Raw genomic sequence first — 576,716 nt, forward strand, 5'->3', positions numbered from 1 at the left:
GAAATGCAGGTGAATATGGCCAATTGATTTTTGATAAAGGTAAAAGGGAAATTCAGTGAGGAGACAGCAGTCTTTTTTTTCAACATATGATGTTTTAACAATTGGAAATCCATATGTGTAGGGATCCATGAGCCCCACACATTGGGTGCCAGAACGTAGGGAATCCATGAGCCCCACGTTGGGCACTAGAATATAGGGAGCCAGCCCTACATCACCCATGGGTACCCTGAGTTCAGTGGAGACAAAAGAATGAGAAAAAGACAAATTAAGAGAGACAGTGGGACCAGGGGGCCATCACTTTATCACTCCGGAGGAAACAGTGAAGGTCCCGAGCTCTGATCATCCACACTATTTATTGATTACAATTACTATGATCTATAGGGTAGGGGTGGAGTGATGGTGGATGAATCAGTGAGCCAGAACTGAATCAGTGAGCCGGAACTGGTGTGTCATCCTAAGGATTGATAATAGTGGCAGTTTGGGAGTTTCACAAAACAAGAACATGTGGTTATCTTTAGCTTATTACCTATGTACAGTTGATGGAGCGCAGGCCTTACAAGGAGCCTACACGTCTGGCTACATAATAGTGCTACAAAGGGGTTTTACGTCCTTGAGCACAATGTTTATGGTAACAGAGTCCAGGTCACCCTGCACCAGAACATGAGGCATGGAGAAGCCTTCCTCCTCAGAAGCCTCCCGCGGTCTTCTGCAGTTTGTTGTTCCTTATGTGTTACTCACAACCTATTTATGTAGGTACTCTAAGTCCTTCCTCCTTTGTTGTTTTTCCCAACGCTTATGCAAATATAACATATACGTATACACGTATTGAACTAAACCTCTCACTTCACACATAAATTAGCTCAAAATGGAGCCTAAATCTAAATGTCAAATATAAAACTATAAAATTTTGTAGTTTTGTTGTTGTTGTTGTTTTGTCTTTGTATAGTTTGCAATCAAGGAAATGCTGGCATCTTAAAATGAGTTTGGAAGTATTCCTTTCTTTTCAATTTTAAGGAATGGTTTGAGAATAATTGATATTAGTTTTTCTTTAAATGTTTTGTAGAATTCAGCAGTGAAGGCTGGTCACAGTGGCTCATGCCTGTAATCCCAGCATTTTAGGAGGCTGAGGCAAGCGGATCACCTGAGGTCAGGAGTTCGAGACCAATCTGACCAACATAGGGAAACCCCATCTCTAATAAAAATACCAAATTAGCCAGGTTAATTGCTTGAACCTGGGAGGTGGAGGTTGCAGTGAGCCAAGATCGTGCCATTGCACTCCAGCCTGGGCAACAAGAGTTAAATTCCATCTCAAAAAAAAAAAAAAAAAAAAAAAAAATTCAGCAGTGAAGCCATTGGGTCCAAGATGTGTTTCTGTTTTGGAATTTTTTTATTTTTTATTTTTTAGATAGATTCTTGCTCCTGTCACACAGGCTGGAGTGCAGTGGTGCAATCTCAGCTCACTGCAACCTCTACTTCCTGGGTTCAAGCAATTCTTCTTCCTCAGCCTCCCAAGTAGCTGGGATTACAAGTGTGTGTCACCATGTCCGGCTAATTTTTGTATTTTTAGTAGAGACGGGATTTCACTATGTTGACCAGGCTGATCTCAAACTCCTGACCTCAGGTGATCCACCCACCTTAGCCTCCCAAAGTGCTAGGATTACAGGCATGAGCCACTGTACCCAGCTTTGGAGTTTTTTTGATGGAAGACTTTTTAATTACAGTTTCAATTTCCTCACTCATTATTGGTCTGTTCAGTTTTCTATTTCTTCCTCGTATAATCTTGGCAGGTTGTATTTGTCCAAGAATTTAATCTTCTCAAGTTTGTTGGCATATAGTTGTTCATGATAATCTCTTATGGTCCTTTGTATTCCTGTGATATCAGTTGCAGTGTCTCCTTTTTCATCTGTCATTTTATTTATTTGGGTCTTTTCTCTTTTTTGCTTGTTAGTCTAGCTAAAGGTTTGTTGATTATTTTCAAAAAACCAACTCTTGATTTCACTGACCTTTTGAAATTTTTTTTAGTCTCTATGTTTTTCTTTCTGCTCTGAGCTTTATTATTTGCTCCCCTCTATCAGTTTTAGGTTTAGTTTTTTTTCTTGTTTTTCTAGTTTTTTGAGGTGCATGGTTAGGTAGTTTATTAGAAATAGTTCTTCTTGGCCAGGCATGGTGACTCACACCTGTAATCACAGCTCTTTGGGAGGCCAAGGAGGGTAGATCTCGATCTCTCTCTCTCTCTCTCTCTCTCTCTCTCTCTCTATCTGAGATGGAGTCTTGCTCTGTCACCAGGCTGGAGTGCAGTGGCATGATCTCGGCTCACTGCAACCTCTGCCTCCTGGGTTCAAGTGATTCTCCTGCCTCAGCCTCCTGAGTAGCTGGGACTACAGGCATGCACCACCATACCTGCCTAAATTTTTTATTTTTAATAGAGACAGATTTCACCATGTTGGCCAGGATAGTTGGCCATCTCCTGATCTCCTTATCCACCTGCCTTGGCCTCCCAAAGTACTGGGATTACAGGTGTGAGCCACTGTGCCCGGCCAGAGGGTAGATCTCTTGAGGCCAGGAGTTCAAGACCAGCTTGGTCAACATAGTGAAACTCCATCTTCACTAAAAACACAAAAAATTAGCCAGGTGTGGTTGCACATGCCTGTATCCCAGCTACTGAGGGAGCCGAGGCATGAGAATTGCTGAAGTCTAGGAGGTGAAAGTTGCCGAGACTGTGTCATTGCACTTCAGCCTGGGTGACAGAGCTAGACTCTGTCTTAAAAAAAAAAAGAGAGAGAGACAGAGAGAAAGAAATATTTCTTCTTTTTTAGCCAGGCATGGTGACACATGCCTGTAGTCACAGCTACTCAGGAGGCTGAGGCAGGCAGATTGCTTGAGTGAAGGAGCTACAGGCTTCAGTGAGCTATGATCACAGCACTTCACTGCAGCCTAGGTGATAGAGTGAAACAAGAAAAAGAAAAAGAAAGGAAAGAAAAGAAAGAAAGAAAAAGAAAGAAAGAAGAAAGAAAGAAAAGAAAGAAAGAAAGAAAAAGAAGGAAGGAAAGAAAGAAAGAAAGGAAAGGAGGGGAGAAGGAAGGAAAAAAGGAAGGAAAGGCATGGTGGCACACGCCTGTAATTCTAGCACTTTGGGAGGCCAAAGCGGACAGATTACGAGGTCAGGCGCTTGAGACCATCCTGGCTAACATGGTGAAACCCTGCCTCTACTAAAAATACAAAAAATTAGGTGGGTTTGGTGGTACACACCTGTAGTCCCAGTTACTCGTGAGGCTGAGGCAGGAGAATCACTTGAACCCAGGAGGCAGAGGTTGCTGTGAGCCAAGACCGCACTATTGCACTCCAGCCTGAACAACAGATGGAGACTCTGCCTCAAAAAAAAAAAAAAAAAAAAAAATTCCACTTTAATTTCTTCATTGGTCATTCAGGATCATCTTGTTTACCTTCCATATATGTGTAAGATTTCTGAAATTTTTCTTATTGTTGATTTTATACCATGTTGTGGTCTAAAAAGATACTTGCTATGATCTATCTTCTTAAACTTGCTGAGATTTGTTTAGTGGCCTAATATATGGTCTATCCTGGATAATATTCAGTTGAGAAGAATGTGTATTCTGTAGCTGTTGGATGGAATGTTCTACAAATGTCTGTTAAATCATTTGGTCTGTGGTGTAGCTAAAGTCTGATGTTTCTTTGTTGATTTTCTAGATAAATGATCTGTACATTGTTGAGGGTGGGGTGTTGATGTCCCCTTCTATTATTGTATGCAGTCTATCTCTCACTTTAGCTCTAGTAATATTTGTTTTCCATATTTAGGTGCTCTGGTGTTGGGCACATATACACTTATAATTGTTATATCCTCCTGCTAAATTGATCCCTTTGTCATGTACAGTAACTTGTCTCTTTTTATAGTTTTTGACTTAAGGTCTATTTTATCTGATATAAGTGTGGCTACTCCTGCTTACTCTTGGTTTCTGTTTGCATAGAATATCTTTTTCCATCCTTTAACTTTGCTTCTGTTTGTCTTTAATGGTGAGGTGAGTCTCTTGGCAGGCAGCAATATGTTGGGTCTTGTTTTTTTGCTTGTTTGTTCTGAGTCAGTTTCACTCTTGTTGCCCAGGCTGGAGTGCAATAGCAAGATCTCAGCTCATTGCAACCTCCACCTCCTAGGTTTAAGCGATTCTCCTGTCTTACTTCCACTCACATAAAGGGAGCCCCAGATTGGTTTATAGATGGCAGCACATAAAAAACCCTCCCCTCCAAGCAGGATATGCCATTACTGAGGGATATCTTGATGATACCCACTCTCTCCCACCTAGAAGAGTTGTAGAAGTTACCCCCATGCCTTTGGGCATATCTTGCCACTAAGCAGAATTAGTTACCCTAATAAGAGCACTAACCCTAGCAAAAACCACACAAGTTAATATATACACCAATTCTAAATATGCCTATAACATCACCCATTCCAATGTCCAAATTTGGAGCAAGCAGGGCTATCTCACAGCTAAGGAAACTACTATCATTAATAGAAAACCAATCCATCATCTACTAAAGGCAGCTTTACTTTCAGGAAAGGTTTTACTTATCCATTGCAAAGACATCAATCAGATAAAAGCTACATTTCTTTAGGCAATTGTGAGATTGCCTATTGGGCAAACCATGCCTCAACTAATCACCCAATTTCCCAATCCCTATTTCCCCTCATACAACATATCCCTTCCTTTTATCCAGAACACCATATACAACAACTTATCATGGCGGGGGCACAATTCAAACTCCCATACTGGCTCATACAAAATAAATTAGTCCTACCTGACCCTGAAAAACCAGTTCTTTTATGGGATATTCACAACCTCTTCCTCACTAGCCATTGCCCTCTACAACATTTCTTAAGTTTCCATATACCCATAACCCCAGATATAAAGGAACAGTTAAAAGCCATTTCCCATCAATGCTCTATTTGCCAGAAAGCTTCCCCCCACTCCAACACTAGACCCCCTTCTTTCTCAACCCATCAAGCCAGGGGACACCTTCCAGGACAGGACTGATAGATTGATTTTACCCATATCCCCCCAGTAAAAAAGGTTTGATTTCTTTCTTTTTTTTTTTTTTCCTGAGACGGAGTCTTGCTCTGTTGCCTAGGCTAGACTGCAATAGCACAATCTCAGCTCACTGCAACCTCCTTCTGGGTTCAAGCGATTCTCCTGCCTCAGCCTCCCAAGTAGCTGGGATTACAGGCACCTGCCACCATGGTCAGCTAAGTTTTGTATTTTTTAGTTGAGATGGGGTTTCACCATGTTGGTCAGGCTGGTCTTGAACTCCTGACCTCAGGTTATCAACCCACCTCAGCCTCCCAAAGTGCTGGAATTACAGGTGTGAGCCATGTGCCCGGCCTTGATTTCTTTTAGTTCTAGTTGATACCTTTTTGGGATGGGTTGAGGCTTTTCCCACAACCAACAAAACAGCTTCTACTGTCACTTCTAAATTAATAATAGAAATCATCCCCAGGTTCTGCGTGCCTCTTTCTTTTCAATCTGATAATAGTCCTGAATTCATTTCTCAAATTACTCAAACACTTGGAGAAGCCCTACAAATCACCTGGAAGCTACACATCCCATATCAACCTCAATCTTCAGGAAAAGTTGAAAAAATGAATGACATTCTAAAAAAACACCCTCACCAGGTACTCACTACAGACACATAAAGACTGGGTTACAGCTGGGCGTGGTGTCTCACGCCTGTAATCCCAACACTCTGGGAGGCCAAGGCAGGTGGATTACCTAAGGTCAGTAGTTTGAGACCAGCATGGCCAATATGATGAAACCTCACCTCTACTAAAAATACAAAAAATGCCAGGCACGGTGGCTGATGCCTGTAATCCCAACATTTTGGGAGGTCAAGTCAGGCAGATCACCTGAGATCAGGAGTTCGAGACCAGCCTGACCAACATGGAGAAACCCGTCTCTATTAAAAATACAAAATTATCTGGGCACAGTGGCTCATGCCAGTAATCCTAGCACTTTGGGAGGCTGAAGCAAGCAGATCACCTCAGGTTGGGAGTTTGAGACCAGACTGACCAACATGGAGAAACCCCGTCTCTACTAAAAATGCAAAATTAGCCAGGTATGGTGGTACATGCCTGTAATCCCAGGTACTCAGGAGGCTGAGGCAGGAGAATCACTTGAACGTGGGAGGCAGATGTTGCAATGAGCCAAGATCGTGCTATTGCACTCCAGCCTGGGCAACAAGAGTGAAACTCCATCTCAAATAAATAAATAAATATAAATATAAAATTAACCGGGCGTGGTAGCACATGCCTGTAATCCCAGCTACTCTGGAGGCTGAGGCGGGAGAATTGCTTGAACCCAGGAGGCAGAGGTGGCAGTGGGCTGAAATTGCTACATTGCACTCCAGCCTGGGCAACAAGAGTGAAACGCTGTCTCAAAAAAATAAAAATACAAATAAATTTAAAAACAAAAACACAAAAAATTAGCGGCATGGTAGTGGGCACCTGTAATCCCAGCTACTCAGGAGGCTGAATGGGGAGAATTGAACCTGGGAGGCGGAAGTTGTAGTGAGCCAAAATCGCACCATGGCACTCCAGCCTGGGCAACAGGAGTGAAACTCCGTCTCTTAAAAAATAAAAACAACAACAACAACAAAAAGACTGGGTTACACTTTTACCTTTGGCCCTTCTAAAAATTCGGGTGCTCCCACATAAACCTTTAATGCTAAGCCCCTTTGAACTAACGTATAGGAGACCACTTGCCCTTTTTGTTCCACCTCAAGGTCAGGTCCACCTCACCCAACTCCTCCTGTTTCCCCTCTTCTGTATACCATCCTCTGTTTCATTTTGGAAATATGTTGACAAATACCTGCCACAGCCCGTCGCTGACTCCCCTAATCCCTTCCTACAACCAGAAGACTGGGTTCTGGTAAAAGATCCCAGTCTTAACCCCAATTCCCTGCTCACTCCTAAATGAAAGGGACCTGACCAGATCATCCTTACTGTACCCATGGGAGCAAAATTCCAGAGATTCCCCAATTGGTTTCATTATACTTCTTTCAAGAAAACAGACTTCCTGAGTTTCAGTCATCCGTGGGTTTCCCACTCACCACAGTCTTGGACCATAATCATGGTGGACATGATGGAGTTGCCCAGGTCATGCATCCATGCCAACATGCTAGCTCAGTTCATCAACAAGCCTGTCTGTTTCGTAGAGAAGCTGGAAAAGATTCATCTTACTGGAAAAATGTTTATTCTTTCAGATGGAGAAGGAAAAAATGGAAGCATCGAGTTGATGGAACTCCTTGATGAAGAAATCTCTGGAATTGGCCGGGCATGGTGGCTCATGCCTATAAAAAATCCAAGCACTTTGGAGGCCAAGGTGGGCGGATCACCTGAGGTCGGGAGTTCAAGACCAGCCTGATCAACATGGTGAAACCCCGTCTTTTTTTTAAAAAAAAGAAATCTCTGGAATTATGGAAGTGGTTGGAAAAGTAACTCTAAGACCACCATCATGTGTGCATCTTATGTCCAGTTTAAAAAAGATAACCAACCTTTTAATCTTGGACTTTACAATGAAGCTGTGAAAATTATCCATGAGTTCCCTCAGTTTTAGCCTCTAGGGATTGTGCAACATGATTGATCTTGATGGATTTTCATATAATTGCAAATGAGCTATATTAAAGACTATTAAAGGAGGCCCCTCTTGTCTGGGGGGAGAGATTTCTGTGCTTTCTCATATTTAATTTGCTCTTTTTAAGATATTCCAACCTAAAGTTTTTGATGGAACTGACATATTGACAGTTCTCACCTAAGTCCTTTTATAAAGAATTGCTACTCCAATATATGGTCACATTAGATGCAAGAATAAAGAATAAAGCAGTTGTCTGAGTTTACATTTCTATTTTATTAATAAAAACTAAAATGGAAAAAAAAAAAAACAAACTTCCCTTCACCACATACCCAAACAACCAAATCTAAAACCCCTTCAGCCTTCTCTTGTGCTCTTGTGTCTCCACAGGATACACTTCCCTTTGCCTCACCCAAATCCCAGAGGAAAAAGAAGAGAAATACACATAAATTGCTTATGTCTCTTTCTCTCCCAAACTTTCATTGCTTCCTAACCAACCTTGTTACAGACCTTCATTGACCCACACAAAACTCCCATTATAAATCCTGATCAGCTCATTACCAGGACTTTGCTCCCATTCAGATAACTTTTTTCTCCTTTTGCTTGTTTCTTTCAATATAACTTTCCTAATCACATCAACCTCTTGGGTACAACCACTCCTCACTGCTCTCAAACTAGAACGCTCTATAAGCCTTACATGGTCCCTCTTGCTGCAAGCTAACTCTTCTTCTGCTTTGGAATGCCGGATGTGCTTATCGCTGTCTTCCTCAGCTTACACAGCCCTTCCTACACCCTTTCACGACCTTTTAACAGGTAACATAACCCTAATCTATAAAATTCAAAAAAAGGAGCTTCCTTTTTTAAGAGAACTGATACCCTGATAGGTGATTATCCCACTTCTAGGGCCAATCAGGCTAACAAATTATTTCACACTTATTACAGCTCCTACAACACCTCAAACCCCAAGGCCCTCCCTTTGAAGGACCCACAACTAAACACACCCTACCTTTTACAACAAGCCTCACTTTGCTTTTCAGCCTCCGAGGGAAATTTCCCTATAGGGTCCTTAACACCTAACCAATGCAACCACACTATCATTGTTAAACACCCCTCTGACATCAAACTAACCGAGTTGACTACCAAGTATCACCTGAAGCAAATGGAGCATTTCTGCAACCAGTTTGTTTTACAGCCTCTCTCTCAACCAATGCCTCCGGCCTAACTTGTACCGTCCCTAGTGCCCAACTTTTTCCATGGTCCAATAGCAATGGTGCAACATCCAATCGCATTAAATGTGTAAAAAAATCTCTTCCTATATCTCTACTATAGTGGGTGTCTCCCTGGCCTCCTCCTTGTCCACCTGGACTAATGAACCACGGGAAAGAAAAAACATCCCATCTTTAATTCACTTGTTTTCTTTCCATATATCCACCTGTATTTATGACAAAGACTTGTTCTTTCTGTGCAGCACCTACACGTCTTTGTCTCCCCACCAACTGGACCAGAACCTGTACCCTAGTTTATCTTTCTCCTTCCATTGGACTAGTTCTTCCTAATCAAACTTTGCTCGTTCCATCCATTCAATATGTTAGAAGGAGGACCATCCAAGTCATTCCTTTCATGGCCGCCTTAGGTATAACCTCCAGACTTGGATTGGGAGCAGGCAGATTGGCCACTTCCTTGTTTTTTTTTCTTTTTTCTTTTTTAATAAAGATAGGGTTTCACCATGATGGCCAGGCTGGTCTTGAACTCCTAACCTCAGGTGATCCACCCAACTCGGCCTCCCAAAGTGCTAGGATTACAGGCATGACATACTTTAAAGCTCTTTCAACAGAACTTGGGGGTTCATTAGAAGATATAACCCAAAGCCTTACAAGAGTCCAAGACCAACTAGACTGCTTGGCTGGAGTAGTCCTCCAAAATAGACGGGGATTAGAACTTATAATGGCTGAAAAGGGGGGCCTCTGCCTCTCATTGGGTAAGGAATGTTGCTTCTATCTTAACCAGTCAGGCCTAGTAAGAGATGCTGCTGAAAAACATAAAGAAAGGGCTAAAAAGCTAAGGGAATACCAAAACAACCAAACAGATTCTCTGTTTAGGAACAAAATCATAACATGGGTCATCCCATTCCTGGGCCCTCTCCCAATAATATGCCTAGGACTAATGTTCTTACCCTGCCTCATTAACCTTTTTAAAAGATTTTTAACTGACAGTATCATGGCCATCTCACAGAAAACTACCCAGAAACATCTACAGACAGCATTACTCCTACAGTCGGTCTAAGACCAAAGAACTCCCTGCACCCTCATGAGCAGGAAGTAGCCAGAAAGAACACGCTGTACCTCATCCTTTTTCAACTATAGGGAATAAATTGACAGAGCAGGAGCATCACCATCTTGGACAAACACCACCATTTTAAGTTCTCCTTGATTAAAAACCACCTAAATCCAGCTCAAAAACATCAGCCTAGTGGCTAATGTCAGCATGACCAGAAACTTTCCAACCCTGAGATAAACCCCCACTCCAACCAGAAACATGCCAACCCTGAGATAACCTCCCCTCTGACCAGAGACATTCTAACTCTGCAATAAATCTCTCCCTCACACAGAAATATTCTGAGCCTGCAATAAGCTCTCCCACCCCAAACCCTTAAATACCCTTAGTTTGTAAGGAGAGAAAGATCCTGACCAAAATTGGCCAGAAGCCCCTCTCAGGCTTATTCTCCAAAATAAACCTGTCTTTGACTGTTGGGCCACTTTTTCTGTTTATTTCCTCTTTTGTTAACTTTTACTATTATATCCTAAACAAGGGGTGGATTATTCATGCCTCCCCTTTGTAGACCATATACTTCCTGATCATCTATAAACTGTCATGGTGTTGGTGGTAGTGTAGCAGTGAGGACAACCAGCTGGTCACCATCTTGGTTTTGGTGGATTTTAGTTGGCTTCTTCACTGCAAACTGTTTTAACAGCAAGGCCTTTATGACCTGTATTTTGTGCTGACCTCCTATTTCATCCTGTGGTTTAAAATGCTTTAACCGTCTGGGAATGCAGCCCAGTAGGTTTCAGCCTAATTCTGCCTAGCTCCTATTCAAGATGGAGTTGCTTTGGTTCACACATCTCTGACACTTGGATCCTCTTTCTTTCTAGTCCCACCACGAAAACTGGGGTAAAGCTTCTGGAAAGTTTAGTTCTGGCAGGTTTCGATTTTTACTTAATAGAACCTGTTTCTCTTCCCTTAGGAGTTCTCTAGGGGCTAAACTGAAAGATGAACAGCCTTCATAATTTAGTGATAGATTGCTGACTTCTGGGCTTTTGACCAGCAACCATCTAACACAAAGGTTGCAAATAGGCAGACTGCGGACTAGATTTAGCCCACAGAGTTGTTACTTTTTAACCACCAGACACTCTAAAATGTTTAATTTGTTTCTAACTTTTTTTTTTAATCAGGCAATTTCACATGAAAATATGGACTTCTAGTTTCTTTTGAAAATTGGAAGTTTGGGCAACAGTGGGCCCTGCATTTCTGAATGGTAATGATCAGAGCTGAGTAGTAAGTATCCCTTTCAGTGAAGCATGTGATCTTCCATGCACTGCTGTCCCAAATACTCCCCACTCTTAAACCCAATCTAATGAGTCCGTTCACTGTTACAGTCTTGGCTCCTATAGGCTCCTGGTGTGACAATATTAACAACTTCTTTCAGGTGCTACATTTGAGGTTGAGGAAATGCCTTTAGGCTCCAACTTATTAGTTAAGGCATCATTATCATATAATCAAGGGTAGTTTTCTATATGTTACACAGAAAAAAAAATATGTTAATTGAAAAAATAAAATTAGAGATATGAAAAATCTCTTTTTCTGAGATATATGATATATATCCTATATATCAAATGAATAGGCCAGGTATTGTGGCTCATGCCTGTAATCCTAGCACTTTGGAAGGCCAAGGTGGATGGATCACTTGAAGTCAGGAGTTCAAAACCAGCCTGGTTAACATGGTGAAACCCGATCTCTACTAAAAATACAAAATTAGCAGGGTGTGGTGGCATATGCTAGTAGTTCCAACAACTCAGGAGGCTGAGGCAGAAGAATCACTTGAATCTGGGAGGCAGATGTTGCAGTGAGTCACCAAGATCATGCCATTGCTCTCGAGCCTGGGTGATAAGAGCGAAATTCTATCTCAAAAAAAGAAAAGAAAAGAAAAAAGAAGAATCGGTTGGGCGTGGTGGCTCACGTCTGTAATCCAAGCACTTTGGAGGCTGAGGTCAGGAGTTCAAGACTAGCCTGACCAATATGGTGAAACCCTGTCTTAAAAAAAAAAAAAAAGAAGAAGAAGAAGAAGACTCAAGCTTCCTATCTCACAGAGCTCTCCTCCTATTCCTTAGGACTTAATCTTTCAGCCAGTATAAACTATTGAGACTTCAGAGCAAGAAAGACAGATGCAACTTGTGACCTATATCTACTGCTTGAAATACTGGGCCAAATTTTCAGATCTATCAGTGGGGGTAGTTGGAATGTCACATTTCAAAATTATCACATATGCTTATAATTTGTTGTGATATCATGAATCCTACCATTTTTTCAACGCCCAAGGGAGTTAGTAATGATGATGAAACCACCTTTGCAAAATTATGACGGAGACCATGAAAGAGATCTAACCTAATGGACTCTATCTTGCTTCTAACCTTCAAGCTGTCCTTGTTCCTTCCTGGGCATAGACTGAACTAACTTTGGGAGGAATTTAGTTTATAGTTTAAAACAAAGACGATAACAGCCTTTCCCAAAACAAACCTCCTTCTAGCCTGGGGACTAGACTGCCTTAATAGGATTAACAAATTAGCCACAAGATTAGAAATAATGGTTTAGGAGTCATGCAGCTGGAGGCCAAGATTCTGACCCTCCCTAAACTGCTCATAAGATCAGTGCTTGAGATATTTTGCAGACTCCTCTTAATGGATCAGTTGATACCACCCAGATCGATAAACTGGCTCACCTGATTTTATGGCCCCCACCAGGAAACACTCAGTGCAAGAGGACAGCTTCAACTTCCCATTATTTCATTTCCTACCTAACCAACCAGCGCTCCTGGCTCACTGGCTTCCCCCCACCCACCAGTTGTCCTTAACTCTGATTCCCAAATGCTCAAGGAGACTGATTTGAATGATAATAAAACTCCAGTCTCCTGCACAGCTGGCTCAGCGTGAATTACTCTTTCTGTATTACAATTCCCGTCTTGATAAATGGGCTCTGTTTAGGTGGCGGGCAAGGTGAACCCACTGGGCAGTTACAATGACATCACTTGCCTTTGCAAGCCCACTGAACCAGGACTCATTTCTGGGTTCTAATCTAATCCCAGTCACTGAGTCGCTGTGTAACTTGGGGCAAATTACCTTTATCCCCTTGTCCTCAGCTTTTCCTTTGGTAAGAAGGGAGCATTAGAGGAGAGTTCAGTGAGGTCCTTTCTAATCCTAACAGTCTAAATAGATTATTATAAATATTAGAAGGTAATAATAAGTGTTGGAGAAATTAACTTCAGTTACTCATATAATATTTCAAATTACCAAAGGGTTTGTATTATATTTGAGGCTAACTCCAAAGGATATTTAAGGACCATAGCAGCAAGGATCAAGAGATCCTTTTTCTCTGGACCTCACCTTCACAAGGGCCTCAAATTTGGATCTTCGAGAATATCTCTTTTAAAAGTAATTGTCAAATATGATTATAATAAGTTCATCATTCAACCTTATATGTATATATATTTAAATCCTCTTATGCCTTTAGGAATAGCACAATTAGTTGATCCTATACTTTTTTAAGTGGTGAAAGTTTTGTTAAAAACATTCAAAATGTACCTTTTTTTGACATGCAGTTTGGGTTTTATTTATTATTATTTTTTGAGACAGAGTGTCTGTCACCCAGGCTGGAATGCAGTGGTGCGATCTCGGCTCACTGCAACCTCTGCCTCCTGGCTTCAAGTGATTCTCCTGCTTCAGCCTTCCGAGTGGCTGAGATTACAGGCGCCCGCCACCATGTCCGACTAATTTTTGTATTTTTAGTGGAGACAGGGTTTTACCATGTTGGTCAGGATGGTCTTGAACTCCTGACCTCAAGCAATCCACCCGCCTCGGCCTCCCAAAGTGCTGGGATTACAGGCGTGAGCCACTGCGCCAAGCCTGGGGTCATCTTAATTTTAATGTACTAATATACTTCCTCTAATGAAAGAAATCTGAACTCCCTACCTCTGAGGATAATTTCATTTTACTGGGAATTTACTCTGTACCTGGCACTTTACTAACATTGCCTGCCTAATTTTTTTTTTTTCTTGAGTCCAGCTTCTGCAGAAGCCTGCCTAATCTTTACAAACCCATGATGCAGCCACTACATTTATCCCCAACTTCTATAAATTGAGATTTATAGAAGTTGTCAAATCGCTATCACACAGTTAAAGAATGGTAGAGCCATCTCTCGAAACCAGGAAATGTAACTGCCCTACTTGAGCTCTGAGACAAGGGTCTCACTTTGGCTGCCAGCCACCGATGACCTCAAGGGTAAGAGCCCAAGCGGACGGAAGGACTCGTCCCCTCCCCCTCTCCCACCCTTTCTATCCCAAGGTCGCCCTTCCCAACGCAAGCACTTGGGACCATGCTGGGCCGGCTTCCCTGCGCATGCTCAGTCGCAGAGCACGACGGGAGAGGGGCGGGGCCGGTGGGGCCGGCGGGGCCGTTTTGCTTCGAGGATTGAGAAGCCTTAGGCGGCGGGTGTCTCTGGAAGAAATTAGTAAGCTTCCTCATGGGACTCTAGTTTCGGTCTTTACTCCTGCGGCTTATTCGAAAGGGGCAGGGTTTCTGCTGTCGGTCGGAGGGGGGACGAGCGCCGGGTCGGGGTTAGAGATGGAGACTTGAGTGCAGATTCCGCCAGATGGGGGTCGGGAACTCGGGGCCAGGCCCGGACCTGAATTGTGTTTGTCGCCACCTTTAACTGTGCCCGCAGAGATTCGGGGGTTACTGCTCCCCACTTCCAGCGATTCTTGCCGCCTCCTGCTGCCGCGTCGTAACTGGGCTTTCAGACTTTGGTCTCCCTCCGCAGCCTCCGTTTCAGAAGCCCTCATCACACCTGTAGCTCTCCTTCATTGAGCAGTGCTTTTTCAAAAGTTTGACTCCTGGCCAGGTGCAGTGGCTCACGCCTGTAATCCCAGCTACTCGGTAGGCTGAGGTCGGAGAATCGCTTGAACCCGGGAGGCAGAGGTTGCATTTAGCCGAGATCGCGCCACTGCATTCCAGCCTGGGTGACAGAGCGAGACCTAGTCTCAAACAAACAAACAAAAAGAATGAAATGTTTGCTGAACCCCAAAAGCACAGTTTGGACGGTGATGATTCACAAGATTAATTTTAAGGTATTTAGTGTCAGGGACCTTCCTGACATGACCCAAGTCTACTTTTCCAGCTTTTCCAGCTTTCCAGGTCCTTCTACTGGCACTCTTTATCTTTAACAATAGTCCCATTCCTTCTAATTCCCATGTATTTATTCTTTTTTTTTTTTTTTTTTTTTTTGAGACAGAGTCTCGCTCTCTTCGCCGGTGCTCACCACTATGCCCAGCTAATTTTTCTGTTTTTTGTAGAGACAGGTTATCTCCATGTTGCCTAGGCTGGTCTCGAACTCCTAAAATGAAGCAATCCACCCGCTTCGGCCTCTCAAAGTACTGGGATTACAAGCGTGAGCTACCGTGCCCCGCAATTTGTGCTTTTGTACATGCTGTCTCTATACCAGGAATATCCCCCATTATTGGTTGGTAGACACTTTAAAACCCAGCTCAAATTTCACCTCCCAGAAGACTGACCGTCTTCTCTTTTCTCATTTCTGCTCTATACCTTGTATATACTTACTGGGTGGGAAATCTTACTCATCTCTAACCCCGGCTCCAAGGCACTTCGTAAATGATGGCTCCTCATTGCCTGCAGAATTAACCATGGACATTATAGTTTGGTTTGAAAAGCATGTAGCCTTCTGCCTCCAGCCTTCTTATCAGGCTAATAAAAGAGCTTGCAGAACTCAATTGAATAAAATAAATCTTTTTTTTTTTTTTTTTTTTGAGACAGTCTCACTCTGTCGCCAAGGCTGGAGTGCAGTGGTGCAATCTGGGCTCACTGCAACCTCCGCCTCCCAGGTTCAAGTGATTCTCCTGCCTCAGCTTCCAGAATAGCTGGAATTACAGGTACCCGCCACCATGCCCGGCTAATTTTTTTGTATTTTTAGTAGAGATGGGTTTCACCATGTTAGTCTGGCTGGTCTCAAACTCCTGACCTTAGGTAATACACCTGCCTCAGCCTCCCAAAGTGCTGGGATTAAAGGCGTGAGCCACTGCACCTGGCCAGAATTGATTTTTGTATGTCTTGCTAAACTTAGTAATTTGGAGAGTCTTTTGATTTTTTATATGCACAATCATGTTATCTATAAATAATAACAATTTCATTTCTTTTTGAAGTTTATGTCTTATTTTTTCTTGCTTTATTTATCGGACTAGAACTTCTACAGTGTTGAAGATAAGTGTTAACGGAAATTCTAAAATGCAGATCTTGTATTTGATTCTGTGGAATTCACTTATTCTAGTAGTTTTCTTTTGCAGGAGTGGGGTGAGGGAGATCCCTTAAGAGTTTTCTGTATGCAGTCACGTCTACAAAAAAAAAAAGTTTTCTTCTTCCTTTCCAACTTTTTTTTTAAATGGAGTCTTGCACTGTCACCCAGGCTGGAGTGCAGTGGTGCAGCTCGACCCACTGCACCCTCCATCTCCTGGGTTCATGCAGTTCTCCTGCCTCAGCCTCCCAAGTAGCTGGGATTACAGGTGTGCACCACCACGCCCAGCTAATTTCTGTATTTTTTAGTAGAGACAGGATTTTACCATGTTGGCCAATCTGGTCTCTAACTCCTGACCTCAATTTATCTGCCTGCCTCGGACTTCCAAAGTGCTGGGATTACAGGTGTGAGCCACAATGCCTGGCCTCCTTTCCAACTTTTATGCTAAATTCCCATCTACTATTTTACTTTAGCTTAAAGAATTTCCTTTAGCATTTCTACAGTGTTTTCATTTAACTGAAAATGTCTTTATTTTGGTCTTAATCTTGAAGGATATCTTTACCGAATACAGAATTTTATGGAGAGTTTTCCCCAGCACTTTAAAGATATTACATTGGCTCTGGCTTTCATTGTTTCTTTTCTTTTTTTTTTTTTTTTGAGATAGGGTCTAACTGTGTCCCTGCCCAACCCCTCCCCCCCCCCCCCCCCCCCCGCCGCCACCCCCCGCAACCCCAGGTGGGAGTGCGGTAGCATGATCACAACTTACTGTAGCCTCACTCTCCCAGGCTTAAGCAATCCTACCACCTCAGCCTCCCAAGTAGCTGGGACTGCAGGTACACACCATCACAACCCAGCTAATTTTTAAATTTTTTTTTTTTTTGAGATCAGGGTCTCACTATGCTGCCGGGGGCTGGCCTCAAACTCCTGGGCTTAAGCAGTCGTCTGTTCTCTGCCTCCCAACATGCTCTAATTACAAGTGTGAATCACCACAACCAGCCTTCTTACTGCTTTAAAATTTTTCTTTTTGGTTTTCACCAGTGTGACTATGATATGTTACTTGTGTTTTTTTTATATTTGTCTTATTTGTGATTCACAGAGCTTGAATTCATGTGGTTTGATGTTTTTCTTCAGTTTTGGGAAATTGTCCCAAAAAACTTTATGTATTTTATTTATTTATTTTTCTATTTATTTATTTACTTACTTATTTATTTATTTATTTAGACAGAGTCTTACTCCGTCACCAGGTGTCAGGCTGGAGTGCAGTGGCGGGACCTCGGCTCACTGCAACCTCCGCCTCCTGGGTTCAAGCAATTCTCCTGCCTCAGATTCCCGAGTAGCTGGGACTACAGGCACACGCCACCACGCCCAGCTGATTTTTTTGTATTTTTAGTAGAGACGGGGTTTCACCATGTTGGCCAGGATGGTCTCGATCTCTTGACCTCGTGATTTGCCCGCCTTGGCCTCCCAAAGTGCTGGGATTACAGGCGTGAGCCACGGTGCCCAGCCTATTTATTTATTTTTCAAGACAGTGTCTCAGTCTGTCACCCAGGCTGGTGTGCAGTGGTGCAATCATAGCTCACTGTAACCTGGAACTCCTGGGCTCAAGTGATCCTCCAGCCTCAGCCTCCCAGGTAGCCTGTACTACAGGCATCCACCACCATGCCCAGCTAATTTTTGTAACTTCTTTGTAGAGATGAGGATCTCACTGTGTCACCCAGTCTGGTCTCAAACTCCTGGGCTCAAGTGATCCTCCTGCCTCAGCCTCCCAAAGTCCTGGGATTATAGGTGTGAGCCACCTTGCCTTGTATTTTCTTTCAAATATTGCTTCTTTTGCTATGTTATTTTCTCTCATTCTAGAACTGAATAAAAGATCCCACATGACACCTTATTCTAGATTCTTACTCTAGAACTGAATAGGAATCCCACATGGCACATTATTTCTATTTTTCATCCTTTTGTCTCTGTGCATAAGTCTACCTTCTAGCCTGTGTTCTTCACTAATTTGATATTCATCTATTGAAGTTTTTTTTTTTTTTTTTTTTTTTTTTTTAAGACGGGGTTTCACCATGTTGGTCAGGCTGGTTTTGAACTCCTGACCTCAGGTGATCCGCCCGCCTTGGCCTCCAAAGTGCTTGGATTACACGGGTGAGCCACCACGCCCGGCTCATCTATTGAAGTCTTGATTTCCTCACTCTGTTTTTGCAATTCTAGATTTTCCATTTAACTTTTTTTTTTAATGGATTACAGGTCACTACAGAACCTCTTCATCTTCTCTGCTGTTTTCTGAAACATAACCAAGTCCTTGCCTGACAAGAACTATATCTGAGCCACCTGTGGGTTTGTTTCTATTGCCATTTTTTTTCCAGTCAGTTATGGCATTTTAAAAATTACTTTTGGTCCATAAATTATTACTGGATTCTGGACATTTTGGATGAACATTATTAGCATCTGGATGTACTTCCTTCAGAGCAGGGTAAGGTTCCCATTAGGCAGGTGGATAGTAGTAGCAAATGACATTGATCCTGTTGAGGGTTGATGATAGGCCTTGTTAGGGCTGGTCTATTTTAGTTTGTCCTTTCTTCTTGGAAGTGGTCTCTTTCTCCTGGGGCATAGCCATTACTCCTAAGGCAAGGCCCTCCTTGAGTTTCAACCGGAAATCTAGGTCTTTACCAAAACCCCTCTATCTTGCTAGTCTTAAATTTCAACTCTCAACTCTGCATAGCTGCTATAATCTCTTATCAGCTCTTTGACCTTTAACTGCTGTTTTCTGTTAAGTTTTTGAAGTCTCACTCTGTAAATGTGCAGTTTAGGAGTCAGCCAATGACTTGGAGGAGGGGAAATTTGTATGCATATTATTCCTCTGTGGTTCCCTCCTCTCCCAGAGTGTACCTCTTGAGTTCTAGCTACTTTAGAACCCAGTATTTCTAACTCTGTCTCCTGCTGTTTTCTGCTTGGGTTTCTACTACTCTGTCCTGGAAAGTGCCCTTACCAGTAAAGCCTGTTAAATTTTGTAATTGATTCCAGTGAAAGGATTTAGTATGCTAAAGGATACTCTGTTATGCCTGGATGTATCTGTTTTTTGTTTAGTTTTGTTTTGGAGACAGAGTCTCGTTCTGTAGCCCAGGCTGGAGTGCAGTGACACGATCTTGGCTTACTGCAACCTCTGCCTCCTGGATTCAAGTGGTTCTCCTGCTTTGGCCTCCCGAGTAGCTGGGATTACACCTGGCTTTTTTTTTTTTTTTTGATACAGTTACTGTCCCCAGTTAATTTTTTTGTATTTTTAGTAAAGATGGGATTTCAACATGTTGGCTAGGCTAGTCTCCAACTCCTGACTCATGATCCGCCCACCTCAGCCTCCCAAAAGTGCTGGGATTATAGGCATGAGCCACCACACCCAACCTCCATTCTTTTTCTGTTTGTGTGATGACACGTTTGAAGGGGTTGCAAGATGCCAAAGCTCATAGGTGCTTTGTTTTATTTTGTTTTGTTTTATCCAAATAGCAATAATTGTACCTTATGTAAACCTCATTGGCTGTGATACTGCCACTGCACAAAACTCGGTGCTTTGTTTTTTTGTTTGTTTGTTTTTTGCTTTTTTTCTTGTTTGTTTGTTTGTTTGTTTGTTTGAGACAGAGTCTTGCCTTGTCACCCAGGCTGGATTGCAATGGCACAATCTTGGCTCACTGCAGCCTCTGCCTCCTGGGTTCAAGCAATTCTCCTGCTTCAGCCTCCTGAGTAACTGAGATTATAGGCACCCACCACCACACCCAACTGATTTTTTGTATCTTTAGTAGAAACGGGCTTTCACCATGTTGGCCAGGCTAGTCTCATCCACTTTAGCCTCCCAGATGCTGGGATTACAGGTGTGAGCCACTGTGCCCGGCCCTCGGTGCTTTGTTTTTAATTGATGTTTAGACTTTCATGGCATATTTACTTTTAGGTGAAGGGAATCTACCTAATGACAGATAGTTAATTTTTAGTGATTTTTGCTTTGCTGCTTGTGTATAATGCTCAAATGGGCTGGACAGAGGCTGTATGAACTATTTATCGCACTTGCACTCAGGCCTTGTTTAACTTCCTGCATCGGGATAGGAACTTTCAACAAAAGCTGAATTAAAGATAGAAATGAGGGAAAGTGGTTGAGCCCCAACCCCCTAAATAAAAAATACTGGCAGAATGATTTAGGTCTTTCACGTACTCACCCAGAATAAAACCATAGTCCTGGAATTACTTCTGCAAGAGGTTTTTTGTTTTTTTTTCTTTTTTTGGATCCCATTATTCTAAGTGATCCTGTAAGAACTTCAACTTCTCCACATTTGTGTTAGTTATTGTCTGCCCTCCATAATAATTAGTTGTAAGCCCTCCCCCTCTTTTTTTTTTTTTGAGACGGAGTGTCACTCTGTTGCCAGGCTGGAGTGCAGTGGCTTAATCTTGGCTCACTGCACCTCTTCCTCCTGGGTTCAAGCAATTCTCCTGCTTCAGCCTCCAGAGTAGTTGGGACTGCAGGCATGTGCCACCACACCCAGCTAATTTTTGTATTTTTAGTAGGGATGGGGTTTCACCATGTTGGCCAGGATGGTCTCAATCTCTTGACCTCGTGATCTGCCTGCCTCAGCCCCCCAAAGTGCTGGGATTACAAGCATGAGCCACCGCGCCTGGCTTATAAGGCCCTTTTTTAAGAACACAAGGAACCATTCTATCTTTGAAAAAGAGACTTTGCTCTCATAGTTCCTCAAAAATTGTAAAATGGGATTTTTATAAAGCCTGAATGCAAAACAGTCTTGTATATTGTGAGTTTGGATTTTAGCTGCCTATTGACCAAAAAGCAATCTATTGATTTGGTAGTAAGGTGAAGCAGGCATGATGTATGATGGGAAAATAGACTTAAGACTTACGTAAAAGGTAGATTGATCTAATTTCACGATTAGATTTAGGGAGAAGAATTCCAGGTTAATCCTAGATTTCTGGCATGGGAAGTTAGGTATATGACACTGCCATTTACAAAGAAAGGGAATATCTGTAAAGCAGGTTTGTGGGGGTAAGAAAAGAATATCGTTTTACTGAGGCAAGAGGATTGCTTGAGACCAGAATTCAAACCCCTTGAGTTTGAGGGACCTGTGGGGATTCAACATTCAAGTGGAGATATTTAATAGAGAATTGGGTATATGGGTCGAAGCTTAGGAATGTAGGGGAAAAGCAGCCCATAGGTGATAGTTGAATCTGAGGCTGTGATCATAGGCCAGGCACGCTGGCTCACACCTGTCATTCCAGCACTTTGAGAGGCTGAGATGAGAGGATCACTTGAGTCCAGGAGATCGAGATCAGCCTGGACAACATGGTGAGACCCCTTCTCTACAAAAAAAAGAAGTTAGATGGGCATGGTGGCACATGCCTGTGGTCCCAGCTACTTGGGAGACTAAGGTAGGAGAATTGCTTGATCCCAGAATGGCGAGGCTGCAGTGAACTGATATAATACCACTGCCTGGGTGACAGAATGAGACTTTGTCTCAAAAAAAAAAAAAAAGACTTGGTTTTTTGTTTATTTGTTTGTTTGTTTGTGACAGTCGCTGTTGCCCAGGCTGGAGTGCAGTGGTGCAATCTCAGCACACTGCAACCTCCGCCTCATGAGTTCAAGTGATTCTCTTGCCTCAACATTCTGAGTAGCTGGGATCACAGGCATGCACCACCACACCTGGCAAATTTTATTTGTATTTTTAGTAGAAATGGGGTTTCGCCCTGTTGGCCAGGCTGCTCTCAAACTCCTGACCGCAGGTCATCTACCACCTCGGACTCCCAAAGTGCTGGGATTACAGGCATGAGCTACTGCACCTGGCCAACAGGTTCTTTTTTTTTTTTTTTGAGACAGAGTCTTGCTCTGTTGCCCAGGCTGGAGTGCAGTGGCATCATCTCGGCCCACTGCGTCCTCAGCCTCCCAGGTTCAAGCAATTCTCCTCTCACATCCTACTAAGTAGCTGGGATTACAGGCTGGTGCCACCACGCCTGGCTAATTTTTTGTATTTTTAGTAGAGACAGGGTTTCAGCATGTTGACCAGGCTGGTCTTGAACTTCTGACCTCAGGTGATCCACCCGCCTCTACCTCCCAAAATGCTGGGATTATAAGCATGAGCCACTGTGCCTGGCCAACTTGGTTATTTTTTAAAAGCCAGGAGTTCAAGATCATAGAGCAGGCGAGAAGAGTACTGAGGAATTGTGCTTTTGAGGAACAAACATTTTAAAAGTAGGTAAAATAAGTATATGTGAAAAAGACTGGTAAAAAGGTAAAATGAGAAATAAGAGACCTTAGAGCAAGAAAAATCAAAGGAATTTCAAGAATGAGGAAGGGGGAGATGCAAAGGGGTGGTCAGAGAGAGGGCAGATAGCTTTAGATTCTAGAATGTTTTTAAATGCTTATGTCCTGGAACCAATAGGAGGGGAAGAGGAATTGAAGAAGCAAATGAGAAGGATAACTGGAGGCAGGGAGGGGTAGTGAGTACAGATTGAGTTAACCTCAGATAGAAAGCTTAACATTTTCTTTCTTTTTGTTTGTTGAGACACAGCCTCACTCTGTCACCCAAGCTGGAGTGCAGTTCACTCTGTTCACTGCAACCTCCATCTCCCAGTTTCAAGCGATTCTTGTGCCTTGGCCTCCTGAGTAGCTGGAATTACAGGCATGCATCACCATGCCCGGCTAATTTTTATATTTCTAATAAAGATGGGTTTTTGCCATGTTGGCCAGGCTGGTCTCAAACTACTCCTGACCTCAAGTGATCCACCCGCCTTGGCCTCACAAAGTGCTGGGATTATAGGTGTGAGCAATCACCCCCCAACCGAAAGCTTTACATTTTCTACTATTGAAAAGTTAAAAATAAACTTGTAAGTTTTGGTGGTTTTGTGCTGCATTCAGGGGGCTTGAGGGAACAGAAATGGAGACTATTTCCAGAAGAAAGCACAGAGTTGGTAGTAGCTACCAGAGAATAGTAGAGCAAAACTATATTGAAAAATGGATGAAAGGAAAGAAGCCAGTGTTTTTACAGTGAAGGAACCTTGATTTCAAGCTGTCTAAAGACCCTTTTGTGGTTCTAGAAAATTACCATATTTAGAAGGACTAATTTTAAAATCAAACTCTTTATCAATATTTTATTTTAGGAATCTGGCAACTGTTCTTCAGGAAGAAATCCATTAGTTTGGAACTGGAGGATTCCTTTGCATCAGATACTGAAATGAAAGAACCATTGTTAGATGGTGAATGTGACAAGGCAGAGGCATCACAGCTGGGGCTGCTAGATGAAATTAAGACAGAACCCGACAATGTTCAAGTAAATATTTTCCCTTATTTCCATTATTTCTAGAGAAGCATTTAACTATAAATTTTAGTTACAAAGGAGCTGAAATTATTAATTGAAAAACTCAAATCCTTATCTCCTCCAAAGCAGTTAATTAAATAATACAAAGTATATGATGTTAAGTGCCATTACAAGTATATGTAAGAAAATGATTTCAGGAAAGAATGGACTGTTTGGAATTGGGTTTTTGTGTGAGTAAAAGGATTGTTTAGGGTGTTATGGGCCTAGCTAAGGTTAACGCTTTTTTTCGATAGAGTCTACTTCCAGAGAAGGCTAACACATTTTTATTTTTGTTTTTCTTAACTTGAAACAATACAAATTACAATTTTTTAATCTAAATGAATTTTATATTTAAATTTTTAAAAACTTTTTTAGACATATCACTTACTAAATAACCTATGAAGGGTGAACTGACTTGAGCTGTGAATATAGTTTAAGTAGGGAAAACATTCCTTAGAATGTTTGTATATATGACTGGGCACAGTGGCTCACACCTATAATCCCAGAACTTTGGGAGACCAAGGCGGGAGGATCACTTGAACCCAGGAGTTTGAGACCAACCAGATGACAAGACCCTGTCTCTATAAAAAAATACAAAAATTGGCCAGGCACGGTGGCTCATGCCTGTAATCCCAGCACTTTGGGAGGCCAAGGCTGGTGGATCACGAGGTCATGAGTTCAAGACCAGCCTGTCCAAAATGGTGAGACCTCATCTCTATTAAAAATTAGCCAGGTGTGGTGGCAGGCATCTGTAATCCCAGCTACTCTGGAGGCTGAGGCACAGAATTGCTTGAACCTGAGAGGCAGAGGTTGCAGTTGCAGTGAGCTGAGATTGTGCCACTGCACTCCAGCCTGAGTGACAGAGCAAGACTCTATCTCAAAAAAAAAAAACCATAATTGGAAGTAAATCACTCCTCAGTAATTGCATAGCATTTCATAGGTTTAAATGAAATATTGGTTGGCTGCTTGTTTGTTATTTTCTTCCCTTATTCCTTCCTGTCTACATCAAGTATAATTATTGGTATAAAAGAGGTTTTCAATACCCATTACTAAACTGCATTCTAGCCTGGGCAAGAAAGCAATACTCCCATTCTCTCTCTTTCTCTTCCTTTTTCTTCCTCTTCTTCATTTTTTTCTTTCTTTCTTTCAAAAAAAAAAAAAAAAAAAAATAGAGCCGGGCTCAGTGGCTCACGCCTGTAATCCCAGCACTTTGGGAGGCCGAGGCGGGTGGATCACGAGGTCAAGAGATCGAGACCATCCTAGTCAACATGGTGAAACCCCGTCTCTACTAAAAATACAAAAAATTAGCTGGGCATGGTGGCACGTGCCTGTAATCCCAGCTACTCAGGAGGCTGAGGCAGGAGAATTGCCTGAACCCAGGAGGCGGAGGTTGCGGTGAGCCGAGATCGCGCCATTGCACTCCAGCCTGGGTAACAAGAGAGAAACTCTGTCTCAAAAAAAAAAAAAAAATAGCCAGACATAGTGGCGCATAACTGTAGTCTCAGCTACATGGGAGGCTAAGGTGGGAGGATCGCTTGAGCCCAGGAATTCAAGGAAGCAGTGAGCTATCATCATGCTATTGCACTCCAGCCTGGGTGATGAAGTGAGACCCTGTCTCTTAAAAAGAAAAAAAAATGATTCTGTATGAACAATGAGCTGAAATTTCTAATGAAAGAAAAAGTAGATCACTAAAAAGAATGATTTATTTGTAGAAGTCTATTTAGAAATAGCCTCAAGTAGATTAATATTAAATAAGGGTATGCTTACCATTGAGTTGACTTACCATTGAGTTTACTGGGGAACGTTACTCCTCTAGGAACTATCTGTTGCTTCTTCATTCCATGGACATTCAGGCATAGATCAAGTTTAGATATGGTGGCTATGAAATTGCCTGCTGCTCTGAAAAAATTGTCTCTTGTAAGAATCATTCTGCCCAATAAACAATTTCTGGGTTTAAGGTCTTTATGAAGACAATTAGCTGTTAATTATTAGACCAAGCAGGGAAGGCCAGGCAGAGTGGCTCATGCCTGTAATCCCAGCACTTTGGGAGGCCAAGAGAGGCTTATCACTTGAGGCCAGTTCAAGACCATGGGCAACATGGTGAAACTCCGTCTCTACTAAATATTCAAAAATTATCCAGGCATGGTGGCATGCGCCTATAGTCCCAGCTACTTGGGAGGCTGAGGCATGAGAATCACTTGAACCTGAAAGTAGGAGGTTGTGAACTGAGATCACATCACTACACTCCTGGGTGACAGTGAGATCTAGTCTCAAAAAAAAAAAAAAAAAGCAAAACAAGTAGTGAAAATAGTTGCAATTCAATATGTCTGCTTACTATTGGTAGTGAATTAAGGGATTTTATTGACAAAGATTCTGAAGTCATACCTGAATACCATAGAAAACCATGTATTGGGTGATTGGTGTTGTCAGCTAAAGAGCACCAAAATGGTAGTGCATACCTCTATGTATTTTGGTTCAGTTCAGTTATACAAATCATTGACCAGACCTGACCACAATTTATCATTTTATGTTGAATGACTGGTTGTCTTAAATTAACTGTATTCATTATTTTTAATTCTTTTTTTTTTTTTCTTTTCAGGAGTCTTGTCACACCCAACAGTCCAGAACTCAGGAGAATGAACTGAAAATAAACACTGTGTTTTCAGAGAGTGGTAATAGAATTATTTAAGTTAATCATGTTTATTCAGACCAGTATGATAGCTAATTCATTCTTTTTTAATGACTTTGAATATTACTCTGTGTTGAGTTTCAAGTCCAGGAGAAGTAACCTGTAAGAAAATGAAAGAGAGGCCGGGCATGGTGACTCACACCTGTAATCCCAACACTTTGGGAGGCCAAGGCAGGTGGATCACAAGATCAGGAGTTCTAGACCAGCCTGGCCAACATAGTGAAACCCCATCTCTGCTAAAAATACAAAAAAAATTAGCCGAGCATGGTGGCATGAGCCTGTAGTCCAGCCACTTGGGAGGCTAAGGCAGGAGAATCACTTGAACCCAGGACGTGGAGGTTGTGGTGAGCCGAGATTGCATCACTGCACTTTCAAAAAAGAAAGAAAGAAAATGAAAGTGGCTGGGCATGGTGGCTCACACCTGTAATCCTAACATTTTGGGAGGCCAAGGTGGGAGGATTGCTTGAGGGTAGGTATTTGAGACCAGCCTGGGCAACATAGTGAGATCCTGTCTCTACAGAAAATTTAAAAATTAACCAGGTGTGTCTGGTGATGCAGGCCTATAGTCCTAGCTACTTGAGAGGCTGAAGCAGGAGGATCTTTTTTAGACAGTGTCTTGCCCCGTTGCCCAGGCTGGAATGCAATGACACAGTCTTGGCTCACTGCAACCTCCACCTTCCGGGTTCAAGTGATTCTCTTGCCTCGGCCTCCCAAGCTGCTGGGATCACAGGCACGCGCCACAACATCCAGCTAATTTTGTATTTTTAATAGAGATAGAGTTTCACCATGTTGGCCAGGCTGGTTTCGATCTCCTGGCCTCAGGTGATCCACTCGCTTCAGCCTCCCAAAGTGCTGGGATTACAGGCATGAACCACCACACAGGGTGGCGGGAAGATCTCTTGAGTACAGGGTGTCAGGGCTGCAGCAAGCCACGATCATAGCACTACACTCCTTAGAGTGCAAAGGAGGGCAACAGAGCAAGACCCTGTCTCTAAAAAAAGAAAGAAAATAAGAGAATGCCTACTTAATTTTGTGTAAATACCAATATTTTTTTCTCCCTCTTCTGTTTTTATAGCTTCACAGTTGACTGCAGACGTTCAGCTTTCCCTGGCATCATCTGGCATGAATAAAATGCTTCCTTCAGTTTCAACCACAGCTATTCAGGTTTCCTGTTCCGGTTGTAAAAAAATTCTCCAGAAGGGGGAAACTGCTTATCAGAGGAAAGGATCTACTCAACTTTTCTGCTCCATACCATGCATCACTGAATACATTTTATCTGCCAGTTCACCAGTTCCTTCCAAGAGAACTTGTTCAAACTGCTCAAAGTATATAATTCTAAATTATGCCCCCTTTTACTTCCCTATCTAGTTGTTGATCATAGTCTTAGTTGTAATTTTCTACATTTTCTTTTTCTTTTTTTTTTTTTTTTTTTGAGACTCAGTTTCGCTCTTGTTGCCCAGGCTGGAGTGTAGTGGCGCCATCCCAGATCACTGCAACCTCTGCTTCCTGGGTTTAAGCAATTCTGCCTCAGCCTCCCGAGTGGCTGGGATTACAGGCATGTCCCACCACACCCTGCTAATTTTGTGTATTTTTAGTAGAAACAGGGTTTCTCCATGTTGGCCAGGCTGGTCTTGAACTCCTGACCTCAGGTGATCCACTGTACCAGGCCATTTTCTTTCTTCTTTATTTATATATTTATATATTTTGTACTTAGGTTCTGGGGTACATGTGCAAATCATGCAGGATTGTTGCTTAGGTAGATACATGGCAATGTGGTTTGCTGCCTCCATCCCCCCGTCACCTATATCTGGCATTTCTCCCCATGTTATTATCTCTCCCCAACTTTCCACCCCCCACTGTCCCTCCCCTAGCTCCCCCGCAACAGACCCCAGTTTGTGATGCTCCCCTCCCTGTAACCATGTGTTCTCATTGTTCAACACCCACCTATGAGTGAGAACGTGCGGTGTTTGATTTTCTGTTCTTGTGTCAGTTTGCTGAGAATGATGGTTTCCAGGTTTATCCACGTCCCTACAAAGGACACAGTCATTTTTCATGGCTGCATAGTATTCCATGGTGTATATATGCCACATTTTCCTTGTATGGTCTGTCATCAGTGGTCATTTGGGTTGGTTCCAGGTCTTTGCTCTTGTAAACAGTGCCACAGCGAACATACATATGCATGTGTCTTTATAAACGAACGATTTATAATCCTTTGGATATGTACCCAGTAATGGGATTGCTGGGTCAAATGGAATTTCCATTTCTATGTCCTTGAGGAATCACCACCCTGTCTTCCACAATGGTTGAACTAATTTACACTCCCACCAACAGTGTAAAAGTGTTCCTATTTCTCCACATCCTATCCAGCATCTGTTGTCTCTAGATTTTTTAATGATTGCCATTCTAACTGGCGTGAGGTGGTATCTCAATGTGGTTTTGATTTGCATTTCCCTAATGACCAGTGATGATAGAGCATTTTTTCATGTTTGTTGGCCTCGTATACATCTTCTTTTGAAAAGTGTCTGTTTCTATCTTTTGCCCACTTTTGAATGGGTTTGTTTGATTTTTTTCTTGTAAATCTATTTTAGTTCTTTATAGATTCTGGATATTAGTCCTTTGTCAGATGAGTAGATTGCAAAAATTTTTTCCCATTCTGTTGGTTGCTGGTTCACTCTATGTTTCTTTTGCTGTACAGAAGCTCTGGAGTTTAATTAGATCCCATTTGTCTATTTTGGCTTTTGTTGCCAATGCTTTTGGTGTTTTAGTCATGAAGTCGTTGCCTATACCTGTGTCCTGAATGGTTTTGCCTAGACATGTTGTCTTGGTTAGTGGAAAGAAGCTTTTTTTTTTTTTCCTTTTTTTTGAGACTAAGTTTTGCTCTTGTTGCCCAGGCTGGAGTGCAATGGCATGATCTCTTCACTACAACCTCCGCCTCCTGGGTTCAAGTGATTCTTCTGCCTTAGCCTCCCGAGTAGCTGGGATTACAGGCATGCACTACCACATCTGGCTAATTTTGTATTTTTAGTAGAGACGGGGTTTCTCCATGTTGGTCAGGCTGGTCTCGAACTCCCAACCTCAGGTGATCCACCCGCATTGGCCTCCCAAAGTGCTGGGATTACAGGTATGAGCCACCTCACCTGGCCTCTCTATGTAATCTTTTAAAAATTTTTGTGAGAATTTGTGAAGAATCAGTGTGCTTTTGGCTTTGCAAGTCCTAAGGCAATATAATTATGGTCATTAGTACCTAGGATATGCTAACTTTTAAATGTTCAGAACAAGAAAATTCGTAGGCAACAACAGTGCTTCTAAATATAAGAAATTCCTTTCAAATAATACTTGTTTTTGACTCAGGTTGCCATAATTTGAGTTTTGGTTCTTGCATTTAGTTATATTTTACTACTCAAAGTTTCATCCCTGAGTTGCTAGATGAGCATCACCTAAGAATTTGTTAGAAATGTACTTTCTCAGGCTGGGCGTGGTGGCTCATGGTTGTAATCCCATAATCCTAGCACTTCGGGAGGCCAAGGTGGGTGGATTGCCTGAGCTCAGGAGTTTGAGACCAGCCTGGGCAACATGGTGAAACCCCATCTCTACTAGAATACAAAAAGTAGCCAGACATGGTGGCATGTACCTGTAGTCCCAATAACTCTGGAGGCTGAGGCAAGAAAATTGCTTGAATCTGAGAGGCGGAGGTTGCAGGAATCTGAGAGGCAGAGGTTGCAGTAAACTGAGATCGTGCCACTGCACTCCAGCCCAGTCAACAGAGTGAGACTCTGTCTCAAAAAAAAAAACGAGAAAAAAGAAATGCACTTTCTCAGGTCTCACCCAGACCTACTGATTCAGAACTGCATTTATCCCTATGTGATTTCTATACATGCCAAAGTTGGAGCAGTATTGAGAACTTCTTTGCTACTTAGTAGTCATATCTGTTTTTGATAAATGTACAAAAGAATTATGAGCATTAAATAGTATAATTAAATGGTCAGAACAATACTAGCATGTAATAAGAAGTCAGTAAATGTTAACTATTATTATTCTCTTAACAAACTCATAAACCTTTTTGATGGATTGCTTCAGCTCCTCTGGCTGCTGCTTCAGTTATCTTTTGCTTCAGGTGTTACTCCATGGAACGTTACTTTATCTTTTGCTTTTCAACCCTTCAATACTATACTAGTCTTTTGTCTTTTTACTTTCTTGCTGTGGGCCATATGGTACTCTCTTCAGTCTGCTTTCTCTCCCTGCAGAATCATAAAACTGGAAGGGACCTTAGAGACTCACTACACATCTTCAGCAGATGTCCCAGACAGATTGAAAAAGGCTGAAGCAGGAAAGATTTAGTGTGTAAGTTCTCTTAGGCATGTAAATCCAATATGAGTAAAAATCTGAGATAAATTTTACTTCCTCTAGAATAAAATTTTTTTATAAAACATATTATTTTGTAGTTGGTAGAAAGATGGTAGTAAATTTTAGGCTGGGAAAGGCCATCCATGATTCAGAGTAGTAGGTGCTTTTTTTAAAACTTAAAAATTCCACATTAATTACCCTTTTATAGAAATTTTAGCTAATCTTCTGGAGTTTGTTTTCTTCTAGTGAAGCTATCTTTCAAAATAATTTTCAGTTACTTATTTGTTTTATTTATTTTTTTCAGAGACAGAGTCTCACTATGTTGCCCAGGCTGGTCTCAAACTCCTGAGCCCAAGTGATCTTCCCGCCTTGGTCTCCCAAACTGCTGGGATTACAGGTGTGAGCCACTATGCTGATTTTCAGGGGTTTTTTGTTGTTTTTTTGTTTTGTTTTGAGGTGGAGTCTCACTTTGTCACCCAAGCTGGAATGCAGTGGTGCAATCTTGGCTCACTGTATCCTCCACCTCCTGGGTTCAAGCAGTTCTCCTGCCTCAGCCTCCCAAATAGCTGGGATTACAGGTGCATGCCAGTGTGCCCAGCTAATTTTTTAATTTTTAGTAGAGTTGCAGTTTCGCCTTTGTGGCCAGGCTGGTCTCCAACTCCTGACCTCAGGTGATCTGCCTACCTTGTCCACCCAAAGTGCTAGGATTACAGGGGCGAGCCACTGCACCCTGCCTGATTTTTAGTTATTTTTGAGATTTATTTTGTAGGAATGATTTAATATCTGTTTTGAGTCAATGCAGTTTTAATTCTATTTCATGGACCAAATGGAAGATGACTTTGATGACATTTTAAATCTTATTAGAAAGAAGTGTCTTGTGGGCCAATTGAGGAGGTTCACAGCTGTAATCTCAGCACTTTGGGTGGCCAAGGCAGGAGAATCACTTAGGTCAGGAGTTGGAGACCAGCCTAGCCAACATACTAAAAATAACAAAATTTACCGGGTGTGGTGGTGTGCGCCTGTAATCCCAGCTACTCTGGTGGCTGAGGCAGGATAATTGAACCTGGGAGGCACAGGTTGCAGTGAGCTGAGATTGTGTGACTGCACTCCAGCCTGGGTGACAGATTGAGACCCTGTCTCAAAAAAAAAAAAAAAAAAGAAAAATGTGACTTGTTCTTGGGTACTGTGTGTTTAAGAAGTGTCATTTCTTTAGTTTCTCAGTTGGAACCAATTAGAAATCCTGAATGCAATTAATAAAGTCCAAAATAGGCCCCTGTACTAATATTTGATTTATTTATAGGAAAGTTGTTCCTAAGTTGTTGGCTTTTCTTTTTTTGAGACAAGGTCTCTGTCACCCAGGCTGGAGTGCAGTGGCACCATTTTGGCTTACTGCAGCCTTGACCACCTGGGTTTAAGCAATCCTCCCACCTTTACCCTCCCAAGTATCTGGGACTACAGGCACATGCCACCCCGCCTGGCCAGTTTTTGTATTTTTTTGTAGAGATGGTTTCACCTTGTCTAGGCTGGTCTTGAACTCCTGGGCTCAAGTGATCTTCCTGCCTTCTCCTCCCATAGTGCTGGGTTTGAGCCACTGTACCCAGCAAACTTTTTTTTTTTTTTTTTTAGGTAGAGTCTCACTCTGTCACCCAGGCTGGAGTGCAGTGGCAGATCTCTGCTCACTGCAACCTTCAGCTCCCAGGTTCGAGTGATTCTCCTGCCTCAGCCTCCCGAGTAGTTGGGATTACAGGCGCCCACCACCAGGCCCAGCTGATTTTTGTATTTTCAGTAGAGACAGGGTTTCACCATGTTGGCCAGGCTGGTCTTAAAACTCCTGACCTCAGGCGATCCACGTGCCTTGGCCTCCCAAATTGCTAGGATTACAGGTGTGAGCCACTGCACCCAGCCAACATTCATTTTTTAATTTTTTTTTGTTTTTGTTCTTTTATTTCCAACTCCTGCAGATCATTTTTAAATTTTTTATAAAGCTTTAGTAGATTTTTTAAAGCCAGCAATCTAGTATGCTGATAGCAATGAAAACTAGGAAGCATTTTCAGACTTCCATGAGTCTGCTAATGTAGTTTCTTCTGCCTCCCTTCCCACCTGGCTGATGTCTTATCATTCTGTCTGAAAGGTATGCCTCAAATATTTTTACCTTTTGTCTATTCCCACACCATTCTTCACTCTCCTCTCAGAACTGTCCACCCCCCAAATTAATTCTGTGGTCTGTGTTTTTAGTGTTGCGTTCATAACTCCCAAAACATTTATCATAAAACATTAAAATCATTAGTAATTGATACTGTCTTGGTTAGATTGTGACTAGAGTCTTGACATTAAGGACCAGATTATCATCCCTTATATCTAACATTCCTTGACACACAGTGAATTCTAGAAGAATTTTAATCAAATGAAGTATAAGGATAGCACTGTGGATGAGCTGTATTTTAAATCACTAAAATGATGAATGTAATAATGAAGTAAGCCAGTTATTTTTGGTACTATTTAAAATATGGAAAGTTCATAATACATTAAATTTTTGTTTTTTTGTTTTTTGTTTTTTTTTTTTTTGATACAGAGTGTCACTCTGTCATCCAGGCTGCAGTGCAGTGGCACAATCCTGGTTTACTGCAATTTCCACCCAGGTTCAAGCGATCTCATGTCTTAGCCTCCGGAGTAGCTGGAATTACTATAAGCATGTGCCACCACACCCAGCTGATTTTTGTTTTTAGTAGAGATAGGGTTTCACCATATTGGCCAGGCTGGTCTAGAACTTCTGACCTCAAATGATCCTCCCACCTCAGCCTCCCAGGTGCTGGGATTACAGGCGTAAACCACTGTGCCCAGCTGAAAATATTCAAGTATTAATGTTAATTTCAGGGTTAGTTCATCTTGAAAACTATCCTCAGATACAGATAGAGAGAGGATTCTAGGTAACCAGGTATAGTGATTTTTTTTTTTTTTTTTTTTTTTGAGATGGTTTCTTGCTCTGTCTCCTAGGCTGGAGTGCAGTGGCATGACCTCAGCTCACTACAACCTCTGCTTCCCAGGTTCAAGCAATTCTACTGCCTCAGCCTCCCGAGTAGCTGGAATTACAGACACCCACTACCATGCTCGGCTAATTTTTGTATTTTTAGTAGAGACCAAGTTTCACCATGTTAGCCAGGCTGGTCTCAAACTCCTGACAGGTGATCCGCCCACCTTGGCATCCCAAAGTTCTGGGATTAAAAGCATGAGCCACCACACCCAGCTACTAGGTATATTGATATTTTCTACAGTGGCGGTTCTCAAACTTTCTGATCTGAGGACTTCTTATACACTTAAAAATTATTGAAGACCTGGCCAGGCGTGGTGGCTCATGCCTGTAATCCCAGCACATTGGGAGGCCGAGGCAGGCAGATGACGAGTTTGAATCCATCCTGGCCAACATGGTGAAACCCTGTTTCTACTAAAAATACAAAAATCAGCTGGATGTGGTGGCATGTGCCTCTAATCCCAGCTACTCGGAAGGCTGAAGCATTAGAATTGCTTGAACCCAGGAGGTGGACGTTGCAGCGAGCTGAGATCGTGCCACTGTAGTCCAGCCTGGCAACAGAGCGAGACTCTGTCTCAAAAAAAAAAAAATTTATTGAAGACCCGAAGCTTTAGTTATGTAGATTATATCTATGAATATTAACTATATCAAAAATTAAATGACGTTTTAAATGAAAAATAGCCATATTTTTAAAAAATTGATTGGTAAGAGTGTCATTGTTTTATCAGTTTTGCAAATCACTTTACGTCTAGCTGGATTTTTATATCTGCTTCTGCCTTCACTTTATTGCAAAATGTGTTGTTTGAAGTCTGAAGAAAATCTGGCCTCACAAATATATGATTGGAGAAGGGGAGAGTGTTTAGCCTTTCAGATAAGTGTTGATGTTCTTTGATACTACAACCAAAAATCAAGTGGTAGTTTCTTAAAGGCTAGTTGCAATGTGGAATCAAACATTTTGTACAATGTGGCTCAGTTAACTTTTTGCACTCTTATGTTAAAATTCGTTCTTCTGTCTTGTACTTTGAATGGATCTTTTACCCATGAAAGATTTCTGTAATATGCTATTGTCATTTGGAAAATATTGGTTCATTGAGTACTGCAGATCTTTCAAATGTGGACATATTTTATTATGCAGTATTTTTTAAATCACCACTGATCTCAGAAAAGTTTTTAAGTTTTGGGAATCAATCAAGTTGAAGTTGGAAGATACAAGTTTTCCAAAATTCTAATTATCACTTGAAAGTCAAAATTTTATCGTTAGTGATAAATACTGTGAGTCATTTTATTTGAAGTGACAGTCTCATTTTTTTTCATTTTCAAGAAGATATCTGGCCGGGCGCAGTGACTCACGCCTGTAATCCTAGCACTTTGGGAGGCCGAGGTGGGTGAATCACCTGAGGTCAGGAGTTCAAGACCAGCCTGGCCATCATGGTGAAACCCCATCTTTAAAAAATAAAAAAAAATAAAAATATCTGCAGATACCCACTTCTGGATAATAGTTTGTCTTTAAACTATTTATGGTAAACTATTTACAGTACTTTGAAGTAAAAATGTTTTCCATGAAAAAAGTGGCTAATTTATTATAACTCAGCATTTCCATATGAGCTTTTCCTTGAGACAACCATCATCCTTTGGTGTCCAGAAGTATTTTATGCCTGTGTCCCAGTTTGTCACACAGAATTACTTTTTTCTGGCCCTACCACTTGGCCAAGACAGAATATTTTTTAATTGTACTTAAGGATGAAGTTTAAATAATTTAAAATATTTTGCTGTTTCATTGAGTACATTCTTAAGTGAAACTGATACTTTTTTTATTTTTAGCAGTGAATGTGTAGCAGGGAATAACATGAATATTAGTACATTTTGGTGCTGCTGCCTTGATTTCTGCTAAGGCTCTGACAGTTTTAGACACTATTGCCTTTTTTCTTTTCCAAATTCACTGAAGTGAAATTAGTATTTTTTAAAAAAAACCATTTCATTGGCATTTAGTATATTCATAATTTGTGTGACTATCACCTCTTTCTTGTTCCAGAGCATTTCCATCACTTCAAAGTAAAACACCTTATACATTAAGCAGTTTCTCCCGATTTCCCTCTCCCTGTAGTGCCTGTCAACCACTAGTATGCATTGTATCTATAGATGTATCTATTCTGAATATCTCATATAACTGGAATCAAATGTGACTTTTTTGAGACTGGATATTATTACTCTGTTGCTCAGGCTATAGTGCAGTGACTTCTATGTCTGGTTCTTTGCCTTAGCATAATATTTTCAAGATTTGTCCATGTTGTACCATGTATCAGTACTTAATTCTTTTTGTTAATAGGTGAATAATATTCCACTGTATGTATATAACACAATGTGCTTATCCAGTCATTCATTTGCTGATGAACATTTGGGCTGTTTTTATCTTTTGACTATTGTGAATAGTGCTATTATGAATATATAGGTACATGTGCTTGAGTACCGGTTTTCAGTTTTTTGGGTGTATACCAAAGAGTGGGATTGCAGGGTCCTACCATTAGCTTTGCAACATCAGTTGCAAAGTGATGTTGCATACATCAACACAGTGAAAAGGCAAATAACATTATGAAAATAGTTTTGATCTTGGGGACCCCCCAGGGATTTGAAGACCATACCTTGAGATTCTCTGTCCTATAGATTCCAGAGTTGTTCATATGAATATGTGATCTCTCATCATCACTTGGTTTTCACTAGCACTAACTAATACAGGCTAGCTCATCTTCAAAACTGCACTATCAAAGTCAGGCATGGTGGGATTACGAACCTGTAATCCTAGCTACTCGGGAGGCTGAGACAGGAGAATCTCTTGAGCCCAAGAGTTTGAGGCCAGCCTGAGCAACACAGCAAGACCCTGTCTCTTTAACAAAAACAAAAAAACTACACTATCAGATGTGCTTTATAATCTGTAAGGTATAGATGAGAAAATTAACATTTAGGGAGTATAAATGTGAGAGAACTGGATACCAATTCAGGTTTTCTCATTTCAAGATTAATGTTCTTACTCTATTTTGAGAGGTCATTTTGTTTATAAAGATAAAGAAGTTATAATTTAAACTGCTTAATGGTGTCCTTGATATTTATTCTTAGAGACATTTTAAATCCAAAGGATGTGATCAGTGTCCAACTGGAAGATGCTACCTCTTCCAAAACTTTTTGCAGCCTATCTTGTCTTTCATCATATGAAGAAAAAAGAAAACCATTTGTTACCATATGTAGTAATAGCATTTTGACCAAGTGCAGCATGTGCCAGAAGACTGCTACTGTAAGTTGCAATTATAACCTTTGAAGGGGTTCTGATGATTCTGCTTAAATATCAGAGTTTTTACTGAATCTTTTTATTAAATCCTAGATTCAGTATGAAGTAAAATACCAGAATGTGAATCATAATCTTTGCGGTAATGCCTGCCTTTCAAAGTTTCACTCTGCTAACAACTTCATCATGAACTGCTGTGAGAACTGTGGTGCCTACTGTTACACCAGCTCTAGTCTGTCCCACATACTTCAGATGGAAGGACAGTCTCATTACTTTAATAGTTCAAAGAGTATTACAGCATATAAGCAGGTATGAATAAAGACCTATTGTTTCTTCTATTAACTGGCCTATGAATGGTTCCACTCTAGGAAAATGTGGGAAGTAGTTTTTGGTACCCTTTGGAATAATGTCAGTTGGTAAGTGGATGAAGATGAAATAGAAGACTTTTGACAGTTTCCTCTTGCATAAGAATTCATGATGGGGCAGGGTGTGATTAAAAAAAAAGAATTCATGGGCCGGGCGCGGTGGCTCACGCCTGTAATCTCAGCACTTTGGGAGGCTGAGGCGGGTGGATCACGAGGTCAAGAGATCAAGACCATCCTGGTCAACATGGTGAAACCCCGTCTCTACTAAAAATACAAAAAATTAGCTGGGCATGGTGGCGCATACCTGTAATCCCAGCTACTCGGGAGGCTGAGGCAGGAGAATTGCTTGAACCCAGGAGACGGAGGTTGCGGTGAGCCGAGATCACGCCATTGCACTCCAGCCTGGGTAACGAGAGAAACTTCGTCTCAAAAAAAAAAAATTCATTATAAATGCTATATGGAGATTTTCCTAAATAATCTCAGATTGGTTCTCTTACCTTAAGGAGAGGGCAAGCAGGTTGGAGCCAGTTTATAAACTACGAATAAGTATACCAAAAACAACAACAGTCTACTGGTCAATAAAACCCAAACACAAAAGTATTTTTGTTTTGTTTTTAATTTATTTATTTTTTTGAGACGGAGTCTCTCTCTCTTGCCCAAGATGGAGTGCAGTAACACAATCTGGCCTCCTTGCAACCTCTGCCTCCTGGGTTCAAGTGATTCTCCTGCCTCAGCCTCCTAAGGCGCTGGGATTACAGGTGTGAGCCACTATGCCCGGCTTTTTTTGTGTGTGTGTGACAACGTCTTGCTCTGTCAGCCAGCCTGGAGTGCAGTGGCAGTCATGGCTCACCGTAGCCTTGATCTCTTTAGCTTAAGTGATACTCCCACATCAGCGTCCCGAGTAGCTGGGACTACAGGCACATGCCACCACACCTGGCTAGTTTTTAAATTTTTTGTAGAGACAAGCTCTTACTGTGTTGTCCAAGCTTGTCTTAAAACTCCTGAACTCAGCTGATTCTGCCTTAGTCTCCTAAGGTGCTGGGATTATAGGTGTGAGCCTAGCCATGTTTTTGTTTTCAGTTCCATGTGTTTAATTCTTATACTAAACAATGCAAAAATGAATCAAGAATGTCACATGTGGCTTGGCATGGTGGCTTACACCTGTTATCCTAGCACTTTGGGAGACTAAGGTGGGAGGTTCAGTTGAGCCAGGAGTTTGGGACCAGCCTGGGCAACATAGCAAGAACCCGTCTCTAAAAAATAAAAAAGAATATCACGTGCTTTTTCTGAATCAGTCATAGGAGGAAATAATCCAATGAGATTTGGATTATTTGTCCCAGCACTTCAGAAGGCCAAGGCAGGCAGATCACCTGAGGTCAGGAGTTGCATACCAGCCTGGCCAACATGGCAAAACCCTGTCTCTACTAAGAATACAAAATTAGCCAGGTGTGGTGGCGGGCTTCTGTAATCCCAACTACTCGGGAGTCTGAGGCAGGAGAGTGGCTTGAACCCAGGAGGCGGAGGTTGCAGTGAACCAAGATGGTACCATTGTACTCCACCTTGGGCGACAGAGTGAAACTCTGTCTCAAGAAAAAAAAAAGAAAAAGCAGTTGAAGATGGGAGTCAAAACAAGCCATAATTCAAATAGATCATTTGTGACCCCCCACATCTTTTCTATGGCAGAATGCCCCATCTTGAGAATATCCTGCCTTAAGACCAGAAATGGGAAAACGGAAAGCACAGACTTCTCCCAAAGGCAGGAAATAATATTCCTTTTTAAAATTTATTTATTTGTGACACTCAATAAATAGGCCTTGTTCTGTTTTTAAGAGCTTGTATTGAGTACCCAGTTGTTCAGCTTATGTGAAGGGACAGGACTGATTTGGGTAAACCGGTTAGTTAACAAGTACAGCCTAATACTTTGCCCTTACATCTGAATGTAAGACATCATGTGACCGTGATAACGGAGTAAATCTATAATGTTAGTGAACTACAATCCAGAATTAGAAAAATGTCCAAATATGTGAATCTAAAAAGTGGGTAGCTTTTAATTTTTAAAAAGTAGATTATTAGATGTAGTTATTTTGGCCACATGTTAATAGAGTGTATTGTTAGCCTTCCCTTATGAATAATAAACCAAATTATAAATTATACCACTATTGGGCCGGGCCCGGTGGCCCACGCCTCTAATTCCAGCACTTTGGGAGGCCAAACAGGAAGATCACTTGAGATCAGGAGTTCAAGACCAACCTGGCCAACATGGTGAAACCCCATCTCTACTAAAAATACAAAAATTAGCCAGGCATGGTGGCATATGCCTGTAATCCCAGCTACTCAGGAGGCTGAGATAAGAGAATTGCTTGAACCCGGAGGTAAAGGTTGCAATGAGCCAAGATCACACCACTGCACTCCAGCCTAGACAAAAAAGCAACACTCTGTCTCAAAAATAAATAAATAAATATTATGCCACTATTGTTGCTTAATGTTAAAGATTAGTGAATTTTTAAGATTTCTCAAAATATTAAAGTTTTTCATACTAATAAAGGACAAAAATAGAAATTTGTTTTGTTGTGCCTTTGCCAATATCCTGTTCTCTCACAGAAAAATAAAACGTATATGTATTTTTTTGTCTTTGGACTTTGTTGTTGCTATTGTTTTCGTTTTTGAGACAAAGTCTTGCTCTGTTGCCCAGGCTGGAGTGCAATGGCATGATCTTGGCCCACTGCAACCTCTGCCTCCCGGGTTCCAGCTATTCTTCCGCCTCACCCTCCTGAGTAGCTGGGATTACAGGCGCACATCACCACGCCTGGCTAAGTTTTGTATTTTTATAGAGATGGGGTTTCACCATGATGGCCAGGCTGGTCTTGAACTCTAGACCTCACGTAATCTGGCTGCCTCAGCCTCCCGAAGTGCTGGGATTACAGGCATGAGCCACCATGCCCAGCCTGTCTTTGTACTTCGTATCTCCAAAAGGAGTTTTTTTCTATCATTACCATTGGTGATTTATTTTTTTAGACTGAGTCTAGACTGGAGGCTGGAGTGCACTGGTGAGCACAGCTCACTGGAGGCCCAACCTCAGGTGTTAAAGCAATCCTTCTGCCTCAGCCTCCCATGTAGCTGGGACCACAGGCATGCGCTACCACACCTGGTTTATGTTTGTGTTTTTTTTGTAGAGATGGGTCTCACTTTGTTGCCCAGGCTGGTCTTGAACTCCTGGGCTCAGGTGATCTTCCTGCCTCAGCTTCTCAAAGTGCTGGGATTGTAGGCAAGAGCCACCACACCCAACCTTTTTTCTTTCTTTTTTTGAGCTAGAGTCTTAACTCTGTCACCCAGGCTGGAGTGCAGTGGCATGATCTTGGCTCACTGAAACCTCTGTCTTCTTGGGCTCAAGTGATCCTCCCCACCTCAGCCTCGCAAGTAGCTGGGACTACAGGCACATCCCACCACACTAGGCTAATTTTTTATTTTTATTTATTTATTTATTTATTTTTAAGAGATGAGGTCTCACTATTTTACCAGTCTGGTCTGAAACTCCTGGGTTCAAGTGATCCTCCTGCCTCAGCCTCTGAAAGTTGAGGTTACAGCTGGGAGCCACTGTGCCCAGGCTCTGATATATTCTTAAATCCAGGAATGTGGCTGGGCGTGGTGGCTCACACCTGTAATCCCAGCACTTTGGGAGGCCGAGGCGGGTGGATCACGAGGTCAAGAGATTGAGACCATCCTGATCAACATGGTGAAACCCCGTCTCTACTAAAAATACAAAAAATTAGCTGGGCATGGTGGTGCATGCCTGTAATCCCAGCTACTCAGGAGGCTGAGGCAGGAGAATTGCCTGAACCCAGGAGGCGGAGGTTGCGGTGATCTGAGATCGCGCCATTGCACTCCAGCCTGGGTAACGAGCGAAACTCCATCTCAAAAAAAAAAAAAAATCCAGGAATGTTGGGTCCTGTTTGACTAGAAAGAATAGATGGTAAACATAATCTTTGCAGTAATGCCTGCCTTTCCCAAAGTTTATATTCTTTCTTTGACACAGTTACTACTTACTGAACTCAAAATAATTTTTACCATGAAGTTAGCCTAGAAAAACAGTGATTCCCACAGTAACTTGTAAGGTATGTTAAGCACTCCTTCCTGGCTACTCCTCAGCATTGGTAGACATTTTCCAAAGTTAATTCCCAAGCTACCATTGAGGACACATCTGTAATTAATAAGGCCTTTGTTTATCCAGTAGGCTTTGACTGCCTGATATGATGAACTTCTTTTGTGACTACTTTCTTTATTGCTTTATGTCATTTTATGTTTTTTTCTTGAAATGGAGTTTCACTCTCACCCAGGCTGGAGTGCAGTGGCGTGATCTTGGCTCACTGCAACTTCCTCTACCCAGGTTCAAGTTATTCTCCTGCCTCAGCCTCCAAGTAGCTGGGATTACAGGTGTTCACCACCACCCCCAGCTAATTTTTTGTATTTTTAGTAGATGGGGTTTCACCATGTTGGCCAGGCTGATCTCAAACTCCTAACCTCAGGTGATCTGCCTGCCTCAGCCTCCCAAAGTGCTAGATTGAGCCTGGCCCTATTGCTTTCATAGGTATTATTGCTGTTAAATATAGCTAATAAAAGTCATTTTCAAATTTGCCAATATTCTTTATTTTAATTATTGTAATCTGTAACGTCTTTTTTAAGAAAATGTAAAAACTGGCTTCATTGTTAATGTTTTCTTTTTCTTTTTTTTTTTTATTTTTAATTTGAGACAAAGTCTCACTCTGTCACCCAGGCTGGAGTGTGGTGTCACGTTCTCGGCTCACTGCAACCTCCACCTCCCAGGTTCAAGTGATCCGCATGCCTCAGCCTCCCAAGTAGCTGGGATTACAGGTGTCTGCCACCACCCCCAGCTAATTTTTGTATATTTAGTAGGTGTGGTTTCACCATATGGCCAGGCTGGTCTTGAACTCCTGACCCCAAGTAATCTATCCGCCTCAGACTCCCAAAGTGCTGGGATTACAGGCATGAGCCACCCCACCTGGCCTGTTCTTTTTAATATTTCAACTAAAAGCAGTGGTAATAGATAAGTTCTTGTTTGTTAACAATATATGTCATATACCAGGAATAAGAATATTCTTTTAATCTCTACACAGAAAGCTGCCAAACCACTTACATCTGTTCCTTGCAAACCATTGAAGCCCTCAGATGAAATGATTGAGACTACCAGTGATTTGGGGAAGACAGAGCTTTTCTGCTCTATTAATTGTTTCTCTGCATACAGTAAAGCTAAGATGGAATCTTCTTCAGGTAATGTTTGTTTAGCAATTTCACAGGTTTAGTAATTATTAATAAAATTATTTTGCTTTAATTTATAACCTTGATTAATTTTCAACTTAAACTGACTTTTAAAAGTCAAAACAATCTAAACTTGTTGCAAATAACTATTCTTCAGTATTTTTGTATAGAAGTAAGGTTACTGGGCCGGGCGCGGTGGCTCAAGCCTGTAATCCCAGCACTTTGGGAGGCCGAGGCGGGTGGATCACGAGGTCAAGAGATTGAGACCATCCTGGTCAACATGGTGAAACCCCGTCTCTACTAAAAATACAAAAAATTAGCTGGGCATGGTGGCGTGTGCCTGTAATCCCAGCTACTCAGGAGGCTGAGGCAGGAGAATTGCCTGAACCCAGGAGGCGGAGGTTGCAGTGAGCCGAGATCACGCCATTGCACTCCAGCCTGGGTAACAAGAGCGAAACTCCGTCTCAAAAAAAAAAAAAAAAAAAAGTAAGGTTACTTAACCACCCAAGATTTAATATTATTTGTAGGCCTGGCACAGTGGCTCACGCCTGTAATCCCAGCACTTGGGGAGGCCAAGGCGGGTGGATCACCTGAGGTTAGGAGTTCAAGACCAGCCTGGCCAACATGGCGGAAACCCCATCCCTACTGAGAATCACTTGAACCTGGGTGGTGGAGGTTGCAGTGAGCCAAGATCGCACCATTGGACTCCAGTTTGGGCAACAGAGGGAGACTCTGTCTCAAAAATAATAATAATAAAATAAAAATTTAAAGATGCGTGTCTTTAGATTATTTGGATTCTTTAGTAAATGAACATACATAAGTTTACATCAATATATGTTACACATCGGCTGGGCATAGTGGTTCACACCTTTAGTCCCAGCACTTTAGGAGGCCAAGGCGAGTGGATCACGAGGTCAGGAGTTCAAGACCAGCCTGGCCAATATGGTGAAACCCGTCCCTACTAAAAATACAAATATCAGCTGGGCATGGTGGCACATTCCTGTAATCCCAGCTACTTAAGAGGCTGAGGCAGGAGAATCACTTGAAACTGGAAGGTGGAGGCTGCAGTGAGCCAAGATCAGGCCACTGCATTCCAGCCTGAGTTACAGAGTAAGACTTGTCTCAAAAAGAAAAAAAATATATACATATATATATGGAAAGAGAGAGTGCACCTATTGCAGAACATGGTACATAGGAGGCACTCGGTCAACATAGAGTTTAATTAATATATTTACAAGACTGCTTCTATTAAGACATAGACTGTTCTACTTAGCCCTGCTTTGTAAAAAGAATTTTCGTTACTTTTTTTTTTTTACACAAAATAGAGGTAATTGTAAATGCTTTAAGACTCACTGATAAAAAAGCACAAATAATCCAGCCAACTAAGTATTCCATCAGAAAGCCTCATGTAGGACTAGTGGTGCTATTTACATAGACCATAGAGTGACTGATGCCTCTGGGATTTGTAAATCATGCAAACTGGCTTGTTACAGAAATGGCTGCAATAGTAGCTTGGACACCAACTTAGCGCTCCATTGATGCTGAGGTTTATGAATCCTGGAAGAGTTTGAAATTGATGCCCATTAGGAGATTCTATAGGAATCTCTTTTCTTCATGAGTAATATCATAGTAAAAATTTGCTCATAATTTTAAACAAATTGTTTAAAAGGACTGGGAAATTGTGCACACAGGTTAAGACATAAAATGTTAGAGAAGTGTAAATTTCCAGTATAGTATTGTAATTATAAATATGATACTAAAGTACCTGGCTATTCCTAAGCCCTAATAAAAATTACTTCAGCACCTACCAATTTCTTATGCTGTTAAATGCTTGCATTATTTCTTGAAACAGTGTTATTAAACAGTACTATCTGATTGATTTTTTTTTTCTACTTTGTAAGAAATCTTTTTGTTTTTGTTTTTGTCAGTAAATGTTTCCACGGCACATGATACTTCAACAGAGCTTCTTTCTCCAAAGAAAGATACAACTCCAGTTATAAGCAATATAGTGTCATTGGCAGACACTCATGTTGCCTTGCCCATCATGAACACTGATGTCTTACAAGGTAAAAGTTGATGTTAAGATATTTGACATAAATATTGTTTTGTCACACTTGATAAATCTCTATATGCTAAATTTTCTTTTTCTTATATGAAATAAGCAATTACAGTTTGTGATGCTGTTTTATAGGATATGGTATAATATCTTGAATTTATGCTCTATTTTAACAGATACAGTTTCTTCAGTAACAGCAGATGTCATTGTGGATGTAAGTTTTATTTTAACTTTTTTTTACCATTGTCTTTTTTTAATAAGCGGATTTTTTTTTTTTTTTTTTTTTTTGAGATAGAGTCTTGCTCTGCCACCCAGGCTGGAGTGCAGTGATGCAATCTTGGCTCATTGCAACCTCTGCCTCCTGGGTTCAAGTAATTCTCCTGCCTCAGCCTCCCTAGTAGCTGGGAATACAGGCGCCTGCCACCAGGCCCAGCTAATTTTTGTATTTTTAGTAGAGACGGGGTTTCCCCATGTTGGTCAGGCTAGGCTGGTCTTGAACTGCTGACCTCAGGTGGTCCACCTGTCTTGGCCTCCCAAAGTGCTGGGATTACAGGTGTGAGCCACCAAACCCGGCCCAGATTATATATATATATATATATATACACACACACACACTGTGTGTGCGCTTGTGTGTGTGTGTGTGTGTATGTAAATTGTTTAAACAGAAGTATTTTTTTACTCTGGGCTCTTCTTTTAAGAAATTACTTACTTCCAATGCAAAGGAAAAAAAAAAGAAAAAAAAATTACTAAGCAGTTTGAGTCATCTGAGCAATAAAAATTATTTTTACGACAATTACATACCAAAAGGTCCTTCAGAAATTTAATGCTGAATCTAGATTGCAAATAAATAAGTTATACATCATTGTTCATGTTTCCTCCTAGTGGAGCTCATACTGTAACTCAGTCATTTATTTTACTGTGTAATTAGAGTAAATATATTTGGTATTTTAACTGATTTTTGAAAACTGTTATAACAAGTGTTCTTTTCTCATTTTCTCCCAAAGCTTTCTAAGAGTTCACCTAGTAAATCCAGTAGTGGTACTGCTAGTAATAGTATGGAACAGCCAAGTCTTTCACCATCTTCATCAGTATTCAGTCAGCATGCAATTGGTTCCAGTATAGAAGTACAAAAAGATAAAGTGTCAAACCAGGATTCTGCATGTAATATGAAATCTATGAAAATAAGTGATGAACCATGTCACCCAAAATGTACATCCAAAGTACAGAAAGTTAAAGGTAAATCACGAAGTATTAAAAAATCCTGTGCAGATTTTCAGTGTTTGGAAAACAGCAAAAAAGATGTGACATTCTGTTATTCATGCCAGTTGTTCTGCCAAAAATATTTTAGTTGTGAAAGAGAGTCATTTGCAACCCACGGAACTTCAAATTGGAAAAAAACTCTGGAAAAATTCAGAAAGCATGAAAAAAGTGAAATGCATTTGATGTCATTGGAATTTTGGAGAGAATACCAGTTTTGTGATGGAGCTATCAGTGATAATTTATCTATTCATTCGAAACAGATTGAAGGAAATAAAAAGTACCTAAAGCTTATAATTGAAAATATTTTATTTCTTGGAAAGCAGTGTTTACCCTTAAGAGGAAATGACCTGTCTATTTCATCTGTGAATAAAGGCAATTTTTTAGAGTTGTTAGAAATCAGAGCAAAAGATAAAGGAGAAGAAATATTTCGACTTATGAATTCACAAGTTGACTTCTATAATAGCACACAAACTCAAAGTGATATTATTGAAATAATAAAGACTGAAATGTTGCAGGATATTGTGAATGAGATCAATGACTCCCCAGCGTTTTCAATAATATGTGATGAGACAACCAATAGTGCCATGAAAGAACAGCTTTCAATTTGTGTAAGATACCCACAAAAATCATCAAACACTATCTTAATTAAGGAAAGATTCTTAGGTTTTGTTGATACTGAGGAGGTAACTGGGACTCATTTAAATAAGACTATCATAACTTATCTGCAGCAAATTGGGGTTGATACGGATAAAATACATGGCCAGGCCTATGATAGCACCACTAATTTGAGGATAAAATTTAATAAAATTGCAGCAGAATTCAAGAAAGGAGAACCAAGAGCTTTATACATACACTGTTATGCCCACTTTTTGGATTTAGCAATAATTAGATTTTGTAAAGAAGTAAAAGAACTCCGAGGTGCTCTAAAAACTCTCAGTTCTTTGTTCAACACTATTCGTATGTCTGGGGAAATGTTGGCAAATTTTCGAAACATTTGTAGGCTAAGTCAAAACAAAACATGCAAGAAACATATATCACAATCATGTTGGACAGTCCATGATCGTTTATTACTATCTGTGATTGACGGTCTTCCAGAGATTATTGAAACATTGGAAGTTATAGCAAGCCATTCTTCAAATACAAGTTTCGCTGATGAATTGAGTGATTTGCTGACATTGGTTTCCAAATTTGAATTTGTCTTTTGTTTGAAATTTCTGTATCGAGTGCTAAGTGTTACAGGAATTCTTTCCAAAGAGCTTCAAAATAAAACCATAGACATTTTTTCTTTGTCTTCAAAAATAGAAGCAATTTTGGAATGTTTATCATCTGAAAGAAATGATGTATATTTTAAAACAATCTGGGATGGAGCAGAGGAGATATGTCAAAAAATAACCTGTAAAGGTTTTAAAGTTGAAAAACCTTCTCTTCAGAAAAGAAGAAAAATTCAGAAATCAGTAGATCTTGGCAATTCAGATATGTTTTTTCCTACTTCACCAGAAGAACAATATAAAATTAATATCTATTACCAAGGATTAGATACTGTATTACAAAATTTAAAATTATGTTTTTCAGAGTTTGATTATTGCAAAATAAAGCAAATTTCAGAACTGTTATTTAAATGGAATGAACCATTAAATGAAACAACAGCAAAACATGTTCAGGAATTTTATAAACTTGATGAGGATATTATCCCAGAACTTAGATTTTATCGACATTATGCAAAACTCAACTTTGTCATAGATAATAATTGCATAAACTTCATCAGTCTTGGCTATTTGTTTATTCAGCATGGTCTTCACAATAATATTCCTTGCCTCTCGAAGCTATTATATATTGCTTTGTCTTGGCCAATTACTTCAGCAAGTACTGAAAACTCATTTTCTACCCTGCCTCGTCTCAAAACATATTTATGTAATACCGTGGGACAAGAGAAGCTTACTGGTCCAGCCCTAATGGCTGTTGAGCAGGAATTGGTAAATAAACTAATGGAGCCTGAAAGACTCGATGAAATTGTGGAAAAGTTTAGCAGTCAGATGAAAGAAATATAATACTTGCTCATTTGAACTTAACTAAGAGACTTGTATTTCTGTTGGAATGTTTTTATTTCAAGATTGTTCAAAATTCAAAAACCATAGAATGATATACAGTGAAGTCTCCTTCCCTCCTTTAGAACTCATTTTCTCTTCCTGAAAACTGTTATCTGTTCCCTAAATATCCCTCTAGAGATATTTTTCATGGTATTATATAGTGTACACTGTTCTTCAGCATGTCTTTTCCGTGTAACATTTTTGAGATTGTCTCATGTCATTACATGAAGAGTTTCTTGATTCTTTGTCTATAACTGCAGTTTTGTATGAAAAATGTAGGGCCTACCATAATATATTTGAGCAGTCCCTACTGACATTTTTTTTTTCTAACCTTTGCTGTTATAAATAATGATTCATTTTATAACCTTGTATGTGGGTCACATTGCACCATGAATAAGTTACTGTATGCTGGAAATCTAAAATTAGAATTACTGGGTCAAGATATGTGCATTTTTACTTTTGATAGATATTGGCAAGTTGCCATCTATAAGGATTGTGCCAATTTGCAGTCCCACCCACAATGCATGAGAGTGCCTATTAAATCTTTATCAGTATTATCAAATGTTTTGATCTTTCCTAGTCTGTTAGTTTAAAAATGGCATATTAATCCCAGTGGAATTTTTTATATTCACTTAAGAATAAGGTTGGGGACTGGGTGTGGTGACTCACACTTACAATCTCAGCTGTTTGAGGGCCTACACAAAAAGGAAGGTCACTTGAGGCCACGAGTTCAAGATCAGACTGGCAACTTTTTTTTTTTTTTTTTTTTTTTTTGAGACAGAGTTTTGCTCTTGTTACCCAGGCTGGAGTGCAATGGCGCGATCTCAGCTCACCGCAACCTCCGCCTCCCGAGTTCAAGCATTTCTCCTGCCTCAGCCTCCTGAGTAGCTGGAATTACAGGCGCGCGCCACCATTCCCAGCTAATTTTTGTATTTTTTAGTAGAGACGAGGTTTCACCATGTTGACCAGGATGGTCTCGATCTCTTGACCTCGTGATCCACCCACCTCAGCCTCCCAAAGTGCTGGGATTATAGGCGTGAGCCACCGCACCCGGCAGACTGGCAACATATTAAGATCCCCTCACTACAATTTTTTTTTCTAATTAGCAAGGTGTGGTGGTGCATACCTTAAGTCCCAGCTACTTGGGAGGCTGAGGCGAGAGGATTGCTGAAGCCCAGAAATTCAAGGCTGCATGAGCCATGATCTCGCCACTACGCTCCAGAGCCTAGGCAACAGAGTGAGACCTTATCTCTTTAAAATAAACCAAAATAAAGTTGGATATCTTTGTTTGGGCCATATGTATTTACTTTTTTGTAAACTGTCCTGTTTAAACATTAAAATCATTGCCGTGTTTTTGGTTTATACATCTCAGCTGGATGACACAACAAATTATTAGGCTACTTTACGTCTGTCTCCTTTGTTCAGGTGTGCTGTCATGGCAGGACTGTCAGGGAGTTGCACCCTTCCTGCACGAAGTAAACTAACCTTGCTGAGTGAAAAAATGATGTTTATCACCAAGACGTACTTTATAGCCTAGGCTATGGTGTATCTTAGTTAATTTTTCATCTGCCCTTAAAAATAATCTGTGTTCTGCTGTTCGGTGGAGTAGTCTACAAATATCAATTAGGCCAGCATGGTGGTTCACGCCTGTAATCCCCATGCTTCGGGAAGCTGACGCTGGAAAAATCACTTGAGGCTAGGAGTTCAAGACCAGCCTGAGCAATATAGTGAGACCCTGTCTCTACCAAAAAAACAAACAAGAAAACAAACTTGGCATGGTGGCATGTACTTGTAGTCTTAGCTACTTGGCAGGCTGAGCTGGGAGGATCACTTGAGCCCAGGAGTTTGAGGTTATAGCGAGCTATAATCATAACACTGAACTCCAGCCTGGGTGACAGTGGAAGAATCAGTCTCTAGAAAAAATATGTATATATATTGTTTTTTGAGACAGAGTCTTGCTCTGTCACTCTGGCTGGAGTGCAATGGCACAATCTTGGCTCACTGCAGCCTCTGCCTCCTGGATTCAAGTGATTCTCCTGCCTTAGCCTACTGAGTAGCTGAGATTACAGGTGCCACCACCATGCCCAGCCAATTTTTGTATTTTTAGTAGAGATGGGGTTTTACTACGTTGGCCACGCTGGTCTCAAACTCCTGACATCAGGCGATCTGCCACCTCAGTTTCTCAAAGTGTTGGGATTACAGGCGTGAACCACTGTACCCAGCCCCCAAAAAAGGTATAAATAAATATTAACTAGGTAGTGTTCAATTTTCTTATTTCTTGCTGATTTTCTCAATAATTGCATAATGATTATGAAAGGATACTGAAATCTCCAATCTTAATTACGAATTTCTCTATTCTTCCTGCAGTTCTAGCAGTTTGGCTTTGTGTATTTTGAATATTAAGTGTGCAATGTTTAGAACAGGTTTTTTTTCTTTTTTAAGACAGGATTTCACCATATTGGTCAGGCTGGTCTCAAACTCCTGACCTCAGGTGATCCACCCACCTCGGCCTCCCAAAATGCTGGGATTACATGCATGAGCCACTGGCCAGCCCAGGTATGTCTTTAGTTTGGTTTTATTTTTTGAGACAGAGTCTCGCTCTTGTTGCCCAGGCTGGAGTGCAGTGGCAATGATCTTGGCCCACAGCAACCTCTGCCTCCCAAGTTCAAGTGATTCTCCTGCCTCAGCCTCCCGAGTAGCTGGGATTCAGGCACCCACCACCATGCCTGGCTAATTTTTGTATTTTTAATAGTGATGGGGTTTCACCACGTTGTCCAGGCTGGTCTTGAATTCCTAACAGGTGATCCGCCTGCCTCGGTCTCCCAAAGTGCTGGGATTACAGGCATGAACCACCGCAGCTGGCCTTGGAACAGGTTATGTCTTTTGTTTTGGTTGAATTGTGTCCCCTAGAAAGATGCTGAAGAGCCTGGCATGGTGGCTTAAACCTATAATCTCAGTCACTCGGGAAGCTGAGGCAGGAGGATTGCTTGAAGCCAAGCGTTCAAGACCAACCTGGGCAACATAGCGAGACCCCCGTCTCTAAAAAATAAAATTTTAAAAAGATACTGAAGTCCTAACCCCTAGTACTTGCTATTGTGACTTTATCTGGAAATAAGGTATCTGCAGATGTAATCAAGTTAAGATGAAGTTATTAGGGTGAGCTCTAATCCAATATGACTGGTAACCTTATAAGAAGAGACAAAGACAAACAGGAAGAATGTCAAGTGATGACAGAGGCAGAGATGGAGTGATGTGCCCACAAGCCAAGGATTGCTGGTGACAGGCCTCTTGATGAAAGTGCCCTCTTTATCCCAGGTAACAGTGTTTACTCTGAAATCTACTGTTTTGTACTGACATAGCCATGCCAGTTTTCTCTTTATTACTCTTCTTATGGTCTATCTTACTCCATTTTACTTTTTTTCTTGTTTTTTTTAAGACTCATTATGTTGCCTAGGCTAGAGTGCAGTGGCATGATCACGGCTCTCTGCAGCCTCCACCTCCACCTCCCAAATAGCTGGGACTACAGGTATATGCCACCATTCCTGGCTAATTTTTGTATTTTTTGTAGAGATGGGGTTTTGCCATGTTGCCAGTTTGGTCTTGAACTCCTGGGCTCAAGTGATCTGCCCACCTCGGCCTCCCAAAGTTCTGAAATTACATAAGCCACTGTTTCCGGCCAATTTTACTTTTAACTTTTTTTTTTTTTTTTTTTTGAGACAGAGTCTCACTCTGTTTTCCAGGCTGGAGTACAGTGGCATGATCTCAGCTCACTGCAACCTCCACCTCCTGGGTTCAAGTAGCTCACTGCAACCTCTGCCTCCTGGGTTCAAGTGATTCTCCTGCCTCAGCTTCCCAAGTAGCTGAGATTACAGACACCCACCATCACACCCAGCTAATTTTTTTTTATTTTCTCGGCTCACTGCAATCTCTGCCTCAGTCTCCTGAGTAGCTGGGATTACAGGCATGCACCACCACTCCTGGCTAATTGTGTGTGTTTTAGTAGAGATGGGGTTGCACCATGTTGGTCAAGCTGGTCTTGAACTCCTGACCTCAAGTGATCCACCTGCCTAGGCCTCCCAAAGTGCTGCGGTTACAGGAGTGAACCACCATGTGGGTCCTTTTTTTTTTTTTTTTTTTTTTTTGAGACGGAGTTTCACTGTTGTTACCCAGGCTGGAGTGCAACGGCGCCATCTCGGCTCACTGCAACCTCCGCCTCCTGGGTTCAGGCAATTCTCTTGCCTCAGCCTCCTGAGTAGCTGGGATTACAGGCACGTGCCACGGTGCCCAGCTAATTTTTTGTATTTTTAGTAGAGACGGGGTTTCACTGTGTTGACCAGGATGGTCTCGATCTCTTGACCTCGTGATCCACCCGCCTCAGCCTCCCAAAGTGCTGGAATTACAGGCGTGAGCCACCGCGCCCAGCCTTTTTTTTTTTTGAGACAGAGTCTTGCTCTGTCATCCAGGCTGGAGTGCAGTTACATGATCTCAGCTTACTGCCACCTCTGCCTCCTGGGCTCTAGCTACTCCTTCCCAAGTAGCTGGGATTACAGGCCTGCACCACCATGACCTGCTAATTTTTGTATTTTTAGTAGAGACAGGGTTTTGCCCTGTTGGCCAGGATGGTCTCCATCTCCTGACCTCATGATACCTGCCTCAGCCTCCCAAAGTGCTAGATTACAGGTGTGAGTCACCGCGCTCAGCCCAAATTTTCCATTTTTTTGTAAAGACAAAAAATGTTTGAGACCACCATCTTGCCCAGGCTGGTCTCAAACTCCTGGGCTCAAAGCAATCTGCCTGCCTTGGCCTCCCAAAGTGCTGAATTACAGGCGTGAGATACTACATCTGGCCTCATAGTTACCACTTTTTATTATTTTTCATTCCTTTGTATAAGCCAGTGTTTCATCTAGTATTCTTCTTCTACCGGAAAGAGGCCCTTTAACATTATTTATCATGCAAGTCTGCTTCTGGTGAATTTTCAACTTTTGTGTGTCTGAAAAAGTCTTTTTTATGTACTTTGTGTGTGTGCGCATCAAGATGATGAGTCTTGTCATCTTGGCTCATTGCAACCTCTGCCTCCTGGGTGCCAGTGATTCTCCTGCCTCAGCCTCCTGAGTAACTATGATTACAGGAATGCATCACCATGCCCAGCCAATTTTTTGTATTTTTAAATAGAGACAAAGTTTTGCCATTTTGGCCAGGCTGGTCTTGAACTCCTGACCTCAGGTGATCCACCTGCCTCAGCCTCCTGAAATGCCAGAATTACAGGTGTGAGTCACCGTACCTGGCCTGTATTTTGTTTTGAAAGATATTTTTGCTGGATATAGAATTATAGGTTAATAGTTTTTTAAAATATATTTCTTTCAGCACTTTAAAGATGTTTACTACTTCTGCTTACATTGTGTTCTTCAAGAACTTGGCTGTCATTCTTTATTCTCTACATGCTGTGTCATTTTTCCTCTGGTTGCTTTTTTTTTTTTGAGACAGTTTTGCTCTTGTCACCCAGGCTAGAGTGCAATGGCTCAATCTCAGCTCACTGCAACCTACACCTCCCAGGTTCAAGCAATTCTCCTGCCTCAGCCTCTCGAGTAGCTGGGATTACAGGTGCCTGCCACCGTGGCTGGCTAATTTTTGTATTTTTAGTAGAGATGGGGTTTAACCACATTGGCCAGGCTGGTCTTGAACTCCTGACCTCAGGTGATTCATCTGGCTGCTTTTTAAAAAAACAAAAAAATGGGCTGGGCATGGTGGCTCATGCCTATAATCCCAGCACTTTGGGAGGCCAAGGCAGGCGGATGACAAAGTCAGGAGATTGAGACCACCCTGGCTAACATGGTGAAACCCCGTCTCTACTAAAAATACAAAATATTACCTGGGCATGGTGGCATGCACCTGTAGTCCCAGCTACGTGGGAGGCTGAAGCAGGAGAATCGCTTGAACCTGGGAGGTGGAGGTTGCAGTGAGCCGAGATCACACCACTGCACTCCAGCCTTGGCGACAGAGCAAAGACTCCATGTTAAAAAAAAAAAAAATGTTGCTTCTTTTCACAATATATAAAAGAAGTGAAATGCCCTGGGGAAGTAGATGCTTCAAATCTCCCTGTCCACTGGTTCCAGGGCCTGGGGAAGTTCTTTGTTTCAATCTTAGCTCTTTCTGTTTGTTGCCTATAATTTCTTATCATTTAGTCCTCCAAGGAGGCTGTATCCCCTTTTCTTTGTTTAATATCCTTTTAGAGATAAAATGAGAATTTCATTCCCCCTAACCTTTTTTTGGAGACAGTCTTGCTCCGTCACCCAGGCTGGAATGCAGTGGTGCAATCTTGGCTTGTTGCAACCTCTGCCTCCCAGGCTCAAGCAATTTTCATGGCTCCACCTCCCAAGTAGCTTGGACTACAACTGGGACTACAGGTTCACACCACAATACCTGGCTAATTTTTGTATTTTTAATAGAGACAGGGTTTTGCCATGTTGCCCAGGCTGGTCTTGAACTCCTTATCTCAAGTTATCCACTCTCCTAGACCTCTCAAAATGCTGGGATTACAGGAATGAGCCACTGCACCTGGCCAAAAAGCTCATTTTTAGAAGGTTGTGAAGTCTCATGTCCTATGAAGAGAAAACAGGAGGAAGGAAGAAAAACAACAAAAAGAACAATCCTGGAAAATCAATATAGGCCACATTACTCTGAAGTCCATACTTCAGTAGGCAGGTATGAAAGTAGGTTATCTATGTAAATAGGTTGCTGTTATTTTCTTCTGAAATTTAAGTTGTCTAGCTTCAGTATGCAGGGCTTTAAGAAAGAATAGCTTAGGCCAGGCACAGTGGCTCATGCCTGTAATCCCAGCACTTTGGGAGGCCAAGGTGGGCAGATCACCTGAGGGCGGGAGTTCAAGACCAGCCTGACTAACATGGAGAAACCCCATCTCTACTAAAAATACAAAATTAGCCAGGTGTGGTGGTGCATGCCTGTAATCCCAGCTACTCGGGAGGCTGAGGCAGGAGAATCGCTTGAACCCAGGAGGCAGAGGTTGCAGTCAGCCAAGATGGTGCCATTGCACTCCAGCCTGGGCAACAAGAACAAAACTCTGTCTCAAAAAAAAAAGAAAAAAAAGTACAGCTTAATTTTCAGTGACTCAAAATTAGGAAAACTGAGGAAAAAAGGAGAAAAAAATTGAAAATATCATTTTGTGCCGGGCGCGGTGGCTCACGCCTGTAATCCCAGCGCTTTGGGAGGCCAAGGCGGGTGGATCACGAGGTCAAGAGATCGAGACCATCCTGGTCAACACGGTGAAACCCCGTCTCTACTAAAAATACAAAAAATTAGCTGGGCACCGTGGCACGTGCCTGTAATCCCAGCTACTCGGGAGGCTGAGGCAGGAGAATTGCCTGAACCCAGGAGGCGGAGGTTGCGGTGAGCCGAGATCGCACCATTGCACTCCAGCCTGGGTAACGAGCGAAACTCCGTCTCAAAAAAAAAAATAATAATATCATTTTGCAGGCTCGTAGCCAAGAAAAATTAGAATTTAGTCTGAACTGTAGAAAAAAATAAAAATTGGTAAACATTAGGCAAGACTAGAATCTAACAGGTATACTAAAGTTTTTGAAACATAATTTTTCTCTTTCCAGTTTCCCATTTTTACTAAAGAGAAATCATGGTAGGACTGATTTGCTTTATTATACTTGGCCTGATTATTTGTATATACTGTAGCAAGAGTAATTATTGTTTTTTCCATAAGCTTTTAAAATAGCTTTGATGGAACTTTGTTCAATAGAATGAATCTCAGATAAGACTTTTTAAAGTTGTATATAAGTCTTTTATAATCTTTATAACCTTTATTAGGGAGCCAGTTAATGCTTCAAGAAAACCTTGTTAATCTGACACAGGGGGCCCATATGCTGGTCTTGCATCAGTGTGCCTTTGACATTAATGATTACAGAGAAATTAAACTTATTTTATCTTTTTTTTTTTCTTTTAAGGTGCCAGAGAATGAACCTGTGGCCTCATGCAACTTATTTTGTCTTTTAAAATTGGCCCTTACAATCACATGTGCCTACCTCTGCCACAGTAGTCCCTGAGCCTTGAGTTGAATAGCCCTAATTTCTGGTCCTGTATCATTGGTAATAGATGTTGGAAATAGTTGCTCAGTGCTGCAAAGAAAAATTAGCACTGAGACAAAGGATCTTTCAGCAACACAATTTTTACTTCCTGGACTTCAGGAAGGGTACTCTGACTAGCCATCTTGCCACAAGAGTACAATGAACAAAGGAAAACACACAAATTTATTTCTTATGCATTTGGGGTTGTCCTTACTGCTGTGTTTGATCTCTGTTGGCTGGAGCCAGACCTCACAATCTAAAACTCAATTGGCTAACAACGTAAAACTTTTCTAAACAGGTAAAAGCACTGGAGAGCTGGGACATGGCTGTGAGCATGTCCAGCATAAATATCTTGGTTAAAGTACAAAGACATAGAATGTACTACGTGTCTGTAAGCATGGCATGTCTAACAGCTACATAAGATAGGGCTTAACAAAGTTACTATCATACTTTAACAAGAAAGGAAACTTTAAAAAGGAACTTTTCTACTTACCACATGTATTTCAGGAATACAGTTTATTTTGATTGGTATCTTATACCAGGCATGAAGATGAGGCTTTAATTGCTGTCTATGTTTAAGATTTGGCAGGACTTGGTGTCCTTGTTGTTGTTGTTGTTGTTGTTTTGAGATGAAGTTTCACTCTTGTTGCCCAGGCTGGAGTGCAGTGATGCGATCTCGGCTCACTGCAACCTCCACCTCCCAGGTTCGAGCGATTCTCCTGCCTCAGCCTCCTGAGTAGCTGGGACTACAGGTGCGTGCCACTACGCTGGCTAATATTTGTATTTTTAGTAGAGACAGGGTTTCACCATGTTAGCCAGCAAGACTTGGTGTTCTTTTTAGGCCCAGGAGTCAAAGCCCTGTAACTCAATGTCACAACGACTTTAAAAGTACATACAGAGCCAGGCACGGTGGCTCATGCCTGTAATCCCAGCACCTTGGGAGACCGAGGCAGGCGGATCACAAGGTCAAGAGATCGAGACCATCCTGGCCAACATGGTGAAACCCCATCTCTACTAAAAATACAAAAATTAGTTGGGTGTGGTGGCAGTCACCTGTGGTCCCAGTTACTCGGGAAGCTGAGGTGGAAGAATCACTTGAACCCAGGAAGCGGAGGTTGCAGTGAGCCGAGATTGTATCACTGCACTCCAGCCTGGTGACAGAAAAAGACTCTGTCCCAAAAAAAAAAAAAAAAAAAAAAGTACATACAGAAACATAGATATAATAACCTTAATTAAAATTATATGTATATATTTTTATATCAAGCCCAATCTCATCAAGGACCATTATAATTTCCCTTTAATTATAGACAACTTGATTATATAAGTTTTGGGTTTTGTTTCATTTGTTTTTTAATATAAATCCTCTTATTGTGACTTACACAGACCATTCATGATATGCTTGGACTTTCTGGTTTTCCCTCTTTCTTAACCAGTCATTTTATTCTAGGACTAAATTTACCATACAATATTTTTTCTCATATAAAATTAACCAAAGGTGATAGCTTGAGTAATTGTGATCTTACTGGATGCAACATATTGAAACTACCCAAATAATGAAATGGGTATTATTTGAGACAGATTCTCACTCTGTCACCCAGGCTGGAGTACAATGGCACAATCTGTGCTCACTGCAACCTTCACCTCCCAAGTTCAAGCAATTCTCCCACCTCAGCCTCCCTGGGATTACAAGCACCTGCCATTATGCCCAGCTAATTTTTATATTTTTGTAGAGATGGGGTTTCACCATGTTGGCCAGGCTGGTCAAGACTTGACCCCAAGTGATCTTCACGCCTCGGGCTCCCAAAGTGCTGGGATTATAGGTGTGAGCAACTGTGCCTGGTTGAAATATGTATTATTTAACATAACTTTAGATTCTAAATTATGACAAGTTTGTCTACAAGTATTTATCCCATTATATTTACCTAATTATTTTAATCATTTTCCTAGATTATTTAGAAAATTACAACTGTCATTTAAAGTTATGAAACTGCCATTGCAAAATTATAACTGAGACAGTGAAAAAGATCTGCCCTAACTGACTCCATCTTGCTTCTAACCTCCAGGCTGTCTGTGTTCAGGGCACAGGCCAAACTAACTTTGGGAGAAACTTAGTTTACAGTTTAGCTTTGAAACAAAGATGAACAGTCCTTTCCCAGAGCAAACCTCCTTACTGCCTATGGACTAGACTGCCTAAAGCCACAGGATGAGAAGTTATGGTAATCTTACTAAATTTAAGATGTAACTATTTTCATTTAAACCAATATCAATGTCTTATTAAAAATTATACAAGCAAAAATCATTCTGTTTGAGGCTGGGTTTATAGTTTTGTAACCCCATCCCAAATTTTGACATTTTATAGTATTTGGCAGTGATGAGTATAAAATTGCTTGATTAATAAAACTGCTTGAGTATAAAATTGCTTGATTAGTAAATGCAAATAAAAATGTATGTTGGCAATCTTAAGACATTTTTAATATTACTTTACCAATAGTTTTAAAGCTACCTTATTTATTAAAGATTTTACTTATGTAAACTTGAAAAACCATTTGACTAGTCTTTCCATTTTCAGATAAAGTATTTGATTTATACACTTTTGTTTTTCTTTAAGTCAATTAATGAGAGCTCTATCATCAATTTTCAGAAGTGAAACATCGTGAACACAACATGTGAATACATAAATGCCGGTAGAAATACATCTTAATAGAGTTATAAAAACGTTTTCTTTGCCATCTTAAACTTTCAGACTCTTGATAATCCTAAACAGTTGTCAGCTAAATAGCCTTAAATTTGCATATTAAAAGAAACAATTCAGGTGAAAATCAAATAGCAAAATTTACATCATAAGGTACGGAGAGAAAAAGTCTGGTGGTGCTAGGGGAGATTAAAGATGGATGTCAAATCAAACGTAGGGTTATAGAAATCTATCACAGGATTGTATAAGGAGGTCAATTTTACTTAGGGATCCATCATTTAAATGGATCTCTGGGCTCTGGGCAGTGCTCACAGTGAATCCTGGGTCTCTAAAAAGGGAGACTTATTGTGAGAGTAGACCACATGATGCTGCTTTTACAGTGCACTTAAAATTATTATTTTTTTAAACAAAGACATTTCTAAGTGCCTAAACTAACTCTTCCTTAAAATCCCAAGAGTAACTTCTGTTTCAATAACAATTAAAGTCAAAACAAACAAACAATAACAAAAAAACAGGTAACACAGCCAGGCGCGGTGGCTCACGCCTGTAATCCTAGCACTGTGGGAGGCCGAGGCGGGTGGATCACAAGTTAAGAGATTGAGATCATCCTGACCAACATGGTGAAACCCCGCCTCTACTAAAAATACAAAAATTGGTGTGGTAGTGCATGCCTGTAATCCCAGCTACTCAGGAGGCTGAGGCAGGAGAATTGCTCGAACCCAGGAGGCGGAGGTTGCAGTGAGCTGAGATCGCACCACTGCACTCCAGCCTGGCAACAGAGTGAGACTCTGTCTCAAAAAAAAAAAAAAAAAAAAAACCAGGTGACACAATACAAAAGTAAGCAGTTTAAGAGCTGAGAGGAACTTGTCTGTTTACATTCTTGGGGTTGCATACAGAAAAAACAGGTTTCTCCTCCACGTTCCGTAAGTAAAAACAGGTTTCACTGCCCAGAGCTCCATTTTTTTAAGGAACCCCAGGCTATTTTAGGTCCTCCATGCAACAGAGGGTGCAAGAGAAAGGAGAGACAGCAGAAGTAAATGAAGAAAATAGAATTCAGTCAACTGAGAAGAAAAAACTTTTGCTAAAAAAAAAGGGGGGGTCCTTGGAGAAAAACAAAAACAATCTTAAAGGCCTTTTAAATACAAACACACACATATGCACACACACACCTTTTTTTTTTTTAAGACAGAGTTTTGCTCTGTCAACCAGGCTGGAGTGCAGTGGCATAATCTTGGCACCCTGCAATCTCTGCCTCACAGGTTCAAGTGATTCAGCTGCCTCAGCCTCCTGAGTAACTGGGATTATAGGTGCCCACCACCACACCCGACTAATATGACTAATTTTTGTGTCTTTAGTAGAGACAGAGTTTCACCATATTGGCCAGGCTGGCCTCGAAATCCTGACCTCAGATGATCTGCCTACCTCAGCATCCCAAAGTGCTGGGATTATAGGTGTGAGCCACCACACTCAGCCATCACACACACACATCTTGGATGTTAGCTTTTTTTTTTTTTTTTTTTTTTTTGAGATGGAGTTTCGCTCGTTACCCAGGCTGGAGTGCAATGGCACAATCTCGGCTCACCGCAACCTCCGCCTCCTGGGTTCAGGCAATTCTCCTGCCTCAGCCTCCTGAGTAGCTGGGATTACAGGCACACGCCACCATGCCCAGCTAATTTTTTGTATTAGTAGAGATGGGGTTTCACCATGTTGACCAGGATGGTCTCGATCTCTTGACCTTGTGATCCACCCGCCTTGGCCTCCCAAAGTGCTGGGATTACAGGCTTGAGCCACCGCGCCCGGCCCCTGGATGTTAGCTTTTAATTAAGATGACTTAACCACTGAGTGCCTTAAAAAATTTTTTTTAAATCTCATTACCATATTTCAGCTACGACAAATTGCTGCTATTTCAGAAGTACAGCCATTGCTCTTTCAGTCTGGCCTGGCTAGAAAAGAGGTGGCCTCATTATGTAAATAAACTCCTTAGTAATCAAACTAAAAAAATCTTTCCTCCTTTTGCTGGCTATTTTTTCTCCCCTACCATACCACCTTTTTGTGTGTGTGGCAGGGGGAATTTAACCATTTCAGAGGACTTGTTCTTCATAATTTGGAACTTTCCTTTGAATTTGATCAAGTCAGATAAAGTTGGTCAAACCCAATGGTGAAAAGACCAAAACAACAACAAAAACAGACACAAACAATAACAAAAAAAAAAACAGTTAAGCAAAACTAACAACCGCACAACGTACATGATTACTGGGTGCTCTAATGGTAAGGAGAAATTGAGACCAGCTCATTGTTAACTTTAGCCAAGACAAAACCCCAATTCAGCTACTTACCTAGGGATGGGTTTCAGGTTGAAGACTGCTCTCTACCATCCTAGAAGCAGGAAAAACAAACAACTCACCTTCCTTATTGGAAGCGAGCTCCAACTCTGTAAAGGATTGAACCTGCCTCCCATCATCATGAAAGCAGGAAAACTTGCCTGCCTTGTTGGAAGAAGGTAAAACTAACGAAAAAGGAAGTTGTACAGCAAAATAAACTTTAGATCTCAACCAAATTTTGGGAAATCGGAGATTATCTGGAGTGGGTGATTCCAGGCCTCAGGAAATTGTCCTGCTGGTTTTTTTTTTTTTTTTTGAGATGGAGTTTCGCTCTTGTTACCCAGGCTGGAGTGCAATGGCGTGATCTCGGCTCACCGCAACCTCCGCCTCCTGGGTTCAGGCAATTCTCCTGCCTCAGCCTCCTGAGTAGCTGGAATTACAGGCACGCACCACCATGCCCAGCTAATTTTTTTTTGTATTAGTAGAGACGGGGTTTCACCATGTTGACCAGGATGGTCTCGATCTCTTGACCTCGTGATCCACCCGCCTCGGCCTCCCAAAGTTCTGGGATTACAGGCGTGAGCCACCGCGCCCGGCCTGTCCTGCTGGTTTGAGCCATAAAGATAACTCAAGCTGGTACCAAGCACCAATAGGACATTTGTGAAGGTCAGGCGAACCTCCACTCAGAATTCCTTTGTGGTTATCAAAACATGAACCCCAAAAATCTGAGACAGATCTCAGTTAACTTCTGAGGTTTATTTTGCCAAAGTTTAGGGTGCACGCCCATAACACACCCTTAGGAGGTCCTGACGACATGTGCCCCAGGTGTTTGGGGCACAGCTTGGTGTTCTACATTTTAGGAAGACATGAGACATCAATCGACATATGTAAAATGAACATTGGTTTGGTCCTGAAAGGCAGGACAACTCGAAGAAAAAGAAAAAGCGAAACAACTCAGAGAGGGGCCTTCCAGGTCATAAGTAGATAAGAGACAAACGGTTGCATTCCTTTGAGTTTTTGATTAGCGTCTCCAAAAGAGGCAATCAGATATGCATTTATTTCAGAGAGCAGGGGGTAACTTTAAATAGAATGGGAGGCAGGTTTGCCCTCAGCAGTTCCCAGCTTGACTTTCCCTTTAGCTTGGTGACTTTGGGGTCCCAAGATATTTTCCTTCCACACCTGGCAACACTGAGCTGAGAGAGCACTCACCATGATTATTCCAAATTCCCAACACCCACAAACATATAAGCTCTTTCCTATAACTCTTCACACTCTGTATACATCAAAATTATAACATTAGCACAATGTGTTGTCATTGTTTGCATGTATGCCTGCCCTCTAAGCTCCTTAAGGTGTTGGGGGAGCTCCTCTTTAGAGTTTTTTTTTTTTTTTTAACTTGCCACTTTAACCATTTGAAGTATACAGTTCAGTGGCATTAATTACATTCACCATGTTATGCAACCATCACTTCGATCTATTTACACATTTTTTAAATCACCACAAACAGAAATTTCCCATTCATACCTAACCCAACATCTGGTAATCTCTTGTCTTTCTTTCTCTATGAATTTGCCTATCGTAGATAGCTCATATAAGTGAAGTCATACTATATTTATATATATATTTTAAGATGGAGTCCTGCTCTGTCACTGCAAGCTCCACCTCCCTGGCTCAAGAGATTCTCCTGCCTCAGCTTCCCAAGTAGCTGGGATTACAGGCATGCACCACACCTAGCTAATTTTTGTATTTTTAGTAGAGACCGGGTTTCACCATGTTGGCCAGGCTGCTCTCAAACTCCTGACCTCAGGTGATCCACCTGCCTCGGCCTCCCAAAGTGCTGGGATTACAGGCACCCACCACAATGCCTGGCTACTTTTGTTGTTGTTGGCCAAGCTGGTCTCAAACTCCTGACTCAGGTGATCCGCCCGCCACAGCCTCCCAAAGTGCTGGGATTATGGGCGTGAGCCGGCAAGACCAGCCTGATATTTTCTATTCTTATACACCTTCTTGATCTTTGTTCTGGGATTCAGTTAACTTACTTGGAAACAGTATGATCCTTTTTGTTCCTGCTTTTGTAATTTGTCCAGCAGGTCTGAAGTAGTGCTCAAGATAGGGCTAATTAGATGAAGCAAGCCCTACCTGAGTATTTTCCCAGTGCCTGATGAATTAAGAATTTTTCTAGTCGGCTGGGCGCAGTGGCTCATGCCTGTAATCCCAGAACTTTGGGAGGCCGAGGCGGGCGGATCACGAGGTCAAGAGATCGAGACCATCCTGACCAACATGGTGAAACCCCATCTCTACTAAAAGTACAAAAAATTAGCCTGGCGTGGTAATGCGTGCCTGTTGTCCCAGCTACTCGGGAGGCTGAGGCAGGAGAATTGCTTGAAACCAGAAAACAGAAGTTGCAGTGAGCTGGGATCATGCCACTGCACTCCAGCCTGGTGACAGAGCGAGATTCTGTCTCAAAAAAAAAAAAAAAGAGTTTTTCTAGTCTAGCTGGTGAGAGCAGGCACTATTCCCAGTCCTATATGAATGCCAGGCATTCATATAAATGTTCTCCGATCCATTCTAACGGTTTTATCTCGGCTTCAGGAAGTTTCTCTCACACATGCACTGATCAGCACTCTGATGAGTATTTGAAGGAGGCCCTCTGCAGACACCTGGACATTTGGTACAAATTTAAAGACCCTGGCATTAAAAGAGTGAAGGACGTGCCATCCAAAAGATGCTGGATTGGTATATTGATTATTTCTAGTTAAAAACATTGGCAAGGACTGAGGCAGTGGCTCATGTCTGTAATCCCAACACTTTGGAAGACAGAGGTGGGCCAATAACTTGAGGCCAGGAGTTTGAGACCAGCCTGGCCAACATAGCAAAACCCTGACTCTACAAAAAGCACAAAAATTAGCCTGGCATGGTGGTGCACACCTACAATCCCAGCTGCCTGGGTGGCTGAGGCAGGAGAATTGCTTGAACCCCAGGAGGTAGAGGTTGCAATAAGCTGAGATTAGATCACTACACTCCAGCCTAGGTGACAGAGCGATACTGTCTTTAAAAAAAAAAAAAATTGGCAAAATTGTACTTTCAGTAAGAACTTGCTGACCTGTCCTTTCCTGCATGCAGGAAGCCACAAGGAATTCCTCTAGGAGGAGTACCCTCCCCATACCAGGGCAAGAAAATAGCCCTCATTACCGGAGACACACTGGGGGCTGCCATGGACCTGAATAAATATACTTAACGAAGTAACCCTTGTCTTCTATTAGTTTTACACCCTCCCGTACATCACCTAGTGACTCCCCTAGAAACGTACACCCCATTGCCAGATTTTCTTTGTCCTGTCATTTCTTCTCAAATTCACCATTCTTTGTCTAAAAGGCATAAATGTGGCCAGGCGCAGTGGTTCACGCCTATAATCCCAGCACTTGGAAAGGCCAAGGCAGGCAGATCACTTGAGGTCAGGAGCTTGAGACCAGCCTGGCCAACATGGTGAAACCCTGTCTCTACTAAAAATACAAAAATTAGCCAGGTATGGTGATAGGTGCCTGTAGTCCCAGCTACTTGGGTGGCGGAGGCAGGAGAATTGCATGAACTGGGAGGCAGAGGTTGCAGTGAGCCAAAATCAGTCCACTGTACTCCAGCCTGGGCAACAGAGTGAGACACTGTCTCAAAAAAAAAAAAAAAAGAATAAACGCATCTTTCTTTGACCACTTCTTCGGACTTCACTGTCTTGTGAAGATCCCCATGCACATGTAAAATCAATACAATTTCTCTTTTCTCTTGTTAGTCTGCCTGGTATCAATTTGGTTTCCAGATCCAGTTACAGAGCCCCCATAATAGCTAAAGAGGGGCTGGAGGCGATCTCTGGCTCCCCTACAAAGTCATTTCCTTCCTCACAATCAGAAAAAGCTGAAAAAACTGAAAAGCAGTAACTCTTCTTAGAGCCATCAGAAAATTGAGGTCACAGGTCAAACTGCTGCCTCCCAAACTGGAGAGACAAATGGGCAGATACAGAAAAACAGCCTACGGGGGGCAGAAGCCCAGGAGGAGAAGCCTGCAGCTGAAGCCAGTAGTAGTAGAACACTTTAAACTCAATTAACAAATCCCTGGAGGCTCCATGTAACCAAGATTGAGAGTTTAAAAATCAGAATGGCCAGGTGCAGTGCCTCAGCTCTGCAATCCCAGTGATTTGGGAGGCTGTAGGTGGGAGAATCACTTGAAGCCAGAAGTTTGAAACCAGCCTGGGCAACACAGGGAGACCGCTGTCTCTACAAAAAAATTTTTTTAAAAATCAGCCATGTAGGCCAGGTGCAGTGGCTCACACCTGTAATCCCAGCACTTTGGGAGGCCAAGGTGGGAGGATCACAAGGTCAGGAGTTCGAGACCAGCCTAGCCAATATGGTGAAACCCTGTCTCTACCAAAAATACAAAAATTAGCTGGGCGTGGTGGCGAACGCCTATAGTCCCAGCTACTTGGGAGGCTGAGGCAGAAGAACTGCCTGAACCTAGGAGGCAGAAGTTGTGGTGAGCTGAGATCGTGTCACTGCCCTCCAGCCTGGGCAACAGAGCGAGACCTGGTCTCAGAAAAAAAAAATCAGTCATGTAAGTCGGTCATGGTGGCTCATGCTTGCAATCCCAGCATTTTTGGGAGGCCAAGGTAGGCATATCATTTGAGGTCAAGAGTTCGAGACCAGCCTGGCCAACATGGTAAAACCCCATCTCTACTAAAACTATAAAAATTAGCCATGCGAGACTTTCTTCGCCGAGAGTAGCCGCGGTTTCCTGCTTCAATAGTGCTTGTCCCCCACCCCAGCCGGCCGCCCACAGCCAGCCCTCCGTCACCTCCACACGGCGCCCTTGGACCGCTCCAAGGCCCCCACCGCCTCTCCAGCGCCGCGCAGCCACCGCCGATGCTGCCGCCTCTCCTTAGCCGCCGCCTCTCCTTAGCCGCCGCCATGACGACCGCACCACCTTCGCAGGTGCGCCAGAACTACCACCAGGATTTAGAGGCCGCCGTCAATCACCAGATCAACCTGGAGCTCTACGCCTCCTATGTTTACCTGTCCATGTCTTACTACTTTAACCGCGATTATGTGGCTTTGAAGGACTTTGCCAAGTACTTTCTTCACCAATCTCATGAGGAGAGGGAACATGCTGAGAAACTGATGAAGCTGCAGAACCAAAGAGGTGGCCGCGTCTTCCTTCAGGATATCCAGAAACCAGACCATGATGACTGGGAGAGCGGGCTGAATGCGATGCAGTGTGCATTACATTTGGGAAAAAAATGTGAATCAGTCACTACTGGAACTGCACAAACTGGCCACTGACAAAAATGACCCCCATTTGTGTGACTTCATTGAGACGCATTACCTGAATGAGCCGGTGAAATCCATCAAAGAATTGGGTGACCACGTGACCAACTTGCGCAAGATGGGAGCACCCCAATCTGGCTTGGCAGAATATCTCTTTGACAAGCACACCCTGGGAGACAGTGATAATGAAAGCTAAGCCTTAGGCTGATTTCCCCATAGCCACGGGGTGAATTCCCTGGTCACCAAGGCAGTGCATGCATATTGGGGTTTCCTTTACCTTTTCTATAAGTTGTACCAAAACATCCACTTAATTTCTTTGTACCATTCCTTCAAATAAAGAAAAATTTAGTACCCCCCCAAAAAAAATTAGTCATTCATGGCGGTGTGTGCCTGTAGTCACAGCTACTCCGAGGCTGCAGCAGGAGAATCAGTTGAACCCGGGAGGTGGACCTCCCACCTTGGTGATCTGAGATCACACTATTGCACTCCAGCCTGGGTAACAGAGGAAGACCTTGTCTCAAAAAAAAAAAAAAGAAAAATCAGCTATGTGTGGTGGCACATGCCTATAGTCCCAGCTACTTGAGAGGCTGAGACAGAAAGATCTCTTGAGCCTAGGAAGTCCAGGCAGCAGTGAGCTATCTTTGCACCACTGTACTCCAACCTGGGTGATAAAGTGAGACCCTGTCTCTTAAAAAAAAAAAATTGGGCCATGTGCAGTGGCTTATGCCTGTAATCCCAGCATTTTGGGAGGCCGAGGTGGTTGGATCATGAGGTCAGGAAATCGAGACCATCCTGGCTAATACAGTGAAACCTTGTCTCTACTAAAAATACAAAAACTTAGCCGAGCGTGGTGACATGCACCTGTAGTCCCAGCTACTCAGGAGGCTGAGGCAGGAGGCTTGCTTGAACCCAGGAGACAGAGGTTGTGGTGAGCTGAGATCATGCCACTGCAACCCAGCCTGGGTGACAGAGTGAGACTTCAACTCAAAAAAAAAAATTTAACCTGTAATCCCAGCTACTCAGGAGGCTGAGGCAGGAGAATTGCCTGAACCCAGGAGGCGGAGGTTGCAGTGAGCCGAGATTACGCCATTGCACTCCAGCCTGGGTACCGAGAGCGAAACTCCGTCTCAAAAAAAAAAAAAAATTAAAAAATATCCAATTATACACTTTAAATATATACATTTTATTGTGCATCAGTTATCCCTCAATAAAGCTGTTATATGTTGGTAGAATTAGTGACTCACAGACACTAGGAATTCTATAGATGCTCAGATATACATTTCAGAAACAACTGACAAGTAATATAAGAAGATCTATATGTAGAACATGTTGTTCTATATTCTTGTTTTTATGTTCATGTTCAATTACTTTTTTTGTCATTTACTTTTTAGGTCTCATTTCTTGGAGGTAGAATTCATAGATTTCTTAGGGTTTTTTTTCCCTTAAAGCAGAGCCTGAGACAAAGACATGGTTGTGGTTATTTGGGAGATGACTCCAGGAAGCAGAAGTGAAGGAGTGGGGAATATGATTGAAATAAGAATGGGAAAAAAATCCGATAAATGGTGTTACTGAGGTTGTCACCACGCAAAGAACAACTGGGGCTCAATCTTACAGGGACTCTCTAAGGAACCATGTAGACAGTACTTTGGACTGTCCAACTGAAGGACAGGGAGGTTGGGGAATTTATACACCAATTCCCACTGAGAATTCCCCTGGGACATTAATTCCCCCACACTTCCAGGTTATCCCTCCAAATGGCAAGCAGTATCCCTGAAGCAGGAAAAGAGATACCCCGATAGCCCTTGTTTGATGTGGGGTGATGGTAAGTACATGAGAATTTCCACACAGAAATAAAGCTGCACTCAGGCAAGCCTCTTAACTGGATGGAGCGAGACTGTAACAGTCACTAAAAGCAGAGGTTCTGGAGTCATGCAACACTGGTTCAAATCTCAGTTCCATCATTTTGTACTTTGAGCCTGAGCAACTTTTTTTTTTTTGAAACAGAGTCTTGCTCTGTCGCCAGGTTGTAGTGCAGTAGCGCAATCTCAGCTCACTGCAGCCTCCACCTCCGGGGTTCAAGTGATTCTCGTGCCTCAGCCTCCCAAGTAGCTAGGACTACAGGCACCCACCACCACACCGGCTAATTTTTGTATTTTCAGTAGAGATGGGGTTTCGCCATGTTGATCAGGCTGGTCTCGAACTCCTGACCTCAGGTGATCCACCTGCCTCGGCCTCCCAAAGTGCTGGGGTTACAGTGATGAGCCACTGTGCCTGGCCACAAAGATAAATTTAGATAATGCATATTAAGTGCTTAGCACAGTATTTGTTACACAGTAGCAACTCAGTTATGTATTTTATTCATCAGAGAAGATTCCAGATAACTTTACCTATTCTCAAAAGGCAAAGTCTGCTCATCACTCATGGTTTCTTACAGAATTAATCATGGGCTTTGAAGGCAAAAGCAAATCAAAGGGTACAAAAATTTTACTGGTACAAAACAGAAAAAGGAACCGACCAAAGTGGCTAGTCTGAGAGAAAAGTAAATGCCTGATTAAGGAAATCAAGCTAAGTACTTTTAAGACTAATCATAATTCTTAAATATGAATTTAAGCACATTGGTCAGGCACGGTGGCTCATGCCTGTAATCCCAGCACTTTGGGAGGCCAAGGTGGATGGATCACCTGAGGTCAGAAGTTCAAGACCAGCCTGGCCAACATGACGAAACCCCATCTCTACTAAAAAATATAAAAATGGCCTAGGCATGGCGGCAGGTGACTGTAATCCCAGCTACTCGGGAGGCTGAGGCAGGGAGAATTGTTTGAACCCAGGAGGTGGAGGTTGCAGTGAGCCAAGATCGCATCACTGCACACCAGTCTGGGCTACAGAGCGAGAGTTCCTCTCAAAAAAAAAAAAAATGTAATATGTTTCCAGCATATTTAAGAACAAAGCCATATTATAATTTTCTTTAAAAAAAGGGGGGGAAATGACTTTTATATCTAGATGTACTAAAATACTCCATATTTAATGCCAATATTAAATATAAGAGACCTTACACAACCAAGCAAATAGTGAAAAGAAATATTGGATAGGTTTATTGAGGGGTAAAATAAGCTGTTATTTTTCTTGTTCTCTATCAAGAACAGTTCAAAACTATTCCTGTTGATTAACCCCTGACTACATATGGTATTCTTACATACAGTGTCTACCATAGGATACTAAAGAGCCAGACTACACCAGATCTGCAAACATCTCAGCATGAGGACAGTTCATGGATCCTCTTCACAAATTCAATGTGTGACTCAAGTGAAGACACTACCCCACTCCACATCAAAGTGTCTTCACCTACAGGAGATAGCAATAAAAGTCTCCAAGGTAATCATGTCCAGGGGTGCTAGAAGAATCAATATACACACCTGGGACACATAAAGTTTTTTTCAAAAGAAATAGCAACTGGGTGCAGTGGCTCCAACCTGTCATCCTGGCACTTTGGGAAGCCAAGGTGGGAGAATTGCTTGAGCCCAGGAGTTTGAGATCAGCCTGGGCAACATGGCAAGACCCCATCTCTAAAAAACAAAATTAAAAATTAGCTGGGCATGGTGGCACACACCTGTGGTTCCAGCTACCCAGGAGGCTGAGATGGGAAGATTACCTGAGCTAGGGAGCTCAAGGCTGCAATGAGCAGTGATCATGCCACTGTACTCCAGCCTGGGCAACAGAGTGAGACCCCATCTCTAAAATAACTTCATAAGAGTAACTTTCTGACCAGGCACAGTAATCCCAGCTCATGCCTGTAATCCCAGCACTTTGGGAGGCTGAGGCAGGTGAATCACTTGAGGTCAGAAGTTTGAGACCAGCCTGACCAACATGGTGAAACCCCCTCTCTACTAAAAATACAAAGAAAATTGTCAGGTGTGGTGGTGAACGCCTGTAATCCCAGCTATTCAGGAGGCTGAAGCACGAGAATTTTAACCCAGGAGACAAAATCTGCAGTTAGCTGAGATTGAGCCACTGCACTCTAGCCTGGGCAACAAGAGCAAAACTCTATCTCAAAAAAAAAAGTAACTTTCTTTTTCTTGAGGCTTTGAAAATCACCTGTTCTGGTCTTTGTTAAATAATGAATGATGTCTAAATAGTAGTCTACAGGAATGAGGCATAATAGAATCTTCTACACTATTTTTTTTTTTAAGATGGAGTCTCACTCTTATTGCCCAGGCTGGAGTGTAGTGGCGAGATCTCTGCTCACTGCAACCTCTGCCTCCCGGTTTCAAGCGATTCTCCTGCCTCAGCCTCCTGAGTAGCTGAGATTACAGGTGCATGCCACCATGCCCAGCTAAATTTTTTTTGCATTTTTAGTAGAGATGGGGTCTGGAACTCGTGACCTCAGGTGATCTGCCTGCCTCAGCCTCCCAAAGTGCTGGGATTACAGGCATGAGGTCGAATAATTTGTTTCAGATGTTCTTTCAAGTGGCTAGTCACATTATTTAGCCTTTAAGAAAATTAAAGCTTCTAGTACTTTAGAATCTATAAACTCCTCAATTAAAAGATCTTTATGAGGAAATCTAAGAAGTTTGAAAGCAGAAGTAACAAATTATTCTAAGCGACATTACAGGAACATGGAAATGGAGAAAATTACACCTAATGCTCTAAGAACTACATACACAGAAATGAATAAACAGGTCATGGACTTTGAAATTCTGTTTCACTCTGAGCACCTTGGGCAAATTTTCTTAGTAGAAGGTGGTAAACTGGTAGATGAAATTTGTTCAGTAATGCACAGTATGGAAGAGCTGAAAAGTCCAGTCCTCTAATAAGCAGTGTATGCCTAATGAAAGGTAATGTTACAATCAAGGCTAGGCGCAGTGGCTCACGCTTGTAATCCCAGAACTTTGGGAGGCCCAGGAGGGCAGATCAGTTGAGCTCAAGAGTTCAAGACCAGCCTGGGCAACATGGTGAAACCCCTTCTCTACTAAAAATACAAGTTAGAGTTGGTGGTGCACACCAGCTACTTGGCGGCTGAAGTAGGAAAATCGCTTGTCCCCGGAGTTTGAGGTTGCAGTGAGCAGAGAATAGGAACCACAAACTTCAACACCTATAGTCAGTGCTTTAAAAAAGCTTTATTCTCGGGCCAGGCGCGGTGGCTCACGCCTGTAATCCCAGCACTTTGGGAGGCCGAGGCGGGTGGATCACGAGGTCAAGAGATCGAGACCATCCTGGTCAACATGGTGAAACCCCGTCTCTACTAAAAATACAAAAAATTAGCTGGGCATGGTGGTGCGTGCCTGTAATCCCAGCTACTCAGGAGGCTGAGGCAGGAGAAATGCCTGAACCCAGGAGGTGGAGGTTGCGGTGAGCCGAGATCGCGCCATTGCACTCCAGCCTGGGTAACAAGAGCGAAACTCCGTCTCAAAAAAAAAAAAAAAAAAAAAGCTTTATTCTCAGTAGGAGAAAAAACAGCATCAGATAGAATGTGACTAGTAAGCATAGATTCTTTCTTTTATAGAGCTTTTCAGCATCAAAATTTAGTATTATGTTGAGTATTATAACTAGTGTTTAACTTTTGGACATCACCAAATTTAAAATTTAAAAAAGAGGGCCGGGTGCAGTGGCTCACGCCTATAATCCCTACACCTTGGGGCCAGGCACGGTGGCTCATGCCTGTAATCTCAGCACTTTGAGAGGCTGAGGCGGGTGGATCACCTGAGGTCGAAAGTTCGAGACCAGTCTGACCAACATGGAGAAATCCCGTCTCTACTAAAAAAATACAAAATTAGCCAGGCACAGTGGCACATGCCTGTAATCCCAGCTACTCAGGAGGCTGAGGCAGGAGAATCACTTGAATCTGGGAGGTGGAGGCTGTGGTGAGCTGAGATCGCGCCTCTGCCCTCCAGCCTGGGCAACAAGAGTGAAACTCTGTCTCAAAAAAAAAAAAAAAAAAATGCTGGGCTTGGTGGCTCACGCCTGTAATCCCAGCACTTTGGGAGGCTGAGGCAGGAGGATCACAAGGTCAGGAGATCAAGACCATCCTGGCCATGGTGAAACCCTGTCTTTACTAAAATACAAAAAATTAGCCAGGCGTGATGACACATGCCTGTAGTGCCAGTTACTCAGGAGGTTGAGGCAGGGGATCGTTTGAACCTGGGAGATGGAGGTTGAAGTGAGCCAAGACTGTGCCACTGCACTCCAGTCTGGAGATAGAGCAAGACTCCATCTCGGAAAAAAAACAAACAAAAAAATAGAGCTAGGGAAGGTTCCTATGCTTGATAACAAAAGCTATCAAAAGACTGCAAAAAACACAACCTTGCACAATAGCCATCACAAAACTACACAAAAAATTCATCTGCAAAGACATCTACCCAGAAACTCCCTGTCCAAACTCAGCCAGGCAACACCTTGTTAAGGATTTTTATAGCCAAGGATATCATTTCAAAACAATTATGTAATCCTCTTCACTTTTTCCTTTGAAAATCTTTCTCTCTCTTTTTTCTTTTCTTTTCTTTTCTTTTTTTTTTTTTGAGACAGAGTCTCCCTCTGTCACCCAGGCTGGAGTGCAGTGGTGTGATCTTGGTTCACTGCAACCTCTGCCTCCTGGGTTCAAGCGATTCTCATGCCTCAGTCTCCCAAGCAGCTGGGATTACAGATGTGCACCATCGTGCCCAGAAAATTTTTCTATTTTTAGTAGAGACAGGGTTTTTGCCATGTTGACCAGGCTGGTCTCAAACTCCTGGCCTCATGTAATCCACCCACCTCAGTCTCCCAAAGTGCTGGGATTGTAGGCCTGAGTCACCGCACCCAGCCAAAACCTTTGTCTTTGTTACCTCCTCAATATGTACACATAGTTGACTATGGCACACATATTCCCATTGCAATGCCTAACTCCCGAATAAATCTCTTATTTTTTAGAGAGAGCCTCTCTCTGTTTAGTATTTAGATTGACAGTGGTAATGATCTTATGGGTGTATACATATGTCAAACTGTATCAAATTTGTACTTTAAATATGTGCAGTTTATTGTATATCAATTACTTCATTTAAGCTGTTTTTTTAAAGTTCATTATGTTTTCCTGTGTAAAATGGAGATTCATGTGACTATTTATAACTTTTTCCAACTTGTTCTGTCCTCCATTAAAGCAAATCTGTTGTATTCAGCTTCCAGCTCAGACAAAAAACTGGTACCAGATTTTCCTTAATGCTGTAAACAACTACAAAACTGCATGAAGTATATGAAACAACTGCTGTTCATATATGGTATATGTGTTTGCTAAGGCTACCATAACAAAATACCAGACTAGTGGCTTCAAAAACAGAAACAGGCCAGGGGCAGTGGCTTATGCCTGTAATCCCAGCACTCAAGGTGGGCAGATCACTTGAGGTCAGGAGTTCGAGACCAGCCTGGCCAACATGGTGAAACCCTGTCTCTACTAAAAATACAAAAATTAGCTGGTCAGGGTGGTGGGCACCTGTAATCCCAGCTCCTCGGGAGGCTGAGGCAGGAGAATCGTTTGAACCTGGGGGACAGAGGTTGCAGTGAGCCGAGATCACACCACTGCACTCCAGCCTGGGTGAAAGAGTGAAATGCCATCTCAGAAAAAAGAAAAAAAACAGAAATGTATTTTCTCACAGTTCTTGAGGGTAGAAGTTCAAGATGGTGGTGTTGGCAGGTTTAATTTCTTCTGAGGTCTTTCTCTTTGGCTTGCAGAGGGCTGCCTATTTTCTGTGTTCTTTCCTGGTCCTCACGTGGTCCACTCATCCATGGTGATTCTTCCTTTTCTCATAAAGATATCAGTCATGATGGAGTAAGGCCCCACCCATATGCCTTCATTTTACCTTAATTACTTATTGGAAGGCACTATCTCCAAATATAATCACATTCTGACATGCACTAGGGGTTAAGACTTCAACTGGATTTTTGGGGGACACAATTCAATTCATAACACATTGGAAAACAGGCTACACAGGATTCTGATTCCTGAAAAAAGGGTAAACATAAAAGAGTAAATGAAGCAAGCCCTATGATTGTCACAGCTATCTGCCTGGAAGCTTTATCCAATCCATGGCATAGAAAAGAGGACCCAAGCAAGAGCATGGAGGTCTTGCTCCATTGACGAAACAGAGATTGGAGGGTTTCTTTTTGAGACAGAGTCTGGAAAAGGCTGGAGTGCAGTGGCACGATCTGGGCTCACTACAACCACTTCCTGGGTTCAAGTTACTCTCCTGCCTCAGCCTCCTGAGTAGCTAGGATTACAGGCAGGTTTCACCACACTTGACTAATTTTTGTATTTTTAGTAGAGACGGGGTTTCACCATGTTGGTCAGGCTGGTTTTGAATTCCTGGCCTCAGGTGATCCACCTGCTTTGGCCTCCTAAAGTGCTGGGATTATAGGCATGAGCCATCATGCCTGGCCAGAGATTGGAGTTTGATAAGGGTGAAGCCGCTGGAATTTGTGGAACAAAATACTAGAAAGAAGAGAGCTATACAGAAAAAGAATATGCATAAAATTTTTTTTGAGTTCTTGGCAGAATACTAAGCTGTGCATGTATAGAACAAGACTCCACAAGGTCAGAGAAAAAACAATTATTGAAAAAGGAACAACCAGGGAGTTATAAGTTAAACATTCCTTGAGCTTACACAGGCCTGGGAGACATTCACATTCTGACTATTCAGAGTAGAAGAACCTTGTTACACACCTGAGGCATCCAGTAGAACTACTAGGATTAGTCCTAGAGAAAAGGTCACTCCAGACTTGCTCTATCAAATCTAATTGCCTGCCAAAACAAAACTAATACACTTAAAAGTAAGACATTCAACAACATAATATTGACAATGTCCAGCATCTAATCAAAACTTATTAGACATGTCAAGGAGCAGGAAAATGTGAACCATAGCAGTAGAAAAAAATCAGATAATAGGAAAAAAACAAAAAAGCTTGGTGCTCACACCTAGCACTTTGGGAGGCTGAGGTGGGAGGATCACCTGAGGTCAGGAGTTTTGAGATCAGCCTAGCCCACATGGTAAAATCCTATCTCTACTAAAAATACAAAAATTAGCCAGCCATGGTGGCACACATCTGTAATCCTACCTACTAGGGAGGCTGAGGCAGGAGAATCAATTGAATCCAGGAGGCAGAGGTTGCAGTGAGCCAAGATTGCACCACCACACTCCAGCCTGGGTGACAGAATGAGACTCTGTCTTAAAAAATAAACAAGCAAACAAAACCCCAGGATAACAAAAATGATGAAATTGCAGACAAGAACGTTAAAAGCAGCTGATAAGGCTATATACAAGTATACAAAGAAAAACATGAACATAGGGAAGAGAAAATATTAAAATGAATTGAACTTCTAGAGATGAAAGAATATCTGAAATGAAAATTTTACTTATTGGGGATACAGAAGATTAGACACTACAGAAGAAAAGATCAGAGAACTTGAAGACATAGCAAATCATGTCTTTAAGTTCACTGAGGCCCTAAGGCAAAGAAACTAAGTGAAAAAGATAGGCCGGGCACCGTGGCTCATGCCTATAATCCCAGCACTTTGGGAGGCCAAGGTGGGCAGATCACAAAGTCAAGAGTTCAAGACCAGCCTGGCCAACATAGTGAAACCGCATCTCTACTAAAAATACAAAAATTAGCCAGGTGTAGTGGCATGCGCCTGTATTCCCAGCTACTCAGGAGGCTGAGGCAGGAGAATTGCTTGAACCCGGGAGGCAGAGCTGAGACCACACCATTGCACTCCAGCCTGGGTGAGAGAGTAAGAATACGTCTCAAAAAAAAAAAAAAAAGAAAGAAAAGAAAAAGATGAACAGAGTTTCAATGACCTGTGGGAAAATGTCAAACAATCCAACTTAAATACAATAAAAGTCTAAGAAAAGGAAGAGGGCACAAAAAATATTCCAAGAAGTAATGGCCAATTTTAATTTTTAATTTTTTGTTTGTTTTTTTGAGACAGAGTCTCGCTCTGTCGCCAGGCTGGGGTGCAAAGGCACAATCTTGGCTCACTGCAACCTCCACCTCCTGGGTTCAAGCGATTTTCCCGCCTCAGCCTCCCGAGTAGCTGGGACTATAGGCATGTGCCACCATGCCCAGCTAATTTTTGTATTTTTAATAGAAACCCAGTTTCACCATGTTGGCCAGGTTGTTCTCGATCTCTTGACCTTGTGATCCACCCACCTCGGCCTCCCAAAGTGCTGGGATTTTAGGCATGAGCCACCACGCCTGGCCTATTTTAAAATTTTTATTTATTATTATAATTATTTTTATTGAGACAGAGTCTCATTCTGTCACCCAGGCTGGAGGGCAGTGGTGCAATTATGACTCATTGCAGCCTCGACCTTCCCAGGCTCAAGTGATTCCTCTCACTTTAGCCTCCCAAGTAGCTGGGACTACAGGTGCACACCACCATGGCCAGCTAATTTTTTATTTTTATTTTTTTTGTAGAGTTGGGGTTTTACCATGTTGCCCAGTCTGGTCTCAAACTCCTGGGCTCAAGTAATCTGCCTACTTCAGCCTCCCAAGGTGCTGGAATCAACTTTTAAAATTTGATGAAACTATAACCTCATAGACTCAGGATTTTCAACAATTCTGAAGCAGAATAACAGACAGCAAACCATCCCAAGGCACATAATAATCAAGATGCTGAAAATCAGAGATAGAGGTAAAAGCTTACAAGCAACTAGAAAGATGACAACTAATTTCTCATTAGAAGCAATGCAAACTTGGCTGGGTGCAGTGGCTCACACATGTAATTCCAGCATTTGGAAGGCTAAGGCAAGAGGACTGCTTGAGCTCAGGAGTTGGAGACTAACCTGGGCCACACAGAGAAATCTCTACTAAAAATCAAAAACACTGGCCGAGTATAGTGGTTCAGGCCTGTAATCCCAGCACTTTCGGAGGCTGAGGCAGATGGCTCATCTGAGGTCAGGAGTTCGAGACCAGACTGGCCAACATGGTGAAACCCCATCTCTACTAAAAACACAAAAATTAGCCGGGCATGGTGGTGGATGCCTGTAATCCCAGCTATTCGGGAGCCTGAGGCAGAAAATCGCTTGAACCTGGGAGGCGGAGGTTGCAGTGAGCCAAGATCATACCACTGCATTCCAACCTGGGTGACAGAACAAGACTCCATCTCAAAAGAAAAAAAGAGTCTATGGCCGTACCACCCTGAACGTGCCTGATCTCATCTGATCTCGGAAGCTAAGTAGGGTTGGGCCTAGTTAGTACTTGGATGGGAGACTGCCTAGCAATACCAGGTGCTATAGGCTTAAAAAAAAAAAAATATATATATATATATATATATTTTTTTTTTTTATAAAAAATTAATCAGGCATAGCGGCCCACGCTTGTAGTCCCAGCTACTTGGGAGGGTGACATGGGAGAATTGCTTGAGCCCGGAAGGTTGAGGCTGCAGTGAGCCATGATCGTGCTTCTGCACTCCAGCCTGGGCAATAAAACAAGACCCTGTCTTTAAAAAGAAAAAAAGGAAAGTAACCATGCAAGCTAGAACACAATGATATGGCACCTTTAAAGTGCTGAAAGAAGCCCATTAACCTACAATTGTGTGTGTGTGTGTATTATATCTAGTTAATACATTTTTCAGAATAAAGGCAAAACAAATATATTTTTAGATGAAAGGTGAAAGAATGCATCACCGGCAGACATGTAGTACAAGAAATGTTACGGAAAGTTCTTCAGGCTGAAGTAAAATAATGTCAAATGAAAATTCAGATTTATACAAATGAATGCAGAGTGAATATGTGTGTGTATACATATATATAATATGTATGTGTGTATGTGTATGTATGTGTGTATATTATTCTTCCTAGCTGTCAAGTCTATTTAACAGATATTTGAGTTTCCAAGCAAAAATAATTTCTTTTTAGGGGTTATAACATAAATAGAAATAAAGTACAATAACACAAATGATGGAAAAAGGGAAATTGAAATACGTTGTTTTAAGGTCCTTACATTGTATGTGAAGTGGTATATATTTGAAGGTCAAGAGTGATAAGTTAAAGATATATATTATAGCTCTAGAGCAAGCACTAAGATGATTGAACTGAGAAGAATAATAAGTCAATACGGAAGATAAAATTGAATATTAAACATTTTCAATTAATCCAAAAGACACCAGAAAAAAGAGGGAAAATGGAACAAAGACAGAACAAATAGAAAACAAATTACAAGACTTAAATCTGGCCATGTTGATAATTACATTAACTATATGGTCTAAAGTTATACTCCATTAGAAACAGAGATTGTCAGACTTAATTTTAAAAAACAAGACTCGCCGGGCGCGGTGGCTCAAGCCTGTAATCCCAGCACTTTGGGAGGCCGAGGCGGGTGGATCACGAGGTCAAGAGATCGAGACCATCCTGGTCAACATGGTGAAACCCCGTCTCTACTAATACAAAAAATTAGCTGGGCATGGTGGCGCGTGCCTGTAATCCCAGCTACTCAGGAGGCTGAGGCAGGAGAATTGCCTGAACCCAGGAGGCGGAGGTTGCGGTGAGCCGAGATCGCGCCATTGCACTCCAGCCTGGGTAACAAGAGCGAAACTCCGTCTCAAAAAAAAAAAAAAAAAAAAAAAAAAAAACAAGACTCAACTGTATGCTGTCTGTAAGAAAAGAACTTTAAACAGGGTCACTGAAGAACCAAGATCCCATAAAGGATGGTGAAGAATAACAAGACTCCGAGGAAGGTGGCTCAGCACACAAGCTGATTAGCTTCCATAATCTCATACGTACTAAAAATAAAACTCCGTGGATCAGAGCGAGACAAACGGTTTTTCACTCACAGCACAGCAAACACCAGGATCATCGGCATGAAAACACCAGATGCCCTGCTCTTGCCTCTGGAATCAGGAATAGAAAACCCTCCTAGCTGAGGTTGAGCCATGTAACTGCAGCCCTGACTTTAATACCGTTCTCTGTCCCCCAAACATTGTTTTATAGACTATCTTCTCTCCTGTCCTGGAGCCTCTTATTTCTCTGTATCCTATTTCTTAGTCTCTTTCATGAACTCTTTGTACACTCACACCCCTACACTCTAGTGTTCTGAGAGGTCCATTCTCAGACTCCTTCTCGTCTCACTTTATCTATGTCCCTGGACAATCTTATTGATGCCCATGACTCCAACTATTACCTACATGCTGATGATTCCCAAATATGTCTTACAAGCCCTGTAGTCTCACCCAAGCTCCGCATCAATGCCTGTCTTGTGACCTACTCTGTGCTGCACCACCAGGTCTCCCCTTCAGAACACTCACTCCCCAGCCGTCATGCAGGCTCACAGCTGCATCTCTTTCTGGGAACTGTCCTCAGCTGAAAGGAGCTGCCTCACCTACATTTATACCCCTACCCCCACCCCCTACCCTGCTAGAGACAGTCCATGTCCAGTAACTTGTTGATGTGGAAAATAAAAAGAATCGACCCTGCTATCTCACTTTGGGAGAACTTCAAAGAGCTGTCCCAACTCCAGAGCTCCCCATGGAGTCACTGAGACCTCTGCTGTAGCCGTATCACAGACCAGCTGCTCTTTCTGTCCAGTCCTGCTTCTCTGCTTCCCCTTACCTGTGTTAGTCCTGCGTGCCTTGCCCAGTAAATCTCCTGCACACAAATCACCATTTAAAACAACATCCTGTGGCCGGGTGTGGTGGCTCACGCCTGTAATCCCAACACTTTGGGAGGCTGAGGCAGGTGGATCACCTGAGGTCAGGAGTTTGAGACCAGCCTGGCCAACGCAGTGAAACCCCATCTCTACTAAAAATACAAAAAAAATTAGCCAGGCACAGTGGCTCGGGCATGTAGTCCCAGCTACTTGGGAGGCTGAGATAGGAGAATCACTTGAACCCAGGAGGTGGAGGTTGCGGTGAGCCAAGATCATGCCACTGCACTCCAGCCTGGGCGAGAGCAAGAGACTCTGCCAAACAAACAAACAAAAAACCTCCTGACCATGTGCAGTGGCTCATGCCGGTAATCCCAACACTTTGGGAGGCTGAAGCAGGAGAATGACTTGAGGTCAGGAGTTCGAGACTGCAGTGAGCTAAGATTGTGTAACTGCACTCCAGCCTGGGTGATGGAGTGATACCCTGTTTCTACAAGAAAAAAAAAGGAATATTAGCTGGGAATGGTAGTGTGCACCTGTAGTCCTAGTTACTTAGGAAGCTGAGGTGAGAGGATCCTTTGAGCCCAGGAGCTTCAGGTATAGTGAGCTGTGATTGGGCTGCTGCTCTCCAGCCTGGGTGACAGAGTGAGAACTTATCTCTTAAAAATTAATGATAATAAGGCCGGTGTGGTGGCTCACGCCTGTAATCCCAGCACTTTGGGAGGTCGAGGCAGAAGGACCACTTGAGGTTGGGGGTGGGAGGAGGGAGAGCAACCGGAAGAATAGCTAATTGATGCTGGGCTTAGGCGATGGGATACTCTGTACAGCAAACAACCATGGCACACATTTACCTATGTAACAAACCTGCAGATCCTGCACATGTACCTCTGAATTTAAAATAAAAGTTGTTAAGTCAAAAAAGACAAAAAAGAATACAGTAAGTGTTTAGTTTTAAGGTCTCTATATAATAAATGGATTTTAAAATGTAAATATATTTTTTAAAGAAAGATAAAAATAAATCCAATAGAGAATGACTGGTGAACAATGAAGAGCACAAAACAGAATAATCAGCCAGGTGCAGTGGGGCCAGGCCCTGTTGTTCCAGTTACTTGGGAGGCTGAGGTGGGAGGACTGCTTGAGCCCAGGAGTTGGAATCTAGCACCATCTCTTAAAGTAAAATTTAAAAACTAATAATCATTTCTATTTGTGTGCATGTGTGTGTGTGTGTCTGTGTGCGCGCACGCATGCGTGCACCTCCCTTAAGGAGGAACAAATTAGAAATAACTTTAAAAAACATAAAACAAGCCGGGCGCAGTGGCTCAAGCCTGTAATCCCAGCACTTTGGGAGGCCGAGGCGGGTGGATCACGAGGTCAAGAGATCGAGACCATCCTGGTCAACATGGTGAAACCCCGTCTCTACTAATACAAAAAAAAATTAGCTGGGCACGGTGGCGCGTGCCTGTAATCCCAGCTACTCAGGAGGCTGAGGCAGGAGAATTGCCTGAACCCAGGAGGCGGAGGTGGCAGTGAGCCGAACTTGCGCCATTGCACTCCAGCCTGGGTAACAAGAGTGAAACTCCGTCTCAAAAAAAAAACAAACAAAAAACAAAAAACAAACAAAAAAAACCATAAAACAGGTGGTGGGGTGAAGGATGGTGGGAGGGTGGTGAGGGATAAAAGACTACAAATACGGTGCAGTGTATACTGCTTGGGTGATGAGTGCACCAAAATCCCACAAATCACTACTAAAGAACTTACTCATGTAACCAAATACCATCTGTACCCCCAATAACTTATGGGAACACTGAAATTTTTAAAATTTTAAAATTAAAAACAACAACAACAAAAAAAAAAGGCCAGTTATGGTGGCTCAAGACTGTAATCTCAGCACTGTGAGAAGCCACAGTGGGTGCATCCCTGGAGCTCAGGAGTTTGAGACCAGCATGAGGAACATGAAGAGACCCTTGTCTCTACTGAAAATACAAAGAAATTAGCCAGGTGTGACGGTGTGCCCCTGTGGTCCCAGCTACTTGGGGGGCTGAGGTGGGGAGGATTGCTTGAACCTGAGAGACAGAGGTTGCAGTGAGCTGAGATCAAGCCATTGCACTCCAGCCTGGGAAGCAGAGCAAGACTCTGTCAAATAAAAAAAGAAAAAAGAAAGAAAACTGCAAATATCTTAAAAGTTGGTATTTGCTGCTTTTTGGCATCTAGTGATATGATTATATGGTTTTTGTCTTTCATTCTGTTTATGTGGCATGTCACATTTATTGATTTGCATATGTTGAACCATCCTTGCATTCCAGTGATAAAAACCTTTCTCAAAAGAAGACATGTAAACAGCCAACAGATAATAAAAAATGCTCAGTGTCACTAATCATTAGAGAAATGCAAATTAAAGCCAAAATGAGATATCTCTCACCTGTCAGAATATATTTTTAAATATTTATTATTATATTTTTAATCATCCTGTACTTTATTTCAAAACAGAATATTTTCAAATAAAAAAACAAAAGATAAGTGTTTGGTGTGGATGTAGAGCAAAGGAAACGCTTGTACACTGTTGGTGGAAATATAAATTGGTGCAGCCATTATGGAAAACAATAATAGAAATTAAAAAAAAAAACTAAAAATAGAATTATCATATGATCCTGAAATCCTACTTCTGAATATTAAGGCAAAAGACTTGAAATCAGCTTGTTAAAGGGATATCGTCACTCCTGTGTTCATTGCAGCACTATTCACAGTAGCCAAATTATGGATTCAACCTCTGCCCATCAACAGATGAATAGATTTTTTAAAAAAGATAGTGCATATGGCCAGGCATGGTGGCTCACACCTGTAATCCCAGCACTTTGGGAGGCCGAGGCGGGCGGATCATGAGGTCAAGAGATTGAGACCATCCTGGTCAACATGGTGAAACTCCATCTCTACTAAAAATAAAAAATTAGCTGGGCATGGTGGCGCGTGCCTGTAATCCTAGCTACTCAGAAGGCTGAGGCAGGAAGAATTGATCGCGCCATTGCACTCCAGCCTGGGTAACAGGAGCGAAACTGCATCTCAAAAAAAAAAAAAAAAAAAAAAAAAAAAATATATATATATATATATATAGTGCATATATATAATGGAATACTATTCAGCCTTTAAAAAGAAGGAAATTCTGGGCCAGGCACGGTGGCTCACACCTGTAATCCTAGTGCTTTGGGAGGCTGAGGTGGGTGGATTGCCTGAGCTCAGGAGTTCGAGATCAGCCTGGGCAACACAGTGAAACCATCTCTACTAAAATACAGAAAAGCTAGAGGGCGTGGTGGCACGCACCTGTAGACACAGCTACTCGGGAGGCTGAGACAAGAGAATGGCTTGAACCTGTGAGGCAGAGGTTGCAGTGAACCAAGATCACGCCACTGTGTCTCCAAAAAAAAAAAAAAAAGGAAATTCTGGCTGGGTGCAGTGGCTGGTGCTTGTAATTCCAACACTTTGGGAGGCCAAGGTGGGCAGATCACTTGAGGTCAGGAGTTTGAGACCAGCCTGGGCAACATGGCAAAACCCTGTCTCTATTAAAAAACAAAAAAATTAGCTGGGCATGGTGACACATGCCTGTAATCCCAGCTACTCAGAGGCTGAGGCAGGATAATCACTTGAACCCGGGAGGCAGAAGTTTCAGTGAGCTGAGATCATGCCACTGCACTCCAGCCTGGGTGACAGAGTGAGTGAGACTCCATCTCAAAAAAAAAAAAAGAACAGAAAAAGAGAAGGAAATTCTGACATTTGTGACATTGACGGAATTGGAGAACATTATGCTAAGTGAAATAAGGCCCAGAAAGACAAATACAACATGTTCTCATTTATATGTAGAATTTAAAACAACAAATTTAAAGAAGCAGAGAATAGAATGGTGGTGACAAAAGCTGGAGGTTGGGTGAAATGGGGAGGTGATGGTTAAAGGGTATACAATTTCTTGGGTTGGTTTTCTTTTTTTTTTGTTTGTTTCCTTTTTTGAGAGTGAGTCTCGCTCTGTTGTCCAGGCTGGACTACAGTGGCGCATTCTTGGCTCACTGCAACCTCCGCCTCATAGGTTCAAGTGACTCTCCTGCCTCAACCTCCTGAGTAGCTAGCGCTACAGGCATTACAGGCATTACAGGCATGCACCACCACACTCAGCTATTTTTTTTTTTTCTGTATTTTTAGTAGAGACAGGGTTCCAGCGTGTTGGCCAGGCTGGTCTCGAACTCCTGACCTCAAGTGATCCACCCGCCTCGGCCTCCCAAAGTGCTGGGATTACAGGCATAAGCCACTGTGCCTGGCCCAAAGGGTATGCAATTTCAAACAGAGAGAATATGTTTTCTCTTTATATATATTCTATTGCAAAGCATGGTGAATATAGTGTTGTAAATTTCAAAATTGCTAGGTGAATTTCAAGTGTTCTTGCCATAAACAATGTTAAGTATTTGAGGTGACAGATATGTTAACTAGCTTGATTTAATTATTTCACATTGCATTCATAAATTGTAACAGCATTTTGTACCCCATAAACTTTTCCCCACGTAACACCTTCTTCACAGAACCCATAAATCCATACAATTGTAAATTGTCAATTTACAATAAAAAAGAAGAAAGTTGGTATTTGCTATAACAAGAGTGCCCTAGAAAATAATATATATAAAAGTTGGCTTTTGTCGGCCTGACAAATGAAGGGCAAAGCTGGAGCAATGTGTACAAAGGCAAAGAGGAAGAAAACTCAAGATACGCTCAGGGAAACAGAGTTTGGTTTACGTATAGCATAGTTTTAATGGCATAACGCAAGATGTAACTAAAGAAAGAACCAGGCAGGAGAATTGCTTGAATGCAGGAGGCAGAGGTTGCAGTGAGCCGAGATGGTACCACTGCATTACAGCCTGGGCGACAGTGCCAGACTCTGTCTCAAAAAAAAAAAAAAAAAAGAACCAAATTTGTGTGACCTCATAAGGAATTTTGAACTTTGTTGTACAAGAGAAAGTGATTCTAAGCAGAAGAGAAGTGATCAGGTGAGAGTTTTAGGAAGGAAACTGTCATGAACAAAAGGTGCAGGAGTGAAGGCAGCTATGGAATCAATCCAAGTATCCATTGATGGATGAACAGATAAAGAAAATGTAAGGGCCGCGCATGGTGGCTCACGCCTGTTATCCCAGCACTTTGGAAGGCTGAGGTGGGTGGATCACAAGGTCAGGAGTTCACGGGCAGCCTGCCCAACATGGTGAAACCCCATCTCTACTAAACATACAAAAATTAGCTGGGCACGGTGGTGCATGCCTGTAATCCCAGATACTCTGGAGACTGAGGCAGGAGAATCGCTTGAAGGTTGCAGTGAGCTGAGATCACGCCACTGCACTCCAGCCTGGGCTACAGAGCGAGACTCCGTCTCAAAAACAACAAAAAAAATGTAAGATACTTACATAGTGGAGTACTATTCAGCCTTTAAAATAAGGAAATTCTGTCATCTTTGATAACACAGATGAACTTAGAGGACATTACCTGGGTGAAAGGAGCTAGGCACAGAAAGGCAAATATTTCTTGGTCTCATTCATACGTGGAATCTAAAAAAGTCAAACTCATAGGAGCAGAGAGTATAATGGCAGTTACCAGGGGATGGAGGGTGAGAAGGAAGATTGGGGAGATGTTGGTCAAAGGACACGAAATTTCAGTTAGGGGGAATGAATTCAAGAGTTCCACTGTACACCATGGTGACTACGGTTGATAACAATGTATTGCACACTTGCAAATTGCTAAGAGAATGGGTGTTCATTGTTCTCACTACAGATCAATGATAAGTATGTGAGGTGATGCATATGTTAATTAGCTCAATTTGCCATTCCACAATGTATACATATTTCAAAACATCATGTGGTATGCCATAAATATATATGATTTTTATTTGTCAACAAAGAGAGAGAAAAAAGGCAGGAAGATTGGGATAAGGGATACTGGTAGAGTCCATTGGGGTCATATAAATTGAGACACTGAATTCAAACTGTGCTGGCAGGTACAAAAAATGCTGAGGTTAAAGACATTTAAGAAATATAAAGGGCCTGCCCATCAGAAGTCCCAAGAAATAAAGTTTTTAATTTTTTTAAAAAAGAAAAAATAATAAAATAAAATAAATATAAAGGGCCAAGTGTGGCGGCTCACGCCTGTAATCCCAACACTTTGGGAGGCTGAGGCAGGAGGATCACTTGAGCCCAGGAGTTGGAGACCAGCCTGGGCAGCATAGTGAGACCCTGTCTCTACAAAATAAAAAAATGAGCCAGGCTTGGTGGTGCATGTCTGTGGTTTCAGCTACTTAATGGACTAAGGCAGGAAGATTGCTTGAGCCAGGGAAGTAGAGACTGTAGTCAGCTGTGATTGTGCCACTGTACTGCAGCCTGGGCAAGAGAGTGAGACCCCAGTCTCAAAAAAAGTTTGAAACAGAAAATAAGAAAACAAAATAAACTGGGTGTATATCGTCAAGATCATCTTTAGTTTTTTCCATCAGTCCTTGTGGTACTACCACCATTTTGTTAAATTCACCAGCCAAAGGTTTTTATTTTGTCTTAATATTTGATGAAAACAGGGCTGGGTGTGGTGGTTCACACCTGTAATTCCAGCACTTTGGGAGGCCAAGGCAGGCAGATCATGAGGTCAGGAGTTTGAGACCAGCCTTGCCAACATGGTGAAACCCCTTCTCTACTAAAAATATAAAAATTACCCAGGTGTTGTGGTGCATGCCTGTAATCCCAGCTACTCAGGAGGCTGAGGCAGGAGAATCACTTGAACCCAAGAGGCAGAAGTTGTGATGAGCCTAGATCAAGCCATTGCACTACTGCCTGGGTGGCAGAGCAAGATTCCCTCTCAAAAAAAAAAAAAAAAAAAAAAAAATTGATGAAAAGAAATTCCTGGTTCCAAACCAATAGGAAAATGGAGAGTATCCCTAAGACATAAGATAAAATACCGATAAATTCTCAGATGCAAGAATTCTTCTTTAGGTCTTGCCAAGGGAGAAGTCATCATACAAATGTTTTTTACTGCTCAGTCCAAAGCCCTATCCTCAGACTGGCCTCCCTTGTTTCCCTTTTCTCTTGACGCAGGTCAGCTTTCCAATCCATTGTGATCACTACCACAAAGTCTGTCGTTCAGGCGTTGTCTCCCTCTCCATACCACAGCCTCAGGGTAGAACCCTGTACAAAAGCCCCCTTCCTCACTGTCCTCAAAAACAATCACCAGTCCTTTTTCCTTTAGGAATTGAGACACATCTAATCACTTTGAGGAAAGACAAAGAATGTCAGTGTTCCAACCATCACAGCAGACTTGTCAGACATATGAGAAAAGTAGCCATCTTGGACTTGGATGCCAATAGCCTTCCTAAGACTTCAGCCCTGGTCTCCCTCTGACCTGGAGCTGCCTGGCTGAGCCCAGCCAAACCTCAAAACCATAACGAGTTGTTGTCTAAAGCCACTGAGTTGAGGGGTAGTGTGTCAGGAAGCAATAGATACCTGACCTAGAGGTAGTGCTAAGAAACAGACCACAGTGGAGCAGGGGGTAAAACCAGTGAGGAAGTGATTTTAATAATCCAGATGCTCTCAGTGCCTCTTGTTCAAGAATTCCCATTGCTCTTCAAATAAAGTCCAAAGTCCTTAGTATGGCCTGCAAGGGCTTTTATGATCTCACCTGTGCCTACAAGACCTCCTCTTTTTTTTTTTTTTTTTTTTGAGATGGAGTCTCACTCTGTCGCCAAGGCTGGAGTGCAGTGATGTGATCTTGTGATCTTGGCTCACTGCTACCTCCACCTCCCAGATTCAAATGATTCTCCTGCCTCAGCCTTGCCAGTAGCTGCAATTATAGGCGTGTGCCACCACCACCATGCCCGGCTAATTGTTTTGTATTTTTAGTAGAGCTAGAGTTTCACCATGTTGGCCAAGTCAGTCTTGAACTCCTGCCCTCAGGTGATCTACCCACCTGGGCCTCTCAAAGCGATGGGATTACAGGCATGAGCCTCTACGCCTGGCCAAACCCTCTTCTTCTTACACCACTCCCGAAGTCTGTCTTCTTCAATAAAGCTTTAAATATAATTCACGCCAGGCACAGTGGCTCATGCCTGTAATCCCAGCACTTTGGGAGGCTGAGGCAGGTGGATCACCTGAGGTCAGGAGTTCAAGACCAGCCTGACCAACATGGAGAAACCCCATCTCTAGTAAAAAGACAAAATTAGCCAGGCAAGGTGGCACATGCCCGTAATCCCAGCTACTTGGGAGGCTGAGGCAGGAGAATCACTTGAACCCAGGAGGCGGAGGTTGTGGTGAGCAGAGATCGTGCCATTGCACTCTAGCCTGGCAACAAGAGTGAAACTCCATCTCAAAAAAAAATTAAAAAAAAAGTGTGTGTGTGTGTGTATATAATTCACACATTTAACAGTTCATTCATCCATTTATACAATTTAATGGTTTTCAGTGTATTCACAGATATGTGCATCCATCACCACTCAATTTTAGAATATTTTCTTTTTTTTGAGATGGAGTCTCACTCATTCTGTTGCCCAGGCTGGAGTATAGTGGCGCAGTCTTGGTTTACTGCGAACTTGACCTGCTGGGTTCAAGTGATTCTAGTGCTTCAGCCTCCAAGTAGCTAGGATTACAGGCATGCACCATCAAGCCTTATTAATTTTTCTATTTTTAGTAGAGATAGGGTTTCACCATGTTGGCCAGGCTGATCTTGAACCCTGACCTCAGGTGATCCAACCTCCTCAGCCTCCCAAAGTGCTGGGATTACAGGTGTGAGCCACCGTGCCTTACCTAGAATATTTTCATTACCTCAGAAAGAAACCCTGCATTGTTCAGCTGTGATCCACCTATTATTTCCCATCACTCTCTTGGCCACTTCTACTCATCTGCTTTGTCTCTGTAATTTCCCTGTTCTGGCCATTTCATGTGAAAACAAAATGTGATCTTCTGTGACTGGCTTCTTTCACTTAGCATGTTTTAAAGGTTTATTCATGTTGTGACATGTTATCAGTACTTCATTCCTTGTTATGGATTAATAATATTCTTTTGTATGGATATACTACATTTTGTTTATCCATTCATCAGTTGATGGACATTTGGGTTGGTTCTACAATTTTTGTGAGACGGAGTTTCGCTCGTTACCCAGGCTGGAGTGCAATGGCGCGATCTCGGCTCACCGTAACCTCCGCCTCCTGGGTTCAAGCAATTCTCCTACCTCAGCCTCCTGAGTAGCTGGGATTACAGGCGCGCACCACCATACCCAGCTAATTTTTGTATTTTTAGTAGAGACGGTGTTTCACCTTGTTGACCAGGATGGTCTCGATCTCTTGACCTCGTGATCCACCCACCTCGGCCTCCCAAAGTGCTGGGATTATAGGCGTGAGCCACCGCGACCAGCCTGGTTTGTTTTTAATGAAACGGATTCTTGCTCTGTTGCACAGGCTGGAGTGCAGTGGCACAATCCTGGCTTACTACAACAAGCGATTCTCCTGCCTCAGACTCCTGAGTAGCTGGGATTACAGGTGCCAGCCACCACGCCCAGCTAATATTTTGTATTTTTAGTAAAGTCAGCGTTTCACTGTGTTGGCCAGGTTGGTCCTGAACTCCTGGCCTCAAGTGATCTGCCTGCCTTGGCCTCTCAAAGTGCTGGGATTACAGGCATCAGTGCCTACGTTTTAAGTGTGTGTGTGTGTGTTTTGAGACAGGGTCTTGCTTTGTCACCCAGGCTGGAGTGTAGTGATGCCATCACAGCTCACTGCAGCCTTAGCCTTCTGGGCTCAAGTGATCCTCCCACTGCAGCCTCCACAGTAGCTGGGACTACAGGCGTGTGCCACCACACCCACCTAATTTTTAAATATTTTGTGGTCAGGGTCTTGCCATGTTATGCAGGATGGTCTTGAATTCCTGGCCTCTTGAATTCCTGCCTCAGCCTCTGCTGAGATTATAGGCATGAGTTTTCTTTATATGTTCTACATCTAAGTCCCTTATCAGTTGCAATATTTATAGCTTTTGTTCTTATATACGGGATTTTGATCCATTTTAATTTTTGTATATGGTGTGAGGTGGAGTCTAAGTATTCCTTTGCATGTGGCTACCCAGTTTCCCAGAACCACTTGTTGAAAAGACTAGTTTCTCCATAGGACAATTTTGGAACCCTTGTCAAAAATCAGTTGACTTATTTCTGGACTTTCAATTCTATTCTATATTAATCTATGTCTATGCTTGTACTGGTACAACAGCCTTGATTACCATTGCTTTGTAGTTTTGAAATCAGAAGTGTGAATTCAACTTTGTTCTTCAAGATTTGTTTTCAAGATTGTTTTGGCTATTCTGGGTCTCTTAAAATTCTATGTGAATTTCATGATCAGTTTATCAATTTCAAGAAATCAGCTAGGATTCTGTTGAATCTGTAGTTTGGCAAGTATTACCATGTTAACAATGTTATTATGGAGTATTTCCCCAATTAAGTCTTCTTTCCACAATTTCTTTTCCTCTCAAATCTTTCAATTATTTCAATAGTGCTTATGCTTTTTTTTTTTTTTGAGACGGAGTTTCGCTCTTGTTACCCAGGCTGGAGTGCAATGGTGCGATCTTGGTTCATCACAACCTCCGCCTCCTGGGTTCAAGCAATTCTCCTGCCTCAGCCTCCTGAGTAGCTGGGACTACAGGCGTGCGCCACCATGCCCAGCTAATTTTTTGTATTTTTTAGTAGAGACAGGGTCTCACCTTATTGACCAGGATGGTCTCGATCTCTTGACCTCGTGATCCACCCGCCTCGGCCTCCCAAAGTGCTGGGATTACAGGCGTGAGCCACCGCACCTGGCCTCCGCTTATGCTTTTCAATTCTGTTAACAACTAAACCTGTTTTAGATACAAAACATTATGTGCCCACTATTTTGTTAAAATGTGGACTTTGCCATGTTTTAAATTCTAGGCTTCTCCACCCTTAAAGACTATTATTTTAGAACACCTGAGTCAAGTACTGCCTCAAGTACTTAACATATCAACTAATCAACAACCCTGCTAGGCAGCAATCCTTGTATTTAATTCTTATCATTTGAGTTTGTAAACTTACAACAAATCAATGGCCTTCCTGGGGCTTCCATTCCTTTCAGTAGCAGGCTCTTTGTTACTAATTGTCTCCTATGGACTCCATCACATGAAAAGTTAAATTTTCTGCCTTGCTAATCAGGTTTTTCTAATTACATGGTATACTAAGAGAAATATACTTTTTGCCTGTGAACCTTGGTCACTGATAAAGAGACTTGAAAATACCATGTGCTCCTTTTGTACCTTTAGGCACTGCTAAATGTTTTTGCATCATTTCCTAGTTCAATGACCTTATGAAAAAGGTGTTTATTTTACAGATGAGCAAACAACTAAAGAAACTTGCCAGATAATGCAGGTAGGCAAACTGCAGAAATAATGTATTAATTCTGGTAGTGTGACCTCATATACCCCTAACCACTGTAACATGCTGTTATATTGTTTTTGCCTTGAGATCTACAAGGCTTCAGAGCCACAGGTGGGAAAACTAAGTATTAACAGAATTGAGCAACAATAACTCAACAATTAACAAGGCTCTTGATATGGGTGTAGCTGATCTATTACTTTAAAAATACAAAGTATGGTTGGGTAGGGTGGCTCACACCTATAATCCCCAACATTTTGGGATGCCAAGGTGGGTGGATCACTTGTGGTTGGAAGTTCATGGCCAGCCTGACCAACATGGAGAAACCCCATTTCTACTAGAAACACAAAATTAGCCAGGTGTGGTGGCAAATGCCTGTAATCCCAGCTACTCAGGAGGCTGAGGCAGAACTCCATGAACCCAGGAGGTGGAGGTTGTGTTGAGCCCAGATTGTACCACTGCACTCCAGCCGGGGCAACAAGAACTAAACTCCGTCTCAAAAACAAAGAATGAAAAAGAATTGAACATATCTTGGTCTCATTCCTGGAATTAACTGTATACAGCTACTCGAAACAAATTTCATGGCATGAGTAGATGATGTACCTTAACTCTTCCTTTGTGATTATTTCAGTCTCAAAAAAAAAAAATTGGTGTGAGACTAACAGCTTGGCAAGTTTTAGTATAAGGGCTCCAAGAGTGAAGGGGACAAATAATTGGACTTACAATTTTTATTAAGCAGCTTTTATAGTCAATTCCAGATTTTCCTTACATTTAGATATTCTCAAAAAATATCCAGATCACACTGCATATCCAATTTTGACTTCGAGAAATTGATAGCCCTTCATTATTACTTACAGCAACCAAAACACAGTAGTCCTCCCTTGTCTGTGAGGAGACCCATTCCAAGACCCCCCAGTGGATGCCCAAAACCACAAATGGTACCAAAGCCTAGCCTAGCCTACAACATGGCTATTTTTTTTTGGATGACAGGTAGCATATATAGCATGGATATGCTGTATCCAACCTTCCCACCTATATCCCATCTAAAGTGGGAAAGACAGGATGCCTCTCAGAACTGCACGTAATTTAAAACTTAAGACTAACTGCGATTGCGGTTGACCATGGTTGCAGGTAAGAGGATACTACTGTATTATTTGACTAGGCTTGTTTGGAAGCAATATGTGACTACCCCATACCCATCATATTATTTTGTACATAGAGAAGTTGGAAATACCAAATGCTATTATGTCTGAAATCCAATCAAGGAAAGGTATGTAGGTATTAACTGCTACGTATTAGTAACATGCTGATTTTAGAAAAAAATTATAGCCAGGCACGGTGGCTCACACCTGTAATCCCAGCACTTTGGAGGCCAAGGCAGGCAGATCATGAGGTCAAGAGATTGAGACCACCCTGGCCAACATGGTGAAACTCCACCTCTACTAAAGATGCAAATGAATTAGCTGGGTGTGGTGGCACATGCCTGTAGTCCCAGCTACTCCGGAGGCTGAGGCAGGAGAATCGCTTGAATCTGGGAGACAGAGGTTGCAGTGAGCCGAGATTGCACCACTGTACTCCAGCCAGGCAGCAGAGCAAGGCTCCATCTCAGAAAAAAAAAAAAAAAATTACAGAGTGAAGGCAAATATCTAAAAAGGGCCATAAAAATTGATCAGTAATTGAGATTGAAAGTAACACTGCCAAAACAGTCACAATAGGATCCTGTATTATAATCTGGTTCTGTGTCTATAATGCAGACCTTTTTAATTGTCACTCTGAATAAAACAAGTCAGGAAAATTCTAGAAAATAAATAAGTACTAAAAAAACAAAGGATAATTAAGGCAATGTCTTTATTAGTGAGAAATACATTGTTCATTCCTCCTTGCACTCCTCCTCGTTGGTTTTCTGGACACAGCTCACCTGATCCTGCTAATTAAAGGGTATGATTACTCCAAAGGATACAAGAATCAGAGCTATCAAATTCTCAAACAGTCAAGTGAGCTCCCTAACACCAAAGAAATCTTACTAAAAATATGGCATTAATTACTGGGCCTGGCGGGGTGGCTCAAGCCTGTAATCCCAGCACTTTGGGAGACTGAGGTGGGCAGATCACCTGAGGTCAGGAGTTTGAGACCAGCCTGGCCAACGCGGAGAAACTAAAAATACAAAATTAGCTGGGCATGGTGGCGCATGCCTGTAATCCCAGCTACTCAGAAGGCTGAGGAAGGAGAATAGCTTGAACCCAGGAGGCAGAGGTTGCAGTGAGTTGAGGTGACACCATTGCACTCCAACCTGGGCAACAAGAGCGAAACTCAGTCTCAACCTCTCAAAAAAAAAAGTAATTAATGGTTCCCACACTAGTATTGTCATTCTGTACCACTAAGAGCCTTTCTGAAAACAGTGTAACAGACTAAGAATCATTCAACTTACCTAGACACACTGTCAGTCTAACAACTTGTGGCATCCCTCCTTGGTTGGCTCACGCTGTGTGGTATCTTGAGAAGTATCTATCCACCTATAATGAAAAAAAAATTTATTTAAAATAACAAGTTCAGCTATTCCATTTACTTTTTGTAAAAGTTCATAAACAGTATGAACTTTTTTGGCATGGGTTCCAATCAGTGATCTATTGTTAAGACATAGCCCACCCTAAGATTGTATTCTATATATTTTTTTCTTGTGAGATAAGATCTCAATGTCACCCAAGCTGCAGCAGTGGCAGGATCACAGCTCATTGCGGCCTCAACCTCCCAGGATCAAGCGATCTGCCCACCTCAGCCTCCAAAGGGAACTGAGACCACAGGCACACACCACACCTGGCTATTTTTTCTTTCTGTAAACAGGAGTTTCTGTTTCAAACTCCTGGGCTCAAGCAATCCTCCCACCTCTCCCTCCCAAAGTGTTGGGAATATAGGTATAAAGCCACCACGCCCGGCCTTCTACATTTTCTTTACATCTTTAGAGTGTAAGTAAAAAAAAAAGAATCATGGGGATTTTTGATGGGGTCTAAAATTGAATTTAGAGTACTGAAAATACAGCCTTTCCCCTTAAGTCAAGCTTTCTGTTCTTCTATGACTGTTATATATAACTATCCACCTTTTCTGAATTCTATTGTTTGACATTTTTATAATAATGTCTCTCACCTGCTTTCTCACATACAGCCCTATTTTCAAACAAAAATACAGGGATATTATCTTAGAAAAGGCAAACACCTCAAATAATAAAGTTTCACCACAAATACCTAGAAAATTTATTTAAATTTCTTTTAAATTGCCTCTAGGGGTTAAGATTTCTAAGGAAACTTACTTCAGGTGAACAAGCACTCCAGTATCAGCCAACATCAATTATTCTTACCTAAAGAATAATAAGAAAAAGTTAGTATGAAAGACAAGGGTATAAAATAAAGGTTTGAAAATGCTAGTCAACTTCAAAATTTAAAGAGTAAAATTCCAGAGATAAAGATTGGGGGTAAGTTACAGCATAAAAAAATAGAAAGAAACTTCATGGGGGGGGAGGAATCTAAAATTATTCTTACATAAAATAAGTAGACACCTGAATTAGAATGAAAACTGTATTTTCTTTAAAATGTAAAAGCCTAACTCTTATTTTCACCAGTCTGAGCACAATGAAGTTTGACTGCAACCCAAAATATACTATCCCTTATGTGAAGGTATGTGACAACGTTGACCTTGCCAAATGAGTTTTAACATCAGCTTTTTCACAGGAAAGCACATACCCTGCTCCCCATTCAAGTATGTCTTCCACTGTCAGGTGGGCTGACCACCTTCAGCAGGAGTCCTCCAAGAGTGTCCAAACCCCCTTCCCACAGTACACAATGCTGCAGTTGTTATCCTGCAATCCTTTGTATTTACCTTATTTCCCATCTAAGTCCTCACTGAGTTTTAAAGTTAGGGCAGGAAAGCTATGCCTTACTGGGACAGCAAGGAACCAAGTTTTTCTGAGGGAGAAGACATTCACCTTCACTATATGCCTGGCAGGGCCACAGTGCACAAAACAAAGATCAGCCTTCATTCAAGTTCCAGGTTTTTCTTCCTCCCTGTATGATTACTGAAAAGGGCATATGAAATAAGAGTTCCCTGTTGCACATGTACCATCCATAAGGGATACTATATCGTTTTGCATTCTTCCCCACATTCTCCAGGTTATCCTATTCTACGTCCAGCCCCTTTTTCACTCTCAAAGAATAAAAATAAAAAAATATATCTTTTTTTCAGCACTGGTGTTCAAAAGCAACATTTTTATAGTTAATGGTTTACCAGCAACTGTTGAGATTTCCAGTTGAGTCTTAAAAATTGCCAATCATTATCTAGCAGCAATGACAGATGATTAGGAGCAGTCAAATCCTCTGAATTCTTTCCCTAATAGGCAGCCATTTGAGAACTGCACTAGCTGACATCACTGAAACATTATCAGCTAAAGCCAAAACCAAATAAAGGCCCAGACCAACATCCTGGCTCTCTAAAACCTGTCCAATATCATTAAGGGAAAGGCAGTAAATGCAGGACTGTGGATCATGTCACTGCAGCTGACAATGATTAACAATAGGAGACATGCAACCCCCATTAAAGTTAAAAGTCCAAAACTAGTCACACACATCTCTTTACTGGGGAAAAGTGAGACTATTATGCATTCTTGGTAGGTTTGCAACCTTGCATGAAGAGCACCCACTGCATTTCTTTCATCTTTCAGAAAGCACCGGTATCTGTTCCAAGGGCCTAACAGTACGAAAATACATTCTGGCATCACACCTCTGAACCCAAGACTGCTCTCATTAAAACAAATTTTGGTTTGTAACAAGATTATGAAATACAATGCAAGCACCTCGGTATAGCATTATTACTGAAACCCACTTAATTCCCAGCTTTTTTGAGTTTTTTTTTTTAAATCCACTGCACTAAGATTCACAATTCATAGCTACACACAAATTAAAGCTAGTAAGAACAGACTAACATCACAAGTTTCTCATTCTGAAGTGCAAAAGCCTACTAATCTTAAAGTGAACAGGATAAAGCAAAATTAACCCCCCACCCCAATGAAGTTCCTGAAGTCCATATATTATGCCAAGTACATTCTCTAAAAATTGTTACTAACTGGTAAGAAACAGACCTGAGGTTTTATTTCTAACACCCAATCACTAAACCACGGCAGCAAGCAGTGGCCACCGATTTAATGGATTACGACACAGGACACCCCATCAGGGCTCTATGTAATTTAGTGATACTCATGTCACTAATACTGAGCATTATACTTGATCTGCATTATATTATGGATATGCAGAGGCTAAACTAGTCATCATTTGTTCTTTCATCTATCAGAAGAGTCCAAAGTTGTTTGCTTGAATGGACTACATGTTAAAATACAAGTCCGTCCCCACCTTGTGAATTGCTTGCCAACGAGCAAGCTCTTTTTCTTGATACACAGAAAATTCTCAGAGTCATAAAGTTTTCATCAGCATTTATGCAAAGTAAACCACTTTCCAGTTACAGAGCAGAAACATTATACATGAAAGCTGTTTCTCATTCATGCTAGCTAAAAACCAGTTCAGAGACCAAAAAGTTGAATTGAGGTCTGGAACAACAGTTGATGCAAAGTCCTAAGCAACAGAAGGAAGTGCTTTTGAAGACTTAGGTTTTCTCGTAAACATTTTGGACTGTAACATCACATCCCTAAAGCTAAGGAAACCAAATTCAAAAAAGCTACTCTGAACATATGCAGTCATCCTACAGAAACGACGATGTCTTATGATTGGGAATGACTCCCAACATGTATTCAACTGTAGTCAAGTCAGTGTTCCATACCACCTTCCCCCAGGTTTAGAGTATAGACATATTTAGACAAGTCCCATAATTTGAACTATTCACGTTAGATTCCCATCTAAGCCCAAGTTAGTAACAAAGGTGTTTTCATGAAGCCCATGTTTTTAAAAATTTTAAATCACATTACAAAAAAACCTGTACTTTTAGTTCAACTGAACTTGCAGAATTACCAAGATTGCATACTGAAATTACTTATATTGCCAACCTATGGGCAGGTCAGTTTGCTGCAATAGAGACTAATTATCACATGCTATGCAGTCCATGGTCAAGGTGCTAAAAGCACCTTAGTTCCCAAGTATAGTTTGTTTCCCTCTCCCCCACACCACTGATGTGTTTGTTCCATGTTATCTTGAGTTACAATGCAACTAAAGGAAACCACACAACTGAGTCAGATATACCAAAGAATCAAGTTTGCACTTTTTATCTGAGAACTGCAACAGCACTGAATTCTGCCTGACAAATTACAGCTCTAACCCCACACCCACACAGTTCTGATGTAAGCTAGCTTTACCATACAAGTGTTAGGTGCTGCACTGTAATTTCATCGTCAGAAGTGTGATGCCAGAATGCCCACGGAATAAAAGTACATAGCAAGTCACCAAGTTAGATTATATTGCTTGTTACCTACCTGTATGCAGTCGGCAATGAGAATCTTGGAGCAAGCAGGAATACTACATCCGGGTCCTAATGTCCATTGCCATTTGCGGTACTACGTTCCTCACAGTTACGCACTGCAGAAATGCTGGCTAAATGCAGTTATGTAGCAGGCCACTACTTTAATAGTGCATAATTGCAGTCCAAGAATACCAGAAAACATTCCGCCACAACTAAGTGGCTTGCCCAAGAAAAGCCAAGTATCTAAATTTTAATCTGCCATAATATGCCACTTAAAAATTGCACAGGCGTAACATTACAATTTCCCAATTTTTTAGCTGTTTATATTAGTGGAATAATACATCTATAGAGTGGTGGGGTTTGTAGTAAGAGTTTCTTAGGAGTTTAATGTTCTAAGCAAAGAGGATTATGATTTCACTAAGTAACATGAGCCAATGGGCTATGCTTATAAAATACCTATTAAATACACTGGGGTCTTAAGAGTATGCAGTTTTTAAAGATTAGGAGAAAGTATAAAAAAACAACCAGTGTTCCTCTTAAAACAAAATTATGAGAAAGTGGAGAGGAGGAAATGGGGACAAGTGGTTTCTTTAAATGAGAAAAATGGCTAATACTTCAAAATTACTACCTCCCCTTTCCCACCCCAAGTTTCAGATCGACTTTTAGGAAACTACTTATTAAGATGATTTAAATTCACATTAAGCTAAAAACTATCATATACATTGAAGACTTATTGAAAGTCTATTTGAGTAAGCTTACAACCCTGGGTACATTGCTGTTTCAGTGATGAAAGTCAAATGTCATTTGAAACTAAGCAACATTATTTGCTAAACAACGTTTAGCAATTCTACAGTCCACAGTAAGGGTATCAAAAGCCACAACTTTCAGGAGATTATCCATTAGCATCCTTCACCACTCTTCCTTCAAAGGTACAGTACTACCAAAAGCTTATTTTAGGGGTCTGTGCCAGCATCCCTTATAAAGAAAGGCATGTAATCTGAAAAATAAACTGAAACATTAATTTTATAGGCAGATTTTCCCATTTCCCCACCAGCCCCCAACCCACACACATTCAAAGTTCACCCTCTTTGGGTGTCCCATGAACACCCCTTATTTTTTTGTCTTTAGTAGAGTCCCTACTATATAATTCAACCAAACTGTAATGGACTCCTTTCAAATCAAGACCCTTGTTTCCATACAGAAAATCTCATATATATCACGAATTAACCTGTTTTGGGACAAAACTTCCTCATAGATATAATCATGGTAAAACTACTTATTCCCGAGTGTGCTGGTGAACACAAATGAGCATTATTTTCTAATGAGATTGTCTCCCTTATTAGCACACCATGTACCTGTCAGTCATAAAACCAGAATTTAGTGAGATGCTTTTATACACTAGTGTTTTACTTTCATTATCCTGTTTCCTATGCAGAGTGCTCAGATTGTTCCAACAATAGGTCTCCTTTTGTACACAGGCACAATACTAAACTTCAGCATGTTATCTAAGGTTTGACTTAGAATTTTTCTTTTGCCAATTAGCACCAAGAACAGAGGTGAGGAGGAGGAAGACACATTCCATAGTAAGAGTTCTATAATGTACAGATTTGAATGGAACATAACTAAGAACAAAGCCAAACCATTCAGTTACCTTACCTACTATTAGGAAGTTGTTCCTCTAACATTTACACTGGGAAATCAGGCTCCCATTATACTAACAGGCAACACCATCTACTTTAATAGTCAAAGTCTCTTGTTCTAATGGAAGGGGGTTTGATGAAGTTGACAATTAACTGACAACACCATGGAAACATTCCAAGCCTTTATGGTGGGAGGAAGGGATATTTGTACTGTGTAGCATGAACAACTCTCCCCAGATTTAGTGCTACATCAAAAGGAAACTATGTAAAAACAAGTTAACAAATTTAAAGAAAGAATGATTATCTGCAACCCTATTTGTCATTAACAGTCACCACTAGCTCTTAGATGAGAACCAATAGATTTTTATAGTCCTATAGATTTCGCCCAACAGAAGTAGCACAAGGAGAAGTTACAGAGTACAAATGTATACGTAACTAAACCTACTTCAGTTACTAAACCTTTTTTTTTGGAGACGAAGTCTCGCCCTGTTGCCCAGGCTGGAGTGCAATGGCACTGTCTCGGCTCACTGCAACCTCCATCTCCCGGGTTCAAGCGTTTCTCCTGCCTCAGCCTCCTGAGTAGCTGGGATTACAGGCGCGCACTACTACGCCCAGCTTTTTTGTATGTTTAGTAGAGACGGGGTTTCACAATGTTGGCCAGGCTGGTCTTGAGCTCCTAACCTCATGATCCACCCGCCTCAGCCTCCCAAAGTGCTAGGATTACAGGCGTGAGCCACCACGCCCAGCCCAGTTACTAGACCTTCTTACCTTCAAGTTTAATTTTTTAGACTACATCCCATCTTTATAAATCACTTGAATACATGAAAAGGCTTCATGTTTAACAATCTTTAATTCAAATGTAAAAGTTCAATACAAGCCATTTATAGGGCTTGAGATTTGTTGGTCTTTTAAAAACAAGAAATGGAAATGCAACAAAATGATCTTTCCACTTTTCAAAAGCTTTCAAGTAAAGGATCGATCATAGGGCCATAAAAGATCAATTTAAATCAAACCCACTTTCACCCCCTACCAATTGTCTTACACCCATTCCACAATCTTAATACATATTCCTGAATTAAGATATACAGTTCAGCTTTGCTTACATAACCATTTAAAAAATACTTAGCACCAGTGTGCTTCCTATATAATGCCAAACAAATCATGAAACTACTTCAATATGCATTTCTTCTTTTTAAAACAAAGGGGGCAGTTATCTGTAGAAAGCAATACTCAAGCCTCCAGATACATTTCCCAGAAATGGCATATGCCATTCAAAGGCCTAGACACTCGCATGCTTTCAATGTAGAATACCTAGCCTAATGTGCATAGAAGCATGAATGGCAAAGTTGAAGATCAATATTATAACTATTTTTCTATTTATTTGAAGCACAGTAAAAAAAAAAAAATTGGTACACTTTGGAAATTCAGTGGCACAAGGTACACTGCCATAACTTGAGGGACATTATACAGTAAAAAAAAGAAAAAATAAGGAAGGAAAAAAAATTCTCCTGTTTCAAACAACTGCATTACATAATTTTACCTGCCCAAACAGACCATTTACAAATATTAGGTCAATAAACTACTAACATCCATAAAAAGGTAGCTTTCTTACTAAAATGCAAGAATTTAAAAGATTGGTATCTAAACAAAAGACAAAAACAAACTGGAATGAAAGCCTAGATATCACATCTAAAATCGGGGTTTTTTGTTTGGGCCTTCGTACTCTTCTCTCCCTCTACCATATCCTGCTGGAGTTCCAGGCCCCATTCCTCTAGGACCCTGTCCACCCACAGGCCCCGCACCTCCCTGCCCAAAGCGCTCAGTACGCTATTGGAACAGTAATTAACAGTTCATTATATGTAGTTGATGTCCATGTGTGTTAAGTAAATATTTTTAGAAGGTTCCGTAGTCAACGTTCGTCGATACAATCACCAATGAGTCGATCCACAGGTACCGGGAACATAGAAAGGAAAAAAGGGTAATTTGAAAATTAGTTTACGATAATACATGCCTTGTGGTATGTTCCCACTTGAGCCATTCTCATACACCTGTTTCAAAGAACAGATCTTCCCTGTAGTGCTAAAAAATTTAAGAAATTAGTGCAGATGTGAAAATCCATTCCAAAATGAGTTCTAAGAAATTTCACATCAGATTAACCCACTGAAAAAGCTTGCAAACTCTCACTTTCAAGGTCTGAACAGGAAATTTAATTTCCAAGTAAGCCTAACAAGCCCAATCAGAGATTCAATTCACTCAATGAAGTGACAAAGACCTACTCACCAGTTAGTGGCATGTGCTGCTTAAGAAACCTTGTGCTTTTCAAGATCTTAAGACACATCTGCTAAGTTGCAGAAATCTTAAAAGGTTGAAAGTTTTAATAAAATGCTACCAGACTACAAAAAGAAAAAGCATGTAAGACTAATAGATTTAGTCACTTAACCGGCACAATAACTTGATCAAAAAACTTGTGTTACCAAATTCTCACAGGCATACTACTCCTTCAGAGCCATCACTATATAACCAGACAATTATGTTCTCAGCACTATTCTACATTGTTGCAAACTGAATGAACAAACCCCACCCACCTTCATAGCAGTCCATCTTTTCCCTTAGGTCTTTGAAAAGTACAGACACTTTGCTCTGATTCCATGTTTTAGATACTCCCCAAACACCAAGCTAAAGTAACTGCAATAAAGCAGTGAGTGACTTCATTATTCCCATCTCATTTTAGGTACTTCTAGAGATAGAAGTTTTCAATAGAAACACATAATGCCTAAAGAGCAGACCCCTTAGGTATGTAAACACAGCCTACACTCTTTTTCTTAGTCCATTTATAATAGATCAGTTACTAAGAATAGTCCAAATAAAAAACTAAAATGGCATCAGGGTTTAACTGTTTCTATATATAATTTCAACATTTTTGAAAAACAAAGTACTACAGAGCTACTCAAAATGGCTAAACCTTAATCTTTTATTTTTCAAAATCATAAATTATAGGGTTTGGGGCTCACTGTTCTATATTCTACCTCTAAGAGCTAAAAAAAGAAAAATTGGGGGCTTTCATGATTATGTTAATTACAACAGCTGAGACCCCAGGAGCTGTTACCTAGAATACAAACATTTAATTTTAAGAACTTAAGGTCAAATTAGATTATACAGATTATCTAACAATCTGTCTTTAGGAAGCATATAAACCAAAATGTTACCCACATACTCTGAAAAATCTGAAGCAAGCCCATAGTATTATTACATTTTACCCAATCAGCCATTTATAATTCTAATTCCCAAAGTCTTAGGTAAGACTATAAACAGGTGAGACCCTATACTAAATGCTTATGTTTCCATGTATAAAATGAATCTCATGAGCTACACACTGCAGCTCCCCTCCTTTGCCAAAAGCCTGTAGTGAACTTAGCACATTCAACTCAGCTATAAAAATGCACTCTCTAAACCCACCAAAATTCAGTCCTAATGATTTGCGTAATGCAGCCACTCATACCAGGTTCAACTGATTGTTCTAAGCATCTGGCAGGCTATATTTACAGCTGAAACATGATAGCATCAAGAAGGTTCAGATGGAATGCACACCATTCGTATGCTTAAAAATTGTTGATTTTTGCTACTACGTAGCAAAATGGAGATGTCAGTTGATTTTAGAATGTATACCTACAGACAGGCCCAACAGGTGGGGAACGACGAGTCAAAACACTCAATTCCCTTTTCATAGGATAGAAGCCACACCAAATAGAGGTCAAAGTTCTACACATCACTAAAACATGCCTAAAGCTTCAAACTACAAGTCTGATTCCTACTTATGGCAAATACCAACTTAAAGAATGACAGTTTGCCATTTGATTACTCTCACTTGGATGTAGAATAATCAGATACATTATCTAGCATCTAGAATTTGGATTTGCCATGCACTAGAGTTCAAAAGCACCTAAATCTACTTATTGCCAAAGTAATTCCATACTAACAGCATTGATTCCTTGTTGGCAACCATTATCTGTTTAGGTTACCACACACCAAGTTCTTCTGTGTTGCCAAAGTATTCCTCAATATTACATAATTATGTATGAAATTGGTAGGGGAAACTAAAAGAGGTCCAGTCACCTACTAAAAAAAAAAAAAAAAAAAAAACACAACAAAAAAACAAAAAAAAAAACCTAAGTTGTGAAAATGAGAATTTCCTTTGGTACTACGTCCCACAGGATACATTACCATGTCACTTCCCATCATGGAACCACTCATGGTTGCTGGTGGAACTCCAGGATTAGCTTCATAACCTATGCCACCACCACCACCTAGAGGTGGGAATTTCTGGCCTCCTGAACCATAGGGATCTAAGAAACAAAAATAGTGGTTACAACTCCACCAGAATACCGCGCTCTACTTCTGTTAACTTAAATTTCATACTTACCTCCCATGTTCATTGCTCCTCCGCCACCCATTCTCATGTCTCTTTCTCTCTGCAAGAAAAAAATCCTTTCATATACCTGCACTACACCCACACCAAGCATTCTTAGGAACTGAGAAATTTTCAAGTTAAACAAAAAACATGGATGAGTTCAAAAGGCAGTTTTTCATCACCTGAATTATTTTTGAAATCAATATTCTGGAAACTAAGTTAGACTCAGTTATCCAAAGACCTATAAAACTTCTATTCAAGGTCAGGCGCAGTGGCTCACACCTGTAATCCCAGCACTTTAGGAGGCCAAGGTGGGCAGATCACCTGAGGTCAGGAGTCCTGAGACCAGCCTGATCAACATGGTGAAACCTGTCTCTACTCAAGATACAAAACATTAACCAGGTGTGGTGGTGCAAACCTGTAATCCCAGCTACTCAGGAGGCCGAGGCAGGAGAATTGCTTGAACCCGGGAAGCAGAGGTTGCAGTGAGCCAAGATCGTGCCACTACACTCCAGCCTGGGCAACAAGAGCAAAACTCCATCTCAAAAAAACTGTCCTATTCAATTAAATCCTCTGCCCCATACAAGGCAATCAAACATAATATACTTGGTTAAAAAAAAAAAGCAGAAAATAACTATAATTTGAAATATTAAAATTTCCTACATTTCCTTCTAGGTACCTGCAAGTTCTAGAGACAACTCCAATTAGAAGGCAATAAAAGTTGACTTACTGGATCCATGTAGCCCATTCGGCTATAACTTTCCTCTCTTTGGCGCCTCATTTGTTCTTCCATCTCACGCTGACGAATCATCATCTCTTCCTCTCTTCTACGTCGTTCCTCCTCTTGCCTAGAAATATCCATCAGGCATATAATTGAAGTGTTTACATCTTTTATGTGAAGAAACCTAGCAATTGGCCTAAGAACTAGGTTAGAGCTAAAAAAGCACAAAGGCTTGGCTTAGTTAGAGTGAGTCTAGGGGCATAGTACTGAAGATATTCTGGCAAAGAATGCAAATATTAAGGGAAACCTTAAGACTGTATTCCATTTTAAGTGTTAAACCAACACTGACATTATATATATATTTTTTGAGACAGAGTTTCGCTCATTACCCAGTATGGAGTGCAATGGCGCGATCTCAGCTCACAGCAACCTCTGCCTCCTGGCCATTCAAGCAATTCTCCTGCCTCAGTCCCTCCCCCCCCAGTAGCTGGGAACACTGACATAGTATTTAACCATTGTATTTTGCCTGACTGACCTGAAAAACTAAGTACATCTTTTCCTAAATGTCAAGAATATAATAAATGTTAGTGCAGAAATCAAGGCTTAAAGCCAGGCATGGAAGCTCATGCTCGTAATCCCAGTTACTTCAGGAGGTCAGTGGTGGTCTGAAACCAACCTGGGCAATACAGGAAGACTCTGTCTCCACAAATAGAAAAAAATAAATTAGCTGGGTGTGGTAGCCTGTGCCTGTAGTCCCAGCTACTCAGGAGGATCACTTGAGCTCAGGATCCTGGCTATGACCATGCCACTGAACTTCAGCCTGGGCCCATTTCAAAAATGGCTGGGCACGGTGGCTCATGCCTGTGAGCCGAGGCAGGTATCACGAGGTCAAGAGATCGAGACCATCCTGGTCAACATGGTGAAACCCCACCTCTACTAAAAATACAGAAAAATAGCTGGGCATGGTGGCGCGTGCCTGTAATCCCAGCTACTCAAGAGGCTGAGATAGGAGAATTGCCTGAACCCAGGAGGCGGAGGCTGCGGTGAGCCGAGATCGCGCCATTGCACTCCAGCCTGGGTAACAAGAGGGAAACTCCGTCTAAAAAAAAAAAATGAAAGAAAAAAGATGGCGGAGCATGGAAGCTTATGCCTGTAATCCCAGCACTTGGGGAGGCAGAGGCAGGTAGATCACTTAAGGTCAAGAGTTCCAGACCAAACTGGCCAACATGGCAAAACCTTGTATCTACTAAAAATACAAAAAGAATTAGCTGAGTGTTGTACCGCATGCCTATAATCCCAGCTACTCGAGAGGCTGAGGCAAGAAAATCGCTTGAATCCAGGAAGCAGAGGTTGTGGTGAGCTGAGACAGCACCACTGCACTCCAACCTGGGCAACAGTGATACATCTTAAAAAAAAAAAAAAAGTTAAAAGAAATGAAGGCTTAAACACAACTTTACCTCAATTGCATTTCTTTACGTTTCTGCATTTCTTGATTATGAAGTTCTTCCATGCGTCTTAATTCTTCCTGTCGTCTCATCAAATCTGAACATTGGAAAATATTTTGGTTTCACATTAACAAGGTTCTAACAAGTTCAAAAAAACAACTGATCTTAGGTCGGGCGCGGTGGCTCACGCCTATAATCCCAGCACTTTGGGAGGCCGAGGGGGGTGGATCACGAGGTCAATAGATCGAGACCATCCTGGTCAACATGGTGAAACCCCGTCTCTACTAAAAATACAAAAATTAGCTGGGCACGGTGGTGCGTGCCTGTAATCTCAGCTACTCGGGAGGCTGAGGCAGGAGAATTGCTTGAACCCAGGAGATGGAGGTTGCGGTGAGCCGAGATCGTGCCATTGCACTCCAGTCTGGGTAACAACAACAAAACTCCGCCTTAAAAAAAAAAAAACCAACAATTGATCTTAGCCGTGATGCTCATGCAGAGATCTTTTTACCTTGGCGCAAAAGATTTGCCTGATGTTCATGATAGGCATCTTCCATTTCACTTTCCAATTTGTCTTTTGCATCCTTCATATTTTTTTCAACTTGTTCTCTTTGCTGTTTTTCCATTTCATCCAAAGACTTCCATCGCTGAGAATATTCATACTCAAAAGTGCCATGCTGGGCAAAACGAGGAGGAGTTTCTCTCTCCCTAATAACACACAAAATTTAAACATGAAACAATTCATGAATGTACACCAGAAAATACTCGCCCTAGTATTGGTCCTTCTCTTGTTCCACTACTTGTAAAGAACACAAAAGGCAAAAACTATCCTGGTTCATCTAAAGTATTTTCACTGCAAAAATATTCAGAATACTCAATAAAAGAGAATACAAAAGCAGAGATATTCCTACCTTCTTCATTTTCTGTTTTCCTCTTGCCAAATTCCTTACCGAGGCTTATTTTTTTCACCCACAAAAATGTACTTTGGCCGGGCATGATGCCTCATGCCTGTAATCCCAGTACATTGAGAGGCTGAGATGGGACAACCAATTGAGGTCAGGAGTTGGGAGACCAACCTCGTCAACATGGTGAAACCCCATCTCTACTAAAAATACAACAATTAGCCAGGCATGGTGGCTGACGCCTGTAGTCCCAGGTACACGAGATGCTGAGGCGCAAGAACCCTTGAACCCAAGAGGCAGAAGTTGCAATGAGCTGAGATCATGCCACTGCACTCCAGCCTGGGCAAGAGTGAGACTCGGTCTCACCAAAAAGACTTCATGCGATTATTGTAAGGACAAAACAGGACTGCATGTGAATGTACCCAACTCAGAAACAAACAGCTGAGTAACAGCTTCAAAAAAAATCTTTCTCAGCCTGAGATTTTTTACAACCACATCAAATAATGTTATGTATTTTAAGCAAAATTGGAAAACTACTAAAACAAATTTCTGCTTTACACTTAAAATTTAAAACTGCCAAAAAGTTTAATCAATCTTACTTTTGATACATTGGATTCTTCTGGGCAAGTTTTTCAGGAAGACCATCTTCATCATCTAGCTGTTCAAGTGGTTCCACGATGACTGGACGAGGAGTTCTAAAAACAAAAATGGTTCCACTTTACTTTTGTTCCAGTTTTACTGACACCATCTCATCTAAATTAATACAACTTACGTTGTCAGCAAGAAAACACCTTCACTACATCGTTCAAATGCCTTTCTTGCTGCTGGTTTAGAAGCAAATTCAACAATGCCTTTCCCTGTAGATCTTCCACGATCATCCACTATTACAACAGCCCTTTCAATAGGACCAAACTGGCTGAAGGCTTCTTCCAACAGTTCATTGGAAACGTAGGGTGAAAGATTACGAACAGAAAGGGCAGCAGCATGTGTGGCAAAGCGAACTCGAAGCTGTCTACCTCTCATGGGTGTATCATCGAGTTCAGCTTTGGCAATTTCAGCCAAAGCTCTGGATTCCTATAAGTAACAGAGACACTCATGTTAATGACCTAAAAATTGGTTATGTCTACTCTTAAACTGTCATAAGCCCTTCCTACTCTTCTTCCTCCAACTCAGTTCGAGCATTATCTTTATAGGCAGCGCCCCCTAACACCACCTAGGGTAAGTGCTTTCCGCATTCCACCCCTCTTTTCTCTTAGGTAGCAACAATTATGCATTATACCGCAGGCATATTTTTCCTGTAAGAAGTGAAAATTCGGCCGGGCGTAGTGGTGAGCCACCACGCCCGTAATCTAAGCACTTTGGAGGCCAAGGCGGGCGGATCACCTGAGTTCGGGAGTTCAAGAGCAGCCTAACCAACATGGTGAAACCTCGTCTTTAAAAAAAAAAGGTGAAAATTTAAAAGACCAATTTATTCTCCCCAGTTTAAAAACCAAGCCTTCAGTGTTTGTAGTGACAAAAAAACCCACCGTTTTTAATTCTACATAAAATCAAACAATTACACTCACAAGCTTAATAAATCCGAATCCTTTGCCTTTGTTGATAAAAACTTCTCCAGGTTCTCCATATTTAGCAAATAGTCTTTTGAATTCATCTTCCGTGATATCAGCAGGTAGATTCCCAACAAACAACCGACATCGCTGTGTGTAAGTTTTCTCTCCAGGCCTCCTCAAGAGAGACAAGTTGGCTTTAAACCCCTAATGAAAAACGAAGGGAGTTTTCAAACACCAGAGACCTCTGCAAGTGAAAAACCCAAAAACAGTATTTGCTTATCTGCAACTTGTCAGTTACCTTTCTGTTCTGTTTGGTCATAATCAAGGTTTTGCTGTTTGTGAGATTTCCAACATGAGCACATCATAACATCGAAAAGGGGCCCCCATCAACCAGAATGTTAGAGAATAGACACATTTCCCCAAAGAGTAGACTTCCATCATCAGCAACTCTGTCAGCCACATATGCTGAGTGTCCCTAACAAATCTAAATCGCAGTACGAAAATTAAAATAGGCAAGTAACACAAGTCCAAATGACACTGCAACCTACACGATCTGCGCTAGTGCTTTTAAGAACAAAACTGCCCGGTTCTGTCCAAACCTACGGCACATGCTCTGCATTACCCAGGTTCTAAGGACCTTCTCCGCGGCCCGGCGGTTCCTTGCATAAGGAAACCTCCCCTAGCCTTCAGCCCGCCCGGAGATCAAGGCGAGGCGGCGGCCAATCCCAGGCCGACTGGCGGCCCTGAGAAGCTGCCCCGCCCCCGCGGCAGCGCGCGCAAGCGCCCCTTCCGGCCGCCGACAAAATGGAGGCCCCCGCGCGGAGGCGAGGAGGGGGAACCGCCGCCATCTTAAGGGAGCCGTCGCGTCGCGCCCGTAGACACTCACCTCCGAGTCCGAGATTTTCTCCTCGCTGCGGCCGCCGGGCCCAACGGGCGGGGGCCCCTGGTGGTGCTGCTGGTGGTAGGGCGGGTGGTGCTGGCGGCCCCCGCGAGGCTCCCCGCCGCCTCGATGCGGCGGCTTCGGGTGGCCGCCAGGAGTGCTTAGGCCCGGGCCGCCACCTGGCTTTGGCCCGCCAGGCATTTTGCCGCCTTTGGGACCACCAGGGCCTGGGCCCTGCTTAGGCCCCGGACCTGGGCCCGGGCCCGCCGCAGGCGGAGGCGGCGGGCCTCCGGCCTGAGGTGGTGTGGTAGGGACCCCGCTGCTTGGCGGGGTGGGTGGCGGCGCCCCGGGAGGGGCCGAGGTGACCGCGGGCGGCGGGGTCGGGGTCGGGCCTGGCCCGGACCCTGGCTGGGTCCCCGAGGTCGGCGGAGTGGCGGGCGGGGCCGAGCTAGAGGCTGGCGGCGCGCTGCCTACTCCGGGAGCGGGGCCGGGTCCCTGAGCAACGACGGGCTTGGAAGAGTCCTGCGGCGGTGGCGGCGGCTGCTGCTGCTGATGCGGCTGTGGATGTGGCGGCGGTTGATGCGGTGGCGGCTGCTGAGGCGGTGGCTGCTGCGGCGGTGGCTGCTGCTGCTGTTGGTGTGGAGGCGGTGGCGGGATCGGAGGCTTGGGGCCGCTCTGGCCCGGGCCAGGACCCATGGGGCCGCGGTTCTGATTGAGGCCCATGCCGGGCGGCGGGGAACGGAAGTCGTGAAGGCCGCCGCGGCCGCCGCCTCCTCCGCGCCTGTGGAAGCCGCCACCGCCACCGCCGCGACTCCGGAACCGATCCCGAGACATGTCTGTGGTCAAGGGGCGGTCGAGGCAGAAACGAAGAAGACGCTCAGGAAACGTGGAGGCCACCTTGCTTCTCACAAAATGGCGGATGACACAGGCGGCGCGCCGCCTTTGTCCTCTTCTTATATAGGACAGCTGGCACGGCCCCGCCTACTCCTCGATCGACAGCTCCAGTAGCCAATTGCAATTACTATGTTTTATGACGCAAAGTTGCGAACCTCTCATCTTTCCTATTGGCTCCTGGGTGAGAGGCGGGAGGCATGGAGTAACTGAAGTTTCCAGTTGGCCAATGAGCGAAGAAGGTGTTGGATGTAGGCCACTGTGATTTGCTAGGAGAAATTTGAATGGTTATGCCAGGGCAATTTTCACTTGTAACCAAATAACCAGGGCCCTATCCGCTCCTGGGGAGAAGGGTTGGAGATGTCTTTTCTTTCTTGATTGTCCCTAGGAGCAATCTGCTGATATCCTTGCCCAGAAAAACAAATGTTTTCCGGTTCAAAATCGGAAATTGAGTGTTTGTTATCTACCCTACCTCATGCCAAGTCAATGAAATTAGAGAAGTAAAATCTTACCAATTTCAAACACGCAGTCTTACTGATTTCATTATGGAACCTCATAGAAATACAGATTTGTGTAGCAGTGTAGACTTTTCCATAGGCTTCAGTGGGTGAGCTCTTTGTTCAAAAAGAGCCCGTGTGTGTGTGTGTGTATATATATGTGTATATATATATATATACACACACATAATTTACAAACACCAATCTCAAGAGGAATGTAAATATTCCACTCAACACTTTATGAAGAGACTAAGGCACTTAAAAATTACAATGTTAGACCAGGCTCGGTGGCTCACTCCTGTAATCCCAGCACTTTGGGACACCGAGGCGGGTGGATCACCTGAGGTTGGGAGTTCGAGACCAGCCTGGCCAAAGTGGCGAAACTGTCTCTATTAAAAAATACAAAAATTGGGCGCAGTGGCCCACTCCTGTAATCCCAGCAATTTGGGAGGCTGAGGCGGGCGGATCACGAGGTCAAGAGATCGAGACCATCTTGGCCAACATGGTGAAACCCCGTCTCTACTAAAAAATACAAAAATTGCCGGGCGCGGTGGCTCAAGCCTGTAATCCCAGCACTTTGGGAGGCCGAGGCGGGTGGATCACGAGGTCAAGAGATCGAGACCATCCTGGTCAACATGGTGAAACCCGGTCTCTACTAAAAAATACAAAAAATTAGCTGGGCATAGTGGTGCGTGCCTGTAATCCCAGCTACTCAGGAGGCTGAGGCAGGAGAATTGCCTGAACCCAGGAGGCGGAGGTTGCGGTGAGCCGAGATCGCGCCATTGCACTCCAGCCTGGGTAACAAGAGCAAAACTCCGTCTCAAAAAAAAAAAAAAAAAAATTATCTGGGCGTGGTGGCGCGCACCTGTAGTTCCAGCTACTCGCGAGGCTGAGGCAGGAGAATTGCTTGAACCCTGGAGGCAGAGGTTTCAGAGAGCCGAGATCGCACCACTGCACTCCAGCCTGGCGCCTGGCAACAGAGCGAGACTCTGCCTCAAAAAAAAAAAAAAAAAAATTGCCTAGCGTGGTGGTGCATGCGTTTAATCCAAGTCTCTTGAGAGACTGACGCAGGAGAATTAGTTGAGCCCAGGAGGTCTTTTTTTTTTTTTTTCTTGAGACAGAGTCTCGCTCTGTTGCCCAAGCTGGAGAGCCAAGCAGTAGTGCGATCTCGACTCACTGCAACCTCTGCCTCTCAGGTTCAAGCAATTCTCTTGCTTCAGCCTCCCGAGTATCTGGGACCACAGGTGTGCGCCCCCACACCGGGCCAATTTTTTTATTTTTAGTAGTGATAGGGTTTCACCATGTTGGCCAGGCTGGTCTCTAACCCCTGACCTTAAGTGATCCACCCACGTAGGCCTCCCAAAGTGCTGGGATTACAGGTGTGAGCCACCACGCCTGGCCTGTATTTCAAAATCTCCGGTTTGAGGTCCACAGGCGTCGTGGGGAATCATTCCTCCCTCAACGTTAGCTCATAGCTTATTATCTTCCCTTCTGCCTCTAATTCTCTTCATTCGAGATCCAGGCAGGGCTGGGTGCCCTGGCTCATGCCTGTAATCCCAGCACTTTGGGAGGCTGAAGTGGGAGAATCACCTGAGGTCAGGAGTTCAAGATCAGCTTGATGAACATAGCAAAACCCCCTCCCTAGTAAAAATACAAAAATTAGCCAGGTGTGATGGCATGCACCTGTAATCCCAGCTACTCAGGAGGCTGAGGCAGGAGAATTGCTTGAACCCAGCAGGTAGAGGTTGCAGTGAGCCAAGATCACACCACTGCACTCCAACCTGGGCACAGAGACCAGGGAAAAAAAAAATCCAGGCAGATAACCCACCCTATACCCTAATGCTCAGTTCCTTACCTCCTCCAACAATATTCCTTCTAGCCTGTATCAGCCATCCACACTCCCACCCTCCCCTCATCACACCCCTGTTTGCTATTACCAGTAACTACACTGTCTCTGAAATGTTTAGTTCAAGGATTTCTCTTACCGATCATCACTTTTCCTTCTGGCTCACATAGCATAGTAACCTCCTGAATCTTTTTTTTTTTTTTTTTTTGAGACAGAGTCTCACTCTGTCACCCGAGCTGGAGTGCAATGGCACAATTTTGGCTCACCAGAACCTCTGCCTTTTGAGTTCAGGCAATTCTCATGCCTCAGCCTCCCGAGTAGCTGGGACTACAGGCACGCGCCACCATGCCCAGCTAATTTTTGTATTTTTAGTAGAGACAGGGTTTCACCATGTTGACCAGGATGGTCTCAATCTCTTGACCTTGTGATCCACCTGCCTTGGCCTCCCAAAGTGCTGGGATTATAGGCGTGAGCCGCCGCGCCCAGCCTTGCCTTGTCTTTTTAAATCTTTGTCCCTGATAGCACAAAAAATGTGTCTTTGCCCCTATCAAGGGGCAAACCCATGGCTGGTCTGAGTGCAGTGGTGTTTACAACTAATTGATCACAACCAGTTACAGATTTATTTGTTACTTCTCCATTCCCACTTGACTGCCACTATTAAAAAAAAAAAGCAAACCCTCTTCTTGTGCTATGGATCCCATCTCCACAAGCCTTCACCAGAATTTTTCATTACAGTATCATTACTTCTGTTAAATCATTACCATCCCATTTCTTTTCTCCTATCCCATCTTTGCTTCTCTTTGTAACAAAACTTTTTTTTTTTTTTTTTTTGAGATGGACCCTTGCTCTGTCTCCCAGACTGGAGTGCAGTGGCCCAATCTTAGCTCACTGCAACCTCCGCCTTCCGGATTCAAGTGATTCTCCTACCTCAGCCTCCTGAGTAGCTGGGATTATAAGCATGTGCCACCACACCCAGCTAATTTTTTTGTATTTTTAATAGAGACGAGTTTTTGCTATGCTGGCTTGGCTGGTCTCAAACTCCCGGCCTCAAGTAATCTGCCCGCCTCAGCCTTCCAAAGTGCTGGGATTACAGGTGTGAGCCACCATGCCCAGCCATCTTTGTAACAAAACTTTTAAAACAAGTTGTCTACACTCACAGTCTCCGTTTCCTCACTTCTCTTTCCTCTTCAGTCCGCCCCAGTCTGTCCACAATACACCTCCTAAACTGTTTTGGAGGATACCAATGATCTCCATGTTGCCAAATCCAGTAAACACTTATCTGTAGACATCTTTTTTTTTTTACCTGCTAGCAACATTCAACATAGATAATAATCTGTCTATGAAGCACTTTTTCTCACTGGCCTTCTGTGACACCACACTCAGGATTTTTCTCTTCCTGCCTCACTGGTCATCCCATCTCCTCCCTTGTAGGACCTCCAAACATTAAAATATTTTAGGGCTCAGTTCTCCCCCTCTCAGATTCAAGCGATTCTTCTTCCTCAGCCTCCTGAGTAGCTGGGACTACAGGCTCATGCCACTACGCCTGGCTGATTTGCATTTTTAATAGAGACAGGATTTCGACAATGCTGGCTAGGCTGGTCTTGAACTGCTGACCACAAGTGATCCTCCCACCTCGCCCTCCCAAAGTACTGGATTTAATATACACAAACTGGAGCTGTTGATTTCATCAACTGAACCTATTCCTTCCCGCAAACTCTCCCAGCCTAGAAAATAGTACCACCTGGTTGTTCAAAACAAAAACCTAGAATTCGTCCTCTTTATAAAAATCCAAAGATTGGTTCCACCTCCAAAGTATATCTTGAATCCTCCTCCTTTACCACTACATCCTAATATTCTCCATCTCTATGTCTCACATAAAGTGCTGCAACCACTAATCTCTCTGGGTCTTCTGATTCATTCTCCATATGACAACTAGAGTGATATTTATTTATTTATTTATTTATTCTTTTTGAGATGGAGTCTCACTGTCTCACCCAGGCTGGAGTGCAATGGTGCCATCTCAGTTCACTGCAACCTCTGCCTCACGGGATCAGGTGATTCTCCTGCCTCAGCCTTCCGAGTAGCTGGGATTACAGGTGTCCACCACCACGCCCAGCTAATTTTTATATTTTAGTAGAGAAGCGGTTTCACCATGTTGGCCAGGCTGGTCTTGAACTACTGACCTCAGGTGATCCACCCACCTCAACCTCCAAAGTGCTGGGATTACTGGCATGAGCCACTGAACTTGGACTATTTATTTATTTATTTATTTAGGACAGAGTCTAGTTTTGTCTCCCAGGCTGTAGTGCAGTGGCTCAATATAGGCTCACTGCAACTTCCACCTCCCAGGCTCAAGCGATTCTTCTGCCTCAGCTTCCTGCATAGCTGGGATTACAGGTGTCCACTACAATGCTCGGCTAATTTTTGTATTTTTAGTAGAGACGGAATTTTACCATGTTGGCCAGTCTGGTCTAGAACTCCTGACCTCAAGTGATCCTCCTGCCTTGGCCTCCCAAAGTGCTGAGATTACAGGCATGAGCCACCATGCCAGGCCTATTTGCTTAGAGACAGGGTCTCATTGTCACCCAGGCTGGAGTGCAGTGGCACACCTGGACTGATCTTAAAAAAAAAATTTCAGACCGGGCACAGTAGCTCACACCTGTAATCCCAACACTTTGGGAGGCCTAGGCGAGCAAATCACCTGAGGTCAGAAGTTCCAGATCAGCCTGGCCAACATGGCAAAACCCCGTCTCTAATAAAAATACAAAAAATTAGCTAGGCATGGTGGTGGGCAGCTGTAATCCTAGCTACTCAGGAGGCTGAGGCAGGAGAATCACTTAAACCTAGGAAACGGAGGTTGCAGTGAGCTGAGATTGCATCATTGCACTACAGCTTGGGCGACAAAGTGAAACTCCATCTCAAAAAAAAAAAAAAAAGGCCAGGCTCACGCCTGTAATCTCAGCACTTTGGGAGGCCAAGGCAGGTAGATCACAAAGTCAGGAGATCGAGACTATCCTGGCCAACATGGTGAAACTCCATCTCTTTAAAATTACAAAATTAGCTGGGCATGGTGGTGCATGCCTGTAATCCCAGCTACTCGGGAGGCTGAGGCAGGAGAATCGCTTGAACCAGGGTGTCAGAGGTTGCAGTGAGCCAAGATCAAGTGAGCAAGACTCCATCTCAAAAATAAATAAATAAATAAATAAATAAAATTCAAATAATGTCATTCATTTCCCCCATTTAAAGGCCCTCAATGGCTTCCCATTGTGCTAGAATAAAATCCAAACAATTTAGCAAGGTCTACAAGTCCTGACTTGGTCTGACCCCTGCCTGTCTTCCCAGTCTTATCTCCCTGTTCTCTATTCCATTTGCACTAAGCCCTAGCTACTCTTTTTTTTTTTTTTAATTTTTTTTTTTAAAACAGGGTTTCATCATGTTGGCCAGGCTGGTCTTGAACTCCTGACCTCAGGTGATCCGCCCGCCTCGGCCTCCCAGAGTGCTGAGATTACAGGCATGAGCCACCACGCCCGGCCAAGCCCTAGCTATTCTTAAGATTTATCACGTCACTTTTCCAGCATGTTTTGCCTCAGGGCATTTGCACTTGCTCTTTACTCAGCCTGTAGTGTTCTCCCCCCTCCCCACACCCCAGCTCTTTGCACAGATATCTCCTCTTCATCTTTTTTTTTTCTTTTTCCTTCCCTGCTTTATGGAATGATCTCTTCATCCTACTATCTCAGCTTGAAAATCACCTCAAAGAAGTCTTCTGTGGCCATCATCACATCTAAAGTAGGCTTCTGCTCTCTGTTAAAACATCCTGTATGTAATATACCTGATAGCTCTCTTCACAACTTCTATTTTCTTATTACATTTTCTTTCCTTTTTTTTTTTTTTTTTTTTTTTGAGACAGAGTCCCGCTCTGTTACCTAGGCTGGAGTTCAGTGTCACGATCTCGGCTTACATACCTGGCTGATTTTTGTATTTTTAGTGGAAATGGGATTTCACCATGTTGACCAGGCTGATCTCAAACTCCTGACCTTAAGTGACCTGCTGGCCTCAGCCTCCAAAAGTGCTGGGATTACAGGTGTAAGCCACTGCATACAGCCTATTTCTTCATTTGTCTATTGTCTGTCTCCTCTGTTGGAATGAAATTCAGTTCTTTTTTTTTTTGAGATGGAGTTTCGCTCTTGTTGCCCAGGCTGGAGTGCAATGGCACATTCTCGGCTCACTGCAACCTCCGCCTCCTGGGTTCAAGCGATTCTCCTGTCTCAGCCTCCCAAGTAGCTGGGATTACAGGGATGTGCCACCACATCTAGCTAATTTTTTGTATTTTTAGTAGAGACAGGGTTTCACCATGTTGGCCCGGATGGTCTTGATCTCTTGACTTCGTGATCCACCCACCTCGGCCTCCTAAAGTGCTGGGATTACAGGCATGAGCCACCGCGCCCAGCTGAAATTCAGTTCTTTAAGGCTGTACCATGGCACCTAAAACAGACACTAGCACAGAGATAATAAGTATTTGTTGAGTGAATGAAAAAATAAAAGCGTAATGGTGAAGAACAGGCTGTTTCCATCTGAGCAGGGTGTGGTCCCAAGATCTTTCACTTTTCTGATGCATTTGCTTTTTGGGGACTATTGTGAGGATTGTATGAAGTGTTTAGTACTTTCTGAGTGCTCAGTAAAACCAGGTACACTGATTTGAGCCCGTAATCCCAGCTATTCAAAAGGCTGAAATAGGAGGAACACTTTGGAGACCAGCGTGGGCAACATACAAGACCCCATATCTAAAAAAAGAAAAAAAGATAAATTATCTAGGCATAGTTGCAGGTGCCTGCAGTCCTAGCTACTAGGGAGACTGAAGTGGGAGGATCTCTTGAAGCCAGGACCCAGGAGTTGGAAGTTGCAGTGAGTTGTGATGGTGCCACTGAACAGTAGTCTGGGTGACAGAGCAATACCCTGTCTCTAAATAAAAATTAAAAGTTTGAGGCCAGGCACAATGGCTCACACCTATAATCCTAGCACTTTGGGAGGCCGAGGCGGGTGGATCACGAGGTCAAGAGATCGAGACCATCCTGGTCAACAAGGTGAAACCCCATCTCTACTAAAAATACAAAAATTAGGCCGGGCGCAGTGGCGCAAGCCTGTAATCCCAGCACTTTGGGAGGCCGAGGCGGGTGGATCACGAGGTCAAGAGATCGAGACCATCCTGGTCAACATGGTGAAACCCCGTCTCTACTAATACAAAAAATTAGCTGGGCACGGTGGCGCGTGCCTGTAATCCCAGCTACTCAGGAGGCTGAGGCAGGAGAATTGCCTGAACCCAGGAGGCGGAGGTTGCGGTGAGCCGAGATCGCGCCATTGCACTCCAGCCTGGGTATCAAGAGCGAAACTCCGTCTCAAAAAAAAAAAAAAAAAAAAAAAAAAAAATACAAAAATTAGCTGAGCATGGTGGCGCACGCCTGTAATCCCAGCTACTCAGGAGGCTGAGGCAGGAGAATTGCTTGAACCCAGGAGGCAGAGGTTGCGGTGAGCCGAGATCGTGCCATTGCACTCCAGCCTGGGTAACAAGAGCGAAACTCCATCTCAAAAAAAAAAAAAAAAAAAAAAAATTAAAAGTTTGGTATGTGTACCAGAAGAGTAATTATTTAATATTATAGGTAATATCTATTTCAAACAATAGCCAATATCAAAATACCCAAAATCAACTGATCATTTAGTTTATGTCATACAATGTAGTCAGTACTTAATATTGAATATTTTTTCGTTTTTTGTTTTGTTTTTTTGAGATAGAGTCTTGCTCTGTTGCCCAGGCTGGAGTACAGTGGTGCGATCTCAGCTCACTGCAACCTCTGCCTCTAGTTCAAGTGATTCTCCTCCCTCAGCCTCCCAAAGTAGCTGGGACTACAGGCACCCCCCACCAAGCCCAGCTAATTTTTGTATTTTTAGTAGATACAGGGTTTCACCATGTTGACCAGGCTGGTCTTGAACTCCTGATCTCAGGTGATCCACTCACCTTAGCTCCCAAAGTGCTGGGATTACAGGAGTGAGCCACTGCACCCAGCCTTAATATTGAATTCTCATTACAACTCTTAGATTTATAGTATTATTTTTCTCATCCTTCAGATTAAAAAAACCACCATTGTTGTAATCCAAGCTAACATCATTCTTTCTCTTTCTTTTTTGATTTCTTTTTTTTTTTTTTTTTTTTTTTGAGACGGAGTTTCGCTCTTGTTACCCAGGCTGGAGTGCAATGGCGCGATCTCGGCTCACCGCAACCTCCGCCTCCTGGGTTCAGGCAATTCTCCTGCCTCAGCCTCCTGAGTAGCTGGGATTACAGGCACGCACCACCATGCCCAGCTAATTTTTTGTATTAGTAGAGACGGGGTTTCACCATGTTGACCAGGATGGTCTCGATCTCTTGACCTCGTGATCCACCCGCCTTGGCCTCCCAAAGTGCTGGGATTACAGGCTTGAGCCACCGCGCCCGGCCTTCTTTTCTTTTTTTGAGACGGAGTTTCGCTCTTGTTACCCAGGCTGGAGTGCAATGGCACCATCTCGGCTCACCGCAACCTCCGCCTCCTGGATTCAGGCAATTCTCCTGCCTCAGCCTCCTGAGTAGCTGGGATTACAGGCACGCACCACCATGCCCAGCTAATTTTTTGTATTTTTAGTAGAGACGGGGTTTCACCATGTTGACCAGGATGGTCTCGATCTCTTGACCTCGTGATCCACCCGCCTCGGCCTCCCAAAGTGCTGGGATTATAGGCATGAGCCACTGCGCCCGGCCCTCTTTTTTTTTTTTTTTTAAGACGGAGTTTCGCTCTTGTTGCCCAGGCTGGAGTGCAATGGCTCAATCTCGACTCACTGCAACCTCTGCCTCCTGGATTCCAGGAGTTCCTGGGTTCCCTTGCCTCAGCCTCCCGAGTAGCTGGGATTACAGGCCTGTGCCTCCATGCTCGGCTAAGAGTGTATTTTTAGTGAGAGGGTTTCTCTATGTTGGTCAGGCTGGTCTCAAACTCCTGACCTCAGGTGATCCACCAGCCTCAGCCTCCCAAAGTGCTGGGATTACAGGTGTGAGCCATTGTGCCCGGCTTGCCTTTAGTTCTTTTAACTTCTCATGCTCTCACCTGAAATAATCTCTTCCTGGTCACCGTCTCCCTCCTTTATGGTTGGCTCTTATCTATCTTTCAGGACTTGATTTATTCTTGCCCTTCTCTGGAGGCCTTCTGTGACCCCAGCGACCAACTTGTCCCATTTGATTAGCATCCTGTACTTTCACTCTTATAAGCTTCATCTCACTTTATTATAGAGACTTGCAAAATTGTACACTTCAGGCTGTAAGATCATGAGGACAATGACTGAGCTTCTCTTTTAAGCACCAAATCCTCAGGGCCTAGCTGTGCTGCTCAGTATGTATTTGAATGAATGAATAAGTGAATGAATCCATTAATCTTTCCTTTTCTGAACCACTGAAGAATGTCCTCAACATAAATGACTAATTTTAGATACTAAACACAACTCCGTAGTTCACATCTGTGGTAAATTATCATCCCTGCATAGTATGTAGAACAGTCTTTACCTGGTAATACTCTGAATGTGGGTGAACTTAACAGTTCAAACACTATAATTACAATAAAATGAAAATTATAATTATCCTCTTGTTTGAGTTTTTGTAAGGCCTAGAAGGGTAGGGGATGGAAATAATATGCTTGATGAAACACGCTGCTGCTCCCTAATGAATATTAATTCAATTGACTAAATTTACATCTTCAGCTGTACCCCAGGGCTTCAAAAACCATGCTGGCCAGCATGTGTTAATTTAGCTTTGTAGTTCTCTCCTTGAGAGAGAAGAGTTGAGGGAAGAGTTCTCTCTCTTCCTTCTCTTTGCAGAAGCTATTCAGTTTTCAGATCTATTAGCACTTGTCTCTGAGACTTCATGCACACAATAGAGAGCTCAAATTATTTTGTTGTGGGCAGAAAAGGGGAGCTAAAAGAAGGGCATCTAAGCTCCTCTAATGCACACCACCTCTCCCAAGGAAGTGGCTCTTAAATGGGCCCAACTGGCAAACTCTAACTGTGCAGTAAAGACCCTCACCACTAGGTGTCTCAGTGGCCGTGCCACTTCCTCCATCTCCTTGGAAAGCAGCTAGCTGCATACACTCCATTACTCTATTGTTATTGAGCCTCCAAGCAAAGAACCTTTTGGAAGGGTTGATTTCAATACCTGGGTAAATTTTCCAGTAGATCTAATCAGTATCTAGATTGCCTCTCTTAATAATAGAAACATTGGATTAACACTGCAGTGTCTTCCTCTGTTATTGCCTTCCTTTATTTAGGGAAAACGTGCTCTGTAGTACCTTTATTTATTTAATTATTTCTCCATCGAATTTATTTCTTTATTGTTGTTGGGGGATGGGCAGAGGTCTTCCTTAGTCATGATGAGCGAACCCATTTTCATCACCTCTCACCTCCACACTGAACTAAATGTCTTTACATGTTTTTTCCACAGTTACTTTAGTCTTGAAGGCATTTATTTTCAACTGACCCAAAGTTTACCACTTGAACTGATTTTAAAGGTAAAAAAATAAATGGAGTTTAAAGAATCATCAAATGGAAGACAATAGCTCAGAGGTAGGTATGAATTTTTACCATGAGGGTATTTCAGAAATCAATGAGAAAGAAAAGAAATATTCAACAAATTGTATTAGAATAATTAGTTTGCAATGTGTGTGTGTGTGTGTGTGTGTGTGTGTGTGTATAATCAAACTAATTCCAGATGGATAAAAGAAATATAAATATTTTTAAACAAACCCAGAAAGAATGAGAAGAAAATAAAAGTGAATATCAGATATTTATCAGGAAGAGCAATTTTTAAGATTTAATCTGATAGAATAAATCACAAAACAAAATATCAGTAAATTTCCCTGAATGAAGATTAGAAACCACCATGTGAAAAACCAAGACAAAAATAAAAATTAAAAGTTAAATTGAAACAATAATTGCAAGAAAAAATTATAATAGTGGTTAATATCTTTCCTATGTAAAGGATGTATACAATTTTATAAGAAAAACAACCAAGATTCCAATTAATAGCCAAAATAAATGAACACATGGAAAATATTCATCCTCTGATGATAATTACAGAACTGGAAATTAAAATGAGAGACTTTTTCATCTCAGTTAACACAAATTTAAACAGCCACTACTGATATAATTCTTTTGGAAAATAATTTGGCAAATTCATTTTCTCCCTCTCTCTCTTTTTCCCTCCCCCTCCCTCCCTCTCTACTTCCTCCCCCTTTCATTCATTCATTTATTTAACAAATACCCTCTGTGTGCCTGCCTGGTTCTGGAATCTAGCCTAAATTCTAAATACAGAAAAAATTTTATGTATAAATTTGTTAATCTCCACATGATTAGTAATAGCATTAAATCAAAAACATCCTACATTGTCATCCACAGGCAAGGTCTTGTTTTGCTCTAGACAATCTTGGTTTATTTTTTACATCCCAGTGTAATTAATAAATAGTGCCCCCCATTAAGACAACTTTCTGGCTGATAGCAGTCAAGTATCTTGAGGAAGGGCCAACTTTTCTAATTTGTACAAAAGCACCATTGGTATTAGCCACTGTCCATTAAGTTACTGAGGTTGGATGATTTCTGGTTTCCTATTTTTCTGCAATTTCTAGATTTTCTAAAATGGACTTTACATGTATGTGGGCTTTACATGCGTTAACTCATTTAATTTTCACAACCCCATAGTTATTTATTTTTCTTATTTTACCCCCTGCCTTTTTTTTAAGATAAGGGATTAAGTCACCCAGAGTCACACAGTTATGAAGTAGTAGAACCAAGATTTACACCTGCATAGTCTATATCCAGACTTTTAAGCATCAAGTTATCCTGCCCATAGGGATAACTATAACCAGTTGGACTTCTTATTCATTTATGGGGTTATAAAGATTACCTGTGCTCACAAATGTTATTTGGAAAGTGCATACAAATAGTAGCCCCCAAATGTGTCTATCTCTTAGAAACAAAATGTGTTCCCTTAAGTTCGCTAATTAGAAATAAATTCTAAATACAGTAACTGATTTTTTAAAAAATCAAATGCAAGAATTCATTAACAAATAAAATGTAAGAATCCCAAATACCCAATTATGAAGTCTCTTTTTGATGTATAGTTAGTTATATCTGTTTAAATTTCTTTTTATTGGCCAGGTGTGGTGGCTCACACCTGTAATCCCAACACTTTGGGAGGCGGATCACCTGAGGTCAGGAGTTCAAGACCAGCCTGCCCAACATGGCAAAACCTAGTGTCTACTAAAAAAAAAATAAATAAATAATGAGGTGTGGTGGTGCATGCCTGTAATCCCAGTTATTTGGGAGGCTGAGGCAGGAGAATCACTTGAAACCGGGAGGTGGAGGGTGCAGTAAGTCAAGGTCAAGCCACTGCACTCCAGCCTGGGTAACAGAGCAATACTCCATCTCAAAATATATATATATATATATATATACATACATATATATAATCTCACTTGCTTGAGCAGAGAACACAATGGAAGCATGGCCTGAGTGATATTTCCTGTGAGAAGAAAAGGGAAACGGTCTGGAAGGTAAGGTCAGGGCCAAGCAGGCGAAATCATCAAGTCTGGCTGGTTTTTCACAGGCATTCTATGCACTGCAGGGGAGTATTTGGGGCAAGCAAGATTAGCTTTCAGTAGTCTTCAGACCACAAAAGGGATAAGCTTCCCGCACTCCTCATACTGCGGAGGAAGCCAGGTTGGACACTGGCACTGCAACAAAAGAGCCTCATCTCACCTGCTTCTCCCGAGACAGGCCCAGAAGGAGTGAGGCCTTAGCTCCAGGCTTACTGCCACTCTTCGAGGCTCTCATTATTATTGAGTAACCTGCCTCCAGCTCCATGAAAACCTTAATGTACAGGGGCCATGCCTATAAACACCTTTGCCATCCTTCAATACCCAATTCAGGATCAAGGTTGTGAGGATTAAGTGAAATAATGCATATTTAGTACAGTGCCCACCAAGAAACGTCAGCTACTTTTCTTCAGCAGCTCCATGCTCCACATAACCAGGAATGCAGTGGGCCTGGATTGATTAAAGGTCACCTTCCTTGGACTTCCTGGGCAGGGCCCATCATTTGCTTCCTTTGGGCTCCTAAATCTCCTGTTCTTGGTTTGTCACTGTACTTACTGTAAGGGTTCTTGCCGAGTTTAAAATGAAGAAACTGAGACCAACACAAGAAGATCCAATGCGAATTTATTCCGCTCTCGGGTGAGGTTCTGCGGTCTGACAGGAGGGGCCGGAGAAGTCACAAGGACTCCTCTCAGATGTGGGGTTTTATAGGGAGTGGAGGTGTTTGATTGGTTGTGGGAGAGCAGCATGGGTAGGGCAAGCTTGCTATTGGCAGGTAGGCAGGGTTTGAATGCTATTGGGTAGATTTACAAGACTCGACTGCTATTGGGTAGCTTTACAAGACTTGAATGCTATTGGGTAGATTTACAAGACTTCTTTTGCATTTTGGTGGGGTTCTTTAAGGGAGAGCTAGGCACTGTGTGAGGGAGGTGGGCGTGTCCGAGCTCCCAACGAGGGAGGGGGTGTGTGTCCGAGCTCCCGGCAAGGTGACCGGCCTTACACTTACCACTCTACATTGTGTTTCAATTGTCTGCCGACTTGTGTGTTTCCTTCAAATGGTTGTGAGTTCTTTGAAGGCAGAGATCATGTTTATCATTTTTTTTTTTTTTGAGATGGAGTCTCACACTCTGTGGCCCAGGCTGGAGTACAATGGCGTGATCTCAGCTCACCGCAACCTCTGCCTCTTGGGTTCAAGTGATTCTCCTGCCTCAGCCTCCTGAGTTGCTGGGATTATAGGCGCCCACCACCACTCCTGGGTAATTTTTGTGTTTTCATTTGAGTCGGGGTTTCACCATATTGTCCAGGCTGGTCTTGAACTCCTGACCTCAAGAGATCCACCCACCTCGCCATCCCAAAGTGCTGGGATTACAGGCATGAGCCACCATGCCTGGCCTGCAATCATGTTTTTCATCTGTGAATTCATATCTTAGGTGCCTGATGAATGTTTCATGACTGTTAAATAAAGCAAAGTATGTTGAAAAAAGTATGCATTTTAGAATCTTTTTTCTTTTCTTTTCTTTTTTGAGACATAGTCTCGCTCTGTGGCCCAGGCTGGAGTGCAGTGGTGCAGTCTTGGCTCACTGCAACCTCAGCCTCCTGAGTAGCTGGGACTGCAGGTGTATGCCACCATGTCCAGCTAATTTTTGTATTTTTTCATCATGTTGCCCAGGCTGGTCTTAAACTCCTGGGCTCAAGCAATCCACCAGCCTCAGTCTCCCAAAGTGCTGGGATTACAGGTGTGAGCCACCGTACCTGGCTGCATTTTAGAATCTTTATAGGCCTGATTTGAATCCCAGTCTCATAGCTGTGTAACCATAGTAAGTTACCTCAGAGTTTCAGTTTCCTCACCTAAAAATGGGGGCAATCATGACTCCCTTGTGACATTGTTGTGAGGATTAAGAAGGATAGTATAAGAAAAGATGTATCCCCAGGACCTGGCCAATTTTAGGTGCTCAGTAAATGAGTTCTTTCCTAATAAGCTGAAGAGATGGAAACACAAATCTGGAATCTGAGTTACCTTCATTTGTAGAATTCTCATGGCGTAAGAATACATGAGGTCAATGTAAAGTATTCTGATGTCTTTGGCTAAGCAATGGCACATTAGTTGAAGGAAAAGTTGAGTGTTTTATTCCTGGGTTTAATTAAGCCCTCTCTGATAGTCTACCCTCACAGATGTAAATACATTCTCCTTGGGGTTCATTTAAGGAATGCTACGCATAGGAGAGAAGGCCCAGGGTTGGAGTCATCAGGGAGGCCTGGGGCCAATCCCCCTACCCCAGGCAGCAGTATTTCTTTCCAGTCCACTATGTGACACCAACAGATCCTTCTAAGTGCATCCTCCTCCTCCCTTGGAGCTTCTTGTGAGTCACCCCAACAAGACCAAGCCTGGAAACAGGACTCGGGATTCACCAGACCTGGGGGATGGCTGACGGCAGGGGCTGGGTCTGACAGAGGAGACTGCTTTTAAACAGACATACATCTGAGGCAGAGAGTGAAAGATGATGAGAAGGAGAAATAAACCAGAAGGGTAAGTGGAGAGATTTTTTCCTACAAATGCCCACCCATGTAAGCCAGATGCCGAGGTTGCCAGTACCTCCTCCGCAGTCCGGCATCGCCCACCTTGCAGCCCTCCCCCACTGCCTTTGTACTGCGTGCTGAATTTAGACCACAAGCCACGTGCCTGCTGCCTCTTCAGAGCCCTCCTGGGAGTGAGGATCTGATGCTTCTGCAGCAGCCTGGTAATCCACTGCACAAAGTTAAACAGCCTGCTCCCTCTCTTCTCTGCAGCTGGCCTCCATTATCTGGGGTCGATGGCCTAAAACTATGAACAGCATATTCATAAAAGTGGGCTAAATCCCACACCAACCCCTTTGGGCCAGCATTTCAGCACTCGTCTCCCACCGTCCACTGCCTTCTTTCCGAATGCCTTCCCACTGTGGCCTACTCCGTGGAGAATGGCCTCTTCTACTCCCTGTCTCCCCTGAGGTAACAAGTTTTTTCAGAAAATTACCTCAGCCTCACAAGTCTGAAATCCTTGATTCTGAAAAAAGCTCAAAACCCTTAATTCTAAAACTTTAGCACTTCCCACCTCTTTTCTTGGGATCGCTTATCCAACTCTGTAAGAAAATTGCTCTATGCTGTGTTTCTCATGCTCTCAACGTTCTCAAGGAATTTGCCTACCTCTAGATGTCTAAAACCAGTTCCTTTGTCATAAAAGAAAAATAAATAAATAAATAACAAAAAACGTTTCAGGCAATAGAAACAAATTTACTCTTGAGGGGCAATATAGCATAGCTACTAAGAAGGACAGAGTCTCAGGCCAGGCAGGATGGCTCATGTCTGCAATTCCAGTGCTTTGGGAGGCCAAGGCAGTGGGATTGCTTGAGCCCAAGAGTTCAAGATCAGCCTGGGAATCATAGCAAGATCTGTCTCTACAAAAAATTTAAAGATTAGCTGAGCATGGTGGTGCACACCTGTAGTCTTAGCTACTCAAGAGGCTGAGGTGGGAGGATCACTTGAGCCCAGGAGATTGAGGCTGCAGTGAGCTATGATCACATCATCACTTCCTTCCAGCATGGCAACAGGGTGAAATGATGTCTCAAAAAAAAAGTGCATAGACTCTAGATTGTCCAGGTTTGAATACTTGGTCTGCCACTTAATAACTAGTTGTAAATGTTTTGTTAAGTGTCCTTTTTGGTCGTTGTTCTCTGAGAGAGAGAGAGAGAGAGTGTGTGTGTGTGTGTGTGTGTGTGTGTGTGTATGTTTTGATTGTGTGTTTTTTGGTTTTTTTTTTCAGACGGAGTCTTGTTCTGTCACCCAGGCTGTAGTGCAGTGGCACCATCTCAGCTCACGGTATCCTCCGCCGCCCGGGTTCAAGCGATTCCCCTGCCTCAGCCTTCTGAGTAGCTGGGACTATAGGCACGCATCACTGTGCCTGGCTAATTTTTTTGTATTTTTAGTAGAGACAGGGTTTCACCATGTTGACCAGGATGGTCTTCATCTCCTGACCTCGTGATCTGCCCACCTCAGCTTCCCAAAGCGCTGGGATTACAGGCATGAACCTCCCCGCCCAGCCTTGATTGTGTTTTTTTAGAGACAGGGTCTCTCACTCTGTCACCCAGGCTGGAGTGCAGTGGTGCAATTATAGCTAACTGCAATCTCAAACTCCTGGGTTCAAGGGATCCTCCTTACTCAGCTTTCCAAGTAGTTAGGACTACAGGCATGCATCACCACACCCAGCTAATTTCAAAACGTTTTGTAGATATGAGGCCTTGTTATGGCTGGTCTCAAACTCCTGGCCTCAAACAATCTTCTCACCCCAAGCAATCCTCCCCGCTCAGCCTTCCAAAGTGCTGGAATTGCAGGCCTGAGCCACCACACCCAGCCTGGCTTTGTTCAGTTTCCTCAATGTGAAATGCAAGAATAATGACAACACTTACCTTTATCATCAGGAAGATTAAATGAGTGTTTAAAGCACGTAGAACAGCAGATAGCACATAAAACATACTGTAAAAACATGTTATTATTTTACTAGAATGTAGATTTGAACACCAGTAAGTAGATGGCAAGTGGAACTTACATCACAGATCTTGAACAGCTCAGCCACCCCAGTACATTCTGAGAAGCCATCATTCCCAGTCTAGTCAAACCCTGTTGCAACCTTATCCCGCTCTCCTATCTGGTCACCTGAATGCCTGACCTTACAAGGGTAAAGTTCTTATCATCATTGAAAGAGGTGAAATGAACCCATCTGGTCAGAATTTCTGCTTTGATGAAACAGTAGTGGCTCAATTTCTAGATTTGAAGATATTTTAACTAGTAAAAATGAGATTGTCTGCAGAGTAGAATGAAGGAAGAGCAGGCCTCAAGAAGGAGAATAAGGACTTATCCAGAGGGTCGGCAGTCCCCACAAGTATAACTAAAGACGAGCTTGCCAGGCACGGTGTCTCACGCTTGTAATCCCAGCACCTTGAGAGGCTGAGGTGGGTGGATCACGAGGTCAGGAGTGTGAGACCAGCCTGACCAACATGGTGAAACCCTGTCTCTACTAAAAATACAAAAATTAGTCATGTGTGCTAGCACACCCCTGTAATCCCAGCTACTCAGGGGGCTGAGGCAGGAGAATCGTTTGAACCTGGAAGGCGGAGGTTGCAGTGAGTTGAGATCGTGCCACAGTACTCCAGCCTGGGAGACAGAGCGAGTCTCCATCTCAAAAACATAAAAAGAAAAATAAGTAAATGAGACAAGCTTGAAGGCCTTGAAATTTTGCCCCTGTCTCAACCACATTACTGTAGTTGTTACTTTGGAAGGTCACTGATATCCCCTTTCATCCAGTGCAGGCCTTTCTTCAGCCTTCGTCCTTCTTGAATGCTTTGTCACTTCTTGGCTCCACACCAAAGCCTTTAAGTCCTAAGAAGTATGTTAAGGAACAATGGCAGGGACACAGTTGGAAGGTTACAGGGAAGCTCCATGATAAAACAGAACCGTGGAGATAATACCCAGGCTACAGAACATGGAGGAAAAGGGATGCAACTGTACCAAAAGCAGCTGGGAGAGCTTTATTGCCTTCTCCCTTTTTTCTTTCGTGTTTGTTTTCCCTACATTAGAATGGGGAGAAGCCTTTCTTGGGAGGGAGTAACAGGTTATAAATATATAGAGACGTTTATAATGTTTTTGTTACCTTCATGACACTCAGCGAATTTATCATTTTACTAATTGGTTTCGTGTGTGTGTGTGTGTGTGTGTGTGTGTGTGTGTTTCTTGAGATGGAGTCTCACTCTGTTGCCCAGGCTGGAGTGCAGTGGCACAGTCTCTCAGCTCACTACAACCTTTACCTCCTGGGTTCAAGAGATTCTCCTGCTTCAGCCTCCCGAGTAGCTGGGATCATAGGCACTCACCATCACGCCTGGCTAATTTTTGTATATTTAGTAGAGATGGGTTTTCACCATGTTGGCCAGGCTGGCCTTGAACCCCGGACCTCAGATGATCCACCCGCCTTGGCCTTTCAAAGTGCTGGGACTACAGGCGTGAACCACCGCGCCCAGTTTCTTGTTTTTTGTCTGTTACTCCACTGCAATGTAAGCTCCAGGAGGGGCAAGGAATACGCACCTCTGTCCTGCTCATCCTTTTAACCCCAGCAACCAACAAAATGCCTGGCACATTTTTATAGATAACTAACATAGAAAATAAGCAACTATGCAAATACTAGAAGGAGATATTGGAAAACATTTATTTTTCTATTCTTGGGGTTCATAAAACAAAACCTTCCTTAACAAAAGAGAAAATCAAGAAGGCATAAAGGAAAAGCTAACTAGATCTGACTATATAAAAAATTTAGGGACAGGCATGGTGGCTGATGCCTGTATTCCCAGCACTTTGGGAGGCCAAGGTGGGTGGATCACCTGAGGTCAGGAATTTGAGACCTGTCTGACCAACGTGGTGAAATCTTGTCTCTACTAAAAATACAGAAAATTAGCTGGGCGTGGCGCACACTGTAGTTCCAGCTACTCAGGAGGCTGAGGCAGGACAATCACTTGAACCTGGGAGGCAGAGGTTGCAGTGAGCCAAGATTGCACCATTGCACTCCAGCCTGGACAACAAGAGCGAAACTTCATTCATTTCAAAAAAGATAATAAAATAAAAAATAATTAGACATTCTATCTGAAGAGTAATCACATGATAACCAGCAATTATTTATCACTTTATACATGACAGCTTCTGTTCTAAGCAATTTACTTGTCTTAACTCATTTAAAAATCCTAGTGATCCCATGATGCAAGCATTATGATTATCATCTGCCTTTTATAGATAGGAAACTGAGGCACAACAAGATTAAATACCTTGGCTGGGTGCAGTGGGTCACACCTGTAATCCCAGCACTTTGGGAGGCTGAGGCGGGGTGATTACCTGAGATCAGGAGTCTGAGACCAGTCTGGCCAACATGGTGAAACCCTGTCTCTACTAAAAATACAAAAATTAGCCGGGCATAGTGGTGGATGCCTGTAATCCCAGCTACTTGGAGGCTGAGACAGGAGAATTGCTTGAACCTGGGAGGCAAAGGTTGCAGTGAGCTGAGATTGCACCATTGCACTCCAGCCTGGGTGAGTCGAATGAAACCCTGGATCAAAAAAAAAAAAAAATTAAATACTTTGCTAGAGATCAAATAGCTTATTAGGTGTTGGAGCCCGGCTTTGAACTCATGCAGTGTGGTTCCAGGGTTCATACTCTTGATCATTACATTATAGTTGCCCCTGAAAGAAACATATATGGCAAACAAGAAGATAGTCTTCATAACGTGTATGAGTTTTCACATATTAATAAGAAAATTATAAATAACATACTTGAAATATTTGGCAAGTAAAAGGAATAAAAAATGCACTGAAAAGGAAATCCGTATGATCAATAAATATTCCTGTTTAGGCCAGGCGAGATGGCTCACATTTGTAATCCCAGCACTTTGGGAGGCCGAGGCAGGCAGATCATGAGGTCAGGAGATGGAGACCATGCTGGCCAACATGGTGAAACCGCGTCTCAATTAAAATACAAAAAATTAGTCCAGGCGTGGTGCCATGCGCTTATAATCCCAGCTACTCAGGAGGCTGAGGCAGGGGAATCGCTTGAACCTGGGCAGTGGCGGTTGCAGTGAGCCGAGATCATGCCACTGCACTCCAGCTTGGCAACAGAGCCAGACTCTGTCTCAAAAAAAAAAAAAATTCCTGTTTAATAAGTAGCAATTCCTAAAACTGTAACAATAGTAAAATACTACTTCTTTTTACCCTTTAGATTAGCAAAGTGAAATATTGCTAGTATTTACTATTGGCCAGGGTGTAGGGAAGAGTAGCTAGTACAACTGCTTTCTTATTTTATTCAATGGGTTATTTTTCATTACTTTTTCTATTGATGTCGATTCTCTCGCTCTCTTTTTTTTTTTGAAACGGAGTCTCGGCCGGGCACGGTGGCTCACGCCTGTAATCCCAGCACTCTGGGAGGCCGAGGTGGGTGAATTACCTGAGGTCGGGAGTTAAAGACCAGCCTGGCCATCATGGTGAAACCCCATTTTTTTTTTTTTTAAAAAAAGAAAGAAATGGAGTCTCGCTCTGTCACACAGGCTGGAGTGCAGTGGCGCCATCTCAGCTTACTGCAACATCCGCCTCCTGGGTCCTGAGTAGCTGGGATTACAGGCATGCACCACCACGCCCAGCTAATTTTTGTATTTTTAGTAGAGACAGGGTTTCACCATGTTGGTCAGACTGGTCTCAAACTCCTGACCTCAGGTGATCCGGCTGCCTCGGCCTCCCAAAATGCTTGGATTACAGGCGTGAGCTACTGCGCCCAGCCTATTGATGTTGATTCTCAAGTTGTCCCAGATTTGGCCAGTGGAGCCCGTTTGAGCTGGCCCATGTGTCCTCTTGACTTATGCCATCATTCTTTGAGCACTACTTACTTTCTGGCACAAGATATCCACAGGCTTATTCTGTCCCAACTCTGGAATCAGTTATTTCTCTAGGGGCCCCCAGTTCCTTTTGGAAACCAAGTGTATTAATTGTTATTATAATGTCATTGCTTTCAGGTCCTCTTGAAAGGCTAGAAAATGAAAGTATGTAAAAATGCCTAATGATACATTTTAAATAAAATAAGAAACTGTGTATACAGTATGGTAGTTTTCACTTAAAGCACACACACAGATACAGCAAATTGCTGAATTGTGGTGTTTGGGGTGATTTTTTTTTCATTTCAATTTATATTCTAAAATTTTCAAAGTGTAGTATATTATTTTTATTACTCTTTCTTTCACTGTTTCTCTCTCTCCTTCTCTCTTTCTTTCTTTCTCTCTCTCTCTTTCTTTCTTTCTCTTTCTCTTTTTCTCTCTTTCTTTCTTTCTTTGTCTTGGTCTGTCACCCAGGCTGTAGTGCAGTAGTGTGATTTGGGTTACTTCCACCTCTCAAGTTCAAGCAATTCTCGTGCCTCAGCCTACAAAAAAAGCTGGGATTGCAGGTATGCACCACCATGCCCAGCTAATTTTTGTTTTTTGTTTCTGAGACAGAGTCTCGCTCTTGTCACCCAATCTGCAGTGTAGTGGCACAAGCTCAGCTCACTGAAACCTCCACTTCCCAAGTTTAAGTGACTCTCCTGCCTCAGCCTCCTGAGTAGCTGGGATTACAGGTGCCCGCCACTATGCCCAGCTAATTTTTTTATTTTTAGTGGAAATGGGGTTTCACCATGTTGGCCAGGCTGGTCTTGAACCTCTGAACTCAGGTGATCCGCCTGCCTTGGCTTCCCAAAGTGCTGGGATTACAGGCATGAGCTACTGTGCCTGGCCAATTTTTGTATTTTTAGTAGAGACAGGGTTTTGTTATGTTGGCCAGGCTGATCTCCAATTCCTGGCCTCAAGTAATCTGCCTGCCTCAACCTCTCAAAGTGCTGAGATTGCAGGGTGAGGCACCACACCCGGCCTATTTTTTCAGTAAACTTTTTATTTTAGAAGAAATTTAGATTAAAGAAAAGTTGCAAACATAGAACAGAGTTCCCTTATACCTCATACCCAATTTCCCCTACTGTTAACATCTTTTGTCATAATTAATGAACCAATATTAAATTATTATTGAATCATTATTATTATTATTACTGAGATGAAGCCTTGCTCTTTTGCCTGGGCTGGATTGCAGTGGTGCGATCTCACCTCACTGCAACTTTTGCCTCCCAGGTTCAAGTGATTCTCCTGCCTCGGCCTCCCGAGTAGCTGGGATTACAGGCATGTGCCACCACGCCCAGCTAAGTTTTTGTATTTTTAGTAGAGATGGTATTCACTATGTTGGCCAAGCTGGTCTCGAACTCCTGACCTCAAGTGATTCACCCGCCTCAGCCTCCCAAAGTACTGGGATTACAAGCATGAGCTACCACACCTCATTTTAATCATTATTGACTTAATAAAAGTCCACACTTTATTCAGATTTCTTTGGTTTTTATCTAATGTCTTTCTTCTATTCCAGGATCCCTCAGAGGATACCACATTACATTTAGTTGTCTGTCTCCTTAAGCTCCCCTCGGTTGTGAGTTTTGGGGCTTCCTTCTTTTTGATGATTTTCATAGTTTTGAGGAGCATTAGCCAGGTATTTTGTAGGATAAACCTCAATTTGGATCTACCTAATGTTTTTCTCGTGATTAGACTGGAGTTATGGGTTTTCGGGAAGACCACAAAAGTAAAGTACCATGCTCATCACATCATATCAAGGGTATTGTTGGTAGTTTTTTTTTTTTTTTAGATGAGTCTTGCTCTTTCACCCAGGCTGGAGTGAAGTGGTGCCATCCTGGCTCACTGCAACCTCCTACCCCGGGTTCAAGCCATTCTCCTGCCTCAGCCTCCCGAATAGCTGGGATTATAGGCACCCGCCACCACGTTTGGCTAATTTTTGTATTTTTAGTGGGGATTGGGTTTTGCCATGTTGGCCAAGCTTGTCTCGAACTCCTGACCTCAGATGATCCACCCACCTCAGCCTCTAGGACTACAGGTGTGAGCCACCATGCCCAGCCAGGTTATTTTTGCAATGAAGAAATAAATTAGTTTCTTTTAAAGTTCTGCTCAAGAACAAATCCAGTGCATTTTATTTTATTTTTTTTGAGATGGAGTTTTGCTCTGTTGCCCAGGCTGGAGTGCAGTGGCATGATCTCGGCTCACTGCAACCTCCGCCTCCTGGGTTCAAGCCATTCTCCTGCTTCAGCCTCCTGAGTAGCTGTGATTACAGGCACATGCAACCATACCTGGCTAATTTTTGTATTTTTAGAAGAGACAGGGTTTCACCATGTTGGTTGGGCTGGTCTTGAACTCCTGGCCATGTGATCCACCTGCCTCAGCCTCCCACAGTGCTGGGATTGCAGGCATGAGCCACTGTTCCTGGCCACATTTTCTTATATACTAGCTTAGATTGGAAGTTTGGCTGCAGTAACAAAAAAAAAATTTCAAACATGATAGAAGTTCTTTCTCTAAAAAAAGTCTAGACAGGCCAAAGCTGTTGGCTTACTCCTGTAATTCAAGTGTTTAGGGAGGCTAAGGCAGGAGGATCACTTGAGGCCAAGAGTTTGAGACCACTCTGGGCAACATAGTGAGACTCCATCTCTACAAAAAATTAAAAAATTAATGAGACGTAGTGGTATGTCCTTGTAATTCCAGCTATTTGGGTGGCTGAAGTGGGAGGATCTCTTGAGCCCAGGAGTTCAAGATTACAGTAACCCGTGATTGCACCACTGCTCTCCAGTCTGGAGACAGAGCAAGACCCTGTGTCTAAAACAAAAGGTCTAGACAAAGCAATTTGGGCCTGGTTGGGAAATTTGCTTCACAAGATTAGTAAGAGACGCAGATTTCTTCTATCCTATAGTTCTGTGTTCCTTCGCAAGTAGCTTCCCTAGCTACTATGGAAGATTCATGGTTACATGGGTATAGGTACCCTAGCACCTGCCATCACATCCACATTCACTGGGAAAGGGAGGATATACACTTTGCTTCTAAAGACACACCTGGAAGTTGTACATTTCATTCAACCTGCTCATATTCCATTGGCCAGTCACTTGGCCACGTCTAGTTGCAAGGAAGGTGGAAAAATGTGGTCTTTTAAGGCAGCTCTGGGCTCAGCTAAAATTTCTATAACTATGAAGGAAGAGGAGGCTGCCTTTGGGGGAGCCGATCAACAGTCTCTTGCAATGCTGGATTGCAATTATCCTAACCATGAAAGATGGATATGGAAAACCCAGAAATCCCACACTCTAGTGGCTATTAACTACTACCTCCATATTACCGTCAAAAATGTCAATGTGAACACCAGACATTCCTTTCTTTTCTTTTTTTTAGACAGAGTTTCACTCTTGTTCCCCAGGCTGGAGTGCAGTGGTGCAATCTTGGCTTACTACAACCTCTGCCTCCTGGGTTGAAGCAATTCTCCTGCCTCGGTTTCCCAAGTAGCTGAGATTACAGGCACCCGCCACCACAGCTAGCTAATTTTTTTTTTTTTTTATTATTGTAGTAGAGATGAGGTTTCACCATACTGGTCAGACTGGTCTCGAACTCCTGACCTCAGGTGATCCACCCGCCTTGGCCTCCCAAAGTTCTGGGATTACAGGCGTGAACCACTACGCCTGGCCAGATATTCCTTTCTAATGTCATCTGGCTGCTCACTGCTAAGGATTTTACACCAACTTTCACTCCACAGAGCCACCATGTCATTCCTCCTTTCTTTGTTCCATCCCACTCTCCATTACCCTCCCACGCAGGAGAAAAACTGAACTCTTCAACTCACTTGAAGTAGTTTATCTAGCCACAGTCATGCCCTTAAGATTTCACCTTCTATTCCAAGAGGATTGCCAAGATATTTTTCCAAAGAAATACTTTCCCTTACAAACATTGTGGGTTTTTTGTTGTTGCTGTTTTTTTTTTTTTTAAAGACGAGGTTTCACCATGTTGGGCAGGCTGGTCTTGAACTCCCGACCTCAGGTGATCCACCCGCCCTGGCCTCCAAAGTGCTTGGATTACAGGTGTGAGCCACCACGCCTGGCCAGTTGTTGTTGTTTTTGACGCTCTTGTTGCCCAGGCTGGAGTGCAATGGCATGATCCCGGCTCACCACAACCTCCGCCTCCCAGGTTCAAGTGATTCTCCTGCCTCAGCCTCCCAAGTAGCTGGAATTACAGGCATGTGCCACCACGCCTGGCTAATTTTGTATTTTTAGTAGAGATGGGGTTTCCCCATGTTGGTCAGGATGGTCTTGAACTCCCGACCTCAGGTGATCCGCCCACCTCGGTCTCCCAAAGTACTGTGATTACAGGCGAGGCCACTGCGCCCGGCCACAAAAATTGTTTGTTTGTTTGTTTTTTGAGACGGAGTCTCACTCTGCCTCCCAGGTTGCGGTGCAGTGGCAGGATCCAGGATCACTGCAACCTCTGCCTCCTGGGTTCAAGCAATTATCTTGCCTCAGCCCCCAGAGTAACTGGGATTACAGACATGTGCCCCCACGCCCTGCTAATTTTTTGTATTTTTAGAAGAGACCAGGTTTTACCATGTTGGCCAGGCTGGTCTCAAATTCATGACCTCAGGTCATCCGCCCACCTCGGCCTCCCAAAGTGCTGGGATTACAGGCGTGAGCTACCACACCTGGCCACAAAAATTATTAACGTTTTCAGCACCTCTTCACTAAAACATCCTTCCCACTGACAGACTCCTTGTGTTTAGCACTCCTTGAATGTTTCTTCACATGGCCACCAGGAGCATAGGCTGCAAATCATTGTCCGTTCCCAGCAGGCTTCCTGGCCCCATATTGAGACTATAAACATTTGAAAAGGTTTTCTTTGCTCAGGTGCCTTCAGTATTTCCCCTACATCCTTCTCCTCTCCCTCAACCTCTTCCCTCCTTCCTTTCCCACCACAGGCTTCTCACCCCCAAGCCGTCTTCTAGCCTTTGCTTTCCCAAAACAATTCAGCAAAACTACATTTAACTAAGATATAAATAACAGTGGGATGTCTGGTTACTAATTTCAGAGCCATATACATTTTAACAAGAGCTAAAGACTGAAGCCTAGGAAGTAAATGTCTAAATGGGAGAATTCCATGGTTCTTGGGGGAAATTCCTTCATCTTTCATATCATTCAGGCAAAAGAATGAGGTAAAAATAGGCTTTTACTGCACAGCTTTGTATGGAAGGCCTGTGTGCACTAGCATGTACACGACACTTTCACATGTCAGTGTATTTAATTCTCACAATAATTATGGTGGCATCACTATCCTGATTTTGCACATTAATTGAAGCTCAAAGAGATGAAACAGTTTGAACCCAGATCTGTCTGATTTCTCAAACCTGTGTTGTTTCCACTTCAGCGGCTGTTAGTATTTATCTAAAGAAAAGAAATTGGCCGGGCACGGTGGCTCAAGCCTGTAATCTCAGCACTTTGGGAGGCCAAGGCGGGCGGATCACGAGGTCAAGAGATTGAGACCATCCTGGCCAACATGGTGAAACCTCGTCTCTACTAAAAATACAAAAATTAACTGGGCGTGGTGGCATGTGCCTGTAGTCCCAGCTACTCGGGAGGCTGAGGCAGGAGAATTGCTTGAACCCGGAAGGTGGAGGTTGCAGTGAGCTGAGATTGTGCCACTACACTCCAGCCTGGTGCCTGGCGACAGAGTGAGACTCTGTCTCAAAAAAAAAAAAGAAAAGAAAAGAAATTAAGGATTGCTACAATCTCCAGGGACCAAACCTCTAGGACCACGCCCAGACAGAGTGGGTTGCAAGAGATCAGTAATTTTTTTTTTTTTTTCCATACGGGGTCTTGCTCTGTCACCCAGGCTGGAGTGCAATGGCATGATCTTGGTTCATGGCAGCCTCCACCTCCTGGGCTCTAGTCATTCTCCTGCCTCAGCGCTCCCAAGTAGCTGGGACTACAGGTGTGCACCACCATGCCCAGCTAATTTTTGTATTTCTTTGTAGAGACGGGGTTTTGCCAAGTTGCCCAGGCTGGTCTTAAACTCCTGAGCTCAGGCAATTCACCCGCCTCAGCCTCCCAAAGTGCTGGGATTACAGGAGTGAGCCACTGCTTTTGGTGAGATCAGTAAATTCTGTACCCAGACAGACCCAGTCATATTTTTCAGTGTTTCTCAAAAAGTGGCCTACAATCAGAATCACCAGGGTTCATTAATAAAAATGTGGCTCCCTGAATCCCTTCTCAGACTTCTAAATCTGACCTCTGGGGGCAGAGCCTGTGAATCTGGACTTTAAATACGACTTTCTAAAACACACTAAGTTTGCAAATCACTGCTTTAGTGAATAAACAGAAAAGAAAAGCTGTCATCCTACTTCCTACGACTGCCCATATTTTTGTAATTTTACAGCTTATTCACACTCTTGTCAGAGGCTGGGAACCAGAAAGGCTAGGATTCATTCTCCTAAATTATTCATTTAACAATTATTTATTGCATACTTTCAAATGTGCCAGGCATAGGAAAGCAAACACATTGCTTTTGAAACGTATTACAAGGGAGGGCAAAAGACTGTTGGAGGAAGATTTGAAAGCAATGGTTAAGAAGAAATTCGCTTTGAGAAATTATCTGAATGGCTGGTCATTCACATAGACTCTAAGGGTCCCCAGAGAGGTAGCTGCAATAATCTGGGACTACACTGGAATTGTGGGTTACACATGTGCTCTCATGTTACAGGCCTGGCTTGGAAGATGTTTGTCCACATATGCTGGTCAAAAATGGAGAGGCAGTAGAATTGTTTCTCTTCTGCTACCAGAGAATAAGCCAGATCTTTAGCTTTTATCTTGCTGGGAAGTGATGCATTTCTATATTTGGATCCAGGTTTGTACGGCCTGAGCTTTTGCAATTCCAGAGGCCCTTTCCAAGAAAAAGAATACAAAATTATGACTACATTATTAAGTATGTACGTGAATATTTGTTTGGAATGAGAAAAGACATCAAGACAAATTATTGAAGATGGAGATTTGGATCCCTCTTTTCCGAAATCTTCAGGCAGTTTTTCAGAAATGCTTATGCAGAAATTCTTTTTTTGTTTTGTTTTGTTTTGAGACAGAGTTTCGCTCGTTACCCAGGCTGGAGTGCAATGGCACGATCTCGGCTCACTGCAACCTCTGCCTCCCGGGTTCAAGCAATTCTCCTGCCTCAGCCTCCTGAGTAGCTGGGACTACAGGTGTGTGCCACCACGCCCAGCTAATTTTTTTGTATTTTAAGTAGAGACGGGGTTTCACCATGTTGGCCAGGATGGTCTCGATCTCTTGACCTCGTGATTCGCCCGCCTCAGCCTCCCAAAGTGTTGGGATTACAGGCGTGAACCACTGCGCCCAGCCTTGTATTTTGAAATTTTTAGGTGATGTGCCTTAGGCTGTAGAGATGGGGTCTTACTATGATTCCTGGGTTTTTTTTTTTTTTTTTTGAGACGGAGTTTAGCTCTTGTTACCCAGGCTGGAGTGCAATGGTGTGATCTCGGCTCACCACAACCTCCGCCTCCTGGGTTCAGGCAATTCTCCTGCCTCAGCCTCCTGAGTAGCTGGGATTACAGGCACGCACCACCATGCCCAGCTAATTTTTTGTATTTTTAGTAGAGACGGGGTTTCACCATGTTGACCAGGATGGTCTCGATCTCTTGACCTCGTGATCCACCTGCCTCGGCCTCCCAAAGTGCTGGGATTACAGGCGTGAGCCACCGTGCCAGGCTTTTTTTGAATTCTTAAAGTCATTTAATTTGATGAGATCCTATTAATGTCTTCCATTTAAAATGTATTGAGTTTTAAAGACTGGAACTTGGAGGAATCTTAGAATCTAGCATTCTTACATACTCTCAGGGTGAAACAATTCCTTTGAATATTTTAAATCATATTAATTTTGAATATCTCATAGATGTTTGTCTGACTTGCACTTACAGCCTAAAAGATCATTCTACTAACTTTTGAGTGCTAGGGTTCTTGGGGGAGTATAAAAAGACTCATGAGGCCAGGCACGGTGGCTCACTCTTGTAATCCCAGCACTTTGGGAAGCTGAGGTGGGTGGATCACCTGAGATCAGGAGTTCAAGACCAGCCTGGCCAACATAGTGAAACCCCATCTCTACTAAAAATACAAAAAAATTATCCACGTGCCTGTAATCCCAGCTACTCGGGAGGCTGAGGCAGGAGAATCACTCAAACCCAGAAGGCAGAGGTTGCAGTCAGCCGAGATTGTGCCATTGCACTCCAGCCTGGGCAATGAGAGTAAAACTCCTTCTCAAACAAACAAATAAACAAACAAAAAAGACTCATGAGATCAAATCTGGATGATAAAGTCAGAAGCCTGTGGAGAAAAGACTAGATTTCCCTTGTAACAAATTTTCTCCAGGTGTTGTAACAACTGTTAGGACATCATAATACTATTATTGTTTATTAATAACCATTCTGAGGATCACAAACTTTTGTCTAAATCCCCTTGTTGTACTTTACAATGCTTCCCTATTCAAATCTGTTAATTGAACACATACTAAGGGAAGGGAAGGCTTTCCCTTTAGAAAAAGACCACCATTTATTGTGGTCCTGTTACTGGAAAGTCTTGACTAGAGTTGTCCAGGTTCTTGGCATATTGAACAAAGAATAGAACAAAATGCACAAATAAAGCAGCAAAATAATGAAACAATGAAAGCACAGATTTATTGAAGTGAAAGTACATTCAGAGTTGGAGATGGCTGGAGCAAGAGCCCTGACTGCAATGTTCCTTGTGGTTTTTATTGAATTAAACGAGTATTGTAACACCCCTAAGTACCTTTTAGAGACCTCTAATAGGTTACACCCTATACAAATGAAGAATTCTGCCCAGGACCAATCAGAGCGAGGATTCCACCCAGAACCAATCAGGCATCCTGCTTGTGATGTATATGCAAATGAAGGTTTCAGAATAGACCAATTACAGACATTCCTGTTCATGATGTAGAGGAGGAGAGGTTCAGAGAGGGAGGGACCTTTGGTCCCTCATTATTTGATCATGGAAAGGTAGGGTTTTCCTCTTAGGCCAGTTCCAAGAAGGCAGCCATAGGTTGGCCTTAGGCTTCCTGCCTCCGGACCCTATTCTCCTGCCTCAGTCCTACAATGTACCTGGCACTAGGCTAGACATCAATAGACATGACCTTACCAAAATTTCCCGGGAACTTACAATATAGGTGTCATTATTCCTACTTTACAGATGAGGAAGCTGAAGTTAGGAGAGCAGCTAATTTGCCCAGGTTCACCCGAGGAGGCACTGTGCTAAGTATGCAATCAGGGAAACAGATTCTTACCCTGGGAATTTTTCCAAGCTAACTTACTCAGGTTTGCCCAAGGAGGCACTGTGCTAAGCATGCAGTAAGGGAAACAGATTCTTACCCTGGGAAATTGCCCAGGTTCACCCAAGGAGACACTGTTCTAAGGATGCAGTAAGGGAAACAGATTCTTACCCTGGGAAATTGCCCAGGTTCACCCAAGGAGACACTGTTCTAAGGATGCAGTAAGGGAAACAGATTCTTAACCTGGGAATTTTTTTTTTTTTTTTTTGAGACAGAGTTTCGCTCTTGTTACCCAGGCTGAAGTGCAATGGTGCGATCTCGGCTCACCGCAACCTCCGCCTCCTAAGTTCAAGCAATTCTCCTGCCTCAGCCTCCCGAGTAGCTGGGACTACAGGCGTGCGCCACCATGCCCGTCTAATTTTTGTATTTTTAGTAGAGACGGGGTTTCACCATGTTGACCAGGATGGTCTCCATCTCGACCTCGTGATCCACCCGCCTCGGCCTCCCAAAGTGCTGGGATTATAGGCGTGAGCCACCGCGCCCGGCCGCCCTGGGAATTTTTTTACAATCTAGTGAAAAGACACACAAATGACACAAATGACTAAATAGAGAAAGGTAAAGGGACAAACAAAATGCCCAGAGAGCCTGCAGAAAGGAAAATATTATCTTGACTTGGTGAGGGAGACAGGTGTTTGTGCTGAATCCTAAAGGACAAGTAGGTTTTTTTTTGTTTGTTTTTTTTTTTCCGAGACGGAGTTTCGCTCTTGTTACCCAGGCTGGAGTGCAATGGCGCGATCTCGGCTCACCGCAACCTTCACCTCCTGAGATCATGCGATGCTCCTACCCCAGCCTCCTGAGTAGCTGCAATTACAGGTGCCTGCCACCATGCCCAACTTATTCTTGTATTTTTAGTAGAGATGGGGGTTCACCATGTTGGCCAGGCTCATCTTGAACTCCTGACCTCAGGTGATCCACCTGCCTCAACCTCTCAAAGTGCTGGAATTACAGGCGTAAACCACCAGGCCTGGCCCGACAAGTAGGATTTTAACAGAATGAAAAAGGGTTTCCAGAATGTGGCTTAAGCAAAATCATAGAAGTGTGAAAAGGTATTTTGTGTGTGGAGTACAACAAATGTCAGTGGGTTAGAACACAGAAAAGTCAGAATAAAAAGGGGAAATAAGGCCAGATCATGAATGGTCTTAAAGGCCATGCTGTGGAGTGTGGACGTCTTTCTGAAGGCAACAAAGACATAAGCAGAAATAAGGACAAATATATTATGCCAATGCCTGGTTTAGAGCAATGATTCTCAAGGATTCTGGATTCTTGAGAATCCCTGAGACCTTTTCAGAGGGGTCATAAGGTCAAAACTATTTTTATAATGATGATGATGATAATAATAATACATTATTTGCTTTTAAAAATTGTGACAAAAAACAAATAACAAAATGTACCATCTTTGTATATTGAAAAAAAATTTTTTTTCGAGATGGAGTCTCACTCTGTCACCCACACCAGAGTGCAATGGCACAGTCTCAGCTCACTGCAACCTCTGCCTCCCAGGTTCAAGTGATTCTCCTGCTTCAGCCTCCCCAGTAGCTGGAATTACAGGCACCTGCCACCATGCCCAGCTAATTTTTTAAAAAAATTTTTAGTAGAGATGGGGTTTCACCCTGTTGGCCAGGCTGGTCTCAAACTCCTGACCTCAAGTAATCCACCTGCCTCAGCCTCTCAAAGTGCTGGGATCACAGGCGTGAGCCACCACACCCGGCTGAAAATTATTTAATTTATTTTTTTTAGAGATGGGGTCTTGCTATGTTTACTAGGCTAGAGTACAGTGGCTAATCACAGGCCTGATCATAGTGCACTCCAGCTCCAAACTTCCAGCCTCAAGTGATCTTCCTGCCTCAGTCTCCCACATAGCTGGGACTACAGACAGTATTTGTTGCCAATAATAAATCCAAGCTCTCATATAAAATTAGAATTTTGGAAAAATTTTATTTGCCCTCAGGAGCTTGACAGCTTTGCAATACTGAAGATTTGTAATATATTAATAAGTTGATTGTGATATTAATGAATGAGACTTTTAAATGTCTATAATGATATATGCACCACTGCGTCCAACTTACCTTTAGACATTTTTAAATGTATAATTCAATAGTGTTAAGTATATTCACATTATTGTGCAACAGAACTCTAGAACTTTTTTCATCTTCCGAAACTGAAAATCTATACTCATTAAACAACTCTTCATTTTCCCCCTCCACAAGCCCCTGGCAGCCATGGTTCTACTTTACCTTTCTATATATTTACCTACTTTGAATATCTTATAAAGGGAGCCTTTCTGAACCTATTCTGGTTTGGGGCTTCCTTGATAAATTTGTGTGTGTGTGTGTGTGTGTGTGTGTGTGTGTGTGTGTTTTCTGAGATGGAATCTCACTTTGCCACCCAGACTGGAATGCAATGGTGTGATCTTTGTTCACTACAACCTCTGCTTCCCAGGTTCAAGTGATTCTTCTTACTCTGCCTCACGAGTGGCTGAGATTACAGGCATCTGCCACCATGACCGGCTAGTTTTTGTATTTTTAGTAGAGATGGGCTTCACCATACCGGCCAGGCTGGTCTTGAACTCCTGACCTCAAGCAATCCACCCGCCTCAGCTTCTCAAAGTGCTAGGATTACAGACGTGAGCCACTGGGCCCATCCGTTGATAAACTTTTTTAAAAAAATCTCGTATAATTGGAATCATATAGATTTTTTTCTTTTTGTAACTGATTTATTTCACTTAGCATATTGTCCTCAAGATTCATCCATGTCGTAGCATGTGTCAGAATTTCCTTTTTAGGCCAGGCGCAGTGGCTCATGCCTGTAATCCCAGCACTTTGGGAAGCTGAGGTGGGTGGCACACCTGAGGCCAGGAGTTTGAGGCCAGCCTAACATGGTGAAACCCTGTCACTATTAAAAATACAAAAATTCGGCTGGGCGCGGTGGCTCATGCCTATAACCCCAGTACTTTGGGAGGCCAAGGTGGGCGGATCACCTGAGGTCAGGGTCAGGAGTTTGAGACCAGCCTGGCCAAGATGGAGAAACCCCATCTCTAAAAAAACAAAAAAAAAAAAAAAAAAGAAAGAAAAGAAAAATACAAAAATTAGTGGGGCATGGTGGTGGGTGCCTGGAGTCCCAGCAACTTAGGAAGCTGAAGCAGGAGAAACGCTCCAACCTGGGAAGTGGAGGTTGCAGTGAGCCAAGATGGCACCACTGCCCTCTACGCTGGGTGACAGAGCAAGATTCTGTTTAGAAAGAAAAGAAAAAGGAATTTCCTTCTTTTTAAAGTCTGAATAATATTCCATTGCATATATATACACCACATTTTGTTTATCCATTCATCTGTCATGGACATTTGGATTGCTTCCACTTCTTGGCTATTGTAAATAATGCTGCTATGAACATGAGTATGTATATATCTCTTTAAGATCCTACTTTCAATTTCTTTGAGTATATACTCAGCAGTGGGTTTGCTGGATTATACTGTATTTTCATTTTTAATTTTTGGAGGAACCACCATACTGTTTTGCAGCTACCCTATTTTCTTTTCTTTTTTTTTTTTTAAGACAGGGTTTCACCATGTTGGTCAGGCTGGTCTTGAACTCCCTACCTCAGGTGATCCACCCACCTTGGCCTCCAAAGTGCTTGGATTACAGGCGTGAGCCACTGCGCCCGGCCAGCTACCCCATTTTCTATTGTTTTTTTTTTTTTTTTTTTTTTTGAGATGGAGTTTCGCTCGTTACCCAGGCTGGAGTGCAATGGCGCGATCTCGGCTCACCGCAACCTCCGCCTCCCGGGTTCAGGCAATTCTCCTGCCTCAGCCTCCTGAGTAGCTGGGATTACAGGCACGCGCCACCATGCCCAGCTAATTTTTTGTATTAGTAGAGACGGGGTTTCACCATGTTGACCAGGATGGTCTCGATCTCTTGACCTAGTGATCCACCCGCCTCGGCCTCCCAAAGTGCTGGGATTACAGGCTTGAGCCACCGCGCCCGGCCTGTTTTTTGTTTTTTATTTTTTATTTTTATTTATTTATTTATTTATTTTTTTTTTTTGAGACGGAGTTTCGCTCTTGATACCCAGGCTGGAGCGCAATGGCGCGATCTCGGCTCACCGCAATCTCCGCCTCCTGGGTTCAGGCAATTCTCCTGCCTCAGCCTCCTGAGTAGCTGGGATTACAGGCACGCGCCACCGTGCCCAGCTAATTTTTTGTATTAGTAGAGACGGGGTTTCACCATGTTGACCAGGATGGTCTCGATCTCTTGACCTCGTGATCCACCCGCCTCGGCCTCCCAAAGTGCTGGGATTACAGGCTTGGGCCACCGCGCCCGGCCTTTATTTTTATTTTTTAAAAAAGACAGGGTTTCACCATGTTGGCCAGGCTGGTCTTGAACTCCTGACCTCAGGTGATCCACCTGCCTCGGCCTCCCAAAGTGCTGAGATTACAGGTGTGAGCCACCACACCCAGCCATTTTCTATTCTGTTATTTGCCTTTTTAACTGGGCTGACATTTGCACTGATGCTGCAAATCAATGGCAGGTTTATCTGCTGGACCTTAGCACAGTGGCACCAAGTTGACCCTGTACTCGTTGCACTCTTTACTGACACCCAGTCACAGTAAAACAAATGTTCTTGATGAAGCAGTACAGATTCTTAATTTTAGTTTTATTAAATCTCAACCTTCAAGATACATCTTCTTAATAAAGTACTTCTGCTGTCTATCCAAACATAATAATTATTTTAAGGAAAAGCACTTGTGGGATTGGATCTAGTTCTAGGAACAGAACTAGCTTCTTTTTTTTCTTTATTTTATTTTATTTTTTATTTATTTATTTTATTTCATTTTATTTTGTTTATTTTTTTCTGAGATGGAGTTTCGCTCTTGTTGCCCAGGCTGGAGTGCAATGGCGCGATCTCAGCTCACTGCGACCTCCGCCTCCTGGGTTCAGGCAATTCACCTGCCTCAGCCTCCTGAGTAGCTGGGATTATAGGCACGCGCCACTATGCCCAGCTAATTTTTTGTATTTTTAGTAGAGATGGAGTTTCACCATGTTGACCAGGATGGTCTCGATCTCTTGACCTCGTGATCCACCCGCCTCGGCCTCCCAAAGTGCTGGGATTACAGGCTTGAGCCACCGCGCCCGGCCCCTTTTTTCTTAAAATATCATTTTTACTTGAAAGAATGACTGACAGATAAACTATAGTTATACAAACTTGGGTAGTTAGCAGACATTTTTCTCAAAACTGAATGAAGTAAGACTATTAATTCATGGAAAACAACTGATAGCAGTCATTGCCAATAATAAATCCAAGCTTTCACATTAAATTAGAATTTTGGAAAAGTTGTATTTACCATCTCGAGCTTGACAACTTTGCAATAGTGAAGGTTTTTATTGTGATTGGTTGTGATATTATGAAAGATTTTTTAATGTTTATATTGATATTAATGAATGAGATCTTTTATTTGAAAGATTGGCATAACTTAGTGAATCAATATTTTCCAAATGCATGGTGTTACAAAATTATTTATGAGAGAATAGTCACTCAAGTTACAAGACAGACTGATGGATTTTGATGTAACAGAATACCAAAAAATTCACTGGTGTGGTTTCAGATTCCACATTGAAATTACCCTTTAAGAAACTACAATTTGGCTGGGCACGGTGCCTCATGCCTGTAATCCCAGCACTTTGGGAGGCCGAGGTGGGTGGATCACAAGGTCAAGAGATCAAGACCATCCTGGCCAACTAAAAATACAAAAATTAGCTGAGCGTGGTGGCTTGCGCCTGTAGTCCCAGCTACTCAGGAGGCAGAGGTGGAAGAATTGCTTAAACCTGGGAGGTAGAGATTGCAGGGAGCCAAGATTGCGCCACTGCACTCCAGCCTGTCAACAGAGTGAGACTCCATCTCAAAAAAAAAAAAAAAGAAACTACAATTTGTTGGCCAGATGCAGTAGCTCACTCCTATAATCCCAGCACATAGGAGGCCAAGGCAGATGGATCACTTGATCAGGAGTTTGAGACCAGCCTGGCCAACATGGTGAAACCCTATCTCTACTAAAAATACAAAAAATTAGCAAGGCATGGTTGTGGGCAACTGGAATTCCAGCTACTTGGGAGGCTGAGACAGGAGAACTGCTTGAACCCAGGAGGCAGAGGTTGCAGTGAGCCGAGATTATGCCATTGCACTCCAGACTGGGCAACAAGAGTGAAACTCTGTCTCAAGAAAAAAAAAGATCAGTGTGGCCAACATGATGAAACCTTGTCTCTACTAAAAATACAAGAAACAAAAAATTAACCAGGAGTGGTGGTATGCACCTGTAATCCCAGTTGCTCAGTAGGCTGAGGCAAAAGAATAGCTTGAACCCAGGAAGTGGAATTTGCAATGAGCCGAGATTACGCCACTGCACTCCAGCCTGGGTGACAGAGCAAGATCCTGTTAAAAAAAAAAAAAAAAAAAGAAACTCTGATTTGTTGATTATTGGTATAATACCAAAGAAGAATATTCACAATTATTTTTTAAAGGTTTTAAAAATACTCTTCCCAGTGGGGCATGGTGGTTTACACCTGTAATCCCAGCACTTTGGGAGGCTGAGGCGGGCAGATCACCTGAGGTTAGGAGTTTGAGACCAGCCTGACCAATATGGTGAAACCCCATCTTAAAATAAAAAATAAAAAATAGGCCGGGCGCGGTGGCTCAAGCCTGTAATCCCAGCACTTTGGGAGGCCGAGGCGGGTGGATCACGAGGTCAAGAGATCGAGACCATCCTGGTCAACATGGTGAAACCCCGTCTCTACTAATACAAAAAATTAGCTGGGCACGGTGGCGCGTGCCTGTAATCCCAGCTACTCGGGAGGCTGAGGCAGGAGAATTGCCTGAACCCAGGAGGCGGAGATTGCGGTGAGCCGAGATCGCGCCATTGCGCTCCAGCCTGGGTATCAAGAGCGAAACTCCGTCTCAAAAAAAAAAAAAAAAAAATAAAAAAAAAAATAAAAAATAAAAAAATAAAATACTCTTCCCTTTTCCAATAACATATCTGTATGAGACCAGATTTTCTTCATTTGCTTCAACTAAAACAACGTATTTCAAAAGACTAAAAGCAGAATCAGAATATATGAGAATCTAGCTCTTTGCTATTAAGAAAGACATGAAAGAAGTTCACAAAAATGTAAAACATGGCCAGGTGTGGGGGCTCTTGCCTGTAATCCCAGCACTTTGGGAGACCAAGACAGGTGGATCACCTGAGGTCAGGAGTTCGAGACCAGCCTGGCCAACATGTTGAAACCTAATCTCTACTGAAAATACAAAAATTAGCCGGGTGTGGTGGTGGCTGCCTGTAATCTCAGCAGCTAATCCAGAGGCTGACGCAGGAGAATTGCTTGAACCTGAGACAGGAGAATCAGCCACTGCACTCCAATCTGGTGACAGAGTGAGACTCCATCTCAAAAAAAAAAAAGGAAAACATGCCATTTTTCACTAATTATTTTGAAAAATATAATTATTTTTCATATAGTATATTATTTAGATAAACATGCAATGGGTGTATTGCTATAATTTTAACAGAAGTAATAAATATTTTTAAACTTTCTCAGTTTTAAATTCAAATATGGTAAATATGCATAAACAAAAGTGCTACCGTTTTTTGTTTTTTAATTCTTAATTTTTGTGGGTGCATAGCAGGTATGTATATTTATGGGGTATATGGGATATTTGATACAGACATACAATGTGTAATAATCACATCAAGGTAAATGAGGTATCCATTAACCTCAGCCTTTATCCTTTGTTTTATAAGCAATACAATTATATTCTTTAAGTTATTTTTAAATGTATAATTACATTATTATTTTGACTAGTCACCCCGGTGTGCTATTGAATACTAGATCTTATTTTGCCTTTCTCTTTCTTTGTAGCCATTAACCATCCCCTTTCCCACTCCTGCCCCACAACTACCCTTTTAAGCCTCTAGTAACCACCACTCTATTTTCTATCTCCATGAGTGCAGTTGTTTGTTTATTTATTTATTTATTTTGAGACAGAGTCTTGCTCTGTCACCCAGGTTGGAGTACACTGGCGGGATCTCTGCTCACTGCAACCTCCACCTTTGGGGTTCATGTGATTATTCTTCCAGGAGATGGAGGTTGCAGCTAGCCAAGACTGGGCCACTGCAGTGAACGACAGAGCGAGGCTATGTCTCAAAAAAAAAAAAAAAAAAAAAGCAAAAGAAAAGAAATGTTGCTGATTTTGTATCCTGAAACTTTGCTGAATTTTTTTTAACAGTTTTAATAGTTTTTGGTGTAGTCTTTGGGCGCCTCCAAATATAAGATCACATCATCTGCAAACAAGGATAATTTGACTTCTTCCTTTTCAACTTGGATGTCCCTTATTTCTTTCTCTTGTCAGATTGTAAAGCTCTACATTTTTTTTGTTTTGCTTTGTTTTTTAGATGCAGTTTCACTCTTTTGCCCAGGCTGGAGTAAAGTGGTGCAATCTCTGCTCACAGCAACCTCTGCTCCCTGGGTTAAAGCGATTCTCCTGCCTCAGCCTCCCAAGTAGCTGGGATTACAGGCACCTGCCACCATGCCCAGCTAATTTTTGTATTTTTAGTAGAGATGTGGTTTCACCATGTTGACCAAGCTGGTCTCAAACTCCTGACCTCAGATGATTCACCCACCCACCTCAGTCTCCTAAAGTGATAGAATTACAGGCATGAGCCACTGTGCGTGATCAGCTCTACAGTTTTTAAGAGTGCAAAGGGGTCCTAATACCAAACAACTTGAGAACCAGTGATTTAGAGACCAGGTGCCATATGATCAGAACTCTTTGGTTTAAAAAAAAAATTCTAGCCGGGCACGGTGGCTCAAGCCTGTAATCCCAGCACTTTGGGAGGCCGAGGCGGGTGGATCACGAGGTCAAGAGATCGAGACCATCCTGGTCAACATGGTGAAACCCCATCTCTACTAAAAATACAAAAAATTAGCTGGGCATAGTGGCGCGTGCCTGTAATCCCAGCTACTCAGGAGGCTGAGGCAGGTGAATTGCCTGAACCCAGGAGGCGGAGGTTGCGGTGATCTGAGATTGTGCCATTGCACTCCAGCCTGGGTAACAAGAGCGAAACTCCGTCTCAAAAAAAGAAAAAAAAAAAAAGAATACACAAAACTCTAGGCCAGACGTGGTGGCTCATGCCTGTAATCCAAGCACTTTGGAGGCCAAGGCGGGAGGATCATCTGAGGTTGGGAGTTCAAGACCAGCCTGACCAAAATGCTTTAAAAAAAAAAAAAAAAAGAGTGGCCGGGCGCGGTGGCTCAAGCCTGTAATCCCAGCACTTTGGGAGGCCGAGGCGGGTGGATCACGAGGTCAAGAGATCGAGACCATCCTGGTCAACATGGTGAAACCCTGTCTCTACTAATACAAAAAATTAGCTGGGCATGGTGGCACGTGTCTGTAATCCCAGCTACTCAGGAGGCTGAGGCAGGAGAATTGCCTGAACCCAGGAGGCGGAGGTTGCGGTGAGCCGAGATCGCGCCATTGCACTCCAGCCTGGGTATCAAGAGCGAAACTCCGTCTCAAAAAAAAAAAAAAAAAAAAAAAAAAAAGAATACTCAAAACTACAAGAAGAATCATTTTTCACCTAATTGATGATTGGCAACACTCAAGAAGTTTGGTAATAAATTTTGTCAGTGAAGGTGCAGAGAGACAGTCACTTTAATGCATAGCTGGTATATGCAGATACCTTTACAAAACATTAGTATCTATTCATAGTTAAAATGTGTATATTGAAGGCCGGGCGCGGTGGCTCAAGCCTGTAATCCCAGCACTTTGGGAGGCCGAGGCGGGTGGATCACTAGGTCAAGAGATCGAGACCATCCTGGTCAACACGGTGAAACCCCGTCTCTACTAATACAAAAAATTAGCTGGGCATGGTGGCGCGTGCCTGTACTCCCAGCTACTCAGGAGGCTGAGGCAGGAGAATTGCCTGAACCCAGGAGGCGGAGGTTGCAGTGAGCCGAGATCGCGCCATTGCACTCCAGCCTGGGTAACGAGAGCGAAACTCCGTCTCAAAAAAAAAAAGTGTATGTTGAATCAGAAATTCCATTTTTATAAATTTATACCACAAATATATGTACATTTGTTGAGAATTACATATATATATATAGGAAGATCGGTTGCAAAAGAAAAAAATAGAGCCATTCTAAAGGTCCATAGAGGATAGTTAAATAAGCAATGATAATGTATAAATGGTATAGTAGGAAGCCATACTAATATAGAATTATCTTAGGCCGGGCGCGGTGGCTCAAGCCTGTAATCCCAGCACTTTGGGAGGCCGAAGCGGGTGGATCACGAGGTCGAGAGATCGAGACCATCCTGGTCAACATTGTGAAACCCCGTCTCTATTAATACAAAAAAATTAGCTGGGCACGGTGGCGCGTGCCTGTAATCCCAGCTACTCAGGAGGCTGAGGCAGGAGAATTGCCTGAACCCAGGAGGCGGAGGTTGCGGTGAGCCGAGATCGCGCCATTGCACTCCAGCCTGGGTAACAAGAGCGAGACTCCGTCTCAAAAAAAAAAAAAAAAAAAAGAATTATCTTCAAAAACTATTGTTACTGAGGCCAGGCATGTGGTTCATGACTGTAATTCCAGCACTTTGAGAGCCCGAGGTAGGAGGATAGCTAGAGACCCACAGTTTCAGACCAGCCTGGGCAACATAGTGAGACCCAGTTTCTCTAAAAAACAGCCAGGTGTGGTAGTGCATGCCTGTGGTCCTAGCTACTTGGAAGGCTGAGGTGGAAGGATTGCTTGATTCTGGGAGGTCAAGGCTGCAGTGTGCCATGATCACACCACTGCATTCCAGCTTGGGCAACAGAACAAGACCTTGTCTCCAAAATATACATATATATTATTAGCGGGCTGGGCGTGGTGGCTCTCACCTGTAATCCCGGCACTTTGGGAGGCCGAGGTGGGTGGATCGCCTGAGGTCAGGAGTTCGAGATCAGCCTGCCCAACATGGCAAAACCCCGTCTCTACAAAATAAAATAAAATAAAATAAAATAAAATAAAAAATATATATATTATTAGTGAAAAAAGGTTGAAAACAATATGCATTATATGTTACCATCTATGAAAAATTGTGTGTGTGTGTGTGTGTGTGTGTTAGATGTGTAGCTTCTGGTAAGATTATAAGCAACTTGTAACAGTGGCTGCCTGTGGAGAGGAGAACTAGATTGCTGGGAGACAGTAATGGGAGACTTACCTTTCACTGTAACCTTTTGTATCTCTTAAAAATTTCACATCAGGTATATATATTATTATGAAATGTTTTAACTTAAATAATTGAGACACAAATAATTTCAACCACCATTGATGAGGGTTTTAGCAATGGTAGATGCAGTGAAAGAACTGCTGGAAACAGGTGTGAAGGACATTGCAAGGCAGCATTAACTGGTCTTGATAACGAATTTGATCTTGAAGTCCACTACACTGCAGCCTGGGTAACAGAGCAAGACCCTGTCACTAAAAAAGAGATAGAAAGAAAAGAAATACATTTGTTGAGCAGTGAAGATAAATTTATATAATATACAGTATGCCTGATAAGATATCATGTTAACCTTCAAATAAGCAGCTATTTGAAGGTTAGTATCATTTGTACATAACATATAATTCAATTAGGTCTATTAAACTGACCATAGGAAGACTTGATTACACAAGGTGGGGGGTGAAAAAATGTGCAAGGGAATTATTCTTTGGAAGGCACAACCTTTCTGGTGGGGGTTGATTTTCACTAATTTTTTAATCTTTTAAGGGCTCGTGATTGTCTTGTCCATAAACTGCACATAAAAATAAATTTATCGGCCGGGCGCGGTGGCTCAAGCCTGTAATCCTAGCACTTTGGGAGGCTGAGGCGGGTGGATCACGAGGTCAATAGATCGAGACCATCCCGGTCAACATGGTGAAACCCCGTCTCTACTAAAAATACAAAAAATTAGCTGGGCATGGTGGCGCGTGCCTGTAATCCCAGCTACTCAGGAGGCTGAGGCAGGAGAATTGCCTGGACCCAGGAGGCGGAGGTTGCGGTGAGCCGAGATAGCGCCATTGCACTCCAGCCTGGGTAACGAGCGAAACTCCGTCTCAAAAATAAATAAATAAATAAATAAATAAATAAATTTATCACACAGAAAAACTCCTCTAGAGCAAAATAAAGGCTACATATAAAAGTGCCTTAGGAATGGAAATAACATGCATGTACAATTGACTGAAGAGTCATAAAAGATAGTATTTCTTCATTTGTCTCACTTGGCATATATAAACAAAACAAAACATTTTGTGTTTATCCAAACATAGGGCACAATTTAAATTTGTTCATACGATATTCTCTGACTAAAATCTGCAGCACCAAGTAGTGATGTATATCTTTGCCTGTACGGAAATATTACTTCTGGCCCTTAACAGTGGCTCATGCCTGTAATCCCAGCACTTTGGGAGGCGGATGTGGGAGGGTTGCTTGATGCCAGTCTGGGAAAGAAAGCAAGACCCCTGACTCTACAAAAAAAAAGAAAAAAGAAAAAGAAATATTACTTCCTATAGCATGTTTTTAGTGCATTTTTAAATTAAGAAGTAATAATATTAGGGAAAAATGAATTACTGACTGAAAGGTGAAATAATTTTTCAAGAGCTATATAGAAAAAAGTCATAAACTGAATGGTCATTTTGTGAGTTGTCTATATTCCATGGCCAGGCACAGTGGCTCATGCCTATAATCCCAGCACTTTGGGAGGCCGAGGTGGGCAGATCACGAGGTCGAGAGATCCAGACCATCCTGGCCAACATAGTGAAACCCCATCTCTACTAAAAATACAAAACTTTGCTGGGTGTGGTGGCACACGCCTGTAGTCCTAGCTACCTGGGAGGCTGAGGCAGGAGAATCACTTGAACCTGGGAGGCAGAGGTTGCAGTGAGCTGAGATCATACCACTGCCATGTTGGCCAGGCTAGTCTTGAACTACTGACCTCAGGTGATCCGCCTGCCTTGACCTCTCAAAGTGCTGGGATTACAGGCATGAGCCACCATGCTAGGCCCCATTTACTCATTTTTTAATTGTTAATTTTTTGTTGTTGAGTCGTAGATGGGCTTGTTTTTGTTTTTGTGTTTTTGTGTTTATTTGTTTTTGAGACAGAGTCTACTCTGTCACCCAGGCTGGAGTGCAGTGGCACAATCTCCGTTCACTGCAACCTCCACCTCCCAGTCTCAAGCCATTCTCCTGCCTCAGCCTCCCGAGTAACTGGGATTACAGGCATGCGCCACTGTGCCCAGCTAATTTTTGTATTTTTAGTAGAGACAGCGTTTCACCATGTTGCCCAGGCTGGTCTTGAACTCCTGACCTCAGGTTATCCACCCGCCTCAGCCTCCCAAAGTACTGGAATTATAGGCGTGAGCCAATGCACCCAGCCTGAGTTGTAGGTGTTTTTATTTTTTTTATTTTTAATTTTTATTTTATTTTATTTTATTTTTTAAAGATGGGGTTTCACCATCATGGTCAGGCTGGTCTTGAACTCCTGATCTCAGGTGATCCACCCGCCTCGGCCTCCCAAAGTGCTAGGATTACAGGCGTGAGCCACCGCGCCCGGCCTGTAGGTGTTTTTAATATATTCTTTATATATTTTGGATAGTAGTTCTTTACCAAATATACAATTTACATATATTTTCTCCTATCCTGTGGGCTGCCTTTTTTTGCTCTTTTAATAACATTCTTTAAAGCACAAAAGTTATAATTAATTAATTATGTTTTTCAGAGACAGGACCTAGCTCTGTTGACCAGGCTGGAGTGCAGTGGCGCAGTCTCAGCCCACCACAACCTCTGACTCCTGGGCTCAAGCAATTCTCCCACCTTTCCAGTAGCTGGGACTGCAGGCACATGCCATCATGCCCAGATAATTTTTGTATTTTTTGTAGAGACGAGGTTTCACCATATTGCAACGGCTGGTCTCAAACTCCCGAGCTCAGGTGAAACACCTTCCTTGGCCTCCCAAAGTGCTGGAATTACAGTGTGAACCCATCATGCCAGCCTAATATTGTTTATTTTTTTGTAGAGATGAGGAGGGTCTCACTGTGTTTCCCAGTCTGGTCTTAAACTCATGGCCTCAAGTGATCCTCCCACCTTGGCTTCCCAAAGTGCTGGGGTTACAGGTATGAGCCACCATGCCTGGTCAAAATATTTAATTTTGATGAAGTTCAACTTAACTATTTTTGATTTTGTTGTCTGTGCTTTGGTGTCATATCTAAGAAATCATTGGTAAACTAATGTTGTGACGCTGCTGCCCTTATTTTTTCTTTTAAGGGTTTTGTCATTTTAGCTTTTTTTTTGAGATGGAGTTTTGCTCTTGTTGCCCAGGCTGGAGTGCAATGGTGCGATCTCTGCTCAGCCAACCTCTGCCTCCCAGGTTCAAGCAATTCTCTTGCCTCAGCAGCTAATTTTGCATCTTTAGTAGAGATGGGGTTTCTCCATGTTGGTCAGGCTGGTCTCGAACTCCCAACCTCAGGTGATCTGCCCGCCTCGGCCTCCCAAAGTGCTAGGATTACAGGCGTGAGCCACCGCGCTTGGCGTTTTAGCTCTTATGTTTAGGTCTTTCATTCATTTTGAGTTAATGTTTCTGTATAGTGTAAGATAAGGATCCAACTTCATTCTTTCACCCTGTGGAGATCTAGTTTTCCTAATAGGATTTGTTGAAAAGACTGTCCTTTCCCCTACTGAATAGTCTTGACACTCTTGTTGAAAATCATTTAACCATATATATAAGGGTTTATTCTTCACCTCTCTTTTCCATTTCATTGGTCTGCCTGTCTGTCTTTATGTAGTACCACACTCTTTTGAGTACAATGGCATGTAGTAAGTTTTGAAATCTGAAAATGTCAAAACTCCAGTTCTGGAATTTTGTTCTTCTTTTAAAAATCATTTTGGCTATTTAGGGTCTCTTGAGATTCCATATGAATTTTAGGATAATTTTTTAGTTTCTATAAAATAGTCATTGGGGTTTTAATAGGGATTGCGCTGAATTTGTATATTACTTTGGGTAGTATTGTCATCTTTTTTTTTGAGACGGAGTCTTGCTCTGTTGCCAGGCTGGAGTGCAGTGTCACAATCTCAGCTCACTGCAACCTCCGCCTCCTGGGTTCAAGCGATTCTTCCGCCTCAGCCTCCCAAGTAGCTGGGACTACAGGCACGTGCCACCATGCCTGGCTAATTTTTGTATTTTTAGTAGAGACGGGGTTTCATCATGGCGAGGATGGTCTCAATCTCTTGACCTCATGATCTACCCGCCTCGGCCTCCCAAAGTGCTGAGATTACAGGTGTGAGCCACCGCGCCTGACCTTTTTTTTTTTTTTTTTTTAAGATGGGGTTTCACCGTGATGGCCAGGCTTGGACTCCTGACCTCAGGTGATCCACCCGCCTCGGCCTCCCAAAGTGCTAGGATTACAGGCATGAGCCACTGCGCCCGGCCCGTATTGTCATCTTAACAAAATTAAATCTTTCAATCCATGAGCACAGGATGTTATTTGTGTTTTTCTTAAATTTCTTTCAGCAACCATTTGTAATTTTTGATGTGCAAGTCTCTTGCCTCCTTGGTTAAGTTTACATTTAAGTATTTTATTATTTTTGATGCTATTTTAAGTGAAATTGTTTTCTTAATTTATTTTTTTGATTGTTCATTTTTAGCTTATAGTAACACAACTGATTTTTATGTGTTGATTTTGTATCCTGGAACTTTGCTGAATTCACTTATGAGTTTTAACAGATTTTTTGTGGAATATTTAGGGTTCTCTATAGCTAAGATCATGTCATCCGTAAACAAAGCTAAATTTACTTCTATGTTTTCAATTTGGAAGTCTTTCATTTCTTTTTCTTGCTCAATTGCTGTGGCTAGGACTTCCATTGCTATATGTAAGTGGTGAAAGCAAGCATCTTTGTTTTGTTCCTGATTTGAAAGGAAAATCTTTTAGTCTTTCACCAGTATTATGTTGGCTGTGTGTTTTCATATATGCCTTTTAGTGTACTGAGGTAATTTCCTTCTATTCCTGGCTTGTTGAGTATTTTTGTCACCAAAAAAAAAGTGTTAAAGTTTATAAAATGGGCCAGGCTCTTTGGCTCATGCTTATAATCCCACCACTTTGGGAGGCCAAGGTGGATGGATCACTTGAGCTCAGGAGTTTAAGACCAGCCTTGGGAAAATGGTGAATTCCCATCTCTAGAAAAAATGTAAAAATTAGTCGGTGTGGTGGCACATGTCTATAATCCCAGCCTCTGGGGAGGCTGAGGCAAGAGATTGCTTTAGCCTGGGAGGCAGAGGTTGCACTAGGCCAGGATCATGCCATTGCACTCCAGCCTGGGTGACAGAGTAAGACTCTGTCTCAAAAAAAAAAAAAAATTATAAAATGATTCTTGTTTTTTTTTTTTTTTTGTATCCATTAAAATAATTATGTTGTCATTTTCTCCCTCATCCTGTTGATGTGGCATACTACATTGATTCTTTTCTGTTCTTTTTTTGTTTGTTTGTTTCTTCAAGACAGGATCTCGCTCTGTCCCACAGGCTGGAGTGCAGTGGTACAATCATGACTCACTGAAACCTCATACTTCTGGGCTCAAATGATGCTTCCACTTCAGCCTCCCAAGCTACTGTTATTATAGGTGTGAGCCACTGTATCTGGACTGATTTATTTTAATATGTTGAAATATTAAAATCCTTGCATTCCAGGAATAAATCCCACTTGGTCATCATAATGGTTTATTTTAGATGTCAACTTTTAGTAAAAAGGCATTGTGGCATTTACCTGTGGCCCTAGCTAATGGGGAGGCTGAGGCAGGAGGATTGCTTGAGCACAGGAGTTTAAGGCTACAGTATGCTATGATTGTGCCTATGAATGGCTACTGCACTCTAGTATGAGGAACACAGGGAGACTCTGTCTCAGAAACAAACAGGAAGGAAGGAAGGAAGGAGAGAAAGAAAGAAAGAGAGAGAGAGAAAGAAAGAGCTGGTAAAGGATTATTTCTAGGTGTGTCTGTAAGGGTGTTTCCAAAGGAGATTGTCATGTGAGTCAGTGGACTGAGTGGGAAAGCAGCACTCTCAACGTAGACAGGTACCGTCTAATCAGCTGGGGGTCTAGATACAACAAAAAAGAAGAGAAATATATTTTCTTTCTTTCTCTCCTAGAATTGGGACACTCTCCTTCTCCTGCCCTTGGATACTGGAACTCCAGGCTCTCCAGCCTTGGGATTCTAGAACTTACACTAATGGCCCCCTGAGTGCTCAGGTCTTTGGCTTTGAATAAGAATAATACCACTGGCTTCCCTGATTCTGGGGCTTTAGGACTTGGACTGAACCACACTTCTGGCATCCCAGGGTCTCCAGCTTGCAGACAGCCTGTTGTGGACTTCTTAGCTTCCATAATCACATGAATCAATTCCCCTAATAAATCCATTTTCTCTCTTACTCATATGTATCTGGAGAACTCTGACTTATACAATAATAATGTATAATCCTTTTAATATGCTGCTGAATTTGGCTTGCCATTATTTTGTTGAGATTTTGGCATCAATATTCACAAGGGATATATAGCTGTGGGTTTTTTTTTGTATCTCTGTCTAGTTTTGGTATCAGAGTAACGCTGGCTTATAGAATAAGATAGGAGGTATACCCTTCTCTCCAATTTTTTAGAAGAGTTTGAGCAGAACTGGTGTTAATTCTTCTGTAAACACTTGGTGAAATTAATCAAAAGCAAGTAAGTGGTGATAAACAGAAAAAAAAAAATGTTTGGTGGAATTAACCAGGGAAGGCATCTAGCTGGTCCTGGAATTTCCTTTGTTGGGAGGTTTTTGATTACTGTTTCAATTTTTTTTTTTTTTACTAGTTATATGTCTGTTCAGATTTTCTATTTCTTCATGATTCAGTCTTGGTAGGTTGTATGTTTCTGGGAATTTGTCCATTTCCTCTAGGTTATGCAAGTTTTTGGCATATAATTGTTCACAATTCTCTTATAATTCTTTTTACTTTTGCAAAATTGGTAATAGTGTCCTGCTTTTATTACTGATTTTAGTTATTTGAGTCTTGTCTTTTTTTTTTCTTAGTTAATTTAGCTAAAGGTTTGTCACTTTCACTGATGTTTTTGAAGAAGCAACTCTTGGTTTTTTGATTCTCTTGTTGGGTAGTGTGAAGATTAAATAAGATAATGAGCTACCAATTCCTAACAAAGAATGCAAATGGTCATGGTCATAGTTTAAAGAGTTGTTCCTCTTAAAATAGTTTTTTAAACTTTATTTTAAACATTTATTTATTTACCAGGTTCATAGCTTCAATTAAAATAATTTAAAGAAATGAAGAGAACAGCAAGATAGTATTATTCTATCAAATTGGCATAGTTAGAAAAAGCCCCAGTTAGAAGTTACCCTCTGAGGGCTGGGCACAGTGGCTTACACCTGTAATCCCAGCACGTTGGGAGGCCAACGAGGGCAGATCACCTGAGGTCAGGAGTTTGAGATCAGCCTGGCCAACATAGTGAAACCCTGTCTCTACTAAAAACACAAAAATTAGCCAGGCATGGTGGCATGAGCCTGTAATCCCAGCTACTCAGTAGGCTGAGGCAGGAGAATCACTTGAGCCCGGGAGGTAGAGGTTGCAGTGAACCAAGATTGTGCCATTGCACTCCAGCCTGGGTGACAGAGTGAGACTCCAAAAGAAGTCACCCTCTTGTGTGTGCTTATAGTTAATTGGAAGAGGGCTTCTGGGATGTTGCTAATATTTTATTTATTAACCTAGGAACTGGTTTCATGTTTTAAAAATTAATTGACCAGTGGGGAGTTATTGTTTACTGGGTAGAGAATTTCTGTTTTGCAAGATGAAGAGAGTTCTGACAATAGGTGGTGATGGTTGCATAACAATGTGAATGTACTTAATTCTACTGAACTGTATACTTAAAAATAGTTGAATGGTAAGTTTTATGTTATGTGTATTTCACCACAGTTTTAAAAAATCCATTAAGCAGACAGGCACAGTTGCTCATACTTGTACTTCCAGGACTTTGGGAGGCCGAGGCAGGTGGATCAAGAGGTCAAAAGATCGAGACCATCCTGGTCAACATGGTGAAACCCCGTCTCTACTAAACATACAAAAATTAGCCAGGCGTGGTGGCATACGCCTGTAGTCTCAGCTACTCAGGAGGCTGAGGCAGGAGAATTGCTTGAACCTGGGAGGCGAAGGTTGTGGAGAGCAGAGATCGCACCATTGCACTCCAGCCGGGGTAACAAGAGCGAAAATCCGTCTCAAAAAAAACAAAAACAAAAACAAAACAAAAAACAAAAAAATCAATTAAGCTATGCACTTGTGATTTGTGCCCTGTTCTGTATGTAAGTTATATTTAAAAAATACAGTACCCAGCAATGGAAGCCTGCAGTAAGCAGACACCACTAATGAAAGTGTAAATTGATATCTTTTTGGAAGGCAATCTGGCAACACGTATCAAAAGCTACAATCTTTGACTCAGCAATCCTACTTCTAGGAATTTATCCTAAGGAAATATTTAAGATGTTTGCAAAAGTCTGTGTACAAGGAAATTTACTGTAATGTTGCTTATATTGGATACAAGGACATTTACCACAGCAAGAAACTGGAAACCACCTAAATGTCCCATAAAACGGGTCTGGTTAAAAATCTATATATATAGGCTGGGCGCAGTGGCTTACATCTGTAATCTCAGCATTTTGGGAGGCTGAGGAGAGCAGATCACAAGGTCAGGAGTTTGAGACCAGCCTGGCCAATATAGTGAAACCCCATCTCCACTAAAAATACGAAAATTACCCCGGTATGGTGGCACATGCCTATAGTCCAAGCTACTCAGGAGGCTGAGGCAGGAGAATCGCTTGAACCTGGGAGGTGGAGGTTGCAGTGAGCCGAGACCATGCTATTGCACTCCAGCCCGGGTGAAAGAGTGAGACTCCATCTCAAAAAAGAAAAAAAAAATTATATATATAAAGTTTAGCCACACAATGGAATAGTATTCTTCTGTACAACGCTGTTAGGAGTTATTAATTTGAAGCTTATAGAAAGGTTGCAAATTGGGGGTTTTGCAGATATTTCTTGTTGGCTTATATGGAAAGTTTAAAACTATTTTACTTAATTGACAGCACTCAAAAACTGAGAAATTCCATGCTGTATCTATACAATGGAATATTAGCCATAAAAGGAAATGAAGTACTGATACGTTACAACATGGCTGAACCTTAAAAACAGTATGCTATGTGAAAGAAGTCACTCACAAAAATCACATATTATATGAATCCTTTAGTGTGAAACGTCCAGAATAGGGAAATCTATAGAGACAGGAAGTAGATTAGAGGTTGCTTAGGAATGCAGGGAGTGCGGGCCAGGGAGACAGGAGAGCAATAGCTAAAGTGTACTTTTTTGGGGTGATGCAAATGTTCTAAAAGTGACTGTGGTGATGGTTGCTCATATCTATCAAAACAATAAAAACCATTGAATTGGCCAGGTGTGGTAGCTCATGCCTATAATCCCAGCACTTTGGGAGGCCGAGATGGGCAGATCGCCTGAGGTCAGGGGTTCAAGATCAGCCTGGCCAACATGAAGAAATCTCGTCTCTACTGAAAATACAAAAATTAGCCAGGCATGGTGGTGGGCACCTGTGATCCCAGCTACTCAGGGGCTTAGGCAGGAGAATCACTTGAACCTGGGAAGTGGAGGTTGCAGTGAGCCAAGATCATGCCACTGCACTCCAGCCTGGGCAGCAGAGCAAGATTCCATCCCCCAAAAAACAAAAACAAAAACAAAACAAAAAACCATTGAGTTGTACGGTATATAAGTGATAGTTAAGTAAAGCTGTTTTTAAAAAATTGGGTTCTGCACTTTTACACTGTTGGTGGGAGTGTAAATCAGTTCAACCATTGTGGAAGACAGTGTGGCGATTCCTCAAGGACCTAGAAATAGAAATTCCATTTGACCCAGCAATCCCATTACTGGGTATATTATCCAAAGGATTATAAATCGTTCTACTATAAAGACACATGCACACGAATGTTCATTGTAGCACTGTTTACAATAGCAAAGACTTGGAACCAATCCAAATGCCCATCAATGATAGACTGGACAGGGAAAATGTGGCACATATACACCACGGAATACTATGCAGTCATAAAAAACGATGAGTTAGTGTCCTTTGTAGGGACATGGATGAACCTAGAAACCATCATTCTCAGCAAACTGACACAAGAACAGAAAATCAAACACCGCATGTTCTCACTCATAGGTGGGTGTTGAACAATGAGAACACATGGACACAGGGAGGGGAGCATCACATACTGGGGTCTGTCGGGGGGAAATAGGGGAGGGACAGCAGGGGGTGGGGAGTTGGGGAGAGATAGCATGGGGAGAAATGCCAGATATAGGCGATGGGGAGGAAGGCAGCAAATCACACTGTCATGTGTGTACCTATGCAACAATCTTGCATGTTCTTCACATGTACGCCAAAACCTAAAATGCAATTTAAAAAATTGAGTTCTGGGTATATATCCAAAATAATTGGAAGCAGGGTCTCAAAGAGATGTTTGCACACTCATGTTCATAACAACATTATTCATAATAACCAACAGGCGGACAACTCAAGTGTCCATTAATGGATGAATGGATAAACAAATGTGGTATATATATGCAATGTATATCATTCAGTCTTAGGAAGGAAATTCTGACACATGTTGCAACTGGATGAACCTTGAAGACTTTATGCTAACTGAAACAAACCAGTCACAAAAGGACAAATACTATATGATTTATTTATATGAGGTATCTAGAGTAGTCAAATTCATAGAAATAGAAAGAATGTTGATTGCCGGGGCTGGGGAGAAGGAAAATAGAGGAGTTAGTTATTGTTTATTGGATATAGAGGTTCAGTTTGCAAGATAAAAAAAATTCTGGAGAGTGAATGCCCAACTAAGTGAATATCTTAACACGATTGAAATGTAAACCTAGGGCCAGGCGCGATGGCTCACGCCTGTAATCTCAACACTTTGGGAGGCCCAGGCGGGCGGATCACAAGGTCAGGAGTTCAAGACCAGCCTGACCAACATGGTGAAACCCGTTTCTACTAAAAATACAAACATTAATCAGGTGTGGTGGTGCGTGCCTGTAACCCCAGCTACTCAGGAGGCTGAGGCAGGAGAATGGCTTGAACAAGGGAGGCAGAGGTTGCAGTGAGCCAAGATGGCGCCATTGCACTCCAGCCTGGGCGACAAAGTGAGACTCTGTCTCAAAAAAAAAGAAATGTAAACTTAGGCTGGGCCTGGTGGCCCAGGCCTGTAATCACAGCACTTTGGGAGGCCGAGGTGGGCGGATCACCTGAGTTCAGTTCAAGACCAGCCTGGCCAACATGGTGAAACCCCATCTCTACTAAAAATACAAAAAATTAGCAGGACGTGGTCATGCACCTGTAATCCCAGCTACTTGGGGAGACTGAGGCATGAGAATCGCTTGAACCCGGGAGGCGGAGGTTGCAGTGAGCCAAGATCACACCCCAAGATCACACCACTGCACACTAGCCTCTAGTCTGGACAACAGAGTAAGACTCAGTCTCAAAAAGAGAAAAAAGAAAGAAGGAAGGAAATGTAAACTTAAATAGTTAAGGTGGTAAATGTTATGTGTATTTAATTTCAATTAAAATGTAAAAGAGCCAGGCACATTAGCTCACACCTGTAAACCCAGCACTTTGGGAGGCGGAGGTGGGTGGGTCCCCTGAGGTCAGGAGTTCTACATCTAGCCAGCCAACCTGATGAAACCTCTCTACTGAAAATACAAAAATTTGCTAGGTGTGGTGGTGGGTGCCTGTAATCCCAGCTAGTTGGGATGCTGAGGCAGGAGAATCACTTGAACCCTGGAGGCGGAGGTTACAGTGAATCAAGACTGTACCACTGCACTCCAGCCTGGGCGACAGTGAGACTCTGTCCCAAAAAAAAAAAAAAAAGTAAAAGAAGGCTGGGTGTGGTGGCTTACACCAGTAATTCCAGCACTTTGAGAAACGGAGGCAGGCGGATCACTTGAGGTCAGGAGTTTGAGACCAGCCTGGCCAACATGATGAAACCCTGTCTCTACTGAAATTACAAACGAATTAGCCTGGCATGGTGGTATGCGCCTGTAATCCCAGCTGCTAGGGAGGCTGAGGCAGGAGAATTGCTTGGACCCAGGAGGCGGAGGTTGCAGTGAGCCAAGATTGCGCCACTGCACTCCAGTCTGGGCAATGGCAAGACTCTGTCTTGAAAAAAATTAAAAAAAATAAATAAAAGGAATCAGGAAATTTCAAATATAGTTCAATTTCTGAGTTAGCAATGTGAAAATCTGGCAAGGCTGGGTTGGCATTCCCTCTTGGGAAAAATATCCTGGAATGAGTAGTGGCTGCCCCGCCAGAGAGGGCATGAGCTTTCTGCTATTCATTTATGCTGCACACCAGCAACTGTAAGCATTTGCATTTGTAACCTTGGTCCTGGGGTAAGTATTTGCATTTGTAACCTTTGTCCTGAAATTGTCTAAACTTGGAGTTAGACAGCCTAAATATCTATCAGCTTCCTCCTCTTATTAGCTATATGGCCTTGGTGACAACCTATGGTCACTTAAACTCTGAGAGTCTGTGTCCTTTCCTGTAAAATAATGTGGATAAAATGTTCTCTAACAGGCAAGATGAATAATGTGTGTGAAAATACCTTGTAAGCAATAAATTGCTGTTCATACAGAAAGCAAAATAAATGACTCTTTCCAATCCTGTTGTTTAATGTATGCTGAATTTTTTGTTGATGATAACATTATTTTTTCATTTATTTCAGCTCTCCATTATTTTAATCAGATTTCTGAGGGAACTAGTTTAAAAATTACTTGATTTTAAAAATAAGTAATATATTTCCTTTTAGTTTTTAGTTCAAAAACTCAAAAGGTATAGAATGAAGATTATTTCCCCAATCTTCCTTTATCTTGGAAGTTACAAATTTGTGGTTACATGTAACTACTACATATATAGTAGAAGTTACATATGTAATTACTGCTATGACATATGTAACAACTACTACCTGTGTAGCAGAAGTTACAAATATGTAACTACGTGCACCCCATTTTCTTTGTATGTTTCCAGAGTTTTAAAATGCATATTCTGGACCTGACACAGTGGCTCACGCCTATAATCCTGGCACTATGGGAGGCTGAGGCGGGTGGATCATGCGAGGTCAGGAGTTCAGGCCAGCCTGGTCAATATATAGTGAAACCTCGTCTAAAAAAGTACAAAATGTGCTGGGTGTGGTTGTGTGCACCTGTAGTCCCAGCTGCTTGGAAAGCTGAGGCAGGACAATTGCTTGAACCTGGGAGGTGGAGGTTACAGTGAGCTGAGATCGCGCCACTGCACTCCAGCTGGGCGACAGAGCAAGACTCTGTCTCTCAATAAATAAATTAATTAATTAAATTAAAAAGTGCATATTCTGTTTTTCTTTTTTTGTGGGGGAAGTGATTTTTAATATAAAGCTTTTTAAAATTTTATTTTTGAAAATAATTTCTGCACTACTGAAAGCAATGTTGCTGTTTATTATTTTAGGAGACGAAAACCTCTCATGATTATTCAGCTGGGTTACAATTACTGTTACTTGGCAGACTACATTCTTTACCTTTTCATCCCGTCGTGCAAAATATCTAACTCATCAGCATTAACTGTGTTCATCTTTTCTTTCTCTTCTCCTCTTTCTTTCTCCTTCCTCCTCTTCTTCTCCTTCTTCCACCTTCTTCCCCTCCTCCTCCTCCTCCTCCTTCTTCTTCTTTTTGGACAGGATCTCATTATTTGCCCAGGAGACTGGAGTGCACTGACTATCCACAGGCACAGTCATAATTCACTATAGCTTCCCAAGAAGCTGGGACTACAAGTGTATGCTGCCATGCCCAGCTTTAATGTGCTCATCTTTAATATATCCTTATTAGTGCTGAATTTTATCTCATTCCGTAGAACTTGAAGAACAAAGTTTATAAAAGAAGTACACTGATATTTACTAGCTGGGCACAGTGGCTCACACCTGTAATCCCAGCACTTCGGGAGATCAAGCTGGGAGGGCTGCTTGAGGCCAGGAGTTCAAGACCAGCCTGGACAACATAGAGAGACCCCCATCTCTACAAAATATTTTAAAAATTAGCCTGGTGTGGTGGCACATGCCTGTAGTCCTAGCTACTTAGGATGCTGAGGTGGGAGGATCCCTTTAGCCCAAGAGTTTTAGGTAATAGTGAGCCATGATCACACCACCATACTCCAGCCTGGGCAACAGCACAAGACTCTGTCTGTAATATAAATAAATAAATAAATAATCAATCAATCAATCAACTGAATGATATTTAGCTTCCTTTGCAGAAAAAAAAACAATAATTATGATATTTCTAAAGAATGCATTTCCCAGGAACTAAATACTAGATGGAGCACTGATTTCTAGAGTTGGATTGGCCCCAGGATGCATGATTTCTTTTTGACCCCACCCCCACCCCCCCAGTTATCTACTTCCTTGCTTTTCTCCACTGTCTCAGCCTAGTCTCCATGGTTTGTCTCAGCTTGGAGGGAGAGGTTTTTGAGGCCATGTCATTTATTTGACCTTTCCAATGTATTCGGTCATGGTTTACTATTTTTGATGTGCATTAGTGATTCTCATCTTTTGAAAAAAGATTTCTTGGGCCACATTCCTCTCCAATAACACCCTATTTCTCTGATTTTTCCAAAGTGAAACTTCTTGAAAGAATAGTCCATATTCACTGTTTCTATTTCTTCATTTCTTATCTCTTCAGGCCACTCCAATCATGCTTGTGTTTAAACTAATCCACTGAAATGATTCTAGTCCAGATCACTAAAGACCTTTCAATCTTACCATCAATTCTTGATGATATCTTACTTGTCTTCTCAGTGATATCTGAAAAATTAGTAATTGGGCCTCTCTCAAAACAGGTCTTTATTTGATTACTGAGACCACACATTCTCCGGACTTTCCTGCTAATTGGCTGATTCTCTTTCTCTTCCTGAATTCTAAATGTTGGGGTGCCTCAGGGCTCATTTCAATATACATGCTCCGGGTAACTCTATCGTCTATGGCTTACATTGATGACTTCCATAGTTCTATCTCCAGCCCTGTTAACACTCCTAAGCTTTAGACTCGAATATCTAACTGCTATTTGACATTTCCACTTGGATGTCTAGAGGAATCTAAAATTTTTCATGTCCAAGACATCTTTCATCCTTCTCCACTCTCTCACATCCGTTCTCCTCCTCTCCATTACAAATAATGGGCAATAGCATTAACCTATCCATTCAGGTTGAAAAGCTAAGAATCATCCCCAAATCCTTTTTCTTTCACTCCCAGCACCCAATTCATTAGCAGCGATCATATTGGCTACACCTCCAAAATATATATATCCTGAATCCAACTAATTTTTACTATCTCCAATGCCAATGCCCTAGGCTAAGTCATTGTTATCTCTCACCAGGATTGCCACAGAGCCTCTTAACTTACATCCACCCTTGCTCCTTTATGGCTCATTCTGCAATGCACATGGTATCCAGAGGGTTCACATCATTTTTTTTTAAAGACTTCAATGGCTTTCCATCATACACAAAATAAAATTACAAATCCTTACCACGGCCTCCAAGGATCTTCAGAATTTGTCTTTTTCTACTTCTCTGACTTCATCTTATGTCCCTCTCTCACTTGGTTCTAGTAACATTGGCACCTTGCTCTTCTTGGACATTTCAGGTTTGTTCCTGCCAAGGGGTTTTACACTTGCTGCTCCCTTTGACTGGAATGCTCCGACCCAGACATTTGCACAGATGGCTCTCGGTCACAAGGTCATGATTTAAGTTTCAGCTCAAATGTCACCTCCTAGCCAGGTGTGACGGCTCACACCTGTAATCTCAGAACTTTGGGAGGCAGAGATGGGAAGATCACTTGAGCCCAAGAGTTTGAGGCTGCAGTGAGCTATGATGGTGACACTACGCTCCAGGCTGGATGACAGAGCAAGACCCTGTCTCTCTCTCTCTTTTTTTTTTTTTTTTTGAGACAGAGTTTCACTTTGTCACCCAGGCTGGAGTGCAGTGGCGTGATCTTGGCTCACTACAACCTCTGCCTTCTGGGTTCAAGCAATTCTCCTGCTTCAGCCTCCCAAGTAGCTGGGATTACAGGTAAGTTTTATATTTTTAGTAGAGACAGGGTTTCACCATGTTGGCAAGGCTGGTCTCGAACTCCTGACCTCAAGTGATCCACCTGCCTCGGCCTCCCAAAGTGCTGGGATTAGAGGTGTGAGCCACAGCGTCTAGCCAAGACCCTGTCTCAAAAAGAAAAGAAAAAGAAAAACACAGTTACATCCTTGGAAAATATTCGCTGACCACCATATCTAAAGTAGCCCCACTACAGTTATTTTTTATCCCATTTATTTTACTTTCTCTTAACATTTGCTGAATGGATTTACCTAAATGTCTAATGTGGTTTACAACATATTTGAATCTAATGATTAGAATTCTGTTAGTCAATAATCTCTTTGGAAAGAAACACTGACTCTTTCCTGTGGCTGCCCTCTCCCTCTGAGTGAGTCTCTAAAATAGTGTCTGCATCTGTGAGGCATTATGATGTTGGGAAAGCCTGAGACCTTGGATCTATTTGGAGTCCCTGACTTCTCAGGATGCTGTATAACCTGTTGATAAGAGAGTGGAATGTTTTGTAGCCTGGCCTAGCTAAGTTTGCTCAGAGCCTGAAGGCAAACCACAGCTCTTCCTGAGGTCTGGCTGTTACTACTTTTTGTTCCTGGCCGAGTGTAATTTACAGAGCTACTTCCTCCTATACTTGCCAGCCAGCGTTCTTGGCTACTTTCCTTATTCTTCCACAGGGTATGTGGGAACATCTGAATATATTCTATCACGGTAGCTAAGGACCACTCACTTGCAGAGCTCCTTCCAAAACCCTATACCTAATTTTGTGTATGTAATTCTGTGTTCCTTTTCTTAAAAAAAAAAAAAAAAACCCTCCCTCTCCCCTAATCATATGTCTCAAGAGCTGTAAAACCTGGATTCACCTCTGGCTGAGAGACACTCTGAGGACCTAAATGCAGGCCTTCTTTCTTTCCCCAATTACACCGGGGCATGACTTTCATATGTGGCTGTCTGCTTGTTGGTATGGGCATAGTCTGGAAGTCATATCTACTTGGAATCCTAAACAGGAGCAGAGCAAGAATCCTTTCTGCTTTGAAGAGTTGGAATGAGAAGACAGGGGCACATGTCTCTCAACTGATGCCTCTCTTACTTCTCTCTTTGTTCTTCTTCTCTTTACCCTTTTATTAAGAGTCAGGCTTTTCTTTTATTTCCCTATACACAGCCTCATGGCTTAGCTGTCTTGGATGGAAGGACGTTTGGATAGAAGGCATTTCCTCTGGAGTATGGAAGAACTCTATGAAATTATGATGTGCTGAACTTCATAGATTAAATGGAACTAAGGAAATTTAGCAAATTCCTTTTCTCTCCATTCTGTTCTCTCCTGATTGGGAAAATAAGTCTCAAAGCTACATTTCAAGGAAGAGTCTATGATGGAAGATGACTTAAGAAAGTTAAATCAATTTGATATTTGCAAGATATTACCCCCATTATGTTCTAGGTTTTTTTTTGGGATAAGTCAGAACACTGAACTTGTAGGTGAAATAGCCCATTTAAAATGTTGATATATGATCTAATTTTTTTAAAAAAAAGGTAGTAATACTCATATGGTGCTAGGAACCAACAGTGTTCTAGGAGATTTAGAGATGTTAACTAATTAAATCCTCTTGGTATCCCATTTTACAGATAAGGAAAGTGAGGGACAGGGCAATTACCTTGACCAAGATCATATAGCTATACACAATAAAAACCAAATGCATTTCTATGGGACAAATTTGGTCACAAGGCCACCAATTTACAACGTCTAGTTTCTGGTATTTCAAATAAGTCAGAAAGAACAAGCCTTTGAATTCTGACTTGGCCTCTGTGCTGAATGATCTTAGACCAGTCACTTAAGCTCTGTGTTCCCTTCTCTAAAATTATGATTAACTTTGCATTGCTCACTAGATGGTTTTCTCTTTTCTCATTCCTCCATATGGATGATTACACTGAACATTCATGTTACGCTTGTATATTACCTGAAGTGCACAAATCCCTCCATTATTCAAGACCTAACACATTGCTAACACCTCCCAAAACAGTCTGTATGGGACAGAGCCCTGAGGATCAAGATGTCTGTTCCACTGTTGATACTGTTATTAATCCTGTGTGTGATCTCAAGCAAATCATATCTTCTGTAAGCCTCAGAGGCTCCATCTTGAAAATGTGGAGTTGGACTAAACTTATGGCTCTAAACTGTAATCTGAGAAACTCAACGTTTCTCTAATGATGGGAGGAGGCATGAAAGGAGAGAGTGCAAGGGTGAGGCTGGGTGAATAGACTAGTGGGTTTCCCACATACACTCCCAACTTAGCAGCTCCATTTTAAACCATCAGATTTTATTACAAGGGAGTATTCCACTGCCAATAAAACAGGTGGAAACCACTAGAAGTTTTATGTAGCCACATTCCCTGGAACTATCTTTTCTTGGCTCCTCTTTTCTTTCTTGTCCTGGACATGGAAATAAAGAAAACATGTTTTTAAAATTCTGGCTGAAATGAACATATTTCTTTGTCCTTCTTTCTTCTCTCCTACCCAGGAGTGATATTAAAGACAGCACTAAAGGCGTGAGCAAGGCCAGCATGGAAATTTCCAGCAATTTCACAAATAGTTTTCAGCAAAATATTATAATTAGAAAACTTCTGTTTCAGAAGAGCTACCAAGTGATAAATAAAAAAGAAGTTACATCTCATTATCCTGTGACTTCAGGAGCTGCTCATTCCCACTTGAATCCGTCTTGTCATGGGGAAATGGCCTTGAGGAAGCAACTTCTTTGTATTTCTTACCATATGTCTCCCCACTGTCCCTGAGCTATCATTATGAGCTTCATTTTTTTCTCCACCCAAATCTTCTGGGAACTAGAATGAACAGAAGAGGTATGAATCAAGCCCTCATTCTCTTCAGCCATTTTCAGCTTAGGATCCAGCTTAGGTTTTGGAACAAGATAGACCCTTCCTGGTTTCCTGCTTAGAAATAAGATGACTATCCTTTAAGGGAGATTGTCAAGTTCCTTCAATAGAGGTGATCACATGAGGACACACATCACTTGCAAATCATTACATCTTCACTGGAGAATTATGATATTCTCCAAATACCATGAAACTTCAATTTTTAATCTTCTAGGAATACCAAATTAAATCAAATTTATCTCTTTCTTGCCTGAAGACAGCCTGGAGGACTGTGACTCAAATCTTGATTCCAGCTCCATACCAGCTGTTAGTTACATTGGGACAAATTACTTCCCATGACCAGGCTGCAATTTTATCATTGGGAGCACTGGAGTAAATGACTCCCTAAGATCCTCCCCCATTTTGATGTTCTAGGAAGAAATTACTATTGAAGAAATTATTTCCAGTTGTTGGTTCAGTCTTCAAAATCAAGAAAAGCTTTGATTTTAAGGTAAGGTTATAGGAGTTGGCCCTTGATATTCTATGTCTTGTGCTTCAGGAAAGGGGGTCGAAAGGGAGGAAAGTTGGTTTTCCTTGAGATGACTGTCTTGTTCCCTCATTGGTTTGGGATTCTTCATGTTCAGAGGTCCACTGAGAACTTCAGCTCACCATCACTTTCCCTTTTCAATGGTACCATTGTAGTCAGGTGTAAGATGGTGATGTGGATCCCTCACTGACATTGCACCCAATTCTCCAGATTATCTTTCCACTGATTTCTTTCATTCTTCCTTCATCATTGCGTCATGGTCCCTTTAAGGGAGCGGCCATAGTTGAGTGGTGGGAGCAGCTGCTGGCAGCAAAGAGACTTGCAGGATTTGGCCTACCCAGGGCCACTTACCGCGCACGCTCAGGACCGGGGGCTTGGTGGGAAAGGAAGGAGGGACTTAGGGTGCGCCTGCGCATCAGGGGCGCGCGCAAGGGGCTGGTTTGGTGATCCCTTTAAGAAACCGCAGGCGGAGGAATTTCTCTGAGAGAAAATAATCCTACTCACGGGGCCCCTTGGAGGCCATTAACCCCCCGAGTCCCGGCCCCCCAACGTCGCCGGGCAGGTCCTCCCGCCCTCGCGCGGACCCGTGGGATCTCAGAAGCTGCAGTCCGGCGCCCGGCATCCGCCCCCTCCCCACTCTCGGCGCAAGGCCCGGCCGGGTCTGGGGAAGCTGCCGCGAGGCGGCCGTGCCTGCAGTGTGGGCGGGGGCCGGGGGCCCAAGAGGTACCGCCGCCACCGCGCGGGGAGCCGCAGCGGTTCCGAGCGGGGCCCAACATGGCGGAGAGAGAGGTGGAGTCCGGCCCCCGAAAGAGGGTAGGTGAGGTGAGGCAGAACTCGGCGGCTGGGGGCGGGGCGCGGCCCGGGGCCGGGAATGGGCCATGCTCAGGCTTGTGGAGGGGTCGCCGAGGCCCGGTTGGGACAAGGTTGCCGGCAGGTCTGAGGTAGCCTTGGGTTCGGAGCGCGCTGGCGAGCAGTCCCTCGGCAGGTGGGACAAAGATTTGCTGCTGGGTAGTGGGGAGGAGAGGGGGCCGTTGTTTGCCTTCCTCCCCCCACCTTCCCCAGCTCTGGGGTGGGCTATCTGGGCCCGGGGTGGGGAGGTGTCAGATTCTTAAGTGCATCTTTAGTACCTCAGAGTCTGGAAGTTTAAGTGGGGAGAGGTCAGGTGGACGCGGTGGTGGCGGGAATAAGTCGTGGAGGGGTCTCAGGAGAAATAACCGGAGGGTTCTTAAGTAACACCATCGCGAATTCATTTTCCTGCCTCCTTTCCCCTCCCCCACCATAGCCGTTATCTAGACCAAAGTAGGGGTGGTGGTCTTACCTGTGAAGAAATGGGATCTTTGGCATGTCCTGATTTTAGGAGAAAGATTTTGGCTACTATGAATGTCATGTTGTAGGCTAGCCTCTTAACTCGCGATTAGGGACATGGAAGAGTATGACAAGTTTTGTCATAACAGGGATGTACCCAGTCAACCTGCAGAGGTGAAGCCAATTCTGCATAGGAGTTGTTTGAATGCTTTTTAAAGTTTGTCTTGAAACTTTTCTTATTTAATTCTGAGTGGTTTTTTTCAGATGGCGAACAATACTGTACTATTGATTGAGCAATATCCCTCAGACTTTTCTTTTACTTCCTCCCCGCTTAGCATGATAAGAAGTAAGTTTCCTTTTAGAAGTCTTCTTTTGGGAATGGTTTCAAAAACCATCGATTATTGAAAGGGTAAAAAATTACTACTTTATGATGAATGCCCTTTCAGCTTTGCATAAAATTAGTAATCTCATAATGATGCTACAGCTGAGGTTTTGGAGTGCTTATTATGTGCCTGACACTGAGCTAAGAGCTTTATTGAAGAATTTAACTTCATAGCAACTTCACATAGAACCTATTTGCACATGAGGGAATTTAGGCGTTGAGAGCTCAAGTAATTTACTTGGATCACACAGCTAGTTGCAAGGTTGAGCTAGGATTTGAATCCAGGTTTCTTCCAACTACAGTGTCTGTGTTGGATGCCACAGAGGAGTTTCTTTAATTTATGTTCCTGTGTTTCTCTCCTTAAAAGCTTAACTTGCAAATGACCAAAGAAGTGTCAAGTATTATTTTTTCCAACAATTTATTAGGAAAATATTTTGAACTATCAGGCAAAATTATAAAACTTATAGGGAACAGCCATACACCCAACAGCCTATGTTCTACTGTTAACATTGCATTCCTGCTGAGTGCGGTGGCTCACGCTGTAATCCCAGCACTTTGGGAGGCCGAGGCAGGCGGATCACTTGAGGCCAGAAGTTCGAGACCAGCCTGGTCAACATGGTGAAACCCCATCTCTACTAAAAATACAAAAAATTAATGAGGCATGGTGATGGGCACCTGTAATCCCAGCTATTCCGGAGGCTGAGGCAGGGGAATCGTTTGAACCTGGGAGGTGGTGGTTGCGCTGAGCCGAGATCAGGCCACTGCACTCCAGCCTAGGCAACAGAGTGATACGCTGTCTCGAAAAACCCCCCAAAACAAAAAACCTTACATTCCACTTGTTTTATCATGTATTTATCGTTCTGCCCCCTTTCTGTTTTCATCAGTCATGTTATTTTAATGCATTTCATTGTGTTTTGAACAATAAATTTTTACTGTTGATAAGTTTACAAAATGTTGGATTCACCTCATGCAATAATTAGTCATAGAGCAAGTTAAGCTGTATGATGGTATATCCAAATAGTTTTCTTTCTTTCTTTTTTGAGGTGAAGTTTCACTCTTGTCGCCCAGACTGGAGTGCAGTGGTGGGATCTCGGCTCACCACAGCCTCTGCCTGATTCTCCTGCCTCAGCCTCCTTAGTAGCTGGGATTACAGGCAGCATCACCACACCCGACTAATCTTTGTATTTTTAGTAGAGATGGGGTTTCTCCATGTTGGTCAAGCTGGTCTTGAACTCCTGACCTCAGGTGATCCACCCGCCTCCGCCTCCCAAAATGCTGGGATTACAGACGGGAGCCGCCTCCCCTGGCCCAAATAGTTTTATAAGTATAAATATTGGGTATGGAATGCATGTGTTTTGAAATTGTAAAATTTTCAAGTTGTGTTCAGTTTTGAACTGGATCCTTATTGTGCTTGGATGAAGGCATATGGCATATAGTCCACCAATGAAAATATAGGGTAAATTACTTAAGATATGTAATGTTAATTCAGGGAGATTTCTGCATCCAGTTGCTGTGAATGTTGTCATTCACCTTCTGTACTAGGATGTTCTAGGATATTCTAGAAAACATCTATGCACTTTGACAACAAATTCTACTAGATTTTAAATATATTCTATGTCTTGTAGTACACTTAAAAGATGTTACTGGTCTTGTGACTCTTCTGCTAAAGGAATGCTGGAAAAGAAAAAAAAAGATGTCATACTGGTAGTAGTCAAAACTTTGCTATTATTATGTTTGAGATGGAGTATTGCTCAGTTGCTGGGGCTGGAGTGCAGTGGTGCAATCTCAGCTCACTGCAACTTCCGCCTCCTGGGTTCAATTGATTCTCCTGCCTGAGCCTCCCAAGTAGCTGGGATTACAGGCACGCACCACATGCCTGGCTAATTTTTGTATTTTTAGTAGAGACAGGGTTTCACCATGTTGGCCAGGCTGTTCTTGAACTCCTGACCTCAGCTGATCTGCCCACCTTGGCCTCCCAAAGTGCTGGGATTACAAGTGTGAGCTACTGGGCCCGGCCGAAAACTTTATTATTTTTAACAACCTATAACATACATAGCACTTGTACAGGTTTCCCCATTATTTTGCCAGTTTCATCACAGAGGAAGGTTACATTCATTAATTTTGGATCCATTACCCTGGCATGGTGGCACATACTTATAGTCCTCCTTTCTATTCAGAGGTTGAGATGGGAGCATCGCTTGAGCCTAGGAGTTGGAGGTTGCAGTGAGCTATGATATTGCCACTGCACTCCAGCCTGGGCAACAGAGGGAGACCCCCTCTCTAGAAAAAAGTAAAAATAATACATGAATAATATTTTTCATCCATAATTCATTTTGTTTTTGATATTTTGTTAGAATGTTCAGTATGATTGTCTTAGATGCTGTAAGTACTTTTTTCCACTTTTTTTTGGTATGTGCCAAATTACATGTGGATTCCATATGTATAGTCCAAGCAGGTAAATGGGGACTATGCATTACCATGTTTTTGGAAATTGACTGTTTTCCTTGAGGGAGTTAAAACAAACTATCCACATAGACCTAGATAGTAACTTTAGGCTATTTAATCAGAAATTGGATTGATGACATGGTATTGTACTTAATGATGTTTTTGCTTTTGACCTTTGTAATCATGTCACAGAATAGTTGTTAAGCACCTCTACTATTTGTAAAGCTATATGTTAGACATTGTGCTGTGTTACTTAGGGTCATTTAGGATAATATATGCTGGCTTTCCTGGTAAATTGTGAACTCCTTTAATGTAGTATCCATTTCATTGCTTTTTGCTTCTCATCATCCTGTGACCTCTACACAATAGGAACTCAAACAACTTAGTGATTTTTTTTCTAATAAGAAAAGCACACCTGTTATGGCAGAGGCTCTATGGGTTGGGTACTAAGTTCTTTGCTTTGTAATTTTGAGGGGTTCTGTAAATCTTTCATACTGTTCTTTATTCCCAAAGTTGTCTCCTATGGATGCAGATTTGGACGCTTCTGATTGTTCTGGATTATGGTTAGATGGACAGGTGACTGCATTTTAAGACCATTGGGTTATCAATCTTAAATTCTAGATGGGCCTGCCTGATATCTTGTTTTTATATTTGTGGGCATTTGAAACAGTTGTATTCAGAATATGCTAGAATGCTAGTCTCTCAATTTGTGAACATGGGGGAGCTGAGTTTGTGGGTGGATCAGCACTGTATTTGTCTATCATCTCTGGTATAGAGAGAACCAAGTTCACATCCTAGTGCCCATACATAAAGGCGTTATAGCAAGTATCACACCCACACAAATACATACACACAAACACACTTTAAAGTCGGCATATTATTTAATAATTTTTTTAAGATGATACAATTTTTGTTTTCTCAAATAGTTTTTTTTTTTTTTTTTTTTTTTTGAGACGGAGTTTCACTCTTGTTACCCAGGCTGGAGTGCAATGGTGGGAACTCGGCTCACAGCAACCTCTACCTCCTGGGTTCAGGCAGTTCTCCTGCCTCAGCCTCCTGAGTAGCTGGGATTACAGGCACGTGCCACCGTGCCCAGCCAGTTTTTTTTTTGTATTAGTAGAGACGGGGTTTCACCGTGTTGACCAGGATGGTCTCGATCTCTTGACCCCGTGATCCACCCGCCTCGGCCTCCCAAAGTGCTGGGATTACAGGCTTGAGCCACCGCACCCGGCCTTCTCAAATAGTTTTTAAAATTCATTAGGTAGTCTTATTATAAATGATTGAAGTATTTATGCATGACTATTATAATAACCGGTGTGTTATAAAGTATGAGGTCTAACTAAATCTGGTGGCCATATTTTGTTGTAAAATCCTTGTCTTTTCAAAGTTTACATACAAAATATAACTTTTGTAAATGTAAATATTACCCCATCTAGTAAGTTGTATTCATTTTCATACTTAAAACTCTCTGTATGTGAAATTTGAGGTGTCTGTATCTGGTATGCTTAAAAAAGAGAGAAAGCCTATGTATAAGTAGTATGCCTCCATTTTTGTGAAAAACAAGACGACCTTTCTTGCCTCCCCACATATGTGTCTATATATGCTTGTATATGTATGAACTTAGAGAAAATTGTGGAGGACACAGGTCAGGATTTTATCATTGATTACCTTCAGGGGGTAGGGAGGAGAAAGGAAAGAGAATATAATGGTGAAAATTTCATAAAGTGGAAAAAGTATTCATGGTATAGTGCTTAGTGAAAATGTAGACTATAAAATGTTATCTATTAATACAATATAAATGTGAAAATTGAACATGCCTATAGACAGTAGAAAATATGAAGAAATGAAAGCATTGACTTCATGATGTGATGAGATTATGGAGAAGTTTTGTTTTGAATTTCTGTTATTTTAATATTTTATAATAAAATAATTACAAAAGATGGATCCCTCTTAATTCCTTAATGAACTTTTTGTCTTTTCTGTCTTTTTGCTAAATGTATTAAAAAAACATGGCAGTACCTATCATTAAAATATTTGCAGTTTGTATGTATGCAATGTAAATAGTTTGTTTTAAGAATGTATTTGTTTAGAGACCATTTGAAGGGGCCACTCAGTGATTCTGTGTTGTTTTCACACTGCTTCTCATCTTGTGACACACAGAGGCATCTGTAAATAATAATAGTTGTGGCTGGGTACAGTGGCTCATTCCTGTAATCCTAGCACTTTGGGAGGCCGAGGCAGGAGGATGGTATGAGGCCAAGAGTTTGAGACCACCGTGGGCAAAATAGCAAGACCCCATCTCTACAATAAATTAAATTACCTCAGGTGCAGTAGCGTTTGCTTGTAGTCTTAGCTACTCATGAGGCTGAGGTGGGAGGACTGCTTGAGCCTAGGAGTTCGAGGTTGCATTGAACTATGATTGTGCCACTGCAGTCCATCCTGGGTGACAGAGCAAGAGACACCGTGTTTTAAAAATAAATAAATAAATAAAAATAAAGAAGAGGCCATTCTAATATTAAGAATGATTCTGAGTTGTTTTCACACACTGTTTCTTTCCAACTTGTAATAAGCAGAGGCATCTGTAAGTAATGATAATACTTGGTATTTATAAACTCTTAAGTGCCAGTCATTTTTTTAAAGTATTTTACATGTGTTATATTTTTCAACCACAATTATTGTCCCATTTTATAAATGAGGACACTAAGACACAGAGAGATTTGCTGGAGATACTGTGGACTAAACCAGCATCAAGTATCACTTGAACTGGTTCTGTTTGATCATGTAAGTTAGAACTTTTGTTTATGCAGAAATATTGTGGTTAGTGTTGATATTCTCATTTGTTAAAAAAAAAAAAAAAACATAGAATTCTTTATCTGGAATGTATGGATGTTAGAATAATTGGAATTACATTCAAATAAAGTTGATGTAAATTACTTCTCAGGAATCATTAAGTTAACTTGTTCCCTAAGAAATACATTTGTGTTGAGATCATCTTAAAATACTTACTCGCAACTCACATTTATTATTTATTATTTTTTTTTTTGAGATAGAGTTTCACTCTTGTTGCCCAGGCTGGCGCAATCTCAGTGCACCATAACCTCCCCATCCTGGTTCAAGAGATTCTCCTGCCTCAGGCTCCCAAGTAGCTGGGATTACAGGCATGTGTCACCATGCCCGGATAATTTTGTATTTTTATTGGAAACGATTTCTCCGTGTTGGTCAGGTTGGTCTTGAACTCTCGACATCAGGTGATCCACCTGCCTCGGCCTCCCAAAGTGCTGGGATTATAGGCGTGAGCCACTGTGCCTGGCTGTTCACATTTATTTTTTAGAAAATATACATCAAACATTTTGAAGCTGTGATTTATTTTAAATATTATGTTTGTACTTTTTGTTTTTTGGAGACAGAGTCTTGCTCTGTTGCCTAGGCTGGAGTGCAGCGGCGTGATCTCTGTTCACTGCAACCTCCACCTCCCGGGTTCAAGGAATTCTCCTGCCTCAGCCTCCCGTGTAGCTAGGATTACATTACAGGCACGTGCCACTATGCCCGGCTAATTTTTGTATTTTTAGTAGAGACAGTGTTTTAGCATGTTGACCAGACTGGTCTTGAACTCCTGACCTCATGATCTACCTGCCTCGGCCTCCCAGAGTGCTGGTATTACAGGCATGAGCCACTGTGCCTGGCCCGAAAGATCTTCTTACTAAAGAATATGAGCAGATAAATAAAAAATTGCAATTTCTATGGATACTTAAGAGGTATTTTTGAATTGTGTATTAGGAGAACAACCACTATTTAAAGAAGATTGATATTTCCTTTAAAACTTCTGATTATTTTACTGTGAACTAACTGTATGTAGTTACTTTAGTGAAGGAGAAAGGCAGGTATTATATAAATGTACTTTATTCAACTCAACAAAATGCAAATACTTGACCATTTGACTTTAAAAAAATGACATTTTTATGTGGCTCACTCAATCCATTAGTAAGGGCATGGGTTCTTCACAGTCAGTTTATTGTGTAATCTCTGGGATTTAGCAATTTTGGGATAGTAATAGTTCTTATCCAACCTTCTCATACCTATACTCACTTTCTTATACTTAGGAAGTATTTATATTGTTAGTTTAATTTCATTCATGTAATCTTTCTGGCCTCCTAGAAGCTTTAGCTAGCTGTCTGTTAACAAAGATAGTACTTTTTTTTTTTGGTCTATCCAGCATATTGTTTACCCACCACTATAAGTTCTTTGAGGTCAAGAATCATATATGTTTATCTTTCTTTACACTTCCCAATATGTCTTACAAATTGTATTTTAATACTGACATGCATATTATACATTTATAAGCAAAAAATTACCATTTGTCTCATCTAACTACTCACACTGTCCCTCCCTCCCTTCTTCCCTTTCTTCCCTCCTTTCCTTTCCTTTCTTTTGTTGAAATAAATTTGAAATAAATAACAGGTATCACATCATTTAATCTATAAATATTTCTGTATGTATTTCTAACAGGTAAGAATTTTTAACAAGCACAACCACAATACTGATAAACCTAATAAAAGAGTTCCTTAATCGAGTCTGTGTTCAGACTTCTCTTTAAGTATCTTTTTACACTTGATTTGTTTAAATCATCCAACTAAGAGTTACATATTTCATTTGGTTTATATATTTCTTAAATTTTTCTTAACCTTAATCATCCCCTTTCTTTTTTTTGTTCTTTCTTTTTTTTTTTTTTTTTGAGATGGAGTTTTGCTCCTGTTGCCCCAGCTGGAGTGCAGTGGTGCGATCTTGGCTCACCGCAACGTCTGTCTGCTGGGTTCAAGCGATTCTCTTGCTTCAGCCTCCTGAGTAGCTGGGATTATAGGCATGTATTACCAGACTTGGCTAATTTTGTATTTTTAGTAGAGATGGGGTTTCACCATGTTGGCCAGGCTGGTCTCAAACTCCTGACTTCAAGTGATTCACCTGTTTCGGCCTCCCTAAGTGCTGGGATTACAGGCATGAGCCATTGCACCCGTCCAGTAATCCCGTTTTTTAACCCATACCGCCTGTGCTTCTTTCCCATGCTATTTACTCGTTGAAAAAACTTGGTTATTGTTCAAGGAGAATTTTCTGCATTTTGGATTTGGCTGATTGAATCCTTGTTACGGTATTTAACATGTTCCTTTACCCCTCATATTTCCCAAAAATTAGTAGTTAAATACAGAGCAGTGGTTCTGAAGTTTGGCTGAAGCTTTAGAATTATCTGGAGAGCTTTTAGTTATCCCGATCCCCAGGCCACATCTCAGATCAGTTAATTAGAGCCCATGAAGTAAAATGTCATCATCAATATTTAAAAAAATTTACCAGGTGATTTCAGTCTGTAGCCAAGATTGAGAGCCTGAGTTGGCACAGCTTGATGAGTTTATTAGGTTCAGTTTCTTTGGCAAGAAATATTTATGAGGCATGATTATATAATTTATTTGCAATCAGACAGTTTTGAGAATGAAAGGGGTGCTATTAATGATTACACAGCAGGAATAGTTTAAACTGGAATTGTCCTGGACAAATTAGGATGTATAGTCACCCCATTAGATGGGGCTGTGAATTCTTATTGGATCATTCTAGGAGGTAACCTAAGTGGTGGTTCCACTTTTAGTGATACTAAATGAATCATTTGGTTTAGGTTCTGTCAGTGGGATCCAAACATAACTTATCACTTAATGGATTTATCAGCCAATGATAATTGTTGCCTATATCCATTATTTCATTAGAAGAGTGATTTTTTTTGGTCATTTCTTTTGTATTTATTTATTTATTTATTTATTTTGAGACGGAGTTTCGCTCTTGTTACCCAGACTGGAGTGCAATGGTGCGATCTCGGCTCACTGCAACCTCCGCCTCCTGGGTTCAGGCAGTTCTCCTGCCTCAGCCTCCCGAGTAGCTGGGATTACAGGCACGCGCCACCATGCCCAGCTAATTTTTTGTATTTTTAGTAGAGACGGGGTTTCACCATGTTGACCAGGATGGTCTCGATTTCTTGACCTCGTGATCCACCCGCCTCGGCCTCCCAAAGTGCTGGGATTACAGGTGTGAGCCACCGCGCCCGGCTCTTTTGTATTTATTAACTGGAATTCTTTCATAAAGAATTCCCTCATCAATTATTTAGTTACCTCATAATATCATTTGTACAGAAAAAGCAGGGCAAATACTTATTTTTTCAAACACTTTATCAATAATTTTCAGAAAAATGAATTGATGCTCACCCTCACAACTCCCAAAGGTGAGGTTTGAGAGGGAATATCATTATGAACTGATGACTTTAATGTATGTGATACACTGTAATTTATCATAGTCATTACTTTTGGTGTACAGTTTGTTGTATCTTTGATGATTGGTGGACTCTATTTTAGTTTTCCTAAGGCTGCTAAAAAAATTACTACATACTTGGTAGCTTAAAATGTCTCACAGTTCTGGAGGCTAGAAGTCCAAAATCCAGGCTCTAGGGAAGAATCTTTGCTTGTTTCTTCCATCTTCTGGTGACTTGATAGGTATTCCTTCACTTGTGGCAGGAAAACTCCTGTCTTTGCCTTCATCTTCACATGGCCCTCTTTCTGCATCTTCTTTTCTGTCTCTTAGGGTCTGTCTTATTTCTGGGTGTTCTCATCTCAAGATTCTTACCTTAATTAGCTCTACAAGGCCGGGCGCGGTGGCTCAAGCCTGTAATCCCAGCACTTTGGGAGGCCGAGGCGGGTGGATCACGAGGTCAAGAGATCGAGACCATCCTGGTCAACATGGTGAAACCCCGTCTCTACTAATACAAAAAATTAGCTGGGCATGGTGGCGCGTGCCTGTAATCCCAGTTACTCAGGAGGCTGAGGCAGGAGAATTGCCTGAACCCAGGAGGCGGAGGTTGCGGTGAGCCGTGATCGCGCCATTGCACTCCAGCCTGGGTAACGAGCGAAACTCCGCCTCAAAAAAAAAAAAAAAAAAGGAAAAAATTAGCTCTACAAAGACCTAGTCCGCTCACATACTGTGGTTCTGGGTGGACTAACTTTTGGGGGCCACAGTCTAACCCACTACAGTTCATTTTTTGACACCTAAAACTTTATTTACATCCCATATGCAAAATAAATTCACCTCATCCCAACATTCTCAAAAGTCTTGACCTATTACAGCATGAATTCTAAGTCCAAAATCTCCAAATATTATAACCTCAAAAAGTTTCGCATCTCATTGTCTAAATCATCTAAATTAGGTAAGAGTATGGACTTAGCATGATGCATTTGGGACAAAGTTCTCCATCTGTGGACCTGTGAAACTAGAAAACAAGCTTCCAAAATACAATGATGAGAAGATGAGACACTTTTAAGATAGGCATTCCCATCCAAAAGGAAGAAAATGGGAAAAATAAAGGATCTCTGGTTCTAAGCAAGTTAAAACCCAGCAGGACAAATTTCTCTAGGTTTCAAGGCCTAACAGTAATCCTCTGTGGCTTGATCTTCTGCCCTCTGGGCTCATGGAGGCTCTGTCTGCAATTGCTGTGGGCCTGTTTCTTGTCCTCCCACCCACCATGCTGCTTGCTTGCCTTCAGTCATTTTTACTTTTCCCTGAAGGGGTGCACATGTTTGTAGTTGAGTAGCTGTATTAGCCCATTTCTTGCCTATAAAATCTCAGAAGTTAGATACTTTAAAAAATTTTGTCCTTGGCCGGGCTAGGTGGCTCAAGCCTGTAATCCCAGCACTTTGGGAGGCCGAGGCGGGTGGATCACGAGGTCAAGAGATCGAGACCATCCTGGTCAACATGGTGAAACCCCGTCTCTACTAATACAAAAAATTAGCTGGGCACTGTGGCGCGTGCCTGTAATCCCAGCTACTCAGGAGGCTGAGGCAGGAGAATTGCCTGAACCCAGGAGGCGGAGGTTGCGGTGAGCCGAGATCGCGCCATTGCACTCCAGCCTGGGTATCAAGAGCGAAACTCCGTCTCAAAAAAAAAAAAAAAAAAAAAAAAAAAAAAAAAATTTTGTCCTATCTCTGTTCTTTCAGTACAGGTTTACTGTACTGTACTGTTGGTATGATATTCTTTAAAATGTTGTCAGTCTCCTTATATATCAAGAGGATCCATATCATCAGATCAAGAGGATCCATATCATCAGACAAGAGGGTTCTTCATAGCTCCTTACTGATAACGCCATCTCCATTCTTGGTTTCTGTCGAGATGGTTGATTGCACCCATGAGTCACACTGCTAATAAATAACTTCAGCATATTGTTATCCAGCCATGTGGCCTGGTCTCTAGAACACACTTTTCTTTTTTTTTTTTTTTTTTTTTTTTTTTTTGAGACGGAGTCTCGCTCTTGTTACCCAGGCTGGAGTGCAATGGCGTGATCTCGGCTCACCGCAACCTCTGCCTCCTGGGTTCAGGCAATTCTCCTGCCTCAGCCTCCTGAGTAGCTGGGATTACAGGCACGCGCCACCGTGCCCAGCTAATTTTTTTGTATTAGTAGAGACGGGGTTTCACAATGTTGACCAGGATGGTCTCGATCTCTTGACCTCGTGATCCACCCGCCTCGGCCTCCTAAAGTGCTGGGATTACAGGCTTGAGCCACCGCGCCCGGCCCTAGAACACACTTTTCTAATAGTGAATTTCCTAATTTTCTGTGTCCTTTGTAATCTGAATAACCTGAGAACCTCTCAATTAATTGTTGTTTCCTTTTGCTAAAAGTTTTTTCTTCAATTTATCTCTTTCTTCTTGTATTTTACTATAACTACCAAGGAGGAGCCAAGCTGTACCTTCAACACTTTGCTTGGAAATCTCCCAGGCTAAATACTCAAATTCATGGCTTCCAGATTCTCCTTTCTATCCAACAGTAGAACATAATTCAGCCACTTTATAATATGGATCACCTTTCTTCCAGTTCCCAGTCACATATTCTGTATTTACTTCTGAGACAGCAACAGAAGCATTCTTAACCAAAATATTGATATGAATCAGAATGTTCATGATTCTGTGTATGTATTATCTTTTTAACATTTTTTAACATTTTTTTTTGAGAGGGAGTCTTGCTCTGTCTCCATGCTGGAGTGCAGTGGCGCGATCTTGGCTCACTGCAACCTCTGTCTCCCGGGTTCAAGTGATTCTCCTGCCTTAGCCTCCCAAGTAGCTGGGACTACAGGTGTGTGCCACCATGCACAGCTAAGTTTTGTATTTTTAGTAGAGACTGGGTTTCACTACGTTTGCCAGGATGGTCTTGATCTCTTGACCTCGTGATCTGCCCACCTCAGCCTCCCAGAGTTCTGGGATTACAGGCATGAGCCACTGCACTCAGCCTGTATTCTCTAAGACTACAGAAGCTTTCTCTTAGTTGTTCATCACAATCTTCTAAACCCTAACCAGAATTGCCTTTGATATTGATAATTCTACCACCATGTCTTCAAGGCAGTCTATACTTTTTTAAAATCATGCATCTCAAAACTCTTTCAGCCTGTTACCCAATTTCAAAGCCACTTTTACATTTTTATCTTTTCTTTTTTCTTTTCTTTCTTTCTTCCTGTCTTCCTTTCCTTTCCTTTCCCTTTCTTTCTCACTTTCTCTCTCTTTCTTTTTCTTTTTTAAAATTTTTTAATAGAGATGGTATTTCACCATGTTGAACAGGCTGATCTTGAACTCATGAACTCAAGCAATCCTTACACCTCGGCCTCCTAAAGTGTTGGGACTACAGGCATAAGCCACCATGCCTGGCCCACCTTCACATTTTTAGATATTAAAATTAAAGCAGCACCCTACTTCCATGTACTAAAATCTGTATTAGTTTCCTAGGTTTGCCATAAGAAATTACCACAAACTTCGTGGTTTAAAATTTTAGAAATTTATCATCTCACGGTTCTAGAGGCTAAAAGTTTGAAATCAGCATGTTGGCAAGGCCATGCTTTCTCTGAAGGCTTTGGGGAAGAATCCTTCCTTGTCTCTTTGAGCCCTCTGGTGATTCCACGTGTTCCTTGATTTGTAGTAGATTACTCCATTCTTTACCTCTGTCTTTACATGGCCTTCTCTCTGTGTCTCTCGTCTTCATTTCTGTCTCCTCTAAGGACACTGTTGATTAGATTTAGGGCTCGTTCTAATTCAAGATGATTTCATCCCAAGACCCTTAGAGTAACTACACCAGCAAAGAACTTTATTAAATAAAGTCATATTCTGAGGGTCTGGGTGGACATATCTCTTTGGGACTACAGTTTAACCCACAACATGGTCTTCAAGGTTGGCACCTGTATTTTTTTTTGACAATTGCTTTTTTTTTTTTTTTTTTTTTTTGAGACAGAGTCTCGCTTTTTTACCAGGCTGGAGTGCAGTGGTGCGATCTTGGCTCACTGTAACCTCCGCCTCCCGGGTTCAAGCAATTCTGCCTCAGCCTCCCGAGTAGTGGGGACTACAGGTGTGTGCCACCACGCCCAGCTAAATTTTGTATTTTAGTAGAGACACGGTTTCACTGTGTTGGCCAGAATGGTCTTGATCTCTTGACCTTGTGATCCACCCGCCTTGGACTCCCAAAGTGCTGGGATTACAGGCATGAGCCACTGCACCCAGCCAACAGTTGCTTTTTTTATATTTAAAAAATTCCCTTAAGTTTAAAAAAAGTGTTAAAATGTACGTAACAAAGTGAAATAAGCCAGGCACAGGAAGATGAAAACTGCATCTTCTCACTTAATGTGGAATCTAAAACAGTAGAAGTCTTAGAAGCAGAGAGTAGAATGGTAGTTGCCAGAGCATGGGGGATGGAAGGGAGGGACGGGAACATACTGGTCAAAGAGTAGAAAGTTGTTGTTAGGGGGCCGGGCGTGGTGGCTCACGCCTATAATCCCAGCACTGTGGGAGGCCAAGGCGGGTGGATCACGGGGTCAAGAGATCGAGACCATCCTGGTCAACATGGTGAAACCCCGTCTCTACTAAAAAATACAAAAATTAGCAGGGCATGGTGACACACGCCTGTCCTCCCAGCTACTCGGGAGGCTGAGGCAGGAGAATTGCTTGAACCCAGGAGGCGGAGGTTGCAGTGAGCCGAGATCGCGCCATTGCACTCCAGCCTGGGTAACAAGAGTGAAACTTCGTCTCAAAAAAAAAAAAAAAAAAAAAGGAAAGTTGTAGTTAGGTGATGTAAATAAGTATTTAATGTGATAGATATGTTAATTTGCTTAATTTCAGTCATTCCACACTTTATGCATACCTGTATATCAAAACACCACTGTGTACCTCCTTAATTTTATATAATTATAACTTATCAGAAAGCAAATCATGTAATAAATATATATGTAACATGATGTTTACCATTTTTAACAACTTTAGGTGTATAATTCACCGGCATTAAGTATATAAACAATGTTTACGATCATCACCATTATTTATTTCACCCCTATTAGAAACTCTACATGTTATGCAGTAACTCCATATGGCCTCTCGCCCCAACCGCTGGTAAACTTGAAATTACTTTCTGTGTCTATGAAGTTGCCTGTTGTAGATATTTCATATAAGTGGACTCATACAATATTTGTCCTTTGGTGTCTGACTTATATCACTTAGCATAATATTTTCAAGGTTTACCTAGCTATAGTATGTATCAGAACTTCTCATTCTTTTTATAGCTGCAAAATATTCCATTGTGTGCATATACATTTTGTTTATCCATTCATCCATAGACAGACACCTTTTGGCTATTGTGAATAATGTTGCTATAAACATTGGTATGTAAGTATCTGAGTCCTTGCTTGCAATTCTTTCTGATATTGCTATGGTTTGAATGTGTTTCTTTTAAAACTTATGTTGAAATTTGATTCCCAATATGGCAGTATAAGGAGGTGGGGCCTAGTGGGAGGTGTTTGGATCATGGGACACTGCCCTAATGAGTTGTTACAAGCAAAGTTCCGCCTTTTGTGTGCCTATTTGCCCCCTTGCCTTTCTGCTTTTTCATGTTGTGGTGCAGCACATGGCCCTAACCCCAGTGCCATGCTTTTGGACTTTCCAACCACCAGAATTGTGAGCCACATAAACGTTTTTCCTTTATCAATTACTCAATCTCAGGTATTCTGTTACAGCAAGACAGAACAGATTGGACAGATATATACCTAGAAGTGGATTTACTGGGTTATATAGGAATTTTGTTTATTTTTATTTATTCAATTTTTGAGATAGGCTCTCACTGTGTTGCACAGGCTGGAATGCAGTGGTGTGATCATGGCTCACTGCAGCCTCTACCTCCCTGGTTTAAGCTATCCTCCCACTTCAGCCCCACAAGTAGCTGGGACTACAGGTGTACAACACTATGCCCAGCGAATTTTTGTTTTTCTTGTAGAGATAGGGTTTTGCCATGTTACCAAGGCTGGCTTGAACTCCTGAGCTCAAGTGATGCACCTGCCTTGTCATCTCAAAGTGCTGAGATTACAGGTGTGAGCCACCATGCCTGCCCAGCCTCTGTTTATCTTTTTGAGGAACCTTTTGCACAGGGGCTATACCATTTTCCATTTGCACCAGCAATGAATGCATGAGGGCTCCAGCTTCTCTGTATCCTCACCAGTACTTGTTATTTTCTGTGTGTGTGTGTGTGTGTGTGTGTGTGTGTGTGTGTGTGTGTGTGTTTTCTTTTTTAGATGGAGTCTTACTCTGTCACCGAGGCTGGAGTGCAGTGGTGCCATCTCAGCTCACTGCAACCTCCACCTTCCACCTCCTGGGTTCAGGTGATTCTCCTGCCTCAGCCTCCCAGGTAGCTGGGATTACAGGCATGTGCCACAACACTGGATGAATTTTTGTATTTTTAGTAGAGATGGGGTTTTGCCATGTTGGCCAGGCTGGTCTTGAACTCCTGACCTCAGGTGATCCACCCGCCTCGGCCTCCCAAAGTGCTGGGATTACAGGTGTGAGCCACCATGCCGGCTAATTTTTTTTTTTTTTTAACTTTTAGTAGAGATGGGGCTTCACCATGTTGTCCAGACCAGTCTTGAACTCCTGACTTCAAGTGATCCACCTGCGTCAGCCTTTCAGAGTATTTTGTTTCTGATTAATAACTGTCCTAGTGTGTCTGAAGTGGTGTCTTACTGTGGTCTGGATTTGAATTTTTCCAGTAATTAGTGATGCTGAACATTTTTTCATGTGTTTATTGGCCTTTTGTATATGTTCTCTTGAGAAATGTTAAGTCCTTTGTCCATTTTTTAAAATTGAGTTGCTTGTCTTTTTGTTGTTGAGTTTTAGGAATTGTTTTTATATTCTAAATATTAAACTCTTACCACATAAGTAAATTGCAAATTTTTTGTCCCATTCTGTAAGATTGTCTTTTCACCCTCATAATAGTGGCCTTGATACACAAAAGTTTTAAATTTTAATGAAATCCAATTTGTGTTTTTCTTTTGTAGTTTATGCTTTTGGTGTCATATTTAAGATGCTATTGCCACATCTAAGTTCATGTAGATTTTCTCCTATGTTTTCTTCTAAGAGTTTTAGAGTTTAGCTCTTTAATTTAGGTCTTTAATCCATCTTGAGTTAATGTTTGTTTATGGTACAAATTAAGTGTCCAGTTTCAATCTTTTGTTTATAGATATCCAGTTTTCATAGCACCTTTTGTTGAAGAGCCTGTTCTTTCCTTGTTGAGTAGTCTTGGCACCCTTGTTGAAAGTCAGTTTGGGCTGTTGTAACACAGTGTCATAGTCTGGGTGGCTTAAAAACAAATTTATTTCTTTTTTTTATTTTTATTTTTATTTTTAATTTTTTTTAAAGATGGGGTTTCACCATGATGGCCAGGCTGGTCCTGAACTCCTGACCTCAGGAGATCCACCCACCTTGGCCTCCCAGAGTGCTAGGATTACAGGCATGAGCCACTGCGCCCGGCCCAGACAAATTTATTTCTTACAGTTCAGGAAGCTGGGAAGTCCAAGATCAAAGTGCCCACAAGGTAGGTTTTACTTTCAGGCCTTTTCTCTTAGCTTGTAGGTAGCCACTACCTTGTTCTGTGTTCATATGATTTCTTAGTGTTTGTGAGGTGAGAGAGAATGTAAGCTTTCTGGTGTTTCTTCTTAGAAGGGCATTAATCACATCATGAGCACTCTACTCTCATTACCTCATCTATCTGATTACGTTTTAAAGTACCCCTCTGCAAGGGGTCGAGGCTTCAACATATAAATCTGGGGAAGAAGGATACAGACATTTAGACCATAACAACCACAAATGTGAGATTTTATTTCTGGACTTTCAATTCCGTATGCCTGTTCTTGTGTCAGTACTACACTGTTTTGATTACTGTAGCTTTGTAGTAGGTTTGAAATTAGGAAGGGTGAGTCCTCAACATTTTTTTTTTTTCAAGATTGTTTTGCCTCTTTGGGGTGTGTTGAAATTTCACATGAAATTTAAGTTTTTTTTTTCCTATTTCTGAAGAAAGAGTTATTAGAATTTTGACAGGGATCAAATTGAATTTGTAAATCAAGGGTAGTATTGTCATCTTGACAGTGTTAAGTTTTCCAGTTTGTGAACATGGATGTCTTTCCATTTTTTGGTCTTCTTTTATTTCTTTCAGGAATATTTTGTTCAAGTCTTTTAGTGTACAAGTCTTGTGCTTCCTTGGTTAAATTTATTCTCAAGTATCAATCAGTATAATCTACTACATTAGTAGAATGAAGGAAAAAAAGAACTCATTACAGTCTGTCCTTTGTATCTGTGGGTTCCACATCTGCAGATTCAACAAACTGCAGATCAAAAATATTTGGGAAAAAAAAAACAATAAAAGATAATACAAATTTATTCCTGAATCAAGGACCAGAGGGGGGAAAAATACAAAATTTTAAAATATAGTATAACAGCTATTTGCATAGTATTTGCATTGTATTAGGTGTTATAAGTCATCTAGAGATGATTTAAATTGTATAAGAGGAAATGTGTAGGTTATATGCAAATACTGTATATAAGGGGCTTGAGCATTCAAGGAGTTTGGTATCTTTGGGGGGGGTCCTGGATCCAGTCCCCCACAAATACTGAGGAATAACTACATCATCTCAGTTGATGCAGAGAAAGCATTAAAGAGAAACTAACGGCCGGGAGAGGTGGCTCATGCCTGTAATCCCAACACTTTGGGAGGCTGAAGCGAGTGGATCACGTGAGGTCGGGGGTTTGAGACCAGCCTGACCAACATGGAGAAACCCCATCTCTACAAAAAAAAAAAAAAAAAAAAAGGAAGAAAAACTAACATCCTTTCTATTATAAAAGAACTTTAATAAAGTTAGGAATAGAGGGGAGTTTCCTCAACATGATAAAGGCTACCCATGAAAAATCATCACCTACATCATACTCAGTGGTGAAAGACTGAGAGGTTTTATCCTAAGATCAGGAACAAGATGAGGATGCATTCTTTCGTCATGTCTGTTCAATGTAGTATTAGAAGTTCTAGCCAGAAGTTAAGCAAGAAAAAGGAAATAAAAAGCATTCAAATTGGAAAGGAAGAAGTAAAACTATCTGTGTTTAGAGTTGACATAATCTTATATGTAGAAAACACTAAAATTACGCCAAAAAAACCCTGTGTAAATTAGTAAGAAATCCAGCAAAGTTGCAGGTTACAGCATAAACACAAAAATCAGTTGCCTTTCTGTATACTAAATGAACAATCCCCAAAGGATATTTAAGAAAACAATTTCATTTACATTAGTGTCAAGAATTAAAAAATACTGAAACACCTGTATCACTTTGACTTAACTCCAGTAGTCCTTGAAAGAGTCCTCTCTGTCTGGCCAAAAAATATAACCAGGCTCATCTATACATGTACTACTTCAGACTTGAAATTAACCCATTTTGCAAGAAGCCTCAGTACCTTTCACTGGGAAATGGTATCTGGAGACCACAGCCTGAACTCAGACAAGCTTTTTGAAGTTTGAATCTTTCTGAGATGGTATCAGTTGCTTATTTCCCATTCAGTCCTGAGCTTTCCTGCCTCTGCCTATTATTATTTTTAAAGATACAGGATCTTACTCTGTTGGCCAGGCTGGAATGCAGTGGCATGATCATGGCTCACTGAAGCCTTGACCTCCTGGGCTCAAGTGATCCTCCCACCTCAGACACCTGAGTAGCTGGGACCACAGGCACATGCCCCCATGCCTGGCTACTTAAATTTTTTTTTTTTTTTTGGTAGAGACAGGGTCTCCCTATGTTGTCCAGGCTGGTCTTGAACTCTTGGGCTCAAGCAGTCCTCCACCTCTGCCTCCCAAAGATTATAAGGGTGAACCACCCTGCCTGGCCCTAGCTTATCTTTCTGTTTTGGCACCGAAATTCTTCTCTTTAAGAACACTGAGGCTGGGCACAGTGGCTCAAGTCTGTAATCCCAGCACTCAGCTGGGAGGCTGAGGCGAGTAGATCACGAGGTCAGGAGTTCAAGGACAGCCTGGCCAATATGGTGAAACCCCATTTCTACTAAAAATACAAAAATTAGCCGGGTGTGGTGGTGTGTGCTATAGTCCCAGCTACTCAGGAGGCTGTGGCAGAAAAAACCCTTGAATCCAGTAGGCGGAGGTTGCAGTGAGCTGAGATCATACCGCTGCACTCCAGCCTGGGCGACAAAGCGAGAGTCTGTCTCACAAGAAAAAAAAAAAAAACTGAAATGATCTAATAATCACCAAATCTATTGGATGTTTTTCATAGATTATTTTATTTGACTTTTCTTTCTTTTTTTTCTTTTTTGAGATGGAGTCTTGCTTTGTCATCAGGTTGGAATGCAGTGGCATGATCTCGGCTCACTGCAACCTCCGCCTTCCGGATTCAAGGACTTCTTCTGCCTCAGCTTCCCAAGTAGCTGGAACTACAGGCAGACGCCACCACAACTGGCTAATTTTCATATTTTCAGTAGAGATGGGGTTTCACCATATTGGCCAGGCTGTTCTCAAACTCCTGACCTCGTGATCCCCCCACCTCGGCCTCCCAAAGTGCTGGGATTACAGGCATGAGCCACCGTGACTGGCATTATTTGACCTTTCTTAGACCTTTATTTGATCTTTCTTATTTCTGTTGCTCTTCCTTCCTCAACTTTTCCCTTGTTTTATCAGATGGCATTCTCATGGTTCTCCTCTTGAATTGCTCTTTTTGCATGCTCAATAAGTGTTATTCCCTCAGCTTGTATTTTCTTGGGCAGTCTCTTCTACAGTAGTAGTTTTACTTATTTAAAAAAAATTTTTTTTTTTTTTTTTTTTAGAGATGGGAGCTTGCTGTATTGCCCAGGCTAGCCTTGAACTCCTGGCCTCAAGTAATCCTCCTGCCTTGGCCTCCCAAAGTGCTGGGATTACTGGCATCAACTACCAGCTTATAGTAGTAGTTTTAGCATCTACACATTAAGTACATTATGTGCATTTTACTTCTTTGCTTCTGTTTTTGTCTTTAAGACTCAAAATCTCGTTTTTTGCTGTCACACAAATATTGCAAGTTCAAGTTCACTATGTCTACAGCTGAACTCTTTTTTTTTTTTTTTTTCTTCAAGACGGGGTTACACCATGTTGGTCAGTCTGGTCTTGAACTCCCGACCTCAGGTGCTCCGCCCTCCTTGGCCTCCAAAGTGCTTAGCTTACAGGCGTGAGCCACCACGCCCGGCCTACAGCTGAACTCTTATCTTCTCCTTCCCTGCCAATTACTTGCTCACACACCTAGTGCTCTCCCTTCTCAACTTGTTATTTTTTCTATTTATTTATTTATTGACAGTCTTGCTATGTTGCCCAGGATGGAATGCAGTGGCAAGATCATAGCTCTTTGTTATTCTTCATATATTATCTCTGTTAGTTATTGGCTTCTAGTTATCCAAGTTAGGAACCTGTGAGTCATCTTTTGTTTCTTCCCTTTCCCTTACTATTTAGTTTTAATTGCTAAGTCTTGTTGATACTACATCAGATATGATTTTAAAAACCTTTTTGATTTTCTACTGCCACCACCTTAGTTCTGGTACTCATTTTGCGTGTTTTGTCTTTTGACTTTCCTTGCTTTTACAACTCTTCTTTTCCCACTCCCTTCTTTACTGTTTCCTCTACCCCATTCATTTTTATACATTGGAGACAGATTTTTCTTCTAAAATGAAAATATGTTTGTCTCTAAGGTAACGAGTTGGTTCCCTTAGTATTATTCCAATTTTCCGAGGTGGTTACTGGTCACAGTTTTTCCCTGTGGCAAAAGGCAGCTTGCCTTACAGCTCTGACTCCTATCAAAAATTTACTTTTTCTTTGTGGGAGAGTTTCTTTCTGATTATCTTTGCTACTGTCATACTAGCTTTGGTAGAGGCCCTGCTTGTGCCCCCAGCCTCTGACAACAGAATCTTTGCCTAATTCCAACCAGCACAGCTGAGACCAGGCTGTGATTATTTTAAAACAAGACTTTATGAAAAGCTTAGTATAATAGGGAATTGCAGAACAAATATGTATGTATTCATGTATGTATTATGTGTGACTCATCTAGGAGAAATAGGCAGCATCTACTTGCTGAGCTTTCAGTTGTCTCATGGTGAGCAGAAGGTGTCTTTTCTTGGAAACTTGGAAGAGGTTGAAATCTGAGGGAAATAACTTATATTTTTCCCTTTCTTCCAAGGATCTTACTTCATGACCTATAATTTGTGTCCTGGCTGACTAACACTGGGAATATCAGTTCACTTTAGGAGATTCAGTCTCTTTCCTGCACAGATTTATTGTTACTCTGTCTCCAATAGAACAAATAGACCATTAGTATTGGAGAGATTCGTTCATTGAACAAATACTTAGGACATGTGTCAGTCATGGTTCAAAGTGCTAGACAAAGAATAATAAACAAGAAAGTTAAGTTTTGTGCTAGTCGTGGGGGCAAGATAGAAAATAAAAAAGAAATAGAGAAAATAAGTTTAGGTAGTGAAGAGAGCAAGACAGCATAAGATAATGTGATAGTGATTGGGGCAGAAAGAATAGATAATTCTCTGAGCATGTTGGTTTTTATGTATGATCTAAAGAGTATGATATCTTTAAAAGATTCTTTTGGTTGACGTGTATGAGATGAACTTCAGGGAGCAAGATGGGAAACAGAGGGTCAGTTAGGAAGCTATTGATGTAATTCAGGTAATTATTGGAGTAGGGTGTAGATGGTGATAATTGGTTGGGATATATTTTGGGATATTTTGATATTTTGGGACATTGGTTGGGATATATTTTGGAGGTACAGTCGATAGTACTTGTTGATGAACGTAGGGAAATAAAGAAGACCACTGACCCCTAGATAGCAGGGTCAGTGCCAAATAGTTGGTGGCACCATTAATTGAGATGGGAAAACTGGGGAAAGAATACACAGTGGTCGGGATGAAGGAGGAAGCTATTTTTTTTTTTTTTAACTGAGATGGAGTTTCACTTTTGTTGCCTAGGCTGGAGTGCAATGGTGTGATCTTGGCTCACCACAACCTCCGCCTCCCAGGTTCAAGCGATTCTCCTGCCTCAGCCTCCTGAGTAGCTGGGATTACAGGCATGTGTCACCATGCCCATCTAATTTTTGTATTTTTAGTAGAGACGGGGTTTCTCCATGTTGGTCAGGCTGGTCTCGAACTCCCGACCTCAGGTGAACGTGCCTCAGCCTCCCAAAGTGCTGGGATTACAGGCATAAGCCACCTCGTCCTGCCAGGAGGAAGTTTTTATTTCCTTACTTTAGATCACTTTTCTGATTTAAAAAATTGCTAATGAGGCCGGGCACAGTGGCTCAAGCCTGTAATCTCAGCACTTTGGGAGGCCGAGGCGCACGGATCACGAGGTCAAGAGATCGAGACCATCCTGGCCAACGCGGTGAAACCCTGTCTCTACTGAAAATACAAAAACATTAGCTGGGCTTGGTGGTGTGCATCTGTAGTCCCAGCTACTTGGGAGGCTGAGATAGGAGAATTGCTTGAACCCGGGAGGTGGAGGTTGCAGTGAGCCGAGATTGTGCCACTGCACTCCAGCCTGGTGCCTGGCAACAGAGTGAGACTCTGTCTCAAAAAAAAAAAAAATTGCTAATGATTACCTAACACCTACAGTGTAGTCTAAATCAGGGGTTCTCAACGTTTGCACTGTTGGCATTGTGGACCAGGTAATTCTTTGTTGTGGGGGTGTTGTCTTGTGCGTTGTGGAATATTCAGCTGCATACTTAACCCATTATCAATTAAGATGCCAGTAGCACTGCCCCACTAGTTGTAGTAACTAAAAATGTCTGCAGACATTACCAACATCTTTTGAGGAACAAAATTGCCCCTGGTTGAATACCACTGGTTCAGATACTTTTATCATATATCCTAAAGACCTTTTTAGATTATTCTGTTTTATGTATAATAGCTGCTTTTCATATCATTCATTTATATAAATTCTGATAATATATCATAGTGATTGACTTGCCAGTTTTCTTTTTTTCTTTTTCTTTGAGATGGAGTCTCACTGTTTTGCTCAGGCTGGAGTGCAGTGGCACAATCTCAATTCACTGCAACCTCTGGCTCCCAGGCTCAAATGATTCTCCCACCTCAGCCTCCAGAGTAGCTGATATTACAGACGTGCACCATGATGCCCAGCTAATTTTTATATTTTTAGTAGAGACAGGGTTTTTCCATGTTGGCCTGCTCTTGAACTCCTGACCTCAAGTGATCTACCCACCTTGGCCTCCCAAAGTGCTGGGTTTAGAGCCATCTTGCCTGGCCTGACTTGCCAATTTTCTTTTTTTTTTAATTCCCCCCCCCCTTTTTTTTTCAATTGTCTTGTTTTTTAAAAATCATATTTTATTCAGCCATAACTATTAATAGTATTTACTCTTAGCATATTTCTTTCCAGGATATTTCTGTGCAGGTGTATCTTTTTACATGATTAACATTACATGTTAGTCTGTTATACATAAAGAAATCTGTTTTCTGATTTTATTTACTTATTTATTTTTTTTTAGAGATAGGATCCGGCTCTGTCACCCAGGCTGGAGTGCAGTGGTGCAATCATAGTTCACTGCAGCCTTGAACTCTTGAGCTCGAGGGATCCTCCCACCTCTCCAATATCATAGTAATTGACTTGCCAGTTTTCTTTTTTTCTTTTTCTTTGAGATGGAGTCTCACTCTTTTGCTCAGGCTGGAGTGCAGTGGCACAGGCGTATGTCACCATGCCTGGTTAATTTTTTTTTTTTTTTTTTTTTTGACACGGAGTTTTGCTCTTGTTACCTGGAACAAAATGGCATGATCTCGGCTCACCGCAACCTCCGCCTCCCAGGTTCAGGCAATTCTCCTGCCTCAGCCTCCTGAGTAGCTGGGATTACAGGCACGTGCCACCATGCCCCAGCTAATTTTTTGTATTTTTAGTAGAGACGGGGTTTCACCATGTTGACCAGGGTGGTTTCGATGTCTTGACCTTGTGATCCACCCGCCTCGGCCTCTCGAAGTGCTGGGATTACAGGCATGAGCCACCACGCCTGGCTGGTTCATTATTTTTTATTTTTTGTAGGGATGGGGGTCTTGCTGTGTTGCCCAGACTGGTCTTGAACTCCTGGCCTCAAACAGTCCTCCTGCCTTGGCCTTCCAAAATGTTGGAATTACAGGAATGAGCCACCATGCCTGGCCAGGTGAAAATGATTGTATAACTCTGAATATACTAAACACAATTAAATTGTGCAGTTTAAATTGATGAGTTATGTGACATATGAATTCTATCTCAATAAAGCTTTTATTTTTAAAAAAGAAGCTAAACCAAATAGCATTATATATAGTTTTTGTCTGTAGCTCTAGTTCTCAAGAAATTAAATCACTGGTTTAGGCATGTGATAAATGTTTTTGAAATAAGGTTTATTGAGGTATAATTATATAGAGTAAAATTCATCCTTTTATTGTACAGTTCTATAAGGTTTGACAAATGCATATAGTGGTATAACTAGCACTATAATCAAGATGCAGTACATTTTTATCACCACCCAAATTCTTTTATGCCCCTTTACATTCAGGCTTCCCCCTTCCTCTGTCTCTAGCAGCCACTCATCTGTTTTCTAGTCTATAGTTTTCCCTTTTGAGTAAATCATGTTAATCATACTTTACAGTGTGTAGCCTTTGAGTTTGGCTTTTTTTCATTTAGCATTATGCGTTTGAGATTTATCCATGTTGCATGTGTCTTGCTGACTAGTTCATGGTATAGATGTACTGAGTTTGGTGATTCATCAGTTGTAATATATTTTTGTTGTTTCTAGTTTTTGGTGATTATGAATAAAATCACTATAAACATTTGCCTATAGGTTTTTAAAATATATACTTTTTTTTTTGAGTCAGGGTCTTGCTTTGTGGCCCAGGCTAGAGTACAGTGGTCTGGTATGATCTCAGCTCACTGTAACCTCCGCATCTGGGGGTCACGTGATCATCCTACCTCAGCGTCCGAGTATCAGGGATTACAGGTACGCACTACCATGCCTCTCTAATTTTTCTATTTTTAGTCGAGGTGGGGTTTCTCCCTGTTGCCCAGGCTGGTCTCAAACTCCTGGGCTCAAGTGATCCACCCGCCTCAGCCTCCCAAAGTGCTGGGATTGCAGGTGTGAGCCACTGCGCCTGGCCAAAAATATACTGTATTTTTTTTTTTTGACCGAGTTTTGCTCTTGTCTTCCAAGCTGCAGTGGTGCGATCTCAGCTCACTACAACCTCTGTCTCCCAGGTTCATGTGATTCTCCTGCCTCAGCCTCGTGAGTAGCTGGGATTACAGGCGTGTGCCCCCACATCTGGCTAATTTTTTTGTTTTTTTTTTTTTTGAGACGGAGTTTTGCTCGTTACCCAAGCTGGAGTGTAATAGCGCGATCTCGGCTCATCGCAACCTCCGCCTCCTGGGTTCAGGCAATTCTCCTGCCTCAGCCTCCCGAGTAGCTGGGATTACAGGCATGCGCCGTCATGCCCAGCTAATTTTTTGTATTTTTAGTAGAGACGGGGTTTCACCATGTTGACCAGGATGGTCTCGATCTGTTGACCTCAGGTAATCCACCCGCCTCGGCCTCCCAAAGTGCTGGGATTACAGACGTGAGCCACTGTGCCTGGCTTATATTATATTTTTAACAATAGTACACTGCCTTTAACAGTGTGCTATTAGAAAGAAAATTTAAAGCAAGGTATTTCATTCCCACAAAGAATTAATAAAAGGAAGAGGCTTATGTTCCCCCTAATTTCTTCATGTACATATTTGTTCAAATTTAACTCTTTCCACAATGAATTTGAGGCTGTTTACAAAAAGATATATATGAGTAAAAGAAATAAGGGCCATGACAAAGAAAAGTATGGATATTTCTAATGTGATCGATCAGAGAATATGATTAGTTAAGTATGTTCCATTATTAAGTGGAGAGAACATTATTGCATCTGCCAAGAAACAACATTTTTTAGCCCTGATTCTAAAAGTAATTTCAGATGTGATTCTTCACTGAATAATGTCTTCAGTAATGTTTTCTTTTTAACAGAAAAATACAGCCTGAATTTCCTGTCTATAGGTGTTTACATAAACATGTTTTCATTTTTCTTGGGTAAATAGGTGTGGGATTACTGGATCATATAAATACTGTATGTCTTCTTACATTGTGTTTTGAGAGTTCTTTATATATTTTGGATACACATCCTTTATTAATGTTTTGAAAATACTTTCTCCCAGTTTATGGCTTGTCTTCACTTTCTTTTTTTGCAGAAACAGGATGCCAGATCTTGCTTTGTTGCCCAGGCTGGTCTCATACTTCTGGCCTGAAGTGATCTTCCCACATCAGCTTCATTTTCTTAAGTGTTTTTCAAAGAGCAGAAATTTTTTATTTTGATGAAGTCTACTTTCTCAATTTTTTTTCTTTTATGGATTATGCTTTTTGTGTCATATTTAACTTCTGTGCCTTTTAGCATTTTATTTCTTCTGTCTCCAGATGTCTTTCTACCTGTTCTTCCTTAAAGAACCAGCTTTTTCTTTCTTTTCCCCTTTGTCTCCAGACGTAACTATAGTTATTATCAATAATAGTAGTGGTAGTGATTTTTTTTTTTAGGGACAGAGTTTCACTCTTGTTGCCCAGGCTGGAGTGCAGTGGCACAAACTTGGCTCATTGCAACTTCTGCCTCCCAGGTTCAAGTGATTCTCCTGTTCAGCCTCCCAGGTAGCTGGGATTACAGGTGTCTACCACCACTCTCAGCTGGTTTTTGTATTTTTAGTAGAGACGGGTTTCACTTTGTGTTGGCCAGTCTGGTCTCCAACTCCTGACCTCAGGTGATCCACCTGCTTCGGCCTCCCAAAGTTACAGGCATGAGCCACCACACTTGGCCATGATTGTTACTATTTAGCAGGCCCTTTTTACAACACATTCCCCCTTTGATACTGTAGTATTTTTATTTGAGTCATGCAAATAAAGACTAATTCTAAAGTTAGTTGGTAACTGAAGCCCAAGTTAGAGGTTCAGGCAAGTGAATATACACACAGATACTCAGGCGCACAAATTTAATTTTCTAGAAATCAGTGGATAGATAGCATCAGAAGACTTAAGAGAGAGCATATCTTGGTTTAGTCTTTTGTTTTAGTTTTAGAGACAGGGTCTTGGTATGTTGCCCAGTCTGGAATGCAGTAGCTATTCACTAGTGTGACCCCACTACTGATCAGCATGGGAGTTTTGAACTGCTCCATTTCTGACCTGAGCCAGTTCACTTCTCCTTAAGTAACCTGGTGGTCCCCTGCACTTGGGAGATTACTGTATTGATGTCTAATGTGCAGACACCCAGTCGGCATAGCTAGCAGACTATATCCTAGAACTCCTGGGCTCAAGTGATCCTCCCGACTCAGCCTCCGGAGTAGCTGGGACTATGGGCATATGCCACATTGCTCAGCGGTTTGTTTTGAGACAGAGTCTCAGTGTCACCCAGCCTGGAGTGCAATGGCATGGTATCAGGTAGCTGCAACCTCCACCTCCTGGATTCAAACAATTCTCCTGCATCACCCTTCTGAGTAGCTGGGATTACAGGTGCCTGCCACCATGCCTGGCTAATTTTTTTGTATTTTTAATGGAGATGGGGTTTCACCATGTTAGCCAGGCTGACTTCGAACTCCTGACCTCAGGTGATCCACCTGCCTTGGCCTCCCAAAGTTCTGGGATTACAGGTGTGAGCCACGTGCCCTGTGGTTTAGTTGTTTTTAATTAATAATGTGCTTTAGAAACACCAAGGGAGTTTCCTCCCACCCCACCCCACCCGCCTTTACAATATGAAAATGCCCAGGCCCCGTCTATTCTAGACCTTCTGAAATAGAACATAAGGGAGAAGGTGAAGTATTGTAGAGTACGTACTGCTAACATAATAGAATTGTGTCTGTGACACCATTAACATGTTTTTTTTTGTTTGTTTGTTTGTTTTTGTTTGAGACAGGTTCTTGCTCTGTCACCCAGGTTGGAGTATGGTGGCATGATCATGGCTTTCTATAGCCTCTAACCCCTGGGCTCAAGTGACCCTCCCACCTCAGTCTCCTGAATAACTGGGACTACAGGCACATGCCACCATGCTTGGCTAATTTTCCTGTTTTTTTTGTAGAGAACAAGGTTTTCCTATGTTACCTAGGCTGGTCTCAAAGTTCTGGTCTCAGGTGATCCTCTTCCCTCAGCCTCCCAAAGTGCTGGGACTACAGGCTTGAGCCACCATATCCCGCCATTAACATGTTTTTTTTTTTTTTTTTTTTTTTTTGAGATGGAATCTCACTCTGTTGCCCAGGCTGGAGTGCAGTGGCAGGATCTCAGCTCACTGCAACCTCTGCCTCCCGGGTTCAAGCAATTCTGCCTCAGCCTCCTGAGTAGCTGAGATTACAGGCACGCACTACCACACCTGGCTAGTTTTTGTATTTTTAGTAGAGACGGTGTTTCACCATGTTGGCCAAGTTGGTCTCAAACTCCTAACCTCAGGTGATCCACCTGCCTTGGCCTCCCAAACTGCTAGGATTACAGGCATGAGCCACCGTGCCTGGCTGTTTTTTATTTTCCTGATGGATAAAATGGAAATACAGATAGTGTCTAATTCTGTTTCAGTAGGTTTCAATAGGTTAGTCCACGTGAAATAGCTAGCATATACTAGGTGGTAATTTCTTGAAGCAAAGCAGAAAGAGTGGAAGTCAAGGGTAGTGTCATGGGAGCCCTGGAGATCAATGCTAGGAAGTGGGAATAAACATTACTCTTTTTTAGCCTTCCATTCTGTAGAACACTTGAATTATTTAAGAATCAAAATATTTGCTCCCATTATCTTCAGTCTTTTTGTTTTTTTGAAGTTGACTGTGGCAATTTCAGAAGTTCTCAGTTCCAGCATATCTTAATACTTTGCTTGCTTCTTTATATGATCTTCATATGCTATTTTCATAAACTATGTGTAAACTCTGGGACTTGATAAAAATAGAGTGGTATATCATGTTCCTGGATGGAAAAAATATATAAAAATATGTATTCCGTGACATTAATCTTATTTCATTAGTATCCCAGTGGGAGTTTAAAAAATTATTCTATTTGATGATAGAGAGGGGAGAATAATATTTGAAAGGCAAGACAATTTTGAATTAGAGGAATTATGAAGGCAGAGGGCAGTAGGAAAATATAGACCCTTGCTCTATAGTAGGATCTTAAATATGATACTGGTATGGGAAGGCAGACACTGTTACAAATAAACAGATTCATGTTTGTGTAACAGTAGAGTATATAGATCATTCATGTTTGGATGGTCTACTGGCCATTTTGGGGAAAAAATAAAGTTAGATCTCTTTCTTATTTGAAATGCCAATACGTACCCTATTTGGATTCAATATATACAACTCTCTCTGCCCTCATAATCTTAGCCCTTGCTGTTCCTTCTACCTGGAATATTCCTCCTATCAGATTTAATATATGAATATAAGATTTGGATTCAATATATGAATATAAGAAAATGAAACTATTAAAGTACTGAAAGAAAATGTAGATGAGTATCTTGGGATGAGGAATGCCTTTCCAAGCATAAACAAAAATATTAATTCAAAAGAATGAGATTTGCCTACATTGAAAAAATGGTCACATTTTAAAAAAGGTAAATGTCTTTGAAATATCAAAGAGAACTGACTTTTCAGAACAAGGTATTGAACAGATAAAAATAATAGATAACCACTTCAGGAATCATTTTAAATTCCACTGTGCTCCACATCCCTAATTTCTATTCCATTCACCATTCATGCTTTCATTCAATAAATGTTTGAGTGCCTATTATGTATGAGGAACCATCGTAGGTACAGAGGATACATAATGAATAAAATGGAGCAAATCTGTGCCCTATGGAGTTTACATTCCAAGGATAGGAGTGGGAGTAACTGCTAAACAAATAATTAATTTGAACATTTTTAAATAAAACATTTCTATAGAGTAAGATAAAGCAGACAATAGAGCTACAGTATACTTTGGTGGAAGGGGTATTGCAGTTCTGAACAGTGGCAATTAAGCAAAGATCTGAAGGAAATGAGAAGCCATGTGAGTATCTGATAGGAGGAATATTCCAGGTAGAAGGAACAGGAAAGGCTAAGTGATAGGAGGAATATTCCAGGTAGAAGGAACAGGAAAGGCTAAGATTATGAGGCCGGAGAGTGTTGTATATGTTTTGTGAACAGCAAAGAGGCAGCATAGAGGCAGTAGCTGAACATGAGTGAGCAAGGTGGTGAATAACAGGAGATGAGATCAAGGGAATAACAGGGTGTAGATTATGTAGCGACTTTTAGGGTCAGATAGTTGTGGGGACTGTTCTGTACATTGTAGGACATTTAGGCATCCCTGGTTTCTATCCACTAGATTTCTACAGCACTCCCAAGTTGTGACAACCAAAACTGCCTCCAGACATTGCCAGATTTTCTAGATATGGGAAGCAAAATAGCCCTGGTTGAGAACCACAGCTCTGCTAAATGGGTGCCTATTCCTTTGGGGAAGACTTGGAGGAAGATTTATGGTATATACTTACAGTAATGGTGCAGAGTCCTTCCTCAAGGGGACCCAGTCTGTCCTCAGTCAAGAGTCTCTGGCTGGGTCTGTGAATTGACTAGGTTTGGAAACTGGGCAAATATCCATGGCTTGCATTGTGATGACTCAAGTTGGGTTTTGGCCACCAGATTTAGACATTTTTCTGTTATGTAGATTAAACTGCCCATCTATTTCATTCCTAGGAACATCGTGATCAATTAGCCACTGCCAAAGATCCCTGCTGGCCAAAACATTCTGATTACCGGTATGTCCCTGCTGTCCTTATCTTTGGGGTTAAATATTGCCATTTGGCCTCTGCTACTTTGGTATCCCATTATCCTCGGTGAATTCAAGGAGCCCATCTCAGTGGTGGCATTTTCTACAGTTATCCCTGACCTTCAAAGTAGAACAGCCATAGAGCTTTTCAAGGATATCAGTGTTCCCCTTACTAACAGAATGTCTCCTGGGCCTTCTCAGAGAATGTAGTTGGGTGATAGGTGTGCAGTTTGCAGAGGATGAATCCACTTCAGGATTCCCTCTTCCAGATAATGCCAGTGAAGTCTACTATCTCAAACTCATTAAATGTAGGCTATTGTTGAATCTGAGTTTCAGTCAGCAACCAAGGAAGCCGTTAGAGATACCTCCAGCTACATAAGCTAACATATTCAATTCAGAATCTGTATTACGTGCATCTCATATCAGTAAATTCTAACCACCTTAGTGTAAAATATCCTGAGACTCTCTTTTCACATGTCTCCCAGATTCCTGCTTTTATATATTAGAAAAATCTTGGAATTTTTTGGCCTGTAAAGCTGTTTCCTGTTGGGTCATTGTGTGTACCTGTCCCCCTACAACATGCTAAGATTTGACCCTAGTTATGGTTCTAGTGACTGGGTTACCTGTGGTTGGTTTTGAGGAGAATGAACGTCCTCGTGTAGTGGATCTGCTGCACATAAGGATTTCACATGATTTTCCAGCAAAAGAAGGCTGCCATTTTTAGATACAGAGGGCAGGTAGAAATTTGAAATTTTTAGTTTCATTCTGATACAACCAGATATTCCCATTTGAAGTTTCAAGGTCCCATTATTTCCCAGTAATTGCTCTTACTTTTTCTTTTTTTTTCCCCCCGAGATGAGTTTCACTCTTATTGCCCAGGCTGGAGTGCAATGGCATGGTCTCTGCTCACTGCAACCTCTGCCTCCCTGGTTCAGGCGATTTTCCTGCCTCAGCCTCCTGAGTATCTGGGATTATAGGTGTACACCACCATGCCTGGCTAATTTTGTATTTTTACTAAAGATGGAGTTTCACCATGTTGGTCAGGTTGGTCTCAAATTCCTGGCCTTAGTTGATCCACCTGCCCTGGCATCCCAAAGTGCCAGGATTACAGGCGTGAGCCACTGCTCCTGGCCTGGCCTGCTCTTACTTTTTCTTTTTTTTTTTTTTTTTGAAATAAAGTCTTACTCCATCTGCTGTTACTTTCCACACAATAAACTTGGCGAGACTGAATTCAACTAATTTTGTAATTCAGCAGTTCGCACAATTAAATTTTGCTTTTGATTTTCATCCATATCAACCTGGTTATAAGAATTAAGATTATTAAAATTAGATCACAAAATTTAGCCAGGCATGGTGGCATACACCTGTAGTACCAGTTACTCAGGAGACTGAGATGGGAGGATGGCTTGATGATGAGATGGGAGGCAGAAGTTGCAGTAAGCTGAGATCACGCCACTGCACTCCAGCCTGGGTGCCTGTCACAAAAAAAGAAAAAAAAATTTAAGGTTGTCATGAAAGGTCTCTGTTTCTTTGACTGTGACTTGAGCTGACTTAATGGACCTGAACTTGTTATTTTCTTCAGAAATGCACAAGAGCACTTAGAGAATTCATCTCACATAACAGACTTTGTAGCCATCATTACTGCTTTACTAGTTAAGTGCAACAGCTATTTGGGTTCCCAAGGTACTTGCTTTAGTTGGCATTTCATCATCACCAATCACAAGTGACAGCTTGGTTAACTATGATGCCCCTGCATATGCAAGATTATTACCAAACTAGTTCCTGCTTGAGTCCTGTACTGAAGCCCAAGGATACAATGAAAACCAGTTCTGAGTCCCATCTTTGTGTGTCTGTCTCCTGTGGCTACTGCCACTACCAATCCTGTATCAGTCAGAGGACAGAAACCATGCAGTAATTTGAATATGGAAAGTTTAATATAAAGAATTATTTACCATTAATGGGGAATTAACTCTAAGGCATAAAGAGAACACTAAAGATACAGAATAACAGTAGAGAGAGTGGCCACTACCTCTAGGTCTGAGGCAGAATAGCAAGGATGGAATAAATCTGGATGATGGCCAGCCCACCAACTGCAAGGCTGAGATTCAGATCTTGTTGGAGAAGGTGTGGTCCACTGGATGCTGGAAACATTTGAGGTGCTGAAGGCTTTTGCCCCTCTGGGGTGCCAATACAAGTCAGTAGAATGGTGAGACCCTCATCTGTACGAAAAACAAAAAAATTAGCTAGACATACTGGTGTGGATCTATGGTCCCAGCTACTTGGGAGGCTGAGGTGGAAGGATTGCTTGAGCCCAGGAGGTCAAGGCTACAGTGTGCACTCACTGCGTTTGCACCACTGCATTCCAGCCTGGGCAACAGTGCTCTTAAACTTGCTGGGTAGCTGCTCTCTGGAGTGCTGACAAAACTTGTCAGTAAACTAGTCATGAGTGTGTACATGTGTCACTGAGACTTGCTGGGGAGTTGGTCCCTGGGAGGGCTATTGGGAGTCTTGCACAATACACACTTCCACTGGAGCAAGCAAGCTAGAGAACAGTGTAATGGGAAGAGAGAAGCCCCTTCCTTCTAGAGTATTCCTCCAGTGCCATCTACTGACAAAGGTTAACATTGTGCCAGCTGGCAAAGGAGAAAGTTTTACAGGGTCCATCTCCGTTACGTAAAGCAGGGCAGAGAAGAATGCGTTTGGAGTTGAGAGGGAATCTGGTAAGCACCCACATAGTTACACTGCCATACTCTTCATTCCTCAGAGGATTTTCATATGGTGTCATTTTGAATTCTCTGTTTCTGAAAAACTATTTGCCTTCAGTTTTGAAAGTTTTTTTTTTTTTTTTTTTTTAAGAAGCAGAGTCCCAGGCTGGACTCAAATTCTTGAGCTCAGGTGATCCTCCTGCCCCAGCCTCTTGAGTAGCTGGGATTACAGGTATGCACTACCACACCTGGTGTAATTTTGAAAGATATTTTTATCAAATTTTGAAATCTAGGTTGACATTTTCCCTTACTTTCAGTACTTTAAAGATGTTGCTCCTATACTGTCTGGATTGCATTGTTACCAATGGAGGGTATCTAGGTTCTCAGCATCTTGAACAAAGAATTGGACAAAATGCACAAACAAAGCGGGGAAAGAATGAAGCAAAAAAAGCAGAGATTTGTGGAAAATGAAAGTACACTTCACAGTGTGGAGCGGGTTGGAGCATAGGGGCTCAAGGGTCCCATTATATAATTTTCTGGGGTTTAAATACTCTCTAGAGGTTTCCCATTGGTTACTTGGTGTACACCCTATGGAAATGAAGTAGTGGCCCCCAATGAGAGGCTGAAGTTAAGTTACAAATGTTACACCCTGTGTGAGCCTCTGGTTGCAGAAAGCAACCAGTCAGAGGCTAAAGTGAAGTTACAAAGTTAGGCTTCTATGCAAACAAAGACTTGGCTGGGAATCAGTCTGATTAGTTGCCTGATAAGTTGCAGAAAGCAACCAATCAGAGGCTAAAGTGAAGTCACAAAGTTACACTCCTATACAAACGTCTGATTGGTGGCAGAAAGCAACCAACAGAAATACCTTCAATTTTCCATCTGCCACATAGAAAAAAAGGGTGGTTTGCCTCCAGTCCTTTTGTTACTTATGTGTGGAAATTTGGGGTTTTCCTTTTGATTTAACTCTGGAAAGTCAATGTGAATTGGCCTTAGGTTCCTGCCTCCAGACCCTTACTTTCCTGCTTCAGCATTGCTTCTATGAATCTACTCTTCTTATTTTTGTTCCTTTGGAAGTAATATTTTTCCTGTAGCTGCATTTAAGAATTCTCTATCACTTCTTATCAGCAATTTGATTATGCCTTGGTATGGTTTATTTCAAACTTCTACACAGACTTCATTGAGCATTCTGACTGTGAGTATACAGTTTTCATAAAATTGGGAAGTTTTTTTTTTTTGAGATAAAGTTTCGCTCTTGTTGTCGAAGCTGGGGTGCAATGGCACTATCTCAGCTCACTGCAACCTCTGCCTCCTGGGTTCAAGCTATTTTCCTGCCTCAGCCTCCCAAATAGATGGGATTACAGGTGTGTGCCACCAAGTCTGGATTAACTTTTTTTTTTTTTTTTTTTTTTTTGTATTTTTAGTAGAAACGGGGATTTACCACGTTAGCCAAGCTGGTCTCGAACTCCTGACCTCAAATGATCTGCCTGCCTTGGCCTCCCAAAGTGCTGAGATTAGAGGTGTGAGCCACTTTGCCCAGCCAAAATTGGGAAGTTTTGGTCGTTATATTTTCAAAATCTTTTTCTGTCTTCCTTGTCCCTACCATATTTATTGACTCCAGTTACATGTACATTATATCACTTGATGTTGTTCCATAGCTCAGTACTTTTCTTTAGCTTTTTTTCTCTTTTTATTTTGGATTGTTCCTTTTGCTGTGTGTTCTAATTCACCAATCATCTGCTGTGTATACTTTTCTGTTAGTTCCATTCTGTGTAATTTTCATCTTAGACATTGGGTTTTTCATCTAAGTTCAGTTTGGGTCCTTTATATATGTATCTGTGTGTCTCCTTAGTATGTTTATGCTTTCACCTCTACCTTCTTGAATGTGTGGAATATATTTATAATAGCTCTTTTAATGTTCTTGTCCACTAGTTTTTATCATTTATATCATTTCTGGATCTGTTTCTGTTGATTAACCTTTCTCATTATAAATTGGCTATTCTTGCTTCTTTGCATGCTTGGTAGCTTTTGATTGAATGCTAGATATTGTGGCCTCTACCTGCTTGAGTGCAAGGCTTAAAAATAATTCTCTTAGCTATTCTCAAGCTTTGTTTTGGGATACAGTAAAGTTACTAGAAACAGATATTTTTGGTCCCCTGTATCCCCATTTAAAAAAAATAAATAAATAAGATAAACAGATCTTTTTAAGGCTTACTTTTAATCTTTGTTAGATGGCACCAGAATAGCTTATTGGGGAAAACTAATTTTATCCTACTGCTGATTTAGTACCCTATTGAATATTTGATGCCCCATGTGATACCCCATGTGTTAGAATGACTTAATGTTGTCATGTGTTAGAAGGTCTTTTCCTTCTGGGCCGGGCATGGTGGCTCATTCCTGTAATCCCAGCACGGTGGGAGGCCAAGGCAGGCAAAAAGTCTTTTCATGCTGACTAATGGGGCATGAACTATTTCTAGGCCTTGTATAAGTTCTGCCCTCTTTCTTCTCTTTTCTTTTCTTTCTTTTTTCTTTCTTCTCCCTTCCCCTCTTCTCCCCTCCCCTCCCCTCCCCTCTTCCTTCTTCTCTCCCCTCCCTTTCCCTCCCCTCCTGTAGTGGCACGTTGTTGGCTCACCTCAACCTCCGCCTCCTGGGTTCAAGTGACTCTCCTGCCTCAGCCTCCTGAGTAGCTGGGATTACAGGCATGCGCCACCATGCCCGGCTAATTTTGTATTTTTAGTAGAGATGGGGTTTCACCTTGTTGGTCAGGCTGGTCTCAAACTCCCTGCCTCAGATGATTCACCTGCCTTGGCCCCCCAAAGTGCTGGGATTATAGGCATGAGCCACTGTGCCCAGCCGGCATCCTTCTTTAAGCTGGATTTATAGCTTATGGTTTAAATCTGTAGACATTTCTAAGCCCTGCTTTAAATGCATCCCCAAACTCTTGGTAAATTGTGTTTTCATTATCATTCAGTTTAAAATATTTACTGAGTTTTCTCTGATTTATTTTTCTACTTACTTTGCCATACAGTTTCTTTAGAAGTATGCTTAATTTCTAAATTTTGGTATTGTAATTATCTTGTTTTTTAGTGATTTTAAATTGAATACTGCTGAGATCAGAGAATATATTTTCTGTTATTTTAATTATTTGATTTTTTTTTTCTTTGAGACAGGATCTGGCTCTCTTGACTAGGCTAGGGTGCAATGGCTCAATCTAACTTACTGCAACCTCTGCCTCCTGGGTTCAAACCATCTTCCCACCTCAGCCTCTTAAGAGTAGCTGGGACTACAGGTGTGTGCCATCATGCCTAAGTTTTTTTTTTTTATTATTATTTTTTGTAGATATGTGGTTTTACCATGTTGCCTAGACTGGTCTCCAACTTGTGACCTCAAGCATTCTTCCCACCTTGGCCTCCCAGAGTGATAGTATTACAGGTGTAAGCCACCACGTCAAGCCTCAATTATTTGATTTTTATTGATACTCTTTTTTTATGGTCCAGCATATAGTATATCTTGGTGCCCCCACAAGTAAACTTTTTTTTTAAAGTTTAAAGGTTTTGAAGTACATACCATAGTTATTTGGTGTAGTGTTTCTATAAATATCAATTGGGTCAAGTTGTTTGGTAGGGCTGTTAAAATCTTCTGTGTCTTCTTGTTTTGTCTCATTGGAACAACTGACAAAACTATAAATCTGTAGTCACAGTTGGAGATTTTTACTTATTCCTTTAGTTCTGTTTTTTGCTTCATGTATTTTGAAGTTGTATTGTTAGTTGCTTCACATGTGGAGTTATGTCTTGTTGATGATCATATTTACTGACTCGATTTTCTTTCTTTTTTTTTTAATTTTTTTTTTTCTCAAGTGATCCTGTCTTCCTCAGCCTGCCAAAGGGTTGGGATTACAGGCATGGGCCACCATGCTCTGCCGAGTGACTTTATTCTTGTCATGTCTTCTCTTCTAATTTTTTTTCCATCTTGAGTGAAAAAAAAGAGACAATATCTTGCCCTGTCACCCAGGCTGGAGTGCAGTGGCATAATCATAACTTACTGCAGCCTCGAACTCTCGGGCTCAAGCAGTCCTCCCATCTCAGCCTCCCAAGTAACTGGAACTGCAGGTACACACCACTATGACTAGCTGATTTTTCTTATTTTTTGTAGAGATGGGGTCTTTTTTGCTTTGTTGCCCATGCTGGTCTCCAACTCCTGGCCTCAAGTAATTCTCCTTCCTTTGCCTCCCAAAGTGTTGGCATTACAGTTGTGAGCCACTGTGCTGGGTGCATACTCTCTCTTTAAGCCTACTGTATTTGAGATTGATGTGGTTATATTTAATATCACTTTTTTTATGCTTAGTGTTTGGATTGATAGGTGTTACCCTCCCCACCCTTTGACTTTCAATCTGTGTCTCTTTAGTGGGTCTTGCTTTTTTCTCCGGTCTGACAGTTTGTAATTGTGTTGATTTCTTTTAGACTTAATGTAGTAATTACATAGTTGGATTTAAGTCTTCTGTCTTCTTATTTGTGTTTTATTGATGCCATTTGTTCTTTATTCTTGCCTTATTGTAGGTAGATTGCATTTTTTTACTGTTCTGAGTATTTAGATATATTCCTTTGTATTTAGAGTTTATTGTAAAGATTACAGCATGCATCTTTTAAGTTATCTTTAAAAATTATATCATTTATAGAACCTATAGAATAGTGTATTTCATTTATATCTCTCCCTTCCTTTTTCCCCACCATGTTTTAGGCCCTTGTCTTATATTTTCCTTCTGTGAATGCTTAAGTATCAGTATGGTGTCATAAATTCTTTAATCAGTGTGTCATGATCCATTGTTACCAGTATTCATTACTCAAACTATCCTATATTCAGCCAGTGGGAGCCCCTCAAACCTACCTTTTTGTTTTGTTTCACTTTATTTTTTAAAATATCCATTAGTTTTTTTGTCTTTCCTTACTTTTTAACACAATAAAATGTTCAAGAGCGATTTTTAAAATTCTTTAATCACATTATGGCTCTACTTAAGATTTGTTAGTGGCCTTCCACTAACCATATAATAAAGTTCAAAATCATTCAAGGTTGGGCATCTGTGGTCCCAATTACATATCTAGTTTTATATCTTGTCTCTTTTTACACCTATACTCCATTTCTTCTGTTGTGGACTCCTCCACTAAAGCTTTCTTACCTTTTCCTATAGCAAATGCTTTTTTTCTAATCTAATGGATGCCTTTTAAATTTATAGACTAGGTTAAGTCACTGTTAAGTAAATTCCATAGCATTTTCTCCTTCCCCATAATACCATTCATCCATGTAATTCTATGTGTAATATCTGTATTTCCTGATAAACTATGAAAGAGTACAGAAATGCTTCCTTTTCATATCTGTTTTAACATAGCTTTAATGTAGACCAGCACAGTTTATGCCTGATTTGTATCAGGCAAATGTGCAATAAATAATTGTTGGCTAACTAACTGAACTGGGCATGTTAACTCTCTGAATGTCCTTGGGTGATTTCTTTTTCCTCATCTATAAAATGAGAGGTCTCTGTTAATACCAAATTATCATTAAAATTACTTTAATCTTTTGAATTTTTAGTAGTAGTATTTAGTAGGAATGATAGAGAGACTAACTGAATTTGAGCATAAAAGTCCACATTAGAAAGCTTTCAGGGTATGAATGCAGTGCAGAAACTTCTGTACCTTGGTACAGAGTCTGGCTCTGACATCACATGGGTACCCTTGGACAAACATCATTTACTTAGAAGGTAAATGATGTTTTTCTATGTATCTGCAAACACATGTAGTACTTTTTTTTTTTTTTTTTTGAGATGGAGTCTCCTTGTCACCCAGGCTGGAGTGCAGTGGCTCAATATTGGCCCACTGTGACCTCCACCTCCTGGGTCCAAGCTATTCTCCTGCCTCAGCCTCCTGAGTAGCTGGGACTACAGGCATGTGTCACCACACCTGGCTAATTTTTGTATCTTTAGTAGAAATGGGGTTTTGCCATGTTGGCCAAGCTGGTTTCATACTCCTGACCTCAGGTGATCCACCTGCCCCAGCCTCTCATAGTGCTGGGATTACAGGCATGAGCCACTGCACCTGCCCATAGTACTTAATTTGAAGTCAGTTTATTCACTTAACAGTGTGTGTAGAGTACCTACTATGTGCCACACAAATGAAATACAATGGTATATACAAAATGTCTTATCACATGCTAGGTGCTTCAGAAATAGGAGTTGATTCATTGAGAAATTTCAGACATTTAGGCACAATGTCTCATAATTTGGTGTTTGAGCTGGTCTAGAACCCTACTCGCCTGAACTAGTCTACTTTAGTGTTCTGCTTGAAGTGCTAGAATCAAAATGAGTTTTTGTAGTTAAGAGTAAATTATAAGATAGGGTATGATGGCTCATGCCTGTAATCCCAACTCTTTGGGAGGCTAAGGGGGATGAATCATTTGAGCTCAGGAGTTCAAAACCAGCCTGGGCAACATGGCAAAACCCCATCTCTACGAAAAATACAAAAATTAGCTGGGCATGGTGGTGCATGCCTGTAGTCCCAGCTACTCAGGAGGCTGAGGTGGGAGATTTACTTGAGCCTGGGGGGTGGAGGTTGTAGTGAGTTGAGATCATGCCACGGCACTCCAGCCTGCGTGACAGAGTGAGAGACCCAGTCTCAAACAAAACAAAGAAAGTGGATGATAAAAGGAAATTTTTTGCTTTTGGAAGATTCATGCAAAACAATAATACCAAATAATTGACATAGTAAGTTAAAAGATTAGAGCAGACAGCCTTGTTTGAAAGAGGAAAAGTGGTGTGAGTAACAGAAAACAGAAGACATATTAGAATGGTATGTGAATTTGGGGAGAAATGGTGGATGGGTTTGAGAGAGGTTCTGTGGTACAGATGGCTTCCTGACTAAATATGAATGCCAGCCTCGTTGAATCTGAGAAATGAAACAAGATAACTTAATTGTTGACATTTTATAATATTAATTATATAATTTTGGTTATACATGGTACAAGTTTGGGGATCTTTATGAAAATTATTTAAATAAACTTTATTCTTTGAATGCATTTTTGTAAATTTAGCTTATTTCTTTGATATAGACAAATGTTTTTCTTAAATTTTAAGAATAGCTTTATGTTTGCATTATTTATTCAACAAATACATATTTGTCCTTTAAATTGTGCTGGGCATTGCCTTAGATTTATTCCTTAGACTTGAAAGGATACAATTGTTTTAGGTAATTGACAATAAAGAATTTCATTAGTCAGAATAATTTGGTCTAATATTTGGCTTTGTACTGATCTTTTATGTGTGTATAATGATTATATATTCTGAAAGGGGAGATTACACATAAGAAACTCTAGGTTATCCTGTCTTTATCTCTTTAGAAGCCTTGTAATTGTTTTGTTAGTAAATTTTTAGGGATGGGTTGGGAAAGGCAGTTGTCTGCCATTGTAATTACACTTTATATTTGAGGTCTCAAAATACTTTACAGTGATTGCTTGAGCCCAGGACCTCAAGGCTGCAGTGAACTATGTACCACTGTAGTCCAGCCTCGCCAACAAGAGTAAGACTCTGTCTTTAAAATAAAAACAAAAACAAAAAGCCAACAAAAAACCTCTACTTTAGAATGTTCTGATTTATTCACTTTTCAAATAATTATATGAGAGAACTATATTTAAGAGATATAAGTCTCTTAAGAAACTTAGGTATTTTGTATTTTTTTATTTGTTTTTTTGAGACAGAGTTTCACTCTTGTCACCTGGGCTGGAGAGCCATGGTGCGATCTCAGCTCACTGCAACCTCTACCTCCTGAGTTCAAGCCATTCTCCTGCCTCAGCCTCCCGAGTAACTGGGATTACAGGCTCCTACCACCATGCCTGGCTAATGTTTGTATTTTATTAGTAGAGGCGGGGGCTGGTCTTGAATTCCTGACCTCAAGTGATCTGTCTGCCTCGGCCTCCCTCCACCTTGCCTGGCTAATTTTGTATTTTTAGTAGAGACAGGGTTTTGCCATGTTGGTCAGGCTGGTCTTGAACTCCTTACCTCAGATGATCTGTCTGCCTTGGCCTCCCAAAGTGCTGGGATTGCAGGTATGAGCCACCACCCCCAGCCCCTTTTTTAATTCACAAGAGTATGAAAATCTATAAAATTCCTTTTTGACATTTCGTGCATAGTTGATTGAATTTTAAACACACACATAGATTCTCATAAGCACCACCACAAACAGGATACATAACACTTCTGTCACCCCAAAAAGCTTCCTCTTGCTTTCTTTTGTAGTCATAGCCTCTATTCACCCTTAGCTGCTGGCCACCATTGTAGTATTATTTGTCACTATAGTTTTGTGTTTTTGAGAATGTCATAAATGAGAAGGTTGGGCACAGTGGCTCACATCTGTAATCTCAGCACTTTGGGAGGCCCAGGCGGATGCAACACCTGAGGTCAGGAGTTCGAGACCAGCCTGGCTAACATGGTAAAACCCCGTCTCAGCTAAAAATACAAAAAAACAAGCTGGGTGTGGTGGCAGGCGCCTGTAATCCCAGCTGCTCAGGAAGCTGAGGCACAATAATCTCTTGAACCCAGGAGGCGGAGGTTTCAGTGAGCCGAGATCACACCGTTGCACTCCAGCCTGGGCAACAAGAGTGCAAGAGCGAAACTACAGCCCCCACCCCCAAAATGTCATAAATGAACTCCTATAGTATATAACATTTTAGGACTGGCTTCTAAGATTCAGTATTTTATCACTGCAAGCCTGGCGTGGTGGCTCATTCCTGTAATCCCAGCACTGAGCCATGAGTGTGCCACTGTACTTTAGCCTAGATGACAGAGGGAGATCCTGTCTCAAAAAAAAAAAAGTCGCTTCAAGTAAGATCTAGACAACACATTTGGAGGGCTGTTTTACTCTGTTTTTTATGTTGTAGTTGTCATATATGTATATGTTGAAAACCCTATAATAATTTTTACATTGTACTGTTAAACATAGGTTAAATAACTGAATAATAAAAACAATAGCCTGTATGTAGAAATAGTTATATTTAGTTAGATATTTATTTCTGTTGCTCTTCATTTTCAATTTTCTACATTTTCTTCTGATATTATTTCACTTTTATATGAGAGCCTTTCATTTTCTTTTTCCTTTTTTTTTTGAGACGAGGTTTCAGTCTGTCACCCAGGCTGATGTGCAGTGGTGATCCTAGCTCACAGCAGCTCAAACTCTGGGCTCAGGTGATCCTCCCACCTTGGCCTCCCAAATTGTTGGGATTACAGGCATGAGCCACCATGCTCTGCCTGTTTTTCTACTTTCTTTTTGCATCCATGTTTCTGATGCAAAGTCTGCAGTTAGAAGTAATGTGTTATTTGTCTCTGACTGTTTAAAGATTTTTGTTGTTGTTGTTTAGGTTTTAGCAGTTTGATTATGAGTGTCTTGGTGTAGATATCTTTGGGTTTTCCTGTTTAACATTTGCTTAGCTTCTTGAATCTGCAGATATCTATCTGTGTTTCATCAAATTTGGGAAGTTTTCAGCCATTATTTCTTCAGATATTTTTTCTGCTCTGCAGTCTTTCTCCTCTGCTTCTGGAACTCTGATGCCATAAATATTATACTTTTTCATACTTTTCTTTTGTAGTGATAAAATATACATAACATAAAATTTTCCATTTAACCGTTTTTAGGTGTATAGTTCAGTGGCATTAAATACATTCATATTGTTGTGCTGCTATTACCACCATCCATCTCCAGAACCCTCTACCTTACTCTTTTATAAGTTTGCATAGAATTTAATGTATAATCTATCTTAATAAATTAACCGTTTCCCTGCAGTGGGATTTTTAGGTACTTTTTTATTGTTGTAAATTATGTGGCAGCAAAGGTCTATCTTAAGTATTTATTTTTTCTTTCTTTCTTTCTTTTCTTTTCTCTTTCCCCTCCCTCCCTCCCTTCCTTCCTTCCTTCTCTCTTTTTCTCTCTTTCTCTCTTTTTTCTCTCCCCTCCCCTCCCCTCTTTCCTTTTCTTTTTGTTTGAGACAGAGTCCTACTCTTTTACCCAGGCTGGAGTGCAGTGATGTAATTTTGGCTCACTGCAACCTCTGCCTCCAAGGTTCAAGCAATTCTGCCTCAGCTTCCCGAGTAGCTGGGATTACAGTTGTGTGTCACCATACCCGGCTAATTTTTTTTTTTTTTTTTTTAAGACAGAGTCTTGCTCTGTCACCCGGGGTGGAGTGCAGTGGCACTATCTCGGGTCACTGCAACCTCCACCTCCTAAGTTTAGGCAATTCTCCTGCCTCAGCCTCCTGAGTAGCTGGGACTATAGGCATGTGCCACCATGCCTGGCTAATTTTTGTATTTTTAGTAGAGACAGAGTTTCACCCTGGTCTGGAACTCCTGACCTCAGGTGATCTACCTGCCTTAACCTCCCAAAGTGCTGGGATTACAGGCATGAGCCACTGTGCCCGGCCCCGGCTAACTTTTTTATTATTATTAGATACAGGGTTTCACCATGTTGGCCAGGCAGGTGTCAAACTCCTGACCTTAAGTGATCCTCCCGCCTTGGCCTCCCAAAAAGTTGGGATTACAGGCATGAGCCACTGCACTCAGCCTGTCTTAAGTATTTTAAAGGTAAACTTTTATCTGTTACTTTTTCTTTTTTCTTTTCTTTTTTTTTTTTTTTGAGAAAAAGTCTCACTCTGTAGCCCAAGCTGGAGCATGGTGGCACGATCTTGGCTCACTGCAACCTCTGCCTCCTAGGCTCAAATGGTTGTTGTGCCTCAGCCTCCTGAGTAGCTGGGACTATAGGCACGTACCACCATACCCAGCTTATTTTTTGTATTTTAGTAGAGACAGGGTTTCACCAGGTTGCCCAGGGTGGTCTTGAACCCTGAGCTCAGGTGATCTGCCCAGTTCGGCCTCACAGAGGGCTGAGATTACAGGTGTGAGCCACCTCACCTGGCCTCTGTCACTTTTATTTGCAGTGACAGTCCTAGAGGTTGGGAGATTGTAAAGGGTGTGTATATTGGCTAAAATGAAGTCTTTATTCTATTATTATTGGGATTTTTATTTTAAAAATTTATATTAAAATGTGTGAACCTGAAAGAGCCAGTCTTTCAGGTTGGATCCGAGTGGCTAACTGGGCCTAAATTTAAAATAGAGCCTAGCAACCATTTGCTGACTAGAGGTCACTCACATTCTCTGTATTCCTGAAAACTCACACCTCTGTTTAACTTTAGGTTTCACTAATTGAAGAGAAGCACTCCAAGGTTTTGATTTTTACCTTAAATAATTTAGAAAACCTTTTATTTGTTATTTTAGTTATAAATTTCATAATTTACATCATATTTGCTGTACACTTTAGGAAGCACTAAAAACAGTTTCTTTGAGGAATGCCATGGGTTTTATCATAAATATTCCTGATTCTTCAAACTTAGTAAACAACTCTATACATTATTTTGGACTAGAAAACTTAATGACAAAAGCTATAGTTTATTTTTCTTTTTCCTCAGTTTACTTTCTTTTTTGAGACAGAGTCGTGGTCTGTCTCCCAGGTTGGAGTGCAGTGGCATGATCTTGGCTCACTACAACCTCTGCCTCCTGGGTTCCAGCGATTCTCCTGCCTCAGCCTCCTGAGTAGCTGGAGTTACAGGTTCATGCTACCATGCCCAGCTAAGTTTTTGTATTTTTAGTAGAGACAGGGTTTCACCAAAGAAGTGGCGTTATAGGTGTGAGCCACTGTGCCCAGCCCCAGTTTACTTTTAAGGGTAAATATAGTATTCTACACTTGCAGATTGAAAGGGAGACATTATCTAACTATAAAAATGATTTTTCTTTGCCTGGGCAGTTGGATTTCCAGCCTTAACTGTTGTGAAAAGAAGTCATTACAGAGATAATTTTGGCTAGCTGTGGTGGATCATGCCTGTTATCCCAGCACTTTGGGAGGCCGAGGTGGGAGGATCATGAGGTCAGGAGTTTGAGACCAGCCTGGCCTACATGGTGAAACCTTATCTCTACTAAAAATACAAAAATTAGCCAGGCGTAGTGGTGCATGTCTGTAATCCCAGCTACTCGGGAGGCTGAGGCAGGAGAATTGCTTGAACCCAGAAGGCAGAGGTTGCAGTGAACCCAGATTGCGCCCATTGCACTCCAGCCTGGGCGACAAGAACAAGACTCTGTCTCAAAAAAAAATCGTAATTTTAAGGTGATGGCTTTTTTGTTTGTTTGTTTGTTTAAAGCTATTTACTCATTAATGGGCTCTATTCTCTATATTCTGTCATAAATTTTGACTATTTTATGTTTATCAGGTTATTGTAGCTATTTGAACAGATTTTTAAAATTAAAATTTATAATATACATTTAACACTCAAATGATATGTTTTGTAAAACCAGTAGAACATTTTTATTGGCTGGCTTGTTTCTGAATTTGAAATTAATTCACTTGCTTTATTTTATGCAATTAAGAGTTTGTAAAATGAAACTTATCTCCACTGCTTCTACTTAGAACTTTGGTTTTATTCTATATAACATTAAAAAAAAAGTTCTACTAAAAAAAAAAGTACTGCCAGCCCATGAAATGTGAATTATAGACAATAAGTGTACCTACAGCAAGTTGACAGATAGATAGTCTTTTTTTTGGTGGAGAAACCAAGCCTGTTTTTTAGTTTCTGTCAGTGTGATTTCTGGGAACGAATCATTTTGTTTAATTAACTTTACATAAATTTTGAAATAAATAATAATGTGAAAAGAAGATGTATTTGCTTCTATTTTAAAGGAAGAATTGTTAATGTCTTAAAAAGTCAGGCTCACGCCTGTAACCCTAGCACTTTGGGAGGCTAAGTTGGGAGGATTGCTTGAGACCAGGGGTTTGGGACCAGCATGGGCAACAGAGTGAGACCCCATCTCAACAAAAAACAAAGAAAAAAATTTGCTGGATGTGCCTGTAGTCCCAGCTACTCAGGAGGCTGAGGCAGGAGGATCACTGTAGCCCAGGAGTTCAAGGCTGCAGTGAGCAAAGATCATGCCACTGCACTCTGGCCTGGGTGACAGCGTGAGTTCCTGTCTCAAAAAACAAAAACAAAAACCCCAAAGTTATTTTTAAAAAGTCATTTAATTAAAAAGAAACACTTTATGGAGAGAGAATTAGATCTACCTTTTATAGTTTTCTTAATAAGTATTCAGTGTCCATTATATAACACTAATTTGAGTTTTTAGTTTATGCCTAGCTTGAGAGTGAATTGTGAGCATTAAATTTGAAAGTTTGGAGAAAGCTTTTAGGATTATGTAGCCCAACTTCATATTCATTTACCATGGTTCATATTTCATTTACCATGGTATATTAACTGTGAGTAATTGCATGAAAGTATAAACTTCAGTGCTAGCTCTTGAGTTAACAGATCACTATGTAATTAACAGATGTCTGTCATGAACAGTGACTAATGACATCACTTCTTTCAGAGTCTGTTGGAGTTGGTCACTGTGCATCAGTGTTATTCAGTTCATATACAGACAGCAAAGTGTGTAGTTGCATTTCATCCTTGTCTTTCAGTTAAAAACTTATGTGACATTTTATAAAAATGGATACTTGAGAGAATTTGCAAAAAAAAAAAAAAAAAAGATGAAAGTGCAGAAAAGGAATGAAAAGTGCTAATACAGGAACTGAAAAATTGAATGTGATTAGAAGATTCAAAAATGGTGACTGGTAAGTCACCAATAGCTAGGCCTGCATGTAGCTACAGTATGAACTGTATTGAAAAAGTTCAATAAATATAAAAATAAATTGGTTCAGCCAGGCATGGTGGCTCACATGTGTAATCTCAGCACTTTGGGAAGCTGAGACTGGTGGATCACCTGAGGTCAGGAGTTCATGACCAGCTTGGCCAAACATGGTGAAACCCTGTCTTTACTAAAAATAGAAAAAATACAGGAGTGGTGGTGGCACCTGTAATCCCAACTACTTGGGAGGCTGAGGCAAGAGAATCGCTTGAACCCAGGAGGCAGAGACTGCAGTGAGCTGAGATGGTACCATTGCACTTTAGCCTGGGCAATGAGCAAAACTCCATCTAAAAAATAATAATAATAAAATATATAAATACATAAATTGCTTCATCATGTCGTTTAAATAAATTGTATTAAGAACAGACCCTAGTCAGTTTGGTGAGCATTTAGGCTGAAACATTAAAGTCAATTGTTGCACTGAAATAAAACTGTTATTACAAGCCAACCAAAGAACTTATTGCCAGTAAAGGCTGGTTTGATCATTTCAGAATCAGCGTGGATTATTTATAAGTTCTCTGGTAAAGAAGATGATAGAACAGATGCTGCTGTGAAATTTGTGCCCAGATTTCAGAGATTACTTAAGACAGGTAGTTATGATCATCAGCTAGTTAACGTGTTGACGGGATAGGTCTTTTTTGGAATGCAGTCCATCATTAACTTACGTGATGAAGGACATAGGATCTCCAGGTGGCCATATAGGGGAGTGTGTAGTTATGTCACCTGAGGAATTTAATGAAGGCAAACTTACAAACGTAAATGAGGAAAATGTAACAAAAAAGACGAATGTCATAGTGGTAGTGATACTGGTAGAAATTTCACAGTAACAAAACTCTTTGAGATACTCATAAGATTGAAAGGGCAAAGGGTCTGATTTTCAAAGCCAATTCAAACTTAGGATTATGGTAATTTTTTTTTTTTTTTTTTTTGAGACAGAGTCTCATTCTGTCGCTGAGGCTGGAGTGCAGTGGTGCAATTTTGGCTTACTGCAGCCTCCGCCTCCCGGGTTCAAGCAATCCTCCTGCCTCAGCCTCCGAGTAGCTGGGACTACAGAAACATGCCACCACACCTGGCTAATTTTTATATTTTTAGTAGAGACAGGGTTTAACATGTTGGCCCAGCTGGTCTTGAACTTCTGACTTCAGGTGATCTGCCTGCCTCAGCCTCCCAAAAAGCTGGGATTACAAGTGTGAACCACTGTGCCCAGCTGACAATTTGTAAAGTCATGAAAAAGTTGCTTATTCTGTATCACAAGTTACATGAGGAAAAAACACAAAGGCAGGTACTGGCTACTCCTGGTAGGGTTTTTTTATTTGTTTTTTTTTTTTTTTTTTTGAGACGAAGTCTTGTTTTTTGTTTTTTTTTGTTTGTTTGTTAGTTTTTTAATTTTTTTTTTTAAGACAGGGTTTCACCATGTTCGCCAGGCTGGTCTTGAACTCCTGACCTCAGATGATCCGCCCGCTTCGGCCTCCCAAAGTGCTGAGATTACAGGCGTGAGCCACCACGTCCAGCCCGTGAGACGAAGTCTTGCTCTGTCACCCAGGCTGGAATGCAGTGGCACACTCTCGGCTCACTGCAACCTCTGCCTCCAGGGTTCAGGCAATTCTTCTGCCTCAGCTTCCCGAGTTGCTGTGATTACAGGCATGCACTACCATGCCTGGCTGATTTTTGTATTTTTAGCAGAGATGGGGTTTCACCATGTTGGCCAGGCTGGTCTTGAACTCCTGACCTCAAGTCACCCGCCTGCCTTGGCATACCAAAGTGCTGGGATTACAGAGTGTGCCACCATGCCCAGCCATACTCTTGTAGGTTTTTTTTTTTTTAACAAATAAATTAAACCCTTTGATTCTCAATCATTCATACATTTTAAATTATAACATAGTAAATATTAGTTATATAATATTTTTCATTTTTCTATACATTTAAATTGACAGTTTTTAACATTTCAAGTGTTTTGACAAAAAAAGATCATGGAACAATTTAATTTTTCCCTTTGATCATTAAGATTGCTTTGCGTGGTTTCAGCTTGCATAGTGTTTTTGTATTTCTTCATGGTAGCTGCCTGTATAAAAAATAAAATATGGCTGGGTATAGTGGCTCATGCTTGCATTCCCAGCGCTTTGGGAGGCCGAGGTGGGATGTCACTTGAGGCCAGGAGTTGAAGACCAGCATGGGCAATATAGCAATACCCAATCTCTACAAAAAAATTTTAAAAAATTATGTGGTCATGGTTGTGCAGACCTCTAGTTCCAGCTACTGGGCAAGCTGAGTGGGAGGATCCCTTGAGCTCAGGAGTTTGAGGCTGCAGTGAGCTGTGATCATGTTACTGCATTCCAGCCTGGGCAACAGAACAAGACCCATCTCAGAAAAAGTTTTCCGTAACAAATTTGTTATGTTTTCCAACTTGAGAAAATGATTGTAAAAATCATTAGGATTAATACATTTGAAAAACTAAGGGATATTTAAGTCAGAGTAGCAGCAGGGAAAGACTAACATTAATCATTATGGTGGATGAAGGAATAGGATTGGACATTTGATTTGGAGTGGTCTGTTGAAAGTATACAGATGATTTGAAACTTCAGTGGAATCCTTGGGATTTTTGGAAAATTTAAAGTACACCCTACAGTGATTAAGTTTTTAAAATTCCTAAGTTTCAAACTACCTGTTAACAATAGAAGTGATTCTTTTATTCACAGACCTTGAGGTTTTGTTATATTTTAGGTAGTGTTGTAGGTGCTAGGCTACTATAATACAGAACAAATAAAAATCTCTTTAGGCTACTGGATACTGTGATATCATAAGAAATACCTATTTGGTCTCTGCCCCAGGTGCCTGGCACACAGCTCTTAAAACTGTTGGAATCTCTGGAGTGATGAGTGTCTCTTGTGTACTAATAAGTGACTTTGGCCTAGGGCCAGGCCCTTCCATAGCTTCAGCATGGGGCTGGTCACCAGAAAGACCAAGACATGATTAGAGGGCTAAACATAGAGTTTAGCAGCAGTGACAATGATTTACTCAATTATGGCTACATAATGAAACCTCCATAAAAACCCCAAAAGCCAAGGTTCAGAAAGCTTCTGGATTGCTGAGCCACGTAGAGGTGCTGGGAGGGTGGCATGCTGAGAGAAGGTGTGGGAGCTCCATACCTCTCCCCCACGTACATCGTTCTATGCATCTCTTTCATCTGGTTGTTCACCTGTATCCTTTGTAGTGTCCTTTATAATAAATCAATAAACCTGTTCACCTGAGTTCCATGAGTTGCTTTAGCCAATTAATTGAACCTGAGGTGGGAGTTGTGGGCACTGCAAGTTATGTAGTTGGTTAGTTACAAGGACAAGTCACAACCTAGGATTTGCGATTGGTATCTGAAGTGGGAGGCAGTCTTGTTGGACTGAGCCTTCAACCTGTGGGATCTGACTCTTAATTCGAGGTAGTGTCAGAATTGAAGTGAATACACACAGTTGGTGTCTGCTAGATATTTGGTCGGTGTGTGGTGAAAAAGTCTCATACATCTGGTCACTGAAATGTTCTGTGTTGTGAGACTATTATAGGAGAAAAATAATTGTTCTTTTCCTCAGGGTGCACTTTTGTCTGCCCTGGCTTTGAGAAGTGTAGGATTTCTAATCCTTTACAGAATCTTGATTTCATTTAGGTTCTATTGAAAGAAACTAACTAGATTGTTTTTAATTTTTAATATTATTGTAGAGGCCTTTATATAAAGTGGACCTTTTTATTGATTTTGTGTTTAGTCTCCGAAGTTGGATTGAAATTCAAGGTTTGTATAACCCCTGTTATTTGTCAGCAGCTTGGTCTACAAAAAGAATGAAATATGTCCTGATACATCTTCAGAAACCTGTATGGGCCCTTGATTTCTTATAGCATTCCCAACTTGGGAATAAAGTTTTTATAGTTGTACATAGTCACATTGGTCGTAGTAGCACTAGGAAAGAGCTGTGAATTCTACTTTGTTCGGGAAGTTGGGCGTGTGTGGGTTGTGTGTGAGATTATGGTACCATAGAGGAGTTGCAGTGTAAGCTCCATCACAAGCTGAGTATATGTTTACTATTGAATTAAGACTGGAAAAGCTTAAGCACTGTGCACAGTGGTCCAGATGCTTGAAACTACCTGAAAGGTTGAGTGAGCAGCTGTAGGTCATTTATAATAGGTAGAGCATTTGCTTACAGGATAGGGATGTAATGGGCACATGAAAACAGGAAAAGATAAAGCTATAGAGAAAGGCAGGGCTAGATTTTGGAGAATCTTATATATTCTCAGAAGTTTGAATGTTTTTCTTCGGAGACTTTCAGAGCTCTGTGTGTGTGTGTCCCCTTCCTCTTAACTTCTCAGTACCTCCATTTCTTCACCTATAAAATAGAGGTGTTAACAGTACCAACCTTATGAGATTTTGGGGATATTAAATTGGATTAAGTCATGTAAAGTACTTGGAAAAAAAGTATCATAAACTGGGCATGGTGATGTGTTGCTGTAATCCCAGCTACTCACGAAGCCTAGTCAGGAGCAATTAAATGCTTGTGCTTTTTTAACCTAGTGATCCCAATTCTAGGAATTAATCCTACAGATACACTCACATACCTAAGCCATATTGTATGTATACAGATGACAACTGTAGTATTACATTTGTTAAAAAAAAAAAAAAAAAAGCGGAAAGCAACCTTAAATGTTCATCAGTATAAGCCTATGCAGCCACTGGAAAGAATGAAGTAGATCTCTGTGTAAAGATACATTGCCAAGATATACTATTGGGTTTTTTTAAAAAACAGGGACATTTCTTTTTTTTTGTTTTGTTTTTGAGACAAAGTCTCACTCTTGTCACCCAGGCTGGAGTGCAGTGTTGGGATCTCCATTCACTGCAACCTCCATCTCCCGGGTTCAAGCAATTCTCCCGCCTCGGCCTCCTGAGTAGCTGGGATTACAGGCGCCTGCCACCATACATGGCTAATTTTTGTATTTTTAGCAAAGACAGAGTTTCACCACATTGGTCAGGCTGGTCTCGAATTCCTGACCTTGGGTGATCTTCCCGCTTCAGCCTCCCAAAGTGCTGGGATTACAGGTGTGAAACAAAAACAGGAAAATTTCTATATCTCTCTTCATTTTGTATCTTTACCAGTCTGAGAGAAAATGGTATCTCAATTTTGATTTTGGGTGAGATTGAATGTTTAGTGCTTGTTTATGTTCTTTGGTCATTTTCTATTGATATGGTACTCTTTAATTGAGTCCAAAATTGCTTTATACATAGAATATTAACCTTAATTATGCTACTACTAATACAACTTTTTCACTCAGATTACCTTTAAGCTTTTCCAGACTATTTTTTAAAAATTAAAAAAAAAACTTTAAAATCTTTTTCATGAAGATTTCTGTTTCTGGTTAAAAGACTTTTCTATCTTCTAGTGCTTTTATTGTTTTCTGTTTATGTTTAACTTACCTGGGATTAATGTTGGTGTGAAGTAGTGATTGTGATCAAGGTTTTTCCACCTTAAATGGTTGTCATATTCTAGTTCTCTTTTTTCCTTTAGGAGTAAGAATAGATCATTGGGTTTAGCAGTGTGGAGGTCCCTTATGACTTTGACAAGAAAAGTTTCAGTAGAAATAACGGGGACAAAATAGCCTTATTGAAGTGAGTTCAAGAGATAGGTGTTGTAGACACCATGTATAACAACTTTTTTTTTTTTTAAAGACAGAGTCTTGCTGTGTCCCCTAGGCTGGAATGCAGTGGCACAATCTCAGCTCACTGCAACTTCTGCCTTCTGAGTCAAGCGATTCTCATGCCTCAGTCTCCCAGGTAGCTGGGATTACAGGCGCCTGCCACCATACCCAGCTAATTTTTGTATTTTTAGTAGAGATGGGGTTTTGCCATGTTGGCCAGGGTGCTCTTGAACTTCTGACCTCAGGTGATCCATCTACCTTGGCCTCCCAAAGTACTGGAATTACAGGTGTGAGCCACTGTGCCTGACTAGACAACTCTTTTTAAGAGTTTTGCTGTCAAGGGGAAGAGAAAAATGAGCAGTAGCTCTAGGGAGATAGGGAATCGAGAAATATTTTACAAGATGACAAGAAATAATAGCATGTGTGAATGATATGAGAATAGTAGAGGGAAAAAGCAGTAGTGCAGGAGAGAAAATAGATAGCATTTGCTTACAGGATAGGGATGTAATGGGAACATGAAATCAGGAAAAGATAAAGCTATAGAGGAAGGCAGGGCTAGATTATGGAGAGTCTTAAATATCCTCAGAAGTTTCAACATTAATCTCCCTAAAATATCTCTATTTTTTGAGACGGAGTCTGTTCCTGGTTGCCCAGGCTGGGGTACAATGGTGTGATCTTGGCTCAGTGCAACCTCCGCCTCCCGGGTTCAAGCGATTCTCCTGCCTCAGTCTCCTGAGTAGCTGGGATTACAGATAATGCATCACCACACCTGGCTAATTTTTGTATTTTTAATAGAGATGAGGTTTAACCATGTTGGCCAGGCTGGTCTTGAACTCCTGACCTTATGATCCTCCCACCTCAGCTTCCCAAAGTCCTGGGATTACAGTCATGAGCCACCATGCCCGGCTATCACTTTTCAAGTATATAATATATTACTTACTGGAGTCACTATGACCTACTAAGTTTGACTTTTCTAGATTCCACATGTAAGTGAGACCATGTGGTGTTCATCTTTCTATGCCTGGCTTATTTCACTTTACATAACGTCCTCCAGGTTCATCCACATTGTTGCAAATATAGGATTTCCTTTGTAAAGGCTGAATAGAGTTCCCTGGTAGACATTTAGATAGATTCCATATCTTGGCTATTGTGAATAATACTGCTGTGAACATGGGAGTGCAGCTATCTCTTTGACTTACTGATTTCATATCCTTTGGATATATACCCAGTAGTGGGATTGATGGGTCATATGTTATTTATATTTGTAATTTTTTGAGGAACTTCCATACTGTTTTTATTATGGGTACTAATTTACATTCTCACTAGTTGTATTCTAATTCTTAAATATATTGGATTTTGTGTTTTCTGTTTTATTTCATTGGTCTGTCTGTTAATTGCCATGCAAGAACCACATTTTAGTTATTGTGCCTTTGGTGTATGGCAGGGCATATTTTCCTCCTTGCTACTGTTATCATCCAACATTTTCTTGGTGTTCTTTATTCTTCCAGATGTCCTTGATAATGATTTTGTCTACTTTTCTAATTCCCTGTCACTCTCTGTATCTTGTGGGGAAATGGACTTTTTCGAAGTGTTGCTTTTTCTATTTTGTGAATGTAGTGTATTTCCTGTTTACCCTCAGAAAAATTTTATAATTTTTTTCGTAATAATTTTATACTTTTCCTCTTTCTAGAACTTTTTATGTGTAGTTGCTCTTGTGATTTGAATTTTTTCCATATGTTTTAACTAATTATTGCTGGTTTATAGGAATGCTGTTGACTTCTTGAATGTTGAATTTTGTCAAGAGTCACCATATTGAAATGTGTTTTTATTCCTAATACCTTTTCAGTCTGCAGTCTTGGACTTTTCAAGTAGACAATCATGTTCACTGCAAATAATGCCAACTTTGGGGTTTTTTTTTGTTGTTGCTATTTTTATACTTTATTTTTCTTGTTTTATTGCATTAACTAGTACTTTCAAAATAAGTTAAAATAGTGATTATATTACCACTTTAATGATAATTAAATGGTATGTATGTGATGTTGTCTGCCAGCTTCAGTTGATTATTAATGGATACCTGAAATTTTGAGTTGAGATCAGCGCTGACAGCATATCTGTATTTTGTAGGAAAGATTGCTTGTGCTTGGTTAGTGGCAGAAGGAGAGGGATTTTTTAAATTGAAAAATTTATTTATTTATGAGATGGGATTTTAGTATGTTGCCCAGGCTAGTTCAGTGACTGTTCATAGGCACAGTCATCCTCATACTCAAGTATTCAAGTGATTCTCATACTTAAGAAGGCAAGGCTTGGAAAGAAGAGAGTGATAGGAAGCAAGTATTTACTATACTTCTTTAGTATTTCCTTATTAAATTGGGCTGACAATTTGACATAAATATTTTTAGCATGTTAAATAATTACTAGCATGTTAAATATTTACATTGTGTTCTATGTATTGTTAAACTGTCAAGTGGGAATGTCTTCGCTTATACAGTACTTGTGGGGGGTGGCTTAATGGCATGTTTTTTTTTAACAAAAAATTTAAATATCATACTACTTTGGAGTATATTACTAAATTTTAAGAAAGATCTTTTTTTAATAATATGCATAGAAATTTATAAGCCTATACTGCTGACATAAGTTAGTATCATTTCCCAAGGTGTTTCTGTAGTATAATAATAACTGTTACCTTCCCCAAAAGTGTTCTGTGGTCAAGTACATTTGGAAAGTGCTAGGCAAAACAATATAATACAGGTTAGACTTCTTAGCATTTAATAAATGAACATACATTGTTAATTACCAAAGAAGAGATTTATATTTCTCATATTTATTTGATCATAGAATTCTTCTTTTCATAGAGCATTTTGCAGGTTTTTTATGACAGACATTGGGATATACAAAGCTGTGGAACTCAGTAAAAAAGATATTGAGAGATTATGCCAGAAAAAAAAAAAAAAAATATATATATATATATATATATAAAATATACTGGGGCCTATGGGAACCCCAGAATGCAAAAGATTTATCTAGGAAGTGATACTCATATACAAGTGAACTGTACCACAAGTGACTGTAAATGAAATATAAACTAAGTGCTACAGAGAAGTAATGAATTTTAAATGAGCCATCAGAAAAAGCCTCACTGAAGAGCTATACTTGGAAGAAGCAGTGGAATTTCATCAGGCAGAGGTCTTTCTCAGAGGAGTAGAAATAATATGAGAATGATAGGATTAAACTTTGTGTTGGAGTGAGAAATGACTTTGCTCCACAGCTGGTGATTTTTGAAGACTCACACCTTTCTCCTGTTTCCCTCCTCCGATAGATTTTTTAGAATAAAGTCTAGTATTTAAATATGACTAATACTGAGGGTGACCAAATTGAAATGCTTTTGAGAGCGAAGGGGATCACATTTATAATTACATGGAGACAACAGGTATAAACTGGGATTTCTTTGACTAAGTGTAATGTGTGGTCACCCTGTCTTTGAAGAATGTCCTGAAATGTTTGGCACATGACTTTGTCATCAGCTATATTTTGTAGTAGTACTTGCCTATTTACTCTTCGAATTATAATCCAACTAGCCTTCTTTCTGCTCTCTGAATTCTCCATTCTTTCTCCTGCTGAGAACCTTTACATTTGCTGTTTTTGGATTTCTTGAACCCTCCCCTTACCCGTTCACCTGTTTTAATTCCTACTCATCCTTCAGATCTTAAATGAAGGAATAGTTCTTTTGCCTTCTTTGACCCTTCTGTCTAGGTTAGGCTGTCTTTCTCATTCTAATTCAACAGAGTAATTCCCATAGTGTTTTATGTCTTTGTAACCCTTCATTTTAAAATTTTATTATTTTATTTTATTTTTAGATGGACTCTCACTCTGTCACTCAGGCTGGAGTGCAGTGGTATGATCTTGGCTCACTACAACCTCTGCCTCCTGGGTTCAAGCAATTCTCCTGCCTCAGCCTCCATGAGTAGCTGGGACTACAGGCGTGTGCCACCAAGCCCAGCTAATTTTTTGTATTTTTAGTAGAGACGGAGTTTCACTGTATTGGCCAGGGTGGTCTTGAACTCCTGACCTCAGTTGATCCACCTGCCTCAGCCTCCCAAAGCGTGCTGGGATTACAGGTGTGAGCTACCGTGCCTGGTCTCATTTCTTTAGGTAGTTATTTGATGTATATTTTTCACATGGAAGTAAGGATTGGGTCTGTTCCTGCTCACCATTTTACTCTGTAATCGTAAAGAGTATAGGCTCAAACCATGAATCTAAAAACTAATGTAAGCAGGGGAGTAGAGGATTTATCTAAAACATTAAGGCATGTTAGAAATGGTAGTGGGGTGTGTGTGTATGTGTTTTGTTTTTGAGATAGTGTCTCATTATGTCACCCAGGCTGGTCCCAAAACTCTGGGCTCAAGCACTCTTTCCACCTCAGCCTCCCAAGTAGTTGGGATAATAGGTGTGTGCCACCAGACCCAGCTGATAGTTCTTTTTCTTTTTCTTTCTTTTAGAGACAGAGTCTTGCTCTGTTGCCCAGGCTGGAATGTAGTGGTTTGATCATAGCTCACTACAACCTTGAACTCCTGGGCTCAAATGATACTCCTGCCAAGGACTACAGCGAGTGCCATCATGCCCAGCCAATTTATTTTATTTTTTTATTTTTAGAGATGATAGTTCTTATTATTGATCAGTTGAAAGGAATGGGAGGAAAACACTCATTTTGACAGTTCTCGTTTGATCTTCAGGGTGTTTGGGGCTGCCACTAAAATGGGGACGGGTCAGGTGCTGAGAAAAGTAGTTATCAGAGAGGAAGAAAATGAAACTTACTTGATCACTTTCCATCTCTCCTTAATCGTTGAAAATTCCAGCATCAGCTGTGTTCACACCTGAAATCCCAGCACTTTGGGAGGCTGAGGCGGGCAGATTGCTTGAGCCCAGGAGTTCCAGACCAGCCTCTGGGTATAGGGTCCAGCCCTGTAGGGTTTTGTGAGCCCCTCCCTATTGGTGCTGAGGTGAGAAACTGTAGAAATGAAAGACACAGACACAGAGATAGAGAAAAGAGAGTTTGGGCTTGGGGGCACACTGCCAACCAAAGTACGGAGACCTGCAGTGGCACTGAGTTTTATTGAGTACACAGTCTGACTTTTATTGAGTACAAAGCAGTGGGCAGGGAAGGTAGGGTGAGGTAATGGTAGTTGGTGATAGGGTTAAGTAAATTTTACGAGTTTTGAAGATAGGGGGCCCAAAACTTTCAAGTAGCCGAGGCGAGGAGAAAAGCTAATGTGTCAGCGCTCTTCTCGTATTTGTCAGAAATATTAAAGACAGTAAGATTATGTTACTATTATACTTATCTTTTAAGAAAAAGAGAAACCAGGTGTAGAAGCAGAGCATGAGAGTAGACATGGAATGTGACCACTGAAACACAAAATCACATAGAGACAGTTAAGCCCCTGGATGTCTGTGGGCCTACCTGACAGCCATTAGGCCTTGCCACAAGAGCTTGGAGAAGCGGAGTTTTCTTCTGACTTTCCCAGGAAGGAGATATCTTGGTTATTTTGGATATCTCCTTCCCTAGCTGGCTAAACAGCGGGTGCTTTCACAGCACTGGCACTGCCGCACAGCCGAGGTGCCCTCCAACAGCCCTTATGCGGGCGTGACAGAGGGCTTAGAGCATCTTGCCTTAGGATTACTTTGTTCACAATGTTACCTCAGTTCCATATTTTATAACCTGATAGTCATTAGTAAAATTAAAGGTTATATTGAGTATATATCTTTATAAGTGAGTAATGATAAGATTATATATGATTATATAAAGGAATAACTGTGCCTACATTTCTAATTCTTTTCTAAATCAGTATTTATATGGGAACAGGCTGAGGCTTCAGACCCTTGCCATGGACTTGTGCAGGGTTTCCCACCTACACCTGGGCAACGTAATGAAATCCTATCTCTACAAAAAAAATAAAAAAATCAGCTGGGCATGGTGACATGCACCTGTAGTCCCAGGCTACTCGGGAGGCTGAGGTGGCAAGATCCATTGAATCTGGGGAGATAGAGGCTACAGTGAGCTCTGATTGTGCCACAGCACTCCAGCCTGAGTGACAGAGTGAGTCTCAGAAAAAAGGGAGAAAATCCCAGTATCAACTCCTCAAACTATAATTTTAGAGTTATTGATCTATTATTTAGTTGCCATTGAATGTTTATCATATAAGCTCTTTGATTGTTACAGGTATTAAAAACAATTTGAGAATGTTTATGCTGTTAGACATTCTCTCATATCCAGGGAGTTTGTGAAATGTCATCATATTTGTCATGTTTGTGTGGAGGATAGAGTGTGGAGGATAGAAGAGAAAATTAATTTTTTTTTAAGAGTTAGGGTCTTGTGCTATTGCTTAGACTGGTGGAATGGTGTGATTATAGTTCACTGTAGCCTTGAAATCCTGGGCTCAAGCCATCTTCCATCTTACCTTCCTAAGTAGCTACTGGACTACTGGCACATACCATTCTGTGCCCAGCTAATTTAAAAAAAAAAAATGTATTGTAGAGCTGGAGTCTTACTATGTTGCCCAGACTTGTCTCCAATTTCTGGGCTCAAGCAACCCTCCTGTCTTGATCTCCCAAAGTATTGAGATTATTGGCATGGACCACCAGGCCTGGCCAGCTTATTTTTATTTTTATTTTTTGAAACAGAGTTTGGTTCTGTCACCCAGGCTGGAATGTAGCAGTACGATCTCTGCTTATTGCAACCTCCATCTCCTGGGCTCAAGCCATCCTCCTACCTCAGCCTCCCAAGTAGCTGGGACACAGGTGTGTCATCATGCCCAGCAAATTTTTTGTATTTTTTGTAGAGATGGGGTTTTGCTATGTTGCCCAGGCTGGTCTTAAACTGCTGGACTCAAGCAATCTGTCTGCCTCAGCCTCCCGAGGCTTGGCCTCCTAAAGTGCTGGGATTATAAGTGTGAGCCACCATGCCTGGCCAACTTTTTAAAAAACAAAAATTACTGGTCTGGAATCTAATAAATTTCCAATTGTGATTTTTTTTGGGGGTGTGTGAGGTGGCACAGTATATTGGGATTTCTTCCCCCTTCCCATTCTCCCCACTTCCAAGTCCAAGATTAGGGTACTTAAGTGTTTGGTTTGGTTTTGTATGTGTTTTACATCCAGTGTTTAGTTTTTGAAATATAGGGGACTGGGTTTGATTTGTCTAGTGCTTTTGTTTCATTTTAAGCAGTAGATACATTTTTGCAATGAAATATTTTAGTGAACCCAAATTTTTAAAACGGGAGCATATCTTTCATTAGTGTAATAACAGTTCACTTTTATTGTATATTTACAATTTGGTAAGTACTGGATTGAGACCTTTTTGTTAATTTGTTTTGTTTTGTTTTGTTTTTTGACTGAGTCTTGCTCTAGCGCCCAGGCTGGAGCGCAGTGGTGCAATTTCAGCTCACTGCAACCTCTGCCTCCCAGGTTCAAGTGATTCTCCTGCCTCAGCCTCCCAATCAGTTGGAATTATAGGTGCCTGCCACCACGCCCGGCTAATTTTTGTATTTTTACTAGAGACAGGATTTCACCATGTTGACCAGGCTGATACTGAACTCCTGACCTCAAATGATCTGCCCACCTTGGCTTCCCAAAATGTTGGGATTATAGGCATGAGCCTCTGTGCCTGGCTTGTACATTTTTTTAAATTGAATCTTCCTAACAACCCTGTGAAGTAGGTATCATTGTATACATATTTTATGGATGAGGACATTTGAGGCTAAAATTGAACTAGCTAGTAAGTGGCCAGAGTAGGGATTTAAACTCAAGCAATTTGAGACTGGCACCCATGTTCATAACAAATGTACTGTCATAGCTTCAAGTTATATAAACATTTATAAGTTGAAATATGCAGTAGTTACATGTTTTGAAGTCAGTTAGGTAGAAAACATGAAGGTATTTTGATGATGAACAAATAAGGGATATTTGATGTCTTAAATCGGTATCTGCATTCATTTTCTCTTTTCTTTCTTTTTTCTGTTTTCGTAGTATTGAGAAAACCCTTGTGTATACAGAATAGTTATGACAGATTTTTAAAAAGAAAATCAGCTTGACTTTTTAAAATATTCCTACAATTTCTATAATTTTCTTCATTAAGTTCTCACACGTGTTACTTTTTTCCTAGACAAGTTACTTTTTTTTTTTTTGATATTTACATTTTTATTAACAAATAGTAAAGCTGAGGGACAGAATGTTTAAATAGCATGCCAAAGTAGGCTCAGTGAGAAGTTACTTTTGCTATGATAAGATCTTAGCTTGGGCAGCTAGAACAAAATACTGTAGACTGGGTGGCCTAAACATTTATTTTGTCGAAATTCTGCAGGCTGGAAGTCCAAAATCAGGATGCCAGCACAGTCAGGTTTTTTTTGAGACAAGGTCTTGCTCTGTTACCCCAGCTGGAGTGCAGTGGCACAGTTACAGTGCAGTGGCACAATTACGGCTCACTGCGACTTCGACCTTGTGAGCTCAAGTGATCCTCTCACCTTAGCCTCCCAAGTAGCTGGGACTACAGGTGCACCCCACCGTGCCTGGCTAACTTTTAAATTTAGCTAGGCATGCAAATGTTTTCTCTCTTGTAGAGACCGGATCTCACTATGTTGCCCAGGCTGATCTCAAACTCCTGGGCTCAAGTGATCCTCCCACCTTAGCCTCCCACAATGCTGGGATTGTTTTTAGTAAGGGATCTCTTCCTGATTTGCAGACAGCTGTCTTCTTGTTGTATCCTCACATGGTGGAGAGAGAGCTCTCAGTCTGACTTTTACATTCACTTAAATTTTTTATGAAACTTCAAAGAGAAATAGTACAATGTTAATTTCCAAGGTAAATTACTAATTGTTTAGATCCAATTTCTTATTTATAAATACACAGGTTAGACAACAAGCACACAAATAAAAGTTTAGTAAAACTGTATTATCATATAGGTAAATGTTAAATGTAAACTAGATTGGTGAGAGTATAGGCCAAGCAGATCTTCTGGAGTCTTGCTCAGTGTTTAATTTAGAGCCATGTTAGTGAGTATGAGTGGTCATCAGCAAATTTGAATTAAAAACGAAATTTAAAAATTCATTTAAAGCTATACTCTCCTTTGACTGATGCATTGCTTCATCAAAAAGTTCAAATACGTGAGAAGAGATTTGCATCAAAATGAAGTAACCTCATAGCATGCATAATTGCACTTGAAGGGCTTCATTGTATTAAATATATTACCTATTTAACATATATGAATATACGTTTTAAAAACTACTCTTTGACAATATGGCTGGGCTTGGTGGCTCAGGCCTGTAATCAATCCCAGGACTTTGGGAGGCCAAGGCGGGTGGATCACTTGAGGTCAATTCGAGACAAGCCTGGCCAGCATGGTGAAACCACGTCTCTACTAAAAACACAAAAAATTAACCAGGTGTGGTGGTGCACCTGTAGTCCCAGCTACTTGGGAGGCTGAGGCACGGGAGAATTGCTTGAACCTAGCAGGCAGAGGTTGCAGTGAGCCAAAATTGCTCCATTGCACTCCAGTCTGGGCAACGGGAGCGAAACTTCATCTCAAAAAAATAAAAAAAAATTATTAGTGTATGCCCAGACAGTATCTCCCTAGTTAATATTGTTTGAATAGTGTCTTTCAGTTTATTTTATTGCCTAAACTTCATGGAAGTATATTCTCAATGTGTTTTTACAACAGCTTTATTGAGTTCACATACCAGGCAGTTCATTTAAAGTGTATACAGTTCAGTGATTTTTAGTATATTCACAGTTGTGCAACCATCACCACAATTTTAGAACATTTTTATCATTCCAAAAATAACCCATACTCATTTGAAATCATTCCCTATTTCTCTCCATGCTAGTCTTAGGTAGCCACTAATCTATTTTTTTTTTTGTCCCTGTGTTTTTGAAATATGTACCTGATGTCAACAAGAGGGATTTGCTGGATGTTGTTGCATCTGTTTATAGACAAGCATATAAATTGATGATTAGGAGGCAATGTTTTAGTCTTTGTTTTTTTTTTTTTTTGTTGTTGTTGTTGTTGTTTGGTTTTTGTTTTTGAGAGAGAAAGAGGGAGAAGAGAGGAAAACAAGAGTTTGATTTTGAACCCATAGAGTAGGAAATTTAATCTGGGAATTTTTGCCATTTGAAAGAGTATCTTTTGAAGTTTCAGTGCCTGATATTCTTCCTATCTAGGACCCTTCAGTTTTTCTTTTTTGTTTTGTTTCTTTTTTTGGTATTTTTTTCCCTTTGAGACAGGTTCTTGCTCTATCACCCATGCTAGGGTGCAGTGGCATGATCTTGGCCTACTGCACTCTTGACCTCCTGGCTCAGGTGGTCCTCCCACCTCAGCCTCCCAAGTAGCTGGGACCTTGGGTGCACGCTACTATGCTTGGCTGTGTTTTGTAGAGTCGGGGTCTCACCCTGTTGCTCAGGCTGGTCTCAAACTCCTGAGCTCAAGTGATCCTCCTGAAGTGATGGGATTACAGGCATGAGCCACTGAGCCCAGCCCCTTCATTCTTCTGAGCAATATAGTCAGTTGTTACTGTTTCTTTTATTCAGTATAATTTTTAACTACTGTATTTCATTTTGTTAAATGTTTTTCACATTACAATGTGAGTGGTCTAAATTACAAATATTTTTTCCTTTTTAAAATGTAGAAATCATTGATCTTTTGTGTTCTAGCTTGCAGAAGAGATGTTAAATCCATCTGTTTCCTGTTTCTTATAGAACAGTCTTGTTTTAGTTAGGAGTTAGGTTTTATCAGCTCATAAGGTAAAATGATACATAGTCTCTTAGAAAATCCCTTAAGTCACCTATAGAGTATAGAAACCTGGTATCCTTTATTTTCTGTTCGTATTTACGAATATCAGATACTGCTGACTACTACAGCTGGCTGTTGTGTTTCCTCTATGGTTATGTAGGTAGCTAGGTAGTTCTTTTTTCCTTAAAAGTCTCTCCCTTGAATAGGGTGGCTGATTCTGGGTTATTGTACCAAAGTAAGGAGGCCTTCAAAGACTCAAAGTGAAGTATACCATTTTCTCTTAGTTCTTTGGTGGAGTTAGTGGTGCTTTGCTTTCTTTCCCCGTGTGCCTGTTTTAAAGATCTGAAATTATCTCTGACATGGCCCTGCTTCTGTCTTAGGCACTAACATACTCAATAGGAACCATCCCTGTAACAGGCCTCACTTTCAATTTAAGAGCAGCGTGTTTCTGGCTCTAGCCTAAGAGCAAAAGCTGCTGATTGTTCTGTTCAGTTTTGATAGGAAGTTTTACATAGTCAGTTTTCAGTGTTAATAAGTTCTTATGAAGTGTTAGCTGTGTTTATTGTTATTACAAATATATATGATCATCTCTTTTTTGTGACATGAATGATTAAAAAAATAAGTAATTATTTATAGTGAAAGGATGTGATTTATCTCCTAGTTTTTGGTTTGGGACTTTGACCTGAGAACTGCTTTTGTTCATCCTAAATTTTATTTACTCTGTTTGGCAGTGTTTTTGTTTATATTGCGCACTTAGGTAATTTGGGTTGAAAATTACAGCTTCTTGGGAAGTAGGGAGGGATATCAAAAGTATATATGATAGAAGATATGATGGTAATGTTATTTTTCTCTCTCCTTTTTTTGCTTTTCCAGTTTGAACAGAAAAGTGGTGCAGTTTTTGATGAAATTGTAGAGAACTGTAAGTACCATTTGAGAAAAAACAGTCATGTCTTTAGATAGAAAATGAATGTTAGTCTAGATATGGTATTTAACCATTGTGTTTAGTTAGGGCTACTTTATGTGATGGTTTAATCTAATTTAGAATAGATTTCATCACATACTATTCTTTTAGCGGGTTAATCTGAATTGTAAGAATCTTACTCTTTATTTTTCAATACATATTTTATTCTCATAGTTATTATATTGAAATATAGCCATACTTTGTGGCAGTATGGAAGACTATACTTACCACTATTAAAGATTTCTACTTTGTTTAAGGTCTTCTGTTTTCTTTAAAAAATTTTTTTGTGTTATAGGACTTTTAGAAATAATTTGTTTTTTTTATGATTATAAAAGTAATACATTCAATTTTACAATACACAAATGAATAAAATGGAAAGTAAAAGCCTTTGTCATTACAATTCTCCAAAGATAACCAGTTTTAAAAGTTTAGCATATATATATATCTTTCCAGACTTTTTTCTATGAGTGTATATATCTATACATGGTATATGGAGATTTCTGTATGTATGTAGGAATCATGGATACTGTTCTTGCTTTTTTCATTCAACTGCATAGACATCTTTCTGTGTCAGTGGATTAGACCTGTTGCACCCTTTTCAGTTGCTACTCAGTATTTTATTGTATGGCTATATAATAAGTCCTCACTCACTATTGTTGATAGGTTCTTGGAAATTGTGACTTTAGGTGAAATGACATGTAATGAAACCAATTTGCCATAAGCTTAAATTGATATAAATAAGAGTTAAGTTCCTATGGTATATTTTTAGTCACAAAAACACAATTAAACTTCTAAAAAAGATCTAAAACATTTCTAATGTTAAACATTCAAATAAATGTGAGCTATATATATGTATAAGAAAGATTAATGGAAACAAATAATATAATTATTTACCCAGTTTTTGGTGAATCAGCATGTGATGATGCTTGTAGTAGTGGTTGGTTAACTTAAGGAACAAATGTTTGCAAAGCAAACATTGTAAAGAGCACATCCTACCACCTCCTACTAGTTCGGAAACAAACAATAATAAACATGATGGGCTCACTGAGTGCATCATTTATTGTACATTTCTGTGCTGATTATATATTTTATGAATTTTTGTTTCATAATAATTTGTATTCATTCATTCATTTTCCAATCCCCTTATTCCAGTTTAGGGTCATGGGTGGCCAAAGCCTATTCTGGCAGCCTCAGGGCACAAGGCAGGAACCAGTCCTGGACAGAATGCCATCTCATCGCAGCGTGCATTCACATACACACCCCTACGCTCAACGCAGACTGGGACAATTTAGACACGTTAATTAATCTAATGTGCACATCTTTGGGATGTGGGAGGAATCTGGAACACCTAGAGAAAACTCATGTAGACATGGAGAGAATATACAAAACTACACATAAACAATAGCCCTGACTGGGAGTCTTATTTTTTTTCTCCCTTTTTTTGAGATGGAACCTTGCTCTGTCACCCAGGCTTGGGTACAGTGGCAGGATCTAGGCTTACTGCAACCTCCACTTCACAATTCAAGCGATTCTCCTCCATCAGTCTCCTGAGTCACTGGGACTACAGGTGCATATCACCACGCCTAGCTAGTTTTTTGTATTTTTGGTAGAGATGGGGTTTTACTGTATTGGCTAGGCTGTTCTCGAACTCTTGACCTCAAGTTATCCACCGTCTCGGCCTCTTAAAGTTCTGGGATTACAGGCGTGAGCCACAGCACCCAGCCTTTGTTTCTGTCATCAGGGCTACAGTGAAATGACATTGAATGAAATGTTATTAGAGGACCTGCTGTACTATAATTTAACTTCTGCCCAGATTCAGGAGCTATAGACCCCACATCTTAAGAGGAGGAGGGTGGGTGAAGGTCACGTTATAGAAAAGCACATGGATGGAAGATACTGTTGCAGCCATTTTTATAAAATAAATCCTGCTGTCACAGCATATAAAATACCCTGTTATAAAATATTATAAGCCATAAAATAGCTTTAAAAATTTTATCCTATAGGTCTGTATTTGGATCTTCATGGCATTAACTGTTTCCAGTAATACATATATGTAAATTGCATAAATCTGATTATACATGATTTTGTTGTTGTTGTTGAGACCCAGAGTCTTGCTCTATTGCCCAGGTTGGAGTGTAGTGGTACAATCTCAGTTCACTATAGCCTCCACCTCCTGGGCTCAAGCAATTCCTATGCCCCAGCCTCCCGAGTAGCTGGGACTATAGGCCCACCACCACATCCAGCTAATTTTTTGTCATTTTAGTGGAGATGGGATTTCACCATGTTGGTCAAGCTGGTCTCAAACTCCTGGTCTCAAGTCGATCTGCCCACCTTGGCCTCCCAAAGTGCTAGGATTACAAGCATGAGCCACCATGCCTAGCCCATATATGATTTTTTGAGAGTAACATTTTGGCTTTTCTGTTGGCGTGGCCTTACCTTCCCATGTCGTTGTGCCTATTCCTACTCATAACCCATGTCAACAGCTTTGTAGGTAGCCTTCTGTGGTTTTTTCAATGGTCATAAAATCATTATATACATAAACAGATACAAATATATGTATGTCAGGATTTTAAGGTTTTTTTTTTTTTTTAACAAAAATGGGATTATGTACATACTTTTTTTCACCTCACTTCTCTCTGTCTTGAGTACTTTATAAAACCTCTTCACCTCAATTGGAACACCTCTCTATTCTGTGATTTTGACATTTTCTGCCTTGTTTTTAGGCATTTACGTTTAATTTTTGCCACAATGAACAATGATACATTAAAAATTCTTTAATGTATGTTTTTATAAATGGGCCATTTTATATCTGTCTAAAAAAAAAAAAGAAAATATGAGGGATGTGAAACCTGCTTATACAGAGGGCTGACTTTTTTCATATCATCAGTCTCATGCCAACGGTAGGCCTTGAATATGCTTGGGTTTTGGTATCTGTGGGGTGAGGGAATGTCCTAGAACCAAAGCCCCATTGATACTAAGGAAAGAATGTCATTTCATCCATTTACATTTCTGTTACTGGTTAATTAAAGTTGTAGTCACCTCACATCTGGCCAACAATTAATTTATCAGACTTTTAATCTTTGTCAGTGTGGAGGATATAATGTGAACTTAATTTTGTCTTTAATTTGCATATCCTTATTAATAATTAGTTGAGCATTTTTTTGTGTTTATTGGCTACTTAAAATTTTTCTTTTGTGAAATGCCTGTTACATTAAATCTATTACCTACTTGCTATTGGTTTTTTTCTTATTAAATTGTAGGTGTTCTCTAAATGTTCAAAACAATACACTTACCAGTTATAGATGGTGCAAATAACTTCTCATTCATGTCTTTATGTCTTCATAAAATCTTTATATATGCAGAAGTTAATTGATTTTAATATAGATTGATAATAAATGTATCAGTCTTTTCCTTTATGGTTTACATTTTGCCCCCCATTTTGTTTAGGAAAAATTTTCCTGGGCTGAGATCAGAAAGAGCAATTACAGTTGGCACTCTGTATCCATGGGTTTCACATCTGCAGATTCAACAACCAACCATGGATCAAAAATATTTGGAAAAAAAATTTGATAATTGCATTTGTTCTGAACATACACAGACTTCTTTTTCTTGTCATTATTCCGTAAACAATACAATATGACAACTATTTACATAGTATTCACATTATATTAAGTTTTTTTTTTTTTTTTTGGAGATGGAATTTCACTCTTGTCTCCCAAGCTGGAGTGCAATGGTGCGATCTCGGCTCACTACAACCTCTGCCTCCTGGGTTCAAGCAATTCTCCTGCCTCAGCTTCCTGAGTACCTGAGATTACAGGCGCCCACCACCACACTCAGCTAATTTTTGTATTTTTAGTAGAGACAGGATTTCATCATTTTGGCCAGGCTGGTCTCAAACTCCTGACCTCAGGTGATCCATCCACCTTGGCCTCCCAAAGTACTGGAATTACAGGCGTGAGCCCATAATGTTAAATTCTATGAGTAATCTAGAGATGACTTAAAGTATATGGGAAGATGTGCATAGATTATATACACACCTATATTAAGTTCTATAAGTAATCTAGAGATGACTTAAAATATATGGGAGGATGTGCATAGAATACATGCAAATACAATTCCATTTTATATAAGGGACTTGAGCATCTGTGGGTTTTGAGCATGGTTGTGGGAGGAGGGTGCCCTGTAACCAGTGCCCCATGGATATGGAGGGATGATTGTATACTATTTCCTAAAATCTTTATTGATTTTGCCTTTCACATGTACCTTTTGAATTACCCTACACTAATTTTTTATATGGTGTGGGATAGGGAACTAATTTTATTTACTTTTATAAGGCTGACAAATTAATCACTAGCATCTGTCAAATACTAACTCCTTTCTCCAGTAAGCTGCAAAGCTATTCTGTAACATAGATCTGTAGGCATTTCCCCACATTCTCAGTTAATGTTTTCTTGGACTGTTGTTTATCTGTTTATTTCTGTGACAGTACCAAGGTGTTCTAATGAATTAAGCTGTATAATAAGTCTTTTTTTTTTTTTTTTTTTTCTTTTTGAGACAGAGTTTCACTCTTGTTACCTAGGCTGGAGTGCAATGGCGCGATCTTGGCTCACCGCAACCTCCGCCTCCTGGGATCAGGCAATTCTCCTGCCTCAGCCTCCCGAGTAGCTGGGACTACAGATGTGCACCACCATGCCCAGCTAATTTTTGTATTTTTAGTAGAAACAGGGTTTCACCATGTTGACCAGGATGGTCTCAATCTCTTGACCTCGTGATCCACCCACCTCGGCCTCCCAAAGTGCTGGGATTATAGGCTTGAGCCACCGCGCCTGACCATAATAAGTCTTAATAATCTGATGGGACACATCCTGAAAATTTATGTTCAGGAATGTTTTGCCTAGTCTTGCCTCTATTTACATTAGAAACATCTTGGGAAGTTTCTGACAGAACAGAATCAAATAACAAAAATTTGGGAATTTTAATTGAATTATCATGAATGTGTAGAACAACTGAGAGAGAAGTGGCATGTTTATGATATTGTGTCTTTCTGTCCATGAACTTGGTATGTCTTTGCATTTGTTTAAATTTTCAATGTCTTTAAATAAAATTTTATAATTTACTCTGTAAAGCAGCAATCCCCAGCCTTTTTGGCACCAGGGACCAGTTTTGTGAAAGACAGTTTTTCCATGGATCCAGGCATCAGGGAGAGAGGGAGGATGGTTTTGGGATGATTCAAGTGCATTACATTTATTGTGCACTTCATTTCTATCATTATTACATTGTAATATATGAAATAATTATACAGCACATTATAATGTAGAATCAGCAGGAGCCCTGGTCTTGTTTTTCTGCAACTAGGTGGTCCCATCTGGGAGTGATGGGAGATAGTGACAGATCATCAGGCATTAGATTCTCATAATGAGCAGGCAACCTAGGTCCCTCACTTGCATAGTTCACACTAGGGTTTGTGCTTCTATGAAAATCTAATGCTGCTGCTGATCTGACAGGAGGTTGATCTCAGGTGGTAATGCAGGTGATGGGGAGTGGCTGTAAATACAGATGAAGCTTTGCTGGCTTGTGGGATGCTGACTTCCTGCTATGCCCAGTTTCTAACTGGCCATGGACTGGTACTGGTCTGTGGCCAGGGGTCTGAGTACCCCTGCTGCAAAGGATTATCATGCAAACTCTTTATTTTACATTTTAGCATTTAAGTTTTATTTAATTTGGATGTAGAGCAAGGTTGGGGTCCACTTTTATTCCTTAGATGGGTGGCCTATTCTACCACCATATATACAGTTTGTCTTTTCGTCAAAATAGTTCATCTTTTCATCACTGAACTGAATTAGCACCACTGAGATATATTTAAGTTCTATGTATATTGGGATCTAGTTTTGGAATTTCTATTACATTCTATTAATATTTTTATATTGGTGCCATATTGATTTTTATTATTTGTATATTTATTTGAAGAAGTTTTAAAAAATTACTGTGTATTTATTGGCTTTGTGGTATAGACATTTATCTCCTGGGTCAAACGACTGTCTCAATTTTATTTTTTGTAATGTTTTGTTATTTATTTATTTTTTTATTTTTTATCAGTTATATTTTTTGTAATTTTTAAGCTTTTCATTAAGCCACTAAATTTGAACATGATTTTATATACTTTCCAAAAATATTTTGTTGGAATTCTAATTGAAAATGCCTACATTTACATATTACATTTGGGTAGAATCAATATTTTTATTATGTATTTGTTCTTACAGTAAGAACAATAAGCCCAAATCTTAGCATACAGATCTTATGTTATACCATTCACTAAAATTTTGGTTATTTTCAAGTAATATTTATTGTGCTTTTTCTTGTATCTTGTGCTTTTTATTGTGCTATTTCTTGACTTAAGTATTTTGAGAAATTTAAAGGTTTTTATTTTTTATAATGAAAAAACTTTTTTCATTTCTAGGTTCTTATTGCAAGAATAGTCTAGGTGTTACTTAATTCCCTTATTAAGTCTAGTAGGTTTTTAAAATAAATCACAGTTTGTAGTTAACCATTCATAAACCCGTATCATTTAAAACTATTTTATTCATTTTTTCCAGTTTGCTCAGATTATATAATTTTATTGTTTTGCTAAAATTTATAGGACTTCATTAAGTATTAATCAAAATAGTAGTAACTTTTGACTAATTATTGATTCTAATTAAAGTAGTTAATTAGTAGTATTTTGTCATTTGGGGCTAATTGTATTTGGTTTCTGTCAAATAGGCTTAGGCTTTATTACATTAAAAAATACATATTCTCCTGCTACCTTGAGGAATGGCTGAAGAATGTTAGTATTTATATAATTTCTAGATTCAGTTTGCTAATATTTTCCTGGCAAAGTTTGAGTAAGACTGGAGTTACAGCTTCATTAAATTTTTATACAGTTCATCACTGAAACCATCTGGGCCTAGATATTTCTTGGTGTCAAGGTTTAAAATTATGAATTCACTTTCTTTTTTTGTTTGTTTGTTTGTTTAAGACGGAGTCTCACTCTGTTGCCCAGGCTGGAGTGCAATGGTGCGGTATCAGCTCACTGCAACCTCCGCCTCCCAAGTTCAAGTGATTCTCCTACCTCAGCCTCCCGAGTAGCTGGGATTACAGATGTGCACCACCATGCCCAGCTGATTTTTGTGTTTTTAGTAGAGACCGGGTTTCACTCTTTTGGCCAGGCTCGTCTTGAACTCCTGACCGTGTGATCCACCCGCCTTGGGCTCCCAAAGTGCTGGGATTACAGGCATGAGCCACCACACCCTGCGAATTCATTTTTTAGTAGATAGAACATTTAAAAAATTTTGTTTCATCTTGTGTCTGTTTTTGGTAGGTTGTATTTTTCAAGGCATTTGTTTGTTTCATTTTTGTTGTTGTTACTTTTAGATAGGGTCTCGGTCTGTCGCCCAGGCTGGAGTCCAGTGGCGCCACCTCGGCTCACCGCAGCCTCCACCTCCCAAGCTCAAGTGAGCCTCCCACCGCACCCTCCCCAGTAGCTAGGACTACAGGCATGTGCTACCATGCCTGGCAATTTTTTTTTTTAAAGTTTTGTAGAGACAAGGTTTCTCTCTGTTGCATAGGCTGGTCTTGAACTCCTGGGCTCAAGCAATCCTCCTGCCTTGGCCTTCCAAAGTGTTGGGATTACACTGCTCCTGGCCTCCATTTCACTTAAGTAGTCCCTGTCTCTGGAACTATAGCTGTTTTGTGGGGGATGGAAAGTGGCATCTCATTGTGGTTTTAATACACATTTCCTTGATAACCAATGGTGTTGAGCATTTTTCAGAGTACTCATTAGCTTTTCCTAAATGTTGTTTTGTGAAGTATGTGTTTGAATCTTTGTCCATTTTAAAATTTGTTTGTCTTCTTTTTATGAAGTTGTAAGGATTTTTTTTTTTTTTTTTTTTTTTTTTTTGAGGCAGGATCTCACTCAGTCGCCCAGGATAGAGTGGAGTGGTGTGATTGTGGCTCACTGCAACCTCAATTTTCTGGGCTGAGGCAATTCTCCCACCTTAGCCTCCTGAGTAGCTGGGACTATAGGCACATGCCTCCACGCCCAGCTACTTTTTTTTTTGTATTTTTTTGTAGAGACAGGGTTTCACCATGTTGCCCAGGCTGGTAGTGAACTCCTGGCCTCAAGAGACCTGCCCACCTCAGCCTCCCAAATTACTGAGACTACAGGCATGAGAATCCTGAGCTTGGCCCAGGATTCTTTATATACAATAGTTTGGATACAAGTCTCTGTTGTATCGATTAATAGATAGACTGATAGAAACAGATGAGGCTATCTCTGTATCTGTCTCCATCAATCTAAATCTGTATCTCTCTCTCCATATTCATCCATCCATCTATCCATCCGTCTGTTCTTTGGTTTGCCTTTTCGTTGTATTGGTGGTGTCCTTTGAAAAGCACAAGTTTTTTAATATTGATGAAGCCCAATTTTACTGTATTTTTCTGGTCTATTTTATGTTCCAAGAAATCTGTCATAAGATCATGAAAATTTTTACTTGCTTTTTTTCTAGAAACCTTATAGTTTAGGTTTAGCTTTCACGTTTAAGTTGACGATCCATTTGAAGTTTCTGTATGTAGTGTAATAAAAGAGTAAAAATAAATCTTTTTGAATATAGGTATCCAGTTGTATCAGTAATACTTATTGAAGACTTTTTTTTTTTTGATCGATTTACTTTGACACTTTTATGGAAAGTCACTTCACCAATATGTTTGAGTCTATTTTTGGACTGTTCTGTTCCACAAATCCATGTGTTTATTCTTAGGCTAGTATCACACTGTCTTAGTTAATTTAGCTTAATATTAAATCAGATGTTTGGCTGGGTGCAGTGGCTCACGCCTCTAATCCCAGCACTTTGGGAGGCCGAGGTGGGCGGATCACTTGAGGTCAGAAGTTCGAGACCAGCTGACCAACATGATGAAACCCTGTCTCTACTAAAAATACAAAAATTAGCTGGGCATGGTGGTGAGCGCCTGTAATTCCAGCTACTTGGGAGGGCTGAGACAGAAGAATCACTTGAACCCAGGAGGCAGAGGTTGCAGTGAGTGGAGACTGGGCCATTGCACTCCAGCCTGGGCAACAAGAGTGAAACTCTGTCTCAAAAAAAAAATAAAGAAAGAAAATTTAAAAATAGTTGTTCTAAGTCATTATTTTTCAAATTTATTTTGCTATCCTAGATCTTCTACATTTCCATATACATTTGAGAAGCAGATTGTCAGTTTCTTCCAAGAGTTTCTGTTGGGGTTGTATTGGGTCTATAGATCAGTTTAGGGAGAATTGACATCTAAATCAGTTCATGAGCATGATGTGTCTTTTAGTTTATTTTGGTCTTCTTTAATTTTACTTAACGATGTTTTGTTGTTTTCAGAGTACAGCTCTTGTACCTATTTTGTTATATCCATAGGTGTTTCAAATTAGGCAATTGTAAATGAAGTTTTTAAAAAATTAAATATATTTCATTCAGTTATAACTTCTAGATAATAAAATTTATTATATTTTAAAAGCATTTGAACTTTAACTTTTCACTTTGAAATAATTTCAGACTTCAAATATTAGTACAAGTCATCCATTTCTGTTTTTCTAAAAATTGTTTTGGCTTTTCAGGTCTGTTGTAGTTACATATACATTTTAGAGTCAATGTGTAAATTTCTAGAAATAATCCACAGAGACTTTAGCATTACATTAAATCTCTAGATTACTTTGGGGGAAAATTAATACCTTAAGTATATATAGTCTTTCCATAAGCATGGAATATTTCTTTTTTCCCTTTTGTTTTTGTTTTTTATTTTATTTTTTTGAGTCAGTCTTGCTGTGTTGCCCAGGCTGGAGTGCAGTGGTGCGATCTGGGCTCACGGCAACCTCCGCCTCCTGGGTTCAAGTGATTCTCGTGTCTCAGCCTCCTGAGTAGCTGGGATTACAGGTGTGTACCACCATGCCTGACTAATTTTTATATTTTTGGTAGAGATGGAGTTTCTCCATGTTGGCCAGGCTGATCTTGAACTCCTGGCCTCAAGTGATCCACCTGCCTCGACCTCCCTAAGTGCTGAGTTTACAGGCATGAGCTGCTGTACCTGGCCACTAGGATCTTTATTACAATATTGAGTAGAAGTGGTGAGAGGAGAGATTCTTACCTGTTTTTTTCAACTTAGGGAGAAAGCATTCAAGTCTTAAACTATTAAGTAGTCTATGAGATTTTTTTTTTTAATAGATGTCCTCTCTTAGATCAAAGACCTTTTTTTCTCTTTTTACTTTACTGAAAGATATTTTCATGAATATTACGTTTTGTCAGTTGCTTTTTCTCTACTGTGATGACTGCATTATTTTTTCCTTTAATGTGTTAATATGATGAGGATGAATTTTAAAATATTCAACTCAGCTTGCATTTATGGGATAAATCTTACTTTTAAAAATAGATTTCTATATTCAGTTTGCCAGTATTTTAAGTATTTATGCTAATATTTTAAGCACCTATGTTCATGAAAGATACTGGCATGTATTTTTCATGTAATGTATTTTTCTGGTTTTGGTCCCAGGGCAATATTGGCCATATAAAATTAGGAAGTCTTCCTTTCTCGTATTTGCTTAAAGAGTTTATATAAGCTGGATTATTATTTCTTAAGTGTTTTATTTATTCAGTTCACTAGTGGAGACTTCTGGGCCTGGGGCTATTCAGATTTTCAATTTCCTCCATGTCAGTTTTGGTAATTTTTACCTTTCAAAGCGTTTCTCTGTCTGCATAGTCAGTCTGTATCATCATGGAAATATTCTATATATACATAGTTAAAGTACAGTAGCCACTGGCACCTGTGACTTTTGATCACTTGAAATGTGATGGGTGCAGAACTGAAGTTTTAGTTTAACTGAATTTATTGCTTCTGGGTCTCTTGGCTAAGATCAAGGGTAATTTAATTAGAATTAAGTTTAAATAGTCACAAGTGACAGGTAGCTACTGTATTGCATATCACAAAGCTAAGCTGTCATTTATTTTTGTAAAGTTGTTAATCATTCTTATATATTACTATCAAGTTAATATTTTAAACTGTATGTTCCTGCAGTTGTTTATAATATCTTCTTAGTTTATTTTTAATTTCTATAAAATCTGTAGTCCCTTATTTCATTCCTGATACTGGTAATGTGTGTCCTCCAGTCCCCATATTACCTTTTTTTTTTTGCCCACAACTAACATCATACATATTACCTTTTTTAAAAGACAAAGTTTTACTCCCATTGCCCAGGCTAGAGCACAATGGTGGATCTCGGCTCATTGCCACCTCTGTCTCCTGGGTTTCAAGCAGTTCTCCTGCCTCAGCTTCCTGAGTTGCAGGGATTACAGGCACATGCCACAGTGCTGGCTAATTTTTGTATTTTTTATAGAGACAGGGTTTCACCATGTTGCCCAGGTTGGCCTTGAATTCTTGAGCTCAAGCAATCTGCCTGCCTTGGCCTCCCAAAGTGCTGGGATCACAAGTGTGAGCCACTGCAACTGGCCTCCCATGTTACTTCTTAAAAAATACCTTTAAAAACTTTAATTGTAATAAAATATATATAAAATGAAAGTTACCATCTTCACCATTTTTAAATGTACAGTTCAGTAGTATTGTTTACATTGTTGTACAATCAACCTCTAGAATGCTTTCCATCTTTCGAAACTGAAACTCTACACCTAATTTCCCAACTTGCAGTTTATCTCTTCTTGCAGCCTGTGGCAATCATCCTTCTACTTTCTGTCTTTATGAATTCAGTTACTCTGTATCTTATGTAATTGGAATCATACAGTATTTATCTTTTTTTGATTGACTGATTTTACATAACATAATGTCTGCAAAGTTCATCTATTTTGTAGTATGTGTCAGAATTCCTTTCCTTTTGAAGGCTGAATAATATGCCAGTGTATGTATATACCACATTTTATCTGTTTATCTGTAGTTGGACACTTGGGTTTCTTCTACCTTTTAGCTATTGTGGATAAGGCTGCTATGAACATGGGAGTACAGATATCTCTTTGAGATCCTGCTTTCAGTTCTTTGAGGACCATGTGATAATTGTATTTTTAATTTTTTGTGGAACTGTCACTGTTTTCCATAGCGGCTGCACCATGTTAAATCGTTTTCGTATATACTGCACAAGGTTTTAAATTTCTCCACATCTTTGCCAACACTTGTTCCTTCCTTCGTTCTTGCCTGCCTGCCTGCCTTCCTGCCTGCCTGCCTGCCTGCCTGCCTTCCTTCCTTCCTTCCTTCCTTCCTTCCCTCCTTCCTTCCTTCTTCTTCCTATTCTCCCCCCACCCCTTCTCTTTCTCTTCTTTTCTTGGTTAATGGCCATCTTAATATGTGCAAGGGATATCTCGTTGTAATTTCAATATGCATTTCTCTAATGATTTGTGATGTTGAGTATCTTTTCATGTGCTTTTTTTGGTTGTTTATATTTTTCTCTTTTTTTAATGGCCTATCCAGAAGTTTATCTGTTTTTTTCTTTTCAAAAACCTTGCTTTGGTTTTATTAATTTTCCCCCATTATTGGTCTATCTTCTATTACATAGATTGTTTTCTTATCTTTATTGTACCTTCTACTTTGGGTTTAATTTGATCTAGTAAATTTTTATTTTAGGTCCGAGCTGTTTGTTTTCAGCCTTTTGTTTTTCTCTCTGTGCTCTGTCTGTATGGTTTTTATTGCCGTCTTCCTCTTTTGCTGTTATTTTCTTTTGTGTTGTCAAATCTACTGTTAACCCATCTATTAAATTTATATTTTAGATACTGTATTTGTTAGTTCTGGAAGTTCCTTTTTAAAAAATATATTTTTGGCCCGGCTTGGTGGCTTATGCCTGTAATCCCAGTACTTTGGGAGGCTGAGGCAGGTGGATCATGAGCTCAGGAGTTCAAGAGCAGCCTGACCAACAAGGTGAAACCCCGTCTCTACTAAAAATACAAACATTAGCTGGGTATGGTGGCACACACTTGAAATCCCAGCTACTCAGGAGGCTGAGGCAGGAGAATCGCCTGAACCTGGGAGACAGAGGTTACAGTGAGCCAAGAATGCACCACTTACTCCAGTCTGGGCAACAGAGCAAGACTCTGTATCAAAAAAATAAATAAATTATATATATTTATTAAAAATAAATAAAAATGTAAATAAATTATTTTTCTAAAATAAAAAATAAATAAATTATGTATATATCAAAAATTATTTACTATTTATTTATTTTTTTAGACCAGGCACAGTGGCTCACAACTGTAATCCCAGCACTTCAGGAGGCCAAGGCAGGCAAATCACTTGGGCAGGAGTTCGAGACCAGCCTGGCCAACATGATGAAACCCTGTCTCTACTAAAAATACAAAAATTAGCCAGGTATGGTGGCAGGCACCTGTAATCCCAGCTACTTGGGAGGCCAAGGCACGAGAACCACTTGAACCCAGGAGGCAGAGATTGCAGTGAGCTGAGATCATGCCATTGCACTCTAGCCTGGATGACAGAGCAAGACCTTGTCTCAAAAAAAAAATATATATATATGCATACACACACACACACACACACACGTATGTATATTACATACATATATGTAAATTACATACATAGGTCATTCGTGTATATATATATATATATATATAGTTTCTGCTTTTCTCTTTATCCATTTCATGTTTTCCTTTATCTTTTCTTTAAGGAGTGTTTAACTTTGTTCTGACATGTAGTTAGTTTGTTTGGGACTAGCTTGATCTTTTTGAGACATGTTTTTTAACTTTGTGAGGGCAGCTCTAGGATTGACTTTACTGTAGTTTAGCCCTATTCTTTTTTTTTTTTTCTTTAAGAGATAGGGTATCATTCTGTTGCTTGGGCTGAAGTGCAGTGACACAATCATAGCTGACTGCAGCCTGGACCTCCTGGGCTCAAGCGATCCTCCACCCTCAGCCTCCTGAGTAGCTGAGACTACAGGCACGGACTATCATGCTTGACCAATTTTTAGATTTTTACTAGAGATGAGATCTCGCTATGTTGCCCAAGTTGGTCTTGAGCTTCTGGGCTTAAGCATTCAGCCCACCTCATCCTCCCAAATTACTGATATTACAGGTGTGAGCCACAGCATCCAGCTAGCCCTGTTTGTAATGTGTGACATTTCAGAGGGCTTTACTGATTGTCCCAGGTGTTTGACAAAGTTTCTTTTTCTTCTTTTAAAGTAGACTTTACTTTTCAGAGCAATTCTGGGTTCATAGCAAAATTACGTGCGAAGTACAGTTTTCATATCTCTCCTACCCACCAACCAACCTCCCTCACTTTGGACATCCTGAAATGTAGTGGTACATTTGTTATAATTGATGACCCTACATTGAGATATTATCATCACTCAAATTCTGTAGTTTACATTAGGGTTATTCTTGGCATTGGTCATTCCATGGGTTTTGACAAATGTATAATGACCTGTATCCACCATTATAGTATATATCATAGAGAATAGTTTCACTGCCATAGAAATCCTCTGTGCTTCACTTTTTCATCTCTCATTCCCCGCAACCACTGGCCTGTTTATTGTCTCCATCAGTTTGCCTTTTCCAGAATGTCACGTAGTTGAAATCATACAGTATGTAGCCCTTTGAAATTGGCTTCTTTGACTTAGGAATGTGTGTTTAAGTTTCCTTCATGGGTTGGTAGCTTTTTTTTCTTATAAGCCCTGAATAATGTTTCATTGTGTGATTGTTTCAGTTTATTTAGTGATAAGGTCTCATCATTCAGGTTAATCAGATTTCAAGTCTCCTCATCTTTGTGTCAACACTGGTAACTTTCTCCTTGTAGTTCCCTGATAGTTGTTCTGTTCCTAGTTAGGATTTCACTCAGTGCATGTGCAGATTACTAGTCAGCCAAATAATTTTTAGTGTTCTTTCTCTGTGCATTTGTCTCTTCTATGGAAATTTGTCCTTCAGATACTAGCTGCTGCAGCTTTCCCCAGCTTCTGCCTCTGGTCTCCTTGGCTTAGTGAGATCTGTGTGCTCCGTTTTGAATTTTCTCTCTCTTTTTTTTCTGAGATGGAGTTTCATTCTTACTGCCCAGGCTGGAGTGCAGTGGCGTGATCTTGGCTCACTGCAACCTCTGCCTCCCGGGTTTAAGTGATTCTCCTGCCTCAGCCTCCTGAGTAGAGACAGGGTTTCTCCATGTTGGTCAGGCTGGTCTTGTACTTCCGACCTCAGGTGATCCACCCGCCTCGGCCTCCCACTGGGATTACAGGCGGGAGCCATCACGCCCGGAGAATTTTCTCTTTCTTTACTGTGGTTTGCTAAATGTTCCCAGGTGGAAAGCCAAGGTGAACCTAGGGCTGACTTCGTTTCCTTTTTCTCCATGATCACAGTCTTGTGTTATTTCTTGTCCATAGACTGAAAAGAGATATTTCGTATTTTGTTCGATTTTTTTAGTTTTTTTTTAGACGGAGTTTCACTCTTTTCCCCAGGCTAGAGTGCAATGGCTTAATCTCAGCTCACTGCAACTTCCGCCTCCCGGGTTCAAGTGATTCTCCTGCCTCAGCCTCCCTAGTAGCCGAGATTACAGGCGCCCACCAGCATGCCCAGCTAACTTTTTGTATTTTTGGTAGAGACTGGGTTTCACCATGTTGACCAGGCTGGTCTCGAGCTCCTGACCTCAGGGGATCCACCCACCTTGGCCTCCCAAAGTGCTGGGATTACAGGCATGAGCCACTGTGCCTGGCTGATTTTTTAGTTATTAGCAGCAGGAGGGTTATTTTGGAACCAGTACTCCACCATGGCTGGAAGTGGAATGTTTTGTGATAAATATTGTAACTAGTTGGCTACCTAACAATTTCTCTATGATTTTGAACTTAACTCAGAAATAGTTCTACAGAGAAGAGATGTAGTGGCTCACACCTGTAATCCCAGCACTTTGGGAGGCCAAGGCGGTTGGATCACCTGAGGTCTGGAGTTTGAGACCAGCCTGGCCAATATGGTGAAACCCTGCCTCTACTAAAAACACAAAAATTAGCTGGGCATGATGGTGCATGCCTATAATCCCAGCTTCTGAGGGAGCTGAGGCAGGAGAATCACTTGAATCCAGGAGGTGAAGGTTGCAGTGAGCCACTCCAGCCTGGGTCACAAAGCGAGACTCCATCTCCAAAAAAAAAAAGGAAAGAAAAGAAAGAAGTACTTCTACAGTTAATTGCCCTAAGTAGCTTTCCAAGAGTATTTAACGCAATATATTTCTCTACCATAATGCCAGTTGTGCTATGTGAACCACACATAGCAACATTTCTATAGATCGAGTGTTAGCGAACCTTCTCCCTAAAAGGCCAGATAGTAAATATTGAAGCGTTCTTGGCCGTGGCCAACAAATACGACTTCTTGCATTCTCCTTACTCTTCTTTTTACAACTTTTTAAAAATGTAAAATCATTCTTAGCTTAGAGGCATCCAGAAATAGGCCTTGGATAAAATTGTTTGAGTCGGAATTTTTGTATTTTTGTTTATTTATTTTGAGACGGAGGGGTTTTTTTCTTTGTTTGTTTTGTTTTTGAGACAGAGCCTCACTCTTGTCACCCAAGCTGGAGTGCAAATGGTGCAATCTCGGCTCACTGCAACCTCCACCTCCTGGGTTCAAGCAATTATCCTGCCTCAGCGTCCTGAGTATCTGGGATTACAGGTGCCTGCCAACACACCTGGCTATTTTTTGTATTTTTAGTAGAGACAGGGTTTCGCCATGTTGGCCAGGCTGGTCTCGAACTCCTGACCTCAGGTGATCCACCTATCTCAGCCTCCCAAAGTGCTGGGATTACAGGCATGAACCACTGCACCCGGCCCCGGAGATGGAGTTTTGCTCCTGTCACCCAGGCTGGAGTGCAGTGGCGTGATCTCAGCTCACTGCAACCTCCACCTCCCGGGTTCAAGCAATTCTCCTGCCTTAGTCTCCCAAGTAGCTGGGGATACAGACATACACCACCATGCCTGGCTAATTTTTGTATTTTTAATAGAGACAGGGTTTCACCATGTTGGCCAGCCTGGTCTCGAACTCCTGATCTCAGGTGATCCGCATGCCTTGGCCTCCCAAAGTGCTGGGATTACATGCGTGAGCCACCACGCCTGGCCTTCTATTTTTAGTTTTTAAAAAAATCTCTATTGGCCATTGTTGTAGATAGTATGAGCTCTAGTAGAAGTGGTTTATTCTGTGAATGAACTTATAAGTGTAAAAAAATGAAGTTGTTACAAATTTACTGATGCCATTGAGGGAGAAAAGTACAAGTTACTCTGTCTCTACAGTTATAAGCCCTTAATAGAGGATTATTTTAACATTACTTTTTTTTTCCCTGGATTATAAGGGGTAAGGTTAAAAACTAGGTTTAGGACTTGAATGGATTCTTGTTTATTTGAATAGAGAGGGATACCAGCTAAATCTGCTGTGACAAGTGAAGAGAGAAGATAAAAATACAAAATTTTGTTTTATAAATAACAGAACTATGTTACAGAAATTTTGGAATTGGAAGAAGAATATCAGGAATGCTTAAGGGGCTAAAGATTAGGGCACAGTTGGGTAGTTGGTACTGTCTCCCCATATCTCTGTGGTATTGTGCTTCTGCAACTATTGGCAAAAATGACTTTTGTATTTATTATTTTGTTTAAATATTACATTATTCTGCTTACAAAAGTAATATGCTCTTTCAAATACTGACATGTAATAAGATATATAAATTTTACTCTGTAAGGTTATGATAGTTTTTTTACAGTGATGTACTTCAGCTTTTGACAGCTTTTAGGTAATTGCTGAATGTTTTATCAGTTTATGATATCTCTGATCATTCTTGATCATTGCTGTCAGAACACTACAAATATTAGGGATCATTCTAAAACGTAAGTCTGCTGTAGTTGTTCCCATAGTGAAAAATAAATGTTCATTTGTTTTATAAAATGGTTTATAGTGTACTTCAGCATCATAATTTTTAAGCCTTAGTAGTGCATAAGTTGACTGTTAAAATTGGTAAAAATCAAACTCATTTCTGTCAGAAACGTATCGAGTGTCAATATTTATCACCTTGTGGTAAGCTATAAAATCAGATTAATCTAAATATTCCACTGGTTTCAAACTTTAAAAAAAATTTAAGACACATGTATGTGTGTGTGTACACAAACATTTCTTGTAGCATTACTGGTTGTCATTTTATATAATACACCTCACTTTCTATTCTAGCCCATTTAAAAAATACTGTTCCTTAATGTGTCCATCCCTGCAACTTGAAAGAAGACTGAATTATTGCATTCTAGTTATTATCTCATTCTCATGCAGAGTTTTCTTTTGGTTATTGCCATATTAATAACTAACATTCTTTTTCAGTTTAGGATTATATGTAGGACTTAATCATTTTTCTATTATTGTAAATGTGCCCTGATTCTTATCAGAGTCTGTCACTAAAGAAGAAAACTAGAGTGGCTGTTTAGGAGCATCTAGCAGTTTCAGACACAGCCGCACTTCAGCATGCTTACCAAAATTTTCTGTGTTTGCTCCTAAACTTTATTAGTACTTGTCATTGTAATTATGTAAGTTTAATTGTACATTTTTTTACACTAGAGAAATGTTACTTTGAAAAGTAAACTGTTGTTTCTGTGAAAATTTGAATGCTTTAGAAAAACGAGGGAAGTCAGTAAAAACATGGATGTGCAAGTGCCTTTACTTTCTTACTCCATTTTAAAGAAACCTAGATTGCAATCATGAAGATGGCCTAGATGGTTGTGATTTATTTATTTTTATTTCATTTTTTTTAGATGAATCTCTCTCTGTTGTCCAGGCTGGAGTGCAGTGGCATGATCTCGAGTAACTGCAACTTCCACCTCCTAGGTTCAAGTGATTCTTGTGCCTCAGCCTCCTGAGTAGCTGGCGTTACAGGCACATACCCAACTAATTTTTGTATTTTTAGTAGAGATGAGGTATCACCCTCTTGGCCAGGCTTATCTCGAACTCCTGACCTCAAGTGATCTGCCCTCTTCGGCCTTCCTAAGTGCTGAAATCACAGGTGTGAGCCATGGTGTCTGGCTTATGGTTTAGTTAAGAAAGATACATTAGCATAGCCATTATCAAAATCTTGTCTGATATTAAATGGTTGGTAAATGTATGTCTCGTTTGTTTTATAAGATGGTTTATAGTGTACTTCAGAGTCATAATTTTTTAAGCCTTAGTAGACATACAAAAGGAATTGTTTGTCTCAAGTAAAAATAAATGTTGAAGGCATTTATGTTTCATTTTTAATGATTCTTGGCATTATTTGACTGTTGATTAACTGTTGAATTGCATTTGTGATCTTATAAAGAGGTTTTTATTATTTAGGAAATTGTATTTTATTGAATAGCAGTAATAGTCAGATCATCTCTTAGAAATATTACTGTGACAACGGCCAGGCACGGTGGCTCACACCTGTAATCCTAACACTTTGAGAGGCCGAGGCAGGTGGGTCACTTGAGGTCAGGAGTTTAAAACCAGCCTGGCCAACATAGTAAAACCCTGTCTCTACTAAAAATACAAAAAAATTATCCGGGCATGGTGGTGGGCACCTGTAATCCCTCTACTTGGGAGGCTGAGGCAGGAGAATTGCTTGATCCTGGGAGGTAAAGGCTGCATTAAGCTGAGATCATACCGCTACACTCCAGCCTGGGAAATGGAGCAAGACTCCATCTCAAAAAAAAACAAAAAAAAGTGACAAAACAAAGTGCTAATTTAAATTTTTATTTAAAACAAACCACAATCACCTTGTTTTTGTTTCTCATTTTATAATATATATATATTTTAAAGACAAAGTCTTTCTCTGTCACCCAGGCTGGAGTTCAGTGGCACAATCATAGCTCACTGTACCCTTAACTCCTAGGCTCAAGCAATCCTCCCACCTCTGCTTCTTGAGTATCTGGGACTTGAGGTGCATGCCACCATGCCTGGCCAATTTTTAAATTCTATTTGTAGAGACAGGTTCTCACTATGTTGCCCAAGCTTATCTGAAACTTCTGGACTCTTCCTGCCTTGGCTCCCAAAATGCTGGGGTTGCAGGCATGAGCCTGCACCAGGCCGGATCACTTCTTTTTATGACTGTTTGTTGTTTTCGCATTCTTAGGAGTTTGTTTTCTTTCGATTCCTTGTTTTATATAAGAGAGAAAAGTAGGCAGGGCACAGTGGCTCACTCCTGTAATCCCAGCACTTTGGGAGGCCGAGGCAGGCAGATCACCTGAGGTCAGGAGTTTGAGACCAGCCTGGCCAATATGGTGAAACTCTGTCTCTACTAAAATGCAGAAATTAATACCAGCTACTTGGGAAGCTGAGGCAGGAGAATCACTTGAACCTGGGAGGTGGAGATTGCAGTGAGCCGAGATCGTGCTTCTGCACTCCAACCTGGGCAACAGAGTGAGACTCCATCACACACACACACACACACACACACACACACACACACACACACACACACACAGAGACATGAAAAGTAGCAGTCTATCTCAGGGAATTGTTTGAGAACCATGATTTCTAAAGTTGAAATTACTAATTTTTTTTTTTTTTGAGACGGATCTTGCCCTGTTGCCCAGGCCGGAGTGCAATGGTGCAATCTCGGCTCACTGCAACCTCCACTTCCTAGGGTCAAGCGATTCTCCTGTCTCAGCCTCCCAAGTAGCTGGGATTATAGGCATGTGCCACCATGCCCAGCTAAGTTTGTGTTCATAGTAGTGATGGAGTTTCACCATGTTGGCCAAGCTGGTCTTAAACTCCTAACCTCAGATGATCTGCCTGCCTCAGCCTCCCCAGGTGCTGGGATTACAGGTGTGAGCCATAGCACCTGACCAAAATTACTATTAATACTAGTTTATTTCTGAAAATTATGCTTTGACTAAAAACAAAAATGTGGCTTTTCCCCTGCCTAGCACTCCTGGGCCTACAGGTCTCTGTCGAGCTGCGGACATGGGTCTCTGTTTCACAGGATGGGGTTTGTTAAGTTGTTAAGAATAAGGCCTACTTTCTAAGAGATACCAAGTGAAATTTAGAAGACGATGAGAGGGTAAAACTGATTATTATGCTTGGAAATGCTTGGTGATACAGGATAAAAAATAAAGAACCCACCCAAATACGGGATGATAATTTGTGTATCAAACTGAGATATCCTTTGTCAGATTGCTTATGCCTATATAGAGGGGGGATATGATAGTTTGTGCAGCATATGCACACAAACTGCCAAAATATGGCATGAAGGTTGGCCTGACAAATTATGCTGCAGTGTACTGTACTGGCCTGCTGCTAGCTCGCAGGCTTCTCTTGTCCCTTAACAGGGACAAGATCTATGAAGACCAAGTAGAGGTGACTGGCGATGAATACAATGTGGAAAGCATTGATGGTCAACCAGGTGTCTTTACCTGCTATTTGGATTCAGGCCTTGCCAGAACTCCAGTGGCAGTAAAGTTTTTGGCACCCTGAAGGTAGTTATGGATGGAGGCTTTTCTATCCTTCACAGTACCAAATATTTCCCTAGTTATGATTCTGAAAGCAAGGGATTTAATGCAGAAGTACACTGGAAGCATATCATGGGCCGGAATGCTGCAGATTACATGCACTACTTAATGGAAGAAGATGAAGATGCTTACAGGAAACAGTTCTCTCAATACATAAAGAACAGTGTAACTCCAGACATGATGGAGAGAATGTATAAGAAAGCTCATGCTGCTGTACTAGAGAATTCAGAATATGAAAAGAAGCCCAAGAAAGAAGTTAAAAAGAGAGGTGGAACCATGCCAAAATGTCCCTTGCTCAGAAGAAAGATTGGGGAGCTCAAAAGAAGGCAAGCTTCCTCAAAGCTCAGGAGCAGGCTGCTGAGAGCTAAACTAAACAATTTTCTATGAGGATTTTTCAGATAAAGACAATAAACTTGTGGACAGCAACTAAAAACAAAAACCAGAATACAAAACAATAATGTGCAGGTAGAATTAATATATTAGAAAATTTCTAATATATTAAATATATTTCACAATATTTATATGATAGTTGAATTCCTTAGTTAGTGGTTATACCTTAAAAATGAAATGATTCTGTGATATAGCATAGAAGTATCAGTATACTGCTAAAGCAGTGACTAAGCATAAGAGGGACAAAGAGTGAAAGTTGACTTTACCTTGAAGTATGAAATTTGCTTTCATTATCAAACAAATACTGTTCTTAAATTACTTAAAATACCTTCTTTATTCTCCTTTTGCAAAATCTAAGTCTATTTGCATTTTGCTGATCACAATCTCTATTACAAAAAGATTTTCCTCCTGAACTCATTACTCTTTATTAGAGCTTTCTCATGAGCATACTACAAAACTGTAATATTCTCAATCTTAAAAAAAATTCTCATAAAAAAAAAACAAAGAAATAGTCCAGGTACAGTGGCTTGACTTATAATTCCAGCATTTTAGGAGGCTGAAGTGGGAGGATCGCTTGAGCGCGGGAGTTCAAGACCAGCCTGAGCAACACAGCAAGACCTTGTCTCTACTAAAAATTTAAAAATTAGCCTGGTACACTGGTGTGCACCTGTATTCCTAGATACTTGAGAGGCTGAGGTGTGAGGATCACTTGAGCACAGGAGGTTGAGGCTGCCGTTGAGCTATAATCACACCTCTGTACTCCACCCTGGTCAACAGAGCAAGACCCTGTCTCTCTCTTTTTTTTTTTTTGAGATGGAGTTTTGCTCTTGTTGCCTAGGCTGGAGTGCAATGGCGCCATCTCAGCTCACCACAACCACTGCTTCTTGGGTTCAAGTGATTCTCCTGCCTCAGCCTCCCGAGTAGCTGGGATTATAGGCATGTGCCCCCACACCCAGCTAATTTTGTATTTTTAATAGACACAGGGTTTCTCCATGTTGGTCAGGCTGGTCTTGAACTCCCGACCTCAGGTGATCCGCTTGCCTTGGCCTCTCATAGTGTTGGTATTACAGGTGTGAGCCACTGTGCCCTGCCAAAACCCTGTTCTTTAAAACACATACATACACATACACACACACACACACACACACACACACACACACAGTTAAAAAAAAACTTAAGGGCATTTCAATATTTATCTCTGTTCCTTTAGTTCCTCTTTAGAATTATTTCATACTAGGGTTCTCAAGTTATCTCATCTCAATCTCTATTGGGATCACCCCGCTGTAACTTGTACACTCATTTGCCCACTGATGTACCTGTTGTCAAGTTAGAAGTTCATTCTAGCTTTGCCAATGTTAATAATAAGTTCTCAGTCTTCATTTTGTCAGGCATCTCAGCAGCATTCATTATGGTTAAGTCACTCCCTCCTCATATTTTCTTCATTAGCTTCTGTGACACCAGTCTCATCATTTTTCTCCTACTCTATTAGCTGTTTCTTAGTGTCTTTTCCTGACTCCTTCATTTGAACCAGATTTCTAAATACTGAAGTTTGTCAGGACTCTCAGCTGTCTTCCATTTGTAGTGAATAAACTCACCAGGTGATCTTATCTAGTCTCATGAATTTTAAGTACCATCTCTTCATTGATGAGTCGCAAATTTATGTCTCATTACTTGGCAAGTCTTCTCTTAACTACAGGCTAATGTATCCAACTGCCTTCTTGATATCTTCATTTGAAGATTTAAGAAAGATATCGAAATCTACAGTCCCAAAACCAAATTACTTATTCTACCTACCTCAATGTAGTTCTCCCTTAGTGTTCCCATCTCAAGAAATGGCACCCTGGTGTTATTCTTGACTTCTTTCATACCCAGCATCTCATATACAGATGAGGCAGTGCCTCTACCTTGAAAATATATCCATATCTGACTACTACTCTTCACATCCACCATTATTATTACCTTAGGTTTAGCCACCAGTTTTTCCTTGGGTTATTGCTGTAGCTTCCTAAGTGGTCCTCCTGCTTCCATTCTTCTGCTTCCTATAACATTGAACACTTCATAGTACACAGAAGCTACATGTAAAACATATGATCCTTGTAAAACATAAATTATGCTAATTTGTCTGTAGAGTCTTGTAATTACTTCCTTTTGCACTTAAATGCATAGCAATTTTTTTTCCTATTACTTGGAATTTCCTAATAGATCTATCCTCTGTTTCTCTTTTCTCATTTTTTTTTTTAGCACTCTTCCTCTTATACGTGCAATTCCAGCCATATCATCGTTGCGTTTCCTTACACACGCCAAGTATACTCACAGTGCCTAAAAGCCAGGAATCTTCCATGAGAAATTTGTACTTTCAGGTGTTTCAGCTACTGTGATCGTAGTGTTCTGTTTTTTTTCTCTTGATATAAGCTTTGTGAAACAGAAACTATTTCTTTTATTTGGTTATACTGATCACAAGGATGAGAAGAATTCTGATTCAATTAAGTAATGTAATTAGTACTAATATTTTAATTGCATAAGATTTTATGCAGCTTACAGATTTATTGTCTAGGTACCAAAATTGCTAATTTAAATCAGTTGCTTCATTAGAAGTTGACATCTCTGAGGCCAGGCACAGTCTCATGTAATCCCAAAACTTTGGGAGACTGAGACAGGAAGAGTACTTGAGCCCAGGAGTTTGAGACCAGCCTGTGCTATATAGTGAGACCCCTGTATCCACAAAAAATAAAAAAAAATTAGCTGGGTGTGGTGGCATACATGTGTGGTCTTAGCTACTTGGAGGCTGAGGTGGGAGGATCACCTGAGCCCAGGAGGTTGAGACTGCAGTGAACCGTGATCATGCCACTGTACTCCAGCCTGAGTGACAGCAAGATTCTGTCTCAAAGAAAGAAACAAAAAAGAAAGAAAGAAAGAAATTGACATCTCTGAGAGAGCTGTAAATCTCCAGTGCATTTCAAAGATTTAAACAATTTTTTTCACTTAACAGATCTTGGGAATTCTTAAAGCTGTCTCATTCTGTTTAACAGCTAGCTACATAATACTCCGTTGTAGGTATGTACTATAATTAATAAGCATCACCAATGAACACATAAGCTATTTTCAGTCTTTTTCCGCTATAAATGTTCTTTTTCATCACTCTCTTGTGAGATTATATCTGCAGGATGAATTTGTAAAAGTTGAATTGTTAGTCTGAGTGCAGTGTCTCACGCCTGTAATCCCAGCACTTTGGGAGGCCAAGGTGGGTGGATTACCTGAGGTCAGGAATTCGAGACCAGCCTGGCCAATGTGGAGAAACCTTGTCTCTACTAAAAATACAAAAATGAGCCAGGCGTGGTGCCAGGTGCCTATAATCCCAGCTACTCGGGAAGCTGAGGCAGGAGACTTGCTTGAACCTGAGAGGTGGAGGTTAGGGTGAGCTGAGATCTCACCACTGCACTCCAGCCTGGGCGACAGAGTGAGACTCTGTCTCAAAAAAAAAAAAAAAAAGTTGACTTGTTGAGTCAAGAGTTCTGTCTTTCAAAGTATCAAAATAGGCCTATTTGCTCTTAATTAGTTTTGTACCCGTTTGCATTCCTACCAGTAGCAGTTGACTGTAGGGGTTGGCAAATGTTTTTCTGTTAAGGGCCAGATGGTAAATATTTTGGGCTTTGCAGCCTGCGTATGGTTCTCTGTCAAAAACTTTTCTTTGTATATATTTTGGCCTATAGCATAGCTATAAGACTTTTATGAAAACTTCTTTGTCATTACCAGCCTGCTGTGTGAACATGGTATCTCATTGTTTTATTAGTTTGCATTTCTCTTGTTGAATCTTAGCATTTGCTCCCTCTGAAATGTTTGTTTGAGCCCTTTGCTTTTATATATGTATTTGGTTGTCTGTATCTTTACTGAACGATAGGTTCTATCTTTATCTTTTAAGGAAATTACCTTTGTGATATAAAATGAAGTAAACCCTTTTAAATCAGTTTATCTTTTAACCTTTTGATTTGGTTTGTGTTTTCTCATCTCTAGCCGTTTTTTAAGTCATATTTGATCTTTTATATTTTTATTTATAAATTGGTCTTTTATTCTGGATTTTTTTGGTCATCATTAGAAAGACTTGCCTCTGTGACTTAAAAATAATTCTTCCATAGTTTATTTAATATTACTAAAAATTCTTCCATAGTTTATTTAATATTACTGTTTTATTTCTTTATGTCTAAACTTAGATACAGCTGTAAAATTTTTTGATATGAGTTAGGGATCTCATTTTTCCATATGACTATGCTTTTCTTCAATACTATATGCTGAATTTAAATGTAGTGATATGGGGCTGGGTGCAGTGGCTCACACCTGTAATCCCAGCACTGTGGCAGGCTGAGGTGGGCAGATTGCTTGAGCTCAGGAATTCAAGACTACCCTAAACAACATGGTGAAACTGCGTCTCTACAAAAAATACAAAAATAAGCCAGATGGAGTGGCATGCACCTGTAATCCCAGCCACTCAAGAGGCTGAGGTGGGAGGATTGCTTGAGCCCCGGAGGTAGAGGTTGTAATGAGCTAAGCTCATGCCACTGCACACCAACCTGGGCAACAGAGCCAGATCCCTGTCCCAAAAAATGAACCAACTAACTAAATAAATAAGTAAATGTAATAATATGGAAAGTTGCTTACAATATGACTTCTTAGTATTGACTTCTCATGCACTGTAGAACTCAAAACTCTGACTACATAAACTTTGAGCACATGCTATGTGGTCAGCTACTAATGATGAAACATTCAGCTGGCTCACCTGTAAGTTCAGCATACATCTCGTAAGATTTTAGCATCTGTTTTACTATCTGTTATCTCAATTGATTATTTTAGTAAGTACAAAAATTTTTCCAAATCTGTTATTGCCTCTACATTTATTAGCAAACATTCTTATGATAAAACAAGCTTTTCTCCCCTTCCCTTTGACATTATGCACTCAAATCATTATTTATTTACCCTCACACTGTTTCTAATTTTCTGTTTATTTTTTCTAGCTCTGTGAGGAGGAAGAGTCATAGTTATCTCTTTTATCATTTTATCCCTAGAACCCAACACAACACCTACCACAGAGTAGTTTCCTAATAAATATGTGCTCAATGAATGAATACTTCAAGCAGTGGGGAGCTATAGAATCTCAAAGGAGGGTGTAATGGGAAATGATTTGTATTTTGGGAAGGTAATTCTGGTGTCATTAAGGAGGAGGGCAACTTGAGCAAAGCTCAAAAAAAGAAAGAAGAATCAGGTTCTTGTCCTGTCATATCACCCAGGCTGGAATGCAGTGGCACAATTATAGCTTGCTGCAGCCTCAAATTCTTGGGTTCAAGTGATCCTCCTGCCTCAGCCTCCTGAGTAGCTAGGACTCCATGCGTGAACCATCACATCTGGCTGATTTAAAAAAATTTTTTTTACAGATGGGCTTTTGCTATGTTGCCCAGTCTGGTCTTGAACTCCTGGCCTCAAACAGTCCTCAGGCCTTGGCCTCCCAAAGTGCTAAGATTATAGGTGTGAACCACTGTGCCTGGCCCAGGAAAGCTTTCATTTGGATTCTGGATCAGTTGGGACCTGATTACAGATAATTCAACTCAAATCAACTTAACAAGAGGAATTTATTGGATCATGGAATCCAGAGAAGGATTGAAGAACCAGCCACATGAAGGATATAACTGGGCTTCAGGAACAAAATAAGAGCAAGGGTGCCAATGTCACTAATATTTTTAGTCTTCGCCTCACTCTGTTTTTATCAGTTCCGGTTTGTTTGCTCATGCGGCAATTAAATGTGGTTTCGGCATAGAGTTCATAAGGATATGGTTGCTTCTTGAGTATCCATGTGGACTGAATTAGTATACCTTTGAAGGTATTGTAGAATCCAAGAGGAGATGTGGAGTGTTAGAACTAGGTGCCAGGTAGAAAAGATGGATTTGAGAGAGATAAGTAGTAAAGTTGACAGAATTTGTCCGGGGGAAATCTTGAGTAACTGCTGGTTTGGTGAATCTGTTAACCATCTGAGGGACATAAAAGAAGCATATACTTGGAATGGGAGGGAACATGATGAGTTTTGATTTTAGAGTTGCGAAGTCGGAGAACTTGTAGGAGCTAGTTGAATACAGACATCCAAAATCTTGGAAGAAAGGTCTAAGCTTAAGTGCTTAGGAAGTCAGTAGCAAAGGTAAGTGTTATGGAGGTGAACAGAATAGCTCAGTCTGAGTGTAAAAGTAAAGAAAACTGGAATCTTACAGAAAAACTAATATTGAAGCCATGTGAACAGAGGAAGAAGAGGATAAAATAAATTAACAAGCCAATTAAGGAAAGTAAGAAGAAATGAGTACCAGAGAACCCAAAGGAATTTTATCCATGAGGGATATGCCACTTAGGGATTGAAAAAAGTCAATTTGCTTTGACCATTAGGAGATCATTGATGATGTTCATCAGAAAAGTTCCAGTGGAAAGTTGGGAGCTGATTATATTAAGCTCAAAGTGTTAATGATTGAGATGAAGTAGAAGCAAACTATGTAGAATTTTTTTCCTACAAGTTTGTGAAGGGAAGATGAATGAGGACATTGTAGGGTTAGGGAGTTGCTTTGTTTTGTTTTGGAATGGGAGAGATTAGTATATATTAGTAGTTTTGAACAGTAAACAGTTTTTTACTCTGGGTTGGATAAAATTTATTTTTATGTTTAAATATTAACTGCTTTAAGTGTTTATTAGTGTTAGTGCAGAGAAAATGGGACTCAGACCAAAGACCTGAGTGCTAATTTCATTTTTCCCTGAATAATTCCATAATAATTATAATTACCATTTTATATTCCCTTCTATATGTCAGTCATTGTGTTAGTAGGTTTTCTATACATACTATCACTAATCCTCACCACAAATTAATCTCCAAGGTGAGTATTATGCTGTTGTATAGATAGAGTCTGAGAGTTTACTTTTCAGGATTACATAGATTTCCAGGATCATCCTTTGATTTCAACACAGATATGTCTGATTCTGAAGTTGATGCTCTTTTCTCTATATCACGTAACCTTCCTTTCTAAGCTGAAGTAGTTCCTCAAGTTTTGGCTTCTCATTTCCTTAACTGTCAGAAAGGAGTAGTCATATCTGTCACATCTGTGTCAAAGTGTTAAGTGAATACTATGGTAATATCTGTATTTTGTTTGAAAAAATATTTATTTGGTTAAATACCAGAGTGACCGTATCATTGTGGTCATCTTTAGCACTATCGTTTGTCTAAACAGTATTTTACTTTTTAAGGTGGTGGTATCATGGATACAGAAATGTCTGAAGATATAGACCACAACTTAACTCCTACCCTTGACAGCATGTCTTATGGAATGCCGAATCAAACAGGATCTGAAAATTCATTGCTGGATGAAGATGATTATTTTTTGAACTCTGGGGATCTTGCAGGAATTCCAGTCGTTGGTAGTGACAATGAGGATGAACAGGATTTTAGTTCAAAGGACAATCTTGTTTCTTCAATTCATACTGATGATAGCTTGGAAGTAGAGAGAAGAGTCACACAGCATGAATCAGACAATGAAAATGAAATACAAATTCAAAATAAGTTAAAAAAAGACTTTCCTAAACAGTTTGATCAGGTTTCTGTTTTTAAATCAATACGGAAAGATTTTAGTCTAGTAAGAGAAAACAGCAAAGAGACATTTTCTGGAAAGGAGAAAAATAGAGACCTAACTTATCATGAACGTGAAAAACGGTTGGATAAACCTCATAAAGATTTGGATTCAAGGTTGAAAAGCAGTTTTTTTGATAAAGCAGGTAATAATTATTGGAATTAGAACCATAAAACAATTAAAAATTACCAATCATAATACAGCTTTTATTACTTTTGATGTTAAGTGAAGTATGAACAGTTAAATTCATTGTAAGCTTGTCATTTTTCTTTTGTCCTTGTTCTTTGCAGAGTGACTGAATTTCTCCCAGTAACTTTTGGTAATGGTATAAATGGTTGAAAATAGCTCTAAACCTCATTTCTCCCTCCCCTGGTTGCAATGTTTTGATGGGAAAGGCAAGATACTTGAATCACCTGTTCATTTTCTTTGGTTGAACATTGGAACCTGAAGTTGGATTTAACTTCTTTGTGCTGTAAGCACTAATTCAAACTGCTGTCTCAAATGTAGTCCAAATTAGGGAGTTTTTATTTCATTTTTTAAAATTTTAATTTAATTATTTGTTTATAAACTCTCACCTCTATCTGAAAGGGAGTTTTTTTTTTTAAAAAGCATTTCTAATTTATGTTTTAGAAGTTTCTTGAGGTTCCTCCTGAGCTTCTTTGCCCAGTGTACCCTATATTTTAGCTCTGGTTAACATTCTTGACTATATCATATATTTCCTTCTGTGCTTTCCTTTCCACCTGCTATTCCATTTGCCTGCATGTCATTTTCTCTCTGTATATTTGCCTGTGAAAGTACTTCTTACCTAGCAATACCTAACTCATAAACCTCTTCTACTCTGTCATCATTCTAACTGCTCTACATCAAGAATGAATTGTTTCCTTATCTGTATTTCCACAGCATTTTCATGCCTCATTATTTATAGTACTTATCACACAGTATTATAGTTCTATATTTATTTTACCTTACCTACTAGTATAGGAGTTGATTGAGGGCCAGATTGTATCTTACTCATCTTAGTATTCTTGGGGCCTAACCTGGTGTAGTGAAATACTAATTCTTCAATAAATGTTCAATAGCTGTGAAGGAAAGCAAGTATTCTATATCAGCCCTTGTATTTCTTCTAACACTGCTAGGAAATGTATGGTACAAAGAACAAACCAGCATTGTTAAAAAGAAAACTTTTGAGTAGGTACAAGGCTATGCAAGGATATACTATATTTTTCTCTATAATTCAGCATGTATTTCCAATATCCCTTCTTGGGGTATGAGAGTCATGTTTCTCAAGGAACATAATATCTAGTAGTAGAATGGACAAGACAAGTCAGGCAGTAGAAATGCCAATGGCCAGCTGAATAGCATAAGATGTAATTTACAGTTAAAGACAATGGTAGAAGAGTTAGTCATAAGGCAGTTCAAGAAGATATCTTTCAAATAACTGAAACAGTATGTTTTAGGGATTCTTAAAAGAGAGATGATTTTTAACTTAGTGAACAGGGAAGGTTTTATAGAGGAGAGGTAAATTTTTAACTGAGCTGAGTCTGTCTGTGAAACTATGATTTTCAGAGTAAAAATCTTTTTTTTTTTTTTTAGGTTTGAGCAATGAAAAAATGTAGGATAAGGCTATAAGTTAGGTGGGGCCAGATTGTGCAGAACTTTGAGTGAAAATACCTTTTGGGTGTTTTTGGGACCCACTTCACTCTAATGAGCATCTTTGTTGGAAAAGAGAGGTGATTATCAAATGATAGCTTTTTAGGTCACTCTTTATAAGATTTGTTATTCATATACATGTGTTTGTTTGTTTTTTTTTCCTTTCAATAGCTAATCAAGTTGAAGAAACATTACATACCCATTTACCACAAACCCCAGAAACAAACTTTAGGGTAAGTTTTCAGTGTGTATGTAGATTGCTGTAACTGTGACAAGTGTCAAAGTTTTCTTTATGTCACTTTTTAAATTCTAACAATGTATTAGGTAGAGCACTGATTTTTTTTTTTTTTTTTTTTTTTTCCAAATTTGCTTAATATTTGGGTAAGGACATCTTTGGAGACATTCTAAAAAGCCTCAACTCTTAGGGTCTTTATTTGTATTTGGTATTTAGACATATAACACATTTACTTTTAGGCATAGGGACTCTAATAAATGTCCATAGAGTTCTTCATTTCCAATGAGCTTTTCTTTGGGTGTTAAACCTGAAGAGGAATCATTTTAAAATCTGAATATTTATTAATCCTTTATATTGTGTTTTAGGATTCCAGCTACCCATTTGCCAATAAAGAATCCATTGGTTCGGAACTGGGGAATTCCTTTGCATCAAATATTAGAATTAAAGAAGAACCTTTGGATGATGAGTATGACAAAGCAATGGCACCACAGCAGGGACTACTAGACAAAATTAAAGATGAACCTGACAATGCTCAAGTAAACATTTCACCTTTTTTCCCCCTCTTCTTTTTGTTCCACACATTGAATTATTCATTTGAGAGAGGAAGTACTTAAGAAGTGAAATAGTTTGTTGACAAGGTGAAAGGAAACTCTTAAGGTTGAGGCGATTTGAATTATCTTATAAGGCATTAATGAGCGATACCAAACAAGGCTTTTAATCATCTTTGTTTCTTAATACCACTGTGATTTTTGCAATGCATTTTATTTCAAGGATTTGATATCTATACAGCAGATATGGTTGAAGGTTTATGGTAGTTTATGGATTTGTGGTGCAATAAAGTTTATATAGGATAGTAAGCCTTTTGCAGTTAATGCTAATGAAGTACAGGCTATATGTGGATTTAAATATTTTTCAGGAGGGGTTAATGGACAGATCATCTTTGGAAGGGTTAATTGATTGAAGAACCAGTTCATTGGATTAGTGGATAGAAGGTAAAGGAGGCTTTGATGAATGATACATGATTCCAAGTTTGAGATCTGTGAGTAATAAAAGTGAAGGTAGACCTCTGCTATTTCAAGGTTGCTCTGGAGATAAAATCATAGAGAATCCTGTAACTGTGAAGTCCTGAAGTCAGCTAAGTTATCCATGCAGTTAATGATGTTTCTGTTGTTGAAACAGAAGAAAAAAGTTACATCAGATGCTGTAATCATTTTGAAGTGCAAGAGAGGGTCCAAGGGATGAATATGCAATAGCAGCAATTATTTGAGGGTATCTCTGTTTTGTACAGATGGCATGAATTCAGAGGATTGTAAGTAAAGATGATATGAATTGGCTATTTTTCTGAAATGACATTTAATCTGGGGAAAGCTTATATTTTCCTATCTTTCTATTTCATTAGAGGGTTTGAGACTGTCAGACTTCTGTGGAAGTGCTTGATTGATTGATCGATTGATTGAAATAAGGTCTTGCCCAGCCTGGAATGCAGTGATGCAGTCACTGCTCACTGAAACCTCAACCTCCCAGGCTCAAGTGATCCTCCCAGCTCATCCTCTCAAGTAGCTGGCACCACAGGTGTGTACCATCACACTGGTGAATAAAAAAAAAATTTGTAGAGGGGCCTGACGTGGTGGTGGCTCATGCCTGTCATCCTAGCACTTTGCAGGCTTAGGCTGGCAGATCACTTGAGGTCAGGAGTTCCAGACCACCCTGGCCAACATGGTGAAATCCCATCTCTGCTAAAAATACAAAAAGTAAGCCAGGCATGGTGGCAGGCACCTGTAATTCCAGCTACTTCAGAGGCTGAGGCAGGAGAATCGCTTGAAACCAGGAGGTGGAGGTTGCAGTGAGCTGAGATTGTGCCACTGCACTCCAGCCTGGATGACAAAGCGAGACTCCATCTCAAAAAAACTTTTTTTTTTTTTTTTGGTAGAGTAAGTTGCACAGGCTTGTGTCTGACTCCTGTGCTCAAGCCATCCTCCTGCTCTGGGCCCCCAAAGTGTTGAGATTACAGGCGTGAGCCACTGTGCCTGGCCAAGAGCATTTTTCATTTAGATGTTTTTGGACGAGATTTCTCAAACTCGACGGCATTGACATTTTGGACGAGATAATTCTTTGTTGTGAGGCAATGTTCTGTGCATTGTAGGACATTTAGTAGCATTTGTGGCCTCTACCTACTACATGCCAGTTGCAGAATTGTAACAAAAAATTATCTGCTATTGAGGACCACTGTAATAGAGTAAGCAGATGGAAGAATAGGAGACTGTAGAGGTAGGTGATTCATATGAGTCAAATTGATGCTCAGCATGAATTCCATGATGTCCAGTTGAAGTTGGCTATCTTAGCATACTGATGGTCAAGCTATAGGAGTTGGATGGATATGCGTATAGTTGCTACACAGAATAAAGTAGAAGGAATATGGATAGATTTTTCTATTCTTTTTGAATAGAAGGTAAATAAAAGCATGTTTGTAGAAGCAGGTAAAATGGAGATCTTAGATATCTGAATTAGGGCTAAATAGATGTTCCAATACCTGGGAAAGTTCATGTGGCAGTATATGCTTCAGAAGACTGCAGTCATGTCTATATGAAGGGCAGATCTTGTATCTCTTCTCCTGCCCCAGTGTAGACATGCAAAATAAGATTTCTTATGTGGACATAAGAAATCATAATGCTGGCAGGGTACCAAAAGCATCTCTTTCTTTTGTACTTGACCCTTGTGACACTTCCTTGGGATAAAAAGTCGCTTATAGCATAGACCAAATACAGTAGGAGTAAAGAACACTGTGAAGTTTATTAGTATTGTTGTTTTCATAACAATCAGAGAGGTTCCAGGGGCTAGAGAATATAAATAGGATGGAATAGATAGAAACACTTAAATTTTTATACACTTATTCAGAATTATAAAATGTGTTATAAAATACTGAGTATGAATATGAAGTTTCATCTTGGTTATGGGGAAGAACTTCCCCAAAGGCTCACTACCTAATTGATCGGACTTGAGAGTTAAGCAGTAATGTGAGTAGGTCCCGGGCATAAGATCTAAAAGTATTCTTTACCCTGACCCCACAATAAGGCACTTGCAGTATATGAGTAGATAGAGCTAGGTTTTCCCTGAGGAGTCTTTTTTGTTGTCAGCCATACCAGGATCAGACCTTTGATAATTCTTCTAGAAATCCTCCAGAGCAGCTTTCATGTTATAAACTAGATACCTGATTCTTTCCTTCTTTTCTTTTTCTCGTCTTTTCCACACCCCTCTCCGCCTTCCCTCCTTCTTTGAGAGGAGTATTGCCTTTCAATATTGCATAATGCTATATTACTCTTATTCATTTCCTATGGACTGGAAAAGGGAACTCTAGTGCATTATTTTAGTAGTCTCAAAAATGTGCTGTTAGCCTCTCGTAAAGTACTGTTAGGTTTTACAGCTGTGGTCAGTGTTTACTTTTGACTATCAGTTACCAGTAACTTTTTTCATGGTTCAATAAAATCATAGCTTTAGTTTACAGCACCTTTTCAAAACTTCCCTTGGCTTTTCTTTATGGTTAATTGAGGTAGTTTTGCTTTTAGCTCACTTCCTAATTCTCCATTTTGCACAATTCATTTTGGTCGTAATTTCTTTACTTTCCTATATAAATCACCAAGGTGCTGAAATGTATGTATATGTATTTAACTTCTACCCATTTGCTCTTGGTTATTTCTTCAGTTATGATATCATCTATTTGCCAGTCATCGTCCTCCTGCCTCTATTACTGGCGTAATGTCATTGGGCCTCTCAGTTTCATTTCTTTGTTCTAATTCCATTGCATGTTTCTATAATGTTTTCTGTAGTGTTTTTACAGTTACAGATGCTTTTACGTGTACTATGTTGCTTAATTCTCCTAACAACCCTATATAAGATGGCCAGAGTAGAGGATATTAACATTTATAGATGAGAGAGTTGAGATTTATAGAGATTAGTTACTCAAGGCCATATGGCCAGGAAGGAGCCAATCTGGGGTCATAATCAAAGTCTTTTTTTTTTTTTTTTTAGTCTACCAATCTTTCTTTAAATAAAAGTTATTTAATTTTAAAAATACTTAGAGAAGGTTTCAAAATAGATACTTTAAAAAGAGCCAGAGACCTCATTTTCCCCTTTTCCCTTTTCCATAGGTTCTAAAAACTGTACTTTCAGTAAATACTACATTAAAATCATGATTTCTTTATTTTTTTTGCTCATAATAATAGAGGGAGAGCTAATGTGTAGTCTCTCATTGAAAGAACTCAATTAAAATGAGAAAGCAAATGAACTAATTATCATAATAGTGATTCATACAGTTTTGGAACGATGTAATTATTTAAATGTTGTGGCTTTGTTTTAGCTATGTTGAGTTAATTTGGCACTAGAAACTGTGTTATTCATTTCTAAAATACTTTCATGGGATATTAATATTGATCTTCATTTGTAGTAAACTAAGAAGTTAAAGGTATTGGTAAAAGAATTTTTTTTGTTTTGACATGTGTTTTTTTGCTTCTGAAGGCTTTTCGGTTACCAATCAGATATTTACTTCTCAGAAAATATTTATTAATTATTTGCTAGTCATTGATTTGTTTATCAAATACTTGTAAAATTAGTCATCGTGGGAGGATACAAACATAAACCAAACATGATTCTGCCTTGAAGGCATTGTGGACCATGCAAACAGTACTTAAGATGTATACTATTTTACTATGTTACATAAATAATATGTACTCAGGGCTTAAGGAATGCAGCAGAAGTTTGCAGTAGCCATCACAGAGACTAAGAGACCTGACTGGAGACCGTTAATGTATGCCATTGAGTATTGGTTGTTTCTGGAGTTTTCTGAGATTAAAATAAAAATATTTAAGGAAATTTTAGTATACTGTATAATGAAGGAATGTCATGATTAGTCGATTTTAGAAAATCTTTTAATACTTACATTTCATCTGCAGGTCAAATAAGAGTATCTGTAATATTCACTTTATAGATGCCAAAAGACATCTCATGTAATTCATACATTTCTTACAATAGATTTTTTCTTGATCATGGTAAGAAAATACCACTTCAGATCAATAACAGTTATTGAAGTTGAAGTAAAATGATAGAAACCTTCTGTTAATATTACTAAAAGAATATAAGTTGCTGATGTCATTGTTATTATTTAATTCTTGTTGGATTTTCACTCCAATCCATGTTAAAGAAATTAGAAGAAAAAATAATGGAAAAAGGGAAATAAAATTATCACTTGCTAGTAAGAATCTTTATGAAAGAATTAATGGAATTCATGAAACTTGATGCAGTACCTAGTTCAATTATACCAGTATTTCTATAAATAAATTTTCGAGTTAGATGATATAATGAAAAAGATATACTGTTCCCAGCAGCAACTAAAAAGTGCTTATATAAAATACAACTTGAAATAATGGAGAGACCATCTTTTTAAATGTAAGAAATATGAAGATGTCAGTTATTTTTAAATTAAGATTTAAGGCCGGGTGTGGTGGCTCACACCTGTAATCCTAGCACTTTGGGAGGCTGAGGCAGGCAAATCACTTGAGGTCAGAAGTTCAAGACCAGCCTGGCCAACATGGTGAAACCCCGTCTCTACTAAAAACTACAAAAATTAGCCAGGTGTGGTGGTACACGCCTGTAATCACAGCTACTCAGGAGGCTGGGGCAGGAGAATCACTTGAGGCAGGGAGGCAGAGGTTGCAGTGAGCTGAGATTGCACCGTTGCACCCCAGCCTGTGGACAACAGTGAAACTCTGTCTCAAGTAAAAAAAAAAAAAAAAACTAAGATTTAGATTTGATGAAAATATCAATAGTTAAGCTCTGAAGTTTTGTAGAATAATAATAGACATGAACATACACACACTTATTACACATATTCTATAAAATGGATGGAGAAGTTGAGAGTGGCAAACCCTGTTAAACTGTTAAACATCATACAATTAATTTCTTTTTGTTTGTTTGTTTTAAGATGGAGTTTCACTCTTGTTGCTCATGCCGGAGTGCAATGGTGCAGTCTTGGCTCGCTGCAACCTCCTCCCCCCAGGTTCAAACAATTCTTCTACCTCAGCCTCCTGAGTATCTGGGATTACAGGCAAATGCCCCCACGCCCAGCTAATTTTTGTATTTTTAGTAGAGATGGGGTTTCATTATGTTGGCTAGGCTGGTCTCAAACTCCTGACCTCAGGTGATCCACCTGCCTTGGCCTCCCAAAGTGCTGGGATTACAGGTGTGAGCGACAGCACCTGGCCATACACACCCTATAATTAGTTTCATTAGGAGAGCATATCATAAGATTAGTCAGACTGAAAATGATATAGAAGAGATAGCCCAAAAACAGACATTATTTTTAAGAATTTGATATATTAATCAATGGCAAATGAAAGGAATGAACTATTTAGAGAAAGAAAAAGGGTCAGGTATGGTATCTTATGCCTATAATCCCAGCACTTTGGGAGGCTGAGGCAGGTAGATCACTTGAGGTCAGGAGCTTGAGACCAGCCTTACCAGCATGGTGAAACCCCGTCTCTACTAAAAACACAAAAATTAGCCAGACATGGTGGCAGGTGCCTGTAATCCCAGCTACTTGGGAGGCTGAGGCAGGAGAATCATTTGAACCTGGAAGGCTGAGAGTGCAGTGAGCCGAGATTGAGCTAGCTTGGGTGACAGAGCAAAACTCTGTCTCAAAAAAAAAAAAGAAAAGGAAAAGAAAATGCTCATTGTACATCAAAATGAGTACATTCCAAATGGACTAAAGCAGGAGTTGGCAAATTATCAGTGGTGGGCCAAATCCAGCCCTCCCATTTTTTTTTTCCATCCACTGCTTTTATAAATAAAGTTTTATTTGAACATTGCCACATTCATTCATTTACATATTATCTGGGTGCTTTTGCTCCACCAGAGCAGAGTTGAGTAGTTGGGACAGAGACTGTATGGCCTGCAAAGTAGAAAATATTTGCTATCTGGCCCCTTACAGATAAAGTTTGCTGACCCCTGGATTAAAGGACTGAATTATTATAAACAGTGAAACTATTTTCTTATTATTTTAATTTGGAAGTAAAACTTTGTAAGAGAAGAAATCACAAAGGTAAAGACTGTCAGATTTTTTTGGCATAAAAATGGAAACATAAAATTTGAGGAAATGTTGATAACAAATGCTATGAGAGTTAATATTGTTCCATTATAATGTACTTTTTGTAAATGAACATTAAAAAATAGCTGCAAATTAAAACAGTGGGAAAAGACTTTAAAAAATGTCATTTTTTTCATAAATTACTGGAGTAATTATAATTAAGATTTTTTTGGGGGAGGAAAACCATCTGTCATTATGTATCAAGAACCTTTACTATGTACCTTTTTACCTAGTAATTCCACTTTAGTAATTCTTTTTTTAGGAGATAATCCTAAATTTGGGAGTATGAATATTCACAAAGATACTCATCATGACATTACTGATTGTTCTAAATATTCAGAAACATTAAATGGACCAACATTATATTGTGGTTATATAATCTCGGTGCCATGTGGGGCTATTGGAGCCTAAGGCAGAAGGAAAAAATCAGTAATACTGATTCAGTATTTATTTAAAATTTTGGTATTTTGTTCATCATGGACCTTGCATAAATTTGACTTTTAAAAATACTGTGTTAAAATATTACCTTGATTACTGAGGTTTTTGGCGCCCCCTTAATTTTGTGCCTGAGGCATGTGCCTCATTCACCTCATCCTAGTCACATCTCTATGTAATGTGTTGTGTTTCTTAAATAATATATATTTGTATTTCTCAAATTTGGGTAATGTGTCGACACCCCCCCCACCACAAAAAAGGAGATATTTCTGAGATACTCCAGAATTCCAAGAATAAGTGGTCTTGCAGGGTTTTTGCATGTTTCAATATGATAAACAATATATTAAAATAGAAGTTAAAGCTATTATGTAATAATTTTAGAATGCAGTTGTGTAATTGTAAAAAGCAGACAGCACTGAAAAGTTGTAGTAGAACTCAGTTATATGATGGTTATTTATGACTTAAATATATGTACGTGCACATAAAAATCATTCAAATAAAAAAATTTAAACAGCATTCTTTTAGAATTTTCAGGCTACGTAGACGTCAGGGATTCTTGGACTTCAGTTTTAGAAACACTGGTGTATTTAGCCATTAGAAGTTATTTTGGAATAATATATAATATACAAAAGTTCAAATGATTCAAGTGAGCAAAAAATCAATTTATAAGAATGGTATATTTAGTATAATTACAACTTATTAAGAAATAAAATCTCTGAATTGAGAAGAGGAAAAGGCTGGAAAGAAATATACCCAAAGAATAACAGTGGTTGTTTTGGGGTGATTGAAATATGATTAGATTTTTAAAAATTTTTATTTATCTAAATTTTCTATAGTGATTGTGTATTACTTTTATAATAAGCAGTAACTTATAATACTTTAATAAAATTAAAGATGATTTTTTTCAAAAATAATTTATAAATATTTAGTAGTGTCACAGGTTAAGTAGATAGCTACTTTCATTTTTTTTCTCTCTTACACTCCTAGCATATACATATTATACCCATATTTAATTATAGTTTGCTTGCTGTTTTGTATTTTATTATTTCTTATTAATATTATAAACATTTTCCACCTCTATATAGTGGTAGTAAAATGTCTTGAATGTATGGATGTCTTTAGGTATTTATTCTTTTCTCTATGTATTTATTTATTTTTTTCTTCTTTAAAGGAGTATAGTCATGGCCAACAGCAAAAAACTCAAGAGGGGGAACTGAAAATTAGTGCTGTGTTTTCAGTCAGTGGCAGCCCTCTTGGTAAGAAACAGACCTGAATAAATGGATTGTGTATATTCTGACCAATATGAATGAAGAGGGAATTCTGCTTGCATTAATAAAGTAGGCAGTTCTCTCTGCCCACTTAGGATGCTTTTAAATTGTATATTGCATAATTACTGTTGGGTTTCAAGACTAGCTCTAGAAGAGAAAGAAAGAATGCATGTTTAAAATTCATGGTAAAAAGTAAAACATTTTTTTCTTTCAATTTTTTTTTTTTTTAAAGCTCCACAGTTGACTACTGGCTTTCAGCCCTCACTGGCATCATCTGGCATGAATAAAATGCTTCCTTCAGTTCCAGCCACAGCTGTTCGAGTTTCCTGTTCTGGTTGTAAAAAAATCCTCCAGAAGGGGCAAACTGCTTATCAGAGGAAAGGGTCTACTCAGCTATTCTGCTCCACACTGTGCCTCACTGGATATACAGTTCCACCTGTCCGCCCACCGCCTCCTCTCACCAAGAAAACTTGTTCAAGTTGCTCAAAGTATAGCAGAATTCTAAATTATCTTTTTTGTTTCTTTCCTTTCTGATAACATACTTTGTTCTTACCCATGTATTATGTTTGATAGTCTACATTTATTCCTTTTTTTATTTTGTTATTTTTTGAGAAATATCACATTATTTTCTGTCTGCTTTCTGTTGTTGCTTTTCAGTCTTCCAGGTGCTAGGTGCTCAGCTTGTTTTTTAGCTTTCAATAATGTTACTTTTATGTATTGTTTTTGAAGTCAGCTCTCCCATCCTTGTTAGTTGAAGTACCTAATATAACAAAAAGTACACATTTAGGGGTATTGTATTACAGCAGTATTTTATCTTATAACTATAGGCAGTAGATATTTAAATCCAACAAATATTTAAACTTATATTTCCTGTTATGTAATTGAAATTTATTTAATATTTTTCTTCTTAACCTTAAATGGCTTCCAGCGTATGTATTTTTATTTTCTCAGTATCTCTGAACTACCTCAGAGTGTCTAATGGAATATTTAATAACAAAAAAGGGATATGAGCTTATCATTGTAATAAGGTCATCCTGATATATTTGAGGAATATGAAATGACTTTGACAAATTCTGTGATTGTTAGAAATAGTTTAAATAAGTTAGAAAAAGAGAAATAATGTTCTTGTTCTGAAACACTCTATTACCAGGCTACTCAAACCATGATTCATTTATTACTTAGGGAGTAGTGTTTATAGTTCCTCACAGGGATGCTGCAGTTTTTCTGGAGAGGAAAAAAAAGATACTTGTCCTAGTTAAGAGATGTTTAAAAGAAATTTAAATATGGCTAGAACTTTCTCTGGAAGATAGTTATATGCACATCGTTTATGTTCATTTTTTTTTTTGAAATAACTGAAAGGGTAAAAATGGTTATATTTGAGGCAGCTTAAATACACACTGTAACAGATATACAAATGTAGATTGAACTTCAGTTTCCTTTGGAATTTCTATTTTTATTGTAGAATTGTTGCTATTTAAAAGAACGATAGAAACTTCTGCAACTTGTTTTGGAACTATCTTTTAAGCTAATTACACATTCTTTTGCAATTCTCCTGCCTCAGCCTCCTGAGTAGCTGGGATTACAGGCACGCACTACCATGCCCAGCTAATTTTTTGTATTTTTAGTAGAGACGGGGTTTCACCATGTTGACCAGGATGGTCTCGATCTCTTGACCTCGTGATCCACCCGCCTCGGCCTCCCAAAGTGCTAGGATTACAGACGTGAGCCACTGTGCTATCAAATTTTTATCTCCTGAGTGCTTATTTACTGTTCACAGGTGGCTAAAAGCCATTTAGAACCATGTATATTGATTAAAGTGTAGATTAATATATTTTTTATTAATTTTTGTTCAGAAATGAAATTTGATTAAGATTGATGCTTTTGTGGCTTTCAGTGTCTTTTGTAAAGAAATTTATAAAAGAAAATTAAAAAAGTATGTCTTTGAGTTATGTTCTCATTGTTAGAATAATAATTATCCCAGAGCTATTTTGAGTGATGGTAGATTTTGGCTTTTTTTTGTTTTTGTTTTGTTTTGTTTTTGAGGCGAAGTCTCGCTCTATCACCAGGCTGGAGTGCATGGCATGATCTCGGCTCACTGCAACGTCCACCTCCTGGGTTCAAGTGATTCTTCTGCCTCAGGCTTCTGAGTAGCTGGAAATATAGGCGTGCGCCACCACGCCCAGCTAATTTTTGTATTTTTAGTAGAGACAGGGTTTCACCATGTTGGCCAGGCTGATCTCTGTCTCCTGACCTCGTGATCTGCCTGCCTTGGCTTCCCTAAAGTGCTGGGATTACAGGCACAAGCTACCGTGCCTGGCCTTGGCTTATTTTTTTAAAAAAACTTATTCATTAGAATATAAACCACAAGGAAGTAGTTAGGGAAGGTACAGGAGAAATATTGATTAAAGGCTACAAAATTTGGCCAGGTGCAGTGGCTCATGCCTGTAATCCCAGCACTTTGGGAAGCTGAGGCAGGTGGATCATGAGGTCAGGAGTTTGAGACCAGCCTGACCAACATGTTGAAACCCCGTCTCTACTAAAAATACAAAAATCAGCCAGGCATGGTGATGCGTGCCTATAATCCCAGCTACTCAGGAGGCTGAAGAGGGAGAATCACTTGAACCTGGGAGACGGAGGTTGCAGTGAGCCGAGATTGTGCCACTGCACTCCAGCTTGGGCGACAGAGTGATACTCCAACCCGCCCCACTAAAAAAAAAAAAAATAGATATGAAATTTTTTAGTTAGTAAGAATTGAAGATCTATTTTACAATATGGTGACTGTAGTTAATGATACATTGTATTCTTGAAAAATGGTGAGAATGGATATAAAATGTTCTCACCACAAAAATAGTAACCGAGGGAATACATATATTAATTAGCTAGATTAAGGCATTGCACAGAAGTTGAGTGTCTCTTAACTGAAATGCTTGGGACCAGAGGTTTTTCAGATTTCGAATTTTTACAAAAGATTTTGGGATATTTGCATTACATGTACTAACCGATTGAGCATTTCTAATCTGAAGTTTGAAATGCTCCTGTGAGGATTTCCTTTGAACATCATGTTGGCACTCAAAAAGTTTCAGATACTGGGAGCATTTTGGATTTCTGGATTAGGGATACTCAGCCTATTCTTCAAAGTATCATATTGGGCCGGGCTTGGTGGCTCACACCTGTAATCCCAGCACTTTGGGAGGCTAAGGCAGGTGGATCACTTGAGGCTAGAAGTTCAAGACCAACCTAGCCAACATGGTGAAACCCTATCTGTGCTAAAAAATACAAAAATTAGTTGGTCATGGTGGCACATGCCTATAAACCCAGCTACTCAGGTGGCTGAGGCACAAGAATCACTTGAACTTGGGAGATAGAGGTTGCAATGAGCTAAGATTGTACCACTGTAGTCCAGCCTGGGCGACAAGTGAGACTCTACCTTAAAAAAAAAAAGAAAAGAAAAATAATTATGTTGTACTTGTAGTAAATACATATAATTTATGTCTATATACACTCACACACACACACACACACACAAGGGTAGGAACTTTGTGTGTTTGCTGCAATATACTCAGCACAGTAAGTGCTTAATAAGTACTTGTTGAATGAGTGAATTAATGATCCTAACTTTTTTTTTAAAAAAAAAAGCTGTACTTACTACTTTATAGTTATAACTTATGTAGCAAAATTATTTAGTAAAAATAGACTTTATACTGCTTAAATTATAAAGTATACTTTTAAAAATGAGTACTTAGGTATTCTGTATACCAGTATATTCATCATGGGATTCTAAGATTTAAGTGAGTTTGAAGATTTTAATTTTTATGGTTTTTCTTTTCTGTTTCTTATTTTGCCATGAAATAATTTCACATAATAACTTCATGTTTCTTTATTTAATTATTATTCTAGGGATCAACAGTCTTTAAAATTTCAGTGATATTTACCCTTTCATAATCATAGCCATAGGCTGGGCATGGTGGCATGCACTTGTAGTCCCAGTTACTCAAGAGGCTGAGGTGGGAGGATTGCTTGAGCCCAGGAGTTTGAGATTCAGCCTGGGCAACATTAGTGAGACTTGGTCCCTGCCAGTCCCCCAAAAAAGTCAGTCATAGATACTTTTTTCAAAGATTTATCAGTTATTTTCAAAATGGCTATGGAAAACTCACATAAGTTTTAAAATATATGCCCTCTTTCTGATTTTAAAAGAATTATTATTCTTGTTCATACATGTTACTTTTTTCATCTAGATTTATCATGTTTCTTTGGCCTCCGGTCTCTGGTGTTTGCCTAAGCGTTATATAGAGACAGATCATTTCCACCTACATGTCATTTTATCTATGTCTTGATCTTCCGTAATTCAATTCTCTTTAAGATTATGTTATCTTCTGATGTTTGGTTTATCCATTATCCAAATTTTCCATTTTTTCAACCAGTTACATTCCTTGACTCTTAATAGTTCAACCTCTTTATTCACTTAATCTTTTACCCTTTTTTATTCCTTACTCTTTTTCATTCACCCCTTTCTGTTACTTCAGGTACTCCTTACTTGCTTAACTCTTCAGCCTTTTCTTCATTTTCTTTCTTTCTTTTCTCCTATTCATTTGACATAATACTTTCTTGTTGCTTCAGTCTTCAACCATTGATCAATCTCGTTTTTCCTTATATTCCATTTTTCTTCCCGAACTACTCTTTCATCTCCTGTTCAACACTACCTTTCCTTTCTCTTTATCTTCTCTTATTTACATGGTGATTTCAACAGTTCGGTATAGTCTGGTTTATCTGATTGTAAAATTGATGAGTTGGATGTACCAAAAATATAAGGAAGCTAAATTCAAAGAAGCTAAAAGATTTGCTCATGTCACATAGCTGATTAATTTTGGCACATGCATTGTCTCTCTACATAGTCTATGGTCAAACAGGTTTCATTTATAAATCATTCCCCATAAGAAGGGTTTCACTTTGATTTGAATAGGCAGAGATGGAAAAGATTTCCTGTCTGATAACTACTGCTATTGTTGTAGACCAGTAAAAATAGAGCAGCGGCACTTAAGTTAGAAGAAACTCATTAGCTACTTAGAATACTTATTTTTCTTAATTTTTGTTAATCATATCTCTTAGCTGCTTGAATTTAACTTAAACTCTGAAAACATTTTAGTTGCCATTTAATTTTTAGGTTTCCTTAATGATACGGATTTTTAAATTTGTTTTTAAAAATCTGTCTCGGCTGGGAGCAAGTGGCTTTTGGGAAGTCAAGGTGGGAGGACTGCATGAGCTCAGGAGTTTGAGACCAGCCTGGGCAACACAGTGAGACCTCACCTCTACAAAAAGTTAAAAAATTAACCAGCTGTGATGCCACATGGCTGTAATCCTAGTTGCTTGGGAGGATGAGACAAGAGGATTGCTTGAGTCCAGGAGTTTGAGGTTGTAGTGAGCTGTGATCACATTCCTTCTCTTCAGCCTGGGTGACAGAACAGGACCCAGTCTTTAAAAAAAAATTATATCTGCAGAAAAGAGGTAATTTGGAGGATAATTTTGTTAATACGGTTAGTAAGATCATATTCTTGGTATAATGATATTCAAAGAAGTAACATCCAGATTGTCTGTACCATTTCTGAATTTTCACTAACTGTAATGAGATTGTTTCTTCTCATTCTGTCATAATATATAATCCACTACGATAATAAGATAGAATCTAATAGGACTCTGAGCATAGTGAGAGCAGTGGAAAATACCTAATTTTATACTTCCATTTCTTTGATCTATGCTACTCCCAATTCTTATGTCCTTAACCTTCTAGAAAACTCCTATTTAAGGTCCAGCTAAAATATCACCCCTTCGGTAGCCTTTCATATTAATTATAGTCTGAAATAATTGTTTCCTAATTTATATTTTTATGGTACATTATTCATGTCTTTTTCAAAAGTTATACTATTAATTTTAAGAATGCTTCTGTTACAGTATTTTATAAATTATTTGTCTATTTATCACAATAACTCTGAGCTCCTTAAGTACATACATGGACCACAGTTTTGTTTTGTTTTTTTTTTAAGATGGAGTCTTGCTCTGTTGCCCAGGCTGGAGTGCAATGGCGCAATCTCGACTCACTGCAACTTCTGCCTCCCAGGTTCAAGCGATTCTCTTGCCTCAGCCTCCTAAGTAGCTGGGACTACAGGCGTGTGCCACCACGCCTGGCTAATTTTTGTATTCATAGTAGAGATGGAGTTTCACTATGTTGTCTAGGCTGATCTCGAACTCCTGACCGAGTGATCTACATGCCTCCACCTCCCAACGTGCTGAGATTACAGGCATAAGCCATTGTGCCTGGCCCAGTCAAGTTTGTGGACCATATTTGACTGAGGGTTTAGTTAATGTCTAGCTCAATATAACTTCTCACTAAATAACCCTCTATGAAATATAAAACCTAATTTAAAAAATAACTGTAAATGCTAAAAGCAGAGCAGTCTAGAGTTGCTAGGTAGGGAAGATGGCAAGGTATGGAGTATATTACAGCATAGTAGAATATTAGGTGCTCCTAATGATAATTTCCCATTTTATCTACTATTTTACTGAAGCAGAGCGATTTGTATAGTTATACTTTAGAAATAGTCAGGGTTTGGTTCCAGACCACCTCAATAAAGCAAATAGCTCAATAAAACTATTAATCTCAAAGTGAGTGATATTAATTTTTTGGCTTCCCAGTGCCTATCAGAGTTGTCTTTATACTGTAGTCTGTTAAGTATGCAATAGCATTACATCTTTAAAAACCAATGTACATTTTTTAATTAAAAATACTTTGTTGCTAACAATCGTGAGCCTTCAGCAAGTCATAATCTTATTACTAGTGGACAGTCTTGTTTCAATGTTGATGGCTGCTGATGAATTCATGGTGGTGGTTGCTGAAGGTTTTGGTGGCTGTGGCAATTTCTTAAGATAACAATGAAGTTTGTCACATGAGTTGACTTCCTTTCGCAAAAGATTTCTCTGTAGTATGCAATAATGTTTGATAGCTTTACCCAGGGAAGAACGTTCCAAATTGAAGTCAGTGCTCTCAAACTCTACCATTGCTTTATCAACTAAGTTTATGTAATACTTTAAATCCTTTGGTGTCATTTCACCAAAATTTACAACATCTGCACCAGAAGTAAATTCCATGATAAGAAATTATTTTCCTTGCTCATCCATTGGAAGCAACTCCTCATCTGTTCAAGTTTTATGAGATTGCAGCAATTCATTTGCATCTTCAGGCTCCACTTCTAGTTCTCTTACTATTTCTCCCACATTTTTAGGTATTTCATCCACTGAAGTCTCAAACTCCTCAGAGTTATCTGTAAGGATTGAAGTTACCTACTTCCAAGCTCCTGTTAATGTTGATATTTGGATTTCTTCTCATTAATCATGAATGTTCTTAATGGCATCTGGAATGGTGAATCCTTTCCAGAAGCTTTTTATTTATTTCATTTTTTTGAGATGGAGTTTCACTCTTGCTGCCCAGGCTGGACTGCAATGGCACAATCTTGGCTCACTGCAACCTCCACCTCCCTGGTTCAAGCAGTTCTCCTCCCTCAGCCTCCCAAGTATCTGGGATTACAGGCATGCACCACCACGCCTCGCTAATTTTTAGTAGAGATGGGGTTTCTCCATACTGGTCAGGCTGGTCTTGAACTCCCAACCTCGGGCGATCTGCCCTCCTCGGCCTCCCAAAGTGCTAGGATTACAGGCATGAGGCACCATACCTGGCCTTCCAGAAGCTTTTTAATTTCCTTTGGCCACATCCTTCATAGGCATCACTATCTATGCCAGCTATAGCCTTAGGAAATGTACTTCTTAAATAATAAGATGCAAAAGTTGAAGTTACCCCTTGATCCACGGGCTGCAGAATAGATACTGTGTAAGGAGGTATGAAAATAACATTAACCTCTTGTACATTTCCATCAGAACTCTTCGGTGACTAGATGTATTGTCAATGGCAGTAATATTTTGAAAGGAATCTTTTTTTCTTAAGTGTCTTAAGATTTTTGAAAGGTAAATGAGTGTTGACTTCAACCTGAAGTCACCAGCTACGTTAGCGAGTCTCATTAGAGAGTCAGCCTGTCCTTTGAAGCTTCGAAACTTTAAACCCAGGGATTGACTTCTCACTGGCTATTAAAGTCCTAGATGCCATCATCTTTCAATAGAAGACCGTTTCTTCTATATTGAAAATCTTATTTAGTGTAGTCACCATCATTGTTATCTTAGGAGATATTCTTGATAACTTGCTACAGCTTCTCCATCAGCACTTGCAGCTTCACCTTGTACTTTGATGTTCCAGAGATGGCTTTTTTCATTAAACCGTATGAGCTAACCTCTGCTAAATCTAAATTAACTTCTGTAACTTCTTTGCCTCAGTCTTCCTAGAATTCAAGAGAGTTAGGGCCTTGCTCTGGATTAGGCTTTGGCTTAAGGGAGTGTTGTGACTGGTTTGATCGTCTCTCTAGACCACTATAACTTTTCTCCACATCAGCAGTAAGACTGTTGCACTTTTTTTTTTTTTTTTTGAGATTGAGTCTCACTCTGTCACCCAGACTGTAGTATAGCGGTGTGATCTTGGCTCACTGCAACCTCTGCCTCCCAAGTTCAAGCAATTCTCCTGTCTCAGCCTCCTGAGTAGCTGGGACTACAGGCATGCAGCACCATGCCTGGCTAATTTTTGTATTTTTTAGTACAGACAGGGTCTCACCATATTGGCCAGGCTGGTCTCAAACTCCTGACCTCATGATCCACCTGCCTCGGCCTCCCAAAGTGTTGGGATTACAGGTGTGAGCCACCGTGCCTGGCTGACTGTTATACTTTCTTATCATTCATGTGGTACCATGTGGCTAAGTGTTTGGCACAAGAGGCCTAACTTTCCACATGCCTTCCTCACTAAGCATAATTATTCTAGCTTTGGATTTATAGCGAGAGATGTGCAACTCTTCCTTTTGTTGAACACTTAGAGGCCATTGTGAGGTTATTAATTGGCCTGCTTTAGTATTGTCATGCCTCAGGAAATAGGGAGGCCCAAGGAGTGGGAGAGATGCAGAAGTGGCTGGTCAATGGAGCAGTTAGAACATACACATTTTTCAATTAAATTTACTGTCTTAACATTGGCATGGTTTCATGGTTACTCCTCAAACAATTACAATAGTAACATCAGTGACCACTGATCACAGATCACCACAACAGATATTATAATGACAAAAACATTTGAAATACTGAGAGAATTACCAAAATATAATGCAAAGACATGAAGTGGGCAAATGCTGTTGAAAAATAGCATTGATAGACTTGTGTGAGGCAGGGTTACTACAAACCTTCTATTTGCTAAAAAGTGCAGTATCTGTGAAGCACAATGAAACAAAGTATGCTTATAGTCTTTTCTTTAAAAGTATCCTATTAGTGTAATCTCTTTAATATACAAGCATGACTATAAAACAGTTTATTAACTATTATGTGGATATATACTTATGGGAGAGAGACATTGATTAGAAAATTTCACCAGTTTGAAAAATTGGTTTTCAATATGGTTTCCACTTAAACAACCTGGTAAATTACTATAGAAAGAGTGGTTTGGTGGGATTAGGGTTGGAGTGGTAAGGAGCCTTAATCATTAGGGTTTTAATCTTCATTGCCTTTGCTACTAATGCTTAGAAATTAGATTATTTAGATATGGTAATGTTATATTTTATATAACTGTGCTAGAATATGCACTGTGTAGTGTAAAATGTATGTTTACTTTTAAAGATATTAATTTTTAGTAGAGATGGGGTTTCTCCATGTTGGTCAGGCTGGTCTCGAACTCCCGACTTGTGATCTGCCCACTTCAGTCTCCCAACATGTTGTTGAGGTTACAGGCGTGAGCCAATTAGCTAGGCATGGTGGCGCATGCCTGTAATCCAAGCTACTTGGGAGACTGAAGCAGGAGATCGCTTGAACCCAGGAGGCAGAGGTTGCGGTGAGCCCAGATTGTGTCGTTGCACTCCAGCCTGGGCAACAAGAGTGAAACTTCATCTCAAAACAAAACAAAATAAAACAAACTAATTCTTAACAATGTGAAATGTGTTAAAAAAAATTTTTTAAATATAGATAATTCTAGAAAGTAAAAAATCTCATAATCCCTACTGTAGAGGTAATGAATGCTAATCATTTGATGTTTTCCTTTAGTCTTCAAAATATACTAATTCTCACAACAGTTCTATGAAGTAGTGCTGTATTAATTCCATTTCATAGAAAAGAATTTAAGGATCAAAGCAATTTTTAAGTGTCTCCCAGAAAATTCAAGTTTTTAAACTTAAATTCCAGTGCTATCTCCCTACAGCATAATTGCATCTATTTTATTTGGTTATTTTAGCTCACAGAAAGGAAAAACAAATGAATTATACTTTGGCTTATGTTATTTTTTTCTTATTTTTAGAGACATTTTAAATCCAAAGGATGTGATCAGTGCCCAGTTTGAAAATACCACCACTAGTAAAGATTTTTGCAGTCAATCATGTTTGTCAACATACGAACTGAAAAAAAAACCTATTGTTACTATAAATACAAATAGTATTTCAACCAAATGCAGCATGTGTCAGAAGAATGCTGTTGTAAGTTACCACTTTCCTTTATTGGGGGAGAACTCTAATATCTTTGTGCTTAAAGAACAGCTTTTGATGGTCTCTGCTCCTTGTTTGTATGTTGCTGTTTTTTAATTTCTAGATTCGACATGAAGTTAATTACCAGAATGTGGTCCATAAACTTTGCAGTGATGCCTGCTTCTCTAAGTTTCGTTCTGCTAACAACCTCACCATGAACTGTTGTGAGAACTGTGGGGGTTACTGTTATAGTGGCTCAGGACAATGCCACATGCTTCAGATAGAGGGACAGTCTAAGAAGTTTTGTAGTTCAACATGTATCACAGCATACAAGCAGGTACATGACCATATTTAATCTTGATATCTTTGTTCATTTCAGGTATCTGTATTTTTAGTGGAAATTATTTATGAAAATGTTTTAAAATATTGAGCTTACTGGGCAGGTGCGGTGGCTTATGCCTGTAATCCAGCACGTTGGGAAGCTTAGGCGGGTGGATCACCTGAGATTGGGTGTTTGAGACCAGCTTGGCTAACACGGTGAAACCCCGTCTCTACTAAAAATGCAAAAGTTAACTGGGTGTTGTGGCGCAAGCCTGTAATCTCAGCTACTCGGAAGGCTGAGGCAGGAGAATCACTTGAACCTGGGAGGTGGAGATTGCAGTGAGCTGAGATCATGCCATCGCACTCCAGACTGGGCAACAAGAGCAAAACTCCATCTCAAAAAAAAAATTTTTAATTAATATTTTTAATTTTATAATGGCTCTCTATGTAAGTGCATTTTGCTAATCATCTCTCTCTCTCTTTCTCTCTCTCTCATTACTATTTGCTTAACTGGTATTCTTTACATATAAATAGTATTTGTTGAATAAATGTGCATTAAATATTCTTACAGAGTTCTGTAGGTAGAGTTTTGTTCATTTGTTTATGTGTGTTTATGCATTTGAAATACATGTTTTTAGGGTATGGCCTTTTTTTTTTTTTTAGATGAAGTTTCACAGGAGTGCAGTGGTGCGATCTCGGCTCACTGCAACCTCTGCCTGCTGGGTTCAAGTGTTTCTCTTGCCTCAGCCTCCTGAGTAGCTGGGATTACAGGTGTCCGCCACCATGCCCAGCTAATTTTTTTTGTATTTTTAGTAGAGATGGAGTTTCACCGTATTGGCCAGACTGGTCTCGAACTCCTGACCTCAAGTGATCCACCTGCCTCTGCTTCCCAGTCCCTGTGCTGGGATTACAGATGTGAGCCACTGTGTCCAGCCGCTATGGCTTTTTTATTTCAAAAGTGATTTTTATTCTTGAACAATATTTTGAAAGTGTAAAAAAAAGTACACAAAGAAATATAGTGTAGCTCTCATAGATAACGAATTAACCAATCCTAACAATTTGTTGTGTAGCCTTCTAATCTTTCCAGCATGTGAGATTTGCATATATACTTATTTGACAAGGAAAGGTTCAAGTTGCATATGTATTCTTGAAATCTGATTCACAGAATTAAAATTGCAAACCAGAAAATCAAAATTCTATCATTAATTGTTACAGCAAAGGATTTTTCTTGTCTTTATGAAATAGGACAAAGTAGATGTGGGATTATGTATTTGTGAATTGATGAGGTTTGCTTGGAATGAACTGGATCAACTCTGTATAACAAATACCTTGTATGTAGTTTTGTATTAGATTTGTATTTTGTTGGTAAATTTTGATCAAATATTAGTTTTAAAATTGATAAACCTAAAGGAATGGTAAATACTTTATATATAAAATTTTAATTTTTAATTTTTGTCGGTCCATAGTAGGTGTATATATTTATGGGGTAAGTACTTTTAATATTTTTAATTTTATAATGGCTCTCTATGTAAGTGCATTTGCTAATCATACTTTGTCTTAGAAAGTGAGTTTTCATGCAGTCACCAAAATTGGTGAATTTAATAGTGTTGATTAGGAAATTCCTTGTTAATTATTCTGAAAACTGTGTAGTAATTTTGAAATTTGAACATACAATTTTTCAATTTATTTCTTGTTAATGTAAAAACACACTACTGTGTGTTGTTTTACTATTTATTCCTTGTTTCTGTTCTCAAAGGAAAAAAAATCCCCACATCTTCATTGTTTTATTTTTGTCCAAAAGACTGTTCTTTTCCTGATATTGTATCAGGTACTAAAAGTTACTTGGATTCAGTCCATTGAAAGATGAGTCATAGTCCACAAGAGAGGGAGAAATAGGATGAAACATCTTAATTTAAAAATGTATTCTTTTAATTTAATAGCCAAAACCTATTAAATTTCTCATGTGTTTTATGTGCTGTGGTACAGAAAGCACTGGAATTTAAAAGTAAGGCAGATCTAGATTTAATTCCAGACCTAAAGTTCAAATACAGTTTTACCTTGGGGAAAGTAGTTAAGCTCCCTGAGTCCTATCTGTAAATTACTATAATACCACCTATGTCACTGGAATGTTTTTAGGATTATATAGAAAGTAAGAATGAAAAAGTGCCTGGTATGTAACTCGGGCATTGTAAATGGTCATTTCTGCTACTTTCCTTTCTTTGTATTTATAATTCATTCAACAAACATTAGATATAATTTCTGTTTTGAGGGGCTGCCTGTCTCCCAGGAAAGATAGACCTATAAATGAGTAAACAGAGATGCTATGATAGAAGTATTATGGGTACATTGGGCCACAGAGGTCACATAGTCAGCTCTACTTGATAGGGAAAGCTTCACAGAGGTAACTCTTGACCTGGGTCTTACAAATGAGGTTTGCTTTTACAGTCCTGATCAGGGAGGAAAGGGAAATGGGGTTAGAGATTCAGAAGACATTAGAGAATTCAGGCATATGTTCACTTTACTATGTATCTATTTTAATACCAAGTTTCACAAATTGATTCTTTAAGAAGGAAGATTGCTCTTAAAATCTCCTAAGTGGTGCTGGACATACTTTATAAATTATCCTGAATTTGTGACATGTTAATAACACTTAGCATTATTTGCTGCTGAATCCCTAATTGGGTGAAGACTTAAGATAACAGACTCTGTATTTAGATACCTGTGATATCCCAGGTTTGCTCTGACTTTATGCTTACAGATTTTTTTTTTATTATTAGTGGTAGAATATTTGCCAGTAAGTTTTCTAGTAAGTTTATTAATTTCCTTAAATTCATATTTATAAGCACCTTTAGGGGGATTCTTTCAATTTTTAGGATGATATAGTATAAAAGCATGAACTTGCTGTTGTGTTGTTATTTAATGTTTTTAAAACTATGGTTATGACCTATTAATAGACCCTGAAATTAATTACTAGGTTATAACCAGAATTATTATTACTGTTATTTTTGAGACAGAGTCTCTTTCTGTCGCCCAGGCTGGAATGCAACGGTGTGATTTCAGCTCACTGCAACCTCTGCCTTCTGGGTTCAAGCAGTTCTCCCACCTCAACCTCCCGAGTAACTGGGATTAAAGGTGCCCACCGCTATGCCTGGCTAAATTTTTTTGTATTTGTGTAGAGATGGAGTTTCACCATGTTGGCCTGGCTGGTCTTGAACTCCTGACCTCAGGTGATCCACCCACCTCAGCCTCCCAAAGTGCTGGATTACAGAGTGAGCCACTGTGCCCAGCTGCATTACTTTTTTAATGAAATAGAATAGATTGGAAAATATAAAAATGCATTACATGTTATCATGACATTTATTCCTCCATAAAACTGTTTTCAGTTTTATTATATACATACATAATACAAAAAGGCAAACTCTCAGAAGTACATGTGTACTGTAAAACTTCTCTCTCTCTTTTTTTTTTTTTTAAGAGATAGGGTTTCACCTTGTTGGTCAGGGTGGTTTTGAACTCCTGACCTCAGGTGATCCACCCACATCGGCCTCCCAAAGTGCTGGGATTACAGTCGTGAGCTACCACGCTTGGCCTTTTTTCTTTTTTTCTCTTTCTTTCTTTCTTTTCTTTTCTTTTCTTTCTTTCTGTAAAACTTCTTGCTGAGGATTACAATCATAAAAGTTTGAAAATGGGCCGGGCACAGTGGCTCACCCTGTAATCCCAGCACTTTGGGAGGCCAAGGTGGGAGGATCACCTGAGGTTAGGAGTTCAAGATCAGCCTGACCAACGGCGTTTAGATGAAACCCCGTCTGTAATAAAAATACAAAAATTAACCAGGTGTGGTGGCAGGTGCCTGTAATCCCAGCTACTCGAGAAGCTGAGGTAGGAGAATCGCTTGAACCCGGGAGGCAGAGGTTGCAGAGAGCTGAGATTGCTCCACTGCACTCCAACCTGGGTGACAAGAGCCAAACTCCATCTCAAAAAAAAAAAAAAATTGAAAATCACTGATTTCAAATAATTCAAAAGTGTTGAGTATAAACATTTCAAAGAATTATGCTTTTACTAGAAATTTGGTAAAAATGAATGTTGTTTTATTCTCTTAATAGAAATCAGCCAAAATTACACCATGTGCGCTTTGCAAGTCATTGAGATCCTCAGCAGAAATGATTGAAAATACCAATAGCTTGGGGAAGACAGAGCTTTTCTGTTCCGTTAATTGTTTATCTGCTTACAGAGTTAAAATGGTTACTTCTGCAGGTAATACTGGTTTCATAAACTACGAAATCTAATAGTTCAAAAAATTATGGTTATTGCTTTGTTTTTATGGTATTTTTTGGTTGAGTTTTAAGGCAAATTTCACGTATTTCAGATATTTGTCATAAAATATCATCTGTTACCTTTATTGCTTGCTTATTTATTTACTTGCATGCCTATTTAACCAAAAGAATTTCATATGGCTTCTTTATTTTCTTTATATACAGTCGGTAGATTTTGAGTAATTTAAATTAAAAAGAAAAATTTTCAGTATTTGGTTAGTTTTGGTTTTTTTTTTTTTGGGAGACGGAGTCTCTCTCTCATTGCCCAGGCTGGAGTGCAATGGCACAATCTCAGCTCACTGCAACCTCCGCCTCCCGGGTTCAAGCAGTTCTGCCTCCCTAGTAGCCAGGATTATAGGCATGTGCCATCGTGCCTGGCTAATTTTGTATTTTTAGTAGAGATGGGGTTTTGCCATGTTCATCAGGCTGGTCTCGAACTCGTGACCTCATGTGATCCACCCGCCTCGGCCTCCCAAGGTGCTGGGATTACAGGCATGAGCCACCATGCCCGGCCCAGTATTAGGTTATTTTTTGTCTATTGACATGAATTAGTTTCAGTTCCTACAACTTAACCTGGCCCTTGAATTTTCATATGTTGTATAATATTTATTTAATTTCTCATACATTTTTGTACATTTATACATATTGCTCATTGGTTTTTATTTTGATTTGCTAAGGTGTACAAGTTCAGTGTAACAGTTGTAAAACCTCAGCAATTCCTCAGTATCACCTAGCCATGTCAGATGGAAGTATACGCAACTTCTGCAGCTACAGCTGTGTGGTAGCTTTCCAGGTATGGCTTCAGGAACCTTCCTCTTCTTCAGTCAGTGAGTCACCTACTGTATAAGTCTGTTCTTGCACTGCTATAAGAAATACCCTAGACTGGATAATTCATAAAGAAAGAGGTTTAAATGGCTCACAGTTCCACAGGCTGTACAGGGAGCATGGTTGGAGAGGCCTCAGGAAACTTTCGAGTATGGCGGAAGGTGAAAGGAAAGCGGGCATGTCTTACATGACGGGATCAAGAGGAACAGAGAGGAGAGGGAGGTGCTACGCTTTTAAACAACCAGATTTCGTTAGAACTCACTATCATGAAAACAGCAGGGGAGATATTCACCCCTATGATCCAATCACCTCCTGCCAGGGCCCTCCCCCAATATCGTGGATTACAATTGGACATGAGATTTGGGCAGGGACACAAATTCAAACCTATCACTTACTATAGTAATGCACGTTTATTAGGTGTTTGCTAGGGCCTGGATTGTGTACGTTTCTATATCATTCCTATGAAACTTGGATTTGTAGTTCATTCTGTATTTAGAATTTCCTTTAACTGCCTTCTATAGCATTAAGTGGTACTTTTATCATCCAGATTATCTATTGAGAAGATATTATTTTTGAGGAAGATTATTAGGTAAATTATTTTATTTTTTCATCATAAATGAGACTCCCTTATTCCATTATAAACTGCTCAGAGGCAGGAACATTGCCTGTTAACAGATGTGCCTTACAAACCTAGAACTGTGCTTGGCATATGTAGGCACATGATACTTCTTTGTTTTAACAAATGATTAAATTGATCTTTTTTGTTGTTTTGTTTTTCCAGAATTTATTCAACAAACCAACTGGAATGAATTCTTCTGTAGTGCCCTTGTCTCAGGGCCAAGTAATTGTAAGCATCCCCACAGGTTCAACAGTGTCAGCAGGAGCGGGTAACACCTCTGCTGTTTCTCCCACCTCCATCAGTAGCTCTGCTGCAGCTGGTCTCCAGCGTCTCGCTGCCCAGTCCCAGCATGTTGGGTTTGCACGAAGTGTTGTGAAACTCAAATGTCAACACTGTAACCGTCTTTTTGCCACAAAACCAGAACTTCTTGACTATAAGGTAAAGTGTAGCATGTTCATGGTAAGCTTTTGTGTATACATGGGTCTATTTGTAAAATTATTTTTAACTATGCATCTCTCAAAATTACATCATTTATTTTGAAAGTAAGGGAGATAAGGAGTTCCATAAGACAAACCAGATGTTTAATTCGTACTTAATGATTATTTCTTTGCAGGGCAAAATGTTTCAGTTCTGTGGCAAGAATTGTTCTGATGAATATAAGAAAATAAATAATGTAATGGCAATGTGTGAATATTGTAAAATTGAGAAAATTGTAAAGGAGACTGTTCGGTTCTCAGGTGCTGACAAGTCATTCTGTAGTGAAGGTAGGGATTATCTTACTGAGCATGTTGGTTGTTTTAAAAGCAGTTGATGATTTAAGCTTTCACTCTCTAAGTTAATCTGTTTTATTCTTTATGTATAATGTAAATGCCTTTTTGATTCATTTACACTTAGTTCATTCTTTTTGATCTAGTTTTTTTTATCTTACATAGATGTTAAAATGAAGTGAAAGATTTGATATGAAAAACATTTACCATCATTAGGTTCCCCATTATTAGGTTGATGGGGACCTCAAGGATCTTCTAGTTCTTGAACTTATTTCTAAATATAATGCCTTAAATTGTAGTAACATCCTAAGTTTATATATTTTTTGTTTTAAACAGCCATTATGTTTCTGAATATAAGTGGCTCAAATATGCAAATTAATATGTGAAAGATTGTTTTCCTTATTTAGATAACTATTCTATAAGTTTATAATTTTTTTTTTTTACTCTAAAGTGGTGTTAAGTTAGCCTTCTAGAGCAGGGGCTTTCAAACTTTTTGATAACACAAAAGAAGAAATACATTTATACTGTGACCCAGTATATTTTCACATACCTAAATAAAACAAAAGTTTTTTTGTTTTTGTTTTCTGAGACAGAATCTTGCTCTGTCACACAGACTGGAGTGCCACGGCGCGATCTTGGCTCACTGCAGCCTCTGCCTCCCAGGTTCAATGGATTCTTCTGCCTCAGACTCCCGAGTAGCTGGGATAACAGGCTCCCGCCACCACACCTGGCTAATTTTTGTATTTTTAGTAGACACGGGGCTTCACCATGTTGGCCAGGCTGGTCTCGAACTCCTGACCTCAGGTGATTCTGGGAGGCCATGTTGGCCTCCCAGAGTGCTAGGATTACAGGGTGAGCCACTGTGCCCAGCCCCAAAAGTTTCATGAAACAAAACTGATGCAGTTTAATATTTTATCTTCTGTCCTATCCTGTCTTAAATCATTAAAAAAAAAAATCTAGTGTAGATACTCTAAACTGATCTCTTGATCTGTAAATCTGTCAGGACCCAAGTGTGACAACTTTGTCCTAGGCCGTTTTTCTTTTTTGTTTGTTTTTGTTTTTGTTTGAGATAGGGTCTTGCCGTGTTGACCATGGTGATCTCAAACTCCTGGGCTCAAGCGATCCCCCCGCCACCCTCCCAAAGTGTTGGGATTACAGGTGTTAGCTACTGCACCCAGCCTGTCCTAGGCCATTTAAAGATGGAGAAAACTAATATTTCTACCTAATGTTAATTTTATCTTTCCTGATGTTTAGGTTGCAAATTGCTTTATAAACATGACTTGGCAAAACGCTGGGGAAATCACTGTAAAATGTGCAGTTATTGTTTACAGACATCTCCCAAATTGGTACAGAATAATTTAGGAGGAAAAGTGGAAGAGTTCTGTTGTGAAGAATGCATGTCTAAATACACAGTTTTGTTCTATCAGGTAAATCACATTCCAGGGTTTTTCAAGCTAAGGCATAAATTATTCCCTTTTTAAATTTCATGTCATATAAAGGACAACTTAATTATTTAAAACTTTTAAGTGTTAAATGTTTTATGCCTTTTAGCAATTAATATAAGATTTAGAAAGACTAATGTCATTCAAGTTTTATTTCTTTTAATTTCCTGTAGGAGGCATATCATTCTTAAGACATTAAAATATTTAAACTTATAATTTTATTCATTTATTATTTAAATGAAATGAATTTGTCTTCTGAAGTCTTAGAGGAAGATAGACCTTATTTTTACTTTGGTTTTTAATTGCTGTAGAGTGAAGTCTGTATGTTATATGTTTTTTTTTAATTATTTAGTATAAAATCATTGATAGTCAAACTTAAATTTTGTGATCTAAATTCTAAGTTAATTTCCTCACTTATTGTGCGTGTCCTATTTTTATTCTGTCAGACCATAGATAATTTGTTTCTTACTCCTTGACTGCCTTCTTTTTTTTTTTAGATGGCCAAATGTGATGCTTGTAAGCGACAGGGTAAACTCAGTGAGTCCTTGAAATGGCGAGGGGAAATGAAACATTTCTGTAACCTGCTTTGTATCTTGATGTTCTGTAATCAGCAAAGTGTTTGTGACCCACCTTCACAAAATAGTGCAGGTAAAATTAAACTTAAGTACTGAATGGAGTCTTCGATCAATACTAGGATCAGGAACTGTGTAAACAGTTGTCATCAGTTTCATGAAACATCAATTTTATTGTATTCAGTGTCATTAACGTTTAGATTTTTTTTGTTGTTGAACACCTTAGATTAAAGCTGAGTAAAAATGAGGTTTTTGTTAAATAGATTTCTTTGAGAATATTGAATCAGATGAACTTTGTAAGAACTTAAGTTTATGGCAGATGATAACAGCTAATAGTTTGTAATTGAGTATAACTGACTTACTTAAAAAATTCTTTAAGGCTACTTATAACAAAAGACATAAAGTTGAAATCACATGGCTTTTTAAATATACCATTTGCAGGCCAGGTGTGATGGTTCATACCTGTAATCCCACTGCCTTTGGAATGCTGAGGTGGGAGGACAGCTTGAAACCAGGGGTTCAAGGGTGCAGTGAGCTGTGACCACAGCACTGCAGTCCCACCTGGATGATAGAGTGAGACTCTGCCTCTAAAAAATTAAATTAAAATAAAACTATATGTCGCGGATGTGACTAGTCGGGGCCAATGTCATGGGCTGTAAAGGAATTTACCAAAACAGTTGTAGGTAAAGGCAGATTTATTAGAGAAAGTGTGAAAATATGTTGCAAGGTTGCAGTGAGCAGCACAGCAGAGAAGGGGAAGTCTGCAGAGAGGCAGAGGCTTGAGGGAAGTTTTATAAGGTCCTGCCTGCTGGAGGGGGCTACTTGCAGAATGAGGCCATGCTCCTGGAGCTACCTGTAGAAGATCATCTCTCAGAGTAATTATTTATTGTTCTCGCTCTTTGTTGCTTGTTTATCAGAATTTACTTATCTTATCAGGACTACACACTGTGTAACTTTATCATTTAAAAACCAACAACACTAGTATCATCCTGAAAGCTACAAGAATTTAAGTATAGTCTCCTTACAAATAAAAGCAAAATCTATAAGAGCCTACTCCAAAACTAAAAAAAACCATTCTTTCTATGTAAAGGCAAGATTTAAGAAAAACTTTAGGCTTAAATAGCCATTAAATCTACCCTGTGATCCTCATTGATATTGTTTGGGGATTTGCATTGTTGGTTTTTTTTTTTTTCTTTTGCATGCACTTAGGGCATAGATTGTGGTTTTTAAGTTAGACTATTTGTTGCATTTTTATGTAAAGATAAAGTAAATAGAAAACTTTCAAGTTTTACTAATTAAAAAGTAGAAAACCAAAACCCAGTTAATCCTAAAGTGACTTTTTGCTCCAACAGAAATTACTCAAACCTGAAAACATTGTTTAACTTCCTTGAAATGGTTTCTATGTAAGTACATATAAATAACACAAGGTTTTCTTATTTTTGTTTATTTTAATCAGCAAGTATATCCATGGTTCAAGCTGCTTCAGTAGGACCCCCATCTCTGAGAAAAGATTCAACTCCAGTTATAGCCAATGTAGTATCATTGGCAAGTGCTCCTGCTGCTCAGCCCACAGTGAATTCTAACAGTGTCTTACAAGGTATGTCCTGACTGGAAAGTGTTTATCTAGCCTATTTAAGTTGAATACAGTGGTCTCTAACTTCCTTTCATCAGGGATTATTTTCATATATTTGACACATTCATATTAGGAATGGTGGCTCACTGTACAAGTTTCCTATCTCTTGCTTTAGAATTACTAATCTCTTCCATTGAATTAAATTATCATATGTTCTTAGTATGAGGGTTTGTGTTTATGTGCTGATAATCAACTTTTAATGCTAATGTTAAAATAATTGTAAAGATCCTAAGTTTATGTTTTAATTTCTATCAAGGTGCAGTTCCAGCAGTAACAGCGAAAATCATTGGGGATGTAAGTTTTATTACTTTCATTGGTATTGTCGCTGTATTTATTTTTCATTTTCATACATTATAAATATGTATGAGCTAATTTTCCATCCTTTATTTATTATATGAAATAGATTTCATTAGCTCATTTAATCTTTGTTCAGGAATAGGATTTTCTGGCTACCTAAATAGGTCTTTTATGTATTTTAATATCTTTGAATGCTGACTGTGTAGTTACTGAAAGATTTTTTAAAATTACACAGAATTGAAGTAAATTGTACAGGATTTAGTCATGAAAGACTTTTGGTTATTTTGTGATGTACTCAGAGTATAAATAAAATATTTATAAAATGTAGATTATCCTCCTCCCAACCCAGTACAGATTATACTGCAAAAAAGTTCCTTTTTTGGCTGGTCACAGTGTCTCATGCCTGTAATCCCAGCACTTTGGGAGACTGAGGCGGGCAGATCATGAGGTCAGGAGATTGACCATTTTGGCCAATATGGTGAAACCCCGTCTCTACTAAAAATACAAAAATTAGCTTGGCATACTGGCGCACGCCTGTAATCCTAGCTACTCAGGAAGCTGAGGCAGGAGAATTGTTTGAACCCAGAAGGCAGAGGTTGCAGTGAGCCGAGATTGCACCACTGCACTCCAGCCTGGCAACAGAGTGAGACTCTCCCTCTCAAAAAAAAAAAAAATTTTTTTTACTTTTTAAACTCATTAATATTTTTTGCTTTGTCTCTTAAAAGAAGAAGAAAATAAATAATGAGAAAAACTTATGACTGAAACAGTGGCACTTTTAAAGTGTTTCTTCAGGTTTCTGAGATAACTTTCACATTGTCTTTATTCAAGTTGCTTAAATGATCATAAGTGATTGTATTGTTCCAAGTTATCTTGAAACTAAGTCCTCAATGTCTTAAGCAGGAAGTAAGAATTCTCATTTTAAACTTAGCCAACATTGTTATTGATCAACAGTGTATTACAATAGAAATGACATTTTTCTTGGTAGATAGAAATTGTGATTTAGAGACATTCAAAGTAATATAGTCATTAAAACATTCCTTGATTACTATAAATATTTTAGGAATATTGTATTTCTCACACATTTGGTTGAATATTTACTTGCTATGTCTTCCATGTAATTCCAATATGGTATTCTTTTTACAATTATAATATTTCTTATAATTATGATGAGATTTAAATAAATCTTTTTGGTTTCTAATTTATTTTTTTACTAGGCAAGTACACAAACAGATGCCCTGAAACTGCCACCTTCCCAACCTCCAAGGCTTTTGAAGAACAAAGCTTTATTATGCAAACCCATCACACAGACGAAAGCCACCTCTTGCAAACCACATACCCAAAACAAAGAATGCCAGACAGGTATGTTCCTTAGTCTTTCTTTTTTTAATTTTTTGAGGGAAAGAAATGTAGGATCTATTTACATTGAGTACCTGCTGTTTCCTAGGTGACATGTTTGGTTGTTTGTATACATTGCCCAATTTAGTTCTCACAGCATCCCTGTGAGTTAGGTATTTTCCCTATCTGAGGCTTAACATGTTGGGTCAAAGAGAAGGATGTTAATCAGTGATACCAAACTGTGAACAAGTCATTTAATTCTCTTATTAATGACAATGTAATATTATAGAGTAAGCATAAGGTTTGGAATTATAGGACAGGCTTGTAGGAGACACTGTTGTTTTCCAGGGTAACCTTAGGTTTGAACTGCTCCACAGTCTGTTTTTAGCTACTTCACACTGTTTCAAATGAAGTCAGTTCCTTTGAAGAGAGCTTCAGAGCTTTCTTTCTTTCTTTCTTTCTTTCTTTTTTTTTTTTTTTTATGAATTGCCTCTCCCCCTAGACAGAATCTCTGAGGCATCTCTGTGGATGCTGGGCAGGGTGGTTGTCTCAGGCCTTCTTGGCTTGCCTCTCCTGACATGGAACTTCCCGTCCTACAAGTGAGCTGGGGTGAGGATGATCAGGATCCCAGTCTTCCTGACCTGCTGTTCCTGGGGTAGAGCCTCCATCCAGTGGATGGAAACTGAGTGAAGGGAAGTCCCTGACCTCTTGGCCATACTCACCAGGAATTTAGCCTCTTCAGCTTTCAGTTGGAGTAGATAAGAAATGCTTGTGGTGTGCCCTTCTTGATGAGATATGGTAACACTTGATTGGCAGTTGAGGGGAGAGAAGTCTATTTTTATTGGCCACAGGTACCCAGAGTGGAGTTTCTGTCAAGCTGAGCTGAGTTGAGCTGGGAGGATAAAGCCTGTGATAGCTGAAATGTCACAGACGCTCACTGTTCTTACCAAATTTTAACAGATTTTCTTGAATAAATGTTTCTTCATTTGGTGTATGCCTTTAGGACCATTTCCCAAGAATTTAAATGGCTATTTTTAAATAGTCTTCACCCTCTTTGCTTGTTTCGTTAAGGAATAGATCTTTGTAGCTCCTCATGCTGCCATCTAAAAGTCATAGAATTTTGGCTGTTGGGTGACTCTCACCTATAATCCCAGTAGTTTGGGAGGCTAAGGTGGTGGGATGATCACTTGAGCCCAAGAGTTTAAGACCAGCACCAGCAACATAGTGAAAACGTCTCTACTAAAAATTTTTTTTAAAGTCTCAGAATTTTTAAACTAGAAATAAATTGTTGATTTCTAGATCTGCAAGGCTATCTTGTCAGCCAGTGCTTCTCAAAGATTAATATGCACATGAATTATCCAGGAATTTTATCCAAGAATCCAGAATAACTAGATTCTTAGTCAGTGGGGCCTGAGTTTTTGCGTTTCTTAGAGACTCCCAGGTAAAGTCAGTGCTTCTGGTCCATGAACCACACCAAAATAGCAAGGCTATAAATGATTTAGTTCCTTTTTTTAAACCAATAGCAATTTATTCAGTATTGTGTAGTTTGGTTATCAGACGTTTCTAAATGAAGTAACAATTTTTTTACTGTACACTATATTATGTAAAGTTTATTAGCCACGTGTGATGCTTCATGCCTGTACTCCCAGCACTTTGGGCAGCCAAGGCAGAAGGATCACTTGAGCCCAGGAGTTCAAGACAAGCCTGGGCAACATAGTGGAACCCCCATCTGTAAAACAAAAGACAAAAAATTTATCCTATATTATTTTTCCACTTCTAACTCTAGTCAAATTGTTAGCTTTTCTCTTTCTGTCCCTAGCATTACCTTTCTCCTAGATTAATGCTTTTACACTTGCCTAGCATATTTTCTGACACATAGAAAGGACTCCATATGCTCCTCAACTTACAATGTTGTACCGATCATATGTTAAAAAAAATCAACAGTCAAAAATGCATTTAATATACCCAATCTCTCAAACGTCATAGCTGAGCCTAGGCTATTTTAAACATGCCCAGAACACTTACATTAGCCTACAGTTGGGCAAATAATCTAACCCAAAGCTTATTTTACAATAAAGTAATGAATATCAAGTAATTTATTCAGTGCTCTACGGAAGGATGGTATGTACTTGTTTTTGCACCATCATAAAGTTGAATAATCGTGTATTGAACCATCGTTCATTTGGGGACTGTCTGTATTTGTTAAATAATGGAATGAATCCTCCATCTTACTACTTTCTCAAAGGGTTTTTTTTCAAGTTCTATTTCATCCTTTTAATACTTAGAACATCTGCTGTATATATTTATTCTTTTTTGTAGGTATCATAACCTTCCGTCATCTTAGCTCTGCATATTATAATTGCCTCCTACTTTAACAGTTGATATAGTTTTTATTCAGTGATGAAATTGTTGCCAAATTAATCCTTTTGGTGTCATTTTCATCACTACTTTGTGTTGAAAAAAATCTTCAGTGGCTCACCACTATCTACTACAAATGATTTTAAAATGTGCATTATAGCATGAGAGAAATGGTCCCCTCTGTATTCAGTCTCCTCTTTAGCAAGTAGTTTTCCATGCCTGTCTTCTAGGATCTTTGTTTCATCTAAATCATATCCATCTAATTTATATCAATCTATATTATATCCTACATTCATTTTTCTCCTTGTATCACTGATACTTATTATGTTACCCACTTTTTGTCAGTGCTAACTCAAGCCTTTTTTTTTTTTGCTAGTTTAGTTATTTCTCCTTGGTAAGAACTCCTACAGTGTCATAGGTTACTCTTGTTTTGAAATATAAACCTCCATAAGCTTTTTTATTTTGAAATCGTATTAAAATGTTTCTAACCCTCTTTGCTTTTTGTGATTTTGTTGTTGTCGTTAGAAGACACTCCAAGTCAGCCCCAAATCATTGTGGTGCCAGTTCCCGTACCAGTGTTTGTTCCCATACCTCTCCATCTTTACACTCAATATGCTCCAGTCCCATTTGGAATTCCAGTTCCAGTGAGTAATCATTGAGAGATTAAAGCTAATTTAGCATGCATTTTCCTCAATTAAAATTGTATAGTTCTGTGAAGAAAGTTTTCATTTGTTGGTAAAATATACCTGCTTTTGATTGGCTGTTATCATATTATCATTATTACTTAACATGGATTATATAAATGACTACTTTTATTTGTATCCTTCCTTTTCAGAAAAGGTTATGATGTAGCTTTTTTAAAAAAAGGTTACATACACAATAGGACCACTTAAATAGAAAAAGATCAGAAATGGTGTATGTTGTAATCCTGAATTCCAGCAAGGGTGAAAAGAATACTGTGATTTACATGATTCTCATTTTTGATTAAAGAAAAATGTGTTTTTTAATTACAAATTTATTTTTCCCAGGTTCTGAGTCCTTAAAGGAAACAATTATGAGAAAAACAAGCAAAAACAAAAACAAAACAAAAGTGTATTATAGAATTATTCCTTTAGAGCATTCAGAGGCATATTTTGTTGAATGTCCAGAGCACTTATTGAATTTTTATTTAAATGGCTCTAGTCTTATAAAAACAAACTAGCAAGACTAGTTTAAACATCAGCAATGAATACATCTTAAATTTGTTTGCTATTTTTGTACCTAAATCACCTCACAAATCATTCTTTTGACCAGAAACCTGTTGCCTAAGAAAGTCTTCAGTCTATCCTTGGTCTTTCAGATGCCTGTCCCCATGCTTATTCCATCTTCAATGGATAGCGAAGATAAAGTCACAGAGAGTATTGAAGACATGAAGGAAAAGCTTCCCACACATCCATTTGAAGCTGATCTCCTTGAGATGGCAGAAATGATTGCAGAAGATGAAGAGAAGGAGAAGACTCTATCTCAGGGAGGTTGGTATAATCTTTAAAAGTAAAGAAAGAAAAAACACATTTTATACATTTTTAGGTGACTCAAGTAATTTTAAGTATAAGACACGGTGTTTCTAAAACCTTTATTGTCTGTGCATACCAAGTTTGTGGAGTTGATTAAACTTTTTAGTACTTCTGAAAGCTCTTATTGTTTTTATGAAGGAAAACTAAGTATTGGTATTCAATAGTTTTTAGTTATGATTTCAAAAAAAACTAGAATTCAAGGTTTCATGATTATTTTCCAGTTTTATGTTTATAATCAAAGCCATGTTCCTCACATAAGAATTCCTGTTGTATGATCACCAGCATTCTATATATAATAGAACCTTAGGATGGAAAACCATTTGGCTCAAAATAACTGATAGATAGATCTCAGACTAGTAGTGTGTAATAATGATAGCAGTAGTTAATGTTGTGTGTGCTTGGCATACTCTAGGCATTATGCTCAATGCATTGTGTGCACTGCCTCATTCAGTCTTCATGACAGCCTTTTGGGGTGGGAAGGAGGTACCGTGTACCTCAGATTTCTGATATGGAAAACAGGATGTTAGACTTGCCTTGGTTATGCAGTCCGGAAGTAGTGGAACCAGAACTTGAATCCAGATACATCTGACTCCAAAGCACATGATACTAACCAGAATCTCCATTAACAGTGGTAATCTGTTTAACTGCATTTAATCTTGTTAATGAATTATTCTTTCTGCATATGAAGTCTATTTACTTAGAACTCTGTAGTATGATTGATGTATATAGTGCAGTCATTTCATTTGCGTTATAATTTGTTGTATATACATATAAATTACATGCTTTTCTTTTTCTTTAGAGTCTCAAACTTCTGAACAGGAACTCTTTCTAGATACCAAGATATTTGAAAAAGGTTTGTAGTTGCAAATATATTGATTTTTAGAAATACTACTCTCTGTTAGTAATAGAAACCTCTAAAATATTAGTACTCTTGGATTTCATATTTGTAATTTTAACTATTTGTAAGGGGTATCAGATGTCTGTGACGTGTCCTAATTTCTAGTGAGAATAATAAAAGCCACATCAAACATTTGTTTTAAAGATTTACTGACATAATGCTTTCAAGTGCCTACCAAAAATATGAATCCACTTCTGTGAGGCTGATGAACAAGTTACTTCATTCTTGAGTGTACCTAGGTAATTGTCCATCAACCATATCTCATTATTTGGTATTCAAGGGTTCAGGAAGTTTTCTGAGCATGTCAGGATGAGGCTGTTTTATTTTGAGGGCTTGTTTGTTATCCATATATTTCAGACCAAGGAAGTACATATAGTGGTGATCTTGAATCAGAGGCAGTATCCACTCCACATAGCTGGGAAGAAGAGCTGAATCACTATGCCTTAAAGTCAAATGCTGTGCAAGAGGCTGATTCAGAATTGAAGCAGTTCTCAAAAGGGGAAACTGAACAGGACCTGGAAGCAGATTTTCCATCAGGTTTGTGTACAGTAACCTATCTACTGAAAGTTTTGTATTTTAGAAGATTGGTACAACTCTGAATTGACACTGTTCAGCAGTGCCAGTTGTTATTGGTAATAACAGTATAATGTGTTAGAGGTCATAATCTAGAGCACAAATGGACCCTGGCTTTGTAGGTACTAATTTATACCATATTGTTCTTATAAGTGCTTACTTTGGTTAAATTTTTTTTAACCTTTCACACAGTAGCTTTTCTTGATTTTTAATGAAGTTTTCATTTATGCATTATATCTTCGGTTTAAGTCTATATGTGAAATTCTTATTTTATCACAAACAAACTAATGAATGTAGTGATGATTACCTGACATTTCTTTCCCAGTCTAAGTCTTTATTTAAATTTGTGCATTATTTACCTTATGTTGTGCTTTCTGCTGATTATTATAGAATCCTTTGACCCACTTAATAAAGGACAGGGAATCCAGGCACGTTCCCGAACAAGACGACGGCACAGAGATGGCTTCCCCCAACCCAGACGAAGAGTAAGCTACAACTTAACTTTTCTAGACTTTTCTTTCCTTCATTCTACAAACATTACTTAGTTCCTGCTGCTTTCAGAACTCTGAGCAGTGTCAGGTAGTCCCATATGTTATTTTGCAACCTTGTAATTTTGTACTTTTGTGTTTTGAATTCAAGAAGCTGTCTTTTATTTACATTTTTTTCTTTCTTTTCTTTATTTGCTTTTTTATTATTTTTTTTTCTTTTTTTATTCTTTATTTTATATATATATTTTTTACATTTCTTTAGTAGGAACTTTTTATCTTTTGTTTCTATAGTTAAGCGTTTTCTTTTGTATTGCTTTGCTTACTTTAAAAAGCTTTTTATAATTCGGTTTTATGTTTTTCTCTTTTGAATAATTTCTAAATTTAGCCCTTTTTACATGTTATAATACTGAGTAGTTTGCTATTTTTATAGTATAGTAAAATAGTGAAGTTCACCTGGCTGTTTTTCCACATTGACAGGGCTTTCCCATACAAAGTTGAAAGAGTAATAGCTTTATTTTTAAAATTAGCCCTGTTGTATAATAATTACATTAAAATATTTGTAAGTTCTAAGTGTACATTTTGATGGGCTTCAACTGATTTATATGATATGTAATTAGCACCACAATCACAAACAATTCCACTTTGAAAGAAGTTCCACTATGACCCTTTTCAGTCAGCCCCTCTGGCTGCCGACAGCCACTGATCTGCTGTACAGATTGATGCAAAATGCCACTGCTTTGCCTTTTCTGAAATTTCACATGAATGGAATCCTATAATATGTAGTCTTCTGTGTTTAATTCACTTAGCTTAATGCTTTGATATTCATCCATGTTATTTCATGTCCCAGTAGTTAATTCCTTTTTATTTCTGAGTAGTATTTAATTGTATGGACAAACTACAATTAGTTCAGCTATTTAACAGGTGATAAAAATTTGGGTTGTTTCCAGATTGGGGCTATTTTGAATAAAACTTACTCAAAATGCTATGAACATCTTAGTATAAATCTTTGTGTGAACATATGTTTTCATTTCTCTTGAGGAAAGAGATCTAGGAATGAGATTGCTAGGTTTTTATGCTATGTGTATTTTTAACTTTATAAGAAAGCTGCCAGACTGTTTTCCAAAGGAGATGTACCATTTTGCATTCCCACCAGCAATGGATGAGAGAGTTCCATCTGCTCCATGACTTTGCTAACACTTGGTATTGTTGATTTTTAATTTTAGCCATTCTAGTGAATGTATAGTGGTACCTCATTATGGCTTTAATTTGTTTTTTCCTAATGGTTAATGATGTTGAACATCTTTTCATATACATATTTGCCATTCATGTTTCTTCTTTGGTAAAGTGTTTATTCACAGTTTTTGTACAGTTTTTTCATTTTTTTGTTGGGTTGGTTGTCATCTTGCTTAGTTGTAAGTATCTTTTACTGTGGACATAATTTATCAAATCAGAGTTTTGCTCCTACTTGTTACTTTTCTGTTTTCTTAATGATGAATAGCAGATTTTGATTTTGAGGAAGTTCATTTTATCAATTTGTTATTTTATGGATCATGGTTTTTAATACTTCATCTAAAAATTTTTGCCTAACTCATAGTAACTAAGACATTCTCTTATGTTTTCTTCTAGAAGTTTTATAGTTTTAACTTTTGTGTTTGTGATCTATTTGAGGTGATTTTGTATATGAGTTGAGGCAAGGGTCAAGGTTCATTTTCTGCATATGGGTATCCAGTTGTTCCAGCACTGCCCTTGGAAAAGACTATTCATTACCCATTGAATTACATTGACAACTCTGTTAAAAGTCAATCATATATGTATATGTCAGTCTGTTTCTGAAATTCTCTATTCTGTTCTATTGATTTATAAGTCTATTTTTATACCAGTACCAACTGTCCTGATTACTGTGATTTTACGGTGAGCCTGGAAATTAAGAGTGTAAATCCTCCAGCTTTGTTCTTAAAATTGTCATTTACATGTCCATATACATTTTAGAATCAACTTGTCAATTTCTTAAGAACAAAAAAAAAAAAGCCTGCTAGAATTTGAGTTGGGGCTGTCCTGAATCCAGAGAGAGAATGGACATTTTAGGAATTTTGAGTCATCTAATCTGGAAACATAGTATAGTCCTCCGTTACAAGTCTCCTTATATTCTGTTAAGTTTCTTTCATAAGTATTTAAGATATTTTGATGTTGTTGTAAATAATACTATTTTTAAACTTCATTTTTCACTGAGTACAGTGACTTGCACCTGTAATCGTAGCCCTTTAGGAGGCTGAGGCAGGAGAATTGCTTGAGCCTGAGAGTTTGAGATTAGTATAGACAATATAGTGAGACCCCATCTCTACAAAAAAATTTAAAAATTAGGTGGGCAGGGTGGCACATGCTGGTGGTCCCAGCTACTTGGAGGGCTGAGCTGGGAGAATTGCTTGAGCCTAAGGGGTCGAGGCTGCAGTAAGCCCTGATCCTGCCACTGCACTCTAGTCAGTGCAACAGACCGAGACCCTATCTCATAAAAAAGAAAAACAATTTCATTTTTCAGTGTTCCTCACTAGTATATAGAAATACAGATTTTTTTTCTTCTACGATATTTGTCTTAGAAATGAAAAAAAGAAATACAGGTAATTTTCATGTATCTACTTTATGTCCTCTGACTTTGCTCAACTAAAATCCTTAGGATTTTCTACCTAGACAATCATTATCTGTGAATAAAGGTTTTACTTTTTCCCTTGTAATCTGAATGCATTTTCTTTCCTTCTTTTTCTTATTTTATTGAACTAGCTAGTATCTTCAGTACAATGTTGAATATTAGTAGTGAGAGCAGACCTTTTTGCCTTATTCCAAACCTTGGGTGAAAAAAGTCTTACAACAGTAAATGTGGTGTTACCTGTAGGTTTCTCATAGGTCATTTCTATCAGGTTGAGGAAGTTCCCTTCTACTCCTAATTTGCTGAAAGTTTTTGAAATCATGATTGGGTATTGAACTTCATCAGGTGGATTTCTTGCATCTTTTGAGATAATTATCTGGTTTTCCTTCTTGTAAGTCTGTTAAAATGGTGAAATACATTGATTTTTTTCAAATGGTTAACTAATCTTCCATTCCTGGGATAAACCCTACTTTTTTCTGTATTACTTTTTTGTGTTGCTGGATTTGGTTTGCTAATATTCTGTGAATGGTTTTTTTTTTTTTTTTTTGAGACAGAGTCTTACTCTGTCACTCATACTGGAGTGCAGTGGCGTGACCTCAGCTCACTGTAACCTCTGCCTCCCAAGTTCAAGCAATTCTCCTGCCTCCCAAGTTCAAGCAATTCTCCTGCCTCAGCCTCCCAAGTAGCTGGGATTACAGGTGCCCACCACCTCGCCTGGCTAATTTTTGAATTTTTAGTAGAGACGAGGTTTCACCATGTTGGCCAGGCTGGTCTTGAACTTCTGGCCTCAAGTAATCCACCCACCTCAGCCTCCTAAAGTGCGGGGATTACAGGCATGAGCCCCTGCTCCTGGCCCTGTGAAGGTTTTAAGTGTCCTTGTTCAAGAGGTATCTTTATCTGTACTGTATGACTGGTTTTGGTATTAGAGTAATGGTGACATTATACAATTAGTTAATGTTTCTTTTTCTTTTATTTTCTGAAATACAGTTTATGTAATTTCTTTAACTATGATAGAATTTAACTATAATGGAATTTAATCCATCTGGAAATGGAGTTTTTGTGGGAAGGTTTGAAGCTATAAATGCTGTTTATATGGCTATTTAGGTTATCTGTTTCTTCTAGAGTAAGCTTAATAAATCTTTCAAGAAGTTTGTCCATTTCATCTAAGTTGTTTAACTTATTGATATGAGAGTCACAAGTGATTCACCTGCCTGGGCCTCCCAAATGTTGAGATTACAGGCATGAGCCACCACACCAAGCCTGGGTTTTAATTTGGATTTTCTTTTATAGTTTTTTGTTTGTTTGTTTTTAGACAGGGTCTCACTTAGTCACCCAGGCTGGAGTGGCGTGATTATGGCTCATTGCAGCCTCAATCTCTCGGGCTCAAGTGATTCTTCCACCTCAGTCTCTCAGGTAGCTGGGACTACAGATGTGTACCAACACACCTGGCTAATTTTTAAATTTTTTGTAGAGATGAGGTCTTGCCATGTTGCCCAGGCTGATCTTGAACTCCTGGGCTCAAACAGTCCTCCCACTTAGGCCTCCCAGAGTGCTGGCATTACAGGTATGAGCCATTACACTTGGCCTTCCTTTTCTAGTTTCTTAATATAGAAGCTTAGGTTATGGATTTTAGACTTTTAAAAAATTTCTTATTGAAATAATTTAATACTACAAATATCCTTTTAAGTACTGCTTTAGTTCTATCATCACAGAAATTTTGGTAAATTTTATTTTCATTTTCCTTTAAGTTCAAAATGTTTTGTGATTGTAATTGTCCTTTCTTCTTTGACCCATAAAGCTGTTTAATTTATGATTTTGTAGGATTTTTTGGACACTGTTTATCATTGGTTTCTATTTTAATTTCACTGTAGTTAGAGAATTTGTTGAGGCTTGTTTTATAGCACAGAATATGATCTGTTTACATGTTTCATTAAATAGACCTGAGTGGTAATAATAGTTATTCATACCTCATTAGGTGAGTCCATATCTGGAACATGTAAATAAATACCCAAATGTTAGTGATTACTACAGTGTGCTCTTCTATATTTAAACTTTTTCTTTCTTCCTTCCTCATATGGGTTACATTAAATAATTGCTGAAGCCCTTTCTTTCTTGCTCTAAGAACTCTGAATCTTTAGGATATAAAACTAAATTCCATATTCTACAGAATTTATACCCTTTCCAGCTTTGAGAACCCTGATTATTAAAAGTCCAAAAGTAAATTTTATGTTCTGTAAAATTTTGGAATTCTTGCAGGGACGGAAGAAGTCTGTAGTGGCTGTGGAGCCCAGGAGTCTTATTCAAGGAGCTTTTCAAGGCTGCTCAGTGTCTGGGATGACACTGAAATACATGTATGGGGTAAATGCCTGGAAGAACTGGGTTCAGTGGAAAAACGCCAAGGAAGAGCAGGGGGATCTAAAATGTGGAGGTGAGTGCACAGCATGAATTGTGTCTTGATTTAGGTAGGGGAAATATATAGATAATCTACTGAAAAGGGATACATTTTAGGTCAAAAGCCCCATAAAACTAGTTTGGGCTATACTTAATTTTTTCTGCATTTTTATTTAAACTTTTCATTTATGTTTCTCTCCCTGTCAGGGGTTGAACCTGCTTCGTCTAGCCCATGTTCTGACCCCTTAGGAAGTACTCAAGACCATGCACTCTCTCAAGAATCCTCAGAGCCAGGCTGTAGAGGTAAAATTTGTTTCTCTCTATTTGGTACAAATTATTTGTATTATTATTGCTGTTTGAAATTTGTAAATTGAACGTTTAACATTATTTAAAATTTGGAGTCTTAAGGTTAGAAAGAGAAATTCATCTTATCCCCAGTTTTAAGGATGTTGAGGGTAAGGTTATGTCTTCTGATCTTGAGTTTATTATGCAAATATAAGGAATTTTGTTTCATTTTTAACACTGTTGTAAGTGCCTCAAAATATGCCTTCTTGAGCCCTGTGTCTGCATAGTAATCCATATGGGCCCCAGTATTGCTGTTTTTTTAAGAAAATACCTGGAAAATATAGGAGTTTTTCCTTACAGTGAGATCTGTATAACTGACCATGTTTGTGAGTTTCACTTCAGCTGTCAGGAAATTTAGGATTATATGAACCCTTCAAATAAAGCAACAGTTTATAATTTTAAGGCCCACATTAGTTTTCATTTTTCACTACTTTTGACACCCTATTCTAAGTTTTTGTTTCACTTTATCTTTCGCTTTTTCTTTGTGTTTTATGTAAGATACTTGTACAATCTTTATGGAATGAGATGGGGCAGAATGGATGAGTATGTCCATGTAACTTGATTTTATTCCCCTTTCCAACTATACCTTCTTTTTGTGTTATACTAGATGATTGTATGCACTCTTGGCTTCGCTGCAGTCTATCCTGTTGGTTTTGGGACACATGTAACTGTTCTTATTGGAGCACTTAGTTGCTGCTGTGGGTTGTGACTAACTCATTGAGTTTCTGTAGATCAGGTGTAATCTGTTTGCTCCAAGGCTGTGTAAATGTACTCCTGTTGTGGAGATTTAGTAGGCCATTAACCACCTAGTAGCGTGTTTTAAGTTAAAAAAGCAACCTGCTGGGTGCAGTGGCTCGTACCTGTAATTCCAGCACTGTAAGAGGCTGAGGCAGGAGGATCTCTTGAGCCCAGAAGTTCTGAGGCTGCAGAGAGCTGTGATTGCACCACTGCACTCCAGCCTGAGCATCAGAGTGAGACCCTGTCTCTAAAAAAAATAAAAATAAAACCTAAAAAGTGGGGGAAGGGCGATAGTGGAAAGGGAGAGGTAATACTGCTTTAGACTACTAAGCCTAAACGCAAAAAAAAAAAAAAAAAGCAAAGCAGTTGTTATAGGGGATGGCAACCGATTTCTACCACCCTTTCATTGAGAAAATACTTACTGAAGATCTCTTATGTACCAGGTATGATGCTAGGTACTAGGGTGAAAAAGGCAAATGTGGTCTGTGCTGTCATGAAATAACACTTGCTTTAAGTAAAATCAACTCACAGGAGCCCGTGTGTATGTAATCTTATCTAAATGCAGAAGAGCAATGACTAGAAAGGGTGTTTTAATCTTGGCCCCACAATGTGGATTAACCTGTTGTAGTAGGACCACTACAAATCAAATTGGATAACTCCCTTGCTCAAAATTAATTCAGTTCATTGTCTGCAAAACCTTAATATGAGAAATGGGGCTGATGGTGATCTGCCCCCGCCTGCCCTTCCTCCCTTGTCCTGTACACCTAAGTCCCTGAACCTTTTCAACCTGTGACCTAGCAAAGGGAATACTGTATTCTAGGATTTCCAAAGGCAAGAGGTTGTTATTCATTATTTGAGGTGTTCTGTATTCAAACACTAGCTGAAGAAAGTTAAACAGCTTTCTTTTTTGCAGGTATACTCAGAGCCTTTAATGTAACATTAAGCACTGTGAATTCTTCAGAGACAAATAGAGTATCTCGTGTTTTCTGAATTTATCAGATCTTAGAAATTGAGTATTCTCCAGCTCTCACATAAGACTAGTGTTTTGTGGACTATACTTTGGGAAGCCTTTTTGTATATCCTCAGATTGAAATTCTTAAGCTATCTACCTGTTTAACTCTTCCTCACCTTTTAAGGTCTACCTTAGTGTCACATTTTCCAGAATCTAACCTGACTCTTCCCTATTGGATAGCCCTCATTTGCTTTCATAGATTGCCATTTAAGGAAAACCTCTATCATAGCATGTATTGTACCATATGCACATGTCTTTATTTCCCTAACTTAAGTAGACTTGAGATCAGAATCTGTCTTTAATATCTACTAGTCTGCACCACAGTGCCTAGGGCACAGTAGTATTCAATGTTTATTCAGTTAATCAAGTAATGCTACTATGTTTGTTATAAAAGTTAATGTATGAGATGTTTTCTACCTTTCTACAGTCCGCTCTATCAAGCTGAAGGAAGATATTCTGTCCTGCACTTTTGCTGAGTTGAGTTTGGGCTTATGCCAGTTTATCCAAGAGGTGCGGAGACCAAATGGTGAAAAATATGATCCAGACAGTATCTTATACTTGTGCCTTGGAATTCAACAGGTATCAAGTTAAACATATGGATTCCTCAACCTAGCAAATCCATTGACCAGAATATGTCCCCATAGAAATTACATGCACATGTACACACCCAGATATATACTGGTATTTTCATTGTAACATTATTTTTAACAACAAATTGGAAACCACCCAAGTATTAATCAAGCTTTATGGGTCAGTCAACTATAATATGTCCATATTGTGCAATACTGTAAAATAGTTAAAAAGGAATGGCTTGCTTCTGTATTTATTGGCCTAGAAAATTCTTAGAGGCATGTATTTTAAAAAGTAAGTGCAGGGCCAGGTGTGGTGGCTCACACCTGTATTCCTAGCACTTTGGGAGGCTGAGATGGGAGTATGACTTGAGGCCGGGGATTCAAGACCAGCCTGAGCAACATAGGGAGACACTGTCTCTACAAAAACTAAAAAATTAGCCAGGCATGGTGGTGTATGCCTCCAGTCCCAGCTACTCAGAAGGCTAAGGCAGGAGGATCATTTGAGCCCAAGAGTTAAAGGCTGCAGTAAGCCGTTGGCACTCCAGCCTAGGTGGCAGAGTGAGACTCTGCCTAAGGGAAAACAATAAAAAAAGTAACTTGCAGATTTATATATACAGTGTGATATTTATTTGTTTATGTTATGGGAAAATAAGCATAACATAAAATTTACCATTTTAAAGTTTATAGTTCAGTAGGACTAATAGGTACATTCTTGATGTGCAGTCATCACCACTGTCTTGTTCTATAACTTTATGACTCCAAAGGGAAACCTCAAACCCATTTAGTAGTCACTCCGCATTACTCCTTCCACCGATCCTTGGCAACTGTCTCTGCTTTCTGTCTCTCTGAACTTACCTATTCTGGATATTTCGTCTCAGTGGATTCATATACTATATGACCCTTTGTATCTGGTTTCTTTCACTTAGCATTATGTTTTCAAGGTTTATCCATGTTGTAGCATGAATCAGTACAGCATTTCGTTTTATGGCTGAATACTATTCTGTCATATGGGTATCCCACATCTTGTTTATCCATTCATCCACTGATAGACATTTGAGGTTCTACCTTTTAGTGATTGCAAATAATACTACTATGAAGATTCATATATAGGTTTTTGTTTGAACACCTGTTTTCAATTCTTTTGCCATATATGCTTAGGAGTAGAATTGCTGAGTCTTGTAACTATGACTGAGTTGTTGAGGAACCACCAAACTGTTTTCCGAAGTGGCAGCACCATTTTACATTTCCATCAGCAGTGTATGAAGATTCCAGTATCTCCACATTCTTGCTAACATTTGTTAATTTCTCTGTGGTTTTTTTTGGTGGTGGTTTTTTGTTTTGTTTTGTTTTGTTTAAAAACAACCACCATTCTGGTGGGTATGAAATGATACCTCACTGTGTTTTTAATTTGCATTTCTCTAATGACATTGGGTATCTTTTCATGTACTTTTTGACCACACGTATATCTTCTTTGGAGAAATATCTATTTAAGTCCTGTCTTAGTCTGTTTGTATTGCCATGGGGGAGTACCGGAAGCTGGGTAATTTATAAAGAAATTATCATGCAGAATCATGGCTCATGGTTCTGCAGGCTGTACAAGAAACATGGCACCAGCATCTGCTTCTGGTGAGGGCTTCAGGAAGCTTCCAGTCATGGCATCTGTGATCACAGCAGAAGGTGAAGGAGGAGCAGGCGTCTCATGGCAAGAGAGTGAGGACAAGGTGACAGGCTTTTTTTAACAATCAGATCTCATAGTAACTAATAGAGGGAGAACTTCCTTACTGGGAGGAGGGCATCAAGCCAGTCATGAGAGATCTGCCTCCATATCCCAAATACCTCCCACCAGGTCCCATTTCCAACATTAGGGATCAGATCTCAACATGAAGTTTGGAAGGGACAAGTATCTAAACTATATCAAGTCCTTTGCCTGTTTTTTAAATTGGATTGTTTATCTTTTTGTCATTGAGATGTAGAAACTCTATATTCTAGATAGTAAGCTTTTATCAGATGATGTGATTTGCAAATATTTTCTCCCATTCGCTGGATTTTCTTTTCACTTTCTTGGTGTAGTGTACTTTGAATCACAAATTCTTTTATTTTAATGAAGTTCAGTTTCTTTTTTGTTCTTCCTTTTCTTTTCCTTTCTCTTTTCTTTCATTGCCTGTGCTTTTGGTGTTATAACTAGGAATCCATTGCCACATTCAAGGACATGAAGATTTAACCCTCTTCTTTTCAGAGAGTTTTATGATTTTAGCTCTCATAATTAGGTCATTGAACTATTTTGAGTTCATTTTTGTATCTGGTATGAGCTAAGGTCTACCTTCATTCTTTTATATATGGATATCCAGTTCTTTCAGCTCCATTTGTTGAAGAGACTGTTCTTTACCCATTGAATGGGGTTGATACCCTTGTAGAAAATCTTTTGACCAAATATAGATGGGTTTAATTTGGACTCTCAGTTCTAATCCATTTGTCTATAGATGGCTATTCTTAGGGCAGTACACAGTTTTGAAACTTATACTATAGCTTTGTAGTAAGTTTTGAAATCACATTCCTCAAAATTCTTCTGGCTATTCAAGATCCTTTGAAATTCTATATGAATTTTAGGATGGGTTTTTCCATTTCTGCAAAAAGTTGTTGGATTTTTATATGATTGCAGTTAATCTGTAAATTGATTTGGAGGATATTGCCATTTTAACAGTATTAAATCTTCTGATCTATGAATACAGGATGTCTTTCCATTTATTTAGTTGTTCTTTAATTTTTGCTTTCAGCAGTTTGTGGTTTTAAGTGTGTAAGTTTTAACATCATTTTAGTTACATTTCTTCTCAAATATTATTCTTTTTGGTGCTTTGGTAAATGGGACTTTTTAAATTTTCTGTTTGGATTGTTCATGCTAGCTTGAAATATAGCTGATTCTTGTGTGTTGCTTGTATGCTGCAACTTGGCTAAATTCACTTATTAGCTCTAATAATTCATTTTTCTGTGTACTCTCTAGGATTTTCTATATGTAGGATTCTGTTACCTGCAACTAGAGATAGTTTTATTTCTTCCTTTCCTATCTGAATGCTCTATATTAATTTGTCTTGCCTGGCTGCTCTGGCCAGGACTTGCAGTACAGTGTTGAAGAAGAATGTCAAGGATAGGCATTCTTTCTTTTATTTTTATATTTTTTGAGACGGAGTTTCGCTCTTGTTACCCAGGCTGGAGTGCAATGGCGCGATCTCAGCTCACCACAACCTCCACCTCCTGGGTTCAGGCAATTCTCTTGCCTCAGCCTCCTGAGTAGCTGGGATTACAGGCACACGCCATCATGCCCAGCTAATTTTTTGTATTTTTAGTAGAGACAGAGTTTCACCATGTTGACCAGGATGGTCTTGATCTCTTGACCTCGTGATCCACCCGCCTCGGCTTCCCAAAGTGCTGGGATTACAGGCATGAGCCACTGCGCCCAGCCAAGGATAGGTATTCTTGTCTTGTTCCTGGTTAAGGGGTAAGAGTTTTTTTTTTAAAACAACATGTATTTTATATGTACTGTTATATTGCTGTAACTGTACAAAACTCACCTCTGTATAAAGAAATTTTTTAAGGATTGGAAACATTTTTGCATATGAATAGTAGTTGACTTTGTGTGATGAGTTTGAATAGTCTACTTTTCCTGTATTTTGAACTTTTTCAATAATGAAGATATATTTTTAAGCTTGAAAGTGACTATATTAAAAGAAGAAAAAGGCCGGGCGCGGTGGCTCAAGCCTGTAATCCCAGCACTTTGGGAGGCCGAGGCGGGTGGATCACGAGGTCAAGAGATCGAGACCATCCTGGTCAACATGGTGAAACCCCGTCTCTACTAATACAAAAAATTAGCTGGGCACGGTGGCGCGTGCCTGTAATCCCAGCTACTCAGGAGGCTGAGGCAGGAGAATTGCCTGAACCCAGGAGGCGGAGATTGCGGTGAGCCGAGATCGCGCCATTGCGCTCCAGCCTGGGTATCAAGAGCGAAACTCCGTCTCAAAAAAAAAAAAAGAAGAAAAAGAATTACTGTTCAGCAACAAACTGTAATCTGGCAATAAGATCATAAATTACCTTTGAGGAGGCCTCATAAAAATACCTATTGAGGCCGGGCGCGGTGGCTCAAGCCTGTAATCCCAGCACTTTGGGAGGCCGAGGCGGGTGGATCACGAGGTCGAGAGATCGAGACCATCCTGGTCAACATTGTGAAACCCCGTCTCTACTAATACAAAAAAATTAGCTGGGCACGGTGGCGCGTGCCTGTAATCCCAGCTACTCAGGAGGCTGAGGCAGGAGAATTGCCTGAACCCAGGAGGTGGAGGTTGCAGTGAGCCGAGATCGCGCCATTGCACTCCAGCCTGGGTAACAAGAGCGAGACTCCGTCTCAAAAAAAAAAAAAAAAAAAATACCTATTGAAGTGGTAATTTTTATTAGCCAGAATAAATTTAAATGGAAATAATTCTCTCCAAATCATACATAGATAGAAATGCAAGAAACCAAGATAGCCATGGAAATATAAAAAATGCTGAATCTTAAAAACACCAAAAAATTATATCTTGTCATTACACGCTGCCTTTTATTCTATTACCACTTATGGTATGTCCCTATTCCAATTGATTTTATTTGATCTGTACCATCAGTACTTTTTAAAAGAGACAGGGTCTTGCTATGTTGCCCAGGCTGGAGTGCAGTGATATGATCATAGCTCATATCGTAGCTGCAGTCTCAAACTCCTAGGTTCAGATGACCCTCCTGCCTCCGACTCCCAAGCAGTTAGGACTACAGGCATGCACCACCACCCCTGGCTATTTGTTTTAAATTTTTTGTAGAGATGGGTCTCACTGTGTTGCCCAGGCTAGTCTTGCACTACTGACCTCAAGTGATCCTCTCACCTTGGCCTCCCAAAGCACTGGGATTACCGTTCCTGGCTCAATACATTTTTAAACTGTAGCTGTTCTTTTGTTCTATCCTATGATATGGTTGTTGGTGGTTATAATTAACATAGTTTAATGTCCTATAATAAGACGAACTTTTTGAACTTTTTTGATGGTTGTGGGGCAGAGTTGAGAGCTGTAGTTAGAAGGCTCCAAGTAAATAGTTTATAAATTTGGGTTTCCCCAGCTCAACTGACATTAGCTAACTGTATTATTGCAAGAAATGATCTTGTATCTGGGTAAAAAACAAAAGAGCACATCTGCAGATACACATTATGAAACAGGAAGAACACGATTGGGACATGTACATTGGAACCAATTTTTAGTATGTCAGTTTTAGGAATTAAGTAAAGGGTTTTTTATAATACTTTGTACCATCCGTGTTTTAAAAAGGAAATAAACTCCCTTGCAAGGTCAGTGCCGAAGGCAATGTTAACACGAAAAGGACCATTAGCTTGAATTCTGGTGTTTTAACAGCTATCTCTAAAGTACTGAGAGTTTGAACATGGTTTATAATATTGTAAGGGCAAAAATTAAGGGTAAACTGTATTTCTTACAATAATTTTTTAAGAACTCATGTTTTCTTTTTATCAACATGTATATTTTCTTTTTTTTCTTGTAGTACCTGTTTGAAAATGGTAGAATAGATAACATTTTTACTGAGCCCTATTCCAGATTTATGATTGAACTTACCAAACTCTTGAAAATATGGGAACCTACAATACTTCCTAATGGTAGGGTGATTTTTTTTTTATTGTTTTCATGATGTGCTTTCTTAAATTGCTTAAGTTTTATGGTTATCTTTAAAAACAGTTGTTTATTTTTATTTCTGTCCAGATTTATAGTATATTTTGGCTTCTGAGCAGAAGGTCTTTGGTTTATTGTTGATTGTTTTAGGAAAACTGTAAATTTCATATAGTACATGTATAGATACTAATTACAGAAAATGTAAATGAATTTGAAGTTACATTTAACTTTTTAGAAACCATTTTTGATCTGGTAGCAGTGGTGTAGCTTTCACATATCATATCTGCTAACAGTGGACCTTTTTCAGTAGTTTGTATGTATACTGACCTGTTGTTAAGAGAGTTAAGTCCTCGTTCTTGATTATCTTTGACCAAATGTCATTAGACAAATCCGTAATTCACTCCAGGTCTCAGGCCGAAGTGAAAGCAGAGGTTCGGTGTTATGCTCAGTAATGTGCGCACCTTTCTCTTGGGCTGCAGAGCACCTTTGAAGAATTCTGAGCAACAGGGTGGTTTGATGCATTTAGCATTCAGAGAGGGGACCAGGGACAAAGATTTGCAATAATTAAGTCATGTTTATGGATAATCTCCCAAGAGTAGAATGCAGAAGTAGCAGCAGAGGACTGAGGAGAGATCGGTAGGAAAGAACTGTGTTTAAGGGGCATCATGAGGAAGGTGCAGTTAAGGTCCACTTATTTTCATTCTTCCTTAAGACCTTTGCTTTTCAAGAAAAATCCCAGGTAAGTCATCAGGAAGTGACCCCTCTTAATTAAAATTAAAAATTAAGGTGGGAAGAGTGGGAGGGAGGGAGTTGTCTGCCTTTTAATGATCTTGGCTAAATGAGACTGAACTACTTAACGGTAAGTTTAACGATCTCCAACAGGGGTTTGCAAACTGTGGTCCATGGCCAAATATGGCCTGCTCCCTGTTTTGCAATCCATGAGCTAAAAATTGTTTTTACATTTTAAAATATTTGGGGGAATTTTTTTTTGAGAATTTATATTTTGTCATGTGAAAATTAGGTTGAATTCATGGCTGGGCATGGTGGCTCACACCTGTAGTCCCAGGTATGACTTTGGGAGGCTGACTCAGGAGGATCACTTGAGCCCAAGGGTTCAGTTCAGCCTGGGCAACATGGTGAAACACTGTCTCTATAAAAATTACAAAAAATTAGCGGGGCATGGTGGTGGTGCTTGTAGCCCCAGCTGCTCAGGAAGCTGAGGTGGGAGAAGCACCTGAGTCCAGGAGGTTGAGGCTGCAGTGAGCCCTGATTGTGCCACTGCCCTCCAGCCTGGGCGACAGAGTGAACACCTGTCTCAAAAAATAAATAAATAAAATTATATGAAATTCAAATTTGCCTATAAATAAATTTTACTGGCATATAGCTGTGCCTGTTTATGTGTCCTCTATGGCTCCTTAGTTTCTATAGCAACAGCATTGTTCAGAGCCTATATGGCCTACAGATTCCAAAACATTTATTTTCTGGCCCTTTTGAGAGCTTAACAACCCCTAATCTAAAATATCAATAGATTAAAACTGTTTCAGGAGACTCTCATGATGTCTACTTGAGTGGAATCATCTGCCTTTTTCTTTGTGGTTCCTTTTCTAGTTTTCTGCATAAGGAAGAGGGGAAAGAGGAACAATCAGTCTTTCTCTTCAGATCTCTGTGTCCTAGAATTTGAGAGATTACTTAGTCTTCTTTAGCAGGAGCTCAGTACTGCTTCTTGTACCCCTCCTTCTGTCTAGGTTACATGTTCTCTCGCATTGAAGAAGAGCATTTGTGGGAGTGCAAACAGCTGGGCGCTTACTCACCAATCGTCCTTTTAAACACCCTCCTTTTCTTCAATACCAAATACTTCCAACTAAAGAATGTTACTGAGCACTTGAAGCTTTCCTTTGCCCATGTGATGAGACGGACCAGGACTCTGAAGTACAGTACCAAGATGACATATCTGAGGTTCTTCCCACCTCTACAGAAGCAGGAGTCAGAACCAGGTATGAGATGGTGTTTGTCAGATTTCTCTTTGAAGTCTTAGTAGTGGTAATAAAATAGAGAGTTACTGCAGAAAGGTAATTACAAATCCTAGAGGTGGAAGAGTGTAGCTTTATTGTAACATTTGAGTATTTTTCTCTATTGTTAGAGAGAGGTCAAAGGCTGGCCTCAAAAGGAGAGGAATCATGTTTCAATATACTTTCATTGGCTTTTAAATTAGAAACTTTTATTTAATTGGGTAGCTCAAGTAGCCTGCATTTTAAAACTTCTCAGGGAATTTAAATTACAACCAGGGTTGAGAATCACTAATTTACAAACAGCAGATGAATCAATCACTAGTTAAAAGAAACCTACATAATTTTTAGTCCATTGTTTTGAAATCTTTTTTTGACCAGAACCCCTAGGTTTATTGTCTTGCATTTCAAAAACAGCCTATTAAATAACAGTTTTTAATCTTTAAAAAATCTTGGTATTATAGGATTAGAAATTAAATTTATTATTTTTGAACAGAATCATAAGTCATGAACTTACCCAAATCAATTTCTAAAAGTAGAACATATTTTTTTGAATGTGAGAATTTAAATCACTAAAATAAAATCTGTATTTGTGATGTTCAACTTTGTATTAACTTTTTTCTGAGTTGTTCCTTTACTAAGATTATCTTTTTCATCTAGTGTCTTATGTCCTGTTTCCTTAGTTTTATGTATATATGTAACCCACTTTGTGCTCTCAATTGATTTGTTTTTTTCTTTTTTATTTTTTGAGACGGAGTCTCACTCTGTCACCCAGTGCAGTGGCACAGTCTTGGTTCACTGCAACCTTCACCTCCCAGGTTCAAGCGATTTTCCTGCTTCAGCCTCCTTAGTAGCTGGGACTACAGGCATGTGCTACGACACCTGGCTAATTTTTGTATTTTTAGGAGAGACAGGGTTTCACCATGTTGGCCAGGCTGGTCTCTAACTCCTGACCTCAGGTGATCCTCCCCACTCAGCCTCTCAAAGTACTAAAATTACAGGCATGAGCCACCACATCTGGCCTCAATTGATATGAACTAGGGGAGGGAAAGGCAGGTGGATAATATTTCCCTGTTTGCTGATTAGGTGCTTGACAAGATTAGTAATGAATTCAGCTTGTTTTCTAAGTGACTAGTAAAGTCTTTTTATTTAGGTAGCTTCTAAATAGAAAACTGGGGTGAATTTTGTTAAGGTAATAATGCAAGAAGCTGGGGAAAGTCCTATGCCAGTTGTTAAGAGCAACTATAGGCTGAGTGCAGTGGCTTATACTTGTAATCCCAATATTTTGGGAGGTTCATGCAGGAGAATCACTTGACCCCGGGGGTTTGAGGCTGTAGTGAACTGTGATGGAGCCACTGCACTCTAGCCTGGGCAACAGAGCGAGACCCTATCTCCCCTCAAAAAAGTCAGGTTCAGAATAGAGACATTCTCCAATGCCATACGTTTTGTCATGGTGCCCCCACTTTGGTGAGCAGCAGAACATAAAATTCATAGGATAGGGACATTGTTTAATGCCATAAAACCCAGCACTTAAAATAATGCCTGACACCTCCATAGGTACTCAGTGTTTGTTGAATGAGTGTGAGTGAGTGAAGGGGAGGGAATGACAAAGTTTTGGCTGCGAAGCAAAGCTCATTGGTTTTGTGAGACTCAAAGAGTAGACTTCTCTAATATGATGATTATTTCCTGTCTCAAGATAAACTGACTGTTGGCAAGAGGAAACGAAATGAAGATGATGAGGTTCCAGTGGGGGTGGAGATGGCAGAGAATACTGACAACCCACTCAGATGCCCAGTCCGACTTTATGAGTTTTACCTGTCAAAATGGTAATCTTTCTCTGAACTAAATATAGTGCACTCAGAAGGCAGTTAACATATTTTGGATTTCAGATGCTTGAACATAGAAAAGTAGCTGGCCTGTGACTTTAGACAAGGATTTACCATGAATTTTTTCCCCATTGTCATATCTGTGTGGATTTTGAACCACAAAACAGATTACCTTGTCTTCATAATTATTTTATGAAAATTTCTTCAAAAGCAAGAATCACTGCTATTGTTTGATCTTTACAACTGTTGGACAACCTTTATGTGCTATCTGATCTGTGGTTACTTTGTTATTTGTATAGAAAAGAAATTTTGCTTTGCCAAAGCTACAATAGAAAAACAATTTTTAAGGAATTGAAATTTTTTAAGTAGTCCTTTTCTTAGAGAAACTTTGTGATTTTAGAGTTGTAAGATTTACACTAAAGCACTTTTTTCTGAAAAGAAATGTAATAGCTGCATTTGCCTCTTGATAATGTGTATTGAGTGCCCTTGGGGTTCATTCCAGGATATTGGGCACTTCCGATATGTGGTTCTTAGCCATAGTGTCATATGTGAGTTGACTTTTTTGTTGCTCTTAATAATGTTTGAAGTACTAAAGTTTGTGATTTATACTTTGTCTTATATTAACTTTTACTTACTTCCAATCCAATGTGATCTCAGTTTATTTCTTGGAGGAAATATTCCTGTAAACCTATTTATCCTTGTGGATACATTACTTTCCCCATTGTGAGTCACAGTGGAGAAAAGTTGAGAGCCATATTAGGTTGGTGCAAAAGTAGTTTGCCTCAATTTTTAATTTTTTTTTAAATGGCAAAAACCACAGTTTACTTAAGAATAGTACATATTTCCTATAGTCTCTGATTTGTAATTTTTTTTCCTTTTTTTCGCCCCTGTGGATAGTTCTGAAAGTGTGAAGCAGAGGAATGATGTGTTTTACCTTCAACCTGAGCGCTCCTGCGTCCCGAATAGCCCTATGTGGTACTCCACATTCCCGATAGACCCTGGAACCCTGGACACCATGTTAACACGTATTCTCATGGTGAGGGAGGTACATGAAGAACTTGCCAAAGCCAAATCTGAAGACTCTGATGTTGAATTATCAGATTAAAATGGAAGTGAGGTTCTTATTTTCATACATATTGGTATGCACCAAACTGTGAATGCATCCAGCTGTTGGAAAATGATGTATAAGTCCAAGTCTTCTTGACTTGACTATAAGATCATGGAAAACAGATGACTTGTGAACCCCACAGTGTGGATGTACAGATGGAAATTGAAGGAAAGAATATGAACTGAGAAATGTTCTTTGGCAGTGATATAGTTCTTAGACATCTTCAGAATGACTAATTTCTCCGAGTGGTGCATAATCTTATTTTGTTTGGGAGTAACAAATTGTGGAATATTTTTAAGGAAAACTGTTGTATAAAACTCTACCATAGTAACCTTAGACCTTAGAAAGGTAGCTTTGGAGTGAAACCTTGGCTGCAGTAGGCTACTTGGGCAAGCCCTCCGTAAAAGTCAGAGGAGATACCAGTACAGAGCTAAGACTGACATCAAATGAGGACTGTGGGACCCAGATTTAAAGACCCAATAAAAATACTCATCTTTTTAAAACAGATAGTGAAGTGGTCTTGATTGATTTTGATTTTCACTGCCAAGCCAATCATGTGAAGGACAGAAACTTTTGCCATGGGCCCCTCACATCAGGGAAAATGACCTTCACTGCCGTTATAATGTGTCCCTTTCATTTTCTGGGTCAAGTTTTCTCTGCGGTGGGTCTGGATGTGAGTAAACTAAGGTAAAGGGGATGATATTCCACAAGCTAGTTATGCACACAGAAAATCTGTGGAGCCTGTCAGACCCCAAGTGTCTTGAAATGTTTGTAGAAACCCACTAAAATGCCCACTTCTCTGGGTGTGGGCCTGTATTGCTGCTGTCTCACAGCCTGAGCTGTGGCACACAGAAATGGGGGTTCTTTTTTTATTTTCATTTTTTCCCCAGTGGCAGCTTTTCTCCCATTGTTTTACCTTCCTGTTTCCCAAACAATTCCTCTTATTTTGTCTTTTGCACCAGTTTCTGGAGGCCCTTGTCATATCAAAAAGAATAGTCTGTTTCGTTACTCTGGCAAACCTGTGAGTGATTCCACAAAGATACAGTATTACTTAGCTATCTGAATTATGGTAGAAAAGGTCCTAGTATGTTCCTATATAAAGCATTTGGAAGATGACCTTGTTGCCCTATGAAACTTGAAAATAGGGATTCTGGGGATAGGATACAAAGACATTGTCTTGCATATCCATAAGCGGGTCTTCTGAGAGCATTATTCCAAACTCTAGCTGTTTTAGTAATTCTATGAGGATTGCAAGTCATAGGTGTGTGTGGCATATCAGTTCATCTCCCTCATCTCCATTCTCAGTTTCTTCCCCACAAAATTTTGAATCAAAGGTTTTATGATGTTTGCCAATTTAGCTAAGGTTAATTTGACGCTATGATAAAACTGAGAGATGTCAAAAAGCCTCTTAGAAATTTTAATCTTGAAAGACTTTTCAGGTTATCTCATTTTTTAGGGGGGGGTGACAGGTGTATTTTTTTTTTAACAAATGAAAGGCATTTAAGTAAAATTTAAAAAGTAGGCCCTTTGACATTGTGTACTTGATGGTTCTGTCCCTCTGCCTGTAACAGATCTCATTTTTGTTACCAAGAACTGTATGAAAGAAGTAAATCTGCCCCGATTCTGTATGATTAATTCCATCTGTGTTTGTCATTTCTGACTGGAAAACTTCTTACTTCCATACCGTGTTTGATATGGAGGACAAATAATTGGATTGTCTGATGAGTCTGCCAATAAACTGTCCAGAAACAGCAGGTGTAATAGTCCCCACTATACGAATTTTACGGTTTGTATAAACACTAACATTTTCCCCTTCTGTAGTTGTATGAAAAAACAAATATTGTTAGCATAGTAGATAAATTGTTACGAAATACCAGAAAGAAAAAAATCTGTATCTTTTAACTGAGAACAGCCAATACTCAGATAAATGACTGTATCAGGATTTCATTTGCATGTTAGTCCACAGAGTTGCCCAGAACCCTAAATTTATTCATAAGAGAAAATATTGATTAATTATTGGTCATTCCTCATAAGTGTAGCTGTTGATGTGTGCGTCTGATTATTGCTTTTTTAATTTCACGAAAATTGTGTAAAATTAATTTTTTTTTTTCCAGGGGAGAAAAAAACATCAAACAAAAAAATCTAAATCATCCTTTCTGTTCTTTTTTGTTTTTTAACCACTTTTAGGTTTTCCCCTTGCAGAAACCACAGAAATATTCCCTTAGAATAAAATAGTATATTTGTATTTGATGGGTGAGTTCTTTTTCTTTATGTCTTGAAAGAATTTGAAGTCTTTTTTTCTGATTGACCTTATTGGTATGACCTAACAGTTAGTAAATTTACAAAGAGAGCAGTTTCTAAGAAGGCAATTTTTTAAAAACATAGTCAAGTAAACATATTCTTTCATTGCAAATTCTTTTGTTTCCTTTTTTTCATCAAAAGACTTGTTCCCATTTTTGGCTAATTTACTGACTATATTCAAAGTCCCAACAGGTAGAAATATCAGATATCATTTATGCATATCATTTCAGGCAAACCTTTTTGAGATTTACAAAGCTTGCATCAGATCAACTTTAATGAAATTGTAAGATTAGAATAAACAATATGTTCATTTTTAAGTATAAAGATATGTTTAAAACGGGAATGTAAGACTAAATAGCATTTTCCTTCAACCTTAGAATTGTCTTGGTATTATGCAGGTGTTATTTCAGATTCCATAATGGCTTTCTACCTACCTGCCTGTGGCATTCCTAAATTCATAAAACAAGTTTTCCCCAAAAATCTAATGTAAAATGAATTTCTATCAATGAATCTCTTTTCTTTAAATTCAGAATTTAATTTTCCATATGAATAAACAGTTCTCCTAGGGTACTGAGTTGAAATTTTAGGAAAGAAGCAATAATACCCTGAACTCCTCTAGACTAGTACTTGTCTATTACCATACTTTGCTATCACAATTGAAGAGAATAGTGATTGAGAGGCATCGTTACATAGTAGAAACATCATAGACTTTGGAGCCTAGTGTTTCTACTTACTGGTTGTATAACTTTAGGTAAATTACTTAACCTCTGTGTGCCTCACTTTTCTCATCTATAAAGTGTTTGTAACTTTCTTATTAAGTTGTGCCTGGCACATGCTAGGCTTTCAAATATCAGATATTTTTTATTACAATATATACAGATTTCCTGGCCCATACTAACACTTCAAATACATGTTAATTCCCACACTACAGTCTGAATTTTCACTAAGTTAAGCACTTTGGATTTTGCAAAACAGAATACTCTATATAACTAATTCTACATAGTTGAATCAAATAAAATTACAAATTCTTCACTTGTGCTTAGGGAAGAAATGCATATCAGTAGTAGTCAACATCACAGAAATCCATGGATGTTTTCACTACATTGAAAAAGGGGGCCAGGTACAGTGGCTCACACCTGTGATCCCAGCACTTTGGGAGGCCGAGGTGGATGGATCACTTGAGGTCAGAAGTTCGAGACCAGCCTGACCAACATGGTAAAACTCTGTCTCTACTAAAAATACAAAAATTAGCTGGGCGTGGTAGCGGGCGCCTGTAATCCCAGCTGCTCCGGAGGCTGAGGCAGGAAAATCACTTGAACCCAGGAGGCGGAGGTTGCAGTGAGCCAAGATTGCGCCACTGCACTGTCCAGCCTGGGCAACAGAGTGAGACTCCATCTCAAAAAAAAGTGGGGGGGAAGAAATGCATGTATATCAGTATGTATAGGAAGATCATGTGATAGAGTTTATTAGCTTTTTGGTTTTGTTTATTTGTTTGTTTGTTTTTTGAGACAGAGTCTCCATTGCTCAGGCTGGAGTCCAGTGGCGCTATCTCAGCTCACTGCAACCTCTGCCTCCTGGGTTCTGGCGATTCTCCTGCCTCAGCCTCCTGAGTAACTGGGATTACAGGTGTATGCCACCACACCAGACTAGTTTTTGTATTTTTAGTAGAGACAGTGTTTTGCCATGTTGGCTAGGCTGGTCTTGAACTCCTGACCTCAAGTGATCCACCAACACTGGCCTCCCAAACTGCTGGGATTACAGGCGTGAGCCACCATGGCTGGCCAATATTTCTTTTTTTTTTTTGAGATGGAGTCTCACTCTGTTGCCCAGACTGGAGTGCAGTGGCTCTATCTTGGCTCACTGCAGCCTCCGCCTCCCAGGTTCAAGAGATTCTCCTGCCTCCGCCTCCTGAGTAGCTGGGACTATAGGTGTGCACAACCGTACCCAACTAATTTTTGTATTTGATGGGGTTTCACCATGTTGGCCAGGCTGGTCTCGAACTCCTGACCTCAGGTGATCTGTTCACCTCAGCCTCTCAAAGTGCTAAGATTACAGGCATGAGCCACCGCACATGGCCTATCTATATTTCTTTACTTTGCATATGAATGCCACGTCATAAATTTATTTTTTAATTGGGAGAAAAACACTAAATCTATGAAACATCTTTGACTTGTTACATATGTCATCAGTTTGGGAACAAGACAGCCGTACAACAGCAGTCTCCCCACACTTCACTTCATTAACAGAACCGCTCCTTCCCCACAAGTTTTAGCTAGGCAGTGGCTCCCTTAGTAAAAAGCGTATTTTCCAGGCCACCTTGTAATTAGGGGTGACCATAGGATGGCATTTTGACCGATGGCATGGAAGCAGAAGTGAGCTCACACCTCCCAGGCCACATTCCTGAAAGGAAACGCATGCTGGTCTCGTTTTCCCTTTCCCGTGAACTGAAACATGAATGTGTCATGACAGGCCAGTTTTGTCCATGTGGGAAAGGGCAGCATACCAGAACATTAACCTCACGAACAGAGTCACCTGTCTCTCCTGGTCTGCCTGCTAGCTCAGACCTTCATATAAGAGAGAAACTTTCCGTTTTATTTAAGTCATTTTTTTAATTTTGCTCTTTTAGAGTAGTCAAACCGGTATCCTAACTAATACACCCACAATACCCACTGTCATATTACTGCTAAACAGAACTGGAACTTCCGATCACAACAAAAAAATTATCAATACTGGAAGGTGAGAAAACACATTTTATTTGTTGTGGTTTTGTTGTTTTTGACGCTGAGTTTTGCTCTTGTTGCCCAGACTGGAGTGCAATGGCATGATCTCCGCTTATTGCAACCTCCGCCTCTCGTGTTCAAGCAATTCTGCGTCAGCCTCTCAAGTAGCTGGGATTACAGGTATGTGCCACCACGCCCAGCTAATTTTGTATTTTTAGTAGAGACGGGGTCTAACCAAGTTGGCCAGGCTAGTCTCAAACTCCTGATGTCAGGTGATCCACCCGCCTCGCCTTTCAAAGTGCTGGGATTACAGGCATGAACATCATGCCTGGCCAAGAAAACACATTTTTAAGTCATTTCCAGATGTTCAAGAACATATATAAGAAAGAAAAGAAACTCTTGAGTTCGGCCAGGCAAAGGTTGCAATGAGCTGAGATCGCCCCACTGCGCTTCAACCGGGACGACAGAGAGTGTCTCAAAAAAATAAAAATTATTTAGTAATTAATACACAAGACCCTTGTTTATTTTAATAGATGGTGTTGGGAAACTGGCTTTTTACATGAAAGAAACAGAATCCATCACTAACATCATGTACAAAGGTGGACTCTGGATATTGACCTAAGATGTAATTGTGAAAGGCAAAATTACAAAATTAATAGAAAACATGGGAGAACATTGTTGTGATCTAGGATAGGGATAAATAAGCTTCTTAAATAAAATCCCCAAAGCACAAACCATATGGGGAAAACGAAAAAGATTGATTTTATTATATCAGAATGTTCAATGAAGGATAAAGAGGACATAAATGACAGGGTGAAAATCCTCAGAATGTTTAAAACCACCAATGGATTTATATCTAAAATATACAAAAAACAGCTGAATCATAAAGATGAACAAAGGATAATGAAAAGATAGTTAGTTCATAGAAGAATAGCCCAAAAGGATAAGTACACCAAGAGAGACATTTACAGAGCTGTCACTCTACACCCTTAAGATTGACCAAAATGGGAGAAATAAAACGCCATGTGTTGCTAATGTAGGAATGTAAGGCACATTGCTACACTTGCTACACAGGACCTGCATGCTCATTCTGGAAAGCAATCTTAGACGCTCAACTTGAAGAAGTCTGATAGCTTTAAAATAAGAGATTCCCGACCCCGTTAAGTAAAAGATGAACATTATCAAATGCCTTTTTTCTGTCTATGTAATCATGTAATTTTTTATCTTTATTCATTCAGCAAAATACATTGGTGGATTTTTCTGATATTGAGCAGTCCTTACGTTTCCTTGATTAAACCCTAATTGATCCTGATGTATGATATAAATAACATTAATACATATATACATACACATGTCACATGTATATATGTATACATACATATATACACACGATTAGATTAAATAACCTTTATCAATAACATTACCTTCTATTCCTAGTTTGCTGTTTTTAATTATAAATAAGTTGAATTTATCAAATGCTTTTTTTTTTGCATCCACTGTAATAGTCAAATCTTAATTTTTCTGCCTTGATGATATTGATTTCACTTGTAACTATAGATGCAAAAATAACAAAAAAAAACTAAATATTAGCTAGCCAACCTAACTGTGCATGTGTATTTCATACAAGTGAAATCTTAATTTTATTTATCTCTTGATTCTGGTGTTTTATTTTGTCCCCTAAGGGGAGGGGAAGCCTTTGCCTTTTTTTTTTTTTCTTTGAGATGGAGTCTGGCTCTGTCGCCAGACTGGAATGCAATGGCGCAATCTTGGCTCACTGCAACCTTTGCCTCCCGGGTTCAAGCAATTCTCTTGCCTCAACTTCGCCAGTAGTGAGTAGTTGGGACTACAGGCATGTTCCACCATGCCCAGCTAATTTTTATTTAATTTATTATATATATATATATATTTTGAGATGGAGTCTTACTCGGTTACCCAGGCTGGAGTGCAGTGGCGCAGTCTCAGAGGCTCACTGCAACTTCTGCCCCCCGGGTTCAAGCGATTCTTCTACCTCAGCTTCCTGAGTAGCTAGGGCTACAGGCACCCGCCACCATACACGGCCAATTTTTGTATTTTTAGTAGAGATGGGGATTCACCATATTGGCTAGGCTGGTCTCGAACTCCTGACCTCATGATCCACCCACCTCAGCCTCCCAAAGTGCTGGGATTACAGGTGTGAGGTACTGCACCTGGCTGCCTTTTTTATTTACTTAATGCCCACTCGTCTACTCAAGTTTTTAATGTCTTGCCAATTTGAATTTTAACTTCCTCATTTTCATCTGTATGTTCAGGTTTATTAACATATAGTTCATAATTATTTCCTTTTTAAATTTTATATTGTGTTTGCATCTTCTCATTTTCTTGGTCATTCTTAACCTTTTCAAAGAACCAGCATTTGGCTATGTCAGTCTTATTTATTTCATGTATTTCTGATTTTATTACTAACTTCTTCTCTTTTCTTGTTTTTTCTTTTTTTCTGGTTGTTTATTCTTTAAATGATTGAATTGAATGATTGCTTCATTCATTGTTAATCTTTCTTGTTTCCTGAAAATAATTTCAAATCTACAACTTTTTCTTCTCAGTACTGCTTTAGGTGCGTTTTCAGATTCAGACATAATGATATGATCCTCATTCTAAGTGTTTTCTCATTTCCTTTTCTTACCCAAGTGTTTATCCATCCTCCCTTTGCCTGCTAGCAGTCTTGTCAGTTTTCAGGCTGTGTTTGAGGTATACTAATACTTACAATATTTACATTTTTTTGTTTCATTGTTCTTTCTTATCTGTATGTAATATCCCACCTTTTTTCTTTTCTGCATTGAATTCTGTTTTATCAGATACTGTAAATCTTGCTCCTCCAGTTTCTCTTGGTTAATATTTACCTGTTTTTTTCCCTATCTTTTTTGTCCTATAACTGTTAGATTATTTAAAAATTTTTATATTGAGAGTCTTTGTTATTTTTTATTCATTTATATATATTATTATAGACTCTTAGGTTTCTATCTTATTCAGTAGGTTGTAATCTCCTGCTCATTTATTTTGATACTCAAATTGTCATATATTTGACCAACGGAAGCCTCTTGTAGCTGGCTTTTATGTCCTTCTGATATGTTCCTGTCCTTTTTTCAGCATTTCTTCACTTAAGATATTACAGGATTTTGTGGTACTTTTTTGGAATCAGCCATTTCGCTGTAGAGCCATAATGCCTTAGCACTTGGTGTGCTCATTGCTGCTTTGGTAAAATTGCTTCTGTGCCCTCTCAGTGGGTAGAGCAACCAATCAATCAATAAATATACACACATATTCATGTATAGCTATAGTTTGTTTGTTTAAACCTGTGAGTTGATTCCAGTTTTTACAATTTCAGTTCAGTATCTCAGGATTATTTGCAGCCTTCTCTCCCTTTCTACATTCATAATCCTTTCTCAAAGAGTGAGAAACCTGGCTCCCATTATCCTCAATATATGTACTTATTTTCTCAAAGAGGAACTTGTTTGCACAGTGTAATTCATCTCCCAACCATTCCAGCCGCCTGCTGCCCCTCTTACCCTGCTGCTGGGCTGTGGCTGCCTCACCACGGGCACGTGCTTCCATGGTTTGAGGAGGCCTTCACCTCCTCAGAGGCCACTGTCTCCATGCAGGGAGGGCAGTGGAGATCGGAAAGAGGCGAGAGTCCTGTCTGGTGTTAATATGTAAACACCTTAAACTTAATTACGGCTTATAGAACTTATTTCTGCTGGGGTTTTTTCCCCACAGTTTCTGTTTACTGAACTTTTTGTTTTATCCCCTTGCTTCCCACTGAGTAACAATGTTTTTTCTACCTGTTTAAAAAAGTAATACATTCTACTTTTATTGATACTACTCTTTTTTTTTTTTTTTTTTTTTGAGACAGAGTCTTGCTCTGTCACCCAGGCTGGAGTTCAATGTTGCGGTCTCAGCTCACTGCAACCTCTGCCTCCCAGGTTCAAGCGATACTCCTGTTTCACCCTCCCAAGTAGCTGGGACTATAGACACCCACCACCCATGGTGGCTAATTTTTGTATTTTTTAGTAGAGACGGAGTTTCACCCTATCGGTCAGGCTGGTCTCAAACTCCTGACCTTGCGATCCCCCCACCTCAGCCTTTCAAAATGCTGAGATTACTGGCGTGAGCCACTGCGCCTGGCCAAAATGTGAAGCTAGTCAAACGTGGTTGTTGGGGGAGACAATGTTAACCCACAACACTTAGATCAACATACTAATCATGTTTGTTTACCCCTGTTGGTTTCTTTAACTTACCGTCTAATCTCCTAGTAAGACTTTGTTAGTCTCTTAGGTTCCTTTGGTCTTGCCCACTCTTACTTACATGTTAATTATTTTATTATGTACTGTTTTTTTCCTTTTAGTCCTGTTTCAGACTACAAATTTTGCCAGAGTATTTGCTCACCATCACTTCCCATCTCTCTTCCCATGTCTAAATTAATTTTCTATATTTGACCACTTCTTCCAAGAATATTTTCTAAATGGGTCTTTTGTGAAAAAGTTACTGAAGCCTTATGTTCCTGAGATTTTTTTTTTTTTGAGACAAGGTGTTGCTCTGTCACCTAGGCTGGAGTTTAGTGGTATAATCATGGCTCACTGGAGCCTCTAACTCCTGGGCTCAAGCAGTCCTGCCTCAGCCTCCTGAGTAGCTGGGACTACAGGCGTGTGCTACCACATGCAACTAATTTTTAAAATTTTTATTTTGTAGAGATGGAATCTTGCTATATTGATCAGACTGGCTTCAAACTCCTGGCCTCAAGTGATCCTCCTGCCTCGGCCTCCTAAAGTGCTGGCATTACAGGCATGACGCTCCGTGCCTGGCCACGTGAGAATTTTTTTTTTATTACACCCAAGTTAGTGAGTTTGTCTTGATACACACTTTGAGGTCAAAGTTCTCTCCTTTAGCACTTTGAGAACATTATTCCTTTGTCTTTCTTCATCTGATACTGTTAAAAGCCTGATGTCCATCTAATTTGATCTGTTATTTCTCTGAGAGCTTTCAGAATCTCTTTTTTTAAGATGGAGTTTCGCTCTTGTTACCCAGAGCTGGAGTGCAATGGTGCGATCTCGGCTCACTGCAACCTCCACCTCCTTGGTTCAAGCAATTCTCCTGCCTCAGTTTCCCAAGTAGCTGGGACTACAGGCGCGTGCCACCATGCCCAGCTAATTTTTTGTATTTGTAATAAAGACGAGGTTTCACCATGTTGACCAGGATGGTCTCGATCTCTTGACCTCGTGATCCACCCGCCTCGGCCTCCCAAAGTGCTGGGATTATAGGCGTGAGCCACCGCGCCCGGCCCCGAATTTCTGCTTTTCTTATTGGTCTTAAATGTCTTTCACTACAATGTTCCTGCTTGTACAGTTTTCTTGCTAATAATTCTGTGAGTCCTTTGATCTTTCTTTAATAGTTCTGGGAAATGTATACTCATTATTTCTTCAAATATTTCCTCCACTTTTTTCTCCTTCCTTCTGGGACTCCCATTATTCAGATTAGACATTTCTGTCTCTGGACTTCTGTGTGTGTGTGTGGCGGTGTGGGGGGAGTGTGTTTCATCCTGCTTCTTTTGGTAGAGGCCTTCAGTATGATGCTCCAGCTCATGGACTCGTTGTGACATATATCTGTCCTATCCTATTTGTTATTTTTTTCCACCCTTAATATTTCTACTTGGGGCCAGGCACGGTGGTTCGTGCCTGTAATCCTAGCACTTTGGGAGGCCAAGTTGGGCAGATCACCTGAGGTCAGGAGTTTGAGACCAGCCTGGCCAACATGGTGAACCCCATCTCTACTAAAAATACAAAAATTAGCCGAGTGTAGTGGCACATGCCTGTAATCCCAGCTACTCAGGAGACTGAGGCAGGAGAATCACTTGAATCTGGGAGGCAGAGGTTGCGGTGAGCTGAGATCGTACCATTGCACTCCAGCCTGGGTGATAGAGTGAGACTCCATCTCATTAAAAAAAAAAAAATTTCTACTTAGTCCTTGTTCCCGTTTCAGATTGCTTACATTTCCCTGTTTACTGTGAATTCTAGTTTAGTTTGCTGTCTTTGGGGGCAGGGGCTTAGATTCATCAGGTGGCATTTGGTTATTTCAGCCTGTCAGCTCGTGTTCCTTCACAGCAGCAGCTTCTCTGTGGTATTTGTTGGTGAAGGGCCAAAGCCAGTCTCTACCCTGTCCTTCCCAGTGAGTTTAACAAGGGAAGTTCATGACCTCCAGGTACCTCACAGTTGCTGTTGTCCACTCCACCAGCAGTGTTCCAAGAGTTACCTTCAGACCTTTAGGAAGCAGCACTGTGAGGAGGCACAATTCCTGGTCATCCTCTGCCAGCCCTGAGGCTTTGGAGGGAACAAGGGCTGGGAGTTTCAGCCTTAAAAGCAGCTGCCCAGCCCACTCCTCCTTTCTCCCCAGCAGAGCTTTTGGGTTGCCCTGATAGTGTCCCATTGACATCAGTGACTTGACTGACTGTCCCATGTCCAGCAAGAACAGACATCTGCCTGATGCCCTACCTCCCCTCTGAGTTTATGATAACCTGCATCTTTTGGGGTTCCTACAGGATTTGTGGGAAGTTTTTGTTTGGTTTGTGGTGGTGGTGCCTCAGTTTATCTTAAGGTTGATTTTTCAGGAACGGAACCTGTAGCTTAGCTAGTTCACTGTCTTAATAGGATCCAAAGCCCCAGTGTGTCTTCTCTTGTCTTTTTATTTTCAGTCTTTCTATGTGATGTTTTAGGTGTCTGTCCTGTAAATAGGGATTTACAATTAAACCCAATCTGTTAAGCTGTGTTTTGTGGTAGTGGTTTTGTTAACATCCAATCTGAAAACTAATGCCTATTAAGTGGTCACATTTTTAATGCTGATTTTTTCCCCCTCCAGTCCTGATGATTGGTTGATTGGAATTTTTTTTCTTTCCTTGTCTGGTTTAGATGCTGTACATTCTAGTTCTGAATTTTTTAGTGGCTTTCTCAGTATTTGTAAGATGAATGCCTGACTTTCTAAAATCAGTATTCCATCATCCTATGGAAGGAGTAGGTTACCGTCATCACCCTGTCCCCATCTTATATGCTATAGTTCAGTATTTTCATTCTATCTCTTTATTCTCTCCCCAGGTAGTACTCCCTGGGAACTTCCTACGCCAGGTTTCATTGGAGGATTCGTGTGGGAGAAGCTGGCAGCGGCCAGATCTGCCATCTCCCTCCCCACCTTAACTGGCATTTTCCTTGAAGCCACCTCTGTCACATCCCTGGGCTGGTCAGACTGTCCCCCTCCCGGGCTCCTGGAACGTCTCCGCATGCCTGTGTCGATGTTTGTCAGGCTCTGTGTTCATCACGGGCACATTTTAAAGTGCATCCCTGTTCCTGTGGTAGAGACTAGGGATCGAATGATGGGTCAGTTGACATTGGTGGTTTTGAAATGCTGAAGTATTTATATTGCTTTCCCAAGTAAGAGTATGGTATTTAATATTTCCAAAGAGTACCATGTTTAAAAGTGCCCTTATGCTTTTAAGAGAGATAGCTTGGGGTTTCTGAGATAAGGTAGGAATAAAGTGGCGTGCACTAGTCGCTCCTGAGAACGGCCACGTTTATGGTTTCTGTGGTTTCGCTACTGCTGTTCCTTAATCACTGATGGGCACTTACGGATTATGGGTAGCAAGACAGGAACTGTTTCCATCTGAGGCTACTGATACTTGTGGGTTTTGTTTCTACGTAACAGAATCAGCATGAGAAGCTTCTGAGGCATTGACCACTCCCAGATCATGTAGCTCACCTACGATGTTAGAGGTAAGAGCGTTACAAAACAGAAGTTATGGCTCTAGCCTCATGAACTTGCAAGCAGGTTGGGGACAAAAGGCTGAGTGCTGCAAAGTGGCTGAAGGCACAGGAGTCATCAGCAGTCTTTAAATAGGGCCTCCGGTTTCAAAGGGAGAGGATTCTAGTCTCCTAGGATCCACTTGAAGAGAGGGGCATTACCTGGGAAAAAGCTTCAACTGCTCCAATGGGATGATACTTAGTATCTCTTTTAACGCTTTAGTTTATTTCACCAACTGCTAAATGCCAAGAAAAATCATGATTGGCTGGGCTTGGTGGCTCCCACCTGTAATCCCAGCACTTTCGGAGGCCAAGCTGGGTGGATCACCTGAGGTCAGGAGTTCAAGACCAGCCTGGCCAACATGGTGAAACCCTATCTCTACTAAAAGTACAAAAATTAGGCAGGCATGGTAGCCTGTGACTGTAATCCCAGCTACTGGGGAGGCTGAGGCAGGAGAATTGCTCGAACCTGGGAGGCGGAGGTTGCAGTGAGCAGAGATCGCATCACTGCACTCCAGCCTGGGCAACAGAGCAAGACTTTGTCTCAAAAAAAAAAAAGAAAAAAGAAAAAAATAATGATTGAATGATTGACAGGGTTCCCATGATCCGCTCCCCATTTGAGGCCCTAGGATCCACTTGAAGACAGGGACATTACCTGGGATAAAGCTTCAACTGCTCCAGTGGGATGGTACTTTAACTCTTTTAATGCTTTTAGTTTAACAACTAATGAATGCCAAAAGAAAATTCATGACTGTCAGACTGGGAGTCCAGGGTGACTCCAGGTGGTTACTGACATCGTTTTTTTGTTTTTTTTTTGAGATGGAATCTCACACTGTCGCCCAGGCTGTAGCGAGTGCAGTGGCATGATCTTGGCTCACTTCAATCTCCGCCTCCTGAGTTCAAGCAATTCTCCTGCCTCAGCCTCCCGAGTAACTGGGACTACAGTCACACGCCACCATACCCAGCTAATTTTTTTTGTATTTTTAGTAGAGATGGGGTTTCACCATGTTGGCCAGGATGGTCTCGATCTTCTGACCTCGTGATCCGCCCTCCTAGGCCTCCCAAAGTGCTGGGATTACAGGTGGGAGCCACCGCACCCGGCCGCTGACATCGTTTTTCTTAAGAGCACTGAGCCCTCTCAAAGATTGTGGGTGTGGGTGAGTCCCTGCAGATGACAAAGATTCTGACCTCCTCCAGATAGCCAGGACTCCAGTTGAGGAACACGAAATGCTGCAGCCACTTACAGCACAAAGTTTGGATTAAACCTTCTGTGCTAGATTTGTCCTGGCTCTTTTTAACACAAGATCATGGAAATGGGCATTTGAAGGTGTGTTCCGTTTTCTAGGCAACAAGCTATAGAAGCCGTTGAGATACTACTGTCAGCAGTCGGGGGAGACCACACATAAGGTCTAGGGACTGAAGTCTCTGATTGCTGGTTATTTCTCTCCAAGCCTTCAGCTTCCCAAACCACACACTCCAGCTACCCCACCCCTGCTCCAGATCCCTGAGCATGTTGCCTTGTCCTAAGGGAGGGTCTGAGATAGTATTTCCTGCTCTTCAGAAAAAGGACAGAAAGCATGTGGCCTAGAACTGAACGGCCAAGGCTGTGGCATGCCTCTGAGTCCTCTAGCTGACTCAGGCCCAGAGAGGCCGACGAGAAGTGAGCCTGGGCCCTACAATCTTAACATCACCTAATGGGGGATGGGGGATGCATGGCTAACACAGTAAGAGTTATTACTCTCATAACAATCCCCTGCCATTCTGGTGGGACAATGCTTCTCCGTGGTGGTTCGGGACCAGACTTCCTCCATCCTGTGTCTCCACCGTGACCTTAGAGTCTCCCGAGTGAACCTCTGCAGCTCACCAGCAGATAGAGGGAGGGACCAAAGTCTGCAATAGGCCTAAAGATGGAACACATCTCCTCTACCCATATGATGTAGAAGGCTAGAAACGTGGACAAGCTGTGTGTCCTGCACACAAAACCTAGTTTGGTGACCAGCTCATCTCTGCCACACCCAACTTGGGTGCCTGGGTGCTTTCCCTCCTTGTCTTCCCAAACTCATCAGTTTATAAGTTTTTTTATTTTTTTAAGACAGTCTCACTCTGTCACCCAGACTGGAGTGGAATGGTGTGATTTCAGCTCACTACAACTTCTCCCTCTGGGGTTCAAGTGATTCTCCTGCCTCAGCCTCCCAGGTAGCTGGGATCACAGGTATCCGCCATCATGCCCAGCTAATTTTGTATTTTTAGTAGAGAAGGGGTTTCACCATGTTGGCCAGGCTGGTCTCAAACTCCTGACCTCAAGTGATCCACCTGCCTCAGCCTCCCAAAGTGCTGGGATTACAGGCATGAGCCACTGTGCCTGGCCCAATTTGCAAGTCTTTTGGAGCTAAGTTACTAAGGGCTATCTTTCCACTTCTCGAGGGCACTATGCACAATTATCTGAGGAATTCATAAAAGACCAGTTAAGTATCTGAAAATGAAAATAGCATGGGGTTTAGGTTCCAGGCCACAGTAGTTCTGCTCAAGTTCCCCAGTTGATTCTAATATGCAGCCAGAGTAAGAAAGAACCAATAAAGAAGCACAACAATGTTGATTGATTAGAAGTGAGGGAAAAATAAAGCAGAGGAGGGAAGGCGAGAGTAGGGACTGCAGTCACCTGCCAAGCAGGTAGTTCTATATCTGCATGAAGAACTGCGGAAAAGGCTGGGCAACACCTGACCTTCCCATGAGAGGTAACTTTAATTTTGTTCCTTGTGACCAAAGGAGGCTAATCAACACCCTCCAATATCCAGCCTGAAAAAATCAGAGCACGCTCCAGGAGGGGGGTTTTACTTGTTTTGGCAGCACCTGGACAGTGTAGTGCACACCCCATCCAGGCCCTTTGTGGGGAGGCTTAGGAGTGGACAGCCACTGCCCATCCTAAGATCTTGGGTATTAGGCAGCCACCCCCAGTGCCAGCCACACACTGGGGCACAAGGGAAGTGGAAGCAGCTACAACAGCAGCCTGGGTTTGACCAGAGAACCTACAGGGGCCCTTAAACCAGTCAACACAAATTCCATGAAGGAGACGAGGGCCTGATCCTTGCTCCTCAAACCCTTTTCCAAGGGCTGATGGCTCCTTACTACACGCATCTTCTCTCTGCCTATTTTCAGAGACCTTGTCTCAGCATGTGTGAGGACCTCTTCAGCGCTTTCTTCTTGAAAAGCTGGAAGAAGCTGAAAGCTGGAAGAAGCGGGATCAGTCTTACCCTGATGTCCCTAAGCAGAAGGCCAAAGCTGCAGCCTTCCAGCCCTGGGGCGTTTGCTTGAAGTGTTGCCTCCTGGTGGCCAAGTTTCCTGTATGCACACAGTACCTAGTGGGGTTCAAGAAATGTGAGCTCTCCTTGGCCTTCTTTTCAACCATTCTAGAAAATGAGACTGGGAAGCCTTTGGCAAGGGTGGAGGAATGTTTACCAACCTGAATTTGATCAAGACAGGGATTCCCAAGCTCCTGGAATCGAGTGTTACTTCAGACAGGTTGCTCTGGGATGAGGAGTTGACAGGAACTGATGTGATAGCCTAGCCCTGCCTCATAAAACAATGTCAATTCCTGGGATTTTTGGTCATTTTTTTGGTGGGAAGAGTAGAGGATGAAAAGTTATTTTCGTCAACTCTGAAAATGACATTAAAAATATATCCTTCAGGTGGGACATGGTGGCTCATGCCTGTAATCCCAGCATTTTGGAGGCAAGGTGAGTGGACCACCTGAGGTCAGGAGTTCGAGATCGGCCTGGCCACACGACATGATGAAACCCTGCCTCTACTAAAAAGCAAAAAATTAGCCAGGCGTGGTGGCAGGCGCCTGTAATCCCAGCTACTTCGGGAGGCTGAGGCAGGGGACTTGCTTGAAAAAAATATATATATATACACACACACACACACACACATACATATATATTTTATATCTCTCTCTATATATCTATATCTCTCTCCTTCAGTGGGTTGTAGCTGAGATAAACAAGATGAAGAAAAGAAGCCTAGAGAAAAAGGGAAGCCTCCCTTTTGTACTACAAAAGCCAGTAACTGGTCGGGTCCTGTGGTTCCTTCCCAAATCCTTCGAAGCTATTCCTGATGCACCACCTCACCAAGGCCTTATCACCTCCCACCCAGCTACTCTGCAGTCTGGCCTGTACCCAGATCCACTGTTCTGTTGCCTGAGCTGCCAATGGCTTCTGCTGTGTGCAGGCCAACTGCTTTTCATCTGGCCAGTCTGAGTGCCCTCCACTCCATAGAGCCCGCCTGCTGTGGCTGTGTTTAGGCTGCAACACTGCGTCCCACTTCCACCCGCCAACTCAGCAAATCTGTGCCCTTAGCTTGGAGTACAGTCCTTGGTGGATTCAAGCCCTCCCTTTTCTAAATTTACTTCTTTCACCCTTACTCAGGATGGGACACGTGCTGGCTTCTATTCATACGGCATTGACTGTGCGATTCTCAGCCAGAGGTTCTCAAAGGGAGGCTCAGGACCAGCGCATCAGCATCTCCTGGGAACCTGTTAGAAAGGCAAATTCTTGGCCGAGCGTGGTGGCTCACGCCTGTAATCCCAGCACTTTGGGAGGCCGAGGTGGGCGGATCACCTGAGGTTGGGAGTTTGAGATCAGCCTGACGAACATGAAGAAACCCCATCTCTACTAAAAATACAAAAAAATTAGCCAGGCGTGGTGGCACATGCCTGTAATCCAAGCTACTGGGGAGGCTGAGGCAGAAGAATCGCTTAAACCCAGGAGGCAGAGGTTGCGGTGAGCCGAGATTGTGCCATTTCACTCCAGCCTGGGCAACAAGAGCAAAACTCCTCTGTCTTCAAAAAAAAAAAGCAAATTCTTATATCCTCCCCCCTCCCCAGACCTACTGAATTAGAAGCACAGCAACCTGTTTGAAGAAGCCTCTTGTGCTGAGGTTGAGACACTGCTGCACAGTGAGCAAGGCTCCGCCGGGCCTGAGTTCTCCTGTCACCAATGTGTAGATTAAGTGACTTCATGCCAAATGTCTAAAGCCACACCTGGACTTTAGGACACTCTGTGTCCCCCAGCTTGGTCACAGGTGGACATGAATCATTTTTGTGTTAACAAAAGATATGGGAAGAAAGGACATAAACGCTCTTCCCTCAAAGCCAGCAGCGGCACTGGGGTGGTGCCTCCCACACACCCGTGGCAGGCAGGGCCCAGCACCACTGCCTGCATGTGTTGATGCCAGGCCCAAGACTTCCTCGCCAGAGGCCATGTCCTCACTGGGCTGCCTGGGTGGTGGGAACTGTGCACAGGTCCGAGATGTAGCGTGAAGCAGCACAGCCAGCAGACAGACTGCACCATTAAATAGCATGTTTAATCATCCCACGATGGACAGTAGTGCAGTAGAAATTGTGTCTCTTTAAAAAGTCACTCCCCCAAAGCTCCCATTCCCCAATACCCAGATAACCATGGTGGAACAGGGCCAAGGCCAGAGGGACCCAGTAAGTCTTGGTTCCAAAGAGCTGAAAGTCTTTCCAAGTCAAAGTTGCCTTGTAAGTAGCCAAGAGCCCAATGAGTTGATGCACACACGCTCATTCTAACACACACACATGCAAGGGACACAGAGAGAAACACACAGATGGAGGGACAGAGAGGGGACCATGGTGGGGCCACTGCACACATGCGCTCTCATGCCACAGCATTCCAGTCTGTGGGGCTATCTCCTTTGGGGACAGGGAGTGGGGACCTGAGCCCTGAAGCAGCAGGTACTGGTCACATGGAGAGGAGGGAGGCGGTCTGTCCAGCCTGGCTGCTCTGACAAGAGCCCTGGCAGCAAGAGAGGCCACTCGCCACCTCTGAAATAGTCAATCCTCCCCTAATCTTAGGCCAGATGGGAGAAGGGAGTGGGGCTCCAGTGCTAAAGGGGGCCAGATATCATTTCTATGCTACCTACCATCTCAGCATCTATGGTGAGGGGAGGAGTGCCACTTCCTCTTAGCCTAGGAGAGGGCGTACTATTATACCCCAGAGAAGGGAACAAACAACATGCCCACAGTCAGGCTCTCCGGAGCCAGGAGGCTGGTAGGGCTTTGTTTTGCACCTAGGCGTGTGAGCAGCACGGCAGGCCTTGCCCTGCAGCACTCTAGGCACAGTGACCCTGCCCACTGGGGAGCTGCAGAGGCTAGGAGCTGGCTAGGTCTGCCCTCGGGGGAGGGGAGGAGTTTGCAAAAAAATGAGGCCCTGAGGTGAGGATATCTGAGGGCCCACCAGACAGGTTTAAAGAGGAAACCTCTTCATTCACAGCTTCGTTCAGGGGTTCCTAGAGGACGTCTCTGGATTCAAGTCCCAGCAGTTCTGGTTGGGGCTGTCAGGGCCAAATGATCAGCGGATGCTGGGACAGCAGCTGCCCGCAGACTCGGGAGGTAGGAGGACCAGCCTGGCAGTGTGCTGGGCCCTGCCCTGAGGAGACAGACCGGGTGGCTACAGGATCTCCTCCCGCGGGCTCCGAGCCTTCAGTGGGGTCTGCCCGTTGGGTACAGAGCCATTCTGGCCATGTAGGAGTTTGCCCTTCTCTCGGTCTGGCCATGTAAAGATGGCATCGTCACTGTCCAGCTCTGACTCGGAATGCATCAGGCTGCTACTTAGCACCAGGCCTTTCTGTTTGATGCCTGCAGGGAAAACAAGGAACCCAGTGTCAGGAGACCAGCCTCCAGGCTGGAGCCACCCCTACACCTTACTCCAGCCTGAGGAGCCGAGGAACAGGGCAAGTCACAGGCTCCTCTCCAGGCTGGGAGATGCAGATGGAAAGGAAGCTTCCCTAGTCCTTCTCCTGGGCCCAGCTGGCTGCAACAGTCCACTAAGGGGCGTCACAGAGTGCATATGAGAGCACGCCTGGGGTCTCCTGTTGTGCTCTCTGGTTCTTGATCTCCAGTATCCATGAGCTTTGGTTTGGGCCACCCAATAACATTCTCTTTTCTTTACCTTTCAAATTTGGAATATTTTATCATCTCCCTCTATGGGTGGAGTGAGATGGTGCAGGAAACCACAAAGAACTCAGGCTCTGGAGAATGAGCTGTTAGCTGCATCCTAGCTCAGCAGGGCCACCGAGTTGTGACACAGCATGAGTGTGCAATTTCAGTCCATATAGACATTTTCTCCGTGGGCTCTTGCTTGCTCTGGCTTCACTGGGTGCTAGCGTGGCAGAGCAGGTGCATACTTGGAGAGGTGTCTCCTGCTGGGAGAGCCTGACTGAAGTGAGGACTCTCAGAGGCAGTCTCAAGTAGCCAACTCACCAGAACACATAAAACAAGAACCGCAGGAAGCGCCTGGGGTCAGAGAAGATGCCTCCAATTCTGCAAGCCATGGTAGTCACCTTCACTACTTATCCCTATAGATGCAGAGAGGCCACAGACATGAAATGTGGTCTAATAAGAAAAGCTTTAGGGCAGATCCTGTTCAACAGCAAGATGGCTGCCCTCTGGCTGGTGCAAAAACTCCAGAGAAAGCAAAACAGCAGGCTGAGACAGCAGGACTAGAAGTGGGAGCTGCCAACAGGGGGCACCCCCTCAGCAATGTTCTGGGTCCTGGTAATGTCCATACCCAGGAGCTAACCTCCCTCCTTTCTAAAAGTGGTAACTAGTCAGGTGAGGTGTGTTTGACCCAGGCAGTATCACAATCTCATCATCCAATTTTCCCTTCTCCCGGGAGAAGGATCCAGATCTCCCTCACATACTGAAAGTGTCTTGAGAGGATTCCCAGCCATTCAGCCCTTCCTGGCCACACCTGACTTAAGGCTGAGCTCTCCAGGCTGAGCGTATCCAGACTCTGATGTGTCTGTCAGTCAGGACCACGTATGCTGAGGACCTTGCCCATGTGCCCATGTGCAGCTGTGCCAGGGAGGGAGCTTCCTCACCACGTCAGTGTCAGGGTTACAGTTCTGGGTTATGACTGCACAGCCACCTCTCCTACTGAGTCTCTGGACAGTGGAGCAGCAGGGCCACAGAAGAACACTGACAGCCAGGGCTTCTCCAGTGTGGTGGGGACAGTGGAAAGGGCCCAGGTCTTCCAAAGGCCCTGCCTCACCCCTTGAAATACCCACCCATTCACAGCTGCCACCTTCCCAAAGCCCCTCTGGCTGTAGCAGTGAGGACAGGAGCCTAGGTTCAACCTGATATACTTCAAGAAAAAGTTTTAGAAAAACAATCACTAGAATAGCAAAATAAGACAAAACCATGGCTGCTGAATGTAAAGGGGGCCTCCCTGAGGGGGGCAGTCCCACACTCACCCGGATAGGACTGCTCTCTTTCCTCAGTTACTGCTCATCCTCAGTCTAAACTGGCTCCTGGCCAACTGTCCGTCCAGGCTCCCATGCATACACATCCTCTTCCCCACCACAGGCCCACTCAATCTACCCTTCTTCTAACTAAACTTCTTCAGTTCCATATCTGACACAATATGGTTTGAACCCTATTCTCCTCGTCCTCCTAGTGACTCTGCTCTGGGCTGGACCTGCTAACCCACTGAGCCCAGAACAAGAACCAGTGCTTCCGGCCTGCTCAGACCCACACCGAACCTAAGCGGGCTCTCCCTGCTCCCTTCAGTAGACACCGCCCGCAGGAAGACAGCCCTGCTGCCCTCACCTGGTCGCACATTGTTGGTTTCGGTCACCTAGATGCCACTGGAACACCCTGTGGCTCTCCCCTCTCCCTAAGATGCCCGCTGTGCTGAGCTCAGGCTCCCATCCAATTTCACCTATGCAGTGCGGCACTTCTCGGGGCCATCACCCTTTGTTTCTCCCCTCCTCCTTCAGAAGAGGCATCTTAACTCCATGGCTTCCTCTCTCTCCTCATCTCTCTCCTTCCTCCTCAGTCAGGAAGCACCTCTCCAACACACCACCCCACCACCCACTTTCTACATCACCACCCACAGATCTGCTCATGAGCCCCTCCCCGAGGAAGAGGAAGACCTTGCCCTCTGCCTGCCATCCTGCTTCTCCAGTTTCCACTGCTCAGCTTCTAAAAGGATTTTTAAATATTCAGGGCCTTCATCTCCTCACTTCACTTCCTAAATCGCCTGCATCTCCACTTCCGCTGTCACTCCCCATTCCACTGCAGCTCTCTAATGGACCAGGAACTTCTCTGCTGTTATCATCAATTCTGATTCTTTGGCCTCTGTAGCAGCAAACACCAATGGCCATGCCCTAATGAATCCCCTCCTCCTTCCTGAATGGTCCTTCTTGGGCTCCTCCATCCTAGGCCTCTTCTTTTGTCCCTCAACATTCCCCCATAAGGGATGTGACCCTTTGTGGTGCTGATCCTCACCAGCAGGTGTAGAAATAGATTCCTATTTCTGCAGTTCCAGGTCTGACTCTTCTGCTGAGTTCCATTTAATTCATCTTCTCTTACCCAGTCACTGCACCAGAGGTCCTGATTCTATCAACAGCACTATGGTTCTCCATCTCTCTGGTTGGAAGTCAGCGCTGACCTTGCCGGGCCTAGCTATAACCCACTGACACCACGCTGTGTGAACCACCATCAGCTCCTCCTTGGACCAAAAATCTCCTTGCTGATCTCCCCACTTGTAGCCGCTCCACTTCAATTATTATATGCTGTCACCAAACTGATTTTCCTAAACCAGCATGTTCAAGACGTTGCTTCCCAGCATCACCAGGATAAATGTTTAACTCTGCAGGCTGATATTCAAACTTTCACAGTTTGGGCCTTGTCAATTTTTCATTCTCATTTCCTCAACTCTACTCATAACTGTCTTGAACCAAAGACCTGATCCTCTCCAACGTTTCTTCTCCAGTCTCTCCATCTCAGGGAATACACCACCACCTAATCCACAGAGCTCAGCACTGACGCTGTGAACCCTCCTTCCTTTCTCCCTTCTCTCACACCCCACCTGGCCAACAAACCACTAACCTCATCAAGTCTTTCTCAAACATCGATCTAGAATCTCTCTGCCTCCAACCCTGAGGACTTTCTATCTAACTTCCTTTCAGCTAGCCTTTCTCCCTCCAACCCCCGCACCTGTCAGCCACAGTCGCCTTTTTTTTGAGACAGAGTCTTGCTCTATCACCCAGGCTGGAGTGATCTTGGCTCACTGAAACCTCTGCTCCCTGGGTTCTAGCGATTCTTCTGCCTCCGCCTCCCAAGTAGCTGGGATTGCAGGTGCCTGCCACCACACCTGGCTACACAGTTGTCTTTCTAAAATGTAAACGAAGACCAGGTACTGTGGCTCATGCCTATAAGCCCAGCACTTTGAGAGGCCAAGGCAGGTGGGTCACTTAAGCCCAGGAGTTCAAGACCAGCCTAGGCAATGTGGCGAAACTCCATCTCTGCCAAAAATACAAAAAAAAAAAAATTGCTGGGGATAGTGGCACATGCCTGTGGTCCTGGCTACTTGGGAAGCTGAAGTGGAAGGATCACCTGAGCCTGGTAGGTCAAGACTGCAATGAGACTTGATCGCACCACTGCACTCCTGCCTGGTTGGCAAGAGTGAGACCCTGTCTTGAATAATAATAATTGTAATAATAAAAATAATAATAAATGTAGACCAAATCCCACTATTCACTTCCTTAAAAAGCTATCAGTGGATCCCCATTATGCTCAAGAGGAGCCCTCAGCAGGGCCCCTGCTCATCCACTGAGCCTTGGGTCACTCAGCCCTTAATCTGTGGGCAGGTGAACCTGTCCAGCATGTCACCTTCTTCCACCTCCTCAAATGCTCTCTGCTCCTTCCAGCAGCTGGGCCTGTACCGGTTTTGTTCCTTTGCCTGGAATGCTATTTCCTGCAGCTTTAGCTAGCTAGCTCCTACTCATCCAGGTCTCAGCTTAAGTGTTTTTCTTCATAAAGGCCTTTTACGAGCATATTTTATACATTTGTGAGTTTGCTTAACGTCTGTCTGACATCAGCTACACAAGAGTGGAGTCTGTCCATTTGATTCACCACAGTAGAGCAGTGTCTGGCCCAGGGCCTGGCACACAGTGGTCCTGCTCCACATCCACAGATGAATGAGACATAGCCCCTGCCCTCAGGGATTTCACTGATGGGTAAGGAGACAGGCAAACATAACTAATCATAAGATAGTGAGAGAAATGCTGACCCAGGCATGTAGGAGAAAGGTGACCACAACCTGAGGAGGTTAAGGGAGGGATAAGAAAGAGTTTTCTAGGGCTGGGTATGGTGGCGCACACCTATAGTCCTAGCTGCTTTGGGAGGCTGAAGCAGGAGGACCACTTGAGCCCAGGAGTTGGAGGCTGCAGTGAGCTATGACTATATCACTGCACTCCAGCCTGGTGATAGAGCAAGACCTCATCTCCAAATTTTAAAAAAAGAAAGCGATTACTGGATTAACCAGCAGAACTTGTTCAGAAAAAAGGAAGATCAGCAAAGAGAAAGATTCTAGAAAAGCAAACTGATGTAAGCTCACAAAGGCCACATCTACCAGACCAAAAATTCTAGCTTTTTGTGCTAGAAATAGTAAGTTATTGAAGAATGTCAGGGGGTGAAAAAGCATGATCCAAGTAACGTGATAAAAGCTTTGGCTGCTGTGTGAGGGGTGGGTTTTGCACATTTTACCTCCAGGCCCTGATTCTCAACATTCCTGGGTGAAGTGCTCTGCCTGCCCTCACTACTCTGGTTTCCTGGGCCCATTTCAGGTCCCACCACCTCCAGTCTTCACCTTGACAGTGTTGGTGAACTGAGCTGCTTGGTGCAGAGTCCAGACTGCTGTGAGACTGATCTCTTCTGCTACTGTGTGTCTTTTCTCCCTCACTAGACTGAGGGCATAGCCTGTGTCTGATGACTCTAAATCCCGACAGCCTCTCCCTAACACAAAGCTTTAAGTATGAAAGATGTTTAAGAAATGCTTTATATAAAAATAGTTCTATTTGCAGAGTGTTTAGGAATCGCTTTATAGAGTCCAGCTCTCATAAACCGACAATACCTGTCCCATGGCAACCATGATGAATGAAACCCTCACCAGTTGACTCAGCCGAGCCAAGGAAAGAAGGCCCACTACATGCCCTAATCTCCTAGTGCCATCGGTCAAAGTCATCTTAGTGTTTCTGCAGGGAAACTGCCCTCCTATCTGCCCTAAGGCACTGACAGAGGCTGTGGACTTGCCAAATAATAACGATAGAAAGACAGGAGAACAAGACTGGCTGAAAGGAGGTCAGCTGGCAGACACGGGCCTGGGTCTCATCTCTGCCCATAAAGGACAGACTGGTCAGCAGTAAGAGACAAGTTCAAGGTCCCTGACCCTGACTACCTGGGGCAGTTGGAAAAGCGGAAGTCCAGGTGGGAAACATGAGGAGAATGCACAGGCAAAGGAAAACAAAAGGCCCAGCCCCTCTGCCAAGTGGAAGGAGAACTGCAAAGTGGGTTCTAGAGGCATTTTGTCCAGTGCAGCTCAGGGCAAATCTGATCCTCAGTCTTCATCAGGCAAGGGAACAAAATGCTTTGCAAGCACAGCGAGCTGTCAGTGACACACTCAGGAGGGGCTAGTGACAGCGGCCTTGCACAGAGAGAGTGCACAGACCCAGAGGCTCCTGTGACCTGGGTCCCTACCTGCTCGGGAGGTTGGCTTCAGTTCCAGGCTTTCTTGATCTGTGGCATCCAGGATCTTGTACTTGCTTTTCCTCTTGGGTTTTCCTTTTTGTCTAAAAAACACAACCCCAACCCCTGCTCAGGAAAGAAGTCCTCTGGGAGGATGAGAGCCAGATATGCATGCAGAACCCTGTCTTGGTGGGGTGCCTACTGGGAGGGGTGTCCTCTCCTCACTTCTCAGCCAGGAAAGGTGGCAACTGTGATTCGTTCCTCATCAATTCTGGAGAAGGGGAAGGGAGCTATGACTACCTTTGCATGAACTCAAACCACTCCACAGGGGCAATGAAAGTTAGATTGGTTAAAAATGTAAAGAAAACAAAATCCTCTGCTTGAAGGGTGTGGGAAGAGAGTGGCATTACACTAACAAAGTTGGTAATGGTGGTTGTCTTAGGCTGGTGGGAATTTTTAAAAATTCCTTTAGTTCTAAGTTTTTGTTTTTGTTTTTGAGATGGGCTTTTTTTGCTCTTGTCACTCAGGCTGGAGTGCAGTGGCACCATATCAGCTCACTGCAACCTCCACCTCCCAGGCTCAAGTGATTCTCCTGCCTCAGCCTCCCGAGTAGCTAGGATTACAGGTGTGCGCCAACATGCCCAGCTAATTTTTGTATTTCTAGTAGAGACGGGGTTTCACCATATTAGCCAGGCTTGTCTCAAACTCCTGACCTCATGATCCACCCGCCTCGACCTCCCAAAGTGCTGATATTACAGGTGTGAGCTACCGCGCCTGACCTAGTTCTAAGTTTTATATGAGGTTATACTGCAGGTTGAATCTCAGCTCTGTCACTATTAACTGGTCCTCAGACAGTGATGTACCTTTCCAGCCTAAGGTTTTTATCTGTAAAATGGGAAAAGGTTATTTGTATTAAAAATGGTATTACCTATAAACATATTATGGCACACAGTATATACAGAAATAATACTTATTAATAATGAAAACATAAAATAGATGTAACCATTCTGTCTTAGAAGACTCAATAGGAAGACTCAAATGAAAAAATAAAGGACGCTTGAGCCTGGCCAGCCTAAGAGTATACCTGTATGGAAATATGTACACCTGCGAATCCCAACTAGAAAGGAAGGCAGAATTAAAAACTCGTGGACTATGCTGGTGAGGCTAAGGTGCAGTGGATTAAAGAATACACACTTTACAGATGTGATCCAGGTCTGTACCCCTGGCCCTCACACTCACCTCCCCACCTTGCCCCACTCCCGCCCAGCCATGTTTCCCAGGTTCCAAATCACTGCAGTGGCTGCCACTCACTGAAGGAGTGTGCTTCTGCCCTCAGGATAGCCTAAGGGTGAGGAAGTGCCTGTGCATGCCTTAGGTGGGTCAGACCTCACTAATGCTGACTGCGGACCCAGCCCAGTCCTTCCACTTGGAAGGTGCCGAATACCTCTCTGAGGAACCAATGTATAACAAGAAGCCCAAATGAATTTTAAAGGAGAATCCATCTTACCTCTTACAACAACAGATCATAGTCCAAGACAGGATTCCCAAGGCAACAACAATGACAAAGGTAGCAATGATAACATATAACACGCTCCACTCTGCCAAGAAAATCAAAATGGTGAGGGCTGTGGAGGGAGAGGCTGGAAGGGAGGTCTGGGCTGCTTTCAGCTTGGGCAGGTATGGCCTCACTCTGGAGACAAGCATGCCCCAGGGCTCCCCAGGAAGGTGAGACCTTGGAGTTAAGGTCTGCTGAGGCATTAAACCTTTTAAAATGTCCCTGCTTTCCAGTCCCTGCTCCAGGCAAGCCCTGAGACCCTGCAGCAGTGGTGCCGGCTGAAAAGAGCTTTAAGAGGGAAACGAGGGCTTCCATTAGGCTACAGCACGGAGGCACTCCAAAAGACAGGAGGCTTTTCAGCTGGTGGGATTTAGGCTGTAACTGGCAGTTGATCTGAGTTAAGCCTGGTTCTTCTTACACGACTGCTTCAGAGCTTTCCTCTAACCTTGAGCAAGTGTGGAGGAAGGAAGTAAAAGTCCTCTGCAAACAGAAAATACACAAAGTTCTTCTCCTTGCCTGCTCATCTGCTTCACAAACACCAACACCCACCCACTCAGTGCAGAATCACATTCAGCGCCAAACAGGCTGGCACTGTGCCATACAGAAAACTCACCACAGTTACTGTCTCCATCCCTCAGCTGCACCTTGATAAAATTCTCCATCCAAAAAGGGTCACAGATACAGCGTTTGGTAAACGAGTCACAGTGGCCATGGTCAGAACAGTTCAGCTGACATGCTGAGAGTGGCAGCAAAGGGAAGAATGTCAACAAGAGTCAGCCAGGGGGTGACAAGCAGCACCCAGGGCCCATGAGGGCACCAAAGCACCCCAGATTAATGTTATGTGGTGAAATGTCCTGGAGACCCACCTTGGGCACAGCACCTGCCTTTCTCGTCTCAACTGGACAAAACTGGAGCAGTCAGGAGGGCCACTAGAAAGACACTTCCAGTCTGTCTTCACTGTTGTTTGTCTACATCAGCAATTCTTAATCTTTTATGTCCCACACATCCCCTTCTCAGAATTGCAAAAATAGAATACATATAGTACTTCAAAGGAAAGCAATTATATTAAACATGTTTTTGAAATATTAAAGAAGACAGGCTGGGCACAGTGGCTCACGCCTGTAATCCCAACACTTTGGGAGGCCAAGGCAGGTGGATCACTTGAGGTCAGGAGTTCAAGACCAGCCTGGACAATATAATGAAACCCTGTCCCTACTAAAAATACAAAAATTAGCTGGGCATGGTGACGCATGCCTGTAATCCCAGCTCTTTGGAAGACTGAGGCAGGGGAATCACTTGAATCCGGGAGGTGGAGGTTGCAGTGAGCCGAGATTACGCCACTGCACTCTAGCCTGGACGACAAAGTAAGACTCTGTCTCAAAAAGAAAAACAAGACCCATTTTTGAAATAACATTGTCTTCATTAAAACATTAAATATGCCAAGCGTGGTGGCGCCACACCTGTAACCCCAGCACTTTGGGAGGCCAAGGCAGGTGGATCATCTGAGGTTGGGAGTTCAAGACCAGCCTGGCCAACATGGCAAAACTCCATCTCTACTAAAAATACAAAAATTAGCCAGGCTTAGTGGCTCATGCCTGTAATCTCAGCCACTTGGGAGGCTGAGGCAGGAGAATCACTTGAAGCCAGGAGGCAGAAGTTGCCGTGAGCTGAGATCGTGCCATTGCACTCCAGCCTGGGGGACAGAGTGAGACAGTCTCAAAAACAAAACAAAACAAGAGCTAGAAGTGGGTTTAACAATTATCGTAATTTTGAAGTAGTGATAAGTAAAAATGACATCATGTAGTGTGATAGGAAATTTGCTATTTCTATTGCCTCAAAGCCACAGGTTCTGTTGATACTACTGTAGTTTGTTGTCTACATTGATCATTGAAGGAAATAGTGGGTTTCAGTCAAAGGTTAGTGAAAATAAAGATGTAATTTTTCCCTACTCAAACTCACAGCCTTCTGAATGTGATCTCAGAGGCCCATGGGCCCCAGGTTAAGAACCCCCAGTGATGAATCAGGACTTTCATAATGGTAGTGCAGGAAAATGATTATCTCCATCTTCCCAGAGAAAAGGAGATGAAGGCCAAGGACAGAGAGGACCAATGGGTGAGCTGCAGGTACTGGGTAGGCTCTTGCTCCCAACTTCCCAGAATTACTCACCAACAGTGTTGATTTCCAGGGCTCTGAATATCAAAAAGTCTGCCTTTTGCTTCCGCAGCTCACTCTTGAGCATCGCTGCCACCTCATGGCCTTTGAAGATCTGGTGGGGAGGCTCGTTTTGAACAAAAAATATCATTTTGGTGCTGCAGAGACATGCAACAGTACAAATGAGCTGAAGAGACCCACACCTGCAACAGTAGCTACCATTTACTAAGAACCTTCTGTTTGCCACAGACACTGTGCTAAGTATTATATGCATTCTGTCACTACAAGCCAGTGAGAAAGGCATTATCAGGGTCATCTCCATTTTACAGAGGACAACACTGGGACTCTGTAAGAGGGGTTAAGTAACTTGCCCAAGGTCACACAGTTGATTATGGCAGAGCCAGATCCCAACCCTGTTATGTCTGACTATAAAGCCTGTTCTTTTTTAAATGCCCTAAGCTGCCCTCAGCTAATAAAAGAACCCATTCCTCCAGCAAGAAGACCCATACCCTCCATCTAACTGGAAGATGAGAAAAATGGGGATTTGGTAGGGCTACATCCCTGTGTCTGCCTTTTTACAGCTAAGACTGCTGGGTTTGTAACTGGGTTCCTTTAAAGACAAACCACACTGCTTTGTAAATGTAAATGGTTGGACAGCATCAAAAATTATCCGTAGGTCAAAACATAGCCAAAACAATTATGATGACAACCAAAAGAAAGACCTTCTACTGTAGTATGGCTGCTATGAAATTATATTATTCCATGCCCAGAATCTGTTTGCTGCTGCCAATTTCTGTCAGACAGACCACATCTGAACTCACAACTGGGTAGCACAAAGTCTGTTCTATGTCTTAACCTTAATTTTTAGTAGCCTGCCTCTTGAGCTCCATGTTAGTTTTACAATTAGAACTTTCTAGATCACTGGGTCACATTGGTTTACAAGTGTGACCAAGATATTGATTTCCTCAGCATGCAGTGTGTCTGGGTGGGACCTGAGCACCCAAGAGGCCCTGGACCAGTTGCTTCCAGTACAAGCAGCCTTCTCCATTTATCCCAAGATACCCTATAAGTGGTATTATTTTCTAGGCATGCATGACATAAAAGTCTGAGACGCACTGCCATAGACTTTCTAAAAGCTTGCTGCACAGTGGGATTTACAATGGGGCATTATAAATTCCAGAAACAAAACAAAACAAAACAAAAAACCTTTGCCATAAAGGATGTGTGGTCCATTTCCCATAATCTCTCCCAGTTACCTAATCCATGCTTACACTTTCAATTTTGGTCTATATATCAACAACCCTCAAATCTCTATCTCCTTTCCCCACATCTCTCCTGAGTGACCAGTCTATATCTGCAACTACTTGTATGAATATCTACCCCAGAGCTTCAAAAGATGCCTCAAATCCAACAAGTCTCAAAATCAACTCATAATAACCATTAGTTGAACACTATGTGTGAGGGACTATACAAACGTTAACATTTAATCTCATCAATCCTATAAATAGGTACTAGTATTTTCACAGATGTTAAAACAGGTTCAGAGAGGTGAAGTAGCCTTCCCACTGTCATAGAGCTAACACTAGTGGGTCATGGCTCAGAAGCTGGGTCCAGAGTAAGGGCCATGTTCTTTCCCACTGTAAAGTACGATTTTCTTCCAATCACATGTTCTTCCCGAATTCCTTACCTAAGACAATCCAGTCCAAGCTAGAAGCTCAGAGAAACCCAGAAGCTTCTCTCTTGCTCATGTCCCATATGCAGTGCTGGTGAATCTGAGCAACTGTCAACAGTGCTCTTACCAGCATTCTTGGTAATGTCTCTCCACTGCTTGCCGGCCAATTCCTGCCAATTTGGATCAATCAAGCAGCCATTTGCCTTGTTCCTACTCCCAGGATGCTGAGTATACTTAACCCTAATTGTGCTGTCTCTGACTTAGTGAGCCCTGACTGTATATTAAATTCACCTGGGAGGTTTTCCATTCTAGGTCCCCAGGCCCCACTCCAGACCAACAGAACTATAATCTCTGGAGCTAAGGCTTGGGCAGTGTTATGTTCAGACAACCTCCATAGGATTCTATTAAATGGCTGGAGTTGGGAGCCACTGCTCTCAACTCATGTCTCCAACCCTGGCTGGTCCCTCAGATCTGCCTCCATTTATTACCCATCCCCTGTCTCCACCATTTCCTTTTCCTCTCAGTCTGTACAGATGCTCACAAATTTCCTATTTTAAAAAGATGTTCTTGTTCCACAAGGACTACAACGAAAAAAAATTTAAAAAAAAGATATTCTTTCAATCCTATCTCCCATATTATTTTCAGCACCAGCTCCCTCAAAAAAGTGTTATACTGACCATCTCAGTATCCTCAAACCATGAAATCTGTCATCTGCGCCCAACATCTAAGTAAAATGCTCTCACTATCGTTGTGCTGATCTACTAATCACAAACCCATAGACCTATTTTGTGTTCTCACCACACCTCCATCCCTGTAGCATCTGAATCCTTTAGAAGCACCCCTTTTGTCAGATCACCCCTTAACTTCCAGCAGACCACTCTCATTTGGTTTTCCTCCCACTTGATTGCTGTTTCTTAGTTTCCTTCGCTATCTCTGTTTTCTGCCTCCTTCTTAAATAATGACGCCCTTCAGAGTTGTGTCGTCACCCATCTTGACTCTCTCCCAGTGAGACTCACCCATTCTCATGGCTTTGGCTCCTGCCTGTATGCCAGTAACTCCTATCGCTGGCTCTACCTTCCACAAATTCCAGCCTTTACTTGTGGCTATCTGATGGAACATCTTCTGACGCAGCCCGTAAGACACCCCAAACTCAATCATCTAAACTGGTTCCATCTGCCTTCCCAATCTCAGTTAATGACCTGAACCATCTATCCAGGCATCCAAACCAAAAGCCTCACATTTAATATCTCACTTATCTTCATTCCTAAAGGGCCAAGTCCTGTTGAATTACCACTGAATTTCTTTTAATTCCTTCTCCTCTTCTTCCACTACCTTAATTCAGGTTTTATTATCTTTTTACTAGACTAGTCCAGAAGCTTCCTGGTTGGTCTCCCCGCCTTTGGTCTCTCCCTATTTTAGTCTAGCTTCCACACTACTGATCTCTCTTTTTTTTAAAAAAAAAAAATCAAATTATGGAATTTCCTTCCTTTTAAAAACAAAGCAAAAACTTCACACACATAAAACAAACCAACTTGGATCTGCCTACCCAAACTATTAAAACTAAAATCCTCAGCTTGCATATAACTGTCCTGTCTCTACGGCCAGTCTTGTCTTCTACCACATCCTGGGGCCACTAAGCTTTGAACCAAGTGACTTCTTCTGGAAGAAACTGTGCACTTTCATACCATAGGGCCATTGCTCATTGCTGTTCCCTTGTTCTGAATTTCCTCCCAGTCCTCCCATGCCTGGTCAATACAAGTTTCCTTTTTCCTTTTTTTTCCTAAGACAGCCTCCCTCTGTCTTTCACGCTGGAGTGCAGTGGTGTGACCATAGCTCACTGAAGCCTCAAACTCCTGGGCTCAAGTGATTCTCCTGCCTCAGCCTCCCAAATAACTGGGACTACAGGTGCATCACACTGCACTGGGCTAATTTTTAAATTTTCTGTAGAAGTGGGGTCTTGTTATGTTGCCCAGGTTGAAGTTTTCTTTCTTCTAGAAAAATCTTTAGATTACTCCTGCCCCAACCTCCTAGAAGAATTCATTCCCTTGCCATGGTGTTTCTTCCACAATGCCGCTTGTTGTATCAAATCCACCCTGTACTAATGTTCCATGTTTACTTATCTCCCCTACTAGTCTGTGGTTGTCAAAATAGTGGACCTCCTATACCCTGGAGCCCTGCTGAAGTGTCTAGTACAGCACATGTCACCTGCACTAGAAGAGACAGGTCTACTGAAGAAAAGACATCATGAGTGTTTCTGGTTAGAAAGCCCATCCTTCTCTATGTAGCCACACTATTTCTCAGCTCATTCAAGAAGCCCGGGGGCCCCTGGTCTTTCCTTTGTGCCCCCCATTCATTGCCCGGCTACCTCTGCTCCGTGTACGGCTGAATCTTTTGCACAATGATGTCGGAATCCAGCACCCCCAGGAGGACCCCAATCTGGCGGATGAACATCCCCTTCAGCCTCTCAGTTAGCTGACTGACGTTGATATCCAAGATGATCTCCACCAGGCTGTTTTTCCTGGGATCTGGAAAGCATGTGGATCAGTCATGGCTTTAGAAGTAGGAGAGTAAACATAGACCTGCCGCTGTGCATTTGCTTTGGCACAGGAGAGAAAGGAATGAGAGCATTCAGATGTCCTTCAAATGGAAAGAGACAGTAAATTCCTGATTGGGAAATCTGGGGCTGGCTTAGAAAGCTTCTAAAGTACTCCTGGTCTCTATACCAACCTGAGAATTCCAACAAATGTGCTGGGGATAAGGCTGAAGCAGTGAGGCAATGAGGGTGGGGAGTAATGACGGGAGTGGGGAAGAGCGAAACACTTAAACATTTGTTTTAAAAGCCTCTGTGCAACTGGCGGTGCTGAGCAATCCAGGCCAAGTGGTGGGTATCAAGCAATCTTTCCTGACTCACATCTGATTTTCAGTGCCTCGCTGTTATTTTGTGCATAACGATGGGAGGAAAAGTGTCCATCTCAACAGTCTTCTCAATAATGGGAATGCATTGTCCCTCCAGGTTTAAATACAGTTAACAAAAGAAAATCCAGTCAGCCAAGAAACAATGATTTCCTTAGAGCCACATCACAGCTGCATTATCTTTGCATAACTCTAAAATTGTGAGGCTATCGTGTTTTACTTTTGAATATGTCCTAAAGATATTCTACATTTGGAATTTCAAACTGATTGTTTGGAATGCCTTATTTACATACTTGAATGCACCATTTGCCTGTTCTGATGTATAATTTGCATAATTAGTAGACTATCTGTGATCTGACTTTAAACACCAAAGAGATTTTATAGTGTCTCAGCTACTGTCCTTCCTAGAGGCAGGACAAGGACTGGAAGACCTCCCAAAATCCCTTACTGTCTAAAACATCCATATATGAGCTTGGCCTAGATAATGAAGAGTACGTTTAAAGTTAATACCATTTCATCAGAAGCTCAGGAATTTATAAAGCTCTATCCCACCTCCACTCTCAGTGCTTCCCTATCACCAAATTAACCTCAAAGCAAAACAAAAACATGGTTCTATTTAAGAAGAAAATTTTTATTTCTGCAAAGCTGAAAAATGTAAAGGGCACTATTACTTTACCTTCCCTGAATTGTCAGATAAGGCCTGAGGCTTAACTTTTAAAAATAAATTGTTTTCTGCATCTGGATGCTGATGAGACATCATGACTCAAGCTATTCCTGTGCTCAGATTCCTAAGCACCCTGAGCCCTCTCTCATCAGTCACGAGGAGAAGAGAAAGTGCTGGACTAGGAGCACAAAGACTTGGCTCTGACACAACTGCCGTGTGACACTGAGCAAGTCCTGCCCTCTCTGAGTTTGTTTCTCCATCTGAGATGAATAGCAGGAGGTCTGTATTTCTGCATGGGTAGGAGGTATTGTTGGAACAGACAGTCTCTATGGATTTTTCAGCTTGGATTTCTAGATTTTTTTTTAAAGCTGGACATGCCATCTGGCTCTGTCCATACTAGGGGAAGGGGTCTCAGGATAGCGGCCTTGATTGGCTGATCCAAGAATTCTACTCAGCTTCAACACTAAATGAACTCACCAGGTTTCACCTCCACAGTGGTCCGGTCTGTGTCACTCTCACCCTTTGCATCGGTCACTTTCAGGTGAAATGTGTAGGTTCCCTCAACCAGGTTCGAAAGAAAAAGGATAGGGTGATGGTCAGAGTGATTTAACACCTCCTATAGGGTTAAACAACATGGCTATGTTAGAGAACAAAATGCCATTCCTTTCCTAGAGTCAGTTGCTGCTTCCACCATAACGAAGCCCTTCAGGGCTGAACTGTTTCAACCTTGGGCAATTCCTGATCTGGAACAGCAGCACTGCAGCCTACAACTGCTAAGATCAGGGGGTAGAAACCCATTCTGTGCTATACTAGCTTACAGAATGGCCCTAAGCAAATCACTTAACCTCCCTGGATTTCAGAGAACAATCCATGTTTGATGTAAGAGGCCACTTGATTAAAACATATACCGGAATGCGTGGCTCCTCCTCCTCCCCATTCCTGTGTGGCTCTCCAGCTCCTAGCACACTTACCCCTGCTGCTGGGCTCCCCTCATCTCGAGTCCAGAGGTAGCTGATTATTCCCTTGTCATCTGAGGACTTAGAGCCGTCTAGCTCTGCTGTGCTCGTGGGTAGGGTAACCACCACATTTCCAGTTATCTTGGCTATAGGTGGCTTGTTTATTTCTAATCAAAGAGAAATCATTGAAACAATGTGACATTCTGGAAAATAAATGTTTCTTCATGATGCTTATGGGGAAGAGTACCTTAACTGGAGAACTGTTTTAAGTGCCTGTCCCTGCCACCAACCAACAGTGTAGATGAAAGCTACTAGTGCTGCAGTCCTGAGGTTCCAGGCCTACCCAAAGAAATGTTCTCCTGACACTGTACAACGAGGGGACTTGTGTGCTTTCCTTCCATATTCTCCGAGCAGCCTTCCCAGATAGAATCCATTTCTTTGCTTTGGAGGTATGTGATGATCAGAAATAACGGCCCAAACTGCAAGCCAACTGTAAACCCTGGAGTTTAGGTTTCACCTAGCTGATATTGCAAATTCTCCTTCAAAATATCTTGAAATGTTATTCTCTGAATATCTTTTTGGACTCCTTCCTTGGAACTTTACAAGAGAAAGCCAAGAGCTACCTCTCTTCGTCGGAGCCCCACGCGAAGCTTTGTTTACTCAGGTATCTATGCAGTATTTACTCAGCTCAATATCCTGTGTCTGGAGGTCTGCATATCTGATGGTTTTTCCTGCTATCAACTTAGGACCCTCTCCCACAGCCCTCTCTGGTCACCGTGCCTGTAAACTAGAGTGAGGCCTCCAGCTGGCCTCAGCTTGAAGGCTCAGGGCAAGTATAGTCAGGGGCAGTGCAGCCGTCATTCTCAGGCCTGACAGCAGGTGTCACTGTAGCTAGCAGGAGTCGCGGCCCAGGTCTTAGCAATGCAGGGGCAAAATAAAAATGCAAATAGAACCCTTAATTCTTTCCCTGTTCAACTGAGAAAGAAAGTAAGGAGAGAGGGAGAGAGGGAGGAGAGGGGAAGGGAGGAAAGGGAAGACGTAAGCAGGAGGAGGGAGGGAAGTTAAAATTCACCTTACAGTCCAATTAAAGGTTGTTTCAGAAAAGAAATTAACAGGTGCCCTCCCCCAACCCTCTTCCCCACCTCTTGCTGTCTCTAATCAATTTCTGCAGCCAAACATGACAGGACAAATTCTTCAGCTATCTGACCCAAAGAGGCTGCTACACAAACTGGAGGGCAGAGAGGTACCTTCTTTGACAATGACATTCACAGAGCTGTGGCTTTGCAGGCTCCTCTCATCTTTGACAGTCAAAGTGAACACATAGGTCCCCACTTGCAGCCCAGTCACAGTGGCAACACTGCTGTTAGCATTCTCGAGCTGCACCCCATCAGGTCCACTGCAAAAAAAGAAACCAGAGGGTGGAGTTGTACCTGTCTGCTCCTGTCCTGTCCCTAACTTAGCAGGAGGAGACAATGACTCCCTCAGCAAAGACACAAACTATTGTTACCCAGACCCTGACAGGACATGTTGAAAATATTCCAATTGGACAAAGTGTCATTTGGCCTCAAAATACATGCTGCCTGCTGGCCAGAAAATTCAAATAATTTTCAAACACCTTAGCCTTATCCTTTATATGAGCTTCTAGAACACTTGAACTCTTTACTGTTCCAGTTTGTAAAAGGAAGGAATTTCTCTGAGCAAGTCTCTGATGAAAAGAATGATTTAACAGTGATGTTTCTAAAAAGCATTTCTGGCCCAGTAGTTGGTTTGGCTCTTGCCAGCAAGGAAGCAAAATGCATTTCTTAATCACATGCCCAAATCCCTCCTGATGAAAAGTCAAGGAAAGGAAATGGGCCAAGACTGCAGAGGAACTCTCAGGACAAAACTATCTTGTTCATAGCAACTCTATAAGCAAAGTTCCCTCCAGCTCCTAGACAGGGGCCATCGAGCACCCAGGATACCCCACATCCTTTCTTTTCCCCTTGTGGTCTCAGAGAGTTGCCTGTAGCAGTCAAGGGAGCTCTGTGCCAACATTCGGGCTGCATACAGCCAGAGAGCCTCTGCTCAAGGGTCAAAATGCCCCAGAGCTTTTGTTAAAACTCTAGGACAACCAAAGAAATCTGCAGACATCCAGGATTTACTTTGTTTTGCCTTTTAAAGTTACAGCCTCTGATCCTGGTAGCTCCTCCTGAAGCACAGTCTCCTTCAAGAAGCTATGCTAAGCATTATCTCTGCTGTAAACACTAATAAAACTCAGCTACAAAATCTATCAGCCATATCTTCAATAAATAATTATAATTAAAAACACCATGGGCTAGGGAAGATTATGTTCTACAAAAGATAAAAACAAGAGCTGAGGGAAATAATTTCTAGAATCCAACTCAGCAATCTAAAAAGCAAGTTATTTGTACAGCCAAATTAAAGCTCTTTTCCTACCATCTCCAATGCCTTTGTCAAACAAACAAACAAACAAAACCAAAAAACCCAGGCTGTCTTATTATTGCTACCTTTGGAAACAGAGAATACTTTTAACTCTTCTTAGAATTCTTTTGCTACTTGTGGGATCTTGCATATAATTTCAGTTGCATTAGTTATGGTTTAAAGGAGCTGAAAGAAACTATAGGAACTAAGAATCATTCAGTTAGGTAATTTCAATGTAATTAGAATTATTTTGATTACTGCCTTTGGCCTCTGGCTAACTTAATTGGTAAACGGTGTCTTCAAGAAAACAATAACAGAGTAATGCTTTCATTTTATAGATGTATTTTCAATTTCTCTTAATAGCTGCTCTGCCCCATTCCCCATGCCAGCCTTACTCAGTTAATTTTGACCAACAGTATTTTTCTGCTCCATTACCCCTTCCAACCTGCCTCTCAAGTGTAATTAAACTCTGCATTTCAGCAGATGGATTGTACCTGCAAAAGCAACAGGATCACACAGTACTACCTGGGGACTAGCTGATGGCAAGCATTCTTCTTTTCTTACAAAAATTATTTATAATATCATTTTCTTGGAGTTGAAGTTTGGAATTGCAAACATTTCTTTCTCAGTCACCCCACTGGATAAATCAGTAAGAGCAACTCAACTCTGAATAGCAAATAAAATCTTGCTCTCTCAAGTCTGGAGGCTTTGCAAAAATAAGAATTTTGTGTCAAAACTCACTGTGTTTTTTCCCAGAGATATGAGATAATTTTCTGATCATCTGAGCTTTTGCTGCCGTCCAGGGTTGTGCTATCCACAGGAAGGGTCAGCTCTTTATCTGGGCCTGCATCTGCCTGAGGAGGCTTGTTATTTTCTGGAAGACAAAGAGTTAGAGGTCAAAAGCAGCCTCCAGGTGCAAAAGGAGAGGAACCACTTGGGACATATGTTCTGGAAGCCCATGGACTCTGCCTCTCAGGCCACAGAACTGTCAGATACTACGGGAGATCTGGTTACCGTCAGGGAGTACACAATAAGGAATATAAGACTGAAATATATCAAGTAATTCTGAAAAAAAATAGTAGAACATAATGAAGCTATAATGCCATACTAAACTTGAACTCTAATGCTATGGGAGTTCAAATGAAAGGGTCTGAGTGATAAGACAGGGCTTTCCTGAGGAAGTAAGTTTTAAACAGGCCCTTAAAAGATGTGTTATTGGGTTGGTGCAAAAGTAATTGCCATTGAAAAGAATGGCAAAAACTGCAATTATTTTTGTACCACCCATAGGATTTGCCATAGAATAAACTCTATCTCCTAGGTCTCTTTGGGGGTACCAACAAGTAGCCAAGGGAAGGGCACAAGCTGAGGCTGGGAAGTATCTTTCATGTCTAGCTATGAAAAAAGCACAAGCGGAAGAGACAACAGAAGTCACCAGAGGCTGTATGGATCGGTGTCTTCTGCTTCTGTCCTCATACAGCTCAGAACCCAACCCTCTCTTCTCCAAGATTAAGTGGATCCACCAGTAGAAGAGCCTGAACCATAAGGCTAGAGCTTACCAGGCTGCACAATAACAGTCACTTGAGCAGTGGCCTGCTGTCCTATCGTGTCAGTCACTGTGAGTTGGTAAGTGTAGTCTCCTTCTTGCATTGCAGAGAGCTGTAAGATTGGTGTTCTAACACCCTAGAAATACAAATAAAGAAGTGGAAAAGTGCACTCCCAGAATCACAACAATAATTCCTACTCTGGTAAAGACAATTGAGTTTCCTAAACCTAAGACCTAAGTTGGTACTGGGCTATTACTTCCCAGTTCAACACGAGTGAATGTGGAGTCAGACATCATGAGGCACCTTGCTAAGGGTTTCCCCCTTCAAGGAAACAACCCTCTAACACAGCAGCAGTTTCAAATAAAGTCAGAACTCTCCTAAGAGAGGGGAGTATGGGGAAATGTGCAGAGATTACCAAAGCCAGTCTCTATGACCCAAACCAGAAAGAACACCATGAACATATAACAAAAGACCCGGTTTTAAAAACACTGTTTAAAAAGATCCTCTTCCTACTGAGGCCACACAGTGCTCCTAACAAAGCTGTCTCAGTGAAACATGGCAGCAGCTCAAGATGCTGTATAATACCACACTGTCTCCTTCAGGTCTGTACAGGTTCTGCAACCACCTAACACAATATTTAAACAGAAGTCAGGTAAAACGGAGGCTTTAAGAGAGGCCTTAAATCTAGAAATACAGAATCTTGAGTATCGGAACATTATAAATAATTTTGGGCAAACTTCCAATGCAGGAACGTTCTGTAGAACAGTGTGCAAAAACGAGTAGCCCGTGGGCTGAATCCAGCTTGCAAATATTTTGTTTGGCCTATAGTATCTCACATATTGGAAATTTTCATATAAAGTTCTCAATTTCTTTCTTCTCTTGAAAAGCTGGGCTATTAAGCAATGTTGGGACCATAACTCCATGTGGCAACAACCAGCTGGAGCTGAAAAGTAGATGACTCCTTTAGTCAGGGCTTAAGCTCTCCAGTTCAGCACAGCCACCATCCAGTGTTCTTTCTTTATGTTACCTGCCTGGTGACAGATCTAGCCTCTCTTCTTAAGTATCTCTAGAGAGAAGGTACTCACCATCTAGTGAGACAATCTACTCTAACTTGTTATAGAGCTCACTAAGATTTGCACCCTTGTAGCTTCTAAATAGTTTGACTTTCTGGAGTCATCCAGAACAACTAACATTTCTCATCCAGCCTTTTCCTCTAATACTAAACATTTAAGATAAATATATATATATATTGAGACACAGTCATGCCCTGTCACCCAGGCTAGAGTGCAATGGCACAATCTCAGCTCACTGCAACCCCCATCTCCCAGGTTCAAGAGGTTATCCTGCCTCAGCCTCCCAAGTAGCTGGGCTTACAGGCACGCACCACCACACCTGGCTAATTTTTTGTATGTTTAGTAGAGATGAGGGGTTTCACCATGTTGGTCTGGCTGGTCTCAAACTCCTGATCTCGTGATCCACCCGCCTCAGCCTCCCAAAGTGCTAGGATTATAAGGGTGAGTGACTGTGCCCAGCCAAGATAAAGATTTTTGCTACCTTGTTAATTAAAGGCCCCTAAAGCTTTCTCAGTTTGTTTGGAGGTTTTTAAAAATGCAAATATTCTATCCACAAATTTGACTTTGGTAATTAAAAGGGAGCAGACATAAGCCTTGGATGAGTAACCCGGTCCAGCAGCTCTACTTCTCTTGGGCAAAAAAAAATAGGAACCATTCCCTCCTACCTGCATTTCCACCACTTTCCCTTTGCTGCTTGGGCTGAGTGACCACTCATAGCTGGTGATGCCATGATCATCAGTGCTCTGGTTCCCAAAGAGGGTGATGGAGTTTTGGGGCAGGGTGATCACTTGGTTGGGGCCTGCGTTGGCCACAGGGGGGTAATCCACAGCTTTGTTCACTGTCAGATTTGCAGTAGTAGAGTTGGTAGCTCCATCGGAGTCTACTACAGTCAAGCTATCAGGGCAGAGACAGGAGTGTGATAAGGGATGGGTTTAAGGAAAGAGGAATAAATACTAGAGGACTGAAAATTAAGGTTAAGAAATACCAATGCTGCAGGGTTACCTATTCTTACCCATTCCTATTGGAAAAGCAGAAAGTACTACTAGAAGCTAACACCGACTGAAGTTTTACAATGTGCTAAGCACTGTTTCAAGTTCTTTATATCTCATTAAATCCTCACAACAACTCTATAAAGTATTATCTTCATTTTACTCCTCATATACATGAGGAAAAAGGCAGAGAGGCCAGATGTGGTGTTAAATGCCTGTAATCCCAGCACTTTGGGAGGCTGAGGTGGGTGGATCACCTGAGGTTGGGAGTTCGAGACCAGCCTGGCCAACATGGTGAAACCCCATCTCTACTAAAAATACAAAAATTAGCCAAGTGTGGTGGTGCAGGCCTGTAATCCCAGCTACTTGGGAGGCTGAGGCAGAAGAATCACTTGAATCCGGGAGGTGGATATTGCTGTGAGCCGAGATTATGATACTGCACTCAAGCCTGGGTGATAGAGCGAAACTTCATCAAAAAAAAAAAGAAAAGAAAAGAGAGGTGAGGAAAAGAGAGGAGAGGAGAGGAAAGAAAAGAAAAGAAAAAAAAGAAAAGAAAAGAAAGGGAGAGAGGTAAATAACATGCCCAAGGTCATACAGCTTGAAAGCAGTAAAGTCAGGTTCTGAATCCAGGCAATATGTCTCCAGCGCTATTTTGTTCTGCTGCTGCCTGCATGCATCTGTGTCCTGAGACCTTTATAAGCATTGTCTGATATGGCCCTCATAACAACCATATATATAGAGTAGGCATCATTGACTCCACTTTTATAAGAGGCTCAGAGAGGCTAAGTAACCCACCCAAGGGGTATATAGTGAGCCAAGATGCAAGCCCAGTTCTCTGATTCCAAAGCTCAGAAACCAAATCTTAAGAAGAGGTAACTCTTGGTCCCTATTCCCTACACTACATAGTGCAAGCTCTGCCTATGGCAGGCTGTTTTCCCATCATCCTGTTCCAGCTGTGCATCTATCACAAAGATGGACATCCTAGGCAGACAGCCTGTGGGACGAACCAGGAGGGCTGGCTCCAGTAAGGCAGGAGCTTGAGATGAAAATGAATTCTCCTACGCAACAGTCCCACAATTTGTGCCAGTGAGACACAAGATCTGCGAGAAGAAAAAAAAACCATTCATTTATAAGAGCAGGCTTTTACCTAAATGATGCCTTCCAGCTGAACAGCCTAAAGTTTCTCATGCCACCTCAAAATGTGAGCATAAGCAAGCAAGGAGGTTTGGGATCTTTCCATTTTGCTGACAGAAAGAGGAAAAGCATAGAAAAGACATGTAGTTTGTTTAAATCTCACCACCAGCCACAGACAGGGCCAGACATCAGTGGGGTTTTATCCTGCAATCTCACCTGTTACCTATGGTCTAAAGGGAATTTTTGGTATTACAGCCTTTAGGAAAAAAGCACAAAAACTTGAGACATACATACATGTACCAATCAGCAGATACCTGAAAAAGAAAAATTTCAGAAGTTTTGCATCTTTTCCTAGTTTCTCTGTTGTTTTCACAGGTTTGAGGTTTTTGATTTTTTGTTTTTAACATATGTCATTCGCCTCCCACGTCAGGACAAAAGCACGTTATAGACACATGGTAAAACGGCAGCTGCCCACTTACTCTTTTACCTCAAACAGTCCCTGGCTTGCCTGCAAGGACCCTGAAACCAAACAGCAGCTGACTACAAGGCTGAGGAAAAACGCTACTGCCATCTAAAAGTAGGAGAGAGGAAAAGGTGAGTGAATTACAATCTTAATGCTAATCAAATCCAATCCTATCATTTCATAGATGATTTTAAAAATGGGGGCTAGGAAAAAAAAATCACTCTTATACCCCATCCACTAAAAATCCAGTAGGTTAACATTGTGGTTAAAAGCTTAGACTCTGGAGTTAGACTGGTTGTATGACCTTGAGCAAGTTACTTAACCTCTTTGTGCCAAAATTTCCTAATCTATAAAATGAGAATAACCATAATACCTGTTATAAGAATTAAATGCAGTACTGCCAGCAAAGAGCTGAGAATAGTATTTAGCACACAGTAAATGTTCAAGAAATATCAGCTATTATTGTTACTATTTTTTAAAAGGATCAACCTGGCCCAGGCTGAATTCTGTAAATAGGAAAATTCCTACATTAGAAATCTAAGGTGAAAACCAGCTCAAATTTCCATTTTAAACCAAGTAGAAGGCTCCAATCTTGTTGTGCTGGCAGCTACTTTTCATTCATCTGAAGTGTTGAATCAATGGGAATACTGCTAAGTCTGAAGTCGCATACTGATGTATATGGTAGGTATTGTGCTAGGAGACTTATTTCTATGTCCCTGTCAACAACTAAAATTTAGTTAATCTCAGATTCATGGGAAGACAGATACACATGAATAAACTGACACACTATGGTAAATGCCACATAGAGGCCCTGAGTGCAACAGGGAAAGAAGAGAGCCATATTCTCTCCTGTCTGGAGGGATCTCAGAGAACCTCACGGAAATTGAGGAGGTTCTTAAGGATGGGCAAAACTTGAACAGATTGAGAAGGGAATTAAAGAAAGTATGAACAAAATACATGAATCAAGTCAAGGAGTGAAGTAGAATGAACCCTGACTTCAGGGTTAGAATCTGCATTTAAGTTCCAGCTGTGAGACCTCAGAGCAGCCTCATTTTTCTCAGCTGTCAAATGAAGATAATATCATCTATAATATCATGTTTGTATGACAATCATATATTAATACAAGTGCTTTTTAACATATAAGGAATTATGCAAATATAAGGAGGGTTACTCTAGAGTAAGCTTCAAAGCCTTACTAATCATTTTCTAGAATATCAATACTAGCTCCCCAAAAGTACTTTTTTTGAATCAAATTCCCTAAAAAGCCCCAACAGAGAATGAAAACTACTAGTCAAACATAAAGATTATGAGGTATCATAAGTTGAGGAAGCATTTTTCCAAAGGGAATAAAAAAATGGGAGTAGATTCCTTCAGATCTTGCCTGAGAAAAGGCAAAGGAAGATGGGCCTTTTCACTTAACATAAGAAATCCTAAAAAAATCTTGGAAACCTGCCAGATAATGCTTGAGAAGGATTAACAGTGGCAGATCCTGATCTACTGCACAAGAACCTTTGCCCTAAAAAGTTACCACTGCTGTAATCACAATCACCATAAGACTCAGAGAACCAATGGAACCAAAAGCTGTATTATCAAACAACTCCACAGTGAATTTGATATTTGTCAAAGTTACTTGTATAAGAATGTAAAACCCATGAGAAGAAAAAAAAATGGTCTATGGTAAACTTGAAGCTAAATCCTAATTTACCTGAAAGTGTAGTTCCCAGGGACGAGTTTACTTAGTTTTAATATTGCTGTATCTTCAGAAATCTTCTCTTCTCTCAGAGGCCCTTTAAGTTCTTCCCAATGGTACTGAACGATTTTATCATCATCAGTGCTTTCTTGACCATAAAGAAACATCAGTTACAACATGAGAACGCTTGGTCTTAGCACTTATCCAGTTTACACAAACCAGGGAAACTACCCAGAGATTTGAAGCTAGGAAAACTTCATGAAAATATAGACTATCTCTCCACAATGTTTCTTCCCTAGGAATACTGGGTCATTCTGCCTCTCTATGTATATTCCACTGTGTAGTTTTCCAAGGACTCCAACACAGGAAACCTCTGGTTAAAATGCTACTGTATGAAGAAAGAAAAGTCAATAATTCTTAAACACATGAAAAAATACTCAACCTCACTTAAAAGAAATGCAAATTAAACTTACACTTGAGATAGCATTTTTTAACCTATCAAATTGGTAAAGACCAAAATTTCATAACACATTACATTGGTAAAGGTGTGGAGAAAGAGGACGTCTCATTAGTCATGTATAAGCATAAACTGACACAACCTCTATAATGAGTAATTTGGCAATCTTTATCTCTGCCCCTGCATTTCTTCTATAAATTTATCCTACAAATATACTTGTACATGTGTTAAACATTACGTTTACAAGATTATTCATTAGGCAAGCGATTCTTGGGTAAAAGCTCCTCAGTCAGGCCTCCCAGTTACTTATCTTGCTATGATTGAAAGGAACTTTGGTTCCATGAATGAAAATAGCAAAAGAATGAAAGTAATCTTTCAATCAATAGAGATTGATTGAAAACAAGTAAGAACTTGTACAATGAAATTATATATCTATATGATGGAATGCTACTTAGTCATTTTTTAAAAAAAGAATAAGCATCTTATGTGTTGATTCAGAAAAATTCTCCAACATACAAAAACAAGCATCACACACAACAGCATATACAACGTGCTTTCATTTGTGTAAATACAAGAGAGGACTATATATGTATTTTCTTATATATGTATAAAATAGCTCTAAAAAGATACATAATACCATTGGTTGTCTGGAGGAAAACTGGTTAGGAGACAGGGATGGTATAATTATTTTCACTGTATACATTTGCATATTATTTAACTTTGACCTATTCAAAACTGTAAAATAAAACAGTACAATATGAGCCCTTTCTACCACACTCTATCACAAGGGATTCTTCCTGTTCTCTCTCATCCCTCTTGGCCTGCCATCATCCTCCTAGCCTCCTCTTCTTGCCAGCACCGTCAACGTGAAATGCTTAACCTTGTTAGAGGGTCCTCTGCTAAAGCTGTGACTGCCTCTGCCAAAAACCATCATTCGTACCAAGATAGTCAGGGTAAAAGGACCTTAATCAGTCTCCAAAAACAAAAAAACAAATACTGGTGAGAGGATAGGTCTGAAACCTCCTGCACCGTACAGCCATGACTAAGGGCAAAGACCCAAAAATCCTCTCATGTCACTCATTGGATGACACTACTCTGAAGAGTAAAATATTAAGGAGCCCAGACCAGGGTGTGGAGTGCATTCTGTGAGTGTCTCCAGGAGGAGGTTGATGAGAATCTTGTTAGGCAAGTCATGGCTGAGTAAAACCTCCTCAGTCAGGCCTCCCAGTTACTTATCTTGCTATGACTGGAAGGAACTTCAGTTCCATGAATTAAAAAGGCAACTCCATCTAAGCAAATCTGAAAACCAGTGAGTTTCAACTAAAATCATGCTAACTACATGCATAATCTCAGTTTCTTACCATCTCAAAGCAGAAATATTACTTCAAATAGGCTACATGGGGATTTTAAAGAAGGCCTGTCTGGTATGTTGTTGTTCAATCAGTTGCTTTAGATGGTTGTCCTTCCCCTAACATGATCAAGATGACTGGCCTAAACAGAACACAGACACAGCTGGCCCCATATCTTCTACTAGTTTTCTACCAGAGTACACAGTGAATGTTCTTCTGAAACATCATACTAGTACTCACGACTGCCATCAATGACTGTAGAAGTGGTTGGCAAAGAGATCTCCTGGAACTGAGGTGACACAATAGCAATGGGGGGCCGATTCTTACGGGGCTCTGCAAGAAAGTGACCCAAAAGAAATTGGGAAAGGGGCTTTAGAAATTACAGGAGGAGTAGGCTGTATCTGAGAGGAGTATAAATCAATTTCCATTACATCAGTGGTCCCTAACCTTTTTGGCACCAGGGACCAGTTTTGTGGAAGATAATTTTTCCATGAACAGGGGGTTGGGGTTGGGGCTTGGGGTGCAATGCATGGTTTGGGGATGAAACTTCCACCTCAGACCATCAGGGATTAGATCCTCATAAGGAGTGCACAACCTAGATGCCTTGCATGTGCAGTTGACAATAGGGTTCATGCTCCTGTGAGAATCTAATGCCATCACTGATCTGACAGGAGGCAGAGCTCAGGCAGTAATGCCCACTTGCCTGCCACTTACCTCCTGCTGTGCAGCTCGGTTCCTAACAGGCCACAGACTGGTACTGGTCAATGGCCTGGGGGTTGGGGACCCCTGCATTACATAATGATTGAAGCATCACCACACAGGAGAGTCACAAGACCAGACTGCCATCTGTCTAACATAAGACTCTTGGGAGTATAAAGCCTCTTCCAAATTTGACCATTCCTAAGACCATGCCCTGTGTATTCTTTCAATGCTCATGTGCTATCTAGTTGATGAAAAGTACTACAGCAGCAAGTGACTGGTTTCAGCCAAGCCTGACTAGATAAGCTTTGGGCAATAAAGGCCTTGGCAAGCAAACTGTCCCTTAGTACAGACTGTGCTGAAAAGCTGATGGGTGTTTTCTCAACCATCCCAGAGCTCATTGTGTGTGAAGTAACTATTGTTAAGTGATGGGAAGGTCACAAACCACTCTGGTCCAGCCAAATGACTGTGAGCTACAAACCCAGTGGCCTTTTATTTGCAAAATGATCAAATGGTTTTGATGCTGATCACATTTTTAAGAAGGTGAAAGGATTATCTTGGATACAAAGTTCAAGGAATGAAAAGAAAATCTATTACCAACAAAGAAAACAGCATTGAGAATTTATGCTGTTCATACAGTCTGGCTGTGTCTCCACTCAAATCTCATCTTGAATTGTAACTCCTACAATTCCCACATCATGGGAGGAACCTGGTGGGAGGTGATTGAATTATTGGGGAGGGGGCTTCTTTCCTGCACTGTTCTCATGATATTGAACGAGTCCCATGAGATCTGATGGTTTTAAAAACAGGAGTTTCCCTGGACAAGCTCTCTTTTTGCCTGCTGCTATCCATGTAAGATGTGACTTGCTCCTCCTTGCCTTCCACCATTATTGTGAGGCCTCCCCAGCCACGTGGAACTCTAAGTCCATTAAGCCTCATTTACCCAGTCTCAGGTATGTCTTTATCAGCAAGAAAATGAACTAATACAGTAAATTGGTACCAGTAGGGTACCACTGGGATGCTGCTGAAAAGATACTTGAAAATGTGGAATTGACTTTGGAACTGGATAGCAGGCAAAGTTCAAACAGTTTTGAGGGTTCAGAAGAAGACAGGAAAATGTGGGAAAGTTTGGAACTTACTAGAGACTTGTAGAATGGTTTTGCCCAAAATGCTAACAGCAATGTGGACAATAAAGTCCAGGCTGAAGTGGCCTAAGATGGATATGAGGAACCTGTTGGGAACTGGAGCAAAGGTGACTCTTGCTATGTTTTAGCAAAGAGACTGGTGGCATTTTGCCCGAGCCCTAGAGATCTGTGAAACTCTGAACTTGAGAGAGATGATTTAGGGTATCTGGTGAAAGAAATTTCCAAGCAGCAAAGCATTCAGGAGGTGACTTGGGTGCTATTAAAGGCATTCAGTTTTGTAAGGGAAGCAGAGCAAAAAAGTTCAGAAAATTTGCAGGCTGACAACGCAATAGAAATAAAAATCCCATTTTCTAAGAAGAAATTCACAATTTGCTGTACAAATGTGCATCAGTAACAAGGAGCCAAACGTTAATCCCCAAGAAAATGGGGAAAATGTCTCCAGGGCATGTGAGAGGTCTTCACAGCAGCCCTTCACAGGGGCTGGAGGCCTAAGAGGGAAAAACGGTTTCATGAGCCAGGCCAGGTTCCCCATGCTGTGTGCAGCGTAGGGACTTGGTGCCCTGCATCCCAGCTGCTCCAGCCATGGCTTGAAAGGGGCCAACATAGAGCTCAAGCTGTGGCTTCAGAGGGTACAAGCCTCAAGCCTTGGCAGTTTCCACATGGTGTTGAGCCTTCAAGGGCACAGAAGTCAAGAATTGAGGTTTGGGATCTTGCACCTAGATTTCAGAGCATGTATGGAAACATCTGAATGTCCAGACAGAAGTCTGCTGCAGGGGCAGGGCTTTCATGGAGAACCTCTGCTAGGGCAGTGTGGAAGGGAAATGTGGAGTTGGAGCCCCCACACAGAGTCCCTACTGGGGCACTGCCTAGTGGAGCTGTGAGAAGAGGGCCACTGCCCTCCAGCCCCCAGAATGGTAGATCCACTGACAGCTTGCACTGTGTACCTAGAAAAGCCACAGACACTCAACACCAGGCTGTGAAAGCAGCTGAGAGGGAGACTATACCCTGCAAAGCTACAGGGGTGGAACTGCCCAAGACCATGGGAACCCACCTCTAGCATCAGCGTGACCTGGATGTGAGACATGGAGCCAAAGGCGATCATTTTGGAGTTTTAAGATTTGATTGTCCTTGTTGGATTTCAGACTTGCATAGGGCCTGTAACCCCTTTGTTTTGGCCCATTTCTCCCATTTGGAACAGATGTATTTACCCAATGCCTGTACCCCCATTGTACCTAGGAAGTAACTAACTTGCCTTTATTTTACAGGCTCATAGGCAGAAGGAACTTGCCTTGTCTCAGATGAGATATTAGACTGTGGACTTTTGAGTTAATTCTGAAGTGAGTTAAGACTTTAGGGGACTGTTGGGAAGGCATGATTGGTTTTGAAATGTGAGGACATGAGATTTGGCAGGGGCCAGGGATGGAATGATATGGTTTGGCTGTGTCCCCACCAAAATTTCATCTTGAATTCTAAATTCCACAATTCCCATGTGTTGTGGGAGGAACCTGGTGGCGGGGGGAGATTGAATTATGGGGACAGGTCTTTCCCGTGCTGTTCTTGTGATAGTGAATGAGTCTTATGAGATTTGATGGTTTTAAAAACAGGAGTTTCCCTAAATGAGCTCTCTTTTCGCCTACTGCCATCCATGTAAGATGTGACTTGCTCCTCCTTGCCTTCCATCATGATTGTGAGGCCTCTCCAGCCACATGGAACTGTAAGTCCATTAAGCCTCTTTCTTTTGTAAATTGCCCAGTCTCAGGTATGTCTTTATCAGCAGCATGAAAACGCACTAATACAACTGTCCAACTTTTCTTAAATTTATCTGAAAATGCAAAATAAGATACCTTCCTACTGCACTGTGATCTACCAACAGTGGTTCAGTTTTAAAGAATGGCAGGATTTTGTTACCAAGGTGAAAGAGACTGGTAATGTTTAAACAAGGAACTCTGTGTACAAAGGCCCACATCTCTGGAAAGAGATCAGAAAGAGCTGGTCACTTGGCTGGTTCTCCTTCTGCATGCTTCTCCTAGGCTCTTGGCTTCCCTGTGTCTGTTAATTACAACACATGGTCCTCTCTCAGCATGGCCCACTTGGAGAAGTAGTTCTCAGTAGATAAACTATTGCTTAGGCCATACTGCACTGTGGGCCACGTGTCCAGCTCAGTGTTCCAACTAGAGCACTGTTGGAACAAAGTCTGTACTTTCTATTATAACTATTCACCACATTGAACTAGGAATTGCTGAATAAATACACTGTTTAAAAAATGAGAATTAAAAAAAACCCAAATCAAATCTCTATCTCCTCAGGAGTCCTGTAGAGGGAGGAAGGCAGATACAGCCAGGGCTGTAAACATACCTGGCTGGACCGTCACGTTCACATAGCCTTCCCCATGGGCATTTTGACCCTCTACAATCACTTTAAATTCATACAGGCCTGGAGTGAGCTGCAGAAGTGAGAGAAGATCTCTTAGACAAACATAAAGTGCAGGAATTACATTTAAAATAACATATATCTGAACTTTCCCATGCTGAATCTTTCATTCTTTCCTTGCCCCATTTCCAAAATGGAAAAAGTAAACTAGCCTGTAATCCTAGCAGTTTGGGAGGAGGTGGGTGGTTCACTTGAGTTCCTGAGTTCAAGACCAGCCTGGACAACATGTCAAAACCCCATCTCTACCAGAAGTAGAAAAATTAGCCAGGTGTGGTGGCACACGCCTGTAGTCCCAGCTACTCAGTAGGCTGAGGTGAAAGGATGGCTTGAGCCCGGGAGGCGGAGGTTGTAGTGAGCCTAGATTATGTCACTGTACTCCAGCAAGAAAAAGTAAACTAGCTGAAGGGATAAACAATGAACTTTAAAAAAAAAAAAAAATCTTTTAATGTGAATCTTATGACTAGCTGACTCTAGGACAACAGAAGGGATTTCAAACATCTCTGTACTCCCATTTTCTTTTTCAGAAGAACATTAAGGGACCAAATATCCCCCTTCACAGAGCTACAAAATTAAAATAATCATATCTTCAAAGAAAAACATTTTGTAAAGATACTAAATAGCTCCCAAATATCTGAATATTTTCCCCCCCTGATTTTTACTAATTTATAAACTTAATATAAAAGAAAAAACAACAGAAAAGTGTCCAGCATATCACTATCATAACACATCAACTCATCAAATTTTTCCATTTCCTTCTAATTCTTGATCACATATTAAAATAATAGTTTTGTATGGCTCATTCGTTTAACAAACATTTATTGGAACCAAATGATGTACCAGTCATTGTCCTAGGCTTGGAGTTTGGATATGAATAAGGTAAGATCTCTACCTTCAAGGAGCTCTTATTTCAGTGGTATTCAAAGTCTAGCTAAAATTAAGGTATCAAACTTTCTGTTGTTCTTTCTTCCATTCAGTTATCATGAACACCTTCCCTGCTATGATACAATCTTTTTCTTTTCTTTTCTTTTTTTTTGAGTCAAAGTCTCACCCTGTCGCCCAGGCTGGAGGGCAGTGGTGCGATCTTGGCTCACTGCAACTGCTGCCTCCTGGGTTTAAGCAATTCTCATGCCTCAGGCTCCCGAGTAGCTGGGACTACAGGCACACACACCACCATTCCCAGATAATCTTAATATCTTTAGTAGAGACAGGGTTTTGCTATGTTGGTCAGGCTGGTCTTGAACTCCTGACTTCAGGTGATCCACCCACCTTGGCCTCCCAAAGTGCTGGGATTATAGGGGTGAGCAACCACGTCCAGCCATAATCTTTTAAATATATTTATTTTAATGACCACAGAGCAGTACACAAATGTGTCAAATTTCATATAAGCATTTCACATTGTTGGATACTTGGGTTGTTTCCAAATTTTTACTATTATGACTAATGCTGTAATAAACATCTTCCAGGAAAATGTTTTTTCTTTCTTTCTTTTGAAGTATTTTCTTTGTGTAAATACTAATTGAGCCACAGGTAGCATCTTTGGCTACTTCCTCTTTATAAGACTCTCCTTCTTGGCTTTTACTTCTGTGCCCATACTTCATTTCCTTTAGTTTCCTGTAGCTTCCGTCCCTTAAATGATGGATGTTTCCAGGATTCCAACCTCAGCCTGCTTATTTCTTCACTCTGCACACTCTCCCTGGTTGACTTTTTATCTATTGCTGTGGCTTCAGTAATCAACTATTTGAGGTTGATGTGCAAATTTATCTCTCTAGCCCAGACTTGTCTTCTGACCTCCAGTTCCTTTCTCCCAGCTACTATCTGGACAACGCAATTCAAATGTCTCACAGGTACCTCAAACTCACTTTGTCCAAAAATGAATTAATCATCTGTAAACTTCTCTCTAAAACTTGCTCTTCCTTTTATGCTCCTCATTTCAATGAACGTCCACCCAGGTACCTAAGCCAAAAAGCTAGAATTATCCTGGACTTCTTTTCCCCAACATCCCCAACCAGTTCATCAATCATCAAATTTTATCAAGTCAAACTCCATATTATTTTTCCAATCTACTCACTTGTCTCCCATCCACACTGCCATCACCTTAGTTCTTAAACCACTTGTCATAGCACAATTATTCAAGACACAGCCTTTAGAGATGGAAAACTCCAGTTCAGACCTGCCATTTAATATCTTTGTGAACTTTGGCCAAATAATTTCTCCAGTTTTTAGTTTTGTCATTTGTAAAAAAGATAGTAATATCTACATCTTGGGACTATTATGACGATTAAAAGAAATAAGTATATAAAATAATCAGCACTAGGTATGGCACATGGTATGAACTCAATAGGTGGTTTTTATTTTTAGTTTTTGAGACATAATCTCACTCTGTTGCCCAGGCTGGAGTGCAGTGGCATGATCATGGCTCACTGCAACCTCCACCTCCTGAGCTGAAGTGATCCTCCTACTTCAGCCTCCTGAGTAGCTGGCACCACAGGCACGTGCCACCACACCTGACTAATTTTTACATTTTTTGTGGAGATGGGGTTTCACCATGTTGTCCAGGCTGGTGGTTTTTAATTTTACTTACTTAGTTCTTTTACTTAGGCTTTTATCATTTTGCACCTAAATTTTTCAACAGATTCCTCACTGATCTCCATAGTTTGAGTCTTATCTCCTCCAATCTGTAGTCAGGTGATTCTTCTAATCTGAAGACCTAAACATGTGTTTCTCTTGCTTAAAACCTTTCAAAGGCTCCATATTCCTTCTGGATAGGATTCAAAGTCCTTAATCTGGCATATAGGGCTTTTGCTCCATCTGGCCCTACATCTTTCCAACTTAGTCAGAATCACATATAAATTACCCTTTCCCCACATTTTCTCTCTCATTTTTGGCCCAGTGGACATGTTGCTTCTTCTGCTTGCGGTATTATCCCTTCACCCTTTACCCAGTATGTCAGTTGCTTTCATGACCCCATTAGGTAAACTCTTAAGTAAACCACTCTAACTTTCCAGGGCTTCAATGACCCTCTGCACTGATTTAGTGTGCCACCTGTTATAATTAACTGCTTCCTATCAGTATCATCTATTAGACTCTATTGTTCTTGAACATTAAAATTATAACAAATTCACTGGTAAATCTCCAATGCCTGCCATATAACCAGTGTATTATGAATAGATGTAGAATGAATGACTAAATGAGACTGCTGGGCCAAAGAATACAAACTTTTTTATTAGAGAAAGGATCTTACTTTGTCACTTGGGTTTTGGTGCAGTGGTATGATCATAACTCACTGCAGCCTTAAACTCCTAGGTTTAAGTGATCCTCCCAACTCAGCCTCCTGACCAGCCGGAACAAGAGGTATGAACCACCACACCCAGCTAATATTTTATTTTTAGTAGAGACAGGGTTTCACCATGCTGGCCAGGTTGGTCTCAAACTCCTGACCTCAGGTGATCCACCCACCTTAGCCTCCCAAAGTGTGTGGATTATAGGTGTGAGCCACCAGGCCCAGCCAAATACAAACATTTTACAGCTGTCAACAACTATACTTAGGCTGGGCATGGTGGCTCATGCCTGTAGTCTCAGCAAAAAATACAAAAATTAGCCAGGTATAAAGGCACGACCCTGCAGTCCCAGCTACTCAAGAGGCCAAGCTGGGAGGATTGCTTGAGCCCAGGAAGTCAAGACTGCAGTCAGCCGTGATCACACCACTGCACTTCGGCCTAGGCAACAAAGCAAGACTCTGTCCTAAAAAAAAACAAAAAACCTATATTGAATCCCACAAAGGCTGAGTCAATGTATACAGTCATGTGGCCACAAATAACCTAGCTTATCTCCCAAACCTTAAGTTAGCCTTAAAAGCTGTTTATTGTATATATTCAGCCACCACTACCATGCTGGTACAGTCTTCTTATCACAAATGAAACTTTGAGAATCATACACTAACAAATACTGGATGTCAGCCAGTCAGAATTTTGAAGGATTCATTTCTAAAAGACTGTTTAAACTTAAGTGTACACAGAAAATTATATGATATTCATTTTAGAAAAGAGTCAACTCCTCTACCTTAGCCCTGCAAGTGAAAGGAAACAAATTCACCTTCGATAGCTTGAGGATCTGAGAGTGTTTCCCTTCCATTTCTCCACTGTAGTCTTTAGGATGAGTAATCAGCTGCCAGTCGTAGGTGTAGGTTTCTCCTATAGAAGGGCAGTTACAAAAATCATGAAAACACACACCTACACACAAAGAGGACAGCCACATAGCCTGCCAATAACAAATCTCTTCTGATCTTGACAAGGCTTTAGTTTTTAAGATTTCACCCCAAAGCCTGTAGGGAAACCAAACCATCTGCTCAAAGAAAGTGAATTTTGCTGAGTCAGCTACAGTTAGAGCTTCTTCCAACTCTCTCCCAACAATGCTTATTTGCCCCATACCCACCCTCTCAGGGCCAATCCTCCCTAAAAAATACCAGGTTGCCCATGGTGTGGCATACCACTGAAAATACATGCCCTACCAACCATTATAGATGAACTCATTAGGAACAAAGGCCATTTTCTTGCAAAACTTCTTTTGCAACAAAGAACAGCAATGACTTCTAAATAACATGGTTCAAAAATAGCTTTTTACAGAGTGCTAACAATGCTCGTCTCACTGAGGTCATCACACCCTGGTGAGTTAAAAGAGCTACTTCATTCCTGCTGAGCTAAATAACACACTGCAGAAGATGGTAGGGGATGGCCCATTTAAAACAGGCTCACTGAAATTAATTAAAATCAAATGAAGCATTAAATGGTCCTCATTTGCAGGTCAGACTGTATCACTAGATAGGGCAAGGGTAGAATCCTATCTAAATGGTATCCCTCCCCAGAAAAAGCAGTCTTAAATTTTTTTTGGATCAAAATGCATTTCTGGCTAGGGAAGGTGTGACATGGTAAAAGCCCCATAAAACTGCATACCTCAACCATACCTCGGCTTTCTGTTGAAACTGCTCTCTGTAACCCTGATGTGACAGGTCAAGCAGTACAAACCCATGCCATCTTGGCCCCTGAAACTTGTAATAAGTAATTAAGGTCTGCAATTTCCACCCTACCCAGGCAATGTGTAAACTAATGCTTATTTTGACTTCTGTGAACCACTTAAGTAACAATCGGAATGTCCAAAGTCCCCTGGCCCTCGGGATGTCCGAAGCCCCTCACCCTCATCCCCACCCAGGAGGTGGTTTACAGGCATAAAAGGTCTTGACACCCTCCTTTCGGGGCCACGGGTTGGAGAGACATTGGTCCTCTGTGGTCGCAGACAATAAATAAATGACCCTCTGAATTGGCTTACTTTTGTCTCAGTGATGATTCTGTACTCGCTCAGTTACAACAATGGGAGGGCTTTGGTAGGAAGGTTTAGTTTAAGTTACTAACCAAAAGTAAAAAAGAGAAAGGAGGGCCGGATGCGGTGGCTCACGCCTGTAATCCCAGCACTTTGGGAGGCCGAGGCGGGTGGATCACGAGGTCAAGAGATAGAGGCCATCCTGGTCAACATGGTGAAATCTCGTCTCTACTAAAAATACAAAATTTAGCTGGGCATGGTGGCGCGTGCCTGTAATCCCAGCTACTCAGGAGGCCGAGGCAGGAAGAACTGCCCTGAACCCAGGAGGCGGAGGTTGCGGTGAGCGGAGATCGCGCCATTGCACTCCAGCCTGGGTAACAAGAGCGAAACTCCATCTCAAAAAAAAAAAAAGAAAAAGGAGGAAAGAAAATACCTTAAATGCTTAGCAGAGAGTGGTCTTTTTCTTATTTCATGAGTTCAAATGTTAAAATCAGTACACAGAACCTAATTCCAAGATATCCTTCATCTGAAGACCAATATTGTTTTATAAGCCTGGGAGACAAGATCTTCCTTTCTTCCTCCTCCAAAACAAGTATTTTTTTGGCCAGTCGTCAGTGCCAACAGCTCTCACAAATGTATATATTATGTAGTAGTTAGGTTACAAGAGGAGAGGGAAAGCAGCAGTACAAGTAGGACTTATGCTTAGAGACATTTCTTCCAACTGTGGTTGGGAATTCTTTTCCACATAGAAAACAGTTTGGGAACAGATAATTTTATAATAGCTAAGGCTAGCAACATAAATTTCAAAACAGGACAATATTCCTAGGACAGAAAAGCTCAGGAGATAAACTGTGCCTTGCAGGCAGAAATGTGCTCAAAGGCAGGAACAACTGAGTTAAGTCTGTTAGAAAGAGTGCTGGTTATAGTGATTGAGGACAGTGGTTCATTTGTTTGTTTGACTGACTGACTGATTGAGGGGAGTCTTGCTGTTGCCCAGGCTGGAGTGCAGTGGTGCAATCTTAGCTCACTGCAACATCTGCCTTCCGAGTTCAAGTGATTCTCCTGCCTCAGCCTCCCCAATGACTAGGATTACAGGCATGCACCACCATGCTCAGCTAATTTTTGTATTTTTAGTAGAGACAGAGTTTCACTGTGTTGGCCAGACTGGTCTCGAACTCCTGACCTCAAGTGATCCGCCTGCCTTAGCCTCCCAAAGTGCTGGGATTACAGGCGTGAGCCGCCACGCCCAGCTGGACAGTGGTTTTGAAACTGGACCTGGAGGGATCCTAATGGGCTGCCACAGGGCAGGAGAGGGATAAAGAGCATGCAGAATTGATCCTGCCTCATTACCCTAACCTCTGAAAGTTTGAAACCATCCACCTCATATATCTATTAAAGGCAGGAGAACCTGGGGAGAGGACAAGGGAAAATAATCTATTTCCCTTTTTTTTTGAGATGGAGTCTCAATCTGTCACCAGGCTGGAGTGCAGTGGCATGATCTTGGCTCACTGCAACCTTTGCCTCCCACGTTCAAGCGATTCACGTGCCTCCCACCACCATGCCTGGCTAATTTTTGTTTTTTTACTAGAGATGGGGTTTGACCACATTGGCCAGGCTTGTCTTGAACTCCTGACCTCAGGTAATCCGCCCACCTCAGGTGATTCGCCTCCCAAAGTGCTGGGATTACAGGCATGAACCACCATGCCGGCCCTTTTTTTTTTTTTTTTTTTTGAGACAGTCTTGCTTTGTCATCCCAGCTGAAGTGCAATGGTGTGATACTGGCTCACTGCAACCTCCACCTCCTGGGTTCAAGCGATTTTCCAGTCTCAGCCTCTCAAGTAACTGGGTTTACAGGTGCCCGTCACCACACCCAGCTAGTTTTTTTGTATTTTTGGTAGAGATGGGGCTTCGCCATGTTGGCCAGGCTGGTCTTGAACTCCTGACCTCAGGTGATCCACCCACCTCAGCCTCCCAAAGTGCTGGTATTACAGGTGTGAGCCACTGCTCCCAGTCAAAGAATCTATTTCTAAACTAAATGTGTTTTGGAACACTGATCTACAAGATGATACCCACAGAAATGTATATGCAAATATGGGTTGGGAAAGAAAACACAGTAGAACCATGCATGTCTTTCACAAAAGAGCGGAAGTAATCAACAGCTCAAGGCAGTTCCTTACCTCCAACTTCAAAAGCCACTAAACCCATTCACCTTAACTTATCACCAGAGGAAGAAAGGAAAAAGCTTTTCTAGAGGGATGTGAAATAAATTGATAAGGAAACCAGAGCAGAACGATAGAACAGACAGGGCATTTTGCTTCTGGAAAAGTACTTTTTGCATAAATATACTATTTGGTATTAGGCCTAGAAATTAAGAATACTGTATTGGAGATGTGTGTACCTAAAATGGAAGGACCCCATCCTAAATAGCGAAGGACATACTTGACTAACCTTTTAATGAGAATAACATAAACCCAACTCACTCAATTTCCATCAAAGTATGTATCATTCATGTCATAAATAGTCTTAAGAGAATCCCTATGTGTTTGTAAGTCCAACTTTGGTATGTTAACATATACTTCAAAAGCGAAAGGAATGTTCATAGTAGAAAAGTTTTCTTAAATAATGAATTAATCATCCCTACTTTATATATTTTATAAACCTGAATTTTGTATATCACATTGGGCTTATCTTTTTTTTTTTTTTCCCCAGGGACAGGGTCTCACTATGGATAACAATGGTCCTTACAACGGTCCTATGAGGATAGGATATAGCCTGAGGAATGCACAAATATTTATGGAATATGAGAGGTACTATATAATGTAGGGTTTGAGATCATAGGCTTTGATGTCAAGCTTGGATTCAAATCCCAGCTGAGCCAGTCATTATCTGTGTGAATCTAAGTAAATGACTTATCTTCTCTTAACTTCCATTTCTTTCTCAGTAAAATGGGGGTAATAATTCCTACCTCATAATGTTACTTTCAGGGCAAAATGAGATAGTAGATGAGTTACCAGTTTAGTGCCTAGCATATAGCTGATGCTAATTAATACAGAACATATTTATTAGGTTGTATTATATCCATTTTAAGAGAAAGAAACTGGGACTCATATTAATCCATTTATTTTGGCCAAAAACCAGTAAATAGCAGATGTAGAACTTGGAGAGAAGTTATTCAAGATGACTGCTAATATAAATTTGTAACTTAAAAAAAAATATTTTCCTGACAGGAAGTTGGAGAGGGAAAACAGATAAGGGATAGGAGTGGTAGTATATGCCTGTGGTTCCAGCTACTAGGAAGGCTAAGGTGGGAGAGTCTCCTGAGCCCAAGAGTTTGAGACCAGGAGCTGGACAACACAGCAAGACTCCATCTCTTTTAAAAACAAAAAAAGTTATCCAAATGTAAGGGGATGTTTACCTTTAAGTGGTTCTTGTAGAACATATGCATTTAACTGAACTTCATTCTTAGGTAGGGTTATCTGGACGCTCTCTCCAGCAGATACCACCAGTTCCTTTATAACTGGAAACAAAGTAAATATACCAGAGGTAAGAAACAGATCCAGACTGTCTTATTTCTCTCCTTCTTTTGTGATCAAACTCCTTTTATGATCGATATTCAGCTACTGCCATCAATTACTAACCTTTTTTCTACTCGGTAATCGCTTGAAATTTGATTCTGTCCCCACTTTTCCATTGAAAAGGATCTTTCAAGGCCATCAATAAATTCCTTCTTAGTAAATCTAAAAGCTATGTCTCAACCCTCATTCTTCATCTCACATCTCAGTGGCTTCTACTACTGCTAACTGCCTCCATCTTAAAACTCTTGGTTATTATGACACCATATTACTCTACTTTTCCTCCTTTTTCTCCTTTTCTCCATTGTATTTTTACTACAATCTGTCCCTAAGCCCTCCTAATATAATACATTTCACAGAGTTCAACTTCTCTTTTAAGTACCACCTTTATGCTAACAAATAACTTTCTAATAAGATACATATATAAAGTTTTTAGAAGGGAAGACAAATGGTCACAAATCTGCCTTACTTTCTTTCCATTCCAATTGCTACAACAAGATTCATTGTTCACATAAGACTATTCCAAGAATTTTTTTTTCTTTTTGAGTCAGAGTCTCACTCTGTTGCTCAGGATAGAGTGAGTGCACTGGTATAATCATAGCTCACTGCAACCTCAAATTCCTGGGCTCAAGTGATCTTCCCACCTCATCCTCCCAAGTAGCTGGGACTACAAGCATGCACCACCATGCCCAGTTTGCTTATTCCAAGAATCTTATTTTATCTTTCCTCTGCTAGTTCTCTCCATTCCAATCTATTCTGTCTTCCTAAAACAACCAACACCATTAGTCCTTCTAAAATACTCACCCACCATGTTACTCTTCTATTTAAGACTCCTGCTCCCATATCAAATTTAAATCCAAACTTCCAACCTGCCATTAGAGAACCATCATCTGATCTCACTGTCCTCACTGTCTTATCCTTTTGCCTCTAGTTATACTGATTTTGCCTCTAGTTATACTGATTTTCCCTTTTGTGTTCCACAAAGCCATGGTCTACTCTCAGGGACTCTGGTAAAGCTATTTCTTTCAATTGGGGTGTTTGCCTTGCTTTATTCTAAATACAGCATAATGTTTCTAGCTTAAAGCCTGTCTTCTCTCCAAGAAATCTTCCCAGACCATTTCAGTTCAAACTGATCTAATCTTGAAGTATGCTAGCATTTTTGGAACACTCAAGTCAGCAAAGAGCTATATATTGTCTTTATACTATTCACCAGCTATTTCACATATGTCAGAGTTTCTCAAGCTCAGCACTCCTGGTATTTTGGACCAGGTAATTCTTTGTCAGGGAGGGAAATGTCCTGAGCACTGTAAGGTGTTTAACAGTATCACTGGCCTGTACCTACTAGATATCAGTAGCATCACTCCCTCTTCCCAACCAAAAACGTTTGCAGACCATTGAAAGCCACTGATTATATAAATCTTATTTCTCTGACAATAAATGTTTATTTGTTATGAGACCTTGGAACCAGGAGAGCTTAAAGCAAACAATAGGCTAGCCCACTCATATTTCAAGCCTGGGAGGCGAGAAGGGTTTCCTAGACAAATATGAAACTTGAGATTTATCTGCCTCTGCATGGGAACATTGCACTTGGGGAGAAATGAAACCATCCTTAATGGAAGCTTCAGCATTTGGATGCCCCAGGAGATGGAATAAGAACTCTCTGAAGTGACTTTCAAAAAAAAGAAAACAAAGAAACATGATGCTCAAAGTATAATGAACCAAAAAAATGACTATTCAATACAGTTCAACCCAAACTTACACAATTATACCAAAAATTACAGGCATTTTGCCTGGATACAAAAATTACTTTGGTAACTCAGGATTGAAACCCTAAAATTTCATGTTATATTACTACCAAAGGACACCCTGGGAAATTAAAAATTGGCAAAAATTCATTTTCACTGACTTTGCTTTTAACCTCTTGACTTTTTCAGAGGATAAAGGCCAACTTAGTTTCTTGATTAACCAACTCTTCCTAATACCTTAGGACAGCACCCATGAAGCACAGATTTGTTGAGGCAACACTATGTATACATCTACTTCCTATGAGCGGCTTTAAAAATAAAGATGCTTCTCCAGGACACTGGTCTGGGCAAAAAAATTTCTTGAGTAATACCCCACAAAGACAGGCAACCAAAGTGAAAATGAACAAACAGGATCACAACAAGTTAAAAAGCTTCTGCACAGCAAAGGAAACAATCAACAAAGTGAAGAGAACCCACAGAATGGGAGAAAATATCTGCAAACTCCCCATTTAACAAGGGATTAATAACCAGACTATATAAAGAGCTCAAACTCCACAGGAAAAAAATTTAATAATCCAATTTAAAAGTGGGCAAAAGATTTGAACGGAGAGTTCTCAAAAGAAGACATACAAATGGCAAACAGGCATATCAAAAGGTTCTCAACATCACTGATTATCAGAGAGATGCAAATCAAAACTACAATGAGACATCATTTCACCCCAGTTAAAATGGCTTATATACAAAGAAAGGCAATAATAAATGCTGGTGAGGATGTGGTGAAAAGGGAACCCTCGTACACTACTGGTGGGAATGTAAATTAGTACAACCACTATGGAGAATGGTTGGGAGGTTCCTCAAAAAAATAAAAATAGAGCTACCATATGATTCAGTAATCCCATTGCTGGGTCTATGCCCCCCAAAAAAGGAAATCAGTATATCGAAGAGGTATCTGTACTCCCATGTTTACAGCATTGTTCTCAATAGCCAAAATTTGGAAGCAACCTAAGTGTCCATCAACAGATGAATGAATAAAGAAAATGTGGTGCTTATACACAATGGAGTACTACTCAGCCATAAAAAAGAAAGAAATCTTGTCATTTGCAACAACATGGATGGAACTGGAGGTCATTATGTTAAGTGAATAAGCCAGGCACAGACAAACACTGCATGTTCTCACTTATTTGAAGAATCTAAAAATCAAAACAACTGAACGCATGGAGATAGAGAGTAATGGTTAGATAGAAGGATGGTTACCAGAGGCTGGGAAGGGTAGTGTGGGGATAACGGGAAGAAGGGATGGTTAATGAGTACAAAGAAAAAAAGCTAGAAAGAACAAATAAGACCTAGTATTTGATAACCCAACAGGGTGACTATAGTCAATAATATTTTAATTGCACATTTAAAAATAACTAAAAGAGTATAACTGGATTGTTTGTAACACAAAGGATCTAGGCTTGAGGGGATGGATACTCCATTTTACATGATGTGATTATTATACATTGCATGCCTGCATCAAAACTTCTCATGTATCACATGAATGTATACAACTACTATATACCTACAAAAATTAAAAGTTTTTATAATAAATAAAAATAAAAATGCTGTAAAAATGAGAGACCTATAACCAGCGTTTCAAAAGGTAAACAAGTACACTGATCTCTTTCTTCCCTGTAGGCTCTGATTGATCACTTGAACATTATACTTAGTTGAATCATGTGCCTTTAAGTCACAGTGGAATCTGGATTTGTGAAAATTAGCCTCATAAACTTCCATAGGCTGGAGGCCTGCTGAGAAAAGGCTCTAGAGCCCCCAGTCCATGACTGCAGTGGCACAAACAGTTATTTTTTCTCTAACATAAAGTATTCATGTTAGAGAATATGCCTTCCTTCCTTATTTCCTCTAAAAGGGAATACTTTGATCAAATGTTCTACTTTCCCCTTCTATCTCCAAGAGCAAAGGTCCTTACCTGGGTATGGTGCTGAGGTGCTCTGGAAAGAGGCCTGGGGGGTAGGGGTAGCATAACTGTAGGAGGGAGCCACTGGCTGGGGGATAGCAATCTGAATTTTCTCAGAACTTTTTACTTGCTGAGTGCTAGGCGTAGTAGCAAGACCCTCTGATATTTCAGGTTGCACTGACATGTTCTTTGGCCCACCAGACAGCTCTGCAGTCAGGTCTGTGGTTAAGAGACTGGAAACTGTAACCGCCTTGTAGACCTAAGGAAATAAAAAAACTAATTTGATTAGGTAAAAGTTATACAATTTTTCAGGTTATGTCTCATGAAATAATAGTATATTAAATGTTTTCTTGAAAAACACAAAAATATCAAAAATATTAAAGAAACTAATCTCACTACTCAAATAAAAATGGCATTAAATGTTGAGATAAATATTCTGAGTTTTTTCCTATACAAGCAGTTTTATTTAAAGTAAAATGTAATTTTCTGCATTCTAAGTGTGCTGGAAAAGCAAAACAATGTACACTTTTACCCTGTTAACATTTCTATTCAATCTTTCTACAAATATTTATTGAGTACCTATTATGAAACAGGCCTTGTGGATCCAAATTATAAATAAAACTAATTATTTGCTCAACAGTAGGGGAGAGAGAAGTGAAAGCACAAAAAACTAAAATAGTAAATATACCAGTCAGGCATGGTGGCTCACACCTGTATTCCCAACACTTTGGGAGGCCAAGGCAAGAGACCTCTTGAACCCAAGAGTTCAAGACCAGCCTGGGCAATATGGTGAGACCCCATCTCTACAAAACATAAAAAATTAGCTGGGCACGGTGGCCATGCCTGTGGTCCCAGCTACTTGGGAGGCTTAGGTGGGAGAATCACTTGAGCCTGGGAGGTCAAGGCTGCAGTGAACCATGATCCTGCCATTGTACTCTAGCTTAGGTGACAGAATGAGACCTTGTCTCAAAAAGTAAATATACCTATAAATGTTATGAAAAGCCAAAAAAAAAAAACCACAAGCTGAAGTTACTTAATCCATCTCCCTTTGAGAGAGAGGGGATGTGGAAAACAATGATTTTTTAAAAAAAATTAAATAAAAAGGCTTCCTGAAAGAGAAGAGCCCTAAGCTGAGTTTTAGAGGATAAAAAGTTGTTTACTAGACAAAAGGCAGAGGGCAGAGATTAAGTGTAGGCACAAGAATGAAATCAACATGGTCTCTATTGGGAACTGTCAGCCATAAGCAAAGTGGGAGGCAAAAGTAATGGAAGATGAGCTGGAAAGACAGAGGGAAAGACCAGACAGAAAAAAGCATTAGATGTTATTGTAAGAAACTAAGTAATGGTGAGCAATTTAAGGGTTATATGCAAGGAAGTAACAAGGTTAGGTTTCTGTCTTACAAGTCATTCCTTCAGGTATGAGTTTGAAGAAGTAAGGCAATAGCAGGAATACCACTCAGAAGAGTACTGGTTTCATCCAAATGAGAAATAATGAGTGGCTAAACAAGGGTGGTGGAATGCATTTTTAAAAAGTCAAATTTGGCAGGTGTGGTGTGTCACACCCGTAATCCCAGCACTTTGGGAGGCTGAGGTGGGTGGATCACTGGAGGTCAGGAGTTTGAGACCAGCCTGATCAACATGGTGAAACCCCATCTCTACTAAAAATACAAAACTTAGCTGGGCGTCGTGGCACATGCCTGTAATCCCAGGTACTCGGGAGGCTGAGGCACAAGAATTGCTTGAATCTGGAAGGCAGAGGCTGCAGTGAGCCAAGATTACACCACTGCACTCCAGCCTGAGTGAAAGAGTAAGACTCTCTCAAAAAAAAAAAAAAATCAAATTGGTTGAAAAATAATTCACATAAAACAAACTACACACATTTCAAGTATATAAGGTCAATATTTTTACAAATATATACACTCATGTAACCACAATTAAGACAGAAAACATTTCTGTCAGTCCCGAAAATTCATTCATGCCCCTTTATAATAAATCTCTCTCTTCACCTCTAGGCTCAGGCAACCACTGATTTGTTTGCTGTCAAAGTAAGATTAGTTTGGGTTTTCTTGTATTTCATATAAAAGGAAGCATATACATACTATTTTTGTTTCTGGCTACTTTCACTCAACATGTTTTTGAAACTCATTAATAATACTGTGCATATCAGTAGTACATTCTCTCTTATTACTTTTATTACTCTTTATCTCTTCCATTATAGAGACACACAAAAATTTGTTTTACATTTATCTACTGATGGAGATTTAAGTTATTTTCGGTTCTTAGTAAAAAAGCTGCTATGCATGTTTAAGTATACATGTTTCTGTAAACATGTGTTTTAATTTATCCTAGGTAAATACTTAGGAGAATTGCTGGTTATACATAAATATATGTTTAACTTTGTAAGAAACTATGAACTATTACCAAAAGTGGCTATACATTTTGCATTTCTACCAGCAACATATGAGAGTTCCAGTTGCTCTACAACTTCACCAACACTTGATATTCCTGGTCTTTTTATTTTTTGTCGTTCTAGTGGTTATGAAATGATATATCACTGATGACTTTCCTGATGACTAATAATACTGAACATATTTTCATGTGCTTATTGACCATTTTTTCTTTGAAGAGGTAAAGTTTATCCAAATCTCTGCCACCTCTTTTTACAGCTTTATTAAGGTATAATTGACATGCAATAAATTGAACATAGTATAAGATGTACACTTGATAAATTTTGATGTATACACATTTGAAACCATCAGTACAGTCAAGTTAATGCATAGCCATCACTTCCAAAGATTCCTCATGCTCCTTTGTAATGCCTTCTCCTCCCTACCCTAAGCAACCATTCTCTGCTTTTTGCTACTATAGATTAGTTTGCATTTCCTAGAATGTTCTATAAATTGAATCACCAAGTAATCTTTTTCTTGAGGGAGGCAGTCATCATTTCACTCAGCGAAATTATTTTATTATTCATCTGTGTTTTGTATATCAATAATTCATTCCTTATTATTGCTAAGTAATTTTCTACTTTATAAATATACTATAATTTGTTTATTCATTCACATATAAATGAACGTTTGGGTTGATTCTAGTTTTTGGCTATTACAAATCAAGCTGCTATAACCACTCCTCTGCAAGTCTTTATATGGACATGTTCTTTCATTTCTCCTAGGTAAATACTTATAAACAGAACCCCCGATCAATGTACCTTTATCTTTTTCAAGAAACTGCCAAACCATTTTCCAAAGTTGTTATGACATAATACAGTACCACCACCGGTGTATTTCAGTTATCTTACAACCTTGACAGAATTTGGTGTGGAAATCTTTTTAATTTTAGCCATTTTAAAGGTATGTAGTGGCATCTCATTGTGGTTGTAATTTACATTTTTCTAGTGATTAGTGACATTGAGTATCTTTTTTTTGGACACTTGTACAACCTCTTTGGTGGACTATCTGTTCAAATCTTTTGTCCGCTTTTTAAAATGGGTTAGTAGTTTTCTAATCAAGTTACAAGAGCTCATTTATTTCTATAAATGAGTCCTTTATCAGACACATAATTTGCAAATGTTTTCCCAGTCTGTAGCTTGCTTTTGCATTTTATTAGTATCAGCTTTTGATTAACAAAAATTCATAATTTTGATGAGCCCCAATTTATCATTTGTTTCTTTTACAGTTCATGGTTTCAGTGACATGGCTAAGAAATCTTTGCCACACCAAAATCACAAAAATGTTCACCTGTGTTTTCTTCTATAAGTTTTATAGCTTTTGTTCTTAAATTTAGATCTGTGATCCATTTTGAGTTGATTTTCCTGTACTGTGAGAGGTAAGGATCAAAGTTCACATTTTTACATAACATTATCTAATGGTTCTAGCACCATTTGTTGAAAAGATTATCCCTTCCCCACTGAACTACACTGGCGTATCAATTGATGATATATGTATGGGTTTACTTCTAGACTCTATGTTATGTTCCATTAACTTAGTCTAGCTTTATACCAACACGACTGCCTTGATTACTGTGGCTATAAAGCCTTCAAGTTAGATAGTTTAAGTCCTCCAACTCTGTGTTCTTTTTCAAAATCATTTTGATCATTCTAGATCCCAATCTGTATAACATGGTTATACCTGTTTCCTAGAGCTGCCATAACAAATTACTATAAACTTGGTGGCTTAAAACAATAGAAATTCATTCTCTCACAGTTCTGGAGCCCAGAAGTCTGAAATCAAGGTGTTGGCAGGGGCATACTCCCTCTGAAGGACCTAGAGGAGAATCTTCTTTGCCTCTTCTAGCTCCTAGAGGCTCTTAGCATTCCTTGGCTTGTGGCAACATAACTCTGCTCTTCATGTGGCCATCCTTCTGTAAACAGATCCAAATCTCCCTTTCCTTTCTCTTATATAAAGATATCAATCACTGTATTAAGGGCCCACCCTAAATACAGGATGATTTCATCTGGAGATTCTTAACTAATTACATCTGCCAAGACCCTATTCCCAAATAAGGTCACATGCTGAGGTTCCAGATGGGCATGAATGGGGGGAGGGGAGGACATCAGTCAACCCATTACAGTGGTATTTCTCTTCATTTACTTATTTCTCAGATTACTCTCAGCAGAGTTTTGTAGTTTTCAGTATATAGTTTTTGCACATATTTTATTAAATTTATGCCTAAGTATTTCATGGCTTTGGGTGTTATACATTTTTTAAAACTTCAAGCTAGGTATGGTGGTGCACACCTAGAGTTTCAGTTACTTGGGAGGCTGAGACAGGATTGCTTGAGCCCAGAAGTTCAAGGCCAGCCTAGGCAATGAAGTGAGACCCTCATCTCTAAAATAAATTAAATAATAAAACTTCAATTCCCAATTACTCATTGCTAATTTAGAAATACAAGTGCTTTCTGCATATTGACCTTATATTCTGCAATCTTGCTAGCTTTACTTAATAGTTCCAGTGGCTTTTATGTAGATTCTTTAGAATTTTCTAGAAATAATCCTATCATCTGTGAATAAAGGCAGTTTTGCTTCTTCACTTCCAATCTCTATTTCTTTCATTTCTTTTTCTTGCATTATAATTGGCTAGGACCTCTACAATGTTGACTAAAAATGGTTAGAGTCACTTCCCTATTTGTTAAGTAACTGTCATCTCATTTCCTTTAAAACTTTGAACACAATTTCTTTTAATTTTTTAATCATTCATATATATATATAAAATATATATCTGTATTTTAAAGTCTACAGCACCCAATATTCCCAGGTGGTCTCCCATCCAAGTACTAACCAGGCCTGACCCTGCTTAGCTTCCAAGATCAGATGAGATATTCATATTTTTAACAGCTGCTTTGAAGTTTCTGCTAAATCTAACAGCTGGGCCTATTCAGAAATCATTTCTATCAATGACTTCTTTCACCTGAGCATGGGTCACACCTTTCTGATTTTTCCTTGCAAGTCTCATAATAACTGGTTGAAAATTAGACATTTTAGATAATATACTAGAATAACTATTGATTCTGTTTTATTTATCTAATGGGCTGATTATTTTTAATAATTTGCCTATATTTAAACTGCAGACTAATTCTCCCATAGTATGTTGCCACTGATGCTCACAGTTTTTCTTGTTTTTATTTTAGCCTGGCTTTCTAGGGCAGCCAGTGCCTGCATCTTTTAGTAATCAGACAATGATCTGGTCAGGGGCTGCTCATAGACCTCAAACCCATAAAGCTTTGCCATCTGCCAGTCTATCTGTGTATTGCCTGAGGAATGTATTCAAAGTTACAGACAGTTCTCAAGTATCCCTTAATTTTTACTTTTTATTGGGTTCCCTTGGGTCTCTCATGCACATGCAGGTAACTTCCCAATCAGCCAGAGATATGCAGAGCTTATCTTAGCCCTTTTATTGCTCTCCCATTTTCAAGATCTTCCCATTTGGTTTCTGGCAGGTCTACCACCTACTCCAACAGGTACTATAACCTTCGGCTAGCAAAGTTGTGGATTCTCTCCATTCATTCTTAACCAAGTTTGCCACTTTTAGTTGGCAAAGCTGTGAGTTTTCACCTGTCCCACATTAAGTAGACCCCTCTAGCAGAAAATTTGCTAGTGTTCTTTTTTCTTTTTTGTCTTTTCCTTTTCAGTTGAGGGGGCTCTCACTATGCTAAGTTCCAGCCCAGTTGGAACTCCTGGGCTCAAAGAGTCCTCCCACCTCAGCCTCCCGGGAGCTGGAATTACAGGCATGTGCCACTGCACTTTGGTTCCTTAAGATGCTACTTTTCATGTTCGGCCACACAGTGGTAAAACTACAATTCTTGTCACCAGAGCTGAGTGATGGAGGTATTGACAGATGGGAAACATCCCAAGAAGAAGACCACAGACTTCCACTGTACCTACTCAAAGTATTACCAGCCTTTAAAGAATAAATTCTTAGGCTTGGGTGTGGTGGCTCAAGCCAGTGCTTTGGGAGGCTAAGGCAGGATGATTGCTTGAGCCCAGGAGTTTTTCAGGAACGTAGATAGCATAGTGAGACCCTGTGTCTACAAAAAATAGAAAAAGTTAGTGGGTATGGTGGTGCACACTTGTAGTCCCAGCTACCTCAGGAGGCTGAGGTGGGAGGATGGCTCGAGCCTGGGAAGTGGAGGCTGCAGTGAACCATGATCACACCAGCCTGGGTGACACAGTAAGACCCTGTCTCAAAAAAAAAAAAAAAAAAAAAAAGAATTTTTTTTCTCAATTTGTTTCTGCTTCTATTTTATTTCTAGATATCTTAGAAATATTTGGTTTTAACAATTTTGCCCAGTTTTATACTTGCTTTTTACGTAAAAACTACAGATCCCTTCTTGCTGCCATTTTGTAAGTCCTCTTATTTCTATTTTCCCATTTTTAACATTTCTTTTTTTGAAATTCCTCATCTGTTTACTCACTGAAACTATTTTCTGGCCAGATGCAGTAGCTCACACCTGTAATCCTAGCACTCTGGGAGGCCGAGATGGGAGGATTGTTCAAGGCCAGAAGTTCAAGAGCAGTCTGCACAACATAGCAAGACCCCATTTCTACAAAAAAAAAAAAAAAATTGTAATTACCTGGGAGTGGTAGCACACTCCTGTAGGCCTAGCTACATAGGAGGCCGGGGTGGCAGGATCGCTTAAGCCCATGAATTTGATGCTGTAGTAAGCCAAGATAGCACTACTGCACTCCATCCTGGGCAACAACAAAACAAGATTTTCCTTTAATTCTGTGCACATACATATGATAGCTACTTTGATGTCTGACTACTAACTCCAACATCTGAGTCAACTTGGAGCCACTTTCTATTGACTGCCTTTTTTCCTTAAGTATGGATCACTCTTTCTTGTTCCTTTGCATGTCTGGTAATTTTTGGTTTAACATATTGGACATTCTAATACATGTAGTGACTCTGGATTCTACTGTATTTTCCTTGGGATTATTTGGGGTTTTTTTTCCTAGTAGACAAATAACCTTCCTGGACTTAAACTGTAGACTTTGCTCCCTGCAAGGTTCAACAACTGACATCTCTGTATAATTCTTAGAGCTTTTTTTTTTTTTTTTTTTTTTTTGGTGAGACAGAGTTTTGCTCTGTCACCCAGGCTGGAGTGCAGTGGTATAACCTCAGCTCACTGCAATCTCCACCTCCTAGGTTCAAGTGATTCTCCTGCCTCAGCCTCCCTAGTAGCTGGGGTTATAGGCATGCATCACCACACCCAGCTAATTTTTTGTATTTTTAGTAGAGACAGGGTTTCACCATGTTGGCCAGGTTGGTCTCTATCTCTTGGCCTCAAGTGATCCACCCATTTCAGCCTCCCAGAGTGTTGGGATTACAGGTGCCTGGCCTGGCCCCTGCAGGTCTGCCTGTGTAACTGATGATTGACCAAGAATTTGGCCAGAGATTTTACTCAGATTTGGAGCCTGTTTTCATGGTACTTTCTTTGTTTCTGGGGATTCCTCCCTAATTTTTCAGCCTTAAGATTATGTCCACTGATATCTCAAGTTCATAAGACTTCATATATCTGCCACCTGGTTCCCCACGGTTGGAAAATGCATTCAATTTAAAAATGCAGCAAACTCACCAAGTTCACCTTGTATAGATTCTGTCTTTCAAAGACAGAACTCTACCTCCCTAATCTCTGCCTGCTTTTTCACCAGGCCTCATGGAGTCTGCCCATGCAGGTGTAGTTTAGAGGGACATCCAGGGATTTTAGCAGTTTATAGTCAGGTTATGAGGTTTTCTTACTTTCTCTTCTGTGGTTTTCTTACTTTCATGCCCTCGTGCTAAATTTTCAGATGCTTTTTCTATCATAAATTCTGTTTTTGCCATCATAAGAAAGTAAGGCTGGAGTTTTCCACCGCCACTTTCCTCTGCTGTGGGAGTTGTTGGATGCCCTCAGGCAAAAAAATTTTTAAGCTGCAAATTCACAATTCTTATCACTCCCAGTTGCCATTTTTCAAAAGTAAGCTCTCCTCTAGCTTCTATCTGGTTTTGGAACCTTTCCAGTTCCTTTTAATACATTTTTTTACAGATTGTCTAATATTACCTGTGGGAAGGTTTCAGAGACCACTTCACTCTGCCACCACTACTGTAAATTCCCCCTGTGGGATGGATTTTAAAATATTAAGGATCTAATATTTGTGAAGCTGTAATAGATCTGGGGTTTGGGGAAGAGTCTGAGATGACACCTATGTTTCTAGTCTGTGTGAGGGACTGACTACAGTAGTGTCAAAAATGAAATAGACTACAGAAGAGCAACTTTAAGGAAATTACAGGAAGTTATGTTTTAGACAAACTGAAGCTAAAATAGCTCTGGGAAATTCAAACAAAAACTAAGACTTGGAATCATGCTCCTAAAACCATGGGAGTGAATGAATTAGGACAGGAAGACATGTAAATAAAGGAAATAGTAATCAAAAATAGAACATTTGAAATATGAAGGCTGTAAGCTGATAAAATGACCAACAAAATTGACTAAGAAGGTATTGTCAGGAAGAAGGAAAAGGACCAGGAATGTGTGGTCCTCACAAGAAAGAAGAGACAATTGCAACCAGTATGAAATAATGCATACAGGGCCAATCAAATAAAGACTGAAAAGAATACATTGCAATTGGCAACTGTGAAGTCACTGGTGACCCTGGCAAGAGTAGCTTCAGTGGAATCCAAATTCCACAGGGCTGAGGATTAGATGTAAGTGAATAAAGAAGAGAGAGCAAATGTAGACCACCTTTGATATTTCTACATAAAAAGGAAGAGGAAAAATGAATGGTAGCTAAAGATGCAAGAAGACAAAATCAAGGACATATTTGCAAGTATCAAGTTTGAACAATGAGCATCAAGTTCTGAGACTGAAAATTTAATGATAGAGTTGAGTATTATGCAAATATTTAGGAGTGTTTCTTGGGAAGTAAATATCAGAGAAGGCTTTCAAAAAGAAGTAAAGCTTGGGAAGAGTCTTGAAGAATAAGTAGTTAGGTAGGTGAATACCAAAAGCTTAAAAAAACAAAAAGGACAAAAAACATGCTGTACTTTCTCTTCCAGTCAAGATGAAGTAACAGCAAGAAGATTTATCCTTCTGAAAAAAATTTTAAAACCAGACAAAATATACTAAACAATGGCTTTCAAGATACCAGACATCAGGTAATAAAAAACAGTGATCCCTAAGAAATGAAAAAAAGGTGAACCCTATGATTGCACCAGCTTACCGTCTAGAAAATATTTCTAGGCTATGGCACAGAAGAGGAAATCCAAGCACAGACCAGCAGTCTTTCTGAGTTGAAGAGCTGAGCTGGAAGTCTGGGAAAGAAGAGTGCTATATAGAGACAGAACTCTGAAAATCTGAAGGAGACCCCCTTCAGTACTCCACTGAGTACTGATAATCAAACGTATATGAAGAAACTGCACAGGGCCAAGGAAAAAACTAACCTGTATTCTTTTGTTTTGTTTGTTTATTTGTTTTTGAGGAGTCCCACTCTGTCACCCAGGCTGGAGTGCAGTGGTGCAATCTCCACTCACTGTAACCTCTGCCTCCCAGGTTTATGTGATTCTCCTGCCTCAGCCTCCCAAGTAGCTGAGATTACAGGCACCTGCCACTGTGCCCTGCTAATTTTTGTATTTTGAGTAAAGAAAGGTTTTCACCATGTTGGCCAGGTTGGTCTCAAACTCCTGACCTTAAGTGATTCACCTGCCTCAGCCTCCCAAAGTGCTGGGATTACAGGCATGAGCCACCATGCCTGGCTTTTGTTTATTTCTGAGACAGGGTCTTGCTCTGTCATCCAGGCTGGAGTGCAGTGACATGATCTTGGCTTGCCACAGCCTCGACCTCCCAGGCTCAAGCAATCATCCCACCTGAGCCCCACAAGTAGCTTTTTCTATTTTTTGCAGAGATAGGGTTTTGCCATGTTGCCCAGGCTGCCCTGTAGTCTCCTGATTACAGAGAAAAGTACTCAAGTTCAGATGGGTAAGAAATAGCACCTATTCCAAAAAGCCAGAATGGAAAACTTATTCACAGGACATCAGTTAAAGTACTAATAGTCTTGCTTTAGTAGGGTTGAAAAATTAACCCTAGACTAAATGCAGCCCTGTACTCACATGACAAAGCTTAAAAGCAAGACTCAAAAGTATCAATGTGTGCAAATAGTTTAACCATAGCCCAGAACAAAGCTCAAGAATACCTACAGTGATACAAAAATATCCAACACTCCAGTAGGTAAAATTTGCAATGTCTGGTACTTAATCAGAAATAACCAGACATGCAAAGAAGCAGGAAAATAAATCCCGTAATGAGGAAAAAAAATGTATATCAATTAAAACTGATCCAGAAATAACAGAGAGGACAGAACTGGTAGACAGGGATATTAAAATAAGTATTGTGATTATATTTCTATGTTTAAGAAGTTATAGGAAAGACTGAACATATTAAGAAGAGATATAAGACATAAAAAAGACCTCATGTCAAACTTTTAAGATAAATACTACAATGTTTGATATTAAAGAAAATATACTTGACATGTTTTGGCTCTGTGTCCCCACTTAAATCTCATGTCAAATTGTAATTCCCAATATTGGGGGAGGGACGTAGCAGGAGGTGATTGGATCATGAGGGTGGATTTCCCCTTGCTGTTCTCATGATAGTGAGTGAATTCTCATGAGATCCGATGGTTTAAAAGTGTGTGGCACTTTTACAGTCAAGCTTCCTGTGCAGCCTGCAGAACTGTGAGTCAGTTAAACCTCTTTTTTCTTCATAAATTACTCAGTCTCTCATATTTCTTTATAGCAATGTGAGAATACACTAATGCAACACTGTAGGAATTTAATGGCAGATTAAACAATGCAGAAGAGAAGATCAGTAAATTTAAAAGAATTTCAATAGAAATATTTAAAATGAGGCCAGGCGCGGTGGCTCAAGCCTGTAATCCCAGCACTTTGGGAGGCTGAGGCAGGTGGATCACGAGGTCAAGAGATCCAGACCATCCTGGTCAACATGGTGAAACCCCGTCTCTACTAAAAATACAAAAATTAGCTGGGTATGGTGGAGCGTGCCTGTAATCCCAGCTACTCAGGAGGCTGAGGCAGGAGAATTGCCTGAACCCAGGAGGCAGAGGTTGCGGAGAGCCGAGATCGCACCATTACACTCCAGCCTGGGTAACAAGAGCGAAACTCCGTCTCAAAAAAAAAAAAAAGAAATATTTAAAATGAAATACAGAGCAGAAAAAAGACTGAAAATAAATGAAAGGGGCATCAGCAAACTGTGAAGTAAATTGAAATGGCCAAATATGCTTGTAATTAGAGTTCCCACAGGGAGAGGGACAGTAAAATATTTTAATAATCATCAATAATTTTTCAAACTTGATGAAAACTATAAACTCACATTCTAATCCAGATTAAAGAAGTTCAACAAGCCCCAAGCACATGAAACATAAAATTATACCATAGAATAATATAATCAAATTGCTTAAAATAGTGATAAAGAGAAAATTATATAAGCAGCCAGAGAAAAAAGAAACATCATATATGAAGGAACAAAGAGAAAAACTAGAGCAGATATCTCAACTGAAATAATGCAAGCTAGAAGACATTGACATGATTTCTTTAAAGTACTGAAAGCAAAAAAAAAAAACAAAAAACCTGTCAACTTAGATTTATTTAAATAGTGAAAATATTTTTCAAAGATGAAGGTGAAATAATATCATTTAAGGTAGTTCTTGATAGGTTAAAGATATATACTATAAACTCAAAAGTAACCACTAGAACTACACAACAAAGAATTACAATTGTATTAAATTTTTATCACTGTTAAAACAAATTACTACAAACTTAGTGGCTTAAAAACACAAATGTATTATTATCCTATACTTTTGTAGAATAGGAATCCAACACAGATCTCACAGGGCTAAAATCAAGGGGTTGACAGGGCTGTGTTCCCTTCTAGATGCTTTAAGGAACAACTTGTTTCCTTGTATTTTTTAGTTTTTAGAGGCCACCCACCTTCCTTGGCTCATGGTCCCCTCCCTCATCCGTAGAGCAAGCAACGTTTCATGTCTCTGTGTCTTTTTTCCATAGTGACATCTTCTTCTACTTTAAGGACCTTTGTGTTTACATTGGCCCTACCGGGAAAAATGCAGGATAATCTTCCTATTTTGAGGTCGGCTTATTAGTAACCTTGATTCCATCTTAAACCTTAATTCCTTTTTGCCATGTAATTTAACAGATTCACAGGTTCCTGAGATTATAACACTGACATCTTTAGGGGCCATTGTTCTTTTTGTTTGTTTTTTGTTTTTGAGACAGGGTCTCACTCTGTTGCCCAGGCTGGAGTGCAATGGTGTGATCATGGCTCACTGCAGGCTCAAATGAGACTCCTGCCTCAGCTCCTGAGTAGCTAAGACCACAGGAACATGCTATCACATCGCACTTAGCTAATTTTTTAAAAAAATTTTTTGTAGAGATGGGGGTCTCACTATGTTGCCCAAACTTGTCTCAAACTGCTGGGCTCAAGTGATCCCTCCACCTTGGCTTCCTAAAGTGCTAGAATTATAGATGTGGGACACTGAGCCCAACCTAATGTGATTATTTATGTGACTGGGTTCAAGTCTACCAACTTAGTATTTGCTCTCTATTTATCCAATTTGTTCTTTGTCCATTTTTCCTATGTTTATGCCTTCCTTTGAATTAATTATTTTTCAGTATGTGGCCATACTACTCTGAACACGCACGATCTTGTCTGAATTATTTTTCACATTCAATTTTACCTTCTTTGTTGGCTTATTAGCTGTGGTAGGCAGAATGATGGCCCTTACGGCAGGCATGGTGGCTCATACCTGTAATCCTAGCTCTTTGGGAAGGTGAGGTGGGAAGATCGCTTGAGCCCAGGAGTTTGAGACCAGCCTGGGCAACATTGTGAGAACTTGTCGTTACAAAAAATTTAAAAATTAGCTGGGCATAGTAGCACACTCATTTAGTCCCAGCTACTCAAGAGGCAGAGGTGGAAGGATTGCTTGAGCCCGGGAGGTCAAGGTTGCAGTGAGCCATGATTGTGCCACTGCACTCCAGCCTGGGTGACAGAGTGAGATTCTGTCTCAAAATAATAGCAATAATAATAATCACATTAAATTTAATTGGTCTAATTCCAATTAATCAGCAGAGACTGTCAGACTGGATAAAAAGCAATGCATCTATATGTAGCCTATTAGAAACTGACCTTAAATGTAAAGACACAAATAGGATAAAAGTTAAAGGATGGAAGAAGATATATTATGTTAACACTAATCAAAAGTAGCTTAAGTGGCTATATTAATATCAGACAAAATGGATTTCAGAGAAAACAATGTTACCAAAGATAAAGAGGATTGTATCATAATGACAAAGGAGTCAATTCATGAAGAGAAATAACAATCCTAAACATTTAGACATCTAATAATAAACTTCAAAATACATAAAGCAAAAGCTGATCAAATAATGAGGAGAAACAGACATAACTATAATTATGATATTTTATCACCACTCTCTAAATAACTGATGGAAGAAGGAGACAGAAAATAAGTAAGAATATTGAAGAATTGAACAACATTAACAAATTTGACCTAACTGATTATACTCACCCAACAACAGAAAACATATCCAAATGCACAGGGGACATTTACCAGGATAGACCATATTCTGAGCCATAAAACAGGTGCCAATAAATTAAAAAAGATTCAAGTCATACAATGTTCTCTGGCTACAATGGGATTAAATTACCAATGAATAATAAAACAATATGTAGAAAATTCTTCCAAATATTTTGAAACCACATAACACACTTCTAAATAACCCAAGGGTCAAATGAGTAGTCAAAATGGAAATAAAAAAGTATTTTGAACTGAATAAAACTGTAACACAAAATATCAAAATTTGTGTGATACAGCTAAAGCAATCGAGGAAAATGTACAGCACTAAAATGTCTACACTAGTCTCAAACCAATGACTTCAAATTAAATTCTAAAATAAAATAAAATAAAATAAACTTACATTCTAAGAAACGAAAAACAGCAAATAAAATCCAAATTAAGCCAAAGAAATACAATAATAAAGTTTAGTGCAGAAATCAGCCAGGCACGGTAGCTCACACTTGTAATCTCAGCACTTTGGGAGGCCGAGGTGGGCGGATCACTTGGGCCAGGAGTTTGAGACCAGCCTGCCCAACATAGCAAAACCCCATCTCTACTAAAAATACAAAAATTAGTTGGGTGTGGTGGTGAATGTCTGTAGTCCCAGCTACTCAGGAGGCTGAGGCACAAGAATGACTTGAACCTAAGAGGCAGAGGTTGTAGTGAGTGGAGATTGTGCCACTGCACTCCAGCCTAGGGAAGAGAGCAAACAAGACTCTGTTAAAAAAAAAAAAAAAAAAAAAAAAAGATTAGTGCAGAAATCAGTAAAATAGAAAACAGAAAAACAGTAAGAAAAATGAATAAAACCAAATATGGTTCTTTGAGAAACACTAACCAGTCTAATCAGGAGAAATGAGAGAGGAAGAACCAGTGCCAGAGTAAGAGACAAGAAGACACAAATTACCAGTATCAGCAATGAGAGAGATGGTATATGTTCTATAGATGTTAAAAGGACAGTAAGAGACTATAATGAACTTTATGTGAATAAATTTGACTAATGGGATGAAATGCAAATTCCTTGAAAGAGGCAATCTGCAAAAGCTCACTCAAGAAGAAAGAGATAGCATACATAGCAATGTATCTATCACAAAAATTAAATTTCTAGTTTAAAACTCTGCATAAAGAAAATTTCAAGTACAGATGGTTCACTAGAGAATTATATTTAACATTTAAGGAAAAATAATACCAATTCTACACAAACCCTCCAGAAAACTGAAGAAAAGGAAAAACTTCTCAACTCATTCTATGAGGCCAGTATTATTCTGCTATTAACTAGACTTCAGGAAGGAGCAAAAAAAAACAAACAAACAAACAAAAAAAAAAACCTAGACAAAGACATTACAAGAAAAGAAAATTACAAGCCAATAAACAGATGTAAAAATTCATAACAAAAATTTGGTAAATCAAATATAAAAATATACCAAAATAATATTATGACCAAGCAAAGTTTACTCCAGGAATGTAAGGTTGTTTTACCATTTGAAATCAATCATATTATTCACCATATTAACATACTAAAAAAAAAAAAAAAGATCATATCAATAGGAGAAAAAGCATTTGACAAAATCCATCAACTATTCATGATAAAAACTTACATCAAACTAGGAATAGAAATAAATTCCCTATACCTGATAAAAGGTATCTTCAAAAATCTACAGCTAACATCAGACTTATAGCTGACTTTCAAGTCTGAAAGCTATAAGTCTGTAGCTTTCAAAAATCCTGTAGCTACAAGTCTGTAGCTTTCAAAAAACCTACAGCTAAGATGTAGACTTTCACCACTTCTATTCAATATTGTATTGGAGGCCCAGCATGGTGGCTCACGCCTGTAATCCCAACACTTTGGGAGGCTAAAGCAGGAAGACTGCTGGAAGCCAAGAGTTCCACACCAGCCTGGACAACAAAGCAAGGGTCCATCTCTACAAAATGAAAAAACATATAAAAAACATTGTAGTGGAAGTTCTAGCCAGGGCAATAAGGCAAAAAAAAAAAAAAAAAAAAAAAAAGAAATAAAAGCCACCCAGGCTGGAGAAGAAGTAAAACTGTCTTTATTTGCAGACAACATGATTATATAGAGAGAAAATCCTATGGAATCTATAAAAAATACTACCAGAATGAGTAAGTTTAGCAAGATTACAAATAGAAGACCAATATACAAAAAGCAATTGTATTTCTATATACCAGCAACAAACAATCAGACATTGGATTTTTTAAAAACACCAAGTATAGTAGCATCAAAGATAAGAAATACACAAATATATATACCTACTATGTATCCACCAAATTTTTTTAAATGTAATACGGATAAATCTGACAAAAGACATGCAAGATCTCTGTTGGAGGAGTAGGCACAAAAAAATAAAAATAAAAAAAGTGCTTGCACTAGCCAGGTGCCAGTGTACAGATCTTGCACATTTTTAGATTTTTTTAGAATTACAGATAAATCTGACAAAAGATGTGCAAGACCTGTACACTGATGCCCAGCTGGTATACAGATCTTGCACATCTTTCATCAGATTTATCCGTAATCCTAGCACTTTGGGAGGCCGAGGCAGGTGGATCGCTTAAACTCAGGAGTTGGAGACCAGCCTGGGCAACATGACAAAATAACAACTCTACAAAAAATTAGCCAGATGTGGTAGCACACACTTGTAGTCTCAGCTAGTTGGGGGGCTAAGGCAGGAGGATCACTTGAGCCCAGGAGGTCAAGGCTGCAGAGAGCCAAGATTGCGCCACTCAACTCCAGCCTGGGTGACAAAGTGAGACCCTATGTCAAACAAACAAACAAAAAGATCTGTACACCAAAACTACAACACATCACTGAGAAAAATCATAGATGATTTAATTAAATGGAGAGATACACTGTGCTAATGGGTCAGAAAACTCAACATTACGATTAAGCTGTTGATTTCCTCTAAATTGATCTATACTCCCAATATAATCCCAGTGAAAATTCCAGAAGACTTAAGAAATTGACAAGATAATTCTAAAATTCATATGGACATGCAAGAAACCTAAAATGGGCAATTTTGATCAAGAACAAAGTTATAAACATCATCTGATTTAAACATATATTACAAAGCTAGAGTTAGGCCAGATGTGGTGGCTCACTCCTGTAATCCCAGCACCTTGGGAGGCTGAGGTAGGTGGATTGCTTGAGTCCAGGAGTTCGAGACTAGCCTGGGCAACATAACCAAACCCCATCTCCACTAAAATACAAAGAAAACAAACAAGCAAACAAAACACTAGCCAGCATGTTGGTACATGCCTATAATCCTAGCTACTTGGGAGGCTGAAGTGGGAGAATCACCTGAGTCCAGAAGGTCAAGGCTGCAGTAAGCCAAGACTGTACCACTGCACTCTAGTATGAGCAACCACAGTGAGACCCTGTCTCAAAAAAGAAAGCTACAGTTATCAAGACAGTGTGGTACTGATGTCAATATAGGCAAATAGATAAACGGGACCAAACAGTGTAGAGAAGTAGACACATAAACACTATAAACACGTTTAATTGACACGTTTAATTGTTTTTCAACAAAGGTAAAATGGCAATTCAATGTAGAAAGGATGGAAAAAATATGATCCTAAAACAACTAGATAGTCATATGACAAAAAAAAAAAAATCCATCCATAGTTCTCACAATTTACAAAATAACCCTAGACCTAAATGTAAAACCTAAAATTATGAAACTTTTACAGCCAGGCACGGTGGCTCACGCTTGTAAATCCCAGCACTTTGGAAGGCTGAGACAGGCCGATCGCCTGAGGTCAGGTGTTCGAGACCAACCTGGCCAACATGGTAAAACTCTGTCTCTAGTAAAAAAATATAAGAATAGCCAGGCATGGTGGTACATGTCAGTAGTCCAACTATTCGGGAGGCTGAGGCAGGAGAATCACTTGAACCTGGGAGGCGGAGGCTGCAGGGAGCCAAGATCATGCCACTGCACTCCAGCCCAGATGAGACTCTGTCTCATATATAAATAAATAAATAAATAAATAAAGCTTTTAGAGGAAAGCTTAGGAGAAAATCTTTCTCAGATACAACACCAAAAACACAATCCATAAAAGAAAAAATTAAGAAACCAGACTTCATCGAAATTAAGATCTGCTCTTTGAAAGACACTGCTAAGAGAATGAAAACGTTAAGTTACAGACTGGAAGAGAAGAATTTGCAAATCACATATCTGAGAAAGAGCTTGTATGCAGAAAATATATATGTGAGAAAATAACACTTTGTTTTTTGATAGGGTCTCGCTCTGTCACTCAGGCAACCTTCCAGGCTCAAGCGATTCTCCTGTCTCAGCTTCCTGAATAACTGGGACTACAAGTGTGCACCACCACATCCAGATATTTTTTTCCACTTTTTAAAAATAGGGAAAAATATGAACACTTTACAAAAGAAACATGAATGTCAAATAAGCACACAAAAAATATTCAACATCATTAGTCATTAGGAAAATGCAAATCAAAACCACAATGAAATACAATTACATACCTATTACAATGTATAAAATTAAAAAGTTTCACCATACCAAGTGCTGAAAAGAATGTGGAGCAATTTGATATATTACTCATGGAAATGTAAAATGGTACAACCATTTTGGAAAACACTTGGGCAGTTTGATAAAAAGTTAAATATACCCATACAATGTAGGCCAGGCATGGTGGCTCATGCTTGCAATCCCAAAACTTTGGAGGCCAAAGTGGGTAGATCACTTGAGGTCGGGAGTTTGAGACCAGCCTGGCCAACATAGTGAAACCCCGTCTCTACTAAAAATACAAAACTTAGCCAGGCATGGTGGCAGGCACCTGTAATCCCAGCTACTTGGGAGGCTGAGGCAGGAGAATCTCTTAAACCAAGGAAGCAGAGGTTGCAGTGAGCCAAGGCAGTGCCACTGCACTCCAGCCTGGGCGACAAAGCAAGACTCTGTCTCAAAGTAAAATAAAATAAAATAAAATATACAATGTAACCCAGATATTCCACTCCCATGTAGTTACCCAGGAGAAATTAAAATATATGCTATACAAAAAGTTGTACACAAATCTTAATCTGTAATAACCAAAATCTTAATCTGTAATAACCAAAATCTGGAAGCAATCCAATATCCATTAATAAGTGAATGGATAACAAATTATAATATATCTATACAATGGAATACTACTTAGGAATTTTTAAAAGCCAGCTACTAGGGACAAGGCATGGTGGCTCATATCTGCAATCCCACTATTTTGGGAGGCTGAGGTGGGTAGATCACCTGAAGTCAGGAATTCAAGACCAGCCTGGCCAACGTGGTGAAAACTCATCTCTACTTTAAAAAATACAAAAATTAGCCGGGCATGGTGGCACATGCCCGTAGTCCTAGCTGCTCGGGAGGCTGAGGCACAAGAATCACTTAAACCCGGGAGGTGGAGGTTGCAGCAAGCAGAGATTGCACCACTACACTCCAGCCTGGGCAACAGAGCGAGATCTATCGCAAAAAAAAAAAAAAAAAAAGCCAGCTACTAGCATATGTTACAACATGAATGGACATAAAAACACTATGCTAAGTAAAAGAAGCTAAACACAAAAGACTACATATCCCATGATTCCACATAACGCAAAGTCTAGAAAATGCAAATTTAAAGAAACAGCAGATCAATGGATACCCAGGGCTGGGGTGAGAATAGGGAAGACATACAGGAACTTTTGGATAAATAGGGACAAAGGAAGTTTTTGGGGTGATAGAAATGTTATGGTACTGTACTGCAGAAAAAAGAAATATTATCAAACTGGATTGTAATAATGATTTACAACTCTATGCATTTACTAAAACCACTGAATTATATGCTTAAAAGGAATGTTTTGTTATATAAATTATACACCAATAATGTTAAAAAGAAATGTGTATATAATATATGATTCAATTTATTTAAAAATTATAAAAAATCTATAATGACTAAAAGCAAGTCAATTTCCTAGAGGAGAGGGTGAGAGGGACAGATTACAAGGGGGCAGAAGAAATTTTGGAGTTGATACATATATTCATTATCTTTTTATGGTGATGGTTTTATAGACATAGAGATAGATATAAATAAACTAACAAAATTGTACACTTTAAGCATGTACAGTTTATGATATGACAATTATACTTCAAAAAAGCTGCTTTCTAAAAGTATGGCGCCCACAGAAGAACGAGTATTCCATGTGGGTGGAGTGGAAAGAAGAAAGGAGTAACAAAAGAGCCATTCATGCACCCAAAAGCGTATTTATAACGGTTGCACAATGTCCATTTTTCCCTCATTAGACAGACTGTTTTCATTTTTTTCATAAAATAAGTAGCATTACCATTGTGTGCAAAGTTTTCTTTATTTAGAAACTATTGCTTTAGACAGATTCTCAGAAGTAGAAGAACAGTGTGACTATTTTAAAGTTAGGCAGACAGATTTTCATTTAATAAAATAATTTGTTTTAAAGAAAAAGCTTATCATTTTTTAAAAAACATATGTACTACACTTTTAAGGAAACAGGAACAGGAAACAGGGAACAAATTATTTTACTTCAGAAACTATGAGGTATACTAAAAAATTTTAGGGGATAATAAAGGGTTGGGTAGAATTTCCTTGAGCAGTGTTTTCTGGCACTGGATAGAAATCATACAAACTAAGCCAATTCTGAACAAACCATATGTCATATAATCACTGCCCAGGTGTATACACCTGTTTCTTCTTCAAGAAGTCTTATTCAGAATGATGAAAAGTTTCAATTCACATTCTCTTTCTCTATCCCTCCAATTCTCTCTCTTCTTCTTTCTCCCTTCCTCCCTATCTCTACTCTAAGGCTACTCTCTCCAAATCAAGGAAGCCACATCCAGCAATTAATGTCAAAATTAAAGATAACAAAACAAAACCTTCCATCACGATTCCATTTTGAGTAGGAGTCTGTAAGGCCACCCACAGGATGTTCACACTTAACTGGTCACATAATCACAATCCATATAGGGGTCCTCCTTGGTAAGACGCATGCTATCCTAGTGTCTACTCAATATTAAATAACAATTTATAAAAATTCAGCTTTCAATACATTTGAGACACAATGGTATCGAAATAAAACAAAAACCTGCCACTGTCACTAATAAAAATCGTACCAATGGAAAAAAATGTCTTCCTGCAGTGGCAAAGTCAGAGGGGTTTAATGACACACCATATCCCAATTCTCAGCAACTAAAGCTGAGACTGGAGAATATGGCACAGTTTATCTTTATAGAAATTAATTAAAAGTTAGTCTTCTGAGAGTCTCCTTAAAGAAACTAAGACCATCCACTAAAGGGGAAAGAGAGAGGGATGACACCTGCGGTGTTAACAAGAGATGGTCAAGTTCTGCCAGTTGGTAAGGATTTAAGGGATCCACACCAAAATCCCCATCAGCTCTTGCTTTGTAAGTACTACAGATTGAATGTTTGTGTTCCCCCAAAATTCATATGTTGAAATCTAGCTAACCCCCAAAGTGATGATATTAGGAGATAAGACCTTTGGAAGGTAATTAGGTCACGAGGCTGGAGCCCTGGTGAATGGGATTAGTGCACTTAGAAAATGGGCCAGAGAGTTTGTCTTCCTCCTCCACCATGTGAGAACATAGCTAGAATGCAGTGTCTATGCAGCCTGGCTCCTCACCAGACACCAAATCTGCCAGCACCTTCAGCTGGGATTTCCCAGCCTCCAAAACAGTGAGAAATAAATTTCTGTTGTTTATAAATCACCCAGTTTGTGGTATTCTGTTATAGCAGCCTGAATAAACTAAGACAATAAATTAGCTCACAAAGTAGCCGATAAACACAATTTCAAACTCACTGTACATAGTAAAAACTAGATAAGTAGATTAAAGAACTAGAACTATTAGGAGATTAGTGGAGAAAATGGGTAGTTATGAAGGAAAAAAATAAGGAAAGAGTATTGTGGTCCAAGAACTAATACAAAAAAGAAAAACAAGCAAACAAGTAAAAACAAATAAAAAAAAAAAAACAAAACAAACCTGAAAAACAAACCCAAAACAACTACAGTAAAACATGAAGGGAAACAGCAATGCTTAGATCCCTGTCATCAGTTATGTAAGGTTATCCCTCTGTCACTGCCCACACCCCACACCTCTATCTTCTGATAAGAGGTAAGCTCAGGCCTTATGTGGAGCCGACAGAAATTCTCAGTAAAAGAAGGCAGCAGAGAGCTGTCTGGGTGCTTGGCTCATTTATCCTCTAAGTCATTTATTTGTTCCACAGAAAGTCACTGGCTTTCAAAGAGTTAAAATGCTGTATGTGAGTATTGACTGGCAACAGGGAGATGATGCTGTTAGGAGAAGAACACTTCAGTCTTCCTAAAGCCAAACCTTACATGCAGGGATACCTAAGAGGACCTTCATTTCCTGCCCTCAAATAAAGCACTCCTTTCTCTGGCACACAGCAGGATTGGCAGCAATTAATTGTCAGAACTGCTTATACTGTACATGTTCTTATAATGTACACAATTAATTGGCTGAACTGCTTATACTGTACACGTTCCAGGACTCAGTCAACAAGCCTCTGTGCTCCTCCTGCCAACAATTCAGAGGTTCATGGCACAAAAAGGGTGCAATACTTAAATTAAGCAGGACAAGCTTCTCTCTCTTTGAGAAACGGGAATAAATTGATGACATTCCTTTCCACTTCTGGAATTGCAAAAGGTCCACAATATCTGCTTTTGGATTCAATATATGTATATTTCTAAAAGAGTGAAAAATGCAGACTGACAATCCAAATGCCTTTGCAGCTCTGCAGGCATTTCAGGCAAGACAAAAGCAATTTATGATACAATTTCTCCCCACTTTGGATGCAGAGTTGCTTGACCTACCTTAGTGAAAACAGCACAAACTAGAAACTAGTGCTGCTAGCCAGTCATCCCTAATTAGAATGAGATCTGCAGTGCATACTTTTCTCTTTCCTTCTCCAGTGCATTAAGCAGAAGTTTGAACTGCAAGTTCTCTCCCAAAAGAAATGCCAAGGCAATTCTAAATGCACAAGGCAATCTTACCACCTTTCCAGAGCTATACATGGCCTTCAGGATAAGAAGCTAGCTCCTAAGCATGATATATAAGGTCAAACATAACTTGTCTGGATCTGAAGATTTCACATTGCCCATTATTATTATTATTTTTTTTTTAGCAATACTTGTAGTTCTCAACATGTAATGCCAAACTATGTAATGCCTCCATGCAACACTGCATGCAGCAAAAGCCCACTCCCACTTCTGGGGTTCGTAATTCAAATTCAATATTCCTCGTGTCATGTCTATGCATTCTCCATATTAGACCACAAAGGTCTTAAAATCCTATTCACTAGCAGCAACTTCTTGCCACTGCCCACTGATGGTAAACTAGAAGAAAGAACTCTCTATAGCCAACACATCCTCAGGATCTTCCTTCCAACATACACCTGAATTCTGTAAGACCCAAGATGGAATTTTCACCATCCTCCAGGAGACTGTCAGATCTAAATCTACCATATTTCTAGCTTCACTGGTCCATTTCTAACTTCACTGGTTCATTTCTAATTTCACTGGCCATAGTTATTCTACAGTATGCTGGAGCTATTTTCTTTGTTGCCCCTTCCCAATGTCCTCTGCAAACCATTATTCTTCTACCTCCCAGTAAAAACCTCTTTTCCTTTGCCATCTTGCCACACTACACTTCAACTCTCATCACAGCTATTGTCTCCCAAGTTATTCATCACTCTTCCTATTTTACCAATGATTTTGACATCTGGCTTTCAAAAGTCCTCCTCATCCCGAGTCCTGCCTGAACAGTAAGAAAGTTAAGAGGAGAGTCCAAAGAGGATCAGGCCGCCTGGGCTCAGGTCTTGGTTCTACTATATACCTAGCTGTGCTGCCTTGGTCATGTTCCTTAACTTACTTTTCCTGAGTTTCCTCATTTATAAAACAGGAACAGTAATAGTAATTCATAATAATTGTTGTATAGATTAAGAGTCAATGCACGTAAAGGGTTCTGAATGGTACCTGAGATATAGTAAACCCTCAGTAAACATTAGTTATTGATGCTATCATCATCATCATCACCATCACCATCAAAGACTACCTCAATGTCCACATGGGAAATTCATTTAACATGTTCTTTGAGCTTTTTGGGTTCTTTGAGCTCCTTGCCTCCAATAAACATCTTCTCCACTCTACCCCAGTAACCCTCTTCTACAGTTCATCCTAGATTCTGTCATCAAAACTTCTCTACCTCCAAAATCATAAATTCAAATATTCCATACTCTGACCACCACCTCCTATCCCTTCAGCACTCAGGATTACCCATTCCTCCTACATCTGTTTCCCATCATGGTAACCTCCCAATGCCAAACTTGTCTACTTCTGTAGCACCTTCCTATCTTTGCCTCTTTTTATACTTGCTCATACTATCTCTCATCCACTCTTTTTACAACAACCTCAATTTCCATACCTCATTTTCCTTCCATACAAACTACCTGGCAAGTATCCTATCTTGGATGAATCAAATTATCAGGCTTTTCTTGACAGAGTTGCTGAGAGCTACTGAGGAGAATCACACAACTGTAAAGATCAGTACCACTGTTATAAATGCATGGTCTCCATCTTCAAAGCTACCCAGCAATCTTTCCATTTCCTTACCTAGTTTGCCATTTTCTATCCTTCACAATGGCTATTTTAGACCTTTACCCCTCTCCCCAAACCTCTGATTTTCCTGACCATTACCCAATCCCATCTGCCTCTACCTCTGTTTCTATTCTTCATAAATGATCCATCACACTTAAGAAAAACCAGGAATGAGATGAGAAGTACAATTTCCTTCTACCCAACCTATAAACCCTCCTTAACTGTATCCTACCCGATCCTTTCTGTCACAATGAAAGAGGTATCCTGCTTAAGACTAATATTGTACTCTGTGCTCAGTATTCTAACCCTCCTGCCCTATAAGGCAATGGTTCTCAAAGCATGGTCCTGGTAAGCAGCATTGGCACACTCCAGGAACTTTTTGGAAATGCAAATTCTCAGAACCCACTCCAGACCTACTGAGTCAGAAACTGTGGAGTTGGCACCCAGCAATGTCTTTTATTTCCAGCTCCTCAGAGCAAAAAACAAGACCAATTTATTTTTAACAAGGCCTCCAAGTGAGTCTGATGCATGCTAAAGTTTGAGAACCACAGCTCTAAGGGATTATTTACTGTTTATCCCTTTTCCCATATCTTTAATCTCCTTTCTTAGTACAATGGTTCTCTTGGTTGAAGAGCCTCCTACTTTACTAGGCCATATACAGTTGGCTCTTAAATAATACAGGCTTGAACTGTGCAGGTCCACTTATAATTTTCTCCTGCCTCTGCCACCCAAGACAGCAAGACCAACTACTCCTCTTCCTCAGCCTACTCAACGAGAAGACCACAAGGATGCCTGTAAAATGATCCACTTCCACTTTATGAATGCTAAATATATTTTCCCTTATGATTTTCTTTTCTTTTTTTTTTTTTGAGACAGAGTCTTGCTTCGTCGCCCAGGCTGCAGTACAGTGACGCAATCTCAGTTCACTGCAACCTCCACCTCCTGGATTCAAGCGATTCTCATGCCTCAGCCTTCCGAGTAGCTGGTGTTACAGGTGTGCACCACCTCGCCTGGCTAATTTTTGTATTTTTAGGAGAAATGGGGTTTCACCATGTTGGCCAGGCAGGTCTTAAACTCCTGACCTCAAGTGATCCACCTGCCTTGGCCTCCTAAAATGCTGAGATTACAGGCATAAGCTGCCATGCCCAGCCCCTTATAATTTTCTTAATAACATTTTCTTTTCTCTAAACTTTAAGAATAATGAATATGACATATACAATAAGTATTAATCAACTGCTTATCTTATTGGTAAGGCTTCCAGTCAACAGTAGGCTTTTAGTAGCTACATTTTGGGGGATTCAGAAGCTTATGCAAATTTTCAACTGCACAAGGGGTTGACATCCCCAAGCCCCACATTGTTCAAGGGTCAACTGTATATTCTTGCCCTTTCCAGTCTATTCACCATATAGGCACATATCTGATTATGTCATTCCCTCCTTAAAACTTCCTAATGACTTCCCACTGATCTTCAGAAAAAGACCAATATATTTTAATAAGGCTTCAAGGTTCTGCATACCTCTCAAGACGTCTCTTTCACCACCAGCTCTCCTTCTCCATTTGCCCAGCAAGGCCAGTCTCTCTCAATTTCTTGAGCTTGCCATGCTGTAGGGTGCCTAACACACTTTGAAATTGTTATTTCCTCTGCCGGAAATACTCTTCTTCCCTGTTTCTTTTCCTAATTCCTACTTTAAATCTCAGCTTAAACTAACTTTATTTAAAATGGCCTAATCTGACACCTTAGTTTCTATCAGGTTCCTGTTGGATGTTTTCACAGAACTCTGTTATTTACCCACTCGTAACCCACATCAAGCTTATAATTATTATAATTATTTAATTATTAGAAATATAATATTCCTTGCCAGGGTATAAGCCTTGTTAGGGCAGAAATCATAATCATCTTATTTACTGTAATATTTCCAGTACCCAGCTTAGTATAGTACCTTGCACATAGTAAATGCATAATGACTATGACTGAGCCTTTGCATACACCATAGCTCTGTCCAGAATGGTTTTTTACCACCATTAACACCCCCTAGTAAAATCCTACACATCCTTCAAGAAATGTTAAACATCTCTGAGAAGTCTTACCTGCACATCCACACCACTTGCCTGCTCAAGTGAGTCACTTCTTCTTTGTGTTCTTACTGTATTGTATACATAAGTATGTTAATGCAGTAATTATACACCACTGTAAATACCTAGCTTCATGTATCAGTCTCCACTAGATTATAAACTCCCTGAGGGCATGAACTATTCTTATTCACCTTTGTATCGCTAAGGCTTAGAAAAGTACCTGACATTGATAGTAGATATCCATAAATGTTTACAGGCATATTAAATCAAGGGTTGTTCTCTAATATTGCACTAAAAAGTTTTTTCTTACAATTAAATCTGGGTTCCAATTCTAGCTGTTCTGCATGATCACTGGCAAACTGTTTAACCTCTCTGGGCCTCAGTTTTCCCAGTAGGTAAAACAGGGCTAATAATACCTACTTGGAAATATTGCTATGAAAATTAAACAAAATGACACAGTGCAACAATTAGTACACACAGTGCCTGGCATATAGTAGCCCACTCTAGTTTCAACTTGATAGAGACAACCAGGACAAAACAAATAAAAAATAAGTCACAGCAATCATGAGAGACTGAGCAGAGAGTGAGTCATTCCTTTTAATCATTTTCCCAAGGAGATTAACAATGAAGAAACATAATAAGCAAAATAAACTCTACTGGTGGTATCTCCCTTGGCATATACAGCCTGGTGAGAATTAACTCCAGAGACCTCTTGGCTAATGGCTACATCCTGCTCCACAGCTCAGCAGGTCAGATCTTAATCTGTGGTACCAAGCATGGTTAATTTAGACTAGAATAGAAACTACCTCATAAAGAATGTGTTTACAGGTGAGAGATGGAGGAGAACTTGACTGCAACCACATCAATCAACTGTTTTGCAATCTGGCAGAAAACACTGCAGAATGGTTGGTGGATACTAACAGCCACATAACTGCACTTACCTGTAGCCCAGAACCAGCTTAGACCAGATAATAAGCAGCTTTCTGCTTTTTTTTTTTTTTTGAGACGGAGTTTCGCTCTCGTTACCCAGGCTGGAGTGCAATGGCACGATCTCGGCTCACCGCAACCTCCGCCTCCTGGGTTCAGGCAATTCTCCTGCCTCAGCCTCTCAAGTAGCTGGGATTACAGGCACACGCCACCATGCCCAGCTAATTTTTTTGTATTAATAGAGACGGGGTTTCACAATGTTGACCAGGATGGTCTCGATCTCTTAACCTCGTGATCCACCCGCCTCAGCCTCCCAAAGTGCTGGGATTACAGGCTTGAGCCACCGCGCCCGGCCGCAGCTTTCTGCTTTTACCAAAACAATGGTCAGACCTACATAGAATGAACATCTCTAGGGTCAAATTACCCTTTGTACATCTGGGCAGCACCAATGAAGCTGATACCAAGCAGCTTTATATATACACTCCTGAGCCTATAAGCACTACCCACAGGCATCAGCTTCATTGCTCATGTATGCCAAATGTAAGAGCAGATTTAACCATTTCTCTGCTTCTTATTCATAGCATGCTTACCTCTGCAGAGCCACTGGTAGTCAGATCACCTAGTTCATTGGAGTCATTCACTTTAGAATGCTGTGTCACTACAGGTGTAACTACTTCACTGGGACTACCTCTCTTCCGAAGCTTCCTGATTAAGGTCTGCTGGTCACTGGAAGATACAGCAGGTCTGAGTGCAGTTCTGGGTGGGCTCTGCCTCCAAGATGCCCAGTTCCAACCTAGCCCCAGAAGATGCGGTACATCATCTTCAGGTAGAAAGCCCAAATCATCTGCAGTTTGGAATTTTTTTAAAAACACCAGCATGGAACTGGAAGAGTGTGTCCTAAAAGCCCGGCAGCTCTGGGGCCTGCTGCAGTCTGCCTGAATGCACATCCCTTCTAGCCACCAAAAGGCATGGCAGGCAGAGTCCTGGCAGCAGGCAGCCCAACATGACTGGAGAGAGGGGGTTCCTTCAAGAAGCCAGAGGTGATTTTCTCCCCCAGATCTCAGGCCAACTCCAAATTGTGTCTTCCCCTGCTGGCACCTGCTCTCACTGGCATCTAAAAACAAAGAATGAAAACATTTTCAGATGAAATAAAAACAGAAACTACTGCTCCATAAAGAGCCCTGAGCACCAACATTTGAGGCTATTTTGAAGACAAGTTTTTAAGAGGGTGAGAAAGCCATCTAGTGAGTGGAACAAGGGATGTGAAAGAGAGTGTTTTTTGTCTTAGGATATTTTAGGTTCCAGAAATACTGCTCCACATTCATTAATGGTTCTTGTTCTCAATGAGTTCCTGCCATGGAGACCTTTTACACAGAATTCCAGTTCATAAACAGGAAAAAATAAAACAAAAACAAAAAGAAGTATTCTGGTGGAAGTATAGGCAGGGAGGTGGCAAGTGGGGAGGAAGAAGGCAGAGTCCCAGTACTTGACGACTTCCCACTCACCTCCAAGGCATTTCCCAGGGACAATGTGAGAAATGTGGGACCAGAAGAACAGGTAGCTGAACAAGCTGGAATATTTTCCCCAGCAAACTGGCAGCAACACAGACTGACTACTCTTGACCTCATGCAGGTTATAGCCACATACATTCTTTTTCAAACAAATCATTTGCCAAAGTCAAATGGCTTTGCATATCACAGTATCAGCCAGAGTAGTAGTCAAGATTACTAAAAATTTTAATCATGAGAGCAATTCTGCTAGAAAGAACTTCCTAATAACAAGTCATGTCATGATAAGAAATAATAGAACATAAATACAACAGTGACACACTGTGGGTAACCTAGACAATTGGTCCAAAATTCTGGCTAATGTTGCTTATGGATAAACTTTGGACTTATTTCTTTTAATTATTTCAGGCATGGCATTGATTCTTCTGAAATAGTATCTCACCTCTGTTTTCATAGATGAAATAAAAACTTATTCTAAATGAAAGTGATTATGTGAGTTCATTTTAAGTCACTGGTTATATAGGTCTCTAATACCAGCTATACAGAAACAGAACCAGGATGAGGCAAGAGAGTGCCTCAGGCACAAAATTTAAGGAGGTGCTCACTCTCAGAGTCATTCCAGTGCAGGGCTGCCTCACAGGACCTTCATAGTGACTGTCTCTTTAAATTCCATGCTCTGGGCACCTCTCTCCTTACCCTAGACCTGGCCCTGGGCTTACAACATGAAATATATATTAGAATTACATAGAAAAAATATGTAATAGAATCAAAACACTGAATATATGGATAATCACGTCTGCATGTACACACAACTGAACAGGGCTCTAATAAAAGCAACTGACAATCAGCCAAAGCCAATCTGACTCCCATGGAATACTGACTAAATGTGGACACTAACCAGCTGGAAGATAAAAGGAAGACAAAGGCAAGCTTCTAGACTACTGAGTCAGGAGCACTATGGAAGCCAGCACTGGTGCCAACCTAACACCAGACCAGGCAATTTAGAAGGCCAGAGAAAACAGAACTGCCTTAAAAAAAGATGAAGAAATAGCAACTATGAAAAAAAAAGAAAGATGCTACCAAGAGATACAGAAATACTCCCTCATTTTTATTTACCTTTCCACATAGTCACCAATAGTTAAGAATCTTGGTAACAGTTAACTTAGTGAACAGACTTGGTTGAAATCAAATTGTTATATTAGTAACTACTATTTCTACCTTTGTATCAACTTTCCCTCATTTGTCTCATAACAATTTTCTCATACTTAAGAGGTCAACACAGACGAAAATTATTTGTACTTTTCTGTAAGCTTATATATATATATATATATATATATATATATATATGTATAAAATATTTTTTTTGAGATAACATATCACTCTGTCGCCCAGGCTGGAGTGCAGTGGTTCAATTTCAGATCACTCCAACCTCTGCCTCCCGGGTTCAAGCAATTCTTCTGCCTCAGCCTCCCGAGTAGCTGGGACTATAGGTGCGCGCCACCACACCCGGCTAGTTTTTGTAATTTTAGTAGAGACGGGGTTTCACTATATTGGCCAGGCTGGTCTCGAACTTCTGACCTTGTGATCTGCCTGCCTCAGCCTCCCAAAGTGCTGGGATTACAAGTGTGAGCCACTGCACCCAGCCATTATTTAATTTTTTAAATGCAATGTGATTTCCACTTCTGCTCTTGAAGAAATTGCCATGGGGCTTGCCTTCCCATCATATTGCCATGGGGCTTGCCTTCCAATTGCCCCCAATTGCCATGGGGCTTGCCTTCCCATAGCAATTGGAAAACTAGACAAAATATGTAAAACAACTGTGTTTAGACAATGGACAACAGGCAGTGCAGGACTGTGATCCCTGAGAGAAAGGAAACAAACCAGATGAGCTGTGTGAATCCCTTGGCTTTCTGCTGGAGGCATGCTCCAGACTGTGGCACAGGTGAGGAGAAGCCAAGCACAACAGGGCAGTTGCTGAATTGAGGAGACAGAGTTCAGGGTAATTGTGTAGCTAGAATGTTTCAACAAGGTACCAGAAAGGAGGAAGCTACACAGATAAAGAGTTCCAGAAATCTGAACAGTAGTCACCTTCAGTTTTGGTTGAATACTGCTTTACTAAGGTATAGGTTGAAATCCCATGAGAAAACTTAGAAAATATTTTGAACTGAACAAAAATAACACAATATATAAAAATTTGTGGGATGCAGTTAAAGCAGTGTCTAGACAGACATTCATAATTTTAAATGCTTATTTCAGAAAAGAAAAGTCTATCAAATCAATGATTTAGAGAGACACAGAGAAAATGACATTGATGACAGAGGCAGAGGTTGGAGTAATACAGCTGCAAGCCAAGGAAAGCCAACGATTGACAGCAACCATCAGAAGCTAGGGGGAGGCAAGGAAGGAATTCTGCCCACAGTCTCCAAAGACATCAACCCTTCTAACACCTTGATTTTGAATTTCTAGCCTCCAGAACTATTAGTGTACACAGAGTTCTCTGCTCTTAGTCGAGAGACAGTTCAGGAGACAGATGGCCCAGATCCAGGGATCACTGACATCTGGGGATGTGGCTGTGGCTTGTATCCAGGTTGAACAGAGATACCCTAATGCCACTTAACAGGACCTGTACAGCCATGTGATGCTGGAAAACTATGGGAATCTTGTGTCTGTGGGCTTCTCTCTTTCAAACCAAAACTAATCACCCAACTGCAGCAAGGAGCAGAGTCTGGATAGAGGCATCAGTTGTGTCAGGTACCTGTGCAGTCCAGGAGTACTGGTTTGAAACAAAGATCTTAATGCTAAAGCAAAATACTCTGAAGTTCTGCAAGAGCAAATAAAAAGTGTCACGATAGAAAGAGGCCTGGATTAAGAGGGCAGAGGCTCCACAGAGATGCAGCACTATAAATACAAAGAATATGGGAAAGTACAATTTGAATACAACTCTTCCTCTTTTAGCCACGACAGCAATCATATTAGTGAGAAACCCTATAAATATAAAGAATGTGGAATAGTCTTTATGAGCACACTATCCCTTATCATGCCTTTTAAATCATTGTAAATTCACATAGGTGAGCAACTTTACAGATGTATTGAATGTGGCAAATTCCTCAAGCGCTAAACATTTATTAATCATCAGAGAATTTATTCTAGAGAGAAATACCATAAAAGAAATAAATGTGAAAAGTTTTCAGAGAAAAAAACTGTCCTTTTTTTTTTTTTTGAGAGGGAGTCTAGCTCTGTCACCCAGGCTGGAGTGCAGTAGTGCAATCTCAGCTCACTGCAACCTCCACTGCCTGGGTTCAAGTGATTGTCCTGTCTCAACCTCCTTAGTAGCTGGAATTACAGGTATGCGCTGCCACACCCAGCTAATTTTTGTTCTTATAAGTAGAGATGGGGTTTCACCATGTTGGCCAGCTGGTCTCAAACTCTTGACCTCAGGCGATCCGCCCGCCTCAGCTTCCCAAAGTACTGAGATTACAGTCATGCGCCACCGCACCCGGCCAAAACTGTCCTTTCAAATCATCAGAGAATTCATACAGTGAAGAACTCTACAAACATGACTGTGGGAAACTCTGTTCAAAAGGCATTCCTTACACATCAGGAGATAAAACACAGTGGAGAGAAATCCTTTTAAAATTTTTATTTATTTAGAGATAGAGTCCCACTCTATTGCCCAGCCTTGCTTATTTATTTATTTATTTATTTATTTATTTATTTATTTAGAGACAGAGTCCCACTCTATTGTCCAGGCTTATTTATTTATTTAGAGACAGGATCCCACTCTTCTGCCAGGCTGGAATACAGCTGCACATCACGACTCAATGCAGCCTTGACCTTCGAGCCCAAGAGATCCTCCTGCCTCAGCCTCCCAAGAAGCTGGGACTACAGGTGCACAACCACCATGTTTGGCTAATTTTTTAACTTTTTGTCAGAGACAGGGTCTCTCTATGTTGCCCAGGCTGCTCTTGAACTTCTAGGTTTCAGCAATTCCCCAACCTTTGCCTCTCAAAGTGTTCGGATTATAGATGTGAGCCACTGCGCCTGGCTGAGAAAAGCCTTTTAAATGTAAGGAATGTGGGAAAGCTTTCAGAGATAACTCAACTGTGCTGGAGCATCACAACCATCTTGGTGAAAAAGCACATCGGTGTGATAAATATGGAAAAGTCTTTAGAAGGAGCTCAACTCTTATTAGTCATCAAAACTTCATACAGGAGAGAAACTATCACTATATTAAATGTGAAATCTTTTTCAGGTATAGAAAGATTTGCTGGGCATCAGAAAACTCATAGTGGAAATAAACTCTATCAGGGCAATGACTGTGGGAAAGCCTTGACAAAGAGCTCAACCCTTATTGGACATGAAGGAATTCATACTGGGGGAAAAAAACAAAAACAAAAACAAAAAAACCTTTCACTAGAAAAAATGTGGGAAAGCCTTCAGGTACAACCAAGGCCTTGCTGAACATCAGAAAATCCATACCTTATGAAGGTAATGAATATGGGAAGGCTTTTCCCCAAAGTTGAGCCCTTAAACAACTAAGAAAATTTATAACAAACAGAGTCATCAAGCCAGGCATGGCAGCTCATGCCTATAATAATTCTGGCACTTGGGAGGCTGAGGTGGGAGGACTACTTGAGCCCAGGAGTTCAAGACCAGACTGGGCAACATAGTGAGACCCCATCTCTACAAAAAATAAAAATTAATAAAAATTTAAATTTTTAAAAAGAGTGAGTCATCAAATGTAGTTAGTGTGGTAAACCTGCAAAAGTAGTTTTATTTCTTCTGACCATCAAAGAGGATATATTCAATAAGTGTATTCCCATCTAGAAACCTTCTCACTTGCAGGGATGTTCACTGTAGTATGGTTTGTATTAGTAAAATAGATGAAGAACCTAAATGTCTGCCAACATGAAAATAGTTACTATAGGATACTGTGTACCATTTGAAAGAAATGGCATAGAATTTTATATTCATTCATAGAAATTCCCCCTTGATACCTTAAGTGAAAAAAGCAAGTTGCAGAAAATCTATATATTATGTTCTTATTTATATTTTTAACAATGAAGCTATTTTTGTTTGTCTACATATATTACCTGTATTCAAAAAGATCTAAGCCAGGTGTGGTAGCTCATTCCTGTAATCCCAGCACTTTGGGAGGCTGAAGTGGATGGATTACTTGAGGTTAGGAGTTCAAGACCAGCCTGACCAACATGAGAAAACCCCATCTCTACTAAACATACAAAAATTAGCCGGGCATGGTGGCGCACATCTGTAATCCCAGCTATTTAGGAGGCTGAGGCAGGAGAATTGATGGAACCCGGGAGGCAGAGCTTGCAATGAGCCAAGATCATGCCACTGTACTCCAGCCTGGGCATGGAGCAAGATTCTATCTTGAAAAAATAAATAAAATAAAATAAAACGATCTGGAAAAATAAAAGCTAAACTTTGACAGTAAAAAAAAAAAAAAAAATTTTTAAATCAAGGATCTCTGCTTCTGTCATAAAATCTGAAAAAAGAATAAATTAAACCCCAACATAAGTAAAGAAAAAAAATGATAAAGATAAGAATAATCAAACAAAAAACAATAGAGAAAAATCAATGAAACAAAAGTCTGGTTGTTCAAAAGATCAATAAAACTGATACAGCTCTAGTCAGACTGACCACAGGAAAAAAAAATAGTAGTCAAAAATGACCAGAATCAAGAATGAAAGAAGGGGCCAGGTGCAGAGGCTCACGCCTATAATCCCAGCACTTTGAGAAGCCACGACAGGTGGATCACCTGAGGTCAGGAGTTTGAGACCAGCCTGGCTAACATGGTGAAACCCCATCTCTACTAAAAATACAAAAAGTAGCCAGGCATGGTGGCAGGCACCTGTAATCCCAGCTACTCGGGAGGCTGAGGCAGGAGAATCACTTGCGACTAGGAGGCAGAGGTTGAAGTGAGCAGAGATCACGCCACTGCACTCCAGCTTAGGCAACAGGGCAAGACTCCATCTCAAAAAAAAAAAAAAAAAAAAAATGAAAGAAAGGATATTACTACAGATTCAATAAACCAGGGGCCATATACTATATCTCAGGGGCCAATTTAGGCTGCTGCCTGTTTTTGTAAATAAAGTTTTTATTGGAACAGAGTCACACTCATTTACGTAAATGTTATCTATAGTTGCCTTTGCTCTACGATGGCAGAGTTAAGTAGTTGTAATAAAACTTACAGCTCACAAAGCCTAAAATATTTACCATCTGGCCCTTAAAAAAAATAGCTTGCTAACCTCTGGTCTAAGAGAATGTACCTTTGTTTGATTCACTATTTACTACTGCATAGAGCCTAAATTTAGATGTTAACTTATAGAATATCAGTAAGTTACAAATGATTTTGATGTATATGCATATAAAAATCATATTTATGTATCATATGGGAGTGAGCCATCACGTGCAGCCAGAGGTTATATTCTACTGGACAGAATAAAATATAACCTCTGGCTGCACGTGATGGCTCACTCCCATAATCCCAGCACTTTGGAAGACTGAGACAGGAGAATCATTTGAGCTCAGGAGTTTGAGACCAACCTAGGTGGCATAGCCAGACCTCATCTTTACTAAAAATTTAAAAAATCAGCCAGGTGTGGTGGTGCACACTTGTAGTCCCAGCTACTCAGGAGGCTGAGGCAGGAAGATTGCTTGAGGTTGGCAGATATTGGCTGCATTAAGCTATGATGATGCCATCACAACTCCAGCCTGGGAGGCAGAGTAAGATCCTGTCTCAAAAATTAAAACAAAAATAATATACATAACTTCCAATATTTTAGTTTTAGTGTTCTGTAAGATATTAATATTTCACATCTAACTTACAAACTTACTTCATCATTCCTTTCCTGACCACATAAATTTGTGTTTCTCGAAAGCAGTTTTACTGCCCACTGATTGCCTCATTCATGAGCTAAATTTCTGACAAATGCTTCCTTTACATTTGTAAGAATGATGTCTTTAAAATTTTGAAATTTATATACTCACACAAGATTCACATTCACTTACAGAGGCCACAAAATATAGGAGAATTACCAAATTTCAGGGAAAGAAATATTTTAAAAATATATTTAGTTCAATTACCATCTGGAGCCGAAATATCCTCTAAAACAATTCAAAGTATTTTCCATCCTTTTAAATTACCTCCTTTAGTTGAGAATTCATTAACAAGGCAGGCCATTCTACCTTTGTATATTCTATTCTATTAGTTATTCCTGGGGTAATGGTTAAGCAAATTATGGCATATCAACTTAACAGCTATCACGTATGTTTAAAAGGTCATTATAAAGACTAGGTGGCTGGCCGGGCGCGGTGACTCAAGCCTGTAATCCCAGCACTTTGGGAGGCCGAGGCGGGTGAATCACGAGGTCAAGAGATCGAGACCATCCTGGTCAACGTGGTGAAACCCCGTCTCTACTAAAAATACAAAAAATTAGCTGGGCACGATGGTGCGTGCTTGTAATCCCAGCTACTCAGGAGGCTGAGGCAGGAGAATTGCCTGAACCCGGGAGGCGGAGGTTGCGGTGAGCTGAGATCGCGCCATTGCACTCCAGCCTGGGTAACAAGAGCGAAACTCCGTCTCAAAAAAAAAAGACTAGGTGGCAAGATGGAAAATTATTTACAATGTAATCCTAAGAGTAAAAAGCTAAATATAAAAGTGCACACAAAGGTTAACAACTGAAATGTCTACAAATGGGCAAGAGATGAAAGTAAACATATATGAAATCAACAAACATTTATAAACGTTTACTGTGTTAGAAAGTATGATCAATGCTAGGGATAAAAAAAAAAAAACTTACAAAATGGGCTAAATGCCCCCACTTAAAAGGCACAGAGTGGCAAGCTGGATAAAAAGCTAGACCCGGCCAGACGTGGTGGCTCATGCCTGTAATCCCAGCACTTTGGGAGGCTGAGGTGGGCGGATCACAAGGTCAGGAGATTGAGACCATCCTGGCTAACATGGTGAAATCCCGTCTCTATTAAAAATACAAAAAATTAGCCAGGTGTGGTGGTATGCACCTGTAATCCCAGCTACTCAGGAGGCTGAGGCAGGAGAATCACTTGAACTCGGGAGGTGGAGGTTGCAGTGAACCAAGATCTGGCCACTGCCCTCCAGCCTGGGAAACAGAGCAAGACTCTGTCTCAAAAAAAAAAAAAAAAAATAGCAAGACCCAATGGTATTGTCTCCTCACTTCTCACTTGTAAGGATGAGTGTCACATAATGACACTCATAGGCTCAAATAAAGGGATGGAGGAAAATCTCCCAAGCAAATGGAAAGCAGAAAAAAGTAGGAGTTGCAATCCTAATTTCAGACAAAACAGACTTTAAACCATCAAAGATCAAAACAGACAATGAAAGGCATTACAAAATGGTAAAGGGTTCAATTCAACAAGAAAACCTAACCATTCTAAATATGTATGGATCCAACACAGGAGCACCCAGATTCATAAAGTAAGTTCTTAGAGACCTACAAACAAACGTATACTCCCACACAGTAATAGTGGGAAACTTAAACACTCCACTGACAGTATTAGACAGATCATTGAGGCAGAAAATTAACAAAGATATTTAGGACCTGATCTCAACATTGGATCAAAGGGATCTGATAGACCTCTACAGAACTCTTCAATTAAAAACAACAGAATATACATTCTTCTCATAGGCACATGGCACATACTCTAAAATTGATCACATAATTGGACATAAAACAATCCTCAGCAAATGCAAAAGAACCAAAATCATACCAAACACAGACCACAACACAATGAAAATATTAAGTCAAAACTAACAAAATTGCTCAAAACCATGTAATTACATGAAAATTAAACAACATGCTCCTGAATGACTTTTGGGTAAATAATGAAATTCAGGCAGAAATCAAGGAGTTATTTGCAACTAATGAGAACAAAGATACAACATACCAGAATCTCTGGGATACAGCTAAGGCAGTGTTAAAAGGGCAATTCATAGCACTAAATACCCACATAAAAAAGTTAGAACGATCTCAAATTAACAACCTAACATCACAACTGAAAGAGAAGCAAGAACAAATCAAACCAAAACCTACTAAAAGACAAGAAATAACCAAAATTGGAGCTGAATTGAAGGAAATCAAGTCCAAAAAAAAAAAAAGTCAATGAATCCAGGAGTTGTTTTGAAAAAATTAATATGATAGGCCATTAACTAAACTAATAAGAAAAAGAGAGAATATCCAAATAAACACAATTAGATACGATAAAGGGGATGTTACACTGACCCCACAGAAATAAAAATAACCATCAGAAACTACTATGAATACCTCTATGCATACAAACTAGAAAACCTGGAAGAGGTGGATAAATTCCTAGACACATACACCCTCCCAAAATTGAACCAAGAAGAAACTGATTCCCTGAACAAACCAATAATGAGCTCTAAAACTGAATCAGTAATAAATAGCCTACCAACCAAAAAAAGCCCAAGTCCAGATGGATTCACAGCTGAATTCTAGGAGATGTACAAAGAAGAGCTGGTACCTTCCTACTAAAACTATTCCAAAAAATTGAAGGGGAGAAACTTCTCCCCAACTCAATGAGGCCAGCATCATCCTGATACCAAAACCTGGCAAAGACACAACTAAGAAAGAAAACTTCAGACCAATATCCTTGACAAATATCAATGCAAAATTCCTCAACAAAATACTTGCAAACTGAATCCAGCAGCACATCAAAAAGTTAATCCACCACAATCAAGTAGGCTTCATCCCTAGGATGCAAGTTTGGATCAACATACACAAATCAATAAATGTGATTCATCACATAAACAGAACTAAAGACAAAAACCACATGATTATCTCAATAGGTACAGAAAAGGCTTACAATAAAATTCAACATTGTTTCATGTTAAAAACTCTTAATAAACTAGGTATTGAAGGAATATACTTCAAAGTAATAAGAACCATTTATGACAACCCTGCAGCCAACATCATACTCAATGGGCAAAAGCTGGAAGCATTTCCTTTGAAAACCAGCACGAGACAAGGATTCCCTCTTTTACCAGTCTTATTCAACATAGTATTAGAAATCCTGGCCACAGCAATCAGGCAAGAGAAAGAAATAAAGGGCATCCAAATAGGAGGAAGGGAAGTCCAACTATCCCTGTTTGCATTAAACATAATTCTATATCTAGAAAACCTCATAGTGTCAGCCCAAACGTTCCTTCAACTGATAAACAACATCAGCAAAGTTTTGGGAGATAAAACCAATGTATAAAAATCACTGGCATTCCTACACACCAACAATAGCCAAGCCAAGAGCCAAATCAGGAAGGCAATCCCATTTTCAATCGCCACAGAAAGAATAAAATACCTAGGAATACAGCTAACCAGAGAGGTGACAGAGCTCTACAATGAGAATTACAAAACACTGCTGAAAAAAAATCAGAAAAGATACAAACAAATGGTTAAACATGCCATGCTCATGATTAGGAAGAATCAATATCATTAAAATGGTCATACTACCCAAATCAATTTACAGAGTCAATGGTATTCCTAACAAACTACCAAAGAGATTCTTCACAGAACTAGAAAAAAAAACTATTTTAAAATTCGTTATGGAACCAAAAAAGAGCCTGAATAGCCCAGACAATCCTAAGCCAAAAGACCAAAGCTGGAAGCACCATGTTACCCAACTTCTAACTATACTACAGGGCTACTGTAACCAAAACAGCATGGTACTGGCACAAAAATTGGCACACAGACCAATGGAATAGAATAGAGAGCCCAGAAACAAGGCCACACACCTATGACCATCTGATCTTTGACAAAGCTGACAAAAACAAGCAATGAAGAAACGACATCTTACTCAATAAATGGTGCTGGGACAACTCGCTAGCCATATGCAGAAGATTAAAGCGGGACCCCTTCCTTATCCCATACACAAAAATCAAATCAAGATGGATTAAAGACCTAAACGTGAAACCCAAAACTATAAAAACCCTGGAAGACAAAAACAAAGTAGGCAATACCATCCTAGACATAGCAACTGACAAAGATTTCATGACAAAGACACCAAAAGGAATCACGACAAAAGCCAAAATTGGCAAATGGGATCTAATTAAACTTAAGAGCTTCTGAACAGCAAAAGAAACTATCAACAGAGTAAACAGACAACCTACAGAATGGGGGGAAATACTCGCAAATTATGCATCTGACAAAAGTCTAATACCCAGCATTTATAAGAAACTTAAACAAATTTCAAGAGAAAAACAATCTCATTAAAAAGTAAGCAAAGGACATGAACACTTTTCAAAAGACATACAGGCAACCAACAAGCATATTTTTAAGAGTTCAATAATACGGATCATTACAGAAATGCAAATCAAAACCACAATGAGATACTATCTCACACTAATCAGAATGGCTATTATCAAAAAGTCAAAAATCACAGATGCTGGAAACGTTGCAGAGAAAAGGGAACATTTATACACTTTGGTGGGAGTATAAATTAGTTCAACCATTGCGGAAGGCAGTATGGCAATTCCTCAAGGAGCTAAAAGCAGAACCACCATCAGCTCAGCAATCCTATTACTGAGTATGAACCCAGAGGAACAGAAATCATTTTACCATAAAATACATGCATGTGAATGTTCATTGCAGCACTATTCACAATAACAAAGACATGGAATCAATCTAAATGATCATCAGTGACAGATTAGATAAAGAAAATGTGGTACATATACACCATAGAATACTATGCAGCCATAAAAAATAACAAGATCATGTCTTTTACAGGAATATGGATAGACCTGGAGGCTATTATCTTCAGTAAAGTAGGGCAGGAACAGAAAACCAAATATTACAGGCTCTCACTTATAGGTGGGAGCCAAATGATGAGAACTCATGAACATAAAGAAGGGAACAACAGACACTGGAGTCTACTTGAGGGAGGAGGGTGGGAGGAGGAAGAGGAGCAGAAAAAAATAACTATTGGGTACTAGGCTTAATACCTAGGTGATGAAATAATCTGTATAACAAATCCCCATGACACAAGTTTACCTATATAACAAACCTTCACATGTACCCCTGAACATAAAAGTTAAAAAATTAAAAAGAAAAAACCATATGAGATAGGTGGGTGTCTCAGGCCTTACAGAGTATAAAAAAGGAGAAAAATAAAACATGTAATTTCAATTAAGTGTGATAAGCACTATAACATAAAAATATAAGGCCCATTTAGGGCACATGGAAGAGGCAAACTTCAACTCCCCTTTGAGGAGCCAGAGTCAAATTCCTTGAGGAAGTGATATCTAAGCTGGGACCTAAGGGATGAGAAGAAAATAAATCAGAACAGGTAGGAGACAGAAACTAGAATGCTTAAACAAAGACCCAGAGGCTTAGAAAGAACATGGTAAGTATTAAAAGTGGAAAAAAAAAAAAGAATTAAAAGTGATTCTAAGCTATATTTCTGTTTTAAAGAAATAATTAAAATGATTCAATATCGTGAAATATAGTTATCTTCCCCGTATAACTTCAACCATACCATGGCTTCTAATTCTATGTAAACTTCCACTGCTTTCAAATGTGGATCCACATTTCCAGCCCAGACTGCTTCCCTGCTGCCTTTCAGTGACAATAAAAAACACCTTCTTTTTTTTTACCCCTCCCTCAAATACCTTAATTCTTTATCTTCCTGTTACATGAAATAAAAGTAAAACCACTTAACAGAGCAGACTTTGATTGTATGGTCCTTAGGTGACCTTCCTGAACCTCACACAGTGGCCTTCAAAGTTCTGTGTGGCATGGCCTGACCTCTGTCTCCAGACTCATCCCCTATCATTCTTAGACCGGGATCTATGTGCTCAAACCAGACCAGTGAAAAGAACTCTTTTCAAAGTTCTTTTTAGGAAGAACTTTGCTCTCTCTTTCTTCACACAGGAAACTAAAACTATAAGCATACATGAGATTATTCAGGAAGAGAAAGAGAAGATATGTTTTAGATTTATCTTAATATCTGTCCTTATTCAGCTCCAATTCTATAGTCCATCACTTCAACCTCTCCAGTACTGACATTCTCCACTCCTTTTCCCTGTCTGAAAAAATGGCAATCATGGATGAATCTGTTCTGAGAACTGGGGAAATAAATGATCCAACTTCACAGGCTGATCACACTCTAAGTAAATGGTCTCCATTCTTATCAGCAGTGGACTTGCTGGTCATTCTGCGAATTTCTACCTTTATTATTTATTTCATTTCCCACAGTAGCCACCCTCAAATAATTTTTCTTTTCTTTTTCTTTTTTTTTTTAAGATGGAGTCGCGCTCTGTCACCCAGGCTGGAATGCAGACGATCTTGGCTCACCGCAACCTCCACCTCCTGGGTTCAAGAGATTGATTGCTCTACCTCAGCCTCCTGAGTAGCTGGGACTACAGGCATGTACCACCACATACAGTTAATTTTTGTATTTTTAGTAGAGATGGGGTTTCACCATATTGGCCAGGCTAGTCTTGAACTCCTGACCTTGTGATCTGCCCACCTCAGCCTCCCAAAGTGCTGGGATTACAGGCATGAGCCCCTGAACCTGGCCTCTTTTTTAAGACAGGGTCTCATTCTGTCACCCATGCTGAAGTGCAGTGGTACAATCATAGCTCACTGCAGCCTCAAACTCCTAGGCTAAAGCAATCCTCCCACCTCAGTCTCCCAAATAGCTGGGACTACACATGTGTACCACTACATCCAGCTATTTTTTTATGTTTTTATTTTTTTTGTAGAGATGAGGTCTCACTATGTTGCCTAGGCTGGATCCTAACTGAACTCCTGGTCAGCATGAGTAACCTCACTGACCACCATTCTTTTCAAAATTGAAGCACCCCTACTTCCCTCTTAGCTATTATCCTTATCTCCTTATCCATTCATCCATTCAACAAGTATTTTTGAGCATCTGCTGCCATGTTGGGCATTACTTTGACAGAGTTTGTAACTTAGATGGGGGAGACAGAGATTCAAAGACAATAAATATATAGAATTGAAAACTAATATAAATACTCTGAAGAAATTCAGCCTATATAAAATAAAGACAGCTAAACTTGGAATTTATTGTACAAATATACTAGCACTATGCGACCTGATATCAAAAATATTCACTGCATACTGTTTGAAATAGAAAATAATGGGAAACTATTTAAACATTCATCAGCTGATAACTGGTTACATAAATTATAGAAGGCTGGGCGCGGTGGCTCACTTCTGTAATCCCAGCACTTTGGGAGGCCAAGGCGGGTGGATCATTTGAGGTCAGGAGATAAAGACCAGCCTGGCCAACATGGTGAAATCCCATCTCTACTAAAAATATTTTAAAATTTAGCTTGGCATTGTGGTGCATGCCTGTAATCTCAGCTACTGGGGAAGGCTGAGGCAGGAGAATCACTTGAACCCGGAAGACCAAGGTTGCAGTGAGCCGAGATTGCACCACTACACTCCAGCTTGGGGGACAGAAAATAAAATAAAATTAATTAATTAATTAATTATGGAAGATCCATGCAGCTGCTGGGATAAATAAGGCCACTCTGTATAGTTCTAACATAGAATGATATCCAGGATACATTATGTGGGAGGAAAAAGGTACAGAGCAGTATGTATAGCATGCTACAATTTGTTGGGGGAGAGAATATTTCCCCAACAAATAGGCTATTTTTGGAAGAATATTCATGAAACTTTAGGAGGGGAAACTAGGTGACTGAAGACAGAAGTAGGAGACTTATTTGTTCTTTATCCTTTTACATCTTTTGAATTTGTATAATGTACATGTATTATTTTCTTGTGAAAAATAAGTTTTAAAAATTTAAACAAACAAAATTTTCAATGGCTTCCCAGGCCTCTTAGAATGAAAACCAAAATCTTTAACATAACTTAAAAAGATCTTGTATGGTCTGGACCCTACCTACCTTTCTGGCTCCAGCTTGTATCACACACTACTTCCTTCCCTATGTTCCAATCCGCCAGCCTTCTTCCATCCCTGAAATGGACCATTCTCCCTTCCCTTACTGTGCCTTTGACATGCTGCCCCCTCTACCTAGAACTCTCTTGACTCCCTTCTCCATTCAGTTAACTCCTCATATGAGGTTTCAGCTCAACAATCACTGGCTCCATGTCTTTTCCCCTCACTACACTGTAACCTCCAGGACCATGTTTGCTTTTCTGTCTTCTTTTATTCTTTTACCCCTGCATCTCTAATTCTAGCATAGAGTTTGCAATATTACATTGTAGGTACTCAAAAAATCTTTTTCAACAAATGCATACATAAATGCATGTGTGTATATGAATGAAGTATTGAAAGAATGAATGAACAAAAGAAATGTCAGGAAACCAGGTATCAGGTGGGTCATACTGAAGACATCCAGGTTGATGATGGGACTTTGAAAGGAGATGAGTCCCATATGCTGCAATAAATGAGGGTGGCAAATGACGGTTGACAGATGAGTAATGATTAGTGGCAGAAAGTGGTATAAACCTCAAAGAGCAGAAGTTTTTGCATGAAAGTGGAGGAGGAATATTCAAGAAGTGACAGTGAAGAGTGTTAAAGACATTAACCCTACCTCCCAACTCAGAGATACATGGACTATGAAAGAATGAATGGCCATGGCCTGCAGGCCAGAGGAAAAACAGCGTCTTTTTCTAAGAAAGAGCCAGTCTCAAAATATTCTATCTAATGTCTTAATTAATAAGTCTAAGTATAGAGGGGGTTTATCAACTCAATGGATTCTAGTCACAGTTTAAAAGTTGGGAAGGGAGGGAGAGTTAAGTACAAGTGAGTCAAAAAGCATCAAGTTATACAAGAGTGTCAAATGAGACTGACAAATCATAATGGTTAAGGCACTTTATCACAAGAAAAAGAGGATGGAAAACTAAGAGGAACTAATGACAGGATGACTACCTATTCGTCCTTGGTATAAAATGGCAAAAAGCTCTGAGGCAAATCATGGGGCAAGTCTTACCAATTGAACTTGGTGGAAATCGATTTGGACTCAGGGGGAATAGTCAAGGGGACTAATGGGGATTACTAGGTCAAGGAAAAAATAACAAAAAGTTATATTCCCTGGTTATTGCTAGCAGCTCTGGTAAAATTCAGATCTTTGAAATAGGAGATAAAAGCAGGGAAGAAAGTTGTAAGACTTGTTTGTCCTGGAAATGCCTTCTTTTGTGTCCAAGATTCCCTCAAGAATGTCACATAAGCTATATAATTATCGGGATATAAAAGGGAAATGTTTCATAACCCAAACACTGTCCAAGCTTTGTCAGGTGACCCTGAAAGCCTCTGTTAGAGACCTCATCCATTACTCTAGGCCCAAGTGAACATGTTCAATGAGGGAAGAAAGAACTTAGGGAGCCATACAGAATGGCCCTAACTCTCCCTACTTGACTGTACCTATTGACTGTTTTATTCCTAAAATTATTACTAGAGCTTAGTACTGGGTAAGATCTCTTCTGCAATTTATCTGACAAACTGGATCTTTTGCCTTATCTGAAGGGAGTAGAGTTCAGGAGAGGAAAGATGATCAGAAGCACTTACATTTTTTAAAAAATTTTTTATTGATAAAGTTTGTACATGTTTATGGGATACCTGTATTTGTTACATGCATAGAATGTATGCTGATCAAGTCATGGTATTTAGGATATCCATCACTACAAGCATTTATCATTTCTATGTGTTAAGAACATTTCAAGGCCTCACTTCTAGTTGTTTTGAAATATACAATACATTGTTGTTAACTATAGTCACCCTGCTCTACTATGGAACATTATAATTTGTTCCTTCCATCTAGCTGTATCTAGATGTGTGTATATACTTATTAATCAACCTATCTTCATCTCCCACTTGCCCCACAACCACATCCTTCCCAGCTTCAGGTAATTATTATTCTACTCTCTATCTTCATGAGATCAACTTTTTAAGCTCCCACAATTTGAGTGAGTATATGCAATATTTGTCTATGTCTGGCTTATTTCACTTAACATAATGACCTCTAGTTCTATCCATGTTGCTATAAAAGACATGATTTCATTCTTTTTTAAGGCCAAATAGTATTTCCTATTGCATAAATATGCATTTATCCATTCATCTGTTGATAGACACTTAGGTTAATTCTGTATCTTTGCTATTGTGAACAGTCCTGCAATAAACATGGGAGTGCACATATCCCTTTAATATACTAATTTCCTTTCCTTTAGGTAAGTAATACCCAGTAGTTTATTATTTATGAACTATATCATTGCTGGATCATATAGTTCTATCTTTAATTTGTTAAGAAATCTCCGTACTGTTTTATATAATGGCTGTACTATTTAACATTCCCACCAATAGTATATGAGAGTTCTCTTTTTTCCACATACTCATCAGCATCTGTTCTTTTCACCTTTTTGATAATAGCCATTCTAACTGGGGTAAGATGATACCTCATTGTGGTTTTGATTTGCCTTTCCCTAATGATTAGTGACATTGAACATTTTTTCACATACCTGTTAGTCATTTCTATTCTTGATATGTAGATCCTTTGCCTGCTTTTTAATGGGGCTGTGTGGGTTTTTTTTACTGTTGAGTTGTCTGAATTCATTATGTATTATGGATATTAGTCCCCTGTCACAAGACAGATAAAATTTTGCAAATATTTTCTCCCAGTCAACAGGTTTTCTCTTCACTCTGTTTTTTCATTTGCTGTGCAGAAACTTTTTAGCTTAATATAAAGCTAAAATATAAAGCTTAATATAAAAAAACCATTTGTCTAGTTTTGATTTTGTAGCCTGTGCTTTTAGGGTCTTAGCCATAAAATCTTTGCCTAGACCAATATGCTAGATTTCCCCTATGTTTCTTCCTAGTAGTTCCATAGTTTTAGATCTCACATTTAAGTCTTTAATCCACTGAGTTGATTTTTTTGTATATGATGAGAGACAGGGGCTCCAGTTTCATTCTTCTGCATATGAATATCCAGTTTTCCCAGCACCATTTGTTCAACAAGGTATCCTTTCCCCAATGTGTGTCCTTGGCACTTTTGTCAAAAATCAACTGGCTATAAATGTGTGGATTTATTTCTGAGTTCTCTGTTCTGTTCCATTAGTCTATGTGTCTGTCCACATCTGCCTGTTTTTATATCAATACCATGCTGTCTGTTTTGGTTACTAGAATTTATATATATACACACATACACATATATACACACACACACACAACATATATATAACATGTTATATAACATAAATATATGTAAAATATATATTAACATATATATATAGATATATATAAAACACATATATATGTTTGTGGTTTGAGACACAATCTCACTTTGTTGCCCAGGCTGGAGTGCAGTGGTGCAATCTCAACCTCCTGGGCTTAAACAATCCTCCTACCTCAGCCTCCCAAATACCTGGGACCACAGATACATACCACCATCCCTGTCTAATTATTTTAATTTTTTGTAGAGATGAGGTCTCATTAAGTTGCTCAGGCATGAGCTGCTGTGTCCAGCCTATATGTTGAAGTCAGGTAGTGTGATGCCTCCAGCTTTATTATTTTTGTTCAAAACTGCTTTGGTTATTAGGGGTCTTTGTGGTTCCACAAAAATTTTATTAGAGGCTGGGTACATTGGATCATGCCTATAATTTCAACACTTTGGGAAGTTAAGATGAAAAAATTGCAGAAGGATCACATGAGGCCAGAGTTAAAGACCAGCCTGGGCAATATAGCAAGATCCTGTCTCTGCAAAAAATTTAAAAAATTATTCAGGTGTTGCAGCATGCACCTGTAGTTCCAGCTATTCAGGAGGCGGAGGCAGGAGAATTGCTTAAGCCCAGGAGGTTGAGGCTGTTTCTTCTTATGCCTAGTTTGTTGGGCATTTTTATCATGAAGGGATATTAAATTTTATACTTGCAAAAGCACTTCTGGAAACTAAGGTTGTTCAATTTTATCAGTTGCTTTTTCTCTGCCTATTGAGAAAATCACATGGTTTTTGTCCTCCATTCTGTTGACATGATGTATCATTTTATTGATTTGCATTTGTTGAACCATCTTTGCATCCCTGGGATAAATCCTAGTTGATCATGATGTATTATCTTTTTGATGTGCTGTTGAATTTGCTCTGCTAATATTCTGTTGAGGATTTCCACATCTGTTTATTGGGGGTATTGGCCTGTAGTTTTGTTTGTTTGTTGTGTCTCTGTCTAGTTTTGCTATCAGGGTAATGCTGACTTCATAGAATTATGAAGAATTCTATGAATTAGAGAGCGTTTCTGCCTCTTCTTTTCTTGGAAGTTTGAGAAGTACTGGTATTAGTTCGTTTATTAGTTTGGTAGAATTTGACAGCAAAGCCATCAGGTCCTAAGCTTTTATGGTTGAGAGACTTTTTATTATTGATTCAATCTTTTGACTTGTTATTGGTTTGTTCAGGTTTTTCATTTCTTCCTTATTTGATCTTGGTAGATCGTATGTGTCCAAGAATTCATCAATTTCCTCTAAGTTTTCCTGTTTGTTCATATATAGTTCATGTTCACAGTAGTCTCTGGTATCTTTTGTATTTCTGTGATATCAGTTGTAAGGTCTCCATTTTACTCCTGATTTTGTCTTCTTTTTTTCTTGGTTAGTCTAGGTAGTGGTATATCGATTTTATCTTCTCATTAAACCAAATTTTCATTTATTTTTTGTATTTTTTAGTCTCTATTTTGTTTATTTCTGCTCTGATCTTTTTTTTTTCATGTCCCATAAAACACAGATATTTTATTCCAGCTCTAGGAAATGGGGAAAAAAAAAAAAAAAACAGAGGGAAACACATCTTTCCACATACCATTCTAATTTAACTGACATTAATTCAGGAAAGCTAGAGCAGAAATACATGTTTATACATATAAATATGTATGTCTTTATACATACATAGATGTATTTTCAGATTTTAGTCTCACTGGAGTTCATGTCTTCATTTGTTGTTGTTGTTTTTTAATAAATGCCCTTAAAGGTCATCAAATGCAAGCTAAAACTTAGATCTATGTCTCCTCATCAATCATTTAACATTGTTTGCATTGCATTCACAGTTTGTGTGTTAACCACTTATGTAATTTATCAAATTGCACATTTGGAGATGTAAGGGAAAAACTTGTTTTAGGTAATACTCTATGTATCAGTTGCCCATTACATGATTTTTTTCATCATTATTTGCAACTTCACACATCTTGTAGTTTTCTATGTAGTCTCTCTATGCAGTCTACTTCAGCTTCTAGTGCTGTACATATCTATATCTTCTGGGTGGGACTGCCCGTGATCCATGAGCTTGGATATAAACTGTGTAGCACCTGAGGTGGATACTGATTTGATTTTTGCTTCAGAGCTGAGTTCTGTTGGCAAAGGTACTGAGTGTTTCAAGACGTGAGTTGTTTTTGCAGATACTTCTATTTCAGCAGAGGATCCTAGCTTAGTTTTTTCCTTAGGTTGAGGAAGTGACTCTTTTTTGTTGCTTTTTGTCCACAGTGATTTAACTGTTTCAAAAATTTGCTGGCTTGTAGCATATATCTTTTTCTCTGTTACCTTAGCAATTATTACTGACTGAACTGGGTAGCAAACAGTTGCTCCTAAAGTGGCCAGTCCCAGAGGATAAGTAATTTTCTTAAACTTAGAACCTTTTCTTGCTGAAACCAAACCCACCAATCCTGAAACTGTAATAACTCCCATTTTCGGAAGAAAATCTTGAGGATTCTTCAGATAGACATAAGCATCTTTTCCAAATTGTACTGTATCCATTATCCCATTTTTCACAAAGACATAAATACCCTTGCACCAGGCAATATAATGACCAGTTGCAGTGCGGATGGAAGCAAAGCCCATTTGTAAATGACCAGGCTGCTCTTCAACATATTTAGACTGGAGCGGTGGTGCAGTATATATGGGGAGCTGCTCTGGTTTCACTAGTTGCTTTTTGGATTCCTCTTCTTTGGTTGCATGTACACTTACAGATGCATAAATCAGACCTGCAGGCATGGCTGTCAGTTTTCCCATCCTGATCGCCGCCATGTCTCTGCTCTGATCTTTATTTCCTTCCTTCCACTAATTTTGGGTTTGGTTTGTCCTTACTTTTCTAGTTCCTTAAGGTGCATCATTAGGTTATTTGAAATCTTTCTACTTTTTTGATGCAGGTGTTTATTGCTGTAAGCTTCCCTCTTAGCACTGCTTTTGGAGTATCCCATAGGTTTTGGTATGTTTTGTTCCATTTATGTTTAATAATTTTTTTTCCTTTTTTCTTTTTAGAGATAGGGTCTAACTCTGTCACCCAGGTGGAGCAACGTGGCACAATCATGGCTCACTGCTACTTCAAACACCTGGGCTCAAGTGATCCTCTTGTCTCAGCCTCCTGAGTAGCTAGGACTACGGGCACATGCCACCACACCTGGCTAATTATTTTTGTAGAGACAGGGTCTCACTATGTTTTCTAGACTGGTTTTGAACTCTTGGTCTCAAGTGATCCTCCTGCCTCAGCCTCCCAAAGTGTTTCAAGAAATTTCTTCATTTCTTAATTTTTTCATTGAACCAATGGTCACTCAGGTGCATGTTGTTTAATTTCCATGTATTTGTATAGTTTCTAAAGTTCCTCTTGCTATGGATTTGTTTTATTCCATTGTGGTCTGAGAAGACACTTAATATGATTTTGAATGTTCCATGTGCTGATGGGAATGTGTATTTTGGAGTTGTTAGATGAAATGTTCTGTAAATGTCTGTGAGATCCATTTGGTCTAAAGTGTAGTATAAATCCAATATTTTTTGTTGATTTTTCTATTAAGATAATCTGTCTGTTGTTGAGAGTGGGGTGTTGAAGTCCCCAACTATTATTCCATTAGAGTCTACCTCTCTCTTTAGGTCTAATATTTGCTTCATACATTTGGGTACTGGGTGTATATATATTTAGAATTGTTATATCCTATTACTGAATGGATCTCTTTATCATTACATAATGACCTTCTTTGTCTCTTTTTACTGATTTTGACTTAAAGTCTGTTTCACCCGATATAAGTAAACCTACTGCTGCTCACCTTTGGTTTCCATTTGCACAGAGTATTTCTTTTCCATCACTTTACTTTCAGTCTATAGTTATCTTTACAAGTGAAGTGAGTTACCTGTAGGCAGCAAGTTGGGTCAAGTTTTCTTATCTATTCTGACAGTCTATTTTGTTGTTGTTGTTATTTGGTAGAGATGAAGTCTCACTATGTTGCCCAGGCTGGTCTCAAACTCCCAGGCTCAAGCAATCCTTCCTACTTCCAAAGTACTGGGACTAAAAGAATGAGCCCACATGCCTGGCCCAGTCCATACCCTTTAAGTGGAAAATTTAATCTGTTTACATTCAAGGTTATTATTGATATGTGACAACTTATTACTGACATTTTTTTTTTTTTGAGACAGAGTTTCACTCTTGTTACCCAGGCTGAGTGCAATGGCGTGATCTCGGCTCACCGCAACCTCCGTCTCCTGGGTTCAAGCAATTCTCCTGCCTCAGCCTCCCGAGTAGCTGGGACTACAGGCATGCGCCACCATGCTCAGCTAATTTTTGTATTTTTTAGTAGAGACGGGGTTTCACCTTGTTGACCAGGATGGTCTCGATCTCTTGACCTTGTGATCCATCCACCTCGGCCTCCCAAAGTGCTGGGATTATAGGCGTGAGCCACCGTGCCCTGCCTACTGATATTTTATTAATTGCCTTCTGATTATTTTTATATCTTTTGTTCCTTTCTTATTGTTAATGAGTGAGTCTCTTTCTCATCTATGTGCTTGCTCTACTAGTTACTTGTATACTTTTACGAGTACTCATGATGGTAGATACTATCCTTTCACTTCCAAATGTAGGACTCCCTTAAACTTTTCTTGTAGGACCAGTTTAGTGGTGATGAATTATCTCAGTCTTTCCCTGTCTGGGAAAGTATTCATTTCTCCTTCATTTATGAAGGATAACTTCAGTAGGTATAGTATTCTCAACTGGCGGGTTTGTTTTTTTCCTTCAGCACTTTGAATATATCATCTCATTCTCTCCTGGCTTGCAAGGTTTCTGCTGAGAAACCTGCTGTTAGTCTGATCAGGATTCCTTTATATGTGAGTAGATGCTTTTCTCTTGCTGTATTTAGAGTTCTTTTTTTCTTTGACTTTTGACAGTTTGACTATCATATGCCAAGGAGATCTTTGTGGGTTGCATCTATTTGGGACTCTCTGAGCTTCCTGTATCTAGATGTCTAAATCTCTTCTTAGACTTGGAAAATTTTCAGTTATTATTTTGTTTAATCAGCTTTCTATGCCATTAAACTTCTCTTCACCTTCTGGAACACCCAAGATTCAGATTTTTGGTCACTTTATGGTATCCCATATGCCACACAGGCTTTCGTCATTCTTCTTCTTCATTTTTTTTTTTTTTTTTTTTTTTTTGGTCTAACTGGGTTATTTCAAAAGACTTGTCTTCAAGTTTTGAAATTATTTTTTTTGGAGACAGGGTCTCAACATCACCCAGACTGGAGTGCAGTGGCATGATCACAGTTCTCTGCACCCTTGACCTCACAGGTTCAAACAATCCTCCCACCTCAGCCTCCTGAGTAGCTGGGACTACAGGTGCATACCACCATGCCCAGTTTTTTTGTTTGTTTGTTTGTTTTTGTAAAGACAGGGCTTCACCATATTGCCCATCTAACTCCTGGGCTTAAGCGATTGGCTTGCCTCGGCCTCCCAAAGTGCTTCAGCCTCCCAAAGTGCTGGAATTACAGCCATGAACCACTGCACCCAGCCCAAGTTCTGAAATTCTTTCTTCTGCTTTATCTAGTTTACTGCTACAGCTCTCGATTGTGTTTTTTATTTCACTCACTAAGTTCTTCAGTTCTAGGATTTTTTTTGGTTCTTTTTTATGCTATCTCTTTGGTGAATTTCTCATTCAAATCCTAAATTGCTTTTCTGATTTCTTTGCATTGCTTAACTGTGTTCCCAGGAACATCACTGAGCCTCTTTAATATTATTTTGAATTTTCAGGTAGTTCATGAATTTTTCACTGGAGTCTGCTATTGGAGAATTATTGTGTTCCTTTGGATATATCATACTTCCTTGACTTTTCATGCTTCTTGAGTCCTTTTGTTGATAACTGTATATCAAGTGTAACAGTCACTTCTAATTTTTTGTATTGGCTTTCGCAAGGGAAGATTTTTTCTTACAGATGTATCTACGGTGTTGGTTGGGTAGGGTACTTTGGCTTTGATTCTGGATGTATGCAGCAGTGTCATCTCCATATGATTTCTTCAGCCATGAACACCATCAGTGGCATCTGTGATTTTCTCAGTGGCTTAGGCTATGGTTGTTAGTGGAGGCCATGGTGAGTTTTTGCTAGGGGCAGGATGCCCAGGGGGCTAGTCCTTGCTAGGGACAGGATGCCAGGTAGGCCAGTAGTGGCAGTGGCAGGCCAAGCATGCCTGTCCCTGGACTCCTGGGCAGCATACAAAGGTACCAATGTTAGCCGGGCGAAGCGGGCCAATCTTGGTGCCTCCAGGCAGCTTGCTCAAGTGCCAGTAATGGCAGTAGTGGACCAGGAAAGTGGACAGTCCTTGGGCCCCTGAATAGCATGCATGATATGGGCAAAGGTAGTAGCAGTAGCAGGATAACTCTTGGGCTACCAGGCTGCAGTTGCTGGTTATTAGAAGTGGGTTTGTTAAGATGGGCAGGTCAGTCACCAGGACCTCTAGGTGGTACATGTGGTGAGTGCCAGCAGTGGTTGTGGTGGCAGGCTCAGCAAATTGGTCCTCAGGCCCCCAGGAGGAGTGTCCAGATGCCAGAGGTGACAGACAGAGTAGGATGATTCCCAAGCCTCCAGAAGGTATGCTAGGTTGCCAATGACGGCAGGCCTTCTGAGGCTGTTATTAGGCCCCCTGGTGGTGTGTGTGTACACACGGGCCAAATGATGGGGCAGGACAATTCCTAGGCCCCAAGTGGCATGCTTGGGTACTGGGCAGGATGATGCCAGGCTAGATGGGCCTATCCTCAGGCTCCCTGGTGGTACATATAAGCATAGGCTATGGAGAGCAGAGTGGGACAATCCCCAGGCCCCGGCAACATACTTGATTGACATGGCAACAGCAGCAGCAGTGGGCAGGGAAAGGTGCAAGTGTGCAGCAGCCCCACTGCTGGGAGACAAGGGGATAGCAGGGCTGCTCTCTATGGTAGTCACTCCAGGCAGGTAGGTTTCAGGCTCTGGGGAGTATGAGCTTCAGCTCCTGGCAGCAGCAGTTGCTGCAGCAGCTTCCAAGGAGATCCTGTCCTCAGGGCACATGAAAGTACATGGCAGCCTGCTGCTGAGGGGGATGGGGTTGCTGTTAGTGGCAGTGGCCCCAGGCAGGCAGGTTTTATACTCTGGGGAGCTTGCACTTTGTCACCCTTTATCCTGGGAGCAGCCTCCCTGGTACACTGCACTGCCCTTTCCCTGGTATGCAGGACACTGTGGACTCTGCAGTTCCTCTGGGCCCAATCAGTGTCTTGCTGCTAGAACCCTCTGGGCAGATGTGAGGGAACGCCTGGGGGGCTCCAGGGATATAGACAGGCAAGGGCTGTTGGGCCCCAGACATGATACAGTCTGGTGAGAGATGGACTCTCAAAATGGTGCTGTGTCCCACTTGGGACTTGGGGGATGTATGGGACTCAGTGTGAGTTCCCTCTCTGAAGCAATGCCATTACACAGGCTCCGGGGAGCTCCTTCTGCCAGTATCAGGGCCCACAAGGGTCAAAGGACTCTCTCGTGGCTAAGATTACAGGAGGTGGTAAGAATGAGGACTGTTGGGGATTGCTCACTTATCCTTTCTTCACACTGGGAAGCCTCTTTGGCTGGGCTGTCCACCTCACTTCCCTCTCCCTCAGTGCCTCACATATTTCCTGTCACTCCTCTACTGAATTCTATACCTCTAGTCAGTCATCTTGAATGACTCAGGCCCTTATATCTTTGACAATGACTACAAGTAAAAAATGTGAGGCCTAGGAAAAGCTAGCTCCTATAAAAGAAATGTGAGGTCTAGGGGAGGTTAGCTGGCTATAGTGTTGCTGATAAAACTAATCTCAATGGTTTCGAATAAGAGGAAGAGGTAGGCCTGATGCAGTGGCTCAGGTCTGTAATCCCAGCACTTTGGGAGGCCAAGGTGGGCAGATCACTTGAGGTCAGGAGTTTGAGACCAGCCTGGCCAACATGGTGAAACCCCATTTTTACAAAAATACAAAAATTAGCCAGGCGTGGTGGTGGGCACCGAGTAGCTGAGGCAGGAGAACCGTTGAACCCAGGAGGCAGAGGTTGCAGTAATCGAGACTGCACTACTATACTATAATTGGGCAACAGAGACTGCATCTCAAAAAAAAAAAAAAAGAGGAAGAGGTACTCTAATCTCTCAGTTCACATGTTTAATTTGTGGGATTTTGACTGAGTTTTTGTGTGTGTGTGTGTGTGTGTGTGTGTGAGACAGAGTCTTGCTCTGTTGCCCAGGCTGGAGTACAGTGGCGCAATCTCAGCTCATTGCAACCTCTGCCTCCTGGATTCAAGTGATTCTTCTGCCTCAGCCTCCCGAGTAGTTGGGACTACAGGAGCATGCCCCCACGCCCAGCTAATTTTTGTATTTTTAGTAGAGACGGGGTTTTACCATATCGGCCAGGCTGGTCTCGAACTCCTGACCTTATGATCCACCTGCCTCGGCCTCCCAAAGTGCTGGGATTACAGGCATGAGCCACCACACCTGGCCTTGACTGAGTTTTTAAAAATTAAATGTTATTTAATGTTGTTACATCATGTGTTCAATAATAAAAACATGAAAAGAAAAAACAGTTCTTTTTCATCCATTCACTGAATCATAGTTCTTTGTCTTAGGTGGTTAAAAGACAGTTAACATCTTAAATGGTTCTAACTTCAGCTCTAGGTCCATCATTTACCAGATAGCTAACCTTTGAAGAATAATTTAACCTAAGGTTCAATTTTCATTGTTGATACTCTTGGGAAAAAGATTTCATGAAAGAAGGAAGCAGTAAGGCTTCGGTAGAGTCAATATTGGATTCTAAAAGTAACTGGGATAAAAGGTAAGATGAAAATATACTCCAATTTTAGATCAGTTCCTCTCCCTGCCCACGCTGCCATACCCTGGCTCTGCTCCCAGGGCCCAAGCAAAAGCAATATTAAATCCTTACAAAAAATGGCTTACAGTTGGTAGAACCTTAGACTGAAAATCCTCTGGGAAAGTCTGGAACACACTGTTGGTAGGAGCATGTAGAAAACTTACCCAGGGTGAGAACAGTGGAGCAAAGCCAATCCCCCTCTTTCTAAAATCATAGCAAAGCAGAGAAAACAAGGCTCCCATATGTATTACCTGGAGGATCCCCAAAACAGGAGGCTCTGGAACTAGCAATGCTTACTTACATCACCACCTCTCAAAAGACAGAATTCTAATATATCTGGCACAAAATCTAGACCAGGTTTCATAATTCCGAGCAGCAGAGTGGAAAAGTCTACAGGATATATGAATTATTGCCAGAAGGAAATTCATTAAATACTTTTAGAAAGCTGTGAACAACTCTGGAAATATTTAAAGACAGTACTGTTGCCTCTGGCATTCTTAAATCTCAGGTAACAAGCTTGGCTTCTCAAGCAAACTTGGAAACTGCCCTGGTTAGCAACCAAGTAGGGAGCAGAGACAGAACATCCCGTTTCAGGAGCCATACTGTTAAAGTGTACAGAAATGTACATTCTAACCAAATGAATTCTAACCAAATTCATCAGACTATCCCAAAGGAAAGGCTGTGATGGTAGAAATAAGAGTAAAGAGAATGAGCTACTACCAGTATTGCTTCAAAAAAGAAAAAAAAAGCAGTTGATAAATTCTTCTCTTGGGTGGGGTTTTCACTGCAGAAAAAAATACATAGAATATTTTTTAGGCAAAATTTGCAATTAATATTAACAATCACTGAAGCTAAAATTCTTTTCTTAAAATCTTGCAATTTTCTAATATGGTCAAGACTTCATTTAAAGCTTTCCCTTGATAATTATACCTATAAATGAACTATTATCAAGCAGAAAGGCACAGTCTTTTTGTTGCTTTATTCAGTAATTGAACTATGTCTCCACACCATCTGTCTTCCTACAGCTATCATCAAAAGTATGTATTCTCTCAGAACCAGTAGGTCTTAGCCAAGATGGCTGCCACATGAAAATGAGATAAGCAGGCATATTATCAACCCCAAAAACAACTCATGGGAACCATGCAAAAACAAACCTCCTCAGGGGGCACCCTCAACCCTCCTTTTGATGGTCAGCATGTCTGTCACCTGCACACCCACTAATAAACAAATACAAAAAAATGGTTCCACCTTACTTTCCACACTAGTTCTACACTGCAGGGGTTAGCATATTCAGAAACAAGGCAGAGGAGGTAACCAAATCCTTCAAAGGACACAATCAGGTATTATGAAGTTTGAAAAAAGCCAGGGTAATAACCATTACCCTCTCTCCTCCTTTTCAAAAGGGGTAACGCTTTTTTCCTCAACTACACACAGGTTGGACTGAAAGGTGTCAGCTGCCTCACAAAGCAGCCCTTTGAAAATAATTACTATTCACTGCCTTTGCTATGTGCCTAGCTTTGTTAAGAGTACAGTTTTTTAAATATATGGTGTAGATGATTTGCTGAAACTACACGAACTGCTAAACAAGAATTAATAGGCTTTGTGTACATATTCTGACTTCTTTCCCTTCACTGTGGTGTTTCCATTTTTCCTAAAGATCATTCTGAACAAAGACAAACTCTCCATGGAACTAGTTGCCCAACAGATACATATCAGCTACTATTCATGTTAACTCTTGATCATCTGCTAGATGGAAAACAAGCTTCCATGGACTCAATCACAAAACCTGAATCTTGCAGCACTCTGCTGGTTAAAATGCTCAAAACAGCAAGTCCTTTCCTATAAGACTGTCACTAAAAAGGCTCAAAGGTACTGGATTGTGGCAAACTGCTGAAAAGAATAACAGTACCAGAATGTCTAGAAGAGGGCAATATTTATAGGCAAAAGAGTGAGGGAAAGTCTTTTTACTACTTACTTAGAGTGGAATGCCTATATTTCACATGCTAAAGAAAATATGAGAACCACCCTAATTTAGTCTAGGTGAGAAAATAAATTCAGTTCCCAAGGTAACGTTCATGACCCTCAGAAAACTGAGTTGAAATTTGTTTTCAAAGAAAAATCCCCTATCAAAATCAACAGCCCTATTCCATAACTGCTCTCATCCATCTTTTGGTCCCCAACCCAAAAATCTGTGGTTAAAGCTTTAGTTCCTAATGCTGAGATTCCTGCATTTGAATCTCAACGCAGTCACTTCCTAACTGTGTCATCTTGGGTCAAATTCTCTAGTTTTTTCATGTGTAAATCAGGAATGATTTTAACAGTACCTATCCCACAGAGTTATTAAAGATATAAAGGGGAAAATCTATGCGAAGTACTTAACTCGAGCCTGGCGTATAGTATAAAAAAGCTCAGTATATATTAGTTGCCATTATTTTTGTTGTTATTGTTACACTTCATTTTAGCCCAGCTACCACTTTTTCCAGGAAGGCTTCTCTGATGAAACCGTCACCCCAAGATGCCTCTCTTCTGTGCATCCTACATATAGGATTTCTCTCACCAGATCATATTTGTTCGCCTATCTCATAAACTCTGCCCTCTTTAAGTGCTGGAGTTGTATCTGTACAGAAATTGTATGTGTAGGCCCAGAAAGATGTTTAGCACATAGTAGACATTCAAGGAGTTTTTTTGTTAATTTTAAAAGTTCACCCAATATTTAAATAAATTTGCAGGGTTTTTCCTATACTAACAAAATCAAGCAAAAGATGTCAGCTCCAATATGGAATATCTTGAGTTTTAGTCATTTGAATCAGATCCTTAATGTTAATTAATTTCCTTGGCTGAAAGAAGGAAGAGGCAGGAGAGAAAAGTAAAGTTCCTGGTTCACTAAGAAATTAGAAAGAGCTTTTCAAATTAAATTGGGGAGTGCACTGAATAGGAAATATGAGAGATGTGCAAAGAGAGAAACTGAAGAAAAGCAGAGTGGATGAAAGAGAGATAACTGAATAATATAACCAGCTGGGAAACAGCCTTTCCTGTCTAAACTCTAAACTAGAAAATCCTTTCAAATCCCAAAGAAATCCTTCCTCATGAAAGGACCAACCAAATTTCAGCTCCCTGAGCTATCTATTTCAGACCATTCAAGTTCACTCAAAGGTGACATAAGCCTTCACCATGAAAATTTCTGAACAAAGCAACAGTGGAGAATAGCTTTCCAGTTCACCTAGGCAAAGAGTCATGCATCACTGATGACATCTAGATCCATCCTCCTTCCCCTGTCCTGAGTAATGATGAGAAGGGAAAAACAGAAAAAGATATACCTCAAAGTTTTGATCACCTAGGTGAAAACAGGGAAACCACTCTATCATAATTCTAATGCCTTTAACTTCTACCTGAAACAATAAGTCAAAAGTTTGCATTAATTGAATACAGTTGCTATTATATTTCAAAAGACCCATCTGCCAAGGTTTAGCCCAAAGTCATTTTTCACAGCCAAGTATTAATCAAATCACTGGTATAGCTGAAAATAGCTCTCCTACCATAAAGTCACCTGTTCAGAAACAATCCAGTCATCAAGGGCTTTATAATATTTAAAGGCAAAGTGAAAGAAAATGATTAAACTATGCACTTAAAAAAAAAAAAAAACCTTGTAACTAGGGGGTTACACTGCTGCATATGATGTACTCAGAATCTCCTGCTTCGCTTTTTCTCCCACCACCTTATGACTAAAAGACTCTGGAGAATGCTGTCAGCAAGGAGAGCACGCCTCCAAGCCACAGCTTGAAGGAGCCCACACCTCTCTATGCAATACTGTCTTTGTACTTCAAAAGGCACAGGTATTAAATAATAACAGATAAACTTTGGCCTATACATAAAAGTGATTCTAAAAAGAATTTTTTTTCCTAAAAAGAAAGTACCGAGATATGATGTCGTGAATCTAGCAATTCTCTTTATAGCCCACTTGTAGATGTTATTGTTAAGAACCTGCAGTTGATTGCTGTCTCTCATTGCAGTTATTACCAGCTGATAAATTATTCGCATTCAGTACAATCATATCAACCTCCCTTTGGAAACCCACACAAAGAACCCTGAATCAGAGCACTATGTTGTTTTTTGGAGAGGTTTTCTCTCTTTTTTTTTTTTTTCTGGCTTGTTTTGTTGTTTCAAAGAAAAGGTCATTTAGAGGGCTGCAGTAGAAATATGTAAATTAAACAGAATAGTAGGCTTGGGAGGAAGTAAGGAAATAATATAGCTAGCCATGGAATGTTATTTCAGCAGATATGGCCAATAGAGGAAAAGTTTATATCAATTTATCCATTGAAAGTCTCTCTTATTGGAGCATTATGTAAGTGCCATAAAAAAAAATTAAAAAAAAAATGCAGTGGGCTGAACTGGGACATGTGAGGACTCAATACAACCAAGCTTCAGATACTTAAATATCTCGAACCACTTTTTGCTTATAGCAAATAAAATGCAGAGCTACAGATGCTTTCTCATCTGTGTGTAAATGAAAGCAAAACTGTGTGAGTAGTTAGTATTCTTAGAATTTTTGAGAGCCAGTTTATTTAAATTAAATCAAATCCAATCTGTATCTGTACAGAAATAATTTTCTTAGGGCTCTTATTCTCTAGAGTTACAAAGCTGTACATACTCTTCCCTCTATCCCCCGTCTAAGATAAAGAAGTGAAAAGAGCTCTGCGGGTTAAAAGCCACTTCAAATGAATCTGAGAGGAGGAGGTTCAAAGGGATTAGAATATCCCATGTCTTACCAGCCTGCTATAGAACAGGGTTCAGCTATTCTCTGCCTCATTCTTTGTGTTCCCACAGCACATCTTGGAATTGATCATGCTTCTTTATGCTTCTACATCTATCTCTGCCTCCATAGCGTGACCTCTCTGATGGCAGGAACCGGGTTTTATTTAGTCTGGTACATTATTTGTTGACCTGAAATGTGTATCTATAGTACATACATAATACCTAGATATTAATTATCATTAATAATGTGAATTAAGCATCCTAGAGAAGGTTATCAAAAATGCAGTTAGGCCGGGTGCAGTAACTCATGCCTGTAATCCCAGCACTTTGGGAGGCCGAGGCTGGTGGAGCACCTAAGGTCAGGAGTTCGAGACCACCCTGGCCAACACGGTGAAACCCCATCTCTACCATAAATTTAAAAAATCAGCCAGGCATGGTGGTGTGTGCCTGTAATCCCAGCTACTCAGGAGGTTGAGGCAGGAAAATTGCTTGAACCTGGGAGGTGGAGGCTGCAGCGAGCCGAGATCGCACCACTGTACTCCAGCCTGGGCAACAGAGTGAGACTCTGTCTCAAAAAATAAAAACACAAAAATGCAGTTACCTTATTTTAAGGCACTGAATGTAATATAACACATATAAAGAGCCAGAGACCACAAATATTAGGAGAATGTAATCTAAGTCATCATCATAATGCAGTACTGACATTCAGATAATTTCATATTGGTTTACTTATTGCAATCATATGGCTTTCAATAGATTTCATTTTTCTGACATGTTTTTACATGTATTTTTTTTTCTTATACCTCCATTTTCAAGTTAATTGTAAATCATACATTCTACTGACAGAAATAAAAATTTGGGCAAATGGGTCAACACTTCTGACTGCCAAAGTATCTAGTATGGACTATCTCTAACTGCACAGAAACTGGCGTTTCCTTATCCTCAGCTGTATAATGGCAACATTTCCCTGCTGCTTCAAAAATGATATTGATTCTAGGCAGGGAAATAAGAACACCCAAATGTTCCTCAATGTCTCTTTCTTTGACAGACACACTCCCCATGGGGACACAGGAAAGCCCTGGAAACGTATCATAACATAGGGCCTTCACTCTCCACCACTTCCTCTACACAGACAGAGGCAGCCATGCTACCAAGGCAGCAACCCCCACATGAAATACAAAAGAGTGGAGGCGAAATGGCTCAATCAAAACAGCTTGGGAACAGAAAGGAGGGTATGCTTGTCAGAGAAAGTCTCCAGGGATAGACCAGAATACGTTTGCTTCTGCTTTGACCATCCTGGGCAAATAACCCTGCTCCACGTCTGCAGACCTGAGCTTAGAGGCCAACTCTTCCCTTTAACCTTTCACAGAAACGGTAATAGGAAAACTTGCTCTGTTATTTTAAAAGTACATTGTGAGAAATGTCAGAGTGCGGCTTATAAGCGTACCCTGGGGAACACAACTGAGAGCAATTTTGAAAACCAAGCAGTTAGAAACTGATGAAGTAGAATGCACAGGTAGAAGAGAGCTTGGCACTGCTTCAGTACGTGGGGCTGCTTGCTTCAGGCCAGATGCCACAGACTGACCCAGCAGGATGCAGATTACTCAACTTTCAGAGATGGAAGATGGCTCTTCAGCTTTTCTCTACAAGGCTGCTTCATTTTTTCTGATTAAGACTCATTCATTCTAGCCAGCCCACTTCCATAAGCCTCCAGCTAACTCGGGTTGCCCTTGGTTAAGGACAACAAACACTGAGCTGTATCAAAAACAAACAAGCAGACAACAGAGGAGCCATTTCTTAACAGGCCGGATGGCAGTCCTCTTGAAATCATGAACCTGAATTTCAATTTACAGAAGTGAAACTGAATCAATGTTACCCCCACTCCATCTCCTAGGTCTGGTAATATTAGTCTTTCTCCTTATGACCTAAAAGTGAAAGAATTCATAAGTACACATTTATTTCAAACTCAAATGTGCTGCTGGATTAGAATCAAAACATAATGTTAAGCTAGTTGGAAGAAAGAGAGCATTCCTAAAAATCCTGTCATCTGCTGAGAGAGTTTAAAAAGGGGAACTGAAGCGAGATACACTGGGCACCCAAATTCAGGGGCAGAGTCTGCAGTGGGGAGAGTTCCAGATAGGCCTTGGCCAGCATTCTTCCCTGCTTCTGTTTCCCCTTGGACAGCATCTGTGATGGCTAACTCACCATTCAGGGACATTCATAATTCTTTCTTTTCTTAGGGCATTTTCCTTTTGTGATTGGCCAAGGAAGTTCGAGATTTATATAATTGGTGCTTGCTTGATGCTAAGCATTGGAATGGTTCACCTGAGACCCTGAGTAACAAACCTGATGCCAAAAGGACAGAAGCACCCTAATGCAGAAAAGACTTTCCAGTGCTGATGGGCTGGGCTAGGCTGGGTGTATCTAACTCCTATGAAATCACCACAGGAACACACTTCCAACTTGGGGGCAAAGTCTGCAGCTATAGCTCTCTTTCCATATTTCCGAATAACCACCCTGACTGTTTATTCAGGAGTGTGGATTATTAAAGGTGAGAGAGCGAGCAATGAATAGAAAGAAAAGCTGGAGATATACCATCTTGTGGATAGGAGCTTCACCTACATTATTATTGGCAGGTTATTCTATTAAGACCAGCTTGAGACATCAAATTGTCTAGTCTACATCCCCAGGATTCTGCAAGGAAGACTAGATCTCTATTGTCATGACATTACCTTGAGTCCCTAGGGAAGCCTCAAACTCCTTGAAGGGACTCTTGATGTCGGTAATGCCATCGCTCTCAAAGGGAATTTCTGTTCCCTAGGAATGGCAAAGGTATTAACAGACTGCAAGCTCCATGAGGGCAGAAACCATATGTGTCTTGCTCACCAATGTATTTGTTTTCCTTTTTTTTCTTTTCTTCTTGAGAGTCTCACTCTGTTGCCTGGGCTGGAGTGCAATAGCACAATCACGACTCACTGCAGCCTTGACTTCCTGGGCTCAAGCGATCCTCTTACCTCAGCCTCCCAGGTAGCTGGGACCACAGGTGCATGCCATCATGCACAGCTAACTTTTTATTATGTTTTTGTTACAGGGTCTCACTATGTTGTCCAGACTGGTCTCAAACTATCCACCTGCCTCGGCCTCCCAAATTGCTAGGATTATAGGCTTGAGCCACTGTGCCTGGCCTTACCACTGTATTTCTAATGCCTAGGATTGTAGGTACTCGATAAATATGTTTTGAAGGAAGGAAGCACAGGACAAACTCTGCAGGCTTCTTTTTTTTTTTTTTTTTTTGAGACGGAGCCTAACTCTGTCACCTAGGCTGAAGTGCAATGGTGCAATCTCAGCTCACCACAACCTCCGCCTCCTGGGTTCAAGTGATTCTCCTGCCTCAGCCTCTCGAGTAGCTGGAATTATAAGCATGCACCACCACACCTGGTAAGTTTTGTATTTTTAGTAGAGATGGGGTTTTATCATGTTGGCCAGGCTAGTCTTGAACCCCTGACCTCAGCTCATCCACCTGCCTCGGCCCCCCAAAGTGCTGGGATTATAGGCATGAGCCACCGCACCCAGCCTGCAAGCTACTTCTAACACAAAACCCAAAAGTGTTGTTGAATCAGCCCCAGTCAAAACACTGTCCTGACAAAAGACAGAGCCAACCTGGCCTAGCACAAGGCCTTGCCAAGCATGGGCACATCATCAGTACCGGGGGAAGTGACCTAGGGCAGAGGGCAAGGTGGAGTCATGGCAGTAGAACAGAGTCCTCTTCCAGAGGAAATGTTTCCTTAGCTTAGGGGAAGAAACAAGTGGCCCACCATGCTCCTCAGTGGCATATTACAATCATGGAAAATGCACAATACAATTCAATCTGTCATGGGCTTCAATTAATCTGAGATCGGAGAAGCTATATGAATGGAGGCCTACTTTCCCTGACAATACAGAAAGGCCAGCTGTCTACCTCATACTTAATAATGTGCAGACAAAGCTCCCACTGGACAGAGGTTTAAGAAGCCAGCAGAGAACTCAACCCTCCTGCCTGCTGGGTCATCCAGTGGTTAGACAAGAATTTAACCATATTAAACTTTTATGTTATTGCTAACATTTGCTGATTTTTATTTACGCACCTGGGAGTAGGTTAAGCCCTTTGCATGAATATTTTATTTAATTCTCACAATCCTATTAAGTGGTACTGTCATTTCCATTTTATAGATGAAGAACCTGATGGAAAGTAGATTTCAGTAACAGCACCTAGAACATAATAAAACCAGGGCTGAGACTTGTCTGACACTCAAGTCCATGCTCCATGCCTTTGGCCACTCTGTCTCCTATCTCTTGCTCAGCTGATGAAAAGGCAGGTGGTCAAGACCAATTTTTATAACTTCTCTCTGCAACTTATCCAGTACGACCTGGAATCAAAAGTGGCTACAGGATCTTAACCACATGGGCTTTTCTTAGGAAAGCTGTTGGATGAAGGATCAGAAAGAAAGTTCAAAAGGCAGGTCCTCAAATCAAGAGCTATCCATTTTGACCCAAACTCTTCACTACTGTTCATCTGAAAATAGGTGTCCACAGGGAAGAACTGAGGCTTTAAAAAAATAAAGTGTCCAAACACTAACCACACACATAGTTCTTGACTATGTTCCTGCCAGTTCCACACAATGCCTTGAATTAGAAGCTGTTCCAATTACTGAGATTTTTATAAAATCTCCAAAATAAGCCAAAAGGCTATGCTTTGGCCCTGCAATTGTTGTTTGTTTTTATAAACTCCTCTGCTGTTTTATTATTTCCTCCCTTGAGGAATTTCTGAGGAGAATAAATTTAAGACAGTTTTACTGCCCAATTATACTATTTTCTCATCCCTCTTCATTTTGTCACACAAATGGGGAAGTAAGTTTATGTTTGCACAGGTCTTCTAAAGGGGCAAAAAGAACCCACCAAAATTATAGTTTTCCAAGATAGAGAGAAGGATTTAAGATAATTATCTTTCACTGAAGTGTTTAAGCAAGAGATGATTTAATTTCATGAGAGAGAGGCCAACTTTAGCAAATTCTGATTGGCCTTACTTATGTCAATTAAATTGTGATATAACAAGATCCCATAGACTTGCTCAATGTTAGCTGAATTTTAGAATCAAAAACCTTGCATCGTTTGTGTTAACACCAGAAAACTCTACCTTCCCCCAGCTGCCATGTACTCAAGTTATTATCCTACAATCTGAGGAGACAGATTTAGGATTAATAATTTATTACCTTCCTGTACTGCAATGTAGTTAAGAATATAGGACAATTTGGCAGGAGAAAGTTCCTGTTGAAGACTCACTGCTGTAAGATATATTCCATTAGTCATCTGCCTCAAATTGGGTGCCCAGCAGATATATGAAGAGCAGCGATATAATGCTACCTAAAAAGTCTCCTGAAAATGCTTTTCCCCTGAAGATTAAGACCAATGCATGTTCAAAATATATCATTCTCTTAAAGGAAAAAGACACCACTTGCTCTGACTGGTACAACAGAGGCTATAGCCCTCAAAGTAGGGCAAAGAAGGCAAGTGAGGGCAAGGTTCACAGGTATCTTTTGCCTGACAGGGACACTTACTTGGGGTTCAGGAATACAAGCAGGTATAAGAATAAAAAAAAAAAAAAAAGGCAACTAGTGGGAAAGAGACCCCTTGCTAAGGCAGGAGGTGTTTTTGTCCCATCTGCAGTCTCTGTAGAGGTTGAGGGTGATAATTGATCTCTCCTACCCAGAGTTTGGAAATAATTAAAATATAAAGCATGGAAGTTAGGTGCAGATGAAGATCAAAATATTATCTTTATAATAAGTGATTAGGATGAGAACATGGCTGAGATGTGTAATCACAAATGGCCTTTCTTATACTTTCCTATACTGAATTAAACTTACCTAATTGGACAAAATGTAGGCTGACCTGGCATGGGCAGACCAGCTAGAGCACAGCAGTTGGAGAAGACATAAAAATCCTGAAGACTGGCCACTCCACACAATAGGATTCTTTTCTAATCTCATCAATCAGAAAAATCACTCTGCCACTCACAGAGTGAGTCAGAGGAAAGGCAAAGGATATAGCAAAAATTACTCCCTAAAACTTTTTCCCTTCTAGGGAGTGAAGTGCCCATTTAACAGGCTGAGGTGGAAAAACAGAGGTTGGGTGCGGTGGCTCAGGCCTGTAATCCCAGCACTTTGGGAGCCAGAGGCAGGTGAATCACGAGGTCAGGAGATCTAGATCATCCTGGCCAACACAGTGAAACACCGTCTCTACTAAAAATACAAAAATTAGTTGGGCATGGTAGCACATGCCTGTAATCCCAGCTACTCAGGAGGCTGAGGCTAGAGAATTGCTTGAACCAGGGAGTCAGAGGTTGCAGTGAGCAGAGATCACGCCACTACACTCCAGCCTGGCAACAGAGCAATACTTCATCTCAAAAAAAAAGAAAAGAAAAACAGAGCAGGAAAGAATGATGCTCCCTAACATGTATATTCCAAGGTAGTGCTATTTCCAGCATTATCTTTAATCCAACAAACCTTTATTGCTACCTACTACAACAGGTATAGTGCTAGATACTAGAGATGTAACTATGAGTAGGATTGTTTCATGGAGTAGACAGACACATAAACAACTAATCAAAGTAGACTTCCGCTCCAAGCCATATGGAGTAGCTGATACCAGACTCACCATCCTGCTGTAAACAACTACAAAACTGGACAGAAGATACAAGCCAACTGTTTTTAGTCAGGAGATAAGAACCAGGGCAAGGTTGCAATCCTGAGAAGGGAAACCTGAACTGAGCCCCATAACTGCCCAGCTCTATGTTAAGGGACAATTTCCCAACCATGACATAGGAAGCTGCAATCCAAACAGAATACAGGGGTCTCACTGAGCCGAGGAAGCAGAGATCTGAGTTTGGCTAGAATTTGAGGGGTGAGAATTTGAGAGGAAGAATCTGTGAAGAAAAGGGACCCCAGAAGTCCAGTGGGAGGGTCCCCTGCCAGTCCATGGCTGGACTATAAAGGCTTGGGGCAAGACCACATGAGGTTTATTAGATGGTAGATGCTACAGGGCTGAGAGGGAGAGTCACTATAGGTCAAGTAGTAACCTCTAGGGAGGCAAGATGAGCATGCTGGAATTCTGGCCTCACCAGGGTGAATGAAGAGTGAAGCAATCACATTAATGCTACATACCAGCAGAGACAACAGAAAGTGTCACCTTAGGAGTAAGGACCACACTCTAGAGCAAAACCTACTCTGAATGTCTCCTCACAAAGCCTAAGGCCACACAGAGTATAATATGGTATAATCATAGAGAGATGCATAGACATTATGAGAACATTACAGAAGTCCAGACGAGGTATCTCAGGGAAAGCATGAGAAAGGAGCTTATGTCTACCTGAACTGGAATACATCAGGCAGAATAGTAATGCCATATGCAGAGGAATGGAGCTCTCTACACAAGAATATGAGATGAACTGTGACATGCACATGAAGGAGAGAAAGGAATAGAGAATACTCAGGGGGCCAGCCGTGGTGGCTCACACCTGTTAACCCAGCACTTTGGGAGGGTGAGGCGGGTGAATCCCTTGAGGTCAGGAGTCTGAGACCAGCATGACCAACATGGTGAAACCCTGTCTGTAGTAAAATTACAAAAATTAGCCAGGAGTGGTGGTGGGCACCTATAATTCTAGTTACTCAGGAGGCTGAGGCAGGAGAATTGCCTCAACCTGAGAGGCAGAGGTTGCAGTGAGACAAGATTGTGCCACAGCTCTCCAGCCTGGGTGACAGAACAAGACTCTGCCTCAGGAAAAAAAAAAAAAATGACTCAGGGGTTTCTACCTCAGAATATGGCTAGAGGTGGCCTTTTGATGGTTACAGAGAATAAAAGAGAAGAAAGGCGGGTAAAAGATCGCAGGTTCAGTTTCACTATACTAAGTTAAAGTAGCCATACGACATCTTGGCTGGAGATGTGTGATACACAGATGGCTAAGTGGTCTGAAGCTCAAAAACAGTTATAAATTTGGAAGTAGTGAGTACATAGGTTACAAGTGAGGGAACGAATGAGACTGCACAGGGAGAGCACAAGTGGGACCAAAAAAGGGTTGCAACAGAACGCTGACAAACAAAAGATCTAAGGGACAGAAGAAAGTGGGGGAAAAATAATTAGAAAATACCATGCATTGGCTAGGAGGAGGACAAAACAAAGTATGGTGTAACTTAAAGCAAGTGAAGAAACGGTGTCAAGAAAGTAATCAAAGGTGTCAAATGCAGCAGAGATGTTAAGCAAGGTTAGAGGTAAAGGCATCCAACTAGGAAGGTCAGTAGTTATCCTGGCAAAAGCCAAGATTTGGGCAGAAGCCAGACCTTACTGAATTCAGACGAGGACAAAGGTAGGAGAATGGAAAAAAGCAAATGTGGTCTGCTCTTTCAGAAAGCTTCACTGACTGCAAAGATCAAGTCAGGGAACTGGACAGCAATCTTTCACGAAGAACACTGCCTACCTCAATAAATATTTATTGAGTGAATAAGTAATTTTAAAAATGAACAAAAGAATGAAGAAATCAGCCGGGCATGGTGGCTCACACCTATAATCCCAGCACTTTGGGAAGCCGAGGTGGGTGGATCACAAGGTCAAGAGATCACAACTATCCTGGTCAACATGGTAAAACCCCGTCTCTACAAAATACAAAAATTAGCTGGGTGTGGTGGTGCGTGCCTGTAGTTCCAGCTACTTGGGAGGCTGGAGGCAGGAGAATCGCTTGAACCCAGGAGGCAGAGGTTGCAGTGAGCCCAGATCACGCCACTGCACTACAGCCTGGTGACAGAGTGAGAAACTGTCTCAAAAAAAAAAAAAAATGAAGATATCTATACCAATCTAGTTGTTTCCCTAGTCCTTGTCTCTTACTGTGTTGGTTTGTTTATCTATAAACTGAATATGGACTAGGCCCAAGCCAAGCTGCATTTCCTCCATGAAGCTTTCCTTGATTTTTCTAACCTTCAACAATCTTCTCTACTATAACAAAAAAGATGAACAATAACAAGTGTTGGCAAGGATGAAGAGAAACTGGAACCCCCCAAATATTACTGGTGCAGCTGCTGTAGAAAAGTTTCTCAAAAAAGTTAAACCAAGAGTTACCATATCATCCAGCGATTCCACTCACATATATATGTATATATATAAAAAAAGTGAAATTTTATATATAAATTTATATACATATAAATGGTGGAATTGCTGGATCATATATATATTATTACACATATATGTGATCCAGCAATTCCAATATTTATATATATAATTTTATATATATATAAATTGTATATCTATCTTAATATAGTACAATTGAATATATATATAGTAAAGTGAACTTGCATATATATAATATATATGTGATTCAGCAATTGCACTATTTATATATCTAAATACACGTATTTATCTATATATACACATACCCAAGAAAATGAAAAACATATGTTCACACAAAAATGTACACATAAATGTTGAGAGCAACATTGTTCATAATAGCAAAAAAGTAGAAACAATACAATGTCTATCAACTGATGAATGAAATAAACAAAATGTGGTATATCCATAAAGTAGAACATTATTCAGCCATAAAAAGAAACGAAATACTGATACCTGCTAGGATATGGATGAATCTTGGAAACATTATTCTAAGTGAAACAAGCCAGACACAAAAGGCCACATATCGTATGATTCCATTTATAGGAAATGCCCAGAATAGGCAAATCCATACAGTCAGAAGGTAGATTTGTGGTTTCTAGTAGCTGAGGGAGGAAGGGATAGAGTGACTGCTAATGGATACAGGGCTTCTTCTAGGGGTGAGAAAAAAGTTCTGGAATTAGATAGTGGTATATCTCAATTTTTAAAAACTTCTTGGCCAGGTGCAGTGGCTCACGTCTGTAATCGCAGCACTTTGGGAGGCCAAGGCAGGCAGACTGCTCGAAGCCAGGAGTTTGACACTACCCTGGCCAACATGGCAAAACCCCATCTCAATTAAAAATATAAAATTTAGCCAGGTATGGTGGCACACTCCCGTAGTCCCAGCTACTTGGGAGGCTGAGGCATGAGAATCACTTGAACCTGGGAGGCTGAGGTTGCAACGAGCTGGGATTGTACTACTGCAGGGATCGTACTACTGCAGTCCAGCCTGGATAATAGAGCGTGACTCTTTCTCAAAAAAAAAAAAAAACTTCCTCTAATCTCTTACTACAGAACACCTAAATTCTACCCATCTATTTAGAACTACCTCTACTTGTTTGTATTGAGTGAAATTACTGAGAGGTTCCTTGAAGACAGAGTCTCATCAACTTTCTCCTAGACTATTACATTAACATCCTAATGGATACCCTAACCTCTAACCCTGACCTCCCTTCATCTCCTGAATGATCATTCTTCTACACTCCTACAAAAATTATCCAGAAATTTACCAGTATTATAGTATATTTAATATAGTATTAATACAGTTTAATATATAAAACTATATTAATAAATACAAAATAAATCACTGGGGCATGAAAAGAAAATATTAGAACTCTTCATATTTGTTTCTTAGTCTATCCCTTTAAAATTTTGTTTTCTAAATTTTTTTGGGCCGGGAGCAGTGACTCACACTTGTAATCCCAGCACTTTGGGAGGCTGAGCTGGGCAGATCACTAGGTCAGGAGTTGAAGACCAGCCTGACCAACATGAAGAAACCCCGTCTCTACTAAAAATACAAAAATTAGCCGGGTGTGGTGGTGCATGCCTATAATCCCAGCTACTTGGGAGGCTGAGACAGGAGAACTGCTTGAACCCGGGAGGTGGAGGTTACAATGAGCCAAGATCACTCCAATGCACTCCAGCCTGGGCAACAAGAACAAAAAAAAAAATTTTTTTTTGTTATCTCTTATATACACATAAGACATCAGTACAAAATTACTTGTTATAATGTATAAATATATATATAGGGGTACATTCTCAATTTTTTAATGGATTAAAGTGCATCATGAAAAAAATTTATAAACCATCTACCTAAAAAGATTAAAATTGAAGCTTATTGGCATGGCATATAAGATCCTTTGTGACCTAGCCACCACTTACCTTTTCTGGAGCTGCCAAACCAGCTTTGCTCTTTATATTCCAGTAGTGCTAAACTACTTATGGAGTTTCTTCTATATACCAGACTGTTTCACACTTTCATGCCTCTGCGCTTGCATGGGAGTACCCTCTGAATCCTTCAAATTCAACCTTCACAACTCTGTTCAGACATCAGCTTCTCTTGAAAGAACTCCTCAGAGTACCCCCTTTGCCTCTAAGCTAAATGCTTCTCCTATGGTTCCAGTAGCACTCTGTGCATTGCGTCCCTCTCTTTTTTTTAAGAGACAGGGTCTCACTCTGTCACCCACACTGGAGTACAGTGACATGATCATGGCTCACTGCAGTCTTGAACTCCTGGGCTCAGGTGATCCTCTCACCTCAGCCTCTCAAGTAGCTAGGACTACAGGTGCCCACCACTACAGCTGGCTAATTTTTTTTTTTATTTATTTTTGCAGAGATGGGGTCTCACTATGTTGCCCAGGCTGGTCTTGAACTCCTGGCCTTGGGTGATCCTCTTGCCTTAGTCTCCCAAAGTGCTAGGATAAAAGGCACGAGCCAACGCACCTGGCCTCTACCTTTTTACTTGCCACTGGTTATTCCAGGGAAAGGATTGTATTGTACAAAACTTTATTATCGTAGTGCCTAGTCTAGAAGCAGACTCCTAGTAAGTTCTCAAAAAATGGTTCTGAATTGAACAAATTTTTCTCTGTACTCAAAATACATTTTTTTTTTTTTGAGATGGAGTCTTGCTCTGTCACCAGGCTGTAGTGCAGTGGCATGCTGCTTACTGCAACTTCCTACTCCCTGGTTCAAGCGATTCTCCTGCCTCAACCTCTGGAGTAGCTGGGATTACAGGCACGCGCCACCATGCCCAGCTAATTTTTGTATTTTTAGTAGAGACGGGGTTTCACCATGTTGGCCACAATGGTCTTGATCTCCTGACCTCATGAGCCACCCCCCTTGGCCTCCCAAAGTGCTGGGATTACAGGTGTGAGCCACCACATCTGACCTCAAAAATACATATTAACTATCTGTGTAATCTCCTTCTCAGAGGTAGGGAAATATTAGTACAAGTTTTCATAGCCAATCGTTAGCTTTAGGCCTAAGGACATTAGCTTCAGTGATTCTCCTTGTTTTAGATTTCTAGGGCCAGCTAGATCCTTGCACCCCCACAAACATGCACACATAACTCGTCAGATGTATACGTTCTTTCTTTATATGTGTTAATATATTTGTTAAGATTTTAGTCAATCTTGTTGGTCTCAAAGGCAAAAGGTGCCTTTCCATACCTCTGCTCTGATTGTGTTGTTTTTAAAGCTTAATTCTCAAAGAACAATTCCCTTATTAGTAATTTTTTAATTTATTCAGTCAACAAATATTTTATGCATCTACTATGCGCCAAGTCCCTGGTACTTGCTAGGAATACCCAGCATAACTAAAAAAGACAACATGTCTGCTCTCAAGAAGCTGTCAATCTATTGTAGGAATTTCCAAATTCCTGGGGTCACTTCCTATTTGTCTCCAGATGAGAATCCCAGGTCCAAAATACTATATTTTTCAAGCCACTTAACAATAAAAGAAAAAAGAAAAATAGTTATTCAATGGCGCACAAGGAAAACACAGACAGATCATCTTTTATCAAACTGCAATCAGTGCTTTCTAACAGTAGGGCTTCAGCACTGAACCCAAAATTGGAAATAAAAAAGAAGCCCACAGGTGCCTGGGGCTCTACCAAAGATGGAGCAAACTCCTAAGTGGGAAACAGGAGTGAAGGATAACTGCAGAGCTGCCTTAATTTGGTTAGTTTTTCAGAAATAATCCATGAGCTAAATAACAGCAGCAATCAAGAATGTATTTTTTCTGGAAAAAACATAAACACTCAGGTAAACACTGAATAAGCTCCCACCAATAGGTTTTTGCTGTTATTATTTTGTTGTTGCTTTTTCAGGTAGGTTGTTTTCCTCCTTATAAAAAAAAGTATACAAGGATACCAAAGAAAGGCCTGGAAAACACAGAAAAGTATAAAGAGATAATAATTCCCCCAGTCAAAAAAATACGTATTTTTGTACATCTTGTTTCAGACTGTTTTCTATTATATAATTTTTTCTATTCAGAAAATTGATACCACATTGAATGTGTAGTTGCATAACTTGATTTTATCATTTAATATTAGGAGCATTTTCCCATGTACTTTTTTTTTTTAATTTTTTTTATTTTTCCCACATACTTTTTTTTAATTAGTAAACTTTTTTTATTCTAAAGAGACAGGGCCTAACCATGTTGCCCTGGCTGGTCTCAAATCCCTAGGCTCAAGCAATCCTCCCATCTTAGCCCCCTAAGTAGCTGGGACTAGAGACGTATGCCACCAGACATAGCTTTTCTAAGACTGGATAGTATTCCACCATGTGGAGATGCAAGATTTCACCACTCTCCTATAATTAGGCAGGTTTTAGGAATATTTTGCAGCACAGAATAGATGAGTGTTACTGAATGCTCTCATTTACAACTATCTAAATGTATCCTTCAGATAAATTTTTTTTTTTTTTTTTTTTTTGAGTCAGAGTTTCCCTCTTGTTGCCCAGGCTGGAGTGCAATGGCACAATGTTGGCTTACCACAACCTATGCCTCCTGGGTTCAAGCAATTCTCCTGCCTCAGCCTCCCAAGTAGCTGGGATTCCAGGCATGTGCCACCACACCTGGCTAATCTGGTATTTTTAGTAGAGATGGGGTTTCTCCATGTTGGCCAGGCTGGTCTAAAACTCCTGACCTCAGGTGATCCGCCCACCTTGGCCTCCCAAAGTGTTAGGACTAGAGGTGTGAGCCACCGTGCCAGGCCCACATAAATTCTTAAATGAAGAATTAAGTCAAAGAATATAAATTTTTTTAGGGCTCTTGATATTTACGCCAAGAAGTTCTCTGTTCAAACTCTTCAGCACTATGTGAGGATAACGACATCAACCCTTGGCAGTACTAGATATTTTTACTTTAATCTTCATTAATATGATAGACTTAAAAGGATATCTCATTTTAATCTGTGGTTTTGATTGGTAATGAGAATGAACATTTTAAATATGTTCATTTTAATTTCTTATTTATGGCACTCTGTTTATGCCCTTTATTTTATTAGGATATTGCAATTTTTTTTAATGATGGGAAGGAGCTCCAACTAAATCAAAGTATATAACAAATATATGTGTCACATGTTGCTTGCATGTTCCCTCAATTTGAATGAACACACATGGCTCTTGAACTTTTAATTTCCATGGTAATAGCTCTAAAGTTTTCTAAAGTAGAACCGGCATAAGTTAATCCCCACCAGTACTACTCCTAACACTACCTTTGCACTCCTATACTTAATCAGGGTGCTGTTTTAAGCACCAAGCTCAAGGTTACTAAAGATTTGCACAATGAGCCTATAATGCTGTGTTTAACCAAGTGGTAGAGTGGAAAACACGAAAGACTTGTAATTGCTTCTTTATCCTCCATACTTTGAATCCCTCAAATAACAAGCTGCTTACCATGGTTCTGGATAAAAAAAAAAAAAAAAAAAAAAAAAAATTGCCTTTGGTCCTCCAAAACAGCAACTCTGTTTGGAAGGCAGAGTAACAGAAGACAAAGAGTATGAGCTCTAGAGTGGACAAACCTGGGTTTAATATCGTAGCTCCATCATGTTCTTGCTGTGTGACCTCAGCCAAGTCATTTTGCCTCTCTAGGCCTCAATTTCCTTATTTATAAAATGAGAAGAAAACTATCTGTTTTAGGGTTATCATGAAGATGAGATAAAGTATATAATGTTTATAATTAGGAGTCTGGTATGTGGTAGGTGTGTTTCAGAAAATGTGATTTATACCAGGCACTGTGGTTTGCCTGCAATCCCAGCTATCCGTAGGCCAAAGTTGGAGGATCGCCTGAAACCAAGAGTTCCAGACCAGACTGGGAAAAACAGCAAGCCCCATCTCTTAAAAAAAAAAAAAATGTAAAAATTAGCCAGACAGCCAGGTGCAGTGCCTCATGTCTCTAATCTCAGCACGTCAAGAGGCTGAGGCAGGCAGACCACTTGAGGTCAGGAGTTTGAGACCAGCAGGGCCAACATGACAAAACCCCATCCCTACTAAAAATACAAAAATTAGCTAGGTGTGGTGGTGCACACCTGTAATTCCAGCTACTTGGGAGGCTGAGACAGGAGAATCACTTGAACCCAGGAGGCGGAGTTTGCAGTGAGCTAAGTTACACAACTGCACTCCAGCCTGGGTGATGGAGTAAAAAAACAAAAACAAAAACAAACAAAAAATCAGCCAGGCATAGTAGCTCATGCCTGGAGGCTGAGGTGAGAAGACAGCTGGAGCCCAGGAGTTCGAGGCTATAGGCAGCTATGATCACACCACTGCACTCCAGCCTGGGTGACAAGACTTCATCTCGTTTTTTTTAAAAAGTGATTCTTCCCTACTCTGACAGTGCTAAATCAATTACTTATTTAATTCTAATGATCTTATACAAAATGTTCGCCTGAAATAGTCAGCTGTCCCAGCAAAGCATCATCTGGGGTAAAAAAAAACATGTAGTTCAGCTTTCTGTCAAGTGTAATTTTCACTGCTATAATTATGCAATCATCAACCATCACTGCAAGTCAACAAAAACCCCAAAGCTGATGTTACTGAAATTGCTGAATACAATAATTACCAGGGTCTCAAAATCATGACCACCAATTCCTTTAGGAAAGCAACAGAAATCTTTGTAATTGTAGGAGCAAAAGGCTGATTAGTTATCCCAGACAGTGGTTTCTACAGCAGAAGGTTTTTGGTCACAGGCCAGAATGGCAGCACACTCAGAAATCTTTCTCAAATTGTTGTTTTCTCACACTCATACTCTGAAAGGAACAAGGTTAACAAAAGAACTGGAAAGAAAGAAAGGGCATTCTCTTTTGAAATTTAGGCTTCTTAGCACTGATTCCTGGCAAGAGGCTTTACCCTGGCAAAATAATCTCTAGGAGGAAAGCATAGTCTATGAAATCTGTCAACATAGCTCCTTTCTATGGAAAAAGTAAGGAACATGTTTTTTCTGTAAGTGTAGATTCCTTTAGGAAAGGAAAGGAAGTTCAAGACCAGCTTGGGCAAATAGCAAGACTAAACACCTATGTTGAGTGCTGTGCTACACACTTGAATTATATCATCCCTCAGATCAAACTATGAGGTAGGTATTACCCTGCCTCAAAGATATTAGGTAACTTGCTCAAGGTTTTATAGTCATTAAGTAGAAATATTTCCAGTTCCAGGACCCAGATCTGTCCAACTTTGAAACCTTTTTATTTTCAATAAACCTTTATCAAGTCTTAAAACGGTTATGCCAATTCTCCCTTACGAAAAGAAATCCAATTTAAATTCTGATTCCAAAACAAAACAAATAAATAAACCCAACATACTGAGTATTCACCAAAAGCATGACCATTTCTGTCAATTAGCAGATTGCTTTTCTGCCTCCCAATAGTCCTTAAAATGAATTGAGAGACTCACATGAAGTGCCCTTTTAAAAAAAAAAAAATCTTAAATCTATAAAGAAAATGGTACCTGTTGACAACCACAGAACACTGAAGCAAAAGCAAGTATAAAACAGGTACGGGCTTCTCAACCACTTCGCAGATGTCTGCCAATAATATCTTGATAAAATCCAGAAAGCAGGTCTTGGCTTGACTCCCAGCCTCTTCTCCATGGCCTTCCAGACAGGCAGAATCGGTACACTAGGACAGAAAGAGAAGAAATTACATGCCAAGTAATTAATAATTGATTCCTGGAAATGTGGAATGCTAGAGAATGTGACAGATTAGGAAAAAGAAAAATTTCAAGTTTGTCTTTAACAGCTCAACACTGCCTATAAATTTTAAACCTGGACTTTGAGGTAGCTATAATTATCACAATAACAACATAGCAAGGGATATGAAATGAATCCACTATAAAGTGAAACACTTTATATTCCCTTTTCTTAAAAAAAAATCTACCAGTAAATCACCTATGTGGTAGAATGGAAAGAGCACCACCCTGCAAACAAGAAGATCAGAGTTTTATTTGCAGTTCTGCTACTAACAGCTTTGTGACTTTGACCAAACACATTTTCTTACCTATGAGAAGAAGAGTTTGCACCCTCAGAGGTAAAGTAACCTGAGGGTTATATCTGGCCCAGTATTTTTTAAATTTCTGAACGCAAACGTCTGTAGGCAGGAAATGCACTCTCCAGTCTGCTACTGTCCCCATCCACCACTATTATCTTAAAAATATATTCAATTTACACCTCAGTGCTACCCACCCCAATCCCTGCATTCAACAAATATTCATGTCAGGCACTATGCTGGCTACTCCAGAATCTAGGGGCTGGATGATTTAGGTCTCTTCCAGCAGAAAAACTCATTTGCCATAAATTTCTTCCCTCTTATACAACTTTGGTATATTGTCTAAATTATTACATAAATATTGGCAACATTATGAGGGTTGACTGAGTTCTGAAGAAGCAATTCAAAAACTTCTGTCCAACTATGTACCTGTCATCTACATCCAGCAAATGACACAGGCTGCCAACCCCTAACTCCTATCCACGGCCAGCCTACAGGGAGATCAACATTGCCTGGGCTGGATACCAATGCTGACTAATACCAGGAAACAGACACAGACATACACACAGCTGCAAAACTGAGGTGCAGCCCACCCAAGAAAAGGCTTTCAGAGAGCCATATGCATCTGAAGGACTCTATCGTTCTCATTCACTTCCATCCATTCCTATTTCTAGTTGTTCTGCAGTTGTATTTCAAGGAGCAGGGGGCAGAAAGGAGGTGTGTGGGCCAGAGACATGTTCAAGAGATTATGAAATGGAGCCTAAGTTAGAAAGTACATCCCGCAACTTCTCTAGCCTCCCAAGATGGAACAAGTGAGTATGCATGTGTGTGTGTATGTGTGTGTATGAATCTTACCCAATACATTTCTGCCCACCACAAAAGGATTTAAAACTCAAGGTGACTCAACACCTGTCATCAATAGCCTGACAGGTGGGTGGGAGAAGCAGAAAAGAAATGAATAGCTTTTGAAAAATGGAGTAATAAACACCATTGGACTAACAAGTTGATTAGAAGTGCAATGTCTAGCAAATCCTGCATAAGAGAAAGGCAGTTAATTTCATCTGAACTCCTAACCAGTCATTCCTCTGAAACCTGTAATTGCCTAAGGGCACAAATCACTGCTAGGGTCCAGTTAAAGTCTTGCTGACCAAAGGCAAGAACACCACCACATCACCAAGATTCAAGTGGTTTGTTATTGAATCAAAGGGTAACAACCCAGGGAGAGAACACACACCCCCACAATACTTGACAAATGAAAATCTAGAAAAGCTCACAATAGTTCTGGCATTTAGGGCGTTACAAGTACACCCAAAATAAAAGCACTCTCTGTTGCAGCAGCTGTTCAGACAGAACAGGGGGTAATGTTTACTTAATACTTCAGGTTGATGGGGGCTGTATCATAGTTCAGTCTGTCAACTACATACGTGGAACTCCATTTATGTACACAGAGATAAGATATGTTTGAACAACGACGGAGCACGTCTGAAACAGCCTATTCAGTTGGTATGAGTAATCGAGAATAAAGCTCTCTTTTAAAAAGTCTCAGATACTTGGGAAAGTAACAGAACAGACTGCCATGAATAGCTTTGCTTATATTTGCAGACATTGTTTTCCAAATAGCTGGAAAAATGAACAGATTGTTCTGGGAGGTCGTCTTTCCAATTTGTTCCTAGTTTTCAGTCTGCTAATCACAGAAGAAAGCACAAAGAGAGTCAGCTAATGCTCGTCACTAACTGCAACTACTGTCGGTTGGACACAACCACTATGAGACCAGAAGCCAAACCTTTCCTGGAATCCCGCCAGAGGTTATCAATTTGGACTTCCTTCATTTCACCTTTGTGCTGACTGCAGCCACTATAGGACCCTCTGTGGGGCATAATTTTCAAAATCCTAAATGAGGCAGGTTTCACATTATAATGGACACATCGTGCTCAACCCCGTTCCCTCTTTATTCGGCATCAACTTTCTATCTCGGTGGGGAGGCCAAACATCAGAGACAGTCACTAAAGGCTAGGGTGCAGAGGTCAAAGGTGGAAGCAGGACAGCAGCGTCCCGAACCCTGGGTGTCTGCCTGGCTGTCAGGGAACGGAGGGAGCTGCCTGACTAGGCCCGGGCCCGAAAGAAGCGGGGTTCAGCCTGGGACCCAAGCTGCGCACCTGCAAGGCCAGAAGCAGCTGGCTGCCCTGGCCGAGCCGGGGACGCCACCTCCGGACCCAACATCCGGCCAGCGCACCCGCTGGCATCGCCCGTCCCGCTTGTCCCTCCCCTGAGCCCAAGGTCCTCGGCCTGGCAGCCAGCCGCCCCCGGCCACCTACCGGGGCTCAGGGCCACCTAGCGGGGCCCCGGCTCTCGGCGGCCTCCGCCTCCTCCTGGTCCATGGGCTCGGGGACCCCAACCTTCGTTCCCCTCACCAGGAGGAGGAAGAGGAAGAAGGTAGTGCGGGCTCCCCACCCGGACAGCTACCTCTCGCCTCAGCCTCCCTGGACAGCGACGGCGGCCGGAAACACCGCCTCCTCCCACCTCCCAGGGACCGACCCGGAAACACACTCTCCATGCTAATCAAGCCCTCCCGCCCCTCCCCCGGGAAGCGCAATGCCGGCCACGAGCCCACGGAGGATGTGGGGCAGTGCTCCGGCGGGTAGAACTACGCACAAGCGAAGGAATCTGGGCCCCGAGCCTCTCGCCGCCCGCTCTCCAGAGGCAGTCTGCACCTTGCCTCCTTCGCGTGAGCCCCAGGCCCCAGACTCGGGCAATACCCACAAGCAAGATGGCGGCAACGGCGGCACCCCCTACGGCTTAGCGCCCTGACTTGCCATTGGCCAGAGCCCGGAGTGAAGCAGCCGTGGATTGGTCGAGAGCGGTGCGGGGGTGGGGGTGGAGCTGCAGCAGGCTGGATCCAGGAGTGGGCAACGCGGCGTGAGCAGCGGCCCGAGGCTCCCGGAGCATCGCGCTGGTAGAAGACTTCGCCGCTCGGGGCCGCAGCCTGGTGAGCTCAGCCCCCTTCAGGCCCTCCCCTGCATCCCAGCCGGGGCCTCTCCGAGCCGGCGCTGATCGATGCCGACACACCCCGGGGACCCTATCGCGACTCCATCGCACCATATCGCGACACCATCGTGCCCTGTCGAGACTCCATTTTGTCACAGCCCTTTTCAATATATATCTTTTTTTAAAATTTGCCCTGTCATCTTTGGGGGCTGTCTCCCATGTCGTGATTTTGACGTGATCTCTCCGTGACATCACCGCGCCATCGTGAAGTGTGATCTCATCGCCGCCCTGTCGTGACTTCATCAATGTCGTGTTGTGACCTGGCGGCGGCGGGACAGGTGGTGACCGCCAGGAACCCTCCTCCCCTTCTCATCTCCCCATCTCAGCAGCCCTGCTTCGATTATCCGGCTTTTGGATTCTCCGTTGTCCTGGAAACTATCCGGGACCCCTTCTTGCTTCTCCAGCCTCTGCCGGCATCCACAGGCTGGTAGCGGGACGGGGAGGGCGAGAAGAGGGAGCGCAAGGGGTTAATTCTGCTGCTGCCGCTGCTGCCGCTGCTGCTGCAGCCTCTACCCGAGGGAGGGAAAGGAGAGGAGGCAAGGAGCCTGCGGGGGCGACTGAGAGCCCTGGCTGGAGGGGTGGGGTCCCCAGAGGGGCCTCCAAGCCTTCCTTGGTGAGCACCTTGTATTCTCACTTCTCCTGAAGCTTATCTCTGCCTCTGAAGAAGAGAGGGGAAAGGAAGCCTAGGGTGTCCTTTTCTCCCATGTCAGCCTGAGTCCGGATAATCGAACTTCACCCATGTATGTCTCCATTCCTCCCTGTCTGTCCTCACCACTCACTTCCCCTGTGTCCCTGTGGAGGGAGATAAAAGCAAGCCTCTGGTGCCAGGGGGACAGCTGAGCAGTGGGGCCAGCCCCCGCCCACCCCCAGGAGACTGGTGAGGAGAGCTGTCCAGCTGAGCAGCAGCATGCATGGTCCTTCTTTCCCGCTTTCTGGAGGTGACCTTGGACCAGGGTCCCTTCTTCATCCCTAAGGATTTGCAGACCCAGCCCCTTAAAGGGACTTCCCCAGGGGAGGTCAGTCCTGAGGAGCCTACCCCTCCAGATCCTCTGCTCCCCTCCCTGTGTGCTAATCCCTCCCTCCCTCCATCCTCCACTCTCACCCCCACCCCACCCCCGTCCCTCCTCTGCAGAGGGATGCTCAGTCCCTCTTGTGTTCACAGTTGGGCAAGGCGGGCATCATGGCCTCGGATTGCGAGCCAGCTCTGAACCAGGCAGAGAGCCGAAACCCCACCCTGGAGCGCTACCTGGGAGCCCTCCGTGAGGCCAAGAATGACAGCGAGCAGTTTGCAGCCCTGCTGCTAGTAAGGAACTGGCTGAGAATTGGGAGGTGGGAAGGGCTGGGCGGTTGGACCCCCAAGGAATGGGGTCAGTGAGTCCCCAAGGATACGTTGGTAGTGCTAGCAAGCCTGTTGGCACCAAAGAAGACCAAGACCCCTACCTTTGTGCTCTTTTTTGCTCCCCTGAGAATGGGGGCAAAGGGGAGAATGGGACTGAATAAGGCTGTGGCACTAGGGGCCTTGGAGGAGGCTGCCTGGGTCTGTTTTCTGGGGCGTCCCAGAGCAGATGGGAGCTGACTCATAGGGTAACAGCAGCAGGTAGTAACTAGTGCAGAGTACTTGAGGGCTGGGGATGATTGTTCTGGGCTTGGAGAGAGTAGCAGGGCTGGAAGTGGCTGGGGAGGGGTCCTGGGGAGGGTCAGGATGGCAGTAGGTAGGTTAAGGAAAGGGAGCTGGTTCGGGGCTTAGCCTCATTGGAGGAACCCAAGCTGGGGACAGCAGAGCAGGAGCTGCAGTGCTAGGAAGGGGGGGTTGGTGTGTGGGGGGTGAAGGGAGGAGGGAGTACAGCCGCTGCTTGTTTGCCATGGCAACAAGGAGAAGGCTCTGGAGTCAAGGGCTCACACTGCAGCAGAGGAGGTGTTTAGGTGAAATGTAAGGGGAAATGTTTTGACAGGCAGAGCGGCGAGACACAGGAGCCATTTCCCCTGAGAAGGTGGCAGAAATGGATCAGGGACTTCTCTGGAGGGAGCAATTAAAGAAGGACCCTAAATCCTTGGGGGATCTTAAACACTGAGTTCTAAGCCCCTTCCATCCCAGGTTGTGGGCATTTAGACATCAGGAAGAACTTTTCATCTGGCCAGGTGTTAAAATGCTCAAATGAATGGTTGAAGAAGACTAGACCTCACTTCCATGGGATGGTCACAGATGATAGGGATCCCAGAGGTCACATTTGTCTGTGTCTAAGGAGAAAAAGGGAGCTGGATGAAATGACCCCAGATGAGTCCTGTTGCATAACCTCATCCTGCTAGTCCTCAGTGCCCCGGGGTGCAGGAAAGGGACAATCTTTGCCACTTCTTCCTTTCATCCTGATGATAGCACATACCCCTTATAGGTGACCAAGGCAGTGAAAGCAGGTGACATAGATGCCAAAACTCGGCGGCGGATCTTCGATGCTGTCGGTTTCACCTTCCCCAATCGTCTCCTGACCACCAAGGAGGCACCAGATGGCTGCCCTGACCATGTCCTCCGGGCTTTAGGCGTGGCCCTGCTGGCCTGCTTCTGCAGTGACCCCGAACTGGCCGTCCATCCCCAAGTTCTGAACAAGATTCCCATTCTTAGCACCTTCCTCACAGCCCGAGGGGACCCGGACGATGCTGCCCGCCGCTCCATGATTGACGACACCTACCAGTGCCTGACAGCTGTAGCAGGCACACCCAGAGGGCCTCGGCACCTCATTGCTGGTGGCACTGTGTCTGCCCTGTGCCAGGCATACCTGGGGCATGGCTATGGCTTTGACCAGGCCCTGGCACTCCTGGTGGGGCTCCTGGCTGCTGCCGAGACACAGTGCTGGAAGGAGGCAGAGCCCGACCTGCTGGCCGTGTTGCGGGGCCTCAGTGAGGATTTCCAGAAAGCTGAGGATGCCAGCAAGTTTGAGCTCTGCCAGCTGCTGCCCCTCTTTTTGCCCCCGACAACCGTGCCCCCTGAATGCTACCGGGATCTGCAGGCTGGGCTGGCACGCATCCTGGGAAGCAAGCTGAGCTCCTGGCAGCGCAACCCTGCACTGAAGCTGGCAGCCCGCCTGGCACACGCCTGCGGCTCCGACTGGATCCCGGCGGGCAGCTCTGGGAGCAAGTTCCTGGCCCTGCTGGTGAATCTGGCGTGCGTGGAAGTGCGGTTGGCACTGGAGGAGACGGGCACAGAGGTGAAAGAGGATGTGGTGACCGCTTGCTATGCCCTCATGGAGTTGGGGATCCAGGAATGCACTCGCTGTGAGCAGTCACTGCTCAAGGAGCCACAGAAGGTGCAGCTTGTGAGCGTCATGAAGGAGGCCATAGGGGCTGTCATCCACTACCTGCTACAGGTGAGTGTGCAGTGACCCACAGAGGGGGCCCAGCATGGGGGAAGCCAGTGCTGGAGCTGGGAGGCAAGCGGGAGGGGAACCATGGGGAGACAGTGAAGCTGCATGTCCACACAAGCTGATACTGTAGCCAGCACTCCAGGGAGTAGCGTGCGGCCCAACCTCCCTCTCTCTCCCTCCCTCCACACAAGCACCATACCACACACCATATGTGCACTCACATCACAGTACACACACACAACACAGTAACCTCCCACTCAAACGCTCCCCCCAGTACACATACACTACACGCCACACACCTCTCCCCAACACATGCACACAAAATTGAAGCAGCCTGTTCTGCTCACTCCACAGCATTATTTTATATGCGCATACACCCAAACTTCCAGCGGTGCAAGGAAGAGGAGCAGAGCTGCCTGGTTCCTGGCCTCTGGAGAGGTCCGGCTAGATCAGTTTGTCTGCCTCCCCTACATCCCCTCTTGCCTTCCCGCCTGAGAGGCCAGCTGTCCCGTCCCACAGGCATTCAGTCACAACTCTGGTCTCTTTAATGGCCTGCTCCAGCCGCTGAGCTCACCAGCCGTATATTCCATGCACCGTGCTAAGCTCATGTCTTTTTTCTGATTTAGCCCAAAAGAGAGCAGCCCCTCATGTACACGGTAGCCAGGAACCTGCCCTCCTGCCCCAGGTCAGAGCTGCTGTAAAGGGCGTGCGACTTAGCTTTTGACCTGTGAATTTCCTTCTAGCCTTGAGACATTTTAGAGGTAGGGAGATAGGGAGATGTGACTGGAGCCTCAGCGAGTACAGGGGCATGTCACTCAGTTCACTCAGGCCCAGTTCACTTAGCAGACGTGCATGGAGGGCCCTGCTCACTCTGTGCCAGACCCTCATATGTGTCCCTACCATGTGTTGGGTGCTGGGTTCATGGGACAGAATAAGGGTTGGGGTCTGCCTTTGAAAGGCTCACAGGCCAGAATTCCCTTCTAGTTGTATTATTTCTAGCTGGCTGGCCTCTGGCAAGGCAGGGGAGGGTCTCTGGTCCTGTTCCATCTCAAGGGGGTCCTGTGACAACAGGTGGGGTCAGAGAAGCAGAAGGAGCCCTTTGTGTTTGCCTCCGTGCGGATCCTGGGTGCCTGGCTGGCTGAGGAGACCTCATCTTTGCGTAAGGAGGTGTGCCAGCTGCTGCCCTTCCTCGTCCGCTATGCCAAGACCCTCTACGAGGAGGCCGAGGAGGCCAATGACCTTACCCAGCAGGTGGCCAACCTGGCCATCTCCCCCACCACCCCAGGGCCCACCTGGCCAGGAGACGCTCTCCGGTGAGTCTGTAGTTACAGTCTGTCCGGCTAGATCATTCTACAGAAAAGTATAACGCAAGGACACCCCTCCCTACAAACTGGGCTATGCCAGGCTTCCCGATTGGGCCATGAGATTTCCCTTAGGGTTATTTCTGTTTGTTTTGGGGGGCTTGTTCCCACAGGACTCCTCGGCTGCCAAGTGTCACTTGCCAACCCCAGATTTCTCAGTTAAAAGCGAACTTATACTTATTGAGCACCTACTACGAGCCAGGTATTTTGCTATACCCTTTACCAAAACGATCTCATTTGGTCCACGTGGTAAATCTAACATAAGTCTCATTCACATATGAAAGATGAGGAAACTGAGGCTCATAGAGATTAAAGTCACTTGCCCATAGTCACACCTTGTGGCAGAGCCCAAGTTTGGTCCAGGGTTGTGCGACTCTGAAGCTTGTACTTTTTCTGTAGTACCTGTGAGGATGTGTCCTTCTCCCCTACTTCCATTTCTCTGAGGCAAGGTGCCCTAAAAAGGGAATCTATGTGCCTTCATCTCTCCCAACCCCACACATATCTGTCCCTTCCACATCCCCAGGCTCCTCCTGCCCGGCTGGTGCCACCTGACCGTGGAAGATGGGCCCCGGGAGATCCTGATCAAGGAAGGGGCCCCCTCGCTTCTGTGCAAGTATTTCCTGCAGCAGTGGGAGCTCACATCCCCTGGCCACGACACCTCGGTGCTGCCCGACAGCGTGGAGATTGGTTTGCAGACCTGCTGCCACATCTTCCTCAACCTCGTGGTCACCGCACCGGGGCTGATCAAGTGAGGGGCTCGGGAGAGGTGGTGGGGGAGGAGGCCAGAGGAGGCAAAGGGAGCTGCCCAGTTGCCTCAATTCACAGTCTCCTACTTTGCCCTCCATGTTTGTGGATTTCTGTTAGTGGTAGCATGGGGGTCTCAGAGTAGATACAACCAGCTCCACATGAGGATTTGGCATATCTGGAACCCCCAGGTACTATCTCAGCATGTCTACCTGCTCCAATCTCTGCCCCACAGTTGCTGTGTTTGGTGCCCAAAGTTAATTCTTCACCCTGCTGCCTAATTTCTTGCCAGGGGCTTGATTTGACTCTGCTAGACCCCCACCTACCTTCATCCTTCCTCTCTTTCTTCTCCAGGCGTGACGCCTGCTTCACATCTCTTATGAACACCCTGATGACGTCGCTACCCGCACTAGTGCAGCAACAGGGAAGGCTGCTTCTGGCTGCTAACGTGGCCACCCTGGGCCTCCTCATGGCCCGGCTCCTTAGCACGTCTCCAGGTAAGACCTCGGCACCCAGTCATAACGGGTGAGGGCAGAACACCTGGGTGGACCTCCTGTGTTTGGGGCAAAACTCACCATTTTCAGAAGATGGTTTTGCAGAATTTTCTAATCAAGAGGAAATCTTTGCAGTGTATCTCCATCCCCCACCCCCACCTTTCTTCCCAAAATGCTAACATTCTCTTTCTTCTAAAGACTTTTAAGGCAAGGTCTGGTGGGTGTTAAGCACAGGCCTGCTCACAGGCACAGGCATAGGCACCTGGAATCCCTGGCAGCCTCAGGAATCTGAATCCAGTGTTTTCAAGGTGGAGCCGCCCCCACCCAGGCCTTGAGTCAGAAACCTGACTTCCTTCCATTGATGTTTTTCTCTGCTCTGCTCGGCACCTCACCCCCGTCAGTGACAGGCTTCAGCACTTGGTGTCCCTTTATGCACACCTTCTCCCTAGCTCTGCCTCACTCTGGCTGTTTGCAGGGGAAGGGACTTCCCCTCCAGCCCCGGCAGCCCTGTGTGTCTCCCACTTTGGCTGTGGGTGTCTGCTTGGGTCCCTCTGTCCCTGCCTGTTCCCTGTGCCCCATCTGTCAGGTTGTAGGAGCTGAGCAGATGCCTGGGAACAGGGCATAACGTACCGGTACCCTCCACTGCCTCTGTGTTCCTTGTGTGGGGATCCCAGCGGGGTACCCAGCCATGGGAAGGGGCACACGTCCCTGTGCACCAGGAGCCCACTCTGCACTCAGTCCCGGGCTGCATCTCCATAGCCCCCAGTGTCATGGTCCCAGTTCTGGCTCACCCACAAATACCACCAGGTTAGGCTGACAGCCTCCTGGAGAGCACCTGCAGTGTGAGAGTCACCCTCTGTGCAGCTGGTAAGCAAAGCCGGGTCACTTGCTCATGTTCCTCTCTGGTGCCCTCTTATGGCCCAAGGATCAAACTGGTGCAGCTCCCTTGGCCTGTGTAGGAGCTGTGTGTGCAGAACCCTAAGGGGCTCTCTCACATCTGACTCTGGCTCACCCCCACCTCCTGTGCCAGTAGAGGTCTTGGTGCTTGAGTCTACCAAGATGATCACGTTTAATTCTCACAACAAATTTCTAAGATGAGCACTATTGGCCCCATTTTACGAGTGAAGAAACAGACCCAGAAAGGTTAATTACCTAAGGTCACACAGTGAGCATTAGAGGTAGGGTTTGAACACAGGCAGTATGATTCCAGGCTGTGCCCTGGCTCCTGCGTGTGTCCACACAGAGGGCTAGGGAAGGGTCGAGCACAGCAGCTGGCCTATCTGGTTCATGCCCCACTCCCTCCATGCCTTACAGCTCTTCAGGGAACACCAGCATCTCGAGGGTTCTTCGCAGCCGCCATCCTCTTCCTATCGCAATCCCACGTGGCACGGGCCACCCCGGGCTCAGACCAGGCAGTGCTAGCCCTGTCCCCTGAGTACGAGGGCATCTGGGCCGACCTGCAGGAGCTCTGGTTCCTGGGCATGCAGGCCTTCACTGGCTGCGTGCCGCTGCTGCCCTGGCTGGCCCCCGCTGCCCTGCGCTCCCGCTGGCCACAGGAGCTGCTCCAGCTGCTAGGCAGTGTCAGCCCCAACTCTGTCAAGCCCGAGATGGTAGCCGCCTATCAGGGTGTCCTGGTGGAGTTGGCGCGGGCCAATCGGCTGTGCCGGGAGGCCATGAGGCTGCAGGCGGGCGAGGAGACGGCCAGCCACTACCGCATGGCCGCCTTGGAGCAGTGCCTGGCAGAGCCCTGAGGGGTGTCCACCGGGGACAGACCCAGGGGCGGGCAGCGAGGGAAGGAGGGAGGAGGCATCTTCCCTGAAGCCCCCAAACTGGAACCCCCCTCCCCAGACTTCCCCCACAAAACACCCCAGCTTTCTGGCTTTTCTGAGGGCAAGGGCATGATGCCCACCCCTCAAGTGTAAGGAACTGCGTTCCGCCCCTCAGGCCCCCACGGGGGCAGGGATCGGCTTGGAAATCAACGTGGTTGTCCCCGCGAGGCCGGGGAAGGTTGGAGCAGCCCCCAGGGAGGGGGGCACTAGGTATCATTGTGCCCGATGTCTGGCTCCCCCGCAGGAGGGAGGCTCCAAGGTAGGACAGGGCTGGCAGGAGCAGACTGCCTCAGCCCATGTGCCCTGCCGGCCAGGGCGTGGGCTCCCCTTGGCTGTGGTGCCTCCTCTGGCCCCCCAGGTCCACGTCCTTTAAAATTGGCCCTTTGGCTCTTGCCCTTGAGAGCAGGCTTAGGCCATTGACATCGCAGTTCTTCCTATCAACTTCAGTGACCCAGGGTCTGAACTGCCCCCATCCTACGGCGACCTGGGGCAGACAGGCCTGGTGGGGGGTGGGGAAACCTCCTTCTACCTGAGCTTGCTTGAAGGGATCCAGAAGTCCCTAGGCCCAGATCTTTAAACCTTTGTGTCATGTTGCAGCAGAGTGACGATGGGGGTTAGGGGGTTATTTATTTTGCCTGTCCTTATCCCTGCTTGGACACCTGAGCATCTGATTCCTGTCCCCCTGGTGCCATCTGACCTGGCTGGAGCCAGGAACAGGAGGGACACTTCCCCAGAATCCGCATGTTTCCCCAGTGATTGCACCCCACTGCCATCGTGGTGCCTGGCTTTAACCCCCATCCCTGCTATGACTCCTCTCTGCAGAGAGACGCGACTGGCGGCTCCAGCAGGGACTACCTTTCTTATGAACCCAGGGGGACCCCCACACACACACCTGATCCCTTGCTTCCCTGCCCCCTACCCTCCCCCAGTACGTTCTGTGATCACCAAGTTCAAAGCTGTGCACATGTGGACACTCAATAAATGTTCATTGGTGACGAGAAGCCTCCTGCGTGGTCTGCCCTGCACCTGCTCTCTCCCTTCCAGGCTCCATCAGTTCACAGCTGCCAGGTACTGAACACACACCCTGCTAAACACATCACGAGTCTTACCTCATTCAGCCCTTCCAGGAATCCTCTGAAGGGTTCTGATTTTACAGACAAAGCAACTTCGGCATGGATAAGTGCTTTGCTGAAGGTGTTGCAGCTAGTTGGTGCCAGAGCCAGAACTCCACGCAGGCCGTCCGACGCCCCAGCCCACAGCTTTCACTTGTACGGCAGGTTGCCAAACTCATGTTGACGGGGTCAGGCCTCGTGGGGGCTCTGGTGCTCTTAAGTACAGATGAAGCCCTGCACCCCCCCGCTCTATGTTATTGGGTTGCTGCCAAGTGGCACTGCCATATCCAATTGTTAAAGAAGTCAGGAATCCTGATTTGTATGTGAAACCCAACTTTTGAATGTCAGAACAATCTTTAATTAAGTAACTATTGACCCAACAAAACATGCAGGCCAAATGTAGCTTTCGGGTTACCAGCTGCTGATCTTCTATGCCAAGTGAGAAGGCAGAGGGCCTCAGAGCTTCAGCAGGAGATGAGCCAAGCACCCACTGCCTCACCAGTCCTGAGCCAAGGCTGTGAGGTTGGAACCAGATGGGCCCCAGACCGTCTGCAGACTCCTCCACCTAGGCCTTCAAACCTATAAGCATGTGCTGAGCATAACCTATGTGCCCACCTGTGGTTGGCTATGCATAGAGAAGAATATTTATTTACTGGATGTACTGAAAGCCATCTTAGTTTGGATTCTCTGGGGTAAATATGAAAAGGCATAGAGGCTGAGTGCAGTGGCTAATGCCTGTAATCCCAATACTTTGGGAGGCTGAGGTGGAAGGATCACTGATCAAGATCAGCCTGGGCAACACGGTGAAACCCCCATCTCTACGAAAGAAAAAAGTTAGCCAAGCATGCTGCCTCATGCCTATAGTCCCTGGCACTCCAGAGACTGAGGCCAGAAGATCTCTTGAGCCCAGGGGTTTGAGGTTATAGGGAGCTATGATCACACCACTGCATTCCAGCCTGGGAGATAGGGTGGGATCCTGTCTCGGGGGAAAAAAAAGGTGTAAGCAGTGGCTTCTACATAGGTCCAAACACAGTGTGCCTGGAGCATGAGAGCATGATGGGCAGAACATTTACAGGAAAACTTACAGCAAGTATGTGCTCTGAGACTTCAGGGTGAGGAGGGGCTTGCCAGGCAGACACGAAAAGGAACAGCAGGTATGAAGGCATGCAAGCTTGAGAACTGCCAGTAGTTTCTCATTCCACAGTGTATAGAGTATGACGTGGGGAGCGGTAGAAGATGAGGATGAACCAGCAGGCATGGACCATCTGATCCTACTGTGCTGTGCTCAGAAGCTTACACATGGAATCATGCTGAGGCAGTTTGGTTTTGGTTTTGGTTTTGGTTTTTTAATAGAAACAGGGTCTTACTCTGCTTCCTACCCTGATCTCGAACGTGGCCACAAGCAATCCTCCTCCCTCAGCCTCCCAAAGTGCTGAGATTGTAGGCATGACCCACCATACCCAGCCAGACTGCGGATGTTTTAGCAGATTGACTGTGATCCCGTTTGCATTTTGGGAAGATGATGCACTGCAAGAGGAATGGCTGAGCCAGGGAGCTGAAAGAGGAGGTGCTAAGTCCCAACTAAGCCAATGGCAATGAGGATGGAGAAGATACAGGTAGTAGTTAATAGGACTTGGTGATTAATTGGAAGTGAAGAGGGATAAAGAAAAGGGTGGGTAGAACCAAGGATGACTCCCAGATTCTTGATCTGGGAGCCACTGAGTGGATAGTGGGGCATTCACTGTCACTGGAAACACTGGGACAGACACAGATTTGTGCATACCATGCACAACTCAGCTTGGTAAATGGTGAATTTGTGCTGCTCATGGAATAGCCAAGAGGTAGATGCTTTTTATGGTCTGGAGCTCAGAGAGAGTCTGGGCTAGTGACAGATTTGGGAATTGTCAGTAGAGAGGGTCCCTAAAGTCATAGGAGGGACTGAGATCATCTGGGGAAGTGAAAAGAGAAGGGAAAGGTCCCAAAGAAAGTGACAGCCACCCATGGTCCCTGCTGTCAAGGTGCTCTCCCTCCCATAGTGGAGAAGTCAAACCCTGTAAAGTTTCCTAATACAAGGCAGACAGAGGTCTGTGCTTAAATGAGACATGGTCAGAGAGTTCTGGCTTGCTTTTGGTATTTCAACGGAGTGGGGAAAAGGAAGATCTGAGCTGCAGTTGTGAGATCTAACCACGAGATGGCGCCTTGACACCTTCTTGTGCCAGATTTCCCCACCCTGCAAACACAGCCTTACCTGGAGCAGGAGGTGGTCAAAGGCTGGGAGAACAAGGGTGGCTGTCTCAACAAGAAAGGAAGCAGATTGGAGTTTTTTCTTAACATAAAATCCAAATGCAAGGTCACTTTTTGAAAAGAGAGGGAGCCTGGGAGAAGAGCAATATGCCAAGTATGCCAAATGGGAGTCCACGTATGTTTGAGCATGCACCCCTATGTTCCTATGTGTACTTGTCAATATATGTCCTCTGCCTCTATGTATACTTGTGTTTCCCATGAATGTCTCTGTGCATGTTGTGTGCCCCATGTTCCCAAGGCCGTCTGCATGTGTACCCCAGTGCATGCACCCCAGGGCCTCCACATGTGTGCCTGTGTCCCAGGGAGCAGACAACCAGAAATCTCTACCTCCATGCCTCAGAAAGTGAGGAGTCCCTTGGCGCTGAAAGAAGTGGTCCACAGAGTCTTAAACCAAGGGACTCTGATGTTTTAGGGATCCTCCAAGCAGCAGCAGATCATGAAGAATATCCCTCTCCCCAGTAGCCATAATCAAAATCATTCATTTATCAGATGATCTCTTCAGATTACACCCAGGTTCTGTGTGTAGCTACCCAGGGTCATGTTCACATAGAGCCTTCAGAAAGGATCACTTAAGAGGCCAATGGATTCATAGCATCATCTATTGATTTACCATTTACAGTATTTAATAAGCATTCATTGATTACCTGTCATGTACCAAACACAGTGCTAGACACATTTTCTGTTTCTCTTTTAATCTTGTGAAGCAGTTCCTGAAAGAGGAAAAGAACATTGGTCACAACTGCAGTCTGGAATGCTCATTAGAATGTTTGGACTTTTTTTTTTTCCTGAAGATGGGTCTTGGTGAGCCCTAGGAAAGTTTTCAGTAGGGAGGTAACATGATCCTGTCCCTCTTGTTGCTGAATGGAATTGGAAATGGATCAGAACAGGTATGAATAAAGTAAGGAGACCAGTTAGAGAGTTGTTGCAATGCCTGGATAGTGGTTCTTAAACCTTAATGTGCCTCTGAGCCACCTTAAGGACTTGTTAATAACAGAGGTTGCTGGGCTCCACCCCCAGAGTTACTGACTCAGGAGGTCATGAGTGGGGTCTGAGAATTGGGACTTCTAGCAAGCTCCCAGATATTGTTGGTGATGCTGGTCCAGGAACCACACTTGGGCTGTGTTGCCTAGGCTGGTCTCAAACTCCTGGGCTCAAGGGACCATTTGAGAACCATTGGTCTATGAGTAAGAGTAAGGTAGTTTAAGGTGCTGGGACAGGGGTACCATGTGCCCTCTGGGATACCCGCCTCAATTCACCACATACCTTCTGAGGGTGGATGTTTAAGGGTTAGAAATGGCACCATAAGGATTAGCTTGTGGGGGTTAAGGAAAGGACCCAGACTCTTCTGAGATGACTAGCAAGTTTTGAACTTGAAGGATGGTGGTGTCATTCATGAAACTACAGAGCATAGGAGAAGCAGGTTGGGGTTGGTGGTTGGGATGGAGGAGATGCTGAGTTCAGTGTTGGATGTGGAAAATTTCAGATAGCTGCAATGAGATGTCTGGAGAAAATATGCAATTGGCAGCTGTGTCTATGGGTTTGGATCTCTCACTAGAGATCCGGGCCAGAGATAAGACAGTTGGGAGATAACAGCAGACAGCTAGTCATTAAAGACTTGGGCCGGGCATGGTGGCTCATGCCTGTAATCCCAGCACTTTGGAAGGCAGAGGCAGGCGATCACTTGAGGTCAGGAGTTCGAGACCAGCTTGGTCAACATGGTTGAAACCCCCGTCTCTACTAAAAATACAAAAATTAGCTGGGTGTGGTGGTGTGCACATGTAATCCCAGTTAATCAGAAAACTGAGGCATGAGAATCGCTTGAACCCAGGAGGTGGATGCTGCAGTGACCCAAGATCACCCCATTGCACTCCAGCCCAGGCAACAGAGTGAGACTCTGTATCAAAAAAAAAAAAGACTTGAGAGGGGATGAGCTCACACATAAAGAGTGTAAGAAAAAGCAGAAGCTTCTCCGCTCTGAGAAACAATTACTGACATGAAGCATGTAGGTGAAAAGAGAGACAGAAAAGAAGACAAATGGTCAGAGTAGGAGAATGATGCAAGAAGGGGCTATCACAAACTGCAGGAAGTAGAGTGGAGAAACCCAACAAAGCCACAGACAGGCAGTGCATCCCGTCACTCTGGCCTTCCCAAGCTGCTGGAGAGAGCAGGGGCATGGGCATCATCTCCTTCACTGCTCCTAGACTTCTCCCAAAGGAGTCCACCAACTTCTATTCATGCACTGACACCTGTCCTGGAGCTTGACTTCTGATGTCCTGTGGCTGAGGTTGAGGGTGGGAGGAAGAGGGTGTTGCCACAGACTCCCTCATATATAGATATACACAGACACACTCCTGATCTCTGACCTGTCTTAAGCAAGAAGGTTGCAGAGAGCTTCCAAATTCTGCTTCATCCACCACCGTCACTGGCAGTTCCAGACTCGGAAAGTTCTTAATGATGAATCTTTGGCTTCTAGCCTCCTTCTTTCCCCATCGCTCCCCTGGCTGAGATCATCCAGCCCTGAGCTCTGGACCTGTCATGCATCTTCTGGGATACCCACTTGGAATCATACATTCCATGAGTTAATAGTGTCACTATCACCTCCTCTTCTAAATCAACAATTTTACCTTAATCTCATTTACTACTTTACTAGAAAGGAGCCTCAAAAAACAACTAGTCCTCCTTGCCTTCCTCTACTTTTTTATTGGTGGTTTGGAAGTTGCAGAAACTGAGATCACAGAAGAAATGGGACGTAGCTAGGATCACACAGTCACTCAGAGTCAGGACTAAATCTAAGCCCCTGAGTCTGAGGCAGTAGAGAATAGCGATGCTGAGCAGAGAGGGGCCAGGGGCTGATTACCCCAGCTCTACCACTTAACTTAGCTGCTTGACCTTGGGCAAGCCATTTAACCTCACCCCTCCCCTGAAAATGGGGATGATATGGGTATCTCTCTCATAGAGCTGCTGTGAGGATTAAATAATCCAATATTCATGAAGCACTTTGCACAGAGGCTGGCACATTCTGTAATAAGTCTGTTGTGATTTTTTTTTTTTTTTTTTAGACGGAGTTTCGCTCTTGTTACCCAGGCTGGAGTGCAATGGTCTGATCTCGGCTCACCGCAACCTCCGCCTCCTGGGTTCAGGCAATTCTCTTGCCTCAGCCTCCTGAGTAGCTGGGATTACAGGCACGCTCCACTATGCCCAGCTAATTTTTTGTATTTTTAGTAGAGATGGGGTTTCACCATGTTGACCAGGATGGTCTCGATTTCTTGACCTCGTGATCCACCCTCCTCGGCCTCCCAAAGTGCTGGGATTACAGACGTGAGCCACTGCACCCGGCCAAGTCTGTTGTGATTATTTCTACTTTGCCCTGGTCTACACATCTTCTTGCTTTTAGAAACATCTTTCTTCTTTCTTAATTCTCATTCTCCTTAGCATTGCCCTCTCATTTGTCCATCTTTAATCCCTGTCTCTGCTTCTCAGGAGGAGAAGGTTGGGTTTGGAGAGAAAAAAAGAGAGAGTGACTATAGAGACTGGAACTTGCCTGACAGCCAGGGAGTGCCTGCCATGGTTACACACAAACACGTAGCCTGTGCATGTTAGGGTAACAATCACACGGCACCCCCGTGAGTCAGTTACACACAGTCACTCAACAGTCTCTGGGTATCTCAAGCCCACACTCAATCAGCCCAGGCCCCTGTGGCTTCAGAAACATCTTGGCCCCTGGTCAGGTGGAGCTCATACTCAAACCCATCCCAGGCAACTTTGGCCAGCTTGTGTCTCCAACTGCCTCAGAGCCTGGCTTGGCATTGGAAGTTTTCAGCCCAGGAAGCCTGAGCGAAGTGGGCACCTTAGAGGGATTTTGATCCATTCAGGAGAGACTGTGATGGTAGGCCCCCTACACACACACACACACAAACGCTGACACACGTGCACATGAGCAGATAGGCTTGAGTCTGCAGCTCACAAACTAACACGTTCATGATTGCCCACCTCATGCAAAGTCTCTTGAGAACCTCAATCCTTAGAGAAAGGATTGATACCCATTTTACAGAGGAAGCTGAGGCCAGCAGAGAATAGTGCTTTGCTTAAAGGCAAGGATGCGATAGAGCCGAGCAAATGTAGGGCCCCTGCGTCCCAGCCTCGAATCTTTCTGTTTCACTGCAGCTGCGAGCTGCTAGCCCAGGAGGCGGCTCACATCAACGTGGGCTAATTCACGCCCCGCTACCCACCCTACCCGATCCCACCGCCAAAGCTACCGCCTCCCCTTTGGTGGCCGCTGGGGAAAAGGGAGAGAACTGCCATAGCTTGTCTCTTTAATGCGCGCCCCCGGAGGCCCGGCGCGCCCCCGCCACTATAACTGGAGTGCATGGAGCAGACTGCTCTCAGAGGAGGAAGGGCGGGCGCTGGGCACCCGTTGGCCGACTTTTCTAAGTGCGATCAGTGCCAGTCCGTCCCGCCTCCATGGACCCGTCCGGGGACGGCCACCGCTGAGGACCCCACGCCCACTAGGGTCCCGGCTGGGTCGCACCCAAGCTACCGCACCGTGACCCCCGCGGGCTGTGCCGGCTCCCCGCGCCTCTGCCCTCAGCTCTTGCCGTCGGGCCAGGGCTCCGCCGCCGCCACGCCTCGCGCCCCGCGCTCACTGCCCGATGCTGGTGCACACCTACTCCGCCATGGTGAGTAGTCTCGGGGCCCCGGGCATACTCGGCCTAGGAATTGGGGCGCCTGAGTGCTGGACTTTCCAACCCTCCTGCCCAGCGCGAACGAAATCTCGGAGGGAGGGGGCCTCAGGGACTCCGCCAGCTGAGAACGCGAGGCGAAAGTGACCGCTGTCCCCAGCCCGAGGCTCCTGCGCCCGCGGGTGGCTCGGAAATAATCTCGGGCCCCAGGAAGCGTGAGGGACAGCAGCTGGACCCTCCGAGCTGAGGAGGATCCTTTCGGACTGGGGTCCTTTCAGCTCCAGCGGGTCACCTAACGCACCATCTCCTTCCCCAGGAGCGCCCCGACGGGCTGGGCGCAGCGGCTGGCGGGGCCCGCTTGTCGTCTCTGCCCCAGGGGGCCTACGGGCCGGCGCCCCCTCTCTGCCACACGCCGGCCGCCGCAGCTGCCGCTGACTTCCAGCCGCCCTACTTCCCGCCACCCTACCCGCAGCCACCACTGCCCTACGGCCAGGCGCCCGACGCCGCCGCAGCCTTTCCCCACCTGGCAGGAGACCCGTACGGCGGCCTGGCGCCCCTGGCGCAGCCGCAGCCTCCTCAGGCCGCCTGGGCAGCGCCCCGCGCCGCCGCCCGCGCCCACGAGGAGCCACCCGGCCTGCTGGCACCGCCTGCCCGCGCCCTGGGCCTTGACCCGCGCCGTGACTACGCTGCCGCCGTGCCCCGGCTCCTGCACGGCCTGGCCGACGGCGCGCACGGCCTGGCAGACGCACCGCTCGGCCTTTCCGGGCTGGCGGCGGCATCCGGTCTGGAGGACCTGCAGGTGAGACCCGAGGGGTGACTCCGAGGATGCGTCCAACCTCCTGGGTTAGACGGTGCCTGGCCATCAAGGCTGCCTGGCATTGAGTCCGCCGGCACCGAGTCTGCCTCCTTGATGGCGGCGACCCTCGGCAGGGACCGAATCACTTCTTTTCTCCCGGCTGGGCCGTTGAGCTACGTATGGCGTCCATGGGGCAGCCTGCACCTGGGCGAAGAGAGGCCTAATAGTTACCGGTTTAAGGTTCAAAATTCCCTTTTTGCACTGCACGGTGAGATACTCACGGCTCTAGCTCGGTGCCTAGACTTGGCGATTCCTGGGCCTGCCCGTTGCCGCCCTAGGCGGAGGTGGTGAGCTTGTGCGGAGCAGACCGGGAACTGGGGTCGCAGGGGCTTGGGAAGCCATGGACGACTAGGTCTTTATGCGCCCTCACCGCCGCCCTCTCCTATTTGCAGACGATGGATGAGCCGGGAATGAGCCTCCTAGACCAGTCCGTGATCAAGAAAGGTAAGGAATGGTATGCATCTTCAGGGCACAGCCGGGCGAGATGGCGCAGTCCCCGAGTGCACAGACCCATTTTCTTCACCTGCTGTGCCTCCTGTGTGTCGCCAGGCTGGGTGTCCACCAGAGAGAGGTTGGGCAGAGGTGCGAGCTTGATGAGTTTGCCCAGCACCCTGTAGCCTGGGGTAGGCCTGAGCGGGTCAGCGTTCCCTGGGCTGCAGCGCTGGGAGTCTGGCCTCTCTCCACCGAGGGGGAGGACGCTCTTGTGGATCTGGAGCTGATTTGCAGAACGAGTTAAACCACTTCCCTGTTTCCCTAAGAGCGGGGAATGGCAGTGCTGTTCCCACGGAGTTTGGGAAATGATTTTCACTTTAGAGAGCCTTAGCATTCCCCAGCCTGGCAGGCACTTTCTTCCCCTTCCTTCCAGCAGGGCCTTGGAGGCCTCTGGCAGAATTTTCTTTCTGTGGAGCTGGTGTGTGAATACTGTGTGTTAGGCTGTGTGCACCTGAGTCAGGGCCAACCTGCTCCTGGGTGTCTGTGTCTATGTGAGTTCAGGGTCCTGTGTGTGCCTGAAATGTTCCTTTCGTGGGTGTCTTAGCATTTCTTGGAGTGTGAGTGTGTCTGTTTCTGTGAATGTGCCTGTGAGGGGTGTCTCTGTACATTGGTGTGCATTTCTCTGCATTTGGGGGTCTCAATGTGTACAGTATCTCTGTTGTGTCCTGCACTTTGTTCTTTGGTATCTGAGGATTTCTAAGCATGCGAGGGCCCTCTCTCTGTGTGCATATATAGGAGTATTTGTGTGACTCCTGGCATTAGTAAAATCCAGGAGGCACTTTTTCTGGCCTGAGGACCAAGTTCTGGCCATGCCAGAGGAAGGCGAGAAACAGACAAAAAGAGACAGCCAGAGAGGAGCAGAGACTCAGAGGGGACCAGGCATTGGGTGGCCTCCTTACATTTGGGGCAGGTGCTGGAAGGAATTCAGAGGCGCACATGAGCCTGCGGTGCCCCAGGCAGGCACTGCTCCCACAAGATTTGGCTCGAGTTGTTTTTCAGACTAATGAATTCAAGCCTGGACTCTATTTGCCCTCCACTCATTCTCGGGGGAGGCCAGGGTGGAAGTGGTGGTGGCAGGCTGGGTCTGGACTTCCAGGATGGCCGGGAGTGTGTAGGGGAAAGATGAGGCAACAGGACAGGAAGGTGGGGGAAGGGATGGAATTGGGTCTATGTCCTGTATCGCTGGGAACTGGGGGTGTGGGGAAGACACTGGGAACCTTGTTGTGCAGCAGCTCTGCTGGCCAGGCTTGGTTGGCTTACTGGACAGCGCCTTTCTTGAATCCTGAAGAAAGAGATCCATCTGCAGTGGGCAAGAGCCTGCCTGGACTTCCTGGCCATAAGAAATATGACCGTGGTGGTGGTCCCCAGTTCCCTACTCCTGCTCGGGCTCAAAAGACTGGGAGTCTAGGTTCACTGACTCCCTGAAAAAGGCTAAGACCCTGCATTTTAGAAAGGGGCTTGGGGATCTCTGCCCTGCCCAAGGGTAGAAGGATCAGCTGTTGCTCTGAGCACCTTAACCTGGAACCCCGGTCCAAAGCCAAGACAGGAGACTGGATACGAGGTCCTCCCAGAGCTGGTTTCTCTCAAACAACTTCCAAGACTCCTACATTCTAGGGGTGCGCCGGAATCCCCCAAAGCAGTCGAAAGAACACAAGCAGAGTCCGAACGTCCCGGGTGCGGCGCTCTGGCTCCCTGGAGCGGGGCGGGGCGGGGCGGGGCGGCGCGGCGCGGACTCGGGCGTGCACACCCGCGGGACCCCAGCGCCAGCGGGACCCCAGCGCTAGCGGGTCTGTGGCCGAGTGGAGCGAGGTGGAGCGCGGGCGATCTGAGCTGGGACTGCGCCCTGGACGCCCCAGCCTGGACGTTGAGTTCCAGCCCGCGGCACTGCAGCAAAGGCGAAGGGGCAGCAGCCGGGTACAGCTGGATCCGGAGGTCGCGACCCAGTGGAAGGCGTGGGCGAACGACCTAGGGCGGCCGCGGCAGCGAGGCCGGTGGGCTCCTTGCTCCCTGGAGCCGGGCCCTCCCCACACCCGCCCTTGGCCCCCCTGGCACTTTTCCCTTCGGCCCTCCGCGGCCACTGCGTGACTCGGCCTCGCCGTCGGCCCCGTGTGGAGTGAATTAGCGCCCTCCTTCGTCCGCTGCCCTTCCGACGGCACCCGGAGCCCCTGTCCTGTCCCACGGACCTTCGGTGTCCGTGAGTGCGGGACGGGAGCCGGACCCGCCAGGGACCTGGAATCAGAGAATGTCGTTCTTGGCCACCCGAAGCGTCGGATCCCTGCAGCGTCTCCCAGCCTGGGCCGGAGGGGCGGCTGCGTCGGTAAGGTTGGGGTCCTGGGTGAGAAAGGGAGGCAGCTGCAGCCTCAGCCCCGCCCCAGAAGCGGCCTTCGCGTCGCGGTGGTGGGTCGGGGGGTGGGGCGGTTCTCGGGCTTCGCCTTCGCCAGTGCGGCGGGGCGGAGGCGTCTGCAGCTCGCAGGACCCAGACCTGGGCTGCAAAAACTTCGCTGACGGCAGGCAAGGGTCCGGGAGGGGCAGCCAGGCGAGGCCCCCCGCCTTACCACACGCTCCCCAGTCCCCAGTCGCCGACCAGTTGCACCCGCGGGGTGGGGCAGGGGATGGCGGGGCTGAGGCCGACCCTAAGCGAATAAGGGAGCCCTCCATTTCCTGCTCACATTTGTCACCTCCAGTTTTGCAACCTATCCCAGAGACACAGAAAGCAGGCAGGACTGGTGGGGAAACGCGGCTGGACAGGAATATTTTCCAGCCGACAAGAGCAGTGAGCAGGGCTGTTCGGGTCTCGGGAGGGAGCTCAGAGGAGGCAGGTGAGTGCCTGAGGTTGGGAGGCTGCCTAGAGGAGAGATAGCTGAACCGGGCTCAAGAGGTGCTTAGTGGGTATTTGTTGAATGAATGAGTGATGGGTTTTGAAGTCTGAGTGCATTGAAAGAGGGGTGTGTGTGAAAAGGGCTACTTTCATCACACAGGGCACAGCATGTGCAAATGCCCTCCCTGTGGAAAAGCCAGACAGGTTAAAAAGGTTACAAACGTATGTGAGTTTCAGGTTACACAATCAGAACTGAAGGGGAGTGGTCAGGGATGAGAACTGAGAGGGATCCCTTCTTCCCTCTGGAGGAGAGTACGTGGTTGCCTACTTGGGGGTGGAGAACCCCTCTCCACAGGCTCAGCTGTCCAATCTCAAGGGGTCTCCAGGACAGGAGCAGATGTAAACAGTTGCCCTGTTTCCTGCTGTCTTTGGCCCTGGAGAAGGAGGAGGGAGATGGGGAGGGTCTCCCCTTTCCAGAGAATATCTAAGCAGCCCAGGACATGGATGAGATACTGACCTCTGGGACAGAATTTGAGAGGGTGCCAAAAAACTCAGTAATCAAGATAAAGAGGCCAGGAGCAGTGGCTCATGTCTGTAATCCCAGCACTTCGGGAGGCCGAGGCAGCTGGACCACTTGAGGTCAAGAGTTGGAGACCAACCTGGACAACATGGTGAAACCCTGTCTCTACTAAAAATACAAAAATTAACTGGGCATGATGGTGCTCACCTGTAATCCCAAAGCTGAGGCAGGAGAATTGCTTGAACCCGGGAGGTGGACATTGCAGTGAGCCGAAATTGCGCCACTGCACTCCAGCCTGGGTAATAGAGAGAGACACAGTTTCACTCTTTCACCCAGGTAGGAGTGCAGTGCCACGATCTCAGCTCACTGCAACCTCTGCCTCCCAGATTCTCGTACCTCAGCCTCCGGAGTAGCTGGGATTACAGGCACCCACCACTATGCCAGCTAATTTTTGTATTTTTAGTAGAGACAGGGTTTCACAGTGTTGGCCAGGCTGGTCTCAAACTTCTGACCTCAAGTGACCTGCTCTCTTAGGCCTCCCAAAGTGCTGGGATTACAGGCATGAGTCACCATGCCTGGTCTTTTAAAATAAAAATAGTGCAAAAATCCACAATAAACAAAATATCAAAAATTTACAGAAAAAAATTTACAGAATCTGAACTTGAACTTCCACAACCCTTTCTCACTTGCCTTGAGGCTACTGTCTGCCCTAAAACTCAACTAAAAAAACATGCAGATGGAGTTTGGACTTAACTTGAGAAAGGTGGGAGCTATGGAAGAGAGTGAAGCAGGGGAGTGAAGGATAGAAATTATACATAAAAGAAACCTTGGGCCAGGCACGTTGGCTTACGCCTGTAATCGTAGCACCTTGGGAGGCCAAGGCGGGTGGATCACCTGAGGTCAGAAGTTCGAGACCAGCCTGACTAATGTGGTGAAATCCCATCTCTATTAAAAATACAAAAAAAGTAGCCAGGCGTAGTGGTGCACGCCTGTAGCCCCAACTACTGGGGAGGTTGAGACAGGAGGCTGAGACAGGGTTGAACCCGGGAGGCCATTGCACTCCAGCCTGGATGACAAGAGGGAAAGCTCTGTCTTAAAAAAAAAAAAAAGGAAGAAACCCTCTGGCAGTTGAAGAGAGGAAAACTTAATCAGCAGGTCCCAGCAGGGGAGATGAGGAGACTCAAAGGAGGGCATTTGCACCTGCTGTGCCCCAGTGTGGGCTGGGAGCAGGTCACTACCCCGCTCCTGTCTACTTTCCTCTTGCTCTCCCCTCCGAGTTTTGGACCTTAAGTGTAGTCTAAGGAACCACATGCATCAGGATCCCCAGGGAATGCTTGTTAAAAATGCAAATTTCTTGGGCACCACCCCTCGTTGACTGCATGAGAACCCCTGGAAGTTGCATTTTTTAACTGATTTATTGAGGTAAAATTTACATACCTAAAATGTACACATTGTAAGAATAAAATATGATGATTTTTAGTAAATGTAGAACTGTGTAACCATTACCACAACCCATTTTGAGGCATTTCTGTCATCCCCAGAAGTTCCCATTTGTAGCTAATCCCCATTCTTACCCCAAGACTTAGGCCACTACCGATCTGCTTTCTGTTCATATATTTGCATAGTCTGGACATGTTCTATAAATAGAATATATTAATATGCAGAGTTTTGCATCAAGCTTCTTTTCCTTAGCATTATGTTTGGGGAAAACATTATGCTAAGGAAAAGAAGCAGCAATAAAAAGAAACTATTATCAGCAATTTGTTTCTTTTTATTGCTGCGTAGTGTGCCATTTTACGGGTATAACACATTTTGTTTATCCATTGGTCAGTTGATGGGCACTTGGGTTGTTTCCACTTTTTAGCTGTCTTGAATAATGTTGCTGTGAACATTCACATACCTGCCTCAGTGTAGACATATATTTTTATTGCTTTTGGGTAAGTTCCTAGGAGTGGAATTGCTGGATTATACGGTCAGTTTAGATTTAATTTTTAAGAAACTGTCAAGCTGTTTTCTAAAGTGGCTATATTATTTTACATTCTCACCAACAATGTGTGAGGGTTCCATTTTTCCACATCCTACACTTTTTTTTTTCTTGAGATGGAGTCTCGCTCTGTTGCCCAGGCTGGAGTGCAATGGCAAGATCTCTGCTCCCTGCACCTTCTGCTTCCTGGATTCAAGCGATTCTCCTGCCTCAGCCTCCCCAGTAGCTAGGATTACAGGCACACGCCACCACACCTGGCTAATTTTTGTATTTTTAGTAGAGACAGGGTTTCACCATGTTGGCCAGGCTGGCTGGTCTCGAACTCCTGACCTTGTAATCAGCCTGTCTTGGCCTCCCAAAGTGCTGGGATTATAGGTGTGAGCCACTGTGCCCAGCCCCTGTCTTTTTTATTACAACCATCTAGTGGTATCAAAGTATAGTTTTAATTTGCATTTCCCTAATGACTAATTATGTTAAGCACTTTTTCACGTGCTTATTAACCATTCATCTCTCATTTTTAGTGAAATGTATATTTACATATTTGGACCATTTTCTATTTAGGTTGCTATCTTATTGTTGAGTTATAAGAGTTCTTTATATAATATATTCTGAATATGGTCCTTTATCACATATATGATTTGCAAATATTTTTTTCCAGTTTGTGATTTATCTTTTTCTTTTCTGTTTTTAAAATTTTATTTATTTGTTTATTTATTTTACATTTTAAAAAATTATTATTTTTTTAATAGAAACAGGCCTCGATATGTTGCCCAGGCTGGTCTTGAGTTCCTGGCTTCAAACAATCCTCCTGCCTTGGCCTTCCTAAGTGCTGGGGTTACAGGTGTGAGCGACTGCTCACAGCTGCTTTTTTCTTTTCATTAAAAAACTTTTTTAGAGATAGGTCTCACTATGTTGTCCAAGCTGGAGTTTGGTGGCTATTTGCAGGCAAGATCATAGTGCACTGCAGCCTTGAACTCCTGAGCTCAAGTGATCCCTCTGCCTGAGCCTCTGGAGTAACTGGGACTACATCCTCGTGCCACCATACCATGCTATTTTCTTAATAATATCTTTTGAGGTGCAAAAGTTTTAGACTTTTATGAAGCTCAATTTATCATCATTTTATTTATTTGTTTGTTTTATTGAGATGGCTCTCGCTCTGTCACCTAGGTTGGAGTGCAGTGGCACTATCTCGGCTCACTGCAACCCTGGCTCACTGTAACCTCCGCCTCCCAGGTTCGAGTGATTCTCCTGCCTCAGCCTACCAAGTAGCTGGGATTACAGGCACATGCCACCACACCTGGATAATTTTTGTGTTTTTAGTAGAGACAGGGCTTCACCACGTTGGCCAGGCTGCTCTCCTGACCTCAGGTGATCTGCCCTCCTCGGCCTCCCAAAGTGCTGGGATTCCAGGTGTGAGCTACCGTGCTCGACCTATTATTTTCTTTAATAGGCCTTGCCTTTGGTGTTGTACCTAGGAACTCTTTGCCCAACCTGAGGTCATGAAGATTCTTCTAAGTTTTCTGTTGTTGTTTGTATTTTTAGTAGAGACAGGGTTTTGCCATGTTGGCCAGGCTGGTCTCAAATTCCTGACCTCAAGTAATCCGCCCACCTTGCCTCCCAAAGTGTTGAGATTACAGGCATGAGCCACCATGCCTGGCCTCCTATGTTTTCTTCCAGAAAAAAACTTGCAATTTTAATAAGCTTTCTGGGAGAGTCTATTGCACACTTCCCTGGGTTCAGAAGTCAGACTGTATTTACCATCTTCGGACAGAGTGCCTTGTCTGACAGGTTGAATAACTGGGAGCTCTTGCATCTGGGAGTGTGTGTGTGTGTGTATGTGTGTGTGTGTGTGAATGGCTTCTGCATATGTGACCAGCAGGACACCATTAGATCACTTCAGCTTCAGGAGTCACCACAGGGAATCCTGTCTTGTGCATGTGGAAGACCAACTTTAGTGTCTCTGCTTCACCCTCTGTGCTACTTTAATTCCTGCCTCCATCACTGCCCCTTCCCTGACCCACCTGCTTCCCTAACCACGGATTCCATCCCTCTTGCCATTTTTAAGGGAAGAGGCTCTGAGAAAAAACGGGACAGGTAGGGGAAGCAGCAAAGTCTGTCACTCATGTACACAAACACATGTGCAATGTCATGTCTGCCCATATATTTAGCAGCACCTATGTTTGCATAAATCTGGCATCAACAGGAGAAAGTGCTTGCAAATATCCATATGCAGGCTACACATTCCTCCACACTCAAGAGTTCATCCTCATTGCTGTTTCTATCACAAGGGCAGACAGTTTTTGTATACAATCACCTTTTTTTTTGTTTGAGATGGAGTCTTGCTCTGTCGTCTGGGCTAAAGTGCAGTTGTGCAATCATAGCTCACTGCAGCCTCAAACTGGGCTCAATTGTCCTGTGGCCCCAGCCTCCCAAGCAGCTGAAATGATGGGCACGTGCCACCATGCCTGGCTGACTGAAATTTTTTTTTTTTTTTTTTGTAGATATGAGGGATGAGGTCTTACTATGTTGCCCAGGCTGATCTCGAACTTCTGGGCTCAAGTGATCCTCCTGCCTCAGTTTCCAAAAGTGTTGGGATTATTGGTGTGAGTTACCATGCTCAGCCAGCCGGGGCCCTGGGTTTTAATAGCAGTTGGATAGAGGAGGCTGCTCATCTTGTTCCTCTGACCCCTACTACTAGTGAGGGGTGATGGGAGGGAAGACAGTCACTTTGCCATTCTTTTTATTTTTAATTTATCAATTTGTAGGTTTTTGTTTTTGTTTTTGAGACAGGGTCTCACTCTGTTGCCCAGGATGACATGGTTGGCTCACTGCAACCTCTGCCTCTTGGGCTTAAGCAATCCTCCTACCTCAGCCTACAGAGTAGTTGGGACTATAGGCATGTGCCACCACGCCTGGCTAATTTTTGTATTTTTTTAGAGATAAGGTGTTACTGTATTGCTCAGGCTGGTTTCGAACTCCTGGGCTCAAGCAGTCTTCCTGCCTTGGCCTCCCAAAGTGCTGGGATTACAGGTGTGAGCCACTGTGCCTGGCCCAATTTGTAATTTGATTTGTTTAAAGTCAAGCTTGAGGTGTAATTTTTTTATACATACAGTATAGTTCAGTTCGGGTTCCCAGGGCCTTGCATCATTAGTTTATTCCACATTCACTGATGGCCACCTGTGCCAAGACCCTGCCCTCAGCACACTCATACATGGTAGGGAAGACGGCCATGGAAACAGACCAGGCAGGTCCAGCGTGGTAAGGCGAGAGATGTTGCTGAGAGGGAGCTGGGGGGTGGGGAGGGAAGCTCTGCACAGGGGATGGTGCCTAAACCCAGTAGCGCGAAGGACCCCTGAGACACGGAGCACTGTGGGGCTCAAAGAGCTCACACCCTGGGAGTCACCACATCCAGGAGACACTTCACATTTGTTCAATTTGGCCTGTGCTGGGTTTTTAAGTCTTTGAATCATTGCCAATGCTTAAAAATCGAGAGATTTTGGCCGGGTACAGTGGCTGACATTTCTAATCCTAGCACTTTGAGCGGTCAAGGCGGGCAGATCACGAGGTCAGGAGTTCAAGACCAGCCTGGCCAACACAGTGAAACCCTGTCTCTATTAAAAATACAAAAATTAGCTGAGCATGTGGCAGGCACCTGTAATCTCAGCTACTAGGGAGACTGAGGCAGGAGTATCGCTTGAACCTGGGAGGCAGAGGTTGCAGCGAGTCAAGATCGTGCCACTGCACTCCAGCCTGGGCAACAAGAGCAAAACTTCATCTCAAAAAAAAAAAAAAAATCCAGAGATTTTACATAACAACCCAGAATCCTAGTTTCAAAAACCAGCAAAAAGAAACAAAAACACAAACAAACCAGGAGCTCTGTGTCCTGCATGGCATGGCTTTGCATAGCGTGCCCCTTCAGCCCGCCAACCTCCCCCACAGCCCACTTACTGTATTACTTGTTGGGCCCCTCCTCCCTTGAAGCCTGGAGCTGTGCTGTCCACCAAGGTGGCCACTAGCCACATGTGGCTCTTGAGCACTGGAAATGTGACTAGTCTGAATTGAGACAAACTTAAGCATAAAATGTCCATTGGATTTTGAAAACATAGTTCAAAGAATGTAAAATATCTCACTAATAATTTTTAAAGTGTCGATTACATGTTGAAATGATTTTATTTTTTATATATTGGGGTAAATAAAATATACTAAAATGCTATATATTATTTACTATTATATTAATTAAAATCCATCTCACATGTTTCTTTTTACTGTTTAAAAATGTGGGCCAGGCCTGGTGACTCACCTCTTTAATCCCAGCACTTTGGGAGGCCAAGGCAGGCAGGCAGATCACTTGAGTCCAGGAGTTTAAGACCAGCCTGGGCAACATGGTGAAACCTTGTTTCTATGAAACATACAAAAATTAGCCAGGCGTGGTGGCACATGCCTGTAGTCCCAGCTACTTGGGAAGCTGAGGTGGGAGGATTGCTTGAGCCTGGGAGGTGATGGCTGCGGTGAGCTGTGATTGCACTACTGTATTCCAGCCTGGGCAACAGAGCAAGACCCTGTCTCATAAAAAAGGTGGACACTAGGAAATATAAATGTGTACATGTGGCTCACATTATATTTCTCTTGGTCAGCTTGGGTCTAGAGCCTAATGGACAAATGAGGACTCAGCAAGAGGGGCTGGCACAGCCAGACATGAGGGATGGTGAAGAAGGCCATTGTAACATGATGGTTAAAGCTGTGAACTTTGGAGTCAGTGCTGAGAGTTCAAGGTTCATTTCTTCTCCTTACCTGCTGTCCCACTTTAATCTCTTTGAACTTTCAGCGTGTGGCACTCATTGACAGGTGAAATGATAGCTGCCACTCATTGACAGGTGACATCATTTTTTCCAGCTCTGGAGCTGGGATTTGATTCTCAGGGAACTGACTGGGGTCTCATGAGTTTTAGGCTGAGTTTTAGACTGCAGAGTGATACATCCAGATGGAAAGATCCCCCTAGACCGGGGCAGGGAGACCAGAGCAAGGACTGTGCAGAAATTAACATTGGAAGTGGGCCTGTGTCTGTGTGCATGCAGAGGAGTGGCCACATCCAAGGCACATAAAGAAATGAAAGCCATAGGATGGGCAGGGGTGGGAGGGAAAAAAAAGGAAGCTGTAGGATGTGGTGATGGATGGGATGTGATAGGGGAGAGGGTTGGAGAAGGTATCACAGGGCTTTCTGGCTCGGCTGCTGGATGGAGGTGGGGAGGTTTATCTAGAGAGGGAGAGACTAGAGATTGTGCCAGGCTAGGGACCAGGCTAGCCTTTCCTACTTTTGTACTCCTCAGGTCTGGCACAATTCTTGGCATGCAAGTGCTCAGCCAATATTGCCAAGTGGCTGGAAGGCTAAGAGCACCACCTTCGAGACTGCAGTCTTGGGTTTGCTCCTGGTTCTCCGTCTACTAGCTGTGTCATCTCAAGCATACTATTTCACCTCTCTGGACATCAGTCTCCTTATCTGTAAAATGGGAATAATGACAAGTGCAGCCCCTTGTGGGTTGTTCCGAGGACTGAGTGGGTTTATCTACGGGAGCACACAGCATAGTGAGTGCTCAGTAGCTGTTATTCCCAGCCTCCACACTCGAGCCTCACTCCTGACACACACAGGGCCTTGTCTACCAAGGCTCTCACCTCCTTAAAGGAAGAGAAGGCCAAAGAGTTCCACTAAGGAAGCAAATGCCTCAATATTCTCCCTTCTCCCGAGGCTAAGTGGGAGGATGGAGGTTAGACTGCAAGAAGAACTTTCTCTTATAGTCAAAAGTATCTAAGTGAATTTTTTTTTTTTTTTGAGACGGAGTTTCGCTCTTGTTACCCAGGCTGGAGTGCAATGGCACGATCTCGGCTCACCGCAACCTCCGCCTCCTGGGTTCAAGCAATTCTCCTGCCTCAGCCTCCCGAGTAGCTGGGACTACAGGCGTGCGCCACCATACCCAGCTAATTTTTGTATTTTTTAGTAGAGACAGGGTTTCACCTTGTTGACCAGGATGGTCTCGATCTCTTGACCTCGTGATCCACCCGCCTCGGCCTCCCAAAGTGCTGGGATTATAGGTGTGAGCCACCGCGCCCGGCCCCTAAGTGAATTTTTGAAAAGTAACTTCTCAGATTCCCTTCTCTGCTCTTCAGACAGTAGATAATTAGGGAGCGTTTTGGGGAGGGGCATAGGGCCTATCTCCTGATCTACTTTAGCGTTTGCAGAGTGACTTGGCAGGAAGAGGGCCAGGAAGGAAGGCGCTAATAGGGCAATAGCCTCCCTGTCCAGGGATGTGGAGTCCACAGTCTCCAGGCCCCTCACTGACGCGGGGGTGGGGCGGGAGGGCGGGGAGGAAAACGGGAATCACGAGTGGGAAGAGGGCATTTGGGGACTCCCTGCTATTGCCCAGCCCTGGCCTGGCCCTGCTGCAGGGCCCCAGCGGTCCTGCCTCCAGCTCACACTCATATCCTTACGTCCAAGTCCCTCTCTGATGGTATCCATTAAAACACCAAGATTCTGCTGGAGTTGTTTAAGATGGGACCAGCCTGGTTCAGTGAGGGGGACACAGAATCAAGAGCCAGACAGCTCCAAGTTCACACCCACCAGCTAAGGGAACTTGGGCGAGTCACTTTCACCTCACCGTGCCTCAGTTTCTCCCTTTGTAAAGCAAGGATACCAGACTCTCCCTCAAGAGGGGCCATGTGCGGCGGCCACTGGCTCAGGGTTTCCCTCTTCCTGCTATTCTGCTCCACAGTGCCCATCCCCTCCAAAGCCCGCAGCCTCTCAGCCCTCTCCTTGGCCAAAGACAGCCTGGTAGGCGGCATCACGAATCCCGGTGAGGTCTTCTGCTCCGTGCCCGGCCGGCTTTCACTACTCAGCTCAACATCCAAGTACAAGGTGACGGTGGGGGAGGTGCAGCGGCGACTCTCGCCTCCTGAGTGCCTCAACGCCTCCCTCCTGGGGGGCGTCCTCCGCAGGTAGGAAGGCCAGCCCACGATCCCCTGCCTGGCTGGATCCCTGGCCTCTTCAGGCCTCCTTGGGGTATCTGCGAGGAGGCCAGCTTCACCTAGGCCCCCTGCCTCAGTCTCCCCGGGAGGGGAGGCCCTGGGGACTCTGGATTGTGCATGCTGTGGGGGCTGGCCCAGGTCCCTGGTGGCTGCCATATGTCTGTGGGTTTGGGGTGGGAGGTGGGCAGAGAAAGAAGCCTGGGCACAGAGAAGGGAGGGAGAACTCACCCACACTGGGCAGGACAAGGCTGGGTCTGGGGAACAGAGAGGGCCATCCTCACCCCTTCTTCCGAGAAAGGGACACCATGACTCAACACCCATTCCACATGGCAGCATAGGCCCTGTGTGTTTTGGGATGAGGAGCATGGTAGTCCATGGTTCATCTTCCTAAACCTGTGTCTGTCTCTCTCTCTGCATGTCCTGGTGCCTGGGAAGGGTATCTCTGCTTCCGGGCTGTGAGCTTTGATGAGTCTGAGGATGGTGTGAACATGTGTGTAAGTGTGCATGTGTCTATAGTAGCGGATGGCCAGGAGCATGTTTCCATGAGTGTGAGTATCCTGTGTTTCTTCTAGTAGGATGTCTGGCCTAGAGTGTGTCCTGCTGTGTGTGTGTGTGTGTGTGAGTGTGATTGCCTGTGCATCTGGAGCTAGTCCCATGGATGTTTACACATCTGTACCACTGTGTGTGGGGGCACTTGTGCAGTCATAGGGGGTATCTCCTTACTCCTGGCATCTTGGAGGATCTCTGTGAATCCCTGAGTGTCTGTACATGTGCTGCTGCGACCCTGACTTGGCGCGATCCTGTGTCTCTGAGTCTCTGGGAGTCTGAGTTTGTGTCTCTGCATATGTCTGTCTCTATTGGTTCTATGGGTCTTTATTCTTTCACCTGTGTGTGTATGTGCATGCGTGTGTATGTGTGTCAGCCCCCAGGTGGCTGTGTACCTGTGTCTCCCTTTCTGTATGTCACCACATGTCTCTACATATAGGTCTATGTATCCCTGGGTAGCTGTGTGTGGCCATTTGGTGTGCTAAGGACTCCAGGATGCCCCACCCTGTGCTGCCCCTGCTGTCGAGAGGACTAGTGAGAACTGAGGGCTCCTGGAGCTGGGTGCTGGGCCCCCCACCCCTGTCTTGGCTGCAAAACCATTAAGGTTAGGAAGAGGTTGTGCCCTTGCAGAAAGAGACCCCAGAGCATCCCCAGGACCAGACTCAAACCTCAACAGGGGCCGGTGGGGACAACAAGGCCCTTTAGGGGTCATATAGCCTCCACACTTTTCTCTTGTCTCAGAGTTGTATGTCTGTCTCTCTCTGTGCATGTCAAGGGCCAAGTCCAAAAATGGGGGCCGGTGTTTGCGGGAACGGTTAGAGAAGATTGGGCTCAACCTGCCGGCTGGCCGTCGCAAGGCTGCCAACGTGACACTGCTGACTTCGCTAGTGGAAGGTGAGTGAGGCCTGAAGGTGGGCATGGGAGTGAATTCGAGGGCACGTGAGTGGTCTGGTGTGACTGTCTCTAATGCAGGAAGGGTGTCTTTAGTCATGTGCGTGTGTATCCGTGTACATGTTGTAGTATCTGTGTGCATACTCTCTGTTATGTATAAGCTGTGTTTGTGATTTCTGTGTGTAGTCTTTGTGCATGTGTGCATGCATGTGCAATGGAGACCTTCTTTCAGCATGCATGCATGTGTGCCTATGTGTGTGTGCGTATATGCGTGTGTGTGCACATGTGCATGTGTGTGTGCATGTGTGTGTGTGTTTGGGTGTGGGTGTGTGGGAAGGGAGTGGCCAGTGTTTGGATGTGGTAAAGGGATGAAGGGGGTGACGGCCCCCTCCCCTGGAGGTTGGCGGCTCTGGTATACATGGTGGGCTCAGCTCCTAGCTCTCTCTGAGCTCAGAGCCCAACCCTGATGGCCCCAAGGGAGGGCTATGGAATGGGGGCTGGAGCTGGGCTCGGAAGGAAAGTTAGAGGGGGCATCTACAGAGGAAGAATGGGCCAGGATCCCCCTGGCCAGGGGGGTCAGAGGTTCAAAGCTGCGTTCCAGGTGCAGAGGTACACCTGGCAGTAGTGACAGCTCCCCTCCCCCCAGGAGAGGCCGTGCACCTGGCCCGAGACTTCGGTTACGTCTGTGAGACGGAGTTCCCAGCCAAGGCAGCTGCTGAGTACCTGTGCCGACAGCACGCTGACCCTGGGGAGCTGCACAGCCGCAAGAGCATGCTGCTGGCCGCCAAGTGAGTGAGGGCACCCTGCACGGACATATGTGGGTGCCATGCACAGACAGACATCATGTATAGGCACAACGGACACCACTGTGTACATGAGCAGTGAGCACATGCATGTACATATGGCACCACACACGGGCACACCTAGGCTCCCTGCTTAGGCTCTTGTGGCACGTGTGTGCATGCCATATGGGCACACTTGGGTTCCACATGTGGGTATATTTGCACATCATGTTTATCACACTCAGACATACATGAACACTCCTAACAAGCACAGGAGCACACACGGACACTACATGTGAACATACTGGGCTCCATGCATCAGGAACAGTAGCATCACATACTGGTTCGCACAAGCTCACACGTGGGTCCTACACTCACATACACTCCCACAACACCACCAGCCTCAGTCCCCATCGTGGGTCTGAGGCTCCCTCTTCTAGCCTTGCCCATCAGCCCTCTGCTCCAGTGACCTCCATCAGGCCACCAGGTCACACCTGAGTGCTCTGCAAGTCCCATTGTGCCTCCCTCACCGCTGTTCACATGCTGCCACCTCTACTCAGGTCTCTTCATCTCACTCCCCGACCTTCACCCCAGAGTCTCCCTGTTTCCAACCTCCCTGCACATGCACTGGCTCCCCTGCACAAGAATCTTCAATGGTTCCCACTGCCAACGCATTGGTTTTCAAACTAGGGCCTGTTTAACAAACTAGTATTCCATTAAGATTTAGTTTCTTTGTTTTTTTGTTTTGAGACAGAGTTTTGCCCTTGTTGCCCAGTCTGGAAAGCAATGGTGCAATCTCGGCTTACTACAACCTCCGCCTCCCAGGTTCAAGTGATTCTCCTGCCTCGGCCTCCCGAATAGCCGGGATGACAGGCACCTACCACCACGCCTGGCTACTTTTTTGTATTTTTAGTAGAGACAAGGTTTCACCCTGTTGGCCAGGCTGGTCTTGAACTCCTGATCTAAGGTGATCCACCTGCCTCGGCCTCCTAAAGTGCTGGGATTACAGGTGTGAGCCACTGCGCCCAGCCCCAAGATTTAGTTTCTCAGGCCAGGCGAGGTGGCTCACATGTGTAATCCCAGTATTGTGAGAGGCCAAGGTGGGCTGATTGCTTGAGCCCAGGAGTTGGAGACTAGCCTGCGCAACATGGTGAAACCCCGTCTGTACTAAAAATACCACAATTAGCTGGGCATGGTGCTGTGCGCTTGTAGTCCCAGCTACTTGGGAGGCTGAGGTGGGAGAATCACCTGAGCCTGGGAGGTGTGAGGCTGCAGTGAGCCACGATCACATCACTGCACTCTAGCCTGGGTGACATAGTGAGACCCCATCTCAAAAAAAGAAAAAAGGTAAAAGATTTAGTTCTTCCGAAAGAGTTCTTATCTTAGTCCATTTGGACTGCTATAACCATAAACTGGATAGCTTATAAACAACAGAAATATTTATTTATTTATTTATTGAGACAGAATCTCGTTCTTTGCCCAGGCTGGAGTGCAATGGTGCAATCTCGGCTCACTGCAACCTCCGGCTCCCAGATTCAAGCAATTCTCCTGCCTCAGCCTCCCAAGTAGCTGGGATTATGGGTGCCCGCCACCACACCTGGCTAATTTTTGTAGTTTTAGAAGAGATGGGGTTTCACCATGTTGGCCAGGCTGGTCTCGAACTCCTGACCTCAGGTGATCCACCTGCCTTGACCTCCCAAAGTGCTGGGATTACAGGCGTGAGCCACCGTGCCAGGCCAACAGAAATTTATTTCTCATAGTGCTGGAGGCTGGGAAGTTCAGGGTCAAGGCAGGTTCCATGTCAGGTGAGGGTCTGCTGTCTGACTCATAGACAGCACCTTCCTGTGTGCCTTACATTGTAGAAGGGAGAAGGGGTTTCTCTCTGGCTTCTTTTATAATAAAGGCATTAATCTCATTCATGACTTTCCACCTCCATGACCTAATCACCTCCCAAAGGCTTCACCTCCTAATACCATCACCTATGTGGGTAGGATTTCAATATATGAATTTTGGGGAACATACCCATTCACACCATAGCAGTCTCATTGCAAGAAAAAACAGAGAGAGAGGAGGGGGATAAAGAGAGAAAGAGAGAGAGAGGCCGGGTGCAGCAGCTTATGCCTGTAATCCCAGCACTTTGGGAAGCTGAGGTGGTCAGATCTCTTGAGCCCAGGAGTTCAAGGGCAACCTGGGAAACCCCATCTCTACTGAAAAAAATTAGAAATTAGCCAGGTATGGTGGTGCAGGCCTGTAGTATCAGCTACTCGGGAGGCTGAGGTTGAGGCTGCAGTAAACTGTGATAGCACCACTGCACTCCAGTCTGGGCGACAGAGCAAGACGTTGTCTGAAAAAAAAAAAGAAAAGAAAAGAAAAAAGAGAGAGAGCAATCTGAGAACTACCAATTGGTAGGCTAAAGTTCAAACTCTTTTGAGGTCCCACAGTCTGGCCCATACAAACCCTACCCACTCGTGCCAACTCTGTCCTCATATCCTTGGGCTTGCCTGTCTCCAGCTTAGAACAACATCCAGTCCTGCCACCTAACGCAGTCCTTCAAAATGACAACTCCACCCGCCTGCCTTTGAGGCTTTCCTCAAGTCCCCAAGGCAGAAGAGGAAGCATAGACTCCTGGGACTGCGAAATGGAGAGACCTCTGAGGCTGCTTGTACTGTGGCTGGAGAAACATACTTAGGGCAGGGTTCATCTTGTTCACTAATCAGCTCACTCATCAAGCACTTCGTGGGTCCCAGTCCTGTCTAAGATGCTGGCTGATTTTCATGTTGACACAAAGATGAATGATGAGTGATTCTCTTGCCTGAGCCACACACAGGACACACAAAGGAATGAATAATGGCTGCAAACTAGAGCTTGGTTCAAATCCCAGCTTGGTCACCTTGACAGGTCATCCAACCTGTCTGAAACCAGTTATCTTGTCATCTGATGGGGATAATAATAGTATAGATTTGTTATGAAGATTAAGTAAGATGATGCATACAGTGTTGTTGGCACAGCATCCAGGCTTCAATTAATATTCACTGCTAGTTATTATTCTGGCAGATTCTGGATTGTTTCCTAACAGTTTCAGACAAAGTTCTGTGAAGCATTGAGTGTCTGGGGTGGGAGAAGGAATCAAAGAAAATGTCCTGTATAAGGCAGTAAGTAGCTGAGCTGCACTTCTTTTTTTTTTTTTTTTTGAGACGGAGTTTCACTCTTGTTGCCCAGGCTGGAGTGCAATGGTGCAATCTCGGCTCACCACAACCTCTGCCCCCTGGGCTCAAGCGATTCTCCTGCCTCAGCCTCCTGAGTAGCTGGGATGTGCCGCCATGCCCAGCCAATTTTGTATTTTTAGTAGAGATGGGGTTTCTCCATGTTGGTCAGGCTGGTCTCGAACTCCTGACCTAAGGTGATCCGCCCACCTCTGCCTCCCAAAGTGCTGGGATTACAGGCGTGAGCCACCACGCCTGGCTGAGCAGCACTTTGAATGTGGGCAGGACATCCAAAAAAGAAAGATTATAGGGTAATTGACATGTGCTGTTTATTAGCTGTGTGATACTGGGCTAGTCAAATGACTTCTCTGAATCTTAGTTTCCTTTTCTGTAAAAATGGTATGATCATCATTTCAGACTGTTGGGAGGGTCAGCAGTCATGTAGCTAATGACTATAAAATGCCTGGCATGTAGTAAGTCCTTTTCTGGGCTCAGACTTTTGTCCTCCAACCTCTGACCTTCGTTTCCCAACCAGGCAGATCTGCAAGGAGTTTGCAGACTTGATGGCTCAGGACCGCTCGCCACTGGGCAACAGCCGCCCAGCACTCATCCTGGAGCCCGGAGTGCAGAGCTGCTTGACACACTTCAGCCTCATCACCCATGGCTTTGGTGGGCCTGCCATCTGTGCTGCCCTCACGGCCTTCCAGAACTACTTGCTGGAGTCACTCAAGGGGCTGGACAAGATGTTTCTAAGCAGTGTGGCCAGTGGGCATGGTGAAACCAAGACTTCGGAGAAGGACCCCAAGCATCGGAAATAACTGCTTCTCCCACCCCATCCCTAAGGGGCTTCCATGGCCTGAAATGGGGACTTAGCTCCTGGGGGTGGGCCTGAAAGGTCGGATTCAAGACAGACCAGAAAGAGAACATTCATCCAGAGATCCCAGAGTTGGGGATCTGGCTTGGAGTAAGGGAGGTGGCCTCTTTGGTGGTGTCTTGGTAAGTTAAGGGCCCAGGTATTTGTCTAAAGTGTGCAATTTTCTGACCTTTGATGGCTGAGAAGGGTTTGGACAGAAAATTGACATGAAAAGGTCTGGCTCATGGGGCACAGCCCTTTCTGTTATGGTGCCTGGGTGGCCGTGGGTGCTTCTAGAGGCCAAAGCCTTTGTGTTTTTCACTGGTGGCAGGAGGGCAATTGTTGATAAATCAGAGGTGCTACTGAGGAGATGGTGCCTCATTCCAGAATCTCCTACCCCCAGAAAAGGGGTGCTGGAAGGAGGCCCTAGTGGACTCTTTGTACCCTTCCTACTCTTGGAGAGAAGTGGGCAGGAGGGGCCCTCGAGGAACAAAGAAGATAAAGCACAAACTGCAGAACTCGAATCCATCCAGGCTGCTCATCACAGTCCTGTTGCTGTCTGTCCTATTTATTTATGTATGTTGTAATTAAATTTGAAATTTTAAAATGTCCAGTGCAACTTATTTATCCCAATGAGTTGGGGATTCATTTCACTGTTTTCTGGCCATGCACTGACATATCCAGCTGGACCAGGAGGGAGAGGGTGTTTTTGCTCAAAAAGGGCTGTGGGTAGGTTGGGAGGGAAGAAAGATGTGTCAGGCGCCCTCAGGTTGTCGCTAGGATCTTGTATTTGTGGTTCTTTTGCCCCTGCAGTTGATGTACCTCCCCATCTCTCATTCTCTTAATAAAACCTTTCATTGGACATGAAGCCCTCCCTGTCCTTCTTTAGCCCAGGCCTGGATTTGCCTCCAAAGAGGGCAGTGTCACTGGGGAGAGGCAGGACCTGGGCATTAGGCAGGGGGTAGGTTTGGAAGGGGCCCCTAAGGGGATGAGAGGGGACTGGGGGCCAACAGATGTTGGTCTATCTGGTATGTCAGCGTAGCTATTAGTTGCTGTGTCTGTGTGTGTGTATGTGTATTACTGTGACTTGGTGGGCTGGTGGGTACAGGTGTCAGTTTAGCTGTTAGATGTATGGATTTGTTTCTATGCCCGTTGGTGGTGAGTGTGCATGTGTCAGTGGAAACGCTGCTGACTGCATGTGTGTCTATCAGGCCAATGCTCATCCAACTCTTATCTTCTTGAGGATTTCACTCTTCAGGAATTTTTTTTTTTTTCCTGTACCATCAGTCTCTCCCTCTTTATGGAATCATTATTGGATCACTCCCCAGAGCACAAATGTTCTAGGATCTCTTATCTTACAAATCATAAATCCTTTCCCCATGTCTTTATTTCCTTTGCAGTTAAGTTCTTGAAAGATTGCTACACCTATGCCTCCATTTCTCCACCTCCAATTTCCTCTTCAATCTGCTTTTTTTCCGACCAGTCTACTGAAGTCCACTCAGCATGGTCATCACAATGTCAAATCTCAAGGCTGTTTTTTCTGGATTTAACAGTAGCAGTCAGTGGATATGGCTGACCACTTGCTGTTTTCTGCAACTGTTTTCTCTGTGGCTCCTAACTTCTGGTTTCCCATGACCTCACTGGTTCCAATTCTGTCTTCCTAGCTGGCTACTTCTCTACTTGACTTCTAAATGCTGGCTTTCCTTGGGTCGTTCTCTTTCCATACTGACTCCTTAGATTGGTCTCATTCAATCCCACGTCTTTCAATATCTAAATACTGCTAAGTCCTGAATGTTTATCTTCAGCCCGGGCTGCTCCCTGAACTCCAGACTTGGATGTACAACTGTCTGCCTGATATCTGCTGGCTTGGCTAATAGGCATCTCAAATTCATGTCCAAAATGGAGTGCATGACTCAAGTACTCAAATCATGACCTCTTCCAGACCATCCCACCACAGTAGATGACACCACCTTCTACCCAATTGTTCAAGCCAGAAACTGGGGGGTCGTATTTGGTTCTTTCTCTATACTCAATCCTTCAGAAAGACCTATGGATTCTGAGTGCATTTTCTTTCTTTCTAACACCACCCTAGTTCTCTGGACTACTACAGTAGTCTCCCAATTGGTCTATTTTCTCTGGTACACCTTCAAACTCAGGTCCAACAATGATCTGACTGCCTGATTCTCCAGCCTCATCTTAAACTACTCTCTTCATCACTCACTTTGCTCCAGCCACATGGGTTTCCCTTCTGTTCCTCAAACTAACATTTTGTTTTATGTCTCAGGGCCATTGCATTCACTGTTGTTTGCCTGGATTGTTGTTCCCCATGTCTTTGCAAGTATGCTGTCAGGGATAGATGATGAGGTGCTTTGCAAGTGAAGGTTGTGCTAGAAACATACAGTCTAGGCATCATCTCTCAGGATAAGGGTCCAAAGATGTGACTTCTTTTCCCAAGAAGCTGCAATGCCTCAACTCACCTGTATGTGTCCAGTGAAAGCTTTCCGGACACAGTGGGGCCTCCTCTGGGGGCCTGTCCCTCATGCTAAATGCATGGGGACCCTGGACACGTCCTAATCCTGGCCCTGCCACTCACTTGGTGTGCCCCCCTGAGCTTTGGGTCCCCCGGTATGTACCCCACAGCAGGTTGTTAGGTGGTGCTCGATACCTTGAGGCAGCCTCCAGGTGTGACACTGAAGAATTCTGAATCATGCAGGGAGGAAGTGCTGCCTTTTTCAAGTCTCTTTCAATCAGTCCCTCTGAATACATCAAGAAGAAAGTCTCCATTTGGGGTTGGCATGGCTTTAACACCTAATATTTGCTTTTCCTCATTTTAACAAAGAGGCTCAGTGCCTTTCCCCAAGTATCCCTATCTGGGTTACTTACACCTTTTTGCAGAAAGGAACAGAAAGGAATGTGGGGGATGGCTGAAGTATGCTCTGCTTTAACTGAAGCCTAGGGCCTGCAAGAGACATGCTACACTATCTTAGACTATGGGAAGTTGAGAGGATTAAATGAGATATACAGCACTTCTATATAATGCTTGTAATATAGTAACAAATCAATAAAAGGTTATAAATATCCAGAAGAAATTAGTTTATCAAAAACTTTTCAGGGGCTAGACAACTTTTCCTAAGGAAAGGACCATGTAGTCCTCACCAAATCCTATTAGAAACAAGAAAGTTGTAGATCAAAGCAACTTTCCCAAGGTCACTAAGCAAGTGAATGGGACTCACGCATCTGTGATCTGACCCTCCCTTCATTTCCACTGCATCACATGGCCATCTACAGAAGGGCTCACAGGCCTGACCCCAGCAAGGGGAAACAGGTCTTCCCAGCCCTTTGTGCCCCGAGGCTCTGCTAAGCCAGCATACGGTCAGGATCATTAACAGTGCAGAAGCAGTATGGTATGGACACTGTCTAAGTGGCATTAGAAGCTTCTAATGAGGTCTCAGCATTTGATTCTTCCCATTAAGTTGTTTTTCTTTATCCCACAGCAAAATAAATCATGTTTTAGCCTCTAACTGGGTTTAGCCCTAAGGAAAAGTAGATGATGATCAAAGTATACACGGGGGCTGGGTACAGGGGCTCACGCCTGTAATCTCAGCACTTTGGGAGCCAAGGCAGATGGATCATTTGAGGTAAGGAGTTCAAGACCATCCTATCCAACATAGTGAAACCCTGTCTCTATAAAAATATAATTAAAAATTTAAAAATAAAAATAAAATATACACATATTGTTTATATGGCTTCTTTTTTGCAAAGCAAGTAGCTGCAAATTAAATGGAGAGTGTTTAGACTTGGTAAGCATTCCAATTTGGAGTTTAAAGAAAAGGCTCTCCTACTTTAAGGATCATAGTGTTCCAGAAGAAATATGAAAAGTGCAGTCTTTAAAAACGTTCCCTCCCACGAAGGAAGGTAAGTGACGGCAAGTTGCAGGCTTCTCCTTCCAAACACACTAACTCATAATTCACACACTGGAGTAAGCAAGCAGCAGCAGACACTTAGAGAGAACCCAAGAATGCGCCCCTTTCTCTTGCTTGGGCACTGCTGCTGCTCTGGTCAAAAGGCCGAGGGGTGCAGAAGTGAAAGGACTCTGGGCTTCAGGCAGGGCAGGCCCAGCATGGTTGCTCAGCTAGCAACACCAAGAAGCTCTTGGGCCATTTCAGTGGCCTCTTCCATCTCTCAAAGGTTCCTGCCTTCCCATCCACTCTCTGGTTGGGCTGAGCTTCTGAGCCTCCCTACCCTGAGGCAAAACAGCTGCTCTCTTCTCCAACCTATCCCCACTCCCACCCTGAGCCAGGGAAGGAATAATTTGTTTTTCTGTGTATTAATCACCTGAAAGCAGATGGGAGCTAATCAGAACTCCTTTCTGAACAGCGTTTGGCCAGGAGTGTTACAGAATGGGAACATTCCCAGTGTTTTTCAAACTTCAGGAAATTGATTTAGGACAAAGCTGGCATTTTAAAAACTAAAATCCAGCAGAAGAAAACAGAAGTTACCAGAACACACTACATCATGACTCCACACACACATCCCTCTGTAAGAAAAGTTCCACAAAGTAATGCTTACCCTTCTTATAGTAGGTATACATAAGTGAGAAGTCATGAATGAATGACTGAGGCCATGTACATTTATTTGGAACACAGGATTTATGAGGTGTAAAAGAGAGAAAGGAAAATGGGGAGTAGGTTAGGAGAGGATCATGGAATGCCTAGCAGTTCAAACCAAAGAATTGGGCTTTATTCTCTTAAGCCATGGAAAACCACCAGAAAGTTTTAAGGGCAGAGAGGAATGGATGGTGAAACTAATTTTTTAAAGACCCAAAGAGAGAAGAGATTAAAAGTAGAGTCAAGTTAAGAGGCTGTTAAATAGTCTAAGAAATGACAGGGGGTGAACCAGAATAATGGGGATGGAGATTTAAAGAGATTTAGGCCAGGTGCAGTGACTCACACCTACAATCCTGGTGCTTTGGCAGACCAAGGTGGGAGAATCACTTGAGGCCAGGAGTTCGAGACTAGCCTAGGTAACATAGTGAGACCCTGTCTCTACAAAATTTTTTTTTTTATTTTTTTTTTTATTTGAGAGTTTCGCTCTTGTTACCCGAGCTGGAGTGCAATGGTGCAATCTCGGCTCACCGCAACCTCCACCTCCTGGGTTCAGGCAATTCTCCTGCCTCAGCCTCCTGAGTAGCTGGGATTATAGGCACGTGCCACCATGCCCAGCTAATTTTTTGTATTTTTAGTAGAGATGGGGTTTCACCATGTTGACCAGGATGGTCTCGATCTCTTGACCTCGTTATCCACCCGCCTCAGCCTCCCAAAGTGTTGGGATTATAGGCGTGAGCCACCGCGCCCGGCCCAAAATTTTTTTTACAAAATTAGCTGGGTATGGTAGTGTACACCTGTAGTCCCAGCTAGCTGAAAGGTTGAGGTGAGAAGTTCACTTGAGCCCAGGAGTTCAAGGCTGCAGTAATCTATGATCGTGCCACTGCACTCCAGCCTGGGAGCTGGACCCTGTCTCTGAAAAACGACAACAAAAAATTAAAAATTTAGGATGTAGAAATGCCAGAACTTGGTGACCACATAGAGACAGGAGATAAAGAATGGCATAAAAATGAAGCCCAGCTAAATGCAATGTTGTATCTTGAATTACATCCTAGAACAGAAGAAGAAAATTAGTGGAAAAACTGGTAAAATCTGAATAAAGCCTGGAGCTTAGTAATACTAATATACCAACCAATGTTGGTTTCTCAGTTTTGACAAATTTACCATGGTATATACAAGATGTTAACATTACAGAAACTGAATAAGGGGTATAAGGACACTCTGTATTATCTTTGCAGCTTTTCTTATTCCAGAATAAAATGTTTATTAAAAATAAATGATGCCCGGGTTTCTGACTTGGGTACCTGGGAACCAGGTGGCTCTAATTCTGTAAGACAGAATGTCACAGAGGAGGTCTGGAGAGGGCCAGATGGTAAGGCTCAGTTTCAGACATAGAGTTTGAAGTCCCTAAATCTGGAGGGTGAGCTATCTAGGAATGAGTTGATTTGGAGCTCAGGAAAGAGATCCAGGTTGGCAAAAAACCCTAGAGTGAGGATAGGTTTGTAGGCTTGCCTGAGATTGCCCTGGGGACCTTACATTCAAAGGTAGAGAACCATGTCATCCCTGGTGAGACCTGGATGCAGAATAACAAGTTTGCTAATGATTATACACTTGCTGAGCACTTACCACATGCCAGGCTCTGCACCAAACTTTCACCTATATTACTAATGTAATTCTCATACCTACCTACATGGAATAGGTGCTATTTCAATCATTTTACAGACGGGAAAATCAGGTAGCAGGATAGCCTGTGCTTTAGTGGCGGCAATTCACTGGGTAGAGCATCAGAATCACCTGTGGTGCTTTTAAAATAAATGCCTTACACTCAGGAATCTAGCTAAAAGATCAAACCTATGCATATTCACGGTGGTGTTGGAGGTTGAATCAACTGTAGTGATGTGAATCATCTCTTTTCTACCATTTATTCATGATTAGTTTTCTTCTTATGGTATAAGGCATTTACCATTGGTGTATTAAATAGTGTTTAAGACACTCAAATCTAATGTTAACCCAATACTGTTAATATGAACATTATGATCACTAGGTAGTATCTTAGATGACACATTTCATCACAGACAAATAAAAAACCCATCTGTATATGGTATTAAGAGGAGCACAGAATTGGATAAAGTAGAGTTTATTTTAGTCTAAGGCCAAATGGTTTTGATACGTGGTTCCTAGACCGGCAGCATCAGTAGCAACTGGAAGTGTGAGATGAACATTCAGAAACACACATCTGGTTAAGAATCACTGTTTTAGTGGCTTTAGCCACAAAACATCTACATTGTTCCCTAAAGGTAGGCTAATAGTAAAATGGGTATCTGGTTAACTGCCAATGATGCATCAATTTAATGGAATATTATGCAACTGTCAACAAGAATACACAGATCTATTTGTATTGATATAAAACAATCTCTAATACAGTGCTAAGTGAAATAAGCAATACGTAGAACATTTAAAAACACTTTTTAGCCAGGCATGGTGGCTCAATGCCTGTAATGCCAGCACTGGGAAGCCAAGGCAGGCAGACTGCTTGAGCCCAGGAGTTCGAGACCAACCTGAGTGACATGGTGAGACCACAGTCTCTATGAAAAACATAAAAATTAGCTGAGCATTGGTGGTGTATGCCTGTAATCCTAGATACTTGGGAGGCTGAGATGGGAGGATCACTTGGGCCCAGGAGGCAGAAGTTGCAATGAACCAAGATTGCACCACAGCATTCCAGCCTGGGCTACAGAGTAAGACCCTGTCTCTAAATAAATAAATAAATCTAAAAAATTTAAAGGGGACATGTGTCTGTATGTATGTATACCTTACTCAGTAACAGAGTATCTCTTAAAAAAAATAAGAAATTAGTAGCTGAAGTTTCCTTGAGGAAGGGAAGCAGGTGATTGGATTATAGGGATGGGAGAAACGTTTTTCACTACATGTTTTTGCACTGTTTGCATGTTTTATGAAGTACACGTATTATCCGTTCAGATTAATTAAAAAAATGTAAGTTTAAGGGTAAAAAGACCACTACTTTAGAGAGAATGAAGACATTAACAAGTAAAATATATGAAAGAGCTAGTTGGAAAGGAAGCCAAGCACAGAATAGAACATGGAGCCATCAGCTGCTAAAGGGTACTGAGCATTAAGGGAGGGTGGACCAGGAAGAAAAGTCAGACCTGGCAAAAAGATCATCTTCCTTCCACATCCTTTCTGAGGTAATATTAGGTAAACTGAGACCCGGACCACAGGGCTCAATTATATCCACAGTCACCTTTATTCTAAATTAACCATTTATCAAGAATGCACCTGAAAAGAGTAGAAAAAAATAAAGCAGGCCAGCACAAAAATGTTCCTTGGCAAGTGGGAGGGAGGGTGGGCATGATGTTAGGAGCCCTGTTTGGGGAAGGAAATGTTGTCCAGGTCATGGATGCCATTTTTGTCAATGATTCGAACACTGAAGGTTGGCAGATTCAGGATGAAGCGTTTTTGGAGCTGCAGAGAGACATGAAGGAAATCAGTCAACAAATAATTACTACGTACTATGTGCCAGGCTCTGTTCTAAACAGTGGGGATACAAGCAAACAAAAATCCCTGCTTTTGTGGAACTGAAATTCTATTGGAGGCAGTTGGTAGTAGGGCAGTAGTATCCTAGTGGTAGAGGGTACTCGAACGCTGGAGGCAGTTGGTAGTAGGGCACTAGTACCCTAGCAGTACAGGGTACCCAAACAACAGCTGGAGGATGACTGGGAGGCAGGGAGGCTGAACTGGGAGATGCAGCTAAGAGCCTGTCTCTGGTCAGTAAACCGATGAAAGAATGAGACCATCCAGTGTTCTGTTCTCCATAGTGTGTTACTGATCAGTCTGGTAAACACAGACGTCTCTCTTAAAATGTCTCAAGATAATAAACTAACAAAGACTGATTGTCCTCAGAACAAAGCAGAGGCTGGGAGCGGTGGCTCAGGCCTGAAATTGGGAGGTTGAGGTGGGAGAATATCTTGAGCCCAGGAGTTCAAGATCAGCCAGGGCAACATAGCAAGACTCCATCTCTTAAAAAAAATGAGCTGGGTGTGGTAGTGCCTGTCTGTTGTCTCAGCCACTTGGGAAGATCGGTTGAGTTCCAGAGGTCCAGGCTGCAGTGAGCTGTGATGGTACCACTGCACTCCACTCCAGACTGGGTGACAAAGGGAGACCCCATCTCTAAAAAAAAAGTGGGGGTGGGGACTGTGGACTGAAAACAAAAGGCTTGTGTAAGAGGCAAACCGACATTACTCCCAATGCTCCTGCTCTTATCCTCCTATTCTCTCACTAAACCATGAGTTCAAGTTCATCCTTAAGCCACAGGAACAATAAAATAAAAAAACCTAATGGGACCGGTTTTTGACCTCCCCATCCTCCATCCATACCCAAAGCCTGAGACTCTAAGGAGCAGTATTAGAAAGGGTGTGTTCTGAGCCGGGTGTGGTGGCTCACGCCTGTAATCCCAGCTACTCAGGAGGCTAAGGCAGGAGAATTGCTTGAACCCGGGAGGCAGAGGTTGCAGTGAGCCGAGATGGAGCTACTGCACTCCAGCCTGGGTGACAGAGCAAGACTGTCTCCAAAAAAAAAGGGGTGTGTTCTATGATCCTGGCCTCACAAACCAAAGTCTACTCTTCCCTTCTGCCCCTAGTTTCTTAGTTGTTTTCTATGATCCTCCTGAATTCTTAGGGAAGGCTTTCTCTCTAGATCACAAAGACTCATGCACTATTAAGGGAACAGGCAGTATGCCAATTACAGGTGGCACAAGAACAGAGCAGGTATAAAGTCCAGGGCAGAAATTCTTCAAGTACAGCCTCAGTTACCACCTGTAGCAAAATCACCTGGGACTGCCAATTAAAACAGAGCTTCCCAGTTTATATCTCACAGCAGTGGAATCAGAATTGAGGGTTAGGGCAGAGACGGCAATCTGTCTAACAAGTTTCCTGGGTGATACTTACACACACTAAAATTTGAGAACCACTGGTTTGGATAAACCAGAAAGAATTAAATTATAAAACTGACACTGAGGAGGTAATCTGTAAAAGAAAAATAAGCTTGCTACCCACACCAAACTCTATCCCTGGTAGCAACTTCACATCTGGTTAGTAGGTATGTATTACACCTTCTGGCAAAAATCAGAAAAAATATAACCAAGGAACAGAAACAAGACTGGCAAATAGAGACACAAACATTCCTTTCAGGATCCCACGGGAGCTACTCACCTCCTCCAGACATTTCCTAAGAAGCTCTACTGCCCTCTCACGTGAGATAGCTGAAAGAGAACACAGAGACCAAGTACTTAAGGTGCTGATTAAATCCAACTCTCAGCAGCTTTTCATTAAGTTTCAAATCTTCATCAAAGCTGACTTCTTCAGGTCCAAGTGCCACACAAATGGAAAAGGCAAAAAAACGCTTTGCCTTCCAGCCTGCAACCAACTTACTCCACATGCACCTGGGGGTGCCCCAGACCCAATGCTCCAGCAGCTACAAGCCATTGCAAATTGATTTGCTACAGTGAAGGGTAAGCATGAAGGAATTCTGACTCCCCTGGCCAGGGCCCACCTCTAAAGAAGTCCAGCGGCCTCTCTTTATCTTAGCCCACCCCTTTCACTCCCCCTTAGTCCAGGGTTTAAATCAATTCCATCTGCCCTAGTCAGCTGCAAATCAGGGAAAGGGAGGACAGGGTCAGAATTTTAGCCTTGTTTTCCCAGCTGGGTCTCTGTTTAACAATGGAAAGAGAATTTATAGGATGGGGCTGACAGGAGCCAAAGCAACTGTCTGTGGGCATGGCAAACTGGAATGACATGTTATGCAGTCAGGCTTCAGGGGTGGCCAGTCGTTATTTTGGTGGGCAAATCAGCTGTATTACCGACAGATGCCAAATCAAGAAAGTCACTGGGAGGCCAGGCTAATTCTTTCCAGGATGTGGCCCAGAGCTCTAGTGTGGCTGAGGTTGAGCCAGAGGGCAGCACCAAAAAAGAATGAACATGCCAGATTCTTATGATATTGACAGTGAAGAATGGACTGTAAGGAGAGAAGTGGTTATCTGTGCTGCATCTAAAGTCTGTAAAAGCTAAGGATTCCAAAGTACCCATTGCCCACAGAGCTAAAGTCAAGGTTAGGATTGGGGTCAGAAGATGGAACTCAGCACAAAAGCATCCCGTGTCTGGGAAGTCCTAACCAGAGCACTTAGGCAAGAGAAAGAAATAAAGAGTATCCAAATTGGAAAGCAGGAAGTCAAATGTCCCTATTTGCGGATGACGTGATTTTCTATACAGAAAAACCTAAAGACCCCACCAGAAAACTCTTATATCTGATAAATTCCATAAAGTTGCAGGATACAAAATTAATATACAAAAGTTAGTAGTGTTTCTATATACAAACAAACTAGCTGAAAAAGAAATCAAGAAGGCAATCCCATTTACAATAGAAACAAAAATCAAAGAAAATACCTAGGAATAAATTTAACCAAGGAGGTGAAAGACCTCTATAACAAAAACTATAAAACACTGATGAAATAAATTGAAGAAGATACAAATGAATGGAAAGACATCTCATGCTCATGGATCAGAAGAATTAATATTAATTGATTGATTGACTGATTGAGACAGGATCTCACTCTGTCGCCCAGGCTGGAGTACAGTGGCACAATCTCGGCTAACTGCAACCTCCACCTCCTGGGTTCAAGCAATTCTTCTGCCTCAGCCTCTCAAGTAGCTGGGATTACAGGCACTCGCCACCACGCCTGGCTAATTTTTGTATTTTTAGTAGAGACGGAGTTTCACCATGTTGGTCAGGCTAGTCTTGAACTCCTAACCTTGTGATCCGCCTGCCTTCGCCTCCCAAAGTGCTAGGATTACAGGCATGAGCCACCATACCTGGCCAAGATTTAATATTATTAAGATGACAATACTACCCAAAGAAATTTATAGATTCAATGCAATCCCTATCAAAATACCATTGATATGCCTCACAGAATTAGGAAAAAAAAATCCTAAGATCTGTATGGAACCACGAAAGACTCTAAATAGCTAAAGCAATCCTGAGCAAAAAGAACAAATCTGATAGTTGATACCACTACCAGACTTCAAAATATACCACAAAGTTGTAGTAACCAAAAAGCAGCATGCTATTGGCATAGAAATAGACACATTGACCAATTAAACCGAATAGAGAAATTAAGAAATTAAGCCACAATCTACATTTGACTTTTGATAAATGTACCAAGAACACTCATTGGGGAAAGGACAGTCTCTTCAATAAATGGTGCTAGAAAAACTGGATATCCATATGCAGAAGAATAAAACCTGACCCTCAGCTCTCATCCTATACAAAATTCAACTCAAAATGGATCAAAGTCCTAAATTTAACAGCTGAAACTAGAAGAAAACATAGAGGAAAAGCCTTAGGACGTTGATCTGGCAAAAGATTTTATGAATAATCTCATAAGCACAGGCAATAAAAGCAAAAATAAACAAATTGGATTATAGCAAACTAAAATGCTTCTGCACAGCAAAGGAAACAATAGAGTGAAAAGATAACCTACACAATGTTAGAAAATACATACAAACTACTCATCCAACAGGGGATTAATATCCAGAAAATATAAGGAACTGAAACATCTCAACAGAGAAAACAAATTCGATTAAAAAAGCTATTATCAATCAGGAAAGCTATTATCAAAAAGACAAAAAGGGGATTTCTAGCTCTCTGGAATCCCCTCCCACAAAGTGGGAGCTCTCTTTCCCCTCCTGGATTTCCCCTCTGGAGTCTCCTTCCACACTCTTCATGGAAGTTTTATCTCTTCTACTTTTTCTCTTTCTTTACCTAAATAAATCACTTTCTACAAAAAAAAAAAAAAAAAAAAAAAAAAAAAAGACCAAAAAACAAACAAACAAACAAATGCTGGCAAGGATGTAGGGAGAATGAAATTCTTTATACACGGTTGGTGGGAATGTAAACTAGTATAGCCACCATGCAGAACAGTATGGTGGTTGTTCAAAAAACTACAAACAGAACTACCATATGATCTGGCAATCCCACTACTGGGAATTCATCCAAAAGAAAGGAAATCGTTATATTGGATGAAATCATTTTATCACTGGGGAAATACTGCACCCCAGTATTTACTGCAACACTATTCAAAATAGCCAAGATATGGAACCAACCTAGGTGTCCAATGACAGATCAATGGATAAAGAAAGTGTGGTATATACACCATGAAATACTATTCATCCATAAAAAAGGAAATCTATCATTCATGGCAACATGAATGGAATTGGAGGACATTCTGTTAAGAGAAATAAGCCAGGAACAAAATTAATACACTGTACATACTCACTCATATGTGGAAGCTAAAAAAGCTGAACTCAGAAGTAAAAAGTAGAACAGAGGATACTAGAGGTTGAGAAATCCTCTGTAAGAGATGGGGGACATTTGTCAAAAGATAAAAAATTGGCTGGGTGCGGTGGCTGACGCCTGTAATCCCAGCACTTTGGGAGGCCAAGGTAGGTCAATCACTTGAGGTCGGGAGTTCCAGTCCAGCCTGGCCAACATGGTGAAACCCCATCTCTACAAAAAATACAAAAACTAGCCAGGCATGGTGGCATGTGCCTGTAATCTCAGCTACTTGGGAAGCTGAAGCACGAGAATTGCTTGAACCTGGGAGGCAGAGGTTGCAATGAGCTGAAATCGCTCCACTGCACTCCAGCGTGGGTGACGGGGAGACTGTCTCAAAAAAAAAAAAGATACAAAATTATGGCTAGACAGAGGAATAAGTTCTAGTGTTCTATACCACTGTAAAATGACTATGGTTAACAATATACAGTTTCAAATAGCTAGAAGGAGGATACTAAATGTCCCCAACACAAAATGATAAATATTTGAGATGATGGATATACTAAATACCCTGATCTGTTCACCATACATTACATGTATTGAAACATGATGTACTCCATGAATATATGTACAATTATTATTTGTCAATTAAAAAATAAAATTTTAAAAAAGCGTCCCTGTATCTGAAGTTTTGCCAAGCTGATGCTTTATGGACAAGTAGAGCAAAAGCTTTTTCTTTTAAGAGGGGGCAGCCGTTAGACGACAACCAAGGGTAGGCTCAGTTTTGTAGCCTTAGAAAGCTTTGATGTTTAAGCAAAGAAACCTTCAATTGTCATGCTGGGGACCTATTCATCCTCGCAAGTTCAAAACAAATATATATCTACTTCCTTTACTCCCTCGTTCTTTACTGAGATGCCAATAAGCATCTAGGCAAAGCAAAATAAGTGAAAAAACTAACTCTTAGAACTGAAGAATTTTAGAACCCAATAAAAATGTTTTATTCACTATGTCATCTATTCCAATCCTCCTTCAAAACAAAACCCAGCTCTAGAGATATGTAACATCTCATTTTGGCTGGCAAAAATGGGACTTAAATCAGCTTTGAGAAGACCCTACTGACCCAAAGAAAAGTGCAGCCTCCAGAGGGGGACCTGCCTGTGCTTTTTAAGATCCATCCTATTCAAGCCCTGGCCACCCAACTCCAAGGGTGGACAAACTTGGGAAGCAGCTGAGGGCAGGGCTCTGTCACTGCTCCCTCCCTAGAGTGTTGGTACTTACTCGGTGTATAGTATCGGTCCAGGATACTGAGAGTCAGGAAGGCACCATAGCCATGGGCTGCAAAAGGGGCCTTGGCCAAGGCTGCCAGGTAGTCCATGTAGTAGAGCGCTGGTCCTTCATGCTCATCATAGCCAGCCAGGAGGAGGTTGACATGATATGGAGTCTGCAAAGAAAAGATATGGCAAAGTGATAAGCAGAACACCAACATCTCTTCCCATGGCAAACGGGAATATTCTGACTCGTGATGAGAAAGAAAATATTAGCAGCAACTGAGTAAATCATAGTGAAAGTAAAAATGTAGGGAAATCTAGAGGACTTGGAGTATGGTAACAGGTCAAGGGACATTGGGTTATTCTCTTTGAACAGAAGGGCATTTGGAGCACTTTAAGGTGTATGAAAAAGCTGCTATCTTCTTAAAGTGTACAGATGAGAACCTGTATAAAAGCGCTTCTTCAAAAGTATTTGATAGCAAAACAGAGTGACTATAATTAATATTTTAATTGTATATTTTAAAATAATGAAAATAATATAATTGGATTATTTGTCACACAAAGGAGAAATGCTTGAGGTGACAGATACCCCATTTACCCTGATGTGATTATTACACATTGTATACCTGTATCAAAATATCACATATACCCAATAAATATATACAACTACTGTGAACACACAAAAATTAAAAATAAAAAAATCTTTTTAAGCACTGCACAGGCAAAGCACGGGTGCTCTCTGTCATTCCTAATTGTTGAAAACAACAAACAATTCTGAGAGTGCCAGGTTATAGACTGAAAAAAGCAGATGCTCCAAGCACATCAAATGAAATAAACAAACTCAATCTGGGCATCTGGACCAATCCCAAGTGGTAAACTGTATGCCCACTACTAAAGAAACAATTTAGAGCTGGGCGCAGTAGCTTACAGGTAAAATCCCAGCACTTTGGGAGTCTGAAGCAGGATGGACTGCTTGAACCCAGGAGTTGGGAGACCAGCCTAGGCAACACAGTGGGACTCCGTTTCTACAAAAAAAACTAAAAACTTAGCCAGGTGTGACGGCACACACATGTGGTGCCAACTCAGGAGGCTAAGGTGAAAGGATCACTTGAGACTAGGAGGTCAAGGCTGCAGTGAACCGTGATTGTGCCACTGCACTTCAGCCTGGGTTCAAAAAAAAAAAAGAGAGAAAAGAAACAACTCATGATGTGGGGAGAGAGAGTAAGTCTCAAATATTTAAGTCAAATCACTAGACTTAACTGAGAAGTGATTTTGAGACAAACAAAAAGTAATAAAAAGGTCGGGCGTGGTAGCTCACATCTATTAATAGCAGCACTTTGGGAGGCCAAGGCGAGCAGATCACAAAGTCAGGAGTTCGAGACCAGCCTGGTCAACATAGCGAAACCCTGTCTCTACTAAAAACACAAAAATCAGTCGGGTGTGGTGGTGGACGCCTGTAGTCCCAGCTATTCAGGAAGCTGAGGCAGGAGAATCACTTGAACCCGGGAGGCGGAGGCTGCGGTAAGCCAAGATCATGCTATTGCACTCCAGCCTGGGCAACAAGAGCGAAACTCCATCTCCAAAAAAAAGTAATAAAAAATTATTATAACTTGGATTTATAAATATCCTTTCTTTCTTTGTATTACCTGCAAATCTAAAAGCATAAGTTGCTATAGAGAACTATGACTGAGTCTGCGCTGCTCTTCATTGCCAAATGGATGATTATTTTTTTCTACACCAGCAGGGTCGTTTACCATGTTGAATTCAGTCTGTCTATGCCCCCAGGCATCAGTGGTGGGACTTCCATTTTAAATGGCTTTCTTTTTCTCTGCAGGATGTGTCTCTCCTCTTGCATTTGCTTCAGTGGGTAGTAAGCAGGCCTTGCCCATGGATACATCCCTATCTCTAAATTTATGGATGCATGCAATCAAACGCACAGTAAGTGAGACACCTCATTATGAGGCATGAAGTATAATAGCTAATCTTCCTAAAAATGGCATTTAACATTCTTTGAACACTGATTAACACAGGTACTTGGCAGCCTTAAAAAACTCCTTGTTTTTGCTTTTTTCTTGGGGGGGGGGTGGATGTTGCGAGGGGAGTTAAAAGGGGATGTCGTTGTTCTGTTGCTTAGGCTGGAGTGCAGTGGTGCAATCATAGCTCACTACAGCCCCAACTCCTTGGCTCAGGTGAATTTCCCACCTCAGCCTCCTGAGTAGCTAGGACTATAGGCACATACCACCATGCCCCGCTAATTTTTATTTTTATTTTTAAGAGATGAGGTCTTGGCCAGACACGGTGGCTGATACCTGTAATCCCAGCACTTTGGGAGGCTGAGGCGGGCGGATTACTTGAGGTTGGGAGTTTGAGACCACCTGGCCAACATGATGAAACTCTGTTGCTACTAAAAACATGAAAATTAGCCAGGCATGGTGGCATGTGCCTGTAGTCCCAGCTACTCTGGAAGCTGAGGCACAAGAATTGCTTGAACCTGGGAGGTGGATGCTGCAGTGAGCTGAGATCGTGACACCGTACCACTGGGCAATAGAGCAAGACTATCTCAAAAAAAAAAAAAGAGAGAGAGAGAGAAAAGAGAGAGAGAGAGAGAAAGATGGGGTCTCACTATGTTGCCCAGGCTGGTCTTGAACTTCTAGGCTCAAGTGATCCTTCCACCTTGGCCTCCCAAAGTGCAGGCATGCCACTGTGCCTAGTGCAAAACTCATGTTATATACTTACTTGGAATTCTTAGCCAGTTGTGCTAAGTAGGAAGGGTTCCTAATATCACCTGGAGATTACAGAGTAGTCCTCACCTCTAGATAAGATTCTGTTTTACTGATAAGATAGTGGGTAGTCCCAGAGAGAAATAAGTTGACCAGCAGTCAAGACTTCAGAGAAAATAATTATCTGCCTATTGCATTTCCCAATGAGTAGTGTGCTGTACTCTACCAAGCTCTGGAATTCTCTGTGCATTCTGAGTACCTTCTTAGTAAATCCAATCTTAGGCAAAAAACTTAACCCCTATGAGCTTCTGTTTTTTTTTTTTTAATGTGTAAAACTGGGTTAATCTTTCTCCTTTCTATCTTCTAGGGAATATAATGAGAAAAAATAATAACGATAAAGCATCCCAAACTCTGGAAGAAAAGATGCTACCAAAATTCCTAGTATTTTAACTACATCCCAGTCTCTTTTTGAAAGCTTATCACTGTAAACAACAACAAACCTACGTAAATTAACTATAGATTTTAAAATGCTATTAGTTACATATTTTTTAAGTGTGAAAACAGTACTGCAAAATCTGGCAGACATAGAATACCTTGGTATTCTTATAGTTAAAATTAGAAGAGAGAAAGAGGGAGGAAGAGAGGCAGAATAGCAAAGAGATTCCAACCAGTTTCTGTACCCAAGAGAATAAAACAGTCTTTTACCTATCAGAAAGTAAGTTAAATCTTTTTGCTAAGAGGATAAACTCTACTCTTTTCTACTAACTAGCCAAAATACTCGCTGTATAGTTAACCAAGACAATTTCATCAAGTTGCAATGGTATATTAAGTATTCCCCCAGATGCTCAAAGAGGCCTTAACAAGCAGAACCCAAATGTTTTGTCTTCAATGAAGATCTTGTCCATACTATGAGATTAAATTGTTTAGAACAATAAATCTTATTTTAAAATACACTGCTAGAAGATTTTAGATGAAACAGGATGTCAACAGAATTCCAGAAGCAAATTGTATCACTTAATTGGTCTATATAGTATCATTTACTTTTACTTAGGCATTTGACACACATACACTTACCAAAGCTGGTATTCAGAAGCTACAACTCCTGGTATTGAAGGTAACTCACAAATTATTGTGTGACTTCAAATTACCAACTTTTGTATGTGTGAGATGCTTAAGCATAAATAAACGGTGTTATCTAGACTAATTAAATCAATACATCTGTGCAACAACTTGCAGTTTGTGAAATTCTTCTGACAATGCTCCATCAAAGATCTCTGGCTTGGCTGGGCGCGGTGGCTCACGCCTCTAATCCCATTACTTTGGGAGGCCGAGGTGGGAGGATTGCTTGAGCCCAGGAGTTCAAGACCAGCATAGGTAAGATGGCAAGACCCTGTCTCTATGGGAGTGGGTTGGGGAAGCTAGGTGAAGTGGCTACTCGGGAGTCTGAGGCAGGAGGATCCTTAAGCCCCAGAGTATAGTGAGCTACTATCCTCCACTATACTCCAGCGTGACTGGCAACAGAGTAAGACCCTATTTCTATCAAATAAAAATAAAAATCACTAAACAAATGTCAGAAAGCGATAGGTGCTACTTCTGAGAAGTGGCTCAAGTTTAAGTCAACTGCCAGCATTTCCATGAATGTATATTTATTGTTGCTTTTTGCTAGGCTTGGGTCCTTCTCCTTCTACCTCTCTCTAGACACAGGGTTTTAAGTAAAGAAAAGCATAGGATACAGGCCAGGCATTCAGAACTGAACAAAGAGGAGAGCAATAGCATAAATAAGAAAGAGTTGGGCTATTTGTGACTTTAGAAAAGTTAGTCATTTAATCTCTCTGAATTTTAATTTCTCATTTAAAACACGGGATGATCTCTACTACAACAGTGCTGCTGCAGTGAGGATTGCAAAAGATAATGCATGTGGATAAGTATGATGCCTGAAACAGTAAAGACTCTATAAATAAACAAGGCAACTACTCAGGAGAAGCCCGACTACTTCTGGCATTGAGATACGAGGGAAATTCCTATGTGTCTTCATAAAGGGATATGGAGGGGTGTTAGTGCCCAGCACAATGCCTGACACATGGTAGAAAAGCAGTAAATGATAGTTTCCACCTCTCTCATTCCTGGGACTCTTTCCAGGGGTCCTAAGGTAATGGTGTTCAGTGTCACAAGCATCTGTACTAGACACTTAGAGCATACCTGCTTCATGGTCAACTCTCTCTAACCATGTCATTTCTTCCCTTGCAGATGTGTCTATCCTGAGTGGCAAACCTACTTTCTAGACAATTTTTCATCAGTTCCCTTTGTTCCCCATGATCAGTATTACATATTTAAGGATTTGCCTAATTATTCTGGGAAAATGGAAACATTAATCAATAATGATAGCACTGTCAGGGATGCTCTTTTCAGAAAATCTTTTACAAAGTAATCCTTTGTAAAGATTACCAAGTATCTTTTAAAATGAAATCTGTATTCTGTATATGATATAATCTAGCCTTTGGTGTCTCTACTATTCTAATTGTTTACATAGTAAGTCTAAGTAATAAGACAAAGTTATGAGGTTCCCAAGGGGAAGAACTATAACATACAAGACTAGGCTTCTTCCACAGCATAAGCTAAGACTGAACATTATATACAGTACTGAATTAACCTAAACATCCAAACATTGCATCCAAGTGAACCCAAACATTTAGCTAAGACACTCTCTACCTAAAGGCCTTGGGAGTCACCATCAATGGTCTGCAATGCAAATACCAACATATTTAAAGTTGTGCCTAATTGATATACAAGGAAAACATTTTAAATGAACTATCCTGGGAACTCAAAATGAACTTTAGCTTCTAGCATGGGGTACCACGAAAACTTTGCTCTTAATAGAAGGCAGTGGGGGTGGAGTGGGGACGAAACTAGACACATGTATCTTTTCCTCCTTTAATGAATATGTGATATGAGTTCATTTTCACAGTGAAGTACATTTAGGTCATTTTGAGATTTCTTCATCTATACAGTAAAGATAATAAAAGTACCCAGTATTATAAGGTTGTGGAAAGGTTTAGATAAGTACATGTAAAGTGATCAGTGCAATGTCTGATATATTGTAATAATGCAGATTGACTATCATCACAACACTACCACCACCACTTTTAGGATTTAACTGCATTATCAACAGATTTGACAAGATAATAAGATCAAGAAGTGAGCCACAGAGAGCCAATAAAATTGTCCAACTTTTGTTGCTGCTAAAAGACCAAATTTAAGAAGACAGAGAAATTAGCCAATAAGCACATCTCTTATGTACTTCTAAGATTGAAATAGACTTCTTAAGTACTCTGAGCATCTGAGCCCTGCAAAACTGAGCTCAGTGCCACTTTGGACTCTTGTACATTTGGGGGTGGGGAGTGCACAGTGCACACATGCAAACTTTACTTAAATTAGAGGAAGTGTTTCCCTCCCTCCAACTCTTGTGCATATGACTCCTTGTATATTCCTTCTCTTATGAAAAAGAAACACTGTAGTAATTAAGAAGAGTGTGAAATTCCATAAATTTTACAGCTAAACAACACAGTTGTGATAAATACACTGAAACAACAAAATCAGCGACAAGAGTCTGGGCGGTGACAAGCAGCGGTGTGACATCTGGCGGAAGCTAAAGTCACAGCAAGGGGGAGAGAGGTGGGCGTGAGGAAGCATCCTGCCAAGCGTGGACACAGAAATAGAGAGGAATTGACAGTCTTCCTTTGGAGCCAGGCCAGCCTTCGCCACCTCTAATTGAATGGGATGACATTGCTATGAGTGATGTGCTTTGGAGAATGGTGCGATTTCTTTTCTGATATGCTACACCCTGGAATGCTTAGCAGTGTGTGAGGCATAACTCCGTTCCTAGTGGGTCAGCAATTCTAGACAAATGAGTTTGTCTAGAGATGAGTGTTTTCATAAACAGACTTCTAAATATACTAAACAGAGACTGGACTTTGAAAGGAACAGTACATCTGCTATTTCTTTTAGTTCAGGGGATTGTCAAAACTGCCTAAAATTCCATCTTTAGCACTGAGAAGATTTCATGAAAATGCAGTTTATAGACTTAGATGGGATAGAAAACCTCAACTAGTTTACCCAGTATCCCTTTTACAAATGTGGGGACTAAACTTCAAAGAGGAAACAGTTACTTGCCCTAAACCACACAGGTAATCAAGAGTCAGGTGCAGAATTCAGGCCTCCCAACTGCAAGTCCTGCATGCTTTTCCAGGAAATCATGCTGCCCTCACAAAATGGAAATTAGTGTAAAAATATAGTTCAGTATGTAAATGCCAGTTTCACACTCAAATATTTCAGAATACGTTATTTTGCATTCTAGCATCTACTGCTCTCTATTTCACTTATCACATTTTTATATGACCAGTAACATTTTAAGGATTTTGTTTGTTTGATTTCAGGAGACAGGGTCTTGCTATTTTGCCCAAGTGAGTGCAGTGGCTATCCACAGGCGCCATCACAGTACACTATAGCCTCAAACTTCTGGGCTCAAGGGATCCTTCTATCTTAGCTTCCCAAGTAGCTGGGACTATAGAGGGGTGCCTCCGTGTCTATCTGATATTTTAAGTTTTTAAAGGGCAAGTTTAATATCATACAATTATGACTCCTTTATAGGGTGTAAAACTATATAGTAGTAGTAGTAGGTATTCAATAAATACCCATGATGATAGATTATCAACACCTTAATTCCTTTGCCAATGGCCAATTTTTCAATTTTGCTAATAAATAAAATCAATTGTTATTTTTTGCGCCAATGTTCTGAACTCTAGACTTTGTTTGCAATAGCCAACAAAATTCACTAGCTATCTGTTTGGGGTGGGTTTAGCAGTATAATTTTAAAATCTCAATTTCAATTTTGCCATTTTAATTACAGAAGGACTTCATATGTGAATTGGATTCCACTAGTTCAAACACTTTAAAAAATCTCAAAGATGGCAGGGCACGGTGGCTCAAGCCTGTAATCCCAGCACTTTGGGAGGCTGAGGCGGGCGGATCACGAGGTCAATAGATCGAGACCATCACGGCCAACATGGTGAAACCCTGTATCTACTAAAAATACAAAAAAAATTAGCTGGGCGTAGTGGCGTGCGCCTGTAGTCCCAGCTACCTGGGAGGCTGAGGCAGGAGAATTGCTTGAACCCGGGAGGCAAGGGTTGCAGTGAGCCGAGATCACACCACTGTACCCCAGCCTGGCTCCTGGTGACAGAGCAAGACTCTGTCACAAAAAAAAAAAATCTCAAAGATTTCGGCAACTTTCAATTATTGTGACCTAGTACCTTTTCTAGCTCTAAAAGACTGTAGTTCTATAGAAGAGGAAGGGAGTGGAGAACTACCTATCCTTAATGCCTAAGCAATATGGAATCATTTGTACCCTTTTTTTTTTTTGAGTCAAGAGTTTTGTTCTGTTGCCCAGGCTGGAGTGCAGTGGCGTGATCTCTGCTCACTGCAAACTCCGCCTCCCGGGTTCAAGTGATTCTCCTCCCTCAGCCTCCTGAGTAGCTGGGATTACAGGCGCATGCCATCACGCCCAGCTAAATTTAGTATTTTCAGTAGAGACAGGATTTCACCATGTTGGCCAGGCTGGTCTCAAACTCCTGACCTCAGGTGATCCACCCACCTCAGCCTCCCAAAGTGCTGGGATTACAGGCATGAGCCACCACGCCTGGCCTTGTACCCTCACTTTAATCCTCTTGGTTATATTCCTTTTAAGGAAATCCATGTGCAGATTCAATCTCTTTTAGCCTTAAGGAAAAAATAAACAGTTTAGAAAAGGCTTCAACCAAATTCTATGAGTTCCCTGGGACTACAACATAGAACAATTATGAAATAGGCAGATGCCCCAACTAACTTCATTTTCAGATCTGGAGTGTGAATACATTCAATAAATGTTTACTTAGCATTTATTATGTGAGAAGCATTGTGACATGTGATGAAGATGGGAGTCTGGATCTGGAAGGCATTCAACAAGGTAGATGTGGGTAGGAAGGACTCCAGACAGAGGAAATGGTATATGTGAAGATAAAGAAACACAGAGGAATATGGAATGTCTAGGTACTAGGGAACATCGGACACATACACCTGGAGAATTACATGACTTCAGCAGGAAGTAGGGAGAGAAACTGGGATGATACTGTCATTGGCCTCCTAAAGAATATTTACATTATTAGTATGTAAACCATGGAGCAGTCAGTGAAAATTTGCCACTTCCATCCCTCTGCTGATCCAAGCCTTTTTTCGTAACATAGCACACTGGTTAATTGTTGCCAAGGAACCCTGATGCCTCAGATTGATATTCCACCAGTCCCAGTCATTTTCCCTGCTTCTCTTCAATAGAAGACTTTTAGAAAGGAAATTGTACAAACAGATTGCCATTTTAGGATGAAAACTGACAGTTATATGGAAGATAGACTGGGATTAGGACTGAGAGGAAGGGAGAATGATTAGAGGATCTATAATAGTCTACTCTGGACAGATGATGATGAAGACCAAACTAAGGAAAAAGCAGAGGAAGCAGAGAGAGACATATGAAATATGAGATACATTTAGAAGGTAGAAATGATGGAACTTCATAACTAGTAGAAGAAGGGAGGGAGAAAGAAGAGTTAGTAGGACTCTCAATAAGGGGACAGTGGCAGTGCAAATGAAAAGAGCTCAATTTGAACCTAATGAGCTTAAGTAGAGCTGTCCAAAGACAGATGGAAAGAGAAAATAGTGTATAACCAAGGTCATGAGACTGAATGAAGAGCCAACCAGTGAAGAGGTTTCATTCACATAAACACGTACACTCTCACACTCACGCATAGAAGACAGAAAAGACAATGACTACAACAGGATACTGCGGCAAAGGTATACCTAAGTTGCCATAAGAAATTGAGGGTGACATACGTGGGGAGGTGGGGAGCAAATACAGAAAAAACTTCCCTGATAAGTGCTAAGCTTAACTGGCAATGAAGAGCTAGCCATGTGGGGATGCTGGTATATTCAAGGGAGGAGACAAGCAAAGTGCTGGAGTGGCAAAATCAGGGATGCAAGAGAGAACCCAGGGCCGGTTAGGATCCTGTTATCTATTCGCCAAGTTGGGGGGAAAGGTATAGAATTGGAAGTTGAAAACAATTTTCTCTTAATCTGTGACTGAAAAAAAGTACAAATTTAAACTGATCAAAATCAGAATACTATTATGAGCTTCACAAACAAAAAAGTTAAACTGCCTGAGTCTCCTTGTTCTTGCCTGTTCCAAATGCATTTATTTTTTTGTAGCCCTAAAAAACAAACTGGCCCATGTTTATAAATTCTCACACTAAATTGGGAAATAGGGAGGCAAGTGTACCTCAAACAAAGCAAACCTTTCATTTTCAGAGGACCAAGATGAAATAAAAGAAACACTGCTCTGAAAATGAGACTGTCTAACCAATTTTTTCCCTTTTTCTTTTCCTTGCCTTAGGTCACTCTCTGAAAGTAGATTTGGTATACCTGTTTGATGCTGGCAGATCCAAAATAAAAATATAAAAATTGTCGGCCGGGCGCAGTGGCTCACGCCTGTAATCCTAGCACTTTGGGAGGCCGAGGCGGGTGGATCACAAGGTCAAGAAATCGAGACCATCCTGGTCAACATGGCGAAACCCCGTCTCTACTAAAAATACAAAAAATTAGCTGGGCACGGTGGCGTGTGCCTGTAGTCCCAGCTACTTAGGAGGCTGAGGCAGGAGAATTGCCTGAACCCAGGAGGCGGAGGTTGCGGTGAGCCGAGATCGCGCCATTGCACTCCAGCCTGGGTAACAAGAGCGAAACTCTGTCTCAAAAAAAAAAAAAAAAAAAAAATATTGTCTCTGTTTTCCTTTAATAATAATTAGCTCACGTTCAAATGTTACTGGTAAAAACTCATATAATGGTTGAGTTCTTGAACTTAAGTTTAGGAATGTTACTGCATTTACAACCAGTATTTTAAACTTTAAAAGAAAAATATCTTTTAAATTACTCCTTGGATAAACTCTGCTTTTAAATGCCATAAGTCATATAAGATAGGCATGTACTTTTGTGACAAAGCAATGAAAATCAAATGTGGCTTTATCACCTTACAGTTGTATTACTTGAGATAGGCCACAAGGAGCCTTGACTGCCAGATCGACTGCTAGATCTGTAATGTGAAGGACAGTACTGGCTGTCTGACAGAGCTATGGGGAATTACTCACTTGTGTTAAAGTTCCTGGAAGAAGACTTGCTAAGTAGTAGGTGCCCAATACAACTGAATTTTATGACCAAAAATTTTTGAAATATTGTGTATATTTCAATTTTTAATTAAACTAGATTTTAAAGGTCTCCTCAGTAATTCCAAAGTTACTATAAATTTTACTTCTCTAAAGCTATCAATGACTACAAGTTTGATTGGTTTTCCTGTTAAAGTTGTAACTTACCATAATGAGAAGTTTAGAAATTTAACAAGTTGAAATGCAACATGGCACAGATGCCTTATTATACCAAATAGTTAACACAGTATTTGTTTTCTACATTAATTTTACTTGCTAATCAAAAATACTGCTTCCCCCCAAATAACATCAAAATAAAATTGCTGATTGTGCAATGATAAAACCAACACCATGTTTGCAACAAGGCCACTTCAATTCTTTTTTTCATGAGCTGGCAGTTTCCAGAAAAATTTAAGATTCCATATACCTTTAAGTCAGTTTTTAAAAACCTCAAATGCAGAAGCCATGCTTTGCTACAGGCTTGCACACTACAAGGCATATATTAAGTTGTACATGCTAAGCATGCCCATGAATATCTAATCTACAAATTCTGAACATCAAAGCTGATTCATCTCTCTGAGTTAATAAATAAGATGGTCTTCTGGAAAAGAGTATTTAGGACTATATATGATGGTACATTTGTAGATGTCCATAGAGTACTAAGGAAATCCTGAGGAAAAGACCATTTAGGAGCCTCTCTATTAGAACACTGTTCCCCATTAATACCCCAGGTCCAACAAAAGTTATTGCTACAGCTTTAACTGATCTGGAGGTCCCTCACTGGTCTCCCCACTTCCTTCATTCTTTCCCCAAATGCTCCATCAAAGAACAGTCAACGAGCTAATGACCTTACCAACCTCATCTGATCATGCTAACTCCCTCTTAGCCAACAGACTTCCAGAGAGGCCCACTGCTTGAATTTATTTGTTTAGAGACAGAGCAAGGCTAGAGTGCAGTGGTACAATCTTGGCTCCTTAAAACTTCTGCCTCCTGGGTTCAAGAGATTCTCCTACCTCAGCCTCCTGAGTAGCTAGGATTACAGACAACTGCCACCATGCCCAACTAATTTTTGTATTTTTAGTAGAGATGGGGTTTCACCATGCTGGCCAGGCTGGTCTTGAACTCCTGACCTCAGGTGGTCCACCTGCCTCAGCCTCCCAAAGTGCTGGGATTACAGGTGTGAGCCACTGTGACCGGCTGACTTTAGATTATTGATTTTATGTATGTAGTATAATATATATGTGTGTGTGTGTGTGTAATTTGTTTTTAAACAGTAGAGCCCTATTTTGTACACAGTATCCACCACAGATAAACTTAGGAGGCGGTCCAGAGAAGTATTTACCCCTCCCCTGACTATTGTTAACAAATCACTGTGCCTAACCTAACATACTCTCAAACACCTTGGTCTGTGGTTTCTGTTTGCCCTTTTGTTTCATCTTTGCCTTAATGACAGCAAGTCTCAGGTTAGGCTCAGGCTAGGCTCTGTGCATCCAGAGTACCCTGTGTATATGGCACTTGTCACTCTGCAGTAACCCCATTTCCCCATCTGAAGGCCCACATTTAGGTTTGTACCTTTGTTTCCTCAGCCCCACGGACAATGCAGGTTGGAGACTGGCTGAATGATTATTAGCAGATACAGAACATCATGGCTATAAGAAACCGCATCTGTTAGGAGGCGTCAGAAAAGGAAGTGTAGAATTCTGATGGATTATTTCAGTTTACAAAAACTCAGAGACTATTATCTCCTTTCTTCTTTCCAATGTAGTTAATCCTATATGCTCTGTTGTCTACATTCAAAAGCAATGGTAATTCTGGCCCTTTTTTTTTCATTTTTAGGTTAAAAAGTAGTATGTTTTCCTGCTCTTTTAGTCTTCTTTTTCATTTTCTTATTCCTTTTTATGAAATAACAGATAAACATAAAAGTGTATAAAATAGGCTGAGCGCAGTAGCTCACACCTATAATCCCAGCACTTTGGGAGGCCAGGGCAGGCAGATCACGAGATTGGGAGTTTGAGACCAGCGTGGCCAACATGGTGAAACTCCATCTCTACTAAAAATACAAAAATTAGCCAGGTGTGGTGGCACATGCTTGGAGTCCTAGCTATTTGGGAGGCTGAGACAGGAGAATCGCTTGAACCCAGGAGGCGGAGGTTGCAGTGAGCCTAGAAAGTGCCATTGCACTCCAGCCTAGGTGACAGAGCGAGACTATGTCTCAAAAAGAATTTTTTAAAAGCATAAAATATACATGGTATAGCTAACGAATATAGTAAATATACATGTAAGGACTTCTCAGGTCAAGAAACAGAAAAATCAACTTTTCCCCTTGTGAAAAGTACTGCTCTTCATTTTAGATAACTGTTTTTTGGGAGAGTAAAGAAAACCTCATGAGGTTGTTGGGATCAGCCAGTAAATTCATATTCCTACATGATCTTGGGCCACGGCAAGTAAAAAGAGTCACCAAGAGCCAGGATATTTTGTGCGTTTGTATCTGTGAGTATGTGTGCCGGGCGTGGTGGTGCGTGCCTGTAGTCCCAACTACTTGGGAGGTTGAGGCTGGAGGATCTCTTGAGTCCAGGAGTTCTGGGCTGTAGTGCAGGATGCCCATCAGGTGTCTGCACTAAGTTCAGCAACAATATGGTGACCTCCCAGGAGCGGGGAACCACCAGGTTGCCTAAGGAGGGGTGAACTGGCCCAGGTCAGAAACGGAGCAGGTCAAAACTCCCGTGATTAGTAGTGGGATCACGCCTGTGAACAGCCACTGCACTCCAGCCTGGGCAACATAGTGAGACCCCCTTCTCTAAAAAATAAAAAACGAGTACGTGTGAGGGCATGTCCACATCTATGCCTACCCAGGCTGGGGCAACTGATTTAAAGCAATCTTAAAAGTTGGGGGTAAATCTGCACTTCTAATAGTAAATATTTTAAAAACAAACGCACATTCTTACTAAGCAGACATAGCACTCTACTCCTCTAGGCTTAAATCAAACCTTAATAGGAAAGCAAAAAATTTTAAGACACGAGTATTAAAACAATACAAATCTAGACCAAGTACATATACTGCTTCACTCCCATTGTGCATAGGAAAGATGCTTTAAGTGAAAAGTTGGCATTATGGGGTTGCAAAATTCCAGCCATCCAATAGGCTTATTCCATTCAACCAGAACAAGGGTTCTCTGTGCTCGCAGCAGGCATCCAACAGGGTAGCACATATATGCTCTCTGAGTGAGAAAGCAACACCTTCTCACATACAACCCCCTGGAGAGAGAAAGGGAAGGGGAGGGGGAGGACTTTACACCTGCAAACTCCTAACTCTATCAGCTAGGGCTGGGAAAAACAGCACTTAAAAAAGAAAGAAAGAAAGAAAAAAACATTTCCTGATAAAGCCAGTAACTTTCAAAGAATCTTCCCAAGCTATTTTTTTTAGGAGCCTAGTGAGTATAATGATTCAACAGCCAGTCTTTGTCTTCCTAATGGACTTAGTCAAGTCCTAATAAATGCATAAGCATACTGCTTCAAAGGGCAGCTGTCAGAGTTCTTACTCCTCTTGGTAGAAAAACACTATATACACAAAGTGTTGTCATATTAATTAAGACACCTCAATTTCAAGGCACATCTGTCTCTGGGCATTTGGATAATCAAAATGACCGCTAAAAATAGAACAGCAGTGTCTCCAATGGGACCAACATGAGCCACCCCCATTCCTAAGAGCCTCCTGAGAGATGTGACCTGGGATACACGTTTTGCAAAACCAAACTGAATATCCATCTAAATGTAGCCACATGTTTCCAGTTTTTATTTTAAGTCCTGTTAAGGCTGGGAGACAAAAGTAATGAACAGACACATAACTCTTGGCCTATAGTGAAAATCCAGAGTTACCTCACTAGCTGACTAAGGTTTGGTAGGGAAGAAAACCGCTCCCCAGGTCTAAAAGGGCTGCTGCTTGCACTGAAAGTCCAGGAGCTGCATAATGAACATCTTGGTTTTGGTTTTTGTTTTGTATTTTTGAATTTCCCCATCACCAAAAGTAAGCCAGCTCTGTCAAGATGCCCAGGCTGCATGGCAGCGGTGTCAAAGGCTGCCACTTGCTCCAAGGCACTGCCATCTGCAGCAGCACAACATTTTGTCTCTGGAAAATAAACACATCTGCCTTTGCCAGTGTCCTCCCACTGTGCCGCCCATCTGGAGCAGGTGAGCTGAAGGCAAGCCTCGGCATGGGTGAGACAGGGGCAAGTAGAGAAGATGAGGCCCCGAGGGAGACGGCACATGGAGGAAGAAGGCAGTGCTGCGTCATGTCACATCCTGCTAACCACATTTGCCAAAAAGCATGTGAAATTACCCTTGTTAGTGATATTTCAATCACATGGTGTATATAGGGGACAAGACTTACAAAGTCAGGGTTTCACCTGGGCCATCTGTTCACATGACCTCACTGATACCAATAAACAGATGTCTTTGTGCCAGCCACCTAAGGCATGAGGAGAATTCTCGTGGTCAGAATAGAAGGCTCAAAGCAACAGTAATCTTCTAGGACAGGAGCACACTATACATGCCTACTACTAACCAGACCAAACACCCTCAAATTAAGGCCAGAGTGTGGGGATAAGCCTTGGTCACTGCTGGAAATGACTAAGACCTGAAATTCTTTCCTACATATTCTTTCCCTTTCACAAAAAAATTCAAGTCTGGTTATGGTCTTGACATGAGATCTTTAAACTATGCTATGTGGGGACTGGAAGAAACCCTAAAAACCATCCAATCAAATGCTTTCTTCCAAGGTTTTCAACAAACTCACAGCACTGCTAGCATTAAATCTCCTATTGCAGGGCTCTTCGGTGGTAAGGGAACAATGAAGGCACCTTTTCAAATAAAACCTTACCTAGAATTCCTATCTATCAAATAGATAAAAGCCGAGTTGAGCTATATGAGGCAGAACTAAAGTGTTGCACACTTGGCCAGGCGCGGTGGCTCATGCTTATCATCCTAGGACTTTGGGAGGCCGAGGTGGGTGGATCACTTGAGGTCAGGAGTTTGAGACCAGCTTGGCCAACGTGGTGAAAACCCATCTCTACGAAAAATACAAAAATTAGCCAGGCATGGTGATGGGTTTCTGTAATCCCAGCTACTCAGGAGGCTGAGGCAAGAGAATAGCTTGAACCCAGAAGGTGGAGGTTGCAGTGAGCTGAGATTGCACCACTGCACTCCAGGTTGGGTGACAGAGCAAGACTCTACCTCAAAAAAAAAAAAAAAAAAGTGTGGCACAGTGGTCTTCCTTGGTGAGTATCCTGAAGCAGCTTCACCGAATAAAGTCTGAAAACCACTACATCAGGCTGGATATCTTTTCAACTCATTATTTCTATTGTTTACTTGCTAAGCATTACAAGTAAATAGATAAAAAGGTAAATGACCAAAGGCTCATGAAACACTTCAGAAAAAATTCTATGAAAACTCTTTGGCCAGTGAGTAGCAGCAGTGAAACTTGAAGATTACACATCATGGAGGCCAGCATCCTACTCTAAGCCTTGCCATAAAATTTCACGTTCCCAAGGACACCAGATTTGCCTGGTTTACACCTCTCTCTCTGTCTGTTAAATGGAGATAATTTTAGGCCATTCAGATGGCCTATACCAAATATGTCATATAATTCATTTTAAGTAAGAAATAGCCCCTTAATTCATCATTCTCTAACATTAGTCAAACTGTAAGCAAGCAATCCTTTTCTTTTTTTTTTTTTTTTTTGAGACAGAGTCTTGCTCTGTAACCCAGGCTGGAGTACAGTGATGCTATCTTGGCTCACTGCAACCTCTACCTTCTGGGTTTAAGCTATTCTCCTGCCTCAGCCTCCTGAGTAACTAGGATTACAGGTGTGTGCCATCATATCTGAGTATTTGTATTTTTAGTAGAGATGGAGTTTTACCATGTTGGTCAGGCTGGTCTTGAGCTCCTGGGCTAAAGTGATCCACCCATGTCGGCCTCCCAAAATGCTGTGATTACACACATGACCCACCATTCCTGGCCTAACCAAGCAAGCCTTGAGCATAGTATAAGCCCTTTTTCTGCCCTTTGGGGTCTAACCAACAAGAGATCATCTTAAATGTACACATGCATTTAAATGATTAAAATGAAGTCTTCTGAATTTTTCCCCCATCTGTCTTTTATCATCTTCTGATGATTTCATGCCTTTAATTCCTATAAGAATTAACATTCATTTATTAAGAATACTTCTTCCAATATTCCATTAAGAATTCCCTTCCAGTGTATAAATGCATTATTAACATTCTCAGCAGAATATATAAACCTAGCTGGATGACACTTATTCAGCAAACACTTATTGAAAACCTACAACAGACACATTTTCATAACTTATCTATACAATACTATGCATGATTTTGACATTTTAACAAAACTGAACATTTCATGTTTCCCTAAATGCACAAACATACTTGTACTTCAGTCCAATAATTAATAAAGAAGATAGCATAAAACAGTTTGACATTTGAAGCTGGAATCTTAACTTACCCTTTTACATACTATATATGTGCTTTGAAAATATATATAAGAGAAGTACTTAACATCCTTGTAAGTAAAATGGGGTCATAATACATTTTATGGTGTCATAATAAGGATACTTAAAAACAGATACATATGTAAGTATTTACAATAGCACTGCCCAAGAGAACTTCTATGATGATGGATATGTTCCACATCTGTGATGTCTAACACAGCAGCTGTTAGCCACATGTGGCTATTGGGTACCTGAAATGTGGCTGTGACTGAGGAACTGAATTTTTTTTAAAAAAGAAACAAAAGTTTCTTTAGCACTCAGGCAAAGTCCACCAGGAGATTTTCCTCTGAAAACGGAATTTTTAATTTTATTTAATTTAAATGTAAATACCCACATATGGCTAGTTGGCTATCATACTGAACTCTGTAGACCTAAAAAAATTCTAGCACGTAATATATATTCAATGTTATTTTACTTCTATTTTCCCTATCAATACCAGCATGGTGGCTTGGTGTCTGTAGTCCCAGCGACTTGGGAGGGTGAAGTGGGAGTATCACTTGAGCCCGGGAGGTTGAAGCTGTGCCATCTCTTAGGTGACAGAGCAAGATCCTAACTCAAAAAAAAAAAAAACCACAACAAGCAATCCCCCATAAAAAACTAACTTATAGCCATTAAACTGCTTCTTCAATAAAACAGCAATAGCAGCATAAAAACAAAAGTGGGCTGGGCATGGTGACTCATGCCTGTAATCCCAGCACTTTGGGAAGCCAAAGTGGGAGGACTGCTTGAGCCCAGGAGCTCGAGACCAGCTTGGCAACATGGAGAAATCCCATCTTTACAAAAAATTAACCAGGCATAGTGGCATGCACCTACAGTCCCAGCTGCCAGGGAGGCTGAGTTGGGAGGATCATTTGAGCCTGCAAGGTCAAGGGGCTGCAGTGAGCTGTGATCACACCACTGTACTCCAGCCTAGACGACAGAGTGAGATCATGTCTCAAAAAAAAAAAGTGATTTATTCATCAGTTATATGTGACATACATGTGCTAAGTAAGAGCTTTGCATTATTACCTCATAACTTTTTGAAGTTGGCGCTATCATTTTATAAGTAGAAAAATTAAGCTTAGAATTTGTCCAAAGACATCCTGCTACTAAGTCAGTAAGCAAATATTCAAACCAGGTAGTCCAATTCCAGAGACTATGCTCTTAACCACAATACTAAATTGCCTATATTTTAATGAACCAGTTTATGTAAGACTCAATATATATTCGGTGGTAATAGATGTCCTCCCAACTAAACAACCACACATATACAGAGCAAATTAGAAATCAGACAATTTGAGCTACAGACACAAAAGTTATACATGGTAACTGGCAGACCCAAAATGACTCACATCTGTCAACTGGCGTGACCATGTAAATATACCAAATTTGGTGATTCTGAACTTATTAGGAACACTGACAAACTATCGTCTCTCTTCCCAGAATAAAATGACTAAAATATAAATTCATACTTTAGAACTCAGAATCTATTTTGATAGGGAGATGGGGGAGCAGAGATTGGACCTATTGTAGAAGCACAGGCAGAGGTAGTCAGTATTTACGAGAGCCCTATGTCACTGTCTACAAGGGATATTTGTTTGTTAAGACATCAAACATTTCTGCTAGGAGAAGATTAAACCGGATTCACTTCATTTGCATGAAGCACACTGACACTCTTATCTCAATTCTAAAAAGGAGCTTAATTCACTTAATGTCTGCAATATTTATGACAGTATTTATTGTGCCCAAAGCTGGAATTCTTATTCCAATTCTGCTTGATAAGTCAGAGGAACATTGTACATGGCAAGCTATGGAATGCTGAACACTAGAGGAACTTCTGGGTGACAGGAAAGCTAATATCTGACCCATTTTCCTTTCTCAAGGAAGCGTGAACAAGAAAAGACCATTTGGTGACTATGACCTTGGAAGAGAAAAATAAATAAATAAATACATTTTGTTTTTTAAAGAAAAGACTACTGATCTTTCACCCAGGTCAAAACAATGTATGTAAATTTGCCTCCTCCTCTCAATCCTACGTGTCTCTAGCTTCTCTTCAGACTTCATGATCCCTCAGATTGTACAAGCTCTTGATCAAAGCTAGTACTGAGAGGTACTATTTATTGAGAAATTATCAGTCCAAGATGATTAGGCACTAGAAAATAAACTGCTTTGTAGATCTGCAGTAAGTAACAAAAAAAAAAAACTTATTTTAAGCAAGTACAGATGAAAATTCAAGCTATAATAAAAATATGAACAGCACCAGTGTTCTAGAAATACTGCTGAAGAACCAAAGAGCTGACCTTAAGGCAGAACAGCCAAATAATTATGGTACCATTATTTTAGCTTTGTCTGACCTGCTGTGTGACTTGGAGCTAGTCCCTTTGCCATTTTATGCCTTTCTCTTCATCTCAGTGATAGAAAATTAACTACTATCTTTCTCAGTGGAATAGTGAGTAGATTAAATTATTAAGCAAAATGCTTTGGGCAAAAGTCATATGAATGCTAAATATTATGATTTACAAGCATTCATTTTCCTGGCACTCCTGTGGGGTTAGGAAGTTATCTCCATTTCATAGATGAGTAAACAGGCACAGGGGGTGAGATCACATGGTTAAGCTCTATTTATTTAGTCCCTGTGAGAAGGGAATAACACACACCTTAAGCAACCATATGAACTTTCCTAGCACATCCTACATAATCTTTAATGCATTCAATCCTTAACATAGTGCTGCATCTTTTGAGATGGAGTCTCACACCGTCACCCAGGCTGGAGTGCAGTGGTGTGATCTCCGCTCACCGCAACCTCCGCCTCCTGGGTTCAAGTGATTCTTGTGCCTCAGCCACCCAAGTAGCTTGGATTACAGGCACCTGGCCCATGCCTGGCTAATTTTTGTATTTTTAGTAGAGATGGGGTTTTACCATGTGGGCCAGGCTGGTCTCGAACTCCTGACCTCATAATCCGCCCTCCTTGGCCTCCCAAAGTGCTGGGATTACAGGCATGAGCCACCGTGCCCAGCCTGACAATGGAATATTTTTCAATGTTAAAAAGAAATGAGCTATTAAGCCATGAAAAGACATGGGGGGACCTTAAATGTGTATTACCAAATAAAAGAAGCCAATCTGAAAAGGCTGCATAATCCATGATTCCAACCACATGACATGATGGGAAAGGCAAACTATAGAGAAAGTAAAAAGATAAGTGGTTGTCGGGAGTTGAGGGGATTGAGAAAATGAGTAAGTAGAGTACAAAGGATTTTTAGGGCAGTGAAAATACTCTGTATCCTGTAACAGTAGACACATGATTATACATTTGTCCACACTCATAATAAGCACAACAACAATAGTGAACCCTAATATAAACTATGGACATTGGGTGATTACTGTCAATGTAGGCTTATCATTTGTGACAAATGTACCACCCTGGTGGAAGATGCTGACAATGGAGAATGCTATACATATGGGTGAGGGGGAGTGTGGGAAATCTTTATACTTCCTCTCAATTTTGCTGTGAACCTAACACTGCTCTAAAAAATAGTTTTTAGGAAAAAAAAAAAGGTTAGGTTGTCACAGGGCTTCATATTGGTGTGTCCCAACCAATTCTCTGGAATGAATATTTGCCCTTTGAGCTGTAATTATTAATAACAACTGTGCACAAAGACAGTTGGACTGAAGAATGAACAAGTAGCAATGGGAAGGATTCTGGAAGGCCAAAAAAGGGTAAATATACAACTCATGTATAATGAGAATATAAAAGAAGCAGAAAGGATTTTTCTGCTCTTATCTAACAATGTCTGATGTATCACGTACCCGACTCCGGAGACAGTCAGCCAGGTTTCGGCGTGTGAAGTTAGCTGCTGCGGTGGGAGACAATTCATATCCTGGTAGAAGAGACAAAGAGTCATACTTAAAGTAAAACAGAAGGAATAACAGTGCCCCAAATTATTCACTACCCCTGCTCTTTTTTTTAAAATTTTTTTTTTTTTTTTTTACCCCTGCTCTTAAAATCCACCATCTTTTGTACACTCAGAGTACACAAAGCCCATAGACTGAGGGGTACATTCCTCCTCTAGTCCCTTTCCTCATGCAACAGCTGTGAAATAGCTGGTTAGTACTGACAGCAATTCTTGGCCACAAACAGAAGCAGTTTTATAGTGGAATGAAACTTGTAGCCTTGCTTAAACTATTCATCCATCAACATACTGTAGTTTCTGCCATAGAAGGAAAGGGGCACAAATACACAGGTAGTGGGAAAAAAAAAGACGTCTTAGATGCCAATTTTTTAAAAGTTTATTTTAAAAAGGATATTGGGGCCAGGCACAGTGGCTCATGCCTATAATCCTAGAGCTTTGAGAAGCCAAGGTGGGCAGATTGCTTGAGCCCAGAAGTTTGAGACTAGCCTGGGCAACTTAATAAGACCTGATCTCTATAAAATATTTTTTAAAAATCGCCAGGCATGGTAATACATGCCTGTAGTCCCAGCTACTCAGGAGGCTGAGTGGGGAGGATCACTTGACCCCAGGGGTTCAAAGCTGCAGTCAATTGTGATTGGGCCACTGCACTCCAGCGTAGGTGACAGAGCAAAACTCTGTCTCTAAAAAAATGAAAAAGGATATTGGGAAAAGAAAGGCCAGAAATTAGGACTACCTCAGAGTCATCCCTTATTAAAAAAAGATTTTAAATGTAACTTTATTAAGAAGTATGACTTTCAAAAGTACAAGCCCCGGGGGGCAAGGGGGGGAACATTTCCATCATTCTGCAATATTTTTAAAAATAGAGTATCTCAAGTGTTAAAACTTCAAAAATAAAAGTTGTCATACCAACAAAGGTACAACCCAGAGGAATAACATCAGGTGTGCATGTAATAATGCATTCACTTTGGAGCTTAATCCCCCTGTAAATTAGGACCAGTGCCAAAAGGCACAAGAATGATCCATAACTCAGTGGACCCACACAGAAAATGTCAGTATGGAAAGACACACAGCAATGTGGTTAAGTAATTGCTTACAACATTTCAAATACCACTGTTAAATTAGGAGAGATTTAGATCAAAATTCTAACAAATATTTATTGAGCAGCAAATACATTTCAGGGTCTATGCTGTCTTTTCACAAGTATTATTGTACTTTAGCCTCACAAGTCTATTACTTCATATTAAATCATAATGAAAGCAACCCTTGGCCAAGCACAGTGGCTCATGTCTGTAATCACAGCACTTTGGGAAATTGGGGCAAGCAGATTGCTTGAACCCAGGAGATTAAGACTATTTTGGGCAACAAGATGAAACCCCATCTCTACTAAATATATAAAAATTAGCCAGGGGTGGTGGTGTGCACCTGTTTTCCCAGCTACTTGGGAGGCTTAGGTGGGAGGATCACCTGAGCCTGGAAAGTCAAGGCTGCAATAAGCCATGATTGTGCTACTGCACTCCAGCCTAGGCAACAGGAGTGAGACTCTGTCTCAAAAAATAAAAAATAACAAGAGGCCAGGCACAGTGGCTCACACCTGTAATCCCAGCACTCTGGGAGGCCCAGGTAGGTGAATCACTTGAGGATTTTAACACCGGCCTGGCCACCATAGCGAAACTCTGTCTCTACTAAAAATACAAAAAATTAGCCAGGCTTGGTGGTGTATGTCTGTAATTCCAGCTACTCGGGAGGCTGAAGCATGAGAATCACTTGAGCCCAGGAGTAAGAAGTTGCAGTGAGCTGAAACTGCACCATTGCCCTCCAACCTGAGTGACAGAAATTCTGAGACCATGCCTCAAAAAAAAAAAAAAAAAAAAAAAACAACCCGGACAAATGGGAATACTATTCATTTCTTTACCTAAACCCCTAAACACAACTAATGATCTGATCATTATCCTAAAGATTATCTGCATATAGATTTTCTCTTTCTTTCCCTTATTTTGGCCCAGTTCTTTAACTTACATAAGAATTATGATATAGAGTTACATACACAAAACTGTACTTGACAGGTAATTTTAGGATTTTTAAGGGCAATTTTAACCAAATATGTTCTGTGCACTTACTTTAGACCCTAAAACTCAAGTAATAAACAACTCTTGCTACTCTTGTTCACTCTTCTCCCTGTCTCAGGACAGCCAGTGAAATAATACTGTACCTACTGGACTTCAGAAGCATTACTGACATACTTTATTTGTTATGGAGGCAAAAAGTGGAACCACTGGAAAAAAAAACAAAATTCTTGAAATATTCTAAACCTGCATAAACCTAAGTACCATGTGCATTATGTTCCTGAATGTAGGGACTAAGCCTTATTCATCTTTGAATTCTCTGCAATATTAAGCAGAATGCTTACTATAGAATAGGCTCTTAAAAATATTTATGGAATTGAATACAAATGCTAAATCCACTACCCAAAAAAACTATGTGAATAGATCTTTAGGCATTTTACACATGCAAATAGTCAAATTAAGTTCCTTCACAGTATTATTATACCAGTGCAGTGTATAACGTTGTTATTGAACTGTGAAGTAAGTGGAAATAAGGTTTTCTCTGCCAGAACACCACTACAAACGTTCCTGGATCAGAGGCCTAGTGGCTAGTATTGTTTGATAGGAAGGCTTTCCCAGTGGATAAGAGTTTTTTAGCCCCAGAGAGAGCTTAAAAAATACTTCACAATAGTCCTAATTATCTCTCTAGATGGGAACCTATCAGAGAGTAAGGTAAAACCCTTTTATGGCATAGTAAATACCTACAGTTAGTTACACAATGCTTTAAGTTTACAAAGCATTTTCATTTGTATTATTCATTAGTATTATTAGAATTCATTTTAGAGATAAGGAAAATAAAGGCCCAGAGAAGACAAATGATTTATCACATAGAAAATAGTAAAGCCAAGGTTTACCTAGGTTTTTTGACTCTTGAGATTCAGATTTTTTTGTTTGTTTTGAGACAGGGTCTCACTCTGTCGCACAGGCTGGAATGCAGTGGCACAGTCATGGATCACTGTAACCTTGAACTCTTGGGCTCAAGCGATCTCCCCACTTCAGCTTCCTGAGTAGCTGGGACTATAGGCGTGTACTACTGCACCCACCTATTTTTTCTTTTTTATAGAGTCAGGGTCTTTCTTTGTTGCCTTGGCTGGTCTCAAACTCCTGACCTCATGTGATCTTCCTGTTTCAGCCTCTCAAAGTGCTGGGATTACAGGTATAAACCTCTCTGCCTGGCCAGATTCAGATACTTTTAAACTCAAAATCACATCCTCTGAAATATCTAACACTTAAAAAGTCTGATACTACCATCCCTACCTCTAACATGGTGTTAGTTTTTTTTTTTGGCGGGGGGTTGATTTAAAAATTTTTTTTTAGACACAGAGTCTTGCTGCCTCCCAGAGTGCAGTGGCACAATCATAATTCACTGCAGCCTCAACCTTCTGAGCTCAAATGAGCTTCCTGCCTCAGCCTCCTAAGTAGCTAGGACTACAGGTGCATGCCACCACACTCAGCTAATTAAAAATTTTTTTTTGTAGAGATGACATGTCACTATGTTGCTCAGGCTAGTCTTAAACTCCCGGGCTCAAGTGATCCTCCTGCCTGGGCCTCCCAAATTGCTGGGATTACAGGTGTGAACCACCACACCAGGCCAATGGTGTTAGTTTTATCTACCAACTATCAAATGTCCAACTATCAGTGTTACAATAGTTCTCTGCTCTAGCATTATTGTAGGAAATCTTTTAAGATCGGAAGAATTAGAATATTTAGGGTAGAGACAACTTTTTAAAACATAGAAAACTCAAATGAAAATATAACTACATAAGTCTTAAAGAATATTATTTTTCAATTCAAATTTAAAGACAAACAAATTGTTACAGGCTAAATTTTGTCCTCTAAAAATGTGCATGTTGAAGTCTTAATCCCTAGTATTTCAGAATGTGTCTGTATTTGGAAAAGGGATCCTTAAGAGATTATTAAATTAAAATGAGTTCCTAATCCAATATAACTGGTATTCTTAGAAGAGGAAATTTAGACACAGTACAGAGGGAAAATCATGTGAAGACACAGGGAGAAGATGGCCATCTGCAAGTCAAGGAGAGAAGCCTCAGAAATCAACCCTGCAAACACCTTAATCTTTGACTTCTAACATCCAGAAGTGTAAGAAAATACATTTCTGTTGTTTAAGCCACCCACTCTATGACTCTATAATGGCAGCCCTAGTAAACTAATATGCCAACCAAAGCTCTCTTACCCACCATTTCGCATCTTATAAAGTTGCACGTTTTTCTGAATATATTCTGCAAACTGTACAGTGTCTCCAGCCTCTCCAACACACAGGAGTAATATTTTTTCACTCATCTTAAACATCTTGTCATGATCTGCTCAAAGAAAAAAAACTGTTAGAAATTGCCTTAACAGAAATTGACTGTCGTTATCTATGCAACCATAAACAGGTTTATTAATTACTACAGTTGGCCTTCCATATCTGTGGATTCTGAATCCACAATTCAACCAACTATGGATCAAAATTATTCAGAAAAAAAAAATGGATGCTTTCATATATCCTGAACATGTACTGACTTTTTTTCTGGTCATTATTCCCTAAACAATACAATATAACGACTATTTACATAGCATTCATGTCATATTAAGTATTATAAATAATCTAGAGATAATTTAAAATACACAGGAGTATCTACATATGTAATATGCTATAGATTTGGGTATCTGCAGAGATTCTGGAACCAATCCCCACAGATACCAGTGATGACTGTATATTGAATAATTTCACTAATCATTGCTTTTAGAAGATTTTAATAGGTAATGGTATCAATTTATCTCTTCCACTCTTCATGTTAAAGCATCAACATATTGTGTAGTGTCAATTTCAGTTGGAGAATATACATGAAAGCCACCAATTGAAAATACAATTTAAAGTATTTAAACACATTTGAAATGCAAGGAACAGAACAAAAGAAACTGAAGGAATCCAACCAATGGCGATTATCTTTAGGCTCATGATAACAAAGCCCTAAAATGTTTCTACAACTACAAATGTTAGTTATTTGTAGCTGTACAAAAGCATATATGGAAAGGACTGATGCCACAATTAAAATTAAGGAACCATCTCAAGAAACAACAGAAAATCAACGGAGAATATATATATATATATATATATTTTTTTTTTTGCTGGGGGAACGGGTCTTGCTCTGTCGCCAGGCTGGAGTGCAGTGGCGCAATCTCGGCTCACTGCAACCTCCGCCTCCTGGGTTCAAGCGATTCTTCCACCTTAGCCTCCCGAGTAGCTGGGACCACAGGTGCGTGCCACCATGCCTAGCTAATTTATTTATTTATTTATTTATTTTTATTTTTAGTAGAGACGGGGTTTCACCATGTTGACCAGGATGGTCTCGATCTCTTGACCTCGTGATCCGCCCACCTCGGCCTCCCAAAGTGCTGGGATTACAGGTGCGAGCCACAGCACCTGGCCAATCAACTGAGAATATTATTCTCTTTAAAAAATAAACCAATTTCATTTCCAAAAAGAGAAAAGAAAAATGATTGCCAAAGCAAAAATTCTAGTGAATATTTTGCTGGTAAGCTAGTTAAAATACCTCACAAAAATCCTAATACTCTAATCTTATCTAGCTGAACCAGACTCATTCAGATTAGATTGATAAATATTCAGGTTACAGTTATTGCCTAAGGAAGAAAACTCCACATTCAGTCTGCAGCTTCCGAAAAGACCTAAATCTTCCTATCTCACTCTCACTTTCACTTTTCATTTTTCAAATAGTGCTGAATAATCTTCCCTGGGAGACATGTTTCCTGTTTTAAAGCTTCTGAAAGGTCAAAATCCCTTAATAGGATTTAAAGAACAAAATGCTACTGTCAAATACTTTACAACTGTTTCAGAGTTGTAGATACCAGTAATATGGCTCCTTAGACTTGGGGGTAAACACACAAAATGCACCTGTAGATCGTATCAAATTGCCTCAAAACTCCTAAACAAACACACTTTTATTTGTTATACAGCCTACAGATTTAAAGACTGTTAGTTTGTGAACTTGTTAATAGAAGAAAAACTTGTTATATTATCTATGCAAAGAAAAAGGAGCAGAAGGGTATATTCTAAATGCCTGCCAGTGGTAAGAGTATGGGCAGTTTTTATTTCCTTCTTTTTGCTTATCAGTATTTCCTAACACTTCTATACTTAACATGCCTCATTTTATAAGAAAACATTATTCAATAAGTTTGCATGGAGCTTGTTTACAAAGAACTTACGTCACACTTAGAAGAAAGGCTAAAATTCTAGGCAGTAACCTCTTCAATTTTGAAATTAGCTTAATACAAGACCAAAAATGTTTTTTAAACACTGAGTATGTCCAATGAGTAGCAGAGGCAACATATTTAATAGAAATACAAGAGAAAGATACTAAGAGACCCCTGAGTGGAACAGGAAACTGCCTGTGTAGCTCTGGAGAATTTAAGATTCTTGACAAGGAACTTACAAGAGCCACATACATGAAACAAATGGACAACAAAATGAACAACATTAGCATGTCATACTGTGGAAAACCAACAGGACTAGAATCCAAGAGACCTGGTTATGATGTGGACTTGGGACTCCGAACTTCAGCAAATTACTTGTCCTTTCTAAGCCCCAGTTTTCAGATGTGTGAAATGTTATTTCCAAATGTGTGAAATGTTAATATCACTTACCCCTGTCTAACTCACAATTGAGGAAAAACTAATGAATTCTATACATGTCCACTATTATGATACTCAGTGTTAGATAATGTAGTTCAGATTATACATGCTACAGGAATTCAGAAAAGAGAGAATTCTGTGTGGTCTGGAGTACTCCGAGTAACTTAAAAGCAATTTTACATAGGCCAAAAGAAAAGAGGCATGCAATGCAGCATTTAAGCAAACCAAAAGTTGTAACACTTAATAAGCTGGCAATTCTCAGGAAATGTCTATAGTATCAAAATGTTTTTACAAAGTGACATACTGGACAACTGATTGGAAGTTGTATTATCATTTTATACTTGGAGAAAAGGAGTCCCAAAAGGTTACTGATTTTCAGCATTCTTGCCTACTCTAAACAAGCTCCATTATGAAATGGTTAGAAAAAAGTCATCATAAAACACTAAAATTTCTATCATAATTTTTTTAATACCAGAAAAGACTATAGGAAAAATTAGAATGTGCGGAGTGCAATTATTTCCAACTATTTTTCAAGAACTAAGTCACATTCATCTTTCTCCCATACCATAGTGATATTTCTTTTATTAATCTTCAGATTTGCTCTTGAACTCATTAATTTAAAAACCAACCTAATACTAACTAGTAATACTTTTTTTATCATATAAAATCATCTTGCAGTATTTATTTCCTTGTTTTCTTAATATCTTGGACTCTTCTATGTGTTAAAAGTAATATACTGCATTCCCTATAATGGCTAGAAGTACTGTGTACATAAGTAGGCTTAAAGCACATTCTACTTTTCAGTGTGATTTCACATACATTATTGGGATGAGACAAAAGACCTGTGAAGGTAATGATTATTGTTCTACCTAGACACAACTTAATGCTAAAATCATTTGGCTTTAGTATTCAAACTAATGGACAAATTTACTCTTAAAACAAATTCACTTCTTTGGAAGGTGTGGCTTACAAACAAAACTTCTACAAACTAATCATAGAATTGCATAAAGTATCAGGTGCTGTGTTAAGCGATTTACATTAATTCATTTAACATTTTGAGATAGGCGTTATTACATCACCACCTTATAGATGTTAGTTCTGAGGCAGAGAGTTTGAGAAATTTGCTTAAGGTTACAAGTGGTAGAACCTGGGTTCAACCTATACAGTCTGAGTCCAGATATTTTGCCCAGAACTACTATACTATACTATACTGTCTCTCTATAGTAAATTACTGAATACATAATTTTAAGATTTTGGTTGTTTTTCTGCAGAATCTAAGTTTGTTTTCCTAATTGATCAAAGACTTTTACTGTTCAAAAAGGATTAAGCTTTGGTTCCGATGACTTAATGTTCATTTGACCAATACGTTTGGGAACCTATGCGTACTTAGTATTATTAAGTACCTGTCTAGTGCGAAGCATTTACGCATAACTCATTTACTCAATCCTCCCAACAAGTTTGAGAGTTTCGTACTGCCAATCTAAAAGATGAGGCAATCTGGGCACTGCGAAATAACTTATACAAAGTGATAAGGCAAATAAATGGCAGGGCTCTAATCTCCTAACTCCATTAACTACTTAAATATAAGGAAAACCTGGCAGCCATTGCCCTGGAAAACTGGAAAAGAAGAATCGGGAGTCACGGGAAGATACGGGCAGCCGAAGGGAAATGCCAAGCTTCTGGTCCCACAGTCTCACTTTCCCCGGGATCCACCTTATGCTGCCGACAAACTAACCTCATTACTAGCAACAACGGGAAATTTATCAGAGATTCGGAAATCTAGAGAGCCAAGTTCTGGACAGGCGCTTAAACACTTATAAACTGATTCCCTTTAGGCAACTCTCACCAAGCAAGAAACATTTAGCGAAGGCCAGAGCAGAGCACTGACCTAGAAGTCCTGGAGGAGCAAATGCCAGGGCCCCAGACTTGCCTGCCTGTTTTTTCCGTTATTTTGAAAAAATAATAATAATAAGGCCGGGCGCGGTGGCTCACACCTGTAATCTCAACACTTTGGGAGGCCGAGACGGGCGGATCACCTGAGGTCGGGAGTTCGAGACCAGGCTGACCAACATGGAGAAACCCCTGTCTCTACTAATGATACGAAAATTAGCCGGGGGTGGTGGCTCATGCCTGTAATCCCAGCTACTCGGGAGGCTGAGGCACGAGAATCGCTTGAACCCGGGACGCGGAGGTTGCAGTAAGCCGAGATCGCGCCACTGCACTCCTGCCAGGGCAACAAGAGCGAAACTCCATCTCAAAAAAAAATACAAAAAAAAAACGTAAGTACGGGCAGGGCAGGCCGGCATCGGCATCCACCTCTCAGATCCTCCCTGGTACTCATTCAACCCCCGACAAACTCCCTCTGGCCGCCCGACACCCAGGCCTGGCCGGGCCTCCCCTGCTTCCTCTCACCGTCCTTCATCTGGACAATATTGCTGGCGGCCACCCGATCGGAGGCGACAAGAACATAGTCGGGGCCTTGGATACCGATGAGGTACTCCATGGTGGCGGGAGGCCAGGGGCTCCAGGTCCGACAGAGAGCGAGCCTCACCAACTTCCCGGTCTCACCCGTGAGACAGCACCTCCGAGCTAAGCTTGGCGCGACGCCGGCCGCGCGACTTCCACGGCGCTCTCGGATGACGTACAACTGTCGCGAGAGGTTGGAAAGTGGGCGCGGCGCCGGGTGCCTTACGTCCCGTCCTTGTCTCTGGTGTCGTCCGAGTCTCCTCCGATGCCCGCTGTGTAGGTCACTTACCTTATGTGGCGCCCAGTTTCTCTGTCTACAGACTGGGATTTTTAAACTCGCTTTAGGATAAAATCACGCGGTGTATGTAAGGTGCGGAGCACTTGTGGGTGTCAAAAAGGCACAGGTACCCAGGCAACCGTTTCCCTACGTTACTCCGTAAAATCTCCCCAGAAAGTCCTTCACTGTAAGCCAGATTGGAGAAAAATTAACTTGAGGGGAACCTTACGTCCATCCTTAGCAAAAATAATGCATAGTTGGATTAAAGATATAATTATGGGCCAGACGCGGTGGCTCACGCCTGTAATCCCAACACTTTGGGAGGCCGACGCGGGCGGATCACCTGAGGTCGGGAGTTCGAGACCAGCCTGGTCAACATGGAGAAACCCCGTCTCCGCTAAAAATACAAAATTAGCCGGACGTGGTGGCGCGCGCCTGTAATCCCAGCTACTCGGGAGGCTGAGGCAGGAGAATTGCTTGAACCTGGAGGCGGAGGTTGCGGTGCGGTGAGCGGAGATCGCGCCGTTGCACTCCAGCCTGGGCAAGAAGAGCGAAACTCCGTCTCAAAAAAAAAAAAAAAAAAAAAGAATTATATCAAGCATATATATATGTACATGTATATATAGATATATATAGATATCTAAATATACATATATGCTTGTAATTTTTGGAGGAGATATGTTCCTAAGAGTGACAGGGAACCCAGATGCAATATAAGAAAAGACTTGACAGATTTGACTACATAAAATCACAAGTCTCTGTGATGAAAGTCATTCTCATGCTCAACGATAAATGTAAACTGGGGATGTTTCAACTGTAGAAATAATTACTATTGTGGACCTTATAGACAAAGGAGAAAAAAAGGAAAACGTTAATATCTATAACTTAAAAGACATTCCTACAAATCAATGGGCTGGGGGCAGGGTGGGGAGATAATACCATTTTAAAAAGACCAAAGACTAAGAAAATTCACAAAAGAAGCAATGTGAATGGCCAATAAACATGAAAAGATCCTCAACAACCTTGATGGTAATTAGAAAAATGAGAAATAAGAAACAAAGTATAAATTGGGAATAAGGTTCTAAGATGTACAACCATTTTGTAGAGAACAATTTTGGTATCTATTAAAAGTAAATGTGCATAACCTTTTAAATACGTCCAAAAGAAATGTTTGCACACAGTCCAAATATTTGTGTACAGAGATACTCAGCGTTGCCAGGCACAGTGGCTCATACCTGTAATCGCAGCACTTTGGGAGGCCAAGGCGGGCAGATCACGAGGTCAGGAGTTCAAGACCAGTCTGGCCAACATGGTGAAACCCCGTCTCTACTAAAAATACAAAAATTAGCTGGGTGTGGTGATGCACACGTATAATCCCAGCTACTGGGGAGGCTGAGGCAGGAGAATCGCTTGAAGCTAGGAGGCAGAGGTTGCTGAGAGCCGAGATCACACCATTGCACTCTGGGCAACAGAGCAAGACTCGGTCTCAAAAAAAAAAAAAAAAAAAGAGATATTCAGTGTTGCAGCACTACAACAAAAAAGAGGACCAACTTACATGTCTAAAAGTAGAGACATTGTTATATAAATTATGGTACAGTCACAGTGGAATATTATGCACCCATAAAAAGAATGAAATGAATCTAAATATACCTTATATTCCATGGCCCAAGATAGATTAAGTGAAAGTAAAAATGGTTTCCTATATGTAGCCTGATGCCATTTTGTTTAACAATGAATATTAGAATATGAATGGAAATACCTGTAAATACCTATTTACACTGTGTTCCAATGTCAAATTATATGCAGTTATTACCCTGGTGAGTGTGATTTGAAGGGAGGACTTTCACTTTTTATTTTATACATATTAATATTGTTTGAATGTTTTACAATGCTCATGTATTATTTGTATTTTTTCTAACAGAAAAAAACTCAGCCATCCCTTTATATCATGAAGCAATTCTGAAAAAAGGTTGAAATATTCCTTGACTGGGTTTCTGACATCCACAAATGAGTCTTCATACTAGCTTACTGAGAAATGGGAAAATAGTTGCAATTGTATCTCCAGACACAACTATGCAATTCGTTTGCCTCTGCAGAAATTGTAATACTTACTTTATTCTGAATGTTTCTTCCAGCTCCCTGCTCATAAAGGAACACGGAGCCTGAGGAGTTTGAGGCAGCCTATCAATCATGGGATGGATGCCAGGGGCAAGTGAGGTCATTAAGTCAACCATCCACTATGAACACAGCTGCATCCATCATTCTAGAAAGATAGATTCTTTTCTTAAATACCAGTAGGAGAGGGTGGGTCTCTCTCTCTCTCTCTCTCTCTCTCCCTCCCCCCCCCCACTTTCTTATTGTGTGTGATTGTGTGTTTTTTTAATTGCAAAAAGTATTTGGTTATACTATATATATATATATATATATATATACACATACACATATACACAAACAATATAGAAGAAATGAAGAGTTAAATGGCTCTCCTTCCACCAAAGGTAACCACTCACCAAATGTCTGTAGCCTTCCAGACCTTTCCTTTATACATACTAATATTAATTCATTCACAAATGCTGCAGAATTCTGAATTGGAAGATCTACAGTCTTTTTATTATTATTATTTTTAAGGACTGCCTTTTAAGCTGATTCATCCCTCTTTCTCTCCAGGCCTTTTTTTTTTTTTGAGACAAAATCCCGGGTTCAAGTGATCCTCCTGCGTCAGCCTCCCAAGTAGCTGAGACTACAGTCACATGACACCAAACCCAGCTCTCCCCAGGACTTTTCAAAATCCCCTTTAGCTAAGTTAGTACTAGAGCTGCCCTAATTTCTTGTTAGTATAGAAGAAAGTAGGTTTTCAAGACCTGCCTTGTGCTGTCTTACTAAGAATCAGGGAGAATTCCCTCCTCCAACTAAATCCTTAGAATAACTGAGTCTTAGAATTATAAAAAGTCTGTGGAGGTTCACAGAAGCAGCATGATGTAGCGAAAATATTTACAGGCAATAAATATTTTTGGCTTTGCAGGTCATACTCCCTCTGTAACAACTACTCAGTGATGCCATTATAGTGTGAAAGCAGCCATAGACAATACATTAACGAGAGCATGGCTATGTTCCAATAAAACTTTGCTTACAAAACAGGTAGGGGAAGGAGGACTTGGCTCATGGACCATAGTCTTCCTCCCTGATATAGTGGAAGGCTGTAAGTTAACACTTATGTGTTGTCGCAGCTCTACCTCTTTCAGCCTTGGTGCAAAATTCATTTAGCCTCCCTGAGCCTCAATTTTCTTCTTTATAAAAGAGGCATTCAGAAGAGAGGTTTACTTTGTGTTTCCCTTGAGATGGGACAAAGATGCAGATCTGGTTGTTGCGCATATTCTGCAAGTTTGGCAGAAATTTAATGAAGAATGACTGCAGTGTTTGGGGAACATGGCCGTAATGTGGAAGCTACCAACATTGCCAAGACTCCCAAGCCCAAACTTGAGATAAAAGCGTCGGTGTAGCCCACCCTTAAAAGACCCTGTGAGCTTAGACAATAGAATTGGGACAAGGGCAGACTGGAGATCAGAGGCACACCCCTAAACATTTAGGACAGTCACTGCACTGCATACTGTTGATACCCTGCCCTTACTCCCTTTACCTACCTGGGCACCCATTTCCAGCTGTTATAAATGTTGGTTGATAACAACTCACAACTCCCCTTTTCTTGAGAGAATTTCCCTCAGCCAAACAGGAGTCCCCCTTGCCTAGGAGGCTGTTTGCCAATACCTACCCCTTGCCAATGATTGATTGACTGACACAGGGATAAAAGATCCATTCACTGAATTTAAGTGGGCTACAGTTTGTCCTCCAGAGTCTCCCTGTGGGATCAGTCTAAAGCTGGTCTCCAGCCAAGATCAAGTTCTGGCTTAGCTTTTCCTCCCTCCCCTATCTTGCTTCCTAACTCGCTTCTCCTGAGAGCACTTCCCCAATTAATGACTTGGACTAGCACTCTCATTTTGGTTCACTTCTAGGGAACTCGAGCTAAAAACATTTGGCACCAGAAGTGAGCCTAGAAAGCAGTCTCCAAGGGATTCTGGAGCAGGATCACTTACTGGCTGGAGGATGATGAGGACACCAATGCTGGCAGTAGAAAGAATATTGACAGTTCCCAACCTTCTGTAACAGTGCTACAGCAGATGGAAGCTCAGACTTTCACCTGTGTTTAAATGGGATGGGTTACAGTGGAAAGTATGCAGTAGCTGGAAAACTCTTGGACACTTGAGAAATATGAGAAAAACAGTAATTGTCTGGACCAAGGAATTGGGTGGCTATTGCTGAGTGCCACTGATTCATTAAAGACAGAAAGTGAAGGTTGGGCACAGTGGCTCACAAACGTTATCCCACCACTTTGGGAGGCCAAGGCAGAAGGATCGCTTGAGGCCAGGAGTTCAAGACCAGCCTGGGAACATAGCAAGCTCACGCCTCTAAAAAAAAAAAAAAAAAAAAAAATTAACCTGGTGTGGTACATGCCTAGCTACTACTACTTGGGAGGCTGAGGCAGGAGGTTTGAGGTTACAGTGAGCTAGGATTGTGCTACTGTACTCCAGCCTGGGCAACAGAAAGACTCTGTTTTAAATGAAGGGGGAACAGGGGAGACAAGGGGGAAGGAAAGAGAAAGAGAGAAATTTGTATGTCTTTAAGAGATAATTGTTTAAGGCAAAAACAATATATTGTAGAATTTATAGTATATTTTGAAGTGAAATGTAGGATAACAAAAGCACAAAGGCCAGGAGGGGAGGAATTGTAATACACGGCTGTAAAGTACTCATACAGTACATGAAGTAGTATAACATTACTTGAAGGTAGTCAGTGAAAGACATATGCAATAAACCGCAAACATAGTAAAATACTACTACAAAGGGTTGTAGCTAATGTGTCAACAGAAAACAAAATGGAACAATATACTCAATCTGAAAGAAGACAAAAAAGAAAGAAAAGAAAAAGTATAAGAGACAAATAGAAAACAAATAGCAAGATGGTAGATTTAAATCCAATGATAACAGTAATCACATAAACATAAGTGGTCCAAACACCTCAATTGAAAGGCAGAAATTGTCAGATAAGATGAAAAAGGAAGACCCAGCTATATGCTGTCTACTAGATACCCTCTGTAAACATAAAGACACACAAAGACTTGTACACAAATATTCATAACAGCTTTGTTTGTCATAGTAAAACACTGGAAAAGACAGAGAAAGAGAGTCATGCCTATCAACAGCATAACACATTGTGATATCCATGCAATGGAATACTACTCAGCAATAAAAATGAATGAACTATTGTGCACAGCAGTATAGATAAGCCTCTATTATACTGAGTGAAGAAAAGAGACAAAAATCACTGTATGATTTCATTTATATAAAATTCTAGAAATGCAAACTAATCCATAATGACAGAAAGGATCTGTGATTGCCAGGGGATGGAAGAGGAAGAGAGGGATCAGATGAAGGGATACAGTAGACATGAGGAACTTTTGGAGGATGATGGATATGTTCATTATCTTGATAATGGTTATGGCTTCATAGGTGTATACATATGTCAAAATATTGTACATGCATATTATTGTATGTTAATTATATCTCAATAAAACTATTTTGAAAACAATACTGTACTAGGGGATTAACAGAAATTGATGCCACCCTGAAATATGTGAAGGAGTCAGTAGTGGTGGGTGTCCCATCATAACTCTGTTTAAATGACCAATCTGCCTCATGTAAGATGAGATGGCTTATTACAAATAATAGCCCCCGTTACATCTACTGTGTTAGATTTGGTATTACTAGAGCAGAATAATGCAATCTTAGGTACATAGTCTGCAGCTATTGATCTAATAATGCATTATTTCTGAGTCATTTAAGGAGAATCAGAAGCAGTTTGCATTCACATGGAATAAACAGTATATATCCATGGTATTGCCTCTAGGCTATATTAATTCTCCTACAGCACAGTGGTCCATGCTCTTGTAGAATTCAATTCATTGACTGAAAGCCAAATCAACTCAAATGACTGAAATGTGACCCCCTCTAGGCATTTCAAATTGCTAAAAATAAGACAGTAAATGTATGAACTGGGAGCTGATATGTTTAATTACTTGATGCTACCCAAAGAAATTACTGTTGGTAAAGGTAGAGACCTACAGTAAAAGAGATACTAGATGCTAAAGAAAATGCTTTAGCAGATCCTCAGCTAACAGGCTGCCATATCTAGATTCCTTAAGCAAGAACATCTTATAAAATAGAAAAACAAATTTATAAGAGGTTTAGAGATTACATCATAGGGGCACAAAATCTAGTCCCTGATTTCATACTGTACATGCATTAACAGCCCAGGTAAAAGGAACAATTTACATATAAGCTGAAAGAAAACACAACCTAGCTATCTAAGGTAGACTCAAGGAGTTGTTTAAACATCTTTTCTTGGTCAGGACTGAAAAATCTTGGGCCATGTGTCCAGAGTGCCTTTCAGATTCTTCTTACATTTCCAGTTATTTTCTCGCAGTTGCTTGATGTCTGTTGTCTAGAGTCATCTGCATCTACACAGCTGCTGCCCTGAAAGATGATTCAGTATATGACTCAAAGACAAAAACAGGATAAACCATGTTGATTGACACTGAAACTAAAAATTATCCCTTTCCAAATGAACCTTCATCTTCAAAGAAAATCAATAATATTGATAAATATCTAGATAATTTTTGTTGGTTTCTAAGATTGCCTTCGCTGATTGAAGATAAAAAGGGAAAATCGAGAGTGTAAACATTGCCACACTCTTATGAAAAGACTGTTTTCTGAGGCCAGGGTATCAAGTCAAAATCTGTTTTGTTGTTGTTGTTTGTTGTTTGTTTGTTTGTTTTTGAGATGGAATTTCACTCTTCTTGCCCAGGCTGGAGTACAGTGGCACAATCTCGGCTCATCACAACCTCTGCTTCCAGTTTCAAGCAATTCTCTTGCCTCAGCCTCCCAAGTAGCTGGGATTACAGGCATGAGGCACCACGCCCAGCTAATTTTGTATTTTAAATAGAGACGGGGTTTCTCCATGTCAGTCAGGCTGGTCTCAAACTCCCAACCTCAGGTGATCTGCCCATCTAGGCCTACCAAAGTGCTAGGATTACAGGCGTGAGACACTGTGCCCAGCCCTCAGAATCTCTTTTGAAACCATCTAATCAATAAATGAGAATTCCATACCCTTAGTAAGAAGTAATTACCAGAGCTGGTTTTAAAACCTTTTAATCAATCAAAAACAAACATCAGTGACCATATTTTTTTGCAAGCAAACCACTCAGTGACAACTTCTTGTTTCTAAAAGTCAGCCAATCAGGATTTAAGTCATTCCAGCAAATATACTTCTGAATGTCAACCAATGAACTGTCTCACCCAAATAGCCACACTTCTAAAGATTATATCAACCCACTCATGCCTCTGAAAATCCACTAGTCCTTGAATTCCATGCTTTCCCAAAACTCTAAGATTAGCAATCTGCTCTTCTTAGAGGAAACTGTGCCTAACCAGAATATGCTTATGTAAGCAATAAATTAGGCTTTGTATTTTTGTTTTGGATGTTGAGTGGTGGTCTCATCTATTGACATGTGGAAGGCTGCCAGCTTGGAGTGTGCCCAGAGCAAGAAAGGGCTGTGCAGCAACAGCAGACTGCAATATAAATAGCCTTGTCACTTGGGCCATTTGACCCAACTGATCAAATGTTACTAGAAGTGTCTTTGGTAGAGGAAAATACCAGATGAAAGTTTTGTTAATTTACAGTGGAAGAATTGTACCTCAAACTTCAAAGGCGTATCATCCTGTAGAAACTGAGTATCTGACCATAGGACATTAAATGGCCATGTAGCTTCATCTTTCCATATTGAGTTAGATTCTGACAAACCCACCAAGTTATAAGGTCAAGTGGGCCCAGCAGTAACCCATCATAAAATGGAAATGATATATCTGAGAACAAGCTCAAGCAAATCCAAAGGGCACAAGTAAAACTGCATGAGCAATTTTTCAGGAATCATTAACCCTAATCATCATGAAGAGATAGGATTGCTGCTGCATAATGAGGGGAGAGGGCAATCTGTCTGACACTCAGGTGATCTGCTGGAACATTTCTTGGTATTCTCACACCCAGTTGAACTGTAAATGGGCAATTTTAGCAACCATAGCCTGATAAGGATCTGGTGGCCAGGACAGCATGAGAATGAGAATGTAGGTTGACTCATCAGAAAAGTCTAAATGGCAGAAGAAGGAGATGATGACTGTCAGTTACAGCTCAGGACCAAATGCAACAGCATGGGCTATGTTTCATTCCATAAACCCTCTTGTAAGTTTTCTCAGAAATTGTGGCCAACTAGGATGCAGGAGAAGCTCTGCCTAGACAAAATGAATTTCATGTGAGAAGCAAGTGAAGCTGCTAGGTGAAAGAGGTGGACCATAGTGGGTCTATCAGTGCACAACCCTCCAGCTGTGTTGACAACAACTCACTTCTACCCTCTCTTCTGGAGAATTGTCATTCCCCTCACCTGGGAGGCTGTACCCCACCTTGATCAATAACTAACTGACACAGGGATAGAAAAGGCGGGTTCTCTTGCCTCAGTGGGGAACTAATTCTATGGTCCAACCTATGCTCCAGATATTTTTTGTAGAATCAGCCGAGATCACATTCTCACCAACCTTTTACTCCCTGTCCTATCCTGCATCTCTCACATCCTTCCTCCAGAAATTACTCCCTCAGTAAGTCACTTGAACAAGAATCCCTGTCTCAAACTCTGCTTCTAGGGAACCCAATCCAAGCCAGTGTGCATTGTTCAGAATTGTTATATAATCCTAGGGAGAGGGACAGCCCTCAAAAATATTTCTGAAATTGAATTTCTTGTTAATTGGAGCAAGTGAGGGCTTAAATGATATTTATGAAATGCAGAAAAATGTTCCACTTCTAAGCATGAGTGTTGTGTAAAGTTCACACCCATTACTAAGGTATACTTTCCTGTCATATGGTTTATACTCCCGCCCCTTCCAGTAAATAAATTTATTTTGAACAAGGTACATCTTTCCATTGCTAGATGTAAGTCAGCACTTTTAAAGCAGTCCACAGCTTGACAGGAAGCAGTCTTATGCTAGCAAGGCATCACGTGCAAGAACTATGGTTAATTAAATAACCATCCCCTTCCTCTTTAAGCTTTCATTTCTCCTGCCTCATTTCTTCAGCAAATGATAGCCAGGTCACTTGACATTTTCTGACTGGACCCTTGATGACTTTAGCTTCACTCTTAGGTCCTACCTTTACTTCAGAAGCTGGTCTTGATGTCGAACCACTGATATTCATTAGTTGTGCTTGGCTTCACTTCTCAGTGCTGCCCTTGCCTCTTCTATTGCATCTATTGCATCTGACATACACTAGCTGCCCCTCTGGAACAGGCCCCATCTCTCAAGGTTTTGGCCTTATTAGGCCCACTTTGCATAAAACACTCTCTTACATGTTAAGCAAGGTGCTCCATTCTACAAAGTCTTGGTGGTACCTCTGAGGTTGTTTGTACAGCCGGGTTGGGTAAATAGGACAAGTTCATTTTTTTGTCATCCATATTCTATGGATGATTAGACACCTAAAGTGGTATGCAGCATTTTAAAATCTTCTTAATAGGCATTTTTCTGCATGAATTACCAGCCCTCTCCTTTCCTACAAAGTGCTTTTATCACATCTTTGACCTTCATGGTATCTACTTTTACTTTAGTCTGGACATTCATCTTCCCTCATCACATTTCTATTTAGAATCTCTGCATCAGCTCAGGAGTCTTTCTTCCGAGCACATATATCTTGGTGGTCCATAGAATGGTCTATGTTCACCAGTGATGTTCGTCATGTTCCAGAAAACTCAGTTTCTCCAACTTGGATAAATAGTGCAACATGGTAGTTAAAGGCTTGTATTTGGAAATAAAAGAACCCTAAATTTGAGTCCTGGCTCTACCACTTACTAGCTGGGAAACCTTGACCAAGATGGTCAACTTCTTTTTTGAGACAGGGTCTTGCTCTGTCACCCAGGCTGGAGTGCAGCAGTGCAGTCACTGCTCACTACAGGCCCAACCTCCTGGGCCCAAGGGATCCTCCCACCTCAGCCTCCCAAGTAGCTGGAACCGCAGGTGTGCACCACTACACCTGGCTAATTTTTGTATTTTTTGTAGAGACAAGGTCTCACTATGTTGCTCAGGCTGGTCTGGAACTTAGCTCAAGCCATCCTCCTGCCTTGGCCTTCCAAAGTGCTGGGATTACAGGCATGAGCCACCAAACCTGGACAGTCAACATTTTTGAGTCTCAGTTTCATTTGATATAAAATGGGAGGTGATCATGATAGTACTTACCTTATAGAGTAGTTGTGAAGATGAAATGAGGTAAACCGAAGTGTTAAGCCTAATGCCTATAGGTATACAGTAGGTATTCAATAAATGTATTCACCTCCTTGAAAGATCTTTGTTCAAGCCCCAGAGCCATCCAATAGTTATTCAAAGGGGCAAGCAATGCCAGGTAAGAACTGTCCATGAGAGCCATCTATCAGTGTGGGAGGTCCCAGGTCTCTATCAGAAGGAAGTCCATCACTGAGTCCTCCAGAGGGAGGTCAGGCCAGATGGAAGCAAGAGTAGCAAACCAATGTCTGGAAAGGGAAAAGCAGCCCATCAAAGCCTCAACTGGAGAGGCAGGGCAAAGGAGAAGGCCAGGGATGGGTGATGGTGTTTTGGGGGCAGCTGGAGAAAGATTAAAGTACAAATGAGTAAATTGTGCAGATTTGGAATAAGTACCCTGAAAGTCAATACCCTTCTTGGCCCAGGGTACCTCAAGCAGAGTCTTAGAGAAATAGAGCCAGGAGAGATAAAAACCTTCTTTAATTTCAAATTCTCTCTCCTGCTTCCCCAGTACTGACCCAGGAAAAAGAAGTTTGGCATTCAGTTTGAAGTCTTTGGAATGGAGCCAATCTTAAAAAAACCCGAAGATCAGGGGCCTAGAGATTGGGTAAACTTTATGGTTAGGTCTTGCACTCTAGGCTTTAGCTTCTCCATGTGAAAGGAAGGCCTCTCCCTAGAATATCTCATCTTTGCCTCACCTCATCGCTGGAGTGTGTGATTGGCCTAAAATGCAAACATCAGGGCTGCCTGATGTCTTCAGCAGTAGGCTCCAGTATCCCAGGGGCTTTCAGACGAATGGCACCTTCCTACTCCTTGCATTACCCCCAGGAATCAGGGCAGTCACATCTGCTGATGGCCAAAACCACAACACTTGTAGGTCTCACAGGAGCTGGTACAGACCCAGTAAAACTGGAGTGGTCCATGATCAGAGACTGGTTGTTGCCTTGTACGGTCTGAAACTGACTGCACCAAGCACCTCACTGGCAAGCAACTGTTATTTGCCATCTATGATTGTTTCAACCACTTGCCCAGAGGCAGGGAAATAGACCTGACTTTTAGAGAATTCCAGTCACATAGGAAACCTATAATCATTCAATACAGCATTTCTGGGATCCTTCAGGAAAAGTCATAGAGAACATAAGAGGATTCTGCACAAACATCAGAAGTGTCTTTTGTGCCATCTGACTTCTGGTCCCCAAGGAGATTATATAGAATGAGAAAGCCTAGCATGCCTCCTCCCAGGGTATGGGACTATGAAGGCATTTAGGACCATGTTAACCCCTGCTCTACCTGTTCCCCTCCATTCTCACCTCAAACCCAACTTCCATGGAGCCCATCCCTAACTTCCCCATCATGCACTCAGGCTCTGATCCAATGAAAGTTGATGAATCCTCTTGCTCAGGGTCCTTTAATTTGGTGACTCCTGCTCCATAGCATCCCACTTCTCCATATCCCACCCCTAATATATCTAGGGCTTTGAACCACAGAGACAGGAGTAATATGCAAATGTGCCCTGGCCACAGCCACCCAGAGCTGAGCTGATGTTTGGATTGCTGAGACTTGGAACAGAAAGCTCAGCCTGAGTCTGGTCCTCCTTGCTGCTCATCTTCTAGGAGCATTTGCCTCCCTGATGCTTCTCTTGCTATGAGAAAGTGTGACAAGCCAGTTTGCTGCTGGCATCTGCCATACTGTAGCATAGCACCAACACTAATGGCAGATATAATCACAGTGACAAAGACGGCTTGGTCTACATGCAGAAGGCACTTGTCATCTCCTCAGGAGCCTCCTGGCCTAGGGCTCGACTGTGATGATGTATCTGGCCCCTGGCCCACAGCCCACACTGTCCCAGTCACACACCAGACTCATCTGAATGGTTGACATTATCATTACTGTCATCGCAATTCTTGATAACTATTCATTTATTCTTTCAAAGCACATTTACTGAGGACAAACTACATGCTAGGCACTGTGCAAGATTCTAAAGGAGTTACAAAGATTAATAGCTTCAAGAAATAGTCCAGAGAGGGAGAGAGATCAACACATAATTCCAATATAGGATTACACAGAGTATTGCAGATGGGTAGATTCCCAGTGCCTAGAAAAAAGATGTGATATAGTGAGAGCTCAGTATATATGTTTTGATAAATATTGAATGGATGAGCATCTGAATTAATAAATGAATGAATATACAAAGGGATATAGGATCTGAGAGTGGAGAAGACAGTAATTTTGCTGGAAATGAATCAAAGAAAGCTCCTGGGGAGGTGATATTTAAGCTGAACTCTGAGAGCTGAAAAGACAGCACAGTGTCCTCATTAAGAGTGTGGAGTCTGGTCCAGACTACCTGGGTTTGAATACCACCTTTGTGTGGGTTGGGGCATGTGTAGTTACTGAACTTTGTGCATCCCTTAATTCTCCCATCTGTATAACGAGTTAACAATAGTAGCTTCCTTATGGGATGGTTGTAAAGATCATAAGAGTTCATATTTGTTAAGTGCTTCATACATAGTTAAAAATTATATACATGTCTGATAAATAAATACGACTGCTCAGGAGCTCATCGGGCTACCAGGGTGGAAAGTTAAGGGTATGAAGAGCGCGCCAAACAATGTATGGTGTTGAAGTTTCCGAAAGGATGACACCCTCAAGGAATGATGAGAAGGCAGCAGGGGGCAGGGGCTTGACACAGCATCCTGAGTATCAGGGTAATCATTACTTCTTTAAACAAACTTTATATTTTGGGATAAGTTTCGATTTATGAAAAACTGAAAAGGAGTCCTGAGAGTTCCAATATCACACCCAGTTTCCCCTAATAGTAACATCTTAAGGGGACCCATTGTTTTAAAGCAAGAGCATGACATAGGCATGTATTTTAGAAAGTTCATTGTAGGAGTTGTGAAGAAGAATTCAAAGGAGAGAGACTTGGCCCCAGCAGAGCCATGAAGAGGCTGTAAGCACCATCCCAGTGGGCAATGATGCAGTCAGGAAATGGGGTGAAAAGGCAGGCATGGATGTGAGAAAACTTCTGAATCAGAGCAGCTGACTATGGATGCTCTGGAATAGAAAGAACCCAGAGTACAATAAGAAGATGCAGGCCCTGAGCAGGGCAACCCTCTGTTTGGAGGCATATGCCAAATAGCTAGCCATGAGTGACCTGGTATCCCTCATCAGGAATCTCTCTGAAGACCTCAGAAATCTGGCAGCTCTGGAGAGTTCAAATGGCTGTGCAGGGTCCAGGGTAGAAGGGGCAGTGATCAGAGCTCCTTTCCAGTAGCCTGAGCCCAAGTCCCTGGCATCAGAGGTAGCTGATGGGGCTCCCTTCAGTCACTCTTAGTAACTGGCTAGATATGCTCAGCTTCCTGGCCCTCATCTGGGGAAATGGGCCTACATGAGAACAAAGGAATTGGTTCAGATTCATTGCTGACCTTAGACTGTTATTCATTTGTACTGAGAAGGAGTATGATATGATTGTTTAGTGTGAGTGATGGCATCGAGCAGACCATGTTCAAATCCCAGCTCTACCACTTGACAACTGTGTAACCTTGGGCAGGTTATTTAACTTCTCTGTCCTCCAACTTTCTAATATGTAAACAAAGACATGATAATAGTATCTGCCCCATAAGGATGATGCATTAAATGAGTTAATTCATATGTGAAGTGTATGTATAACATTTCCTAGGAGATATCAGGTGTGGTGCTACATATGTGTTTAAATTAAATGTGTTTAGGCTTAGCCCAATAGAAAGCAAGCTTCAAATAAGCAGAGACTGTATTGCTCCCCTTGTATGTTCAGTATATAGTATGGTACCTGGAACATAGTAGTTACTATCAAACATTAAAATTGAATACTTTTAAAAATGAATAAATGAGTGGCGATCTAACCCCAGGGTACATGCAGTGTGCAGACGCTAGTTCAGAAGCACTTTGGAAGACCCGTTCCATGGCCAAATAGCTTCTAATTCAGTTTGTAATTGTCCACTTAATGTGTCAATATTAATACTAGATGGTTTAAAAAAACAGTTAAAGCAGCAGTTACACGCTTTGTGTTTGTTCTAGTTAGAGTCTGGCTATTAGATTCTAATAGAGTAGAAATGCATACAAGCCTGCTTTATAAAAGGTTGTTTATAGTGGACCAACACAGAGACAAAGAAGTACATTTAATATGCTCTGGAACTAGAAAGTCATCATGCAGCAACTCTTGCACTGCTCTCTCAGGGCCTCCTGAGTTCTTGCCTCTGCATTTATCTGCATGTCTGCTCCAGTCTCCTGTCAGTAAACTGGCTTCCTCTGTTTTCACATACACTACTATGGCTATCCCCAAATGGTTAATTCCTCTTTTTTTTTTTTAATTGCATTTTAGGTTTTGGGGTACATGTGAAAAACATGCAAGGTTGTTGCATAGGTGCATACGTGGCAGTATGATTTGCTGCCTCCCTCCCCTTCACCTATATCTGGCATTTCTCCCCATGCTATTCCTCCCCAACTCCCCACCCCGCCGCTGTCCCCCCTCCCCCCCAACAGACCCCCGTGTATAGTGCTCCCCTCCCTGTGTCCATGTGTTCTCCTTGTTCAACACCCACCTATGAGTGAGAACATGTGGTGTTTGATTTTGTGTTCTTGTGTCAGTTTGCTGAGAATGATGTTTTCCAGGTTCATCCATGTCCCTACGAAGGATGTGAACTCCTCGTTTTTAATGGCTGCGTAATATTCCATGGTGTATATGTGCCACATTTTTCCTGTCCAGTCTATCATCGATGGGCATTTGGGTTGGTTCCAGGTCTTTGCTATTGTAAACTGTGCTGCAGTGAACATTCGTGTGCATGTGTCCTTATAGTAGAATGATTTATAATCCTTTGGATATATGCCCAGTAATGGGATTGCTGGGTCAAATGGAACTTCTATTTCTAGGTCCTTGAGGAATCGCCACACTGTTTTCCACAGTGGTTGAACTAATTTGCACTCCCACCAACAGTGTAAAAGTGTTCCTATTTCTCCACATCCTCTCCAGCATCTGTTTTCTCCAGATTTTTTAATGATCGCCATTCTAACTGGCATGAGATGGTATCTCAATGTAGTTTTGATTTGCATTTCTCTAATGACCAGTGATGATGAGCATTTTTTCATATGTTTGTTGGCCTCATGTATGTCTTCTTTTGTAAAGTATCTGTTCATATCCTTCGCCCATTTTTGAATGGGCTTCTTTGTTTTTTTCTTGTAAATCTTTTTTAGCTCGTTGTAAATTCTGGATATCAGCCCTTTGTCAGACGGGTAGGCTGCAAAAATTTTTTCCCATTCTGTTGGTTGCCGATTCACTCTATTGACTGTTTCTTTTGCCGTGCAGAAGCTGTGGAGTTTGATTAGGTCCCATTTGTCTATTTTGGCTTTTGTTGCCAATGCTTTTGGTGTTTTGGTCATAAAGTCCTTGCCTACGCCTATGTCCTGAATGGTTTTGCCTAGGTTTCCTTCTAGTGTTTTTATGGTGTTACGTCTTATGTTTAAGTCTTTAATCCATCTGGAGTCAATTTTAGTGTAAGGTGTCAGGAAGGGGTCCAGTTTCTGCTTTCTGCATATGGCTAGCCAGTTTTCCCAACACCACTTATTGAACAGGGAATCCTTTCCCCATTGCTTGTTTTTTTCAGGTTTGTCAAAGATCGGGTGGTTGTAGATATGTTGTGTTGCCTCCGACACCTCTGTTCTGTTCCATTGGTCTATATCTCTGTTTTGGTACCAGTACCATGCTGTTTTGATTACTGTAGCCTTGTAGTAGAGTTTGATGTCCGGTAGTGTGATGCCTCCCGCTTTGTTCTTTTTGCTTAGAATTGACTTGGCTATGCGGGCTCTCTTTTGGTTCCGTATGAAGTTTAAGGTGGTTTTTTCCAGTTCTGTGAGGAAGATCATTGGTAGCTGGATGGGGATAGCATTGAATCTGTAAATTACTTTGGGCAGTATGGCCATTTTCACGATATTAATTCTTCCTAACCATGAACATGGAATGTTTCTCCATCTGTTTGTGTCCTCTCTTATTTCGTTGAGCAATGATTTGTAGTTCTCCTTGAAGAGGTCCTGTACGTTCCTTGTTAGTTGTATTCCTAGGTATAAAAATATGGAATGCTTCACGAATTTGTGTGTCATCCTTGTGCAGGGGCCATGCTAATCTTCTCTGTATCGTTCCAATTTTAGTATATGTGCTGCCGAAGCGAGCACGGTTAATTCCTCTTTACCACAGTGCACATGAAGTTAGAAAGAATCTGATTGGCCCAGCTTGGGTAAATGTCTCCTACTCCTGTATAATCATCTATGACTGGGAATAGGGTTGAGGAAGAAAGAAGGCGCTGCCTTCTAGCAGAGAATATGTATGGGAAGAATGTGAAGAGCATCTTATGGGAAGAATGTGAAGAGCATCTATAGAATGTGATCCTCTTCTCTGAAGTTAAATAAAACTGACGAGTACTGTCAAAATATATGTGAACGTGGGGCCAGGTGTGGTAGTTAATGCCTATAGTCCTTGCAGTTTGGGAGCCCAAGGCAGGAGAATCCCTTGAGGCCAGGAGTTTGAGACCAGCCTGGGCAATATGGCAGGACTCTGCCTATATGAAAAATTTAAAAATTTGTTGAGGCTCACACCTATAATCCCAACACTTTGGGAGGCTAATGCCAGTGGATCCCTTGAGCCCAGGAGTTTGTGATCAGCCTGGGCAGCATAGCAAAACGCCATTGCTACAAAAAAGTAGCCAGTCATGGTGGCACATGTTTGTAGTCCCAGGTACTCAGGGCCTTAGGTGGGAGGATCACCCAAGCCTGGGGAGGTCAAGGCTGCTGTGAGCTGTGATCACGCCACTATACTCCAGCTGGATGACAGATACAGACCCTGTCTTCAAAAAAATTGGTTGAGTGTGGTGGGGGCTGGAGTGTAACTTGAGCCCAGTTCAAGGCTGCAATGAGCTATGATCATGCCACTGCACTCCAGCCTAGGCTACAGAGGGAGACTCTGTCTCAAAAAATTATATCTGTCTGTCTATATACATGTATATGTGCATGTAGATATATATGATATAATATATATGTGTGTCAATATAGGCGGGATTTTACTTTTGAGTGTAGGAGATAAACCTAGAAATTTACTCAGAGCCCCAGAAACACCCTTTTTCCAGACACTCCACCTGGGTTGGCTGGGTCCAACTCCTGCCTACCTGGTTTCTGCTGCTTCTAATCTCAGTTTCCAGGGCTCAGAGGTCTCCACTAAAGGTCTGATCATGTCAGGAAAACAAGGGATCAAGAGATGTTTCTGGCCGCTTAACATAACCTGAGAGAGGAGACAACCTCTCCTAGATTTATGTCAACAGAAATGCACTCCCGGTATATTCAGACCTCAAAAACAGGGCTTTCGGTGAAAGGTAGGGGGCTGGGTTTGGGGGAAGAATCTATTCTAGGAGCAGCAGCCTGGGCTTTACATTAATTCCATTTTGCGGTTTTCCCCCATGTTACATTCACTAACTATAATTGGGTCCTCACAGAAACCCTGCAGAGCTGACATTTTTATTCCTGCTGCACAGCTGAGAAAATTGAGGTTAGAAAAGGTGAAGTGACTGGTCCAAAGTCACACAATTAGCCATTGATCTAAGAGTGGAACCCAGTCTTGTTGGACTCCCAGCCCGGAGTTCCACTGTATTGCTCTGCCTGGCAATGGTTTGGGGAGTGAGATTGTATCTAGAGGAGAATATAGAGAAGGGCAAAGCCCACAGGTGGCCAGAGGTACAGAGAGTTAACCAGCTTCTCAGTCCCTCAACGACAGATGGCCTGATGAGGCTGGTTGGGGACTGTAGAGAATGAGGAATCGATCTGCCATTCCATGTGAAAATGGATTGTAGCCCCAGCCTGCGTGTGTCAGTGGAGCTGATTAGCACTTGTGTGAGTCTCCAGCCATCGATTGGCAGGTGAGAATCGTTCTGGGAGCAGCAGGAAGCCAGTCCTCTCCCATCCCCATTCCCACCAGATTCTTCCCCCCACAGAGGTTTCCTCCCCCTCCCTGCCATCTGAAGTCTCTAGACCTCCTCCAAACCCCAGAGCTGATGGGTGCTCAAAGCCACTTTAGCTGCACCCAACCAAAGGTGGGGGCATAAATGGTACCTACCTCATTCAGTCATGCTGGTTGCAGCTGGTAGAAGGATAGATGGCCTTTCAGAAAGGCACCATCTGCTTGGAAGGTCCAGTGTGAGTGAGTGTGTGCAGGGTTCAGCCTGGTGCCTACATCATAAGATGGAAAAAGGAGGGACTCTGCCACATACTTATCATGTGACCTTTGGCAAGTCTTTTGCCTTTCTGGGCTCCAATTTCTCTATGTGTATGGGATTAAAAATAGCTTCCTCAGTAGATTGTTGAGGCCAGGCATGGTGGCTAACACCTGTAATCCCAACACTTTGGGAGGCTAAGGCTGGTGGATCCCACATAGTAGAAACTAAAAATGTTAGTTGGAAATGAACTGTCCACTGTCTTCAAGAGGCACCCACTCTGGGGAGACCCCTCTACTCCCACTTCTACCTCTCTTTTCATCATTTGAATGTTGAGGAAAAGTGACAGCAAGAGCCTCAGTGTTTGCTCTGACTTGGGGCAGTTCTGCCTTCAAGGAAGCTCAGCCCATAGTTTGAGTTGCCTTTGGGGAAGTGAACTGTCAAGTAAGAGCAAGGGAACCAGACAGGCTCAGATTCATCAGGCCACCAAGGTCCATCTGGACTTAGAGTTTATTTCTAAGCTTGGCACATGGTATCTGGGTTCTGACATTCTTGTGCCCGCCAGAATATGACCCCTTCTATTACCTCCAATTGTACCAAATCCACATGGCAGGCTTCCTTCATTAGTCTTCTCTCTTGTCCCTCCAAGGCTAGAACTCTTCCCAATTGGCACTGACCCTGATCTCCTGCCTTGATCTTGCCAGACTTCTCCCCAGGGACCTGGACATGTCTGCTGATGGCTGGCCTTCTGCCCCAAGTTTGTCAGGCCATCTGTTACCAGAGCTTGGCCTCAGCCTTGACAGAGTTAGGCATTGTAGGACTACTGAAGGTCTCTGATGCCTGAGACAGAGGGAAGCATCATCTTTAGTCCCTATACATAAAGAGTGTGACTAAGAATTATAAGCCCGGATATGGACCACTAGGGCTGTAGTGACAAATGAGGATTGTGGTCAAGACCAGGGACAGGTGCCATGGGATATCAAGATGCCTGGGATAGAGGATGAACATAGTGGGCTTGGCTCCATGCTGAAGCAATGGATAGGGGCTCATGTCAGCACCATGGACAGACACCACTGGCTGTGTTATCCTAGAAAGGCTTTGTTTTTTAATTTTAATTTTTATTTTATTTTATTTTTAAGACACAGGCTGGAGTGCAGTGGCACAATCACAGCTCACTGCAGCCTCAAACTCTTGGGCTCGAGCAATCCTCCCACCTCAGCCTCTGGAGTAGCTAGGACTATAGGCGCACACCACTATACCCAGCTAATTTTTAAATGTTTTTATAGAGACGGGGTCTTGCTATGTTCAATATCAGGCTTGTATTAAACTCCTGGCCTCAAATTATCCTCCTGCTTTGGTCTCCCAAAAGTCTGGGATTACAGGTATGAGCCACTGCACCTGGCCCCAAAGCTTTTGAATAATTCACTTCACTTCACTTCAAAGCCCTCCTCCACCATCTGACACGTGTTCACATCTCTAGTGTCATTGGCCACTTCTCCTGTGTACAAACCCTCTTCTTTTCCAATCAAAGGAGGCCATTTGCCATCCATAGCCTATCTAGGTGATTTCGCAGCTCTGTGCTTCTACAACTCTTCAGCTGTTGGCTGTTGAGGGAAGAACACAAGACTCGGAGTCTGAAGGCCAAGGTTGAAAATGTTGGTCTTTTTTTTTTTTTTTTTTTTTTTTTGAGATGGAGTCTTGCTCTGGTTCCCAGGCTGGAGTGCCATGGTGCGATCTTGGCTCACTGCAACCGCTGCCTCCTGGGTTCAAACAATTTTCCTGCCTCAGCCTCCTGATAAAGCTGGGGCTACAGGCACGTGCCACCACATCCAGTAAATTTTTTGTATTTTTAGTAGACATGGGGTTTCACCATGTTAGTCAGGATGGTCTTGATCTCCTGACCTAGTGATCTGCCCACCTCAGCCTCCCAAAGTGCTGGGATTACAGGCATGAGCCACCGTGCCTGGTCCAGAATCATTCTTAATTCATTCACCAAATACTAGTTGAAGGAATATGCCCTGAGGCTTACCTGCATATGTGTACATGTATCCATATGCATGATAGGAAGCAATCCTGATACTCCACCTTGAAGGGATGTGCTCTGAAGACAAACACAAAGAACTACAGTAGAGAGCATTTGTTGAGTCCTCAGTGTATTTATTCAAGATCTATACTACAGAAGTGAGCAGACAAGACTTTGACCTATTGGAGTTTGCATTTAATCTCTACATTCTATCCTTGCATTTTAATCTTCTGGAGATCTGAATCATAGGTTACATTTTGTTTTTCAAGTAAATCAATACATGTACTTTTTTTTTTTTTTTTAAGACAGAGTCTCACTCTGTCACTAGGCTGGAGTGCTGTGGCGCAATCTCAGCTCACTGAAACCTCCGCCTCCCAGGTTCAAGGGATTCTCCTGCCTCAGCCTCCTGAGTAGCTGGGACTACAGTCGCATGCCACCATGCCCGGCTAATTTTTGTATTTTTAGTAGAGATGAGTGCCCAGTCATGTACATTGCTTTTAAAAGCAAACTAGTACTACAAGTCTTACTACAAAAACAGCAGTTTATATCCTATCCTATCAAGTCTCAGTATCCAAAGTAACCTCTTAAACCATTTGAGGCCAGGCGCGGTGGCTCACACCTGTAATCCCAGCACTTTGGGAGGCTGAGGTGGGCAGATCATTTGAGGTCAGAAGTTTGAGACCAGCCTGACCAACATGGTGAAATCCGTCTGTACTACATACACACACACACAAAAAAAAAATTAGCCGGGCGTGGTGGCACACACCTGTAGCCCCAGCTACTTAGGAGGCTGAAGCAGGAGAATCACTTGAACCCATGAGGCAGAGGTTGCAGTGAGCCGAGATAGCGCCATGGCACTCCAGCCTGGGCGACAGAGCAAGACTCCGTCTTAAAAAAAAAAAAACAAAACCATTTGAGCTCTGTCTACTGGTATTTACCTCTGAATATCAAAATAATGGTTCTTAGCTTATTATGGAAGATCATAATTTAATATTTTTATATCATCCCACCCCACGTCCCTCCTTCCTCTGCCATTCCAATATAGTTACACTATAATTTTTGTCAAATCAATATTCAATGTTGGCCTTACTGATTTAACACACATGATTTACTGCTGAAACTAATCTTCCATTATCTTTCTTATGCTGATTTTTTGTCTTTCCTTGTGTTAATGACCTTGGTTTTTAATTTCTGCTATTTTCTTAGTTTTCCATATCTTTATCATGAATTCATCCTCTACTCTTCAATACAATGTAAACATCTTCTGAATGCTAATTTCCACATGATGAAACACATCAGGCAATCTATTAATTCCCCGCTTTTGTTCCCTTAAGGAGAACTGGAGCCTTCCCCCTCCCTCTGGGCCTTCTGCACAGAAGTTGTTCAGAGGATTCCCTTTGTCACTTTTCTGGAGTAGGTCCCATTTTCCTGGATCCCACACATATTTTCTTTCTTGGCTTAGTCTTTCATTTTAGTGAAACACATCCTTATCTCAGTGCGATAGGGCTAACTTCCTGAGAAAGAATGCATGAGAAGGGTCCGGCGCAGTGGCTCATGCCTATAATCCCAGCACTTTTGGAGGTCGAGGCGGGAGGATCACTTGAGGTCAGGAGTTCAATAATAGACGGGGTAACATGGCAAAACCCCATCTCCACTAAAAATACAAAAATTAGCCAGGTGTGGTGGTGTGCACCTGTAGTCCCAGGCACTTGATAGGCTGAGGCACAGGAATTGCTTGAACCAGGAATGTAGAGGTTGCCATGAGCTGAGATTGGGCCACTGCACTCCAGCCTGGGTGACAGAGCAAGACTGTCTCAAAAATTTAAAAAACAGTGCATGAGAGGTAAAATCTTGGTACCCTGTATTTCAGAGAGTTCTTTATTCTACCCTGACTGTTGGCTTATACCTTGAATGATAAAGAAATTCTTTAAAGGCATTGCTACAGTAGGGCTGTTGAGAAGTTCACTGCCATTCCTGATTCCACATCATCCTTTGTGTGCACGCTGTCCTTTCTGTAAGGAAACTTTAAGTTTTTTATCCATATCCTCATCCATCTAAAATTTCATGCAAATGAGACTTGAATTGGGCATATTTTTATTTATTATATTTGTAGGTCTTTGGATAAGTCTTTTTGTTCTAGAAATTTATGTCTTTTACCTCCTAGAAATGTTCTTCTATTATTTCTGTGCTCTGTTTTCTCTCTATTTTCTCTGATCTCTTTCTCAGTATCTAAAGTTCTTTTTTTTTTTTTGAGACAGAGTCTTGCTCTGTTGCCCAGGCTGGAGTGCAGTAGGGCCATCTCGCTCATTGCAACCTCTGCCTCTCAGGTTCAAATGATTCTCCTGCCTCAGCCTCCCAAGTAGCTGGGATTACAGGTGCATATCACCACACCTGGTTAATTTCTGTATTTTTAGTAGATATGGGGTTTTACCATGTTGGCCAGGCTGGTCTTGAACTCCTGACCTCAAATGATCTGCCTGCCTTGGCCTCCCAAAGTGCTAGGATTATAGACATGATGTCCAGCTAAATGTCTTTTCTCTACTCAGTTTCCCTAGTAAAAAATCCCCTAGTTGCCACCTGAGAGGGTATTCACCTAGCCATCAGTATTCTACAAGCCGTGTCTCATGAGCCTAGGGTCTTATTGTTCAGACTGTCTCCTAACACACCTGTTTTCATTATGACATCTGTCTCCTGCTTTCCACCATGCCTGGTGTTTCTGAACTGAAGCATCCCTGGTTCACTTAAAAAACAAATTATACAGCTGCTGGAGAGGATGTGGAGAAATAGGAATGCTTTTACACTGTTTGGTGGGGTGTAAATTAGTTCAACCATTGTGGAAGACAGTGTGGCAATTCCTCAAGGATCTGGAAGTAGAAATACCATTTGACCCAGCAATCCCATTACTGGGTATATACCCAAAGGATTATAAATCATTCTATTATAAAGACACAAACACATGTATGTTTATTGCGGTACTGTTCACAATAGCAAAGACTTGGAACCAGTCCAAATGCCCATCAGTGATAGACTGGATAAAGAAAATGTGGCACATACACACCATGGAATACTATGTAGCCATAAAAAGGATGAGTTCATGTCCTTTGCAGGGACATGGATGAAGCTGGAAACCATTATTCTCAGCAAATTGACACAAGAACAGAAAATCAAACACCATATGTTCTCACTCATAAGTGGGTGTTGAACAATGAGAACACATGGACACAGGGAGGGGAACATCACACACTGGGGCCTGTCGGGGGGTGGGGGGCTAGGGGAGGGATAGCATTAGGAGAAATACCTAATGTAGATGATGGGGTGATGGATGCAGCAAACCAGCATGGCATGTGTATACCTATGTAAAAAACCTGCGTGTTCTGTACACCTACCCCAGAACTTAAAGTATAATAACAAATAAAAGTAAAATAAAATAAATTAATTAATTTAAAAATTATAGATGAGGTCTTGCTATGTTGCCCAGGCTGGAGTGCAGTAGCTATTCACAGGCACAACCATAACATACCACATTCTAGAATGCCCTGTCTCAAGTGATCCTCCTGCCTCAGTCTCCCGAGTAACTTTGGTGGGTTTTTTAATTAATTAATTAATTTATTTATTTTACTTTTTTGAGACAGAGTCTCATCTGTCACCCAGGCTGGAGTGCAGTGGCACCATCTTGGCTCACTGCAACATCTGCCTTCTGGGTTCAAGCGATTCTTGTGTCTTAGCCTCTCGAGTAGCTGGGGTTGCAGGCATGCCCTCCCATGACCAGCTAATTTTTGTATTTCTAGTAGACAGGGTTTTGGCATGTTGGCCAGGCTGATCTCAAACTCCCGGCCTCATGTGATCCATTCACCTTAGTCTCCCAAAGTGCTGGGATTACAGGCATGAGCCACTGCGCCTGACCTATTTATTTATTTTTAATTAGAGACAAGGTCTCGCTATGTTTCACAGACTGGTCTCAAGCTCCTGGGTTCAAGGTATTATCTCACCTCAGGCTCCCAAGTTGCTGGCACTACAGGTATGTGCCACTGCACCTGGCCTGGTTCACTTTTTAAGTAGAATAAAACCTCCAGTCCTTAACAAGCTATGGAAGACGTAGTTGTCTGTCTGTGTAAGTTATGGAAGGGACCTGGTTCTTTTTTTTTCTTGATACGGAGTCTCACTCTGTTGCCCAGGCTGGAGTGCAGTGGCACAATCTGGGCTCACTGCAACCTCTGCCTCCTGTGTTCAAGCAATTCTCCTACCTCAGCCTCCTGAGTAGCTGGCGCTACAGGCACGTGCCACCACACCCAGCTAATTTTTTATTTTTAGTAGAGACAGTGTTTCACCATGTTGGCCAGGCTGGTCTTGAACTCCTGACCTCAAGTGATCCACCCACCTCGGCCTCCCAAAGTGCTGGGATTACAGGCGTGAGCCACTGTGGCTGGCCAGACCTGGTTCTTATGCAGACTTTCAACCCATTCCCTTGTTCTTAGCCCATACTTCACTCCCACCTTCTGGAATAACTGGTGCCTCCAATATCTAATCTTTCCCTTGTCCTAGGTCTCCAACTGACTGACTTCTCTTTGGCATCTTTTGCTATAGCACTTGGTATGCAGCTATCTCAGCTCTGCCAACCCGTCCATCCACTTGCCATCTTCCAAAAATGTGTTGACATCTGTGGTCCACCATTGGCTTCTTTATATCTTCTTTTTATTTTTGTGAGGTTTGTTGAGGGAGCAGATATAAATGCATTTATTCCATCTGCCACATTTAACCAGAAATTCAAAAGCTGCAGTCTTAATTACTATGCTGAATTGCCTCTCAAACGAGGCAGTACCTCTGGGATCCCATAGTCCCATAGCCCATTGAGGATGAAATGAGATTACACATGTGAACACATTTTGTAAGCTCTAAAGAGCTGGTGCAATGAGTAAGAGGGTCTACGTTGAATTCCCCTGCCAAAGTGCCCTCCTTTTTACTCTCTGTTCTCTGATTCCTCCCATCTCCAAAGCACAGATCAAACTTACCTCTTCCTGAGGCCTTCCCCGATCAACCCAGCTAACAGGGATGTCCCTGAGCTCTGAACCATCACAGGATTCTCTTTCACCTCCCTCTTGGCCCTAAGTAGCACTGCTTTGTTCTGTTGTAAGCACATAGTTACTAAGATGCATCATCAAATGTACTTCTGCTGGTGTACAAAAAAGAGCTTTCCTCCTTCCTACAGGCAGGGGACATGGGCTTGACTAAACAAAGGTGCAGTTTGGGAGAGGGGGAAGAAGGGTTTTCTTCCTTTGGAGGTGAGTTTAGAAGATAAAGTGGCTTTTGTTGCCCTGCAATCT

General features: G+C 41.5%; 9 protein-coding genes, 1 long non-coding RNA gene, 1 other non-coding gene and 3 pseudogenes across 21 annotated transcripts; 9 read left to right on the top strand and 5 right to left on the bottom strand.

Moving 5' to 3' along the window:
• Nucleotides 1-7,136: 7,136 nt before the first annotated feature.
• On the top strand, nucleotides 7,137-7,622 carry LOC105708560 (replication protein A 14 kDa subunit-like). The gene is made up of 2 exons (XM_012440095.2): nucleotides 7,137-7,345; nucleotides 7,490-7,622. The coding sequence occupies exons 1-2, from the start codon at nucleotides 7,137-7,139 to the stop codon at nucleotides 7,620-7,622; spliced, it is 342 nt and encodes a 113-aa protein (XP_012295518.2).
• A 6,723-nt stretch (nucleotides 7,623-14,345) lies between these two features.
• Nucleotides 14,346-49,227, top strand: ZMYM1 (zinc finger MYM-type containing 1). Of its 3 annotated transcripts, XM_012440062.2 has the most exons (10): nucleotides 14,348-14,414; nucleotides 23,355-23,524; nucleotides 26,151-26,223; nucleotides 27,316-27,565; nucleotides 36,724-36,898; nucleotides 36,986-37,198; nucleotides 42,387-42,540; nucleotides 44,457-44,594; nucleotides 44,761-44,798; nucleotides 45,589-49,227. In XM_012440062.2, the coding sequence occupies exons 2-10, from the start codon at nucleotides 23,429-23,431 to the stop codon at nucleotides 47,890-47,892; spliced, it is 3,441 nt and encodes a 1,146-aa protein (XP_012295485.2). In that variant the 5' UTR covers nucleotides 14,348-14,414; nucleotides 23,355-23,428; the 3' UTR covers nucleotides 47,893-49,227. The 3 variants fall into 3 exon arrangements, with proteins under 3 accessions (XP_012295495.2, XP_012295485.2, XP_012295505.2); XM_012440072.2 differs by lacking the exon at nucleotides 23,355-23,524 and having other exon boundaries at nucleotides 14,346-14,414; XM_012440082.2 differs by lacking the exons at nucleotides 14,348-14,414; nucleotides 23,355-23,524; nucleotides 26,151-26,223 and adding an exon at nucleotides 30,485-30,581 and having other exon boundaries at nucleotides 27,491-27,565.
• Nucleotides 49,228-65,971: 16,744 nt separating this feature from the next.
• On the top strand, nucleotides 65,972-66,618 carry LOC105709438 (ferritin heavy chain-like; annotated as a pseudogene).
• Nucleotides 66,619-77,482: 10,864 nt separating this feature from the next.
• On the top strand, nucleotides 77,483-77,601 carry LOC135269609 (5S ribosomal RNA; annotated as a pseudogene).
• A 15,588-nt stretch (nucleotides 77,602-93,189) lies between these two features.
• Nucleotides 93,190-110,284, bottom strand: SFPQ (splicing factor proline and glutamine rich). Of its 3 annotated transcripts, none has more exons than XM_064363674.1 (12): nucleotides 109,360-110,284; nucleotides 108,489-108,677; nucleotides 107,696-107,997; nucleotides 107,523-107,618; nucleotides 106,533-106,729; nucleotides 106,037-106,121; nucleotides 104,589-104,706; nucleotides 103,871-103,919; nucleotides 103,672-103,793; nucleotides 94,665-94,712; nucleotides 93,789-93,873; nucleotides 93,190-93,287 (listed from the first exon to the last, which is right to left on the bottom strand). In XM_064363674.1, the coding sequence occupies exons 1-10, from the start codon at nucleotides 110,185-110,187 to the stop codon at nucleotides 94,689-94,691; spliced, it is 2,010 nt and encodes a 669-aa protein (XP_064219744.1). In that variant the 5' UTR covers nucleotides 110,188-110,284; the 3' UTR covers nucleotides 93,190-93,287; nucleotides 93,789-93,873; nucleotides 94,665-94,688. The 3 variants fall into 3 exon arrangements, with proteins under 3 accessions (XP_064219744.1, XP_064219745.1, XP_064219743.1); XM_064363675.1 differs by having other exon boundaries at nucleotides 93,190-93,284; nucleotides 109,360-110,202; XM_064363673.1 differs by lacking the exons at nucleotides 93,190-93,287; nucleotides 93,789-93,873; nucleotides 94,665-94,712 and adding an exon at nucleotides 100,282-101,277.
• A 61,867-nt stretch (nucleotides 110,285-172,151) lies between these two features.
• On the top strand, nucleotides 172,152-327,280 carry ZMYM4 (zinc finger MYM-type containing 4). Of its 5 annotated transcripts, XM_012439931.3 has the most exons (31): nucleotides 172,152-172,526; nucleotides 203,961-204,022; nucleotides 237,803-237,848; nucleotides 267,025-267,549; nucleotides 269,226-269,287; nucleotides 269,655-269,825; nucleotides 278,031-278,115; nucleotides 278,360-278,615; nucleotides 288,545-288,719; nucleotides 288,832-289,044; nucleotides 293,132-293,282; nucleotides 294,019-294,134; nucleotides 294,948-295,223; nucleotides 295,399-295,549; nucleotides 296,807-296,979; nucleotides 297,492-297,642; nucleotides 299,023-299,163; nucleotides 299,456-299,493; nucleotides 300,711-300,855; nucleotides 303,715-303,833; nucleotides 304,529-304,700; nucleotides 305,542-305,595; nucleotides 305,998-306,177; nucleotides 306,604-306,698; nucleotides 311,599-311,770; nucleotides 311,941-312,036; nucleotides 314,256-314,407; nucleotides 319,966-320,077; nucleotides 321,836-322,084; nucleotides 323,793-323,922; nucleotides 324,820-327,280. In XM_012439931.3, the coding sequence occupies exons 4-31, from the start codon at nucleotides 267,036-267,038 to the stop codon at nucleotides 325,025-325,027; spliced, it is 4,557 nt and encodes a 1,518-aa protein (XP_012295354.1). In that variant the 5' UTR covers nucleotides 172,152-172,526; nucleotides 203,961-204,022; nucleotides 237,803-237,848; nucleotides 267,025-267,035; the 3' UTR covers nucleotides 325,028-327,280. The 5 variants fall into 5 exon arrangements, with proteins under 5 accessions (XP_012295354.1, XP_012295348.1, XP_021532835.1 ...); XM_012439925.2 differs by lacking the exon at nucleotides 203,961-204,022; XM_021677160.2 differs by lacking the exons at nucleotides 267,025-267,549; nucleotides 269,226-269,287; nucleotides 269,655-269,825.
• LOC105708526 (large ribosomal subunit protein uL18-like) lies at nucleotides 258,700-260,467 on the top strand (annotated as a pseudogene).
• Nucleotides 327,281-335,932: 8,652 nt separating the features above from the next.
• Nucleotides 335,933-341,463, top strand: LOC105708538 (uncharacterized). The gene is made up of 2 exons (XR_010337770.1): nucleotides 335,933-337,838; nucleotides 338,685-341,463. It is a non-coding gene; the product is annotated as an uncharacterized LOC105708538 (long non-coding RNA).
• A 1,742-nt stretch (nucleotides 341,464-343,205) lies between these two features.
• Nucleotides 343,206-469,175, bottom strand: KIAA0319L (KIAA0319 like). Of its 3 annotated transcripts, none has more exons than XM_012439944.2 (21): nucleotides 468,992-469,175; nucleotides 466,141-466,310; nucleotides 416,672-417,195; nucleotides 388,314-388,560; nucleotides 384,446-384,547; nucleotides 379,810-379,907; nucleotides 375,643-375,730; nucleotides 371,684-371,776; nucleotides 369,653-369,785; nucleotides 366,027-366,255; nucleotides 364,301-364,424; nucleotides 363,486-363,618; nucleotides 361,571-361,719; nucleotides 360,339-360,490; nucleotides 359,845-359,983; nucleotides 358,156-358,315; nucleotides 354,134-354,276; nucleotides 352,581-352,703; nucleotides 351,920-352,010; nucleotides 350,425-350,516; nucleotides 343,206-344,520 (listed from the first exon to the last, which is right to left on the bottom strand). In XM_012439944.2, the coding sequence occupies exons 2-21, from the start codon at nucleotides 466,280-466,282 to the stop codon at nucleotides 344,333-344,335; spliced, it is 3,150 nt and encodes a 1,049-aa protein (XP_012295367.1). In that variant the 5' UTR covers nucleotides 466,283-466,310; nucleotides 468,992-469,175; the 3' UTR covers nucleotides 343,206-344,332. The 3 variants fall into 3 exon arrangements, with proteins under 3 accessions (XP_012295367.1, XP_012295377.1, XP_064219748.1); XM_012439954.2 differs by having other exon boundaries at nucleotides 469,140-469,157; XM_064363678.1 differs by lacking the exons at nucleotides 416,672-417,195; nucleotides 468,992-469,175 and having other exon boundaries at nucleotides 466,141-466,219.
• On the bottom strand, nucleotides 433,336-444,188 carry LOC135269485 (MICOS complex subunit MIC27-like). Its single transcript, XM_064363676.1, has one exon. It carries the CDS (start codon nucleotides 438,635-438,637, stop codon nucleotides 437,840-437,842), a length of 798 nt encoding a protein of 265 aa, XP_064219746.1. The 5' UTR covers nucleotides 438,638-444,188; the 3' UTR covers nucleotides 433,336-437,839.
• A 512-nt stretch (nucleotides 469,176-469,687) lies between the features above and the next one.
• Nucleotides 469,688-478,500, top strand: NCDN (neurochondrin). The gene is made up of 7 exons (XM_012439984.2): nucleotides 469,688-469,999; nucleotides 470,884-471,024; nucleotides 472,112-473,080; nucleotides 474,149-474,390; nucleotides 474,962-475,186; nucleotides 475,537-475,679; nucleotides 476,991-478,500. Exons 1-7 carry the CDS (start codon nucleotides 469,967-469,969, stop codon nucleotides 477,425-477,427), a joined length of 2,190 nt encoding a protein of 729 aa, XP_012295407.1. The 5' UTR covers nucleotides 469,688-469,966; the 3' UTR covers nucleotides 477,428-478,500.
• Nucleotides 478,501-485,305: 6,805 nt separating this feature from the next.
• TFAP2E (transcription factor AP-2 epsilon) lies at nucleotides 485,306-506,424 on the top strand. Its single transcript, XM_012439889.2, has 7 exons — nucleotides 485,306-485,597; nucleotides 485,917-486,399; nucleotides 486,849-486,900; nucleotides 499,035-499,257; nucleotides 500,609-500,727; nucleotides 501,371-501,512; nucleotides 505,245-506,424. The coding sequence occupies exons 1-7, from the start codon at nucleotides 485,571-485,573 to the stop codon at nucleotides 505,525-505,527; spliced, it is 1,329 nt and encodes a 442-aa protein (XP_012295312.2). The 5' UTR covers nucleotides 485,306-485,570; the 3' UTR covers nucleotides 505,528-506,424.
• Nucleotides 506,425-513,408: 6,984 nt separating this feature from the next.
• PSMB2 (proteasome 20S subunit beta 2) lies at nucleotides 513,409-550,598 on the bottom strand. Its single transcript, XM_012439903.3, has 6 exons — nucleotides 550,393-550,598; nucleotides 545,526-545,648; nucleotides 541,122-541,192; nucleotides 519,788-519,950; nucleotides 515,395-515,444; nucleotides 513,409-513,649 (listed from the first exon to the last, which is right to left on the bottom strand). Exons 1-6 carry the CDS (start codon nucleotides 550,481-550,483, stop codon nucleotides 513,542-513,544), a joined length of 606 nt encoding a protein of 201 aa, XP_012295326.1. The 5' UTR covers nucleotides 550,484-550,598; the 3' UTR covers nucleotides 513,409-513,541.
• Nucleotides 550,599-567,241: 16,643 nt separating this feature from the next.
• LOC135269606 (U6 spliceosomal RNA) lies at nucleotides 567,242-567,348 on the bottom strand. Its single transcript, XR_010337856.1, has one exon. It is a non-coding gene; the product is annotated as a U6 spliceosomal RNA (small nuclear RNA).
• Between the last annotated feature and the right edge of the window lie 9,368 nt (nucleotides 567,349-576,716).

Source organism: Aotus nancymaae, unplaced genomic scaffold (assembly GCF_030222135.1).
Source record: "Aotus nancymaae isolate 86718 unplaced genomic scaffold, 86718_ANA_hifiasm-v0.15.2.pri h1tg000053l, whole genome shotgun sequence".
NCBI classification, from domain to species: Eukaryota; Metazoa; Chordata; class Mammalia; order Primates; family Aotidae; genus Aotus; species Aotus nancymaae.

Coding starts and splice junctions, on each gene's coding strand:
- ZMYM4 (XM_012439925.2), top strand. CDS start 172,488: ATGGCGGAGAGAGAGGTGGAGTCCGGCCCCCGAAAGAGG. Junction 296,980..297,491: donor ACACAGTTTTGTTCTATCAG/GTAAATCACATT, acceptor TTTTTTTTTTAG/ATGGCCAAATGTGATGCTTG. Junction 305,596..305,997: donor TACCAAGATATTTGAAAAAG/GTTTGTAGTTGC, acceptor CATATATTTCAG/ACCAAGGAAGTACATATAGT.
- PSMB2 (XM_012439903.3), bottom strand. CDS start 550,483: ATGGAGTACCTCATCGGTATCCAAGGCCCCGACTATGTTCTTGTCGCC. Junction 519,951..541,121: donor CTGACTGTCTCCGGAGTCGG/GTACGTGATACA, acceptor TTTTCTTTGCAG/ACTCCATATCATGTCAACCT. Junction 513,650..515,394: donor TTAGGAAATGTCTGGAGGAG/GTGAGTAGCTCC, acceptor GTCTCTCTGCAG/CTCCAAAAACGCTTCATCCT.
- ZMYM1 (XM_012440062.2), top strand. CDS start 23,429: ATGAAAGAACCATTGTTAGATGGTGAATGTGACAAGGCAGAGGCATCA. Junction 26,224..27,315: donor CACTGTGTTTTCAGAGAGTG/GTAATAGAATTA, acceptor CTGTTTTTATAG/CTTCACAGTTGACTGCAGAC. Junction 36,899..36,985: donor TGTGCCAGAAGACTGCTACT/GTAAGTTGCAAT, acceptor ATTAAATCCTAG/ATTCAGTATGAAGTAAAATA.
- SFPQ (XM_064363673.1), bottom strand. CDS start 110,187: ATGTCTCGGGATCGGTTCCGGAGTCGCGGCGGTGGCGGTGGCGGCTTC. Junction 104,707..106,036: donor CGTAAAGAAATGCAATTGAG/GTAAAGTTGTGT, acceptor GGATATTTCTAG/GCAAGAGGAGGAACGACGTA. Junction 101,278..103,671: donor CCATGATGGGAAGTGACATG/GTAATGTATCCT, acceptor CTGTTCCAATAG/CGTACTGAGCGCTTTGGGCA.
- NCDN (XM_012439984.2), top strand. CDS start 469,967: ATGTCGTGTTGTGACCTGGCGGCGGCGGGACAG. Junction 474,391..474,961: donor TGGCCAGGAGACGCTCTCCG/GTGAGTCTGTAG, acceptor CCACATCCCCAG/GCTCCTCCTGCCCGGCTGGT. Junction 475,187..475,536: donor ACCGCACCGGGGCTGATCAA/GTGAGGGGCTCG, acceptor TTTCTTCTCCAG/GCGTGACGCCTGCTTCACAT.
- LOC135269485 (XM_064363676.1), bottom strand. CDS start 438,637: ATGGCGGCGATCAGGATGGGAAAACTGACAGCCATGCCTGCAGGTCTG.
- KIAA0319L (XM_012439944.2), bottom strand. CDS start 466,282: ATGGAGAAGAGGCTGGGAGTCAAGCCAAGACCTGCTTTCTGGATTTTA. Junction 375,731..379,809: donor AGATCCTCAAGCTATCGAAG/GTGAATTTGTTT, acceptor TCACTTCTGCAG/CTCACTCCAGGCCTGTATGA. Junction 344,521..350,424: donor GAAGCCAACCTCCCGAGCAG/GTAGGGACCCAG, acceptor TTTTCCCTGCAG/GCATCAAACAGAAAGGCCTG.
- TFAP2E (XM_012439889.2), top strand. CDS start 485,571: ATGCTGGTGCACACCTACTCCGCCATG. Junction 499,258..500,608: donor CTGGGGGGCGTCCTCCGCAG/GTAGGAAGGCCA, acceptor GTGCATGTCAAG/GGCCAAGTCCAAAAATGGGG. Junction 501,513..505,244: donor AGCATGCTGCTGGCCGCCAA/GTGAGTGAGGGC, acceptor TTTCCCAACCAG/GCAGATCTGCAAGGAGTTTG.
- LOC105708560 (XM_012440095.2), top strand. CDS start 7,137: ATGGTGGACATGATGGAGTTGCCCAGGTCATGCATCCATGCCAACATG. Junction 7,346..7,489: donor TCTGGAATTGGCCGGGCATG/GTGGCTCATGCC, acceptor GAATTATGGAAG/TGGTTGGAAAAGTAACTCTA.